At 36.0% G+C, this 576,716-nt stretch overlaps 1 pseudogene; it reads left to right on the top strand.

Annotated features, from left to right (window-relative positions):
* The first annotated feature begins 221,864 nt into the window (after nucleotides 1–221,864).
* On the top strand, nucleotides 221,865–229,698 carry LOC119807436 (annotated as a pseudogene).
* Nucleotides 229,699–576,716: the final 347,018 nt, after the last annotated feature.

Raw genomic sequence — 576,716 nt, 5'->3', positions numbered from 1 at the left:
AATATGCTGACTTACTATTTATATAATTAAGTCAACTTATAATTTAATAAAATGTATTCATATTTATCAAAAATTAGATCTTAATGAAGTCATTTTTCAGTGTCTCTAAATCAAAGGCAGACAGAGCTTTCTTCACACAGAAGGATCAATTCCTGGAAATTGAATTGGTTTTTGTGGTTGTTGCTGGTGTTTGTTTGTTTCTAAAAGATGAATTACAGGGTTTAGACCATAATATAATCTATATTTAGTGCTCTATTATTGGAAATGAAACAGGTATAAACACTAATTTTTAAGATGAAAATGCTATAAATAAAGTCAGTAGTCAGGGCACTATTAATAATGGGAAATAATGTGAATTAAAAATTTACAAACTACATAACTAATCAAGCTTTTATATTCAATGCTCTGTATAATTTTTTATGGACTTCATATTTGCCAACTATCCTAAATCATTTATACAATTTTATTATAGAATCATTACTTAAATGGTGTTTATATTTAAAAAATGCACATTCATACCACAAGGTCATTTCCTCAACTATGTTCATAACAGCTTATTTATAACAGCCAGAATATGGAAATAACCTAGATGTACCTCATCCTAAAAATGGATAAAGAAAATATGGCACATTTACACACAATGAAATATTACTCAGCGGTTAAAAAAAATCTAGAAATTTGCAGGCAAATGGATAGAATTAGAAAATATAAATCCTGAGTGAGGTATCTCAGACCCAAAAAGACAAACGTGGTATGTACTCACTCATAAGTGGATATTAGGTGTAATAAAGGGATAACCAGGCTACAGGCTACAATCCTCTGAGAAGTTAGGTACAAGGAGGACACTAAGAGAGACATGCATGGATACCATTGGGAAGGAGAAAAAGATAAGATCTCCTGAGTAAGTTGGGAGCAAGCCAGGTGGGAAGGGAAGGTGGAGGAGAACATGAGGAAGTGGGATCACTGAGGGGAGGGACAGATAATTAAGACAAGGAAAAAAATCTTGATAGAGGGAAACATTATGGGGTTAGGGTGAAATTTGGTGCTAGGGAAATCCCTAGGGACCCACAAGGATGACCCCCCCCCCAACTAAGACTCCTAGCAATAGTGGAGAGGATGCCTGAACTGAACTTCCCCTGTAATCAGATTGGTCACCACCCTAATTGTTATAGAACCTTCATCCAGTAACTGATGGAAGCAGGTGCAGAGATTCACAGCTAAGCACAGGGTCAACTGCCTGAGTTCAGTCGAAGGGAGGAAGGAGCTAGAATATGAGGGAAGTGGTCCAGACCATAATGGGGATTTCCACAGAAATAAGCTGACATCAGCTACTGGGAGCTCACTGCTTGTGGACTAATGATTGTGGAATCTGCATAGGAATGAACTAGACCTTCTAAATATGTGAGACAATTCTTTGGCTTAGAGAGTCTGTGGGCCCACAGGCAGTGGGATCAGGTTTTATCCCAATGTTTGAACTGGCTTTTTGGAGCCCATTCTTTATATAGAGATACATTGCTCAAAATCAATACAGGGCTTGGTCCTGCCTCAACTTGATATGCCAGACGTTGTAGACTCCCATGGATGAACTTACCCTCTCTGAAGAGAGGGTGGTATGTTGGGTGGGGGAAGATGTGGGGGGGGGAAATGAGAGGAGTGGAGGGAGTGATAACTGTGGTGGCGATGTAAAATAATTAAAAACTTTTAAATAAAAAGTTTAAAGAAAAGAAAATTACTGTTCAAAATTTATAGCCTGGTACATATTGATAAGAAAACGTTGAATAAGGCATTAATAAACTGTCCTGCAATTAATAAAGAAACTCATTAGCAATAATGTCATTGATTTTTTTCTCCTCTTTTATTAGTAGTGTTTAACTTTATCCTGGGTCTCTGGGCTGTGCTGACTCTGTTTTGTGGTCATCCAGGCAGGGTCAAGAATGGGTTCCCTCCTTGTGGGCCACAAGCTGGACCAGTCATGGCTTGGATACTCCCACAAGTTCTGCACAACCATTGCTCCAGAATGCTTTGTAGGCAGGACAGATTGTAGTTCAAAGGATTTGTGGGTGGATTGATGTGCAGTCTCACTGCTATGATATTCTGCTATACTCATAGATCAGCACTTAGCCAGATTTCCATCAGAGGGTATTATCCAGAAACCAATGGGAACAGATGTAGACCAACAGTCAAACATTAGGCAGAGCCAGGGGGAACCTTGCAGAAGACTGGGAGGAAGAACTGTAGGAGCCAGAGGAATCAAAGACACCATGAGATTGTGGTCAACAAAATTAACTAAGAAGGGCTCACACGTTCACAGAAATTAAAGCAACAAACACGGAACCTGTATGGATCTGATGTAGATCCTTCGCATATTACTTATGGTTGTGTAGTTTGATGTTCTTGTGGGACTGCCAACAACGGAAGTGGGAGATGTCTGTGGCTCCATTTTGTGCACGTGGTACCCTTCTCCTCCTTCTAGGTTGCCACGTCCAGCTATGATATGAGGGTTTGTGACCAGTCTCATTGTATCTGGTTTAGTGGAAATCCATGGGAGGCCTGCATTTTTAAATTTTTTTTAAGAAGTGAAACAGAAGAGGAGTTGACCTGAGGGAGAAGGTGTATTTGAATTTTTTTTCCAGTTTATTTATTTTTTATTAAAAATTGCCATCCCCTCCCCTCCTCCTCCTCCCCCTTCCCTCCCCTCCCCTCCACCCACACCCCCACTCCCTCCCTCTTGAGGCCAAACAGCCATCAGGGTTCTCTACACTATGTTGAGTCCAAGGTCCTCCCAACTCCCCCCAGGTTCAGGAAGGTGAGCAACGAAACTGACAAGGCTCACACAGAGCCCGTCCATGTCGTAGAGACCAAGCCCATCGCCATTGTCCTTGGCTCCTCGGTCAGCCTCCACCATCAGCCACCCTCAGAGAGTCCGATTTGGTCGCATGTTCCATCAGTCCCATTCCAAGTGGACTTGGTGGTCTCCCATTAGTTCTGTCCTGCCGTCTCATATTTGAATTTTTATTTGGACTGTTGGCTCACAAATAATGGCATGGAGATTTATTATTAATTCTAAAATTTAGGCCTTAGGTTAGGTTGCATAAGTAGCTTTATAACTTAACCCACACATATTAATCTATGATCTGACACACGACATTAAGTTTCTTCTATTCTGCACTCCTGCTTCCTCTCTGCGTCTCCTGACAAATCCTACCTTTCTAGTTCTCTCTGCCTGGAAGTCCTGCCTATACCCTTTACCTGGCTATTAGCTATTCGCTTTTTATTACACCAATTCCAGCAATACATATTCACATAGTATACAAATACCCTACAACAAGAAGTGGTGAGAGGAACTGGAAGGAGTGGGGTGCAGGGAAACTTCTTTCAGGATGTTATATATGAGAGAAGAACAGAAGTTAAAAGCAAATAAAAAAATCATATTTTAAATTGAAAATCAATTCAATAGAAAATATTATAAAGAATAATGATTTCTAATAAATTAGATTAAATATTATAACCGTTTATAATACAATGACTATGTAGTGCTGCATAAAATTGCAATGTGATATAGTGTATTTTAAGGCATTAAATAAACATGATATTTTTAGTCCCTCCATTCTGTTAAGCAATACCAACGGTTAACTCTGTAATCAGATAAATACAAATAACATTCTATTGACTGAGCCAATTGCTTTTATATATTTATCAATATATAATATATAATAAATACATAATATATATTAACAGAAATTACAGCAAAAATCAAGGTTTCATGAAAGAGCAAAGTGTATGTTGGAATATACATGGTACATGGGATCATTTGGTAGGAGGAAAGTGAAGAGGGACACTATAAACTTATACTCTAACTTTATAAAAAGAAATTATTAATAAACAAGGTTATCAATGCAGTATAATGAATAAGCAGCAATGTGAGGTATTAACAGAATCATTGTCTTCCATTGTGTGGCCCTGTTAAGTTTTTCTATCTCAGAGTCTTCTACACCAACTAACAGATAGAGGAAGGACATCAGTAGAAAGAAGGAATCAACGTTAGGTTAGCTTGAATTTGTGCAAACTTAAAGCACTAAGTCCGCAATGCCTAAGACCGACCTCCACCACATATGAAGCTTTCTGCAATAGAATGACCAAGAGAAAGGATAGACAGATGATGTTCAGAAGGCCAGAGACCTCATGCACAAATGAACATAATAGTTTCAGCTTTCACAAGATCCTGAGGGATCTTATTTCTGTGAAGCAAAGTGTTACTATTAATCTTGTGAGCTAGTTATTAACAGTACATTATTTGACATTCATTTCCTAAAGAAGAAAATAGAAAACAGCATAGATAAATTTAACTAGAGGTTTTATATAGCATTCTGGTTAGAGCAGCTGTCACACAATGAACGGTGATGGTGAAAAGCTTCTATTTGCATGTGTTTCCCCAGACATTAGAAATTTTTCCACTTTTATGAGGTTGTTGCATTTTTAGCACAGCATCTGTGTTGTTTTGAGTGTGTTATGCTGTTTAATCCTTGACAGAATATGTAAAGTTGTATAGTTCTGTGACTGGTTTAAACTTACTACTTCATTTTAATCATTTTAACTTAATATTAGTATGCAATCTTTAAATATGTGATAAAATTGTTTTCAAAGTGATTTGCTTTTTAAAAGTTTTGTTTATTTATGTTACATGTATGTCTGTGCATTACATGCATACTTGTTACAGAGGAAGCCAGAAGAGAGTATTCCATTACTTGGGATTAAAGTTATATATGGTTGTAAAGCACCATGTGGGTACTGGAGATTAAAATTTAGGTTCCCTGAAGGAACAGCAAGTGGTTTTACCTGCTGACCAATGTCTACAGTCTAATACTTGACTTTTAAATTGAGAATATATATATATATGTATATATATTTATATGTGTATGTGTTATTTTGATTAAAATCAGTTTAAACTTACAAAAAATTTAGTTTAACTTTTGTAACCACACAAATTGCAATCAACTGACCATTTTCATTAACAGCAGAATTTTTAAATGTTATTTTACCTGGTAAAAAATTATGAACCAAAATTTCATTTCAAGCTGCAAGAGATACTCAGGATTACTTACGTTAAAAAAAAATAACATTTAACTATTAATTTATGTGTTGTAAATAAAAAGCCCTTGTATTATTCACTTTATTTCTTCAAATGGCTATGTCTTCTTTATTTGCAATGGACTACCATAGCCAGAAACTAACATTGCTGTAGTACAAACTTAATCTGTGTCATTTATCCTGTGAGCATATGTAAAATCAAAATTATAATCTACACATGGAATTAACTCATTCCATAAAGATTTCCCTTGTGGTGTTCTTTTATGACCATTCCCACATTACTCTATTGTACAAAATCACCAGGAAGGTCTAATATATTTCCTTCTTCATAAAGTTTCTAATTCAGAAATGTATATAAATGGGAAAAAGACACAATGACCTGTTTCTGCTGATGTCTTTTTCAGTCAGAATACATTCCAGCAAGTTGTCATAGGTAACAGAAGTTTATGGCTTTTTGTATTGCTAATTGTTCTTCCAGGTGGTATATATTGACAGACTGAGTTGTGTGTAACCTTTAATCTATTCAGAGTCATTTTCCACTCAGACTTATTTCAGTTGTTTCCTCCTTTGTCTATTTCAAAGTTGTTCTGAAAATGTATAGGTTTCTAGGTCTTTGAAATTAAACCCATTAATGTCTAATGGAGTATGCAGAGCAGTGCTTCTTAGCCTTCTCAACGCTGCATCCTTTTAATACAGTGCCTCATGTTGTGCTGACCCTCAAACCATAAAATTATTTCTTTATTTTTCACAGCTGTAATTTTGCTATTGTTATGAATCATTATGTACATATCTGTTTTCTGATGGTCTTAGGCAACCCCTATAAAAGTGTTGCTTGGTCCATAAAGAGGTCTCTACTGACAAGGTGAGGACCACTGATGTAGAGGATCATACAAAAACATATATGCAGACTTACTTGAAATTAATTTGTTCATTGTTTTGAGAGAGGTTCTTACTGATTTGAACTTGGAATTCATCATATTTTGTCAGTCTCCTCAGTGCTGGGACTACAGGCCAGCTACAATTATGTTTTTAGAAGATTCTAATATGCTTTCAAGATTTCTCAAATATTTATTAAAAATTAGGAGAAATGTTTATGATCTACTATTTCTGGGTGTGAGATACAAATAAAATTTGTCATTAAATTATTTAGCTGTTTTAACATAAGCTAAAAATTGGATTTTGATTGTTTATTTCATTCATAGCAATTGAAACTGAAAACATTACAATATATTGTCTTTTTCGTTTATTCAATGAAATGTTATCTTAATATCCTTTTGCCATTTGAAAAGCAGTTTCTGGTGACGGTGGTGTATGTTTTGCAATACTGAGCTGTGAGTATTTTTAATGTTCTAAAATTATTTCTACCATCACTAATTTGCATGTCCATATTTTGTTCCAAGGTTTATCTCATCTGTTCATTCTCTTAGAAGAATATTTTTATGGTAAAAATACTGCTGTTTTGGAATAATCTTTTATATCTATTACTATCCGTTTTGACCATGCTTTTGAATAATATCTTTACCAAAGCCAAGATACTGAATTTTTCTTCTTTTTTTTTTTTTTTTTTTTTTTTTTTTTTTTTTGGTTTTTCGAGACAGGGTTTCTCTGCAGCTTTTTTAGAGCCTGTCCTGGAACTAGCTCTTGTAGACCAGGCTGGCCTCGAACTCACAGAGATCCGCCTGCCTCTGCCTCCCGAGTGCTGGGATTAAAGGCGTGCGCCACCACCGCCCGGCTGAATTTTTCTACTTTTTAATCTTTTAAGCACTTTTTCGTTTTCTTCAAAATCTAAATTTAAATATAACACAAGCTGGATTACCTAATTTTTAAATAAGACACAATAAGTCTTTCTTTTTGTGTGTGTTCAGATTGTATCTGTTGACAAGAGTATTATTCCTTAACTGAACTTATTAACACAATGTCACAAAAAGTGAGGTTGTACAAACACCCACAAGTTTATTCCTCTGCTGTTTATTTTATTAAGTTATTTTATGTAGTTCTCTACAAATAGACATTCTTGGTTCCTGATCATATATAGTCTTTTTTTTTTTAATTTTGTTTTGTTTGAGAGATCTTTTTCCTATCTACTTCAGACTAGACTGCAAATCCATATATAAAATGGACTAGCTCAGTCCTCACAGAGATCTGCCTGCTTCTGCATTCCAAGTACTGGAATTATAGGTATGTGTCACTGCCCACGATCCAACTGGGTGGAATGTTTCATCTCAAATAATTTTCCTTTAAAATTATTTTTAAGCAATTTTTTTCTTTCCTTGTCCCTGAACTCTTAAAATTACCTCTGAACAATCTTTGTGGAATAAGAATGGGGGTGGGGTGGGCTGGAGAGATGGCTTAATGGTTAAGAGCACTGCCTGCTCTTCCAGAGGTCCTGAACTCAGTTTCCAGCAACCATATGGTGGCTCACAACAGTCTACAGTGAGATCTGGTGCCCTCTTCTGGCCTGCCAGCATGCATGCCGGGAGAGCATTGTATACATAATAAATAAATAAACCAACCAAACAAACAAAAACAAATGAGTGCCACCAAGCTTTGTCAAACTGACCTGAGGTCACAAAAGATCATGTGTGCTGGACCAAAAGGCTCTCTTTACTCTGTGTGGCAATCTTAATAAGTCTTGTAATAGCAAGCACAGGACCTCTCCCTGGAGCATAGCTGGCTTTTGGTAACCTGTTCCCCATGCTGGATTACCTGGCCACACCTCGATGTAAGGGGAGAGGAGAGGTCCCCTCAATTGTCCTGCCATGCTTTCTGCCAGCCCATGGGAGGTCTATCCCTTTCTGAATGAAAGTGGAGGACGAGTGGATGGGGACAGGAATAGATGTGAACGGGAAGGAGACAGGAAGAGAGGAGGGAAAGGAAACAGGTTGGTATGTAAAACTATGAAAAGATATTTAAATTACAAATAAAGAATTTTGTGAAGCCTTAACTATTTTGAATCTTTCACTAGTGAATGAAGTGCTTCTTTCCTTAGTTTAGACTTCATTTGATTTATTTTGTCATTAGTGTTTTAATAGTTATCAAATAAAGTTTAAAAGACTTCAATATACTACAAAATATTTTTAAAAGGGTTGAACTCAAGCACTAAAACTTCTTGGGGACTCGGTTACTGCTTTTGGTGCCTATGTGTTAACAGATGATACAGAGAACTGGGAAACTGCTTACTTGGCCTTGCTATGGGAACAAAGTATTCAAACATATGATCTCATGGCATACTTTTCATATTTAAAACACAAGTAGTATGCAATTCATGTTTAAATGTTTGGAAGCAACTAGTAAATCAACAAAGTTAGGAGAATTCTTTTGGAGCAATTCTTGAAAGACCAACTAAGTCAAGACCATGATGGATATACTCACTGACACACTTTGCCTGAGCTAATGGGAACTCACCAACTCCAGAGGGACTGGGAAGGAACAAGTATAGAACCAAACTAGTCCCTCTGAATGTGGTTGAGAGCTGTATCGCTGGGGCAGACTGAGGGACCACTGGCAGTGGCACTGGGATTTATCCCTTCTGCCTGTACTGGCTTTTTGGGATCCTATTCTCTTTGGATGTATATTTTTCTCAGACTAGATGTAGGGCCTTAGACCTTCCACAAAGCAAAGTGCCTTACCCTCTCCTAGGATCAGAGGGGATGGGGTAGGAGGGTGTGTGGAGGGAATGTGAGGAGGGGAGGGAGTGGGAATTTGGATTGGTGTTTTTTTTTTTAAAAAAAAAATCTAATAAATAAAAAAAGACTAAGTCTTAAATCGGTTTTCCAATGTTCTATTTCCTATTGCACTAATTGTATTTTTCATCAATTCAAACGATTTCAGACATTTAAAGTACTCTGTCTAATGTAAGTAGGTGACAATTTTTCTTATTGTCACTGGTTGTTTGTTGTATCTATATTGAGCAACCGTGTATCTTTATTATCATTTATTCTCCTTGCGCCTTTCCTCACAAAACTGCCATTCATGTAGTACACTTTTGAAAATTTGACCAAATATTAACAAGGAGAAAGATACAAGATATTTCGGTCCGATTTGCAAAAGTTTACTACATGCATTGCAGCTTTGTGAGGAAAGGTGAACACACACATTATTACTATAAAATCATTACTGTTCTGCATTCCCATCTCAGTCAGGTGTTTTATTTTATAGTCTATGTCAACATGATGCAAGTCAGAGTTAGGAGGTGGAGTGCTGTAGATCTTCATGAACTTGAAGTCAATCTAGTCTGTATAGTGAGTTATTGACAGCCAGTACTACATTGTGGGGCCCTATATCCCACACACACACACACAAAAATTAGTGCTTATATTTTTTTCTTGCTCTGCTACATTTTTAATTTATAGTATATATGAATATTGTATGCACAAAAGAGACATTTTACCAGCAGAAAATTAAACTTTAAAAATATAGTTTCAATATTGTATTTTTTCATATAAAATATATTAGTATAAATATAGACTTAACTCTTACGGATAATTGAACAATATTTAAATATAAAATTACAAGATATGTTTTTCACTAGCTTTTTTGTAAAACCTTAAGTATTTTTTATTCAATAGCAACTCTTCTATTATACCTAATATCCTTTAAAACACAAAATTAGAGGAGTATAGAGAGTGTAAAGAAGTATTTATAGACTATTATTAATAATAATAATAGAAATTGTGATCATTTAAAATATAATTACATAGAATTGCCACTGAGGGATGAATTTAAAGGAAAAATTACTCATATTTTAAAAATAACGGCTTTATTTTAACAATTAACTATGACTCTTTGAAAATGCATAGTAATTTATGTACCATTTTAACTTTTAGATGTTTGTGTTAAAAACAAGTTAGCTCATTTAAATTTTGAAGAAACAAAACAAACACAGGCTGGTGATCTTGAGTACTGTTTGTTCTGGTGAGCATGAACACGCTGAGTCATAGGCCCCTGAAAAACCGTGTTGAGAACAGAACGTTGCCAGTAAGATTTGCCATAATTAGGCTTAGCATAATAACATGATAAGGGAAAATAATAGATCTCTTATTTATCTTGGTTTAAAAGAAACTTTAGCTTTCAGCTGAATATGATGAATAGCCTTATTGTTCTAGATTAGTTAAATTCACATGAAACCGTACAACTATCAATTAGCCAAAAATTAATACAACTTTGGACTCTGTTAAAGCATAACAAACTATAAATATCACAATAAATAATTTCATGCAGATAACAAACCTATTGTCAGTGAGTAATGATAACTGTTTTCGCCTTCAAAATAAAAAATAGTTTGTTTATCTCTAAAGAAGACATTACTAGCTTTTATGCTTCTTGAAATTGCTCGTACATTTTAATATTCAGACTTCAAAGTGGAATAGGAGATTATAGTGGTAGTCATTTGTTTTAGAAAAATAATTATCCAGCGAGATATGCTTAATCTTTTCCCCCCTAGGAACATGTGAAATTTTTCAGCACTATTTTCATGATAATAGTTATTTAAATAAATGTTCACTTCTCTACTTAGTTTGTATTTGGAGAAAGAATGTTGGGAAACCTACATAAGGCCACTAATTAAAATCCAGGACCAGCTGTTCCTTACAGAGTCACTTGCCAGGGACTACTGCCCAACTCAGCTGGGAGACAGAATTCTAGGCTTCTTTCCCAAGGACAGTGAGCGAGATGTGCTGGTATTAGAGATTCTGATGCTATGATAATTCTATGATAAATCGTTGGCACTAGGAGAAGAAACATAACAAAACAAAGACTAGTTAACTTTAAAATGGCTAATAGTATCTGCATTAGTGAATATTCCACATGGTTAAAATGTTTTATTTTTACTTAAAATCATTTTTTATATTAGAAGAAATTTTTTGATTGGAAATGTCACTAAGGCTTGTAAACAATTTGCTAAAAAAGTAAAAACCTCAAACTAATTACTGAATGATTGTGACTGTATATTTGTACATTTAAGATACAAAAGTACTTCTGCAACTCAGAATTATCATCATAGCTGACCCTAACATGGTCTTCTCAGCTCATTATCTTAATTTAAATTATTTTCTTTTAAATTTATTTAAACTGAATATGTCATTAAGCAGTATATTCTTCACTTCATCTGAGTTTATCTTGTTTAATATTAAAAAAATTAAACTACATTCATTCTGTCCTTTGATATAATTCATTTAATAGGAAATTTCCCACATGCTCCTGGTTTAGATTTGTCTGTGTATAGGCTTATGTCAGAGTACATGAGCTTGTATTAAAAAAGGTATATCCTGGCTGGGCGGTGGTGGCGCAAGCCTTTAATCCCAGCACTCGGGAGGCAGAGGCAGGCGGATCTCTGAGTTTGAGACCAGCCTGGTCTACAAGAGCTAGATCCAGGACAGGCTCTAGAAACTACAGGGAAACCCTGTCTCGAAAAACCAAAAAAAAAAGGTATATCCTTAACCTGTAATAACCCACACAGCCTTCAGTGTACTGTTTTTCACAAGTTTATGTAATGATTACATCTATTACATATTATAATCTGTTTTCTGTTTTCTAGTGAAAACATCTAGTACAATCTCAATGCTATTGTATTTTCACATAGAGAGTATGTCACAATATAATACATGGAATAACATATTATTTTAAAACTTTATACAATATATTTAATCATGTTTTCCTTACTTTCTTTCACATCTACCTTCATGTCCTTTCCCTCTCAAAAAAAACAATAAAATATGTTGTGGGATATTAGTTTAAGATGTGCTGCATATTCATTTGTATTGTGGAATATTTGTTTAATGCTGCAAAGATGTGTTGCATTCTTTTAAGTTGCATTTGCTTAACTCTGTAAAGGTGTATTACTGTGCCCGTATAAAACACGTGATTGGTCTAATAAAAGCTGAGTGACCAATAGCAAGACAGGAGCAAGGATAGGCAGGGCTGGCAAGCAGAGAGAATAAATACGAGGATAAATTTAGGTTCAAAAGAAGACCAAGAAGAGGAAAAAGTGAGAAGAGGAGAAAAGGAGGACTCCACGAGCCAGCCACCCAGTACCACAGTCAGTCTTGGAAATAAGAAGGAAAAAAATGTACACACAATAGAGAAGGGTAAAAGCTGAGAGGCAAAATGTAGATGGGATAAGTTAAGTTAAGAAAAGCTGGCTAGGAACAAGCCAAGGTGAGGCTGGACATTCATAAGTAAGAATACGTTTCTGTGAATTTATTTGGGAGCTGGGTAGCAGACCCACAAAGAGTAAGAAAAAAACCCAAACCAATTACAAAGACAAAATGACAACATAAAACAAAACCTCACACATCAATTTTATTTTTCTATCCAAAATCATACTATGCTAGTCCACTAAAATCTTATCTCAGATGTTTCTAATTTTTTCAAGAGTTCTTATATATACTTAAAACTTAAAATCAATTACTTAAAACTACATTTCTACTCTAAGAGAATATTTTTATGAACTCCTATTATATCTAGAAATGATTTGCTCTCACTTATACATGATAAAAAGCTCCTCATATTGATAATAGAAATTGCTATCCATTAATAGTTTCACTTTGTATACTTGTATTTGTGCATGAATATATTTTTCAAGCCGAACCTTGCAGAGTTTTGTTTAATCTATAAATATAAGTATCAATTATTTACTTGTATTTGTGCATGAATATATTTTTCAAGCCGAACCTTGCAGAGTTTTGTTTAATCTATAAATATAAGTATCAATTATTTATTTCTGATTATAATTTATTTGCATTCTCCTTACTAAAGTTGAGTGACTCAAAATTATAAATAATAAAAATGGCAAGCATGTGTACATTGCAACAGATTTTTGTTTTTTTTAAATTGCAAATATCTGTTTTTTGAATATATTTATTTATTGTGTGTTTTTGAGTGTCACACACATGTGCACACACATGCAAATGCACTTGGGCTGATATGCACATATATCAGAGAAAAACTGGATTTGGTTATCATCTATCACTTTGTAAGTCATAAGGATTGAATTCAGGTCTTTAGAATGAGAAACCACATCAGTGGCCTTAAAATCATTAGTTTTAAATAAATTAATTTATAAGCTCTGAAATACTACCAGAGAAAAACAACAATGTATTTCTTTTTTTTTTTCTTCATGGTTTATTTTTTTTTATATTTAAAAATTTCCATCTCCTTCCCTCCTCCTACCCCCTCCCAATGTATTTCTAATGCATGTTAAAATGCATGATTTGAAAGTGATTATTTTGAAAGCAGTAGGCTGGGTAAAAAATTATATGCTCCTGAATTCATCTGTGGAAAACTCAGGAAGACAAACAGTAATCAACTCTGGCCAAACATTAAAACATGGTTATCTTGGTAGGAGAAGCAGGGAAAAGAGTGGGTGGTATGGGATGACCCTCTGTATGTTTTTCATATGTTTTATTACCATTGGTTAATGAAGATTTTTTTTGTCCTATGACAGGACAGAATATAGCTAGGCTAGAAAACCAAACTGAATGAAGTGAGAAAGTAGAGTCAGGGAGACACCAGCAGCTGCAGGTGAAGCAAGATGTAAGGTAACAAACCACAAGCCCCGTGGTAAAAAAAGAATGAATAGAAATGGGCTGATTTAAATTATAAGAGCTAGTTGATAATAATCCTGCGTTAATAGCTCAAGCAATTATAATTAATATTAGCCCTCTGAGTGTTTATTCAGGAACTGGCAGGCAGGAAAGAAACTTCAAGTTACAAGTGGGAAAGCTTATTGTGCAGGGACACAGGGTGGCTTACTGTGTTCACTATGATATTGGCATCTGTCAAGTGTGCATTGCTCTACATCTTCAGCTAATACATAGTAAACACACACAGCTTATTGTATGTCAATTATGTCTTGGTTCAGATATCTTAAACTATTAAAACAAACATAGTATTAACATAATATGATGGTTTATGAAGGTAAAAATAGAAAGGCAAATAAAGCAAAAAAGATTGAGAAGAAATGTACATTATTCAAAGTTCAGGACAATATTTTTTCATGGTATTATATCATAATCTATCATTTGTTAACCAAGAGATATATAACATGCATCAAAAATTAAAACATAAAATGATTTATAACTTAAAGAGTACAATGGAAATCCATAAAAATAACAATAAAAATTGTGCCACAAAGGACATGTGCTCAACTATGTTCATAGCAGCATTGTTTGTCATAGCCAGAACCTTGACACAACCTAAATGCCCCTTGACCGAAGAATGAATAAGGAAAATGTGGTACATTTACACAATGGAGTTCTACACGGCAGAAAAAAAAATAACTACATCTCGAATTTTGCAGGCAAATGGATAAGTCTAGAAAACATCATATTGAGTTAGGTAACCCAGACCCAGAAAGACAATTATCACATACTGTGAAGTATAGATCACATAGGATTTCTAAAATCAGAATGAAAGACAGAAATTCTCAATTTTTTTAAATTAGATAACAACATTCTCTGAAAAATCAAGGGAACGAATAAACTGTTGGCCAACTTTGTTTGACTAATAACAGGTCTATTATAAAATTCAATATTCCTTTTCTGAAAATAAATGAATGTATGTTAACTGGGAGGTGAATACCATGTATTGGCTAGCGTGTAATAAAGATTAAAAAACACTATCAATGTATCAAGTTCATAAAATATCTGTAATGCATTTAATATATTGTGTAAGTTTGTTAAGGAAAGAAAACTCAAATAAACTAGAAAATATGATTAAAGTCCATAGATTTTCTCTGATCATTGTATGATATTAGGTGCATGCCTACTTCCTTCAAATGAATGTATTAATAAAACAAACTAGTTGCATTTTATGAAACTAAATAGTTTTCTAGTTTGTTTGAAATGAAAAATTTATTATCAACAGTGAAACCTGACTTACACAAACAAGGCTCAGTCATATTTTTAACATAAAACTACTATTCATAAGCTGTTTTGTAATGAGAGCTTAAAAACCAGAGAAATGCTTTCAATTTATTCAAAAGGTATAAAATCCCCAATTTAAAAGATCTCACCATAGAACTGGATAGAACTTGCTCACTTTGATCTTTCATCTCTGAATCTGACTAATGCTAAGAATATTCTACCGAGTAGTAAGACAGATTATAAGAACAACTTCCCTGATCCTAGCACAGCCTTTTTAGAGTCTAGCTATGTTTCCTAAAATCTATTGACAATCTGAAACATCCCTACTGACTATTATCCTGAAGTGATTTTTCCTTTAAGGGATATTTGCTACTTTACACTACACCACTAGGTAGCAGGACTATGGACAAACAGCATCCAGTAATTAGAAAACAAGGGGTCTCTTAAAGACCAGCCCTAAAACTGTGAAAGATCTCTGAAAGTTAATTCCCTTTTCTGTGTATCGTAATGCAAGCAGAAGAAAGAACAGAACTGACATTTCACCATTCCACACATGTCTCCAAGAAAGCTCCACAGATGTCTGAGCTGTGTTCTCTGATTTACCAGTTATTTCAGGTATCCTGCCAGGATCTATCAATGGTGGCTATTATCCCAACTCATTCCAGCCCTTTCCTTACCATGTACATACTGAAGTCTTTTCAGTAGTACCTCCCTTCTTAATCCTTATTTATCTACCAGTAATCTACCATTGATATTAGGAAATAAAATGATTAAGCTACACCCCTTCCAAACCTGACAATCGTGAATTCATAACTGAATTGGTTTCACTTGGAGTTTCTGGTATAACACCTCTTGGGCCTATTCGTATTGTTACAAAAGTTGCAATAGTCATCTTACTGTTTGCCGTGGTGATTGCTGTAAACAGGCATCTTTCATAATTCATGAGGTTAGTTCATCCTGGCTCATGTGCCACAATGCCCGAGACATTGTTAAGAGCAGGGTGTGCAATCATTTACAGCCTCAACCTGCAGCACACCTGCTTTGGTCCCCTGGGTCCAATTCAGTCATGAGTTACAAAAATGATACCAAATGCTTGCAAAGCAAGGATGAACTTAAGAACTTGTGGGCAGTCTTGCATTTTACCATCTTACTAGCGAAGCATTTATTTTATCAATATATGTTGTAAAGTATCTTATTTATGCTGATGAGAAATGATTAAGAGGTATTAAACAAATCATTGTAGTAACAGGAAGTTGAAAGCAGCTGTGAAAAAAAGGTGCATACAAGAAGAAATTTGTACATTGATAAAATTATGTAAAAAATACAGTTAGAAGAATTTTTATTTAAAATTTTCAGGTAAGTGAATGGCACTAGAACACATTATGCTGAGGAAGATAATTCAAGCCCAGAAGGATGATTTGTCATATGTGTTCTTTTTTTAGTAGAATCTAGGCCTGAATCTTTAGATAATAAGCATAACTCTAATCCCTCAAAAACAAAGCTCCTTCCTTCCTTCCTTCCTTCCTTCCTTCCTTCCTTCTTTCTTTCTTTCTTTCTTTCTTTCTTTCTTTCTTTCTTTCTTTCAGAAGGATATCATATAGAAATGCACAACCGATCAAAATGCAGAGATCAAGGGACAACAGTATTCTAACGCAACACCTATACTTAGAGCTTCTGGAATAGAAATCAAAAGAGCTAGAGCTAGAAATTTTGGTACAAAATAATCCCTCTTAAAACAAAACAAAAAAAAAACAGTGGGGAGTAAGGAGGGAAACGGAGAGAGTTGAGGGAGGAGTGAAGAGGTAAACATAATCAAGACACTTGTATGAAATGCTCAAATAATTATTGAGATTGTATTTTCAATAAATTTAAATTAAAATGTGTACAAAATGAGAGACCTTTAAAAAAGTAATAGACATTAAGCACAATGCAATGTTTGTCATGATCTCAGCTAAATAGGATTGGAATCGGTTACTGAGAATGGGAGACGAGGCTCTCATGTGTTAAAATGGAAAGCTCTGCTATAATAAATAGCTTTGCTCCTTGCCGGCCCATTAGCTGACTTGCACATCCAGCTCTTCCTTATGCACGATTTTCGAAGCCTCTGTGCACTTTACGCTGCTGCACTCTTACCTGATGCTCTCTCCACTCACTGCCTTCCATCTCTCTGCTTGTTCAGCTGTGGCTTAGTCCTCCAAGTTCAACACAAAGACAGCTACTTCCTCAGCAAAGCCTTTCTAGTTCCTTCGGTAAGGTGACTTTTATTCCTGCATGTGCTCATAAAATCATGAATAATTCCTTAAGAGCACACTGTAGAGTTATCCTTTTTAAAAATTAGTCTCTTTCTTAAGAGTTAAATTGTTTCTAGAATAGGATGATCTCATTTGTTTCTCTTTTATTCTACTTGCAAATGCTTATTAGGTGAAGTTTAGGTGACCCTATTGCTTATGTTTTATGGGCTCAGCCTCCCTGTCATGCATAGAGGACACAACCTCATAACAGATATTCTAGTCTTTTGCCTCTAGCAGTTTTTTTCAAAATTCCTTTTCACATTATTTAAGCAATAGGTATAAGGCTTGTGTTGTAAAAGCATTAGTGGGACTGGGTACCACACTATTGTCCTCTGCCTTGTTATCAATTGCTGATTTTTAGTTGGCCTTTGACTACCACAAATAGAAGTATCTTTATGAGGGGTGAGAATATATTTGTTTGTGGATATAAAGGTAAGTATATAGAATGGTGTTAGAAATTATATTAGTTTAGGAAAGTGAAGGTTGTTGCATGACCTAATCAAGTATAGGTATTCAGTATTTAGCTAGGCTTACAGCATCAGGTATAAATTTCCTTCTATTAAATGGGTCCTGAGTCCAATTACGTAGCTGTTGTTTACCACAAATATGTAAATGCTATTACTGAAAGCTTAGGGGCATTGCCATGCTAGGTTCTGTTGTGGTTTATAGGGTTTATAAGTAAATATGACTATTGATTACTTTTTGAAACTGCATATCAACTTTGAATAAGACAGGAAACTAGCAGGGCTTTCAGGTCACTGACGGCTCCACTTTTTCAAGTTCTTTGTCTTAAATATGTGGTACCAGCACCAATGAGGACTTACTTTTTATTTTAAGTTTTTGAGCAGGTGGGAGTTTTGTCTGTCTAAGTACCACACGCATGCATTACCTGCAGAGGGTGGAAGAGAATGTCAGACACCCTTGGATAGGAGTTCCAGATGGTGGTGGGCCATTATGTGAGTGCTAGAAACTGAATGCATGTCTTGAACTTCTTCTCTCCAACCCCAGGAAGAGGGTCTTACCTTATACTTCTGTGAGGCAGCATGGGATACAGTAAATAGTTTATATTGTTTGCAGAGTCTCCAGGACTGCCCTGAAGAACAACTCAGAGAGAGGTTTCTCATATTTGGAACTGGGTTATATGTTAGATAGTCTATGGCTCTTGGAGTAAGCATTATCAGACATACACAGAGAAATATATACATACCTACACACGTGTGTGTGTGTTATGTGTATAAATGTATATGTGCATATGTGGAGACATACAATTATATATATATATATATATGACATATATTTTGAGGGAAACATAAACTAGCATGTTTCCTGGTGGCTTTCAAAACATCCTTAGTGTTATTTATTTCTCCTTCCCCCATCCCTCTGTATTGTTCTCCTCTATTTCCAGTTAAATTCTCTCCTCTGTCCCTTCCTTTCCCTCATTCCTGGCGGTTGTTTTCTGCTCTTCTCCTCTCAAGCGTGCCTTCACTACCACTGTGGTCCTTCACAGGTAATGAATGGCTGCTGGGAAAGACAGAATCCATCTTCTCCAGGATAAGCCCCTTATAGGTTATCTGAACCCATATGATCAGCTCTAAACACATATGTGTGTGAATACACTATATGTATTCAACTTGTATTTCTATATACCCATCATATAAAGAACACTGTGTATTTAGTTTGTGTGTGTGTCTGTCTGTGTGTATACATATATAGGCACAAACATACACCCAACATGCACATACATGCACATCACATACACATACCACACAAATAAGCATGCACACGCCACACACTTACACAAGTGGTGGCTGTGTACAAATGTGTCATATGTCAAACACAGTATCATAAAAATGTCTGTTTGTGTTCATATGTGTGTATTATGGGAAGAGGCTAAGGGCCACGAATTTTTGAGGGAATGGGTAAACAATTTAGGAATTAGAGGACAGAGACAAAATGACAAAAATTTGGTTTTTGACAAAAAGCTAAAATTACACAATTAAAAAAATGAAAGCATCTTCAAAAATTGGTGCTGAAGTAACCAGATGTTAACATATAGAAGAATGCAAATAGATCCATATCTATCCTCATGCACAAAACTCAAGTCAAAGTGGATTAAATGCCTCAATATAAATGAGACCACACTGAACCTGATAGAAGAGAAAGTGGGAAGTAGCCTTCAATACTTGGGCACAGGAGACCATTTCCTAAATATAGCATCAGTAGCACATACACTGAGAACAAAAATAAATAAATGGGACCTCCTGAGATTGAAACTGAGAAGCTTCTCTAAAGCAAAGGACATAGTCAATAAGACAAAAAGCAGCCTATTGAATGGGAAAAGATTTTCACCAACCCACATCAGACAGAGGATTGATCACCAAAGTATATAAAGAACACAAGACATTAGACGTCAAAATACAAAATATTCCCATTGAAAAATGGGATACAGATTTAAACAGAATTCTCGAAAGAAGAATCTCAAATGGCCAAAAGATACTTAAGGAAATGTTCAACATCCTTATGCATGAAGGAAATGAAAACCAAAACGACTCTGAGATATCATCTTACACTTGTCAGAATGGCTAAGATCAAAGTACCAATGATAGCTTATATTTTAGAGGATGCAGAGTAAGGGGAACAATTCTCCATTGCTGATAGGAGTGCAAACTTGTATAACCACTCTGAATATCAGTACCTTCGTTTCTCAGAAAATTGAGAATTTTCAATAGCACTCTTGGGCATATATCCAAAAGATGCTCAATCATACTACAAGGCCATTTGTTCAATTATGTTCATAGCAGCATTATTTGTAACAGTCAGAACCTGAAGACAACCTAGATGCCCTTTGACCAAAGAATCGATAAAGAAAATGTAGTACATTTTTACAATGGATTACTACTTAGTGATAAAAAACAATAACATCTTAAAAATTGCAAGCAAATGGATGGAAGTAGAATAGGCAAACCAGACCCAGAAAGAAGTATGTACTCACTCATAAGTGGATTTTAGCTGTAAAGCAAAGGATAATGAACCTATAATCCACACCCTCAGAGAAGCTAACCCTAAGAAGGATAACCCTAAGAGAAACATACATTGATCCCTCTGGGTAAGGGAAATAGACAAATCACCTGAAAAACTTGGGAGCATTGGGGTGAGGGGAGAAGACAGAGCAGAAGATGAGGAGGAGGGGGAAGGGTAGAGGGAGGAGAACTTGAGGGAACAGGATCATCGAGATGGGGGAAAGAGAGATGAAGAGGAAGAAAAGAGATATTGTGGTGAGGGAGCCATTATAGGGCTAGCAAGAAACCTGGCAGTAAAGAAATTCCCAGGAATCCACAAGGATGACCCCAGCTAAGACCCTAAGAAATAGTGGAGAAGGTATCCAAACTGGCCCTGCCCTGTATTCAGATTAATGACTATCTTAAATGTCACTATAGAACCTTCATTCAGCAACTTATGGAAGAAGAGGCAGAGACTCAAAACAAAGGACTTGGCTGAGCTCCCAAAATCGAATCAAAGAGTGGAAGGAATGACAATATAAGCAAAGAGGTCAAGACCATGCTAGGAATACCTATTGAAACAGCTCCGACTCCAGCCTGACAGGTAAGGACCCAGCATAGAACCAAACTAGGCCCTCTGAATGTGGGTGATAGTTGTATGGTGGGGGCAGACTGTGGGGCCACTGGCAGTAGAACCAAGATTTATCCCTACTATTTGCACTGGCTTTTTTCTCTTTGGAGGGATATCTTGCTCAGACTAAATGTAGTAGGGAGGGCCTTGGTTCTTTCTCAAAGCAATGTGCTAGACTTTGTTGACTCCCCTTGGGAAGCCTTACTCTCTCTAAGAAGTGGATGGTGGTGGGGTGGGGGGAGATGGAGGGAATGGGAACTGGGATTTGTATGTAAAATGAGAAAAGATAGTGTTCTTAAAGAAAAGAAAATAAAAAAGAAATAATAAGTATATATGTATATATAACACACACCTATATGTGTGTGTATGAATATATATGCAGATAATGCATATTGTACTGTTATTTGGATGCCTGTAGGCATCTGACAATTTGGTCATTCGTTCATCATAAATTCCATAACACAAGTGAGAAGATAAAGAGCATCCTTCTATTGATTTTAGAAAAATCGCCGTGAGATGAAATCATTTTATGTATATGGGACATCTATTACTAGTGGTATTTTTTTCTTTTTGAAGAAGGAAATAAGAGGGTCACTTTAAATTTTCTCTGCATACATACCAATTTGAAGAGTGTTCTTTTATATTGCTATTAGGCTTTATTTTCCCTTGTCTGAGATATGCAAGAAAGAGAAATGATATTTCCAGGAGGATATTGAGGAAAAATTGCTATTGTAATGATAGGGTTATTTGAGAAATGTACTGTGCTCTATTTATTTTTTGATCTAGGGCATTGTGCTTATCCTAGCTGTGATTCGGGGCTATTAAGAAAGATTATTCTGTGGAAACTGGTGGCAAATGCTAGGCCAAGCTTATAATGAGAGTCATTAGGAGGTGTAGGGATGCTCCATGTCTCCTCACCCCAAGGAGCTTCTGTGGGGTAAAGCAATGCCTGGGGGAGGGCACAGTGCAACTCATTCTGATGGGTTCACCCTTTGGATCAGCTGGTGTTTTGTAGCACTATTTCTTAGTCTTGGTAGTCAAATTTCTAAAACATATTTGACAACTTGTAATCTTTCACACGTAAAACCTACCTCTCTCTCACCTCTCTCTCTCCCTCTCTCTCTCTCTCTCTGTGTCCCTCCCTCCCTCTCTTCCTCCCTCCCTCTCTTCCTCCCTCCCTTTCTTCCTCCCTCCCTCTCTTCCTCCCTCCGTCTCTCTCTCTCTCTCTCTCTCTCTCTCTCTCTCTCTCTCTCTCTCTCTCTCTCTCCCTCTTTCACACACACACACACACACACACACCACATGATAGTGGGAGTAGAAGTATTTTTGAAAATAAAAGGGACTAGCCGTGAGTGGACACATGGAAATATTATGGGATGAATAAGGCCAAAGGATATTATGTAACTAACTAAATAGACAATCATTATGGAACCCAATGCTGGATAAGATGAATGAATTTTATAATTTTCAAAAAAGACAAGATAAAAAAAGAGTTTAAAGTGAAAAAGAGACATCCCAAAAGTGAGTGGAATAGGGCCACATGGCTTGACTGGTCCTCATGGAGAGTCCCTTCTTCGGGGCTGCTTCCTGAACACTCAGCATCTCATGTAGGATCAGTGCTTAGTGATGATGTCACAGTCAGAGCAAGCGTGTGGGACCATGAACGTTTTGTTTTAAATCTTCTGTGATCTATACTTGTAAATGCCATCTGAGTTAGCATTTAATTAAGCTGCATTAAGTAGCAGAAATGAGGGGGGTAAGTAAAATTACTACTGTAAGTGAACAAACTGAAAACTGTCTACAAATACATATGAGGCATAAAGGAGAACAGACTTTAGAATATGGTCAGAAGTATAAACTGGGCACACATTTGATAGAATCTGAGTTTCCAGTTGCTACTACCAAACTGTAATGATTCATCCCATTTGCATACAAATGTAACTCTCAGTTTGATCCAACGTCATTTTTTATTTAAATAACATTATTTTCATTTGTTTTATATACCAACCTGTTTCCACACCCTCGTTTCCTTCCATTCCCTTGCCTTCCCCAACTATTTCTCTAATGCTCTACTTCTCCTCTGTCTCTATTCAGAAAGCGACAGGCATCTCTTGGGCCTACACAAAGCATGACACTTCAAGTTGAGGCAGTATCAAACTCCTCCCCTTAAATCAAGGCAGGAGCAAATAAACCAGCATGGGGAAGAGATTACCAAAAGCCAGCTAAGCACCAGGGAGAGGTCCTGCTCTAACCGTTAGAAACCTTACTCAGAGACCAGGCTACAGATTATCGCAAACATGCAGAGGGCCTAGGTTGATCCCATGCAGGCTCTTTGACTATTGGTTCAGTATCCATGAGATCCAGCAAGCTCAGGTCTTTTGTCTCTGTGGGTTTACCCATTATGAACCCAATCCCTCCTCCACTTCTTCCACAAGTCTCAGAGATAAATGCAGTGCTTGTCTGTGGATCTCTGTCTCTGCTTCCATCAGTTACTGGATAGAGTACCTCTGATGGCAATCAGGAAAGTCACCAAACTGTGGACAGTAGATAGCTAGTTCAGACACCCTCTCCACTATTGTTAGGAGTCTTTGCTGGGATCATCCATGTGGGTTCCTAATATCTTAATGCATGCATATTATCAAAGCTACCACTTACTTACTCAATGTTATTCCAGTCATACCCTTGATCATATGAACATTTTCTGGAATTGACTAATTTTTCAAATGTTTTTAACCATTTCTTTGAATGGGGTTTTACTTAAATATGGAATTATGGATGCAGTATTAGCATCACATATGTATCTTAAGATCACGGACAGGTTAATAAAATCTACCTCTGTGTTGATATGTTGAAAAAGAACAAATTATATTGGATATTTATTTTTATAATTCTCTACTTTGGGTCACAAACACCTTTAAATTGTATTCTCAATTTAAGTTTTCTATGGTTCTATTTAATATCAAAATAACTGTTTTCTAAGATACAAAGGAATTCTACTTGGTAGTTTTGAAGCTAAGATTAAAATTTTATGCACATATACATATGTATAAAAACATATGTATGCTTTTACCATTCTGAAAGAAGATCTACTGTACCAACAATCTAGTAAAATTTAAAAAACTTTCTTTCCAAAAATTCAAATCCAGATGGTACCAGGCACCTTAATTAGTCTGGAGAAAAGGGAGAAAAGCAAAGTCGTACATTTAAAACATAACACTTTCAGGGATTCTGGTGTCTTAGGAATATAAATTAGTAAGTAACTTACTTAAATAGATGCTTTATATTATTATCATACAAATGCAACTGTTGGACCATTATTAAATACATGAGAGGATGGACAATATTAGTAGATGATATAACGAAGTATAACATAACATTTTCATATACTCTCATTAAAAGCAAAAGCTAGAAAGAATATTGCTGTCCCATGGTTTAAGTGTTCCTAAAAATTGATAAAAAAATATTTGAAGGTTCTTATGTTCTTTTCAGAAAGCCATTAAATTACTGGTGAAGGCAACCTGTGAAGATAATTACCATGGTCATTTTTGTAAGATAATAGGATATCTACTAACAAAAACTTACTCTAAGTATTATAGAACACTTTACTCTATTATGAGATGATAACTAACAATTATTGTGATTCTCCCTAATTTTAAAATCATACATAATTTAAGACACAATTACAAACAATGGAATCTTATAAGTTAGTGTTCAGTTTGGTGATCTGTGATAATTGTATGCCTAAGTAGAAACACTATAGGAACATAACACAGAGAAATTCATGTGGCCAGAAAATTTTCCTGCAGTTTTTATTGCCAAAGTCCATTTTCTAATTCTTTTTCGAGAGAAAGAAAGGCCTTTATTACAGGGATTATGTTGTTAACTTTCTTAGACTCATAGAGGGCATCAGGAGGACAGGGTTATTGTATGTAGCCTCTTTTTAATCATCACGTCGAGTCTGGTTTTTATCTGTTATGTATATTGAAGGATAAATACAAGCACAGCCTCTTTTACAAAAGCATACTTGTATTATTTCAGTCAATATTCAGTAGGACTGTGGTGTAGATAAATCTTGCTTGCATTTTCATAGATTTTCGTCATAAATGTCTGATTGGTTTATATCTTTCTCTGGTTTTCTAAAACCCAAACATTGACAGGGCAAAAGCAAATCTATAAAATTCTCTGCTCTTGGGTTTCTTGCTTCAATTGGGTTGCTTTGTTCAGCCTTAATGTGGGGACTTCTAACTTGTGTTTTTGTATCTTGTTTTTATCATTTTTGAGTGCTGTCTCTTGGAGACTTACTCTTTTGTGAAGATAGACAAAGGGGAATGGGAACTAGGAGAGAGCATAGATGTGCAGAAGCTTGGAGAAGGGAGGGAAAGGAAATTGTGATCAGGGTGTATAGTATAGAAGAAGAATCTATTTTCAATATGGAAAAATTAAAAATAAATATCCAAGTCACGTGATCTAAAAAAGTTAAAAAAGTTTCAGAGAGGGTTTTTGTTTGTTTGTTTGTTTGTTTTTGTATTTTTTCTTTATCTTCTCAAGAATGTCTCAGAATGTTTGCCTGCATAAAGTTCCTCCAAACCTTCAGAACATGGTGTAGCTTTCACATGGTATTGCATCTCTTGTTTGTTACAAACTCTGAGAAGGTAGAATAAAAGTCCTAGGGAGGACACTGAATGCTAGTGTGGATCTAGGAAAGAGAATGAAACAGCACTGCGTGGGTCACTGCCTCACCGATGCCTTTAACAATCAAGAATAAGAGGGAACATTTAGCTAATACCATCATTACTGAGAACTTAGAGGATCCACAGAAATAAAACAAAAGAAAACAACAACAAAACAGAAAAGCCTGTACCTTTTCTCCACTAGACAGGAGAAGGAAACAAATTTATCAATGTAGCTAATTTTCATCTCCTGTCTCCCTTCTACATCTTTTATTACCATTTACTGGATTTGTCACTTGAACTGGTTTAATAAAATGCTGATTGGCCAGTAGCCAGGCAAGAAGTATAGGTGGCATATAACAGGAAGGCTGCTTATCCCCAAAATAACAACACAGAAACTGTATTAATTAAATCACCGCTTGGCCCATTAGTTCTAACTTCTTATTGGCTAACTCTTACATCTTAGTTTAACCCATTTCTATTAATCTGTGTATTACCACATGGCAGTGGCTTACCGGCAAAGATTCAGTATGTCTTACTCTGGCGGTGGCTCCATGGTGGCTCTCCAACTTCACCCTTCTTTCTCCCAGCATTCAGTTCTGTCTTCCCTACCTACCTAAGTTCTGCCCTATCAGTAGACCAAGGCAGTTGCTTTATTCCTTTATGTTAATCACAGCACACAGAGGGGACTCGTACATCACTGGCATGACCAAACTAAAGATTCTGGGATGAAGAAAGTAGAGAGAAGAAAGTCTCAAGGAGACACAGAGAAGAGAGAAGGACATGTTGAACTGAGAAAAGGTACTAAGCCAAATGGCAAAGTATTCATAAGAAATACAGGTTCAGAGGGGTGAGAGTCTGGCCTCCAAGCAGGTCTGAGGATTCCTGCAAGGGAGTGCGAGATCCTTCAGATTGTGCGGCAAGGAATAGCTCCTGCTCAGGCACTGAGGAGATCCAACCAGATTCAGTCACAGCAAAGATTGGTCTAAGACACCAAGTACCTCATGGCTCCATTTGAAGGAAGAGATGGGCAGGCACAAATGAAAGAACTCCTCCAACAACATGAAAGGCAACATGACATCACCAGAATCCAGACATCCCGAAACAACAAGAATTGAACACCCTACCCCAGAAGATATAGAAGAATCCGACCTTAAACAGTACTTTATGAAAATAATAGAGGACATTAAACAGGAGGTAAAAAACTGCCATAAAGAAATGGAGATGACAAACAAAAAGGTGGATAAAATAAATAAATCTCTCAAAGATACCCAAGAAAAACAAGAAAAAGCAATCTAGTAGGTAAGGGAAACAGTATAGGACCTGAAAAATGAAATGGAGGTAATGAAGAAAAGACAATCCAAGGGAAGACTGGAAATGGAAATTATGAGTAAACGAACAGAAACTTCAAAGACAAGTATTTCCAACCGAATACAAGAGATGGAAGAAAGAATCTCGGACTCTGAAGATACTAGAGAGGAAATAAACTCACAGCTTAAAGAACAAAACAAATCCAACAAATTCTTAACACAAAACATCCAGGAAATCTGGGACACCATGAAAAGACCAAACCTAAGAATAATTGGGGTTGAAGAAGGAGAAGAATTACAACTCAAAGGCCCAGAAAATATATTCAACAAAATTATATAAGAAAACTTCCCCAACCTAAAGAAGGATGTTCCTATGAAGGTAAAAGAAGCCTACAGAACACCGAATAGACTGGATAAAAAGAAAGCATCCCCACGCCATATAATAATCAAAACACAAAACATACAGAATAAAGAATAGATATTAAGAGCTGCAAAGAAAAAAAGGTCAAGTAACATATAAAGGGAAACCTATCAGAATTACACCTGACTTCTCACTGGAAACCATGAAAGCCAGAAGATCGTGGATAGATGTGCTACAGACAATACAGGAACATGGATGCAAGCCTAGACTACTATACTCAGCAAAGCTTGCATTCACCATCGATGGAGAAAACAAGATATTCCAGGACAAAAACAGATTTAAAAAATGCGTAGCCACAAATCCAGCCTTGCAGAAAGAAATAGAAGGAAAGTCACTAAACAAGGAGTCCAACAATGCCCACAATAACTCAGACATCTAGCGACCTTCCACTAGCACAACTCAAAGAAGGGTAACACACAAACTCTACTACCAGAAAAAAAAAATGACAGGAGTTAACAACCACTGGTCATTAATATCACTGAATATCAATGGACTCAATTCACCTATAAAAAGGCACAGGCTATGTCTCGAAAAACCAAAAAAAAAAAAAAAAAAAAAAAAAAAAAAAAAAAAGGCACAGGCTAAAAGATTGGATACGAAAACAGGATCCAACATTCTGCTGTTTACAAGAAACACACCTCAACCACAAAGACAGACACCTACTCAGAGTAAAGGGTTGGGAAAAGGTTTATCAAGCAAATGGTCCTAAGAAACAAGCGGGTGTGGCCATACTAATTTCTAATAAAGTTGACTTAAAAATAAAATCAATCATAAGAGATGGAAAGGGACACTTTATACTCATAACAGGAAAAATCCATCAGAATGAAGTCTCAATCCTCAATATCTATGCCCCTAATATAAAAGCACCCACTTAGGTAAAAGAAAAATTACTAGAACTCAAGGCAGCCACCAAACCACACACAGTAATAGTAGGAGACTTCAACATTCCTCTCTCACCAATGGACAGGTCAATCAGACAGAAGCCTAACAGAGAATTAAAAGACTTAATGGAGGTAATAAACCAAATGGACTTAATAGACATCTACAGAACATTCCACCCAAATAGGAAAGAATATACCTTCTTCTCTGCGGCTCATGGAACCTTTTCAAAAATTGACTATATACTCATAACAAAGCAAACTTCCAGTTACAAAAAAATATTAGTAACCACTTGTGTCTTATCGGATCACCATGGATTAAAATTAGAATTCAACAACAATGCTATGCCCAGAAAGCCTACAAACTCATGGAAACCGAACAGTCAACTACTGAACCACAGCTGGGTCAAGGAAGAAATAAAGAAAGAAATTAAAGTCTTTCTTGAATTCAATGAAAACAAAGATACAACATACTCAAACCTATGGGACACAATGAAAGCAGGGCTAAGAGGAAAGTTCATAGCACTAAGTGCCCACTTAAAGAAAACGGAGAAAGCACTCATTGGTGACTTAACAGCACTCCTGAAAGCTCTAGAAAAAAAATGAAACAGATTCACCTAGGAGGAGTAGAAGACTGGAAATAATCAAACTGAGGGTTGAAATCAACAAAATAGAAAAACACAGAAAACAATCCAAGGAATCAATGAAACAAAAAGCTGGTTCTTGGAGAAAATCAACAAGATTGACAAGCCACTAGCCAAACTAATCAAACGGCAGAGAGAGAACAAACAAATTAATAAGATCAGAAATGAAAAGGGGGACATAACCACAGACACAGAGGAAATTCAGAGAATCATTAGATCTTACTACAAAAGCCTTTATTCCACAAAATTGGAAAATGTAAAATAAATGGACAGTTTTTTAGATAAGGACCACATACCAAAGTAAAACCAGGACCAGGTAAACAATCTAAATAGTCCTGTTAGTCGCGAAGAATTAGAAACTGTTATCAGAAACCTCCCTACCAAAAAAAGCCCAGCACCAGATGGTTTCCATGCAGAATTCTACCAGAACTTCCAAGAAAACCTAATACCTATACTCCTTAAGGTATTTCATAATATAGAAACAGAACAGTCATTGCCAAATTCCTTTTATGAGGCTACAGTTACCCTGATACTTAACCACACAAAGATTCAACCAAGAAAGAGAATTACAGGCCAATCTCACTCATGAACATTACACAAAAAGTCTCAATAAAATACTGGCAAACCGAATCCAAGAGCACATTAGAAAAATTATCCACTACGATCAAGTAGGCTTCATCCCAGAGATGCAGGGCTGGTTCAACATACGAAAATCTATCAATGTAATCCATCATATAAATAAACTGAAGGATAAAAACCATATGACCATCACATTACATGCTGAAAAAGCATTTGACAAAATTCAACACCCCTTTATGATAAAGGTCTTGGAGAGATTAGGGATACAAGGGTCATTCCTAAATATAATAAACGCTATTTACAGCAAGCCAACAGCTAACATCAAATTAAATGGAGAGAAAATCAAGGCCATCCCACTAAATTCAGGAACACGACAAGGCTGTCCACTCTCTCCTTATCTCTTCAATATGGTGCTTGAGGTTCTAGCCATAGCAATAAGACAACATAAGGGGATCAAGGGGATTCGAATTGGAAAGGAAGAAGTTAAACTTTCGTTATTTGCAGATGATATGATAGTGTACATAAGCGACCCCAAAAACTCCACCAAAGAACTCCTACAGCTGATAAACTCCTTCAGTAACGTGGCAGGATACAAGATCAACTCCAAAAAATCAGTTGCCCTCCTATACTCAAAGGATAAGGAAGCAGAGAGGGAAATCAGAGAAGTATCACCTTTCACAATAGCCACAAATAGCATAAGATATCTGGGAGTAACTCTAACCAAGGAAGTGAAGGATCTACTTGACAAGAACTTTAATTCTCTGAAGAAAGAAATTGTAGAGGATACCAGAAAATGGAAGGATCTCCCTTGCTCGTGGATTGGGAGGATTAACATAGTAAAAATGGCAATTCTACCAAAAGCAATCTATAGATTCAATGAAATCCCCATCAAGGTCCCAACAAAATTCTTCACAGACCTTGAGAGGACAATATAATCAACTTTATATGGAAAAACAAGAAACCCAGGATAGTCAAAACAATCTTATACAATAAAGGAACTTCTGAAGGCATTACCATCCCTGACTTCAAACTCTACTACAGAGTTACAGTATTGAAAACAGCTTGGTATTGGCATAAAAACAGAGAAGTCGACCAATGGAATCAAAGAGAAGACCCGGATCTTAACCCACAAACCTACGAACACCTGATTTTTAATAAAGGAGCCAAAAGTACACAATGGAAGAACGAAAGCATCTTCAAAAAATGGTGCTGGCATAACTGGGTGTATACCGGTAGAAGAATGAATGTAGATCCATATCTATCACCATGCACAAAACTCAAGTCCAAATGGATTAAAGACCTCAATATTAATCAGAACACACTCAGCCTGATAGAGGAGAAAGTGGGAAGTACTCTACAACATTTGGGCACAGGAGACCGCTTCCTACGTATAGCCGCAGCAGCACAGACATTAAGGACAACATTGAATAAATGGGACCTCCTGAAGCTGAGCAGCTTCTGTAAAGCAAAGGACACTGTCACTAAGACACAAAGGCAGCCTACTGACTGGGAAAAGATCTTCACCAACCCTGCAACTGACAAGGGTCTGATCTCTAAAATATATAAGGAACTCAAGAGACTAGACTTCAAATTGCTAATAAACCCATTTAAAAAATGGGGCTCTGAACTGAACATAGAATTCTCAACAGAAGAAGTTCAAATGGCCAAAAGACACTTAAGGTCATGCTCAACCTCCTTAGCTATCAGGGAAATGCAAATAAAACCAACTTTGAGATACCATCTTACACCTGTCAGATTGGCTAAAATCAAAAACACCAATAATAGCCTTTGCTGGAGAGGTTGTGGGGCAAGGGGTACACTCATCCATTGCTGGTGGGAATGCACACTTTTGCAATCACTTTGGAAAGCAGTGTGCGGTTTCTCAGGAAATTCGGGATCAACCTACCCCAGGACCCAGCAATTCCACTCTTGGGAAAATACCCAAGAGATGCCCAATCATACTACAAAAACATTTGTTCATCTATGTTTATAGCAGCATTATTTGTAATAGCCAGAACCTGGAAACAACCTAGATGCCCTTCAGTGGACGAATGGATGAAGAAACTATGGAATATATACATATTAGAGTACTAATCAGTGGTAAAAAACAATGACATCTTGAATTTTGCATGCAAATGGATGGATATAGAAAACACCATTCTGAGTGAGGTAACCCAGACCCAAAAGGATGAACATGGGATGTACTCACTCATAATCGGTTTTTAGCCATAAATAAAGGACATCGAGCCTATAATTCGTGATCCTTGAGAAGACAATAATAAGGTGAAACTAAAGAAAAACATATTTATCCTCCTAGATATTGGAAGCAGACAAGTTTGCCGGGCAAAAATTGGGAACTTGGGGGGTGTGATGGGTTGGGGGCAAGGGGATATGGGAAGAGCAAAGCGCGAAGGGGAGGATAGGGAGAGCTTGGGGGAATGTGATGCTTGGGATATAGGAAGGGTGGATATGGGAGCAGGGAAGCATATATCCTAATTAAGGTATCCATCTTAGAATTATTAAGAGACTTGACTCTAGAGGGGTTTCCAGGTATTCAGTGAGATGCCCCTAGCTAGTTCCATGGGCAGCTGAGGAGAGGGAGTCGGAAAAGGCCAGAACCTATAGCCATACTGATGATTATCTTGCTTATCTCCATAGAACCTTCATCTGGCGATGGATGGAGCTAGAGACAGAGCCCCACATTGGTGAACCAAACTGAGCATCCAAGGTCCAAATGAGGATCCGAAGGAGGGAAAACATGAGCAAGGAAGTCTGGACTGCGAGGAATGCTCCCACCCACTGAGATGGTGGGGCTGATCCATTGGGAGCTTACCAAGCCCAGCTGGACTGGGACTGAAAAGCATGAGATAAAACCGGTCGCCCTGAACATGGCGGACAATGAGGACTGCTGAGAAGCCAAGGACAATGACATGGGATTTGGACCCTACTACATCACTGGCTTTGGGGGGTTCTGGCCTGTTTGGATGCTTACCTTCCTAGACCTGGATGGAGCAGGGAGGAAATTGGACTTCCCATAGGGCAGGGAACCCTTACTGCTCTCTGGACAAGAAAGGGAGGGAGAGTGGAGGAGGGAGGGGGGTAAATGGGAGGCAGGGAAGAGGCGGAAATTTTTAATAAATAATAAATTTAAAATAAAAAAAGAAAAAAAAAGAAATACAGGTTCATACAAATGCAAGAGTTAGCTTGTAATAAGCCTGAGCCATTGGCTGATCATTTACAATTTTTATTAAGTCTCCTAGTCATTTATTTGGGAAGCAGCTGTCAGTTATTTGGGAGCAGGAATTCAGGAGATGTTAACTCTGCCTACAAATGGTGCCTACCATCTGGTTTAGAATCACATAAAGCCTGAAAAAGCTTTTTTTTTTTTTTTAAAGGCTTCTAAACTCACAAAAAGGGAGTCAAATTCAGCTTCCTGGGTAACGGCTTTTTCTTGGATAGGATCTGTTTGCTAGTGGCAAACAGAGGAATGGCTCCTTTAATATGATGTTTCCTCATTTAGGCTAGTGGCATGGAAGACCATTTCCAACTGTCTTGCTACTGAATACTTAAATGGAGTTTATGAGCAATGAACCTCCAGCTACTTGGTAGCAGCATAGAGCCAACAATTTCCCAGAGTTGTGGCACTAAATGTGACTCTTGCACTAGTACCTCCTCCATGAAGTCAGACTCTCAAGAAACCAATCTAGGTGGAACCAGTCACCAAAGTATAGGTCTTAGTCATGCTACTTACCAGTTTAAAGGCTTATATGATCATAAAAAATTATATATATGCAATAAAGATAGATTCAGATGGAAAAATTCTGTAAATGGGTTAAAGTGTGTTTAAAAATACACATATACTTGGGAGAGAAAAGAGAAATTATAGATAGTTATAAAAAAGAAATATATAGTTTTAAAATAATAAAGTCCTAAAAATGGAATATTAAATAAATCTTAAAGAAATAATCCATGGATAGAAAATACAAACAGTCTGGAATCTGTATGTTATTGTGTTATCTTTGAGCATTTTGGCTGCTAAGAGATGCTGCCTTATAAAAATTGCTAGATTCACCAGGCGGTGGTGGCACATGTTTCTTTTTCAGTTTAAACATACTCCTTGTCCCCTTATGAAAATAATGCAGGCAGTGGTGACACACATTTTTAATCCCAGCACTCGGGAGGCAGAGGCAGGCGGATCTCTGTGAGTTTGAGGCCAGCCTGGTCTACAAGAGCTAGTTCCAGGACAGGCTCCAAAAGCTACAGAGAAACCCTGTCTTGAAAAAGAAAATGCTATATTCAACCAATCTATATATTTTAAAGATATATTGACTTTAATATTTACATCAAAAGATGTGTTACTTTGCACGAGAAGTTATGCAATGGCAAGGAGAGGCTGTGGGTTCATTCTGACTTAAAGAAAATCAGCGCATTTAACAATGTAATGTAAACTTCTAGTCTTGAAAGTTATTATTACAAACTATTTTAAATAATACAGAAATATAGGTTAATAGTCACCTATTAAAATCAAACCTGTAGTCCTGTTAAGTATGTTTTCAATGTCAAACAGAGATATATTTTAGATAAACAGGTGGCCTTCCAAAACTTCAGAGATCTATAAAAAATGTCATTTAAGATGTTTTAATAATAAAAGGTTCCTTTTTTAAGATAATGAGACATGTGTGTTTGCTCCTGGGAGCACCAATATACTTCAGAGAAGATGACAGGTATCAAAGAAAGTGTATCAGGCATTTACACTCTTTGTGGCAAAAATTAGCCACTAGTCTAGAAACTGCCCTTGCCTCGACTGCTGATAATATGTTATCTAAATTGGACAAGCAGGACACAACAGAAAGTTACTGCTGCGCTTTGCAAGACAAGGAGGGTCAGTCATTCAAAAATACTTCTCTGTGGAAAAGTCTGTCAGCTACTCTTGGCATGCAGGCTGAAGAAAACTGCCTAATGTTATGGGGTGACGTAGGTGCCAGACTATCCAGGCAGGCAGCTCTTTCTGTCAGTCTGCACTTACTATTTATTCAGGTAATATTATTTCCTTTTCAGGTCTTTGATGGAGTTGAAGACTAGAAAATTATAGTCTTCCTTTGTTATGATAAAAAGTATTAAATGTAAAACTTTTGACTCAAAATGATAAAGTAGATAATAGAGTATTTTCTTTAATTTTGTCAAATACAAATAGACTAGATATTGTATCTGTAATTCTTACTTAATAACTGTTTTTATATATAATTTTATTGTTAAAATAAAACCTATTTAATAAGACAAAAAGGAAAAAATGCTATGTAATAATTCTCTTGTACACCATAAAGGTTTGTCATTTGATATGGTTTACTACGATAAAGTATTTAGCCAGTAATCAGGAAGGAAATATAGGTAAGGAGACCAAACTAAGGATTCTGGGATGAAGAAGAACAAAGAGAAGAGAGTCTTGAGTAGACCGAGAAAAGAAATATGAGAATATGGAACTGAGAAAATGTACCAAGCCATGTGGCAATGGATAGATAAGAAAAACAGATTAATATAAATGTAAGAGTTAGCTAGTAATAAGCCTGAACTATCAGCTGAGAATTTATAATTTGTATTATGAATGGTTCTTTTTTTTGAAGCAGTTTCTAGTTATTTGAGAGTAGGAAGTCAGGGCAGGAAAACTTCGCCTCTATTTAACAATCAAAAATAAGAGTGAACATTTAGTTCATTTGGAAGTTCTGCTGAAAAATAAGACAGGAGAAGGGAACAAATTTATCAGTATAGTTCATTTTCATCTGTCTCCCTTCTACTTCTCTTATCACCATTCTACATTTCACCTCTCTAGGGCCTCATTCATGCCAAGATCATTTCTATGATCTGTCCTCTGTGTAATCATTTGGGAAACAATCGCTCAGGGTCTTTTGTGCCTGAAAGGTAAAGGGAAAACAGCCATTGTATCTTGAAGAGAGGCTTAAGCAAGCCTATGTGATAATGGTCCTCTCTGAATGGAAGGTGAGGGTTTTTTGTGAATCATTAACAATAATTTTTCATCTGGAAAAAAATTAAAAAATGAGAAAATTGAAGTGATAGAGAAGATGCATTTCTCATACATTATCAACTGATTTAAAGACTTCAAATTAATGCTGGCATATTGATTTAAAAGTATGTAACATATCCTTTCACATATCTGTCATTTTCTTACATGTATGTGTTTTTTTTCTCCCAGTTTCTTATTGGACAGGAATTTTCTCATTGTTTTCTTTGCATGAGTTCTTGCTGCTAATTTTACTATCATCTTTTTATTGCAATTTTGGATCCAGTTTATATTTGTTGGTTGGTCTCTCAAATATTTATACTTTATGGTACACTTAATACTTTAAGCTTAAATGCTAACTTGAAGAAAATAAACCAATAGTTTAGTTACTTAATAACATTTGAAAATATTTTCTCCCCCACCTCAAGAGAAAACTGTACTTTTTCTGTCTATTAAATATTCTTATGTTCATTATTTGGATTATCCTTTATGAAAGTATAAAATTAGTTTCTTTTCTACAAAAATTTTCCAGATGAAAAGACAGATGGTCTCAACATAAATAATGGCTCCACTGCCCTTTTCCTGTCTCTTTGTACTGGAATATTTATCATGCACTGAAATGTCCCTTGTGAATCCCTTTGAGCTATCATTTGTCTCTTTCATCATTGCTATGCCAATATTGATCATTTCAATGACTACACTTAGTAAACTTACTTTGATATTCTGCATTATTATGTCTCTTTGTGTTTTCCCCATAACATTGTTTAAAGCTTTGGCTTCCCATGTAATCAGCACACCACTGACATATATCTCCAGTCACTATTATATTTTTTTAAAAAAAAATTTATCACATTATTTTTTTTACATTTCACAGAGTTTTGACATTTAGAGACATACTGGGAGTTTTACTAAAGTTTACTAAATTATTATAGTAAATTTAAGGCAATTATAACCTTTTTCAGTATGAATTTTACTAAAAATGCTAATATGTGTATAAAATGAAAAGAGTATGTATTAATTGAAGGGCCAGAATACAGAAATTGTTTGTGAGGAACTTGTGGTACATAACTCAAAACTACTTTTATTAATGCTTTCAGGAAAGAAATCATACAATTTATCTTACCTTGTAGAACTTGATATCATCATTAGTGTATCCAGATTTTCAAGGAATGTGAGCTTGGAAAATTCAGCACTGGGAGGGAAGAAATGACTCCTTCATTTATGATTGTTACAGGAACCTTGATCAGGGCATTATAAAATCCCATTAGAGAAAGCTACTTCTCCTGCCTGGGCAGTGGCTACGAATACCATGAGGTTCTGTTGGGGCCATGGGTGCTCTTCTGTTACTTCTCAGATGTCTCTTTCTTTTAGACATAGGGAGAGCCTAAGTTATGATCACTCTGGTTCTTTGGGTTTTTCCTCTCTTGCTCTGAAGCTCCCCTCTCTGTCACATGTCTGCTTGACCACCTTGCAGTTCCTAATGAATGACAAGGTTCTCTGTCTTCCTCTTCTCCATCTGCCACCTCCAGACAGATGCCAAGACCTACAGTACACTCGCATCAGAAATTTTCTCTAACTGTTAATAAAATTGTTCTTGAACCTACTATTTAAATTCATCCTTAAATTCTTTTATTAATGAAACTAAGAACCCAAATTGGGGAGGGGACATTGATTTTCTGATAACAATTGGTGATTGTTCTGGGAAACCCCAAAGTTTCTGAAAGCAATTTGACTGATATTTGGTGATAGAATGCCAGTAGAAAGGGTTGGAATTCAAGGGAGTAACAAAAGTATATTGTCCTTTGGTCGAAAAGTTTAGAAGATATATTAGTTCCACAGGCAGATAGACAGTGGCCTAGCAAGAGATGTGAGGATAGTTCTGACTCAGAAGACATAATTGGAGTATGTTCTAAAAGATTTCAAAGGAATTAAAAGGTTTTATGGTATATAGTTGAGAGTCAGGGTGTCCATGATTCAGGGGTAACAGAAATAGATGAGGGGATGTATAATTAAGGAGAAGGACATATGAACTTGAGGATTCAGAGGAAACAGAGGCATAGTCCAATTAGCTAATGGGTATGCACTATATAAAGTATGTCACCAGCAATGGTAGACCCTGGGGTAAACTTGTTACCTGTGCATGGGATTAATTATGATAGAGGAGAGAGGCATACCTGCAGATGGCATAGCCTGATATACTTCTGTTCTGGATTCTATTTCAATTCCCTTCTATTAATATTCTAAGCAATTGTTTACATGTAAGGAAAAGGATATACTAGAACTCCTGAACGGTAAGGATGATATAGTTGATTAATTCATAAACACTATTTAAGGAACACTACTAATGAAGACCAGTGAAGTTTGTTTAAATGTATTGTATCCCTATATATAATCAACTTCAAAATATATTTACAAATAGCTGGGTGGTTGTGCACCCCTTTAATCCCAGCACTTGGGAGGTAGAGGCAAGCAGATGTCTGTGAGTTCAAGACCAGCCTGGTCTACAAGAGCGAATTCCAGGACAGGCTTCAAAATTACAGAGAAACTTTGTCTTGAAAACCAAACCATTAATAACAATGCATGGAAACCAAAACTCCATAATGAGCTCCATTTGTTTCACTTGTGAAGAACTTTAAGATTGTCTAAGGTTAAGAGAAAGTAACAACATATGAGAGATATGTTAATACACTTCGTTATAAATTTTTAATAAATTATCATAGCTTGATCTTACTTATGATATGGGAAACTAAAATAAAGTCTCTCCTTCCCAAGGTTGTTTTTGGTTTATATTTGGTAGGCTCTGTTTTTTTTTTTTTTTTTATTAACTGCTCCTTTTGTTAAGCTGAAGCTTTTAAATTTCACAAGATCACATTTCTCAATTGTTGGCATGACTTCCTAGGGCAACCAGAGGCCAATTTAGAAAGTCCTTGAGTAAGTGTTTGTAGGGGTGTGTGTGTGGGTATGTGAGTGTGGTACGGGTGTGTATCATGTGTTTTTGCCTAGCAGTTTTAGTCTCAGGTCTTACATTAGTGTCCTTGATCCATTTGGAATTATCTTACATGAACATGGATGTCTAGGTTTCTCACTATTATCTATGGAATAGTTCATAATTTCTACAATGTTAGCTTTTGGAATGTTTGTAAAAAAGTAGCAAGCTGTAACTTGTACGTGTTTATATTGGACTTTCCATCCCATTGATCATGTGTCTGATTTTATGCTAACAAAAGGATGTTTTGTAACTGTGTCTCAGTAGCAATACAAATTGGACACATTATATTCCAAGTTATTTTTTTTTTTTTTGCTTTGACAATTTTACAATTTAAATTCTTTCATAACTGTAGTGAGGAGCTGCTGGCAGGCCTGCTTTTTATCCTGCCCGGCTCCCGCATAGCTAGCTTAGCCCTGGAAATAACAACACACAAACTGTATTCATTTAAACACTGCCTGGCCCATTAGTTTCAGCCTCTTCTTAGCTAATTCTCACATCTTGCTTTAATCCATATTTAGTAATGTGTGTAGCACCACAAGGTGGTGGCTTACCGGGAAAGATTCTAGCCTGCATCCATCTCAGAGAGGAGAATCATGGTGACTGCTTGAGGCATCTGTCTCACTTCCCTTCTTCCCAGCATTCTGTTCTGTCTGTTCCACCCACCTATGTTCTGACTTATCAGGCCAAGCAGTTTCTTTATTAATTAACCAATGAAACAATAGATAGATAGAAACACTCCTATATCGCATAATAGTTTTAAATATCAATTAATAAAATGATTAGGCATTTTTCAAAGTATGAAATACAAATGGCTAATAAACATAAAGAAGTGTGTAACTTCACTAATTGTCAGAAAATGCAAATCAAAACTATACTGAGAGTATATCTTACTTCAGTGAGAATAGAAGTCACTAAAAATGAATAATGAACATAGTGACTGCAATGATATGAACAGAAAAAAACCCAAAACATTCATCGTGTGAAGATGAGATAATGTACCTACAGTGGAAGTCAGTATGGAGGTTTTCAAAAATCAGAATGTAGGTCAACTATGTGACAAAACTCCCACTTTGGGGCATTAGCATGAATAAACCAATGTAAATAAATCATAAAGACACTAGTACATCAACATTTATTTCAATAGTATTAACAAAGATAAATTATAGAATGAGTCATTATGTTGAATAAACACACACAGAGACATGTGAATCTTATAGTGACACAGTTTTCATAAGAATAGCCCATGACTTTCTTATTGGATTTAAATCACTTTCCATAAGATGAAATCTATACCTGGAGTCATTATTGGGACCAGTAACCTATGGGTGGACGAGTTATGGACCCTAGAGAAGTACTGACTTCTATTTTTATGCTAAACGAGCATAGTGATAAGTTGATTTCTAATAAAATCATTATATCCATGGATTAGTACATGTCTCACCTGATCTCAGATGAGATTACCGCGGGTGTGAGAAGGAGATTAATAGAGAGAACCACACCAGGTCAAGATGAAGAGAATAAGAGATTTAGAAGAATCATTCCTACGAGGGAAATCTATATCACAACCTCCTGTTTGAGGGTCTGGGATCATTGCAGAAGATGAAATGGGAAGAGGCTAAGATAAAGAGAAGGTGGAAGACTCCAAGAAAATAGTGTTTTCCAAACCCAGCAGGGCGCTTGCGTTTTGTACTCACAGTTGTTGAGACTGTGTTGCACATGAAATATACAAACTCAAGCCTGCCAAAGCTCCACTATTGACAGGTAGACGACATGAAGTCTCACACTGGGGAACTGTCGGGGATTGATAATTGCCGGGAGAAAGAGAGGCAGTTTTTGTCAAAGTTATGTTGCTTGTTCGACCAACAGTGTTCTAGTGAAAAGGTACCGATCCAGAAGTACCATGGTATTACAAATTGAAGCTTGATGTCTTAAAAAGAAACCAAGACAGCTCAAAACTGTGTGGATAGTGAAGGGATGTGCATCTGAGAGGAGTTATGGAGAAGGGATAAATATAATCAAAACAAACTATACAAATTATTCATAGAAATAATAAAAATGGTAAATATATATTTAACAGCAAAAGGGGAGACACACAGGTGTTAGAAATACAACATTGGATGCTTACCTGTAATCTCGCTAGAGCGAACTACACAGCTTCTGTTTCTTTCCCACACCTCACAGCTCTGTTTTATTCTTGGATTTAATTGTTCACAAATATCTCCAATCAAAACACATAAGGGCATTTAGTAAGATGGCTTAGGAAAATTTGGGTCTGGGTCTGAGATATTCTAACTGTCTTCTGTTACAGAAACCCTAATGGAAGTGTATTACGGCCTATCAGGGGGCAGCCTTCAGCAGCACAGGGTTTATAGAGAAATCCACAGTGTCAGTGCATACTAGACTTTTCATTCTGAGTGGCTTAGGGGAAAAAGACACAGTCTCTCTTGATGATGTCCTTTATTCTCTATTCTTCTGTTCTTTTTGTGTTCTTTCTACTCTATGCTTTTTTTCCCTACTGCTTATATACTCCAACAAAGTTTTTCAGGTAATATAAGAATTATAATGTGGTTATATTCTGTTTTTCAAGTGAATGATTTCAATGAATATAAAACAAACATTAAAAAACAGAATGTTTTCCATATCCCTTACATGATTAAACATTTTACATATTCCAGGTGAGAAACAAATTATCCCAAGAACCCATGTGCACTCATTCATACCCAAACAACTTGTCATCAATTAATCATGTAGGCAAGCAAGCTGGTCCTCTCAGTCAGGTCTTTTACAGGCAGGCTGCATTTTCCAGTTACAAAGAGAGGGCCAATTACCTGGCAGTCGTCACCCAGATGCAGAGGACGCAAGATGAGAATGCCTCTCTGATAAAGGTTTTATTTCAGAGTTTAAGCTGTGCTCTGAGTCTGCACCACGGAGACAAGAACACTAGAGCTGGGGAAGTGAATATCCATTTTATCATCGTGCTTCTACTGTTGCCTGGAGCTGCCCACTGTCAGCCACAGTTCACTGGACCAGACTCTTCATCCTCACTGTCAGCCACAAGCCCCGAGGCTGCATCTCTTTTGAGCTGTTTGTACAGTTTCAAAACAGCAAGGGACATTTTTGTACTCTGCGCACCTGAGCACGGAAGAGGAAGAATTTGGCCCTAAGAGAATGCATGGTGCGTGCCACTGCTGACTGCTGATGCATTCTTGCCTTCTGCTGACCTATGGGTAATAGACGATGCCTCCAGAAGACATTTCTCTGAAGTTACAATTGGATATGCTATAGACTGCTATCACAAGTCATTCCCATGAAAAGTGGCTTGGGATTTTCTGCAATGACAGGAAATAGTGACCATCTTCTAATCAAGGGAGGAAGACTCATCAATGATGAGTTCTTTTATGCTGATATTTACATGGAGGATGGCTTAATAAATGTATTTTGAGTTGTGGTAGCCCTGGAATAGCCCCATGGTGATGGGGTAATGTTGAACTCTTAGACATGTCAGGAATACATTAGCCGTGAACCTAGAGTTTGCCAGCAAATTGGAGACAATCTGATTTTCCCTGGAGGTGTGAAGACCATCACAGACAATGGGAAGATGGTGGTCCCTAGAGGCATTGATGTCCACACTCACTTCAAGATGCCTTACAAGGGAATGACCACAGTGGATGATCTCTTCCAATGGACAAAGGCTGCCTTAGCAGGTGGCACTACCATGATCATTGACCATGTGGTATCTGAACCTGAGTCTGGCCTGAGCGAGGCCTAAATGGTGTGAGTGGGCTGATGGGAAGAGCTGCTGTGACTACGCATTGCATGGGGACATCACTCACTAGAATGACAGCGTCAAGCAGGAAGTGCGGAACCTCAGCAAAGAGAAAGGTGTTAAATCCTTCCTGGTTTACATTGCCTACAAGGATTTATATCAAGTATCAAACACAGAGCTCTATGAAATCCTCACCTGCCTGGGAGAGCTGGTGGCCATTGCTCAAATTCATGCAGAGAATGGAGACATCATTACCCAGGTAACATCATGGAGCAAGCCTTGTATGTGAGTTTGGGTCTGCATCCTATCCATTTCTTCTCTTCAACATGACTTGAATGCCCCAAGTGCTCAAGACTACCATAAACACGTGGCTAAAGCCAAAATCCATGCTAAAAAATCTCACAGATCTGGGCTTACATTTGCAATCCCAATATTGGGCCTGCAGATGAAGAAGAATCATCAAATGTTCACAGTCCTTAGACGTGATAATGAGGTTTTCATTTCTGTTTCTCAACACTGTATCTTAAAGAATTAGTTTTCAGTTGCACAATAGTGGTCCACCACTTTAATCCCTGCACTCAGGAGGCAGAGACAGGCAGCTGAGTTGAGTAGTCTGAGTTCCAGGCCAGGGCTACACAAAGAAACCCTTTCTAGGGAAAAACAAAACAAAAAAAAAACAAACAAAACCAAAGGATTAATCTTCAAGGTCAAATCTGGCACACACCTTTAATCCCCCAGCTCAGGAGGCAGAGGTAAGAGGCAAGTGGTAACAAGATCACTGTGAATTTCAGGCCAATCAAGGCTACATAGTGAGACCTGAAAACCAAACAAAAAAGAATTAATCTTCAGAGAGTTACTAATCTTACAGGACTTTTGTTTTTTTAAATAGTTTGCCTGATGTCCTCCTCTCCATCTGTTTTGAATTTTGAGACAGCACCTCTAACTCAGATATTTATTTAGTTATAAAGACAGGTATGTCTAAAAGTGGCCTACTAAGTTTTCTCTCCCTAACAGAGTTTGCACCTTGAATCTTCCGACTGGAGCAGAAAGAAGACTGTGGGTGTGATCTTGATTGTTCACCTAACTGCATCTGGAATCGACTCAAATTCCTGAGCACTTCAATGTGGGCTTTCTCTCCCTCCACCCATTCTTTCGCCCTCTTGCCCCGACTCCCAGATCTCCAACCCTGTTCTGAGACAGGACTGGCCCTGGGTTTTTCCATGTACCCACTCCTACCCCACCCTTGTTGCTGGGCACTCAGAGATCCAGTTGTCTCTGTAGGGATTAATGGTGTGTGCTACTACACCCAGCAACCAAGGATTTTCCTGATTGGAGGTGGGAGATAGACCCCACCTAAATGTGGGCGGTATCTTCCTGTGGCAGTACAGATAAAAGGAAGTGCTAGAAGGAAATCTTCCTTTTGGCCACCTTACCCTGGCTCTTGCTGTTAAGTTACCCTATCCAGCGGTTCGGCATTCTTTAACCAATACTAGGACTAAGTTCTTTGGGACTTCAACAAAGACCGAAGACTGAAGACCATAGCACAGGATATCTTCCAGCTGGAAAGTCTAGCTTCCTGCACTGAACAACTCCAGGATTGTTGATCTATGGAGAGTAAGAGAGACATTGACGTTTTGACTTCCCTGACATATCCTTATCTGTGAAGGCGAGGCTACTTCCACCGCATTAGGCCATGGCACAGATGTACCAGCATCAAGACCCCAATTTATACAACATGGAACAAGCAGAAATAGAGGTGGAAATCGAGGATGAGCAAGAGATGGCGGCGGCAGTAGAAAGACGCAGTTTAGGTGAAATTGCACTAGGCTTCATAGACGAACCCAGGTACCAGGGTATCCCAAACCTCCAGAGTGATATGAACTTCATGATCTGCATTGGTTTTTACGTCACCGACCCGAGCCAAAGGAGCCACCAAAGTTCAGGACAGCTGCAGTTGGAGAGGAGGGAGACCTCGGTTGCCGCTGGAGTCCCACAACCCCCTGGAGTCCCTCAGCCCCGGAGGAACACTCGACCACGGATCCGCAGGGGTGTCATACACCGGCAACTGAGCGAACTGGAGGGAGTTTTCGAAGCAGATCCGTACCCTAATGAGATCACAAGGAAGAACCTTGCAAGGCGCCTTCTATGAAAGAATCTGAAGTGCACTGTTGGTTCAAGAAGCAAAGAGCTAAGTATAGGAAAAATCAAAGTTTACAAACGGTCAAGGGGTACCCTTGATGGTACCCAAAAGATCACTCACTAAAAGCTTCAGAGGAGACCTGGACTGCCATCCCACTTCAGGTCTTATTACTGCTGAACTTTTCCCTTCAGCAGTAAAGTTAGGTAATTAGTTGAAGGTCAGCCATAGCTGATAGGGAGACCCTTTTTTAGAGAATACCAGAAAACCAAACCAAACCAAACCAAACCAAACAAACCAAACCAAACCCTGAAATAAACACAAGAGTCTAAAAGTCTGTGAAGACAAAAGAAAAAAAAATAGTAGAGAAGAAGGAGAAACTAGAAGATTCTGGGCAACCAAGCTATATTAGAAAGGAATGTTTCAGACTGGGCCCTTCGCTGGGCAGAGCAGGTTCTTTGCAGAGAATGAGCCAAAACTACACAACATTCTCTATCATAAGGTGGCATTTCTCTGAATCCAGAAATCTGATCCAGGACTCCAGAACGCACAGCCTCAGAGGGCCCAGTTGCCTTGATCTCAGGGGATGGACCCACGGATGTTAGAACTGTTAGTCCTCCCTTTTCTCCATGTGTTCAGCTTAGCAGTCAGAGGTCCCAGTTTTTCCTCTACTGCTCCTGTTTCAGGACTGTTACTGCAACAAGGCTCAAAGTCAAAGCACCACTGTTTGGCTCCTTCCCGTGGTGGCTCCTCGCACAGATGCTCCGTGGGTCCTCTTCATCCTACCGTTTCCCAACCTTGGGAAGATCTGTTCTCCATCAGGAGAAAGAATTGGGGCATTTTTTTTTCCATTTGGATGAGTTTCTGGTGTATATTAGATTCAGCTTTAGCTGAAGATTTTATATCGTCATCTAAATGAAGACAGCTGCTATCCTCAGAATTTCATGCTATACTTCTGCAAAAGTATATATACTTGTGTACAAACAAGGACAATTTTCAGATCTTTCCAATTCCAAGCAAGGCTGAGCTTTTTTAAATTTGCAGTTGAGAAATGTCCTTGTGCCCACAGGGTCATATAGTTCCTTCTCCTCACTGAAGAATCTGTCCTTGCCCTAGACGAAGACAACAACAGAAAACCATAAACTCGTCAAATACAGAGGACTGATGCCTCCTCGGTGGGTCTACCTACAATAGAGCTCCTACACCCAAGACTCACAGAAAATGAGGAATCAGAAAGCTTGTCAGAACCATCGGAGTAGGAGTCTACTGTGAGACTGTGTCTCCCAGAATGACAAGAAACTTTTCCCATGATGTCACACATTGGGACTGCTGAAAGAGGACCTGAACATGAACCCTGATAGATATGGTAACTCAAGACAGGTAAATTTGCATGGTGCTCAACCCTAAGCAAAGACTCCAGGCAACCAGTGACTGTGGAGAAAAGGAGAATTTGTCTCTCCTAGGATGAGTCCCTAACTGGTTACCCAAATAGCCCTGAAATTATGTACATACAAGATTTTTGCACTTACATATATGTAATAAATTTAGTTTATTGATTACATAAAGAGGCCAAGGGACCAAGAATTTGTAAGGCAATGAGGAGTTGGTATTGGTATATGTGAGGGGTTTGAAAGAAGAAAGTAAAGGGAAGAAATAATGTAATCATATTTTAATTAAAATAAACAAAATTTTTTTAAAAAGAAAAACAAAAAAGAAAGGGTCAATTACTTTATTATTTATCATGAAAGGTAAGCTTGTAAGGAATCATAAAGGAATCATAAACCTAATCTTTTATATATTAAAACAATCAGTCAACTCTACTGTAAATCTTCAGGGTGCATACTCACATATCAGTGGTTTTTTGTTATTTATTAAATATCAGTAGAAGAAGGACAGAAATGGGTATAAGGAATTAATAGCATCTCCTTTGCTCATTAACTAATTCTAGTAAAACAGGCAAGTCAGCTACCGATAATTGGGCTGCTTTATTCTTGTTCCCTGACCTTAAAGAGTTCACCATTGAACTATGTGCCTTTCTTAAACTTTAGATTATTTTCTTGTGTTTTCTATTTATTTAACTAAAGCTGTTTAACAAAAACCTTTTAGTCTAACTTTAAGTTATTTTCAAAGCTTTGTTTCATCTATGATGCACCCTAAAACCTGTGAACACTTCTTCCAACATTAAGGTTAAAAGAATTTAAGCTAGCTGGGTTACTGGGACTCAACGTTTTTCTAATCATTAACCTAAGCCACAGACTACATGGCTCCTCAATATAAACCATGTGCTGTAGTGGTGTTAGAGTTCATTGTTTCGTTTTTAATCATCAAAACTGTCAACTAACATTATTATTGTCATTTAGGCAGTACAACTTTAGGAAGAAATCATCTTCATAAATGATGAACCCACAGGTAAAAGTACCCAGTAGAACGGGATATTTTCATGAGATAACCAAACTACATTATAGGCAGTGGAGACTCCCCACACCCATTAACACCATGCCAGATACCAGAGAGAGAGAGCAGCAGAAAAAGAGCAAAGGAACAGTAGAAGTAAAAGACATTCCACTGTCTGTGGTCTCGGGGCCTTGTCTGTCCGAAATTGATCCACCAGAGAGTTTCTTCCTGGTGGGCTGACATCTTGAACTTCAGATGCCACCGACAAAGGTGCAGCTTTTAAAACTTTGTTGTAGGGACTACAGTTCACAATGGGAAAAGTAAAATAGGCGGATATTGTTTGATGCTAATATTTTATTATTTTTAAATTTGTAAGGAAAATATTATAATATTAAAATGTTAATATGTTGAAGACTTTACCCAGTTAGATACATGTCATGAAAAAAAATACCAAATATACTTCAGTCATATTAAGTATAGTGTCCAGTCAGGCTGTGATTAAGAACTCATTTGGAATAAAAAAAATCATATTGAAATATTTTATATTAAGGAAAATTATTTACAAAATATAATTTCATAAAAGCTTCATCTTAATAAAGTTGTATATTATTATTAGATCACATGCAATTTGAAAAATTGTAATATTCAAATGAAATGTTTTTTGAAATACAACTGCAAGTAGGTACAGAACTCTTAAATTTTGACCTGCAGTAAGTCCAATGTTTTCTAGGCATTAGATATGTTCATAGAATATCTCTGGTATTAGACGGAGTATTTTTCCCTGTGTTCTCTATATTTCATAATCTTAAACTTCCTTTCCATTTCTAATTACTTGTCAATAAATCTGTTTTGGCTTTAATTTAGAATATCTAGAGTCAAAGGCATCATTTGTCAAAACCACTTTAATAACAATTTATGATTCTACAGTGCCAAAACACAAGATCTGAGAAGCCCGTTCAGAAAATCACACCTGGTAAAGTAGTTAACAAAGGTCAACTGACAACATCTGTTACCTAAAGGGGCATAGAAAATAAAGCATCATAAATGTTTGCTAGTTCTCCTAAGATCAGCATGTTCTGGCCATAGATGGGCTCAGAATCTACAGCTGGATAAATTTAACCTTTGAGAATCTGAAACATCAGGGAAAACTTAATAAAAAGGTCTAAAAGTTTTAAGTTTTTTTATGTCTGTAGTTTTCAGCACTTAGTTTTCTAAAGTTAACACAAATTATCTAAGCCATATAAGTCAAATACTAATACAAAGAGTGAATATTTCAAAAATATTTTAAAATGATAGTGTATATAATATGTATTATGCATATGTATGAGTTAGTTCAGTCACAAAACTACCCATAGCAAAATGTACTATAGCAAATTAATCTGATCAGGCACTTACAAATTATTATATTAAAAGAATGAAAAACCTGCAGTCACTTTCATCTTTTTATGAATATTTCAGCCATCGTATGAACATATTTACTTATACACACAGACACACAGAAACACACATACACACATATACACTAAGTAAAACGTGTGTGTGTGTGTGTGTGTGTGTGTGTGTGTGTGTGTGTGTGTGTAAGGTGTCATACTCCTGTAATGTCTGGAGAATGGCCTCAAGTTTAAATTCAGCTTTGTTACTTATAAGCATGTATAAAGCCATGGTGGAGATTGTTACCCAGTGAGAATGTACTTGCTAGCATATGGGCAGCCCTGGATTCAACCCTCAGTCCTGGGGCGCTGAGAAAGTTTAGAAGTTCATACCTTTTCCTTAGTGAAAAACAAAGCAACAGTGTACTAAAAATGTGGCGTGCAAGTGTGACATAGTTATACAGTGTGCCAGAGTGCCTCCTGAGTGGCGGCTGCCATCTTCACTGCACTAGGGAACGCACCTGCAGCTTCACAGATCCCTGTGTTTCTTAAGCAGACAAGAGGACTAGAAGCATTTGGAACCACATGTAGAGGGACAAGCTCAGGCAGATTTGGAACGACAGATGTCCTGTGAAAAACCTGAATCTGCCTTAGTTAGCAAAGCTTCAGGGAGAAGGACCAGATAGGCAAGTAATGACCAAGGCTAGCCAACGGCTGATGGAAGATTAGCAGGGAAGCTGGAGAAGAATCACTGTGAAATTTCTGACTAGATTTCCAGAAACACAGGAAGATAGGGGCATGTCAGTATTTCTGGGGAAATCTGGAAACATACCACAACCAACAGCAGGGAAGGGGCTCTCCAAAGGGCTGGAGCAGTCCTCTCATTTGGCTATTCATTTGGAATACTGGCGTTAAACACAGACGGAATAAGATCAGCACCTAAGAAGATTATCTTAGAGAGAAATCTCTTTTCTCTTTTCCTGACTGCTGATTTGCTTCTGTTTTTCATCTATCACCAAAACTGTTTCTCTTCTAGCTCTAACAGATAATTATATCATTGTTGAAATCAGGCTGAGGCCCTCCCTAAGTTACCATATGTTGTGTAAAACTGTTCTTTCATTGTGTGCCTTGCCCTGGGTCACTCTATTTTACAAGCAGCATTTTAATCCACTCAGAAACTCAGAAACAGCTTGACCCTGAACCTTGTTGAGCATGTAAACTATCTTCCTCAAAGCAAAAGATACCATACTTTAGATGTAGCAAATTAGCCTAGGATCATCTGAGCACATGGACATGTCAGGAGAATCAAGTCAGAGAACTTATCAAAGCCCTCAGACTGAAGAAAGGATGCAACAGCAACAAGCTCACCTGGAACCCATAACAAGGAGGATGCTGGACACTATAGGCACCATTACCCAACCTACTAGTCATAGAATCATATCCTGTGTGCATCAAGATGCCTACATTTAGATAAGTCCTGTCTATCTCTGCAGTTTCAGCCTTGCTCACTGTTGATGTGGTCTACTCAGATACTATCCTCCCATCCTCTCATTCATTCATCTGTTTTTGCTGTCTGTTCCTCCATTCATATACCTAGATTCATTGTCATTTCCTATCAGTGATTCACCCTATAATTTCCACAGTCCAGATCTCGCTTGCTTCTACATCTCAAACTGGCCCTGAGGCTCAGCTCAACTCTCACCCTGTAATTTGAATCTGCAGCAGTGCCCTCAGCCAAACCCTAGGAAGCGCGATTATCTACGCCCTGTAGAGATTCTCTTAGCTCTAGCTGCCTTCTGCGTGTCTCCAGTACAGCCTCTTTGATACCTTGACGCTCCTTAAACCTTACCAAGATCTATTTATTCCTTCAAAACCATTCTGCAAATTACATATAGAGAGTTTGTTTTGTTGCATAAAGTGTGATTTGACAGCTCATGTTAGTAGTTAAAATGGAAGTAAAAAGCCTGGTTTGCCTTGGTCAATTCTCAAGGGAAATCAGGACCACTTGACAGACTGTGACCAATAAAGCAAATGGATCTTGTGAATTTATTGTTATTCCATAAATACTGACATTGCAGTAGGACAGAAAATTGTCTCTGATTTGATCTGAGCTCATGACAATGGTGAACAGTGATTCCAAGTATTATAAAGTGGCAGAATGTACAGAGCCAACTCACTTTCGTGCCCCTTGACTGCAATGTGTGCAGCAGAGATTCATCAGAAAGATTGATAATCAGTCATAAACAGATGACAAATAGTAAGAAAAAATACAATCAATGCATACATTAGTCAACAATTCTAAAAATATGTATATTAGCTCCTTTAGAAAATAACTGATACAATATATATGTTTTAAGCATACATACATATGCACATATTATTTATTGGAATGAATTATAGGATGTCATCCAGGCAATCCAAGAGTGGCTTCCCTATACCAGAGAAGCTGAGAATCTGGTAATTTGTCAGTCCAAGAAGCTGCAGTTTTCAGCTGTCCCAATCTGGTACCAAATGCCTGGAGGATTCCTGGACAAGCTGCTGGTCTTCAGGCAGTTTGGAATAAGGTGGTTTTAATATCAGTGAGCGAATGTTGTAGCAACAGAAGAGATAGATTTTCCAGCACGAAGGAGAGCAATCAAGCAAAAGGCTAAGTTTCCTTCTTACGTGTCGTCGTATCCTCCGTGCTGCCACCAGAAAGTGATGCCCATATTTTGGGTTCACTTGAAAGGATTAATCTTGGCTAGATTATGGAACATTTAGGTGGTTCAGCCTTGCTGGAGGAAGCACATCACTGAGGGAAGGTTTGGGGTGGGAATCTATAATCTCACCCTTTTCCTGCTGTGTCTCTGCTTCCTGTGTTAAGTAAAGACATGTGATCATGCCACTTCCTGCTCCGGTTGTCACATTTGCCCTTCATTATGGATTTTAACCCGCTTTTACCATAAGCCAAAATAAACTTGGCCTTTTTACAAATTGCTTTTGGTCACAGGATTTTATCACTACAAGAGCAAAGTAATTAAAGTAGAGAGTTCCTAGGTTCTTGAGAGAGTTCCAGTTGTTGCCCTCCCAAAGTATCTGCTCTAGGCAAATAGAAATCAATGTCCTACAGCCAAGAAGAAACCCAGCTGAATATTAACCAACAGATGGGAATATGGATCACTTTGATAAAAAGTCACATGTCCTTAAATGTTTTTTATATGTTATTCACAATAATTGGATTTTTTTTAAGGATTAAAGCTTAGCATTTTTAAGCATGTGACAACTAACTAGGCATGGGTGAATAGTCTTCCTTTTCCCATTCTAACCAAGGAGAGTATTCTGTTTCCTGGTGCCCAGAGCAGGCTTAGGACCTTGTTTGGTGAAACAGTGTTTGTAGCTAGGACAGATAAGAACATGAGGATGGAGATCTCATGTTCTTTACATGGGTAAAATTGGATTTAGTAATAAAACCCAGAGACAGACATTAGGGGTTAAAGCTGAAAGATCAGAGAAGCAGATCAGCCAGATACTACAGATCTTGCCTCTAAGACTCTCAGCACAAAAAAAAAGAGCAAACTCCTCTCTTGACCCCTCCTTACCATGTCCTGTCTGTCTGTACAGACCTCCAGACCTCTTTGGATAACTTGTGGCTAGCTCTGCCCTCTGATCCTCAGGCAAGCTTTCTTTGTAGACTACAAACAAAATATCACCACAGAGACCAGCCTGGATTATCCTGCTGTCTTCTGTATGCAGTGATAATAATTGTAGATGTTGCTGTATGTTGTTTGATTTATTTTTTCTTGAGAAAGGGTCCCACTAAGTAGCCCAGGCTGGCCTGGAGCCCACAATACTCTGGCTTTAGCCTCTGGAGCAGTAAAATTATAGAAAATATAACAATGGCCAACATAATGATAAATGTTCCTAAGAAATATGTGAAGGTGAAAAATAAGCACAAAAGGGGAAAAATCCTCAAGAAAACATGCTAGAGGAAATAATAATATAGTAGAAACTAGGAATGTTCATGACCACAGAGAATTAAAGGCTCAAGGGATGAAAGATGCAAGACCCTCCGAGAAAAAGTGCCATTGTTAAGCCTTTTATTGCTTCAGACATTTGCAGGAATAAGAAAATAACTTCGAGTTTTTCCAATACACCCTATTTATTTATTGTATTTACAGTCCTAATAAATCAATACATTAATTAAACAAACTCATGACCCTCCTGTGGTTTAAAGTTCAGTACACCAATACCTTAAATTAACCCATTCTTTTTATTGGAACCATACATACAGATCATTGATCATAAACTTACATTGAGAATATTATATCCAATCTGAGATCAATTCATGGGAATAGTATAGTTATAGAATAAATCAATTCCATCAGCACATGTCCACACCAAGAAAAAAATTATCATGTCAGTTTTACTTCTTTATCAGAACTCTTCAAAACTCTGATGATTTTTTTACCTAACTGGACAACTGTTGTTTTTTTTTGTTTGTTTGTTTTCCCTTTTGACTTTAAGTAACCTAACTATTGTAGAGATTTGAATTATAGCTATGAAAAAGATGGCATCATTTCAGCTTATTGTAACAAGCTTTGGATATAGTTCTCTTTTGATAATTTATTCTTTTCTTAAAGAGGGGAAATAACTGCCAATTTTTAGAAAATATAATCTATTTTTGTTGAATGAAAAATAAATTAATATCTAGTAATCAGATATAATTTAAGCATGGCAAATAATCAAGATAATATAATTAGTATAAAAACTATTCATCTGAATGTTAATGACTGCATTCTGTTTTATTGGATGCAATAAGTATCTTAGTTTGTAAGTTGTTAAATATATTCTAGGAGGCTATATATGAGGTCTTTTATTATTATATTGGGCCCACTTACAAAATGAATAATATGAAGATTCTTAATATGACTACAGTATCAATATCCCATCTCCATTGAAGATCACATATTCACAAATTTGGGAATTAAGAAATGGTATCTTGGGTGATTGGTTTTTTTTTAATTCGGAAAATATTTATTAAGCATAGAAACAAGGCAATCTATAATCAAAATAGTGCTTTATGTTAAAAGTAATTTACAAAAATTTGGGCTTAATCAGGAAGAAAGGGGGCTAAGTTTCAGAGATCTAAGTAACTAGTGAAGGAGATAACGCAGAGATGGATCAGTGGTTAAGAATGCTTGCCACTCTGGCTGACAATATGAGCTTATTTCCAGCACCTCCATCAGGTGGCTCATCACTGCCTCCAGCAGCAGCGCCAGCACACTGACACCCTCATCTGGCATAGGTGGGCACTTGCTCTCCTGCCTGCTCAGAATGCCAATATTATCTTAAGTTCTTTAATCTGTAGAATCTTTCAACTTATATTTTGATACTGAAATTTCTCCATTTTCTAGTGTTTCCTTATGAACTCATCTTCTATATGAATTATTTTCCATAAGTTACTGTACTGTTATTTAAAAAAATCTAACAGATTCAATAAGATGATTGTGAGACACGCTCATTGTACAGATACTCATTCTTTTTTTTAATTAAAAATTTCCGCCTCCTCCCCACCGACCATGTCCCTCTCCCTCCTCCCACTCCCCCCCCTCCCCCGCCATCCTTCTCCAGTCCAAAACGCAGTCAGAATTTTCTGCCCTGTGGGAAGTCCAAGGTCCTCCTCCCTCCATCCAGGTCTGGGAAGGTGCACATCTAAACAGACTAGGTTCTCTCAAAGCCAGAACATGTAGTAGGATCAAAACTCAGTGCCATTGTCCTTGGCTTCTCAGTCAGCCCTCATTGTCCAGCACGTTCAGAGAGTACCGTTTGATCCCATGCTTTTTCAGGCCCAGTCGAGCTGGCCTTGGTGAGCTCCCATTAGATCAGCCCCACCGTCTCAGTGGGTGGGCTCACCCCTCGCAGTCCTGACTTCTTTGCTCATGTTCTCCCTCCTTCTGCTCCTCATTTGCTGCTCCTCAGTCCAGCGCTCCAATGTGGGTCTCTGTCTCTATCTCCATCCATCGCCAGATGAAGCTTCTATGGTGATATGCAAGATATTAATCAGTATGGCTATAGGAAAGGGCCATTTTAGGCTCCCTCTCCTCAGTTGCCCAAGGAACTAGCTGGGGACATCTCCCTGGATACCTGAGAACCCCTCTAGAGTCAAGTCTCTTGCCAACCCTAAAATGGCTTTCTTAATTAAGATATCTTCTTCCCTGCTCCCCTATCCACCCTTCCTCCATCCCAACCATCCCAATCCTTCAGGGTCTCCCCATCCTCCCCTCCTCACTTTTCTCTCCACATCTCCCCATGTCCCTTTACCCCCACCCCAACCCCACCCCCAAGATCCCAATTTTTGCCTGGCAATCTAGTCTACTTCCAATATCCAGGAGGATTAACTATATGTTTTTCTTTGGGTTCACCTTCTTATTTTGGGTGATTGTTATTTGGCTAACATGTTAAATGATTTCAAATCCTATAATGGGAAATGCACTAAGATTTTCAGTATAACATTGTGCAAAATAGTTTAAATACAGTATGTCAGTCAGAAAAATGTCTAAAAGTGTGCAGCTTGACATAAGGAAATAGCTTAAATTGTCCTAAGATTATAAAGAGCAGAGAAAGTCCAGTATTAGTAGTATTTAGAACAACAATCATGTAAACTTATATTATCTCTAAAATCAAACATTTAAATAAGGTTGAGGAAACCCAGAACCCGCGATTAATTGTGATCTTTTCTAAATAGACTAGATGTAAGTCAAATTTTCAGTGTGGGGGTTAGACTCCTCTACAGGAGTCACTTAGGCTATGAATAATTTTGAATAATATCAAAGGAAAGTAATTGAAGCAATTATGTTCAAAGAAACTATAATTTTTCTTTGACAACATAAGGGAAAGGACTGAAAATATAAGTTTAAATATATTCAATATAAATTTTATTTCTTTTTCTTTACTGACCCATTTCCAACATAGACTCAGCAAAACTCTTCGTGGGCAAGCTTTACTGATCAATTTAAATGATTTTAATAATTTCTCTCATGAAGCAATAAGAATAAAAATGGTATTAACCAAAGTAGAGATGCTTCCTAATATGGCATATTTGAATAGATCATTAAAATGGCTCCTTAATTTCTTATCATCTCTTTCTCCCTTCTATAGACAGACTCTATCTTAACTTTGCATTGTTTATTTTTGCTTTTAGGGTTTCACCTTGAAAATATGAGATCACAACCCCTTCTCTGTGTTAATAGACATATTTTGTCAGAAGAGTTATCCATGCTCTTATCCTTGAACCTATTCTCCACTGTTCAATGGATAAGACACAAATACATCACAATTTTACATGCACCAGAAGATGGCTTGCTTAATTCATTTTTATTTTATGTCAAAATTCCCTTTAATGTCCTATTTAACACTTTTGTTGTGATGTAGATATAAAAAGATATCTTTCTGTTACTGAAGCTTAAAAAACTAAGTTTTAATTTGACATATCAGGAACTACTTTATATTTTGACTACATTTACATTTGTAAATTTATATTTACATTGCTACAGGTTACATTTGAGAGTACATATAAATATAGATAGATATAGATATATGAATATACAAGTAGAATATGCAAGTTTGGGATAGGGATGGGTCTTTAAACTTACAGGGTTCAGTGGATGGGGGGATATTGGGGCTAGGGAAGCCAGGGCAGGTTGGGGAGAGACCCAGGTTTTTACTACTGAATGGAGGGCCTAGAGAGTGAGGCATTCTGCTGGGTGGCTAGTAACTCAGCTCTTTGTCCTCATTGTATTGTAGCAGACTGTGTTTCAGTGTTCCACCGAGGTTGCAAGAGGATAAGGCAAGTTTGGGGGTGGAGCAGGGCTTGTAGCTTACAGAGTCTGATATATTAGGAAGGGTAGTTTTGGGGCAGCCTAGGAATCCTCATCCATTGTTGGTGGGAATGAAGTTGTACAACCACTTGGAAATCAGTAAGGCAGTTTCTCAGAAAATTGGAAATCAACCTACTTCAGGATCCAGCAATACTACTCTTGGACATATACCCAAAGGATGCTCAATCATACTACAAGGACATTTGTTCAACTATGTTCATAGCAGCATTATTTGTAATAGGCAGAACCTGGAGACAACCTAGATGCTCCTCAACCAAAGAAAATGTGGCACATTTACACATTAGAGTACTACTTAGCAGTAAAAATCAATGACATCTTGACATTTGCATGTAAATAAATGTATGGAACTAGAAAATACTGTGAGGTAACCCAGATCCAAAAAGATAAGCATGGTATGTACTCACTCATAAGTGGATACTACCTATAAACAAAGGATATTGAGCATATAGTTCATGATCCTAGAGAAGCTAGGTAACAAGGTGATTCCTAAGAAAAACATATATAAAATCACTGGGAAAGTTGAAATAGACAAGATCGCCTGACAAAATTGGGAGCATGGGAGTGGGGGAGAGGGAGGGTGGAAGGAGAAGAGGAGGGGAGAAGAGGGGGAAGGAGAACTTGAGGGAACAGGATAGTTGAGATGAAAAAGGACAGAGATGAGAGCAAGAAAAGAGGTATCTTGATTGAGGGAGCCATTGTGGGGCTAACAAGGAACCTGACTCTAGAGAAATCCCCAGGAATCCACAAGGATGACCCCAGCTAAGACCCTAAGCAGTAGAGGAGAGGGTGCCCCAAACTGGCCTTGCTCTGTAGTGAGACTGATGAATATCTTAAAAATCACCGTAAAAACCTTCATCCAGCAACTGATGGAAACAGAGACAGAGACCCTCACTGGAGCGCTGGGCTGAGCTTCCCAAGTCCAGTTGAAGAGGGTTAGGAATGAGATTGTAAGCAAAGTGGTCAAGACCATGATGGGTTTGTCCACTGAAGCAGTCTACCTGACCTAATGGGAGCTCACCAACACCAGCCAGACTGGTAAGGAGCAAGTATAGGCCCAAACTAGTCCATCTGAATGTCTTTGACAGTTGTATGGCTGGGGCAGACTGGGGGGGCCCCACTGCATTGCATGTACTGGCTTTTTGGGAACCTATTCACTTTGGATGGATACCTTGCTCAGACTAGATATAGAGGTGAGGGCCTTGTCCCTTCCTAAAAAGCAATGTGCTTTACCCTCTCTGTGGAGTGGATGGAGGTGGGGGCTAGGTTGAAGGGAAAGAATTAGGGGAGGGAGTGGGAATTTGGATTGGTGTATGTATAATGAAGAAAGATAGTTTGTTTTCTTTTTAAAAAAAATAAAATAAATTTTAATAGGTAATAATGGGAGCAAAATAAAAATATAGAATTATGTATGCAATAATAACTAATGAAAAGAGATCCCAAATATGAAGGAGAGTGGATAGAGGTATATGAGAGATTTTGGAGGGAAGAACTAGAAAAGGGAAACACAAATGCAATCTCCAAAAAGCAAACAGAAGGTAAGTAGGAAGGCAGACGCTCGGTGTGAAAATGTTTAATCAGGAAGGAGGTAGAGGAGAATTAGAGACCAGTGGACAGTAAAGGGGAGTAATAGCAACAACACCAGCAAGGTGAAAAATATGGCAGGATTTAAATATATATAAATTATATGAATAGTTTGATGTTCTTTTCATCCATTTTTCATGGAAATTACCGAGGGCTTTCAAATTTTATCACCATACCACACATTCCAGGTTGAAAGCCATCTTTCTAAAGGTAATGATGTTATAGACGCTTTATGAAGTTTCAAGGAATTTTAAAAGATAATATAGTATAATATCATAATTGATTAATATTGATAGAAAAATACTTAACAGAGTTTCACAAAACTGAATTCAGCAGCCTATAAAAAATTTATATGCCCTGATAACATGGGATTTAATGCAAAAATGTTTTAGCCTGTGGCAATCAATATGATACATCACAATAACTGAATGAAGGATAAAATCCACAGTCATTTCCATAGATGCAGAAAAACATTTTAAAAATTTAACATACATTCATTTGTAAGAAAAATCCATTTAATTATGTATAAAAAGAATTTACAAACAGATTTTAATATCATGTGCAAAAAGCCCATAATACTATTAAAAATATATCTGTTATAGGAAAGTAGAATACAACTCCTTCAAAAGCAGGAAGAAGGCAAGAACATTTCATCTCCCCACTTTTATTTCAAGTAATACTAGAATTTCTAGCCAGAACAAGACAAGAAATGTAAATATTTACACATGTAAACTTTACAAAAGATTAATATGCACATGTCTTCATGTTCTATTGCTGTGAAGAGACACCATGACCACGCCAAATCTTATAAAAGAAAGCATTTAATTGGGGCTTGCATACAATTTAATAGGTTTAGTCTACTACTGACACAGCAGGGAACATGGCAGTACACAGGCAGACATGGCGGCTGAGAGTTCTACATCTGAATCTGTAGGTAGCAGGCAGAATAAGCTACTGGGGCTGCCTGAAATATGAAACCTCAAAGCCCTTCTCCAGTGGCACACTTTCTCTTCCAAAACACCACACGTGTTTTTAACAAAGTAACACCTCTTAATCCTTCTTAAGTAGTGCCACTCCCTGATGACTAAGCATTCAAATATTTGAGTCTATGAAGGCCATTCCTATTCAAACTACCACAACACTTAAAGACTGAAAGTTAACAAAATCCCAGTTTAAAGGTTTCTGGGATGTGAAAGGTAGTGGGAAACAAATGGTTATAGGGTACCTAATGATTACTTAAGTATAGATGCACTTAGTTTTAGGTTATACTTCTTCATATGCCTGTGTCTGTAAACACGTGTTTATCTAGTTGCTTGAAGAACCTAGAATTCATCTTACCCTTGTTTAAGCATATATAAATAATTCAATTGACAAGGAACATTTTATTTCTCTAGCACACAAATTTCACATAGCCAGAAGTCATTGATTAAATGTATACATTCAGCAGGTGTGAAGTAAGAAAACATAACCAGATTTCCTTGACTATGAGGTTTTATTTCAACTTAAAAATCATTGATGACTTTTTTTTTTCATTGATGACTTTTATATGATTTTAAATTATGTTGGCTAAAAAAAGAGTATGTTTGAAAGTTTGATTACCTTGATATGAACCAGCAAGAGATATATAAAATCAAATAGTAAAACAACTTTTGAAGTGTTATATTCTTGGTTTTAATTCAGAAAAATCACGCCTTTCTTTTCCCATATTATAATTTTGTAAATTTAAGAATAAAAATAGTAGGTAGAGTAACATGTAAATTGTGATGTAAATAATTTCATACACTTGACATTCTTTTGTCATCCTGGACTGATAGGTTAGAGTCAGCTCCTAATGCTTACATTATCTTAGTTAGTAGGGTAAACAGTATTTAATCTTTCTATTCTGATCAATAGCAGCAAATACAAATTACTATTCAAAACATTGTTATGGCAGATATAAATTCACAGTGTTGACAGCACATTTTGTTTCAACATTTGCATTGCTACGACATTTCTGCTGTAAAGATAAGTAATAAGAGCAGCCACTCATTAATGTATACCATTTTCATATGGTAATACACCACTTAGCATTCTGTTCAGAGTGTCTATATAATGTCAAGATGCGCAAATTGCCCCTACTTAGCAGGCTGACTTAAACTAGTTACTGGTAATAGGGAGATAAAAAGAGTTTTGGTATTCAGTGAATAAAGCCAGTATTTGTATGGTCCAACAGATATAGTAATTGAGATTTGACTGGGGTTTATTACTGGACAATAGAGTTATTATTTATTTGCTAACTTGCCAAGCTAAAACAATGATATAGCTAAGGATAGTGTTGACCTCCTGGTCTTTCTGCCTTTCAAGTGGTAGGAAAGCAAGAACACACAAGGTTAAATTATTGCAATTTTTGTTGTTTTGTGTTTTTATTAAAGAATATTTTTTTAAAAAAAAAGAAACTGTGAGTCTGTGTTCTCAATGGGATACCTTGGTCTGTGTTCCTTTGCATTTTATGCGATTTGTATTTCAGTAACTCACTATTTAATAATTGATTCTGCTCCATGGCAATTACTTTTCAAGTACAAATATTTTCTCACATTTCCTATATTTATATGCAATAAGTGGCATTGTTTGATAAGTGTTTAGATAGACATATTGAAATAACATATGCATTTAACATAAGTAGAACTTTAAATTTAAGCATCAATTAGAATTGTCTAAATGATGTTATACTTGAGAATATCATTTTCTACTGAATTAAAGTCTTATTCCAGTAAACAAGAGACTTTTCATGAAATTTATGAAAATATATATTCAAATTTTTCCTCTTATTGAAAATGGATTTTTATCTTGCAAACTATACACTGATTATGGTTTCTCTTTTCTCCTTTCATTTCCTCCCCATCCTCCCCCCCCCAATGAATTCACCCTCTTTCTGACTCTCATTAGGAAACAAACAGGCTTCAAAGAGATAATAAGCAAATAAAATAAAATAAATTATAATAAGATGGAACAAAACAAACACATCGGAATAGGACAAAGGATACAAACAAAAGGAAAGTGCCCAAGAAATGGCACAAAAATCAGACAAAGGTGGAGAACCACTCATGCACACACTCGGGAATCACATAAAACCACTAAACCAGAAGCCGTATTATATACACAAATAAGGACCTTGGTCTTAACATAGAGTAGGGAACCCTGATGGCTCCTTGGCCTGGAGAGGGAGGGAGGGGGGTATGGGTGGAGGGGAGAGGAGGGAAAAGGGAGGAAGAGGGGAGGAGATGGAAATTTTTAAATATAAAAAAATAAACCATGAAAAAAGAGATAAAAACTATATAAATAAAATAAAAGAATTAATATAAAAACAGGAAAATATATATTTCAAAAAATTCCTCACACGTTAAGAGACAAGGAACTTTCAAAGATGCCACTAACTTTGTTTGCTCTTGGCCACCTTCTGCTGGGCATATAAGCTAACTTGAATAGTTTGCTTCTCCAGTAAGATTGCCTTGGAGAACATTAAATTTTCATTTACAAATTGCTATAAATGTGCGACTGCTTGTGTGTGAGGGATGAGGCTTATGTATCTTCTCCTTTCAGCTCTAGGACCCGGCTCCGGGGCAGATTCCTTCAGGTCTTGGGCATGCTGCCTCAGTCACTATGTGTTCACATGTAAATGGACATCAGTAATGTTGACAAGGGACCCTTGTTCCCTGGTATCTTTCATTCCCTCCGGCTTGTACATTTTTTTTTTAAAACATGATGATGATGATGATGATGATAATGATGATGATGATGATGATAAATATTATTATTTATATCACAAGCAGTTTGCCCTCCCTCCTCTCTTCCCAGTTCCTCCCATCACCCCCTCCCCCAGTCATCCTATCCACTCCTCCTCCCTTCCTATTCAGAAAAATTCAGGACTCCCTGCAGCATGATTAGTAAAAACCCAAAGAAAGATACAGAGGTTCAACTGAAGGTCAGAAAAGCAAAACAGTAAACCACTGGCTCTTACTTCTACCTCAGTCTGAAATGGCTATCCTGTCTCCAGGAATCTCAGAATGAGACTGTGTCTGAGAGTTCTCTTCCCTCTCTAGTGCTGGGATTAAAGGCATTCACCACTACCACCTAGTTTCTACGAAAAACTAGTGTGGCTACTGTTATTAAAGGTGTATGTCACCACTGCCTAATCTGTAAAGCTGACCAGTGGGCCTGTTTAACTCTCTCATATTCAGGCAAGCTTTATTTATTAAAATATAAATGAAATATCACTATGCCTCCCATGGATATCAACCAAACATAGCATGCCATTTTGCATTAAAACTAGGCACCTCCCTATGTATTAAGGCTGGACAAGGCAACTCAGTTAGGTGAATAGGGTCCCCAAATCCCTGTTCCATTCTTAGGAGTACACAAGAGAACAAGCTGCACAACTGTCTCATACAAGCAGAGAACCTAGATCAGTCCCATGCATACTCCCTGATTGTTGATTCAGTCTCTGAACGTCTATGAGCTCAGGTTAGGTTGATCTTGTGGGTTTTCTTTTCTTGTGGTGTCCCTGACACCTCTGGCTCCTTCTCAATCTTTCACAGGATTCCTTAAGCTCTGCCTAAACAGAGTTCTCCATAGAGCAATCTCAATGGCCAATAAATACTTTAAGAAATCTTCAATACCTTTACCATCAGGAAAAGATAAATCAAAACAATCTGAGATTCCATTTTACACCTGTCCGAATGACTAAAATCAAAGACACAAATGACATCTTATGCTGGTGAGGTTATGGAGTAAGTGGAACACACTTCCTTTGCTGGTCAGAGTACCAACTTGTACAGCCCCTTTGGAAATTGATGTGGTTTCTCAGAAAATAAGGAGTCAATCTATCTCAAAATCTAGTATACCACTCTTGGGCACATAATCAAAGGCTGCTCAATCAAAAGGACACTTATTCAACTATGCCCATAGAAGCTTCATTCATAATAATCAGAAACTAGAAACAACCAAGGTGTTCATTTATCAAAAAGTGGATTTAAAAAAGTGGAGTACTATTCAGCTACTAAATTCAATAGCATCATGAAATTAGCAGGCAAATAGATGGAACTAGAAAAAAAATCATCCTGAGTGAGTTAATCCAGACCTATAAAGACAAACATGGTATGTACTTACTTATAGGTGGGTATTAGTTGTAATGTAAAGGATAACTATGCTAAAATCCACAGAACAATAAAAGCTAAGTTCCAAGGAAGTGCTTGGATCTCTCTGGGAAGGGGAAATAGAATAGATTTCAGCCTGGGTGACCTAGGGGCAAGTGGGAATGGAGCAGGGGGGATTAGGTCTCAGTGGGATGGAATTGGGGAGTAAGGGAAGAGATGCTGGACACCAGGGGCATTTTGGAGTGACATAGAAGCCTAGTACAATGGAAACTCCCAGGAATCTACAAGGATGACCCCGGTTAAAACTCCTAGAAATAGTGGATACCTAGCCTGAACTAACCATCTCCTGTAATGAGTCAAGCCTTCCAGTGGAGGGTTAAAGACACCAGTTGAGCCACATAACCATTAACCTATAATTTATTATGCTTACAAGATGGAAAAGGTGGAACAGAAATTGTGGAAGTGACCAACCAATGACTGGTCCAGCTTGAAACCCATCTCATGAGAGGAAGGCCACCCCTGACCCTACCTGGAGGGCCAGGATGCAGAGGCTCCATAGAAAAGAGACCTATGATAAAGATAAAACAGTACGGGCAAAAAGAATGAAATGAAAATGTCAGTGTAATGTCACCTAATGATACTTAGCTGTACTCATCTGGAAACTGATGGGGACACACACAGAGAACCGCAGTCAAACATTAGGCAGAGTAAAGGTTTCTGGGCCTGATAAGCCTCTTGGCCTATGCAATAATTCAAATCAGATCAAATCAAACCAAATTGAAAGAGCCCAGATGTAATGGATACCAGCGCTCTGGGTAGCTCTCCGGGAAAATACGGAAATGGGGGAAGAACTGTGTTTCTTCTCTGGGAGGCAGTTTAAAGAGCCCATGGGAGTGGTCTAGACCCTCTCTGGGGAGGGGTCACCATTGATGGGCTTTCTTGGAGGTGGAGTTTGGACTGCATCAACTCCCAGGGGAAGGGGGTTGGGGTGGAAATTTCCAACCAAACATCCCAGACTCCTTGGATAAAGGGATGCCAGGGTGCTGGGGTGACTCTTTCAACCAAACAGGTAGGGCTTTTACATTCTTGCTGTGTCCTCTTCCACAGAGTTCCCTGATCCCTAAAAGGAGGAATTTGATGGAAACACTCCATTTTGTTCCTATACCTCTCACTCTGCATATTGTTTGGCTTGTGTGTCTCTGTCGTTTTTTTCCATTTACTACAGGAAGAAGCTTCTGTGACAATGACTGCACAAAACACTGAGTCATTTTACTGCCCCTTTTTTGAAAGTAGTATTTGTTTTACCCTAGATGCCTTGGGCTATCTAGTGTAAGGTTCTTGTTCACCCAATCAGTGTGAAGTGAGGATCTTTATTAACTTAACTGTTTCCCTGGTTTGAGAGGCCTGTAGACTCCCAGGGAATTCCTGCTGGTATGGGGGGTTGGGGTTATGGAACACGTGGAAGGACCGATGTTTAAAGAAGATCTAAATAATCAGATTCATTAGAGACTGGGTTAGAGAGGAAGGGAAACAGCTGGTATGCTGCAGAGCTGGTGATGAGACTTTGAGATCAGATTTGGAAGAGAGGAGGGAGAAGTTAAGGTCTACCTCTTTAAGAATATTGAATCACACTTAAAAATCGACCATGTTCTGCTTTTAACTGTTTACTATCGAGGTCTTTCTTTCACGAACAAGCAGAGAGATTTTTGCGAGTGAGACCCAATTTTGAAAACACAGGTTTTAGAATTCAATTTTGAGTTAGTTCATTTAGTATCTAATTAGACTTATGACTTTATGCAGAAAATGGTAACTATAATTCTCATTGTTTTTCTTCTCCTAGTGATATAAAAGACAACATTGCAATCCTGATGTATACATCAAAAGCAAGTGAATCAGTTTGCTTTAATTTTACTTGTACCTATGCTGCATATACAAATGAATGCAGAGTGTTACTTTTAATTCCACTTTAAATAATGACATCACTCCAATATGTGTTGGTACTTTTATGGCTAGTTTTTTTTTTCCTATATGATAGACAGGTACAATAAATTAAATGTAAAACTGAGACCCAAATAATCTAAGTTACTGATGCCAATGTTCAACTGAATACAAACTAAATGTATTTATGTTATTTTCCAATTATAAACTATATCCAGTTTTTGATTTATGGTCATAACAGGGTAATTTACAGGAATGCCTGCTGTTTCTCTGCAGAGAAAAAGATAATGTCATAATATTTGATAATATAAACGAAAGTAACTCTTAGGGCTTGTGGGCAGGTAAGAAGCATCTACCACATCCTTCAGGGTATTTTCCACTTCTTGGTGTAGATATATTCAGAAGGTCAATGGGAAAGGCTTCTGATGATGAGGGCTAACCACCACTAGAAATTTTCCCTGGCTGCAGAGATGAAAATGGAACGATGGTGTCCATCCACAAATACGGACAAGATGCAGAATGGTTATTATGCCAGCATGTCTCTTCTGAAGCTCACATTGAAATATAATGTATTCTGGAAAAATAAAAGATGGTCATGATTAGCGTCTGTTTCCCTGAGTCACTTAACACAGTCAAGCTTAATGGACTGATGAACTTAATGGACTTTTTTTCCATTTAGATAATTAACTAGGCCACTCTGCTTCTTGCCATAATGCGATCTGTTCTGGAGTTGTGACCCTCAACATTAGACATGAATGAGGAGGAAAATAATTTTTTTCTTTCATAACTTGACAGTCTATGGTCTTGTAAGTTAGCAAGGGAAAATTGACTGAGACTACCACAAAGAGAAAATCAGAGCAAAACTGTGCTGAAATATAATTAGTTCATTTCTAGGAGAAACATGCTGGATACTTGAGCTGTGAAGAAAGAATAACTATAAAGGGGGCTGGAAAAGCAGAGCCATCCCATGCTTTTATTGAAAGGGCAAAAGACAAACAAACAAAAAAACAAAAAAACTCCATTGAAGTATCAGTAAATAGCCAGGAAATAGTTAAGGATATTGGTTGTAACTCTGTATGAAGTGTTTCATCATATGGCCATAGAATCAGAGAGTGAAAGAGCCCTGAAATCTCCTGCAACCCAAACTCAAGATCACCTATAATTAAAATAAAATGACAAACGGCATCAACTCTACCCCTGCTTACTGGAGGGTTACACAAGTCCTCTGCTGGAAGGATGTGCTGTGTGCATTCTCTGCCTTGTCACCCACTTAATCTGAACTCAGTGAAAAATTGTGAGACAGCTGTCAACCAAAACCAAAGAGAGCATTATGTTGATGGAAAATGCACATATGACCTAGTCATTGGAATTTACAAAGAAGACTCTTTAAGTATTCATTAACACTTTTCTCAAGAAGACAGAAGAAAACTATTCATATTTTAAGTGACAGAAGTTGTACACTGTGTCAGTTTGGAAAAATACTGTAATGGACACCATAAGACAGACTTTTAATGCATGAGATCTTGAGCGTAAACACTATAGTAAGTTGGATCAACACCATGGTTAGAGAGGCACAATCGTGGTGACCTCGAAAGAAGGAAAAAGAGTGAAAGATCGTAGGAGGATCATGAGATGTCATCTTTGGATTCAGAATCGATGAGAAACAGAAGAGAAAATAAACTTTACAGAAACATCCAACCGTTTTCTACTAAATAATACCAAGGCTCAAATCTGTGCATTTACTGAGTGCTTCTGGCTCTACCCTAAAGCTGGACAGATGCATATAGCACAGTTCTTCAGAGTAAAAGGGCTGACAATCTAAGACAAAAGGGGTTCATAAGGAAATAAAGAAAACAAACATTTATTTTCAGAACTAATGACACCAAACATCGATGAGATAAGGTACAGAAAATCTCACATTTTAGTGAGAAAAAGTAACTCATAAACTTTATTTAATGGCTTCAAAAATGTTCTTTTAAAATATTACAAATAAAAAATATTCTCAGATATTCAACACTGAATTGGTCATTATGGCATTTGTCTTTGCAGGAAAATATACAAACAATAATCCTTTATGTTGAAGAAATATCCTTTCACAATTTTTGGGATACAAAGAAGGATAAATAACAAAGATAATGTTAAAGATATAGATAAATATAAATGAAACTGAGTTATAGAAAAATATTATTTTAGGGTTGAAATTGCAGGAAAAGCACATATGTATGTCATCAATTTCATAAATGGAGGGAGTAAAATGAAGAAATAAAGGCCACAGTAGCATTTATAAAGTTGTAAAAGTGACATTTCATCTTAAACTGTTTAAATGTCAGGAATGTGAATTTTATTTTTAGGGTAATAAATCCGGGAGCAGGAGTCCTATGGGAGAGTAGACAGAATGATCCACAGAGCATATAGCCACAGAGCATATAGCCAGTTCAAAGGAAGAAATGAAAGAGAGCAAGAAGAACACAAATGATCAAACTCCCATCCTATATTTTCAATTTATTTATTTTTATTTATTTATTATGTATACAATATTCTGTCTGTGTGTATGCCTGCACACCAGAAGAGGGCACCAGACCCCATTAGAGATAGTTGTGAGCTACCATGTGGTTGCTGGGAGTCGAACTCAGGACCTTTGGAAGAGCAGGCAATGCTCTTAAACTCTGAGCCATCTCTCCAGCCCTAAATATTTTCTTTTTTTTTAAATTTGCATCCTTCATTTTTAATAAATTACACAGAATATTAAATCAAATTTTCCACCTTATAGAGCAGCTCTCAGTTGATCCACATGTCGCTTTCTAAAGTTCCAATTTTTTCTTGTAGTCTTAGTTGTCTCTTCCAATACCATGATTGACTTTGTCTCCTTATGTTGACATACTAACCCTAAGGACTTCAGAGCTTGACTGCATTTAGTGGCAAGTCTCTATCCAGTGCTAACCGGTCTGCCCAGAAATCATAAATATATAAAATACTTTTAAAAACTAAGAGGAAGTGTGTGTGTGTGTGTGTGTGTGTGTGTGTGTAGCACAATTAAAGGTAAAAGGGGCATTTATTTAAGAGGGCATAAGGGACAGCACATGGGAAGAGTGTGTGTGTGTGTGTGTGTGTGTGTGTGTATAACAATTAAAGGTAAAAGGGGTGTTTATTTAAGAGGGCATAAGGGACAGCACATGGGAAGAGTGTGTGTGTGTGTGTATGTGTGTGTGTGTGTGTGTGTATAACAATATTAAAGATAAAAGGGCGTTTATTTAAGAGGGCATAAGGGACAGCACATGGGAAGAGTGGAAGGCAGGAAAAGAAAGAGAGAACTTATTTAATTATTTCAAAAAAATAAAATTATATCTTTGTAATAAAAAAGAAGTTATAAGCATAAAAGAGGCACCATCAAGTAGTACTTGACGTGCTCTCACTAGAGTAATCATAGCAGTAGGAATTTTGAAGATCTATGCACTCCACTGAGAACTTTGTGTGTAGAAACAAGGACGTGTTGAAGGAGGGAAGGTGAATATAAGTAAACTGTATGAAACTCCCAAAGAGCTAGTTAGATTTAAATTCTGAATTGACTGATTTTTAAGTACTTCAAAGGCATTTTAAAAAAATAAATGGCCATAAATATAGTTTAATAAAAGTTTAGTCTTTTCAAAAAAAAAAACAAAAAAAACAATGACTATAGTAGAAAAGAATTATACTGACAAAATATTGATGTTAACCAGTATGGAGCAGATACATGGCTCACTCTTGAAACACTTAACCCTTTGTAACATTAGTTGCACATCTTTTATTTTGGGAAGTATATCAGCTAACATTCACCTTTAATTGTTATAATTGGTAGAATGCACCATAAAATGCAGTCCAGAGTTCATTATTTTCCCTTTGATAATATGACTTCCTTGAGGCTGGAGAAATGACTCAGTGTTAAGAGTTTGTGCTGCTCTTAGACATGAGCTTGTTTCAGTTCACAACACCTATACGGTAATTCATCAACATCTGTAGATCCAGTTTTAGGAGATTGGAAGCTCATGTCCACAGTTACCAGGCATACATGTAATTCACATACATACATTCAGGATAAGCTTTTATACACATAAAATAAAATTAAAAATTAAGGCTCTTTAAATTGTTATAATTTATTTATTTTTACTTTAAGTTTTTATTTGTTATACAGTTTTAATTAAAATATATTTTCATCACTAGGTACATTCCTTTAGCTTCCTCCTGCTCCTCTCACATCACTTCCTTTGAATTTCTTCCAAGTTCCCTCCTCTTCAACTCCATGTCTTCTCTCTGATTATTAATGTGATATATGTGTACAATTATGCAAAAATACATAAATACCTTAAAATAATGACTATTGTTAATATATCTTTTCCAAAAATCAGAAAATCTGTACAATTTCTAATTTTTATAATTTTTCTGTAATAAAGGCAAATAGATAAAATAACCCACACATTGGGATAACTAAATTTCACATCACAGAAGTACAGGCTTGTTTGTTATCAAAAACATATATATAAATAATTGTTACAGAAATGTTGATCACCTGATGATGCATGATTAATAAAAACTCAGAGAGAGAAATTGAGGTTCAACCTGAACATCTGAAAAGCAAAGCAGCCAGTCACTGGCTCTTAGCTCGACCTCAGTCTGAAATGGCAATCCTGCCTCCAGGAATCTCAGAATAAGATTGTCCCTGAGAACTGTCTTCCCCCATTTTACAATAACTATATACAATATATACAGGAAATAACTACATCAACAATGTCTAGTCAATTTGCATTTGACAAATTCTGAGAAAATATTTCATATCTATCCTATTTTGGTGAGCCCAAAGTCTTATACTTAATTTACTTTGTATTATAACTTGCTTTCTGAGTCTGGTAAACTATTACTATAGCTATCCATCTTCAAAATCTCAGAGACCCAAGAAAGACATTATATTAACTGAGTAAGCAGAAAGTGCAAGAAAAGGACTATCAAAAAAGTGAGTAATGACAGAAACATCTGGCGACCTGGACAGTCACATAAAGTTCCTCTGCAATGTTGGGACATCTATCTTCGGGCCTACAGCCCTAGCATAGCCAACAGACTTTTCTGTGAAGCAAGATATTTTGTGTCATGCTTGTCTAATTAGGACAACATAATGTCAGCAGTCAAGGCAGGGGCATTTTCTTGCTTAGTGGCTTACTTTTGACACAAAGAAAGTAAACTCCATGTGGAGTTTGTTAGATGCCATTATTTTCTCTGAAGTAGACTGGTGCTGCCTGGAGCAGACATGAACCATTGCCATATAAAAGAAGAACCTAGTTTATTAAAACATCTTAAATGTCATATTCTGTAGCTCTGTGAAGTATTTGAAGATGACCTATATATATATATATATATATATATATATATATATATATATATATAGTTTGACCTTGAAAAGATACCTAATATGACTACAAGTTCAATTAAACTAGGTGATTAACTACTAATCTATATATCTTTGTTATCCTTAACAGTTGATAATAATGATTTTCAAAGATTAGAAATTTGTATTACATTGTTAAATGGGCTGTATAGGCATAATACATTGAAGAAGGTTTAAAGTGTATGTACAGTACATTCTAACAAAATTAATCTCAAATTTGTACCAATATACAAATTTATATACAATATATAAAAGCAAACCAATATAAAACATTTAAAACTTTTAAAATTAGACACAATAATCTACTTGTTTATTTCATCATATCTATATCCTCCCTTTTCTTTTTCAGAATAGATTCAATAATCTACCTTTATATTTTATATTTTATATATTTTATATTTATATCTTTTTTCCTTTCCTTTGTTTCTTTCTTTCTTTCTTTCTTCCTTCCTTCCTTCCTTCCTTCCTTTCTTTCTTTCTTTCTTTCTTTTTCTCTCTTTCTCTTTCTTTGATTCTCTTTTGGTTTTTCCAAACAGGGATTCTCAGGAGCTATAGAGCCTGTCCTAGAACTCTAAAGATGAGGTTGACCTTGAGCTCATGGAGATCTGCCTGCTTCTGACTCCTGAGTGTTGAGATTAAGACATGTGCCACCACTGCCTGGCCTTTTTTTGCAGAACAAGAGCCTTGAATCTAATTTCCTCTGTTTAGCTCATTTTCTGACCATTATCCATTACAACTTGTAACCAACACATTAAACAAAACACACATCCATATTTTATTTTGAGGGAATGTGGGCATGGTTTTCTAGGCTACTTCCTGTTGATTCAGGTGCTGATAATCTGAAAGGATGGGGACCCATGAAAATTTAGAATTATGGTCAGGTCCTTACTGGAGTATTCTGTGAGACTGGATCATTTCAGCCATAAGTCTTGAAGCTGCTCTGGATTTAGAACTCAGAGGAAATTGCAACAAATGTACTCTGAAACGTTGGATCATCTGGGTCATCTGTTCTCATTGGAGATTTTTTCAAGGAGTCTTCCTTGATCAAACCTTATTTTTCTTAATCCAGAATGAATCCACAGACTCCCACTTCCTGTGTAAAGAAAAGCAAAACTTCTTTTCCAAAGAAACTTATCATTTGACTTAAAATTTGAAGTCAAGGCATTTTGATCAAACCTTATTTTTCTTAACCCAGAATGAATCCTGTGGAAAGAAAAGCAAATCCTCTTCTCCAAAGTAACATATCTTTTAACTTAAATTTTGAAGTCAACATATTTTCAAAACATATAGTTTGGATTAATCCAGCAGCATTAATAATCAAATGTCTTTTACCAGCTGGTGCTCCTCCCTCAGCAGTCAAACAATGCAAAGACAACACAATACCAAACAGTATCCAGTTCCTCTCTGTGTGTTTTCCATCTTTATAAGGAAGCTAAGATGGAGTGGATGGGAGCTGAGAGCGCTAGTTTTTCTTCCAAGCCCAGGTGGCTAGGTTTAGAATTCTAATCCCAACTCTGATGTGGGCTGGTCACTAAATAGACTCAGTTGAATTACATTTTTGTGAATTTGCACTCCAAAACGTTGGGTACAAAACGATGCACATTTAATAAAAACACAGAGAGAGAAATTGGTGTTCAACCTGAAGATTCGAAAAGCAAAACAGCCAGTCACTGGCTCTTACCCAAACCTCAGTCCAAAAATGGTGATTCTGGAGCCGGGTGGTGGTGGCGCACGCCTGCCTTTAATCCCAGCACTCGGGAGGCAGAGGCAGGCGGATCTCTGTGAGTTTGAGGCCAACCTGGTCTACAAGAGCTAGCTCCAGGACAGGCTTCAAAGCCACAGAGAAACTCTGTCTCGAAAAACCAAAAAAAAAAAAAAAAAAAAAAAATGGTGATTCTGCACCCAATAATCTCAGAATGAGATTTTCCCTGAGAGCTGTCTCTCTTCATTTTATATTCCTCTCAAGGGTGGGATTAAAGGCATACTCTACTGGGATTAAAGGCCACCCAATTTCTATGGCAACTAGTGTGGCTACTGGATTTATAGATGCATGTCATTATGGCTACTGAGTTTAAAGGTATGTGTTACCTGAACAGTGGGACTGTTTTACTCCCATGTCTTCAGGCAATCTGTATTTATTAAAATACAATTGAAATGCCACGACAACCTGACTCCTATTGCATACCTTTCTCTTTTTAAATATTCTTTTAAATTGTTGCAATAAAATATAATTATAATATTTCTCCCTTCACTTTCCTCCTTCCAACTCCTACCATCTTCCATTTTGCTCACTCTGAAATTCATGGTCACTATTTTTTATTTGTTAAACACATACACTCACACAAATATATTTCTATGTAAATTAATACAACTTGCTTAGTCTCATGTAGTTTTATATGTATGTGTATTATTTCAAGGCTGGCCACTTGGTATTGGACAACCAGTTGTGGATATTTTTCCCCAGGGAAGACTATCTCTCCCATTCCAGTATCCCTCAGTTGCCTGAAGATTTTGAGGCCACGTGAGATTTCCTCTTTCCACGTTAGTGTGTCCCTTGATGTTTCCCTTGTTCTGATATTGTTTTATCAGGCATGTTGGTGAGACTTCATGAATGTAGTGCCTCTAATATTTCTTACTGGATATCTTACAATCCTTAGATACCTCCTTCTATTATAATCGCTGATCATAGGTACAGGAGTTGCATGTGTTAGTTGTGTTAGTTCAAGCTGGGAACCAAGGAATTGTTAGTCCTCTGCATTAGTCGGATCTGCTTCAATATTGTGCAATGAGAATAAAGCTAGATTTTTAATTCAAACAGAAAGTCAGTGGTCCCTTGTTTGGAAGATTTTTGCTTCAACATTAAATTACTCTAGATGCTGAAATATTTACTCACTGCACGAAATATCTAAATATAAACACTGTACTTCCTTGATACAACTTTTTTGAAGTTTCAATGCAATTACCCACTATTGCATTTGATAGCAGTTAAAGGTACTATTTGTGTTATCACTAAAAATAAAAACACTACAAGTTCTGGATACAACTCTATGGTCTTCATTTCCAAATCAAGAAAAGTTACATCTGATTTATTTATACTCTCATAGAGCAAAGGATGTTTAGGAAATATAGCAAAATTTATGTTATTTTAGAACTATTACCATATCTAGTGAAATCACCATTTGTTTAACTAAAGTAAAATAAGTTATCACTAAAACTTTTAGATACTTAGCAATGAGGAAAAGAGTCAAATATTGTAATGAAAATAAATCTTGTTCTTATGAGCTGGGTGTGGTGACACACATCTTTATTTTCAATACTCAGGAGGCAGATACAGAGGGATCTCTGTGAGTACAAGGCATGTCTGGTATATATTGTGAGTTCTAGTCCATGCAAAGCTACATAGAAAGACCTTGTCTCAAAAATAAATAAGTATATAAATAAAAATAGCAAAAAACAAGTATATTTTCTCCTTCTGAAAACAGAATCATTTACAATGTTTGGATTAGTTCTTCAGTTCTGCTTTTTCCCTACATCCACTTTTTATTTAGAAGAAATTATTTAAGAATGGTAAGAGTTTTCCTATAGACTAGAAGGTGCAAGAAAAGGACATCATAGAGGGGAAAAATAAGGTGTCAGTGGCACCTTCGCTGTGTTCTCCATTTAGCTACTTCATAGGTAAGTGAATCCTCTCCTTAAAGCAATTATTTTAGCTGTTATTACTTTTTAAATCATTTTAATCACACATATGCTTACACTGTTCCTACAGAAATGAGCCCAGGGCCTTAAAATATTTAACTTCTTCTAGCTCGTGAGTTGTGAAGGAACTAATTAATTTTGCAGTGAGGTAACAGTGATTCTCTGGATTTTCCCCTGTGTAGACTAATAGACCATGTCAAAATCTAAAAGGACCAATGTCTAGTAAGAGAAAAGAATGCTGATGTAATCTGCTTTGTAGAAATATAGGAAGTGTAACCTCCACCATTATTGCATTCACCTGTCTGTGGAAAGTGCTAGCATTCTGGCTTCATCTCCACACTTAGCAACTTTGAGGACTCCACATTAGAACTTTGAGGAACAATGTAATACGTGTTAATACAGCACATATTTTAGTGAAATTACCAGTAGTGGAAAATGATCTATTACTGCCAACAGCTTCAAGGTATAGTTAAATATATGGAAGAGTGTTTTTCCCAAAGCAGAGTGAATTTTGAACACTTATCTACTGATGAAGACCAGACGTGAATTGTTAATCCTTCCTGATTCTTGGGTAGCATGAAGAACAATGTTACAGAGGAGTAGCTGCCATTCTTTCAGCCTGAGATCCAGAGATCTGGTCCTTTGAGGTGCAGTAATATCCTTGTGCATATACCCCTATGGTTTATGCACGTGCATATGCACCTTGATTGCTCTAATAATCAAAATAGTACCGCAATCAAATCTCGATCTCAATTTTGATATGAAAGATACATTTCATCTTATTATTTCATTTGAAAGCAACCCGATATTGTTTTATACTATAATATTTAAGATAATATACAATTATATTTTTATTTTGTCATATAGCTAATACACACACACACACACACACAATTTAATCCTGTGATGAATATTAATGTTAACCTGCTGCTCAGTAGTCACTAAGCAGAAGTCACATAGTTAGAATTAAGCAGACAGGCTCTCACTGGACAATGCCAGGCTGCCTTCACTTTCCCCAGATCATACGCCAGGGTGGCCCATATGGCTATAAAGAAGCTGAACAATAAACTGCTATAGGGCCATTGGGAACCATCTATCTTTTCACTCTAATTATTTGAATGGATCCAAGTAGGAAAGAGGTTTTTAATCACTGTGTTCGAGTGCTTAGTGAGCCAGCGTATGTGTTAAATGTAAGCAGAATTAGGCTGGGCATGAAAGGCTTTTTCAATTCAGTTGGACTCTCTATTGGGATCTTTTTCTTACTGAATCACTTTTGAATTATTGAATTTTGGAATTTAAAGCAAAGCTGCCGAGCAAGAGGAGTGTTTTATCTTATTACTGTCTTCAGCTTAATTACAGCTTAGTTCATTGATTCCTATGGGAGTAGAAACAGTGATCAATACCAGCAGAGCCTGCTGAGCAATAGTTGGTCATATTAAACTGAACAACTTCATGTATTTTGAAATAAATTGTAAAGATAAACTCACCAGATATATAAACTAACCAGTTTTCTCATGCTTGCTCAAGTACATGTGGACAATTTACTTTTTCTGTTAATTTTCCAGAATTACACAAAATGACCTATTAACCCAAAGTAAACAAGGGACCAAGAAAACATTTTCAAAGTCCAGCTTGGTGACATTATTTGTTTATTAAGATCAATTACAGGAGCATAAGAGAAGAGTTACAAGGTGACTCAAGATTCTGTACCACCACAAGACCCACCCAGCATTAATGCTGACGAACAGAAGCTGTCCCACTAGTCCCCTACACAGCTGGTAGGCACCTATAACCTATACCTCCAAAGAGTCTCCTCTACCCTAGTGTTTGCTATTTCTGTATCGTCAGGGAGGGGGCCTGTGAATTTGTTACATTGTTGTTAATTTCATTATCCTCCCCTTTCCTCCAGGATAGAATATTTCAGTCCAGAGCAGATAGCTACACAACATTTACAAATGTTGCCCCTATTTCAGAAGCCATGGATCTTTACATCAGGATACAGGAGAGTTAATGTCTGTTAACGGTTTCCTGGTTCACAGATAGATTATATTTCCTGGTGTCCTCACACTGGATAAATGACAAAGGTCACACTTGAGACTCATGAAAGCACTAATCCTATTTGCTAGGACCCCATCCTCAAAATTTTGACATCTCCTGGAACTCCAGTTCTTAATAACATTATTTAGAGGTTATGATTTTAGCTTCAGAATTTGGTGGAGCAGACCCAATACTGTCATAACATAATCATTTATTATGCATAGCAGATTGGAGAGAAACATGATGTTTGCATAGAAATGCTATAGATATGGAAATTTACAAATTATCCCAAAAATACGTTATGAAGACCAATAAATTCAATTATACTGTTTCAGGTCAAAACAAGTTGTATTATTTTTATCAGATGATTCTCTGACCCTTCAAACTCCTGAATCTTCTGCACATCTTATTCTTTTTTATTTTTTTATTAGGGAGTCATTCATTTTATATCCTAATAGAGTTTTTAGTACCATATTGATCTGTACTGAATTCCTTGCCATGCTAATCCCTAAGCAACTTGAGGTGGATCTATTGCTACACAAAAAATCTAGCTGCCGTGTTTCTGAAGCCATGCTTTTTTCTCTAAATTAATGATAAATCAGTTATCTTAATAAAACCTTAAAATTGTGCAAGATCATGATTATCATACTTATACCTTCATTAAAGAGTGGGAAAAAAGAACAAGAACACAAAGTCATTTTAAATCCTTCAAATTTTCCTTGTGTTAATTGTTCCTAAGAGGACGGATTCTCTGTTTGTCTTATTTCAGATTAACAAGATAAAGAGTCTTGGAAAATAATTTACTGGGAAAATCCAAACCAGTAAGATATTAAAATGTTTCTACCCAATTCTCTCATTTCATAGCTTTTAGAAATATGTACCCAAGACTTTAAGGCAAAGGTTACTTTTCAAATCTGTAAATGTCAGCTCAAATGTATAACTATTTGCAATAATATAATCACTCTCTTTAAAGTAAATTGTACAATCAAATAAAGACACTGTAGAGTACAGACTAAAACAGTAGTGGCAACACTTAACCTCATTTGAAGTGTTCACCTTTGTGTGATGAGATTGCTAACAGAATTTCAATAGGTTGTGGAGGCATCATCCATTATCAGAAAGAAAACACATTCTACTGGGGCCTATGTAGAATATATTTAAACAAGCAGAACATGACTGCCATGTTCTCCTTTCCATAAAAAATTTGCTCCCTGTATAGCTCATAGCCTATAGTCTTCCTTTTTCCATTTTTATTGTGATAAGTTGTCATAGCCATTAGCAAAGACACAGAAAGCTTTTTAACACCACATGGGTTTCTTCTGTGTTCATGGGAATTGAACTCAGGTCCTCATACTGAGTACCTCCTCTGCACTATATGTTCCCTGTAAGGCTCTCTGGTGAATTCTTTTGGTTATATAAATCACTAATAAGACTTTCTGTGTCAAAGGTACTTCTATTTTTTGGAAGAAACAAGCATTCCATTTCCAGTTATGATGCCATTTTATATTAACAACAATTGAATATAAGATTCTAGTTACTCCACATCTTTACAAAACATATCATAATAATTTATTTTATGATATTTTATAATAAACTTAAAGTATGTCAAGTGCTTTTTTGCAAAAGTTTTAATTGGAACTTCACAGTTGTTAGTAAATTTAATCACATATAATTATTTGATTACTGCATACACACATGCACACACACACATACACACATATATAATCTGAATATGTGCTTGCCCATCTTTGAATTTTTTTATGTTTTGCTTTATCTTTGACATTTAGTGATCTCTATATGTTTATATGTTTTAGATATGGGTATTATATTCATAGCACATGGGTGTGATTGTGTTCACACCCTTTGATGAACTTTTCAAAGTTTTTCAAATTCAATTAGTATAATTTTTTCTTTTGTTGTCAATTTCCATGGAATCATTCTTTTAAAAGAATTGCCAAAGTATATGTCTTGAAACTTTGCTGTATGTTTTTCTTGTAAGAGGTACGCAATTTAGTTGCTGTGCTTAGGTAGTTTTTTTAGATCCAATGTTGAGATTGTTTGCATGCACAGTATTAAATAAGGGTCCAATACCCACGTGAGTATCCACTTTCCTAGTAAAATTTCTTGAAAACTTAATGGCCCTTAATCCTTGTTTAAAGTGTGGAAATATAGCAATATAGGTTTATTTCTTGACTTTCTAGTTGGGTCAACTAATACATGTCTATGCTTTAGGGTAACTTTACAAATTGTTTTCTGTAGATTTTAAATAAATTTCTTTGTTGTGCCGCTAGGGATCAATCACACCCAGATAAGTACTTTGCCTCTGAACCAAGTTAGAGTTTCCATCACACTTCTCTTTTTCTTCTTCCTTCTTGCCTCCCTTTCTCTTTTCTTTTTTAAAAGCTTGATGGACTATTGGGCATTATTGTTCCATGTTCTGTCATTGGCTAAAACACCTTACCTTTCCTTATCTCTCTTCTTTTTCAAGACCTTTTGGTTCTCTAATATCTTTGAAATTTAGTATTTAAAAATCCATTTTCATTTTCTACAAAAATGTTGAAACTCTCATATTGTTTGTATAGAATATATAAATTCTTTTTGATATATTGCTACCTTAACAATATTAAACCTAACTTATGGATAGAGATGTGCTTCTACCACTTATGTTTTCTTCTTTTATTATTGAATAAATTTATCAAGCAAGTCTTTCCTCTGTCTGTGTTAGATTTATCTTAAGGATTTATTTTTTTATTAGCTCATATGTTATATTGAATAATTAATATCCATTTCAGAAAGTACATATAAAAGTAATTGCATATGTTTATTCTACATCCTAATACTCTGCTGAATTAATTAATTCTACCAGTCCTGTAGTATAGGTGTGTGTATGTGTGTATGTGTGTGTGTGATATTTAAGCTTTCCTACAAATAAGATTGTATAACCTACTAACCAAGACTATTTTTAATTCTTTTTTAGGCTAATTTGTATTTCATTTCCTTGACTACAGGAACTGACTTGAAACTCTAATCCTTATTTGCATAAAAATGGAAGGACTCAGAGAAATTTCTTTGTTTCTAATTTCAGTAGAAAAGTTCTCCATATCTTGCAGTGATGTTCACAGTGGTTTTTCCACATATGGGTTTCATTCTGTTGAACTGCATTCCTTAGTTTCTATTTTAGTGTAAAGACTTTGTCAACCATCCTTGCTCAATTTTGCATACCATTTTTTTGAAATAACTTTTCTCTTCTATTTTCATTTTATTTGTGACTTTATGCTTAAAATAAATCTGGTGTAAACAATAAATGGTAGAGACCTATTTAAAATATTTTTTATTCATTTTGCCAAATGATGTCTTTAATTTTTTAAGATACTTTTTTTTTATATGTCTGGGTGCTTTGCTTGTATCTCTGTCTATATACTAGAAGGTCAGTGGAGGGTATTACATCCCTGGAATAGGAGTTATAGATATTTATGAGCTCCATGTTGGGGAAACTCAAACTGTGTTCTGTGGATGAGCAACCAGTACTTTTAACTGTTGCTACTCTTGTTAGTCTCTGTCACATTTTTATAATTAGAGTTTAAACAATTAACATAAGGTAATTTCCTATTGAGAAACCAATCTATTTGCACTCATGATTTTTTTGTCTGGAAATTTTTAGCTACTTGTATATCATACTCCATATTTTCTATATTTATATCATAATTTGTATTTTTATAGTGAATATTTTGTCTACTCTTTTATTTCATCCAAAATATAACACATACCCTTTATCATGCTGACTATTGTTTATTTATCTTCCTAAAGCTGCAGTAATATTATTTTAATTTATACTTAGTTTGGATAATAAACATAACCTTTTCACTAACAATTCTGTTCCCAATGCTTTCAGTTGTTGATGAAACAAAATACATCATTTTAAACTATGTGTTCTGAAACATATTTGTTTTGCATGTTTTAGTCATTTAATTAAGAGATAACCAAAATAAAAAGTTATAAAAACACACATAATATATTTACTTTTACAAATATTTACATGTGATAGCTAGCTTGCAACTTGAACCAGCCTATGCTGGCTGGGAGGAAAGTCTCTATGAGGAAGGATTTATGTTCAGTTGGCCTCTGGGAGGATCTGAGAGATTATCTTGATTTCCTTCAATGATAGGGAAACAACACCTTAAATGTGAATACTATTTTCTAGTTTAGGTGCAGATAAAAGGACAATCTTATATTTACTTGGTATTTACTTTTGTTAGTACATTCATATACACCATCGCTGCTTGGGCTGATATTTTTTTTTTGGTGAGGTTAAAACCAGATTTTTGGTTACATGGATGGTAGTTTGTCAAAGACTTAATAGCTATCACTGACATATCAGAGAATACTTAGACAAAATTTGTCTTTCTGAGTCTGGGTTATCTCACTAAAGATTTTTTTCTAACTTCATTCATTTACCTGTGAATTTAATTTTTCTAATGGTTGGATAATATTCCATAATATAAATGTGCCACATTTTCTTTATCCATTCATCCATTGACAGATATCTAAGCTAGTTCTAATTTCTGGCTGTTATGAATAAAGCAGCAATTAATATGGTTTAACAAGTATTTTTATTATAGGTGAATTGTCCTTTGGGTACATGCTCAAGAGTAGTATATCTAGACCTTAAGGTGGATCTATTCCCAGCTTCCTGAAGAACTGATCACTGATTTCCTTAATGGGCATGTAAGTTGCATTCCTCCAAACAATGGACAAAGAGTCCCCTTTACTCTATACTCTATTCCTTGTTCTGTTGCTGTGATGAGACACCACAAGCACAACAACTTTTATAAAAGAAAGCATTTGATTGGGGCTCACTTACATCTTCATGGGTTTACTCCATTTTCAGCATGGTGTGAAGCATGGGAACAGGCAGGCAGACATAGTGCTGGAGAAGTAGCTGAGAGTACTACATCCAGATCCACAGGCAGGAAGAGGAAGACAGAGACACCCGGTCTGGGTCCTCAAAGCTTACCTCCAGCAGTTCCACACATCCTAATCCTCAGGTAGTGTCCTGAGCCCCAAGCATTCAAAACCATGAATATATGGGGACATTTGTATTCGAACAACCTTACTCTGCACCCTAGCTAGCCTGAGCTGTCATTTGTCCCGATTTTGGCCATTCTGACTACTATAAGATGAAATCTCCAAGTAGTTTTGATTATAATTCCATTGATGGCTTACGGTGTTGAATATTGTTTTAAGTGCTTTGCAGTCATTTGTGTTTCTCCTTAAAAGAATTCTGTTTTTAGAGCTGTATGTCATTTTTCAAATTAGGCTATTTGTTTTCCTTATGTCCAGATTTTGAGTTATTTAAGCACTTCAGATATCAGCCTTCTTTAGCTATGTAGTTGGTGCCACCCTTTCTGTTCTGTAGGCTGTTACTTTGCCTCTGTGTTGGTGGTTTTTGCTATAAGATCCCATTTATTAATTACATCAGTAGTGCCTATGCTATCAGGAGGAATTGATCTCCCTTGGAAACAGAAATAGAATTGATAGTTATGAAAAGACAAGCAGTGGAATAAATGTATTTGTCAAATGGGAAGGGAGAGGGAAATGGAGACAGAGAAGGGAATATGATCAGTAAATGTTAAAACTAAGGGCCATTTGAGGGATCATATGCACATGTAATGCAGAAAAACCTTCTTTACACATATAAAGGTTGTATTCATGGAATCAATAAATAATGATAGAGACAGAGGCCCAGCTATCACTCATCACCAAATACAGACTCCAGTTTTAGGAATTGGTTATATGTTATTAAACTGTTGGTTAAAGGGGTCCCATAGGAACTAACAAACAACCTGAGATATTGCCAAGCCTATGGGTTCTTCCCCACAAACTGCTGGTAAACTGTTGTAGAAGACAACCCCTCGTCATTTCATTGAATATAGAAAAATCGAGCTGGTGCCTACATAGAGTGTTCATCCTAGAGTAGTGTTCATGTTACTGAAAGGCACTCTGAGTAGTACTACAGGAGAAAGAAAAACATTGACCCAGATGCAAACATTTCATTTTCAAGTGTGACCTGCCTGAAGATGTGCTTGTATGATAGTGGCACAAAGTTTGTGGGAGCAATGAATAAAAATCTGATGGGATTTAAGGTACAGACAGTCTATGAGATTGAACTCATCCTCAACACTGATCAGTTGACCAAGAACTGCAGACTAGATAGGCTAGAGACCTAGAGAAATACTACGATTCTGCTAAAGAAATATAGTAATGAAATGACTTGCAATAACATTTTTCTATACTCATAGATCAGTGTCATCATGAGAAAAACTTCTTCCCATAGTAGATAGAAACAAGTACAGAGACACAGCAGGACAATGTACAGAGACTGGGAGACTTGAAACTGTCAAACATAAAAGGGAGGTGTCCATTGAATCCCTACCCTCAGGGCTCTGGGAACCCTGTGGAGATATAAGTGGAAAGATTGCAAGAACCAGGGGGAGTCAAGAATACATGTTGGAAAGGTTTTCTAAGCATAACCAGACCAATGAACATCTGGACTCACAGAGATCGTGACATCTTTCACAGGGCCTAAAGAAGTTAAAGCCATATGGGTTCACAGTAGTGAGAGGAGAGGTAGACATTGGCCCCATCCTTAACCCAGAAGCAGTCTCCAGCTGATAACCACTTGCAAATGAAAAATTAGTGCTTTCAATGGAGTCTCCCTGGGTGTACAAACCACTCTTACCAGAAAGCCTGATCTCCTACAGTTTATTGTGACTAAAAAAGAACTCATCAGAGCCTCTTATGTTTTTTACATGTCCTTCACACATACATTATAGTTTGCATTTTTATGATTTTATTCTGTGTATGTGATCATGGATATGTCTGTGTTTATATATGGTTCTGATACTTTGACTTTTTCCTTCTATTTGTTTTCTTATCTAATTCTGGTTTTCATTATTATTAGTAGTATTAGTATTACTAACATTACTATTACAATTATTATGGATTTCTGTTTGTATCCTAATGAGAAAGAGAAAAAAAGGTGTAGATTTGAGTGGATAAGGATGTGGGTAGATCTAAAAATAGTAGGGTGAATAGAAATCATAATTAGAATATATTGTACAAAAAATGTATTTTAAATAAAACAATATGGAAACAAAAAATAGTTTATAATCAATCTTTTTATAGTTCTTCTTATGATTATCTTTTTATTAGTTGAGATTCTTGGATGCTTATACTCAAGACTTTTCTAACACAGTAGGAATTTCTATCCACTTATTAAATACCCTTGGTACCAATGGCTGCTTTTATGCCAATTTGACACAAACTAGAGTCATCGGAGAGAAGATAGCCTCAGTTGAGAAAATATCTCCATAAGATCCAGCTGTAGGGCATTTTCTTAACTAGTGATCAGAGGAAGTGCCTAGTCAATTGTGGGTGGTGCAGGTACTGGGCTGCTGATCCTGGGTTCTGTTAGAAAGCAGAGTGATCAAACCAGCGAGCCATACCTGCCCATAGCTTTTCTATCAGCTGCTGCATGAAGTTTCTTACTTTCATTCACTCTTTTTCTCCCTTCCTTCCTTCTATCCCTCCTTTCTTTCTTTCCTTCCTTCTTTCTTTCTTCCTTCCTTCCTTCCTCCCTTCCTTCCTTCCTTTCTTCCTCCCTCCCTCTCCCTCCCTCCCTCCCTCCATCTCTCCTTTCCTTCCTTCCTTCTTTCTTTCTTTCTTTCTTTCTTTCTTTCTTTCTTTCTTTCTTTCTTTCTTCTTTCTTTTCTTTCTTTCTTCTTTCTTTTCTTTCTTTTAATTTAGACTTGGTAATTTCTGTTAACTGTACCTTTATGTTCCATGATTAATTCATTCTGACCACACCTGCCATTGGTTTTCTCTGGAGCAGTTATCATTTTATTTATTTCATTACTCAGCCCCAGAATTTCTTTCAACTCTCATTTTTAAACTTCCCTTGTCTTAATTGACATGTCTATTTTGTTCCACTATAATTTTCTTGATATTATTCCTATCTTCTCTGGTTAATTTAACACAGTAAGAAAAGTAGTATTTTTTAAAGGCCTTCTCAAGTGATATTTTATAGAGTGCTTGTTATGGCATATTTTCTCAGGTAAGATTGATGACTTTTTTTCTTTGACTGGACTGAATTTTATGGCCCTTAATATGCCTTGTGATTTTCTAAAGATAGACATTTAAATCCAATGATGTAATTTAGGGAACAGGATACACTCCCTTGCAGTTTGCTGATATTTTTTGTTTCTTGTTTTTCCTGATTTTCTGGAGGTTTTAATTTGTTTTGTTTTTGAGATTATAATGTAATTATACAATTTTCCATTCCCTTTCTTCCATAAAATGTGACTTTACATTTTCCACTCTACTATCAATTTGTGATATTTATTTTTATTGATTGCTACTGCTTGAATATATGTATTTATATATATATATATATATATATATATATATATACATTCATATTCCTAAATATAACCTGCTCAGTTCATATAATGTTACATGTACATATGTTTTCAGTTATGACTTCTGACACTAGAAAATCAATCAGTAAACTTTTCCTTAGGGAATACTACCTCCCCTCCCTATTTTCCTCAGTTGCTTATTATTTTTTGTGTATGGTTGAAGTCTTGTGGAATTTTCTCTGTCCAGTGTGTCATGTTCCTTGGTATTTTCCTTATTCAGTCCATGTTTGGACAATCATGTTGGCAAGGCTTTATAAGTGTATCTTCTGATAATACTAGAAGTCACAGTCTCACAGCAGACTCAGTGATTCCCTGGCTCTTATAATCTTTCTGCACTGTCTTCTGTAATGTTCTGTGTTACATAAATACGACAATATTTTATAGATATATCTATTGGCGCTGGGCTCTACAATTCTGCATTTTAATAGATTGTGTTTTTCTGTCATTGTCTCCAACTGTTGCAAATCTATTTATTGCTATAAAGCTTGTTTGTGCCAAGGATCAGCTTTAGGGGCACAGTTAAATACTTATTCGGCATTTTCTGAATCTGAACCACAGTCTGGTCAGTCACTGTCCATGTTTTGTTGCACAAATGCTGTTGCTGTTGGATGTCAAATATTTGGCTGCTTAAAGAGAACAGATAGAAAAGCACAAGGAAGTGGGGTTGTGGGTTTTGAAGTCTTTTTGATGTCCCCACTGCTAGAGGAGAGAGGCTTTTATTTAGGAAAGACTGCAAGTTTCCCAGTCAGCTTTGTCCCCTTTAAAATTTTAATTGATGGAAGCATCAATTAGTTCAAGAAACATTATGGAAGAGGGGTTGGGAAGATTGGAAGATCTAGATTATCAGGATGTGTGCTTCATGATTGTATGTTCTTGATATGCCAGGGAAGCTACACTCATGAAATCTCAACAGTATGAATGCTTTGTCAACATGGTAGGTGGGAACTTCACCGAGACTCACCTCTAGATTAAGAGTTACAGACAATCAAAGACTGCTAAGAGAAGTAATTTGTCCCAGGCATGATTTTCCCTAAGGGATAAGTCCCAAATGGAAAGCACTAATGGATACATATTAGTAGCACTACCTGGTATCAGCAATTTACAGCTTTATGTTTATTTCTATATCTATGCAGCAATAATAATTAAAGAATAAGAGAGAGTCCTTGAATTCAGAAGGTGTGGGGGACTGGGAAGGTTTGGAGAGTGGGGTAATATTGCAATTATATTTTGATTAAGTAAAAATGCTAAATAAGTGACAATTAGCATCATGAATAGATCTCTGGTATCTGGAGGGCAGGGTATTATTGTTCACTATGTAAGCTACTTCTAGTTTCTTTGAGACTGTTAAGAACTTGAATTAATTTAAAGGAACTGCTACTTATTTAAGCCTTTTTTGTGGAACTGAAGATTTAGACAATTTTCAAGAGTGACAAGAGAGCTTGAGGAAACAATTTCTACGATGATTGTTATCCAGATGAAAGACAGATTCCACTCCATTATCTTTCTCAAATTTTTTTCATAAATTCATTTAAAACTATACTTTTTGAACCAATCTTTGCTCTCAGGTAAGAAACTTATTCTTTCTAGTTGTGTATTTTCCCTGTTGTCAGGACAGGAGAGAGGAAAAGAGAGATGTGTCTACTTTACTGTCTTCTATCCAAACATCTGACTGAATGTGCTTGGGTTTCTTACAGTCTTGTCTACTTTTAGTTATTAAAACTTTCTGAAGAGTTTGCTGAAGTGTAGTTGGCCTGTGAAAGAAACTGGTTCACATTCTGCTAAGGAAGCCTCATTGTAATATTACAGCCGTGAACGTGAAAATCATTACTCCAAGTAATTATAAAACATTTATTATTATTCTCTAGATGCAATACCAGTTCACAGCTATTGTTTCCAAATCATTGTTTTAATAAATTTGGCAGTTTCTTTCTCATATGATGACCCATATGTGTTTAGATTTTTCACTATATGTGATACATTTTAGATGTGGCTTTCATTTTTCTCCAAGATAGAATTATCCATAATACTTAAAATTGAAAATAAAATTTTTTTATCTATTTAACTTTCAGAGATTGTTGGAATTTTCTAAACATTTTACAGCTATGATTTTTGTTAGTTTCTTCTAAAATATCTATTAGTTATTAACAAGTTTCCAGGGTGTAATTTTATATATTGGGAATTAATGATAAAAGTCCTCTTATATTTGCTTTGATCATGAAATCTCGGTCCTTCCTGAATATTCCACAGTAGGTAATATTTGAGCTTGTTACCCTGTGTAGTTTAATTTGTGCTCTTGCTGCACAAAAGAGTCACTTTTTATTCTATTTTCCTCTCCCTCATATAAGTTTTCTCAAATATGAGATGCTCTTACTTCTTAATGACCTTCTGGATACAAATGAAGCCAAAATGATTAGTGGTTATTCCTACCTACATGATAAAATTATAATCAGATCACGTTATTCTATCCATTGGAGAGTCAATCTGATGAAGGGCTTCAATGATTTCCATTAAAGGCAGGTGCAGTTATGCAAATTTTATAATTTTGGATTATAGTCTTCTCAAATCAGAGAAACCAGTCTCTAGAGTATGTGGTGCATTTATGATCACACAGAACTAAAAATGGAGCAATGCCATAAAGATACCACCTTAATTTCTGTAAAGAACAAAGAATAAACAGAAGACAGTAATGTTTATATATAATTACTTCAAAGATCAACAGCTTTTTTTTCTTAGTAAATTCTTAGACCTTAAATCCATGCTCAATGTTTCAGAAATAATGGTGCAATCATAGGAATAAGAATAAAAGAAAAGGAATCAGAATGCACACTCATACTTCGTTTCTTCCGCCTATGAAGTAACCATAGTTTCCTGTGTCACAGTAAATTGCTAACATTCTCACTAGGCCTATAACCGTTAATTATGTCTGACTTCTTTTCTGTTGGAGAATAAGTGGTGGTGTCTTAGGGTTCCCCATGACTTCCTTTGATTCCTATGATTCATTAGAAAGATTTACTAGAATGTCCCAAACACTGTTTTAGGTTTAGCTGTCATTTATTACATCGGAAGAATGAAAATAAGGAAAAGGAACTGGGCTACTTGGAGAAGGCCATGTGCTGACTTGCACCTTTCTGGGTAGGCTAACAGAGACTCGGCTTCATTCTTCCAGAATCAATTAATAAGGATGGATATAAATTTATCAATCATAGAAAATGATGACGTTCTTTATATTCAAGAAATTTGTCACTTATAATACAAAGTTCTACAAGCTGGCCTGATTCCAGAAGCACACGCCCCTAAGTAGAGCCCGATGCCCCCAGTTGTATCATATTTGCTCCCACAAGCATCTCTTTTATCATGTAGTCCTCAGCCCCAGGATCGCCAAGCCAGATTTTCACCACAATCTTATTGTTACCCAGATTATCATGCCAAACGAGTACAGTGCATATCAGCTCATGAGAAGAAAAGCACTCCGACACGGTAGGAATTCCACGGGCTCAAAGCTCATCCTTAAGAAATCTCTGTTGAGGACAAATGCTTTTAGAAATTTACAGGTTTAAGAATCCCATGTTTCTCTGATTCGTGTGCCTTCTCCTGGGCTCTTTTCCTGCTGTTTGTCTCATCTAACTCTAATCTGATAGTTCTGTTTTGTCTTTTCATATGGTATTGTGCTGTGTTATAAAAAATGAATGGATGAATGGATGAGTGAAAACCGAGAGAGTAGGAAGTTTAACACCTGGACTGTCTCTTACCACTACCTTCTGGGAGAGGAAAAATCAATTTTTTCCAAGAGAGTAAAACTGGGCATATCAACCATAATAAAAACAAGGGGGAAAAAAGAAAGGAAAAGAGTCCTGCAGTCTGCTGGTTTAACCTTTTTCCACACTCAATCATTTTGATTTTGGTCTGTCTTCTCACACAAAAACAATATTTTAGGAACATTTATATGACAGCAGTAACAATGAAAGGAGTCTGTTGAGGGAGCACAATCCTATATACCTGGAGCTTGTTCTTGCCAAAAAGACTTGTCATTGGAACTACTGTTGCAAGATTTGTAAACTGTCTGACTAGAAGACCACTCAGGTGTAGTTTTCTATGACCAAGTTCCTGGAAATAACTTTAGCCATTGATTGAATAGATTGCATCCAGTTAAGTTCGAAACTGGGGTTTTAAGAAGTACATTACCCACAATTTATATAGAAAGCATGCTAAAGTAATTTATGTGATCTAAATTTATAGATTATATTGTATATACATGAAATCTCATACCTGCTGAAGAAAGCAAAATATGATATACTGATAGATTAGTTTTAGACCTGTGTTTTGACTTGTGTTTGTGGTTTATCCCTAATGAATTAAACAAATTTTGTTATCTTATTGTCAATTTATGTGGAGCTTCCTAAGGGATTATTTTCCAACATTGAGGGAAACTATAACAATTTAACGGCATTGAAAAGATTCTGTTTTCTCCTTTATATAACATAAACATCATCTTTATAATATGGTTCCTTCATATTATAAGAAGACTATAAGAAGACAGCTACTCCAGACATCCAACACCCCTGTAAGCTCCTTCCTATGTGATACTGGCAAAACCATGTAGGAACAAGTTGAGACATGTCTCCAAAGTTGAATTTGCCAGTGCCTTGATATAGGTTGTGCAGCCCCAGAACTGTGAGAAAATCAGTTTCTTTGTAGTCTGAAAGGTCTGCTATTTCTTTGTGCCTCCTTTCCTTGATATTATTTTAATACGCCCATGCACCTCTACAGCCTCAGTTTACCTCAATAAACACATGGGGTGGCTCCCATTTTATCACCAGGGATAAATCTTTATCAGCCTGTGCTGAATAGTGATACCTGGTAGATGGTTTGGTTTCTCGTTCGACCCTGGGACTATGGTTATCCTTTTCCTTCCAAACAGTCAAATGTCAAAAACTGCTCACAAAGTGGCCCCTCCTCAGGCAAGGCAAGGACAGAAAAGAGTACATTGTACATATGTACTATGAGCTGCTTTAGAGTACAGCATACCTTTATCTCAACAGCCATTCCATGTACAGTATCTAGTTAAGCAATCTGTGTTAATCAACTTTATCACTGTAACAAATATTCAAGAAATATGAACTTATATATGAGTAAGAAGATTTTGTATAAGATCAATTGATATCATTGCTTGAGTGTGTTGTGGAGCAGTATAACATGAGAGGTACTATTGAGTGAGCCCAGCTGCCACACAAATGGTTGGTTGGAAATTAAAAGTTGGTGAGAAAAGAGGTAGTTTCCCATTATTTCACTTGAGTGCATTTACACAAAGATCTAAAACTCTCACTAGACTTCAACTTAAAACGATTCAAAGAGTTTCTAACACTGCCAAGCTGGAGATCAATCCTGCTATATTTATATATCTGGCTAATATTCCATATCCAAACTATGACACCCTAGCAGCTACAAACAAACCACAGCTTTTAAGTATCTAGGATATTTCACAACAGTTTTATTTTCTACCCATTTATCCCTGCATTCCAGATAGTATTTTATTTCTGTCACCATAAACCAGTGACTTTCTGAAGATCATATTTATAAGTGGGCTCCTCACAAAAGAATACTTGTTCTTTACTATATTTTATTTTTTAGCTTAAAATGATGACTTTCAGATTCATTGAATTTTTATGTGTATTGGTGGTTTGTTTTTCTGCCACAGGTTGCCTCAAGGGATATAGATCATAATTTAATATCCTTGATTATTGAATTTTTAGATGTACAATATAAGAACGTGGAGTTTACTGTCTTTTGAGGTCTAAAATTCTTTACAAACTTTTAGCATCTTGAATTTATTGCTATTATCCACCTTTCCTCCATTTACTTTTCAGATAATCAATCAGCAAGGAGCTTGACACCTCATGAAATGTATGAGACTCTAGAGAACTAAATAGGTACTTTCTGAAAAATATGTGCCATGCTGGGCACAGTCTTTAATCCAAGTTAGAAAACAACTGTTCTTTATAAACTCAGTAAACAGTAGAATTCAAATTCAGAGGTAAGGCAGAAGGAAATTGAGAGAGATAAAAATTGACGTCTTTATACAAATTCCTAATAGTAAGAATTATGCTATCAATAACTTTAAAAAACGTAGATAAACTGTATAGTACAATTGAATTGATACTTTTAATGAAAAATAGATTTAAGAAATGTATTTTTTAAAAAAATGACATTATAGCAGTTTTACATGTTATATAAAAATTGCAATCTCTATAAATATCTTTCATCAGTTTAAGACTAGACAAGCGTTTAATATTAATATAAACAGGTTTATTTTGTTGGAATTATGTTTTATACATTTTAATGAATTTGTCTTAGTACATAACACTTTGGATGGCTCTTCAAAATAGTTTTTATTTATAAATAATGAGATTTTTTCAAGCAGCACAAAACAAATAGAAAATGTAGACAAGTAGCAATAGAGAAAAATTAATAGACTGACTAATTATTCAATATTTAAATAGATTTATTTATCTTGTGCATTTCTATCAGTCTCATCTTAAACATAATTAGATAAAATAAAATTGGAGACTTTAAAATATTAATTATTTCTTTGATAATATCAAATAATTTGTTTTTGTAACATTACTCCCAACTCTTCACTTCAGTTTCTCCCAAATTCACCTGCACTCCCTTAGCTCCATACCCAACTTTGTGTTTCCTTTTTATCATTAACACTTTGCTTCTAACTTATACTATCTATCTATCTATATATATATATATATATAATATGTATGTATATATATATATATATACATATATATATATATATATCTGCACGTGGAGCTATTTCTAGACCTTGTTTGATCCAACGGGAACAACACCTTAAATAAAGTTGACTATCCCTCCCTAGAAGCAGTCAAGTGTTCATAGCTTTTCATTTAGTGTCAGAGACTCAAACACCACTTGCCAGTCCATGCTGGCATATCGCCAGATTTGGTCTTCTGCAGGTCCTGTGCAGCCAACCATAGCAGGTGGGAGTTAATGAGTATAGCAGTGCTACCGTGTTCAGCAGATACTGTTTTGATCTTGTCTTCCTTGACCTCTAAGTCTTACAATTTTCCATCCCCTCTCCCTCAATAGTCACTGAGCCTTGGGAGGAGAGAGCATGAAATATGTCCTATTCATGGCTGCATGCTCTACTGACACTTATTCCATGCACTTTGACTTATTGTCAAACTGCCATCAACTGCACAAAGAAACTTATCTAATATTGTCTGATAGACTTATGAAATAAATCATATTAGCTTTAACCTCCACTAACACTCTCATAAATTGTTTTGAAATTTTTCTTCTATATGTTGCCAGACTTATTACTTTCATCATGAAAATCCATATATTTTGAAATAGTTTTCTTAAAATAAGGAAATATAAAAAGAAAAGTGTTGGAAAGAATTCTGTAATATAAAGTGAATCTCACATAGTTGCCTCATGTTGACATTTTTCCATATGCCAGTGTGTTTTTCTTAGTATAACCCCAAAATTCTGTATCTGGAAGATGATAATTCCTGGATCCACATTACAAAGAAACGGAAATTAAAGTGCTAATTGCAGAGACCTAACTTCCGAAAGGACAATTATTACCAAGCATTCAGAAATGAAAATACCACATAAGGAGTGAGGCATCACTAGAGAGCATTTAGATATGGGCATGGTAGAAGTTTTTCAATATTTTGTACTGAAAATTTCCCTGGATAAATATTACAAAGTAGTGTTTTCATGTTATTAAGTTATTTGGTACACACTGGTGAAGAATATAGGGAGTCAGTTTTGAATGAAAGGAGATCTTGTATGTACCTGTTATGACCTTGTTAAAGTGAAATTCATGGGAATGCTTGTTCTGGAAGAACCATGCTTGGAGATACTCATCAAGTTCTTTGTTGGAAAATAGTACAATAAGAAAATTAATAAGTAATTTCTTCACCTACCAATGTCATTACTCAAAGGTTCTTCATCTTGCACAGGCAGATTTTATTCACTCTCTACACTGAAGCCAGTTACACATACAAAGATGCTAGCAAATGGTATATAGGTTATAATGGATGTGATTGACAAATCTCATACAAATGTGGCTGATGCAGTGACATTTGGATATAATACTGGAAATGGTAAAGTAGTTCTTCAGGGTATAAACATTGTCTTTGTAGGCACATTCTTTGCTAACTAAGATTATAACTTTATGAAAACTTAGGACTTTTAAAAGTTGCAATATAACATGAAATTCTACAAATAAAGTCATCCAGTTTTCAAGGTTATATAAAAAGATTTATACAAGAAGATTGAAATTTATTCTTTCAACACAACAAATGACAAAATTTTTTAGATCCAGAAGTAATTCAATGCACACACCAATCTGCTCCCTCCAATCGCAGATAAAGGCAGATGCTAAAGATCAGAGCTTACTAAATAGTAAAATCTAGTGCAAAGTCTAACCTCAGAAGCTAAGAGTGTTGGAATCACTTAAGCTTTGTTTGAAATTTGTAGTATTATGATAGTATACACAAGAGACCCTAAAATCTCACAAGGAGACCACAGCAGGTAAAAAATACTTTCAGCAATGTGGATGAAAACAAAATTAACTGACAAAAATCAATAGCCCTCATTTACAAATGGCAAAATGGATTGAGAAAAAAAATCTGGGAAACAACAACTTTCATAGTAACTTCAACTACTAATACTATATAATATACTTAGGTAACTCAACCCAAGAAAATCACAGGCTTGTAGGATAAAAGCTTTAAAACATAGAAGAAGATATCAGATAATGGTAAAATTCCCCACATTAAAGAATTGGTAGGCTTAATATTGTAAAAATGACTAGTCTATCAAAACAAATTTTCAGATTCAGTGTACTGCCCATCAAAGTTCCAACACAATCCTACAAAGTTTGAAATAACAATTTTCAGGTACATATGTATAAAAACACACGAACTGAGGAATAGCAAAGACATTCCTAAATAATAAAATGATTGCTAGAAATGTCACCATGCTTGATCTGAAATTGTACAATAAATCTATAGTAATACAAAAGAATGGTATTGGTACAAAACCAGACATACTGTTTTTTGGAATAAAATTGACATACCAAAAATAAGTCCCAACAATTATATACACCTGAGTATAAAGAAAGAAGCCAAAATCACACGGTAGAAATAAGACTGCATCTTCACCAAATGGTGCTGGTCAAATTAGAAGGCTGCATGTAGAAGAATGCAAATAGATTCATATTTATCATCCTGGTCAAACTTCAACTCCAAATAGGTCAAGGACATTAACATAACTTATATGCTCTGAATTTTATAGAAGAGGAGGTGAGGAAATAGTCTTGTACTTATTATCACAGTTAAAACATTTCTGAACAGGGTCATTAGCACAGGCATTAAGATAAACAAATAAAAAAGGATACCTTATGAAACTGAAAAGCTCTATATTATGATGTTTGCAAAGGAAACTGTCATTTGAACAGAGTTGGAAGGTTCAGCGTGGTGAAATATTTTAACCAGCTACACAGCTGAGAGAAGGCAAAATATCCAAACTACATAAAGAAGTGAAAATATCCTGGATATCAGAAAACAAACAACCAATTAAAAAATGGGGTGAAGCTCTAAACTGGATTCTCAAAAAGCAAACCCACATTCCTGATGAACACTTAAAGAAACATTTAACATCCTTAGTCACCAGCGAAATACAAATCCAAACTCCTTTGAGTTTTCATCTTGTTCCCCGTCAGAATGGCTAAGACTAAAAACACATGTGATGACAGTTCACGCTGGAGAGGATACAGAGTACAGGGAACGTTCACTCCTCCATTGTTGGTGAGAGTCTTGACTTGTATATTCACTATGGAGATAACTGCAGCAGTTTCTCAGGAAGCTGGAAATAGATCTACATTAATATACAACCAATACTACTTATCCTCAGACCCCAAATGATGCTTGATACAACTGTAGAGACTCTTGTTCAACCATGTTCATTACTGTTTTATTCATATTATCTAGAAACTGGAAACAAACTAGATGTCCATCAAGATATAAATGGAAAAAAACTGATATATTTACACAATGGAATATTACTCAGGTCTTACAAAATAAAGTTTCTAGGTAAATAAATGGAACTAGAAAAGAAGACATACTTTATGAAGTAACCCAGATCAAGAAGGACATATATGGTATGCACTTAATCTATGTGGATGACGACTCTTAATTCTTGATAAGCAAGCTATAATCCATATAATCACAGAGGACAGGTATAGAGTGAAGAACTGGGGGAGAGTGATGGATCTCCCTAGAAAAAGAAGATAAAATAGATAATTATGAATTGTTGGGAGAACTGGAATAAGAGGATCAAATAAGGAGAGGGAAGAAAAAGAGGGAAAGGGGAGAAAAACAGGTATAGAGAGCTAAAACTATGACCCATTTGAGTGTTCATATGAAACCCTAAAATAGTAAAAGTTTCCTACAATAAATACATATGTGAAGTTGATCTGAATGAAGTTGCCAGATAACAGGGGAGATGGAGCCCTAACTTGACATCTCTTGTCACCAAATAAGGCTTTTTGTATCAGGAATGGTTTGCATCACATAAAGTCGTTGTCCAAAGGGAACCCATAGGAACCTGCAAACAATCCAGTCTATTGACAAGGCTGTTTGCTATTCTTTACAGATTGATCTTAAGGCCCTGTTGCTGAAGACTATACCTACACAACTCACTGAACACAGAGAAGTCAAGCTAGTGTCTACCTAGAGAATTTACCCACACTATTTGTGTTCATGAGGTACTGATAGGTTCACTTTGTACTAAGGAGGAAGGTACACACTAACCCTGTCTCAAATACTGAGAAATACAACAGTGTCCTTCCTTAAAAATATGCTTTTGTAATAGTAGCACCAAGCTGTGGGGCATCTAACTAATATCTAATTGATTTAAGGTTCACTGCACAAGGTAGAATTAATCTCTAGCACTGCTTGGGTGGCCAAAAACATGAGACTAGATAGCTGAAGATCTAGAGTAAAACCAAATACTATTGTTATGTTAAAGGGAGGTAGCAAGATTATGACTTCTGAGGACTATCTGCGATACTCAGATCGGTGGCTTGCTCAGCCAACATTGAGAATTTTTGCTTCCTCATCAGAAGGGAACAAATACAAATATGTGCAACCAAACAATAAGCTGAGTGAGAGAACTCAGAACATTCATTCCAAAAACAGATGGGACTGCATCAAACACTCCCCTCAGGGCTTGGAGACATCTGTGGAGGAAAAGACAGAAATAATGTAAAAGTCAAAGAGATCTTGCTATTGTCAAAAAAATAATGTCAATGAAATGATTCCTAATGATATTATGCTTTATTCATATATGGATAACTAGCCCAGTTGTTATCAGAGAGGCTTCATCCAACAATGAGTAGAAACATATGCATGCAGACATCAACAATCAAACATTAGGCAGAGATCAGGGAGCCACATAGAAGTTGAGGGGGTTTTTAGGAGCCAGTTGTGTCTAGGACACTAGGAAAACACAAATCACAGAGTAAACTAAATTGGACTATAGGAGCTCACAGGCTGAACTGACAAACAGGGAGCCTGTATGTGTCTGAGCTAGGCACCCTGCATATTTGTTATGGTTATGCAGCTTGATGTTTTTGTGTGACTCCCAACAGTGGGAATTGGGTTGTCTTTGACTCTTTTGTCTTGGAACCCCTTTTCTCCTACTTGGTGCCTCATTCAATCTTGATAGTAAGATTTATGCTTAGTCTTATTGTATCTTGCCATTCCTTGTTCTATTTCTATGCTTGGGAGGCCTGCTCTTTTTTTCTTTTTCTTTTTTTTTTTTTTTTTTTTTTGGTTTTTCGAGACAGGGTTTCTCTGTGGCTTTGGAGCCTGTCCTGGAACTAGCTCTTGTAGACCAGGCTGGTCTCGAACTCACAGAGATCCGCCTGCCTCTGCCTCCCGAGTGCTGGGATTAAAGGCGTGCGCCACCACCGCCCGGCACCTGCTCTTTTCTTAAAAGCTACTGGGAAATTGAAATTGTGAATCTTGGGAAGAGGGAAGGTGTGTTTTGGGGAACTGAGTAGAGTAAAGGGAGGAGAAACTGTTATAGGAATATAATGTATGAGAGTAGAGTAAAGGCAGGAAGAAAAAAAGAAAGAAAGAAAAAAAGAAAGAGAATGAGAAAGAAGGAAAGGGAGGGAGGGTGGGAGGGATGGATGGAGGAAGGAAGGAAGGAAGGAAGGAAGGAAAGAAAGGAGAGAGGGAAGGAGGGATGGACAAAGGGAGGGAGAGAGAAAGGCAGAAAGAAAAGAAAGAAAAATGTCAAATAATGTGGAGGCTATCAAGGAAAAACTCTTAGAAACACACAATTGAAATGCATGTGGACTGACAGGGACTTAGGCATCAATCACAGGTCTTTCAGGTCTGTACCAGATCATATCCTAGAGCTAAAGGGTAAAGTGGACACAGGCTCCAATCCCCAACCCAGAATATGTCTCCACAGATAAACACTTGGAAATGAGTAATTAGTTTTCTCTAATAGAGCCTCACTGGGAAAATAAACCACTCTTGTTGTCTGGCTGCATGCTCAGTAATGATAATCAACACAAAAAGTACTGAGTGGTATGATTGGAGGTCCTTTGTTTCATAATGACTTCTGGCTTTTTTTTTCTTGGTAGGTTCTTTGTGTATAATTATAGATTCCATTTTGTGGTTTTGAGGGAATCCTATGGTGCAAATGTATGCGTTTTTACATTTATATGTACTTCTCACGCTTTTTCTTTGGCTCTTTTCTTCTTTTATATAGTTTTGTCCCATTTCCACATGTCCGTTTTGCTTTATCTTATTTTACTTTTATTATTATTATTATTTATTATTGTTGTTGTTGTTATTAGTTGGATGCTTATTTGTTTTCTAAGGAAAGGCACAAGATGTGTTGAGTAATTAAGAGGACTGGGGACTTGGAAAACATAACCAGAATATTTCGTAGGAAAATAATACCTATTTTCAATAAAAGAAAAATAACATCTGGCATAACTTTAAAACTTAGGTAGGTCATTTCCTTAGGAAGAGCCTCAGACTTCTATAAGTGTTACCTCTAAGAATGTAACATCATTATCACATTCTCATGCCCAGAAATATTAGAAGAAAGAAGCAACAGCAGAAAGAAGGAAGTGAGGCAGGGAAAGAAAAAAACAAAGAAAGGAAAAGGAGTAGGGGAGAGTAGAAGGTAAAAAGGGAGAAAATAATGAAGGGAAGGAGGGAGGAAGGATGGGTGGAGGAAGAGAGGAAGAAAAGAAGGGAGGGAGGAAGAGAGCAAGAAAGGAAGAAGAGGAGGGAAGAAGGAGACATTCTGTTTTTCAAAGGGAGAGACATTAATCACTTTGAAATACATAGAAAAAAGTATTATCTATAAATTACCTCAAGTAAATGCATTTTATAACAGCCTAAATGATGTCAAAAAGGGAAATACATATATCCTGGCATACCAAGCTTTCTATGTTTTTTAATGTATGGAAATTTGATATAACAACCACTTATGGAGGTCATAACTGAATGTGAACATATTGTATCTCTTATATGCAGGAATATACGGAAAATATAGACAGCATAGAATAACAGAGAAGTCAACACTATGAAAGAATAGAAATAAAGTGATAAAAATAAAATAATGTCACAAAAGCATCTGATGGAATGGAATCACCAGTGTGTGGGGTATGCCTCTGGTAAGAAATAGCTAGCTTGAACATATGCTGCTCAAAACTGTTCAAGCTGAAGTGCAAAGCCAAATCAGAATGAGGCAACAACAATGAAGAAAAGAATCAGAAAATATCAAGAAATGCAATTTAAAAATTATACATGAATAATATGAAGCCCAAATGACAAAAATTATAAGACAAGAAATACTTCAGCTAGCATAAACTCAGACATTTCCAAAATTATTGAAAACATTAAAAATTGTAAGAAATGCATAAACCAAAAAGTGATGATTTTAGAAAAAATACATTTAGCATATTCAGTCTTCAAAAAACAATTTGGGAAAGAGTCAAAATACATCTCAGCCCTGTGAAAATTTTTGGAAATAAAAACCTACCCAAGAAGCATGGAGTAGTTCAACATTAACATTTTTAAATTAAATACTGCATATTCTTGTTATGATGTAATTAATAGAATTTTCTTTTTCTTTTTTTTTTTTTTTTTGGTTTTTCGAGACAGGGTTTCCCTCTAGTTTCTAGAGCCTGTCCTGGAACTAGCTCTTGTAGACCAGGCTGGCCTCGAACTCAGAGATCCGCCTGCCTCTGCCTCCCGAGTGCTGGGACTAAAGGCGTGCGCCACCACCGCCCGGCTAGAATTTTCTTTAATGGACATTCTTCTAAACCCTGTGTTATGTATTGAGTATGGAAATCCTTAAAGAAGTGTATTGAATATGGTGTGCAGGCCAACTGATTGTACCCTTTGTAGATTGTTTAACCTAAAGAAAAAAAATAGGCTAGCTGGAACGATTAGATCAGGAAAGAGTGACCTGTGAAAGGGATATTTTATCCAAATGGCCCAAATACCTCTGTTTTACAATTCCTTAAACACAGTATTCTGACTCATGGTGTGTCCAAAGCATTGAAGCCAGCTGGCCATGAATGATAACATGCTGAAACCAAAATAAATCCTTTATTGGTGAAGTTGTTTATCTCAGGTAATTTTACACCTGAATGAAAAAGTGTCCAACATATTCCACCTAGAAATTCAATCACTAGAACACTAAAGTAATAATATTTCACCAACTTAGTTTTTTATTAATTCTCCTAGATATTAACAAATTAAAAATGATAATTCCAAAGAAGTAACATTTTCATAAATGAGCAGTTAACTATAATGTAATAGTAGATACTAAATTTAGATGTTTTATTAAAATTAAGTAACAGATACTGAAATTGAACATGTTGTAGTATTTGATATGCACTCTAGCTTGTAGTAAGAGGTGTTTCTTTGTTTCCTGGCCGCCCAGCAGCTCAGATTGGGTAAAGTTCTGGCATTTGTCTCCAGCGGGCCTATATGGCATCTCACTTGACTCTGCCTTCTTTCTCCCAGCATTCAGTTTAGTTTTCCCCACCTAGCTCTACTCTGCTAAGCAACTTGCTGAAACAGCTTCTTTATTAAGCAATGATATTCACAGCACACAGAGGGGAATCCCATTATCACCTCCCCTTTTCTGTTTAATTCAACATAGTAAGATTACAAACAAAACAGAATTACAGTTACAATATATATATATATATATATATATATGATAAAGTATATATCTACTTTATCTTTTATCACAAATAAAGAAAACTATAACTATCCATTCTTCAACTCCATCAAAGACCCCAGAAGGATATAATATTACTTAAGTAAACAGAAAGTATATTGTAAACAACTTCCAAAACTCTAGAATTGACAGAGACATCTTGCTGCCTGGACAGTCACGCAAAGTTCTTCTGTACCATTGGGGCATCCATATTTAGCCTACAGACTCATAATATCCAGGAGACTTTTCCATTAAGCAGGAAATTTCAAAGACAATTCTGCCTATATTGGCAGTTTGACAGTCCCTTTCTTCTGTGTCCTGTAGAATGTCTGGCAGACTCTTTCAAGAAGCAGGAATCCCAAAGGATCATCTCATTTTTAGGCAAGATTGGCAGTCATTTTTCTGTGGGTCCTACACGTCCAGTTCATACAGCATACCATCAAGCAGTTCAGGCAGGAGCAATTTCTTTCCCGAATGGCTAATGAACTCCATAAGTAGCCTCTTTGATGCCCATCTTTTCTTGAAGTAATTTGTCCTGCGAGGAGCAAATGTGTCTCAATGTCATGAAAAGTCTTAAGTTATTAAAACATTTTAAATTCTATAGTTCTTTGAAGTGGTTGAAGAATACCTATCTATCTGAAATATATCTCTATATATCTAGAAAACCTAACTAACATGACTATAAGCTTGACTATTATAGATGATTATCTATTATTCTATATTTCTTAATTATGTATTACATTTTAAAATGAACTGCACAAACACAATACCTTAATCAAAAGTAGAAATAAATATATACATATATAACAAAACTGAACTAAAATTTGAATCAGTAAACTAAGTTCCACACCAATGCAAAGTATTCATCTCTATAGCATATTCCTCCTTTAAATATAAATAAACATTCATAAACAGTTATTTAGTAAATTTGGGTGTAGTTCTCTCCAAACTCCTATTACTATTCTCTTCAAATCAATTCATAGAACCAACTTGCCATTTTTTCATATGAATGGCCTCCTTTTCATTAAATATTGTTACACATACATACGTATACATATATAATTCTCATGTTCTAAATATATATGAATTATATATATTTCTACATGTGCCCTAAATATTCCTAAATATACAGTGCAACCTACTTATAGAAAATTATATTTGTTTACACATTTAGTTAATACAGATGAAAATTATACTATAGAGAGATTATTAATACCTGAAAATTTGCATTCTTAAAAATTCATGTGTTAAAATCTGATATGGGATACCCCTCTGTATGCTATTGGTATATATTTTTTTTAACCATTGGTTAATAAATACTCTACTTTGGCCTATGGAAGGGCAGAATATAGGTAGGCAGGGAAACTAAACTGAAATCAGGGAGAAAGAAGGCAGAGTCAGAAAGATACCTTGTAGCTGCTGAAGGAAAAAGATGCCAGAACATTACCAGTAAACCATGAACCTTGTGGTAAAATATAAAATAATAGATATGGGTGAATGTAAGATTTAGGAACTGACGAGGACTATGCCTGAGTTGTGGGCCAAACAGTGTTGTAATTAACTTAGTTTTTGTGTCATTATTCGCATCTGGGTGGCCAGGAAACAAAAAAGGCAGTCTCCAATTATGTTACTACAGATAAAAATTGTACTACAGAAGGACTATTAATACCTGAAAATTTGCATTCTTAAAAATTCATATGTTGAAATCTAGATCCAAAATGCTATGATATTTATAGATTGGTCTTTGTAGAGTTGATTAAAGCATGACGCTTAACAACTCATGAATTGGTCTGGAGTATTGGAATGTTGTCTTTATATAAACAAGCCATAATGTTAATTCATGCTTTTCCTGCAAATTAAGAATACAATGGAATGCACCATCAGTAGGCTTCAAATTGGAATCTGGACATGCTGGTGTCTAGATCTTAAACATCAAATCTCCACCTCTCGAAAAATAAATATTTCTGGTCTATAATCCATTCACTCAGTGTATGGTGCCTTTGTTAGAATCCCTAACTGATTGCAACTGAGATAGTTTTTATTGTTTTGTTTTAAAACAGTCGGTGTCTTTACATTAAAAGAAAAATAACAAAGGAGAGAAAATTAACTCTGTAGAGTGTTCCTTCACATTGTTTCACATAACTGCCACCAGCACCAATCAACATAGGAATCACACTCTCATGAGCACCATTCTGTCAGCAAGGGAAACACACACTCATGAGCACCAGTAGGCGGAGGGAGCACATGCTAGGTAGGGGAAACACATACAAATAGGCACAAGGCAGCAGAGTAAGCACACACTCAACAAAGAAAGCACAAACTCATGAGCACCAATAGGCAGATGAACGCACACTCATGAACAGCCGTCAGCAAAAGGAGCAAACACTAGGTAGAGGAAGCACACACTAATAAGCACCAGTCAGCAGAAAGAGCACACACTCAGTACAATTTACCAAGAGCACATCTAAGTAACACAGTTGATTCATTCACAATGTTTCTTCCTGTGTCAGTGTGAAAATTAAGATTCTAAATAAAATTTATGAGAAAGGGTAGCACTGAATATTATAAGCCATATTTCAAGATCTAGATGAATTGGTCAAGGGAAAAACAAAAGAAACAGATTTACCAATGATACACATCAGAGATGAAAACAAAGCACCTGTGTAGAGCTGCAGATTTTAACTGTATAGAATGATCTGTATAATTTTGTCAATAGATTCAAAGCTTAGATGACTTAGGTGACCTGAAATTTACATGCTAAAACCTAATCTTTGTTATCTGTGAATGCAAATTCATTTGGAATCAAGATTATTACAGATTAAATAGTTTGTTAATATTTGATAACTATAGACAGGTTGGAGCTTTGATTCATTAGATAAGTATCAGGATGACAGACACCTTTAACCCAGATCTCTAGGCGAGGAGGCAACAACTTTAATCTGCATCAAATCTCTACTGGGCATGGAAGAAGGAAGGGTTCTTTCATTCTTCATTTGCTTGCCTCACCTTGTCGGCACATCTATGCCTTCACTGGCATTGTAGCCTACGTCTTCAGACTCCAGCATGTACTCAAAACCAACTCTGACCCCGAGCCCCATGCAACTGAGCAACTACTAAATTCTTGGACTTTCCATTCACAGCTAGCAGCATGTGAATAGTTTGAATAAATTCCCATCTATATTATCTATATCCATATCTATATCACTATCTATAGTACACACATGCATACACACATATGGAGGAAGAGATAGATAGATGATAGATAGATAGATAGATAGATAGATAGATAGATAGATAGATAGATAGGTGATAGATAGATGATAGATAGATAGATGATAGATAGATAGATGATAGATAGATAGATAGATAGATAGATAGATAGATAGATAGATAGATAGACTCTATAACTTTGGGGACTCTAGAGAACCCTGACAAATATAGTATCCTTTTTCAAAGCAGATCACATGAAGAGAAAGAGGAATGTACCAAGAAGAGATGACCAACAGAGCTATAGCCAATTAGAGGCTAAGGAGAGAGCCCTGCAAAAAAGTTTCTCCCCTTAGTACTTAGGTTACCAACACTTTCAGCACTTGACATTGAACGTTTTAGAAAGTAGAACAGTAGGATAATCAATTTCTTCTTACTAAATAATTCCCTTTGTGGTGATTTTACAGTGACTTCAGCAAACTATTATCAAGATGAAATAGAAACATTTTTCAAAGTCACACATAAAAAATCTGACAAAAGAAAAAAATTGAGTGTTCAAATATCAATTAAGTAAATTTAAGTCAGTTTTTTTCCTTGCTTTTGTTGTATTTTCCTTTCTTTTATTCTTTTTTATTTTTTATTGATTTTTATTGAACTCTACAATTTTCTCTGTTCCCCTCCCTGCCTCTCCCAAAACAGATTTTTTTTAAACAAATGATTCTTCCTGATGAGATCTGCCATTTAATGAACTACTGATATATGGACTATACAAGAAAAAGAATAACAGAGAACACTTCTAGATCGATGTTGAAGGGAATAATAAGCTCATTGTTCCCGTTGGTTGTAGTTATCAAATAAACAGAATTTCAAAACAGCTAGGAGACACACCTCTGGGCATGTCTGTGAAGGGATTTCTAGAAAATATTAAATGAGGAATGAGACATCCCTCCAAGTGAACAGCATTTTCCCACAGGTGGCTCAAATACAAATAGGTCTAAAGAAAACGCACTGTGTATCTATGTCGAATTGACACAATATGTTGAAAAACTAAACTATTACTGATATTGAGGGTTTCTGAAAACACTCTACTGTAAACCTCATGGATAGAAAAAGAGTATTAATTGGGTATCATATAAAAATTAGATGAAATTATAAGTTGATATTGAACAAATTAAAATATATAGTAATAAAATATCAATAACTCAATATACACAAAAACAAGCTAGAAATAGTATTAATATTAGAGAGACAGAAACTTAATTTCATTATTTAAAGGTTATAAAACCAAGGTCCTCCCAACTCCCCCCAGGTCCAGGAAGGTGATCGACCAAGCTGAGAAGGCTCCCACAGAGCCCGTCCATGAAGAAGAATCAGAGCCCAGAGCCATTGTCCTTTGCTTCTCAGTCAGCCCCCGCTGTTGGCCACACTCAGAGAGACGGGTTTGGTCGCATGATCCATCAGTCCCATTCCAACTGGAGTTGGTGATCTCCCATTAGTTCTGTCCCACCGTCTCCAGCATAGAGTGGGGAACCCTGATGGCTCCTTGGCCTTGAGAGGGAGGGAGGGGAGGTATGGGTGGAGGGGAGGGGAGGGAAGGGGGAGAAGGAGGGGAGAGAAAGGGGAGAAGGAGGGGAGGGAGGGGGGAGGAGGAGGGAAGGAGATGGAAATTTTTAAATATAAAAAAAAATAAACCATGAGAAAAAAAAAAAATAAAAAAAAAAAAAAAAAAAAAAAAAAAAAAAGGTTATAAAAGTATAGATGTATAAAACCTATAAAAGTGCTCATAACTAATGCAAGTATACTATTTCTGATATATCAGCAGAATGAGATGCTAACAGATGGGATAATTTTTATTATACAACCACATCAATTGGAAAAAAATAATCTGTGCTAAAATTCGGATGAATTAAAATTTTCAAAATTTTTAATTGACATCAAACTAATCCCTAAAACAATAGAGGTTTCTATATGTCTAAGGATACATATAAATTAGTATCTTGAATTATATTAACTATATAAATGTAACGATAAAATGTAATCAAGATTATTTTTAAGATAATAATTTTGGAGATTGACTTAATTTTTACTTCCATCGCCAGGAACTTGTCACTTGGGAATACTACTACCTGAGAAGTTGTGAACAGTAATAAACTTAATAATCAGAATTCCTTTATTTGGGAGAACCATTATACATTTGTCCTTGAGTATCAAAGTAGAATTTATGATTTCCTTTTTCAGTTGGGTGCGTCTTCCCTGGGAGATATTCCAGATTGTTATGACCAGTTAAGTTAGCTTTATGCTTAGAAACCTGTTGTAGTCATAACTATAATATGTATAAGATACTTAAATAATTTTCAGCAATGCAGTGTTGTTTTTTTTTTAACAATAGTGGCTGACATGTTATTATGTATAACAGACTTTCTATCACAAAGAGAATAATGTAGAAAGGAGGCATGGCTCCTTTTAAAACCAGTACTTCACCAATCTCTCCTCACTTTGCATATCTTACAATTGTTCTGGACTAACTTTTCAAGAATAACTGTAAAGCATACTGGGAAGACAAAGTTTTGCTTTTGCAGGAATCTTTACTCCTCAGTATAAGAAAGATAACGACCTTTTCTGAGCCAAACTTTAGTAGGTTGATTTGTTCTGTCACCGTACAGACTCAATGTATTTAGAACTATTTTTAAAGACTTAAGAGGACAGCGTCTCTCCATCACTCTTGTTGGGCTGAGTGACGGGGAACTGGCACAAACATAAAGATGATGTCTCCTGCTGCAGTAGACAATAAAGTGCACTATCTCTGTTCCAGGATGCTTGAATCTTCTGCCATTGTACATGGACCTCGGCAGGGCTAATTTGTTAGCTTACTAGTTCCATAAAATTCTAAGAACTGTTCACAGTTCTTGACATTAACCTTGTATTTTCTAACAGTATTTATGAGAAAAATTCACTATCGCTTACTCTGAGAACGTTTTATAGCAGTGACTTACAAACATTTGTGGAGAAATATGGGCAGAGTAAAGTGAATATGTTTTAGTTCCCAAGGCAAGAAGTATATGCTGCAGCGAGTTTCACTTTCCCTGTGCACAGATATTTATTTTAGGGCACACTTTCACATAAAAGGATGCCCTGTTAATCTTGTTTCCTACTCCGTAGTAAAGTTGCATTTGGCTGTACATGGAAAGGACACATTGCAGAGTTTCTCATGTCCTTTACTAGCCGAATTACTTGTTTTCTGAGCATTCACCAACCTTATCTTCATGCAATATTGATGAACTTGGTGCTCACTGACATAAGGCTCTTTATTCCTAGATGGTAGGACTCATAAATTTTTTGATGTAACAATCATCAAGAAGTGAAACCTTAGCTTGGCTAGGAGTTCAAAGGATTGTTCAAAAGTGACTGTGAAATCAATCATCTCAAGCCCTGATTTTCTGATTCTCAGGAAACAAATGTCAAAATTGAATACTGTGTTTTCAAAGTAAAGAATGTATGGTATGCAGATCTCTATCTATGTGTCTACTAATTGGCAATGTTCCCAGTGCTCTACTGAAACCTGTCTGCTACCCTGCATGCCATATCTGGAACACCTACACTTTATTATCTACCACTTTATTTGACTAGCCAGTTAGATAAGGCAATAAGCCAGTTTTCACCTTCTTTCATCAGAAGAATTTTGCTTCAAATCGAGTTCAAGTTGCATTTAATTTTCATTACTACACAATTCATCGCTGTTTATCAAAGCAGTTTTTCATAAATTGATGAGTTTTCAGTGTCTACTTAGTACAGATTTGTGGCAGTGCTGTCTATCACTCACTGTGAAGGAAGAGGCAGAATAGATCAATTTATTCTCATTAAAAAAAAAAAAAAAAAACTCCCGCCAGGCAGTGGTGGCACACGCCTTTAATCCCAGCACTCGGGAGGCAGAGGCAGGCAGATCTCTATGAGTTCGAGACCATCCTGGTTGACAAGAGCTAGCTCCAGGACAGGCTCTAAAGCTGCAGAGAAACCCTGTCTCGAAAAACCTAAAAAAAAAAAAAAAAAAAAAAAAAAAAAAAAAAAAAAAAAAAAAAAAAAAAAAAAAAACCCTCCCAAACCCCATATGCCAGTAATCAAAAATCTCAGTCTCAGAAAAGGGTATATCTTTTTAGTTCTTGGTCAACCAGAGCCCGTAGATCCCAGATGTTACATGCCATTGGCAGTGCTCTTGGTGACTCTCCAGAACTTTACCATAAGGCCCTACTGCTGAAAATTGCACATGCTTACGTCATAGAACATTGATAAATCAAACTGCTACTCAGGTGCAAGTTTCATCTTACTGTCTAGCTTTCAAGGTGCTAGAGGTTAATGCACACTTTAACAGAGGATACAAGCAACCATCAGTCTCACCCAGATGTGCATTCTGTAAGCTATAATAATGACTGTCTTGGTAGGAAGACATGCCCACTCAATAGCACCAGGAATGTTATAGGAGTAATGAAACATTACTTTCTTATTGAACCTATTGTCAACTTCATGAGATGAAACTCATACATGACATTGTTAATGGGGCAAAGAACATGTTACTAGGCAGGATTTAGGCCTCCATGTGTTAGGAATATTCTTAAGACGAGCCTCTCAGCTGCTGAAAACCATTTCAATCAGACCAAATTAGAACCAATCAATGCTCACATTTACTGCAATGCTCCTGGAAGAGCATGGGAGTGTGGTTGGGGGGGGGGGGGGGGCGAGGACCACGCAAAGCCCAAAGACCACGTGTTTTTTTTTTACTGGGTAGCAGCCTAAATAGCCTGTGGGAGTGGTCCTGACCCTTCCTGGAGAGGGGTCAGCACTTGGTGGGCTTTTCCGGAGGTAGAGTCCAGACCAAGGCAACTCCTAGGGGTAGGAGCTTGAAATGGAGGTTTCTGATCCAAGGATGGGTGACAGGGGCTGGGGTGACACTTCCAATCATCCCAGACTTCTTGGTTATAGGTGTGTCAGAGGGCTGGGTTCTCACATTTAATCAAACAGAACCTAATATTAATATTCTGCTAGATGGATATTTTACTTAAACCACAACATGGATTTATAGTCACACACATGTGTATATACATCCTACTAAGTGCATTAATCATTATACTTGTGTCTAGGGTTGAGCAAGTGGAATTGGAATACCTCTGTAGGAGCCTGGCCCTTTAGAAAACTGATGCTCCCTTTCTCAGCTGCATTTAACTGCCGTGTCTCTTCATCTAGGGCATTAATAAAAATCGAGTAAATATACTTACAGATTTTTGAAGACTCTGACATTTTGTTCTTATGGGAATGTGTTCAATGGCTTACATATTCATATTCTGGCTTATAACAATACAGAACCTGATATTTTATTTACAACTATAATAATTTCCAAAATTGTGGGAAAACAGTTTTTAGAATATAATCATCCATTTATGATGTTTTTGTCTGAGGCAGAGTCAGATTAGAAATAACCTATATCTTATGAATACAAATTTAAATGAATTTTAAAATAAGAAACTTAAATATTTAAAATCTTTCTTATTTCTAACATTTTGTGAATATATTATGGTCTTGTGTTTTTAAAACTGGTCAGCATAATATAATTCCATCAAAATGCATTACTAAAATATATTTACTGATATGGTGTTATGTAGCTACTTAAATTTTATAGACAAAAACAGATTAGATACTAAGAAAATTGCAAAGTGTTTAATAAATGAAGTGATGTGGTGTAACTTGGTATAAATGTCAGGATTTGGACCCTAGGAATTTAGAGTATGTTCTCCTAAGAGAATATTGCCAGTCATCTATATTTAAACTATTTAATGTGTTAATTTCAATTGTTAATATAAGGAAATAATAAAAAATATACTCAACAAGAAGTTGTCTCTCTGAAATTATTTTTAGAATAGTGAAATGTTTTTCCTGATATAATCAATATAGGAGTGAGAAGAAAGCATGAGTCAAGAAGACTGGATCTGGGTGTCAGTTTCAAGGTGATGTACTAGAGACTAATCTTAGTTCTTTCGTGTTTGTGTGACTTAGGAAATTCCATTATACCAACAGTTTCTGCTCAAGCAGGTTGTTTTGTACATCAGAACCTATATTAGACCGTGCTTGCTTCCCTCGGTGTTAATGAGGTACATATTTTCTTAAAGACTGCCTGTCAGAAGGTACTTGTAATTTCTAAGACTTAAGTTAAGCAAATAAACTCAAGAACTTTTGTAAAATGTTACATTCCATCTATCAATGAAGTATATTTTCATTTTTACCAGAGTAAAGTTTGAGAGGAGTGCAAGAAATATCTTGCATTTGAAGTTGCTATCACCCTAGGGGCTTCTGGCTAATCAGATGTCAGCTTTCCCTTTTTGCCAGAAAATTTATTTTTCTGGTAGAAAAGAAAAGAGCATTGCTAACAAACCTTCAGAGATAAGAGTGCCAACCCTTTTCAGAATACTCCTGTAATAATAGCCATCTCTGCATTTCTTTCTATAGATTTTATATTTCCTTTTCATTTTGAGAAGTCGAAAGTGAATCAATGATTTGCAAGAAAAAAAGTATTTTATTCTGACTACAATGAAAAGGAAATTAAGATATTTAAAATACATAGAGTCATAGATCAATCTGGGATATGAATATATTCTTAGAGACTTACAAGAACCTTGACACCGAAAGTAATTTCCTCCTGTCTTTCATTTCAGCTTTCATGCGTGTGAATTCAATCACTCTGATGAAACGTTGTAAGATAATGATTTTGAAGCTCCTAACACAATGAGAAGATATCCTCAGAAGACCCTTTGCAAGCCTGTGGGTCAGATAGAAGCCACATATCACCCTGCAAAACCAACAAGGGGACCAAATAAATCTTCTTCTAACACTGATTCTTTGATGCATGATGCAGCAATGGAAAACTCCACAAATATTTGTAGAACAAATAAATCAAAAATTCAATCTTAATTCAAATTTAGAAAATATTTGTGTTCCTTTCTCTGAATTAAGTTCTGAAATCCATTTACTAAAGCTGATTTTTGTGTTTTTTGTTTGTTTTTGCATTTGATTTTACAGAAAATCCAAAATCAGAATGTGAGTTACATTTATTTTATTTACTTCTATTTTTGGAACAAGGAGTATATAGGCAATTCTATGTAAATATTTGAGAAATAAATAAGTTAACATTTAACGTTAGTCCTCAAATTGGAGGTTCATCAGAATTCTTATAAGTTGAGTTAATAGCCAGTTAGATTAAGCTGACTGTGAATATTTGGTTGAATACTCCAGAAACTTGCCCTATTTGAGTAGAGTACATAGCCTTCCAAGTATCTATCTCCTTTTTAAAATCATATTTTAATTTGTACTTATGCATATGTAACTGTTATGCCAAACACTTGATAGAGGCGTTGGTTTTTATAGAACTGTCAAGAATTAATTATAGAAAAAAAGTTTCAAATAACTTGCAGTAGAAACATTTTGTAAATCCTGTCAATTACAAATTTTCCAGTAATATGTCATGTAATATGTTTCAGCATATTGTGAGGTATAGTTAAAAGAAAACACATGTAAATTCAATGATAAGGATTAAAAAGATTCACTCTATTAACACTACATAATGTTCAATTCACTACTTCATGCATAATTTGAGAACATGGGGTATTTATTCTATTTTTACTGAAGCAACACTTGTCTAGATTTTATCAGCATCTTTCTTGTAGGGCCATCTCCAGTGTTGCCTGTCAATTTCATGGTGTTCAATATAAGGAGTTCATTATATTTTCTTAACCTTTGTTTACAGAATTCAGTAGCATCCATTGGGGGGAAATTAGAACCTTTCCTTTGTATTGCAAAATAACTCATGACATAGTTTCTTTTGTCATTTAACTGCACCTTTTAACTGTCCTCTTCTACATAAAACTCTACTCATTGTCTGCTATTTTAAGAACTTCACAGTTGGTCTTCAGTTAGTCTGTATGAATACTGATGAAAGTCAGCCTCAAAGCCTGGGATATTCCATCTTTCCCTCACTCTTCCTTCTCTGACCTCACACATTTGCTCTGAGTCAGAAAAAAATATCCATTAGTAAGGTTTTAGAGGGTTCCTTATCATATTTTACACATTTCTGCTTCATTTTGGTATTGTACTTATACATCAGGACAGTGGGCACTTCAAATAGGTCTTGTAAAACTGAAAATTAATACACTATTTTTTTAAAACGTCTATAAATTTAAATAAATACATTTGGGCAGTAGTGTTACTTAATTCAATCTACAGAATTAGAAATGAGGATTACTTACTTCAGAGGTAAAGAATACATTTAATACTAATATTTATCTTAATGGTTAGTGGAATCTTAATTTTAATAAAGTATGAAAATATATTCTTCATAGCAATACACTATAGAAATGTTATTTATAGTCACTGATAAGACAATACACTGACATAAAATAAGTAATATGGCTAGCCTTTATTTCAAGCATAAGTATTAGATAATGCTGAGACCTATTTATTTAATACTACATAATTAATTTCTACACACAAGCTCAACATTGTGTATTGCTAGTACATGAGTCAATATTTCACTGATTGTTAAACATTCACTGAATATAAAATAATTGTGTTAATCATAATAGAGTAAATATTGGTTCATTAATATTATTTCCTCTCACTAAACAGCATCCTTTACTTTTATGTTATTGGGCTTTTCCAATAACACCACATTTTAAAAATAAATAGAATTGTTAGGTGAGTTTAACCTTACTATTTTTGAGCATTTTTTCTGTTATTTAGTGAGCACACAAAGAAATATCATAATAATGTGAAAGTATTTTATAATTTTACTCAGTTTCTAATATAACATAGCATTTAATACTGGTTGGTGTAACATTTTAAAAGATATTTAGGAAATTTGTTATAATTGAAAATTAATTTTTCAATATCTTTGTAGATGCTATCAGTTACATAATAAAATAGGATATTATTTACTCCACTGCAATTTTTACTGAAAAGTATACTAATATCAAAGTTATTTGGAAATTTTTTCACATTACTCATATATTGAGGAGCTCATATTAACTACATAAACAGATACACACATATAAAAGTTAAAGTTTATATCATATATACAAATAAATTACAAATATAAAAAGAAAATTAAAGTTTTATATCATGTATATTAATAAATTGTTAACTGAAATAATAACTAACAAATCTAAAAGAAGAGATACCAGTGTTAGGGAATAGATTGTTATAGGTACATCCTTACTTAAGAAATAAACTGTTGGAGATCATTTAAGTTTAATATTTTTCAGTTATTCGGTTACTTTTTTGTTGTTGTTCTTATTCGTTATAATGCATATGCCGGAGTGACCTGGGCAGTGAAACCTTCTTAAAATATATGAGGGCGGCCCTAATGAACTCTTCATATAACGGTGGTACAGAGTCACACCTGGACATGGTTTGTGACCAAAGGAAGTTTCCAGTACCCGGATTGGATTATATCCAATTGAGTTTCGGGCCAAAGTGGTCCTATCTCCAAACAAACCTGGGTATTGTTAAGACAATAGGTTGTTCTTCACAAACTGGAATCAAGGGCCCATTGTTGACGACAATACCTACACAAGTAATTGTACATGGAAATGTCTAGCTGGTGCCTACATAGAACTTTCACACCTTACGTTTCAGTGTCTTAAGTTTGGAAAGGTACTCCGTAGGCTACCAAAAGATAAAAGTAAACCCCAAAGGAGTCACAAACCCTTTGATTCATCATGATGTCCTGCCTGCAAAATATGCTAAAGCAATGGTGGCAAAGCTTGTGGGAGTAATGAATCAATGGCTGATTTGACTTAAGGCCCACTCCTAAAGATGGAACTCCTTCCTGATCCTTTGTGAAAGATGCAGACTAGATAGCCCAGAGACCTAGGGTGAAACCAAATACCGCCGGTGTTTTTTTTTTTTTTAAAGTAGTAATGAAATGATTTCTAATGAGATTTTGTTCTACTCATAGATCAGTGCCTCATTCATCTGTAGTCAGAGAAACTTCATCCTCCATCAGATGAAAAGAAATACAGAGACCCACAGACAGACATTTACATGAGAGAGAAGGAGAGAGAAGAGAGACTTTGAAATACAAAGACCTAAATATAATGTCTCCATCAAATTCATTGAGAGAGGGAGAGAGAGGACTTTGAAATACAAAGACCTAAATATAATGTCTCCATCAAATTCATCTCCTCAGAGCTCATGAAACTGAGTGGAAGAAGAGGAAGAAAGAGTATAAGAGACAGAGGGGATGGAAGACACCCGGAAAACAAGGCCCTCTAAATTAACTGAATAAAGCTTATGGGAATTCACAGAGAGGGAATCCTCATGCCCGATGCTTGCAGGTACTATCTTTATAGAGCCCTCAGCATACTTACTACTGCTTTCAATTTAGTGTTCCATGGGACTCCTGAGTGGGTGAATGGGTTAGTCTCTGATTTGTGAGCCTTCACTTGTTCTCTTTCCCATCTGTTGATTTGCATTCCAACTTCAATGTGGTGCTCTTTCTTTTATCTTATGCTGTACGTTTTGATGTTATCTCTTAGAAGACTATTCTTTTTTCATGAGATACAGAAAGGTAATGGACCTGGAAAGGAGGTGAGTTAAGGGGGAACTAGGGGAGTAGATGGAGAGGAAATTGTAATCAGACTATATTGTAAGAGAAAATAATCTATTTCCAATAAAAAGGGAAACAGAAGAATGATGACAGGTTATAATTTATTCCAAGAAAATAAAATAAAGGAAAAAGAAGAGAGAAAGGTCAACTTGATATAAAAACTAATTTGCAAACTACAGAATGATTAATCATGACATTAAAATGTAGGACAATCCAATTCATTTAAATTTAAATCTATTTAAATCAAAATATTATGCACTGAAATTTTCATTTTTGGACATCATAATATAATGAACCTTAGAATATTTGAAAACATGTATTTAAAAGAAAAAGTTCAGTAACTGGAAATTGATTAATAGGGGATTATTGTAATTAAGACATCAAAACCAATACTAATCAGGTTAAACTTTATGCATTCTGACAACGCTTTCTTAACTATAAAAACTGGATGCTAAAAAATATGGATGCTACTAATTAAATGTTCTTTTATTTGGAAGGGACAGAGTTAGAAGAATGAATGGTGTGGAGGTAGTAAGCCATCAATGGGATGGAAATGGTGAGTCATTAATGGGATGGAAGTGGTAGGCCATGATTGGAGGTAATCGGGGCTTTCATAGTAGATTTCCAGAGAAGCATTGTAATAAGACCTATTTAATTAAAAAAAATAAGGATACTGCTTAGTCTTTGGATGAATATGATACTGTATTTATTTAAATCGAAGTTCCACCTTGTTGGTTCAGAATATCTATCAAAAAGCAACAAGCTAGAGAAAAATGTGATTTTTGAGGACCAGGAATTGTATTTCAATTGATCACAGTGAAAGGATCTACTTATAAACCTGAGTGTAGACAACAAAGTCTTCATATAATTACTTTTCTTAACTTTTAGGATTAAAGGACCAAATCTTTTTTGATTGACATAACAATAAGATTCTTAATTTATTTTAAAAAAGAGAGAAAGAAAAAAATATGCACATGCACACATGTGAATACAATGAACACATATTGTAACAAAGAAAAGAGTAAATATAGAATAAAAATATTTGGAGACTTTTCATGAAGGAAGAAATCTTAACATATAACTATGAGAAAAATCCACCACAGAAACAAAACAGAACACAAACTATAGTAGAACTCTTTGTTAAAAACATTCAATTGTTCATTACAATAAATCCATAACTGTAAAAAAAAAGCATAGGAATAATGGGTGTGTAGGAAGGAAAAAATTAGACACAGAAGCAGATAATACCCAGATATGAAAAGTCAATAGCTGAAGCAAAAAATTCCTGAACAGGGTATTTTCAAATTTTATAAAATGAAATTATAAACATATACAATATACACAAGTTCTAGAGGAGTTCCCAGGTGTCCAGGGAGATGCTTCCAGCTAGTTCCTTGGGCAGCTGAGGAGAGGGAGCCGGAGAAGGCCAGATCCTATAGCCATACTCATGAATATCTTGCATATCACCATAGAACCTTCACCTGGCGGTGGATGGAGATAGAGACAGAGCCCCACATTGGAGCACCAGACTGAGCTCCCAAAGTCCTGATGAGGAGCAGAAGGAGAACATGAGCAAGGAAGTCAGGACCGTGAGGGGTGCGTTCACCCACTGAGATGGCGGGACAGAGCTAACGGGAGATCAGCAAGTCCAGTTGGAATGGGACTGATGGAACATCCAACCAAACCGGACTCTCTGAATGTGGCTGACGGTGGAGGCTGACTGAGAAGCCAAGGACAATGGCGATGGGCTTGGTCTCTGAGACAAGGACGGGCTCTGTGTGAGCCTTATCAGTTTGGTTGCTCACCTTCCTGGACCTGGGGGGAGTTGGGAGGACCTTGGACTTAATATAGTGTAGGGAACCCTGCTGGCTCTTTGGCCTGGAGAGGGAGGGAGTGGGGGTATGGGTGAAGGGGAGGGGAGGGAAGGGGGAGGAGGACGGGAGGAGATGGAAATTTTTAATAATAATGAAAAAAAGAAAAAAATTTAAAAAAAGATACACAAGTTTAACCAATTGATATGTGAAGGGATGGATGGCTGAAAAATATAACTAAAGGGATAATCAGTCACCTGTAAGGAAAAAAAAACATGACTTATTAACTCTCTCACTGGAGTCCTTGAGGAAGAATGAGTATTTAAATATGTAATATTCTAAGCAATTCCAGAGGAATTGAAACAAATTAACCTATAGAAAAATTAAGATCACTAGGGTTGGGGCAGCCACCTACAATTCCAATGTTCAGGGTATTGAGTATAATATCATATTCATCCAAAGGGCCAATTTATAAAGCAAAGATTGTTGGCTCTTCTCTCTTTGAGCTGTTTTGTTGTCATATAAGTCCTGCCTTTGAAGTTATTAGATATATGTGTTATATTCCTGCTTTAATTGTGGATGTATATGTTTATACTTTGTATGCAGATTATTTAGTTTAATGTGGAGTTATACATTATAATGTGTTGAAATACATTATGTAATATAATGTTACCATATGTTATATATTGTTACATATTAAAAAGTATTACATAAAAATATAAGAATTACTCAAAAATATAATGTGCTATGTATTATAGTTAATTAATATCACCATTTTGCCATCTATTACAGTGTAAAAAATTATATTTAGTTAGTTGCATTTAACCTTATCTCATCTTAATATAAATGATATAAGTATTTACTCTTTTATGGGAATAATATCATGCAGATTCATTTACTTTAACCTGTAAATATGATTAAATTAACTTGTGCTTAAAAAAATCTATGTTGTTATTCATGTTTTTACTAATCCTGTGTTTCTGAGACTTTTCTCATGTCATTTTCCTTTTGATTAGAAGCACTGCTTACCTACATCTTCCTTTCTAGGGATTTTCGAATATTCTTTAATTCTCCCTTAGAGTTTTCACTATTTGTCTCATCTTATTTTTCCTTTTTTATCTAAACAGCTTTATTTTTTTTTAATTCTTGTGACAACCTTTCAATTTTTATCAAAATTACTGTTGCCAGATTCTCTTCATTCAGAAGTTGATGCCGAATTACCATTCTCCTGCCGACACATTGTGATCCTTCTAGGACATGCCTGAATTTAGTTTTGCAAATTTAATTAGAATCAGTCCAAAATAGCCATCCTTCCTCCATGAATTTGAGAAAGAGACTGAGACCGAGAGCTGTCTCCTTCAGTTTTATAATCCTTTCTAGTTCTGGGATTCAAAGTATGCATCACTATCACCTGATTTCTGTGACAAAATTAGGGTGTCTACTGGGATTAAAGGTGTGTGTCCCAACTTCCTGGTCTGTAAGGCTGACTGGTAGAGCTGTTACACTCTCTGATCATCAGGAAAGCTTTTTTAGTAAAATACAAATGAAATCGAGGCCAGCCTGGTCTACAAGAGCTAGTTCCAGGACAGGCTCTAGAAACTACAGGGAAACCCTGTCTCGAAAAAACAAAAAGAAAAAAAAATACAAATGAAATATCAATATGCCCAACCAAAAAATTATTGTCTTGTTGCTTCAGGACTGTAATTTTGCTGTTATTATGTATAGTAATGTAAATATCTGATAGGCAGGACATCTGATATGTAATCCCCAAAGGAGTTATAACACCCAGCTTGAGAGCCACTGATTTGGAACTCTTTCCATTTCATCTGTCATTTTCTTGAATCTTTATTCGATGCCTTATTCCTTAAGATATGAATGTTGAAGGATTTGCATCATTTTACTCAATGACATGTTAACTCTCAAGTGCTATATTATTTTAGTGTTCTATGAAAGCCATCTAATCTGAAGTTTTAGTTTTTAGAATACGTCACTGATAATCAAGGCACTGACCATTGATTCACTCAGATGACATCTAGCACACTTTCACTGTGCTAATTTTATTTGTTAGTTCTACAATTTAGCTTTTTTGAGGCTCTTTTGTTCTGTTTCAGACACACTCTTCCTCCACAGTCCGTGCACACCTGGAACTTGTGATTTTTAACCCAACACGTGTCAGTGTTGCAAACATAAGCCACCGTACTCCATTTCATTTAAGTATGCTTAAAAGTTCTGCTTCTTTACTAATATTTTCTCACTGAGTTTTATCTTTAAGCAAATGTGCGATTGTTTCCCAAACCATATTTATGACACACTTGAGCTCATAGTACTTAATTTCTACTTCTGCCTTATAACAAAAATGACTTAGTTTCTGTCTCTTCTCATACATGTTACAATTTTTTTTCAATATTTGTACAAGTGTATCTCCTCTACATCCATCATGGTTACATTTTATACCATGGATGGTATTCTTTATCAAAAGGCAAAACAAAACAACATACCGACAATTCTACCCAGCTACAACTTGAAAGATGGAGATTTAGAGTTGCTAAGTTACTTGTGAGCCCTTTCTAACTCACTTGGTTTACGGTGCAACAGTGCAGTATAAATAGGGTCAGTCCATCTAAGAAGGGCATCCTTTTGTCTAACTTTAATGGAGATGGAACTCAGTTTCCCTCAGGACACTGTGAGCAAGGAAGACTGAGGAGCATCAAATAGCCTACTTCCCAGATTCATGCACTTCTCTGCTCTTTGAAGATGCGTGAGGACCTAGCCAGGATAGTCTTTATACCCTCAACTAGTCCTGCGTGTCACAGCTCTTCATTCTGTTTTCAATTGTTGGTTGCAAGTCGAGGCACAGTCTGCCATAAACTCATTGCTTATATATACTGCAAAAAGATAAGTGAACCCAAAATTTCCTTCTAGTTACAGTGATTTTCACTACTAATAATGATTATTTGTAAGGTTCTTTTGTGTTTGTAGAGCATACAAGTTAGATTAGGAAAGGAAAGATATTTCAGCCATTTAAGCAAATGTTCACAGCAGTAGCTTCCTCTAAAATCATTTGATATTATAAAAATTAGGTGCAAAATCCCAACAAAAGAGTTTGCTAATAAAAGTTTAGGGAGGTTATTTCTTATTTATATATGTTGAATTCAGCTGAAATCTCCTGAGAAAATTTAACTAGCTATAAATTAAAAGTTAAAAGTGGCACACCCTTTTCTTGAATTCCAGGGAAAGACACTTGGGTGTCTTTGTATTCTTGACCCTAATTGATCATTTTAAGCTCAGGGAGTTTTCAAGATTCACCCACAGAAAAGGGAAAGGTACGGCCTAGTCAATGGTAATTAGGGATATTTAAATAAAAAAAGAGGGTGCAACTTGTTTGGGATTTCTGCATCATCCATTTAGAAATAATCTCTTTACACATTTTTGTTCTGCTTTCTTTAACAATACTATCAAACATAATGCCATGGGCAAACATATTACTTGTGTTTCTATTTAAAGTCAGAAGGCACAGGTTTTTAGCTAAAGCCTTCATTTCACACCTGAGAAAAAGCAATCTATAAAGCTTCATGATGTATGACAGTTTAGGTATCCTAATCAGCCTGAAAGGTGTTAAAATGGTGCTTGTCAAAATGTCAAATAGATAATAGAGATATTTACCTGCATTTCAACAGCTATCCCCTCCCCACTGTATAAAAGGATAATAAGGATGATGACAGAGCCATTAGGATGAGACTTTCATGTGTGGAACAAGATGATCTGATTTCTAAGATTGATTTCTTGGAGAAGTTCCCTCAGAAATATTAACCATCAACATATGGCAAGACCTTGCACATTTCTAAGTCAAGCCATCCCATATGTTTTTAATTCTGGTTGTTCTTATTTATTCCATTAAAAAGTAAATAATAAAGATGTTTTCAAGATAAGTGATTAAAAATGCAAAATAAAAAGTAACATGTTCCTTATCCTGATCTATTAGGCACAAATATAAAAGTAAAATAAGAACCATGAAGTTCTTATTTGAAATGCAGGCTCTTTCACTTTCTACCCAAAGTGAGCAATACAAAGCAGTTGTGATCTTCAAATTGTGTTTAATTGTATTGTTGATAGAGTTGCAACATCTTCCAGTTGAAAACATGAGCAAGGCTGCCTAAGTAAATATACCTCTCATGGAAGTAAAGATGATGTACAAAAGATTCTCAGTCACTTAATATCTTATTTCTGAGAAAATAATTCCTAACACAAGATATTGAAATAGTACTGAAGTGTCATGTATGTGGTCTAAACAGGGTAACTAAATACACTATGATAGTACTTTCCATGAGGTTTCAATGCAAACACAGCCTGTTTCTCATCTCTGCCTCCACTGTGACTATTGGAAAAAAAAAAAAAAACATTGGAAGGAGGAAGCCATCTGAACTTCTGGAAGCTAATGGGATTATGTATTTCATGTGTTTAAACACACTGGTCACTACAACCTCATCTGTGCACAGAGAGAGGGAGAACTTTAAGAGTCTGTAAAAGAGAAACAAAATCTCTTGCCTATCCTAAAATGGCTCCCTTAGGTAAGATATCTTCTTCCTTGCTCCCATATCCACCCTTCCTCCAACTCATCCATCCCATTCCCCCAAGCTCTCCCCTTCTCCCTTCTCTTTCCCCATCTCCCCTTCCTCTCACCCCACCCCCATCCCCCTGTCCCCAAATTTTGCTCAGTGATCTTGTCTACTTCCAATTTCCAGGAGGATAAATATGTTTTTCTTTGGATTCACCTTCTTATTTAGCCTCTCTAGGATTATGAATTATAGGCTCAATGTCCTTTGTTTATAACTAGAATCCACTAATGAATGAGTATATACCATATTTATCTTTTTAGGTATGGGTTATCTCACTCAGGAAAGAGTTTTCTATTTTCATCCATTTGCATGCAAAATTCAAGATGTCATTGGTTTTTACTGCTGAGTAGTACTCTAATGTGTATATGTGCCACACCTTCTTTATCCATTCTTCCATTGAGGGTCACCTAGGTTGTTTCCAGGTTCTGGCTATTACAAATAGTGCTGCTATGAACATAGTTGAACAAATGCTTTTGTAGTATGATTGGGCATCTCTTGGGTGTATTCCCAAGAGTGGACTTGTGGGATCCTGAGGTAGGTTGACTCCCAGTTTCCTGAGAAACCACCACACTGATTTCCAAAGTGGTTGTACAAGTTTGCATTCCCACCAGCAATGGATGTGTTCCCCTTACTCCTCATCCTCTTCAGCACAGACTATCATTAGTGTTTTTGATTTTAGCCATTCTGACAGGTGTCAGAAGGTATCTCAAAGTTGTTTTGATTTGTATTTTCCTGATTGCTAATAGAGGTTCCCAGGTGTCCAAGGGTCCCCAGCTAGATCCTTGGGCAGCAGAGGAGAGGGTGCCTGAACTGGCCTTCTCCCATAGCCACACTGATGAATATCTTACATATCACCATAGAAACTTCGTCTGGTGATAGATGGAGATAGACACAGAGACCCACACTGGAACACTGGACTGAGCTTCCAAGGTCCAGATGAAGAGCAGAAGGAGGGAGAACATGAGCAAGGAAGTCATGACCGCTAGGGGTGCGTCCACCCACTGAGACAGTGGGACTGATCTGATGGGAGCTCACCAAGGCCAGCTGGAATGGGACTGAACGATCATATGATCAAACCGGACTCTCTGAATATTGCTAACAATTGGGACTGACTGAGAAGCCAAGGATAATGACACCAGATTTGATTCTACTGCATGTACTGGCTTTTTGGGAGCCAGTCTGTTTGGATGCACACCTTCCTAGACCTGGATGGAGGAGGGAGGGCCTTAGACTTTCCACAGGGCAAGGTATCCTGACTTCTCTTAGGACTGGAGAAGGAAGGGGAGGTGGAGAGGGGGGAGTGGGAGAGAAATAGGAAGAGGGGAGGAGGTGGAAATTTTTAATAAATAAAAAAATTAAAAAGTGAATGGTGAAAAGAAGAAAAAGAAAATAAAACTTCAATGACTTTATTTCTTTCTCTTAATGTCATCTAATGGGAATGAAGAGTTATATATAGGAATTAAATCATATTTGTAAGCAAAATAACAATAACAAAATATCCAACTCTAAGCACTTTCTTCCTGCATCATAGTTAATGCCAGTAATATAACTGAATTTGTTCACAATAATGAGAATTTCTGAAATTTTTTCCCATTACCAACTTAAGTACTATCAGCTTTTTTCTTCCCATATACATAAATACAACTTTGTTTATCAAAATGTACATCATAAATTTTTTAGCAAATTTATAGAAAATATTAGTAGCAATATGCCATCTGAAAATATTGGAGATATATAGGTTTATAACTATATTAGCTTAATTCCCAAATACTAAATGTATACTATTTCTTTCAGTACGTTATCAAAATTTTTATCAATTAATGCTTACCTCTTAATGTTTAAGTTTTGCTATCTGTACATTATCAATACATATTATCTAATATTACCAATATTTTCATTCTGATGATCTATTTTATTGAATAATAAAGTTTAAATATACAACAATATTTAACCTTTTGAAATGTGTACCAATCATTCCCAATGCACCATTCTCAAAGTACAAATGTTAGTAATTGTAGTGTATGAGATTTGAAACTAAGGGCCATAGAGATCTTCCAGTCGTGTGGGAATTACAGGTGATGGATTCTTATTATTTTGCACTATTAGAACTAAAATGGTGATTACTCTTATGTAAGAATTGTTATATGGCATTTTACAGTAACCAGAGGGATTGTGAAATGAGCCAGATTCTGGAAACATCTCAAAAGCCATTTTAGGAGTTTTAATTATGCTTTGGTTAACTATAAAACATAAGACTTTAACAAATTATGAAGGACAAACTGTGAACCATAGAAAATTAGCCTAATTTGTGTGTGTGTGTGTGTGTGTGTGTGTGTGTGTGTTATACATCTGGTAGCAGAGCAGAAAAAATAGTATCCAGTATTTTTGCTAAAAATTGGAAGTGAAAATGTATGATGAAATGTCGTTCCAAATATCTTAGGAGTAAAGAAATGGAGGCACCAAAGTGTATGAAGTCAAAATCTATTATGTAAATATTTCTGTTGCTATCATTTCTATTTGGAAAGAAAATGACTCACATGATATATTTAGTTGTCTATATGGAATTGTATACAATTAATATACCCCATGATAACCTAAGTTAAACAACAACGGAAGGCAATGTACTAAAGGCAGAAAGTCACTGTTTAGTTCTTCACAGTATCTCTGAGAGGCCTCTGGGAACCATTAGACACCTAAAAGAGGAAAAGTACGTTGAGTTCATGAAGGCAGCAGCTGCAATTATTGAAAGGAAAATTGTCACTAAAAGCCTGCTTTGACAAAGTTCCATTGTTTAAACAGCCATCTCTGAGATAGCTTGGAGACTGTGATAATAGCCTCCCAGTAAAGCTGTAGAAAAAAAGAAACAATTACAATGGAGCCATTAGGCCTATTAGCAGCTCTCAACAGCAGCATAGGGCCATGTGATTGACTATATCAAACACAGTTCAGAGCGTTAGGAGAAAAAACCTTCCCCTGCTTCCCCACAATTTCAAAAAGACAGAAGAGCATGGGACTTAATCAGACAAACTTCATTAGTAGAAGACTGAAATGACCTAAATTCAATCAAAAAAATCATAACCTGATGCAAAATGGAGACCTATCTTAATGACTGCATTTTTAGCTATAAAACAGAAAATCAGTCAGTAGCTATTAAGCTGCTTGCAGAGAGCCTGTTTCATAATATATAATTATATACTATCTCTAAAATTAAGACTGTTTATCTCCATATTTATCTATAAAAATGTTGTGAACTCCATATATTTTTAATTATTCACAGGTAAATTAGACTCTTATTGTTTTCCTACTTTGCATCCCCAAGACTTCAGCACATGAAAGATTCAGGAGGGAGAAATTTTAACGGATTTAAAATAAAGTAGGAGAATGTAACTATTCTCTTTGGGCAGGTGATCCTAAAAAACAGCTGAGGAACTCAATTTAATATTTTCCCACTTTCTGTGTACCATGAAAAACATAATAATATTCTCCCCCAACAAATAATAAAATAAAATATGGAAACAATAGCTAGAAAAATCCAATAAACTCAGATTTAAATGTATATAAGAGACGATTGAATAAAATAAGCTCCCTTCTTCAATCACCTAATCATGAAATCTATATTGTGAATTTTTTTCAGGATATTTCGAGGTTTATTCAGAATACTTTGCTGAAGTAATAAATGAACATTCCTTGCAATGTATAAGCCATTTTGACATTTTAGAATTTGGTTTTCCTAAAGCACAATATTTCTGCTAAAGATAGACAAAGGCTGCTTATGTGTGCAAGTATAGATTCTCAGTGCAAGTGTCCTTGTACTCTGTGAGTGTTACATCATTTTAAACAGTGTAATGTCTTCCGTGAGGACTGTCAAAACCAACTACGATTTGTCCATTTGAGGGGGCCAATGAGACAGAGGACTGACCGCTAACTGGTTTTCAAATTTATCTATATGCTGTTGATTAAGTCACTTAACTACTCTGGATGTCAGACCTGTGAAATATTTATAAAACCACAGTTTACCAAACACTCAAATATATTATCTATGTAGTGACTGTATTTGGAGGCAATTGTTTATTTATTTATGGTCTTTAATTTGTCTTGTTTAAATTTTGTTATCATTAAATATGTAGAGTCAACAAGGCACTCCTGTGTCCTAGAAAACAAACTTGACTTTAAGAAATTAGTTTCAGAAATTCCATTGTTTACATTCATGTTAAAGTTAAATATTAAGGGCATCAGTGAGGAAATAGATGGCTCAGTGGTTAAGGGAATGAAATGGTCTTGTAGTGAGCCCAATATCAGTTACCAGTACCCATATGTGGTGACACACAAGCTCCTTTAATTCCAGTTCCCAGATACTGAGCCCCTCTGGTATCTGCGGTCATCATGCTCACATACACACTACTATTCCCCACACACACACCTGGTTTAAAATAAAAATATATATATTTTTGATGATTCATCACTCCTTTATTTTATCAATGGCTTTAATGAAGTCCTTCTTTCTTTTTTTTATTAAAAATTTCCACCTCCTCCCCCTTTCCCCTCCTACCATTTCCCTCCCCCTCCCCCCACTCCTCCTCTACCCCCCTCTCCAGACCTAAGAGCAGTCAGGGTTACCTGCCCTGTGGGAAGTCCAAGGTCCTCCCCACTCCATCCAGGTCTAGGAAGGTGAGCATCCAAATGGACAAGGCTCCCACAAAGCCCGTCCATGTTTATTTTAGTAGATTAACTAAAAGCCTTTTGTAAAATTTGAATCCAGAATAATATAACATTTCTTTTTATCACAGACATGAATTAATCAGACTTTTGGACTCTCTTGATAATAAATTTCAATGAACAAATTAGTTACCTAATACTAAGAACATAAATGGCTTATAATGTCTAAGCTGATTTTATAGGAAGCTGCTAATTCCATTTTAATGTCCTGCACAGATTCTACAAGTATTTTAACTATACCTATAGTTAATTAAATGCACATTGTTTTGACTTTTTAGATATTCAAAGATGATACCTTTTTTTAATTAAGTGGCATGGAAAAACTTGAAAATCATCATTTTCATTCTTTATAACAAGACATTGTTAAGGATGTTGAAAATCAAAGTATTAAGATAAAGCATGATTAACAAAGACTCACAGACAGAAATTGGGATTCAACTTGAAGACCAAAAAAGCAATGAATCCAGCCATTGGCTCTTACCTCAACCTCAGTCTGAAAATGATGATCCTACCTCAGGGAAACCTCAGAATGAGACAGACTGAGAGCCGTCTCCTCTTGCTTTACAGTATTCTCTAGTTCTGGGATTAAGGGCATGCACCACAACCACCTGTTTTCTAGGGCAAGCAAGTATGTTTACTGGGATAAAAGTGTGTGCCATTGTTACCTGGTCTCAAAGGTTGCCCATTAAGGTTATTTTACATTTCCCAAGAGTGGAATTGCTGGGTCCTGGGGTAGGTTGATCCCGAATTTCCTGAGAAACCGCCACACTGCTTTCCAAAGTGGTTGCACAAGTTTGCATTCCCACCAACAATGGATGGGTGTTCCCCTTACTCCACATCCTCTTCAGCAAAGGCTATCATTGGTGTTTTTGATTTTAGCCATTCTGACAGGTGTAAGATGGTATCTCAAAGCTGTTTTGATTTGCATTTCCCTGATTGGTAAGGAGGTTGAACATGACCTTAAGTGTCTTTTGGCCATTTGAACTTTGTCTGCTGAGAATTCTCTTTTCAGTTCAGTACCCCATTTTTTAATTGGGTTAATTAGAATTTTCATGTTCAGTTTCTTGAGTTCTTTATATATTTTGGAGATCAGACCTTTGTCTGATGAAGGGTTGGTGAAGATCTTCTCCCATTCAGTAGGTTGCCTTTTTGTCTTAGTGAGAGTGTCCTTTGCTTTACAGAAGCTTCTCAGGAGTTCCCATTTATTCAATGTTGCACTTAATGTCTGTACTACTGGGGTTATACATATAGGAAGTGCCCATGTGTTGCAGTCATCTGTTAATCTGCTATTACACACACACACACACACACACACACACACACACTTAGCAGAAGACTTCCTTCTGTTAAAATCCATGTTTAGTTGAAACTTTTAAGGTGTAATAACAATGTGGGTCAAAAAACTTGTGGATTTTTTTAAGCCAAACTCAAAACCAATTTGAATGAACTTTTGTTAAAGAGATGCAGGTCATATCAGCTGTGTACAATTGCTCATGAGGAGTCATGTGGTAGCCATGTTGGGGCAAGTCACTGGACCATAGGAGCCACAGGAAACTGCTGGGTGCCATGGGAAGCCATGTGGCTCCTTCAAGGGGTGGCAACAATGATGCCATTTTATGCACTTAATAAAAAGCCAGAGACAGATATTAGGGTTCAACCCGAAGACAAGAGAAGCAAAGCAGCCAGCCACTGACTCTTACTCAATTTCAGTCTGAAAATGGTGATTCTGCCTACAGGAAACCTCAGAATGAGACTGAGACTGAGAGTTGTCTCCTCCCATTGTGTAATCCTCTCTAGTTCTATGATTAAGAGTGTGCACTACTACTGCTTGATTTCTATGTCAAGATAATGTGGATATTGGCATTAAAGCTGTGTATCATTGTGGCTACTGGGACTAAAGGTGTGTGTCATTCCTACCTGGTCTGTAAGGTTGGCCAGCATAGCTGTTTTACTTTTCTGTTCTTTAGGAAAGCTTTTTTAATTGAAATATCACTACATTTATATCCATTACCAATTTGAGATCACAATGTCTTCTTTTATCCTCTCCTCAAAAATCTGAATGATGAGATAATAGGTAGTTACACAGACATATAGCCAAGGAATACAGCCCAGGATCAGAAGCCTAGGATGCCACTGTCATTAATAAAATAAGTTTAAATTGTAAGTGACAAATACCCCCACGCTCTTTGTTGACTATGTTGAAAATGAAATGAGAAGGCTTTATCTTAAGGAGGCCTCAAATTTTATGAGTTTTACCTGGAGGAGCGCTGGCAGATTCTATCATTGAAATCTCATAAATGTTCCCTAATTAGAAGACAAAGGTAAACCCAGACTCTACTTTCCTTTATGAGCAATATTGTCATATCTTTCACCTTCAAGCTTAAAATGTTTGCACTTAAATGCTGCATGTTTGTACTGTCAGTTTTTCAAATAATCTTTTTTGCAAACTTTTCCTTATTTGTTTTTTTCTTTTTGCAACTGTTTTACATATATTTCCTTTTCATTTTTTAAGCATAGTTATTACAAGTTTCTCACCTTTATCTGCTGACTCAAGAACTGAGCTTATTTAAATCTGTGGCTATAGGTGGCCCTTTTAGAAGAATGGATCAAAATCCCCAGGTTCTTAATGTTATGTAGTTTAAACTGGAACAGGAACATTTTGCCATTTTTTTTGTTGTTGTGGAGACTTTGAATTGTGTTATTTTTTACTAATAGGTTTGATTCAGAAAAGCCACGTATGAGAGAAGTTTATGCACAGATCAGTTATTCACCTCCTTGCCTTTCTCATCTCAAGTCTCCCTCCCAAATAGGTTGCTGTGTTTGTCCTGAAGGATTTGTTAAGAAATTCTTCTAGAATACTGAATCCACAAGTCTATTCACCACACAGAGCATTCCCTTGGATACCTATTAGAAACCATAAGCAAGCTGAGCAGTGGCTGTGCACGCTTTTAATCCCAGCATTTAGGAGGTGGATATAAATGGATCTCTGTGAGTTCAAGGCCAGCCTGGGCTACAGTAACGAGTTCCAAGGCAGCCGAAGATACACAGTGAAACTGTGTCCTGAAACAAAGAAAGGAAGTAAATAAGCAAGAAAACCATCAATAGACATGCCAGTTTACAGCTCTCTCTTAAATAATTCTTATATTTTCACCAATTCTCCTTTTAACTATTGAATAGCTTCCTTCATTTAATATTTTTCTGAAAATTATGTGAGAATTGTTATACTCAGCAAAGTGTGACTACCACAAAATCATCAGGATAATTAATAATGTTGATTTTACTGTAATGTCTGCTTCTTTCACCTATGTAATTTTCTTTTCTAATACATACAATTCTTATAAAAATATATAACACACGTCCCACATAACTCTCTGTATATATACACACATATACACACATGTATACATAAACACTTACAATATAACTTATTATGAAATTAAGTTTTTAGATTTGGGATTATAATTACATGATTCATAATATTACATTATAATTTAGAACATAACTGACTGCTATATGTGCATTGTCTCAGTCTATATTGCTATGCTTATAGCTTATTTGTGAACTATTCCTCATTGTAGTTTGCTGAAAATCCCACATGGTAAATGGTACTGGCTATTATCACTATGTCTCAAATAAGTTCTTCAAGTAGAACATTTAAGGAACTGCAATAAGAAAACTGTTAGATGATAGTGATGACTTCCACCTTAATATCCTTGATTTAGGTAGTTTTTTGCATCTTATCAGAGACTATTATGTATTTTTCCATAAATATGAAACAATTCCGTGTCAACATTAAAATGATCATACTTATGCTTGAGACAATGATAGAGTATATCTGCTTGTCTTCTTTGTGTGTGTGTGTGCGTGTGTGTTTTATCGAAATAACTCTGATATTCCATATTACACCTTATAAGAATGGCCAAGATCAAAAACACTGATGTCAACTTATGCTGGAGAGGATGTGGGGTTGAGGAAATACTCTTGCATTGCTGGTGGAAGTGCAAACTTGTACAGTCCTTTTGGATATCAGTACAGTGAAAATTAGGAAATAACCTTCCTCAAGACCCAGCAATAACACTTTTGAGTATATACCCTAAGGATGCTCAGTCATACCACAAGGACATGTGCTAAACTATGTTAATGGTTATTTAGAATATAACACTTCAGAGTAATGTGTGAGTAAATAAATAGAAGGAACCAAACTTTCTCTTGGTTACTAGTTGTTAAAATAGGTCACTGTTTACTTGTAGTGGATTCCCATTTTTTGGAGGTTAATGTTTTCTTGTTTTTATGGAGCTAAATATTTTTCTCTGCTCCCCTCCCTTCCTCCTCCCACCCCTTGTACCCTCTACTATGATCCCCACATTCCCAATTTACTCAGGTTGTCATTATTTTTCTTCACTGTGGAGTAATGCATTTTTTAAATATACCACATTTTTTTTATCTACTCTTTGATCAAGGGACATTTAGGTTGTTTCCAGGTTCTGACTATTACAACTAATGCTACTAGGTCTTCTAAAATGATTATTTATTTATTTACTTTTATTTTATGTGTATGACTTTGTTGCCTGCATGGAGGCTTGTTCGCCATGTACATGATTGTTACCAAAGGAAGAGAGAAGAGGCATTTAATCTCCTGTGATTACAGTTACAGATGTGTCACTGTGTGGGTGTGGAAGTTGAATATGGGTTTTCTGAAAGAGCAGTCAGTGCTTATAACTGCTGAGCCATCTTTCCAACCTGACATGCTTATCTTTTACAAATTTTCCATTTTTGTGTTTTTTATTTTTTTCCTCATTTTTTTATTAAAAATTTCCATCTCCTCCCCTCCTCCTTCCCCTTCCCTCCCCTCCCTTCCACTCATACCCCCACTCCACCCCTCTCCAAGACAAAGAGCCATCAGGGTTCCCTTCACTATGTTAAGTCCAAGGTCCTCCCAGGTCCCCCTAAGTCCAGGAAAGTGAGCAACCAAACTGACAAGGCTCACAGTGAGCCTGTCTATGCTGTAGAGTTCATGCTCATCGCCGTTGTCCTTGGTTTCTCAGTCCTCCTCCACGGTCAGCCACAACCCGTCAGAGAGTCCGGGTTGGTCCCCTGTTCCATCAGTCCCATTCCAACTGGACTTGGTGGTCTCCCGTTAGATCTGTCCCACCGTCTCAATGGGTAAACACACTCTTCACGGTCCTGACTTCCTTGCTCATGATCTCCCTCCTTTTGCTCCTCATCAGGACCTTGGGAGGTCAGTCCGGTGCTCGTATGTGGGGCTCTGTCATTTTCTCCATCCAATGCCAGGTGAAGGTTCTATGGTGATATGCAAGATATTCATGAGTATGGCAATAGGATCTGGACATTTCTGGCACCCTCTCCTCATGTGAAGTGGAGGATGGGAAGAGCTTGGGGGAATAGGATGGTTGGGATATAGGAAGGGTGGATATGGGAACAAAGAATTATATATCTTAGTTAAGGGAGCCATTCTAGGGTTGGCAGAGACTTGGCTCTAGAGTGGTTCCCAGGTGTCCAGGAAGACGCCCCCAGCTAGTTCATTTTGGTGTTTTTTAAATCTATGAGTTTAGTCTTTAAAATATTGCCTATGAAATGTACCAACTGTTATTCAATTACTTCAAGTCATCCATAGAGACACACATAGGCAATGAAATATTAATGTAATGGTCAGTGCCATTCCATAGAGAGCCAAGAGTGGGGCTCCATTTAGGAGAAAGAAGACTTTAAAACAGATACATTAAAATAAGTCCATCATGGCTACATATAGGTAGTATAAGAAAAATTAAAATCTCTTTGAATATCTCACTAAAATCTTCTTTCTACACCTGAATATAACTAATCCCCAGTATAGCCATAAATATTTTTCAAAGAAAATTGCTCATTATAAACAAATAATCTCAAGACAAAATTACTGAAGGACATCTGCGAGTTCAGATTTTAAAGAGTGAGAACATGTAACCGTGTGATTATTAACAACATTTCTAAGAAATCTTCTTACAAATTGATCTCCGTCAGCCAGGAAAGGAAATATAAGTAATGGAGGTAAAATGGGAAAGAAATTGCTAGCAGGTCAAGGAGTAAGGAAAAAAAATGAAGCATTTCTCAGCATGTAATCAGGCAGCCTTTGCCAAAAGGGAATGATTAAATATTGATGGCAACTTTAAGTTATTTTTTTTCTGCATAGAATTCTTACTTCTACCACCAGGTAAAATTTCATTTAATTAATTTGCAAATTACTTTACATAGCTGCAATTTGTTTAAAAGCCTTTGGTCCTCTGGTTTTCTTGCTTTACTAAAGATTATTGGGTTATAGCTGTGCAAATTTATTTCTTGTGTCTGTTGCAGTGATTTGTGCTTTTTTATTTGATGATTGTCTTCATATGTTATTTCTGAGAAGAATCATTGAAAAGTGAAATCAAATATGTTTACCAATGATAGATGAACAGAAAAAGAAAATGTGTATGTATACACAATGGAATGTCATTAAATTTTAAAAATGATAAAAATGTTGTCATTTGTGGTCAAATAGATGAAAATGAAAGAAAATATTTTGAGTCAAATAAATCAAGTTCTGAAAGACAAATACTACTTGTTCTCATTTGTAAATGGAATTCAGAATAACTGATTTCATTGAAAGAGCATGTGTAACAGTGATGATCCAAGCTCCAGCTCAGCAATGCAAGGCTATGAAGAAACTCTTTTCCTACAAATGTAGTCTCAAATCTCCATTGTGCGCTTCAGATAGGAGCCCTAACTGCTCATAGTCTTTGTTGTTACGTAAGGACTTTCCATCTAACTTATACCACCTGTACCCAACACACTAAAAGTCTACACCAATTCTGTCAGCAAAATTTTAACTACAGATTGCTAAGTCTGTTTTATAATTTAATTTTTATTACTATTGTTTCTTGGTTTCATAAAACAACTTCACCCAAAACATTTCTGCATCCATTGATGTTTTCCTCCACTGAGTCCTCAACATAATGAGAAAATATTACTAGCATTGTTAGGCGGGTTTTATCTCTCTCTTTATAATAAAAATCTCAGTATATCATCTCAATGGAAACTGTAGTAAACAGTTCATTGACATAGTGATCAGATTTCAAGTTATTCACGCCAATTTAGAATTTCCCTTGTATTTCTGTCATTTCATTTCAGAGGAATAAACAGGAACTTTACCCAAATACTGAGCGTAGAAGAATATGGCTATAACCCTTTTATGGCACTGAGAATTCTGTTATTATTTCTATTCTACTGTACCATGCCTACTATATGCAGATATCATGTGATTCTACACATGTTGTCATACAGAGAAAGTGCTTTCTGGCTCCTCTTTCTACTGTGAACAATATCATAGTCTCTGACTGAACTTCTGCTTCTGCAGTTTGGAGTAAGAACAGCAAAGGTTTTCCTTAGCTCCCCATTAGACTAGAAAATTTTTGCTTAATACGTAACTTTTGGGTTTAACAATAAAAAAATCATCTTTCCTTTCCTGTGCACCTATAAGTGGTTTTATTCTAAAGAGGCATATATATATATATATATATATATATATATATATATATATATATATATTCTTCATTGTTATATTTTAACTCTATGGTATGGGAGAATGATCTGTATTCTGTCAATTATATTTTAAATAAATGCTGATTGGCCAATATCCAGGCAGGAAGAATAGGCAGGACAACCAGACAGGAAGTAGGGGAGGGTCACGGAGAACAGGAGAATTTTCTGGGAAGCAGGAAGCCCATTTCTGTGCAGTCCTTGACCAGCCACAGAAGAAGCAAGATGTGACTACCTTGCCTGAAAAAGGTACTGAGCCATGTGGCTAACACTGACAAGAATAATGTCCTAATATACATTATAAGTTTTAATTAGAAGCCTGAGCTAACGGGCCAGTTTATAATTAATGTAGACCTCTGTGTGATTTCTTTGGGATTTAATGACTGTGGGTACTGGGTAGGAAAGAAACCCTCAGACAACTCTATTTAGCTCTCTAATTAATAGTCACATACTCACATATCAGGAAGTCTACCCGAGACCTTTGCTAAAATGTTAGTTTTAAATGAGCACTAATTTGGTTAATATTTACACACTTTAGTTTACATAATACTTCCACTTTTCTACTTGTATTAGCCCATAATTCTAGTATATACTAGCCACATGGCTTGGTACCTTTTTCAGCGGGGTAGGTCACATCTTCCTTCTTCCATGTCTGGGCAGGACAGCAAAAAGAGCTTCCCTCTTCCCAGAATACTCCTTTTCTCATTGCCCCACATCTACTTCCTGTCTTGTTGTCCCACCTATACTTCCTGCCTGGCTACTGGTCAAACAGCATTTATTTAAAACATAATTGACAGAATACAGAATTGTCCTGCACCACTGAGTTGTCTCATCAGTTCCTTAAATAGCTGTTGTGGTCTGCGGGAATCATGGAGGGAGATTTCAGATGACAAGTAACTATACCTTTTCATTTACAGAGATATAAAGTATCTTTAACCTTAATGTTATGTAGCTATTTAACACACATATAAGTTATTGAGCATTGGGTTTTCCTTGTGATCTGCAGCATGTAAAATTGGGTACTAAAAATAATGAAAATACAGGACTCAGATTACTGGTAAGATTATAGCATTTCATCTATTTCTCTGGGTAATGGCATGGTATTATGTTTTGGCTAAAACATCATATGATTATAACAAAGAATAAAGGCCCAGCATTGTTTCATCCCTTGAAAGTTAATCCAAATATGTATCTAGACAGCAAAATACTGGTCAGGAAATTTCTTTGTTTAATAAACTTTAAAAAAACCGTGTACAAGCCATCCAAACTTATAGGTCAGCACAATGGTATAACCAGTCACTGCCTACTCACACGTCATGAGAATGCTCTGTTCTTCAATGCTAACTCTTAGGCAGAAAAGTACCACAATTTATGCTGTATTAAATGGCATATGGCACTTGTATTCCACAACAAGCTCTGTGTATCTCATCTGCATTCTTTCTCTGGAACAGCAGTTTGGAGAAGAGTGAGAAGCCTGAGATGCTCACAGAACTGCTGTTAAAGCTCAGATTCACAGTAGTGTGTCAGCTACATCATGACACTGCATTAGAGTTTACATTTTCATTTATGCTCTCCTCACATTCCTACTCCTCCAGGACTACACGTAGTCCTCTTCATGTTCCCCTAAAAAACAGCTGGCCTTGCAGGGACATCAACCTAACAAGATTCAACAAGACGCAATAAGACTAGGCAAAAACACTCCTATCAAACTTGGCGAAGCAACCCAGTAGGAGGAAAAGGGTCCCAAAGTCAGGCAAAAGATTCAGAGACATCTTCACTGCCATTGTCAAGGCTCCCCTTAAAACCACCAAGTCAACAATCATGACACATATGCAGAGGACCTAGTGAAGAGTCATACAGACTCCAAGATTGCCTCTTCTGTCTCTGTAGACCTCCAGGAGTCCGTCTTAGATGATTCAGCAACTCATGACCTCTCTGGCTTTCATAATTCCTCCTCCCCTCTTTCATGGGGTTCCCTGAGCTTTGAGGGTTGGAGACCTAATGGAGATTTCCAACCTGGGCTTTCTTTTCTACCCAATGATTGGCTGTTCACTTTAAGCACACATTTTAAGCACTTTCATTTCCTCAGCTAAATCATAATCCTCAAACTAGCTAATTTTACTTGAAGACAGCTTAATAGAAAAATACAATAGACAGTAAGTCAACTGTTTATTGACTGGTCTTTTAAGTTTCTTAAAGTATATAATTCTACAACTTTAACCACTGGCTTCTGCATTACTCCCTTTATTAAGGACTTATCTGCCTCTTATAATAAAGTGTTTCCCAAATAAAACTATATTATGTTTCTGGTGTTTTGTTTTGGCTTTTGTTTTTCCTACAAGCCTAAGATTTATGATGACTGAAATTATTCTTACCTGAGGAAATTCTGAAACTACACCTGGTTGTAAGAATTTAATGGCTGTTGTTGTTTTTAAGAAATACAAATAATTATACCACTTTTCAAATGTAATACATTTTTTAAATGTAATTGTTTGAGTTCTACCCAAAATAGTATTTTACTTTGAAATCATCTGTCGCTAATTTATGAGATTTTATCTGTAGCAAACCTTACTGTATGTAGAAATGATAATATGTATAAATAAAAATATAGGAAAAAAAAACTAGCTTGGTGCCCACTCCAGAGTCAAATTAAGGCTTTATATTTTCAATTTACAAACTTTTTCTAATATATTAGTACTTCATTAAGTTTACATTAAAACACAGCTTTCAATTCAAAGAAAATAAGGGATACTTTATACTGGAGCCAAATATGAATGACTGACACTGATTTCAGAAGACACTGGTAGAAAGATAAGGTAGAGAGATTATAATGAAGAAAGATCACCAGTGTTAAAAGTCTGAGAGTTATCTGGTGGCATTCTTAATGTTTGGTTTGCTGTAAACTAGGTGACTTATTGAGAATACATCTCATTAATATTTACAAGGATATTAGGTCTGTCATAGTAGTAGACAAAAAATACCTTTCAATGAGACCATATTAGGGTTTTCTAGAAGAACAGAACTGATATGACACACACATACACACACAATTTTTGTCACTTTCTACTCACATATTAAACACTTTCATACACTTTGCTAAAGAATAATTCTGAAACTGTCTCATAGACTGTGATTTGGCCAATCCAATGGGGTCTGTCTTTTGATGAAAAGGCCAGGAATCTGGTAGTTGTTCAGCTCAAAAAGCTGGATGTGCCAGCAGGTATTCAACCTGTATTAGAATCTTGAAGAAGAAGTAATTCCTGGGCAATAGGATAGATAAACTTGGCACTGAGTGAAGGAAAGCACATAAACAGCAAAAGCCTCTGTCCTCCATGGCCTTTTATGCAAGTTGCTACCAAAAGGTATTGCCTAGATTTAGCATTTGTCATACAACCCCAAATGACCCAGATGTAGGGATGGTCTTCTCAACTCAGATGATCTGGATTTAAGATGAGCCAATCTTAAATTGGATCATCAAGTGATCCAATCAAGAAAATTCCCTCTCAGGTGTGCCCAGCTGCTTGATTTAAATTGATTCCAGATGTACCCAAGCTAACACCCAAGATTAGCCATGACAGGAACTAAAATTAGCCCATGATAATTTAGCTTTGGTCGGCCACATTTGATCAGACCTGTAACATAAGTCAATTGCTTCTTCTTCTGTGATATTCACACTGAAATTTAAAATGTCTCAATTATTGGAGGTATGACCCTTGATGAATGAATTATAAGTATTTTTTTAGGTTTGTGTAGATGTTGCTAGGATTTTCTTGAGTTACAAATGTATTCAAAGGTCAAAATGCCTCTGTTCTTTCAAAAACTATTATTTGTATGTATCCCCAATCTCTGTCATGTATTGGCAAATTTAGTCCTAGAAGTTAAATATATTATAGGCATTATATATATAACAGATATTATGTTGAGCCTAAAATGTATTGTAGTACTTGATGTATAATGTAGTCATTGACTATGAACAAACAAAAAAACTAAATCAAATATGTGAAACAAATTTTATTAAGCAATGGTTGATGAAAAAAGCCCACAATAATTAAGAATATCCAGGGTAAGTTCCATAATTCAGCCAACTCATTGTTTAAAATAAAATAATTTTATTAATCAGCCACAGACAGAAACAAGCCTATTAAAAGTATTCTTATATCTTTCCGTAGATGAATATTGGACTCATGGTCTGCTGAAGGAGAATTTTTCAAAAGTAGCAGAATCTTAAAAGAAGAATGTCTATGAAGAACAATCAGAGCCCAGAGCCATTGTCCTTTGCTTCTCAGTCAGCCCCCGCTGTTGGCCATGGGAGCCTTCTCAGCTTGGTCGATCACCTTCCTGGACCTGGGGGGAGTTGGGAGGACCTTGGTCTTAGCATAGAGTGGGGAACCCTGATGGCTCCTTGGCCTTGAGAGGGAGGGAGGGGAGGTATGGGTGGAGGGGAGGGGAGGGAAGGGGGAGAAGGAGGGGAGAGAAAGGGGAGAAGGAGGGGAGGGAGGGGGGAGGAGGAGGGAAGGAGATGGAAATTTTTAAATATAAAAAAAAATAAACCATGAGAAAAAAAAAAAGAAGAATGTCTAAATTCCAGATATCTGTGCAGATATTATTCTTAGGTTTTTGGTAAAAGGCGATGTTGAACATTCATAAAGAAAGGATCTGTGTAGCTTGGCAGAGATAACCTATTCTTTAAAAATATTTAAGAGTCTCAGTCCACACTCTCAGAAAATGTTGTAAGCTTGATGCAGTTTGCTGTAGAACTATCGAAACATCATGAGCATTCTCTTAGAATCACAAAATTCCTTGTCATATTTGTTTCCAGAAGCGAAACAATAGAATAACAAACTTGAATTGCATAGATCATTGAGTTCATTAGATCTGACAGGACATCAGAAACTATGTATGGTATTGCTTCCTAGGTCACGAGCTAGTTACTGACAAACGTTGATTCACATTCAACTCTTTTGTCATTTATTCTTCCTGTTTCTATTTTTATTGTCATTGTTTTGTTTCACCTTGTTCCCTACATTTTATGAAGTCAGCTTCTCTAGGATCATGAATTATAGGCTCAATGTCCTTTATTTATGGCTAGAAACTGATTATGAGTGAGTACATCCCATGTTCATCTTTATGGGTCTGGGTTACCTCACTCAGAATAGTGTTTTCTATTTCCATCCATTTGCATGTAAAATTCAAGATGTCATTGTTTTTTACCGCCGAGTAGTACTCTAATGTGTATATATTCCACACTTTCTTTATCCATTCTTCCACTGAAGGGCATCTAGGTTGTTTCCAGGTTATGGCTATTACAAATAATGCTGCTATGAACATAGTTGAACAAATGCTTTTGAAGTATGATAGGGCATCTCTTGGGTATATTCCCAAGAGTGGTATTGCTGGGTCCTGGGGTAGCTTGATTCCGAATTTCCTGAGAAACCACCACACTGATTTCCAAAGTGGTTGCACAAGTTTGCATTCCCACCAGCAGTGGATGAGTGTACGTACCCCTTACTCCACATCCTCTCCCCCAAAGGCTACCATTTCTTATTTTAGCAATTCTGACAGGTGTAAGATGGTATCTCAAAGTTGTTTTGATTTGCATTTCCCTGATTGCTTAGGAGGTTGAGCATGACCTTATAAACTAAGTCTTATGGTGTAACTTAGTAAATAGACTGAAGAAAATACTCAATTGAAGTGGTTCCTTTAATGAGTTTTAGGTCACCGTGAAGTGTAGCACTGATTCCCCCTTTAACACAATAATTATATAATTGTATTTCTTCAGAGCTTCTCTATAACTTGGTTAAACACATATAATATTCTTAAACAATTCCTCTGTTTAGCAATCTAAAACATTTGAAAACTTTATAACCATTATAAAACAGTTTTGTAAATGGAACCCTATTCTACTCTTATTTAGGGTGTCATCACTAGCACAATGCTGATAAATTGTATATTAGTAAATAATTACAATACAAATATATTACTAAAATTTATCTACATGGAAAGTATTGTTGATTACTCCAAAGAACAAAGTAAGTGTTGGTGGAGGGCCCGCTTGTTCATCCTGGCCACCCGGCTAGCTTAGCCATGAAATAACCACACAATAACTGTATTAACTAAATCACTGCCTGGCCCATTACCTATAGTTTCTTATTGGCTAATTCTTACATCTTAATTTAACCCATTTCTATTAATCTGTATATTACCATGTGGCAGTGGCTTATTGGGTAAAATTTCCAGCATCTGTCTTTGGTGGATCCATGGCATTATCTCTGACTCTCCTTTCTTCCTCCCAGATTTTAGTTCTGTCTTCTCTACCTACCTAAGTTCTGCCCTATCAGGCCAAGGCAGTTTCTTTATTCATTAACCAATATAAGCAACACACAGAGGGGACTCCCACATCACCTCTTCTTTTCTGTTTAAATAAAAAGGAATGTTTTAACTTTAACATAGTAAAATTACATATAACAGGTATCAAGCAAGAATTACAGTTACAATATTTCTGTTTACTTTATCTTTTACCATAACTAAGGAAAATTATAACTATCTATCTATTCTTCAACTCTATCAAAGGCTACAGAAGGATATATTACCCAGTAAACTAGAAGTGCATTGTAAGCAACTAACAAAACTCTAAAAATGTCAGAGACATCTTACTGCCTAGACAGTCATTCAAAGTTCTTACTGTTGGAGCATCCATCTTCAGCCTACAGGCCCATTGTATCCAGCAGACTTTTCCATGAAGCAGGGAATTTAAAAAACAGTTCTGCCCATATTGGCAGTTTTCAGTCACTTTCTTCTGTGTCCTGCAGAATGTATCACAGACTCTTTCATGAAGCAGGAACCATGAAAGATCGTCTCACCTTTAGTCAAGTTTAGGAGTCATTTCTCTGTGTGTTGTGCATATCCAGTTCAGCAGTTCAGGTAGGAGCAGTTTCCTGCCCAAATGGCTAGCAAACTCCATAAGGAGCCTCTTCAATGCCCATCTTCCACTTGAAGTAAATTGGTACTGCCAGTATCAGATGTGTCTCACTTTCATGAAAAGTCCTAACTTCTTAAAACATTTCAATACCATATTCTGAAGGTCTCTGAAAGATCTGAAGAATCCCTATCTAACTGAAATATATTGCTATATATCTAGAAAATCTAACTAACATGACTACAAGCTTGACTATTATAGATGATTATCTATTAAGCTATAATTCTTAATTATACATTACATTTTTAAATGAGCTGTACAAACACAATACCTTAATCAAAAGCAGAAATATAAACTGACCTTGAATTTGTATCAATAAATCAAGATTCATACTAATGCTAATCCTCCTTTAAATATAAAAGAATATTTATAAACAATATTTGGAAATTTGGGCATAGCTTTGTTCATACTCCTTCCTGCTGTTTGGGTGCATTGTTAATCAGGTCTTTCATGGTGTATCCTGTGTGCTAGACTCACCTCAGTCAGCAGTTGGGTAAGGTAATATTTTGAGCGTGTTCATGGTGACTTTTCAGGGGCGCATGGTCTATCAAACCATATTTGTCTGGAAGTATTTCACAGGTTCTCATGTTCTGTGGAAACAAAAGAATAACCTCTTTTCCAAAACAGCATATTATACCCAAATTTTATAATCAAGATACCTTTGGAACATATATACTGGTTTAGCTTGGCAACTCATACAATGAAATGTGTCTCAGTACTTAGCTCCTTCACAGTCAAAAATTCAAAGAAAACACAATAATATACATAATCCAGACTATGTGAATTTTACATCTTTACAGGGCTTATTTTTCTTTACTCCCTTTTAATCTATGACTGTCTGTACTCTGTCTCATTAAGGACCTTTTTAAAAAAAAAATAACGATTTACTTCTTTTCCAAATCTCTATATTCCTTTTCTTCTCTCTTCCAAGCCTATGTACATTTTCCAACACCATGACCAATTTAGAGGTCTTTTATGTCTGAATCTGTCCTTATTGTGTATCTGCAATTATTTTCTGATCAGAAGCATTTCTTAAAATGCTAAGCAGCTGGTCTCAGTGGCCCCGAGTTCTTGCTCTGATTCTCTCAGGCTTTAAGTATGGTGGAGGGAGTTTACCTCAGCTCTAGGACTGCTGGGTAGGAGCCATCCTCACCACCTAAATTCTGAGTAGCACCATGCAGCATATACACATTTTTTTTCTGAGTAAATGCAAAATCCACCATGCAGAGCACTGCATGGTCTGGAAATATCTCTGTGTATGGCAATGGGAATTCACCATGCTCTCCTGCCTGTGCAATCCTAGTAGACCTGATTCTGCCACCTGCCCAGGTGGGAAGCACTGAGCAGTGGGCATGGTCTCCGTGACTTTCTTTCTGACTCCAAGTGGGCACATAAACACCGGGGCCCACAAATGCCTTTGATGTGCTCCATAGCCAGAGTTTATAATGGCGGAATGGCCCAGGAAGCTGTCTTTTAAAACCGCACTGCTTTTTTTCCTGCAATGTCTGAATCAGGATATTTCTCCCTTAAAGGAGTCATGCCTCTAGCAAATGCTGCTAGCAAACCATGCTTAACTGTGTTATTTTGTGTGTAGAATTAATTTTTAAGCTTTCTCAGGTTTTCACATGGATTTTAGCTGGCCACTTGGGTGCCAATTATTGATGGAGGGCCAGCTAATTCATCCCACTACCCGGCTAGCTTAGCCCCAAAATAACTACACAGAAACTATATTAACTAAATCACTGCCTGGCCCATTAGCTCTGGTTTCTTATTGGCTAGTTCTTACATCTTAATTTAACTCATTTCTATTAATTTGTGTATCACCACGTGACAGTGGCTTATGGGGCAAAATTCCCAGCATCTGTCTCTGGTAGATCCATGGCGTCATCTCTGACTCTGTTTTCTTCCTCCCAGAATTCAGTTCTGTCTTCTCCACCTAATAAGTTCTGCCCTATCAGTCGAATGCAATTTCTTTATTCATTACCCAATATAAACAACACATAGAGGGGACTTTCACATTAAGTAAGTGTAGGGGTCCCAGAGCACAGTTATCTATCTGCAGATACATCATTTTAAAAAACATTCGCAATGAGGTAAGTGACACAAGAAATGGCATTCTACTAGAGTGTAATATGTTTTTTCCTTGCCTTTCTTGTTACTGCCACAGTTAGGAAAAGATTCAGAGCACTAAGATATGTGAAAGAAATTAAATGCTATGTTCTTTCAGCTGTCACTGAATATCATATTGTCAATGGGTGGTATAAGCAAGTATAACATTCAACTCATAATTAAATTAGCACAGTTCTGCTTTTAACTTGACACAGCAATGATACCATGCATAAAGATTCATTCTCGAGCTATAGGACACTCTAAATATTTACAACATCTGAGGTTCTCAGTGTAAGATTTGATATTTGCTTTTAAAGCTGTATTAAATGAACAACAAAAAAAACTACAACATAAAAGAAACAGGATATTTAAACATGGGCTGAAATCATTATGTACATTGAAGGCAAATGAAGGCAAAAAAGATGAGACAAAGGACCAGACAAATAATAGGATTCATGCAGTTATCAGAATAGCAACATGACAAGTACAAATCAACCTCATTAATAATAAAAAATGATACAGATTAGATTAAAATTTTTCAAGTAACAACAATTAAAGGAATAGAAGGTGCAAATTTTAAAGAAACAAGGGAGGGTATACATGAGAAGTTTGCGCAGAAGAGAGGGACGGGGAAATGATATAGTTAGAGTTTCAAAACAGAAAAATTATGTATAAAATGTTTATATGACTATGTTTTATTAAAATATGCTATAAATCTAGAAAAGTTCATAGTATTAGATTAATACAAAGCTCAGATCCAACTCTCTTCATGAAAATCCTTCACTAAATTAACAATATTAACATACCGAATTTTCATGGTCAGTCAAAGCAGATATCATATTAGTAAGGATATATAAATGCAAATAATATAAATCTGAATTAATGTATAATGATTGTAGGGGGAAATGTTATTTTAAAACATTAAATGGTTACTTCACTAGGAATTTACATATAAACTTTAAAAATCCAATAAAGCTCAAACTATATGAAATAAAATTGGCAGAAATGAAAACCAACAGAAGTAAGCAGTACTAAAAACAAATAATGTGACAAGAAATAAGATCATCTGCAGAAAGTGAAGAAGCACTGCTGATGGAGTGGAGCTACATCTGCAACACATGTCACTTAGCAACCAGAACATGCATTCCTTTCAAGCATTCAAAAGGGTCATATAAATCATACACAAGGCCATGAAATCAGTCTCAATGTATCTGAAGCTATTTAAATTTAAATCATACAGAGTATTTTTCTGACAACAAAGAAACTGAATTTGAATTTAACAACAGAATGTATCTGAGGAAGTTACACAAAACAGTTCTGAATAACCCAAGGCAAAGAAAAATCACAAGGGAAATTAAAAAACATTTGCATCAAATAAAAACAAATAAATACAACACACAGCCACATTTATGTCATGATTACAGTTTTAATACCTAAAATAACTTCATGAAACGTAATTCTTCTACATAAAGGGGAATCTAAAAGCACCAATTTAAGTTTACAGCTTATGAAACAAGATAAAAAACCAAAACAAATGAACAAAAAGAAAAATTGCAACACTGCACACAAAACAAAGGAACAATAAAGATTACAGCAGTAATTACAGAAGAAAAGTTAAAACGTGAAAAGATTAATGAAGATTATAAACTTTCAGATAGATTGGAATATAAAAATATTCAAGTTATCATAATAAAATTTAAAGTTTCACAAAGAAACAGCGACAAAGTTCAAGAAAGGAATAAAAAGCAAAATTACATTACATAATTCATTTAGAAATTTAATAATCATTAAAAATCATCCCACAAAGAAATCACAGACAACTTTAGGGCTCAATCCATTAAATAACTGAACAATAAGTAACATGAAATTACTTGTGTTTTAATAAAAAATAAACAGAAAAAAACAAAAAAAATTTCAGGCAATTTTATTTAGGATCTCAGAATTTTTCTAATATTATATTCTGATAAATATGCTGCAAAAATACATTTATTGGGCAAATTCCTCATGCATATCACCTCAAAAACCTTAACAAATTAACACAATTATTCCCACTACAAATACAAGGAAATCTACATGGAGTTAAATGTCACTTTGGTGTTACATCTGAAAGGAGTTTGTGGTATATGTTAATTTAGTAGAAGAAAGCCCAGAATCACAGTCCAGCAAGTGCAAATAAAAGCATTAAAGAAAGTTAAGATCCACTCACGGTCAGACTGAAGTGAAGTCCCAGACAATCAAACTCTTAGCACATCAGGAACAGAGATCATCCCTGCTACATGATGAGATTCCTATGGAAGAGACCCGAAACTTAAGACTAGTGTCTGATACTATTGAATATGCTGACTGCTTTACTTCTGAGATCAACACCAGGAAGAGATTCTTTCTTATGCATGTGGCTTAGCAGTTTATACTAAGATTTACTCAGGGAAATGTGTCCAAAAATTTTTTTAAAAAGTGCTAAAATTTTGTGTTTAGGTAATCCTAAATTCCTAAAGAATAAAGGGGAGGGGGAGATCAAGATTATATAATGCAAGATAAATAATTTTAAAAATTATTATTTTATTTCTACATACTAGGAAGAGAAAGGGTATTTATAAGAAAATAGGTCCCGTTTTTCTAAAATAAAATGCAAAGGGATACATTCAATGAAAGAATACATAGTTTAGTTAAAAAATTATTCTGAAACCTTAAGAATAATAAAATAAATAAATAAAAGTTCATGGATAGGAAAGTACTTATAAAAATACACACTTATTGGATTTTTTTGAATTTTTAAAAATTTTTTTATTAAAAATTTCTGCCTCCTCCCCACCTCCCATTTCCTTCCCCCTCCCCCAATCCCCTTCCCCTCCCTCTCCAGTCCAAAGAGCAGTCAGGGTTCCCTGCCCTGTGGGAAGCCCAAGGTCTTCCCCTCTCCATCCAGGTCCAGGAAGGTGCACATCTAAACAGACTAGGCTCCCTCAAAGCCAGTACATTCAGTAGGATCAAAACCCAGTGCCATTGTCCTTGGCTTCTCAGTCAGCCCTCATTGTCCCCACGTTCAGAGAGTCCAGTTTGATCCCATGCTTTTTCAGTCCCAGACCAGCTGGCCTTGGTGAGCTCCCATTAGATCAGCCCCACCATCTCGGTGGGTGAATGCACTCCTGGCTGTCCTGACTTCCTTGCTCATGTTCTGCCTCCTTCTGCTTCTCATTTGGACCTTGGGACCTCAGTCCGGTGCTCCAATGTGTGGCTCTGTCTCTATCTCCATCTATCGCCAGATGAAGCTTCTGTGGTGATATGCACTGTATTTAACAGACACCAAAACACAAAACAAACAAATAAACAATCAACCAAAATTGAAGAATTACAGAAACAAACAGTGCCCTCAAGACTTCAAGCAAGTATAGCTGCCTATGTACACAGAGCCCCCTGACTGACAGTCAAGGACTGACTGACTTCTCCCTACTGAAGTATTGGCCAAGTGCCTACTAGGCTCCAGTGGCTAGTTCCAAACCCATGGTCATATTGATTATCAAAACAGACAAGTAGAAAAGAAAAGAAAAAAAAAAAAGAAAAGGAAAAAAGACATCACTGTTTTAAGGGAATTCTGGTTAAATGGGGGAAGATATGATTAATAGAATTGGAAGGTAGGTTAGAGATGGTGGGGAGCTTCAGTATTCAACATATACATTATACTCATATAAAACTGTCCATTGACTAAGAGAGACATACATAGATCTAATCTACATAGGAAGTAGAAAAAGACAACATCTCCTGAGTAAATTGGGAGCATGGGTACCTTGGGGGAGGGTTGAAGGGGTGAGGGGAGAGGCAGGGAGGGGAGCAGAGAAAAATGTAGAGTTCAATAAAAATCAATAAAAAATAAATAAATATATAAAAACTGTACATTGTACGAATCCAGTTAAAATATATTACTAAAGATTAAATTTTTAAAAGAAAAAAGCCTAAATTATTGTTGATGGTTAATATTGTCAGCTGAATTGAGCAATGTCCAAGACACTAGCAAAGTAAATCTGGTGTATCTGTGAGGCCACTTTGGGGACAGTTGGCATATAGGGCAGTAACTTAGGGGAATAGACTCATTCTGTTTGTAGGCTGGGAACCCATATGAAGTCAATTAGAAAGGGAATCACAAGCTGATGCCTATTCTGAGTTAGCGTCTGTCTCTACTGTCACTGCCTGTGGAAATCAGATAACGTTGTTAGCTTGTTGTTTATAGTCAGACTAGGAATTTTCTAGCTAACTTCCATATTATTTCACTTTTATACTGGGACAGCACCACTGCTATCTCTTGTTTGGAACTCCCAGCATTTTCTACTGATCAGCTATCAGGTCATTCATCATGCAGACAGCTTTTAGACAGTTACATACCCTTTTATACAAGCCATATCAATAATTTCACTTGCTATAAATATCCCCTTTCACATACCCATTCCCTTGTTTATGTTCTCCTACAAAGTGCTACCTCACATAGTACGTGTGTGACAATGTAAACTAAAGGGACAATGGGACTCCTCTGGGCAAATGGTGACACTATTATCCCAGCATCATTATAAGAAGTCAACACAGATCATCATAGATAGGTAATTCACAAATTACATTATGACACTCTCCAAAAACGATCTACAGATGAACTAAAAGTTCCAGTCAAACTAAATTTGTAAGCGACAACTAGTCATTCATTGGAGTGGTTTATAATTTTTGGTACAGTATTGCTATTGTATAGAACATCAAAGCTGCTGTGTTTTTTGATTTCAACCAGTTTCCATTTTGAATCACACTAGCTCCGCAGTTCTACGTCAGATACAAATATTCAGCTACTACATGCTCTGCCTCTATTAATTTTGCCTTGTTGCTCAAGCACACAGTAGTTCTGTTGGTTTTACGGTAGCAATATCACTACTTTCTGGTTCCCAATTAGATTATGTGGAATCTTTTCTACGTTCAGTACTTGTATGATCTTCTGTATAAAACCTTCATGATTTAAAACCTCTCCATTGGCTACCCACTTGATAGACTATACATTCTAGTTTACTTAATACATCTGAAATTTTATATGTGCTTGGTTGAATCACTTACCCTCTCAGGATCTACCTATTGTCCAAGTTTATATCATAATGTAGTCTGTCATGACTCTCCCAATTCTTTCTTTTCCTTTAATGAAATTCCCACTTAATATGCCCTGTGATATCATCTCTCCCAGTTGGTTTTGTCTGGTCAACTCATAATGGATCTCTCATAATTATCAAAGACCACATTTCCTCAAGAAGAGCTTCGTTGAAATCTTTGCAAATAGCAGATGGTGAATAATCATTTAACTAATAAAGAATGAAACATTAAATGTAGCACTAATATTGTACTCGATCAAAGTGCAGTGTTAATCCCTGTGAACCTTGGCATGCTGGTTAAAGCATCTGCACATTCCCTGGCTCTCTCCAACTCCCTATGATTAAAACCATAAATTAAAGAAGCAACTTGCTGACAGTTTGTCAGCATTCAATCAACTCCCCCAGTGATTATCTAATTTCTTCTCAAATAAATTTTCTCCTTTAACACTCCCTCAGGCAATGGATTGAGTAAATAGATGAACCTTGAACTGAACTCTGTAGGTCATTAGAGATATTTCAATATGGAAAAACAATTTTAGAACTTAAAAATTTATAGTCTTCATTCATATTTATCCATCTGTGAAGTCAGATGAAATTCTTTGCCAGATGATGTCACCTATTGTCACCTATTATTAATTTATTTTGCTAGGATAGATAGTACTTACTATTGCGACACATTCTTCTTTATTAGTAATTAGTTTTTAGATGGACAAATGATCAAATAACTTTGAGACCAAGAATTAAATATTAACTAAGTGTATTTCAGGTTTCATACCTAAGATATTTAATAGTAAAGAATTTAATAGGAAATTATTATGGATTTTTAAATTCTTCTCATATACTTTATATCCCAACCACAGTTTCTTCTCCCTCCATTTTCCTGAACACCCTCCACCCCCAGATCCATGCCTCCTCTTTAAACAAAACAAAATAAAACCAAACAACAGTGGAAAAAAGAAAAAAAAGGCCCCACTGAAATATCAATTATCAATTTAACTTGGCATAACAAATTGCAATAACACTGGGCATAAACCCTTATATCAAGGCTGGACAAGGCAACCCAGTAGAGTGAAAAGGACACCAAGCTCAGGCAAAAGAGTCAGAAATACCACCACTCCTACTGTTAAGAAGTCCCACAAGAACACAACCATAATATATATTCAGAGGACCTAGATCAGCTCCACACAGGGGCTGTGACTGGCACTTCAGTCTGCGAGCCCCTATGAGCCCTGCTTGGTTGACTCAGTGGGGCTAGTTCTCCTGGTATCCTTGGTGCCTCTTGCTCCAGCTGACTTTGTCCTACAAATGGCTGTCTTGTATAACAAGGCAAGCCTCCAAGGAGTGGAACTGAGACATCAACCCTGAACTCAAAACCTTCGACCTACAATCTATCCTGCCTTCAAGATGTGCTGGTGCAATGGTGGCATAGAACATTGTGTAGAACAATGACTGGTTCAACTTGAGACCTACATCATGAGATGGGGACCACTCCTGGCGCTTCCTGGATGACCAGAAATTGGTGGCTTGACAGTCCAGAGATGCAAAATATAATCAAACACAGCTATAATTAATAATAATAATAATAATAATAACAATAATAATATTGTTTGATTTTTTGTTTTTTGTTTGTTTGTTTTTTTGTGTTTTTGTTTTTTTGTTTTTCAAGACAGGGTGTCTCTGTAGCTTTGGGGCCTGTCCTGGAACTAGCTCTTGTAGTCCAGGCTAGCCTCAAACTCACAGATCCTCCTGCCTCTGCCTCCCAAGTGCTGGATTTCAGTTGGCCACAACCAACCGAAAGATTGTGAAGGTTAATAAATGGCTTACTTTATATAGGAAGAATTGTTAATAATAATTTTATACATGAAAAAATCTTAGAAATTTGTATAAAAACATTAACTATTAATAATTAAAAATTATATGGAGTACTAATCTCGTGGCTCTATGGTTTTCAGTGCCTCATGTGCCCAGTCATTATACATAAGCACTCTTAAAACACATGGGAGTGGCAAGGATTTCACAATATGTGTGACTTATGGAATCATTAACTAAACCTGGATAGTTAAATAGTTCCTTATTTCATTTTTAAGCATTTGCAAGATTCTTATGGAATGAAAAGGTCTACTTTTTGGCACCACAACTTGTCTGAGAACTTCTTAATTTTTAGCATTTGTCTTGCAATTTTAGAAGGTTTAATCTATATAAAATACACATAACACATCAAAATATTTATGTAGAAAATTATCACAAGATAAACACCATAAATTTGTTTTAATTCCAAAATTATTTCTTATTTATCACAGCTTGTTTTATTTCTAGAATAGTCTCCTGGTGATTTAATCATTGTTTTCTACTTCTGAATAACTATTACAGGTTTCAGGAGAGATGGCTTAGCAGTTAAGTGTTTTTAATTGCTCTTGCAGAACACAAAGTTTGGTTTCCAGGACATGCATGGTGACTCACAACCATTCACAACTCCAGTTCCAGGGGATCCAATCCTATGTCCTGAAGGTCATGGGCACAAGACAATCTCATTGTACATATATTAAGCATTAAGATATTCATGTAACACACCCATGTACACGGAATACACAAATCTAAAACAATACTATGAGTTTTGTAAAAAACACAATCAAAACAGTAAGTCAATATAAGTAAAACCTAATGCTGTGCTGAGAAGAATCTGTTAAATAGGGCAATTGATCGTAGAAACTTTATTTTTCTTTCTTTTTAACTTTTAAAAATATCTAGGTGTGGTGGCACATGCCTTTAATCCCAGCATTTAGGAGGCAGAGGGAAGCAGAAATCTGTATATTTGAAGCCAGTGTGGTCTACAAAGCTAGTCGGAGGACAGCCAGAGATGTTACAAAGAGAATCCTTGACTTAAACTAAACTAAAATAAAATAAATTACAGAATTAAAAATGCTTATAGACATACACTATGAATACAAAAATTAGACATTTGGTCAATATATTAAAACAGTTCTGACAACAGTTTACATTCATAATTTTTTGTTTCCACCATCTTTGTTCATCTTTCACTTATTTGGTTAATATCCTTCGATGTGTTCAGGAATTTCAAAAGAAGTGCAATATTCTGAATTTGTCCTTATTAGTAAATAAGACTGTTAGATGTAAAACATGCAATAGCCTCTTACTGTCCTGAATTTGATGGCAAAAAATAATGTTGTGAAAGAAGGGCACTCCCAGAGAATTTACATGACTCACTTTACAGAAGAATGGAAGACAGTTTATCTGAACTGACTAAAGCAACATTTTATCCTAGCCTTTGTCGATGTCTCATTTCTTCTTCATATACAGAAGTCAAACCATCTGAAAGAGCAGAAAGTACACTGGAGCCAAAGCAGTTTTAAGTAGCAGAATTTAAAACAAACAAAAGAAAAACTTTTTATTATTCCTTTTGTGTATGATTGTGTGTGTGCGTGCGTGCACGTATGCACATGTTGGCATGTGTGTTTGATATAAATTTGTGCACAAGGAAGAGGCTGTTGGATATGTGCAGGCAGAAGGATCTGGTCCTGCACAGGGGATCAGGGCGTATCCCAGTATGTGTCCTGACCTGAGCTGCTTTACTTGAAACACTGCCTTCTTAAACCATTTTTGCTCCTTTACCCAGAACAAGTGATTCTGTTACACAGACAACCAGTGCCTGCACTAGCCACCAACCTAGATAATCCTATGAAAGCACACAAGTGCTTAGGGTTTGACTTTCTTCTTCCCCCACCCTTACCTAATTTTGTTTGTAAGTAGGTTTTTCCTCTGAGTCTGCCACTACAATAGTTGATCTCTAATACAGTGCCTTGAGAGACATATTTATTTTTACTAGAGATGTGAAGGTTTCCTTTTGCCTGTCATGAGAAGGCTCAGGTTCTCTATCATTCCCTCCTTCATTTCTTCTGCCTTCTGCCATGATGATCCAGGACCAGACTTGTAAGTAGTTCAGTACAAAACAAGGGGAGTCCTCAACTTGTTTAATGATGTGTTCCTCTGAGTCTGCCACTACATGCTATGCAATAATTTGAAAATTTTTAGAAACAAAAATATGTCATAGGGATCTTTCTGACCTCTTTGAGTCTTGGTTCTTATTTGACTACTGCACTCTCAGATATCTGAGATCTACAGTCTCTGACACTTTAGCTACACTTTAACTCTGTAGAGATGCATTATATTTGTTTATGCTGAGTTTTATTTATTTATTTATTATTTATTTATTATTTATTTATTTTTGGTTTTTCATGGCAGAGTTTCTCTGTAGCTTTGGAAGTAGCTCTTATATACAAGGCTGGCCTTGAACTCACAGAGATGCACCTGCTTCTGCCTCTTGAGTGCTGGAATTAAAGCCATGCTCCATACTGCCAAACTACGCTGAATTTTTTTTAACAAAATAAGTGTGTGTGTTTAATTAGGTAAAAGTGTTGCACTTGTTTCACCCTCCCAGTCTAAGGTACCTGACTGTTCTAATAAAAAGCTGAACAGCAGATAGTTGGGCAGAAGAAAGGATAGGTTGGGCTGTCACGCAGAGATAAGGAATTTTGACTAAGGAGGAAGGAGAAAAGAATGAGAGAAGGGAATGAAGGAGAAAAAGAGGGACATGCCCAGGGCCAGAGACCAGCCAGACAGTAAAAGCAGCAGTGAAATTAAGATACACAGAAGGAAAGAAAGAAAAAACTCTCGAGGCAAAAGGAAGATAAAGAGAAACAGGGTTTTTGTTTTAAATTTAAAAAGCTAGATAGAAATGAGCCTAAGCTAGGTTGAGCATTTATAACAAATAAGAAGCCTCCTTGTCATGATTTGGCAGCCAGCTAGGGGCCCAGAAGAGAAAGCCTGGTATGCTACTTTTAAATTCAGTCAGCAAAAGGAAAGCATTTTCTCTCTCCTTTACAGTCTGTTTCTCACTTTCTGTATGTACACATACACGTGCATTTAAACACACACAAACACACAAATACATTTATACATTATGTTCAAGACATGCATCGTATATAACAAGTGGATACAAGCATCAAGAAGCTTGAGAAATTTATGTCTCCAGTCTCTAAACTTTCCAATTACAAACTCTAGTATGGTTTTTAGTGTGCATTTGCTTTCTCCTGAAACTATTCTCCTAGAAGACATGAACCATGATATTGACATTCATTTGCCCAAACCTCTATTTCTGCCCACCAGCAGGTTCCTGCTGAATGAAAGTTTTTTTTTTTTTTTTTTTTTTTTTTTTTTTCTTTTTTTTTTTTTTTTCTCATGGTTTATTTTTTTTTTATATTTAAAAATTTCCATCTCCTTCCCTCCTCCTCCCCCCTCCCTCCCCTCCTTCTCCCCTTTCTCTCCCCTCCTTCTCCCCCTTCCCTCCCCTCCCCTCCACCCATACCTCCCTTCCCTCCCTCTCAAGGCCAAGGAGTTCTAAAGCTTTACTGACATTGCGAACGAAGCAATGAATGGAGATCATAAGAAGCTAGCTACTCCAATATCAGTGTGTAATATTCTCTGCAGGTTCCAAGGGCACTTAACTGCTATGCAGTTATTGCAATTGGGTACATGTGCTGCACTTTAGAGATTGCTGCTAAATAAAGATCAGGTTATGTGTGTATTTCCCCAGAGAAAATAGAAAATTTAATCTCAAAGACAAGTTGTTGCCTTGAAGGTAGAAGATAGGTTTTAATCAGTGAAGAGCAGGGAAAAAAAGTAAGAAATGTAATCTTTACCCTATTTCCAAGGTAAATCATCTTATCCTTTTAGACACATTCCTCACACGGTTCACAGAGGGAAAAGGGAAAAGCAATTCTCAGCATCACTTCCCACACTCCCGGCAGTCTCTGTGTCAAAGACATTGGGCTGCAGACCTTCACTGCTGCAGGAAAATATTATCTGCCCTTTTCCCAAACACAGCATGAAACCCAGACAATGTCTTTTCTCATTTCGGTTCCTAAGGCTATGTTCAATGCAGTCTGCATTTAGACTGCAGGAAATCACCAAAATGAGGTAAGCCTTTCCAAGTGACTAGCACATTGAATTTTCAAAGGCTCGCTGCCTGGGCTTTTAGGATAGCATCTTGTCAGAAAGGCCTAATGTACCTTTTGAGTGGTAATATGTGGGCATCACATTTGGCTCTGTGCAGTACATATAAAAACATTGCCTATCTATTTACATTTTTCTTCATATTCATGTATACGAAGATGTCGCATTGATGTGTTTAGTCCCAAATATCCTATAGCTAAGTGCTGCATTTTAAATACTAAAATCATCACAGAAGTTATATATACTTTAACATATAATACATCAACTATAAAGCTAAGACATGTTATAGAGATTTATCATTAGTGTTATTGTTTATTTTAATTTGCATATGTGTGTCTACACATGAGTATTTTGTATATGAGTGTATGTATGTTTGTAGTCCAAAACAAGGTACTAGATCCTCTGGAGCAGGAATTTTAGGTGGTTGTGAGCAACCTAATGTGAGTCCTAGGAATTGAACTCTGGTTCTCAGAAAAAGAAGCAAATAATCTTGGCTGCTGATTCTTTTATTGAAAATGTATGATTTTAACATCAAATAATACACAACTTACTAGGCAGTGGCATAGTGAAAATTCAATCATAATTATTTTGGTAGAATTGTCTCATTTTCAGAGTCATATAGTGTTGTCTGAAACTATAAGATTGCTCTTTTTTCCTCAAATTTTGTAGTTTGTTTAGTATTTGGAGAACTATAATTCTGATAATAACTATTTATCTTTTGACTAAATATGAGAACGTTGTTGACACCAATACATCTTTCCACTTAATTTCTCAGGTTAAGATCTAAAGAAAGACAGGCCAGAGAAAAAGCCTGGTGAGTATCTCACATGTATAATTAAAATCCAGTATTTGTACAATCAATTCATACAAAAACCTATTTGTTTTTACCTTTTACCATAGTACACTTTGTTATTTTTGTAGCTAGCATAGAATTCAATAGATGTGCGAAGGGGAACCTCCTTCAGCCAATGGCCTTTGAGAGGCTGGATCATGTTGAGGTGTGGCTTTGGGTACCAAAAAGCCACAGTCCCACCTGCTCATCCCTCTCTTCTCATGCTCCACACCTGGATGTTGGACCTTTCTAGCTGTTCCATGAGTTTCCCTTTAATAAAGGGAAAGCTCAGTGTACCCTATTTGGAGCTAGTGTGGGATTAGTTAATTCACATTCTCCTCACTTGACATGTTCTGCTTTAGATATGATTATGATATTTTTGTTCATGTATTTCCTTGTATTTTGCTTGTATTCACTTTCTACTACCATCTATGCACAACCAAGGTCCCTGGTTTCTTCCTGCTTCTAAATGGACACTTTTTTGCTTTCTCAGCACATGTGTATATATTTAAATCTAGGATTTTGATGAGTGAAAACGTACTTAGTCTTTCTTTCCCTTTGAACTTGCTTGCCTACCTATCTCTCAGTGGACCCCTTCCCCCCTCCATAGTCTTCTTCCTACTTGTATTCACAATTTTAATAAACTTTTCAAACATTTTAAGTCTTTTTTCAAATTTTGTTTTACATTCCAATCCTAGTTGTCCCTCCACCCCTTCTTCCACCCCCTTGCCTGACCCTCAATACACCCCAATCCTCTCCTAACAATGGGTCAATAAACACTACAATCGCCCCTTTTTTGAAAAGAGGTGTAAATGGAATGTGCCCTTGGGTTTAGTTTGTCTTTTTATGAGGCAATAGTTGATGATAATCAAACTTTGCTCCAGGAAAAACAAACTGGAGTCTCACAGGGACATTGCAGAGGGCAAATCTAATGAGTTAAACAGTTTCCCTTTATGATGACATTGCTGGCCTTCAAAATATGATATTGTATTATCAATTTAATTTCTTTTATTTGTTATGTTTTAATAAAAATGGCCAATAATGTTTTATCCTAGAATCTAGTCTTTTATAATTATATTTGTTTATAGTAAAACAAACTTTCATTTAAGCAGGTCTGGGGATTATGCCCAGATACATGTGTTTTTACACATGTATATCTTTCACTGAGTGATGTCTACGGCTTATAGGAACCATGTAAGCATCTTGAAGTGAGTGCATAAGGTTGTCATGAACAGAAATAGAAGCACTTAATCAGACACAGAGGCAATGTCCTGCCAATGTTGAGGAGAAACAAATCACAGCCAGCTGAAGGAATAAACGGCAGTAACTTGGTAGCCTAGGCATTCACTTAGTGTAGCCAGTAATTTGATTCCACACAAATTATTTTGATGTTGTGATATCAATAAAGAAACTGGTTTCAGTTAATTGCTTATACTACAAACTCCTAATCTCTTTTCATGTGTTTTTAGCTTCCCAACCATAATATAATCATTAACCCATAAGGGATAATAACACTTTTGATTATCACTAACATGATTATTTAGCCAGACAGGTGGAGATAGTACAGTGATTGTACTGGACACCTCCCATCTGATGGGTTGTTTGGTTTTCTCTGAGAAAATGTTATTGCCTAGCCAGACCTCTTGCTCTGAAGGTCTTGAGTTCCCTTGTGATGCGAAATACTGATTCATTTTGACAGTGTTCTGTTGAAAATGTTGCTAAGATGACTAACTAGCTGTCGCTTGTGAAGGCAAGCGACTTTATGGTCTTAAAACTGCCATCTTGAATCCTAGAAAATATCTCAAACAGTTTCATTGGTCTCTCTGTTGTTGCCAAATTATTAGTATTTTAAATACTTTATTGACCCCAAAGAAATTGAAAACAAATACTTTATGCACCCTAAATTTTATTTTGTACTTTTTAATGATATACTTTTCACAATGCCATTTATATGGTGGCTTATAGAATAGTTTTTGTCTGGTTATATGTCAGGGAGAACTTATTTTTGATTGACACATGAAATCAATATGGGGCAAAGTTTAAATTTATTTCAAATAATTTATTAGTCTAAGTTTTTCAAAAAGCACACAATGTCAAAGACTCCATTTTGTTTTTGCAATAGTGTTTGCAATCATTTAAGAAGCATAATATTCATAAGTGGAATATATTTCTGCACAAACATAGACATATAAATTCAATCCTAACTAATTAATGTATTTGTACAAAACACTTTATAAAGCTTACCTAAAGCCATAATAATGTTAAAGAAAAATATTAATTTTTGAAGCATGAATCCATGTTTCAAGAGTTTAATGCTTTATACAGATATATGATAGCTACTAAAGACATACATATGAATGTTTTATTCTTTTCTCTATGACTTAACATTAAGAATGGAAAGAAAAAGTCAAGGTGAACTCAAAGGTGACATAGCCGCAGGAGTCTAAAACCCAATTTCCAAAGCCTCCAGACTGTGTGTGGTTCTGTTTGATTTATATTGGCTTTTAATCTGGTGGGCTAAAGGTAGTAGAAGATTCCTGTTGAGTTAATTTGCTGCTTGTGACTTATATCAGGAGTTTCTTCACATTCGTTGTGATATGAAAATTAAAAGCCATCTTTGGTGACCACTATACATGCATGCTTATATTCTAAGATGAAGATTTAGAATATAAAATCACCGAATAACTTATTTCCAGACATTGTTTTCAGAGTTGATCCTAACTTGAAACTGAGTTGCTGAAGCAAACATTTTCATTGCATGTATTTTGGTGTGAATCTGGGAAGGTTGCATGTATGCTGCTAGAAGCTTGTTTTAGAGTTGGGATTATAGAGCGGTGTGGATGTGGCAAACACTCTCAGAATGATCATCAGATACCAAACCTGTGCAAAGAGTGTTTCAGGCGTAAGCATGCGATCCCCAAGAATAACTGAGAGACTGGAAAGTTTGTGGTGATATAGAGAGGGTTTATTACCTGAGCTGAATCAAAGGAGTTATGCCTGCCTGCCTGTAAACACTTTCCTAGGGAAAAAAAAAACCTTCAGAGTGAGTTCACAAGAGGGACAAGAGGACAAAAGAGGGTGGAGAGGTCAGTGCAATCAAAATGTGTTATATGCATGTACCATTTTTTTAGGAAAAGGTGAGAAAATAACAACACCTGTAAATTATTTTATCCAGGAATTAAGACATAGAAGCCCTTTTTATTCATTTATTTATTTATTTATTTATTTATTTATTTATTATGTATACAATATTCTTTCTACATGTATGCCTGCAGGCCAGAAGAGGACACCAGACCTCATTACAGATGGTTGTGAGCCACCATGTGGTTGCCGGGAATTGAACTCAGGACCTTTGGAAGAGCAGGCAATGCTCTTAACCACTGAGCCATCTCTCCAGCCCCCAGAAGTCCTTTTTAAATTTTTGTTTTTCTTCATTTCCAGGTGTGTATACTTGATGTAAATGTATGGATTGACACATATGCTTGCATATTGTGTGTGCTCTAGTGACTGCCCAAGATTGATGTTGAAAAATCATCCTCCATACACTTCTACCTTATTCTTTGAGCCAGAGGATATTAACTAATTTTCTATTGCTGTGAAAAAACACTATGACCAAGGCCACTCATATAAGAAAGGAAGATTTGGGACGTATTCTCCCATGGTTGTCCACAAATTCCATAATGACAGAATAGCTAAGAGCTCATGTCTAGTACCACACATATGAAGCAGACACAGCCACTCTAACCATGACTTTGAAATGTAAATTCCTGACCCCCAATGACATACTTCTAACAGCAAGGCCATATCTCCTACTCTTCCCCAAACAGCCACCAGCTGGGGACCAAGTATTTAAATTCCCAATAATATGGGGGACATCTAATTCAAGCCAAAATGACAGGCTCTCATAATTATAGCCAGGGCTCTCTAACAGGGCTAGTCTCACCAGCCAGATCATCCTACAGATCCTGTCAGTAATCTTTGAGGCAGGAATTAGACCTCTGTCTAATGGTTTTGAGGAGGAATACCATTCCTGAACAATATTTTCTTAGAATTTGGGGACAAAACTCTGTCCCCACACTTCTAGCACAAGCACGTTAACAATTGAGAGATCTCGCACCCTGTTCAAAATATTATGTATTATTTGTATATACACATAATTTTGTTTTGTGAGCTTGAATTTAGGAACTTTTCCCCATCACTCTGTATATATGAGCTCCAAACTCAATGCCTTATAGAAGTTTTGTGGTTCTTTGTCTTGGGGCTGAAGCTTAATCACCTTCATCAAAACAAAAATACTTCTTTTGAATTTTAACATGATTATGATATTATGGGGGAATGTTTGTCTCAGTAAAAGTAAACTGCCCTCTACTGAAAACTCTTGTGAAGGTCTCCGTACGTCAATGCTTGCACTTTTCTTGACAAGTTTTTCATTCACACTGGTGTGTTCCTGTGTTTTGTCTACACAGTCAAGAGATTTTTCAGAACAATTAAAGATGTTTACAGTTTATGTGGAAGTACTTCTATAGCAAGCATTAATTCTATAGATGAATCAAATAATAACTTGGAAACTTGTGATCATCATGTCTTCTAATCACAAAATTTTTAGTCACAAATGGTTTTTATATGTGTTACTTAATTTTACGTGGTTATGTACATATTGCAAATGTTTGCGAGCTATTACATTTGTTTCGCATTCTAAAATAAATGTGTATGCCTTAAGATTAAGATAATCATCTTAGGTAAAGTAATTTGAAGTTACCACTTAAAGCATAATTATATGCATATAAACCCAAACATATTTATTTAACTTTCTGAAAAGCTAAAGAAAGTGTAGGGTAAAAAGATATTAGGAGTACTTTCAATTAGATTATTGTATATTGCAATTTGGTCTTTCATTCTCTCTGGACCAAGACTGTAATTTTAGCCCTCTTTAAGGGACACCAAGGGCATGGATGTTTTATAGCACATTTCCCACAGAATAATTTTTTTTTTTTTTTTTTTTTTTTTTTTTTTTTTTTTTTTTTTTTTTTTTTTTTTTTGGTGCTGGTGGAACACTTCCTTTTGTCCTAATTCCTAGGCATCTAAATTACTGGCAGGTGATTCTGTAACAGGAATCAGTGTCAACTGTCAAATGCCCTTCAATTTCCTATGGCCTGTGTCAATTTACTCCTACTAAAGTCTCTATTCTCTAGGATAGCTTGATTAGGAAGTGTTTGTTAGGCTTGATTAACTGGGTCATGTGAGACAGAAAAGGAAGGACAACAAAGTATAACAAGGAGGCTGCTTGTTGGTTCCCGGCCACTTAGCCCTAAAATAATCAGACAGAAATTGGATTATTTAAGTCACTGCTTGGCCCATTAGCTCTAGCTTCTTATTGGCTAACTCTTACATATTAATTTAACCCATTTCTATTAATTTGTGTATCACCACACTGCTGTGACTTACCGCCTAAAGTTCTGGCATCTGATCTCTGGTGAGGCTACATGGCTTCTCTCTGACACCACCTCGTTTCTCCCAGCATTCAGCTTAGTTTTCCTTGTCTAGTTCTGTTCCCCCATAGCTCTGCTATAGGCCCAAAACAGTTTCTTTATTTATCAGTGGTAATCACAGCCAGCACACTGAGGAAAATCCCACATCACTTTCCTTTTTTTGTTAAAAATAGAAAGGAAGATTTTAACTTCAACATAGTAAAATTACATTTAACAAAACAGGTATCAAGCAAGAATTAAAGTTACAATAGTTATATCTACTTCATCTTTTATTGAAAATAAGGAAAACTGTATTATTACTATCTATTCTTCAACTCCATCAAAGACTCCAGAAGGATATAATATTACCTAAGTAAGCAAGATGTGCATTGTAAGCAACTTACAAAACACCAGAAATGACAGAGACATCTTACTGCCTGGATAGTCACTCAAAGTTCTTCTGTACTGTTGGGACATCTATCTTCAGTTTGAAGGCCCATAGTATCCAAGAGACTATTCCATGAAGCAAGAAATTTCAAAGATAGTTCCACCTATATTGGTAGTTTGTCAGTCACTTTCTTCTGTGTCCTGAAGAATGTCTATCAGACTCTTTCAGGAAACAGGAACCCTAAAGGATCGTCTCACCTTTAAGCAAGTTTAGCAGTCATTTCTCTGTGGCTCCTGCATGTCTAGTTAAGCAGTCCAGGCAAGAGCAATTTCTTGCCCAAATGGCTAACAAACTTCCTAAGGAGCCTCTTAAATGCCCATTTTCCTCTTGAAGTAACTGGTGCTTCCAGGAGCAGATGTGTCTCACAGTCATGAAAAGTCCTAACTTCTTAAAACACTTAAATGCCATATTCTAATGGTCTCTGAAAGATTTGAAGAATAACTATTTAACTGAAATATATCTCTATATATCTAGAAAACCTAACTAACATGAGTACAAGCTTGACTATTATAGATGAATATCTTATAACCTATATTTCTTAATTATACATTATATTTTAAATGAGCTACACAAACACAATACCTTAATCAAGAGCAGAAATACACATATACACAGTATAACAAAATAGACCTTAAATTTGTATCAATAAACCGAGATCAATACCCATGCAAATCTCTATAGAATATTCTCCTTTAAATGTTAAGAAGCATTTATAAACAATGTTTGAGAATATGGGCATAGTTGTCTCCATATTGCTTCCTGTGTTTTGTTAGACAAAGTAATTTTTTGAGGGGTGTTCAAGGTGACCTTTCAGAGGGTTTTGGTCCATCAAGCCATATTAGTCTGGAAGGATTCCACAGGTTCTCATCCTCTTTGGAAACAAAAGAGAAAACACTTTTCTAAAGCAACATATTCTTAGACTCAAATTTTGAAAATAAGATACCTTTATAATATACATGCCCCTTTAGCTTGGCAGCCCATAATATGAAATCTTTCTCTGAACATAGCTTTTTCACAATTGAAAAATTCAAAGAAGACACAATTATATACATAATCCAGACTCTCTATGTATAGTCCATCTTTATGTGACTTACTTATTTTTACTCTATAACATTTTAATATTTATTTTATTATCTTTACTACTTTAATCTGTGACTGTACTCTGTCTCTTTAAAGACTTTGTTTTGCTTTTTAAATCATTTATTTATTTTTATGGCTCTCTATACTTTTTTTCTTCTCTCTCCCAAATCTATGGACATTTGTCCAACACTTACCCATTTAGAGGTCTTTTATGTCTGAATCTGTCCTACTGTGTATCTGTAATTCTTTACTGTCCAGGAGCACTTCTTAAAAATTTAAATGGAACCATTTTTAGGGGAAATATGGTACCTCTTGCTTGCCTTACCCAATCCACATGGCAGAGCTATTCCCTGCCTCCGGGAGCCATGCACAGTGGCCCATCTCTAGGCACACTGTCTATGTTGTCATTAAGCAAGTTGTAGCAGTCTGCTCACAAACCCCATTCAAATGCTCTATAGCTAGACCTCCAGAAAGAGTCATAGTTTGCACTGGCAGCACAGCACAGAAAGCCAGCATTTCAAAACCATTGCTTTTTCCCTGCTACTGTTGAATCAGGAAAACCTCTCTTAAAGGAGCTGCAGCATGCCACCAGCAAAATGCTGGCTACCAAGAAGCAGTGCTTAACTCTTTGTGTGTGTGTGTGTGTGTGTGTGTGTGTGTCTAGGATGTCTTTCCAAACTTTCTCAGGTTTTACATGGATTTAGTCTACCACATTGGCATGCCAGTTTATAGTAAGAATGCTGCTTGTTGGTTCCTGGCTGCAGTTCCTTTATTTATCAAAGGTAATCACAACACACAGAGGGAAATTCCACATCAACAAAGCACATGGAATATTGGAAGCATCATTTTAGCTTTCATTGTAAATAAGGGAAAAAAGTAGTGTACAAAAAGGGATCAACGGGAAGTTTAGAAATAACAGAGCAAGTTGTTTTGGGGGGGGGATGCTAAGGGAGTTTCTCTGTGGGGTGATGCTTTATTCAGCAACATATGAGCACTGCTGCTTAGGCTATCATTCAAAACCCATGACCCATCTATATAAGAAAAAATTCAAAGAAATGGTTACTAATGATATTCAGCTATACTCATAGATTGGTGCTTATAGCCCAGTTGTCATTAGAGATGCTCCATCCAGTAACTGATAGAAACAGAAGAAGAGATACAGTGAAACACTAGGCAGAGTCAGGCAGAAGACAGGTAGATTTCAGGGACAGGAGGAGTTGAGGACATCAAAAGAACATAACCCACACATACTCAAGGATCATAGGGACTCACAGAGACTGAATTGACAATCATGGACCCTGTTTGGGTTTGAACTAGGTCTTCTGAATATATCTTATGATTGTATAGCTGGGTGTTCTTGTGTGAATCCTAATAGTATGAGTAGGGTGTGTCTGACTCTTTTGTCTGTTCCTTGGACCCTTCTCCTCCTACTGGGTTGCCTTATCCAAACTTGATATGAAGGTATGTCCCTAGTATTGCATTTAACAGTCAGTGGCATGAGAGACATGCAGATTATAGTGCAAGCAATCACACAGGTATAGGAAATGTTTAGTCAGCCTAAGAATACAGGGTCTAACTGGTTCAGACCACGTTTTTCAGATGTCAGAACAAACACCCAGGCAGCAGACTATGTTAAACAAATTTAAGACTGAGATTTGTTTTTAAAATGTGTGATGAGAGGAATGATTGATTGGTTATGATGAGTATTTTGTTGGTAATAGTGAAGAGGATAATGGTTAGGTGACAGTGTGATTAAAGGGATGATGACACCTCACTGGGGAGGACAGGAAACACAAAGCCTGGCTAAAGAAGGATGTGATCACAGTAATGCAGCTGCACTGGGCACACCACATTTGCATAGGCATGCTCTCCATTTTCAGGGACAATTATGGATCTACGTCTATAAGATGCCCCTGCTTTCCTGTTGGCCATACAGAAAGAATGAATACCCATGCCCATATTAAAGTTTTAGAGATTCTAAAAATTGACATCAAATACATTTTAATTCATCAAAAAGGAAGATAAATGCTCTATTTGTATTTTAAATAGTACAATGTGAGCTTTGATATTCACTTATTCAGTTCTTATATCTAGTGTTGTAACACCCGATTCTGTGTTACCCCCTCAGTACAGTTCGCATGCCACTGTACCTTACGCGAGTCAGACAAGGGCCTGGAGATTGAAAGAACACACAAAGAGACCTGGGTCATTCGAAAGGAGATCAGCCAAAAGCCGTTTATTTAGCCTTGGGGAAAATCTTATATACCCCACTCCTGCCCAAGGAATTCCACCCAGGCATGTGGGAAATTACCATATCTAACTGCTGCACAAGGACTTCCACCTAGGCAGGTGGGAAATTACCACATCAACAATAGAGTCAACAATGCCCTACAGCAAATCACCAGGTGGGGCAGAGGGAGCACAGGAACAAACAGAACGCTTAGTCATCTGACCAGAAACTGTCCTCAAGTTGAGCCCCAGGGACAAGGGCAGACCCGGGCCCTACAAGTGGAATAACCAGTGACCAAATTTTAATGGAGACTTACATTCTAAGAACAGTTTCTAAGTGATTTTTATTTCATCAAGATTTAGCTTATTCATTCTGATAAAAGAATAACTTTTTATACATTATGGAAACCATCATGAATTTTTGAAATTTTTGATATGTTCTCATAACTGTTTATAGTTTCTATTTTATCTTTGGTTTATATACACAATACATTTGTGGGTGGATTGTTACTTAGTGCTATATTTTGACAAGATTATTTGTACTGTTTATGTTGTGCAATATTCTGAATAAGATATAAAATCTGTTTGATTAATAAGATGTGAGAAGCTATCCATATAAGAGAACTTATTTGAAGTTGGTCAGATGGGGAAAGGCCATGATGATACCATGTGAAGACTGTCTAGCCTTATATGTTTGGGCATTTTGTTTTTCTTTAGGAAAAAACCCTGCAATGCTATATTGTTCTGTTTGCCTGTTGAAAAACTTATATATTCAGGCTCATATAGTCATCTATGACATATATGGCACATATAGACAGATACAGGGTAAGAATGTCTTCAAATGTGTTTCTGAGATTGAATTAAAATAGTTCTTTTCTAAAAATTTGCTCTTTAAAAGGTATAAGTAGGGTAAGAGGCTGTGCTGACATTCTAAGTGTCTGAGAAAATGAAAAATGAGAAAGACATTTCATATTATTGAGGACTCTAAGGTATAATTAACAAGATGTGTTATGCATACTTGAAAATGTAACCTGGATTATTCAGCAATAAATAATATACAAGAAACAATATAAGGGATTAACGTTCAGCAGAATATTCATTATGGCTATAGAAAGTGTTTGTCTATAGTGTAGCTTTAGATATATAGTATGTATATAACCTTTGTCAGTACTATGTTTTACACACATACACATACACACACACAGTTGCTTAAACACTTGTAGATGAGGTAAAACAAGATGAAAACTCATATTCTTGGATAAAATTTGAAATAATATTTTTTTCAGAAGTCAGGAAAATATATTCTTTCAGTCTTGCTTTTCTGCTTTATTAAAACCTTTAATATTTTGTCTCTCTCCTCAAAATGTACGTGACTTTTACATAAAAAATGACTAATTGCTAGATAAAGGATACAGTTTCTACAATAAAAATCCCTACATGAAGAGTTTGCAGTTTTGTCTTAAAATCTCTAAATTTTTTTCTCTACAACAACCCTGAAAATTAAAGACACCTATGATGGTTCTATTTCTTTCATACTGTGAATTTGGAAGCCACCAACATATCTGTGCAAGCATCTCTGTAGATCTTTATGTATAAATATAGTTAATGTATGTTTGTTTGTTTGTGTATGTGTGTGTGTGTGTGTGTGTGTGTGTGTGTAGCAGTGTATATAAAAGTGGCAAAACTAGTAAAGGTTCCATCAATGTGGACAGAGATTTTAAGGGGAGCATTAGATTATATGTAACGACTGATCAGTAGCAATAGAACAGTTAGAAAGAGGAAATATACAGGCAGGTGCACCAGTGTCACAGGAGAGATGCAAAAACTGCACAAAATATTATACTGGAGCCATTATTTCAGAAAACAAACTAATTGCAACATATACATATGCATATGTAAAGTTGTACGTAAGGTTATATAATAATCTTACTATCTTCTATTAAGTGATAAAGATTTGAAAAAATGTTCACTCATTTTTATTTAACTTATCTAAATATAGTCACTTTTTCTTAAAAACATTTTATTAATGTAAGAAACCAAAACAAATCAAAGCAATGTTTCTATTAAATGTAAAAACATTTATTATATTCATTAAAGTCAAAATGGAGTATATCAAAATAAGTAAAATGATAATTTGTTGAACATTTTCTGGGGATCCAGGCGTAGTAGTGCATGTCTGAAGTCTCAGCACTTGGAAGGAAGATTCAGGAGCTCAGGAATGCAAGATTATCTTTGACGACAGAGTGACTTCTAAGCCACCCTAGGCTACATGAGGATGAGTCTTAAAATAGAGTAAAAAATAACAACCTTTTCAGAAAAATATTTTATAAAGAAAACAATTAATTATGAAAATTCTCAGGACTGAAAGCAGGTGTATATGTGTTTGTGTATGTGGGTATGCACATCTGTGTCTGTGTGAATGGGCTGTGCATATTACCATTGTATCATGGCAATAAGAGTAGTTATCCTTTTTTAACAAACTGTACTATTTTTGCTGTTAAGAGCAAAATGTCTACACAATATTATGCTAACCCTTCCTTCAGTTCATGTGAAGGAGGAGAATCACTGTACTGTCAAGGGAGAAAGAATACATTCTGTATCCTACTGTGGTAAAATCATTTTTTGATTTTTCTTTAACTTATGTGAACAATTTAATTAGATTCGATCAATTACCAGAGCCTAAGCAGGAACACTTTAATTGGAGAAATAGTAATTTTTGAATAAGAAAATAGTACCTAATCTTTCCTGTCTAATTGCCATTTACTTTATAGGACTTTTTAAATAAAACTCAATAAAAACAAGTTATTCACTAATATTATGTATATTACCAGTACCCAATGGCCACACATATGCAGTGGCTTCATATTGGCCCTTAAGTGATGCTGAGAGAGCATTTCTGCCACCCCTGGAAGTTGCATTGCAAATGGTTAGGCCTGCTATTTCCCCTCACCAGCTGCATAAGTTTGAGGCACAGTCCTGCACACTCCACATGTCCGTGCTTAGATTATATTTACTATTTAAGTATAGCTGTGTTTGATTCTCGTGTAGAAAACCACATTCTTTGATGTGGAATCAGTTTCAGGCTCATTCTCTCTAGTCAGTTTGCTGTTCTCATCCACTAGGGAGTCACATTTTCCCAATGTTTGTTGTGCTTCAGATGTTGATTGCATTGTTCCATTTTCTTCTACTTCACCTTTAAATTCCTTTTAAATGATGTAATGTGTAAGAAAACTTTTCCCATGGTTCTTATCCTTTCCAAATATTGAACTGTAGTTTTCTTATTTAGATTTCTCTTTTCCTTATTTTTAAAAAAATATTTATTTTTTATGTATAAAACATTCCTTCCATGTATGTTTGTATGCCAGAAAAGATCACCAGATCTCATTATAGATGGTTGTGAGCCACCATGTGGTTGCTGGGAATTGAACTCAGGACCTCTGGAAGAGCAATTAGTGCTCTTAACCTCTGAGTCATCTCTCCAGCCCTCTCTTTTACTTTTTTAATCAAATTTTAGATACATATGCGTGGTGATTAACTTGGATTCTCACTTACCAGGATTACAAATTGTCTAGAACCGTCATAACTTGTACTTTTTAGTCTGTCTTTTTAGTTTGTCTTTGCAGGTGTTACAAAGGGATTTCAACATATAAATGCTATAAAATGGAGTCAATGTTGATTGTGACTTTTAATAAGTGGACTTAGCAGTATATTAGAAGGAATGAAAGATGAAAGGGATGAAACAGCTATTGTATACCTGCCTTGTCTGAAAAGGGTGCATTTTCTGTTGATCTCATCTTTAATATCAAGATTCTGATCTTTAACTTTTCCGTGTGAAATGCATCAGAAGCACTGCAGTGAACTCTCTGACTATTGACTTTAGAATTGTGTTGTAAAACTTCCTGAATTGCTGTTTAGAATTTATGTACTGAGCATATGTAACTTCCCTGGCTTGCCAATTTATATATGGCCATTGTATAGTCAGTTGTTGATCCTGTGTGGTAATTAATGAATACACACACACACACACACACACACACACACACATATATACATATATATATATATATATATATATATATACCTGTATGTATGGTATTTTATCGAGATATCAATATATATATATATATAAACTAATGCAATAGGTAGATAGATGTTTAGGTAGATGATAGATAGACATATTAGTTCTATTCCTCAGAAGAGCATTGATTGACAAAGTTTTCAACTTAGCTGTTTGAAAAGAGGATATTTCAATGATTTTCCCTTCTAAAATCAATAAATCTGTTGCAGTCAAAAAATTGCAAGAGAAATTTTCAAATTTTCTTATTGTAGTTGGACTGGACATCATCCATACTATGTATATACAAGGGCTTAACATTTGCCCAAGCAGTTGAAGAATTTTATTAAGAAGAAAGCTGTGAGAAAATGATTTGGGCTATTTCCCAGTAAAACTGAAATGTCTCTACTTCTTCTCCCAAAGCCAGCATTCTGTGCAGTATTGGAGATTAGTTTTTCTATTAGTCCCCGTAAGATGTACTGTTTAGAACCTACAAGTGTCTATATGCTTCCCATATTATTTCCTTATTTTATTGATTTTCACTTGTTAGTATCTGATTATATTTTATTGACAAATAATTGTATGTATGTGTGTAATGTAACTTTTAAATACTTTTATCTCTAGAGAAATATTCATATCAAACCAATAAGCAAACCCATGGCAAGGCACACAAGCACACACATGCACACAAAAGTGGACATGCATGTGGTGTATATATGCATGCTCTCAGCCTATCCCTCTGGTTTGAGAAATTCACTGGGATTTTCATCTGAATTTTCTTAACCAATTTTTGGGATTACCAGTGTCAAGCTGCATGGAACGATGGAGTATATACCACATATGCCTCACTTGACTCATTGAAGAGACCCTGAGCACAGGAAAGAGACCTTCCTAAATTACTTACTTCCTGGGTTCACATGGCCTGCCCAGGGCTAAAAGAAATCCTGTTCTTGAAGGGGATAGGAACAAAGCATAAGCCATTTGAGACACCTCACTTCTCGTACCAAAATATGATGCTTCCATTATGTACCTCAGTTTCTCTCTAAATTACCAGCAAGAAATAGGGATGGAGAGAACTGGTCCACAGCCAAAAGGAAGACTGTCCTTTAAAGATGTAGTTGTGATTAAATTGTGATGTACAAACCTTGATTACAGAGGTAACAGAATATTTTAGCTAATACTTCTTACTCTTTCAATATTTGAATGTGATCTCCACAACAAATACACAAACATGTGTTTCATTACTATATAGATTTATCTTCTTACATCCTAGATAATACCTAAAAGACATTTGCAGAACATTTTGATTTTCCTTTATTTCACTATTTCATAAGAATATATACTGTTTTACATACTTCTTGGGATATTTTGTGATATTTTTATTTATTCACCTTCCTTTTATTGGAATGTTTTCTAAAACTTGGTTTGGCTTGCTTTGTTTGCCAGAGGTGTTATTAAAAAGACCTGTGCTGTCTTCTACCATAAAAATATAGTAAATTAATACAGTCAGAAGAAGTAGAAACTGTACTTTTGTGACTAAATTGAGTACTAGTGAGGTTCTTCTGATTGTTTCATCTATACCACAGCACTCACAAGAGGAAAACAGATTTTAACTACTTGAATTGTGGAAGTTAAAATTTTGGATTTTTCTCATGTCTGCTTGCATATAGTTTTCTTTCTAGAAACAAGTGGTTGCTGATCCATACTGCTCAAGTATTATAATTAGTTTAAAGAGAAACAAGACTTTACATATATACATATCTACACACATGTACCCACACATATATATTTATTTAGATAATTGTATACTTACATATGCAATTCTGGCATTACATTTTAAAGATTAATATGTTAAAAAATGAGAGCCATTTTAAGGTTGGCAAGAGACTTGGCTCTAGAGGGGATCCCAGGTATCCATGGGGTTGTCCCCAGCAAGGTCCTTGGGCAGCAGAGTAGAAGGTGCCTGAACTGGCCTTGCCCCACTATCACACTGATGATTATCTCGAATATCACCATAGAATCTTCGTCCGGCGACAGATGGAGATAGAGACAGAGACCCTCATAAGAGCAACGGACCGAGTTCCCAAGGTCCAGTTGAAGAGCAGATGGAGGGAGAAGATGAGCAAGGAAGTCTGGACCTCGAGGGGTTGTTCCACCCACTGAGAGAGTGTGCCTGTTCTAATGGGAGATCACCAAATCCAGCTGGACCAGGACTGAATGAGCATGTGATCAAACCGGACTCTGAATGTGGCTGACAAGGGGGGTTGACTGAGAAGCCATTGAAAAAGGCACTGGAACTTGTTTCTACTGCATGTACTGGCTTATTGGGACCCTAGTCTATTTGGATGAACAGCTTCCTAGGCCTGGATGTGTGTGGGGGGGAATAGGAGGGGCTTGGACTTCCCACAGGGCAGGGTTCGCTGTCCTCTCTTAAGGAAGGAGGGGAAGCAGGAGGGAAATGGGAGGAGGGGAGGAAGTATAAATTCTTGAATGGAAAAATAAATTAATTAATTAAAAAATGTTCTTCATCCAAAAATAATAGTTCATTGTCATTTTATATTTAACTTGTATTCTCCATGGAAGCTGCTGTACCTGACCTATCGAGCTGTGACCTTATGCTATCAAACTTAGTTAAAGAAAGAAGCTTTTAAGTCTCTAATTCTTAATACGCCATTTCTGTTTTAGGAAGAAGGGCTAAGACAGGTGACCTCTAATCTTTTTATTTCCTCTATGAAAAGAACTAATCTTGAGAAATAAAGGATCTAAGCTAACCTTCCTACCAAGGGTACTTAAAGGAAATAAATTACAGATGTTTGCTAGAGGGAATGTGACTTCCTATGAAATGCTTTTAGGATGATAAAATATGATGACCAGAAAGTAGTATCCATAGCCGCTCCGAATTCTACATAGCATGTCACCTTGGGAGCATCTTTTGAAATACACAGTTTGAGATACTAAAACACAGGTATGGTTTCTAATGCAATTGTTCTCCAATGGATGAGGTACTCTGCAAACCTACCAGACTCATTTGTGCATATATTTTGGGTCATAGATAGTACCTAACTTGAATGCTCCAGATTTCCTTTTATGACATTAGAGTCTCTAAGTTATCACATTTTCAACATTCCTCAGTAATAATTCTTTGATTAGCACCTCTGATTCATATAATTCTGAATGGAGAAAAATATATTATATACTTATGTGTATCCTAACTTTGAAAAAATAGTTACTGGCTATTTTAATTTTTTTTCTGTTATTTCTCCTCATTTTCCTTAAACTATGTTTCAGTGAGTAAATTTTCCCTCGTAAGGTAGATGTTCCATAAGACTATAACTCTTTCTGGTTGATATGCTCTTGATTCTCATATAAGGCATATTACAAATCAACCCTTAAATATTTTATTCTTGTCTCAATTCTTCTCCAAATGGGTGGTGTATCAAATAATGGTCATATTACAAAATGGAAAATTTACTTATTTGTGTCCAAATTAAAAAAATACTTAAATTCATGGTAGATGATAATAATTATGTAGCTATTCTCAACATTTTAATAAAAATACAAAGTTAAATTTATGCATCAGAAACTTCTTATGCCCTTTTGATGATAATGAAAACTGGATATTCATGACAAAGTATCAATATCTGATCTTCTTTCAGATTTACGATAGAAAAATTATTAAAATTTTGACTACAAAATTTTACATTCTGATATAAAAATAAAATTAAAAGATACAATTTATAAAACTAAGTTCTAGTTTTGAGTAAAAATTTTATGTAGCTCCTTATCATATTTGGCATTCGACAAATATATAATTTCTAACAGGATATTTAGTTCTGTAACTATGCATCTTTATTTTAACACTTTAAACATTTTTAGGAGAAGCATGCAGATGTCTGTAAGTTAGAGGCCAACCTGTTCTTTATAGTAGGTTACTGGGTAGAAATGGATATCTAATGAGATCTCATCTGAAAAAAATGATCAGAAAAGTGAATAGAATCTTACAAGAAATTGGAAAGATAAATTTATTTAGTAAGGCAACATATTAATAAATTTTCCAAAAGTGGTATGTAATCTCTGTTCATACTCTATTTTCTATAATTTTAAAGTATGGGAAAATTTCCTTTATTAGTCATGATTTTCCTTTGTTTTACATTTATTATTATTTGAGAATTTCATGTGTCAGTACTCTGATTACACAATCTCCACACCATCTTCTGCTCCTCCATGTCGCTTCAATTCCCAGTCATTCCTAATCAAATCCTTACCTCTTCTTCTTTAGTTATTATCATTACACATATACATGCATATACAAATACAACGTGCTGAGACCATGTAGACACTCTATATGCTGAGCTATAGACAACTCTAACAAAATGCCTGGGCCCAGGATTAGGAAGCTACTCTTCTAGTTGTTATTCAAGGGAACCAAAAGCCTCCCCAAACAATATAGAGTATTGCCACTGCCTTTTGTTTCCTTCTGTAACTTGAAGGTAAGGTCCTATTGCTGAAGACATTATATGTCAGAAACAGAACTTGGGGGAACTGAATTGGAACTGACCTGAAAGACTGCGTCTTGATGAATATGGTTTTCAAGTATCCAACATATTGTCTTTAAGTTTGTAATGATATGGTATACTTTTGCCCAGTCCAAATGTGTAACTGAAATATTTGTATTTTACTCATATATGGGTTGAATGGTCAGATACCTTTTCACAGTCTGGAATTTATGTGTGTGATCCCCGACAAACTGATATTTGGAGATTGATAGATTTGGACAGTATATAGTGGATTTTTCTACTCTAAACTCAATAACTGTATGCGTTCAGACAGGGACCTCCAAGTAACTGGATTCTCTTGATCCTATTTCATGTCACTTACTATAAATTGATTCACTTTCCTTAATTTTTATTACTTTTTATAAGTGCTGGGAGGTGAGATTTTTAACTTATTATCTGAGTTTCAGGAGAGACAATAAGATTGTCTCCATTCTATACAGACAATCTGATTCCTAGGGGTGCCCCTGTTATCTAGTGATGATGTCATTAGAAAAAATACTATAAAACCACATTGTTTATCAATTTTCTCAATGGTTCTCTTCCCCAGTATTTTAATAATAGTTTATCTTTATTATTTAATTGATTTTTGAGATGGAGTCAATTAAAACATTATTTGCTATCACCATAAGCTATATAACCGATTTAAAAAAAACTTCTTCATCTTAACTGAAATTTTAGCCCGCGTTCAACATTTCTCTCTCTGCCAGCTCTTCATCATTGAATGCTACTATGACACTGTCCGATTATACACTGTCCAGTGCTTTATGTTATATTATTGTGTTTTAGTAAGTAAAGCTTGCCTGAAGGTCTGTGCAAATAGCTACATTAGTCAGCAATACAGGCCAGACAGGGGTTGCAAACACCATTACTCCCACCAGCCACACTAGTTAGTCATGGGGTGTGAAGGGGAACCTCAGCCAATCACATTCAGTTTTGGGCGTGTTCCCTTTGGGCCAAAAGAAACATATAAAAGATCTGTGTGCATTTGTTTTTTCCTGCGCTCCTCACTGGAACCCATGTTTTGTAAGTTTTCATTCTTTCCTTTATTAAAGAATATTTTATATTAGAGCTAGTCTGATTAACTCCAACTGCCGATCGATCACGCCCCCTTGAGAGGTGGGTAGTGGTGGTGTATGCCTTTAGTCCTAGAGAGGAATATAAAATGAGAGGATACAGGCCTCACTCTCAGTCTCATTCTGACGATTCATGGAGGCAGGATGGACATTTTGGTTTGAAGTAGAGGTAAGAACCAATTATTGGCTAATTTCCTGATCTACAAGGCGAAACCTTGATGTAGGATGTCCCTCTGTATGCTGTGATTACCACTAATGAATAAAGAAACCAGCTTAGCCTGTTCATAGGGTAGAACTTAGGTAGGCAGGGGAAAAAACAGAATGCTGGGAGAAAAAAAGGTGGGAAGAGAAGCCATTTAGACAGTTGGGGACAGATGCTGGAATCTTGCCAGTAGGCCACAAGCAACCCCCCTCCCCATGGTTAAAATATAAAATAATGGAGATGGGTTAATTCTAGATATAGGAGATAACTACCAATACGCTTAAATGGTCAAGCAGTGTTTTAAATAATAGAGTTTCTGTGTGATTATTTCAGAGCTAAGTGGCCAGGAACCAACATGCAGCCTCTCTTCATACTACAAAACCTCAATATCTGTCTCTGAGTATTGTTTTTTTACTCATGCTACATTATGTCCCACGTACATGTCTTCCTATGCTTGACCTATTTCAGTTTGTGTTATGTACTGTTTCAATTCTTGCCTCGAAAGCTGTTTCATAAGAAAGCTGTGCATAAAAACCATAAAGATACATATACCAAGTTGCTTTTAGCAATTAACTTGTCCCTCTATGAATCTTATTGACAGCCTACTACTCCCCTACTCCTCTATTGAGATGCATCCTCAACTTCAGAGGAACCTTGCTCAAAGCCATGCCCTATTCAGTACATTTTACACCTAAAGACTACCATTTTATTTGCAAATAGCCATATTTTGACGTGTTCTTTTTCTATTTAAAACCCCATGAGCTCCTTTTGTTCAAAATATTTTTAAAGAATTTTTATTCTTTGAATATTATGAAGACATACAACAAAATAAGACCACATTTGCCCTTCGTTTCCTGCCTTCAACTCCCAGTATATCGCCAACACGTTCTGCTCATAACCTCATACCAGTTTCATTTAATTTAAGTTATTCATTTCATTGTAAATTTAGGTAAGAGTAAAGACAACAACAAGATGTGCTTTATAAATTGAAACAGATATATAGAGTCATCTGTTCTGGTCTCTTGAAAGATGTAACACTTCAGCCTTTCTTACTGTATTTAACTTACTAGAATTTTCTTGTTGGTTAATACCTTATACCTCCAGTTAGAAGCTTAAATCCAATTTAATTAATTGTTTTTAAATGTAGACTTCAAGACATTGGCTACGATTATTTGATGCTAATTGCACTTAGCACCAACATTAGAGTGAATATAAAAAGGGCTCTGAGTCAACATTTTCTTTGGTAAGCAAACTTGCATTTAATAGGCTTGAAAAGGCAGAAAATTAAAATCTATTAGCAATAAACATTGTCCCCTTAGACATTCCATTCTGAGAAAGTCTAGTTTTTTTTACTATTTTATCTTTTAAAACATTGATTTAAAAAATCTTATAAAATTAATTTCTGTGTACAGTAAGTGAAAATGTCCCCTTAGTACACTTTAAAACACATTTCCCAGTGTGTTTATCTTTTCTAAAAGCTATTCAGCTGAGGTCTTTAAACACATCATGACCATTGCAGCCAGGGTCATTCTCTTGTGCTTAAGGGCTCTATGACCATTACTAAGCAATTGCTGTACCTATAAAATGGAAGTATTTTTAATAGTGCTCCATCCTTTCTAAATAATCACACAAAAATCATATAGTTTCTGTGTGATATCAGGGTTTTTATTGAAATATATATTTAGCTAGTAGTTTATTAGTTTATATCTATAGGCAATGTGGATGATCTTCAAGTGAATCAAAGCAGTGTTGAAAGAAAGTCAGTACCTAACATATAATCAGTGATTATCCTACCTTTTCTTCCTTCCTTCCTTCCTTCCTTCCTTCCTTCCTTCCTTCCTTCCTTCCATTCTTTTTTTTTTGTTTTATTTTTTTCAAGATAGGATTTCTCTGTCTAACAGTCCTGGTTGCCCGGAACTTGCTTTGTAAACCAGGCTGGCCTTGAACTCATAAAAATCTTTCTGCCTCTGTCTTCCAAGTGCTGGAGTTAAAGATACATACTGCCACCTTCCCGCTGTCACTTTCTTATTATACTGCTGAGGGCAGGACATTTCTACTTAGCTCTTTCTTCTGATGTACCTATTCCACTAAATTAATTCCCATAGCATGTTAGAGTTCAGATTACAAATTATAATATTAACATTTTTCTGTTTTATGCCATTCCCGGAGTAAAGAGAATATTTCCATTCTTAAATTCAGGACTCATCCACATCTTTTGTTGTTGTTGTTTTTCTCTTTTCCAAATGTATCAAGCCAAAAAACTAAAAAAACCTTGTCTGTGAGATTTAATACATTTTGTTTTTTTGTCAACACATTTCAGAGACAAATCTTTAGAAATAAACTGTATCGTTTTATTTTGGCTCCTCAATTTCAATTAACACTATTGTGAAGAATAGCTTTATATTCATTTATAAGCCTTGGCTTAGGAAATGGAACACCTTACTACAACAGAGAGAAGAGAAATAAGACCACAACCTCTTTTGTTGACGCCTGGGCAGTTTATGTATTTATTTTTTCCTATGGAAGTTATCATCAAGGAATTCAAAACAGATTGGTTTCCCCCAAAATGGAGCAAAAATCCATAAAGTAGATATAAAATTGAAAGAATATTTGAGCAGGAGGAATAGGATTCAGGGTCAGTGCTAAATGCAGAACTAGAAGACAGGAGCATTTTGTCTTGGGTGGAATGGCTCCTGACTGCTCTAGTGACTCGACTCCATCTGCATCAATGTCTTCCATCTGTAAGACTGCAGAGCTATGGAAACATGTAATAGAATAAAAGCTTTCAGCTTCCCCCAGAGAATATAGTGATCCATCGCTAGACTTTAACTTTATATTATTCCTATCATTTAATTCATATAACAAAGAGATGGGGGGAAGGAAAGGTCAGCTTTATGTAACATCATTGGAGAAGAACTAGTGCATAATAAAAAAAACGTTCTTGGTTTTTATTTTTCTGATTTTAACTTTGAATTAACCCATTTTAGGAGGTGCCATCATTTATTTGAATTATGTAAAGTTTGGAATATTTTAATGGTAACTGAATTTTCTTTTTAAAAATCTGTCATATATATCTTTTCTCATAGCATCAAAGTATTTTAAATGAATATTAAAAATGAGAACCTGAGATACATTTGAGTACTTTCATGCCATATAGTTATAAAACAACCTACAATAATAAAAAATTGAAAGTAAACACTATTACAAATTTGCAAGTAATTATTCATAGATCTAAACAGAAAACGGTGATAGAACCAAAGTTGTACCTTTGGTCTCTAAATGAATTTTACTATATTTTGAAATATTTCAATAAGCAATCATACAGTCATTTTGATTAGTTAAAGAATAAGCAGTGGCTTCACTCTTACTTTTGAATTATACAGTCTAATAAAAATGATAAAAATAAAATGTTAATTAATTTCATTCAGTTATTCAGTAATGTGGACACATTTCAAAAATGTGACAAATTGCAAATCCACACATTTTAACAAATTAAAAAAAGACTATAATTTAAGAATTTTTCAGGTTTAGTACAACTGGTATGTTAATCTTAAGGTTTTTAACACATAAATTCATGATCCGAAATGTAGTTCATCTCTTAAATTAAAAGACCATTATTAAAGCTAAAAGATATATCAGTAGTCAAATTCTTCCAGAAAGAAGAAACCCTACTGATGGGCAGTCAGTTATATCTTGAGAATAACTCTTCAGCCCTTGGTGGATACATTAATTACGCAAAATTTGAACCAATTAAAAATGATTTTTATAAGATTTTCACATTTACTCTTTGGCAGTTTCATGCATTTATACAGTTTTTAGTCCCATTGGGTCCATTCGTAATCACACTCTTCTGAGCTCTTCTTTCCATGAAGTCTCCCTTCTAATTTCAAGTCATTTTTAAGATGTAACCCACTGACTTTAAGAGTTTGGATCTTTACCAAAATTATTGCTATTCAATACTTACATTACCAAATACTGTCTTTCTTTAACTATTTTCTTACTTAATTGTGCATTCAGACATTATACTGGGTTAAAATGGGATAATGGAATTGTAAGACTTTAACTAGGTTTGTGCAGCAGAGGGCATGTTAGAAAGGAGAGCATTCATAGGGGTAAAAAACATTAAAGAACACAGGATGAAGCTTCAAGGTCAGCACTATCCAACAACTCCAGAAGAATTCCTTGCACTGGGCTATTTGTTTGTTAGAAGACTTGTTATAACTTTAACTCCAAGTGTACATTTGTGTGTTTGTTGAGTCTAGTTTATTTGGATTTCCACAATGATTTTCATTTCTATCAAATCAACACGGATACCATGGTTTTGTTAAGATTTATGGTTATATAGAATTCCATCATGTATCTGTACTACATTCCAAACCTTGCAGTTACTTAATAGTTGAATGATATCTTCAGTATAGAATGATCTAAATGTAAGTGACTTGTTTTGTTTTGTGTGGGTATCATAGTTAGGGTTTATTGTGGCTGTGAGTAGACACCATGACCACAGCAACTCTTATAAAGAAAACATTTAATTGATGGTTCTTCTTACTGTTCAGAGGTTCAGTCCAACACTTGGAATTCATTCACCATCTGCTGGATTCCTCCAAAGGACTTGGGTAACTTCTCTGGTTGTGCCTTCTACAGTATGCACAGATCTTCGTATATGCTCTGTCTGGCTCAACTCCACAGCTACTGCTGTTCTTGGTGGTCATCCCATGGTATTGGCATTCCAAAACACTGGGATCTTCTGCTGAACTGGGCTACACTTTCACAAATAACCCCTCATAAGTTATCCTCATGGTGCCAAGCTTCAACTACCTTGCATGATTCCTTCCACCATAGTCCTTCAACTACCATAGAGGGTGCACCTTCAGCAGTGGCCTTTTCTGGTCTTTCACAATGCCAAGCCTCAGCAGTTCTCCATGACCCCTTCATGCCTTTAAACCCAGTTCCCCCTGCGTGACACTTACTCATTACCAAGTCTGGCTGCCAGGACAAGGTACAACTGTGGCTGCCTCTGGAACACAGCTTCTCCATGCTCTCAAGAAAATGCCCCAGAATATTTCACATCAGGATCTGCAGGAATTTGGTAGAATGGAAATCCAAATAAACTAGACATAGGAAACAAACATATGTACACTTAGAGGTAAAGTTATAACATGTCTTCTAGCAAACAAATAGCCCAGTGAAAGGAATGAGTCTGGAGTTGTTGGCTAGCGAGTTCCCATAGACACTGAAATATTGCAAGCTATTGCCATTGTTTTTCTTACCTTCCTGAATTTGATATGATGCTGGCCTCTTCTTATTCACCATTAATTTCTTAGCTCTAGCCAACCAGCATCAAGTATCCCAGCAGGGCAACATTTTGCTTTAGTAGTTCTGGTATCCTGTTAATCACAGCTGACTCTTCAACCCCAGTTAACCAGAAACACAGAATTTAACTCCTTTTTTTCTATCCTCAATTGTAAAGCCAGAACCATGTGGCTAAAACTGCCAAGTTCTGCTTTTTACTAGGGCTATAACATGGCCTCTTGTTTGATCCCACTAGTAAGGCCCATTTATATATATAAATTTCCACCTCCTCCCCTCCTCGCTCCTCCCACTTCCCTCGCCTCCCCCCACTCTCCCTCCCCCTCCCACTCCAGGCCAAAGAGCAGTCAAGGTTCCCTACACTATGGGAAGTCCAAGGTCCTCCCGCTCACCCCAGGTCCAGGAAGGTGAGCATCCAAGCAGACAAGGCTCCCACAAAGCCTGTCCATGCAGTAGAATCAAAACCCAGTGTCATTGTCCTTGACTTCTCAGTCAGCCTCCACCGTCAGCCAAATTCAGAGAGTCCGGTTTGATCACATGCTTCATCAGTCCCATTCCAACTGGCCTTGATGATCTCCCATTCGATCAGTCCCACCATCTCAGTGTGTGGACTCACCCCTCGCGGTCCTGACTTCTTTGCATATGTTCTCCCTCCTTCTGCTCCTCATTTCAACCTTGGGAGCTCAGTCCAGTGCTCCAATGTGGGTCTCTGTTTCTATCTCCATCCACTGCCAGATGAAGGTTCTATGGTGATATGCAAGATATTCAACAATGTGGCTATAGGACAAGGCCAGTTCAGGCACCCTCTCCTCTGCTGCCCAAGGAACAATCTGGGGACATCTCCTTGGACACCTGGTAAACCCTCTAGAGCCAAGTCTCTTGCCAACCCTAAAATGGCTCCCTTAATTAAGATATCTACTACTCTGCTCCATATCCAACCCTCCTCCATCCAAAACATCCTATTCCCTCAAGTTTCCCCATCCTCCCTTTCTCTCTTTTATCTCCTCATCTCTCCTTATCCCCACTCCCTATCCCCCCTGTGCTCCCAACCCGGGGCCAGCAATCTTGTCCACATACAATATCCAGGAGGATAACTATATGTTTTTCTTTGGGTTCACTTTCTTATTTAGCTTCTCTAGGATCATGAATTATCGGCTCAATGTCCTTCATTTATGGCTAGAATCCCCTTATGAGTGAGTACATACCATATTCCTCTTTTTGGGTCTGGGTTACCTCACTCAGAATAGTGCTTTTTATTTCCATCCATTTGCATGCAAAATTCAATATGTCATTGTTTTTTACTGCTTTGTAGAACTCTAAAGTGTATATGTGCCACACCTTCTTTATCCATTCTTCTATTGAGGGGCACCTAGATTGTTTCCAGGTTCTAGCTATTACAAATAGTGCTGCTATGAACATAGTTGAACAAATGCTTTTGTAGTATGATTGGGCATCTCTTGGGTAAATTCCCAACAGTGGGATTGCTGGGTCCTGGGGTAGGTTGATCCCGAATTTCCTGAGAAACCTCCACACTGCTTTCCAAAGTGGTTGCACAAGTTTGCATTCCCACCAGCAATGGATGAGTGTACCCCTTACTCCACATCCTATCCAGCATAGGCTATCATTGGTGTTTTTGATTTTAGCTAATCTGACAGGTGTAAGATGGTATCTAAATGTTGTTTTGATGTGCATTTCCCTGATCGCTAAGGAGGTTGAGCATGACCTTAAGTGTCTTTTGGCCATTTGAACGTCTTCTGTTGAGAATTCTCTGTTCAATTCAGTGCCCCATTTTTTAATTGGGTTAATTAGTATTTTAAAGTCTAGTCTCTTGAGTTCCTTATATATTTTGGAGATCAGACCTTTGTCTGTTGCAGGGTTGGTGAAGATCTTTTCCCAGTCAGTAGGCTGCCTTTTTGTCTTAGTGACAGTGTCCTTTGCTTTACAGGAGCTTCTCAGTTTCAGGAGGTCCCATTTATTCATTGTTGCTCTTATTGTCTGTGCTACTGAGGTTCTATATAGGAAGTGGTTTCCTCTGCCCATGTGTTGTAGAGTACTTCCCACTTTTTCTTCTATCAGATTCAGTGTGGTCAGATTAATATTGAAGTCTTTAATCCATTTGGATTTGAGTTTTGTGCATGGTTGTAGTGATGAGCTGCGGGCGGCTTCCCGCCGCCCTGCTCTCGGCCACCGGCTAGCTTAAAACCTGAAATAACAACACACAAATTGTATTCTTTTAAATACTGCCTGGCCCATTAATTCCAGCCTCTTACTCACAACTTGACTAACTCATATCTAATAATCTGTGTAACACCATGAGCGGTGTCTTACCGGGAAATATTCAGCACTTCTGACCTGGCAGCTGGCTTCATCGCATCTCTCCCTGAGGGGAGGCACAGCAGTCTGCCCAGAGAGAAGAGGTGAGGCATGACAGTCTGCCCCAGAGAGGAGAGGCGGGGCAACTGTCTGAGCCATCTACCTCACTTCCTTTTTCCTTTCTGTCTACTCCACCCACCTAAGAGCTGGCCAAGGCAGTTTCTTTATTAAAACAGAAGACCTTCCCACATCACATGGTGATAGAAATGGATCTATTTTCATTTTCTACAGGTTGACATCCAGTTCTGCCAGCATTATTTGTTGAAGATGCTTTCTTTCTTCCATTGTATAATTTTAGCTCCTTTGTCAAAAATCAGGTGTTCATAGGTTTGTGGATTAATATATGAATCTTCGATTCAATTCTATTGGTCAACATCTCTGTTTTTGTGGCAGTACCAAGCTGTTTTCATTACTGTAGCTCTGTAATAGAGTTTAAAGTCAGGGATGGTAATGCCTCCAGAAGTATATTTATTTTATCAGATTGTTTTGGCTATCCTGGGTTTTTTGTTTTGCCATATAAAGTTGATGATTGTCCTCTCAAGGTCTGTGAAGAATTTTGTTGGGATTTTGATGGGGATTGCATTCAATCTATAGATTGCTTTTGGTAGAATTGCCATTTTTACTATGTTGATCCTCCAAATCAAAGAGCATGCGAGATCCTTCCATTTTCTGGTATCCTCTTCAATTTCTTTCTTCAAAGACTTGAAGTTCTTGTCAAATAGATCTTTCACTTCCTTGGTTAGAGTTACCCCAAGATACTTTATGCTATTGTGGCTATCGTAAAAGGTGAAGTTTCTCTGAATTCCCTCTCTACTACTCTATCCTTTGTGTATAGGAGGGCTACTGATATTTTGTGTTGCTCTTGTAGCCTGCCACTTCACTGAAGGTACTTATCAGCTGTAAGAGTTCTTTGGTAGAGGTTTGGGGGTCACTAATGTACACTATCATATCATCTGCAAATAATGAAAGTTTGACTTCTTCCTTTCCAATTCGAATCCCCTTGATCTCCTTATGCTGTCTTATTGCTATTGCTAGAACTTCAAGCACTATATTGAAGAGGTATGGAAAGAGTAGACAGCCTTGTCCTGTCCCTGATTTTAGTGGGATGGCTTTGAGTTTCTCTCCATTTAATTTAATGTTAGCTGTCGGCTTGCTGCATATTGCTTTTATTATATAGGAATGAACTTTGTATCCTTAATCTCTCCAAGACCTTTATCATAAAGGGGTGTTGAATTTTGTCAAATGCTTTTTCCGTATTTAATGAAATGATCATATGTTTTTTACCTTAAGTTTATTTATATTATTGATTACATTCATAGATTATCATTTGTTGAACCAGCCCTGCCTCTCCTGGGATGAACCTACTTGACCATAATGTATAATTGTTTGGGTGTGTTCTTGGATTTGGTTTGCCAATATTTTATTGAGAATTTTTTGCATCGATGTTCATGACTGAGATTGGTCTATAATTCTCTTTCTTGGTTAAGTCTTAGTGTGGTTTTGGTATCATGGTGACTGTAGCTTCATAAAAGGAGTTTGGCAATGACTTTTCTGTTTCTATTTTGTGAAACACATTAAGGAGTATAGATATTAGCTCCTCTTGGAAGTTCTGGTAGAATTCTGTATTGAAACCATCTGGTTCAGAGATTTTTTTTTGGTAGGGAAGTTTCTGATGACAGCTTCTAATTCCTTGTGTCTTACAGGTCTATTTAAACTGTTCACCTGGTCTTGATTTAATTTTGGTATATGGTACTTATCTAAAAAAATATCCATTTCTTTACATTTTCCAATTTTGTGTCATACAGGTTTTTGTAGTAAGATCTAATGATTCTCTGAATTTCCTCTGTGTCTGTGTTTATGTCCCCCTTTCATTTCTGATCTTGTTAATTTGTGTGTTTTCTCTCTGCCGTTTGATTAGGTGGATAGGGGTTTGTCAATCTTGTTTTTCTCCAGGAACCAGCTTTTTGTTTCATTGATTCTTTGGATTTTTTCTTTGTTTCTATTTTGTTTATTTCAGCCCTCAGTTTGATTATTTCCAGTCTTCTACTCCTCCTGGGTGAATCTGCTCCTTTTTTTTCTAGAACTTTCAAGTGTGCTGTTAAGTCTCTAATGTGTGCTTTCTCCATTTTCTTTATGTGGGCACTTAGTGCTATGAACTTTCCTCTTAGCACTGCTTTCATAGTGTCCCACAGGTTTGGGTATGATGCGTCTTTATTTTCACTGAATTCAAGGAAGACTTTAATTTCTGTCTTTATTTCATCCTTGACCCAGGGGTGGTTCATTAGTTGACTGATCAGTTTCCATGAGTTTGTAGGTTTCTGGGGTTAGAATTGTTGTTTAATCTAACTTTATTCCATGGCGATCTAATAGTACACAGGTGGTTACTACAATTTCTTTGTATCTATGGATGTTTGCTTTGTTGCCAATTATGTGATCAATTTTTTAGAAGGTTCCACGCAATGCTGAGAAGGTATATTCTTTTCTGTTTGGGTGGACTGTTCTATAGATGTCTGATAAGTCCGTTTGGTTCATTACATCTGATAGTTCTCCTATTTCTCTGTTAAGTTTCTGTCTGGTTGACCTGTCCTTTGGTGAGAATGGAGTGTTGAAATCTCCTACTATTAGAGTGTGGGGTTTGATGTATGCTTTGAGTTCTAGTAATGTTTTTTTTTTTTACATATGTGGGTGCTTTTATATTAGGGGCATCGATATTCAGGATAGAGACTTCCTCCTGATGAATTGTTCTTGTGAGTATAAAGTGTCCTTCTCCATCACTTCTGATTGATTTTAGTTTGAAATCAATTTTATTAGATATTAGTATAGCTCCACCTGCTTGTTTCTTTGGTCCATTTGATTGGAAAAACTTTTCCCAAACTTTTACTCTGAGGTAGTGTCTGTCTTTGAGTTTGAGGTGTGTTTCTTGTAAAAAGCAGACTGTTGGATCCTGATTTCATATCCATTCTCTTAACCTGTGTCTTTTTATAGGTGAATTGAGTCCATTGATGTATTAATGATTAGTGGTTGTTGACTCTGGTTATTTTTTTCTGGTGGTAGAGTTTGTGTGATTCCCTTCTTTGAATTGTGCTGGTGTAGGGTTGTCAGATGCTTGTGTTTTATGCATGTTGTTGGCTTCCTTGGTTTGTGATTTTCCTTCTAGTATTTTCTTAAGGCTGGGTTTGTGGTAACTTATTGTTTAGATCTGTTTTTTTTTTCCTGGAATATCTTGTTTTCTCCATCGATGGTGAATGCAAGCTTTGCTGGATATAGTAGTCTGGGCTTGCATCCATGGTCTCTTAGTGTCTACAGCACATCTATCCAAGACCTTCTGGCTTTCATGGTTTCCATTGAGAAGTCAGGTGTAATTCTGATAGGTTTCCCTTTATATGTTACTTGACTATTTTCCCTTGCAGTTGTTAATATTTGTTCTTTATTCTGTATGTTTTATATTTTGATTATTATATGGTGAGGGGATGCTTTTTTGATTCAGTCTATTTTGTGTTCTGTATGCTTCTTGTATCTTCATAGGAATATCCTTCTTTAGGTTGGGAAAGTTTTCTTCTATAATCTTGTTGATTTATTTTCTGGGCCTTTGAGCTGTAATTCTTTTCCTTCTTCTACCTCTATTATTCTTAGGTTTGGTCTTTTCATGGTGTTCCAGATTTCCTGGATGTTTTGTGTTAAGGATTTGTGGGATTTGTTTTGTTCTTTAGTCAGTGAGTTTATTTCCTCTATAGTATCTTCAGTGTCTGACATTCTTTTTTCTATTTCTTGTATTCTGTTGGTAATACTTGTCTCTGTAGTTCCTGTTCATTTACCCAGATTTTCCATATCCAGCCTTCCCTTGGTTTGTGTTTTCTTTATTACCTCCATTTCATTTTTCATGTCTTGAACTGTTTCCCTTAGCTGTTTGATTGCTTTTTCTTGTTTTTCTTAGGTATCTTTGAGAGATTTATGCATTTCCTCTACCTTTTTGTTTGTCATCTACATTTCTTTATGGCAGTTTTCCATTTCTTGTTTAAGGTCCTCTATTATTTTCATAAAGTTCTGTTTAAAGTTGATTTCTTCTGTTTCTTCTGGAATAGGGTGATCAATTTTTCTTGTTTCGAGATCCCTGGATTCTGGTGATGTCATGTTGCTTTTCAGGTTGTTGGAAGAATTCTTGCATTGGCACCTGCCCATCCCTTCCTTCAAATGGAGCCAGGAGAGTTTTGGTGTCTTGGTCCAGTCTTTGCTGTGACTGACTCTCTGAGTGAATATCCTCAGTGCAGGAGCAAGTATTGTTCCTTTCTGGATGGAACTTCTCTGCACTGAAACAGGGATGCCTGGTAGTCCAAGGACACCACAGACAAAAGGGCGAATGTGGGGGCAGGGCAGTGTCTAATGTAACACAGAAGACCCTGCAGCAGAAGCTGAAGGTGCCCTGCACTCCCTTGCGGGGACCTTCTGGCCTGCCTTGCCAGCAGACACTCACCCCTATGGGTGGATAGCCTTAGTGCAGGAGAAGGAAACTGTTCCTGGGCCAAGGACCTTGCAGACAATAGGGCAAGCTTGGGGGAGGCAGGGTCGTGTGTAACAAAGAAACCCCTGCAGCAGGAGCTGGGGATAGAGGGCTGTGCTCGCTTCCAGGAGAGTCTGGAAGCACACACTCACCCATCTAGAACTCCTCAGCAGTGAAACAGGGAAGCCTGGTAGTCTAAAGACACTGCAGACAAAATGATGAATATGGAGGCAGGGCACGGTCGACTGGAACACAGAAGACCACATTCCGCTGATTTTCAAACACAAAGTAACAAAGTTCAAATTCCCCCAAACAAAAGCTTGGTCAAGCCCATAAAAGCAATTCCCTCAATACATGGTACCAGCTTCTATTTTAGTTAGGATTGACTGATGCTGTGGGGAGACACCAATACCACAGCAACTCTTATAGAAAGCATTTAATTGAGGGGACTTTGCTTATAGTTCAGAGGTTCAGTCAATCATGGCAGGGAGCATAGCAGCATGCAGGCAGACATGGTGGTAGAAGTGAGCATCCTACATCTTGACTAAGAGTCAATACAAAGTCCACTGACCCTCACACTGAGAAAAACTTGAGAAAAGAAAAGCACAAAACCCACCCTTATAGTGGCATACTTCTTCCAATATGATCACACCTATTTCAACAAGGCCACACCTGCTAATAGTGCCACTCCCTTTAAGAGCCATTTTCTTTCAAATTATTAATATATATACATATACATATACATTATACATATACATATACATATACATATGTGTGTGTGCATGTGTGTGTGTGTGCCCAGCTTCTGTGTGTGTGTTCTGTTTTTTGTTTCCATGTTTGTTTGTTTTACTTTTTTTAAGCTGTCTACTTTGTTTATATGAGGCAGGATTTGTTACAGTCCTGAATTTGGATCTTGTTAAGAATGTTAAGAATGCCTGGCCAATGAGCCTATTACTCAATTCTCTCTGTTTCCCTATTTTGGGGTCACAAGTATGTGTCACCATATGCAGGTTGAGTTCTGGGTCCTAGTTCCAGTCCTCATCCTTATGTGGGAAACACTCTGCCAACTGAGATATCTTTCCAACCTATCAATGTGTTTTTAAAGGATGATTTATATGAGCTAACAAACTGTAGAAGTGAATTTTACTGTCTTTCTGTTGTATTCATCTTTTGTCCTCATTATAAAATTCAAAGACTATGAAATATGTAAAGCACATTTTAATACTGTTTTTAAGTATAGTAAATGAAGAAGCAACCAAATATACCATTAGTATTTGCTTCTTCTGTCACCTAGTTTTTACCTGGATGATGCTGAGAAAGTGGAAGGTTATTTTTTTTTCCAGTATTGCCATGTTGCCAATAAGTTGCATTAATGCTTTCTTAGTAGATGTCTGGATTTGAAATCATGATTTCATTTTAAATTGATGGAATTGCCTATCTAGATTTGTTCCCTGGGAGTCTTTGAGTTTCTATGTGTCATTTAAATGAAGGAAAGTACACAAGAGGTTGCAATCACTGGAAGATGCAGTAAAGCCTCCTTGATTCCTTACCTTGTTAGAGATCAGAAACCTGTTATCAGCCCTACTACAAGAAATTGAGGATTCTTAAAAGGCGAACATGACTTGAAACTGTAACAGTTGACTGTATTACACTTTTATTAAAAAATTAAGCTTATAAATGACCTAATGACTATACTTATATTTTACAGATTATTTTTGCAATAGAGTATTTTAGTTACGGTGAGTTTATTACTATTAAATATACTCTTACCAGTTCTAGGTATTTTGAATAAAATATCCCTTATTTTTAGTTACAAAACTAATTGCATATTGTCAGTGCTGGATCGGCACTTGGAGACTGGAAAATGTCTTCTACTTTTTTAATATAGCTGTACATGTAAGTCATTCCTCCCTTTGTGATATTTTCACTATGTAGACAGAATGAATATCTGGTTTTTGTTCATAGACATAAATTGGTATACTTGACTAAGCTTTCCCTACCTGCCAGGAAGTTTTATGTAAGCAGGAAGAATACATATTGATTAAGCCAAACTTTCTGAATGGTCCTCTTATAAAGATTTATGTTTTGAGTGGTGATGGTCATGTGTATTCAGAAGTGAAGTTTATCTAAGACAGGAGTTGTGTAGGATACCTCACATCTAAGGTTCATATTCTTGTTTCAGCACTTACGGTGATAATCTTGTTCCAATTCACATTCTTTTTATTTTTTAAATGTATCTCAGGATGTGAACACAAATATAGTCTATAGAAAAGCACAGTTTTCTAAATGTATAACATTAAAATATGTTTTATTATAGTGTTCTTGAATTTTTAGAGTAAATGTCCCGATATTGAGTAATTTCCATTACTCTGTGTGCTGGTGTGAGCACACTCTGGACCACATGTGACAAACCGATAAAGTTACCAAGCATGTACTCATATGTTGTCCAGATATAAAACTGGCTCATTCTCTTCTTTCAACTGGCTCATATCAGTAGAGCCATGGATAAAAGACACAACTTCAAACTCCACTATACCTGAAAGTCAGTACCTTAATTAGTCTTCCATTTCTGTGAGGAGATATCATGACCAATAAAACTTATAAAATAAATCCACGAATTGAAGTCTTGCTGACAGTTTCAAAAGGTTTGTCCTCAAGCACACCCACAACCCCTAGTGACACATTTCATCCAACAAGGGTTCCTTTGATCCCTCCCTAAACAGGCTACCATCTGGAACTGAACTCTAAAGCACAGGAGCCAACTGAATGTTTTTTCTTCAAACCACTACAATCAGAAGAGGATATTCTATCTCTGAGGCCATGATTTAAGGAATATTTTCTCCTTAAAAAAATATTCTAGGGACTTAAATTCTATTCATGTTATCATTTGTATTAAAAATGTGATGAGGGCAGGGGATTATGGATGAACTCATGGTTCTTAATGTAGTCCCGTAAGTTCTGTGCCCTCTCTAGGTCTAACACAGAGATCTGCTTTGTCAGAAGGTGTTTATCTTGAGAAATTCAGATCAATGGATATTACAAATGAAGAGAAGGCCTGATAAGTTAATTCTGAGGCTAGGTATTTCATCTGATCTTTGGTGCTCCATTACTGGGAGAAGACAACAAATTTCCAGGGGTTGTCCTCTGAGGTCCATAAGTGTGCCATGACATACACAGATACACACATTTAAAAAAATCAATAATTTTTTTAATGGTTTCTTTTTATATTTAAAAATTTCCATCTCTTCCCTTCCTCCTCCCCCTTCCCTCCCCTCCCCTCCACCCATAACCCCCCTACCTCCCTCTCCAGGCCAAGGAGCCATCAGGGTTCCCTACTCTATGCTTAGACCAAGGTCCTCCCAACTCCCCCCAGGTCCAGGAAGGTGATCAGCCAAGCTGAGAAGGCTCCCACAGAGCCCGTCCATGCAGGAGAATCAAAGCCCAGCGCCATTGTCCTTGGCTTCTCTGTCAGCCCCCACCATCGGCCACATTCAGAGAGTCCGGTTTGGTTGCATGTTCCATCAGTCCCATTTCAACTGGAGTTAGTGATCTCCCGTTAGTTCTGTCCCACCTTCTCCATGGGTGAATGCACCCCTCACGGTCCTGACTTTCTTTCTCGTGTTCTCCCTCCTTCTGCTCCTCATCAGGAGCAGCAATGCTCCTCATTGGGCGCTCAGTCCAGTGCTCCAATGTGGGGCTCAGTCATTTTCTTCATCTATCGCCAGGTGGAGGTTCTATGGTGATATGCAAGAAATTCATCAGTATGGCTATAGGAACTGGCTTTTTCAGGCTCCCTCTCCTCAGCTGCCCAAGGAACTAGCTGGGGGCATCTCCCTGGAAACCCAGGAACCCCTCTAGAGTCAAATATCTTGACAACCCTCAGATGGCTCCCTTAATTAAGATATATGCTTCCCTGCTCCCATATCCACCCTTCCTGCATCCCAAGCATCCCATTCCTCCTAGCTTCCCCCCCCCCATTCTCCCCTTCACGCTTATGGAATACTACTCAGCGGTAAAAAAAACAATGACATCTTGAATTTTGCATGCAAATGGATGGAAATAGAAAACACTATTCTGAGTGAGGTAACTCAGACCCAAAAAGATGAACATGGGATGAACTCACTCATAATCGGTTTCTAGCCATAATTAAAGGACATCGAGCCTATAATTCGGGATCCCTCAGAAGATAATAAGAAAGTGAACCCAAAGAAAAACATATAGTAATCCTCCTGGATATTAGAAGTAGACACGATCGCCAGCAAAAATTGGGAACTTGAGGGTGGGGCGAGACGGGGCCAAGGGAAAAATCAATAATTTTAAGGAAAAAGAAAATAAGAAGTAGAGATCTCTTTCTAGAGTCTTCTTTATTTCCCATATCCCATTAGATTAAAACAAAAGGAAAGATGCATAACCTTGCAGGGAACTTGATGGCGTGCAGGACTTACACAGTAAAAGTGCAGTTCTGGGATGCAGAGGTCAAAATGAGAACACTTAATGACAAAATTCAGAGAAAACTGTTTTTTTTTATCTTTTACCAGTAACTATGAATAAACACTTGATTCTGTATTATGATTCTTTAGATAGAATAACTATTTGGGTAAATATCAACATTTTATCCCTAAATATACAAATGAGTAGTGACTAATTGCTATCTGTACAAATTTGTTTCTTAATTGTTCTTGTTTGAGTGATAAATTGCCATTTTAAATATATAGAAATTTTCTTAATTGTGCCATAGTAAAGCATAGGCAATTAATTAATCACATTAATTAATTTTTTATAATTAACCTTGGTCTAAAATACCTTGACTATACTACTATTAAATTTATTCGAAGACAATAAAGTACATTTTAAGCATAACAGTAGGGCTTTATACATCACTTGGACTTATCAGCTATAACATATGTGTGTTCAATGTAAATACCAAAATAAATTTTAAAATTCATATTTGTATTATTTTTAGTCAATATTTCTGTGTTGAAATACTCATAAATATTTTGTGTAGTAGTTTTGATTTTAAGCATGATGTCTATTAGTGACCACCCCTGATTCTTTTATACTACCCCTTCAGAAGACATTTCATCATTAAATTTCACAGATTTGCAAATGTAGGTAAATAAATCTATGTAACCATCTAAAAGATACATAGCTGGTATATCAAAGAATATTAACTCAAACTGTGGTTTGTCTTTCTCAGAAACCTGAATCATCATACCTCCCTGATTGCATCTTTGGCTAAGCTGATATGATAAAACATCCATACAATGCCCTTAAACTATAACATGCTTAGTAACTTTTACCTTACTGACCTCTGATCACCCACCACTTTACAAAATCTGTACTCAGATAACAGTTAACCATGGTGCCTTTCAGAGAATGTTCTGTGAAGTATTATCACCTATTCTCTTTTCTTGTTCCCCTAATACCTCTGCCAAGGTTCTTTCTGAAGCTTACATACCCAAACACTTGTCTAAAGGCCTTCTCTATCCTTGGACATAATTATTTGACTTCTCTCTATATATATCTAATTCCCATGACACTGCTATTGATATCTTACTAAAGATAAATAGATCCTCATTCTTTTATATGAGTGGGTCATCTCATTACTTGTAGTACTAATATCATTTTCCATCATCTAATAATGATATCTTGTCACACTTTTGATAATTTTAATGATATTTTAGAATTACACAGCAAATACCAACAGTACACTACTTACCTTCTAACTTTGTTTCCTTAAAATGATTATTTTTCCCATTGTCTTTATTTTCTTCTCTGCTTATTGATTTATATATGGTAGACTAGAAACCTAATCCTCAGGTTTTATATTTCCATCATTATAAATCAGAGATATTTTTTTCTTTTCTATTAATCATTGAGTACTTTGAGTAAATATTCTTACTCATATGGTCATTAAAATAGATTATTTTTATACAGATACAGTTCTCTGGGAGCATAGGAATGAGCAATAGAGACAAGATATCCTCTTTCATGGGGTGGGCAGATGTTTCTCTCTCTACTAGGTGCTTAATGATCACCGAGCAGTTATTGCATATTGCTATCATTCTATTTGCTCTTTTGTATTTTCAGAGAAAAATTTCAATTTCTTTTTATTGAAGTTATCTATATTGTGAAGGGAAGGTAATTATTCAGAAAATAAAAAAATAGATTACACCATACAGAAATAGTCAACAATTTGGTCCAAATATCACCAAGCAAAGAGTTCTTTTGTGGCAGGTAGAATGTTCTGACCCGAATTTGTTGAACTACAGCAGGTCCTATGTGGTATAGACCTGAGTCTCTGCCAATAACTATTCAGGTAGGACTAGTGTTGTATACCCTCTTTTTATGTGTATGACAAGATTGCATAATAGGAAAGTATACTCACAGTATTTCTTACTTCATTCCAAAACTGACTGTTGTTACATACCTTCAAACACATGGTGGGAAAGCATGTGTGGAAACCGTACACAGCTCACCGTAATTACACAATTGCTTGTCTGAGATGGAGACTTTTCCACCCCATGTTGTACATTTACATGGTGCTCTGTTCTGCATAGTTCATCATTCCTGCTCTATAATAGAAATACCTTTGTTTCTGTAGCATAATCTAAAGAAGGAATCTATCCCTTCCACCAATCCTTTCTCCACAACATTAATGGCAAGCCTACCACATTCATTATTATGCATTTTAAAAAGTTCTCTTTATTAGAATTTATTACTCAATATAAGATTTCCTTTGGGTTTATATTTTATTTTTTTAAGATAGTGTTGTTTTGTTACAAATTATTACCACAAATTTAGCAGTTTGAAAGGATACTCATTTTTAGTTTGTATAATTTGCAAATGCAGAATGATGCAGCCAGACTCTGCTAGATATCTGACAAGATACCATTAACAGCCACTATTCCTATGTTTCTCAGTTGAGCCTTTGGCTCCTATTTCACAATCAATGGTATTCATTTAATTCATTCCTCCCTCACATTTTCCTCAGTACCCTTTCTCATCCAAGTAAGCATTCTCTCATGTTTAGTTTCTCTCTAATTTCTCCTTCTAACTTGTCTTGCCTTTTCCCTTTTTTCTTTCTTATTCTTTACTTACATGGAGGTACTGTGTTAGTTTCTTTTCTTGCTACTGCAATCGAACTCTTGGCAAAGCCACTTAAGGAAGGAAGGAAGGGTTTATGCAGTTCACAATTTCAGATTGTTGTCCACCTTTGGGAATCATACAGCAGGCACAATACAACTGGCCAAATGTATCCACAGTCAGACCAGAGAGAAAACTGACCCTCTCTTTGCTTTCCCTTTCCATACAACCTAGAATTCCCAAACCACTGAGAGGTACCATTCTTATTCAATAGGGTCTCTGTGCCTCAAATAGCTCAATTTAAATATCCCATCTTAGACCTGTCCTAAAATTTCTCTCTAAAGTAGTTCTAGCTTCTGCCATATTCATAATCAAAGAAAATCATCAAGTTCATACCCTGTTAAGTTGGTATCCAAACATGCTATTTTTATTTTTTTATAAAATACTGGCTATAACTAGTATTTTATGTGAACATATGACACCACTTGTTTAGAATCATATGGCTAATAACTTTAGTCATATTCACACACATTTTTGTGCAATTGAAATTAACATTGGACTTTATGAGCAAACTTTCTGTACCCTAAATCAAAATTTAAAAGTAAAAAACAGTAGTCATCAATTAAAAGAATGCAATCATACTAAAGGAAAACAAAAAATTTTGAGTCAATATTGAAATATCTTAGATACAGTGTTTAGGTATGACTCTATAATCTTTTCTTTGTGGTATTATCCTGTGGAATTAAATAGCAGACTAAGTATTAACTGTTAGATGGTTTCCTGTATTAAGAATGGATTTGTGGATGTCAAAATTCGAAAACACAACTACCAAGTTGAAATTTTATATGTCAATTGATTTCTCAAACTCCACTTTCTCAAGTCAACCTCGTAATACTATTTCATTCTCTCCTTAAATTTGTTCTTTTTAATCTCAGATAACTCTGGGTACTCTTTTATTTCAAAACTTTCCAGTTATGAATGGCACCCGCTTCTCCCCAGTGCTAATATTGGAGCATCAGTAACACTTTAAGACTCATTAAAAAAATCTTCAGATGCTAACCTTTGTTATTTACTTCCTTGTGTCTACACAGGTCTGAGATTCTCTTATTACCATGGTTACTGAAGTTGCTCTCCAACAAGTTTTACAAGCCAAACATTATCCATTTTAAACTAAGAAATAAGACTAACGATTTAAAATTAAATGATTTAAAATTAAATTCAGGTCATTTGTCTTATTATAACCCTTTAATAGGTGGGCCACTATCCATTAAAATAAAACAATTATTTCTTTTTGGTTGGAGTTATGTTTGATGTCTAACCTCATCTTTTATTTTCATCATTTGTTTTTCTTCAGTACTGCAATTATCATCTTATATTCATCAAGTACCATATTATGTAAATTTTTAACATTTTCCTTTCATCTCTTCTATCAAATAGTAACTATATGTCACTTATTTTTACACAAAATTTGACTGTGACATAATTGTTACTACTCAGGTTGTTGGAGTATGGTAAAGAAATCAAAATTTGATAAATTAAGGGTGTGATTTCATCTTTTTTTGTGGAATGTCTGACAAGAAGAATATTTGAATTCTCTGGTTTCCTTGTTCTACCATTGGTCCCCAACAAGAGCTCTTAATAATGACAACTCTGCAGAGTGCTACCTAGAGAGTATTCCTTGACCTTACCATTCTCTCATTCTCCTCTTTCAGACTTTCTAAAACAATAACCAATATTAAACATAAATATCAAATGATGTGTTTGTGCTTTGGACAGTTTTAGAAGAAATCATGTAGGGGAAGAACAAGTAAAATTTTATTACTGCATTGATTTCTTCATTTTCTTCAAGGAATACATTTTGACTTTTATTCATATTTTTTCTTGCCTGCTCAGCTTGTCTTTTTCTCTAAATTATCCGGATTTCAAATTCCAGTTCCTTCATAGTTCACCGCTCTAAAAGATACTAGGCACATGATCTTGTGTTCCCTCCAAATTTCCCAAAGTGTACACACTTTCTTCATTGCAGCTTCCTTATCTCAATGCGTTTGCAGAGACATTTCAACATTATTATTACTAGAAAAGTATTATTCAAGACACCTAACTGCTGTTTTGCAAGAGTGTTATGGTTAACATTTTTCTGGTAGTTAGGCATGTACAATAGTAAATCAACTTCTTACAGTACAAATTCATTGCATCCTTTTCTTTTTTGATTAGTTTTGCTATTTGATAATTTTATAGGCATTTAACATATTCTGATTATTGTCTCTTTCCTCTGCTGTTATTTGCCTCCAATGCCTAGCACACCTATTTGGTACCAGTTCATCCTCCATATTTATGAATTTGTGTCTTGTTTGATAACCAGTTTAGTTTAGACAAGACAATTTCTTTAAGTAGAAGTATCCATTCGTGTCTAGTGGAGTCATCAGTGGGTATGCACACAAGGCAATTATTATCACTCCCCATGAATCTCTTTATAGACAAAGTACAACCATGAGAAGTAAGGTTTTCTAAGTCTCTCTTTTGTCCCTGCCTGACTGTTGGAATGTTCATTCTTGTGCAGATATTTTGCTGGAAGCTTTAGCTGCTATAACTTGTGATTACCCAGGAGATGACCTTTCTCTACTCTACTATCTTAGGCATCTTAACATTTTTTTCCATTATTTCTTCCTCAATGTTCTTGTTTCATAGAAGGGATGATAATGCATCTTTGAGATGAGTTCTCATCCATCACTTATACACAGAACATTATTCTGCCATGAGTCTGTCTTTGAATTACCACTGTTTGTGATGTTTTACTAGTGTATGCTATATTCAACTACTATAACTATGAAGAAAGATATAATTATTTCTTAAATATAAACCTTAAGCATAAGCGACAAGAGACAAATAAATTTTTCTAGAAAATTACCGTGATCTGCTTCTCAAAGCTCTATTAGGAAAATCAAGCACATTTGACAAGCAATTTTATACAGAGGATTTTGTCTGTTTTAAAATTGTTGCATCTGACAAACTTTGCTTGGAGAAGTAGAAGGAAAATTACTAAGAACATAGTTTATGCTTTATGTATTTAATAAGAAAGCTATGACTTAGATAAACATATAAGTATTTATAATTCCAGAACTTCTATTTCCCATTTACTTCATTTCTGTACATGCCTTTAAAGTTCAGAATGATGCTGAAGAAATCAAGCATTCAATACAGCTTTTTCTTATTTCTAAGTATCATGAAAATATTAACATCAAAGTACCAAATTTGGGAAAGTTACCTTACAACATGCAATCATTTGTGATTTTAGTTATTTTAGGGTTTTGTTTTGTTTTTTATTACATCATAACATAACTAAAAATATGTAACATTATAACATAAATTGGATTTTACATGTATTAAAAACCAGAAAATGGATGATGAAAAATATATAATTTACCTTTATTTACTTTTATCCAAAGCTTTGCAAAGGGACACATTTTTATAATTCAATATATAGAATATTATAAATTATAAATCTACATCATATTATTTTTCCTTATATTCAGTTTTTTGTTTCATGGTTATCTGTTATATATTATGCTTTATGTTATGTTCCTTGAAATATTTTTGAATTATACTAAGTACCACTTATATTTTAAATTAATGTTTATTTTAACTCATTGAAATTAGTAGCCAATTGAAGTCATTCTCTTTACCTACTCACATTGACTTTTCATCCTCAATATTACAGATATTTTATATTAATTTAAAGATGATATTTTGGCTTATTAGATACTTGGGACTTTCTTTCAGTGAGAATAATTTGCATTTTCTTTTTACTGCAATATATGTGCCTATAATCATAGTAATAATTTTAGGTATAATTTAGAAACATTATGTTGACATTTGTAGTGGTCATTATATATAAATTTTAAATTGAAAATTCAAGACTAAATCTTAGTCTGTACCATGGGAAGGAAATAATTTGATTATTCTTTTCAGAATTGGAGCCAGAGAAAGAATCATGACATTCACATTTTCCATTATTCAGATTTTATTTCTGGCTCTCTCCATTCCCCTCCACCACCACAATTGTCTTTCTTATGAGTTAAGGACCTGATCATCATTATGTCCAGTCTCATATCCTAACAAAATAGAGAAAAAGGGAGATTTTTCTTTCCTAAATGCAAACTTAAGTGACAGAAAGGAAATACAGACAGATAAAAAGGAAAGGATATATATGTGTGCATGCCTTAAATCCAGAGAGATAGAAAAAGAGAACGTATATCTATTAATATTCCGGTCTCTCATCTATCTATCTATCTATCTATCTATCTATCTATCTATCTATCTATCATCTATCTATCTATCTATCTATCTATCTATCTATCTATCTATCTATCTATCTATCGCTTTACCCCCAAAGCCTTATATTCAGCTTTGATGGCACACTTAAAAAAAATCAACATTACTCTGATTAGACTTAATACTTGCCAAATAAGGAGAAAATCATCTTTGCTACTGAAAATCTAATTTGCTAACATCTCAGTGCTACCAGGGTCATTGTGATTGCAGGAGAATCCACAACCACTAAGTTATTAAAGTAGCATTTTCCCTATCAATAATCTATAAACATTTGTTCTTCCACCCATAGATATGCAGCCTTCACCTATAGTCAAGGAAGCTTCTCTTTGCAACAGACAGAGACAACTACACAAAACCACAACCAAACATAATGAAGAGGTATGGAGTTCAATCCCAATGGATACATCTACAAAACACTCCTGCATGTAGGACTTGGGCATCATTATGAAATAGGGATCAGAGAGTTTGGGATGACCTGTTTCTTCTAGTAACATCAAAAGCTCTGTGAGGGCTCACCAACATGATCACCCAAAGATGAATGATTAGTAATGGATATGCTAAATAAATGTGAAAAAAACCCCATGTGGCCTTGACCTTACACAAAGTCCTACAGACAATAGTACAAAACTGGATGTAAGAGATGTGGTCCTTCCCAGGGAAGAGCACACCAACTTGTTGTCCAGTGCCAAATAGTCATCCCTAAAAACATACAAACAAATGAAATTATATGGATCCAACAGCATGTATTTAGAAATGTGTGTTTATGTAATACTTATATATCTGTAACAACAGTTAATGAGAAAAGTGGACATGAATTTAAAGGATAGTGATTAGGGGTTTATAGGAAGGTTTGGAAATGGGAAAAGGAAGAGGGAAAAGTTGTAATTAAAAAACAATTTAAAGAAAAACAACAGAAATGAAAATAAAATATATCTCATTATAGAAATAAGTATTACAGAAATTTGCTATTGTAATACAAATCAAGATGAATTTGTTTTTTTCTTTTTACATTACCAGAGATTACTTTAGGAAATATCCTATACTACAGTGATGTAAGAGATACTGTCTTTATTAAATGGGTTTAGAGACAGATGTAATAATATACATTTCTTTAAACCTAGCACTCAAGGGATAAAGTAAGGATATAGTAAGACCATGATTCAAAATGGATGAATAAAGAAGTAATTCCAAATAATCTCAGCAAACAAACAAGCAAGCAAACAAGCAAACACCCTACGCATTCCAAATCAGTTTATCCTTCAATGCAAATAAAAGACCTTATGGCTAGAAAGGCTAGGCAGTCACCACTAGGAATTTTAATTTTACAGGTACTATCGTCTTTTATTCTTTGGCAGGCTCTGAGTTAAAATGGCACAGAACAAATGTTTGGCAGTTTGGAGTGTATCGTCTATTGTTCATGAAGTACCATCTGGTGTAGCAATCTCAACTGCAGAAAGTGCTTAATGACCACTCTGACTGACGGTTGTAATGGATGAATCTCTCCTACTCTTGCAAGATCTATGAGCAATTCCAACTAGAAGGATGACAGTCACAAATCTCAGCAGAGTGTGCAGTTGTTCCAATTTGTCAGACCTTTTAAGAATGTGAAGTTTCGCAAAAGGAAGGAAACTAGTTAGCAGAGTTAGAACATGTCTTCATACATAATGTACAAAGCAATAAACAATAAAAGCTTATTGCTGAGAGAGATACTCTTGTTCTAAGCAGTATTCCTACATCCGTTCATTACAAGAAGCTAATGAGATAGTGTTTTAACATACATTTTATATAGGGAAACCAGCATTGCCTCTCATTCTCACATAATATTTCCAATGTTTTTCAAACATAAATACTGATGAATGTGTAAAGCTATTAGAAATGGCAGAAGTAAACAGAAAATTGAAGAAATAAGCAGGAAATAATGAAAGCTTCAAGATGAGACCCTTGGAACACTGAATAGTTTAACGCTATATGGTACTTGAAATCTTAGTTTGACCCCAGTGCAGATGCCTTAGGGGAATTCTCATAGAAACTATAAGTCTCTATATGAACTCAGATATCTCAGAATAAAAAGACAAATTCTTGAAGTTTTTATATTTCTCTGAGTATTAAATACTAGCTTAAACATTAGAAATATAAATAAATTTATACCAAAGTAAATCAATAACCTTAGCTATCAAACTATGTGCTGTTTGGTAGTTGTCAGTGGCAAATAGAAAGCACCAACTTCCTAACTGATATTATCTAATCATAGATGACATCAGATTGATTTATTAAAATCTGTATAGTATTATAGTAAATTGTTACATAAAAAGTTAACTTATGCGTTGACTTGTAAAAATATTGAGGGCACCTCCATTTCTTTTCTTGAGTTTGGGTTTGTATATAGCACAGACATGCTACAATGGGCAGCACTTTAAAATTCAAGGCTCTTACTCAAAGATGCCTACAGGTAAACAGTTATGTGGCATGAATATTTCTCAGTCATGTGACGTAGGTCATCACAGTGCTTCATAAATCTTCCAGAGATCCTCATGTCAAACCTGCTTAGCATTTCTGTGTCCTCACCCAAGTGGGGAGGTGTAAAGAAAGATATATACTCGGCAGTTATTATAGAAGATTGTTTTCAGATATGCAAGATACCTCTCTACTCCAGCTTGACATGACTGAGTTTATGGCATGTTCTAGAAAGTCACAGCTATACTCTCTTCCTTATAGAAGCCCAAAACTGGTTGAAATTGCCAAAGCAAAAGTCCAGCCCTGCAGATGCATTTGATATCATTATGTACTTATTTACTTAAAATTGTTTTTTATTGAGCTATATATTTTTTCTGCTCCACTCCCTTCTTCTCCATTCCCCTTCTACACTCTCCCATGATCCCCATGCTTCCAGTTTACTCAGGAGACCTTGTCTTTTTCTTCTTCCCATGTAGATTAGATCAATGGATGTCTCTCTTAGGGTCCTCTTTGTTGTATAGATTCTTGGGGATTGTGAACTATAGATTAGTTTTTTTTCTTTATGTCTAAAATAAACAATATTAGTCATTAACATTCTTAATTATGTCTTTAGCTATTCTGAATATCTATTGGTTATTAAAATTATTAAGAAGTCTCTATGAGTTTTGATGTAGGATTTGTTTTGTAGTTTATAGCACTCCCTTTTCCAGACCTATGCTCCCTATACTGCTTAGTAAAAAACCTAAATAATCAAAACTCTATGTTATTATTAAGCCATTTCTGGACATATTGTCTGTAGTAACAAACCATGTTAAAATGTGTCCTGACAATGAGGTTTAAGATGTCTGAGAAAGAAAAACCCATTCAAATTATTAGGAATTTCACATTTCATTAGGTTAAATAAACAACATACAAGTCTCTATCTTTTTTATATTCTATATAGAAATTCTTTTTTAAGACATTTGGTTGAATTAAATTGATTTTTTAAAATTTTTAATATTTATTAGATTTTTTTAAAAAATACCAATCCAAGTTCCCATTCCCTCCCCTCCTCCAATTCCCTCCACATACTCTCCCACCCCACCCCATCCAATCCTCAGAGAAGGTAAGAGACATTGATTTGTGGAAGGCTCAAGGCCATCCATACCATATCTAGGCTTAGCAATATACATCCAAAGAGAACAGGATCCCAAAAAGCCAGTATATGCAGTAGGGATAAGTCCTGGTGCCACTGCCAGTGGCCCCTCAGTCTGCTCCAGTAATTCAACTGTCAACCACATTCAGACGGACCAGTTTGGTCCTATTCTTGTTCCTTCACAGTCTGGCTGGAGTTGGTGTGCTACTATTAGCTCATGTAAACTATTCCAGTGGGTGAACCCATCATGGTCTTGATCTCTTTGCTCATATTCTTATGTTCAACTGGACTTTTGAAGCTCAGTTCAGTGCTCTGATTGGGTATGTGCCTCTGTTTCCATCAGTTGCTGGATAAAGGTTCTATGGTAATATTCATCAGTCTGACTATAGGGAAAGTCAAGATTGAACCCTATCTCCTCTATTGCTTAGGGTCTTAGCCAGGGTCATTTCTAGAATTTCTCTAGAGCCAGGTTTCTGCTAACCCTATGATGGTTCACTCAACTAAAATATCTCTTTTCTTGCTCTCATCTCTCTCCTTCCTCTGTCTCGATTATCCCAGTCCCTCAAGTTCCCACAAGCACCCCCTTTGCCCCTCATCTTCCCCTCTACCCTCGCTTCTCCGCTTACCACCTTGCTCCCAATTTTGTCAGGCATTCTTGTTTATTTTGACTTTGGATTTATGTATGTTTTTCTTTGGGTTCAACTTATTACTTAGCTTCTCTGGGATCATGAAATAAAGTCTCAATGTCCTTTGTTTTTAGATAGTATCCACTTATGAGTGAGTACATACCATATAAATCTTTTGGGGTCTAGGTTGCATCACTCAGGATAGTGTTTTCTATTTCCATCCATTTGCATGCAAAATTCAAGATGTCCTTCTTTTTTAGTGCTGAGTAGTACTGTAATGTATAAATGTGCCACATTTTCTTTATCCATTCTTTGGTTGGGGGCATCTAGGTTGTTTAAAGATTATGGCTATTACAAATAATGCTACTGTGAACATAGTTGAACAAATGCTTTTGAAATATGACTGAAAATCTTTCGGGTATATGTCCAAGAGTGGTATAGCTGGATCCTGTGGTAGATTGATTCTCAGTTTTCTGAGAAACTGCCATAATGATTTTCAAAGTGGTTGTATAAGTTTGCATTCTCACTCATGGTGGATGAGGAACTTCCAGAAGCATCACCATCCCTAACATCAAGCTCTATACAGAGCTACTGTAATCAAAACAGCTTGGTATTGGCATAAAAACAGAAAGGTTAACAAGTGGAATAGAACTGAAGATCCAGATATTAATCTTCACACCTATGAACAACTGATTTTTAACAAAGAAGCTAAAATTATACAATGGAAAAAAGTATCTTTTACAAATGGTGGTGGCATAACTGCATGTCAACATGTAGAAGAATGAAAATAGATCCATATCTATCACCATGAACAAAACTCAAGTCCAAATGGATTAAAGACCTTGATATAAATCCAACCACACTGAACCTGATAGAAGAGAAAATGGGAAGTACTCTTCAATGCATGAGCACAGAAGAACACATCCTAAACATAACCCCAGTAGCACAGACACTGAGAGCAATAATAAATAAATAGGACCTCCTGAAACTCAGAAACTTCTGTAAAGCAAAGGACACAGTCAATAGAACAAAAAGGCAGCCTACTGAATAGGAAAAGATCTTCACCAACCCCACATCAGACAAAGGACTGATCTTCCAAATATACTTAAAAAACAAGATATTAAACTTTAAAATTCCAAATAACCCAATTAAAAATGGGGTACTGAACTAAACAAAGAATTCTCAACAAAAGAATCTCACGTGGCCAAAAGATATGTAAGGTCATATTCAACATCCTTAGCCATCAGGGAAATACAACTCTGAGATAGCATCTTACACCTGTCAGAACATGTAAGATAAAAAACACCAATTCTAGCTTATGCTGGAGAGGATGTGGAATAAGGAGAACACTCATACACATAGAAATTCTAAAATAAGTTATTTTATTAGTTGAATACATATAATGTTATAAGTCATAATATAATTATCATCTGTTAATCATATTCCATAAATTAAACATTTTGTAAATATTATGAATTTAAACATAATTTTATATGGATTCCTATCAATTCAGTCTTTACTTCAAATTACTACATAACCTTTGATCATGTGTATGTGTTCATTTATTTCTGTATTTTCATATATGTGTTCATATGATATTGTTTCTCTATGTGAATCCATTCTAAATCTGCATGCTGAATTAATAAAAGAATAAAATAAATTCATAGAAGTCATAGATACTATATAAGTTGCCACTTGTGTTTTACTTTGACATTGTTCATATTAAAGCAAAGCTGTTTTTTTGTTCATTGTATTTGAGATTCAAACTGAAAGTGAAATTACTTGTGATCTTTATCACTTGACAAATGATCAGATTTTAAAAATATGTGGGTAAATGCACTCCTCACGGTCCTGACTTCCTTGCTCATGATCTCCCTCCTTTTGCTCCTAATCGGGACCTTGGGATCTCAGTCCGGTGCTCCTATGTGGGTCTCTGTCATTTTCTCCATCCAATGCCAGGTGAAGGTTCTATGGTGATTTGCAAGATATTCATGAGTATGGCAATAGGATCTGTACATTTCTGGCACCCTCTCCTCAGCTGAGGAGTGCGTTTACCCATTGAGACGGTGGGACAGATCTAACGGGAGACCACCAAGTCCAGTTGGAATAGGACTGATGGAACAGGGGACCAAACCGGACTCTCTGAATGTGGCTGACGGTGGAGGAGGACTGAGAAACCAAGGACAATGGCAATGAGCTTGAACTCTACAGCATGGACGGGCTCACTGTGAGCCTTGTCAGTTTGGTTGCTCACCTTCGTGGACTTAGGGGGAGCTGGGAGGACCTTGGACTTAACATAGTGAAGGTAACCCTGATGGCTCTTTGTCTTGGAGAGGGGTGGAGTGGGGGTATGGGTGGAAGGGAGGGGAGGGAAGGGGGAGGAGATGGAAATCTTTAATAAAAAAATGAGAGAAAAAGAAGTAAAAAAAATAAAAATATGTGGGGGACAAACTCAGAAAGGGACTCCTTAGAAAATTGAAGAGTAATAAATTTTATTTCTTGACAATAGTTTTCTAGAATAAGCTTAGAAACTTACAAAATAGCAACTTATAATGCTGATATTAGGAAATAACTTGGAGATAATTCATTCAAACTCACACAATCAATAGTGTATTCCCACAATATTTTCAGCTGCTGAAAACGATTTCATTATGGAATGTGTATATATAACATATGTATTTTTTGAGAAATGGAGTTTAATTTTTCTTATTTACAGTGTCTCCTTCCCACTGTCTCCTCATATCTAGGAGATATTTTTAATTTCTATCCTTCAGTCTTAAAATAATTTTTACTTTATATTCTCCTATATTTTCAGTTCTTCATCTTTCCAGCTAACACTCCCAGAAAATGTTACACTTGAGTTTATTTTTTGAAATGTGTTTCATATCTATGTCAAGAGTAAAACTTGTTTATCATTGTGTCTGAATTTGCAATAGACAGATCGTTACAGAAAAATCATAATTTTTGAAATGCAGAGGAAAAACAACTGTGGAGTAGAAGACAGAAGTGACACGTCTACAGTATAATTCCTCTACCGGAGGCTTGGTGAACATCTTTGAAGAGGGAACAGAAAAACTTTAAGAGTCAGAGGACAAGAAAGCCTGCTGAGAGATTGTGTTTCTTAGAAATGACAGAGAAGCTTCAGCCATGATACCACAAAAATATGACTGTCTAAATAAAGTCTGAATAATGACACCACTAACAGACCTGCCAACATGGAATCAGGAAATTTCAAAGTGCCCCACCCCTAGACAAAGAACTGTAGGAAATTATGGACTATGAAGGGCAAGAAAATAGTTCTGTCCCATAATAAGCCTTCTACTAGGTTATCCAATACCAAGTCCTCAGGCCTGAGATTGTATACTCACAAGTAACACTAAATAGATTCAGAAGGTGGTGTGTGTGTGTGTGTGTGTGTGTGAGTGAAAATGAAAATGAAATAGAAATAAATCCATGAATTAGAGAGGTGACAAAGGGGGCTAGCTTGTGATGTATTAGAAAGTGGAAAGAATAAAAGGTAATAATGAAATTATATTTTAATTAAAATTACAAATGAATGTGTTTCAAGGCACCCTATAGCATGCCCTCTATGATTTGTCAGCAGTCCAGCATCAGTAGAGGAGAATGAGGTATTATCTTCTATATATCATCATTCTTTATCAACATTTTCTTTAACTTCAAACTTTTTAAAACGTATGTTTGTTTGTTTGTTCAGTCTTAGTGACTGTATATGGCAGGTGCATATGGACTCACAGCAAACAGAAGAGACTTCAGATTCCCTGAAACTGGATTAACAGGCTCTTTGATTCAGCTGATGTGTCTTGGGAACCAAACTTGTGTCTTCTGGAAAAACAATCAGTTATTTTATCCTTTAAATTTTCTCTCCAGGCCCCTAATTTCAAAAATCTTAAAAATAATTATATGCAATGTATATTTCACTCTGTAAATATTTCACACCACAGGGAATAAGATCAGTTACCACTGGAGAAAATGGGCTCAAATAATCAGGTATAGAAATTATAGCTTTGTGTACCTATCATTTCATTTAAAAAATGATAAAAAAGTATTTCATTATTAAATGAACACAATGGTAGCTTTTCTGAGACATCTTTCTTTCAGTGATGCTGGTGATTGCATTTGTAAAGGAGTGTATCCATTTTGTGTCCCTAAACTGATATTTGTAAAAGCTAATTTGCATTTCTATCATAGTTATACATTTGGAAATGAGGAAGATAATATTTTTAGAGGAAATTTAAGTGTTCTAATAGAAATAATACAATGATCTCAATCTATCAGTTAAAAAATCTTTTAAATTGTTCATGCCCTAATAAAAAGTGTGATTTTTCTAGTTAAAATTGATCTATGTCAGTATAATTTGCAATATAACATTAGTAATAGAATTTGCACCTAAATATTTCATGTATTAGTAATTTTCAGAATTTAAAGCTGCTAAGGAGAATAAACATATTAATACAGTTTTATATATTTCCCATATGGCTGCATGAGTAGATAAAACTATTTATCCTTTTAACAGAATGACATTAATCAACCCCTTTCCCGTGGGGTGTGATCACACATTACCAGGAACAGGAATTTATATACCTGAGTTAAACTGGTAAGCCAACACAACTAAATTTAACTTTAGGTCAATCACACAACAGAGTCCAGTATTGTTTATATATGAATAGTTCCCAATTTTCTCATGCAATGCCTGATGCCTTTGCATAATAGCCTGTGGACGAATTGAATCTGATTAATTGAACTTTGCCATGTTTCAGTGCATCATTTTTGTTCTATTATGTAGAAAACTATAACTGCATGAAATTCCTGTTGCTTATATTGTAACTGAAACCAAAACTGGAACCCAGGAGATAGTATTAAAAAAAAAAAAAAAACTTTGTTGGAATGATCCAGTTGATTCACAATCTTAATTTGTTCTACAGTCATTGTCCTAATGAATTTTCTTAGCTAACTACAAGAGGAAAACACTTTTCATAAGGAATTTGCTGAAACTTTTTCATTTTAGCCAGACATAGATTAATGGGCACCACAGTGGTATATTCTCTGTATTTCCTGCTATTTTCTGATGGTCACCAACTATTGGGGCTTTGAAAATCTAAAAGAAGTTTACTTTATTATGACATCTTCTGCATAGTTATTTTCTTGCTCTTTTCTCTAGAATAGATAATTCTATCAATTAATTTATTAATACTTCAGCTGGTATTTCTTTAGAAATACAATGCCATATAAGTGTGAAGAAACAAAAAGCAAGCCATATTGACAAGGACAAAATAACCCACCCAGTGACTTTAAGAGTTCCGTCCATCTGTCTACTCACTGAAAATGGAAAGGGACCATCTAAGGAAAGAAATGAATGTATTGTACAGCAGTGACTGAGAAAGACTTGCTCCTCCTCTTTGGAATTATGTTCCCACAATTACCAGTCCTCTCTCTTATCAAGAATTTGAAACATCTCTGACATTTCTGCTGATGTGTCTTGAGATGCTATTTTTCAGCTTCAGGCATTTGGTTGTCAGAATCTATGAACTGTGGCTATAATACAAACTTCTTGGTGATAGGAACTAATGTTTGTTATTTTGTTTCCTCCATCTTTGTGTGTGGTTTATTTGATCACACTGCAGAAAAGCTGGGGAGAACTGCACGCTACTCTCTGTCAAAACAGAACAGTGGTTGTGAGACTATCTCCATATCACTTTTCTAGAGTGAAAGAACTCATGTGAATTTGTAATCATTTGTTTAATTCACTGATTTTAGAAGGACCCATTACATATTTATGTGATGAACTGTTTTCTTATTATATTTATATGTCAAGATTATGGAATAATATATACTTTAGCAGAATAATAAACTTTTTTTCTAAACTTGTATTTTTACTTATAAAATTATTTTTGTAAAGGTTTCGCACTTTATGCTCAGGATTAACTTGCAGGTTTAATGTCCAGCACAGAACTTCTAAAATGCCATAGTCAGCTGTTGACTTCTTTCAACCAAATCTAATTGTTTGGCTAAGATCTCTTGTCTTTCCTACATCAGTTAGCTTTTCATGGAAAAGTTTAACTATTTTGTAATCTAAGACTCAGATAACTTGGTGAAATTTGAATTGCCATATACAAATAGCATACGTATATTCTTTATTTATTTATTTATTTTTAATTAAAAAATTTCCGCCTCCTCCCCGCCTCCCATTTCCCTTCCCCTCCCCCTCCCTCTCCAGTCCGAAGAGCAGTAAGGGTTCCCTGCCCTGTGGGAAGTTCAAGGTCCTCCGCCCTCCATCCAAGTCTAGGAAGGTGAGCATCCAAACAGGCTAGGCCCACCCAAATCCAGTATATGTAGTAGGTTCAAAATCTAGTGCCATTGTCCTTGGCTTCTCAGCAGCCCTCATTGTCCGCCATGTTCAGGGAGTCCTGTTTTATCCCGTGGTTTTTCAGTCCCAGTCCAGCTGGCCTTGGTGAGCTCCCATTAGATCAGCCCCACCATCTCTGTGGGTGAGTGCACCCCTCGCGGTCCTGACTTCCTTGCTCATGTTCTCCCTCCTTCTGCTCCTCATTTGGACCTTGGGAGCTCAGTCTGGTGCTCCAATGTGGGGCTCTGTCTCTATCTCCATCCATCGCCAGATGAAGGTTCTATGGTGATATACAAGATTCTTTCTTTTATAAGAACAGAAAAAGTAATTGAAAAAGAGAGTATCAACTTTTCTCTGATTTTCGTGATTCACGACAGTAGGTTTCTTAAATATCAGTTTATCCTTGATATGAGAGGTTTTCACAGTATTGTTAAGTATGTCACTCTATTCTTTTCCTTTGTGTTTCTTACGTCTTCTAACAAGGTATTTTATATTGGTGTCCTCTATTGAAATTATATGACTATTTACTTTAAAAATTGTTTTAAAAGAGGTATGAACACATGACTTGTCTATCTTAATGTAACCATCTTAAAAATGTATTTTAGGGACTTATAAATTAATGCAAAATCATCCAGTGCAGTTAAGGTTTTTACTCTTAGAGAGCATATAGCAATGAGAAGAAACCACTAAACACATTTTAGTACTGTCTAACTGTCTGAAGTGGTTTTTGAGTGCTAAGGCTATATACAAGGTACTCTTCTGAAATGAATTTGTTTCTAATAGGGAAAGACTCTTGGGATCCCTTAGTTGTCTGATTTAGAATGCTAGCCTGATCATGTGGAAATTAAAGGTTGAAATAGCTTGGTTATCCATGGCATTTCACTGCACTGTTCCTGCTTTGATACCTAATAGATTATTAAAATATTTGTTTCCCCAGTGGGATTTCATTCCCAGAGCTTTGATTGTAATAAGATCAGTAATTCTCTAAATTTCATTTTGAACATAATAAAAAATCGTCCAAGTAAAGGAGAATCAATCATATACCTCTCATGAGCTCTAAAACACTCATAGAGGAAGCTGGCAATGACATTTCTTTTTTTTCCTCTTCCTGTTACGTTTCTTTTTCATTCGAGTACACATGACTTTAGTTTTATTATGATCAAGCAAGATCCTCTCCTGTGATAGTTTTGTTCTCTTGGTATGGATGACTGAAAGACTATACCAAATCTTTTCTGCAAAGCAAAAAAGTAAACAAGTTTTTCATTGAAAATATGATTAATGTCAAAATAAAATAGCTCCAGTTGGTGAGATACAAGAACAAATATGGGCAGGTTCATTTTCAAACACACACAGACACACACACTCAAACACACACACGTTTTTCTAAAACAGTTTTGAACAATATAATTTTTCTGTATTATCCATTCTCCCCAGAAACACATTGTGAATTTACTCTGGTTTCTTCTTTGTAATGAAGTCATTTGGATTTTTTGCTCACTAACCTTTTTGTGGAAGCCATTTGATAAAAATACTATGAGATGTCTTCTATAGACAGAAAGTCTTTCCTTCAAAGAGATGAATTGAAAACTAGGCCTTATCTAGTGAGTTTAATAATTTTTGATAATCTCTCAGTATTTACATAATACTTTAAAAAGAAAAGAAGTATTGAAATAGTATACTCTAATAAGGGATTCTTTTTTTCCTCTTTTTCCTTTTTTACACTACCATTTCTTGCAGGCAGTACATCATTGTAGATTAAAGGTTTGTTGCTGGCTTGGTTTTTATGTTTCCTCTTTGGTATCATGCAGACTACCTTCCTATACCAAAGATAATGGAACACAGCTGCAAAAACTCTATGTAGGCACTAAGTCAATATCTTCATTTTTAATAAATGTGTACATGTTGTCTTTGCTCTCAGTTTATAGAGAGCAAACTATTTTCTTGGCAACCCCTTGAATTGTTGGAGATTTCCATGGGGCCCCTTTGGACCAATAGCTCAATTGGTTGTAGTCCAATCCTGATCCCGGAAGCTCTCCTTGGTGACAATAGATGTCCAGTTGTGACTCTTTCTCACCTATTATTTGACACTTTTGTTTAGATCACTAGGATATGTGTATATATTTTAGTAGATTTCTGCTATGTTAGGTTTCCATACTTTCTTCCAAGAGTTCCTCCCAAATTTTAGCTGTCTCTTCTTGCATCCCTTCCAACAACAACTGTTTCATAAGCAGCAAGATCACCAATAAATAAATGGAATCTCAGGAAGTTGAGAAGTTTCTCCATTGCAAAGGACACTGTCATTTAGACAAAGTGGCAGGCTACAAAATGGGTAAATGTTTTCACCAAATACATATTCATCAGAGGGCTAATATCCAAAATATATGAAGTACTCAGGAAACTAAATATCAAAAAAATGTTAACACAATTTAAAATGGGATATGGATCCGAAAAGAGAATTCTCAATAAAGGAAACTCAAAGGACTCATACAAGGATTCTTTAAAACAATTTAACACTAAGAATAAGAAAAGCATCATTTGCTGGAGACCTTGCTTCAGATGGGTTTGCGAACCTGAGATGGATGTGTGGAGTTGGTGCCATGAAGAAATTGTGACTACCTGTTGTCATTCAAGTAAGTGGTCCCCCACAGTTAGCATAGGCTATCTTTATTTATACAGTTTCAATGACTGACATGAACAGTTTTACAATCAGTTTTTACTTCCTAAGTTTTTTAAACTGGTTACAATAAGTGCCAGTTTGTTCCCTGCTTCATTTCCCCCTTGCTCCTGCAACTCTTCCACTTGTAGCTATTACCATTTTGATCTATATCTCTTTTGTCAGAAGCATAAGCAGTTTGCAAACTACAGAGAAGCATTTCTAACCAGCAGGCAGCACATGTGGTTACAACATCATGCAAGGCAAGAAATAGTTTTGTCTCTTGTGGCTAATATTTACATCTGTCAGGGTCTGGGTTTTCAGGATCAACTCATCAGTCAATGATTTATTAATTCAATCTGCATTTTGTACTACTCTATCCCCTCTGGGGGTTTCCCAAGTTTTTTCATTTATCTTATAGGCACCATAACATGGAGAGTTATTCTTAATTTCACTCTTTATACCCTGTCCTTATGGCTATGTCCCTTAACTTCTAAGGGTATTGGCACAGCTATTAGAAATGAGGCAACTATGAATTTCTATGATTCTATTTCATTCCCTCTTCCTAGAATATTCCCACTGTCTCTTGATATTATGGCATTTAATAACATCTCCTTAAAACTTTTGTGGCAGAAATCATTCTTTCCAGAACAGATATGAAAATGTGTAATAATAATCTTCAGGACCTACTGTGACTCATTCAGGCTGGCAGGATGGCTAACACAGTGACAGCAAAGAGCATGTAGCACACACACTTCCGGAGACATACCCAGAATCGTGAAGCAAACTGCTCACAGATCTTTTCCAAGTGGGTCAGGATCTTCAGGGTCATTCATGAGGTGAGCTGTTAATGCCTTTTTCAGGCCTTGTCCCCCAAAGAAGTCATATGGATCGCTCCAATCAGTCATGGGGTATTTATATATAATCTTAGCTTATTGAAGGTTGAGGTAGAAAAATTGTACAGTGGGCCACATAGTAAGCACCAGGTCAGCCAGGACTACATATCAAAACTCTATTCCCTCACCTAAAACACACAGAAAGAAAGGAATAAAAGTAAGTGAATGATGGTAGCTCTATTTTTAACCATGCAGGAATATATGTATATGCCTATGATAAAATAAGGCAAAATTCATGTGTAAGCATTAAAAAATATGCAAGCATATTAGCTATATAAAGAAATTAAGAATGATACCTTTGTTCATATACTAATTTTCCATCCACTTATATATGAAGTTATACATCATAGGTAATTTTGAATTAGAATGATTTCTATATATGCTAAACATTTACTATTTTTTATAAAACTTCTGTTTTCTAACATGAGGATTAGAAATATTTCTACTATTGACCATGAATTTCTTTTCTCAACAATGTGAGTGATGTTTCAGAAAAACAACAGAAGGAAGATTATTTTACAAAATAGATATGCAATATCCTTGTTTCTGAGGATCAGAAAGATTATCAACATCTTTTTTCATCTAAAGCTTAGATGGAAATCCGATAATTTGAAGAGTAGATAAAGGAAATTATCACTGAGTATGATAGCCTAAGTTTATCCCTGGAAAGAAAAAAAAATCACCAGCACACTGTGGCAATCAAATAACAGCACACATACAGATACATATGCACACATACACAAACATATGAAATTAAGCAATTTAAGTGTAAGAAATTAATATTATTTTATATAAGAATAAGTTATCAGTTTAAAAGACTCATGATAACCTCTGCAATGTTATTATAGTGTAATAAATTATCTCACCAAATATGACTCTACATGGAAATTTATTTTTTAACTACCAAAATTTCAGGATTCTTTAGAAAATTCTAGATTGTTACTGTCGTTAGCCTAGCTTCAGGAGCACAGCTGATTTCCTCTAAACTCTTCTCCATCTCAATACTCACAGAGCAAGCCCAGGAATTTTAGCCCATGGGGAAAAATACTTAAGAGAATATTTAATATGAGTGGCTACAAGGATTTCTCTTGTGATCTTAAATTGATTTTCCATACAGACTCTCATAATGACTGATATGGAATTATATCATCAAGCAGGCTGCAAAACCATTCAAATATTACAGGCACTCAAAAATCATCTCTAACGACTTCCTTTTAAAACATTCTATTTCTTCATCTCCTGTTTCATAACACAGTTTCCCTACCTCTTTATAGCTCTTTTTCACATACTTATCTGTCTGACCTCAAGGACACAAATTAATCAAGTCTTAACAGGTTCTGTAGTTCTATTCCTTAATGGGCTTTGTACCTCCTGCTTCAGAAATGTCCTCTGATGACATTCCTTTAAGAATTTGCTATTTCTTCACATTTCAATAACACAAAGTAGATGCCTCTTTCATATCTTGTACAGAACTTTTTCCTATAGCTATTTTCCTAGCCTCAAGGACAGAAATTAATCATATTTTAATGTGATTCAGAACACCCACTTCTAACTCATTTATGTAGTTTTGAAGCCCTTTTTTATCTCCTTACCCCAGGAATTTGGAGAAAATAAAATGCAGCAATTTTATGTATTAGAATTGGACAAGCTCTACATTAGTATCTGGCCAAATGTCTGAGAGACAGAGTAGCTACATGCAATAATTACAAAAATATGGTAATAAAATAAAAATTTAAATTTCTTTACTTTTAAAATGACTCAAAGTATTTCAGAACTCTGAGAAATTGGGGGAAAATCCTTCTAGAAAGTTTTTTTTTCCCTCATCATATGTCCACAAGAATTAAGGATGAAGAGGAAGCTCTGTATGCTAATGATTAACTTTTTTAGCAATGTTACTAGGCAACAACTTAGTTAGTGATGCCCTGTAGTCTCTGCAGTGAGAAAAAAATGATACATTACTTATCCCTAAGTAATATAATGAATCCCACCTTTATAGCTGAATCCTAAAAGGTAAAGTAGAGGTGAGGGTATTACATGTTTGACTGACAACAGGAAAATGAAAGACCACATTGTTTTGATAACCCACATCCATTTTGGAGATGTTAAAACAATAATAAATTTAACATGAAAAAATTTTGTGATGAGAGATATCATGCAAGACCTTTATAGGATTACTAGAATGATTGATACATAGTGGGAAACATCACAAATATCTGTAATAGCATCATCATCAAAGTAAGAACTGTTCTTTTTCGACCCTCCATTCCACAATAACTCTGATTTATCTACTCTCCATCAACTGAATTGTAGCCATTAAATTAGGATTGGCTGTGTCACAGGGAAGAAGGAAAAATAACACTGGAGTCTTCCATTCTTTAGTTGATTGAAATTGAAAAAGAAAGGAGATTTAGGTCAAAGTCAAATTTGGATCTAAGTGGGTGAACTTGGTTTAGATATTTTTGTACATTTTTGTAGAAAATTAAAATTGGCTAGGGTTATTGCAATGCCCAGGAAGAGTAGCTACAGCATAAGGGGCAAATTCTATTGGTGTGTGTGTGTGTGTGTGTGTGTGTGTGTGTGTGTGTGTGTTATATGTGTTAGTTCTCTAGACCTAGAATTATGAATAGTTGTGAGGCATCATGTGAGCATTGTGAACTGGCCCTAGCTACTCAGCAAGGACTTTAAACTGCTGAGTCATGCCTCTAGCCTCCACAACTGTATTTTTGCCATTCTTCGAGAACCTGAGTCCTTAGTAAGACTGTACCATTGTCAAGGTGGATGGATTCTCCAAAATAAGAACCTGGAACTTCTTAGAGTATGCACTCCTGTTTTATTCCACAGCTCATATTTAATTGTACCTTTCAGAAACTGTTTCTTCACTGCCCCGTATCCTTCTAGAATTATAATAAGAGCAAATCTTATAGTGATTCCATATGTTATTCTCTTTCCAAGGAATGGCATCCAAAGTACATGACTTCTGGGAAACTCTAAAACTCAAATGCCTGATTACATATACTGTCTATTCATATGAACCATTTCTAGTTTCTGACCGTAGTTTGTCTTTTTCTGCATAAAATATAAGAATTTATTTTTAAAGCTAGATTTCTTTATTGTCATTCCTCCCTATCAGCTGTTAGTATAAAAGAAAAATTTTATTCCATAGTTTTATCGTACAGTCACTAATGTTTAATAGCTGGTCTAGAATGCTGGCGCTATATAGATCAGCCATTGGGAAGGAACCAGTGAAAATATGAATGGACTCATTGAGATAGCTGGAATTTGGTTTTGTTTGTTTTGTTTTTCCTAGCAACTAATGCAAAAATAGCACTTTTATTTGATGTATGGTAAAGAAAATCCCAAAATCTCTGATTGACTGAGAGATCTAAACAGTGACTAAAGAAACCAAGAAAAGTGACACAAAATATTACCAGGGAATTTATTAACAAGTATAATTGTAAATTTTAATAAATTTTATAAGTTAGTGATGAGCAAATTAAACATTACTGGAGCAAATATAATTATTAAGTCTAGTGCAATTGCAATTAATATTTTGTATACTTATATTACAAATGCTTAAAATCAAGCTAAAACTGCATTCCTGTAAAGTGATATATCTTAAGAGTTTACTCTGGACAATATACAGTATATTAGAAGTTATTTCCACAATAGATTCAAAATAAATTTCAAAGACTCTTGTGTATTAGGACTTATATTTATTAAGAAGTTTATGTCAAGATCCCTGAGAAAGAGACCCTGAAACAGAAAATGCTATAAGTGACATTTTTGTGCATTCTCAGCAAAATTACTGTGATTAAGTGGGAGAAAAAAGACTAAAAATGGATATTTATTAAGGATGTATTTATTGAAGAGGCCTCAAATTGTGATAAAAAGAACTAGGAATTTGAGTTGGTTTTTCAGAATTGTTCTGTACTAGAACATGTACTAAAATTGTTCTGTACTAGAAATGTACTAAAAGTGAACATTATACCTTTCATATAGTTTCAATGTCATTGTGTATGGGCTTAAATAAGAAAGAGAGCATAGTAGAAATAAAGACACTAATCACCCAAGTCAAGTCTTTGTAGTTCTCGGGGAAAACTCGTCTCTCATCTCTCAATAACAGTTAAGGAAGAGAAGAAAGAGTGATATTGGAAGAGGTGCTCTCAGTTGTGGATAGTAGTATCATAGATAAGTTATAGTAGTTTTGGGTTCAATATTTTCTTTCTTTCCTCTTTCTTTCTTTCTTTCTTTCTTTCTTTCTTTCTTTCTTTCTTTCTATCTTTCTTTTGTTTTTTCAAGACAGGGTTTTTTATTGTGCAGCCCTAAATGTCCTACTTGCTCTGTAGACTAGGCAACCTTGAACTCACAGAGATCCACCTGCTTCTGCCTCCCTAGTCCTGGGATTAAAGTTTTGAACAAACAACCCAGGGTGAGATCAGTATTTTTTTAAATATTTATTTATTTATTTATATATTTATTTATTTATTTATTATGTATACAATACTCTGTCTGTGTGTATGTCTGCAGGCCAGAAAAGGGCACCAGACCTCATTACAGATGGTTGTGAGCCACCATGTGGTTGCCGGGAATTGAACTCAGGACCTTTGGAAGAGCAGGCAATGCTCTTAACCTATGAGCCATCTCTCCAGCCCCGAGATCAGTATTTTTAAGGAAAATAAAGGATGTCAGATCTCACAATCACTTAAACAAAAGTATAATTGGAACATACGAGCTATATCGTAGTTCAGTCAGACAACCTCACGCTATGACCTCAAAGATCAGCTGCTTTCCTGTTCTAAATTCAAGAACTAAAATTAATTGATCTTCTCTACAAAATATTTAGAAGCTAGTCAATTAGTTTTTGAAGACATATAATAGTTTTATAATCAGGCTTTCAAAGTAATTTATTTAAAGTCAGTCTTTCTAGATATAACTAATTGTAGGGTTGACTCCCTGGTTTGATCATCTCTTCGCGAACATTTTACCGATAGCATCAGCAGTTAGAACAAATGACATTTCTATTCTCAAGAGCTTTGGTGAAAACATTTAGCTTATATTATGCCAGATTATCTAGTTACCAAGCAGCATGATTAAGAACATTTTATAAGATTAAAAATAAAAGCACAATCTGCTTTATATACTGCTGTGCAATATTTCCTGATATGAAATCCAAAGCTGACTCTTGTTGGAAAACAAATGAGCTGATATCAGTATCTACAGCTGGATATTGATACTGAATTCATAAATTAAAAATTGAACATCACATAATTCATAATAAGCTCTGCTTTATAGAATGATATAATGCATTCCTGTGTGATCCTTTATTCCAGACAGAATGAAGAATGGTTAGTCATGGAATTGCCACTATTGGAAGCCACATGTTCTTTATGATGAATATTGGCCTGAGTAACCTCTGCATGCAATTTGTAATTGTAGAACATTATGGATGAAAGAACCAAATGTCTATAATTTTAGAATACTATCTTTGAAAAACCTAAGATTATAAAATACCTGTCAATGTTATAATACACCTATTGGACAAATTAAGATAAACATGTGTACAATAAATTAAAAATTATAATGTTGACTATATATTGAAATATTAGGTCAATCAACAGTAAATCATTAATCATATTTTTTTTAAAAGTACAAGTTTTTTCTCAGAGAAAGTATCTGTAACTTGCAAAATTTTAGAATCATTTTTCTCATTGTATAAAATATAAGATTTGGGAGTTACAATGTTACCTCGGGTGTACAATGTTGCCGGATACATATCACATCTCTCAAATTTCTCTTGCCCTGACCTGACACCTGGATTGAGTTTGTTATGTGTTGATTTAATGTTCTTGACTTATTGGAGGAGATAAAGTATTTATAGTGGATTTCAGTTTGATTGATCTTTGAGAGAGTCTTTAAAATTTCCATAATACTAAAGTTAAAAATAATACATTGCAGCTTTAATTTTGTTTTAGTCTATATTTTACAAACCATGTTCATCTCACATTGGCAGAAGATACAACCCTTAATTTTATCCAGTACAAACCTATTTTATCTTGCCTACTGATGGAATGAGATGGAGGAGAAATTTTCAATTTATTTTTCAAGGAAACAGACCAGAGTTTCAAGAACTCTCAACCAGGATCATGGTGGGAATTTTTCTATACTAAGATAGGTAGTACCAGAGACTGTTTAACTAGCTGCTCAAACTTTTGCTCAGATGGTATTTGAAACTTATTAGGGTTATCACAATTATTGATACTTGATATTCGGTCTTTGGTTCCTTAAGAATGTGCATGTATGTCATGCATTAATTTGATGACGTCACAAAACAATCCCACACCAGTTCAGAATTGTGGATAATAAAAGGGATATTTATTTAAGGGGAAAACTTACATACAGATCACTGTCCTAGAAAATAGTCTTCTGAGTGAACAGGACTCTAGCAGCCAGAAGCAGTAGCCAGAAGTAAGAGAGCTGGTGCACATTTTCTGCTGCTTTTACAATATAAGAGACCATGCCCAAATGGGTTGGTATTTTAAAGGCTATTGGCTGAAGGAGCAGAATGTGCTGCCTCAGCATTCATTGAAGGGCATCAATTTTATGCTTCAATAATCAGTATATAATTAGAAAGTCTATATTAATTTATACTATATAATATATATTGAACTATTTATGTTATTTCTTGTTTCCATAAAGCTTAAAAATACAGACAGCAAAATATATGAGTTGATAATTATTGTCTTTTTAAAGACAGAATGTCTTTATGTAGCTCTACCTGTCTAGGAATTCATTATGTAGATCCGGTTGTCCTCAAACTCACAGTGATTCATCTACCTCTGCCTCTTGCCCATCAACTTGATTATCCTTAAGAGAATTATAGATTGTCATTTATAAATCTTGAAATATTGGAATATAGTCAACTGATATTTTATAACCAGATATATTTTGTTATAATCACATCATTATTTTAAGTTAGCATACAACTATGTGGAAAATTAGTAATTTTAATTTGTTATAAAACCTTACCCATAGTACATTAAGGAGCTACAAAGATATTGTGTTATTCTGTCCTCTCCATGGGATTGTAGAAATAAAATTTGTACATATTCTTGGATATTTCAAGTGCCTTCAGGAATCACTTATTTATAAATTCAATTTTGGAAATAAATGTGTTATATTTAGAGTATTCTTTTTTATATACATTAATAAATCAAAAAATTATTTGAGTTGCTTTTTGATGTAATGAAGCTTCCAAAATGTTCATTGTAAGCCTCACTTTACTAGAAAATATTCTTTGACTCTTCATTTTATTGTCTATATGAGTTTCAAACTGTTTTCCTTCTTTAAATTGATTATGTATTCTATTGCATGAAGTTGCCTGTGAATAAGCTAATATACATACATACTGTAAAGAATATTCATGTTTATTTATATTAATGGATTATGTTTGCTATGTTTAAATTTTCTGTCAACTTTATGAGATAAATATATATTCATAAACTTTACAAATGTTTGCTACTCTTACATCCCAAGACAAGTAGATTCTCTTACCTATATCCATCCAAATACTAGATGCCTCTTAATCTATACATGCTTGAAAATATATCATGTTCAAGTCTTTGTGGGCTAACATGGTACAAGAAGAGAATTAGCGGCATTTCTCTAAAAATATTAACCAGTTGGACAAGCATCAACTAAACTCTTTTTCTCCTTCCTTTATATTTTTCCTCATTCAACTAGACATAAAAATACCAAATAACCCAATTTAAAAATGGAGTGCATATCTAATCAGAGAATTCTCTGTAGAAGAATCTCAAATGGCCAAAAAAGCATTTAAGGAATTGCTTGACATCCTTAGTCATCAAGTAAATGCAAATCAAAATGACTGTGAGATACTATCTTATGCCTGTCAGAATGACTATGGTAAAAAAAAAACACTAAGAACATCTTATGTTGGAGAGAATGTGGAGTAAGGAAAATATTCCTCCATTGCTGGTGGGAGTGCAAACTTGTACAGCCACTTTGGAAATCCGTACAGCAGTTTCTTAGAAAATTAGGAATCAATTTTCCCCAAATCCAGTATTAACACTCTCGGGCATATACCTAAAGAATGCTCTATCCTACTACAATGACACATGCTCAACAATGTTCATATTGTATTATTTGTAATATTCAGAACTTGTAAACAACATTTATGTCCCTTGACTAAAGAATAGAGAAATAAAATGTGGTATATTTACACAATAAAATATTACTCAGTTGTGAAAATCAATGACATCATGAAATTTGCAGGAAAATAGACGGAACTAGAAAAAAAAATCATTCTGAGTGAGGTAACCCAGATTTACAAAGACAAACATGGTTTGTTTTAATTCATAGGTGGAAATTAAGAAGAATGCATAGCACAGCTAACCTATAATTCATACCTCCAGAGAGGCTAAATAAAAAGAAGGGTCCAAAGAGGGATGTATGGATTTCCCTAAGAAGGAGAACTAGAAGAGATCTCCTCAGTAAACTTGGGACAGGGAAGGGATGAAGGAGGGCTGGGAACTTGAGGGAGTGGTTTGGTTATGCATGGTGCGGGAGGTAAGTTGGAGGTAGGATGGAGGGAGAAAGTAATGAGAGAGATGTTTTCATGGGGGGCCAGTTGGTATTAGGGAGAAACCCAGTACCAGAAAGACCCCCAGGAGTCCACAAGGATAACCCTAGCTAAGATTCCTAGCAATAGTGAAGAGGGTGCCTGAACTACTCATATATTGTAATCAATATTGGTGACTACCCTAAATGTCATCAGAGATACTCTATCCAATAACGGATGGAAACAGATTCAGAGATTGACAGCCAAACACTAGACTGAGATTACAGAGTCTTGCTGAAGAAAGAGAGGAGTGATTATAAAATACAGGAAGGTCATGACCGGGAAACCCACTGAGACAACTGACCTGAGCTCATGGGAGCTTGTGAACTCTGGACCAACAGTTAGAGAGCCAACCTAGGCCATCTGCATGGGCATTCAGTTGTGTTGCTTGGTCTCTTTGTAAGGCTCCTAGTAGTGATATCAGGACTTGTCCCTGGTGCTTAGTTTGTTCTGCTTTTGGGAACATTTCTCCATGCTGGATTACCTTGTAGAACCTGGATGCAAAGGGATGAGAGGAGGAGTTGGTTCTGCTTCAATTTTATGTGCCATGCTTTGTTCAAGCCCATGGGAGGACTATCCCTTTATGAATGGAGATGGAGGAGGAGTGGAAATTGAGGAGGCTGGATGGAAGTGGAAGAGGCATTGGGAGGAAAGGAGGGAGGGGAAACTGGTTCGCATCTAAAACAAATGAAGAAATGCTATTTAAATAAAAAAGAAAGTGAGAGTCAAATGAAAAAAAAAGAATTACAGTGTCTGAGTTAAGTGCTCATATAAGAAGGTATATCCACCAATAGCAAGTATGTTAGTTTTGTTATTGAAGATACCTTTTGTACATATGTAATATTTGTTGAAAAAATGAATGAAGAAGCTATTATAAAATAATCATAAATTATTTACATTCTGAAGTCTTAAAAACCATTACTCATATTCTAACATTTTAGGTAACCAGTTGATTAAGCAGCAAATTAAGATGGGTAGTTAATTGTCCTCATGAATTCAACTTATTTAATGTTATTGTTTAAGATCAAACATTATTAAATGTACTATTTGAATATCTAATCTGAAGCAATCATTTATATGGCTCAGAAATATAACCTTGCTATTTTGCATGAGTAAATACATGAATTAGACACATTGATAAATAGGTAGGTGATAGATAGATAGATGATATATATATAGATAGATGATAGATTATTGATTGAGCCATTTTTCTTAATTCGTTTTATATAGTATATACCAACATTTATGGGTCATTCAGTAAAATATTAGAAGGATGAATAGCACTTAATATGACTGAGAACATAAGCCAGAAATTAAATCATTCACCTAAGGGGTCATTCTGTACTTAAATTATCAGTTACCTGAAACATTGAGTCATTATAATGACTAATCTGCTAATCTCTTACATAGAAAGGGTATCTGAATTCAAATCTTCTAAGTAAGCAAGCTTTCTTTCCAAATCAAATCTGGAAAGTTTACAAAAGGCTTACTCTTATACAAGCATCCAGTTATAGAGACCTTAAAATAAAACTCTATTTTTTCTTTAGTATAAATACATTTAGATTATTTTATTTGGATATATTATCAAGGACTTTAAAAGATAATAGCTGCTAGATATACTATACAATTCTTCTAGAATGTCAAATATATAGTCCACAAAGAAAAAGGCATTAATGGAAATATTTATTATATTACTTTAATTATGTATAATGTGTCTTTATATATGTATACATAAAGGACTGTTGTTGCTCATGTAGGCAAAAACATTGTAGCTCCCTAAAACTGGAATTACAACTAGTTGTGGGTGCTGGGAACTGAATGCTAGTCCTTTGAAAGACCAGTAAATGATCTTAATAACTGAGTCTAGTCCAGCCTAAAGAGAATGATTCTTAACAGGGACTTCTACTTTATTTATTCAGGTAGTATTTTGATAATATGGTAGATAGAAACTTGGAGGGCCAAGGTTAAGTGCTATGATTGAGGTTCATGCCTCACTAAATCAGTGTTCAGAGCTGGGTTTTGGGATGATTTTTATCTTGAGGATTCTGACTGTATCAATTATGAATTCATATCATAATTATATTATTGTTGAAATTATTGTTATTATAGACTATATAATAAAACTACTATAGAACTTAATATTATTATAAGTTATTGAATAAGATTATTCATTGTGGAAAATATGAGACCAGACTTAGTTGAAAGAATGAGGCAACTGTGGCATTTCTTGGGAAGGTACTTTTACTCCCTACAGCTCCCTTTCTCCTTGCTTGTTGGCCCCAGTGAGGTGAGTAGTGGTGTAGGAGGTCCTTCTGTCTATGTGTTGCTTTCATTGGTTAATAAAGGAACTGCTTTGGGCCTACAGCAAAGCTGTAGTGGTACAGAGCTAGGTGGGGAAAACGGAACCGAATACTGGGAGACGGAGGGCAGAGAGAGACACTATGGTGCCGCAGCCAGAATCATACATGCTGGAACTTTGCTGGTAGGCCATGACCTAGTTGTGATATATAAATTAATAGAAATGTGTTCAATTAAGATGTAAGAGTCAGCCAATAAGAAACTAGAGCCAAGCAGTGATTTAATTAATACAGTTTCTGTGTGATTATTTCGGTTCTGTGTGGCTGGGACGAACAAGTGGTTCCCTGAAACAGAGTAGCTTTGCTCTAGCACATGGTTCCCATGTGATGTTCATCCTTGCTTCTGTCCCACAGCAATGATGCAAGTTAAGCAAGCACTGAAAAATTAGGAACAAAGTAAGTCTTCCATCAGTTGAGTTGTTTTCTCAGGTATCTGTCCAAGGCAATGAAAAGGCTTATACATGCAGTATCTCTATTGGAAGTAGCTTACTCATACTTAGTTTCTTCTATTGTATTATTTAGTGTGAGAACACACAACAGAAGCATATTACAACAAATCACACAAAAGACCTAACACAAACACTTTATGTATACAGTCTCTACTCTTGCGACTGCAGTTGTCACTGTTCCCTTATAGTTTTTCTATATTTTAACTTCAACCTCAATCTTTAATATTGACACCTGCAATAGGAAACTCTGTTTTCCAAGTGTCAAGGCTGAACTGTTCAGAATAAGTTCATAACATATGTTTTTCTAAAGCCAGGCACCATCCTTTCTTTCAGCTTCTTGAGCTTAATACAGAAATGCAGCTTTTAAACAAAGGTACAGAGCACAGAAAGCCAAGCAAGGTTCTTAAAGAGTGCATGCTGCTGAAGCATCTCAAAATATTGATCTAAGAAAAAAGCAAATGGAACAGCACATTGATCTGAAAGAAAGAAAAGCAGGTGGAAGCAGGAGAACAGAGAGAAGCATCAGTCCTGCTAGAGAAGTGGGGGTAACCTTGCTGAGGGAACTGAAGCAGAGTGTAGAGATGAAAGTGTAGAGAGATTTTCAGATGAAACTGAAAGAGTTTTTTTTTTTTTTTTTTTTTTGGTTTTTCGAGACAGGGTTTCTCTGCAGCTTTTTTAGAGCCTGTCCTGGAACTAGCTCTTGTAGACCAGGTTGGCCTCGAACCCACAGAGATCCGCCTGCCTCTGCCTCCCGAGTCCTGGGATTAAAGGCGTGCGCCACCACCGCCCGGCTCTGAAAGAGTTTTGATCAAATAATTCATCTTTGGAAATTCAAAGTGAGCTCCAGAAAGAGTGAAAAGTTTTAATGAAATCCTCAGCAGTTAGTCAACTACTAAACAGAAGACGGCCTATAGAGTCTCCAAATCCCCATTACTAGGCATCTTTGCTAGTCAGGCAAGACACCATCCCAGCCACAAAAACTTCAACCTACAATTTGTTCTGCCTGAAAGATGTGCTGGGGTAAAAGGTGGCACAGAACTTGTGAGGGCAGCCAACCAACTGGTCTAACTTGAAGCACACACCATGAGACGGAGTCTGTGCTCAGCACTGCTGGGATGGCCAGGAACCAGAGGTGAGACAGCCCAGTAACCTAAGATAAGACAAAAAGAAGTATTGACAAAAAATAAAGTCAATGTAATTATTCCTAATAATATTCTGCTTATACCAGAACCTGATATAATCATCCCCAGAGAGGCTTCATCTATCAACTGATAGAAACAGATGCAGAATCTCATAGCAAAGCTTTAGGCAGAGATTGTGAAGTCCCATAGAAGAAGGCAAGGAAGGATTTTAGGAGCCTAGCTTTCAAGGATACCAAAAGAGCATGCCCACAGAATCAGCTAACCAAGACTGATTAGGGCTAAAAGGATGAAGCAACAATCAAGGAGCATGTAGGGATCTGACCTAGGTCTTCTGCATACATGTTATGGCTGTGTAACTTGATGTTCTTGTGTAACTCCTAAGAGTGAAATCAGGGACTTGTCTCTCCTGTTGTCTTGGTATTGGGACCCTTTTCTTCCTACTGGACTGCCTCATCCAATCTTGATATGAGGGTTTTTGCCTAGTCTTTTTTTAACTTGTTACGCTCTACTCAGTTGATATTTTTGGAGACATGCTCTTTTCTGAAGGGAAAAGGTGGAAAAGTGAATCTGAGGGGGAGGTATTTGGGGAGTATCGGAGAAGAGGAGAGACAGAAAACTGTGGTCAGGGTGCAACATAAGAAGGAAGGATAAAGAAAAAAATAAACTAACTTTAAAAAACTAGAAAAGACACAACTTCTCAAACTTTTATGAGGGGTACTAATTAAACCAAATTTTAATTGTTGTTTATGCCTAAACATGGAAGATTTTCAAAAGTCCCTAGTCTCAACAAGTTTATTTTTCTATGCGTATCCTCTAAACTATTGTAAAACTCAGAGATAACAATAGTCTAGTTGTTTATCAGCTGTAGGAACTCCCTAGTAGGATTTTGGGGGACATTTGTGTATACTATCACATCATTTACAAATAGAACAAGTTTGAATTATTCTTTTCCAGTTTGTATCTCCTTGATCTATTTTTGTTGTCTTATTGCTCTAGCTAAAACTTCGATTTCTTCATTGAATATATAAGGAGAGAGTAGACAGTCCTGTGTTCTTCCTGATTTTAATAGAATTGCCTTGAGTTTCTATACATAAACAAGACATCCTGAAACAGGAAAGCTTCTGTAAAGCAAAGGACACAGCCAATAAGACAAAATGTCAGCCTACAGAATGGAAAAATATCTTCACCAAGCCCACATCTGATAGAGGGCTTATCTCCAAAATATATATAATAAACTCTAGAAACTAGGCAACAAAACAAAAAAACAATCCAGTTTAAAAATGGGATACAGATCTAAACAAAAAATTTTCAATAGAAGAATCTCAAATGGTTGAAAGCTACTTAAGGAATTGCTCAGCATTTTTAGTTATCAGGGAAATGCAAATCAAAACACAACAGCATTATTCATAATAATCAGAACCCAAAAGAACTTAGATGTCCCTCAACCTAAGATGGGTAAAGAAAATGTGGTAGGTGCATTTACACAATGAAGTATTGCTCAGCTGTAAAAAAAAAAAAAAATGACATCATGGAATTTTCAGGCAAATGGATAGAACTAAAAAAAAAAGAGATCATTCTGATTGAGGTAACCCAGACTCAGAAAGACAAACACAGTTTGTACTAATTTATAACTGGATACTAGATGTAAAGCAATAGATAACCGAATTACAATCCAGATAAGCTAAGTAACGAAGTGAGCTCTAAGAGTGATGGTTACCTTAGATGGGTCAGTTGATGAAACCTCCTGGGTAAACTGGGGTGATGGATGGTAGAGGGCAGGGAATGAGGGATGAGAACATGAGGAAAAGGGATTGTTGAGTTGGGGGAGGAATGGAAGAGGGGAACAATGAAAGTGATATCTTTATAGAGGTAGCCATTATGAGGTTATGGAGAAACTTGGGGCTATAGAAATTCCCAGGAAAACACAAGCATGACCCCAGCTAATACTCCTAGCAATGATGGAGAGAGTGCCTGAACTGATCTTCCCCCGTAATCAGATTGTTGAATACTCTATCTGTTGTCATAGAACCTTCATCCACTTACTGATGGAAACAGATGCAGAATTCCACAGCCAAACTCCAGGCCGAGCTCTTGGAGTCCAGTTGATGAGAGGGAGAAGGGATTATATGAGCAAGGGGGATGAAGATCATGACATGGATTTCCTTGTCAGTGAATTCAGTGAATCAGAGCTTGTGGAAACTCAGGGACTCTAGACTGAGAGATGTGGAGACTGCATGGGACTGAACTAGGACCTCTGCATGTGGGCGACAGTTGTGCAGTTTGGACTGTTGGAGAAGCCCCTGTTAGTGGGACCAAGATCTATTCCTGGTGCATGAGCTTACTTTTAGAGCTCATTACTTATGGTGGAATGTAGGAAGTAGCTGCTTGTTAGTTTCCCAGCCTCCCAGACTTGAAATAATCACACAGAAAATATATTAATTGTAATACTCTTGGGCCAATATCTTAAGCATATTTATACCAAACTCTTACATGTAAAATTAACTCATTTCTATTATTTTATATTTTACCATGGGGCTTGTGGATTACCCATAAGGTTCTCAGGAGTCTGTCTCCTTTGGCGTCCACATGGCATCTCTCTGACTCTGCCTACTTTCTCCCTTTACATCTCTTTTCAGATTTTCCACCTGACTTTTCCCTGTTAATCCATTGGCCAAAAGCAGCTTCTTTGTTAACCAATGACAATAAAACATATTCACAGTATACAGAGGGAATCCGAAATCAGTGGGATGTCATGTTCAGCCTATGTCAACTTAAGGTGCTTAACTGTGTTGACTCCCCATGGGAGGCTTTACCCTTCAGAGGTGTGGAATTGGGGATGTGTTGGGAGTGTGTGGGGTGGGGACAAGCTAGAGAAGGAGAGGAAGGGAAACCCATAGTTGTTGTGAAAATGAATAAAAAGTTAAAAAAATCAACACCAGTGGTCTAGTTGTGCCCTTCATCTGGAATCTACACTCAGAATACTCTTGGGCAGAAACATTGGGCAAATAACTTATAAGCTTGCTTTCAATGCCAATGTTTTTCCATGATAAATCTACTCAAACTATTCTAATCTAGGATAGAATATAATGATATGCTTTGTCAAGTATGAACACAATTGTACTCAGTTTTCACACTGATCCAGTATGCTGATTTCTGGCACCAGCAGCTCTATTCACAATTCCCATAAACCTGGTTGCCTTTCCAAAGCCTGACCTTTGCACTCTCCTCATTTATTGTTACTACTAAATATTTTTATGTTACCAGCCACCATGTTCTAATCATTTTAACCCTTAATTACTCAGTTCTTTCTAGCCCAAAGTATATAAAGGTAACAGCAGGTTTGAGTGCCTTTAGTATGTCTGCTAAAGTAGTATGGCAACCCTGTCCCATCCCTGAATTCTGATCTCACAGTCTCCTTCTGTTTTGTGAGAATGATGACAGACTTTTCTAAAGATCATGCTAACCTCAAATTCTCTAACTTGAGCATTTTACTGATCCACATAATCAGAACCATATTGCCTACTATATAACATACCTCATAGAACTGTTGCATACATTGTAATTAATTTATACCATTTTCTTTAACTGCAAAATTAAAAAAACAATAAAAATTTGAAATGAAATATCCCCTCAATATTTTTCATGGTGATTACTAAATATGATATGGAGATATTCTGAACAAAGAGTTGCAAAAATATTTTGTTAGTAGCAGTAATTCTAGAGGCTTCTTTTCACATACTGTAAATCTGGCATTATTTTGCACAATAGGTTTACTTAGTCATGCACTTCTATAAGGTTATCACACAATCTAAGGTCCTAATAGAAGCAAAAATGTACCGTCTGTTATTCAAATGGTAGAAATGCTGTTAGGTACCTTAAGACATTTTCATGTTTTTTCATATTCTTTCTCAAAATGCAGTAGCATTTCTTACTCCTGACTGAAACAATTGTACATTCAGGAAAATGCTTATATATTTTAAGACAACTACATTTGTTCATTTTTTATGACATAATTCCATTACTTCAACATCAATATTCCAACAAACTAGAATGGAATCAGGTTAATATCAAACAAAAACTAGAAATCAGGTTAATACAAAAGAGATTTTATTGTGAATATTAAATACTGGGTATAAAAAATAATTGATAATTTTTTACAGTTCTGTGTTTGTCTGTATCTGAGGTCATATAATGCAAAATTATTTTCTGTGAGTTGTGCACAAAAATGTTTGAAAACCACAAAAGTATGCCTCATAGGTTCCTTTATCACCCTGAAACCATATCATTTTTACACAAATGATACAAATTTCAGGCATTGTTTCCTTTCATAAATAAATAATATTCTCTAAATCAGCCTGCGTAGTATTATTTTTGGTAAATTATGTTCTTAAATGCCCCAACTATTGGCAAAGTTTCATTCAGATTCTAACACCTGGTTAAAATGCCGTCTCGTCTGTGAATCCTTCTCCCACATCTTCATCTTTTATTACCACTATTATCTTGAGCTAGACTTTTGACAAACTTTTAATATTTGGAAGGAGTAACAATTGTACCAGAGTTTCCGCTCTCTCCACTCCTACAACACCCTTCCCTTCCTCTCCTCTTTCCCACATCCACTATCTCTGCTTTCTCTTGAGAAAAGAGTATACCTCCAAGAGATGACAGCTAAATGTGACAAAACAAGATACAATAAGATGAGGCCAAAGTCCTAACATTGAGGCTGGACAAGAAAACCCAATAGGAAGAAAAGAGGCGCAGAAGGAGCCAAAAGAGTCAGAGACACACCAACTCTCACTGTTAGGAGTTCCACAGAAACAGTACCTGATGCAGATCTATACCTGCCCCTTCAGTCTCCCTGCGTCTTGCTTAGTTGATTTGATAGATTCTTCGTGTTCCTCATCTCCTTTGACTCCTACAATCTTTCCTTCCCCTCTTCCTTGGGGTTCCCCTATCTCTGAGGGGAGGGACCCAAATGGCAAGGTCCAATTTAGAGTTTCTCTGTACAATGTCTTACTGTGAGTCTCTATACACACCCTCATCTGCTGCTGAAGGAAGCCTCTCTGATGACAAGTGGACAAGGCACTGTTCTATGAGTATTTTAGAATATCATTAGGAATTATTTTATTGATTTACTTTTGCTGCCAGTCATTTTTGTTTCTACTCTAGTTCTCTGAGTTATCCAGTTTCCAGTTCCTAGCCATCAAGGCAATTTAGGGCAAGGACTCCCTCTCATGACCTCATGAGATAGAGAAAAATATAAGAGGAAATATAATATCCTTAGTAAGTGACCTATGTATTTTTTATTTAAGATCTAATATGATGTCCAGATGTCCTGCCATAGGTAATCAGTTTCTGAGATTTGTTGTTGGTGTTTAATAATTGGCAATAGCCTTTTTAAAGGGAATTTCAAGATGTATGTTTCCACTGTATTTTTAACATAACTCCTGCAATTTCTTCCATTCTGTGTTATGACCATTAGGTTCTATCCCTAAGCTTGAAATGATGACAGACTTTTTCGTATTCTTCATTATATTTATTTCAAGAAAGTATCTTATGATCCTGATAGCCATGATTTTCACCCTCTTCAATTTTATTTAAGAGGCTGTAAATATGCCCATTTAATAACACTCATATCCTCCAATACATGGTCTCTGAAACCTATCTTAGTACAGGGTCAGATTTAATTCACAGTTTATTAAGCATAATTTTGTATCTTTGGTGTTGGTACAGAGGCAGATATACACATTCATTCATTTTACTCTAAACATTATACATGTTTTCTTCCATAAAATTGGCATTGGTATATTGGAAAGATAACATTAACTGCTTCAACAAGAGCTTAAACTGTGACAAAATGAGTTCATACAGTCTGTTGCTTAGGGAAAATGGTGAAAAAATTCATTCATGTTCTGTTGTTTTTACTTGTCTTTTTCTTTCAGGTAAGAAGATTGCACAGGAAATTAGCAAGAACAATATCTATAGCATAAAATATTATAACACATCATTTCCTAAGAAATATCATTTTGTCTGAGATGATTGCTTCAGAGGAGGTAAAGAGAAACATCAAGGACAGTTAAGGAAGCTGGCAAGAATATTAGCAGACGCAGAACAATCTTCACAATGAGATGGAAGTTTGCACGGTGTCACTTTATACTCATTTAAAGTTTCTTTTCTGTTTACATTACCCTTCAAAGCAATCTGTTAAATGACACTCAAGTCCTTTTCCCCAAGAGCCACCAGAACTGCCCAACTGTTTGGAGCTGTGATGGTGGATTTCTGTTCCAGAGGATAGGGACTGTGAATGTTGTTAAGAATAAGACTTACATAAAGAGTTATCAAGTGGGATTTAGAAAGTAGAGAGAGGGTAAAACTGACTACTGCGCTTGGAAACAAACGGGGATTCAGGACAGAAGTAAGTACAGCGCATCTACAGACAGAATGATAGTTCTGTAATTAGCAGAAATATTATCTGCCAGATTGCATATGCCTGTATAGAAGGGATATGGTAGTCTGTGCAGCGTATGCACATGAACTAGCCCGATACAGTGTGAGAACTGACCTTACAAAGTATGTTCCAGCCTGTTATACTGGGCTGCTACTGACCCACAAGCTTCTCAACAGGTTTAGGATGGACAAGCTCTATTAAAGACAAGTGGAGTTGACGGGAGATCAATAAAATGGAGAAAAGCATTCATAGTCAGTCTGGCGCCTTTAAGTTGCTGTTTGGATGCAGGTCTTGTTGGAACTATAACTGGCTATTATGTTTTCTGGGTCCCTGAAGGGAGCTGTGGATGGAAGCTTGTCTAATCCTCATAGTACCAATCCATTCCCTGGTTATGATTCTGAAAGTAAGGAGTTCAACTCAGAAGTTCATCCGAAGTACAGCATGAGTCAGAGTATTGCAGGCTACTTGCATTACCTAACAGAGGAAGATGAAGACGTTTATAAGAAACAGTATCCTCAGTCTATAAAGGACAATGTAACTCCAGACATGGAGGAGATGCAGAAGAAAGCTCATGCCAGTAAAAGAAGCCCGAGAGAAGTGAAGAAGTGGAACTGTCCTAAAATATCCCTTGCCCATAAGACAGATTGGGTGGTTCAAAAGAAGGCAAGCTTCCTCAGTGCTCAGGAATGGGCTTCTGAGAGCTAAAGCAATCTTCTATGAAGATTAATAAAGACAATAAACATATTTGATCAAGGAGCCATAAAAGTAAGTTGTTTTCTAAGTATGAGTGTCATAGTATTTGCCTAAATATTGAAGAATGTGTGTTTATGCTTTCTACAGGATTCCCAATAGCAGCATCTGTTATAATGATGAAACAGTTTTCAAAAGAAAGAATTTAATACTTATTTCACTGAATACTATTAACATTATATAATTTAAAAAATAATATATTTACACCAAAGAACAGCAAGTGCTTTGAACCACAAAACCATCTCCCTTGTACCCAAACAATGATTTTATTTTTCTAAAACAAATACATGGAAGTGACCTCACAACACTGTGTGATAAACACACAGTTACTTCCTAAGAAATTTCCAGTGACATACAGAATATACTTCTGCATTTCTACAACAGCGAGTTAGATTGATCACAGTCTATATAGCCTTCAGCATTGATGACATCAGTTTTAATTTTGCTATGAACACAGCTGGAAGATATAACTTAGTATAGTTTAAATGCAACATAAAATGTAAAATGTTGCTGGATGGATATCTTTGCACTTATTGTCTACCCATCTAGACAAATTAATTTTCATTATTAAATTTTTATTTAAAAGTTTTATCATTTTCTTGTTTGTTTTGTCTACTTCCAATGTGTTAGTATTTGTTTTACCTTATATTTTATTTTACTTTATTTTAATTATCTCTTAGAAGCCTGTTTCTTCTCTCTCTCTCTCAGGTCCTGGAATTTGTTTTGCAGACCAGCCTGGCATCAAACTTACAGAGATACACCTAAGGTTGCCTGCCTCCAGTGTCCTGGAGTTAAAGGCATACTCCACCATGTCTGGCTTGTTTGTTTTCTAATGAGAGGGAAGGGTATTGATCATTATGTGAGGAGCAACTGGGAGCAGTAGAAAGAGGGAAACCATAATCCTGATAGTATTATGCATAAAATATTTTTAATAAAAGGAAAAGGGGTTACAGAGGAAAATACTGACCAATAAGTAGAATATTAATTATTTCAGTAATTAGATATATAAATAACTATTTTTAGACATTAAAAATAGACTATGGTTCACTTAACCATTTGGTTATATAGCATAATAAAATTAAAGAAAAATAGTAAATTGTGATATCAGTATTTGCAGTGGATTCTTAGTTTTGTAAGACAAATACAGTCATTACATTTCTGTGTGAGCCTGGAAAAAGGAAAAGGGGGTATTTTTGAGCTAGTGGTAATTTTATCTTTTGTTGCCACCTGAAATTACATTCTCCATTCAAAATATTTTAAAAATTGTCACTCAGTTGTGTGTTAATGTAGGTATAAACTAATAATTTGTATGCATATAGAATGTATTATCACATATTTAATTGATTAATTTCTCATAGTCAAGCGGCAGAGTGTTGAAATAAAATTTTTTTTTCCTCTCTCATGGTTTATTTTTTTTTATATATATTTTAAAATTTCCATCTCCTTCCCTCCTCCTCCCCCCTCCCTCCCCTTCTCCTCCCCCTTCCCTCCCTTCCTTCTCCCCCTTCCCTCCCCTCCCCTCCACCCATACCTCCCCTCCCTCCCTCTCAAGGCCAAGGAGCCATCATGGTTCCCCACTCTATGCTAAGACCAATGTCCTCCCAACTCCCCCCAGGTCCAGGAAGGTGATCGACCAAGCTGAGAAGGCTCCCACAGAGCCCGTCCATGCAGAAGAATCAGAGCCCAGAGCCATTGTCCTTTGCTTCTCAGTCAGCCCCCGCTGTTGGCCACATTCAGAGAGACGGGTTTGGTGAAATAAAATATTGAGTATACCAATTGCAATAGCATTTACTATACTTTGAAAAATGGAAACTTGAACAACATAATTACATGAGAGAGAGAGAGAGAGAGAGAGAGAGAGAGAGAGAGAGAGAGCTTATAAGATGGAGAAGTTAAGAGAATTCACCAAAATGTAAACAAAAAAAAAAAAAAACAAAACAGAATGATGGGGAAAAATATAGAGGACAAATCTCCCCTTTCTGTGGTGGGTTAAATTCCGTTCGCTGGTAACAGATGTACTTTCTCAGGAAAAAAAAAAAAGTGGTACTAAGACAAATTGGTACAAAGGTTAGTGGGCAAAATGCTGTCCTTAAATAAGCCAAGTCCCACATGCAGTGACTGTGCCATCTTAATAGCAGAAGGGACAGCTCAAACATTACATCATCAGTGCCGTTTTTGAGCTTTATCATGTGTTTTCCAGGCTGGCCTGATACAACACTATCCAGAGAGACGAGAAAGTTTAGTATCAGAGAAGTCCATGTTACAAAAAAATAAAAATAAAAAAATAAAAGGCACAGGCCAAATTGTTTCAGGACCAAAAAGACATAAAGGCTATAGTATCTTAGAAAACAACAGAATTAAGTTCAGCTTCATTCTACATTTTATAAAGGAAACACCACAAAATCCTGAATCTTACCGGCTGTCACAAATGGGTAGTCAATGACTTTAGTACCCCTACCTTCACCAATAGAGAGTAATACAAGCAAAAACTAAAAGGAGAAAGCTAGAGCTAAAGGATGATATAAACTAAACGAACATAATGGAAATGGATATTTACAGAATATTTTCCCCAATAATAAAATAATATAATATTCTTACAGCATATCACAGAACCTTTAAAAATTGACCTCATACTTAGATATAAAATGAGTCTCAATAGAAACAAGAAATTAAATAATTATGATATTTCCTATCTGATCATCAAGGATTAACCTTGATATCAATAACAACAGAAATCTTACAAACTCTTGGAAACTGCACAGTTCACTACTGAATAAAAAATTGGTAAAGGCAGACTATGAAAAAATAAAAACTTTCTAGAAATGAATGAAAACAAATACCCAACATACAAACTTATGAAACACAATGAAGTCAATTCTAATAGGCAGATTCATTGGATAAATGGTTTATATTAAAAATTGGAGAGATATTATATTAGTAAATTAGTAGCACACTTGAACTCTCTAGAACAAAAAAAAGAAATCACACCTAAATGGATTAGATGGCAAGAAATAAACTCAGGTTTGAAATAAATAAAAGAGAAACAAACAAACAAAATTACAATAAATCAGTCAGTTAGTGCTTTGAGAAAAATCAGTAAGACTGGCAAACCCTCACCAAAATGAAACAAAAGGCAGAGAGAAAATATCTAAATTAGCAAAATTGGAAATGAGAAAAGGACGTAAGAACAAACACTAAGGAAATTCAGAGACTCATAAGAGCATACTTTAAAAACCTATACTCCACAACACTGTAAGAAATAAAAATGAATAATTTTCTCGATAAATGTACTTTATCAAGTTTAAATCAATATCATATAATCAATTTAAATAGACTTATGACCCCTAGTGAAATAGAAGCAGTTGATAAGTCTCCCAACTAAGAAAAAAAAGCCTAGTTCCAGATGGGTTTACCATAGCAGTCCTACACATTTTTGAAGGGAAGTTAATGCCAAAACTCTACAAAAGAAGTATATGTTAATAAAATATGTTCCCTAAATCATTGCTGTGTTTATAGAGATGCTGTTGTCATGGTGTTGTTTAACAGAGAGAAAGATTATTTTTAGGCAGCCATACTGGTGAGACTCATGTGTTTAGCTTCTAACATGTCTAGGAGACGCAGTCTTACAGAAAATTTCCTGTTCCTCAGACTATTATAAAATATCCACCCCCTTTCCACAGTGGTCCGTGAGTCTTAGGTAGAGTAGTTGTGCTATAGATGTATCAGTTGGGACTAGGCTCTGCATTTGAACAGCTATATTCTGTGATGGCTTCCATTTGTTGCAAAAAAAAAAAGTTTCCTTGATGAGGGATGAGAATTACACTTATCTATAGGTATAAGGACAGATATTTAGACTGTGGCTAAGAATTATGCTAGTTTAATGAAGGGTCAGTCTTAGCTTCTCCTCCAAGATTGATGACTTCATTAGCCCTGGGTAGAGGACTTGAACATAAATGACACTAATACACGTTAATGTGGAAGGTGGAAAGATCTAGAGGTTTCAATGCTACACAAAGAACTACAAACAACAAAGAAATTCTGACATCAGAGAAATAGCCCACATCCCAGGGAAGAGCACATAAAATGGTTATCTAACACTAAGTGTCAACTCAAAAATATACATACAAGCAACATTGTATGGACTGAGTAGATGATATATCTGTAGTTAGCTAGATGTATGTATATGCATATAAACACATACATGCATGTGTGTGGTTGCGCGCGCGCGCGCGCGCGCGCACACACACACACACACACACACACACACACACACACACACACAATGAATGACTTGCTCAGGCACCATCAATGAAGCTTCAACCTGCAGCAGATGGGAATAAATCTAGGAAACCACAGCCTATGCAACGTACCTTGGAATGGTCAGTTCTAAAAGGGATGCCTCCTTCAAATCTCTCCTCTCAGTAATCAAGGTACCTGCAGAAAAGGAGGTATGAAAAGTTTAAGAGCCAGAGATGGTGGAGGACCAAAAGGAAACAAGAATTCTAAATACAACAGGACCATGCACATAAAACCTCAGAGAGACTGAGGCAACTCGAACAGGGATTGCAGGGTCTGTACCAGAAGAATCCTAGAGATGAGTGGAGAAGTGAACACATACACTCAACCTAACTCAAAAGACGTCTTCAAGTCCAACTGATAACCACTTGCAAAAGGAAAAAAATGCAAGATATTCATCAGTATGGCTATAGGATCGGGCCATTTCAGGCTCCCTCTCCTCAGCTGCCCAAGGAACTAGCTGGGGATATCTTCCTGGATACCTGGGTACCCCTCTAGAGTCAAGTCTCTTGCTAACCCTAAAATGGCTCCCTTAATTAAGATATATACTTCCCTGCTCCCATATCCACTCTTCCTATATCCCAATCATCCCATTCCCCCAAGCTCTCCCCATCCTCCCCTTCACACTTTTCTCTCCCCATCTCCCCTTAGCCCAATTCCACCCCACCCCCAAGTTCCCAATTTTTGACCAGCAATCTAGTCTACTTCCAATATCCAGGAGGATAACTATCTGTTTTGCTTTGGGTTCACTTTCTTATTTAGCTTCTCTAGGATCACGATGAATATCTTGCATATCACCATAAAACCTTCATCTGGCGATGGATGGAGATAGAGACAGAGCCCCACATTGGAGCACCGGACTGAGCTCCCAAGGTCCAAATGAGGAGAAGAAGGAGGGAGAACATGAGCAAGGGAGCACCCACCCACTGAGATGGTGGGGCTGATCTAATGGGAGCTCACCAAGGCTTGCTGGATTGGGTCTGAAAAAGCACGGGATAAAACCGGACTCCCTGAACTTGGCGGACAATGAGGGCTGCTGAGAAGCCAAAGACAATGGCACTGTGTTTTGATCCTACTGCATGTACTGGCTTTGGAGGGGCCTAGCCTGTTTGGATGCTCACCTTCCTAGACCTGGATGGAGTGGGGAGGACCGTGGACTTCCCACAGAGCAGGAAACCCTTACTGCTCCTCGGACTGGAGAGGGAGGAGGAGGGAAGAGGGGGGAGAGGGAGGGAAATGGGAGGTGGGGAGGAGGCGGGGAGGAGAAGGAAATTTTCAATAAAAAAATTTAAAAAATTAAAAAAAATTAAAAAAAAGAAAAAAAAGGAAAAAATGGTTTTCTATAAGAGAATCTCAGTTGGGAAATAAATTACTTTTAAGAAGGGTAGATGTATGCCCAAGTATAGATGGGTAACAGAATATGAACTCTGTGGCATATTTAGAGATTTACTGTCTCATACGGTCATTTTAGAGTTTTTCATTTTTCCTCTTTGGTTTTTATTTTAACATTCTTTTTTCATTTTTTACACTACAAATTGTTTACATATATATGTATTATGATTTTCATTTTTCTTTTGATTCCTGAGAATACAAATGAGTGGGTGTGTTTCTGCATTTGTATCTGCTACTGATATTTTTTTCTTGGGTTCTATTCTTTCTGTTTTTTCCTGTATTCTGATTTATTTATATTCTATTTTATTATTTTATTATTATCTCTTAGATTTTTGTTTCCTCTAATGAGAGATAGAAAGGGTGTAAATCCAGATGTGAGGAGAAGTGAAGAAGAACTGGAAGCAATAGAAGAAGAAGAAACCATAATCAGGATATATTATTTGGAAATAAATTTATTTTCAGTATAAAACAAATTTTAGTGGCATATACACTTCTAATAAAAAAATAGAAACAATTAGTATATGTACTTTCACCAAATAACTTACTTTTTGTCAAATATGTTTAATTATTCTGTTAATAAATTTATAAAGTAGCAAACCACTATACAGTCTCTTGGCCCAAAGCTGAATGATCCTAAGTCAGAAATAATAAATAAGATCCTTCTAATTTCACTCTTCCTTTGCTCCTTTAAACATCATCTCAATCCAGCCACTGGTCCCAGCAACCCATGCATCTCTTTCAGTTATTTAATAAGTAGATTTCTTCCATTAGTATTTTAGCACCTTTCTGAATGTGAAACCTCTGCTGAACTTTTTGCTTTTGTAAGATATGTTACCACATAAATCAATTATTACAACAGTTTTAAGAGACAAAACACATTCTTTTACACAGAAGTGTAAATGTGGGTCCATGATGCACATCTACCAGCTTCGAAATCATGATGCCTTTATTCACTAGTTATAACCATAGAACAAAAGAGAGAAATATTCTAATCACAGTTTATCTTGTCATTGAGTGTATTTCATGTGATGTTTCTATACAAAATTCATTGCTAATCTTTACATCATATTTTTGTATTTTTATTAACCACATATTGTCTAAAACATATAGTATAGTTAAGGTCCATTTATTTTAAATTATTTTGTATGTAAATTTTTATATATTTATGGCATAAAAATCAATAAAATAATCACTGATAATTTTAGTCACTGAATTCTTTATAGTTCAGTACTAACAATATATGACTACTTAGAGGAACAGTGTCCTAAAATAGAATTTGAAAAAGGAAAAGCCTGACATGTGGCTTGTCTAGAAAGGGGCAATATGCTTGCATTGTTTTGAGCTTCATAATCTAATTATGATACATGGAAAGCTGGAAAGGAGATGTGAATAAATTTAGATAAGTAAGGCCACCTAAATCTAGACGAGAGTTTTTACATGCATTTTAAAAGCCAGCTTCTTTAACAGGCAATAATATAATTTTGGCAGTAATGAGCTGGAAACCCTGTAGGCATAAGACAAAAAGAGTTTTATATTTTATAAGGTTTTGCTATAATTCAGTATATTAGCCCTTCACAAGTGCTTAAATTGGGTAAGTACAAGAAGATAGGTTTAGTTAACTCTAATATTATTCTGTACCATGCTTTCTACTTTGCTCATAATGATTCCTCATTTCCTCTTCTTTTGTATAAAAATGAACATAAGAAATCATTATCATAATAGCAGCAGTGTACTGTAATTTCTCCTAGGGAGCTTACCATATGGTACCCGTCTCTTTCATATTTAATTTACCTTGATCTGCTAAATATCAAACTTGTAAGGAATCATAAGTCATGCTCATTAAAGTGTCATACTCTTTAGAGAATCCAACTCCAAAGCTACATCTATCCTTTTGATATGATAAGTAACAATTTAATGTCGGACAACCAAGAAACTAAATTTCACTAAGTGCTTAAAGATTAAAAGATATTTTCATAATAGAATTGTAACTGTTTTTTGCCTAATCATCTTTGTTTTAGTAATTTAGTTAGAAAATACAGATAATTACAAATTAAACAAGTTAGTATTTAAGTTACCCACAAGCACTAATAAACAGCTAAAATTTTCTGATCTATTCTAAATTAGAACAGACCAACAGCACTGTTATTAGTTAATAACATTGTTAATCAAAGAAATTAATATGAGTATAAGAGTTTTTATGCTAACTAAACTGAGTTTTTTTTTACTTTAAAAATTACCATTCAAATTCTCACTTCCTCCCCTCCTCCCCCTCCCCTCCCACTCCCTCTCCCTCACTCTCCTCGAATCTTAAGAGAGGGCAAGGCATTCTGCCTTGTAGAAAGTCCAAGGCCCTCCCCACTACATCTAGGTTGAGCAAGGTATACATCCAAAGAGAATAGGATCCCATGTACATGCCAGTACATGCAGTAGAGACAAATTCCCATGCTCTTGTCATTGGCCACACAGTCTGCCCCAACTGTCAACCACAGTCAGAGAGATTAGTTTGATCCCATGATCATTCATTCCCAGTCCAGTTAGAGTTGGTGAGCTCCCATTAGCTCAAGCACATTGTCTCAGTAGGTGAACTCCTCATGGTCTTGACTTGCTTACTCATAATTTCACTCTTTCCACTCTTCGACTGGACTTTGGGAGCTCAGTCCAGCGCTCCAATGCCAGTCTCTGCCTCTGTTTTCATTTGTTGTTGGACGAAGGTTCTATGGTGATATTTAAGATAATCATCAGTTTGACTAAAGGGCAAGGCCAGTTCAGGCACTTTTTTCCTCTATTGCTTAGGTTCTTAGCTGGGGTCATCCTTGTGGATTCCTGGAAAATTTTCTAGAGCCCGGTTTCTCGCTAATCCCCCAAAGGCTCCCTCAATCAAGATATCTCTTTCCTTGCTCTCATATCTGTTTCTCCATCTCAACTATCCCATTCCTCCAAGTTCTCTCCAACCCACCCCTTCCCTCTTCCTCTTCCACTTCTTCCCTTCCTTCTATCCCCCAATCCATGCTCCAAAATTTTGTCAAGCGATCTTGTTTGCTTCAAATTTCCAGGTGAATCTATATATGTTTTTCTTTGGGTTCACCTTATTAGTTAGCTTCTGTAGGAACTATAGGCTCAATGTCCTTTGTTTATGGCTAGAATCCACTCATGAGTGAGTACATACCATAGTCATTTTGGGGGGGTCTGGTTACCTCACTCAGGATAGTGTTTTCTCATTCCATCCATTTGCATACAAAATTCAAGATGTCATTGTTTTTTACCACTGAGTTGCACTCTAATGTGTAGATGTACCACAATTTCTTTATCCATTCTTTTGTTGAGGGTCATCTAGGTTGTTTCCAAGTTCTGGCTATTACATATTATGCTATGCACATAGTTGAACAAATGCTTTTGTAGTATGATTAAGCTTCTTTTGGGTATATGCCCAAGGGTGGTATTGCTGGATCCTGAGGTAGGTAGATTCCCAATTTCCTGAGAAACTGCCACACTGATTTCCCAAGGGGTTGCACAATAAAATAAAAAATTTTCAGTGCTATCTAATTTGAAAAGTATCTCATGTAGAGGCATCTGCAAACTACCCAAAACTCCTCGAGAAGGGGGATGAACGGACTTGGTGTGGAAGATCTTTGCTGTGCAACCTCGAGTACCTATATTTGGATTCCTGGCTTCCACGTAGAAGAAAGACAGTTTGGTTCATATCTATTATCTCAGCACTGGGGAATGGAGGCATAAAAAATCATGTAGGTTTTCTGGGTATCCAGTTTGTAAAAATTAATGAGCTTCAGGGTTAGTGACTGATCTTATTTCCAAAGATTAATATGGAGAAGTGGTAAATGAATATATCCTCATGTCAACCTCTGGTCCCCACTCTTTTTCTGCATGGATGAGTGAATTCACACATAATTGTACACAGATGCACAAGCAAAGTTTTGGTGAGTATTATACTATTATGTATATGAGTTACAAGACAGTTAATATGTCATATAAATAATTCAATAAAATACTAATTTCACATTTCTAAATAAATGAGACTAAAGAAGCATGGTATCCCTGAGATATTACTACTGCTATTTCTACCGCAAACTTAATTGAACCTTCCTGCAAATAACTGAGTCAAGTACTTTCCTCAATAGTGCTTACTTTTGCACTTCCATGGTTGTGAGTGCATGTGTTGTACATTGCTAAATCATTGTTATACTACATATTTATTTAGATTTTCCATATTGCTATAATTTTATTCGTCTTTATTCTCTAGTGACTACATATACTTTTATGTTAACCTTTAGTTTGTTTTAATTTAGTCATTTCTTTGCTCACTTCTTAGGTATTTGTTGATCTGTATCTTTGCAAGATAACTTTAATTTTTTTTACCAACCTTTACAAACCCATTGCTTTTACTGTTCAACTTAATCAATTGCTGTTTCTTGCTTTTGTGCTTTCTGTTACTGAGATGCTTTTGTTCACAGTAGTTACTGCTACCTAAACAGAAGCTAATATTTACAGCATTGTCATTGCTGACTGTGGAAATCAGTAGTTTTTGCAGGTGTTTGAGAAGAATGAAACGAATGATCCTGCTGCACATAGTGTTTTGGGGGAAGTGGGTTGATGTTGTATAGAAGCTGTGACGTAAGGAAGCTTGACCCAAGGTTGGATTCCTCAGTGTTATCTCAAAGTCCCTGACTTCCCAAAGAAAGCCACCTTTTTGGACTCAACAAGCAAAGACCATGGCTTTGTTACCAACAGTAATGTAATAGCAATAACAGGTCAATGATTTCCGTACCAGAATGCAGTGTTTGTTGGCGGATAGTCCATCCTTCTGAAGACAGCCTCCTGTGCTTTTTCTTTGTACAGCAAGCTCTTGTTTCTCTGCAGATCACTGTGCCTGGGGGCTGATCCTGGTACTGAGGCATCCTAGGTGACTTATATCAGTGGGTTCTTGGCGCTGCAGCAGGACAGTGTTTCTAGAACAGATGTGGCTGGGACACAATATACCAGTGACTTTAAAAAATGACTTAATTTTATTGTTAATTCTGTCTATAGAATATGTGTGTGTGTGTGTGTGTGTGTGTGTGTGTGTTTGTGCAAGTATGTTCACAAAAGTAGAGATTCCCATGGAGAGACCAGATGCCTTGGATCATCCAGGAACTGTATTTACAGTTATTTGTTATCCAAGAGAGTTAGGTCCTTGTAACCATCCCTGGGTACTTTGCAAGAGACATCTGTAGCTTTAACCAGTGAGTCACATCTCCAGAACTCTGTGTATACAGTTCAATTAAACTGTTATATGTTGGCAAACAATTTAATGTTCATAGCAATGTAAATAAAGTATACCCTCCTGTAATTTTTACCTTATCTTTTTTTAAAAAATCGTGTTTAGGTATAAATTAATTGCTGACCTCACAAAAACAAACCAGGCTGACTATTTGGTTTTGGATAACAAAATGGCGTCCTCTTCAATAGGGAAGCCTGTTTCTCCCACTCTCAACATTCCTTAGTTTGCAGATCTTGCTATTAAGGCTTGTGGCCTTTCCCCTATCCTCTGGCATGTCTATTGCTGTCTTTCTACAGCTCATATTTAGGCAGTCATATTGGTGAGACATATAGTCTGGTTCAGAATATCACTATTGTAATCTTTAGACAATCAATTTTACATGATATTTTGTTTTTAATATAAGAGAATGAATGCTGAGAAATTATATGCATTCCTACTGTATATTATAGTTCATAATTGTACATAGTAATTATGATCAAAACAACGTATATGTGATATAATACAAAAACCAAAGGAGACTGTTAAGGTTTAGGTTAACCATAGTGTCTGTAGCAGGTGGGTCATTTAAAATCATTACTAGTCTTCACTTTTCAATAAAAACTTCCAAAAATGAGAATGAAAGCCTTTGAAGATGATTGGAACTGTGTGCACTGTCAGCCAGAAATAGAAAAACTTCTCCACTGTCTATGTCTGCCTGATGCTGGCCTGAGAACTTAGAGTTCACAGGCTGTGCGGAGACAAATTAGAAAAGAAACATAAAGTAGAAATATTTGTGTGTAGCACATTGCCCAGAGTGGTGACAAATTGGCCTTTCTAAAAATGATGTGGTGCTGTGGAGACAGTTAAGGGCTTATTAGTAATTCCTACAGGTCCCGAGGGGTTTGAAAAGTTCAGGGGAAAAACTGAACTATGTTCTCTTCACTGTGTTTTAACAAAATTCAAAAGTTTTTACAAAATTCACTTAGAGAATCTTCTGGAAAAAAAAATACTTTGCTTCTGTTTGGGAATATAACTTGGTATATTTTCAGAATGATACCCCAAACCACTTTTGGCTAGCATCCATGGACCATGATCCTGGCCACTGTGAGGAAATTCATGCCATCATGACAGCTGGGCTTGACAGAAGCCACATTTCTGGGCAAGAGTGTCTGACCTATGTAATTATTGTAATGGGTTTCCTGAAGCAGCAATCACTCTGAGATATATCTTGCTCACTTTGACTCCCCTTTAGAATTGTAATAATCCCAAGTGTCTAGCTCAGTATTCTCCATTTTTAATTTTATGTGTGCGAGTACTGTGTATTTCAGTTCCTCCTATGTTCATACTCATTAATTTACCCTTCTTTTTCTGTTTTTTAAATGCATTTATCCCACAGAGACCATTCCAAAGCTTCTACACTTTCAATTGTTTTATTCTAGAGTTTCCTCAGTTGATCAAGATATCAATGTTACCTCTCTAGAATTACTGCATTGGCTTCACAAAGCAGCCTTTCTGATTCTAGTCTTCACCTTCATAAACTATTTTTAACATGGAAGCTGCTATAATAGGTTTGCAAACAGAGAAAAAAGTGGCAAATAGATGGTAGGTGGATAGATAATAGATAAACAGATGTAGCTGGATGACAAATTGATAGATTACATAAAATAAAAAGACACATGATTGTAAGTAGGTCATGGATAGATATGTAGATACATACAAAGATAGATTTAGACTACATCTCTCTGAGGAAAAGCTAGCAAAGCAGAGGTTTCCACTGTTTCCAAGAGCATAGTGTCTGCTCTGAGTGTTTTAAATATTACTTGGATCTCCATTCTTACAAATTTTCTCTTTTTCAACATTTCATTTTGCATAGATGTTTTAAAAGTAAAGGATTTGGGCTAATTATCTATTTCTCAAGTTAGCTTTGTCCCATTGTGGATGGAATAAAGTAGTTTCTCAGAGTCTGATAGAAAACATGTTACAGTAAAATATTGCTGATGTCCCTTCATTTAATGACTTTAAAAAGTTAAAACAAGTAGCAATGATCCAAAATGGAAGTTTTAAGAAAAACATTTTCTTAGGAGAGAGAATTCTTATTTCTTTTTCATTATGAATAATTTTTACTTTTAGCAAAACTACTATTCCTGATTCTGTGTTTAAACCTGCGATCGAAACCATCCAACTTATTTTAATTTTGGAAAAATAAATAAGGACTTGCATTCTTGTTGTTGCTGTTGCATATGTAACTATTAAAATTGTATATATGTAATATGTACAATTTTATTCATTTAGGATACTTATAATCAATTAATTTGAAAAAATTTTAAAGTAAACATTTTGGCTAATCTTAAACAAACCAGAGTGTAAGAACTATTTTGAGTTTTTGAGTAAATATTGTTTCACTATGTATTTCCAGGCTATTTGTTCAAAAACATTTGTAGGACTTGATGAGAATTTGTAGGTCCTTGTTTTGCTAAAACATCTCTGCCAATCAATTTCCTAGGAATGGTTATCATTCTATAGATAGCAGGTACAATATTCTACATATACTAAAATATTAAAATATATCTTTTAGGATAGCAAGACATGTTAACACATTTTATGATTTATCAAGTAAACATCTTTGTTCAGTTTCCTGTTTTAATTACTAAAGGGAAATTTTTCAAAGAAATGGGATGGATTAGAGAAAATTTTATCTTAAATTTTTATCTTAAACATGTATACATTCATAACAAATAATCCACAATTCATTATATAAATAAAATAAAAACCTCAGTGGTTATTAAACACTTGTCCTAATTAATGTTCTATTGTTGTGAAGAGACACTATGACCATGGCAGCTTTGACTAGAGAAAGATTGCAGTTTCATGGGTTTAGTACATTATCATCATGGTAGAGAGCAGGGCAGCAAGCAGGACGTTTCTGGAGCCATAGCTGAGAGCTACATCCTGATCTGTGGTAAGAAGACAAAAGCAGAGAGAGAGACAGAGAGAGAGACAGACAGAGAGAGAGAGAGAGAGAGAGAGAGAGAGAGAGAGAGAGAGAGAGAGAGAGAATTGAGAGAGAGAGAATTGAGAGAGAGAGAATTATAAAGGCTTGGGTTAGGTTTTTGAAACCTCAAAGCCCATGCCCAGTGACATACTTTCTCCAAGAAGCCACATCTCCAAATCAATCCTTCTTGAGTAGTGACATTCTGATGACTAAGTTCAAATATATGAGCCTATAGAGGCCAATCTTATTCAAACCATCACAATAATAAAGAGATTAAAATTTATGATTCAGTGGCTTTTTGGACTGCTATATGTCAGTATAATATTGACTACATACCTCTGTTTACTTTTTCAAATCCATGGAGTAAAGGACAACAAGCATAATCCCTGATGAAGACCTCTCAATTTGGTTAGCATTGATATATCAGAGTAGGTTTGTCAAACTATGTTGTTGTTCCCTGCTAAAGCATTACTTCTCAAAACTTTTATTAGATTTACAAATTTTATGTCATATGCCTGCATGCATTTATGTACATTAAGTACATACTTATTGCCTACTTGTTGTCTGCTGATATCAGAAGAGAACTGGGTCTCCTGGAACTGGAGTTATGGATGGTTGTGAATCACTGTGTGGGTGCTGGGAATCAAGCCATGATTGTCATCTGAATGGCAGCATGTGATCTTATCTGCTGGACAATCTCTCTAGAGCCATCCCTACTAAATTGCAATGACTTCATCCTACATTTTTAATTTCTTCCATCTTGTGCCACTACCCTAGCATTATACAGGTCTATTATTCTGTAATAGTACAAATTTTCAAAGGGAGGACACTAATGATACTTACTAAATAGTTCTGACTCTCAGATGGTTGTTACTCAAATATAATGAGCATATGGTAGCATGTCCTTTCAAAAGTCTCTATTGTATTTCTCATTTGCTTCATTAGAAAGATAATCACCTTGCTTCTAAACCCCAGGACAAACTTTTCTTCACTATCACTATAATTACTTTATTATAGAACAATAATTAAGAAGGCCAGTTATTTGTTTTTGGAGGTATTGTCATGTATATTTGATGTAGGCGACATCAACCTCAGGTAAGTCCTCTGGATAGTGGTATGCTTTAAATGTAAAATAAACACAGGATTCCAAAGGTTTAGTTTAGTCCATATTTTTGAAAATCTTTGAGATTAATTATATACTGAGCAACTTCATTGTGGATATATTGGTATAAAATAATAAGAGGCTTTTTGAAACTTTGTGTTATTTATGGTCCATTTGTGCTATTATAATTAAACTCAGTAGAGTAGAATCTAAGAAAACCCTTCTATTTTATTTAGTTTAGGACAATAATATTGGATAGATGTATTCTGCATTCCATAACCCTTTAAATATATGAATATGTTTGTTAATTTTTAAGTGGTTGGCTCTGTATTTGTAAAGAAATGTTTACATACTTCAAGTCATTGCAGAATAAGAGAAACTATAAGGGAATAAAAGTAGTTTTCCAAATATTGTCCCAAGTAAAGTCACTTATTGAGGGCAGAACAAATAATACATAATGCATTTTTTCAAGAATTATTGTTTCAAGGGTTTTTGTGCCCCTTAAAACCTCCTGAGTAAGCTAAGTACAAATCATGCGAGAAATTGACTGGATGGAATTTTCCACTCAGGGGTTTGGATGCTGTCTTTGATGAAAACCGTGTCTGGGCTTTGTAACTGCAGAAACATCCTCAGAGACTTGCTTCTGGAGGGTAAAAAAAAATACTAATATTTCGAACAAAATGAAAAAGAATAAAAACCCCACAAAATCAAATATTAAAGAACAAAAAATCATACATATGTGTTATATAAAATTTTATTTTTATCAGTTAGGCATTTCTGAAAATGCATAGTTTTTATGAAATTATATGTAATTATTATCTAAAGATTTATTTATGAATTAAGGATTCTCTATGACTAAATCGTATTTTTCCTGCTAATCTAATAATGCATTAAAAATAAAATTTATTTCACAATCTAGAAATATTTTTAAACAATTTTTCCAGTATAATAAGTGTATAAGCAAGAACTGATCTGAACAATATATACATTCAGAGATAAATTATAGTTTACTCAGTTGTTAACTAATTTTTTTATAAATATTGCTATTTCATGTAAATTCAGGAATATATTTAAGAGATAATACATTTAAAGAAAATATGTTTTTGTTTATTTTAGATAGTTGAGTTTTCCTCCTATGATGAGATTGATTCTCAGAGAATACTTTAACTTTTAGTGCTCTTCATAAGATTTAATAGCATTTGGAGGTATAGCTGTTGTTTGTTTTAAAATAGTGTAACTTCTATTTATATTCACTAATGTGAGATTTCTCTCCTAGAAAAAAAGAAATCTACCGGGCTTCTTTAATACTGAGGTGAAGAACAAGATGATAATTGAAATTCTTTTCAAGGATCCTTTAAGTACTAGAGCCTGGGGAAGGTGGTGGGTTTGATGGAGGAGCTTCCAGCTAGATTATGTGACAAAAACCTGACCACAGTCAGGTAGTAAGTTATGAAGTATCCAGAGGGATTCTTATTACATTTGAAATTACCTGATCTTTAAGGAATATTCAGATGATTTTTTTCATGTACATGAAAGTCGTATTCTTCCCTAGATCATGAACAAGAGAGATAAAAAAATTGCACATGACAGATAATTTAACACAAAGAGAGTATATTAGATTAAATAAAATAAGAAGAAAATAGAACAAAGTTAAAGTATTGGGATGATAATATTTTAATTATTATAGGCAATATAACAAAAATTTTAATGGCACGGTGTGTATAGGGAATCACATTGTAGTTGTTGGGCAGAATAGCCAAGAGATTCCAGAGCAACATGGGATATTTCTTATGTTCTTGGTGACTTGAAGAAAAGATGAGACCCCCCTCCAGTTGCTGAAGACATCACACACTTTGGAGACAGGATTTAATAAATCAATATGGAACTGACCTGGAAGACATGTCTGCTTGTTGTTTCCCAGCCGCCTGGCTAGCGTAGACCCAAATAATCACATAGAAACCGTATTAATTAAAATCACTGTTTGGCCCATTTACTCTAACTTCTTATTGGCTAACTTTTACATATTAATTTAACCCATCTCCATTAAACTGTGTATTGCCACATTACTGTGGCTTACCGGCTAAAGTTCAGGCATCTATCTCTGGCAGACCTACATGGCTTCTCCCTGATTCTGCCTACTTCTCCCAGCATTCAGTCCAGTTTACCCCACCTACCTAAGTTCTGCCCTATCAACAGGCCAAGGAAGTTATTCATTAACCAATAAAAGCAACATATAGACAAAAGGACCTCCCACACTATTTCCCCCTTTCTGTTAAATTAAAAAGGTTTTAACTTTAACATAGTAAAATTACATAAAACAGTTACCAAGCAAGAATTACAGTTAGATCTATTTTATCTTTTATTATAACTAAGGAAAATTATATTATTACTATCTATTCTTCAACTCCATCAAAGACTCCAGCAGGATAAAATGTTACCTAAGAAAACAGGAGGTGCATTGTAAGCAACTTCCAAAACTTTAGAATTGAGAGACACCTCACTGCCTGGGCAGTCACTCAAAGTTCTTGTGTATCGTTGGGGCATCTGTCTTCAGCCTACAGGCCCATAGTGTCCAGCAGACTTTTCCATGAAGCAGGGAATTTCAAAGACAGTTCTGCCTATATTGGCAGTTCATCAGTCAACTTCTACTGTGTCCTACAGAATGTCTAGCAGACTTTTTCATGAATCAAGAAGCCAGAAGGACTGTCTCACCTTTAGGCAAGTTCAGCAAACATTTTTCTGTGGGTTCTGCATGTCCAGTTAAGCAAACAGTTCAGGCAAGAGAAGTTTCTTGCCCAAATAACTAACCAACTCCATAAGGAGCCTCTTTGATCCCCATCTTCCTCTTGAAGTAATTGGTGTTACCAGGAACAGATGTGTCTCATTGCCATGAAAAGTCTTAAGTTCTTAAAACATTTTAAAGGCCATTTTTTTTTTTCGGTTTTTGAAAGGTTTGAAGAATGCCTGTCCAGGGCTGTGGTGGCACACGCCTTTAATCCCAGCACTCGGGAGGCAGAGGCAGGCGGATCTCTGAGTTTGAGGCCAGCCTGGTCTACAAGAGCTAGTTCCAGGACATGCTCTAAAGCTACAGAGAAACCCTGTCTCGAAAAACCAAAAAAAAAAAAAAAAAAAAAAAAAATGCCTGTCCATCTAAAATACATCTCTGTTTAGCTGGAAAACCTTACTAACATGATTACCAGCTTGACTATTATAGATAATTATCTATCAACCTATATTTCTTAATTACACTCTAAATTTTTAAATGAGCTACACAAATACAATACCTTAACCAAGATTAGAAATATACGTATCTCCTGAACACCTGGGAACCCCTCTAGAGTCAAGTCTCTGCCAACCCTAGAATGGCTCCCTTAATTAAGATATATAATTCCTTGTTCCCATATCCACCCTTCCTATATCCCAACCATCCTATTCCCCCAAGCTCTTCCCATCCTCCACTTCACACTTTTCCCATCCCCCCATCCCCCAACCCACCCCACCCCCAAGTTCCCATTTTTTGCCTGGCAATCTTGTCTACTTCCAATATCCAGGAGGATAACTATATGTTTTTCTTTGGATTCACCTTCTTATTTAGTTTCTCTAGGATTTTTTATGAATTATAGGCTCGATGTCCCTTATTTATGGCTAGAAACCAATTATGAGTGAGTACATCCCATGTTCATCTTTTTGGGCCTGGGTTACCTCACTCAGGATGGTGTTTTCTATTTCCATCCATTTGCATGCAAAATTCAAGATGTCATTGTTTTTTTACCACCGAATATTACTCTAATGTGTATATATTCCACACTTTCTTCATCCATTCTTCCACTGAAGGGCATCTAGGTTGTTTCCAGGTTCTGGCTATAACAAATAATGCTGCTATAAACATAGTTGAACAAATGCTTTTGTAATATGATTGGGCATCTCTTGGGTAAATTCCCAAGAGTGGGATTGCTGGGTCCTGGGGTAGGTTGATCCCAAATTTTCTGAGAAACATCCACACTGCTTTCCAAAGTGGTTGTACAAGTTTGCATTCCCACCAGCAATGGATGAGTGTACCCCTTACTCCACATCCTCTCCAGCAAAGGCTATCATTGGTGTTTTTGATTTTAGCCAATCTGACAAGTGTAAGATGGTATCTCAAAGTTGTTTTGATTTGCATTTCCCTGATAGCTAAGGAGGTTGAGCATTCCCTTAAGTGTCTTTTGGCCATTCGAACTTCTTCTGTTGAGAATTCTCTGTTCAGTTCAGTGCCCCATTTTTTAATTGGGTTAATTAGTATTTTAAAGTCTAGTCTCTTGAGTTCATTATATATTTTGGAGATCAGACCTTTGTCTGTTGCAGGGTTGGTGAAGATCTTTTCCCAGTCAGTAGGTTGCCTTTCTGTCTTAGTGACAGTTTCCTTTGCTTTACAGAAGCTGCTCAGCTTCAGGCGGTCCCATTTATTCAATGTTGCCCTTAAAGTCTGTGCTGCTGGGCCTATATGTAGGAAGCGGTCGCCTGTGCCCAAATGTTGTAGAGTACTTCCCACTTTCTCCTCTAACAGGTTCATTGTGTTCAGATTTATATTGAGGTCTCCCCCAGCTAGTTCCTTGGGCAGCTGAGGAGAGGGTGCCAGAAATGTCCACATCCTATTGCCATACTCATGAATATCTTGCATATCACCATAGAACCTTCACCTGGCATTGGATGGAGAAAATGACAGAGCCCCACATAGGAGCACCGGACTGAGCTCCCAAGGTCCTCATGAGGAGCAAAAGGAGGGAGATCATGAGCAAGGAAGTGAGGAGTGCGTTTACCCATTGAGACGGTGGGACAGATCTAACGGGAGACCACCAAGTCCAGTTGGAATGGGACTGATGGAACAGGGGACCAAACCGGACTCTCTGAATGTGGCTGACGGTGGAGGAGGACTGAGAAACCAAGGACAACGTTGATGAGCATGAACTCTACAGCATGGGCGGGCTCACTGTGAGCCTTGTCAGTTTGGTTGCTCACTTTCCTGGACTTAGGGGAAGCTGGGAGGACCTTGGACATAACATAGTGAAGGGAACCCTGATGGCTCTTTGTCTTGGAGAGGGGCGGAGTGGGGGTATGGGTGGAAGGGAGGGGAGGGAAGGGGGAGGAGGAGGGGAGGAGATGGAAATTTTTTATAAAAAAAAGAAACAAAATGAATTCAAAAGAATGATTTTGAATGTGTTCAGAAAATTTACCAATGAATTAATCAGGGCACAAATAATTTTGAGATGCACAATTTTGTAAATTAATTCAGAAAACAAAAACTTAAAGAAATTCAAGATATGAAAAAAATAATTCTAGACCATTCCTCATCAAGTGCAGGTTATTCTAGCCTTAACGATATGTATCCTTTAGCCACTATAGAATCTACCTAAAAGAAACCTTTTATATTTCGCACTTATCTCTCTTGGACAAGAATTCACTTTTTCATGTGGTATGACCATAATAGAATTCGCAGAAAAATAAAGGTCAAATAATTTAGCTATGACTTTTCCCACAACATGAATGAAATAAAATGACCCTTCATATGGTCCATAAACTTCAGGAGCCATGATTCAAGGCTCTTCATGTAGTTTACCATAGACACCCAGATCATCAAATTCATGGCTATTGGCCACAACAGATGTTTTGTCTAAAACACACTGGGATTTTTAGGTCGACTGTAAATGCCAAACTGAAAGCAAGTCATCAGAATGTTTGGATAAACATACTAGAAATAGCAATGAAGAGACATAACCTAGACACATGTAAAGTCCATAAGAAGGGAAAGAGTATAGACTTTTGCTTTAAGAAATAAAGAAAACAAATGTGGAAGTTCTGTTCTAAGAGAAAAGCACGCACCACCCCTGCCTGGCTTGGAAGTTCTAAGAGAAGTATATAAATTTCCAGGGCTATAGCACTGTACACTAGGGAGAAGAGTAGGCTATAAGGCAGAAGCAGAAGAAACGGCTTTTGATAAGCAGTGGAGAGACACAGGTACAAGGTACACAGGTACTGGGTTGGAAATTCAGAGGGTGTGGTGGTTTCCGACAAGAATGGCCCCATAGACTGATAGGTTTGAGTGCTTAGGGAGTGGCAATAATTGTTCCAGTAGATATGGTCCTGTTAGAGGAAATGTCACTGGTGGTGGGCTTTGAGGTCAAGTGTCTCTCTGCTCCCCAAGGATCCAGATATAGAACTATCAAGTTATTTCTCTCTGCCATGTCTGCTTGCATGCCACCATGCTTGCCACCATGACAATGAACCAAACCTCTGAAACTGACAGCTAGCCCCAGTTAAATGCTTCCCTTTATAGGAGTTGTGATGGTCACAGTGTCTTTTCACAGTAATAGGACAGAAGGCAGAAGTTGGTACCAGGAAATGGGGTAATGCTTTGACAGGACTGACCATGCTGCCTATTGAAAGAATGTGAACTCCGGGACTCTGGATTAGGAAAGCAGTTGAATGCTTTAGCATGACTTAATGAGCCAACTAGTAGAAGCATGGAAGACAGTGGTACTGAAATCAATGTAGATTATGCCAGCTTGGGTCAAGAGGCTTCAGAGGAGAAGAATATTAGCAAGTGGCCAAGAGACTGTTCTTGTGATATTTTGGTAAAGAATGTGGTTGTTTTCTACATATGACCAAATAATTTGTCTGAGGCTAAATTGAAGAGTTTTAGATTAACAGCATTGGCAGAGGAGATTTCAAGACAACCTGGTATTGATCAATTAGGAGTGACGGACTGGTCAGGGCAGGTTGCAGGACAAGTAAGGAGAAAAAGACTAAGAAACAGTTTCCTGAAGATGAAAAAACACATCTAGAGAAATACCATATGATTTCTGGACATGCTAAATACCTCTGACAGATAAAAGACTTGTTTCCCAAGGAATTAAAAGCTTGGACTGCTTAAATACGTTGACGTTAGACTCAACGTTTTCTTTGGCTTCTTATCATTGTATGCCTTTGAAGTCTCTGTGATTATGGACCCCAAGAACAAAGGGTTCTGTTGTCAATTAAATGCTCTACACAAAATAAAACCATTGCCTAATACTAACCAACTTCCAATACGGATATATTCTTTACTATCCAGAAATTTCAGCGATGCCTAGAACTGACACCTTATGCCATGTATGCAACCATCATTGCTTATTAGTCCATTGCTGTTGAAACATGGAAATAAAGACCTCCTAAATGACTGGCTAATATAAGGAACACACTGTTGATCTAATACTATAAAACATGTCCCTTCTATTATATACATACTATCGTCGATGCCTACCAACAGAAAAACCGAGATAATTCAGAAAGTCTGGAACATTTACATAAATGCTGGTCATCTAAACCAAGAGAGCCATTGAAAACTCGCTAGAATATATATTCACTCTGCAGTTCTAAACAACTTTATCTGTCAAAGAGAGTCTCTGTATTTAACAACACGATTTTAAGACAGAAAGTGTTCACTTATAAAACTAGAAACCAAAAGATTTTATTTTAAACATTAAAATAAAATGCATTTTTATAAAAATAAGAAATAGATGTATCTCAAAGTTGTTTTGATTTGCATTTCCCTGATCGCTAAGGAGGTTGAGCATGACCGTAAGTGTCTTTTGGCCATTTGAACTAATTCTGTTGAGAATTCTCTGTTCCGTTCAGTACCCCATTTTTTAATTGGGTTAATTAACATTTTAAAGTCTAGTTTCTTGAGTTCTTTATATATTTTGGAGATCAGACCTTTGTCTGTTGCGGGGTTGGTGAAGATCTCCCAGTCAGTAGGTTGCTTTTTTGTCTTACTGACAGTGTCCTTTGTTTCTCAGGTTCAGGAGGTCCCATTTATTCAGTGTTGCCCTTAATGTCTGTGCTGCTGGGGTTATACGTAGGAAGCAGTCTCCTGTGCCCATATGTTGTAGTACTTCCCACTTTATCTTCTATCTGGTTCAGTGTGTTCAGATTGATATTGAGGTATTTAATCCATTTGGAATTGAGTTTTGTGCATGGTAATAGATATGGATCTATTTTCATTCTTCTACAGGTTGACATCCAGTTCTGCCAGCACCATTTGTTGAAGATGCTTTCTTTCTTCCATTGTGTACTTTTAGCTCTTTTATCAAAAATCAGGTGTTCATAGGTTTGTGGGTTAAAAAAAGAAATATACGTATAACAGAATTGACTTTAAATTTGTGTCAATAAACCAAGATCAATGCCAATGCAAATCCATTATCCATCCCAGTGATTTCTCTCAGTGAACACATGGTCACACATACTGAAAGCTGCAAGAGTTGCACTAAATTGGATTATTTTGTATTTTGCTGTCTAATTTCTTGGGTTCTTTATATGTTTTTGAGATCAGCCCTCTGTCAGATGTGGGGCTGGTGAAGATATTTTCTCATTCTGTAGGCTGACATTTTATCTTGTTTACCACTTCATTTGCCTTACAGAAGCTTTTCAGTTTCAGAAGGTCCCATTTTTTGTTGCTCTCAGCGTTTGTGTGATTGGTGTCATATTTAGGAAAGCTCCTGTGCCATTGTGTTCAAGGCTTCTTCCCACTTTCTCTTCTATAAGGTTTAATGCAACTAGATTTATGCTGAGGTCTTTGATATACTTGGATTTGAGTTTTGTACATAGGGTTAGATATGGATCTATTATTTGCAATCTTCTATATGTTGACCACCAGTTATGCCAGCACCATTTATTAAAGAGGCTTTCCTTTTCCATTGTACCATTTTAGCTTCTTTGTTAAAAGTCACATGTTCATAGGTGTGCAGATTAATATCTCGGTCTTTGAAACAATGCCGTTGGTTCACATGTCTATTTTTATGTCAATACCATGTGTTTTATTTTTTTAACTACAGCTCTGTAGTAGAGTTTAGAGTCAGGGGATGCCTCCAGAAGATCCTTTATCATACAGGATTGTTTTACCTTTTCTGTTTTTTATTTTTTGTATTTTGCATATGAAGCTGAGTATTGTTCTTTCAAGGTTTGTGAAGAAGTATGTTGGGATTTTGATGGGGATTGATTTGAATTTTGATGTTAGATTGCTTTGGTTAGATTGTCATTCTTATTATATTAATCCTACTTATCCAAGAATATGAGCGATCTTTCTATTTTTGGATACCTTCTTCAATTTCTTTCTTTAAAGATTTAAAGTTCTTGTTATACAGTTATTGTTATTCAGTTGTTTGGTTAGAGCTACCCCAAGATATTATACTTGTGGCTGTTATAAAATGTGATGCTTCTCTGATTTCTTTCTTGTCCCATTTATCATTTGTATATAGGAAGACTACCACTAAACAATGTTCATAGCAGCATTATTTGTAATTACTAGAACCTGGCAACAACCTAGATGCCCCTAAACAGAAGAATGAATAAAAAATGTGTTATATTTATACAATGGAGTATTTCTCTGCAGAAAAAGCAACGACATCATGAAATTTAGAGACAAATAGGTGGAACTAGAAAAAAATCATCCCCAAATGATTCAGACTCAGAAAGGCAAACATGGTATGTACTCATTCATAAGTGGACATTAGATGTCAATCAAAGAATGGGCAGACTACAGTCCACAGCTACAGAAAAGCTGGTAACAAGGAGGCTCCTAAGAGGAACAAATGGATTGCCCTGGGAAGGGTAATTAGATGAGATCTCCTGAGTAAATGGGAGAAAAGGGGGTTGGTACAGGATAGGCAATGGTGGATAAGAACTTGAAGGAACAGGATCATCAGTGGATGAAGGGATGCAGTCGGAGAGCATGAAAGACAGATCTTGATAGATAGAGCCATAATGGCATAAGGGAGAAACCTGGTGTTAGGCTAAGTCCCAAGAATCCACAAGGATAATCCCAGCTAAGACTCATGGCAATAGTGAAGACGATGTCTAAATTGACCTTCCCCTGTAATCAGATTGGTGAATACCCTAACTATTATTATTAAGCCTTCATCCAGTAATTGATAGAACAAGTTGCAGAGATATGCAACCAAGCACCAGTCAGAGTTCCAGGAACCAGTCAAAGAGAGGTAGGTGGGAATGTATGAGTAAGTGCAGTCAAGATCATGATGGAGAAATCTACAGAGATAGCTGAACCAATCTTGTGGAAAATAATGATCTATAGACCAACAGCTTTGGACTCTCCATGGCCCTGAACTAGTTCCTCTGTATGTGAAAGAAGATAATGAAGTTTGGACTATCTGAGGGCTCCCTGGCAGTAGGACTAGGACCCATCCTTGGTACATAAACTAGTTTTGTTGGAGCCCATTACCTAATGTTGGGATGCCATGCTCATCCATAAGGCTGAGGGCAGGGTTTGGTCTTGTTGCAACTTAATGCCCCAGACTTTGTTGACTCCCCATGGAAGCGCTTTCTTTTTGGGAAAAGTAGATGGGAGTTGGGCTGTCAGGGAAGCAAGAAGGGCAAGAGACAGGCTGTAAAGGAGAACAGTGGTTGAAATGTAAAATGACTTAAAAAATTAAGGAATTTTTAAAAGAGTTGTATTTATATCTTATAAATAAATAACAGATGCATAATTAGACTTAAGGCCTACTCAATAGAATTATCTGAAATAAAAAGTGCAGTCAATCTGTGCCTCGTTAGTCACAGAAACTAGAGAATAATTTACTGCTGCCTCTCTCCTCAACCAGTACAATCTAACCCCATTCTATACACTTATCTTTATATTCACAGATGAGTATAACTGGTACCCTCATCAAAGACACTTTGTTTTGCAGCAGAAAGAGATGATTACAGAAAACTACAACTTGTCAAAATGCAGAGATCAGCTAACCTAGAGATTCATTCAATTAATCAATTTCTGCATTTGCAACACAATCCCCAAGTTTCACTCTCAGGAACATCATGAAAGAGGGGTTGGAAGAGTGTCAGAGCAAGAGGACTAGGACACTTTTGCAAAATAGTTTCAAAAACAGTAAAGGAAGCATAGAAATAGGAGGAGGGGTTGCATCTCGGAGGAGTTTGGGTAGAAGTGGGAGATGGACATGATAGGGAGATGATGCACAAAATTCTCTAAGAACTAATAAGATTATTATATATGATAAAGAAACGTGACAAACTTGGACAAATGCCAATGTTGGATCAAGAATACATAATGAACAGCTTACTAAGAAACTTCCTCTTGCAGCAGATGAGAATAAATATGAAGAGCCATAGTTAGACATTACACAAACAATGAAAGACCTTGGAGCTGTCAGATAGAAATGTGATGTCTCCATTAAATCCCTCTCCCTAGAGCTCAGAGAACACTACAGAAAAGGAGGTGGAAAATGTATAAGAGCCAGAAGGTATGGAGGATACAAAGGAAACAAAGTCCTCTAAGCCAGCATGAGCAAAGCCCATTTGAACACACAGAGACTGAAATAGCATGCACACAGTCTACACCAGGTCCTCTGCGTCTACACCAGGTCCTCTGCTTCCAATTTAGTGTTTTTATGGAAATCTTGCATGTGAGAATGAGCGTGTATCCGATTTTTGTGCTTTCTCTTGATTTGTTTCTTTCTATTTCTTTGTCTTATCACACTTGATGTGATAGTTTTGTGTTATATCTTATTGCATTTTATTTTGATATATTTTTTAGAAAATGGATATGTGAATGGAAAACCTAGCCTGTAGGATAAAAATTAACAACTAAACTGTCATTTATTATTCTGGAATAAGAAAATCAAATTTCTGAAATAGAGTGACAATGGACATATCAACCATTACAGGGCAGGCCTTAAGTTCAGAGCTAATTGATCAACATAAAATAAATTCCACTGTTGTTTTGTTTGCTTTTATTTGGTTACAGCTGGTGTTATCTGGTGGGGAGTAATTTGGTTTTATATTTTTTTTTATTTTAAGAAATAACAACGTTGACTAGGTAGGAAAAGGACTGGAGAAAAACATATAATCAAAATCTATTCAAATCTATTTTTTTCAGTAATAGAATATAAATAAAATTAAAAGTTCTCCCTCCTTCTGCTCCTCATTAGGACCTTGGGAGCTCAGTCCAGTGCTACAATGTGGGTCTCTGTCTCTATCTCCATCTATCACCAGATGAAGGTTCTATGGTAATATGCAAGATATTCATCAGTGTGGCTATAGGACAAGGCCAGTTCAGGCACCCTTTCCTCTGCTGCCCAAGGATCTAGCTGGGGAAATCCCCTTGGACACCTGTGAACCCCTCTAGAGTCAAGTCTCTAAAATGACTCCCGTAATTAAGATATATACTTCCCTGCTCCCATATCTCCTCCTCCATCCCAACCGTCCTATTCCCTCAAGCTCTCCCCATCCTCCCTTTCTCCCTTCTCTCCCTACATATCTCCTTATCCTCACCTCACCCCCACCCCAGTGCTCCCAAACCCTGTGCGGCAATTTTGTCAATTTCCAATATCCAGGATGATAACAATAAGTTTTTCTTTGGGTTCACCTTCTTATTTAGCTTCTCTAGGATTAGGGGTGGGTTGACCCACTGAGACGGTGGGACAGATCTCGTGGGAGATCACCAAGGTCAGTTGGAATGGGACTGATGGAGCATGTGATCAAACCGGACTCTTTGAATGTGGTTGACGGTGGAGGCTGACTGAGAACCCAAGGACAATGGTGCTGGGCTTTGAGTCTATTGCATGGATGGGCTCTGTGGGAGCCTTGTCAGTTTGGATGCTTACCTTCCTGGACCTGGGGGGAGTTGGGAGGACCTTGGATTTCCCATGGTATAGGGAACCCTGACTGCTCTTTCGCCTGGAAAGGGAGGGAGTGGGGGTGTGGGTGGAGGGGAGGGGAGTAAAGTAGGAGGAGGAGAGTAGATGGAAATTTTTAATAAAAATAAATAAAAAATAAATATTAATTAAAAAAATTAAAAGTATAACAAAGTAAATAAGAAAACCAAGTAAATAATATCTGTTTACATAATGATGTAAACAGAGCTTGAGAAGAGGAAACAGACTATTCAATCTCATGCATTTTAGAAAGGTCTGGGGTGCAAGGATAATGAATAGTTGGGGGGGGAATTATCCAATTATGCAGGGTTAGTAAACATCTTAGATTGAAAATAAATAAAATATGAACCACAAAGTTTGATTTATCTACAAAGTCTATGTTTATTGAGCTTATGGAGATCTCACTTCTGTGTTCTGAAAGACTGAGCACTCAGAATGTTCAGACAATTCTAATGAACTTGGTTTTTCAAAATGTTCAGAGAAGTGAAACTATAATTAAACATTTCAATCGAATTTATGTAAGGATGAAGTCTTCCAGGAAAATTACCACTGTTATTTGTGTGTTTCAATCATGAGCAGCTTGGTACAACAGCAATTCATCATACAGAAGAAACTAAGATAAAGTATGTATCAACAAGATACTTTTAACTGAATAAGAAGCCATACGCAAATAAATGAACATAGAGAAATAATGCAATTATAGCTTTGACAAAGCATTGCATGTGCATCATGCAATTAAAAACTCATTTATATTTTATTTTACCTTAAGCACCACTTTCCGAGAAGGATAGTAATGATTAAAGGATGCAGCATAAAGATGTCAGGATAGTTTCTAAATAAAAATAGACCTAAATCAAGAATGTTGAAGAACTGTTTCATTTGTGTCTGGATAAGCCACTTGCTGAATTCAAAATACTCTAAATCAAATAGTAAATCAATATTTTTAGTAGATTACACTTTTCCAGAGACATCTTCTAGAGAAATCTCCTCACATTTGTTTGATACTTAAAATGTACAGTTTTCCAACAGAACAGGGATTCCTTTGCAGTTATTTTTATTTACTTAATGAATAATAAACACCAGCACAGTTTTTAAAGCTTCCTTGGTATCCATGAGTATAATATGATAGATGGAATTTCTAACTTCTCAATTTAACCACATAATCTTAATTGTACCTACAGATTAAAGTATTTTATATCAAATTGAGATTTATCCTTAATTAAAATTTGAATTCACACTCTGAGTCTTTATTATCTTTATAATAAAAGAATAACAATGTTCCTCTTATGAGTAACAAGCTAGTATTTAAGTATAGATGAAGTATGAAAGTATAGATGAGTTTTATTGCAAAGGTCATCACAACTAGAAAGCAGTATGTTCACCACCTATGTCTAAATTCTCTATGCAAAGCAAATAATCTAACAGGTTTTCTTACTGCTTTGTCTACCAGAATTTGGGAATAATGCACTTATATAATTGAAATATGCCATTTGGGAACACAAACATGGATATTATGGCAAAGTGTGCAGGGTTATTGTGGAAGAACATAGGGATATCTTCTACAGATCACGTGGCATAATTCAGGCTTTAGAGTTGTCTAAGGCATTGGGGATGTTATGCTCCTGTACTATCTAGTCTAGAACCATAGATGCCCTATACCATACAGAACCTACAAGGAATTACATAGTCTTCAAGACATTCAAAATCACAAAATCCTTTGAGCGAGATGAAATTATTTATATTCTAATATCTTAATATACTACATAAATATGTATACGAGTACTATTCACTATACTTTCCAATTTAAAATTTTCTTCACCTATGGTAGAATATTTTTTTTGGGGGGGGGGGTTTCGAGACAGGGTTTCCCTGTAGTTTCTGGAGCCTGTCCTGGATCTAGCTCTTGTAGACCAGGTTGGCCTCGAACTCAGAGATCCGCCTGCCTCGGCCTCCCCAGTGCTGGGATTAAAGGCGTGCGCCACCACCGCCCGGCTCCTATGGTAGAATTTTAAATAGATACTGTAGTTTTAAGATGAAAAGATTTTAAGTTTCATGTGCATATAACGGTTGTTATTCTGAAAATAAAATTTAGAAAATTTTTACCTTCACATCATACAAAAAAATGAATTTTATTCTGGAAAAAAATAGCATTAGTTCTAATGTGTATATTTAGGAATGAAAAATATTTCTAAGAAAAAAAACTTAAGTATAAATAAAAGTAAGATTTCTTAGCAGCCTAAAGCACTTGCTGCCAAGCTGTATATGCTAGGTTGTATCCGTGGCACAAATACAGTGGTAGGAGAAAACAGACTTTATGGGCTCTCCTCTGGTCTTTATGTGAGTGCCCAAGGATAATCATACTACAGCAAATTAATATAAGAAAATTTGTAATGAAAAAATTTGTAGTAAAAATTTCCTTACTCTGGCCTCAAATCCATATGATGGAAATTTTAATGTGCTAAAATAGCAGTAGCAAAAGCCAAAACGAAATGTATCTGATACAAAACAGGACAAAAAATAAAAAGGAAGTAACAGGTTTGTGAGTGTGTGAAATGAAACACCTATGTGACAGAGCCTACATTTAGCAACTTCAGTGAGTAATGCACATGATGGAAATAAATCAGTATGTGAAGTAAATCATAGAAATAAGGTCACTACGGTAAAAGGTACAAACGACCAGAAAACACCCAGAGAGATTTTTTAACCAGTAATTAAGACAATATAATAAAGACAAACAAACAGATATATTCTTTGACAGTTTAGTTGATATTATATGTGTGTGTGTGTGTGTGTGTGTGTGTATACACACACACACACATTCATTTTATTGAGTTATACATTTTTCTCTGCTCCCCTCCATGTCTCTCTCCTCCTCTTCAACCTGTTCCCATGCTCCCCATGCTCCCAATTTACACAGAAGATTTTGTCTTTTTCTACCTGCCATGTAGATTAGATCCATGTATGTCTCTCTTAGGGTCCTCATTGTTGTCTAGGTTTTCTGGGATTATGATTTTTAGCCTGGTTCTCTTTGCTTTATGTTAAAAAAAAAAACCCTTATGAGTGAGTACATATGATAATTTTCTTTCTGGGTCTGGTTTTCCCCACTCAAGATGAATATATTTTTAAAAGGCTTACTGATTCTTTTGTGATAGGCTATAGGGATTAATTGTGTGTGTGTGTGTGTGTGTGTGTGTGTGTGTGTGTGTGTATTGTTTGTTTGCAGGGGTTATTGAAAATCATTTGGTGGCTACAATTGCTTCCTGTTTATTGGGGCAAGGCTTTGGTTGGTCTGGAATCAGTAGGTTCTTAATGGTCCAGTTGCTCAGTTTGCCTTGGGGAACTCCTATGCAGCCATCACCTGTCCAACTTTGATGTGATATTTGGTGACCTAAACTCTGGTACTCAGACTTGAGATGCAAGCACTGCTCTCCATTGAGAACTTCTTCTCGTTATATTCAGTACTTTAAATTCTTTAAACCTACGCTTATTTGAAAATTTTTAGCTTCCTAGAATAAATGTCTATGAATGAGCATTTGAATAAAACATTTGGGAGAATTGGTTCATGTGTTTATTCTACACAGTTCAATATATTTATTCATTCTTTATTAATCTCTTCAAATAAGACAGTAATTGTGTGATGTGTATAACAACTCAAATTCAATGCTATTTTTCTAAGTGATTGTAAGTGATTTATTCTCCTTAAAAAACAAAAACAAAGCCATAACAATTGTCAAAAACCAACAAATATTGTACCTCAGTGAAAAATGACACTCTTATGGGGGCTGGATCAGTCTTATTTGTGTGTTGTAAGAGAATGATCAAGAGGAAAGAGCTCTGGCTAGGAGACCAAAGACTGATGTCATAGATGTCCAGGAAAATCAATTAATTTGTCAGATGTTCAGTTTTAACAGCATTACATCATAATTTCAAACATTATCATGTATCTATATAACTATTCTGAAAACCTAGCCTCTCACTGTGTGACTGTTCAATGATGGTGAAAAGTCATATGTAGATAAGCTATGTAGTATAAAAATGGTTTAATACTCTTCTATTGTGACTTTTGTTCATGTGATAAAACATCCAGACCAAAAGCACCATGAGAGGAAGGAGTTTTTTTTTTTTTTTCTTTTTTTTTTGGTATACAATTCCCAGTTATCGTTAATCATTGAGAGAAGCCAAGCTGGTAACTCAAGTAGAAGTTAAAAACAGGCCTATATGTTATTCTACACAGTATCACTTCTGAACAAGAGAACCTCACTTCACATTAGGAAGTGCAACAGGAACTATGAAGGATGCTCTTTGATGTCAGACAGGGATGTTTATTCTCAGTTAGCTTTCTTACATCTTTCAAGACCAACTGACTAGGGATGGACCTTCTTATATCAGTTAACACTAGAGCAAATCTCCCCCATGCCATTCTGATACCCGTAATTCCTCAATTGAGGTTTTTGCCCCAGATAATTCTAGTTTATGCCAGGCAAAAAGTTAAAACTTACAAGGCCAGGTGTTATGCCAGATCACTGAAAAATTGGCATTCAAAACATTGATTAAAAGGAAAGTTAGGTGAAGGGCAAAGTCGATCTTTTTGAATTTTTTTGTCACTGTTCTATAAGTCAAAATTTATTTCAATTTAAATTTTTAAAAAGTTATATTATATAATATGTCTGGTATTTTATATTTGTTTCTTGTGACAGGAAGAAAATACATTTATAGAAGGACAGGAAGAGTTGATAATCTATATTTAATACATTTTGTCCCTCTCCCCTTACAGTGACTTCAATTTCTGCTTAGAAAACAAGGATCATGGCTGCCTATAAATAGTTTCCTCAGAGGTTCTGGCTGCTGCTTCGAAGCTCGAGGGTTTTAGCTTATGAATAATGAAAAGGAAAAGTGAGCCTCTTTGTACCCAAACTAATGCAATAATAGTGGCCCTGCGGATCTCCTGAGTTTAAAGTAAATTCCAGAATAAGCCAGCTCAGCATTCCCAACTGACAACTGGGCTGAGGATGGCAAACAGTGGCCTCCCGTGTACCACCTGACCAATCTGCTGAGCTCATCAAAGACCCTGCGTTTTGAGTTTTTGTAATCAGATTCCCAGTGTCAAACTCAAGGATGCTCTTCTCTGAGACAATCTCCATGTCGTGCCACTCTATAGGCTGTTCCTTCCATTGATTCATTTTATTCCTCCTTTTGTCTCTTATGATGTAAATTCCTAGTTAAGATCAAATAAAATATTTAATGAAAAATGAAAAAGTTACAGTATTTACTTATCAATGAACTAAGTTTCGTAATATGTATTCTTTAAAAATTCACTAATATGTATTTATGAACAGAAAAATTAGCCAACCTTTTTTTTATTTTAAGAGAAAACATTGTCCACAGTGCAGTTTGTAAACTCATAATAGATTTTACCCTTGAAAACCAAAAATATTCCATCTATCTATAATTTGACTGAAGCACAAGCTTTTCAATCATTCACGTAACTGAAAGCACAATAGTTAATACTTTTAGCAGAATACCAATTGGTGAGCTCTGTTTTAAGGACTTGTCTTGACATGTGTTGATACTATATTACTTATATAAAGATGCTTCATTTTATATTAATGAGTGGATTTCTGGTAATAATATGCCAGAGGTTGTGTTGCTGGGAGACCACAAAAGAAGTATGTGGAGCCTGGCAGTAGCTTACACATTGCTCTGTTACATCATCCAGAGGCCATACTGCTGGGAGACCACAAAGGAAGAAGTATCTGGATCCTTCTAGAGTAGCTCTACACATTGCTCTGTTATATTACTCCTCATCACTTTAAACCAAAGACCAATTTAGTATTCTGAAGGGAAATATGCTAATTATAGTATTTATGCTTATTAGTACAGAAGTGCATGATAAATGCTTATCTCCTTGGTCTTATGGAAATGAACTTTTTGCCTTCGAGATATATTCAAGACCGGATGCTTTATGATAAATTTCTGCACGAAAATCAGACTATTAGGCTTATCTTTAAAAAACAAGAAATATGTACATGTGCATTTATTTAAACACACTTCAGTTTCATAAGAGGAAAATATTAATGCATCCATTATTTAAATTACTTTTATTTTTAACTGATATGAATAACATATAGCTTAAAGAGAAAATTGTAAGTTATGCTGATGAGTGCTATTTTAATACATATAAATATTGCATACATTTTAACACATATATACATTGTACAATAATTGTATTAAATAACCCTTCAAACATTATTATTTTGGCGGGTGAGGGCAAAACATTTAAATTCTTTTTTTCATCTCTTTAAAATGCAAAATAAATTATCAATATTTATAGTCATGCTATTATGAACTAGCTCATCAGGACTTAACTTTCCTTACAATGAGTCCTATACTTTAGGATCCATTTACCAAATTATCTTGATCCCTTTATCTTTCCATATTAGAAAACAAACAGGCAAATGTTTAAATCTTCCTCACTATTATATGTTTATACATGTGACATATATTAAGCAAAAACTTTCCTATAATTCTCCAGTCTCCTCTCTATATTTTGAGGTTTGTGTCAGTGAACTAAAAATCACAAAAGCAATGAACTGGGGAATTTGTGAAAGTAAGAATTCCAAAACAAGACAAAATGTTTGCAATTGTACTGATTGTAATATGTCAGTGAATTCAGTATTAAAAGCGTAAACAATTGCTTCAGTAAAATATAGATTCTAAAATTAAAATTCCATTGATAATTCTTATTGAATCCTTTTAGAATAATTATAAGATAATATGATAATGAATATCTATTTGGATGATATACTTAGCATTTTTCTATGTTGGCAGATTGTAATACTAGTATGTCAATAATATTGAAAGATAAAAAATGATCAGGAAGATATTAAAATAACATGTGGTATTGGGTGTGCAATTTTGATTACATAGTCAGAAGTTTAAATACCACTTTGATGTCAAAACAGTTCTCTCTGTTTGTATCTTTTTCTTTACATGTAAATGACTTATTATTGATTACATTTCTGAACTCTTAAACTATGAATGACTCTGAACTCATTTCTTTCCAGCAAGATGCAATTATCTAGTCTTTTATTGAAAATATAGGTTACAGCAGTATGACTATAGGATCTGGCCTTTTCCTGCTTCCTCTCCTCAGCTGCCCAAGGAACTAGCTGGGGGCATCTCCCTGGACACCTGGGAACCCCTCTAGAGTCAAGTCTCTGCCAACCCTAAAATGGCTCCCTTAATTAAGATATATACTTCCCTGCTCCCATATCCACCCTTTCTATATCTCAACCATCCCGTTCACCCAAGCTCTCCCCATCCTCCCCTTCACACTTTTCTCTCCCCATCTCCCCTTACCCCATTCCCACCACTCCCCCAAATTCCCAATTTTTGCCTGGCAATCTTGACTACTTCCAATATCCAGGAGGATAACTATCTGTTTTGCTTTGGGTTCACCTTCTTATTTAGTTTCTCCAGGATCACGAATTATAGGCTCAATGTCCTTTATTTATGGCTAGAAACCAATTATGAGTGAGTACATCCCATGTTCATCTTTTTGGGTCTGGGTTACCTCACTCAGAATAGTGTTTTCTATTTCCATCCATTTGCATGCAAAATTCAAGATATCATTGTTTTTTATCGCTGAGTAGTACTCTAATATTCCACAGTTTCTTCATCCATTCTTCCACTGAAGGGCATCTAGGTTGTTTCCAGGATCTGGCTATTACAAATAGTGCTGCTATATAGAACCTTCATCTGGCACACATTGGTGCACAGGACTGAGCTCCCAAGATCCAAATGAGGAGCAGAAGGAGGGAGAACATGAGCAAGGAAGTCAGGACTGCTAGGGGTGCTCCCACCCACCGAGATGGTGGGGCTGATCTAATCAGCCCTCACCAAGGCAAGATGGACTGGGACTGAAAAAGCACGGGATAAACCGGACTCCCTGAACATGGCGGACAATGAGGGCTGCTGAGAAACCAAGGACAATGGCACTGGATTTGGATCTTACTTCACATACTGGCTTTGGGGGGGGGGGGGGGGTGTTTGGATGCTCACCTTCCTAGACCTGGATGGAGGGGAGTAGGAACTTGGACTTCCCACATGGCAGGGAACCCTTACTGCTCTTCGGACAGGAGAGGGAGGGAAAGTGGAGGGGGGTAGGGGAGGTAAATGGGAGGCGGGGAGGAGGCAGAAATTTAAAAAAAGGAATTTTGAGACTCAGGGAGATAATTCAATGATTCTGAACCACATTTGTGTCTGGACCTTTTGGCAAAAGCCATGAACCTTCCCATGAGAAAAAAAAAAAAGAAAGAAAGAAAATATAGGTTACAGATATTCAATTTAGAAATCACATACAATATGTTTATCCTTACAGTTTAATAATCTTTTAATTTTTATTTTTCTTCATGGGTAACAATTTTAGTTGAATATTAAAATTTTGCTGTGGAAATTAAGCTTTTAGCCAGGTATGGTGCTACACACCTATCTATAATCCCACTACCTGGGAGACAGAGGCAGGAGGATTTCTGGACTTTGAAACCAGCTTGCTCTACATTTTAAATTGCTCGTCAACCAGAGCTTCATATTGAGATGTTGTCTTAAACAAAATTAAGATAAAACATTTTGTATAATTTTACAAGTTTGTTGAACTCCTAAATTTTCATATGAACTAGATGCTTAATCCTGACCCATCCCAGGGTACTGTTTGGTAGTCAGACTCCAGGCTCCGTGCTTTTCCTGAATTTTCCTCTCTTGTTCTCTCACTTAAACTTTCTTATAGCTATAATAGCTTGCTTAATCCAGTGTGGCGAAAGAAGTTACTGCTGCAGAGAAAAAGCTTGGACCCCTGAGGGAGAGTCATAGTTACATTGTATGTCTTGCTTCTTGGAGATGGCATTACCTCTAGTTTCTCAAAACCATCTCAGCAGAGCAAAATCACTGATTTCCACAACTGTGACCCCTCACAAAACACACCCCTCCTGTACTTCCTTTAACTTTCTGCCCCTTTTTTCCTTGTAAGAGTTTACCATGATTTCTGTTCGAAAATGTGATCTTACATTTATCGTATTACTATTTCTGACAATGTGTGTAATTACGATTTTTATTTAGAAAATTATGCATTTCATCATTTATTTATGTGTATGATTGTATATGTGAATATATGTGTGAGGTGCCTACAGTTGTCATATAAAAATTACTGCTGCTGCCTTTAATATTGAAAGTAATATATGCTTTCAAAGATTTTAAGGAATACAATGTAAAAAAAAAACCCTGCCAAATGGAAGATTATATTATTTGACAAAAATAAGCTAGAAAGTGATAAAGAACATAAAGGACACAGGATAAGAGTATGTAGAATCATTTTGCATACAACAGGAATAGAATGACTCTTAAGTTTAGGTTATTCATTTTCTTTCTTACTTCTTGTTTTAGGGTAGGGGTTGGAGGAGAGAACTTGACTGGATATGTTATAAAGTAACTATTGATTGTATATTCAGCTTGTGCCTTTAAGTAGAGCAACTTACTAAAACTCTAAAATGTTAATAAATGTGATAAAAACAGTTTCTTATACTTTTTCAGTTAACACCTTCTTAATTGAATTCTTTTGACATATGAGTTCAATAGTAAAATAATAATAAATAATTCTTTCATTTTCACCTCGTGAAATGTACATAACCTTAGAATCTCACGGTGAAGATAAAGTGAGTTAATTCAGCCAATGCATATGGCTCGGCATCTGTGTTTACTTAAAGCACATGGCTCAGCATATGTGTGGTATAGACTAAAATTTTTATTTAAGCAAGTCAATAAAAATATGAAACCTTTTTAAGCTTTGTTTCACTGGAAATAAATAACTACCTTGTCTCCCACCAAGCAGAACCCTGAGATTTAAAGCATCCTTACAGCACTTCAAACAAAGTATTAGTTTGTTTCAATTTTAAGTTTCAAGATTATATTTTGAGCTATCAGGTTGTGGGAGAGACAAGGCTGGAATGTGTGATCCACCTTCCTCCAGCTATAGTGTCCTTTTGGAGATATTTTAACATACTCTACTAAGGAACATTATTCAGGTGTTTTTAGCAAAAGTAGCCTAAACATTACTATCAACTCTCATCTTCTCCCACAATTCCCAGGAACAGTTTCTAGGTGACCTCCTATGTGATTCTGTTTATTTTCCCATTGTTTCAAAATAATGCTTTTTAGTTTCTTCTTTTACAAATAAACTCCCCTATTTTGAAAAAATAGTAGATTATTGGTGAAATTAAAATGGAGTGGAAAAAAGCATTATGTGTATTGGGTGCAGTACATTAGCCAGAAAATATCAAGGTGGAAGACAGTAGATAATTAGAGTCACATAAAATACAGTTGACATAATGTAATTCTATGGTATATAAGTAAAATTGGAAATATTTGCTCTTATGTGTTTAAAAAATATAAGATAAATATTTGGATACAAGAAATTATTTATTTTATTCCTTACTTCAAATATTTTGCATAAATTGTCAAATAATATACAAAGAAATAATAGACTCAATAACATTCTCAAATATCATTGAAACATTATGCCATAACTGTAACAGATGCTCTAATAGACAGATAATTTCTGGCAATCAGCTGAGTGGAAATTCCATAAGATACAGATATTTTATAAAGATATAATGATAAATTTTGGATTTCATATTAGGCAAGATTTCACTATGTGTCACAGACTTACCCAGAGCTCAATCCAGAGCTAAACCTCCCGACTCATCCTCTAGAGTGCTGGCATTATAGCCATTCATCACAATACTCTGCTTAAAGGAAAGTTATAATAAGATACAGAAAAACAAAACCATATATGGATCTATGACTGTCAAATGATGTAGTAGATGCTTAAATGAAATAATGGTAAAAGTCATATTAATTCAATATCTCTCCTCAAATCATTACTGTACTTTTATTGTAAAGTTGTCAAACCTTCCTGCCCTATTGTCCTACGAAATTCAGTACACGGTTATTAGTGGCAACACTGTGCCACACAATAACACAACAATGTTCCTTAGTCTGAACTGCAATGTTGCCTGTTGATCTGCTCTCCCCTTCTTTATCTGTATATCTCCTTTCCCAAATAATAGGTTTCACCTACTCTGAGACCAACTTTCTCATGTTCTCTATGTAAGTGAGTTGATGTGGCATTTGATTCTTTGTAAATGGGTTATCATTAACCACAGTGACACACATGATGTTAAATGTTAATTCAACAGCAGTCTATTGTTTCTATACCACATTTTCTTTACCAATTCACTTTTATGATATTATTTTTATGAATATGTGCATACGATCAACTATTCCCTTAATTCCAAGTATTTCACATACTTGGACTGCCATTTGTGGGACAGTCAATTTGTCTCCCAGGCATTAATCTCACTTACTTGCACATTTTTTTTTTGGTTTTCTCTTGCATTCATTTTTATTAATATTTGGGTTTTTTTGCTATCATCGTCATCAGAAATATTGATCTGTACCCTAGCAATTTATTTCTTTTACTTTAAAAAATACTATGAATAATGTTTGGTATATAGTCAGTTTTCATCATATTATTTATGCTAAACTTTCCCTCCAAACCCAGGGGTGTGATGCTCTTATACATGCTAGGTTTCCATTCTATCCCCTGCCCTTATATTGGATATCCTTTACACATTTTTTTTTCTGAATTCATTGGTAAATCCATAAATTCTCTGGTTTTGCATTAATAGGAAATTTTGTTAATGATTCCATTCATGTGTAGAAGTGATTCAATGAGTGCCAGAATTTCCCCTGATCATAGTTGAGAGGAAATGCATTGTGACGTCTATTAAGAATTATGCCAGTATATTTTTCCAGATAGTATTAATTATGATTATTTTCAATGAACATTTAATAAAATTATATTATTTTTAACTAAAAATAACAACAGTGCATATTTCAAGTTGTTCTAAGTTATATTGTACAGAAAAGAAGTGCCATGTACGTTAACTTGAGGAAGTGGATGACGTTGAATTATATAATACAAAATTCCACAGAGAATGGCTATGTAGAAAAGAGAACTTCCATAGAGTAATTTCATTATTATTATTTTCTGTTTTCATAGTATTCACTAAAATAATTTTTAGCTAATAAACTTATTTTTCAGCCATTAATAGGGCTCTCAGTAACACTTTGAATTCTGTATTGTATGAAAGTAGGCTAAATATATTTGTTTCTTCAAACATTGCTCATCTCTTAAGGTGAAAATGATCATTATAGCTTCTTTGTTTTTTATTTAAGTGATGCTCTTTTATGTCACCATATTTCCAAATATAGATAATATGTATCAGGCTTAAACTTGTGGTTGTCTCAACAACTGAAAAATTATTTACTCTAATAGGCCACTAATCATCACATCTCATTTAAATATTTATGATAATCTATTAATTATAAACTTACTTTTTATTCGTATTTAATAGTAACCTGCTTGTTTCGTAATGAGAGATAGAAAGAGGGTGGATCTGGAGGGAAGAAGCTGTGGGGAAGAGATGAGAGGAGTAAGGGAGGAGAAAACATGATGAGGATTTATTACTTGAGAGAAAACAAGGTATTGCTATAAAAGGAAAAAAAGAATTTTTAACTTTTTACTAATTAATTAATATTGAAGTCATTTTCAATAAATTTTCATCTGTAATGCTATGTTTAGGGACACTTCAAAAACTGTTAACTTGAATGTAAGATGGCTCATCAATCTAGGTTTTGTGTTCATGTGAAAATAAAATGCATTCATGACAAAATTTATATTTCTTAGCCTTTTTTATGTTTGTTCTTTGAGGTAGACCTTGGCATATATCTTTGGTTGCTTTGACATTTGCTGTGTAGAACAAGTGAGGACTGAAATCACCTACTAAGTACTGGGTAGTATGAGATTGTACTACCACATTTGACAGCATTTTATTTCAGTATTTTCAATAACAATGTTCTAACCCAATATTACTATGAAGTTTTGTGACATTTAAAAAGCTTTTTATATTATAAGTTAAAGTTCACACTAAATATGCATCAATCCTTAACTAATGAATTGATCCCCATGACATATACGGCTAACATTTATATTAACTCATATTTTATGTTCCAAATAGATGAAAAATAGTTGTAGATGTGTGGACTTTATAACCCAAAATATTTTAAACCTGGATAAGACATAATAAAATATAGTAAAAAAACTGAATACAGTGCCTTGGATCTTTTGCAGGCTCCTGTGCTCTCTTCAGTACAAGCACATATCACAGAATATAACTCTAGGGTTACTTTAGCCTAGACCCTACACTTTGTAAGTGTTGACTCAATAGTTAAGTTTTAACATGATTTTACCAATAAAATAAAATATAATGGTCTTATACTTCCTAAATTGAACCATATACAAACAAAATATTATAAACTTTTTTTTCATTTGTACTGAGGCCAAACAGAAAAGAATTTTCTTATTCTTTGCAGTTCCCACAAATGTAACAAATGATCTCAAATCATCTTACAATATTAAATACACTTACTTTGGAGAATAAAATTATTACTTTAATTAAGTTCAACTAATTTTAGTTTTGAGTTTCTCTACATTTAATTTGATTTTGGCTATAGGCTTGATGTAAATTGTTTTTATTATGTTTAGTATGTCTCTTGTATCCCTGATAATTCCAACACTTTTATCATGAAGCGATGTTGGATTTTGTCAAGGCTTTTTAACATCTATTGAGATGATCCTGTGGGGTTTTTCCTTTCATTTTGTTTATAAGGTCGATTAAATTGACAGATTTTTGCATGTTGAATCTTCCCTGAATCTCTGTGATGAAGCCTACTTGGTCATGGTAGATGATCTTTTTGATATATTCTTGATTTGAATTGAGAAAATTTTATTGAGTATTTTTGCATAAATGTTTATGAAGGAAACTGGTCTGTAATTCTCTTTTTAAAAAAAACTTTCTATGATTTTCATATTAGGGTGACTGTGGCCTCATAAAATAAATTTGGCAATGTTTCTTCTGTTCCTATTTTGAAAAAATTTGAAGAGTATTAGTATAAACTTTTCTTTGAGCATCCAGTAAAATTCTGTGCTAAAAGCATCCAACCCTGTTGGGAGACTTTTAATGCTTGTTTATATTTTGCAGGGCTAACAATCTATTTAAAATGTTTATCTATTTTTGACATAACTTTGGAAAGAAGTATATATAAAGAAATATTTCTTTCTTGGTTAAGTCTTTGTGTGGTTTAGGTATCAGGGTAATTGTAGCTTCATAAAAGGAATTTGGCAATGACTGTTCTGTTTCTATATTATGAAATACCTTAAGGAGTATAGGTATTAGGTCTTCTTGGAAGTTCTGGTAGAATTCTGCATTGAACCCATCAGGTCCTGGGCTCTTTTTGGTAGGGAGGTTTCTGATAACAGTTTCCAATTCTTCGCGACTAACAGGACTATTTAGAGCATTTACCTGGTCCTGGTTTAACTTTGGTATATGGTACTTATCTAAAAAAGTGTCCATTTCTTTTACATTTTCCAATTTTGTGGCATACAGGCTTTTGTAGTAAGATCTAATGATTCTCTGAATTTCCTCTGTGTCTGTGGTTATGTCCCCTTGGGGGAATAGGATGGTTGGGATATAGGAAGGGTGGATATGGGAACAAGGAATTATATATCTTACTTAAGGGAGCCATTCTAGGGTTGGCAGAGACTTGACTCTAGAGGGGTTCCCAGGTGTCCAGGAAGACGCCCCCAGCTAGGTCCTTGGGCAGCTGAGGAGAGGGTGCCAGAAATGTCCAGATCCTATTGCCATACTCATGAATATCTTGCATATCACCATAGAACCTTCACCTGGCATTGGATGGAGAAAATGACAGAGCCCCACATAGGAGCACCGGATTGAGCTCCCAAGGTCCTGATGAGGAGCAAAAGGAGGGAGATCATGAGCAAGGAAGTCAGGACCGTGAGGATGCGTGTACCCATTGAGATGGTGGGACAGATCTAACAGGAGACCACCAAGTCCAGTTGGAATGGGACTGATGGAACAGGGGACCAAACCGGACTCTCTGAATGTGGCTGACGGTGGAGGAGGACTGAGAAACCAAGGACAAAGGCAATGAACATGAACTCTACAGCATGGACAGGCTCACTGTGAGCCTTGTCAGTTTGGTTGCTCACCTTCCTGGACTTAGGGGGAGCTGGGAGGACCTTGGACTTAACATAGTAAAGGTAACCCTGATGGCTCTTTGTCTTGGAGAGGGGTGGAGTGGGGATATGGGTGGAAGGGAGGGGAGGGAAGGGGGAGGAGGAGGGAAGGAGATGGAAATCTTTAATAAAAAAATGAGGAAAAAGAAAAAAAAGAAATATTTCCATTTCTTTTAGAGTTTCTAATTTTCTGAAGTGCATGCTTTGATGTGCGATTTAATGAGTCTTTAGATTTCCTTGGTCTCTGTTCTTATGTCCCCTCTTTTCTTTCTGATTTTGCTAATGGAGATACTTTCTCTGTCTTTTAATTAATTAATATAAGGGTTCGTCTACCTTATTGATTTTCTCAAAGAATCAACTCTTTGTTCAGTTGATTCTTTCTATTGTTCTCTTTGTTTCAATTTTATGGATTTCAGTATGGAATTCGATCATTTCTTCCCTTCTTCCTTCTGTTCCTCTTGGGTGTGTTTGTTTCCTTTTGTTCTAGAGATTTCAGGTGTGTTGTTAACTTGTTAGTATTGACTCTCTCCAATTTCTATATGAAGACACTTAGTCATAAGAAATTTACCTTTTAGCATTGCTTTCTTTTTTTGTCCGATAAGTTTGGGTATGTTTTGTATTTGTTTTTTATTGAGATCTAGCACGTCTTTAATTTCTTTCTTTATTTCTCCTTGACCAGTAGTTGTTCAGCAGTGAGATGTTCAGGTATCATGAATTAGTAAACTCTTTATTTTTTCTGTTGTTATCCAGGTTAAATATGTCATAGAATGATAGGATATTAAGATTATTTCAATTTTATTGTATCTGTTTACACTTGCTTTGTGAAGGAGTATGCCATCAATTTTCTATAATGATCTATGAGGTACAATGAAGCAGGTATATTCTATCATGTTTGGGTAAAATGTTCTGTAGATAATTGTTAAGTAGGTTTATTTGGGCTGTAGTCTTTATTAGTTCCATTATTTTGAACTGTGGGAAAATGCTTTTGTACATTGTAAAGGTTTGTCAACCATATAGGTTCAATAAAAGTCGAATTGTGCAGTAGCCAGTTTGGTAGCACAGGAAGGGAAACCAGAATTATCCATTACAATCAAGTAGGCTTCATCCCAGAGATGCAGGGCTGGTGCAACATACAAAAATCAATCAATGTAATCCATCATATAAATAAACTGAAAGAAAAAAACATATGATCATTTCATTAGATGCTGAAAAAGCGTTTGACAAAATTCAACACCCCTTTATGATAAAGGTCTTGGAGAGATTAGGGATACAAGGTTCATACCTAAATATAATAAAGGCTATTTACATCAAGCTGACAGCTAACATCAAATTAAATGGAGAGAAACTCAAAGCCACCCCACTAAATTCAGGAACATGACAAGGCTGTCTACTCTCTCCATATCTCTTCAATATAGTGCTTGAAGTTCTAGCAATAGCAATAAGACAACATAAAAGGATCAAGGGGATTCAAATTGGAAAGGAAGAAGTTAAACTTTCGTTATTTGCAGATGATATGATAGTGTACATAAGCGACCCCAAAAACTCCACCAAAGAACTCCTACAGCGATAAACACCTAGGATAGACTAAGCACAACTGAAAAAAAATTTCAATGTAATGATGCCTAATGATATTCTAATATATATATATATATGATATTCTAATATATATATGATATTCTAATATATATATGATATTCTAATATATATATATATATATATATATATATATATATATATATATAGGTACCTTGCCCAGTTGTCATCAAAAAGGCTTCTTCCGGCAACTAATGGAAGCAAATGCAGACCCACAGCCAAATTAGGCAGAGCTTGTTTGGGGAACCATGAATAAGAGGGAAGAGAGACTGTAGGTATCAGAGGCGTTATGGACAGTGCAAGAAAACTCACAGAATCAACTGACTGGGCTCATAGGGTCTTACAGGAACTGAACTGACAACCAGGGAGGGAGCCTATATGCGTTTAACATAAGCAATCTACATGTATGTTACAGTTCTGTAGCCTGCTCCTAAAAATGGGAATAGAGCTGTCTCTTTCTCTTATTACTAGCTCTACTCCTCATACTGGGGCATTTTCCCAGACTTATTACATGGGAACGTGCTTAGTCATACTACCACTTGATATGCCTTGTTTTGTTGATATACATAGGAGAGCAATCCTTTCCAGATTAAAAATGGAGGAGGACTGTATTTGGGGAGTGGGAACAAAGAGGGTGGGGGAAGTGACTTGGAGGAAAGAAGGGAGAAAAAACTGTGTCAAAGATGCAAAATGAATGAATGAATGAATGGATGAATGAATACATATATATGTGTGTGTGTGTGTGTGTGTGTGTGTGTGTGTGTGTGTGTGTGAGTGAGTGTGTGTGTGTATACAGTATTGAAACATCTATCATCTTGGTGGACTTTTCCTTTGATCAGTATGAAGTGCCCTTTTCCATGTCCTTTGATTATTTTGGTTTGAAACCTATTTTGTTAGATATTAGAATATCTACATCAGCTTATTTTTGGAATCATTTGCTTTGGAAAATATTTATCCACCAATTTACTCTGAGGTAATATGTATTTCTCAGGATGCTTTAATTTTCTTATCCATTCTTTCAACCTACGTCTGTTTATTGGGGAATTGAGTCCATTGATATGAGGGCATTAATGACCACTTGTTGTTAATTCTTGTTATTTTGTTGGTGGTGGTAGTGGTGGTGGCAGTGTGTACTTGTGTATGTGTGTGTGTAAATGTGTGTGTGTGTGTATGGGTGAGTGTATATGGGCATGTGTCTGTTTTCCATCTTTGGGTTTTGCTTATGTCATTGTTCATGGTTTGTATTTTTGTGGGTGTAGTTGACTTCTTGGATTGGAGTTTTCCTTTGGAAACCTTCTGTATTGCTGGATTTGTAGCATGGAATGTGCTGGTTTAGAAGTAGACATTAACTTTAATGTGAAAGATTATTATGTTACAATTCTGAGACCCACAGAGCCTAAAAGCAAGGACGGATCAAGGAAGGAATGCAAGCATCTCCCTAGGAAGAAGAAATAGAATAGATTTCACTGGTGGATTGGGGACAATTGGGGTTGGGAACGGAAAGGATCAGCTGGGGAGAGAGCAAGCAGAGAAAACAATACTAGAAGAAACAATTGAATTTGACGGGCATTTTGGGAGTGAGGTAGACACTGTGCAAGTGAAATTAGATGGAATCTAGGAGAATAACCCTAATAAAGACACTTAGTAATGGGGGACACAGATCCTAATGGAGGGAAGGGCTCAAGTGAAGGGATTGGGACACCAACCCAGCCACAGTACCTTCATAAATGGGTTTTTGGTTTGTTTGCCTGAAGAGCGTTCTGGGACAGAAACATGCATAATAGCCACCAGAGAGATAAAGAAACTCTACCCAGAAACTGATGGGAGAAGAAGTGGAGTTTAATAGCCAAATATTCGGCCAATTCCAGGAGTTCCACAAAGAAGGAAAGGGAAGGATTGGAGGAACCAGGGGAGAAAGGGATACCACAAGAACACTGCCTACAGAATTAGCTGACTGGGACTCAGGGATCCTTAAGGGGTCTGACCTCTGCCTATATGTCATGGCTGAGCAGCTTTGTACTCTCAAGGGATTACTAACAGTGGGAATTGTGGTTGTCCCTGACTCTTTTTTTTTAATAGTCAAACTTATAGTCATGTTATTTAGATTTTCTAGATATACAGAGATGTATTTTAGATAGGTAATCTCAACATCTTTCGGAGACCTTCAGAATATGGCTTTTATTTTTCCTCATATTTTTTATTAAAAATTACCATCTCCTCCCCACCTCCTCCCCCTCCCTCCCCTCCCTTCCACCCATACCCCCACTCTGCCACTCTCCAAGACAAAGAGCCATCAGGGTTACCTTCACTATGTTAAGTCCAAGGTCCTCCCAGCTTCCCCTAAATCCAGGAAGGTGAGCAACCAAACTGACAAGGCTCACAGTGAGCCCGTCCATGCTGTAGAGTTCATGCTCATCACCATTGTCCTTGGTTTCTCAATCCTCCTCCACCGTCGGCCACATTCAGAGAGTCCGGTTTGGTCCCTTGTTCCATCAGTCCCATTCCAACTGGACTTGGTGGTCTCCTGTTAGATCTGTCCCACCGTCTCAATGGGTAAAGGCACTCCTCACGGTCCTGACTTCCTTGCTCATGATCTCCCTCCTTTTGCTCCTCATCAGGACCTTGGGAGCTCAATCCGGTGCTTCTATGTGGGGCTCTGTCATTTTCTCCATCCAATGCCAGGTGAAGGTTCTATGGTGATATGCAAGATATTCATGAGTATGGCAATAGGATCTGGACATTTCTGGCACCCTCTCCTCAGCTGCCCAAGGACCTAGCTGGGGGCGTCTTCCTGGACTCCTGGGAACCCCTCTAGAGTCAAGTCTCTGCCAACCCTAGAATGGCTCCCTTAAGTAAGATATATAATTCCTTGTTCCCATATCCACCCTTCCTATATCCCAACCATCCTATTCCCCCAAGCTCTTCCCATCCTCCACTTCACACTTACTCTCCCCATCCCCCCATCCCCATCTCACCCCACCCCCAAGTTCCCATTTTTTGTCTGGCAATCTTGTCTACTTCCAATATCCAGGAGGATAACTATATGTTTTTCTTTGGATTCACCTTCTTATATATCTTCTCTAGGATTTTTTTTTACGAATTATAGGCTCGATGTCCTTTATTTATGGCTAGAAACCAATTATGAGTGAGTACATCCCATGTTCATCTCTTTGGGCCTGGGTTACCTCACTCAGGATGGTGTTTTCTATTTCCATCCATTTGCATGCAAAATTCAAGATGTCATTGTTTTTTACCGCTGAGTAGTACTCTAATATGTATATATTCCACACTTTCTTCATCCATTCTTCCACTGAAGGGCATCTAGGTTGTTTCCAGGATCTGGCTATTACAAATAATGCTGCTATAAACATAGTTGAACAAATGCTTTTGTAATATGATTGGGCATCTCTTGTGTAAATTCCCAACAGTGGGATTGCTGGGTCCTTGGGTAGATTGATCCCAAATTTCCTGAGAAACCTCCACACTGCATTCCAAAGCGGTTGCACAAGTATGCATTTCCACCAGCAATGGATGAGTGTACCACTTACTCCACATCCTCTCCAGCAAAGGCTATCATTGGTGTTTTTGATTTTAGCCAATCTGACAGGTGTAAGATGGTATCTCAATGTTGTTTTGATTTGCATTTCCCTGATTGCTAAGGAGGTTGAGCATGCCCTTAAGTGTCTTTTGGCCCTTCGAACTTCTGTTGAGAATTCTCTGTTCATTTCAGTGCCCCATTTTTTAATTGGGTTCATTAGCATTTTAAAGTCTAGTCTCTTGAGTTCCTCATATATTTTGGAGATCAGACCTTTGTCTGTTGCGGAGTTGGTGAAGATCTTTTCCCAGTCAGTAGGCTGCCTTTTTGTCTTAGTGACAGTGTCCTTTGCTTTACAGAAGCTGCTCAGCTTCAGGAGGTCCCATTTATTCAATGTTGCCCTTAATGTCTGTACGTAGGAAGCGGTCTCCTGTGCCCAAATGTTGTAGAGTACTTCCCACTTTCTCCTCTAACAGGTTCAGTGTGTTCAGATTGATATTGAGGTCTTTAATCCATTTGGACTTGAGTTTTGTGCATGGTGATAGACACGGATCTACTTTCATTCTTCTACAGGTTGACATCCAGTTATGCCAGCACCATTTGTTGAAGATGCTTTCTTTTTTCCATTGTGTGTTTTTAGCTCCTTTATCAAAAATCAGGTGTTCATAGGTTTGTGGGTTAAGATCTGGGTCTTTTATTCGATTCCATTGGTCGACTTCTCTATTTTTATGCCAGTACCAAGCTGTTTTCAATACTGTAGCTCTGTAATAGAGTTTGAAGTCAGGGATGGTAATGCCTTCAGAAGTTCCTTTATTGTATAAGACTGTTTTGGCTATCCTGTTTTTTTTGTTTTTCCATATAAAGTTGATTATTGTCCTCTCAAGATCTTGAAGAATTTTGATGGCTGGAGAGATGCCTCAGAGGTTAAGAGCACTGACTGCTCTTCCAGAGGTCCTGAGTTCAATTACCAGCAACCTCATGGTGGCTCACAACCATCTGTAATGAGATCTGGTGCCCTCTTCTGGCCTGCAAGTATACATGCAAGCAGAACGCTGTATATGTAGTAAATAAATCTTTTTTTAAAAAAAAAAGGTCCCTGACTCTTTTCTGTGCTTGTGTGACTCTGGTCCTCCTATTGAGTTGCCTACTTCATTCTTGATGTGATGGCATGTATGTGCGTGGACTTATTTTAGCTTGTTTTGCAATATTTGGTTGAGGTCACTGGAAGGCGTGCTTTTTTCAAGGCTATGGTGGAATTGGAGGGTAGGGATGGAAAGGAGAGAGTCTGAGTGTGGGGAGCTTGAGGAAACTGAACCTGGGATGTCATATATGAGATAAGAATAAAAAATCATCTAAATGAGAAGGAATGTGAATTTAAATGTTGTCTTATCTAAACAGTGTAATGTTTTTTGTGATAGACTAAGGAGGTAAAGGTTCATCGCATGGCTGTTTCAAAGAATGTTCTTTCATCCCAAAACATGGTGGCATTATTTAGGTTAAAAAAAGTGGGCACGATGTTGGAAGAGATGAGGTGAATAGATCAAAATATACTCTATACAACTTTACCTTGAAATATCTTTGCAACTACTGTTCAATATCAATTGTCAAACATACAAAAACACAAATATTGACTTTGAACATAAAAGAACACAACAGAGCTCAATTTAAACATGCCTATGATTTGATATAGCAAAAGAAGCATTTTGCATAGTTATAGGATTTGAACAGGTAATAACCATTATTTTCAACATTCAGTTAAGAAATAGCTGGGCAAAAATACTGAAAGTACAAAGAAGTCATTTTTTTTAGTTTCACATTAAGTATGTATTTTTATTTTATCAAGCAGTAGCCTTTATTTTACATAGTTGCTTGGCAACTGTATGGACTTATGAAAATCTGTGTATTTACCTATTAATAACAACTATTACAGTCTTTCTTGGTATTTCAAATGGTTTCTCATTTCAAGATTATGTTTATGATTCCACATAATAGCAATTTGCCTGACACTTGAAAGAAAAGACATTTGAGGAGCGCATGACTTTGGGAAGTGATGCAAAGCATAAGCTTCAATCTAATATTTAAACTTGCAAAGATTGAGAAGAATACCAATTTTATTGAGCTGTTTGATTTGCAATGATATTGTATTTGTAATTCCCCATGTATGTTTATGTCGTGTGTATGTGTGTATGTGTGTGTTGTAAAAGAGATTGGAGAGGAGGAAGATACTAAGTAACAGTAAAACAAAGAGGTAGAGAAGATGAATGAGAGTATAATTTCCTAATGGTGCATAAACTTTCAAATGTTTCTATTTCCATTTTTTAACTCCCAGGCATACTAGTTTATATTTATAGTGAATCATATAAATTCATTTTAGATAATGTTCAAGGCAAAACTCTCATCAATGTCAACTACAAAATCAATAATGTAATTTATTATTGTGAAGAAATTTTAGATATATGAGATGTTTTTGAATTGTACAATTATGTAGCATTGAATATTTATAAATATAGCATATCTTCTCAGTTTATAATGCTATAATATCATTATAAAATGATATACTATGAAATGTATCTTTAAAGCTGTGACATTTATTTTAAGTCAAGATGTGTCTTTTAATATTGCTTGTTGACAGCAGTCATTTTTACTAGATTTGTTTTCGCTCCCTTTCATTGCTTACCTTGAACAATTCCAAATTTTCAGTCTTGAAAAAATATATATACAAGTAAAATTTGTATGGACTGAGCAGGTTGTATTTATATATTTAGAAATATATATGTGGTCATGCTTACACTCATATGCATGTAACAACAATTAAAGGAAATGAGGCACCAAATATGAAAGATAATAAATATGGAAGGACATTAAAAGGTTTGGAGGGAGGATAGGAAGAGGAAAATGATGTATTATAATCTTTATATTTCTACATCTCTATGTTTTATTATTTATATTATTATGTATTATTTTATTGAAAATAGTCTCTTCTCTCATACAACATATCGCAAACTCAATTTTCTCTCCCTCCATTTGTCCTAACTTCACCCAATCTCCCATATCCACCAGATCTACTACCACTCTGATGCTTCTTCAGAAAAGTGCAGACTATCAGGTGGGCAAAATACTTCATATAGACAATGGACAAAGCAAATATATGAGAGAAAATGAGTCTCACGCAGTGAAAATAGTCAGAAATACACAAGCTCCCACTGTTAAGCGTCTCACAAAAACACAAGCCAACAGACATAAAACATATGCACAGGATCTGGTGCATTCCTTTGCAGGCACCATACTTGTCTTTTAGGTCTCTGTTAGCCCATGTGAGCCCTGCTTAACTAAGTCAGTGGACCACCTTCTCCTGGTATCCTCTGTCTGCTATGACTCTGCAATCTTTCCTTCCTCCCCTTCTTCAGGGTACCCCAGTTCCTGGGGAAGAGACCTGATGGAGACCGCCAATTTATATTACTTCCCCACATCATGTCTAGCTATCTCATCTTTGTATCCCCTTTTATATGACTCTAGAGGAAGCTTTTCTGATGATTACTGAAGAAGGCACTCATCTACGAAGACTGTAGAATATCATTTTGGAATCATTTTGTTGATGTTTTTCCTTTAGAGTGATAATTGTTTCTTAGTGTTAAAGTATGAAATTGCTATTTACAACATAGCAAACAGGAATCCAAATTGCAGAAATGAATAGCGATAACTTCTTAAGATATCTAAATGTTTACATAAAAGTGTTGGTTGATAAGTGGTGCCTTCCTAAGGACAAGCTAATTCTTCATCTCAGAGTACTCATTGTTTCCTGTGGATTTTGTCTAGGGGTGATACTATATGAAATTTCCCTACTTCCATGTTATCACATCTACTGATACTGCCATTTTTCAGAAATTTCTAGGAAAGACTGTTACACAACAGTCACAAAGTGATTATCTCTGAAACCATATACACACAAACAAAAAGGGCAGACTTACCAGGCTGTACAGGTATATTTGTAACCCAGGCTGGCCTTAAACTCATGATCCTCCTTTCTCCTTCAGCAGATCCTACCGGAGTGCACTACCATAGCAGCCTAGAGCACTTCTCTTCCAGAGGTCCTAAGTTCTATACTCAGGAATGACATGATGAATCACTACCATCTGTAATGAGATATGCTGCCCTCTTGAGAAAGAGTCTTGGTCAGTTGTCCGTACCAACTTAGAACATGAAACTCAATATGAACAAGTTCAACAGAACCACCATTTTCGGACTTCCCAGGCATGCTTCAATGCTTTAAACACATATATTTGTGTATGCATCTACATACACACACAACCTCAGTTGTTGACTGCAACATGTTTTGAGAATGTATGTATGGTAAATAATTACTGTAGCATCGTGAACCAACAATTCACATGATTTATCCACATCATGAGAACTGGACTGCATCATCCTCCAAAGCAGAGAGCTACTACAGAGAAGGAAGTCCATTCAGATGAATTCCAGTTTCAACAAAAAATGAAGGGAAATTTTTGTTCTTTATTGCAAAGCTTCTTGGAACATTAATAGAAATTATCCCAAGTTGTTACTCTAATACTTTTGAAAACAAAAAATCTCTTACTATATTAAACTATGTCCCAGTCTTCAGTTTCAAAACTTTGGAAAGACCCTAAGGTCATTGATCTCATTCCCTCTTAGAAAATACACATCAAACAGCCATTTAGTTGGCATAAAGGCAAGACTCTGGAGGCTCTTACTCTATGACCAGCCATCAGTAACTCCAAGGTGACTTTCATCCTAGGCCTCATGCCTCAATAGAATTGCTCAGAAATCTAATTGTACCGAAATATACAAAACAAAAAGAATTTCTCCAAAAAATGTTTTGTGCTATATTCTTTGTGAAATACTCATTAATAGTTTTGTTCACTTGAATTATTCTATTTGTCTTTAATATTGAACTGTAAGAGCATTTGTACATGCTTCTTTCTACTTTGTATTATCACATAACATAATTTGTAGTGGATTTCAACCTTATTTATAATTGAAAGCAATGAAAATTTAACTCTTTGTTTCTATGGATCATTTTTTTTTGGTACTGTATTTATAAAACTATTGTCTAAATGTGAGTCTTTAAGGATTACTGCTCTATTTTCTCCTATTTTTAATTTTAAATAATTCATATAGGTCAACAGAATGATTAAACTTTTATATATGATGTGAAGTAATATATATTATTCTTGTGATTGTGAACACACTAATACCCCAGCTTCATGTTTTAGAAAGCATTCCTTTGCCCTTTGTACTTCAGAAAACATAGTTTTTATAGTTCTTGTATTATGTGCTTATGTATATATCTTTGTTTTATGATTTCTTTCAATGTTTTATGTCTCTCTTCTAGTAAACTACACTATTTTGTTTAATGTAGCATTATGACAAGATTTAAAATGGAAAATTATTATGCCTCTTTTTTGTATTGTCTATAGTATTTTGGGTCTTTTGCTTTCAGATATGCATCTTAGCCTGGTGTGGATTGTGCTGATTTCATAAATCAATTTGGAGTGAATTGCTACAGCAATAATACTTGGTATTCCAACCCCATACAAATAGGATGTTTTTTGACTTGGGGGCAGGGGAGGGAGATTTAATTTCTGCCAATATTGTTCTAAATTTTTCAGTCAATAGTTGTTTTACTTCCAATGTTAAGTTTATCCCTGTGCTTTTTTGTTTAGGACTATTGTGAATGAATTGCATTTTCAAATGGTCCATTGCTGCTATAAAGAAATGCAATTGTTTTGTGTTTATATTTCAGTCTTTCATAATGTGGGCACAATGAGGCCAGTTTATTAGCTCTATTAGCTGTGTGCATGTTTGTGTATTCCTTAGGAATGTCCATTTATGAGATCATAACCTCTGTGCACGTATGCAGGTTTTTTCTTTTTGAAGGTATTTTTCTCCTTTTTTCATTAATTTTAATATTTCATACATTATAAATAAGTGAGGAATACTGTATTTAGTGGGAAAATGATTTATCATTTTGTTAAATTTTTTACTTATTAGATGCTCTAATGCTTCTTTTAAATTTTATTTCAAATCATTGATCAGAATTTTTAATTTCTAATCTTCTCTTCGAGTAATTTGGTCACTACAATAGTTTGTAATTTGTTTGCTTTTTAGATTATTTTCAGTTTTGTCCTTCATTTAAGGTGTACATAATAAATGTATATAATACATATGTAATAAATGTAGAATTAGTTTATATTTTAACATACTATTTGACTGATTTAAATCCCTCTAGTATATGGTAAATATTCTTTCTTTATATTATTTTATTTTGATAGTTAGCATTTTGGTAGAAATGTTCCCATTGATAATATTCAGTATTGCTCATGTCCATTTTGCTGCTTTTATAAAGGTTTTGTTGGACAGGTGAAAGCATAAAATACAGAGTGAAGTATTTCCTCTTTTTTGTTTTCTTTGAGATTTCTAAAGGATTTACATCACAGGTGTCTGAAATATTTGTATTTTCTGCAATTAATTTATCTCGTTTTAGGAAGCTCAATGAATAAACTTATTTTTTTCACAGTTTTCTGAACTGGATGCAGATGCTGGTTGATAGCTCATAAGCACTGGTGATACAGTTTTCAAGGATGGTAGAACAGCTGAAAGATGGGTATTTCTAGAAGAGATGAGTTGCTGGGGTCAAGTTTCTTTGCTCTTCATTGTGTGATTCTGATCTGTCTAGAAATGAACAAGCCCCAACTACTAAGACATAAATCTCTAGTGTCACACATCTTCATTGTGATAGCCCAAATAAACCTTCTTTCTTTATCCCAACTGCAGAAATTATACCCGGATTGGTACCTAACTGACCGTGTAGGCATTGATCCCTGGAATATGGGAGAAACACATGCTAGTTTAGAACTGTGTGTTAGAACATTCCTGATTCAATCAAACTTTAGTGAACAATTGTGATACGTGTGTGGAAGCTGGACAGTAATGACTGTGCTCAGGAGTTTTCAAAGCAAACAAAGGGTTTTCTTGTGATTGGATTGAGGCCACTTCTATCCTTCAGCGAATTTTGCTGCATTCTACTTGTGTCCTGGCAACCAGAGCAGGGCCAAGTTCAAATGAAACAGACACAAGCACTTTTGGGGCAGAAATCTCAGTATGATAAACAGTTATGTTGTGGTATGGTTATTGAACATTGAAATCTCAAAGGAGAAAGCTGAGCACCAAAGTTGAAAACAATGCAGTGTGGTGAGGAAGGGAATGACGTCAAAGCAGAAAACAAGAAAGAAAGGGTTGGTTTGCATGCAGCAGATGGAATGGACAGAGATTAATTCAGTTAAAAAGAAACTTCCCTTCACAACAACAGGAAACGATACTCAACAGCAAAGCCTCAGCCATTAAAAGTTCATGGATATGGAAAGTCAAACACACTGAAAAAAAAAAATCAGATGGGAAGAAGCAAAACCAAACCAATGACTCGAAAAAGAAGGGAACACAAGCAGGTCCTTCTAGGGAAATGTTTGTTCAGGTTCAGCAAGTAGACACCCAGAAGCTCTGGTCCAAGGGTAAAATATGCCCTCTATTTTTTAAAACATGATGATGTTACATCACAGTAAGCAGCTAATGGAAATTCAGGGTTATTGTTTTGTTTGTTTGTTTTTTACATTTGTGGGGGACCAGTGCCCTACACTGCTTTACTAGTCAAGAAACAGTGACTGGATATCCCAGAGATCTAGATTAGAGTAGAACCAAATACTATTGAAAAAAAATCAATGAGATGGTTGAAATGATTCCTAATGATATTTTCCTATACTTATAGATGATTGCTTTGTCCAGTTGTGATCAGCAAAGATTTCTCCAGCAGCAGCTCAGAGCATCCAGACATTATATATAAAGAGAGAATCTAAATTGCAGGACTCCATTTAGTCCCTTCCATTGCATGTGAGGGAACCTCTCTGAAGAAGGGAGAAAAGATTATAAGAGTCAGAGGGGATGGAAGACATTAGAACATGGTCCACCAAATCAACTAAGCATGGCTTGCATGGGGTCATAAAGAATGAAGTGCAAGAATGGGGCTGCATGCTTCTGTACCAGGTCCTCTGCATATATGTTGTGGTTGTTATCTTGCTCATTTTTTTGGTGAAACTCCAAACAAAAGGAGTAGGTATATCTCTGACTCTTTTACCTGCTCTTGGGACTCTTTTCCTTCTCTTGGTTTGTCTTGTCCAACCTATATAAGGGCTTTTGCTTTGTTTTATTGTTTCATGTTTTGTCCTGTTTGGCTATTGTTTCATGGAGGTCTTTTTATTCCTGAAGGGAAATGGAGGGAATGGATCTTGGGTTTCGGGGTGACAGGAATGGGAATGGGGCTCTGGGAGGAGTTGAGAGAGGTAAAGCTGTAGTTGGGATGTGTTGTATGAGAAAAAAAATCTTTCAATAGCAAAGATAGAAAAAATAATTTTCTCACATATCTTGATTCCAATTCACCTTCCTCTATTCCTCCTAGTCCTTACCATTTCCCATCCCATCCCAAACCACCCCTTCTCTGTCTCTTATTAAAAAATATACTTTTAACGGATAATATTAAAATAAAATGTAATTGAAATAAAATAAAATGGAATAAAAGAGAAACTAACATATCACAATTGACAATATAAGTACAAGGAAAAGAGTCAAAGAGCAAAAACAAAGAGTCACTGATTCACACACTCAGAAAACCCATAAAAACACTAAATTAGGAGCCATAATATATAATCAAAGGCACTGTGGGGAAAAAGAGAGAAGAAAAATATTAATAATGTAAAGTAAAAATACAAATGAAAAATTAGATAATTTTTAAGAAAAAAATTAAAAAGAAGTTTTAATATAACATTATAAAACAAGGAATCTTCAAAGATGGCATTGAGTTGTTTCTTTTTTTTTTCTGTTGGCCACCTATTGCTGGACATGGATCCCAACCTAGGAGTAATATGTTTCCTCAGTGAGACTCTTTAGGGACAATATTAAATTTTATTTGCAACCACTTTTATTTAGAGATTAAATCTGGGTTAAGGATGGTATCATGTGTCCACTTTACCTTTCATCTCTGGGACCCTGTTTAGTGTCCAGTCATTATGTATGTTGCCTCAGTCTTTGTAAGTTTATGTGTGTCGTTCTTATTGGCTTATAGGCTCTCATTTACTTGGTGTCTTCCATCACCTCTGTCTCTTATAGTCTTTCTGTCTCCTCTTCTGCAGAGTTACCTGAGCCCTGAGTGGAGGAATTCTATGGAAACATTCAGTTTTGGCTTGAGTGTTCAAAGATTGCTCACTCTGTATAATGTCTGGCTGTGGGTATCTTCATTTGTTCCAATCTGCCATAGGTCTTCCTTTCTTTGATGATGTCTGAACAAGGCACTGATATAACATTAGGAATTAGTTTTCTTTTATATTTTTTGTTTGATTGTTTGCTTGCTTGTATTTTAGAACAGAATTATTTTATTTTTTCCTAGGTCCCTAGGTTCTTGGTTATCCAGACAGTATTGGATATGGTTTCTATCTAAAGGAGTGAATTTTCATTTAAATACGGTATTGACTGACTACTCCCTCAAGCTTTGTGCTACGATTGCACTAGCAAATCTTTACAGGCAGGGCCATAGCAGATAAAAGGGGTTTTGGCTAAGTTGCTGCTTATGTTTCTTCTTAGGTAGTATGAAGATCACTTTCCTGTACCAAAAACACTAGCATGTAAACGTGACATCACTGTATAGGCACCAGCTCAAATTCTCCATGTTCAATGAGTAGTGTCGGTACTGTCTTTCACAATTGGGCCTTGCTCTCAGTTTGTGGAGAGCAACTGATAGTCTTGGCTATAGGCTTTGTTGTTTGGTGTTTTTTGTGACGCCTTTCATGCAAAACTCCATTACATGCAAACTAATCCTGGAAATGGAAGTTTAATTTGGTGATAGGAGATGGTCACTTGTCGCTCTGTCTCTCCTTTATTTGTCAATTTCATTTTGATAATCTTCATGTATGTATATATTTTGTCAAGTTTCTACTTTGTTAGGTTTCCAATCTACCTCTCATTATGACTCTTAATTTTACATGCCTTTCTCTATTTCCTTCCTCATTCCTCTTTCCCATTCCTTCCTCTACTAGACCCTCCCATTCTAGGCCCCTATCTATCTTTCCATAATCATAACATTTTAAAAGCAAGAACTGTAAGGAAATAGGTCAACACTCGGGGGGTACTTCCATTTCACAACATGACACATAAAACTCTGAGAATACTTCAGCTTTAAGCGGTGTCCTTCCAGTTTTAGCATGTTTTGCTCTGGTGACAGGGTCTATTCTTTCCACAGAATTCTGCCTTTCATTGCTGCCACTTGTTCCCTTAGTCTTCTTAGCTTATCACTTCTCTTTTGCTAAATTTAAAACTGAATAATGAGGTCACCATGGGCCCCTTTGCTGCTGGTGCTTTGAAAGCTATGACTTTTTCAAATGTCCTAACTGTGTCTCAGACTGAATTCTCACGATGACACTGACATTGAATAAAAGTTAGAATGGTTTGGCTGTAGTTTCATGATGAGTATTAAGAAGAATATTTCATTCTATTTTTATCTGTCTTGGAGAAATTTGTTATTAATTAGGAAGTCTGATTTTTATTTCATTTTTAATGGTTTTAGTTGAATACCTTTCTTTGACTAGACACTAGAATGTATGAGAGCAAACTTGATTTTTTGTTTTTATTTTTATAATATAAATAACTATACATACCTCCAAAAGATGGATACATCTTTCTTATAGTTTTCTTTGACTTGTCCTTTGTTTGGACAGTGTTTGATTGTAAGTTAAAGCAAATCTGACAGTGCTTTCTGGTATTATTCAATTAAGAATTGAATTAAGAAGCAATTAAGTTTATTTTTCCAGAATAAAACAACTAGTTTTCAGTGGTGACTTTGTCTGTCTTGTTAAACCAGTTCAAAGAAATGTTTTGTTTTCATGTTAGGGGATCTAGAAAATCTTTTCCCTCCCAATATCTCCCCAACTCTCAAGTTGCTGTCCCATATTGTTTAGAAATTTTCCTCAGACCTGATCTAGATAAGGCTGAGTCATAAATAAGAGAGACATCAATCTTTATGATAGAAACATAGGCCAAATTTCCCCATAGTTTCTGAATTTATATAAGTTGATTTTCTGTAATTATCAGACATAAAGCTGGCTTCAAAACCCTATGGTACTTTTTGTCCCAGCATTTCCTCCTTACTTATCCCTTTCCCTTCTTTATTTTGTTTTTGTTTTTACTGCTTGTTTGTTGCCTTGGTTTGTTGTTGTTGTGTTGTTGTTTTCTTGTTGTCTTGTTTCATTTTGTGTGTTTGTTTGTGCTTTTGGCAAGTTTTTCTATGCAGATTAGGGGATGTGTCTTGGATTGGGCACATATGTTGATTTGGGGATTGTCTCTCCTGACTTTTACCCCCAGATCATTTTATTTCCCCCACTGCATCTCTCTTTGTCCTTCATACATTATGCAGGAACTTGAGGATTCTCATGACACTGGGTAGTCAGTCCTTTCCATGTGTCTCCCTGGCACAGCTGATAATATTCCTCTGACCTAGAAGCAGGTGTGTTTGGTTAGCCTTTTTAGGAGATGGACCACACAATGGAGCATGTCCTCTGACAGTCCCATCCTTTTGCTCCAGGAAAAATAAAATTGCCTTATTTTCAGGTTGTTTGTGATCATGCTCTCATAATGTATTAGGTGAAAAAGACCAGAAGCAAGCAGATCAACTAGTTAACTGTTCTGAAAGCAATACAACCAAAAATAAATTGATCAGAACCAAATTTCATTCAAAGATAACAGAACTGAAAAAAAGTGAAATTTTAGAAGGAAAACTATAGCAAGCAAAAACTGACGAAGGACACCTGAGGATGAACAAAATGAACTAGCTCACATAAATCTTCTCATCATGTCCCATTTGTCCTTCCTATGTGTAATGTTCTGTCCCTTTAAGAGACAAGTCACAAGCCGGGCGGTGGTGGCGCACGCCTTTAATCCCAGCACTCGGGAGGCAGAGGCAGGCGGATCTCTGTGAGTTCGAGGCCAGCCTGGTCTACAAGAGCTAGTTCCAGGACAGGCTCTAAAAAAGCTACAGAGAAACCCTGTCTCGAAAAACCAAAAAAAAAAAAAAAAAAAAAAAAAAAAAAGACAAGTCACGCCCATTCCCTTCCTGCTTGCAGCCTCAGACTTTCTCTTCCTGTCCCCCCTTTCTCTCTCTCTCTCTCTCTCTCTCTCTCTCTCTCTCTCTCTCTCTCTCTCTCTCTCTCCCTCTCCCTCCCCCTCTCCCTCTCCCTCTCTCTCTCTCTCTCTCTCTCCACTCACCCCCTTTCCCCTTTTTCCTTCCCCTCCATAACCCATCTAATAAATGTCTAATTTTATTTGGTATGGTATGTTTATCCTTCTCTCTAGCCCTCCAGCTGCAGTCACATGGAGATCTGCCCTGTGGTCTCTTGCACCGTCCTGCTTGGGACTGGCCGCTTTGGGGACCTTGGCAGCTGGGAGCAAACCCATCTGCACGGTGTGCCTATCTGTCTGCCCTTTGCCCATCCACCGCCCACATGGCTAGCCGCTGGGGACACCCAGGGGACCAGCCACATTTGGAGACTTACAGCTTGGTACGCCCGGACCCTGCCCAGCCCCCTCTGCTCCACAGCAAATCCATTACACTGTTTTTCCTCAATTCTCTCTCCAAGCTCTTTTGATGTTTCTTCCAATCTCGCAAAGTCCTATTTAAATACATACAGTCACAATTAGCAATTCCATAGGCAACAACAGTAATACCAAACATGCATTTCACAGACCCATGAAAATCATTAAGTCTGATGAGGTAGGTGTCTGTTAGCTATCTACTGCTCTGATATTGGGTGTGTCTGTAAAGCTCCCCTGCAGATTACGGGAGGATTATTGAGGATGGGCCTTTAAATCAGTATGGAATTCTAAGAAGAGAAAATAGATTTTTTTATGGACTAACTACATTTCTTAACTGTGACTAGTTAAGCTATAAGTTTGTACTATATGTAGAAAAGGAGGGAAGAAAAGCACAGCAAAGCTGTTGTATTCTGTGAACCCTTCTGCTCCCTTCCCTAGTGGCTTGGGAACACAGCATTGTGGTAACCGTGGCAAGCAGCCAAAGTTATGGGAGGAAAGCAATGGCAATTGGTTTGTTTTGGCATCTTGCTACCCGAATTAAAAGGAATTTCCTTGAAGACTGCCATTTTTAGCCCTTTGCTAAGCAGCAGGGTGTCTGCTGGCACCCAGGAAAGAAGAAATTCCTTTCTCTAGGGCTGGTTTAGAGATCCAAGCCATTTTTCTGTATCTCTAGGGGTAAAGGCACAAACAGTCAATTTCCTAGACTAAATTCTTGTATCAATTGAAACCAAGGTGAAGGTAAATACAGAATTTTGATAGCTTGTTAGGGCAGAGTGAAGGCCAGTAGGTTACACTCTTCGGAGTCAGCAGTTGGAGATTTGAGAGCTGCAGAGACTAGTTTATCAGTAACGGAAGTTATGCTATTTTTTTCTGCTCAAAGACTGTCTTTTGAGGTTTTTATGTGGTTTATTAGCAAGATTCCTTTTCTTGTCGGATGTCCTGCCATAAAGGATAAGTGTGTGTGTGTGAGTGTGTGTGTGTGTGTGTGTGTGTGTGTGTGTGTGTGTGTGTGTGTGTGCTGGTGGTAGCTTTATGTAGATTTGACTATGAGGACAAACGTTTCTTTGACTGATGAATACTTTCATGCCAGGGTCCCACAGTGTAGGTAAAGGTCATCCAATTGCCAGTACAGAAAGAAGGTAAGCCCAATAATTGACACACTTCATGGGTTATTTGGTATGAATCCTTCTATGAAAAGAAGGAATACTATGGCTTCACAGTGTTTATACAGAAATGACAGCAACTATTCAAAAGAAAGGTATTCCCAAAACTCTGAAGGAGGCAGAGGCAGGAGAATCATAAGTTTAAGGCCATATAGGGCATTATAAACTAAGAACACAGATTAGCAAAAGCAGGGCTTTTGGCGGAGGAAGATTATTATTAAAGTCACTGAAAGTCAAGAAGAAACTAGAGAGGGAAGTTCAAGCTAAGAAAACTGTTTGTTCTTGAAGATGACTCTAGTGGGGCTCCCAGGTCCCACATGGGATGACTCAGAACCATCAGTAACTCCAATACCAAGAAGTCTGATGTCCTCTTTGGATCTCTGCATGCACCAACGAGGAGGTCCTACACACACACACACACACACACACACACAAGCAAATCTTAAAAATTAGAAAAAAAAGGAGAATGTCTTTTTCCTATCTGTGTGTTTGAAGCCAAGAGTAAGTAACAAAGAACAACTAACTCTTTCATAACACTGCCTCAAACAGAAAAATTGAGATCTGCTGGTGCCTATTTTCAACACTGTTGAACACTGTTTGAAATGACTTGAGTTTTCCAGTTGCGCTTATAAAGGAAACTATTAACCTCCCACATAAAAACAAAACCATAAAATCCATACCTATATCCATGCCTTCGTAAAAAGACACTCGTTAAGTCCCATATAAGACAAGAATTGGGAAATTAGTCTAGGACTCTTATAAACTTAAAAGTAGGATGACTATTTCCTAATTTTCACAGGTAATGGATGGAATTTGTTTTGTATGACATACATGTAATAAATAATGGAAAGCCTCTAATCTCTGAACTCATGAGGAAGAGGCAGGTAAATATTTGTGAGTTCAAGGCCAACCTGTTCTACAATGTGATTTCCAGGAAAACTATGTATCTTACATAGAGAAACTCTATCTCAAAAAAAAAAAAAAAAAGCCAACAAAACAAAAAAATAAACCCCTCCATGCATTTTTGTCTAAATAATTGATGAAAGTGGAATTTAATTAATTAAAACATGAGTTAGGGTACATTTAACAAATCCACTGTTTGAAACTAACCTGTTTCCTGCAAGGACAAGATGTTGGATTAAAATAAGAAAAAAAAAAACTATTATTAGTGTTTTTGATCTTAGCCATTTTAACTGGTGTAAGATGGTATCTCAGAGTCATTTTGGTTTGCATATCTCTGATGGGAAAGTATGCCCAGAAAGACAATTATCATATGTACTCATTCATAAGTGGTTTTTAAACATAAAGCAAAGAAAACCAGCCTGCAAATCACAATCCCACAGAACCTAGACAACAATGAGGACCCTAAGAAAGACATACATAGATCTAATCTACATGAGAAGTAGAAAAAGACAAGATCTCCTATGTAATTTAGAAGCATGGAGACTATGGGCAAGGATTAAAGGGAAGGAGAGAGGAAGAGAGGGGAGCAGAGAAAAATGTATAGCTCAATAAAATAAAAAAATAATTTTTAACATTTATTTAAGTGTCTTTCAGCCATTTGAGATTCTTCTGTTGAGAATTTTTTGTTTAGATCTGTACCACATAATTTAATAGAATTATTTCATATTTTGATGTCTAATTTCTTGAGTTCTTTATATATTTTAGAGATTAGTGCTCTGTCTGATGTGGAAGTTCATGAAGATATTTTCCCACTCAGTAGGCTGCCTTTTGTCTTATTGACTGTGTCCTTTATTTTACCAAAGTCTCTCAGTTTCCTTTTTTTTAAATTCTCAGTGTCTCCTGTGCTCATGCATTGAAGGGTACTTCCCACTATCAGGTTCAGTGTGATTGGATTTATATTGAGGTATTTAATCCATATCAACAAGAGTTTTGTGCATGAGGATAGATATGAATCTATTTGCATTCTCGTACATGAAAAATGGGAAAAAATAGATTTTTTTAAAAAAAATAGATTTATTTAATAAATTTCCACTTGTACATGAGTATTTTTCTTTTATCAAGCTAATGACTAAAAAAATCTTAGAATAGTTAATAGAATAGTTAGCTATCATTGAGAAATGAAAAAATATTAAACGAGTTTATCAGTTGGTGAAATTTTTTGTTTGTTGGAAATTTAGAATAAAATTTCTATGCGAAGTGAATAGGAAAAAACAAAGAGAAAAGTGAAAATAGGGTACATTATATACTCTTTTAGAGAAGGCACAGTCTGAAGCATATTAAATGTGAACATCATATACAAATTAGTATTCTGAATTGTTTTCAATGATTAATATTTTGATGAAAATATGAATTTACCAGATGCACAACTTACTTTATATTCATTCTCTGCAAGCATGCAACATAATTACCTTATGTTTTTCTTTAGATATCATTGAGAGTGAGTCACCTTTGCTATCTGATGATAAAAAAATTACTACAGGGGTCATATCCTGAAGAAATATTAATTGTGCAATCAGATTTACCAGTTCAATTTTGAACATTGTCTCTCTCATTAATTATATATTTCTCACATACAAAGTTCTTTAGCTTTATTTAACTTAGACAGCAGTGCTTTTTAAAAGATATATATTGTGACCCCCCTGATAATTTTGTGCCTGTTGTCTCCATGATATCATCATCTTTTATTTACACAGAATTTATTTTGTGACTTTTTCTTATGGTTGAATTTTGCCATTTTAAGTAACACAATTATGCTGTTTCCACTATGTATATAGAAGCTCAAGTTTGTTTCAGACTAAATGTTTCTACAAGGGCCTTGTCATGTGTCAGTTTGGAAAGTAATTCTATAGGTTGTTCTGACTATTCAATGGCCATTTCTCCAGTAGCAGGAATGTCTCTCTTCTTCTGTACATGACTGTTGCAGAATAGTCCTTCTGTACACTATGTGAATATATGCTGCTGTAATTTGTTTAATAAGCAAGCTGACTGGTCGACAGCTGAACAGGATAAAAGTAGGCAGCAAATCCAAACTGAGAAAGATGGTATGAGGAAGGGTGAAGTCAGAGGACTCACAAGCAAACAGAGAATGAGTCAGACACACAAAATTGGATAGAGGCAAAATCCTGAGGCTTGGGGCATCGCATAAATTAATAGAAATGGTTTAAGTTGTAAGGGCCAGTGGTCCCAGAGCTGGTGGTAAATGTACCTCTGCCATATTAAAAGGCCAAGAGAGGCAGAGCCAGCATGCAGGGCTGCTGAGCATACTGTTTAACATTTTAAAATGCTGCTCGTCAGAAAAGGATTTCAGATATACAATAGGACAGATTCAGATATAAAAGACCTCAATCTCCTCTATCAGGTTCAGTATGGTCGGATTTATATTGAGGTCCTTAATCCTCAATATTTGGACTTGAGTTTTGTGCATGATAATAGATATGGATCTATTTTCATTATTCTCAGGTTGACATCCAGTTATGCCAGCACCATTTGTTGAAGATGCTTTCTTTTTTCCATTGTATATTTTTTGCTTCTTTGTAAAAAAACAGGTGTTCATAGATGTGTGGATTAATATTCGGGTCTTCAATTCTATTCCATTGGTTAACATCTCTTTTTTTATGCCAATACCAAGCTGTTTTGATTACTGTAGCTCTGTAATAGAGCTTGATGTTAGGGATGGTAATGCCTCCTGCAGTTCCTTTATTATACAGGATTGTTTTGGCTATCCTGGGTTTCTTGATTTTCCATATGAAGTTGATTTATTGTTCTTTCAAGGTCTGTGAAGAATTGTGTTGGGATTTTGATGGGGATTGTATTGAATCTCTAAATTGCTTTTGGTAAAATTGCCATTTTTACCATGTTGATCCTTCCTATCCAAGAGTATGGGAGTCTTTCCATTTTCTGGTATCTTCTTCAATTTCTTTCTTCAAAGATTTAAAGTTCTTGTCATGCAATTCTTCCACTTCTTTGGTTAGTGTTACTCAGATATTTTATGCTATTTGTGGTGAACTCAAAGAAAAACATATATAGACCCTCCAGGAAATTGGAAACAGACAAAAATTTGGGAGCATAGGGACAAGGGGTAGAAGGAAGGGGAGAAGGGGGGTTGAGGAGAACTTGAGGGAATGGGATAGTCGAGATGGAAGAAGGACAGATATGAGAAACAAATATCTTGATTAAAGGAGCCATTGAAGGAGATAGCAAGAAACCTGGCTCTAGAATAATGCCCAAGAACCCACAGGGATGATTCTATCTAAGACCCTAATCAATAGATTAGAGGGTGTCTGAACTGGCCTTACCCTGTAGTCAGAGTGATGACTATTTTAAATATCACCATGGAACCTTCATCCAACAACAGATGGGAACAGAGGCAATGACCCAAATTGGAGCACTGGACTGAGATCCCAAGATCCAGTTGATGAGTGGAAGGAGTGAGAATATGAGCAAGAAATCCAAGAGCATGAGGGGGTCATCCACTGAGACAGTTTGCTTGAGCTCACCAACTCCCACTGGACAGGGAGGCAAGTCTGAAGGGGGTTGACAGTTGAGGCAGACTGAGGGGCCACTGATAGTGACACTGGGATTTGTCTTTACAGCATGTAATGGCTTCTTGGTATCCTATTCTCTTTGGATATAAGCCTTGCTTAACCTAGATATAGTAGGGAGGGCCTTGGACTTTCCACAGGGTGGGGTGCATGGCCCTCTCTTAAGACTGGAGGGGGGTATGGCAGGAGGGTCTGTGGAGAGAGTGGGAGGGGGGTGGGAGGAGGGGAGAGAGTGGGGATTTGGATTTGTATTTCTTAAGTAATAATAATAATAATAATAATAATAATAATAATAAATACATATAATGATAATAAAGGACATCTAAATGAGACACAGTGTTTTAAAAAATATACATAAGCTTGGAGAGGAAAATGATTATAGATGACTATAAAAAGAAGTAAATAGTTTAAAAAATAAAACAAAGTTTTTAAAGAGACAGCAATAGATTAAAGAAGTGAAGGAAATAAATATTAAAAAGTAATAGATAAAAAGCCATATAAAGATGCAAAATACACAGAGTCAGAATTATGTATACTATTGGGTTTTCTTTAAATTATTTTGACAGTGAATGAGCTAACTACAGAGAGACATTTCATTGTCCTGGAAACAAATACCTGTATTTTGAATATAGCCTGTTAAGTTTACAAGTTAAGTAAAATATTCACCTCTGTCACCTCTGCAGGGCAAGTTCAGGGCCTATAAAATTAACCCAAGTTCTGGGCCTAGGAAATTAAACCAGTATCTTATCTCCCTGTGAGACCTGCAGGCCCCAGAATCACTCTAATTATTTTGTATCTTCTGTTTTATCTCTTTATGACCCTGGCACCTATAATTTTGTTTTAAAAATAATTAATCAAAACTTTTTAGGGCTAAATGCAACTAATCCTACCTTAACAAGCTCCTGTTGGCTATGTTATCTTTCCACCCCACTTCTTACGAAGGTGTAGCCACCTATGAAAATTATAACTACTCCAACGCCCCCCAAACATGCAGATATAGTCAAGCCCCTACAAGTAAAATTACCTTGACTCAGGATTGTGCATAGGGAATAACATACCCTCCTCTCACAAGCATCTTTGTGATCAGATTGCCCCAACCAACACTACTTTCCTTTATTGACTTCCGGATACAGAGGCCTGGTGGGGCCTGTAACAATGTGCTGACACCCTCTATCTATGTCCCCCACCTTAAACAACCTAATAGCTTTTGCATTCTTATTCGGAATTGTTCCAAGATTAATCTGTTATACCTCAGAACAATTTGCTCAGGCTTGGGACCCTACAATAGCCATTCCTTGTCCAGAGTTAGGCGAGAGCCTGTGACTACAATAACTTTAGCTGTTCTTTTGGGCCTCGGTGCTGCTGGTGCTGGAACAGGTATATCCTCTTTAATTCTCTCCAATAAACACTATTCAAAACTAAGCCTTACTGTTGACAAGGATATCCAAAATCTAGAAAGAGGCATCTCTAATTTAGAAAAATCACTTGTTTCCTTGTCTGAGGTAGTTTTGCAGAACTGACAAAAACTAGATCTCTTATTCCTCCAGCAGGGAGGCCTTTACATTACCTTAAAAGAGGAATGTTTCTATACTGATCACGCTGGGATAGTCAGAGATAGCATGGCAGAGAAGCAGTAGAGTGTAGAAGAAAGCAGAGAGAGCAAGAGGAAGGATGGTTTAAAAACTGGTTGTCCACTCCCCCCCCCCGGGTCACTACCCTTTTATCCTCCCTTTTGGGACCCCTTTTAGGATTTTTATTATTGATGGCTTTTGAACCGTGGGCCTTTAATAGGCTCACTAAGTTTATTCACCAACAGGTGGACTCTCTGGCATCCAAGCCCATTCAAGTCCATTATCAACAGCTTGATCTGGCTGATGGAGGGCTAGAACCCCTTGAGAGTGAGTCTCCTATAGGAACCACATAAAACCCAGAGATATGTGTGTCTGTCCACGACAGGCATGGGCACCAGCAAGGGGTGTGAGGCAAAGCATTGTAGGGAGAGGACCATGCATTCTGTCTCTGGGTCTGCTGAGGAACATGACTGATTGCATAGAGGTTGATGTCCAGAGTTATTGCCATAAAAATCTAGACCCTCTCCTCCCCCAAAGACATCTGTCACTTTGAAAAGTAATTTCCTCCACTAAGTTGGAAGAAATTTTCCCCACCAATTAAAAATGGGAGAGCTGGGCCTCTGTTTCTCCCCTCCACTGGTTAATGTCTGCTCATTTATGAGATGACCTTTAATTTGCCTCATTCTAATACTTATTTTTAAAAAAGGAGGACATTTCAGAACCAAAGACATGTATTTTGAGTATAGCCATCTTAAGTACACAAGTTAAGTAAAAATGTTCACCTCTGTCACCTCTGCAGGGCAAGTTCTGGCCTAGGAAATTAACCCAGTATCTTATCTCCCTGTGGGAACTGCAGGCCCCAGGCTTCAGAAGCAATTAGTATTTCCTTTGTTAGTTAACAGTCACAGTAACCCTTTCATTTCTTTCTTTCAGCCAGAGAATCTCCAGATCTGGCATTCCAGCAGACCTGATATTCCAGCATCCTACCCTCCCCCATGCCCTTTTGCTATAAAATACTCCTGAAGAAAAAAAAAAAAATCAAGTTTGTAGCTTGATCAGAAAATAGACTTGCTGTCTCTTCTCATGTCTCTTGCCTCTCTATTCCTCTCTTCCAGGTTACCAGGGACTCTTTCATGTCCTGCTGGTCAGGACATCATTGTATGGACTGCTAAGCTAAACCAACATAAAAATTTTAAAGGTATTTTGACTTCAAAATTTGAATCTAAGAATATATTACTTTGGAAAGATGATGAGATCCTGTGGATTCCTTTCAGGTTAATGTGGTTTGACAGAAAAAAAAACTCCCCAAAAGGTCTTCGTGAACCCTAAAAATATTTTGCCCAACAAACAGCAGAAATCAGCTTGGAGAAAATAATGTCCAAATTCCCAAAATGGTTGTTTATGAATTTTTGTTTACAATGAAAGGGGGTTAATTATAAATTGATAATGGTCATAGTCAATGTTATTCTTTTGGTTATCACTTTAAGAGGTAAGCCATGCCCACTCCCACTAGCTCTGACCTTCCATCGCCATCTTGGAATTCCTTCTTACTGTCCCGTCTTGCTTATACACGCATCTCTGTCTATCCCTGTCTCCTTCTCTCTCTCTCTCTCTCTCTCTCTCTCTCTCTCTCTCTCTCTCTTTCTCTCTCTGTGTGTGTGTGTGTCTCTCTCCCTGTCTCCTTTAATAAATGTTTAGCTTTATGCCTATTTTCTGGGTCTATGTGCCTTTTACCTGCCGCCTGTTTATATGTGCCCACTGGCTGTTCACTTGGCTCTCCTGGCTGCATGGCCCACCATCACTGCTTGGGCCACCGCTCTGGGACGGGCAGCCATCTCTGCCTTGGGACTGGCTGCTCTCAGAGTCCCCTGCCTGCCTACAGCTGCCGCCTGGGACTTCATAGCATTTAGAAAAAAGAGCAACAGTCAACCTCTTTCTAATAAAATAGGTGAAGGAGGTATGATATAAAGATGAATACTTTGCATTATATGGTGTAATGAGGAGCTGCGGGCCACATTCCCGCTGCCCGGCTCCCAGCCACCTGGCTAGCTTAGCCCCAGAAATAATTGCACGGAAACTGTATTCTTTTAAACACTGCCTGGCCCATTATTTTCAGCCTCTTACTCACATCTTGACTAACCCATATCTAATAATCTGTGTAACACCATGAGCGGTGTCTTACCAGGAAATATTCAGCATGTCTGACCTGGAGGCTGGCTTCATCCCATCTCACTGAGGAGAGGCATGGCGGTCTGACTAACTTAGAGAGGCGTGGCATCTGACTGAGCCATCTACCTCACTTCCTTCTTCCTGTTCTGTCTACTCCACCCACCTAAGGGCTGGCCAAGGCAGTTTCTTTATTAAAACAGAAGACCCTCCCACATCATTTCCCCTTTTTCTGTTTAAACAAAAAAGAAGGCTTTAACTTTAACATAGCAAAATTACATGTAACAAAACAGTTATAAAGTAAGAATTACAGTTACAATATTTATATCTACTTTATCTTTTATCATAACTAAAGAAAACTATAACTATCTATCCATTCTTCAACTCCATCAAAGACTCCAGAAGGATATAATATTACCTAGGTGAACAAGAAGTAAGCTACTTCCAGAACTCTAGAAATCATAGAGATATCTCGCTGCCTGGACAGTCACCCAAAGTTCCTCTGTACCATTGGGGCATCCATCTTCGGCCTTCAGGCCCATAGTATCCAGCAGACTTTTCCGTGAAGCAGGAAATTTCAAAGGCAGTTCAGTCAGTATCTGCTGTGTCCTGCAGAATGTCTTGCAGACTCTTTCATGAATCAGGAATCCCAAAGAATCATCTCACCTTTAGGCAAGTTCAGCAGTCCTCTCTCTGCTGGTTCTTTGTGAGCAGTTTCTTGCCCAAATGGCTGTCAAACTCCATAAGGATCCTCTTCGATGCCCATCTTCCTCTTAAAGTAGATTGGTGCTGCCAGGAGCTGACGTGTCTCATTGTTATGAAAGTCCTAAGTTATTAAAACATTTAAGTGGAATATTCTGTAGTCTTTGAAAGATATTAGGAATGCCTGTCTAACTGAAATATATCTCTATATATCTAGAAAATCTAACTAACATGACTATAAGCTTTACTATTATCGATGATTATCCATTAACAACCTATATTTCTTAATTATACATTACATTTTTAAATGAACTACACAATCACAATACCTTAATCAGTATCAAAAATACATATACATATAACAAAATTGACCTTAAATCTCTATCAATAAAGCAAAATCTATACCAATGCAAATTATTCATATCTATATCATATCCCCCTTTAAATGTAAAAGAACATTTATAAACAATATTTGGGAACATGGGTGCAGTTATTTCTCTCCAAACTGCTTCCTGCTGAATGGGGACGCTGTTAATCAGATCTTTCATGGTGTAACCTGTATGCCAGGTTCATCTCAGTCATCAGTTGGGTGAAGTAATTTTCTGAAGGTGTTCAGAGCAACCTTTCATGAGGGCGTGGTCTATCATACCATATTGGGATATAAGCAATCCATACGGTCTCATTTTCTGTAAAAATAAAAGAAGAATCTCTTTTCCAAAGTATCATATCCTTAGATCCAAATTCTGAAGTCAAGGTATTTTCAAAATATCTACCTTGGATTAGTTCAGCAGTATTTATAAACAAATATCTTTTAGCAGCTGTTGCTTCTTCCTCAGCATTCAAACAATTCAAAGAGAGCATAATAGCACACAGTATCAAGATCCTCTGTGTATTTTCCATCTTTGTGTGGCTTTATTTTAACTTCTATTTCATTTATTTTTACTTTTATTTTTTGAGACAGGTTCTCTGTATATCTTTGTCCTGAAATAACTCTGTAGACCAGGCTGTCCTTGAACTCTCAGAAATTCACTTGCCTTTGCTCCCAAGTGCTGGGATTAAAGGTGTTTGCTACCACACTTTGAACTCACAGAGATCTGTCTGTCTCTGCCTCCCAGGCATTCGGATTAAAGGTGTTTGTTATCACACCTTGAAGTCACAGAGGTCAATCTACCTCTGTCCCTTGAAGTCTCAGAGGTCAATTTACCTTGTTGGGTTTAAAGGTGTGTACCACCACACCCTAGCTACTTCTTTTTTTTTTTACTTTTAAGAACTTTAACCTTTAGCCCGCATATATTTTAACATAGTAAACCATGTAGACATTTTCTTCCACTTTGAATCTTTTTTTTTTTTTTTTACTTTTTTTTAATCTCTCTTTTTGTGACCACATGAGTCTTTAATTTACCAAACAATATCAGTACGACTAAAGCCATGACTTTAGCGGCTAGATCCTTAGCTTTCCAGCCACATGGCAGAGGTAACGGCTGTAGCCGTTTTTATCACCACAACTCTATCGCATGTTGAGGTCCCTGCCTGTAATCAAGCTGCAAAAGTATGTCCACAGACAACACTCAAGTCCTCTCTCTGTAGCCGGCCCTACTGCCTCAAAGAGTCAGAGTTTGCAGCGGCAGGACAGCCCAGAAAGCCAGCACTTTAAAACAGCACAACTTTTTCCTGCTACAGCTGAAAACTGAAAAACAGACATTCAGCTTTTCATCAACACCATTTAAGAGTTTTGTGGCAGGACCTCTTAAAAGAGCTGCAAGGTTTTGCAGCTAAAGCTGAGTCAGGACGCCTCTCTTAGATGAGAGTGCTCACCTCTAGAGAGCAGAGCCAGACCTGAGAAATTGCTGCTACCAAAAAAGCATGCTTTACTCTATTCTTTCCCAAGCTTTCTGTGGATTCAGTTATCCATGTTGGGTGCCATTCTGTAGTGAGGAGCTGCTGGCAGGCCTGCTTTTCAACCTGCCCAGCTCCCAGCCACTGGCTAGGTTATGCCCCAAAATAATAACACACGAATTGTATTCTTTTTTTTCCCCTTTTTTTTCCAGTTTATTTATTTTTTATTAAAAATTGCCATCTCCTCCCCTCCTCCTCCCCCTTCGCTCCCTCCCCTCCACCCCTACCCCCCTCCCTCCCTCTTGAGGCCAAACAGCCATCAGGGTTCTCTACACTATGTTGAGTCCAAGGTCCTCCCAACTCCCCCCAGGTCCAGGAAGGTGAGCAACCAAACTGACAGGGCTCACACAGAGCCCATCCATGTCATAGAGACCAAGCCCATCGCCATTGTCCTTGGCTCCTCGGTCAGCCTCCACCATCAGCCACCCTCAGAGAGTCCGATTTGGTCGCATGTTCCATCAGTCCCATTCCAAGTGGACTTGGTGGTCTCCCATTAGTTCTGTCCTGCCGTCTCAGTGGGTGAACGCATCCCTCATGGTTCTGACTTTCTTTCTCATTATCTCTCTCCATCCGCTCCTCATCAGAACTTTGGGAGCTCAGTCCGGTGCTCCTATGTGGGGCTCTGTCATTTTCTCCATCCAATGCCAGGTGAAGGTTCTATGGTGATATGCAAGATATTCATGAGTATGGCAATAGGATCTGGACATTTCTGGCACCCTCTCCTCAGCTGCCCAAGGACCTAGCTGGGGGCGTCTTCCTGGACACCTGGGAACCCCTCTAGAGTCAAGCCTCTGCCAACCCTAGAATGGCTCCCTTAATTAAGATATATAATTCCTTGTTCCCATATCCACCCTTCCTATATCCCAACCATCCTATTCCCCCAAGCTCTTCCCATCCTCCACTTCACACTTTTCTTGCCCCATACCCCCTCCCCCCATCCCACCCTACCCCTATGTTCCCATTTTTGTCCGGCAATCTTGTCTACTTCCAGTATCCAGGAGGATAACTATATGTTTTTCTTTGGGTTCACCTTCTTATATAGCTTCTCTAGGATTTTTACGAATTATAGGCTCGATGTCCTTTATTTATGGCTAGAAACCAATTATGAGTGAGTACATCCCATGTTCATCTTTTTGGGCCTGGGTTACCTCACTCAGGATGGTGTTTTCTATTTCCCTCCATTTGCATGCAAAATTCAAGATGTCATTGTTTTTTACCGCTGAGTAGTATTCTAGCATGTATATATTCCACACTTTCTTCAACCATTCTTCCACTGAAGGGCATCTAGGTTGTTTCCAGGTTCTGGCTATTACAAATAATGCTGCTATAAACATAGTTGAACAGATGCTTTTGTAATATGATTGGGCATCTCTTGGGTAAATTCCCAAGAGTGGGATTGCTGGGTCCTGGGGTAGGTGGATCCCAAATTTCCTGAGAAACCTCCACACTGCTTTCCAAAGTGGTTGCACAAGTTTGCATTCCCACCAGCAATGGATGAGTGTACCCCTTACTCCACATCCTCTCCAGCAAAGGCTATCATTGGTGTTTTTGATTTTGGCCATTCTGACAGGTGTAAGATGGTATCTTAACGTTGTTTTAATTTGCATTTCCCTGATTGCTAAGGAGGTTGAGCATGCCCTTAAGTGTCTTTTGGCCATTCGAACTTCTTCTGTTAAGAATTCTCTGTTCAGTTCAGTGCCCCATTTTTTAATTGGGTTCATTAGCATTTTAAAGTCTGGTCTCTTGAGTTCCTTATATATTTTGGAGATCAGACCTTTGTCTGTTGTGGGGTTGGTGAAGATCTTTTCCCAGTCATTAGGCTGCCTTTTTGTCTTAGTGACAGTGTCCTTTGCTTTACAGAAGCTGCTCAGCTTCAGGAGGTCCCATTTATTCAGTGTTGCCCTTAATGTCTGTGCTGCTGGGGCTATACGTAGGAAGCGGTCTCCTTTGCCCAAATGTTGTAGAGTACTTCCCACTTTCTCCTCTATCAAGCTCAGTGTGTTCAGATTGATATTGAGGTCTTTAATCCATTTGGACTTGAGTTTTGTGCATGGTGATAGACACGGATCTACTTTCATTCTTCTACAGGTTGACATCCAGTTATGCCAGCACCATTTGTTGAAGATGCTTTCTTTCTTCCATTGTGTGCTTTTAGCTCTTTATCAAAAATCAGGTGTTCATAGGTTTGTGGGTTAAGATCTGGGTCTTCTATTCGCTTCCATTGGTCAACTTCCCTATTTTTATGCCAATACCAAGCTGTTTTCAATACTGTAGCTCTGTAATAGAGTTTGAAGTCAGGGATGGTAATGCCTCCAGAAGTTCCTTTATTGTATAAGATTGTTTTGGCTATCCTGGGTTTCTTGTTCTTCCATATAAAGTTGATTATTGTCCTCTCAAGATCTGTGAAGAATTTTGATCGGATCTTTAAGGGGATTGCATTAAATCTATAGATTGCCTTTGGTAGTATTGCCATTTTTACTATGTTGATCCTCCCAATCCAAGAGCAAGGGAGATCCTTCCATTTCCTGGTATCCTCTTCAATTTCTTTCTTCAAAGACTTAAAGTTCTTGTCAAATAGGTCTTTCACTTCCTTGGTTAGAGTTACCCCAAGATATTTTATGCTATTTGTGGCTATCGTGAAAGGTGAAGCTTCTCTGATTTCTTTCTCTGCTTCCTTATCCTTTGTATATAGGAGGGCAACTGATTTTTTGGAGTTGATCTTGTAACCTGCCACGATACTAAAGGAGTTTATCAGCTGTAGGAGTTCTTTGGTGGAGTTTTTCGGGTCGCTTATGTACACTATCATATCATCTGCAAATAATGAAAGTTTAACTTCTTCCTTTCCAATTCGAATCCCCTTGATCCCCTTGTTTTGTCTTATTGCTATTGCTAGAACTTCAAGTACTATATTGAAGAGATAAGGAGAGAGTGGACAGCCTTGTCGCGTTCCTGAATTTAGTGGGATGGCCTTGAGTTTCTCTTCATTTAATTTGATGTTAGCTGTCGGCTTGCTGTAAATAGCTTTATTATATTTAGGAATGACCCCTGTATCCCTAATCTCTCCAAGACCTTTATCATAAAGGGGTGCTGAATTTTGTCAAATGCTTTTTCTGCATCTAATGAGATGATCATATGGTTTTTATCCTTCAGTTTATTTATATGATGGATTACATTGATAGATTTTCTTATGTTGAACCAGCCCTCATCTCTGGGATGAAGCCTACTTGATCATAGTGGATAATTTTTCTAATGTGCGTGGATTCTGTTTGCCAGTATTTTATTGAGAATTTTTGCATCGATGTTCATGAGTGAGATTGGCCTGTAATTCTCTTTCTTGGTTAAGTCTTTGTGTGGTTTAGGTATCAGGGTAATTGTAGCTTCATAAAAGGAATTTGGCAATGACTGTTCTGTTTCTATATTATGAAATTCCTTAAGGAGTATAGGTATTAGGTCTTCTTGGAAATTCTGGTAGAATTCTGCATTGAACCCATCAGGTCCTGGGCTCTTTTTGGTAGGGAGGTATCTGATAACAGTTTCCAATTCCTCACGACTAACAGGACTATTTAGAGCATTTACCTGGTCCTGGTTTAACTTTGGTACATGGTATTTATCTAAAAAAGTGTCCATTTCTTTTACATTTTCCAATTTTGTGGCATACAGGCTGTTGTAGTAAGATCTAATGATTCTTTGGATTTCCTCTGTGTCTGTGGTTATGTCCCCTTTTTCATTTCTGATCTTATTAATTTGTGTGTTCTCTCTCTGCCGTTTGATTAGTTTGGCTAGGGGTTTGTCAATCTTGTTGATTTTCTCCAAGAACCAGCTTTTTGTTTCATTGATTCTTTGGATTGTTTTCTGTGTTTCTATTTTGTTGATTTCTGCCCTCAGTTTGATAATTTTCAGTCTTCTACTCCTCCTAGGTGAGTCTGCTTCTTTCTTTTCTAAAGCTTTCAGGTGTGCTGTTAAGTCTCCAATGTGAGCTTTCTTCGTTTTTTTTAAGTGGGCCCTTAGTGCTATGAATTTTCCTCTTAGCACTGCTTTCATAGTGTCCCATAAGTTTGAGTATGTTGTGTCTTTATTTTCATTAAATTCAAGAAAGACTTTAATTTCTTTCTTTATTTCTTCCTTGACCCAGGTGTGGGTCAGTAGTTGACTGTTCAGTTTCCATGAGTTTGTAGGCTTTCTGGGGTAGCATTGTTGTTGAATTCTAATTTTAATCCATGGTGATCCGATAAGATGCAGGTGGTTACTAATATGTTTTTGTAACTGTGGAAGTTTGCTTTGTTACCGAGTATGTGGTCAATTTTCGAAAAGGTTCCATGAGCCGCAGAGAAGAAGGTATATTCTTTCCTGTTTGGGTGGAATGTTCTATAGATGTCTGTTAAGTCCATTTGGTTCATTACCTCTATTAAGTCTCTTAATTCTCTGTTAGGTTTCTGTCGAATTGACCTGTCCATTGGTGAAAGAGGAGTGTTGAAGTCTCCCACTATCAGAGTGTTTGGTTTGATGGCTGTCTTGAGTTCTAGTAATGTTTCTTTTATATAAGTGGGTGCTTTTGTATTAGGGGCATAGATATTCAGGATTGAGACTTCATTCTGATAGATTTTTCCTGTAATGAGTATAAAGTGTCCCTTTCCATCTCTTCTGATTGATTTTAGTTTGAAGTCAACTTTGTTAGAAATTAGTATGGCCACACCGGCTTGTTTCTTAGTCCATTTGCTTGATAAACCTTTTCCCAACCCTTTACTCTGAGTAGATGTCTGTCTTTGTGGTTGAGGTGTGTTTCTTGTAAACAGCAGAATGTTGGATCCTGTTTTCGTATCCAATCTCTTAGCCTGTGCCTTTTTATAGGTGAATTGAGTCCATTGATATTAAGTGATATTAATGACCAGTGGATGTGAACTCCGGTTGTCATTTTTTATTTGGTAGTAGAGATTGTGTGTTTCCTTTCTTTGCGATGTGCTGGTGAAGGGTCGCTAGATGTCTGAGTTATTTTGGGCAATGCTGGACTCCTTTGTTTGTGAATTTCCTTCTATTAGTTTCTGTAAGGCTGGATTTGTGGCTATGTATTGTTTAAATTTGTTTTTATCCTGGAATATTTTGTTTTCTCCATTTATAGTGAATGAAAGCTTGGCTGGGTATAGTAATCTGGGCTTGCATCCATGGTCTCTTTGTTTCTGCAAAACATCTATCCAGGACCTTCTGGCTTTCATGGTTTCCATAGAGAAGTCAGGTGTTAGTCTGATAGGTTTACCTTTATATGTTACTTGACCTTTTTCTTTTGCAGCTCTTAATATTCTTTCTTTATTCTGTATGTTTTGTGTTTTGATTATAATATGGCGAGGGGATGTTTTTTTTTGATCCAGTCTATTTGGTGTTCTGTAAGCTTCTTGAACCTTAATAGGAATATCTTTCTTTAGGTTTGGGAAGTTTTCTTCTATAATTTCATTAAATATATTTTCTGAACCATTGAGCTGTATTTCTTCTGCTTCTTCTACGCCTATTATTCTTAGGTTTGGTCTTTTTATTGTGTCCCAGATTTCCTGAATGTTTTGTGATGAGGATTTGTTGGATTTGCTGTTTTCTTTGATCAGAGCATTTATTTTCTCTATGGTATCTTCAGAATCTGAGATTCTTTCTTCTATCTCTTGTATTCTGTTGGTTATGCTTGTTTCTGTAGTCTCTGTTCATTTTACATAGATTTTCCAAATCCAGTTGGCCCTCGGGTTGTGTTTTCTTCCTTGCCTCCATTTCAGTTTTCAAGTCTTGCACTGTTTCCATTATCTGTTTGATTGTTTTTTCTTGGTTTCCTAGGATATCGTTTACGGATTTACTCAATTCTTCAAACTTTTTGTTATTCTTCTCATCCATTTCCTTAAGGGAGTTTTTCACCTCCTGTTTAAGGGACTCTATTACTTTCATAAAGTCAATTTTTTCTACTTCTTCTTGATTAGTGTGTTCAAGTTCTCCTGTTATAAGTTCGCTGGGTTCTGGTGCTTTCATGTTGTTTTTCAAATTGTTGGAGGAATTCTTGCATTGGCGCCTGCCCATTTGTTCCTCTGAATAATCCCCTTTGGGTCTTCTTTTAGAAGTTCAATTCACCCCAATGAATTAAATTCACTCACCCCAATGAATGATGGATCCTCTGGCAGACTGTCAGGTCTCCTTGCAGGCCAAACAGCTCACTGACAAAGGGCCTACCTTGCTGCAGGCAGTCTAATGAAGGAGGGGACCTCCCACCGGCCTGGGTGCACTCAATTCCAGGTCCCCAGCGCCCAAACAGGCTGAGCTGTGGGATTTTGTGGCCCCAAAGACAGGAGGATGAGGCAGGGGGAGGGGGGAAGGATTCTGGGTGCAAGCTGGGAAGGGACAGGAAGAGAGAGGCAGTATCAGGGGAGAATAACCCCTGCAGGAAGAGCAGGAAGTGTGCGGGTGGCGGGGGTAGTTGTAGAATGTAGGTGGTCCCTCTCCGGGCAGCTGCTGCGGTTTGGGCACTCACTCCTCACTCACCCCAAAGAATGATGGATCCTCTGGCAGACTGTCAGGTCCCCTTGCAGGCCAAGCAGCTCTCAGACAAAGGCTTACCTTGCCCCAGGCAGGCCACTGTAGGAGGGGACCTCCCACCGGCCTGGGTGCACTCAATTCCAGGTCCCCAGAGCCCAAACAGGGTGAGCTGTGGGATTTTGTGGCCCCAAATATGGGAGGATGAGGCAGGGGGAGGGGGGAGGATTCTGGGTGCAAGCTGGGAAGGGACAGGAAGAGAGAGGCAGTATCTGGGGAGAATAACCCCTGCAGGAAGAGCAGGAAGTGTGCGGGTGGCGGTGGGAGTTGTGGAATGTCGGTGGTCCCTCTTCGGGCAGCTGCTGTGGTTCGGGCACTCACTCCTCACTCACCCCAAAGAATGATGGATCCTCTGGCAGACTGTCAGGTACCCTTGCAGGCCAAGCAGCTCTCAGACAAAGGCCTACCTTGCCCCAGGCAGTCAAATGAAGGAGGGGACCTCCCACCGGCCTGGGTGCACTCAATTCCAGGTCCAGAGGAGGGGGGGAGGATTCTGGGTGCAAGCTGGGAAGGGACAGGAAGCCGAATTGTATTCTTTTAAATACTGCCTGGCCCATTATTTTCAGCCTCTTACTCACATCTTGACTAACCCATATCTAATAATCTGTGTAACACCATGAGCGGTGTCTTACCAGGAAATATTCAGCATGTCTGACCTGGAGGCTGGCTTCATCGCATCTCACTGAGGAGAGGCATGGTGGTCTGACTAACTTAGGAGAGGCGTGGCATCTGACTGAGCCATCTACCTCACTTCCTTCTTCCTGTTCTGTCTACTCCACCCACCTAAGGGCTGGCCAAGGCAGTTTCTTTATTAAAACAGAAGACCCTCCCACATCAGTATGGATCTTGGTTTATTGATACAAATTTAAGTTTAATTTTGTTATATATTATGTTTCTACTCTTATTTAAAGTATTATATTTATACACCTCAATTAAAATGTAACATGATGGAGGAGGGTCATCTGTATATCTGTTGTTTCATTGGTTAATTAATAAAGAAAACAGCTTGGCCTGATAGGTCAGAACATAGGTAGGCAGAGTAGACAGAACAGAATTGTGGCAGAAAGAAAGCAGAGTCAGGCAGATGCTTCAGGCAGTCTCCACAGGCAGTCGCTATGCCTCTTCTCTCTGAGTCAGATGCAGGTTAAGATCTCTCCTGGTAAGCCACCACCTTGTGGTGCTACACAGATTACTAAATATGGGTTAGTCAAGATGTGAGAATTAACCAATAAGACGCTGAATCTAATGGGCCAAGCAGTGTTTAAATGAATACAATTTCCATGTAATTATTTTGTGTGTAAAGCTAGCTGGTTGGGGGGACATAGCCCCGCCACTCCATCTACAGTAACATATAAATAAAAATTACAAGTTGATAGATAGTAATTTGTAATAGTCTAACTGTAGTCATTTAGTTAGGTTTTCTAGATGTACAGAGATATATTTCAGTGAAGAGGTATTCTTCAAAACTTTCAAAGGCCTACAGAATATATCATTTAAAATGTTTTAAGAACATAGTTTTTTTTTTCTATAGTGAGACATGTATGCTTCTGGAATCACCAATAAAGTTTGCCTTCAATGTGACAATGCTAGCCATTGATGAAGGGAAAGACATATAGTTACAGTTTTCTTAGTTATGATAAAAATAGATTAGATATGAAGTTTTAGATTCCCGGAGAAATACTGTAATGTTAATTCTTGCTTGGTACATACCTACTTTGTTATATGTAATTTTACTACATTAAATTTAAAACCTTCCTCTTTATTTAGACAGAAGAGGGGAAATGAAGTGAGTTTCCCTTCTGTATGCTGTGAATATGTTTTATCTCCATTGGTTAGTAAAGGAGTTGCTTTGGCCTATGGCAGGTTAGAATATAGTTTGGCGGGAAAGGTATACTGAATGCTGGGAGAAAGAAGATGGAGTCAGGCAGATACCATGTAACTGCCAATAGAGAAAGACACTGAAATCTTAACAGTAAAAGCCACAGACTCATGGGGAATTACAGATTAATAGAAATTGGTTAATTTAAGATGTTTAAGATGTAAGAACTAGCTAGTAATATGCCTAATCTATGGGATAAGCAGTGTTGTAATTAATGTAGTTCCTGAGTAATTATCTGAGTCTGGACAGACAAGAAATTAACATGCAGTGTCCATCTACACTTCTTCAAACTCCCAATAGGTCTGTCCCAAGGCTGTGTCAATAAACAAGAAAATGTTGGAATGATTACTTACTCTTAGACTAGTGCTTTCTTCTTAATGTAGGTTCTAGCACATCCTGGTGGGAAGACACAGTAGGATAGATACTTATCTCAGGGCAAGGAAGTATCAGAGAGAGAGAAATATCTTGGAGCCTGTGTCTGCCCATTCCAGTCAAAGGTATATCTTTACTGATATAAGACTTCCACTTCAGAGTTATTTTTTAATGGTTCAACACATTCCCAGTAGTGCCAAGCTTGTGCACAAACATTTATTATATGAGCCTGTGATAGTGAGGTAGCATTCAATGAACAAATTACAGCAAGCTTTAAGCACAGAAATAAAAACACCACCTCACTTCAGCAAGTTCTTCAAGATTATTTCTTGGGGAAGGAAATCTTGTTTTGTTTTTGTTTTTGGTATTTTCTTTGTACAAAGAAAGCTATGTAGTTTTTCCAGTGTAAATGGTAAAAATTGATACTTTTTTTCTAGGTTTAAAGAGTAGATCAGACACAAAAACATAAAATACCATGTTTACTAGTTTGGAATAATTTTGGGGTAATATTTACAAGCTAAATATTGCAACTTGTTGAGTTTTTTTTCCTTGGGAAACTTCAGTGCATTTCCAAACTCAGATAAGAGAAAATAATTAAAATATGTCAAACATTATGTTCATTTTGAAAAATATATGTTTTTTTTGGGTTTTTTTTTTTTTTTTTTTTTTTGGTTTTTCGAGACAGGGTTTCCCTGTAGTTTCTAGAGCCTGTCCTGGATCTAGCTCTTGTAGACCAGGCTGGCCTCGAACTCAGAGATCTGCCTGCCTCTGCCTCCCGAGTGCTGGGATTAAAGGCGTGTGCCACCACCGCCTGGCTGAAAAATATATGTTTAACACACAAGTCTTTATACAAATGTTTAACCTCTATGAGAATTCTAGACACACAGGAAATCATATTTTTATTTGTAGAATTTCATGTTTATAAAATTGTTGATGTTTTAAAAGAGAGGACCTTATTCTGGGCACAGGATAACTTAAGGCATGCTGTGTAGCCTATGTTACTTTCAAATTTGTGACCATTTTCTAACCACGAGGGTGCAATACAATCCACATCTTAAAACATAATAAGTTTCTCTTTTTTTCTCCCCATTATCACTTACTTGTTGAAAATTTCAAATTTCACCTAATATATTTTGATCATATTTATCTCTCTTTCTAAACTCCTTCCAAATCCACCCTTCTATTTATTTACCATAAAGTACAATTTGCCCTGCCCATAGTCTACCATATGGGGCTTTTTGGCCACTTCACATCCCTATGCTGGGATTTAGTCTGATTTGGGCTTGTGTAACACACATGTCTTTCAAGGACTGTCATTACTGTAGCTTGAGAAACTATCAGTCTTTATTAAGATTAATGGTTACTCCTTCAGTAGCCTGTCTAGCACCTTCTAGAACTGTGAAAGTTCACCAGTAGGAATGAAGCTCCAGATCCATTCGATACTCATTTGTTATTGCCGTGTTCTATTTTTCATGTTTTAGGTTGTTGTTTGTTTGTTAGGTTTTTTTTTTGTCAATTTTACCAACTAGAATTATCTGGAGTGAGTAACTTCAACTGAGAAAATGTTTCAGTAACATTTCCTGTAGGCAAGTCTTGTTGGCATTTTTTTTTTTTTTGATTAATGATTGATGTGCGAGAGCTAGCCTACCAGGACCAGTGCAGAACTTGGGCAGATTGTCTTGGGTTGTGTAAGAATATAAGTTTAGTGAGTCATGGAGATGAAACCACTAAGCAACTTTCCTCCACAGTCTCTAATACAACTCATGCCTCCAGGTTCCTGCATTGAGCTCCTGTCCCAAGTTCTCCCAATGATAAGTTGTGATTCAGTCATGTAAAGCAATTAAATTATTTCTCCACAGTGTGTTGCACATCAGGGTGTTTTATATCACAGTTATGGTCAATGAAATTTACCTGTCAATTTCTGGAGGTGAAGAGCATTGGCAATAGCACCTATTATCATTGGACCAACAAATTCAAAGAAGCAATTTATTCCTAGAACTGGGCTTTCTAATCTATTAACCCATGGTGTCTAATAAGTGCTTTAAAGGTGACCTTGTTTTAAGGGAAGTTTTTTTCCCTATATTTTTTTTATTTTAATTAAATTTCTCTGCCAACCCTAGAATGGCTCCCTTAATTAAGATATATAATTCCCTGTTCCCACATCAACCCTTCCTATATCCCAAAAACCCCATTCCCCCAAGCTCTCCCCATCCTCCACTTCACACTTTTCTCTCCCCATCCCTCATACCCTCATTCCACCCCACCCCCAAGTTACCAATTTTTGCATGGCAATCTTGTCTACTTCCAATATCCAGGTAAATCCAAGGAGGTTTTTTTATTTAAATCTATTATTTATTTTTTAAAAACAATTATTCTCATTTTACCTCTAGTCCAAGTTTCCATTCCTTCCACTTCTCCCTCTCCCCATCTTCCCTCCTCCTTGTCTCCCATCCACTCATCACAGAGGCTAAAGCTTTCCATGGGGAATCAGTGAAGTATAGCCCATCAATTTGTTGCAGGACCAAGGCCTTACTCACTATATTTAGGCTTAGCAAGTTATCCCTCCAAAAAGAATGGGCTCCAAAACACCAGTTCAATCACTATGGATAAATCCTGGTCCCACTGCCAGTGGTCCCACAGACAGCCTCAGCCATACAACTGTCACCCACATTCAGAGGGCTTAGCTTACAGTCAGTGAACTCCCATTAGCTCAGATCAGTACTGTTTCTGTGGGTATCCACTACATGGTCTTAATGCTTTTGCTCATAGAGAACATTAGGGAATGGGATGGCTAAAATGGGGGAAGGACAGAGATGGAAAGCAAGGAAAGAGATCTTGATTGAGGGAGCCATTATGGTGCTAGGGAAATTCCCAGGAATCCACGAGTCATGACTTCAGTTAAGAAACTAAGCAACAGACGAAAGGGTACAGGCCTTCCCCTGTAATCAGATTGATGACTACCTTAATTGTCATCATAGAACTTTCATCCAGCCACTGATGGAAGCAGATGCGGAGATCCACAATGACGCACTGCATTGAGCTCCAAAAGTCCAGTCAAAATTAATATGAGTAATTTATATTTATTCACATATATATCAGACAACCTAGAACCAAAAAGAAAAATCTAACTTTTTCTTTTGCAGATGGAACTTTGGAATGTTAGATGTGTGTTTCATTTGGTATGAGAGTAGAAGATGGGAATTTGGTAAATATATAATTTATTTTGAAGGGAGCTTCTTCATTAGTAAGTTTTTAAATTGTTTTGAAGGTTCTCTCTCTCTCTCTCTTTCTCTCTCTCTCTCTCTCTCTCTCTCACACACACACACACATACACACAATACACTCTCGTTTATATTCTGGTCACAGCTATGCATACATCCTCTCTGCCCAGTCCCTCTGTCCTCCGCCCTCTCTGTCCTACACACCTACCCTATCCTTTTCTACTTTCTGGCTGTGTTTCTGTTTAGGAAAAGACAGTCTCCCATTAGTATCAACAAAACATGTTAACTTGAGGTATGATTAAGCATCAATCTATATTTTAAGCCTCTCTGATGACATTCGGGCTAGGCATTAATTCCAGCACATTCCATAAGCAGGAGCGACAATAAGTCAAAAGTTATGGGACTGGGTTGGTGTCCCACTTCCTCCTTTTGAAGACTTGGCTGGTCACAGGAATGGGGCAGTTCAAAGATATGTTTCTGAAATTGTTAGGAGTCTTATCTGAATTCACCCTTGTAGATTCCTGGGAGATTCCCTTTCTCCAGATTTTTACATGATGAAAAATGCCTCCCTTTTCGAGTAGTCACTTCAAATACTCTCTCTCTCTGTACACACCTCCACCTGATTGTTCATCTTCCCATCCCCACCCTTTGACAAGCCCCACAACTCAATTCCACTTCTTAAAGGCTCTGTAGTGTTGGTTATCCCCCACTATCTTCCCTCTTGTCAGGGCCCAGGTAATCTGCAGTTCCTTTATCAGATAAGGACTCTGACCCAGATGTGGCCTGTGACAACTGAAAGTAGGAGGAATGAGCCTAGAAAGAATATCTAGAAAGGGGGACAAAAGGCAAAGAGCATAGAGAAGTGCAAAAGTAAGAACTCTGATAAGGGAGTCAAAGATACTGTTTGCAAGGAAGTGCTGAAGAATGAATTCAGGCAATGGGGTGAAAGATCCTGACCAAACTATGTTTGCAATGCTGTCTCTAGTAGCTAACTAAACAACAGTTGTTCATTCTTGGAGTGAAGCTGCCATAGTCTTGTCTCTGTACCATTACCCTCCTGTCCAGGTCCTCATGATGACTAGGACTGTGCTGTTCCTGCTGCTCTCCTCTACCCTGACACCCCTCCATGCCCCAATTTAACTCTTCTTTTTCCATTATTCTCCTTTATACCTCGGTTTCTCTATTCTCTCCCTTGAAAGACATACCCTTCTCCCCAAAACACATGCACACAAACACACATGGACCCTTACTAACTGCCTGTGTGAAATTTGTTGTTACAAAACTGCTTTACCTCAGGCAGAATGACTACTTTCAACTCCATCTATTTACACGTGTCTAATATTTTTATTTTTTTATAAGATGTGGTTTTTCTTTTAATTGATCAGATTCAATGCTTTGTAGGGGAAAATATACAAACTGGAGAAACATGGCTGCTAAAAACCAAACTCTTACAAGTCTTATCTTTAATGAATGAGCTGTCTTTACAGCCTTTAATTTTATATTGTCTTAACTAGCTCATTGTGAAGCTGTTTGAAATAATAATGAAAAATATATTTCTCTCTTTATTTTTTCTTATTTATGAGGAGAGCATATTTTCTACATGTCCAAAAGGAGCACAAAAGTAAATAAGTAAAACAAACTCACACAAAACATCTTAATTTATATTTGTTAACTGCTTAAACATTTCTCAGTAGATGCTGTAATGTAATTGCAACAATTTGATTTTCTAGTTACACAAGTGGGATATGTTTAGCATATTTCAGAATATGCATACCTGTTATTACATGTCAGGCAGGATAAATGATCAATAGTACATTTACTCATCCACAGAAATACATGCAAGTATATTCACAAAGTACATTACCAACATCTGTGCTATGGTCGTCAAACTTCAAAGGTTAGACTGAAGTAATTATTTAAGCTTATATTTTTCTTCTTAATTCTTTGTAGCATGAATAATAAAAACCCAGAGACAGAAATTATGGTTCAACACAAAAATCAGTAAAGCAAAGCAGTTATGCCACTAGAGAGGTCTTACTTCTACCAAGGCCATGTGACTGTAAACTAGGAAACTAAGGCTCTCTCTCATCCTATCTTATATTCCTTCTAGCGCATGACTCCTTAGTCCTGGAATTAAAGTTGTAGGCCATCACCACCTGGATTTGTTTCTACATTGATCTTGTGTACCTCAGGGTAGAGTTGAACTCATAGAGACCCATTTGACTTGGACTCCCAAATCCTGGAATTAAAGGTTTGTGTCACCATTGCCTGACTTCTATTGACTTTAGTTTTGCCTCTTGCCTTCAGTAAAAATTTATTTATCCAAATACAAATAATATACTAGTGTAATACTTTATATTTGCTAGTTGTTATTTATAGTAAGGGATGTAAAATTAAGGGGGTCAAGCAAAATTATTGGACAAAAATTTATTCATTCAAAAAATACATTCCTTCAAGCAGAGCCTATACCACTTAAATTACTTCATGAGACTTTTTTTTCACAAACCAAAAATACAGCCAACTGCCCTGTTATGTTCAGTTTTTTGTTACTGTGACCAAATTCTTCACAAGAAGCCACCTGAAGAAGTATTTGTTGTTGTAAAGCTTGGGGTCAAGTCCATCATGGAGTGAAAACAAGGTGGCAAGATTATCAGGAAGTTTATCTTGTTAGGAGGAATAAGGAAACATAGACAAGACAAGATATGGAAAAAGCATATACCATCTCAAGGTGTACCCACAATGAACCACTTCCTTCAGAGAGGTTCCACCTCATAAAATGTATAAAATGTTTTAGAGCAACACCACCAACTCAGGAGTAAATGTTCAAACCATTGAGTCCATAAGACATATTTCATTTTGAAAACAAATGGGTGAGCTTCTTCCCTCATTTCACTATAGCGATGAAGAAAAAGTCAGAGAAAGAGAGAGAATAAATCAGAATGTCATCTAAGAGAGACACTTTTCTCCACAAAGACTTATGAACTTCAAGATTTAATTCATTCTTATTTAATTGTAGCATACTATTTGCAACTGAATATCAAGTCAAACTGAACATGGAAAAATTGTACACAAGTCATTCCCTATTTCATTGTATTTTGGAAACGGAGTAATGTCTCATTGTTGCTCATGGAACCCTATTAATTATAGCTATCTGACTCTCAGGAGGTGTTTAAGGTAGAGGACAGGCAGAATTATTTGCTGTGTAAGGCAAATTATCTAGAATGTTTTGAAAAGTCTCTAGTATTATTTATGGCAAGTAGAAATTCTCCAGCTATTTCTCTGTGTGACTAATAAGAGCTCATCACGAAAGGTCACCCTAGGAAAATGCTAGTTGGGCAAAATCCATTATCATTAAACAAGCAAGGTAAATAGCAATTAAAACAAATGTTTCCTTAGGAACAAGCTCATTCTAAAGATTTATGAGGCACTAAAATGATATCAGGCCACATTCGATCCTAGTAAAAGTAGACTGTCCCCTGACACATCTTGTCTAAATGAGTATACACATTTTAAAATAACTTTCTGTGCACATACAAAACTTGACAACATGTGCTGAGGTTATCACACTTGTGAAAAACTTCATATCAACATGTTAGTCATGCTTTGTCATCTTAATTGTGTAAGTACCTTCGAAGCATCATCACAGGAGCAGTAAATGAAGGACAATAATGTTTGATCCTTTCTAATTCTTCCTGTATATTTTTCATTTATTAATCTATCCACTAAGATAACAAGTAAATCGATGAATTGATCATTAGCCTTTATATGATCCACAGCCACAAAAGTCTTACAGCTTCAAAGTCACAAAATGCAATAAAAGTTTTGCAAAAATATTTTCAGAAAAGTTATGTTCTGTAACTTTTTGAGAAAGTACTATCATTATCACTATAATTAATATTTAACATTGGATTTTACTGAAAGTTAATTGTACATGTTATTATCTGTACATTTAACTTTTCAACTTTTTAGTGTCAAAAACTATAATAATGATTTGTATGCACTATATACCAATAAACAAACGTGTTATCGATTATTGTTTCGTATTCTTTTAGTGAGAATATTAACAAATATAATAACTCAAAATAGAAGCATCATGGCAAGAAACAAATTTAAGTAGCCAAGGAAAATACTGGAGTCTTTGAAGCTTTTATTCTTCTGTGTTGATTGCTATCCTAATGTCTCTTCTTCATTCTCATAGCCCACTTGAACTTCAGTGTAGTAGTTGATGGCACCAATGTAGAAACCACATAGTATGCTTTTAGGGAATCTTATAGAAGGGGTGTTGGAAGAAGTACAAGAAAGGGAATAATATAAATATAGTACAGACGCATGAAATAAAGAAAATAAAATTTAAAATAGAAATATCCCAAATAAATTGTAAATACATTTCATCTCTAAGATTACATCAGTTCAATTGTGTATTTTCTGCATTTTAAAAACATGCTCAACAATTTTATTATCAAAACATCTTTCTTTACACTGCATTTCCAATCAGCTAGTATTAAATATCCCAGCAAAAGAAGATTATATTATCTAAACTTTCTTTGTCCAATTGTAAACACACAATTAGGTCATCAATTTCAATAAAATTTGATTTCTGCTGCTAGCACATTTTAATTATGGACAAAAATATCAACTGCTTTCTGGTAAAGAATATTAATACATTCAGAGGTCATTATAATTAGACTCTGCAGCATTCTAGATTCATCACTGAATTATTCTTTGAGGACTCTTAAACAGTGATGATAATTTTTTTTATCTATCTTAATTTTGAAAAACTTTTTCTTGCTTTATTTTTAGTGATTTGAGAATTTCATTTATATTCATAATTTAATATTGGAACCTCTCATAAATTCTGTGGTCATATAATTTTCTTTACTTAATATCTTATTTATTGACTCCAGTTCACTGAAATGCTACTTTAGCATCGTGATGTTTTACTTGCAAGACTAATTCTGTCTTCTTCAAAGTCTCATATTTTTGTATTCAACTCTTTCTTGGCTTTTGGAAATGTTTAGCATGCACCTGTGTTGTTCTCCTCTACTACATTCTTATTACTCTCCAAAGTTCAGTACCATTTTGAAAATTATATCAGCCTTAGAAACCAAGACAAAATGCTAAAGTTACCATCAGTCACATTATATGATAATTTTATTCACACTTTTTTATTACAGAATTGTAAACCATATATTAATCTTTTATTATGCATTAGTCTAATTTGGCCATGATACTATATACTTAACCATAATGTTAGTGCTTTGATTCATTATAAATTTATTCATTATATTTTAAATTCTATAGTAAAGGTATCAAAGGACCTGAAGCCTGTTAATCTTCTCAGTTCATCTCTGTACAAATAGTGACAAGAATGATTAATATTTCTTCTGTAAGCAATAAGCCATCGATGTTCAACTAATTGAAAAACCAAATAAGCAAAAAGCAAATTCCTCAATGAAATTCTATAATTGCCTCACCAGACAAATTTATTTTTCATTCATATATTTTTTCATTTATGACTAGCTACTACATATTTCAGTATACACAGTGGTTATAAAATGGATGGTTTCTTGTGTTTTCTTTTCTTGTATAAGCTCTGTATGTTTGTGTTTTGACTATCTCTTTTAGTATTAATAAATAGCTTTCAGTAAATATTCAATAAAGTATATCAACTTTGAGTACTGGAGAATTTTTGGATAACAAAATGGTAAAAAAAAAAAAAAGCCCAAAGTCAGATATAGAAAAAATGAGTTTAATGACAATATTTTGGTTTTGCCTAGCTCTATTACAGTATTGAAAACAGCTTGGTATTGGCATAAAAACAGAGAAGTTGACCAATGGAATCGAATAAAAGACCCGGATTTTAACCCATAAACCTATGAACACCTGATTTTCGACAAAGGAGCTAAAAGTACACAGTGGAAGAAAAAAAGCATCTTCAACAAGTGGTGCTGGCAGAACTGGATGTAAACCTGTAGAAGAATGAAGGTAGATCCATATCTATCACCATGCACAAAACTAAAGTCCAAATGGATTAAAGACCTCAATATCAAGCTGAACACACTGAACCTGATAGAAAAGAAAGTGAGAAGTACTCTACAACATATGGGCACAGGAGACCACTTCCTACATATAATTCCAGCAGCACAGATATTAAGAGCAATATTGAATAAATGGGACCTCCTGAAACTGAGAAACTTCTGTAAAGCAAAGACACTGTCACTAAGACAAAAAAGCAACCTACTGACTGGGAGAAAATCTTCACCAACCCAGCAACAGACAGAGGTCTGATCTCCAAAATATATAAAGAACTCAAGAAACTAGACTTTAAAATGCTAATTAACTCATTTAAAAAATGGGACTGATGGAACAGGGAACCAAACTGGACTCTCTGAATGTGGCTGACGGTGGAGGAGGACTGAGAAACCAAGGACAACGGCAATGAACATGAACTCTACAGCATGGACGGGCTCACTGTGAGCCTTGTCAGTTTGGTTGCTCACCTTCCTGGACTTAGGGGGAGCTGGGAGGACCTTGGACTTAACATAGTGAAGGGAACCCTGATGGCTCTTTGTCTTGGAGAGGGGTGGAGTGGGGGTATGGGTGGAAGGGAGGGGAGGGAAGGGGGAGGAGGAAGGAGGGAGATGGAAATCTTTAATAAAAAAATGAGGAAAAAAATAAAAAAAATTAAAAAAAGGAAAAAAAATGGGGCACTGAACTGAACAGAGAATTCTCAACAGAAGAAGTCAAATGGCCAAAAGACACTTAAGGGAATGCTCAACCTCCTTAGTGATCAGGGAAATGCAAATCAAAACAACTTTGAGATACCATCTTACACCTGTCAGAATTGCTAAAATCAAAAACACCAATGATAGCCTTTGCTGGAGAGGTTGTGGAGTAAGGGGTACACTCATCAATTGCTGGTGGGAATGCAAACTTGTGCAACCACTTTGGAAAGCAGTGTGGTGGTTTCTCAGGAAATTTGGGATCAACCTACCCCAGGACCCAGCAATCCCACTGTTGGGAATATATCCAAGAGATGCCCAACCATATTACAAAAGCATTTGTTCAACTACGTTCATAGCAGCATTATTTGTAATAGCCAAAACCTGGAAACAACCTAGATGCCCTTCAATGGAAGAATGGATAAAGAAAGTGTGGAATATATACATATTAGTGTACTACTCAGCGGTAAAAAACAGTGGCATATAGAATTTTGCATACAAATGGATGGAAATAGAAAACACTATTCTGAGTGAGGTAACCCAGACCCAAAAAGATGAACATGAGATGTACTCACTCATAACTGGTTTCTAGCCATAAATAAAGGACATTGAGCCTATAATTTGTGATCCTAGAGAAGCTAAATAAGAAGGTGAACTCAAAGAAAAACATATAGTTATCCTCCTGGATATTGGAAGTAGATAAGATTGCCGGGCAAAAATTGGGAACTTGGGAGTGGGGTGGAATGGGGCTAAGGGGAGATGGGGAGAGAAAAGTGTGAAGGGGAGGATGGGGAGAGCTTGGGGATAAAGGTTGGGATAAAGGAAGGGTGGATATGGTAACAGGGAAGTATATATCTTAATTAAGGGAGGCTTTTTAAGGTTGGCAAGAGACTTGACTCTAGAGGGGTTCCAAGGTGTCCAGGGAGACATCCCTAGCTAGCTCCTTGGGCAGCTGAGGAGAGGGAGCCTGAAATGGCCCGATCCTATTGCCATACTGATGAATACCTTTCATATCACCATAGAACCCTCATCTGGCGATGGATGGAGATAGAGACAGAGCCCCATATTGTAGCACTGGACTGAGCTCCCAAGGTCCTGATGAGGAACAGAAGGAGGGAGAACATGAGCAAGGAAGTCAGGACCATGAGGGGTGCACCCACCCACTGAGATGGTGGGGCTGATCTAATGGGAGCTCACCAAGGCCAGCTGTACTGAGACTGAAAAAGCATGGGATAAAATGGGACTCCTTGAACATGGTGGACAATGAGGGCTTCTGAGAAGCCAAGGATATTGGCACTAGGTTTTGGGCTACTGCATGTACTGACTTTGGAGGGGCCTAGTCTGTTTGGATGCTCACCGTCCTAAACCTGGATGGAGAGGGGAGGACCCTGGACTTCCAACAGGGCAGGGAACCCTTACTGCTTTTTGGAATGGAGAGGGAGGGGAGGGGAGTAAGAAATGTGGGGGTAGGGGGAGGGAAATGGGAGGCGGGGAGAAGGCTCAAATTTTTAATAAAAAATGAAAAAAAATTAATGATACATACTTTCCTATTGTGATGAAACCTTGAGATGAAACCTCATAGATTATGTATTTGAAATATTACATAGACAATAAATAAATAAAGTTTACACAAAACATATTTGGATGTTGATTTTTAAGAGATTTTAGAAAATTTATGAAGTGCTTTGCTTTCATGAATTTTTGCCACGTTGATAAATGTTGTTTCTTACTTAATAATTGTTAAATAATCTGAAATATTATAGTAGGAATATTAGAGGCATTATCTTTAATATTTGACTTGTTAAACCAGTAGGGCCTGAGACATATATTATTGAAAACAGGACTAAAATCACTAGAATGGAACATTTGTTTGTGCTATATTTTTCTATATTGTATTATTTAAATAATCTGTATTTTATTGATCTTAATAACATTGTAATAGATTAATACCATTCCCATTCAACTCATTCTGAAAGTGCATATTTTGAAATTTGTTTTCCTGATTCAATATGCTACTATTCTCAAATGAGAAGTATTCAGGCATGGTAATGCATAAACAGCATTGTGTTTCTTTTGATTTTTACATTGAAAACAAAACAAAAATGTACCTTTTGGCAAATAACGTTGTCAAAACATAATGGTTTTAGGAGTGAATTTTTAAATACAAATATCTGATCATTTGTCATCAGATATCCATAGGCGTCATTTCATGTTTATCTGAAATCGCAAGTGACATGAGAGGAAAGTTCCAGTCCCTGTGAAATAAATTCTCAGCACTGTAACTCAGCTGTCAACAGCCGACAGGGTCACACATTGGTTGGCTGAGCTGCAATGTAGAAATTGAGAAATGAGCAGCTGAGTTGAAAATGAAATCCCGAGGCTTTCTGAGAGACAGAGAGGCGACTGTGACATTGTGATAGGCTCAGGAAATGGGAACAGAGGAAGTTTGGATTGGTGCCTTGTGCAACTGTGGTTCCTTCAGTTCTTGACATGGAGTCATTATTAAAAACAAAGTCTTCATACTACAAAATAAATCACAATTCCCAAGACTTCTTGGAAAGCATCAATAGATGAGAACACAGGCCAGGGGACAGAAATTTTAACAGATGTATGTGTCCAAAGATACATGTGATTTCTACTGATTAAATATTCAGACTGAGAAACAGAAAGGCAGAGAGCAGAGTGTGCCAACACTGAAGCATTACTCCTTGCCTTTTTGTGCTTTATTGTTTATTATTTCTCTTTCTTTAAATGAGATCCTTGAAATATCAGTTAGGAGGTTTGAGTTGTTATTTCTAACATATTTGATTTTGCATGAGCTAATGATTTAAAGTGTTCTAATCTATCTAAAATATTATCTATTATACATCATAAACTAACTTATAATGGATTGAATTATTTGACAAAATTCTCCATTAGGTTATCTGGAATATTTTTGAATTTTTTTTACACCTGCATGATCTAAAAAATCATACAAATATTGGCAAAGAAGACAAGTGTAACAGAGTTTGCTATTCTATTTGTTAAATTGCAGTTCTGAGTCATTATGAATAATAAAACTTCTATGACATTATCAATATAATGCATTAATTATATTTATCACATGAGTCAAAATAATGTTAAGCATGAACTACCGGACAGTTTTATATTTCCCTTTGGGTATTAAAATAATGGTGATTATTAAATAAATAATAATTTAATGCTATTAATAAAACAGTTGATTGATGACCATGACCAGATTAATTAATTAAGGTTTTTAATATGCAATTTTATACTTCCTTACCCTTTTAATTAAAGCATAGAAGTATTTTGACTATTTAAAAATATTAGTGTTGAATTGTAGAAGGACACAAATGTATTATGAAGGATAATGGAAGTAAAAGCCTGCAGAAGAATGGACTTTATTGTAGTTTAAAATGTCAGTTTTGCAATAGTATCCTATACAAAAAGGCAAACCGTTGTTGCCTGTCAATTACTCGCAAGCATAACAAGTGAGACTTTTTTTTTTTTTTTTTTTTTTTTTTTTTGGTTTGTAATTATCATTAGGGGATGAGGGAAATCACTATATTGGGAGAAATTCCAAAACTATCTGCTGTTTAACACAAATGAAAGCCATAGATAACTGCATGGAAGAGGCATTTTGAGGAGCATGAGCAGCAAACAGTGGCGAAACCTGAGAGAGGACAGCAGAGTGAAAGGTACAAATGAACCCGCTGTGCCTGCTGTGCTTTTCCTCTCAGATATGCGCTGGCTCAGACTCAAAGGCAGCGCCAACCCCTGAACTCACTCAGTGCTGGATGAAAAGAGCCTCAGCACTCCTTTCATTTTGTCCCAGAATGTCAAAAAAAAAAAAAAAAAAAAAAAAAAAAATGAGACTCTTCAGTCAAGTTACTCCACGTCTGCAATCGAAGCATTCAGAGCATTGTTTTTCCCAAGCCTCGGTTTTTATACGCAATGTGATCTTACAGATTCCTATTGTGTTTTCATGCTTGGTAAATTTCCTTTTTATTTAAAATATTAAACGATGGGGCATTGACATACAACTGACATTATATGAAGTGCTTGTATTTGTGCATTTGGCATTATAACTATAATATATATGTAAATAGGTATGTCTTCTTAACTATTAATAAAACGAAGGCTATGCCTGGCTGTGCTGGCACCCGCCTTTAATCCCAGCAATCAGGAGGCAGATGCAGGGGGTATCTGTGAGTTCAATGCCTGATGTGGGAGGTGCTTCTGTCTTTGTGTTGCTTTTATTGGTTAATGGCTAAAGAAACTGTCTTGGCTTCTAACAGTGCAAAAGAACACAGCTAGGCAGGGAAAAACTAAAGTGAATGTTGAGAGAAAGAAGGGCAGAGTCTGAGAGAAGCCATGGAGCTGCTGAAACTTTGCTGGTAGGCCACGACCTTGTGGTGATACACAGATGAATAGAAATGGGTTAAATTAATATGTAAGAGTTAGCCAATAAAGAAGCTAGGGTTAGTGGGCCAAGCAGTAATTTAATTAATACAGTTTCTGTGTGATTTTTTCCGGGCTGAGCAACCAGGAACCAACAAGCAGCCTCCTCTAACAGAGGCAACAAAGATACATAGAGAAACCCTGCATCAAAAAAAGAAAAACCAAAACAAAGAAACAAAAATAAAAAACAAAGGCTATGAATTCAAAAGTGATCAAGAAGGGATATATGTCATTTTCTCCATCCAATGGGAGACCACCAAGTCCACTTGGAATGGGACTGATGGAACATGCGACCAAATCGGACTCTCTGAGGGTGGCTGATGGTGGAGGCTGACCGAGGAGCCAAGGACAATGGCGATGGGCTTGGTCTCTACGACATGGATGGGCTCTGTGTGAGCCTTGTCAGTTTGGTTGCTCACCTTCCTGGACCTGGGGGGAGTTGGGAGGACCTTGGACTCAACATGGTGTAGAGAACCCTGATGGCTGTTTGGCCTCAAGAGGGAGGGAGTGGGGGTGTGGGTGGAGGGGAGGGGAGGGAAGGGGGAGGAGGAGGGGAGGAGATGGCAATTTTTAATAAAAAATAAATAAACTGGAAAAAAAAAGAAGGGATATATGGTTGGGTTTAGAGGGAGGGAAATGAAGGTGGAAATGACGCCATTATATTATTGCCTCAGAAATATAAAACACTTTTATACTTAAAAGTAAAAAGAAAGCACATTTTATAGCAAAAACAATAGTGCTGGCTACTTCAGAATATGCCATCTAATGTGAATTAATACCATGCAAACTGAAATCAGAAAAATAAAAAAATCTATAAGCCAGAAATCTATTTTCCTGATTTTGCTTTAATTATGAATGCCAGTATTATTGTTTTTTATCATTTGTTTCCACCTAGTTTTGTAATTTTTATTTTATAAAATTTGACTTTCAGCCAGGCAGTGGTGGCCCATGCTTTTAATCCAAACTCTCTGGAAGTAGAAGCAGGCTGGTCTCTGTGAGCTCAAAGCCAGCCTGGTCTACAAGAGCTAGTATAAAGACAGGTTCCAAAGCTATAGCAAAACTCTGTCTAGAAAAGGCAAATAAATTAATAAATGAATGAATGAACAAAGTATTTTATTTTCATATGTAGTGATGGAAAACAGATGTAAGCTAAAACAACATTCATAGCATTTCTGACTCTGCCTCTGTACTCCTGTTTCTTTGTCCCTTTAATTTTAATGTGTGCAAATGTTCTCAAACTCAGTAATTATTAGGAGAAAAATCATTATCATGACAATGTCAAAAACAACAGACAGGAAACAAACAAGATAGCTTACAGAAAATTGTCTCGCTAAATAAAAAACTAAGCTAAATTTATGAAGAGCTGATCCCAAACGCATGTTGTTTACACATGGTATTCTGAGTGCTATTAACCAGCTGGGTGATGGATTGCTAATCTTTCTTTCCCGCTGTGCATCTTTCCTTCGCTGTGTACACTGAACATCCCACTCTAGAAGCTCTTGTTCATGTGATGAGTGTGTGAACACAAAAGCTTCAGTGTTGACATAATTCCAATCCTGCTGTGTCTCCAATTCAAGACCTTAGAAGCAGTTCTACTGGTTTTTGTTAGGAAAAGGAGGACATTTTGGGACTTTTACATATGTTGGATCAGGGGAACTGTGAATCAATAATTGTCTAACATGAATAACACTTGTATCTCTGTAGGCATAAAATGAAATATTAGTAGGCTTGACAAAAAACTGTGAGATGTTACATTACTTGAATATGACTAAATGAGTTCAAATTAGTGTAGTTATCTACTATGGTACTTAAAATTATAATGTACATATAATCTTACACATATACAGCTTGCATATATAATTTTGAAATGTATCAGTTAATTTTCTTGTATACCCATAATATGTAACCATATCAACTATAAAATGACTTTTCTTGTTTTAATAATTCTTCATCTTCTATTAATATACTGTTTGTTTTGATAATGATAAAGAGAAATATGATCCACATAACTTAAAATAGAAAAACATTTGTCTAACCAAACTATTAAGTTATATTGCGATTGCATTACAGTTTTAGCACACAATGACATTATTAAATAATTAAATAATGAATATTGACTGTAATCAGATAGATCAAACTCATGAGAAGCACTATCAGAAAGCAATCTGTGTATTTGTAATGGAAAAAAACCAATTCTTTAAAACCTCAAAAATGTAGTTCTTTACAGACTGGATCTTACTTTAAGTATGTCCATTCCTCTGCTAGGATTATTTGCAATTTCACTTTTTAGACCACATGTGATACTAATGAAATGAAAGTGCACTACCTGCGACCAAATATCAGTAACCTTTTGAATTAATAGTAATATTTCAGGATATATACTACATTTGAACATTAACTTAGATGAAATATTATATCTTCATGATTCATGCTAAACAAGTGTATCCTCATTTACATTGAGACAGATGGTCTTATCACACAAGTATTTCTTAAGGATTTGGAACATTAGTACTCTCTGGTATTGAATATCATTAAATTCATTACATACATTTTTATTTACATGAAGACAGATGACTTTATTCCGCAAATCTTTCTTAAGTTTTCAAACATTGGTGTTAAACAGCAAGCTTCCCTACAAATTATAGTATACAGACACACACCTTTAAAAGATGCTTGGTATTATATTAATTAGCTTATTTAATTTTTGTAATATTTTTGTTTTGTTTTGTTTTTCGAGACAGGGTTTCTCTGTGGCTTTGGAGCCTGTCCTGGAACTAGCTCTTGTAGACCAGGCTGGTCTCGAACTCACAGAGATCCGCCTGCCTCTGCCTCCCGAGTGCTGGGATTAAAGGCGTGTGCCACCACCGCCCGGCCCTAATTTTTGTAATATTAATCAACACATTCATATGCTGATTTTCTTTTATTTTTATACTGTTTAAATTTTGACTCTTTTTAACACTTACTGACATTTTACACTATAAATTCATAGTTATAAGGAAGATATAAGGAACCTTTAAATTAAGTGTGATTTTTTAACAGACAATGCCTGCAGAAATGATTTTAGGGTATCACAATGGATTACTAGTCTGTATGTCCATTGGGAAGTTCATTGTAATGTCTAGCCACTACTTGAAAGAGTTCATTTTACACAGTCAAGAATTTCCATAACAGCTTCATTTGTTTTTGAGTGAGACTGGCTCTCTGTGGCAAATGGATTGAAAGAAAAAAGATGGATGCTTTCTCTAAATGATGGAAGGTTTCATACCTGGTATAAATTTCATTTTCTTTTCCAGAGACAGAAGTTTGAAGTGAAGATTCAGGAGATGGAAATTTATGTTCTCATAAAGTTAAAACAGAAAGAAGCATGGGTTTTATTTTGAGAATATCTTTTATAAAGAGAAAGTTTAAGCTATCCTATGAAATTAACATTTAACAATATAATTACTGTAGATGATAGGATGAATATTCCAAGTTATTACAATATAGAATGTTAAAAAATCTTAATTTCACATATATACATTTTTTATTTGAGATAATATGTGCATAATCAAATATATACTGAAATATCCAGGTCTTATGTAGATATTATGTGAAAAACCATATCTTCTCAAGTCTGTAATAGCAATAGCATAATATTTAGTATAAGTTATTATCTATAATTTATGGTAGTTATTACTATTCCAAATATCATTCAAATTTCAGATTTTATTTTCTCAGATATTATAATGCTATTAATTTTTACTAGCTATTTTAAAATGTTATTCAGGTATAATTAATATAAACAATGAAATCCAGTTTATTCATACTAACTCTTTCTGAGTTCCATTTGCTAAAATAGACATTCAAATATTCAGAAGAGGTGAACATTACAAACCCATTGTACATTAGAAAAAGAAATGAGTCTCCTATTGGAAAATAACATGCCTTGTGGAGAAAAATCAGTGTGAGAGTGCAGACAAGTGTCTGATGATCATTACTGAGAGCAGAGTTGATTTAGAGCTGAGTTCTATGACCTGGAGCCTGGCTGAGTTTTTGTAGAACTTTAGACAATGGGATATGAATCTTTGACAATGATAGAAAAGAAAATATGGGAAGCAAAATTTCAGCCTAGTAAATACAGTTACTGCATTTACTCTGAGGTAAGATTGGAAGGGACAGAGCACAGAAGAGAATGATTGGTTATTCTGAAAAACATCTTGAAAAATAATAGATTCACAGACCAAATTGTCCTTACAGTAAAAGATAATAAGGTCTTGAGAGTAGTATTGAAGTTATTTTTAAATACTTCTCAAGAGTTTGACAATTGATGACTATTATAAAATAGCTAGTTTAATAATCACAGTGTTACTTAAACCAGCAAAATGTAACTCTTAATAAGTTTAACTATCACGATAAAATATAGCCTATCAAACAAAATAAAATTATAACACTTTTAAATAGCAGAATGTGCGCCAATATATTTCCATATTTTAATGTGGCATTTAAAATGTCACATTTGGTAAGTCAAATTTTTAAGACTTATTTACTCAAAGTTGTGTAATTTTTGACAGCTCACTGACCCTAGATTCTTGCCATAATATGTATGTATATATGTGTATAAATATGTATATGTGTAATTTATATAAATATTTGCACACATATGCATATATGATGCATAATTTTTAAAATAATTATTTTTATATTCTTTCCTCGATTTAGAAAAATATCTTAAACTCAATATGTTACCTAAGCTTAATTAATATATGAGTAACTATATCAGTGTTTAGAATATTTAAACACACACACAATATCCAATTAGCTGCCTCTAACTTAGTAGAATTTACTGAGTAGCAAGGGATAGATTATATCTTTAATAAAATAATACTGAATATGAGCAACTTGGAAAGATGACTCTTACTAACCAGTTTTTGTTTATTTTAAACCAAAGGGCATTTGCGCAATCAATACACATTGCAATCTGGAAGAATGTCTTTTAATGCAAGTTTTATGGAAGTCTAAATGAAAATAAAAATATATATTTGCAATTTATAAAGTTAAATCTTGTTGTATGCATACATTACAAAGCAATATGAACAACAAAGATAATTATTATATTCATTACTTTCCATAATTCCACTGTCAGTTGCTTTCAATTCTTCTATTCACCACAAGTACCTAACTTCTTGCAGATGCTGTTGGAGGAATGAATGCTCAAGTCCGAAGTAGACAAAGGTACCAAGAAGTACTGAACACACCTACAATAGCATGTAAAGAGATATAAATGCAAAAATAAGAAAGCAGAACTTAGGAAAGCATCAGATGCTTGAGAATTCATGGAGAAAGAGGTAGATTTTAAAAATTTATTGTGGTGTTCGCAGCAGGCCAAAATTCATTTGAAGGTTAAAAACTTCTACCCCATTTAATGCTTCTGCAGTTGCTGTTTCTCTGTCTCATATATGCGATGCACACATGCATACACACATAAAGCATACAGTATGTAATATAATATATATATAATGTTTATATATAACAATTATTTTTCTATTAAAATATTCAGGCAACTAATACAGCCAATTAAAGGGATCATCTCCAATGAGCTCTTTGAATTTTGGACTTGTGTTTTGTATGTCTAGCAAAACTTCCTTTAAAGGAATACTAATAGCTTTCAACCAAGTTCATATGGAAATAAAGTACTGATATGCACTAGTTTAGCAGCATTTTGACACAATAAGATCTTTTACATAAAATGTGATCATCATTATTATATTCTTGCAACAAATGAAAGAACTTTGCTTTTCAACAGTGAGGTTTCTATACTTTAGGCCTAACTCAAAGCTTGTGCTATGAAAGTAAATATTTATCTTTTATTGGGAAAGCCAAAACTGACATAGAATTTGTACTCCTCCCTCATTTGCCTCCTTCAGTAGATCTGACTGGCATGGACTACCACAACCAGCTGCAGTGCATCAAAGTATGCCCCATTTCTCACTCAGAACATCATGTTCTTGGGTCTGATTGTGCAAAGTAATCTTGAAGGATTAGCTCCACAAAGCTACATTGGAAATACAGAAATTCATTATACTGATAGTTTTTTTTTTCCTTCTTTGTATTTTCTGAAAATTGTATATACCCACACAAGGTGTTTGGATCAAAGCATACACATTTATATATGTGTTTTAAGTTTACTAGAGAAAGGAGACACAAAGATACAACATAACATAGACACTAATACATACAAAATATATTCAGATGGTATTGAATCATCTGGACAAAGGAAGCTTTAGTAAAAGGTAAAATCACTGGTAATGCTTTAAAAAGGCTGGTTACTGAGAAAGAATTGAAGGAAAGGAGAAACAATAATCTTAGAAAACACAAAATATTCTTTGATATAGCAAAGTAACTATGTCACATATAGTAGTATATTGTCAAGTTAGGTAACTGTGCATCTAATTTTAAAATATACATACTGTTGTTGAGTACGGACATTGATTTTAAATTATAGCAGTCAATATTTGAATAAAATAGATACAAATGTGCTAGGGAGCCAGAAAAACAGATGGGTGTGGCAGTAAACTTTACAGCTATCATGTTCAGAAACAGATATGCAGTACTGGAGGTCATTGGGCTATTAATTTTAAAAGTAGATACTAGTCACACACACTTCAAATTCTACATAAGGATCTTACTTGAAAACAGATTTACAAAAAAGAAGATGAGAGAATAAAGAATGAAATTCTATGTAACAAATTTGTGTTTGAATTGCAGAGTACGTAATGCCAAGGTCAAAATCTACATTTTGTGTGAACTCATAACAGACTAAAATCAAATTTAAAGTACTTTTAAACTTAGAATTCTATATAATAGTAGAATAGTGATAATGTGGAGAGACCTAAAGATCTTATGGAGTTCAAGGAGAATAGTTCATTTTTCTAGTTCTATAATGATTATACACAAACATAAAAAATGGAAGTGCAGCATGTTTCTCTGTACATGAAACCTACAATCTGAGAGGAAAGGCTCCTGTACCAAGGGACACCATTGCTTTGATAAGTATTAATTCAAGGGATTATTATTGGAAACTTCTACCATGCTGTATTAAATGCATTAAGCAGACTTGTATTGTTGAACCAGAATTTTAAATAAATTCAAACACAAATATGAATTGTTTAAGACATTTCTTCATAAAAAAATCTAATGATCAATGTTGGTCTATAAAGAAATACATAAATAATACCCAAAATGAAGTCATCTCTATAGTCTTAATGCTTAATTAATTAGTTTTTAATTTACCATTTTTGTAATTTGTAATTTGGATTATAGTTAGTCTCAGAAAAAAATATAACTCAATGAAAACCATCATATAGAAGATTTGAATAGGTATTTATCATAAAAGTAAGTAAAGAGTCAATACACACACAGGAGGAATACAAATAAAAATACTCATTTGAGAAAATCAAAATAAAGCTGCAATATGTCATTGTACACATATTAGATCATATTTGAGAAAAGAGAGGAAAGAAAAAGTGTAGACATGGAGTCAAAAAAATGGATTCCTGCTACAGATAAACTTGACCAATGTTCATTTCTGCTCTATTCATAATGTCCAGAATTTGGAAGCATTAAGAAAATCAGGTGGTTTTACACAATGGAGTATTACTCAACCATTAGTAATAAATAATAAAATTCATTGGTAAATAAATAAATTAGAAAAAAGATCCTGATTGAGGTAACCTGGATCCAAAAAGACAAATACGGTATGTGTTTACTTGACAAATAAGCTGTAACCCATATAGCCACAGAGATTAGATAGAGATTAAAAGACAATGCAGGGAGGGACGGATCTCTCTAGTAGAGGACATAAAATAGATAGTTATGGATAGATTATAGGGCAACTGAAATGACAGGATCAAACAGAAGATGGAAGATGGGGAGGGATGCCTACAACTAAGCTCCATTTGAGAAGTCTTAAGGAAATCTAATACAGTAAAAGCTTTATATAAAGTACTTAAAAATCATGTCAATCCAAATGAAATCACCAAATATTGGGGCAGATATCTAGTGTCCCCTACTAGATATCTCCTGCCAACATTTGGCGCTTCCAGTACCAGGAAAAGTTCACATGTCCCATGGCAACCCCAAATAAACCAGGCTATTTACAATGTTATTGGTGGCTCTCCACAAACTGAGAATCAGGCCCTATTGCTGAAGCAACACAAGCACAACTCGTTGTACATGGAGAAGTGGAACTAGTGCCTATCTATATTGTTCTTCCCTATGGACTAGTATTCATGGCACTAGAAGGTAATCTGCAGTCTACTAAAGTGGAAAAGTCAATACCAGCCCAGCTACAAATACTTTGATCTACAAGAGTAACCAGCCGGCAGGATATACTATTTCAATAGTAGCACAAAGCTTGTAAGAGTAACTTTCTTAATTAAAGTTTTTATTGAAGTGAAGAGACACCATGAAAACTCTTATAAAGAAACATTTAATTGTGATGGCTTACTTACAGTTTCAGAGGTTCATTCCTTTATAATGACCACAGGAAGCATTGTGGCATGCTGGCAGACATAGTCCTGGAGGAATAACTGAGAATCCTACATCTTGCAGGCAGCAGAAAGTCAACTGTGACACTGGGTGGTATCCTGAGCATAGGAAACCTCAATGTCTGCCCCCATATTGCACACATCCTACAAGGCCATACCCACTCCAACAAAGCCACACCTCCTAAAGTGCCACTCCCTATAAGATTATAGGGGCCAATTACTTTTGAACTACCACAGTAACCAACCAATATCTGATTTGAAGTAAGGCCCACTCCATGAGCTGGAACTCATATCCAAACTTGGTTGGGTGGCCAAGAACCTAACACTAGTTAGGCCAGAGGCCTGGGGGAAAACTACCATTCTACTGAAGGAATTTAACAGTGAAATGACTCCTAATGAGGATCTGCTTTATTCCAAAAATCATATCTTTAACAACCAGCATCAGATAAACTTTCTCAAGAAGACTGGAACAATATATTGAGGCCCATAGCCTGATGACATGCAAAGAATTAGAGGCCTTTGAACACTCAGACTTAAATAAAAAACAACTTCATTCAAACCCTCTCTTCAGGGCTCAGGGAGCTCTGCTGAAGAGGAGGTAGAAAAGTCTAGAGGGTGTTGTGGATACCAAGGAATCAAGGCTTTGTAGGGACAATGGACTAATATACATATGAACTCACAGATACTGAGCCAGTATGCACAGAGCCCCATGCATTGTACCTGATGGGATCATAGAGCTATAATGAGGGAGGACACACAACTCCCATCCCTAACTGTGAAACTTTCTCCAATTTGACTGAGGAAGCAAACTACTCTTAGCGGCCGGCCACATGCCCAACTCTAGTTGGCCATCTGGAGGAAAGAGCTGGAGAGATTAAATTTAGTTTAGGGTTATGGAAATTGTCTTAAAATTGTAGTGCTTGTTATAAAACATGGCACTTATGCTAAAATACTTAGTAGCATACTCTAAAATGATTATAGTGGTAAATAATTAGAATATATCTCAATAAAATAAAAATGTATTAGAATGCACCATCTTATTTAATAGTTTACCCCTAAGAAACCCAATAAATATTCTTATGGATAAACAGCACACAGACAGCACAAATAATTTCAATGGAATGATGAGTTAAATATCCTTATAGGGACAATTAGTTCTCTAAAATCTTGTCTATAAATCATTTGACTCTAAGCTTGCTATGATCCCTCAAAATGTAGCTCAATTAAATTTTATGGTATTGGTAGTGATGATGGTTTTATGGATATATGTTTGTCACCAAACTCGTCAAGTAGTATATATTAAATATATGTGTCCTTTGAATGTCAATACAGTACATTTAAAAGTGGTTTTAAAGTTAAGCAATATATATGAATAGGCAGAGAATAAAACATTCAAGGGAAAGAATAGCTCTTTGGTACATACCTATAGGGACACATTCAAGAAATAGAGACTATCTCAGGATGTGATTTTGATTCAAATTATGCTCCTTTTTCTGTTTCTTGTTGGTTTATTGAAGGAAAATATTATATGAAGAATACATGATTTACCTTTCTTTTCTATATCTATTTGTCTCTCTGTTTACATATTTAATACACATCTTGTCTATCTACACATATAACTATCTATCTCTCCACCTATCATCTATCTGTTACCTCGGTAGTTATTTTAATGTCATTGTTTCTGGATACATGCCTAACAGAAAAAAAAAAGATATTATTGGTCAACAGTTTTAAAGATTTCAATCTGTTTTATTCAGCTCAATTAGTTCTGGGACATGGTAAGACAGAGCAGAAGATATGAGCAGACAGTGGGACAAATTGTCTCACTCTGTGGTAAGCAGAGATACATGAAGAGAAAACAATCACATGCACGCACACACACACATACAGAGAGAGAGAGAGAAAGAGAGAGAGAGAGAGAGAGAGAGAGAGAGAGAGAGAGAGAGAGAGAGAGAGAGACATAGACAGAGACAAAGACAGAGCCATAAAGACCTGTGGGGGGAGGGAGAGAAAAAGAGGAGAGAGAAGAAGAAAAGACTGTACGAGTATGTGACTGGGTCTAGCATGGGTTTTTGAGGCAGAGAGACAGACAGAGAAATGAGAGAGAGAGAGAGAGAGAGAGAGAGAGAGAGAGAGAGAGAGAGAGAGAGAGAGAGACAGAGAGACAGAGAGAGACAGAGAGAGAGAGAAAGAAAGAGAGAGGAATGAGTGAATGATTGTGATTGAGCCTTGTCTGGGAAACCTCAAAGTCCACCCCCAGGGATGTGCTCTCTCCAACAAAGCCTCACCTCCTAATTATCCTAATCTTTTCAGAGTTCCAATTCCTAGGTGACAAATCATTCAAAAATATGATCCTATGGGGGCCTTTGTATTCAAGTCACCACGCATGCCATCAGGTCTCTCACTCCTTTAAAAACTCACAGTCACCAAGGCACAGGTAGGAAGAAAGCTCTTGTCCTCTTCCATCTTCGTTCCTTTCATCTTCCTTTTTCTTTTTGCACTTCATGAATTTCTACCTTAATTGCTTAGAGCTCTTTTCATTTAAGTTCTTTGCTTTTATTTCTAATGTGTTCAAAAGAGTCTGTTATAAATGCTTTCAGATTGAGTATTCTCTGTAATGTGTTTTCATGGTTGAAATTTAGGACTCTCTGTTAGACATGTTAATGATTTGTTTCAAATGACCATTTACATTGTATTCTAATTCAAATGATAGTTAAAAAAATCTTAATTTGGCTGATAATAACATGATGGAATTGATTTTGCTCTCTAAGGCTAGAAATAAAGTTTCACCATTTATAATATAATAACATATTAAAATTTAAAGCTTCATCAATGGTATCAAATAGTATTGTCTGAATTATAGATTATTTTACTATAAGAAATGATGCTTTAAGAAGGATTGTATATGAGAAGTTTCTCTTAGAGAAGGTGTTTGTGTCACTTAATAAAATATAGTAGATACATCAGTCTTCCACATAGTGGAGAGTTGATTCTGAATACAAAATATCATTTTCATCACTCATGCCATTTTGCTTGACAAAATAATATCGTCTGATTTTTTCAGGTGACTCTCCACATTTTACATGAGAAGAATCATGAATGAAGAGAGAAAAGTACTTTCAGAATGAAGCTTTCAGATTTGAACTCATGAGCTTAAATTTGAGCATTCCTTGTAAGCAAGCAAACTGCAGTATTGTTTTAATTACCGTGGTGGAATTTACAGCATGTTTGCTTCCTTCTTGATGTGAACTATTGCACTTTTTATCTTATGAAAGATTTTTATTGCTGATTTAATGTCAACTTGCTGAAGAAAAATATACGGAATGAAAAGCAACCATTCTATTTATATTTTAAGACCTAGAGCTATAGAAAATTATGTGTTACAAGTCAAATAGATGTCAAAAGTTGAAGCTGTCTTATTTATTGCTATTCTACAAAAAGCAAGTCTTTCGTTCTAAATGGCTATATTTTTTAAATATAAATTAATATAATTATTCTCAATTCACAATATAAATTTAATGGTTGCTTTATGAAGTTGTAATCCCATTTCTTGGAAAATATAATTCACAAAGCTTTGCATGCTTGTAATGAAATAAGTATTGTTTTGTTTTCCAAGCACATGAAATCACTGAAGTTACTACCCAAACTGATCTGTGTATATGACAGTAGGAATGATATCTTGTTACTTTTATTAAAGTATTTAATGTTGTTGTACATCCTGAGGCATGTACTTGCATCCATATGAACAGGAGCAGCAAAGGGGGTGACATATTGACAGCATGGTTAGTGTAAGCTGAAGATTTCTTGTCATGTTTTCTGTGTTTCTGCATACAGTAGATTTAAAAAAATGATTTATGAGTCATGTGCAAGATTGGTTAGTGTTGAAATTAACACGGCAGTAATTCATGGTCTGACTTGTTTGCTGTTGCTAACAGAAGTTGTGGGTTTGAGATTGTAATGCAAAAGAGATTAAATGCCAATCATTATGTGTGTATGTGTGTGCGTGTGTGTGTGTGTGTGTGTGTCCGTGTGTGTGTGTATAATGCATTCAATATTTAGAAAGGATCTTATTGTTGAATTTTGCCTTTACAATTAACCAGTGTAGGTACAAAAAATTACAGTTTTATTAGCAAAACTGCATATTGTAGTTTAAGGGTACTGAATGCATTTTTAAATTTTTTGTATAAATAAAGAAACTTGAGTAGAAACACCCATATGAGAAGTTGAGTCTCTTTCTGCAAAAGAAAGATGCAGGCTTTCCTCAGAAGCCATTTTCTTGACTTGCACTTACCTTTTCAATGATTGATTTTTGCTATATATGTGCTATTGAGTTAGATGAATACTGTAATTTTATTCTGTATGAAGATGTAGTTTTATAACTTTTACTTTTATTCTGTTTTGAGACACAGTTCTACTACTTCAAGAACTAAGCCAAACATGAGTATGGATGCGTTATATGGAAACCTTCAGAGGATATGTTTTTCTTGAAACCAAAAGCCATATATGGCTCGACAGTTTGAGAAGGAAGACTTAAGAAATATCTCTTTTCTTTGCCCTACAGCAAAGGTACCAAAGCTGCGTAGGAAATGTATGACACTGGATGAGGATGGTGCTGCAGAATAGACAAAAGTCAAGATGTAGGAAGAATGCACACAGTTATTGTATTTTCTTTTTCATTATTTTTTTTTAATTTTTTATTTTCCAAGACTGGGCTTCTAAGTAGCTTTGGGTCTTGTGCTGGAACTTGCTCTGTAGTCCCATCTGGCCTCCAGTCACAGAGATTCACATGTCTCTGACTCCCAAGTACTAGGATTAAAGGCATGCAACACCACTGCCAGGCCCAGTTATTGTATTTTCAGGGCTGTGTTAACAGTATGGTACTCACTGAAATTATGGATAGGAATAGCAGCTTAGCACAACATTTGTAATTTGAAGATTATTTTACAGAAGTACTTTTCTTGTTGTTTGTTCATACAGCAATTAGATAAATGTTCATTTGGTACTCTTACCTGAAAAACTTACAGAAATTATAATTTTATTAATTTTAAGATCATATTATCCAGGACAGGCTCTAAAAAAAAAGCTGCAGAGAAACCCTGTCTCGAAAAACCAAAAAAAAGATCATATTAACTAAACTGTTTACATTTATTGATATTGTTTTGAATTACAACTATATCAAAACCTTATAAAACTTTGACTGTACACTTGAAGTGGGGCAGATTTTTCTTCTTTCCCACAACACTGAGAAGAAGGAAGTAACTCTAAGAGAAAAAAAAAAGCAAAGAATATACAATGATGGATCTGCTCCTTTTTAACTAATTAACTGAAAAATTTTTGCCTAAGATTCATTTACCTCCCTTCAATTCCCTAAAGAACACCCATGCCCAATTTCCCTGATGAGATTACTGGTACACTGATTTCTCCTACTTTTCTAGGATGGATATTTAGTGGAAATAATAGAGAGTAGCTACTACTAATAATTAAAGAAACTAATTTTGATAAGATTCTCCAATAAAAACAGATAGAAAATATTTGTTTTTCTGTGTCTGGATTACCTCACTCAATATGATCTCTTTTCAGCCCATTTACTTGCATAGTTCATGATTTTATTTTATTTATTTAAAGTTAAAGAGTATTCCCTAGGGTATATGTACCTCATTTTCATTACCCATTTCTTGATTGAAAGTCATTTTTTTCCAATCTCCTATTTATCATGGATACAGCAGTTAAGGATGACATCAGAAAATATGCCAAGGTGGATGGAGTAAAGCTGATGATGCCTCAACCATACAGACAGAATTAAAGGCAACTGAGTAAAAGTAGAAACCAGAGAGGTGGTCTTCCCCAGGGAAGAGCAAACCAGTTGATTTTCCAGTTCCAAATTATCAGTGTCAAAAGCATACATACAAATCCCATCGTAAGAATTCAGCATATTATATTTATAAATATACATGAGTATATAAATTCATATATGCAATAAAAACTAATGAAAAATAGATCAAGAATTTGAGAGAGAGAGAGAGAGAGAGGTATATGAATCAGCTTGTAGGAAGGTAAAGGAAAGGAGAAACTTTGTCATTAAATTATATTCTGAAAATATAAATATGTATCTAGTCTTTTTCTGTCCTGCCAGCTGGCTCCAAAATAAACATCAAAGAGATTTATTGTTAATTATGAAAGCTTGGCTGATAGCTCAGGCTTGTTTCTAACTAGCTCTTATAACTTAGATTAATATATATTTTTATTAATCTATATTCTACCCCATGACTTTTACTTCTATTCTATTGTGTGGGTCCTACTCTTTCAGCTTCTCTCTTCTCTTTATTTTTCTTCCCAGCATGATCTCTGCCCTGAGAATCCTGCCTAGCTATTGTTTTTTCAGTTTTTTTATTGAATCAATCAATGTGACATCTTTGCATTGTATAATCAAATATCTCATAGCAAATATATAAAATAAAATACAAAAGAAACAAGCAGACGATAATACCATTAAAAATACAAAATCAACCCGGAGACACTGGACCTCCAATTATTGGATATGAAACCAAAATACCAGAGATAGATATAGAATTTTTTTCTGTAAGATGTAGACTTGGGATTATGTAGAAGTTCCCAAACAATGCAAGGTACCATCAGTGTTCCTTGATGACCATCATCCCTACATAGTAAGACCTAATTACTGTTATTACATACCCTGGATATGGAAAACAGAGAAACCAAACTATAATCTAACTGGAGGTTTTCTCTCTGATAACCATAACCCACAATGCCCAGATGAGACTTAGATTGATAAAATTTGAGAGGTGTATAGAAATTGTGGTGGTTTGAATGAAAAGGGCCACAATAGACTCATAGTGTGTGACATTATTGGGGATGAGGTCCTGTTGGAGGAAGAGGTGGGCTTTGAGGTTTCAGAAGTTCAAGCTAGGCTCAGTATTACTCTTTGCCTGTTGTCTGCTAATCCAGATGCAGAACTCTCAGCTACCTTTCTAGCACCATGTCTACCTACATGCAGTCACGCTTTCTGCATGAGAGTAATGGGCCAAACCTCTGAAATGGTAAGGCAGTCCCAATTAAATATTTTCTTTTATAAGAGTTGTCATGGTCACAGTGTCTCTTTGTAGCAATAGAAACCCTAACCAAGACAGAAGTAGGTACTGGGAGTAGGGTATTAGTATGATAGGTCGGACTATGTTTTTCTGTGGAGGAATATGGAACACTTTGTATTACACTAGAAAAGTGATTGGACTTAATGGAACACCATAGTAGAAGCATTTAAGACATTGGTGCTGAGGGTAATTTGAACTGTAGGGACCAAGCTCAATAGGTTTCAGAAGAGAAGAATATTAATATGTGACTAGAGATTGTTCTTCTGATATTTTGGTGAAAAATGTGGCATTTTTTAGTCTTATCCAAAAAGTTTGCCTAAGGCTAAACCAAAGACTTTCAGATTAACTGCATTATCAGAGGAGATTTCAAAATGGGTTGCTATTGATTATCTCATGTGCTTATTAGTGGTAATTTGAGGCAAGTCAATAGCACAAGCACACAAGTGCATGCAAACTCACAATGAGTAAGCAAAATTGGCCAAGACAACCTGTGAGCAGACCAAAAGCATAGTAACTAATGATGCACACTCCTAGCCAATCACAACACACCTGCAGAAATTGCCAGGTTCAAAAGGACCAACCAGAAGTATTCCTGCCACAGCTTAATTTTCTTAGCTCAATAAAAAAACCCCAACCTGTTTACAATAAAGGGCTTCTGTATTGAATTCTCTTGGAGTCTCCATTGCCTCAGGATCATCTCACCACCTGCCCCTGGGAAACAGGGACTACAGATGGATGTCATTCATTATGCCCCCTTTGGCAAGCTTAAATATATACTTCTAATTATTGACACCCATTCTTCCTTTGTGTGTGCTTTGGTTCAAATAGGGGAGAAGGCCACACAAGCTATAAAGGTACTAAAATCAGCAGTGTTGGTTATGGGGGTTATTCTGGGCAATAAATACTGACAATAGTCCAGCTTGTTCCTCCCAAACATTAAGGACTTCTAATAGAGCTGGAAAATCAAACACTCAACAGGGATTCCCTATAATCCTTGAGGTCAGGCTATGGTAGACATAATAAATTGCTCTTTACAAGGAGAGCTTGTCAAGGTTATCTCAGAAAATAAAAAGGATCCTCACCAAGCCATGGTGGAGGTCCCTCCTCTTAATTTTATTTCTTTGACTTTTATAAGAAGGGCTTTAGCCCTGCTTATAAACAATTGGCTTCCCTCCATAGGGAAACCGCACTTCCCTAACTAATGTCTGGCAACCACCTGCTCCCTGTTAAAAAAGAGGGCATGGTTGTGCTTGAGTGTTTCCTCAGAATCAAACCAAACTAATATGGGTGCCACATCAATATATTTGGCCAATCATAGGCCAGGAAATCATTCCAGACTCTTCACTATGTTAATGCTACTACCTTGACAAAATTGAACTGCCCATATTTTGTGATCATTTTATTTCTCATATCTGACCATTTGTTGTTTGGGTAAAAAGAATTTATTCATTTGATGAGAGCAACATGGGTTAATGATTTGATAAGCCCTAATAAATTTTCCTACAAAAATCCCAGTCAGGTCAACAGGCCCATGTTTGGCAATCTGCCCTTCTGTGGAAATCATGCTTGTGTAGACTTTAGAAACCCTCCTATTCTTAAGAGGAGGCAATTACCATAATGGAAACTTTAAGGTCAATAAATCATTTGACGTCTCTGTCCTAATAACACCAAAAACAATATAAACTACACAATAAGCCTCTGCATGCTTCATGCCTGCTGAAATCCCAAAGAAGTCTCTCATATGTTCTGGTACATATTCCCACATTCTTATGGGTGCCTGTCAACAATGTTACCCATTATCACAAGGTAGAGCTTATGAGTCCCACTAGAATAAAGAGAGATTTTGAAATAACTGCAGTAATCACTGCAGCCAACTTGCTTGCAACAGCTGGAGGAGCAGTCACTATGGCTCCTCTTATTCAAACAGGAGCCATGGCCAATGCCTTAAACAAAGCCATAGAGCAATCAGCTGCAGCCCTCAACACACAATATTTAATTAATGCTCACTTTCATATGGCCATTATAAATTTACAATAACAAATTTATTAAATGAAAAGATACAAACCTTTTGCTTTTTGGTAAGGGCCAATTGTGATCCTCAATTTCAGTTCATTTATTTAACTCCACTGAGTTTCTAACATATCCTTTGGCCAGACAGCAACCAAGAGATAGATTACTGGGATCTTGGAATCAAAAGTTTGTTAATCTAATACAACTTAACACAGTTTCATACATTGGACCTACATACTACGTTACATGGCCAAGGATGGAATAACATAAAAATCTCTGCTAGACCCCTCTAAACATGGTGTTTTTTGGGAGGGATGGTGGTGGCTCTAATATTTCTGCCTAAGTGTCTCCTTCAGCTAAGATTCTGCCAACAGCGGGTGAAAAAGGCAACACTTCAGATGTTAATGGCTGTGAAATGTGCTGGACTAAAACCTCCAAGGGAGGTCGTTCATGCATAACTAACACAAATACGGGAAGTCGTTTAAAGTCCTAGTTATCCTAGAATTCTCACTTTGCTTCCAACTTCTTGGGACCTCCCAGGGACTCAAGCCTTTGAGGACTGGAAGTCAAAGATATATACAAGCCTGTCTGGCAGGCCAACCTAAGACAGGCACAACCCCAAATGCTGGGAATTCCATAAGAAAGAGTTATGAAAATTCATATCTCCCACTAGGTCATCCAATAATAAAATAAAAAGGGTGAGAGGAAACAGGGCAATAGTGCAAGCACATGTAAACTTATAATAAGTAAGTAAAAATTGTCCAAGATAATCTGTCAGTTGACCAAAAGCATGGCAAATAATGACATGATCTCCTCGCCAGTCTCAACATGCTAGCAGTGACTGACAATTTCAAAAGGACCAACCAGAAATGCTCCTGTGGCAACTTAATTTCCCTAACCCCATTTAAAAAATGCCAACCTGTTTACAATAAAGAGTTTCTGTATTGGAAACTCCTGGAGTCTGTGTTTCCCCTACCCCCATAGGAAACAGGGACCACACAACAGGCAGCAGCAACAAGCCCACAAAAACTACAGCCAGCCTTATGTAAATCTATAATAAAGAGGGGCAAGGTGAATAAGAAAAATGGAAAATGTAGAGCTCTAGAAGAAAAAGAATATCAGGAAATGTAAGCAGATTAAATAAAATTCTGATGCTAAGTGGAATTCAGGTGGTGACTTTATTTCAAGACCCTACACAGCTGAACTTCCAATTTCTAAAATGGAATTAAAAAAATGTGAAAAGCCAAGGACAACGGCAATGAGCATGAACTCTACAGCATGGACGGGCTCACTGTGAGCCTTGTCAGTTTGGTTGCTCACCTTCCTGGACTTAGGGGGAGCTGGGAGGACCTTGGACTTAACATTGTGAAGGGAACCCTGATGGCTCTTTGTCTTGGAGAGGGGTGGAGTGGGGGTATGGGTGGAAGGGAGGGGAGGGAAGGGGGAGGAGGAGGGGAGGAGATGGAAATCTTTAATAAAAAAAATGAGAAAAAAAAAGAAACTGACAAAAAAAATGTGAAAAGTAAGTAAAGGGAAGCTTAGGACCAAGCATGGTTGTGCACACCTTTAATAACAGCACTCAGAAGACAGATGCCAGTCATCTCTGAGTGGAGACCAGACTGGTCTACAGAGTGTTTTCCAGGACACCCAAACCTAAGCAGTGAAGGAAACCATGAAAACAGAAAACTAATGGAAATGTATTTGATCAAGAGGGACATGTTGCAGCTCCAAAAAAAGGCAGAACTTGGAAGTTCTGACCACGTGGCTCTGGCTTTAGAGTCGAGTATATAAGAAAAGGCTAATGAAATTTATCTCCATGATTAAGGAAAGCCCCTAAAGACAAGAACATGGCAGGGCTGTCCATGCACGGAAGCTCAGAGCAGCTCTTGTGTCATTCTCTGAAGGTGAAGCCTGGCTTTTCTTCACTATCCCAAGATGATAGAGCTGTCAAAATCATGGAATGCCTGATGAGAAAAGCTGCCAACAGGGAGTGGAACCAGTCTAAGAGAAAATAATGTGTTAAAGTAAACAAAGCTGAAAGGAGTTGGAGATCTGAAGAACAATCTGATACCACACATACAGCTTAGAGTCTGTTCAGATGGTTTTTGGTCTTGTATTTCCTCATTAGGCTCCCTTCCCTTCATTCTGGAATGTTAACATTTATTTTATGTCATTTTCTGTTGGAAGTATGTGCTCCATTTTTTCTTTCTTTTTCTGTTTCTTTTATAAGGCTTACAGTTAAGAGATTGCCATGAGTCTCTGAAAACACTTTTGACTTTTAAACAAAGTTGGTATTGTTACAGACTATGAGAATTGTTTTTGAAATATTTAAATAAAAGAATATTTTATTTTTATTTTATTTTTTTCATGGTTTATTTTTTTATATTTAAAAATTTCCATCTGCTCGCCTCCTCCTCCCCCTTCCCTCCCCTCCCCTCCACCCATACCTCCCCTCCCTCCCTCTCCAGGCCAAGGAGCCATCAGGGTTCCCTACTCTATGTTAAGACCAAGGTCCTCCCAACTCCCCTGAGGTCCAAGAAGGTGATCTACCAAGCTGAGAAGGCTCCCACAGAGCCCGTCCATGCAGAAGAATCAGAGCCCAGCGCCATTGTCCTTTGCTTCTCAGTCAGCCCCCTCCACCTGGCGATAGATGAAGAAAATGACTGAGCCCCACATTGGAGCACTGGACTGAGCTCCCAAGGTCCTGATGAGGAGCAGAAGGAGCGAGAACATGAGAAAGAAAGTCAGGAATGCGAGGGGGTGCGTTCACTCATGGAGACTGTGGGACAGAACTAATGGGAGATCACCAACTCCAGTTGGAATGGGACTGATGGATCATGCGACCAAACCGGTCTCTCTGAATGTGACCGACAGTGGGGGCTGACTAAGAATAATTTTTTTTATTCTTCTTTCATACATTACATCCCACTACAGTTTGCTTTCCCTCCACTACTCCCAGTTCCTCCACCCACTTCCCCTTTTCCTCAGATCAATCCCTCTTCTGTTTCCTTTACACACACACACACACACACACACACACACACACACACTCACACACAAATAGTAGTTACCACAGGTATAGCTCCTGAACATAGCATAACAAGATACAATAAGACTGGGCACAAATACTCACATCACAGCTGGGCTTGACCAAGTAGGATAAAAGGGATCTGAAATGCATGCTACTCCTACTATTGGTAATTCCACCAGAACACTAACCTACACAGCTGTAAGGTACATGTAAAGGACCAAGCTTAAACTCAGACAGAGTCTATGTCTATCGCTTCAGTTTCTGTGAGCGCCTATCATTCACACTGAGGTGATTATGTGGCTGGTGTTCTTGAGATGTCCTTGACCACTCTAGCTTCTACAACCCTTTCTTCCCCTCCTCTTTGGGATTTCCCTGGGTACACCTTGTGTTTGACTGTGAGTCTCTGCATTTGCTCCCAGTGCCTGCTGGATGAAGCTCCTTTGATTATAATTGATTGGGCGAGGCACTGATCTACTAGTAAAGCAGGATATGATTAAAAATCATTTCGCTGACTTTTGTTTATATTGACAATAAGGTTTTATTCTATCCCGAGTCTCTGGGCTATCCTGTTCTGGTTTCTGGCCATCTGGTTTGTGTCATGCCTGGGATCTTTAGTGTGCTCCTCAAGTTGAAGTAGTATTTGGTTGACACTTCCCCAATTTTGTGCTACTATTGATTCAACAAGTATTGCAGTCAGGAATAATTATAGGCTAAAGATTTTGCAGATGGATTGCTGTCCCATGCCCACTGCTAGGAGAAAATCAAAACTCCTTTGAGATTCCATCTTACACCTGTCAGAATGGCTAAGATTAAGAATACAAGTGACAGATCATGCTGGTGAAGATGTAAAGGAGAACACTCCTCCATTGCTGGTGGGAGTCCAAACTAGTATAGTCATTATAGAAATAACTATGACAGTTCCTCAGAAAATTGGAAATTAATCAATCTCCCAGGAATATCACTCTTGGTCCTATACCCAAAGGAGGCTCTGTCCTACCAAAGAACACATGCTCAACCATGTTTCTTCAGCTTTATATACAGTAGTCAGAAACTGAAAACAACCTGAATGTCCCTCAAACAAAGAACGGATAAAAAAGTATTACATGTACACAGTAAACTATTACTCAGTTGTTAAAAATGATAGCATTGTGAAAATTATAGGCAAATAAATAGAACTAAAAAAGATCATTCTAAATGAGGTAAACCAGCCCCAGAAAGACAAACATGTACGATGTACTCACTCACAAGTAGATATTAGTTGTTAGGTAAAGGATAATCATGTTACAATCAACAGACCCAGAGAGTCTAAATGATAAGGAAGGATCAGTGCATGAAAGTATATTCCTGGAAAGGGGAAATAGAATATATTTTACAGGTGGACTTGGCATGAGGGGGAACGGGTGCAGGAGGGAGCCAACTATAGGGACTTTTTAAGTGGACTAAATGCATTTTGTATCATGATTTGAGATGAATGCATTTCTGGCACATAGTCATGATCCAAATTTATAAGTAGGGAGATCACATGTCCTGTTATAAAATCTACTACTGATGTTTTCCCAAATGATCATGCAGTTAAAATGCCTTCTAAACATTTGTGCTTATACATCTATCCTAGTTTATTGCGAAGTTTTGGCCATAGAAGTCATATTAGGCAATTAGCAAATCAAAGCAGGTGCTCAAAATTTTGGGAAAACAACATGAGAAAAAGCAGTATCTGATGAATTGATGTCAAATAGGACATTAATGTCATCCATTCTGAAGTTGAGGAAACAAAATGGAAGGGGCAGATGGATTGTAGGAACTGAAGAATGGAAAGTAGGAACTGAAGAAAGGAAAGAAATTCAGTGCACTTGGTCTTCCCAATTACACACACACACACACACACACACACACACACACACACACACACACACACATATATATATATCACAGAACAGAAACTGAAGAAATAACTCAGAGGCTAAGAGATTAAGGGAACTGGCTACTCTTTCATAAGCCCTAGATTTTAATTCCTAGCACTGACATGGCAGTCCACAGCTGTCTGTGATTCCAGTCCAGGGGATCAGACACCCTCACATCAATGCACATAAAATTAAATAAATTAGTTAAAAAAGGACACAGAGCAGCTGTGACTACCTCCATAACAGTCAGAAAAAAAAGGAGGTAAAAGAAGGTATGGGTGGGGGAGAGGAAGAGGAAGAATGAGAACGAAGAAGAGGAAGGAAAAATAGTAAACACGAACAAAGAAAGAAAATGAAGGAAGAGTGGAGAAAGAGCATGAAGTATGGAGGAAGGCTAGTTAACAAAAGTCACCAAGGCTGAAATTGGAAAGAGAGGGGGCAGTAGATTAATGTAATAACCGTGTGTTATATACAACATGCTATTATCTATGTATGCTTTCTTTTTCAGATTCTCTCTCTCTCTGTCTCTGTCTCTCTCTGTCTCTCTTTCTCTCCAATAGCCATCTCTCTTCCTTTCTTTATTTCTTTCTTAATTATTTTTCATTGTTTTGGTCTTTTTAATTTGAAAAAAGGCTCTCAATTGTGTAGCCCAGGATTTCCTGTAATTCAGTCTTTAACCTAGGCTGATCTAAAGCCTATGGCCCTCTGCACTGAATTTGTAACAATCCTCAACAATCCTCTTGCCTCAGACTCATTTATAGTAGAATCAAATTAGTGTGAACCAAATTCCTGGAAAAACTGATTTTCTTTTAAATTTAGCTACAGTATGTGTGAGTGGCCACATGTTCCATGTTTAGTAAGTGGATCATATCATATGCCAAACTCACCATTTCTAAAATTTACAGATTCCTTTTTATCTCTGGAGATTAAGCATTAACTGACCATTTTTATCCTTTTAGGGATCCTCAGCCTTCTATGAGAATACTAACTTCTAAGAGCTTCCTCTTATGTCAGACACAGGTGAAAAATAACACGAGCATAAAATATCCCATCGTTTTCATATGAAATCAAATGTTAATTTTATGTGTGTAAAATTATACATACACATATAATTGAGGCTTGATTTTACTTCGGCATGATTTAGTAATGGTTTTCTGAAAAATTATGATATCTATTTCAATGGTTATTGCTGACATTACCAGAAAGCCTAAATAAACCATAGGTATACATCATACCTTTATGTTTCAGCATTTTGATTGCTTGCATTAATAACTTATAGTTCAAATGATGATTCTATATGATAATAAATGTCTCCATTTGTATTTGAATTTTATTGCTGTGAGAAGAGAACAATTTTATTGACTTCAAAACTATCTCTAATTACTGTACTGGTAGGAAAGCCAGCTGCATGCCACTGGATTCTTTCACACATTCTCACCAGCCTCACGGTGTTCAACAGGTTGCATACTCATTTAGGGCTCAGTTTCTTGTTCTAAACTTATTGATTTTTGGAGAAATTAATTTTCTTGTGGTTTTTAAACTATAATCTGAGATTCATTCCATTCAAGATTGCTCTTAGATATGATGGGGAACTCATATTACTTTCTGTATTATTGTGTTTTATCCCTGAAACATAAAAATAATATGCATATAATTACTCTTATCCTTGAACTGAAATTATCAGGAGCATCTGTATCATGTTTCAAAGTTTACAGGGGGAACATAGGCCCTCCTAAAATTCATTCCTTTTTTTTTTGAGCCATTCCATGAAATATAATCTACTTAGGAAATATCTATACTTTAAAAAAAATTTCTAGCTCTTGATGATGACACAGAATTTTTAAATAGGGAAAACTAACAAAACACCCTTGTTACTAGAGAATTAAGAGTATTGGTGCTCTTTCAGAGGATCTAGGTTTAGCTTTCCGACCCATACTTTAGTTCTTTTTTACTCAAGAATTTTTTAATATAATCTTTTCCAATTTTATGCAACTATCCTCATTCCTACTTTCTCCCCTTCTCCTAAACTCCCATTTTCCTCCTCCCCATTCCCCACACATCATAAAGGGTAAGGCTTCCCATGGGAAGTTAACAAAGTCTGGCACTTCACTTCAAGGCAAGACCATGACCTCTACCCTATATCTAGGCTGATTATAGGGGAAGGGCAGTTTGGGCATCCTCTCCACTGTTGCTTAAAGTCTTAGGTGGGGTCATCTTTATGGATTCCTGGGAATTTCCCCATGTAATGTTTCTCGATAGACCTTTAATGGGTCCCTCAATAAAGATATCTCTTTCCTTTTCCTCCCTCAATGTCCTTCCTCCTTCTTGAGCATCCCAATCCCTTATAATCTCCTCCTCCCTTCTCTTCTCCCCTCTCACTTCCCTTCCACCCTACTTCTTCCTTACTTCCTAATTTTCTCAGAATGTCTATTCTCTTTCCCCTTCCCAGAAGGACCCATGTATGTCCCTCTTAGGGTTACCTAGTGTCTCTGGGATTGTGGAATATAGGCTGGCTAAGCTTTGCTTTAAATCTAATATCCATTTATGAGTGTGTACATACCATGTTTTTCTATCTGGGTCTGGGTTACCTCATCAAGATATTTTTTTTCTAGTTCCATCACTTCTTAACTTAAAATCCAGGTAATCTGATACCCTTCTGATCTTTATACAAACTAGGCACAGATATGTTGTGAATACACAAATGCAGGCAAAACACTCATACACATAAAATAAATCCATTTATAAAAATAGAAACGAATATTAAAGCTATTGTAGAACTCTAACCACCTCATAAGGATCAAATCTCTCATGAACACGTGTTAAAACTGTAATAAAGTATCATTATAAAAAACTTGCTTAGGATTGAGAATTTAATTAGTGGATGTAAAAGAAACTGAAACCAAAGGGTTATGAACTACATTTTTATGTTTCCTTTAATAATAGATGATAGATGGTTTATAAATCACTGTATAAAGTAAATAAAAATCAATTTGTCACTGATAATTAAGAAATGCTATGATTAATTATATATTACTACTATAAGACTAATGGAGCAAAAGTTATAAATATGCTTTTACTTTGAACTTGCTAAAAGCAATATAAAATTCTACTTTAACATCAAGATTAAAGGTCCATGAACATAAAGTAAAATTTATGACTAAAAGTTCAAAAAGTTTGGAATTATTTTAAAATTTCTTTATGAGTATACATCAGAATAATCCAAGAAATAACTTGTCAAATAGATTAAAAATAAAATCAGGGCTTCTGCTTAAGCCCAAATTATAATCTATTTAATTATAAGTTAATTTAATTATAGGCTTAGAGATATATTGGACATATAGAAAGAAGCCACACATTTTTTTTCATGCATATGTTTAAAGTTTTGATCTGTGAAACAATGTACTAAGATATAGGTAAAAGTGTGTGACTAGAAAGAAAGAAAATTGAAATAGTTGATTATGAGGGGTAGAGGAAGTATGACAGAAGGAAAAGAAGATGAAAGAATTGTTACAGTCAATGAAACACTATCACTGAACGAGAGGAAGGAGAATAATTAAAGCATTTGAAAGCACTGGTAGTATCTAAACAACTAAAGGGTTTTTAGTATTATATTTTTCCTACTCAAATATTCTTGAATATGAGCATAATATATTGAGGTGGAAGGTATCTTAATGAACAAACTTCCATTACAAGTCAGTCAGGAAAGCTCAAAACACAGAAACAAAAAACAAATAACCAAAAAAAAAACCCCTAAACTGCCTGTGAGTGGATTATCATTGAATAGTTGAAAGATGGATCTTTGACAAATGGACCAAACTGGAAAAATCCAATATCACCCTTCCTTTATTTAACTTGATTTCTAAAATTTACATATTAGTCATTCACCCACACCCAGCTTCCCTACCTGACCTCCAACATCTCATATCTTCTTCCTCTAAAATGACTCATAAATAAGAGAGGACCTGAATATATGAAACTTCAACAATACAGCTGCATAAACAAGACATGTTCCTTCTTGTTTAGATGTAAAATTGCAACACACATAATTTTCTCTTCATTTCAGGTATGGGAAGTCCTTCTGTATATTTGTTGCTTTTATTGGCTAATGAATAAGTAATCTTCCTTGGCCTGTGATAGGGTTGAGTAGAGCTAGATAAGGAACACTAAATTCAATGTTCGGAAAAAGAAGGCAGAGTCAAAGAGAAGCCACATAGCTCCGCTGGAGACAGAAGCTGGACAGAACATTGCCGATAATCCACAGCCATGTGGTGATACACAGATTTATAGAAATGGGCTAAATTAAGATGTAAGAGCTAGCCAATAAAAAAAATAGAGCTAATAGGACAAGCAATGATTTAATTAATGCAATTTCTGTATATTTATTTTGGGGCTGAGCAGCTGGGAACAAACAAGTGTCTACTTTACAACACACTTCTATCTTAAGATCAAGGCTCTGCCAGTAAGAAACCTCTAAGAAGGAAGATGATAATATATAACCAAACCCTGGTCTCACCCTAGAAGATCTTAGAAGATCTTCTCTGGAGATGAAGGAATTAGGCAAATATTATAGGATAAACTACATTAACTCCATTTCTAAAACAATATCAAATAGTGAGATTGAAATGAGAGCCTTCAAAACAGAAGATAAAGACTGACAATGAAATGTCTTATTTCATTGTTGTGAAAATATGAGTACGTTTGGAGATATCGAGGTTATGGTTCTTTCTAATATTTACCAACCAAGATGTTAAGAAATAAAGAACAGCATTGAAATAGTTCAAGGTATTCAAGAGTATAATAATTTATTTTGGTATGAAATATATGTCAAGTGACAACAGAAAAAACAAAAGAATTAATTAAGAAACTTAAAGGAATATAAAGCAATGATATGATGATAACATTAAAATGAGAAAAATATGAATAATTGAGATGTGAAACTAATTGGACAGATAGTTGAAGTTAAAATTTGATTTATATTTTCTACAGTTTGATATTTTAAAATGACATCTTAAGCAATTAAGAATGAGTAAGTATCAGAATAATTTTTTCCACAGAAAATAATGCTTACAGTCAACAAAGCAAAGAGTGATGAATACTGTCAGTTATACAGAAGTATAAATATAATTTAAGTTATACCGTTACATGTGCAGTAGAATGGCTAGGTTAAAATTTGTAGACCTTTAAGAGTAAAGCTCAATATGTAGAGTGATAAAACCAAATTTAATCAATATTTATGTATATACCAATCTATCCCTAAAGATGGCTCTAGAAGGAAATTTCCAACCTGAGAATGTAAACTACAACCGAGGAAACACAGGGAATAAAAATACCTCAGGTCACCAAAGTAAAGTCAAGGGAAGGGAAGCACACACACACACACACACACACACACACACACACACACACACACACACACAGAGACAAACACACATACAACAACAACAATAACAAATTAGCAGGAATTAGCAATTATTGATTATTGATATCTTTCAACTTCGGTGTTCTCATCATGCCTCCACCTGCAAAAGACTCAAACTAAGAGGATGGATGTGAAAACAGGATCCATCCTTCTGCTACATCCAAGAAACACACCTTAATATCATGAACACACATCACCTCGGGGTAAATGGTTGATAAAAGAGATTCCAAGTAAATGGGCATAGAAATCAAGTTATAGTCGCCATTGTTCAAACAAATAAGAGGGGATAAAAAAGGACACAATAGTCTCATCAAATGAAACAAAAAACAATCAAGAGGGCACTGAAATTCTTGACATTTATGTAACAAACACAAGGGCACTAGTTTATAAGAGAAACACTGTTAGACATTAAATTACATATTGAACCTCTCACATCCTGATAGTTGAAAAATTCAATACCATACTTTTGTGAATAGACAGGACATTCAGACAAAAACTAAGCAGAGAAATGATAGCAGTAAATGACATCATAAACCAAAGAAAACTGATAGAAATTTACAGAACATTTCCCCCAAACACAAAAGAATATATCTCCTTCCCTCATGGAACTTCCTATTAAAATGACCACATTCTCCAGTACAAAGCAAGTGTAAACAAATATAAGAAAATTAAAATAACACCCTGCATCCTATCTGACCACTCCAGATCAAACCTGGTATCAACAACAACAGAATGCTTACAACTCATGAAACTGAATACATATTTGCATGGCATGAAAAATAGACTAACACAGAAACAAGAAAGAAATGAAACAACTTTATAGAATTAAATGGAAATGAATACACAACATACCCAAAATTTATGTGACAAAGTGAAGACTGTTTTAAGAGGCAAATTCATAGCATTATGTGACTATATAAAAACTGGAGAGATGTCATCCAAAAACAAAAACAAAAACAAACAAAATAAAACTTAACAGCATAACTGAAAGCTCTAGAACTAAAAGAAGAAAGTCTACCTACACAGAATAGTTTTCTTGCATGAAATAATCAAACTCAGGGCTGAAATCAATTAAAAAATGTACAAAGAATCAATGTAATGAAGAGTTGGAGTACATTTATAGAATTCAACGGGACTGACAAACTCTCATTCAAATTAAAAAGAAGAGAAAGAATATACAAATTAATAAAATTAGAAATAAAAAAGTCATAACAATAAACAATGAGGAAATACAGAGAATGGTAAGGACATACTTAAAAACCTTTACTCCAAAAATGTGAAAATCTAAAAGAAATTGAAAATTCTCTTGACACATAACAATCATCAAATTAAATAAAGATCAGATAGGTAATTTAAACAGACCTGAAGTACTGAATGAATTATAAGTAGTTATTAAACGTATCCCAATCAAAACCAGACCAGGACCAAATGGTTTTAGCACAGAAATTTACCAGACTTTAATAAAAGAATTAATGTTAATAAATGCTCAAATTGTTCAAAAAATAGAAACAGAAGTAACATTATCCAATTAATTTTATAAGACCACAGTAACGGTGTTATAAAAACTACACAAAGATCCATCAAAAAAGAATTATTGATGAATTAATCTTGTTATCATATATAAAAATCCATAATAAAATAATTATACCTGGAACAAAAATCCACCAAAAAGAGCATTCATGGGAACAAATTGGTATTATTTCATAGATGTGGGGATGGTTCTCCATATGTAAATCAATAAATGAAATCCACCCTATTTAAAAAAACCCAAAAGACAAAATCCACAAGTTTTTCTAATTAGATGCAGAAAAGTTCTTTGTAAGTATTCAACAGCCCTTAGCTTTGAATGTCCTAAAGAAATTAGGATAACAAGGCATATACACCAACAAAATAAAAACAGTTTACAAGTCCATAGTCAACATTAACCTAAATGTAGAAAATCTCAAAGAAATTCCATTAAAATCAGGAACAAGACAAGCTTGTCTACTCTATCCACCCCTATTTAATACAATGTTTATAATCTTAGAGCAAAAGAAAACTGAGTAACATCATGGAGATACAAATTGAAAACGAAGAGGGTAAAATACCTTTGCTTGCAGTGTATATGGTAGTGTATATGACTAACCCAAAAAGTTTCATAGGAAACTAAACTCCTACATGTAATAAACAGTTTCAGCAAAGATACTGGGTAAAAACTTATCTAACAAAAATCAGTAGCCCTCATACATACAGATGACAAAAAAGACTGAGATGAAATCATGGAAATAACAGCTTTCACAATAGCCTCAGATAATATAAAATATCTTGGGACAAGTCTAACCAAGAAAGTGAAAGACTTGCATGATAAAAACTTTAAGATGCATAAGAAAGAAATGAAATATGATATCAGAAGATGGAATAATCTTACATGCTTATAGATGGGTAAGATTAACAGTAAAAATAGCCATCCTACCAAACCAATCTATAGATTTAATATAATTCTTTTCAAACTCTCAACACAATTTTTCACCAATCCTTAAAGGACAGTTCTCAGCTGGAATTTGGAAAAACAAAATAACCCAGAACAACCAAATTGATTCTGAAAAAAAAACTATAGTAATAAAAAACAGCATGGTATTGACACAAAACAGTCACATTAATCAAGGCACAGACATTAATCCACACACCAAAAGGCATCTGAGTTTTGATAGAGAAGCTAGAAACACTCCCTGGAAGAAAGACAAGTGGTGCTATTAAAATGGATGGCGGTGTGTAGAAGAATCCAAACAAAACCATGTTACCCTGAACAAAATTGCAGTCCAAATGGATTGAAACTTCAACATAAAAACAAGGCATACTTAATCCAGTACAAGAGAAACCAAGGAATAGCCTTGATCTCAATGACATAGGAGAAGACTGAATAGAACAGCATTAGCCCAGGTTCTGAGATCAACAATTAGTAAATGGGAATCAAGAAATTGTGTTGCTTTCGTAAGGCAAAAGACATAGTGTTCAAAGTGGCAGGCTCCATAATGGGAAAAGATTTTTTTTTTCAAGACAGGGTTTCTCTGTAGCTTTGGAGCCTGTCCTGGAACTAGCTCTTGTAGACCATGCTGGTCTTGAACTCACAAAGATCTGCCTGCCTCTGCCTCCCGAGTGCTGGGATTAAAGGCATGCACCACCACTGCCCGGCATGGGAAAAGATTTATATCAATACCACATCTAATATAGAACTAATATCTGAACTATTAAATAATTCAGAAAACAGGTATCAAGAAAACCAAAAATTATATTCAAAAATGGGGTGCATATCAAAACACAGACTTCTCAATAGAGGAAACTCAAAACTTAGCCATCAGTAATTAAAACCAAAACTACTTTGAGATTTCACTTTGTACCTCACAGAATGGATAAATTCAATAAAACAAGTTGCAGCTTCTGGTGACTAGGATATGAAGTAAGAGGAACAGTTATCCATTGCTGGTGGAAGGGAAAGCATGTACTGCCACTATGGAAATCGGGATAGCAGCTTGTCAGGGAGACTGAAATTGTTTTACTTCAAGATCCAGTCATAACACTCTAGGTCCTATCCCCAAAGTACTCTTCAACATACAAAAAAAGACACTTGCATAGACATTATCAGTTCTTCCTTGTTCATAATAATCAGAATTAGAAAAAAAAAAAACAGATGTCCTTTAACAGAATAATGGGTAACGAAAATAAGTTCCATTTACACAATGGAGTATTACTCAGTCATTTAAAAACTGGTATCATTCTGGGCATGGATTATCTCAGTATGATTTTCTTCTAGTTCCATCCATTTGCCTGCAAATTTCTTTTTTCTTTTTCCATTCCTAGGTTGAGAGACATCTAGGTTGTTTCCATTTTTCTGTTATTTTTATAAATCAGCTATAAACATAGTTGAGTAAGAATCCTTTCAGTTTGTTTGAGCATCCTTGGTGTATATCCCCAAAGGTGGTATGGCTGGATCTTGTGGTAGGTTCTCAGTTTTCTTGGTAGCCTCCACACTGCCTTCCAAAGTTGCTGTACAAGTTAGCAAATCCACCAGTAATGAAGTATTTCCCTTGCTGCAATCCTCTCAGGATGACCTGTCACTCGTGGTTATGACCTTAGACATTCTGACAGGTTTAACATGGAATCTCAGAGTCATTTTGCTTTGCATTTCTCTGATAAAGATGATGCATATTTCTTTTAGTGTTTCTCGACCATTTGAGATTCTTCTGTTCAGAATTCTCTGCTGAGATCTATCCCCTGTTTTTGATTGGTTTATTTATTTATTTTTGATGTCTAGTTTCTTGAGTCCTTTTATATTTTCAAAATTAGCCCTCTGTCACATGTGGGTTTGGGGAAGATCTTTTCCCATTCTGCAGATTGATGTTTTGTCCTATTTACTGTTATAAGGATGCCACTAGTTAGTTTCCAGGCTGTCCAGCAGATCAGATCTGAAAAAATAACCCAGAAACTGTATTAATTAAATCACTGCTTGGCCCATTAGCTCTAGCTTCTTATTGGCTAACTCTTACATCTTAATTTTAACCATTTCTACTAATCTGTGTATCACCCTGAGGCTATGGCTTACCAGATAAAATTCTGATGTCTGTCTCCGGCGGGGCTACATGGCTTATTCTAATTTTGCCCTTCTTTCTCCCTGCATTCAGTTGAGTTTTCTCCACCTAACTAAGTTCTTCCCTGATATAGGTCCAAAGCAGTTTCTTTATTCATACAGAGGGGAATCCCACACCAATTGACAGTGTTTTAGCTTTACAGAAGCTTTTCAATTTCAGAAAGTTACCTTCAATAATTGTCAATTTTAGTGTTTTCATTATTGGTTTCTTGTTCAGGAACTTGTATCTTGAGGCAGTGCATTCAAGTCTATTTCCCATTTTTTCATCTACCAAGTTCAGTGTACTTGGATTTACATTGTGTAGGGTGATAGCTATGGATCTATTTGCATTCTTCCATATGCCTCTATCGAGTTATGTGAGAACTATTTGTTGATGATGATTTCTTTTTTCCATTTTATAAATTTGACTTTTTTGTCAAAAATCAGGTGCCCATAAGTATGTGGAGTTATGTTGGGTCTTCAAAAGGAGTTAGTTGATCCAACTGTCAGTTTTGATACTGTGCAGTTTTTTATTGTAGCTCTGTAGTAGAGTTTGAAACCAGGGACAATGATAGTTCCAGAAGTTCTTTCCTTGTAGAGAAATTTTAGCTATCCTGTTTTGTTTTTGGTTTGTTCCATCTGAAGTTGAGCATTGTTCTTTCAAGTTCTGTAAAGAATTGTTTTGTGATTTTAGTAGGGATTTGCATTGTTTCTTTAGATTGCGTTTGGTAAGATGGCCATTTTTATTGGTAATCCTACTGACTCAAGAACATGGTAAACCAGATACAGAAAAGCAAACATGGTATTTACTCATTTAAAAGTGGAAATAACTATAAAATAAAGGATAACTATGTTATAATCCACAGGCCCAGAAAGACTAGGTTTTAAGGAAGGTTCAACAGTAAAGCCATGGCTCTTCTGGGAAAGGGAAAATAGAAAATATTTCATGAGGGAACTTTGGGTGGGTGGAGATGAAAATATGAGCAGTAAGGTTGGGGCTTAGGGGAGAGCACTGCAAGAGACTATTGTAAAGGGGGGCATTTCAAGGTTAGGTAGAAACCTGGTACAAGGGAATCCCCCAGGATTATACAAGGAAGATTCCAGCTAAGATTGCTAACATTACCAGATATGTAGCCTGACCAGAATAATTCCAGTGACCAGGTAAGATTTCCAGTGGAGAATTGGAACACTAATCCAGCCACAAAACCTTTTACCTACTGTCTGCCCTGCCTATGGGCTGTGCTAGGTTAAGGGTGGCCCAGAGATTGAGTGAGTGGTCAACCAATGACTGGTATAGCCTAAAGCCTATTCTGAAAGAGTAAATCCACTTATGACACCACCTGGGGCACTAGAATTCACAGGGTGGATGAACCAAGACCTAGGATAAAATGAAACACGAATGGAGAAAAAATGTCAATGTAATGATACCTAATTATATTCTGCTATATTCACAGGTAATGCCTGGCCCAGTTGTCATCAGAGAGGTTTCATCCAGCAACTGATGGAAAGAGATGCAGACCTACAGCCAAACAATAGACAGAACTTGGGGAATCCTGCAAACGAGGGGAAAAAGATTGTTGGAGCAAGATAGTCAAGGACACCACAAAAACCTAAAGAAATCAACTAAACTAGGCTTATATAATGGCTTAAATAGATGGACTAACCTAGTCCCTCTGCATGTATATGACAGTTGTATAGCTTGGTCTTCTTGTGGGACTCCTAACAGTGGGTGTAGGGGTTGTCTCTGAACCCTTTGCTGGTTTATGATATAATATTCCTTATACTGGGTTGCCTTGTTCAGCTTTAATACATGGTGAGGTCCTCAGACTTACCTCAAATTTTTGCAAAAAATACCCAAGTAGATGATTATGTATTAAATTTTATTTTATCAAATAAGGGTTTCCATTCTTAGTTTGGTGATCATTTTTACATATGCAGAAGAAGAAAATTAATGCAGTAAAAACAATAACCATCAAAGAAAGTAGAGTAAAAAAAAAGGCAGTAAATAGAATGAAAATGTGTGTGCAGCTGAAGGGTATCTTCTGGAAAAGAATAATCACAGCCATAATCTTGGAGAAATTATTCTGAACACATATACCTGAATCTGTAAAATATTCAAATAAATAAATAAAATTACAACTAAAATTTTGGAAGATAAAAGCCATTAAACAACAGAAGCAGATATTTTATCAATTCTGTTTGACATAAAGTTCCAGATACCACTTCATAGTGTGAAGGGCTTTGAAACTGTCTTTTACATACTTATAACTAAATAATAAAAAAAGGTTGAGTAAAATGTGCATCCATTGCTTCTGGTGCTTATTAAGCTGTAGGGCATCCAACACACTCCTCTGAAGAAAGAGGTAGGCTCAAATTCTAGAGAGGACCTCTGCTTGTGGAACAAAAACTGAAGGACCCAAAAAGTGGTATGAAAATGTCTAATTCCTAATTAAGTACAGTCTGCATCCTTTGTGAATTAGGGGTGTCTTGGGGCAAAGTAAAAAAATAGAAACATACAGTATTTTTTGTTTTAAGTATACAACAACAACAAGAACAATAGGGTTTTGCTCCTTTCTAGGTGAGGGGTGAAATAATCTTTTTATAGTTTCGACATACACCATAGTAGAGTTTCCTGAGTTTCACTAGAGGGCTTTATAGGACCTATTCTGTCTTGATGGAATGAACATTTCTGAGGTACCACTCACTGCTACCTGCTTTACTAGTATTAACATGAAATTATGGAACACTTGCCTGCCTTGACTGCAGTCACCATAGTAACAGAAGCATTATGGGGAGAACACTTTCATCCATATCTAGCTTAAAGAGTGCCTGTTGAGATGAACATAAGGATTCACACTGGAAGCTTACTGATCTCAGATATTATTTCTTAAAATATCCTGTCTAATTTTTATTCTAAAATTGTGCCACATTAAAAGGCAAAGTCTAAAAATCTCTACCTGAAGATAAGAAAGAGTTATATCATGATAAAATTAATTAAAAGGAAGAGAGGGGGCACTAATGTTGGGATCCAAGAAGATGATAGTTCTGGTTTCCTTGAGGTGTGGCTTCTTTGCTACAGCACTCCTCTTAATCTGTAGCAGCTGAAGGGCACAGACAGCTGCTTCAGGAACTTCCTCAATCAAAAAATTTGGAACCCATAACTGGAGATGGGTCTCATCTTACATGCAGACTCCAGTGTTGATCTGAATAAATTTGGTCCTATGGTGTTGAATGCTTTAATCAAGACTAAGAATTCAGTCAATCCACCTTGGCTTTCCAAAGATCTTGTAGAGATGGGATCTATGGCTCTTGCATCTTGAACATTACTCAAAGGAACGCTCTGGCGTGCAGAGCATAGACACAGGTCTCAGAAAACTCTCAAAAATAAACCCTCTTCTGCATGGTTGTGATCAAGGATCTAGTGCCTTATTTTGCCCCTTATTTGAGGTTTTTTTTTTGTTGTTGTTGTTTGTTTTTTTGAGACAGGTCTATTCTGTAGCTTTGGAGCTTGTCCTGGAACTCGCTCTTGTAGACCAGGCTGGCCTCGAACTTCCAGAGATCTGCCTGCCTCTGCCTCCCTATTGCTGGGATTAGTGGCATGTGTCAACACCGCTGGGCTTATTTGAGTAGTTTTTAAACACAGTAAATATCCATCATTCCCTATTTGAAGAAGAGGGCTGGGCCCTACAAGGGCCAGGCATTGTCCATACAGGCCACCGGAGATCTGTAAAAACTGAGCCAGTTTCATAAATGACTCCTCTGGGCCAGTCAAGAAAGGTGCCTGGAGGCTTCTGTTCTCAGGCAGTTCCAGCGGTGGATGTTAGCTCCACTCTAGAGAAAGCCTCACAGAGGAATGCATAGCCAAGCTGCCAGGCCCCTTCTTTCTCATGAACTTTGCATGGATTTTCTAAAATATCTGAACTTGGAACGCTATCTCTGAAATCAAGATGATGGTGATCACCCAGAAAAGGGAACATTAACTTAAATGCTTACAGTTTCCTGATAGCTGAAGGGCACGGACAGTTATTACAGAAACTCCCTTAAATAAAAATGTGGAACTCATAAGACTGGATAGGGGCCCCCAACTCTTATGCAGGCTTCAAGTGTTGATCTAAATAAATCTGGCCCTAGGTATATTTTAATTAACAGTAAAACGAAACCAATCCACCTTGGCTTTCTTGGTGAATTTCACGTATGATTTCAGTCCCTCCAAACTTTTAGATTCTCCATAAATATAGCAAACATAATAAACATTTTGTTTCACTTTTGAGATTTCTAACTTATATACAATGTTTCTCCTTTCTGTTTTCTTCCTCCAAACCATTCATACAACCATACCTGCTCATACCTGCTCTCCTTCAAATTTATTACCCTTTATCATTCATTGTTTTGTATTTATTTATGTATTTATATGCAGACATATATTACTAAATATAGCCTGTTCAGTCAATATAATGTTACTCATATGCATATTTCCAGGGCTAACAGTTTGGCACCAGACAGCCAACTCGTGTGCTTTTCCTTCAGGAGTACCTCCTGCAACCACCAGCTTTATTCATTTGTGTGTATTTCTTTGTGTAGGCTTGGAGCCTCATAAAGAAACTAAAGGAGATATATTAATTTCAATAAAAATAACTTTTTATGAAAAATATTATTAATTACAAAAAAGGTATTACATATTTATTTTGGAACTGAGTTTTAAAATATATAACAGGTGTGCACATAGCAATAATATGTCAAAACCTTAGGAAACATCTTAGATAATTGCTAAGATATGCAGATCAAACAGCTGTTATTGAAGATATTTTAAAAGTTTCCATTTAGTTTTTGATTGATTCAATAGCCAAAACATCAACAAATCAATAAATATGTAGTGGACTGCAAGAAAATCAATGTGTAACTTTTTGAGTATTTTGTACACCAGTTCTTATTATAAAAATACATAGAACATTTACTAATATAAAACATTATCTTTGTCTATAAAACACAGTTGAACAAATTTTTAATATTTAAAGAAAAAATATCATGTAAGTATGGGGGCTAAAGCACATGATTACAGTACCTTCAGACAATTTAAAATTCCAGGGACCTACAGATTCATGTGGTTGTAAGTTACCTGACATGAATACCAAGGATCAAGTTGGGTTTTCTGCAAGATATAGCACATATTAGTTTCATAATCTCTGTGTCATATTTATAGCCCCTGAATTTTTTGAAAGAAATTATACAAAATCTATTCTGAGAACACAGTAAGGTTTAACTATATACTAATATTCAAACAGTCTTCAAGTACGTGACTATCACATGTTATAATATGAAAGATATTTGAAATGATGTATTTTGAATAAATACAGCAAATATACTATTTATGAATACCACAGGAAGCAATGAACATGCTTAGAAGCATGCTTAAATATACTGGAAAAAAGAGCTCTGTAGTAATTTATTCATATCTCTTATGCCTAAGTCAATTGCAAAACAGAAGAAATTTAAGGCTAAGAAGGCAGAAAAAAATACTTTAAAGAATAGCAGAAACCAATAAAATGGAACAGTAAGAAAACCACAGATAAAATTTAAATTGGTTCTGTGTGTGAGAAACAGAGACAAAGGAAGGCACAGAGACATACAGAGAGAATAATGATCTATATATGTACACATGTCTGAGGGTGTTTTAACACATTATTGAAAAGTTTTTCAAGCTTGATAAGCCTGTCCGCCAAAGCAATAATCCAAATTAGACCAAATCAAACCGAGTTAGAAAAATCCCAGGTTTAAAGAATGGCAGCTTTCCCAGGAGGTCCTCTGGGAAAACACAAAGTGGGGGAAGGAAAACTGGAGGGATCATGTACTCATTTTCTGGGGGCAAGTGGTGTTGACCCTCTCCAGGAGGGGTCACTGTTTGGAGGGCTTAGTCGGAGGTGGAGTCTGGACTGCAACAACTCCCAGGAGAGGGGCCTTTAAATAAAACTCCTCACCAAACATTTCAAAATGGATGCCAGGAGGCTGGGGTGACACTTCTAACCGAACATTCCAGACATTTTTTGGATAAGAATGTTAGGGGCTTAGGTGATGATTCCAACCAAACAATTATGTTAAAACACACATTGTGGCAGATACCAGAGGATATAAGGCATCTTTTTCTATTTCTATCCATATCATTACTCTGAAGAAGAGGCATTACCTGAATCTGAGCTTATATGTTTGGCTATGCTGGTGTCCAGTGAGTCTCAGCAATCCTCTTGTCTTGATTTTCCTCAGTGGTGGGGTTGCAGCATATATGGGACAACACACAATCTTTACATTTACTCTGGCATCTGAGCATTGAATTGTGATTTTCACGCTTGTGTAGAAAGCACAGTTAAATACTCTGGTTTTTGGTTCTTTGAAAATATATGTGAAACTGATAAATTTTTACCCTGGACAACAGCAAACCAAAGAAAACAAAACCCCAAAACTAACCCTGCTTTTCTACAGCTAGCCTATGACATAAGAGATCTTATATGTTCTAAATAGGTGAATAAAAACCAAATGAATAATAATAATAATAATAATAATAATAATAATAATAATGAAATGTAAAAGTGCCATTGTTACTGATCCTACATATTAAAAATAAAAGGAAATACCTTAAACAATTCTGTCCCCCAAACTTTAATAAACTGGGGGAAGTTCTTGAGATTCTGGGTAGTAAGACAGAAAGAGGCAAAGTGGAGAAACCATCACAGCTGAAGGATACCTAGTGTGACAAAAGAACATAATATAATTGTGGTTCAGCCACTGGGGTTCATAAAAGAACTGATAAGACAAATGAACAAACTTTGATAATTGATTACATACAAATGTAACTTGGAGTGGGAAGCGCTTTTGTATATGTGTTGCTGCTTTTATTGGTTAATGAGTAAAGAAGTTGCTTGGGCCTATGACGGGGCAGAAGAGAGCAACACAGGAATTCCACACAGAGATAGAGGAGAAAAGAAGGTGGAGTCAGAGAGATGCCATGTAACTGTCAAAGAGGACAGGCACCAAAATTTTACCTGGTAAGCCATAGCCTAGTGGCGATACACAAAATAATAGAAATGGGTTAATTTAAGATGTAGAAGTTAGTTCATAAGAAGCATAAAGTATTGGCCAAGCACTGTTGTAATTAATATAGTTTCTGTCTTAATTTTTGGCCCTGGGTGGCCAGGAGATGAATAAGCACCCTCCCAACTAAGACACCCAACACGAGACAACTACATCCACATAAAACCTGAAGGAGCTTGGAAAGGAATTCAAAATACAAAAGAACAGAGTTTAGTGAAGCTTCTTGGTAGCCTCATTTTTTTTTTTTGAATGGGCTCTATTTGCTGGTAACAAGCAGGGGTGCCACAGCTCCTTTAAAGGAGGTCTTCCTGACTTAGCATTGGCAACAAAGGCTTCTTTAGGGGAAGGCTTCCTGGTTCATGCTAGTTGCATGAACAGCACTGCACTTTCAGAAGGCTAAGTCTAAATAGTGTTGTAATTAATATAATTTCTGTGTGATTATTTCATGTCTGGGAGTCTGGGAAACCAATGAACAGCCTCAGTCCACAGTAAATGTATACAAAATTAAAATAAGATTTTAGGAGATATTGTATAATTTCTGTATTAGTTATTTTTCTTCTTGCTATGAGCATATACCCCTATAAAAGCCAGAAAGGAGAAAATGTATTTTGCCTCACATCTCTGGGATACATTCCTTAATGGTGAGGAATTATGGTGGCATGATTGTGGAGAGCTGGGTCACATTGTATTTGTAGTCAAGAAGCAGAAATTGATGGATGCCGATGCTTAATCTATTTCTATTTTCCATTCAACACAGAACCCAACCTCACAGGATGGATCTCACCACCTTGTGTTTAAATCTTCCCACCCTAGTTTACCTAGTCAAGATAATTTCTCAAGGTATTTCCAGAGACTTTTTATTCTAGTGATTCTAGATTTTGTCAAGTAGTTAGTCAGTATTAACCTCCAAACAAGATAAACAAAAAAACAAATTTATCCTATCCTCACAAGTTTTTTGTAAACCTGAAAATGTTCTAAATAAACTGCTAACTCACAAACATAATTTGAATTTTGAAAAATAAAAACAAAAGCTAATTAAAAAGATGACTGAAAGTACATTATTGATGAGAACAAATGTCTCATACCTATGGGAACTGGCAAAAGCTTTCTCAAAATAAATTTCAGGTGTATTTAATGCTTTCTTTTGTCCAAGATTGAGTGTTTAGGAAGTGATTGACCACTGTGTAAAGAAATTAATGACTGCAGCTCCCAACTCTCTGATGAGTGCTGTCTGAGATTACTCCTAGAGAGAACATTTGCCATGACTAGCTAACAATACCCTTTTCATACTACACATAATAAACATGCTGAGGTCCTGGTTGTTGTTTAGTTGGTCCTGCTCCATCAGAACAAATATAACACACCTGAACCCAGCTTTTCTGTAAACATGTCTTTCGTTTCTTCATTTCCTTGTTGTCCTAGTCATATTTCTGGGACCATGCTGTGCTAGATATGACATATATGATATACTGTGTTAATTATTATTGTTTCCTCAAACATGTATCATTAGTTTTAGAGGGGTACATAGTTTCAACACCTGAAAGTAGTAATAGAAGAAATTTCCTGTGTAGAAAAATAAACATTAGAAATATTAATACTGAGAGGGTGGGAGAAGGAAAGGAAGAGAGAGAGAAAGACGAGCGGAATAGAAAGGGGGAGGTTAGAAGGAGAATGTTAGATAATAGATAGAAAGTTGATGATAGATAATAGATAGATAGATAGATAGATAGATAGATAGATAGGTGATGATAAATATAGATAGATAATAGATGATAGATAGATAGATAGATAGATAGATAGATAGGTGATGATAAATATAGATAGATAATAGATGATAGATAGATAGATAGATAGATAGATAGATAGATAGATAGATAGATAGATGATAGCTAGATAGATAGATAGATAGATAGATGATAGATAGATAGATAGATAGATAGATGACATATAGGTAGATATGTAGGTAGATAGATATGTAGGTGAATAGATAGAGACAGATGATTGATAATAGATGTATGATAGTCAGACAGAGATTGTTTATGAAAGAAAAGACATCATTAAGCTGCCAAATATCCTTTGTGTCACATGAGACATGTGTCTTATATTGTATAGTGTGAAAGCATAATGAATTAGAAACAGTTTTAAATGAAATCCTGCCCCAACCCTGAAGGGACTAGAATATTTCACAGGAATTATCATATTGTTCACACCTTGCCTTCTAGTTTCAGAGAGTTTCTGCAGTAGATACCATGCCAATCTACAGGATATTTGAAAGTTTGGTAGACTATCTTTTGCTCTGACCCAACTCTCAGTATACTTATACTAGGCATTAGGTGATGCCTCTTTAGAAATCCTTGATGGATAAATATTGATTTGTTATATGTATGGGATGCTTCTTCAGGATTCTTACTCAGTTTATAGCTTATAGTCAGTCATTATGTGCATATTTCAAGTTTTTCAGTTCAGGGGATCCTGTACCATTTTTGTCATTACACTGAAAAAAAAAAAGTAATCACAACTCTCCCGAGTCTGAAGATAAGATGGGTTTAAAATCATTACTTTACAAGATGTTCATATCACCTCCATGGTGAGAATGGCAACACAGTGGTCTTGTTTATCTCTTACATCTCAATAGAAACCAAAAACTAATTTCACTGATATTTAGGAAAACACCAAATCTGCATGCAGGTTTCAGACTAATGAATAAAAAGTCAAAAAAGAGATTCCAGGACATTTAGACATTTTTTTTTCTTTTTGAACTATGTTCTATGTATTTAAGTGCAGAGTACAGTTTGGCTTAAATGTCTTTAATAGAACTCATGGAAAGTTTCTTGTATGATTTTATAATTCAATAGGGCAAAAATTTATTATTGCTTCCACGTTTGACTGGAAAAAAATAGCTATAACTTAAAAGGCACCTATGACCAACATACATTTGCATCAAGGATCAAGAGTTGAAGCTGAATTGGGAGCTCCAGAAATGTGTTGACATTACGTATTCATTTTTAGTTTAATTTTTAAACAACCTTTTCTCAATTTATGGTGTGGGACAAATGTCTATATTCTGTCAATTTTACTTTAAATAAACACTGATTGGCCAGTAGCCAGGTAGAAGTATAGGCGAAACAACCAGACAGGAAATAGAGGCGGGTCAATGAGAACAGAACTCTGGGACAAGGAAAGCCCATTCCTAGGCAGTTTTTTTCCCAGCCACAGAAGAAGGAAGATGTGACTGCTTTGCTGAAAAAGATACTGAGTCATGTGGCTAAAATAGATAATAGAAATGGGTTAATATAAGTTAGGAAGAAGCCTGAGCTAATGGACCAATTAGTTTATAATTAATGTAGACCTCTGTGTTGTTTCTTTGGGACTTAATGAATGTGGGAAATGGGCAAGAAAGAAAACTGCAGACAACAAATTTACATACATACTACATATTGATTATCATTGACTCAACAGCCAATATCCATATGCAAGCTAATATATACAATATTTGTTTTTCTGCGCCTGATTTAATTCACTCAGGATGATTATTTCAAGTTCAATCCTAGAATTTCCAATATAGGAAATTCAAGATTTCATTTTTAACAGCTGGCTAATATTGCATTGTGTAAATGTACCAATTTTCTTTATCCATTTATCTGTTGAGAAACATCTAATTTGTTTCCAATGAACATAATTGAGTAAGTGTCTCTGTCTTCTGTGTTAGGATGATTGATCAACCTTTTGTCCATGCCCAGGAGTAGTATAGATGGATCCTGAGTTTGATCTAGTTCCATTTTCTAGAATAACTGCTATATTGCCTTTTATAGTGTGGCAGTACAGGTTTTCATTCCCATGAACAATGTATGAGTGTTCCCCTTACTACACATCCTGGTCAATATGAGTACATTTTGTCAGATGAAATCTCAAACTAGTTTTTATTTAAATTTCCCTGGTGAGTATAAGTATTGAACATTTTTTGTTTCTTAGACATTTGAGTTTAATCTATTGAGAATTCTGTTTAGATTTCTCAATATATATAGTATTCTCAATATATAGTATCTTGATTTACTTGTTTTCTTGATAACTAGTTTTATGAGTTCTCCATATATTTTGGATTTTAACCCACTATCTGATGTATAGTTGATAAAAATCTTTTCTTATTCTGTAGCCTGCTACAATGTCCAAATGACAGTATCCTTTTTGGATTTTCTGATACATGAGGTCCCATTTATTGATTTTCAACTTCAATGCCTCTGCTAAGGGTTTTCTGCTCAGAAAGTCTTTTATTGTGCCAATTAATTTGAGTTGACTCTCCAATTTCTCTTCTCTTCTTTCTATTTATTATATTTGTTAATTGTTGAGATTATATTATGATTACATCATTTCCCTCTTCCCTTTCTTTCCTCCAACCCTTCCCATGTTGTCCCTTCCCCCAGTTCTCTTTTAAGTTAATGGCCTCTTTTATTTTTTTATTTTAATTTTTTATTCTTTTTGTATACCAACCAAAGTTCCCCTTCTCTTCCCTAATTCCAAAACCCCCACCTTTCCCACCACCACTGCCCATACACTCCTCAACCAGGGTAAGGCATCACATGGGGAGTCAACTAAGCCTGACATACTAAGTTCAGGCAGGACCAAGCTCCTATCTTCTATATCAATGCTGAGCAAGGAATTTTACCATAGGGAATGGATTGCAAAAAGCCAGTTCATGCACTAAGGATAAATCCTAGTTTAACTTCCAGAGGTCCTACAAACAGACCAAGACACACAATTGTCATCCACATTTAGAAGGCCTAGTTCAGTCCCATGCAGGTTCCCCAGCTGTCAGTCCAGTGTCCATGAACTCCCACTAGCTTGGGTCTAATGCCTCTGTGGGTTTCTCCATTATGATCTTGACTACTCTTACTCATATATTCCCTCCTCCTTCTCTTTGACTGGAATTCAGGAAATAAGTCAAATACCTAGCTGTGAATCTCTGCATTTGGACAGTCACCCAAAGTTTCTCTGTACCGTTGGGGCATCCATCTTTGGCCTTCAGGCCTATAGTTTCCAGCAGACATTTCCATGATGCAGGAAATTTCTTTCTTTTTTTAAAAATTTTTTTATATTTAAAAATTTCCATCTCCTCCCCTCCTCCTCCCCCTTCCCTCCCCTCCTCCTCCCCTTTCCCTCCCCTCCTCCTCCCCCTTGCCTCCTCTCCTCCTCCCCTTTCCCTCCCCTCCCCTCCACCCATACCTCCCCTCCCTCCCTCTCCAGGCCAAGGAGCCATCAGGGTTCCCTACTCTATGTTGAGACCAAGGTCCTCCCAACTCCCCCCAGGTCCAGGAAGGTGATCGACAAAGCTGAGAAGGCTCCCACAGAGCCCATCCATGCAGAAGAATCAGAGCCCAGCGCCATTGTCCTTTGCTTCTCAGTCAGCCCCCACTGTTGGCCACATTCAGAGAGACGGGTTTGGTCGCATGATCCATCAGTCCCATTCCAACTGGAGTTGGTGATCTCCCATTAGTTCTGTCTAACTGAAATATATCCCTATATATCTAGAAAATCTAATTAACATGACTATAAGCTTTACTATTATTGATGATTATCCATTAACAACCTATATTTATTAATTATACATTACATTTTTAAAATGAACTACACAATCACAATACCTTAATCAAGATCAGAAATACATATACAGATAACAAAATCGACCTTAAATTTCTATCAATAAGGCAAAATTTATACCAATATAAATTATTCATATCTATATCATCTCCTCCTTTAAATGTAAAAAAAACACTTATAAACAATATTTGGGAATATGGGCACAGTTATTTCTCTCCAAACTGCTTTCTGCTGAATGGGGATGCTGTTAGTCAAATCTTTCATGGTGTAACCTGTGTGCCAGGTTTATCTCAGTTATCAGTTGGGTAAAGTAATTTTGGGGTGTTTACAGCAACCTTTCAGGAGGGCATGGTCCATTATACCATATTGGAATAGAAGCAATCCACAGGGTCTCATCCTCTGTGAAAACAAAAGAAGAAACTCCTTTCCAAAGCATCATGTCCTTATATCCAAATTTTAAAGTCAAGGTATTTTCAAAATATCTATCTTGGATTAGTTCAGCAGCATTTATAAACAAATATCTTTTAGCATCTGTTGCTCCTTCCTCAGCATTCAAACAATTCAAAGAGAGCGTAATAGCATACAGTATCAAGATCCTCTGTGTATTTTCTGTCTTTGTGCGGCTTTGTTTTAACCTCTATTTCTTTTATTTTTACTTTTACTTTTTGAGACAGGTTCTCTGTATATCTCTGTCCTGGAATAACTCTATAGACCAGGCTGTCCTTGAACTCAGAGATCCTCCTGCCTCTGCCTTCCCAGTGCACGGATTAAAGGTATATGCTACCAGGCCTTGAACTCACAGATCTGTCTGTCCCTGCCTCCCAGGCATTGGTACTAAAGGCCTGTGCTACCATACCTTGCAGTCACAGAGGTCAATCTACCTCTGCCTCCCAAGTGTTGGGATTAAAGGTGTGTACTACCACACCCAACTACTTCCTTTTTTTTCTTTTTTAATTTTAAGAACTTTAACCTTTATCCTGCATATATTTTTAACACATAGTAAACCATTTAGACATTTTCTTCGACTTTGAATCTTTCTTTTACTGTATATTTCTCTTTTTGTGACCACGTGAGTCTTTAATTTACAAAACAATATCGGTAGGACTAAAGCTGTGACTTTAGCAGCTGGATTCAGCCCATTCCTTTTCAGCCTCATGGCGGAGATACCGGCTGTAGCCATTTTTATTACAACAACTCTATGGCATTTCGAGGTCCCTGCCAGCAAGCAAGCTGCAAAAGTATGTCCACAGACAACACTCAAGTCCTCTCTCTGTAGCCAGCCCTCCTGCCTCAAAGAGTCAGAGTTTGCAGCCCAGAAAGCCAGCATTTTTAAATAGCACAACTATTTTCCTGCTACAGATGCAAACAGAAAAGCTTTTCATCAACACGGATAAAGTGCATTATTTATATAGCTATATTTCAGTTAGATAGGGATTCTTCAAATCTTTCAAAGAACTTCAGAATATGACATTTAAAATGCTTAAAAACTTAGGCCTTTTTATGACAATGAGACAAATCTGCTCCTGGTAGGTAGTAACAGTCTACTACAAAAGGATGATAGGCATGAAAAAAGCTCTTCATGGAGTTTGCTAGATATTTGGGCAAGATACTGTTCTTGCCTAGACTGCTTGATATTATGCTGTATGAACTGGACATACAAGATAGACAGAAAAATGACTAATGAAGTTGCCAAAAAAGGTGAAACAATCCTTCAGGTTTTGTGTTTCAAGAATCTGCTAGTCATTCTACATGACACAGAAGAAAGTGACTGACAAACTGCCAAAATAAATGTACCTGTCTTTGATGTTTCCTGCTTCATTGAAAAGTCTTTTGGATACTATGGGCTAGTAGGTTGATGATGGATACCCCAAAGGTACAGAAGAACTTTGGGTGACTGTCAGGCAGTGAGATGTCTCTGTCAATTCTAGAGTTCTGGAAGTAGCTGACAATGCACTTTCTGTTTACTTAGGTAATATTATATAATTCTGGAGTCTTTGATAGAGTTGAGGAATTTATAGTTGTAGCTTTCCGTAGTTATGATAAAAGATAAAGTAGATATAAATATTTTATCTGTAATTATTGCTTGATAGCTATTTTGTTATATGTAATTTTAATATGTTAAAGTGAAAACCTATCTTTTATTTAAATAGAAAAGGAATATAATGTGGGATTCCCCTCTGTATGGTCTTTATAACATTGGTGAATAAAGAAACTGCCTTGGCCTGTTGATAGGGCAGAGTAGAGTTAGGTGGGGAAAATTTAATTGAATGCTGGGAGAAAAAAGACAGAGTCAGGGAGAAGCCGTGTAGCTTGGCCAGAGACAAACACTGGTCAGAATCTTGCCAGTAAGCCACAGTCACATGGTGATACACAGATTAATGGAGATGGACTAGTTTAGGATATGAGTTAGCCAGAAATATACTTAAGTTATTGGTCAAACAGTGTTGCAAATAATATGGTTTCTGCATGATTATTTGGGGGCTGAGCAGCTGGGAACTAACAAGTAGCCTCCTACACCAGGAGATCTTATGTATTTCCCCTTCCTAGGGTAATCTATGCATGTCCTTCTTAGGGTCCTCCTTGATACCTAACTTCTTTGGGGCTGTATATTGTAGTCTGGTTATTCTTTGCTTTACACTTAATATCCACTTATGAGTCAGTACATATTGTGTTTTTCTGGGTCTGGGTTAAGTAATTCAGGATGCTTTTTCTCTAGCTCCATGCATTTGCCTGCAAATTTCATGATGCCATTGTTTTAAAACACCGAGTAATGCTCCATTGTGTAAATTTACAACATTTTCTTTATCAGTTCTTCAGTTGAAGGGCATCTAGGTTGTTTGCAGGTTCTGGCTATTATTAATAATGCTGCTATGAACATAATTGATAAAGTGTCCTTGGTGATATGATTGAGCATTCTTTGGGTATATGCCTAAGAGTGGTGTGGTTGGGTATTAAGATAGATTGATTGCCAGTTTTCTGTGAGACCACCATACTTATTTCCAAAGTGGCTGTAAAAGTTTGCACTCTCACTAACAGTGGAGGAGTGTTCTTATGCCACATCCTCTCCAACATAAGCTGTCATCAATGTTTTTGACCTTACCATTCTGACAGGTATAAGATGATATCTCAGAGTCGATAACATGTCCAAACATAATAAAGGCAATAGACAACAAGCCAAAATCCAACATCAAACAAAATGGAGAAAAATTCAAAGCAATTCCACTAAAATCAGGAACTAGACAGGGCTGTCCACTCTCTCCATATCTAGTCAATATAGCAAATGAATTTCTAGCTAGAGCAATAAGAAAACAAAAGAAGATCAAGCAGATACAAATTGGAAAGGAAGAAGTCAAACTTTTGTTGGTTGCAGATGATATGATACTATACATAAGCAACCTCAAAAATTCTACCAGGAAACTCCTTCAGCTGATAAATAAATTCAGTATTGTGGCAGGATACAATATTAACTCAGAAAAAATCAATAGCCCACCAAATATACAAATGATAAGCGACCTGAAAGAGAAATCAGAGAAACATTACCATTTACAATAGCCACAAATAATATAAAATATCTTAGGGTAACTACAACCCAACTAGTACCTATATGAAAGAACTTCAAGTCTTTGAAGAAAAAAAGTTGAAGAAGATATTAGAAAATGGAAAGTACTCTCATTCTCCTGGATAAGTAGATGAATAATAATAAAAATATCAATCTTACCAAAAGGAATATAAAGATTCAATGCAATCCTCATCAAAATCCCAACACAATTCTTCACAGACCTCAAAAGAACAATACTCAACTTCATATGGAAAATAAAACAGGATAGCCAAAACAATCCTGTACTATAAAGGAACTTCAGGGGCATGACAATCCCTGACTTCAACTACTAATAGCTACAGTGATGAAAACAGCTTGTTACTAGCATAAAAACAGACACATGGAGTCAAATTGAAGACACTGACAATCTACACACCGATGAATACCTGACTTTTGACAAAGAAGGCAAATTTATACAATGACTAAAAGCATTTCTAACAAATGCTGGTATAACTGGATGTCAACATGTAGATGAATGCAAATAGATAGATATTCATCACCATGCACAAAACTCAAGTCCAAGTGGACCAAAGACCTCAACATAAATTCAGTTATGAATTTTATGGAAGAGAAAATGGGAAGTAGCCATGAATATATTGTCATAGAAGGCTACTTCCTAAACATAACCTTAGTAGCACAGACACTGAGAGCAAAAATTAATTAATGGGACCTCCTAAAACTGAGAAGCTTCTGTAAGGCAAAGGACACAGTAAATAAGACAAAACTACAGCCTGCAGAATGAGAAAAGATTCACCAACCCCATATCTGATAGGGCTGATCTCCAAGGCATGTAAAGAACTCAGTAAATTAGACATCCAAATGCCAGATATTCTAATAAATAAATTGTGTACAGATCTAAACAGAGACTCCTCAACAGAAGTATCTCAAATGATTAAAAGACATTGAAGGAAATGTTCAAAATCCTTAGTCATCAGGGAAATGCAGCACAAATATTTCTTCTATCAGGTCAATGTATCTACTTTTATATTTTATCAATTTGGAATTGTGTTTTGTGTAGGGCAATAAGTACAGATTGATTTGGATTTTTCTATATTCAGGTGCCAAGTCTGACAGGTACTATTTATTAAAGATACTAAATTTTTAGTGCTTATTTCTGGCTTTATCAAAAATAAGGTTTTTATGGGTGTTTGTATTTATGTTTGGGTTTTGAATTTTATTCCATTGATTGATGTATCTACTTTAATTATTACTATAGCTCTGTAGTATAATTTGAGTTCAGGGATTGTGATACTCATTTATCTTCAGGATTTATTTATTCTTCAGGATTGTTTTGGCAATCTTGTTTCTCTCTCTCTCTTGCTCTCTCTCTCTCTATTTCTCTCTCTCTCACTCGCTCTCTTTCTCTCTCTCTTTGTGTGTGTGAATGTGTGTGTGTTTTCACAAGAAAATGAAAACTGTTATTTCAAAATCTGTGAATAACTGTTTTGAAATTTTAATAGGGATTGCACTGTACCTGTATGTTACTTTTAGTAGGATGGCTACTTTTACTATAAAAATCCTACCAATACATGATCATGGGAGATATTTCCATCCCTTGAAATCTTCTTTTATCTTTTACCTCAGTGTCATAAAGTTTTTAATCATGTAAGTATCTGACTTATTTTATTAGAGCTATCCCAGTTTATTTGGTTTCTATTTGCTTTTGTACCTTCAAATGCATGTCCTTCTTTAGGTTAGATACCTTTACTTTTATGATTTTGTTGAAAATATTTTCTGGGTCTTTGAGATGGCTTTCTTCTATTCTTATTTTTATATTAGATATTTTCATAGTATTCCAGATTTTTCTGGATTTTTTTGCAAGGATATTTGTTGATTTTACATTTTCTTTGACAATGTTAACCATTTCTTCTATACTGTCTGCAATGCCTGAGAATTTTTTATTTCATATCTTGTATTCTATTGGTGAGTCTTCCCTCCGAGGTTTCTGTCAGACTTGCTAAATTTTTCACTTTCAGATTTTCCTAAGTTTGGATTTTCTTTTTTGATTCTATCTCTACTTGAATGTTTTATTTAATTCCTTTCACTGTTTGTGTTTATTAGAGATTTCTTTAAGTGTTTTATTCATTTCCTCTATACGGCCTCTATCATATGCTTAAAGGCTATTTTAGGCTCTTTATCTTGTGCTTCATCTAACTCACAATTCTCAAGACCTACTGTGCAGTCAAACAAGGCTGGGCTTATTTTCCCTAGTTGGATGTTTTTTTTCCTTTGCTTCTGTTGTCTTCACTGGTTCTAAGAGGGTGTCGTAGCTGTGTATTGCCTAGCAGATAATTCTGGTATCTTGATAGATTTGCCAATGGGAGAGTCCAAGTAAAATGTGTTTCTAGTTATTGGGATCTGTCACTTAGGAACTCACATTAGGAAGGCAGTGCTGAGGGGTCCACAACAGGTAGGTAGGCAGGCTGTTCTACCAGGATCTCTTTAGTATTCTGGAGATGGCCACTAAAAGTGATGTGAAGATATGACAGTTAATCTGTTAAGTACGGTGCTTAAGATTATCCTCAGAGATTAGATTTGGAGGAGCAAAGAAATCTGAAATTTTCCTGTCTGCTTCACTGGCTCTCCTGCTTCTTTCATAGGCTTGTCTGGTAGGTGCCCACTGAATGCTTTGGGGTTGAGAGCTTACATAACAGAATGAATTGACAGGAAGTCTGGAGAAAAAGATCTTTGAGATCTGCTACACATGGAGGCAGAGAGGAGCTGGAGGATGGAGCAAGTGGTATTTACAGGGTTGAATTTGAGGAATTGCAGGTTAAAAAAAAAAGTGGAATAGGTTTGTACTTCTGTCACCGGCTTCCCTGGCCGGAGTAGCCTAAGAGTTCCCATGAATATCCAATGCCTCATGGATTTAGGAATGGACATAGCACAGAGTGGGAAAAGAAAGGTTGGATTGGAAGTTCTGTTTGATCCATTGTAGCTGGGGATTGTGATGGGATGGAAGGGGAGACCGGTGCAGATGATTTGATATAGAACTGGAAGTGAGATTGGAGGATTAGGTTTGAAGAAGACAGAGAAGTGAAGCTCTTCAGTTAGCCTAACTGCATCCCTGGCTGGAAGTGACCCGCCGGTTCCCCCCCAAAATCCCCCTGGAGCAGAAGGCTGTGATAAAGTGATGAGTTTGGGGAAAAGAAGTTTGGAGGTGAAGATTTTCGTGATCCACTGGAGGTGGGGACAGAGGGCACGGGAGGAGACAGAGGTGAAGATCTGCATTTAACCTACCTGCTTCTCATACTGGAGTGCCCGAGATTTTCAAGTTTCTAAAAACAGTGTCTGAGGAAGAGTCCCCTGCCAAATTAAGTTAGCTAAATGATCATTATAAAACAGGGGATTTTGTATCTGAGATAGATATAGATTAAATACTGCATGTAAACTAGAGAAGAGATAGAGTAATGTTGGATATTAGATAATCCATGCTCAGCATGGAAATCACTGGCTAGTTTAGGGGAATGTCAGAACTAATTTGGACATCACAGACCCATCCATTCTGTCTGACACACAGCACTGGTATTGATCACACTGAGCACAGGGGTAAAGGAGAAATGCCCATCAATAGACAAAATCTTTAAGTGCAAGAAAATTCCTTTCCCCAAAGAGAAAAACTGAGAATTAAACTCAAAATTTCAGCATTGATTCAAAGTTAGTTTTTATATATTTAATTGTATAGAACTTTTAAAAATATTTTAATATTTCTCCTAATAGAAGACTAATGAGAATTATATTATGTATTATTTGTGCCGTGTTTCCCTAGATTGAAACAGAGCTCTAGTGAACTTTAATTACCAAAAAATATCAATGCATACAAAGAAAAGTAAAGTTATAAATTCTACTGAACTTAATGAAGATATAAATGAGATAAAATGTTCTAGGTAATTAATCATTGTATTAAATTACTGTATATAAATTGAAACAGTTTTAGTTTGAAATGATAAAGCAAGACTGCAAGTCTCAACTTTACTGCATGCATTTAGATTTTTCTTTTTAGGTCAGTATTCAGTATAAATGAAATAGATTTATGGCCTAAACAGTTTATTGTTTATAAATGTCTCTTTTATGTAGCAATATAAGTAAGAGTAACACATATAGTAATTTTTTTATGGTTTATAAATAAAATTTGCCTGAAGATCAGAAAGTAAAACTAAGCCAATAGGGATGAGAAAGTGGTGTCACATACTTTTAATTCCAGGATTTGGGAGACAGACAGATGGATCTCTGTACCCTGGGCTACAAAAGATCAATGCAGAAACAGATCCAGTTGATGGTGGTTCACATCTTTAATCATAGCACTATAGAGGAATATAAGGTGGGATAAGACAGGAACTCACTTTCTTTCAGTCTGAGAATTTCTTAGAGGTAAGAGCGCTCTGGTGGCCTGGCTGCTTGCTTTGCTTTCCTGATCTTCAGGTTGAACCCCAATATCTGCCTTTGGGTTTTTATTACCCATGCTACAAATATAGAATAAAATGAGTTAAACAATTTAAATAATTTATTACCATAATGCAGAGAAAATTGGTTATGATACTTGATTTCTATAGTTTTAAAGTAAAACATAAATGCAATAAAAACAAGGTTGTCAAAAGAAGACATTTATTTGTAGTTACTTTAAAAAGGTATTGTAATTTTGGGTCTGTGTTATCTCACTCAGTATTGGTTTTTTCTAGATTGCTCTATTTTCCTGCAAATTTCAAGATGTCATTATTCTTTACAGCTGTAAAGTACTCCATTGTGAAATTGTGAAAATGTACTACATTTTCCTCATCCATTCTTCAGTTGAGGGGCATCTAGGTGGTTACCATGTTCTGGCTATTACAAATCATGCTGTTATGAACATAGTTGAGTATATGTCCTTGTGGTATGATTTGAGCATCCTTTGGCTATATACCCAACAGCGAGTGGTATTGCTGGGTCTTGAGGTAGACTGTTTCCTAATTTTCTGAGTAATCACCATACTGATTTACAAAGTGGTTGTACAAGTTTGCACTCTCACCAGTATTATCTATAAAAATAGATCCTTTCCTCTGCCTTAAAAAGAAAATCAAGCTCCCTGTATTTTGAGAAGATAACGGAAATTTTAATTTAAGGAAAGAGCTCAGTAAGATTCGTGTGGGAAACGATATGCGTGCCACTCAGTCATGATTTTGTGTTTGAAACTTAGGAATCACTTTCTACAGACAATTGCTTCCTGATATTTTCCATAGCAGTTAATTTTAAATGTCAACTTGAGTAGACCATGGGATGCATTCAGTAATAATTCATTCCTTGAATATCTGTAAAACTTCCCTGGTTAAGATTAACTTTTAAATTAATAGACTGCCTGAGGGAGATTGCCTTTGCAAATGGAGTTGGCTATATCCAGTCCATTTAACACCAGGAAAGAACTAAAGTGCTGGCATCCTATGCCTCCAAATAGGACAAAACCCTTCCTGACTCATCGAGAGTAAGACTATTTTATCCTTAATTTAAGATTCTGAAAAAAAAAAAAGAAAAAAAAAACGTGGACTCTTGCTGAGTTTGAACCTAGACCATCTTCAGAACTACTGCATGTTTTCCTGGTTTCCAGACATTGGTGTCAGGTTCAAACTATATTATCACCTCTTCTGATGGAGAGCTTGCCAATTGGAGATGAAAGGACCATTTTGATTTCCATAATTGAACAATCAATGATGATCTCATTCTCTTTATGAATCCATAAATACATTTTCTCAGCTTGGAGTTTCTGGCACAGTCACAGGTCCCCTTGCTTCTGTTTCATTGTTCCTAACAAGCTTCTTCTCATAAAAAATGGTTATGAGGACACTGGAGATAAAAGTAGTGACAAAATACTTTTGCTGAATCTTCATCTGTCACAACAGTATTCTTTTATTTTTTTTAAATTTATTTTTTATTAAAAAATTTCCCGCCTCCTCCCCACCTCCCATTTGTCTCCCCCTCCCCCACTCCCCTCCCCCTCCCTCTCCAGTCCAAAGAGCAGTCAGGGTTCCCTGCCCTGTGGGAAGTCCAAGGTCCTTCCCACTCCATCCAGGTCTAGGAAGGTGAGCATCCAAACAGGCTAGGTCTCCCCAAAGCCAGTACATGCAGTAGGATCAAAACCCAATGCCATTGTCCTTGGCTTCTCAGCAGCCTTCATTTTCTGCCATGTTCAGGGAGTTCGGTTTTGTCCCATGCCTTTTCAGTCCCAGTCCAGCTGGCCTTGGTGAGCTCCAATTAGATCAGCCACACCATCACAGTGGGTGGGTGCACTCCTCACGGTCCTGACTTCCTTGTTCATGTTCTCCCTCCTTCTGCTCCTCATTTGGACCTTGGGAGCTCAGTCCGGTGCTTCAGTGTGGGGCTCTGTCTCTATCTCCATCCATTGCCAGATGAAGGTTCTATGGTGATATGCAAAATATTCATCAGTGTGGTTATAGGATCGGGCCATTTCAGGCTCCCTCTCCTCAGCTGCCCAAGGAACTAGCTAGGGACATCTCCCTGGACACCTGGGAACCCCTCTAGAGTCAAGTCTCTTGCCAACTCTAAAATGGTTCCCTTAATTAAGATATATACTTCCCTGCTCCCATATCCACCCTTCCTTTAAACCAACCACCTCATTCCCCCAAGCTCTCCCCATCCTCTCATTCACACTTTTCTCTCCCCATCTCTCCTTAGCCCCATCCCACCCCACCCCAAGTTCCCAATTTTTGCCTAGAAATCTTGTATACTTCCAATATCCAGGAGGATAACTATATGTTTTTCTTTGGGTTCACCTTCTTATTTAGCTTCTCTAGGATCACGAATTATAGGCTCAATGTCCTTTATTTATGGCTAGAAACCAATTATGAGTGAGTACATCCCATGTTTATTTTTGGGGTCTGGGTTACATCACTCAGGATAGTGTTTTCTATTGTTATCCATTTGCATGCAAAATTCAAGATGTCATTGTTTTTTACCACTGAGTTAGTACTCTAATATGTATATATTCCACACTTTTTTCATCCATTCTTCCATTGAAGGGCATCTAGGTTGTTTCCAGGTTCTGTCTACTACAAATAATGCTGCTATGAACATACTTGAACAAATGCTTTTATAATATGATAGGGCATCTCTTGGATATATTTCCAAGAGTGGAATAGCTGGATCCTGTGGTAGGTAGATCCCGAATTTCCTGAGAAATCACCACACTGCTTTCCAAAGTGGTTGCACAAGTGTACATTCCCACCAGCAATGGATGAGTGTACCCCTTACTCCACAACCTCTCCAGCAAAGGCTATCATTGGTGTTTTTGATTTTAGCCATCCTGACAGGTATAAGATGGTATCTCAAAGTTGTTTTGATTTGCATTTCCCTGATCACTAAGGAGGTTGAGCATGGCCTTCAGTGTCTTTTGGCCATTTGAACTTCTTCTGTTGAAAATTCTCTTTTCAGTTCAAAGCCCCATTTTTTAATTGGGTTAATTAGCATTTTAAAGTCTACTTTCTTGAGTTCTTTATATATTTTGGAGATCAGATCTTTGTCTGTTGTGGGGTTGGTGAAGATCTTCTCCCAGTCAGTAGGTTGCCTTTTTGTATTAGTGACAGTGTCCTTTGCTTTACAGAAGCTTCTCAGTTTCTGGAGGTCCCATTTATTCAAAGTTGCCCTTAGTGTCTGTGCTGCTAGGGTTATATGTAGGAAGCAGTCTCCTGTGCCCATATGTTGTAGAGTACTTCCCACTTTCTCTTCTATCAGGTTCAGTGTGTTCAGATTGATATTGAGGTCTTTAATCCATTTAGACTTGAGTTTTGTGCATGGTGATAGATATGGATCTATTTTCATTCTTCTACAGGTTGACATCCAGTTATGCCAACACCATTTGTTGAAGATGTTTTCTTCCACTGTGTACTTTTGGCTCCTTTATCAAAAATCAGGTGTTCATAGGTTTGTGGGTTAAAATCCTGGTCTTCTATTCGATTCCATTGGTCAACTTCTCTGATTTTATGACAATACCAAGCTGTTTTCAATACTGTAATTCTGTAATTGAGTTTGAAGTCAGGGATGGTAATGCCTCCAGAAGTTTCTTGATAGTATAAGATTGTTTTGGCTATCCTGGGTTTTTTGTTTTCCATATAAAGTTGATTATTGTCCTCTCAAGATCTGTGAAGAATTTTGATGGGACCTTGATGGGGATTGCATTGAATCTATAGATTGCCTTTGGTAGAATTGCCATTTTATTATGTTGATCCTCCCAATCCAAGTCAAGGGATATCCTTCCATTTTCTGGTATCCTCTTTAATTTCTTTCTTTTTTTCAGATTTTATTTTATTTTTATTAAAAAATTTCTGCCTCCTCCCCACCTCTGCCCTGCCTCCCATTTCCCTCCCTCTCCCCTCTCTCCCCTTCCCCTCCCTCTCCAGTCTGAAGAGCAGTAAGCATTCCCTGCACTGCAGGAAGTCCACAGTCCTCCCTCCTCTATTCAGGTCTAAGAAGGTGAGCATCCAAACAAGCTAGGCCCCTCCAAAGCCAGTACATACAGTAGGATCAAAACCCAGTGCCATTGTCCTTGTCTTCTCAGCAGCCCTTATTGTCTGCCATGTTCTGGAGTCCTGTTTTATCTGATGCTTTTTCAGCCCCACTCCAGCTGGCCTTGGTAAGCTCCCATTAGATCAGCCCCACTATCTCAGTTAGGTCCTTGGGCAGCTGAGGAGAAGAAGCCTGAAATCGCCTGATCCTATAGCAATACTGATGAATATCTTGCATATCACCTTCATCTGGTGATGGATGGAGATAGAGACAGAGCCCCACACTGGAGCACTGGACTGATCTCCCAAGGAGCAGAAGGAGGGAGAACATGAGCAAAGAATTCAGGACCGCGAGGAGTGCACCCATCCTCTTCAATTTCTTTTAGGGAGTTAAAGTTCTTGTGAAATAGATCTTTCACTTCCTTGGTTAGAGTTACCCCAAGATGTTTTATGCTATTTAAGGCTATCATGAAAGGTGATGCTTTTCTGATTTCCCTCTCTGCTTCTTTATCCTTTCCGTATAGGAGGGCAACAGATTTTTTGGAGTTGATCTTGTATCCTGCCACATTACTAAAGGTGTTTATCAGCTGTAGGAGTTCTTTGGTGGAGTTTTTGGGGTTGCTTATGTATACTATCATATCATCTGCAAGTAACAAAAGTTTATCTTCTTAATTTCCAATTCGAATCCCCTTGATCTTCTTATGTTGTCATATTGATATTGCTAGAACTTCAAGCACTATATTGAAGAGATAAGGAGAGAGTGGACAGCATTGTCGTGTTCCTGAATTTAGAGGGGTGGCTTTGAGTTTCTCTCCATTTAATTTGATGTTAGCTGTCGGCTTGCTGTAAATAACTTTTATTATATTTAGGTATGAACCATGTATCCCTAATCTCTCTAAGACCTTTATCATAAGGGGTGTTGAATTTTGTCAAATGCTTTTTCAGCATCTAATGAAATGATCATGTTTTTTTTTTCTTTCAGTTTACTTATATGATGGATTACATTGACAGATTTTTGTATGTTGAACCAGCCCTGCATCTCTGGGATGAAGCCTACTTGATCATAGTGGATAATTTTTCTAATGGGTTCTTGGATTCAGTTTTCCAGTATTTTATTGAGAATTTTTGCGTCAATGTTCATGAATGAGATTGGCCTGTAATTCTCTTTCTTAGTTGAGTCTTTGTGTGGTTTAGGTATCAGGGTAACTGTAGCTTCATAAAATGTCTCTTCTGTTTTTATATTGTGAAATACATTAAGAAGTATAGATATTAGGTCTTCTTGGAAGATTTGGTAGAATTCTGCATTGAAACTATCCGGTCCTGGGCTTTTTTTGGTAGGGAGATTTTTGATAACAGTTTCTAATTCTTCATGACTAACAGGACTATTTAGAGCATTTACCTGGTCCTGGTTTAACTTTGGTATATGGTACTTATCTAAAACATGTCCATTTCTTTTACATTTTCCAATTTTGTGGCAGACAGGCTTTTGTAGTAAGATCTAATGATTCTCTGAATTTCCTCTGTGTCTGTGGTTATGTTCCCCTTTTCATTTCTGATCTTATTAATTTGCATGTTCTCCCTCTGACGTTTGATTAGTTTGGCTAGGGGTTTGTCAATCTTGTTGATTTTCTCCAAGAACTAGCTTTTTGTTTCATTGATTATTTGGATTGTTTTTTGTGTTTCTATTTTGTTGATTTCATCCCTCAGTTTGATTATTTCCAGTCTTCTACTCCTCCTAGGTGAGTCTGCTTCTTTTTTTTTCTAGAGCTTTTAGGTGTGCTGTTAAGTCTCCAATGTGTGCTTTCTCCATTTTCTTTAAGTGGACACTTAGTGCTATGAACTTTCCTTTTAGCACTGCTTTCATAGTGTTCCAAAGGTTTGAGTATGTTGTGCCTTTATTTTCATTAAATTCAAGAAAGATTTTAATTTCTTTCTTTAGTTCTTCCTTGATCCAGGTGTGGTTCAGTAGTTGACTGTTCAGTTTCCATGAGTTTGTAGGCTTTCTGGGGGTAGCATTGTTCTTGAATTCTATCTTATTAATTAATGGTGATCCAATAAGACACAGGTGGTTACTAATATTTTTTGTAACTGTGGAAGTTTGCTTTGTTACTGAATATGTGATCAATTTTCGAGAAGGTTCCATGAACTGCAGAGAAAAAGGTATATTCTTTCTTATTTGGGTGGAATGTTCTATAGATGTCTGTTAAGTCCATTTGATTCATTAACTCCATTAATTCTCTTATTTCTCTGTTAGGTTTCTGTCTTTTTGACCTGTCCATTGGTGAGAGAGGAGTGTTGAAGTCTCCTACTATTAGTGTGTGTGGTTTGATGCCTGTCTTGAGTTCTAGTAATGTTTCTTTTACATAAGTGCGTGCTTTTATATTAGGGGCATAGATAGTCAGGGCTGAGACTTCATCCTGATGAATTGTTCCTGTTATGAGTAAAACATGTCCCTCTCCATCTCTTTTGATTGATTTTAGTTTGAAGTCAGCTTTGTTAGAGATTAGTATGGCCACACCTGCTTGTTTCTTAGGTCCATTTGCTTGATAAACCTTTTCCCAACCATTTACTCTGATGTCTGTCTTTGTGGTTGAGGTGTGTTTCTTGTAAACAGCAGAATGTTGGATGCTGTTTTCATATCCAAACTCTTAGCCTGTGCCTTTTTATACGTGAGTTGAGTCCATTGATATTAAGTGACATTAATGACCAGTTGTTGTTAACTCTGGTCATTATTTTTTCTTTAGTAGCATTTGTGTGTTTCCCTTCTTTGAGTTGTGCTGGTGAAGGGTTGCTAGATGTCTGAGTTACTGTGGGCACTGTTAGACTCCTTAGTTTGAGATTTTCTTTCTATTACTTTCGGTAAGGCTGGATTTGTGGCTAAGAATTTTTTTAATCTGTTTTTGTCCTGGAATATCTTGTTTTATCCATCGATGGTGAATGCAAGCATGGCTGGGTATAGTAGTCTGTGCTTGCATCCATGGTCTATTAGTTTCTGCAGTATATCTATCCAGGACCTTCTGGCTTTCATGGTTTCCATAGAGAAGTCAGGTGTAAGTCTGATAGATTTACCTTTATAAGTTACTTGACCTTTTTCCTTTGTAGCTCTTAATATTCTTTCTTTATTCTGTATGTTTTGTGTTTTGATTATAATATGGTGAGGGGACTCTTTTTTGATCCAGCCCATTTGGTGTTCTGTATGCTTCTTGAACCTTCATAGGAATATCTTTCTTGAACCTTCATAGGAATGTCTTTCTTTAGGTTGGGAAAGTTTTCTTCTATAATATTATTAAATATATTTTCTGGACCGTTGAGCTGTAATTCTTCTCCTTCTTCTACCTCTATTATTCTTAGATTTGGTCTTTTTATTGTGTCTCAGATTTCCTGAATGTTTTGTGATGAGAATTTGTTGGATTTGCTGTTTTCTTTGATCAGTGCATTTATTTTCTCTATGGTATCTTCAGAATCTGAGATTCTTTCTTCTATCTCTCATATTCTGTTCGTTATGCTTGTTTCTGTAGTCTCTATTCATTTACCTAGATTATCCATATCCAAGTGGCCCTTGATTTGTATATTCTTCCTTGCCTCCATTTCAGTTTTCAAGTCTTGCACTGTTTCCATTTTCTGTTTGATTGTTTTTCCTTGGTTTCCTAGGATATCATTTACAGACTTACTCAATTTTTCAAACTTTTTGTTATTCTTCTCATCCATTTCTTTAAGAGAGTTTTTCATCTCCTGTTTAAGGGACTCTATCACTTTCATAAAGTCAATTTTTTCTACTTCTTTGTGATTAAGGTGTTCAAGTCCTCCTGTCGTAAATTTGGTGGGTTCTGGTACTTTCATGTTGTTTTTCAAATTGTTGGAGGAATTCTTGCATTGGTGACTGCCTATCTCTTCCTCTGACTACACCCATATGGATCTTCTTTTATAGTTCAATTCTCCTTGCTGGCCAGGGAGCTTGCAGGCAAAAGGCCTAACTTGTTGCAGGCAGGCTATTGAATCAAAGTAATTCTCACCAGCCTGGTTGCACTCACTACCCAATCCCAGTGCCCAAACAGGCTGAGATGGTAGATTTTATGGCCCTGAAGAGGGGAGGATGAAGGGGGGTTCTGGGTGCAAGCTGAGATGGGACAGGAAGAGAGAGAGGCAGTATTGGGGAGAATAGTCCTTGCAGGAAGACCAGGAAGTGTAGGGGGTTGAGGAATGTCTGTGCTCTCTCTCAGGGCGGCTGCTGCGGGTCAGGCACTCACTCACCACAATGATGGATCTTCTGGTAGAGAATCAGGTCTTTTTGCTGGCCAGGCAGCTCACAGAAAAAGGGCCTACCTTGCTTCAGGCAGGCTATTGAAACAAAGGAACTCCCACCTGCCTGGTTGCACTCACTACCCGGTCCCAGCACCCAAAAAGGCTGAGCTGGGGGATTTTATCCACAATAGTATTCTTTATTGAAACATGATGATATACCTAATTAAAGGTACACATTATATACTTAATCAAATTATATATTTAAAGATGATAAACCTAATAAATTTTAACTAAAAATGAATGAAAACTGTTAAAAAAATAATCCACTGTAGCTTGTTGTAAAGGGAAGTAGTTGCAAACTACTTAATTTAGGACATTTCCCACAAATTACAAGAGAAACACTTTTGAATGAGTGCCATGGACAATTTACTAGGCTTTCTACAGATGTCAAATTCAAAGGCAATATAGTGAATTTTTATTTTATTTCCCTTGTTGTTGTTCAGTACCCTTGCTAAGTGAAGCTACTTACATGCTTTGAAACTGTTAAGGAAAAAAAAAAGAAAGAAAGAAAGAAAAAAAAAGAACTCTTCATCTGTTAAGAAAAATTCTACTCCCCAGCCCCACTAGGCTCCCTCTTAAACTTTAATTTGTATTTCAGTCCTAACAACTTATGTGTGTGATGTCTTTCTTTTTCAGACTTGGCTTGTCAAGTCTAGACTGCCATTAGAACAACTTCCTGAGGAGACTTTGTGGTAAGTGGTAGGAAAATGACAGTCATTTTTCACACATAACTGTAATAAGAATGAGCATTTGTTTACTGGAAATGTAATGCATGAGTGTAAAATAAAAGTAGGGAATTGAATGTGACAAAAAAATTTAAGACTAGATAATTTATTGTGGAAATTTTGAAAAACAACTTTGAGTACAAGTTTGTAGCCTTCTGATCCATAATGAGCACAGATTTTAAAAGTTTTCCAGAGTCAATTAAACATCTAACTCTCCCACATTTTCTAAACAAAGTTTTACATGCACCAGTGGTTCTTAATAATCCATGAGAAGTAGAATAAATATTTTGCATGCCTGTTAAAGCAGAGTCAACCCAGGACATATATAACAGGCTTCATATGGCATAAATATTATTTATATACCATAAATGTATTAATTAAAATATAATGCTCCTTATTTTCTTAATAGTGTGTTTTGATGTTTGTCAAGTATAGGATGGCTATACCTGCATATTTATGGTTTCCATTTGCTTTCTAGTTTGTTTTACATACCTTGAAACACTAAAGATACTAGAGAGACCATAAATATTCTTTCAGACATTGGTAAAGACAAGAACTTTTGGAACAAAACATAAAGAACACAAAAACTAGTCCAGCATCCCAATATATGGGATTACTTGATATTCAAATATTTTATACATTAAAAGAAGCTATCAGTAGAGTACACAGAGAACCCACAGAATGGGAGAGAACATTTACTAATTATACCACAGACAAGTACTGATATACAAAATTACAAGAATTTCAGAAGTTAAATATCAAGGAAAAGAACTGTCAATAGACAAAGAATTTAATGGTTTGTATACACAAGTATTCAAACAAAGAAATACAGCCAGTAGCTTTTCTAGAAATGCTGAAGATTGTTAGAAGTAAGTATAAAATATAACTATTTGGATATTTTGGGGAACACATGATGAATACTAGTCTATTTTCCCTGAAATTTCAAAGGTTTACATGACAAGAGTTTGAAAACACTAAGAAATTGGTTGTTTCAATGTATATTATGATCAGAAATTTTAACATTCTTGATGAATAGATATACTGTGTTTAAAAAACAAGAAAAATGGAGGATTTCCAGCTTCCCTTATAGACGTTCCTGAAAGCAAAAATCGAAAACCTCTGGTCTGGAATTAGCTTGTAGGCACTAAAATAATGTTTAAAACAAACACACAAAAAAACAAACAACAAACAAACAAAATTATGCAAGATCCATGAAGAAAATTGACATTCCATTTTTAAAAAGAACATGATATGTACCATTTATTAATATGCAAGAGAAACAAGAAAAAGATAGGGAACATTTTAAGACGCCAAATGCTGTTCCTCCCATGGTTGCAATCAATGAGCATATGTCACAGAGCACGAGAAGGGAAAATTGAATGTGCTGTTCCTTCAGCAGGTTTCAGTTCCCACAGGCAACACTTTTGCTTTCATTTTTTTTTTTTGATGGGCAACTCTTAAATGGCACAAGTTAGTTAGAATACTAAGACAAATTATGCAAAATCATTCAAAATTAATTTTTACTTGGGTGTGGTTCTAAACTTGAGCCGTTCCGGTATTTTGCCCACTAGTTTATAATCTGTGCTGTTGACAAAGCAGAATCAGCTCTGTTGGGTGCAGTGATAGAGAACATGATTCCCTCTAAGGGGTTCTCTGAGCAGACTGAGTGGCACACTACAAATGTCTGTGGAGCATAGTTCTCGGGAGAAAGCTGTCAGTAAAAGAACGTGCCTTGCAAGAACTGAAGCCTGCGTTTGATCCCCAGAACCCACATAAAAAGTACTGGGCGTGATGGAAGTGTACTTGTGATACCAGTCTTGGAGACCAGTGGTTTCCTAGATATACCCAGGGAGACAGACCAGCCTTCTAAGTGACTTTTCTAGATCAGAGCGGGACCATGTTTCAAAACGTAAAGTGGGGCTGGAAAGGTTCAGTTTGTAAGAGCACTTGCTTCTTTTTCAGAGAACCCAGTTTACTTCCCAGGACACACATGGTGCTTCAAAAGATAAAGCAGACAACTTCTGAGGCACCTACCCAAGGAAAATCTCGAGTTTCCGCCTGCATCAACACATTCTTGGGTTTCTGTCTGCATCAGCACATGCATGGGTGCCTGCTCACATTTGTGCTTTTACGATTGAGAGCACACTTATGTTCCGAACTTACACACGCACGCACACACACACACACACACACACACACCCCTACTTATAGACTCTAAACCAACCTTACCCTCAGGTAAGATAACATTTTTGTGTTCTTCTCTAAGTTAGGCTAGGGTATATTCTCAGGCAGGGTTTTTTTGTCCCCTTTAACTAGATTAAAACAAGGTAATATAGGATTCCCCTCTGTATGCTATGAGTATGTTTTATTATCATTAGTTATTAAAGAAATAATTTTGGCTAGTGGCTTACTAGAGTAAAACCAGGTGGGAAATCCGAACAGAGATATAGAAAGTAGGGAGAGTCAAAGACTCAATGTAGCTGCCGAGAGAGAAAGATGCCAGATGCCAGCCAGAACCTTACTGGTAGGGCACAGCCTCATGGTGATTCACAGATTAATAGAAATTGGTTAATTTAAGATGTAAGAATTAGCTAGAAGTATGCATAAGCTATTGGCCAAAGTATGTTGTAATTAATACAGTTTCTGTGTGATTATACACATCAGGGAAGCCAGGAACCAAATGAGAAGTCTCTGCTCACACAAAGAAATGTGTATTTTACATGCTGAATAATCAATGTTTCAGAGATGTCAAGTCTGAGCACACATACTCAAAATACACTAGCCATGATACAATTTTTATTTTATTTATAATACACAAATTCAAAAATTTAAAGAGAAAGGTTATTGTTATTCAGGCATCATTTATGATGTCTTAGATGGGACTCATTAATCTAAGTATAACATTCAAGATCCACTGTAAAGGACAAGTTTGGACATAGGACTATAGGTCAGTTTTGTAGGACTTGCCTAATAAGGTTAAGGTTCAATACTAAGTCTCTTGAAAAAAATAAATACAAATTGATATTCTCACTTTGAAGTCACCAATTAAAATTCAAGTTCAGAATTTCTAGGTGATAGAAAATTATCATTTTTACTAGTTTTACAAAAGTTGTCCTAGTTTCTTTTAATGTCTCAAAATAATTGATCGAGTACTGAGATGCAAAGCTAGTTTAAATGAATCACAAGTAGAATTTATCATGTTGTAATAATGTTACTGCTTTCATTGACTAGATAACACCTATTGCATAGGTGCTGGTCAAAGATTTTATGTAGTATCGACAAAAGAAAGTGCCTTGTTAATTGCTGGAGTGGTTTTACATCTGATATACAAAGTAGAGTATATGCGGTATAGAAATTAAAGTCTGCAACTGATACAGACACATTATTGCACATGATATGGTAAGACAAGGATTTATACTCTCATACATTTTTAGTTATCTTACTTAATAAGAAATATTTGTCAGTAAAATTGTAACTGAGCAAGGCAAATGCCATTTCTGGCAGTGGGCAAGCACACAGGATCAGTCAAAGAGCTTATATCTCGTGGTGCTACACAGATTATTAGAAATGGGTTAACCAAGATGTGAGAATTAGCCAATAAGAGGCTAGAACTAATGGGCCAGGTAGTGTTTAAATGAATATAGTTTCCGTGTAATTATTTCAGGTAAAGCTAGCCGCGAGCTGGGAGGCAGAAAGTGGCCTGCCACTCCTATTTCAACAGACAGTGTCTTAAAAACACTTTGTACCCTCCTGATGTTCTCTTCCTAGTACCAGGTTTCAGGGCTACTCCATGTTAAAGAAACTGGGCTAGCAAATCCAAGCTAAGATCTACACATGACACAGAATCTGTGGCATCTGTCCCTATGTGCCTAATGACTTCACTTAGTAATTATTCTCGGTTTCATTCATTTCACCAGCAAGTGTCTTGACTTCACTTGTATTTGAGACTACATAAAATTCCATTGTATATATCCACCACCTTTTCATTATTCATTATTCTGTTGATATACATATAGGCTGCTTCTAATTCCTAACTATTCTGAATGAAGCATTAGTGATCATGGATGTAAAATTATCTCAGTATTAGTATATTCAATCCTTTGAGTATGATCCATCAATGATGGATCTGAGTAGAGTGGTAGTTTTATTTCAAATTTCTCAACTAATTTGCAAAATGGCTACACTACACTAGTAGATACCACCATTAACATTGTTTAAAACATTTCTCTTTTCCCACATTCATGTCAGCAATTTTTGTTATTAGTACTTGCTGGAATTTGTTTTTTTTTTCTCCTTCTCCTCCCTCTCTCTATTTATATATGAATGGTGGGTTTTGGTTTTGTTGTTTTTTTATATTTTTATTTTATTTTTATTACCTTTTGGACAGGGTTTTCCTGTATAGCCATGACTGTAAAGGAACTCACTCTGTACACCGGATTGTCCTTTAACTCAGATATCTGCTTGACTTTGCTTCCTGAGTGCTAGTGTGTGTCACCACTTGATGACAACCATTCTGAGTAGAGTGAGATAAAAATCTCAAATTCAGTTTAATCTGCATTTTACTAATCTGCTAAGGATGGTGAAATCTTGTAAAGCTTTGTCTTAGTTGTTTATATTTCTTTTTTTAAAAAAAAATCTGTTTTGTTTTATAATCCATTTCAGTGTCTGCCACAAATATACATGCACTGCATTTCTTAATTTGTATTACAATATAATATTGTGTTAAAATGTATTTCTATAATGATAGCTATAATGTAACAGAGCACAATCAGTAGGAATTATATGCTTTTCAGAAGATGGGCACAGAGAAAGACTATAGGTGTATTTGTATGCATTCCTAGAAGCTGCCCGAGATGCTGCTGCAGTATTCTATTTGAGTATGCTTTCCAGTCATTTGAAAATATTCCCAACACCTAATGTCTGGGCATAATAAAGATAATCCCTAATAACTGAAACTGCAGTGGCACTTTCTGTTTATACATTACTGTGAGACTCTTATTTCATGAGACTATGAATGGAAATGGTATCTTTGCCAATTGATCTTTATTGTCTTCTAAAAGTATCTCAAGGCCAACACATGTCAGGAAAAATATTGTCTATTCATAAAATCTCTACATGTGATTTGTACACATCTTCATAGACAACTTAGTGTTATGAAATATCAAAACCTTGAAACCTGAAAGCCTCAATCACTTTCTGATTTGGAATGGCTTGTTTCCTATCATGAATGTGACAGCCCCTGAATAGTAAGGCTGCTGTTAATGAAATCAAATGTCAGAAACTGATTGCGGAAATTGAACTTTGTTGGGAAAAAGAATCCCTTATTCTATTTTTTTTTCAGAAGACCAATTATTTTCCTTTATGTCATGCTCATGAAAGAACCTCATATTATACATATAATTTTAAAAATTCAAGGGAAAAGATCCAGTTAGAATTACTTGAATATATTGATTCTGCAAAAGGAAAAGTGCTAAACATAATTTGCAATGACTTCAATTGAACGGAAGTGAAAACGACCCTTGATATAGTGTACTATTACAGGGTGCTTTAAATAAATACTTCTCGGGAGATGAAATTGTTTTTCACACCTTTAACAGCTGTGTGTGACAATAGAATAATGTGAACTTGTGAAGACAACTTCAATTCCAAATGTGAAGTATTCTCTGGGTTTCAAGGTTGAAAGCAGAAAAGCAAGGGGAATCAATAGAAATATTTCTTAGACAAGCATTGGTGTATCACGTATTTGTTATTAACAGCCTATTGTTTTTCTCTGGGTTGTTTATTTAGCCCGAATTGTTATTTATCTCTATAAAATGCAGTATCCAAAATTTTCAGAACACATCTAAAACAAACATCAAGGGGGAAAGAGGGCAGTGCTAAGTGGAAAAATAATGTCTGTGATCGAAAAAATGCATAATGTCATTGAAAAATAATTGAACTAAAGCTTCAAGGTAGAGCCAAGTTAATTTAGCTACTCATGAGACAAAAAATATTAAGAATGCTTTCATTGTATTAAAAAGTTGGGTGTCTAATAAGAGAAGTTTCAGCGAGTTTGTAGCTCAGGGGCAATGCTATCTTCATTTCCCATCAGTATTAATGAGAGGAGTGGATGTCAGAAGATACATAGCAAAGTCACTCTCCCAGTATACATTGAGTGACATATGAACAAGTTTCTGCCCAAAGGAAATTGGAGGGGAAATTTATTTGAAGATGTAATTATCCAACGCACAGAAGCTTTTTAAACTCTTTGAACCCTAAAATGGGAAATTCTTCAGCTAAAGATCAGAAAATGCAAGAAAAATAAATCACTCTGCATTCTGCACTTTTAAAGTAGTTCTTTTAGCCAAATAACCCTGAAACAGCTTCACCATTCTTACCAGTGCATTCTCCCAAATTCTAGAAAATACATCACCATGATCCAAAACTGAGCTACCGTTCTAAACACAATTTCAGCTCTCCTAAAACAGTGTTCAAACTAAATAATAGATAAATTTAATGACAGGTGAAGTTATAGATAATTTTAAAAAGGTACATGTGAACTAGAAAATTTGTCACCTTATGTTTGTGTTTATCTTATATAATTTATAATTAACATTTTATATTATACATATTAAAGAAATATGTCTATAACTAAACATGTCTATAATTCTGAAAGGTGTGTAAAATAAAAATTGAAAAAATTTTCAAATATAAACATGTACAAGATCTTGGTCAAGTTTCAGATGTTTGAGCTATTAATGAGACTATTTTATTTCTCATGCTGAGTTTAACTTAAGACATGATTGCAAGCAGTGTAAGAAATTAAACATTTCTTCTAAATTATGATTTCTGATGTAACTTATTAAGTTCAAATTTCTCCCTTTGAGATTCAAATGGTAGATGTTGAACAATTCTTATCCTCATATATATCTTCAACATTAAATTTAAAGAGTATTCTTCTATTCAGTGCTATTTGTAATTTGTGTTTCTTAATATAATATATAAATTTATGTCATTGCTATTCATTTCTATTATATAATATTGGATACCAACTGAATAACTAATTGGCCATGAAAATACTGTGCAGAGCTACAAACCCATCCCTATTGGCTGATATGTAATTTTGAAATGCTCTACCTGCCCAAAATATTGGTATACTAATTCATAGCTTCCAGTGACAGCAAGTTGTTCCATCCATGCTGGTGGATGTCTTTATATGTGTTTTCTGTAAATCTTCTAATCCAAGTGATAGTAGTAACTCACAAATATTACTCCCTTGGCCATCTATCTCCTCTATTGCACATCTAGGATGGAGCCTCTCCAGTCTTTTTTTTTTTTTGTACAGTGTCAAATCTCTGATTTACTATTATAGTGACACTTACTATTAGTTTACTATAGATCATCATAGTAACAATTTTATTGCTCTGAAGACATACTTTGACCAAGGTAACTTACAAAAGCATTGAATTGAGGGCCAACATACAGCTTTAGAGGGTTGGTTCATTGAGCATCATGGCAGAAAACAGACAGGCATAGTGTCAGAGAAGTAACTGATAACTTTACATTCTGATATCCAGGCATTAGGCAGATAAAGAGAGACTGTGCTTGTCATGAGCTTTTGAGACATCATAACCCACTCCTAGTGACACACTTCATGTAACAGGTGCATCCTTGTTTCAACAAGGTCGCACCTCCTAATCCTTCCCAGTCAGTTCAACATCTGGGGGCTAATCAAGCAAAGATATGAACATAGAGGGGATTTTCCTATTTAAACGATCACATGTAATTTCATTACAATGGATATGTTGACTCTCATTCTTAATACCAACAAATTTTAATACATTTTGTTCATTTGTTTAGAAAAAAAAATTCTATTCAAATTCTTTCTTCCATTTGATGTGCAGTTCCTCTGTTTTTTATTGCAATTTTATTAATTTTATTTATTTAAATATTCATACATGTATATAATGTACCCCTTCAACATTTCCAGAATGCCCCATCAAATCTTCCTCCCAAATGCATACCCTGATTTTATATATGATGTTTTATTTTTCACCATGTCAAATTTTGTTGCCTATATTTGTATAGATTCGTGATCAGATTTTAGATCATAGGAAACCTATGAATTGCTGAAAACCTAGAGAAAAGTTGGTAATTCTTTCTTAGTATCTACTAACTGCCAAAACTCCACTTCTAGAATTGAGAACTTTAGCGCCCTGATCGTCCATGCTAAAATGTTTAATTTTCTTGGTCTTGTGCAAACCAATTCCTATGTAATACTATAAAAATTGCCCTTATTACCTTTTCTTGTGACTGAATGACATTATTCTGTTTCTTACAATTTTTCTAGTGTCTTTTTTACTCTAAAGGTCTCTCTTAAAATATACAAAATATCATTTTGATTTTCTATAACAAGTCTTAAGTGTCGTTTTGGAGATGCTATGAGAAACTATTAACTACAATAAAATTTGGGTGTCCTTAAAATTAGAACAAATATTAGAACTTAAATACCTTCTGCATATAGGAAAATAAGTTTCGGGTTTTGTAATAGCTTTTTGTGGCTCACTGTATAAATATTAAGTATCCTTTAATACATTCTTTAAATAGTATTATCATGTTAGAAAAGAAAGGAAAAGGATCTACACAGGAACAAAGATTTTATATGCCACTAGAATTAAGTTGCTCACAATTTGAACTATATTGTCAAAATTAGGATGCTACATGCAATCTTACAATGTGTAAGAAATGTATATTATACATAAGAAAATTGAGAAGAAATTCCAAATGATACACTACCAAAACATCATCTAAACACAAAAGATGATAGTAATGGGAATTATGAGAATCAAAATATGTGAGAGTTATTCAAAGAAGTGCTGAAAGCTAGAAGTATATTCTTCTCTCTAATGATCTTGATTAAAATTGATTAAATTCATCAATCAAAAGAAAAAAATTGGCCGAATCAAACAAACACCTGTCTTAGTCATACGCTTCTTAAAAGAAACATTAACATGCAGAAACATGGATGCAAGAAAGAAAGAAATTCATTCTATATAAGAGTTTCAAAATTGTAAGTTTCTGGAAATGGACTTTAAATAGTAAGGAAACAAAAAGTGGCAAATTATGAGATGAAGAAAAAATATACTAAGAAATACAGCCTCAAAATATTTAGAACAAATTTTAACAAAATTAAAAGTAGAAAGGAATAATATCCTAAGAATTGATGGTGGCTTGGATAATTTATTTTTGATAATAAATAGAATATTCACAAGGGAGAATAAAATGTCAACAGACTTCAGTAATGCTAAAAACTAGACTGAAGAGCACAAAATATTCTACAGAAAGGAAGTAGTTACTTGTTATTCTCAATTAATCATTAAGCGCTCCTTAGAATAGAACAGTGCTTCTCAAACTTCCTATTGTTGTGACCCTTTAATACAGTTACTCATATTATTGTAACCACCAATCATAAAATCATTTTTATCGCTATTTCATAACTGTAATGAGCACTGTTATGAATTGTAATATAAATATATGATATGTAGGATATCTAATAAGCAATCTCTGAGGGGTCATTTGTCCACTGAAAGAGTCATGACATTCTAGACTAGACTATGTATTAAAGCCACACAGGTTTTAATAAAAATAAAAATATTATACAAAGTATTTGTATAATCATCATCATCATCATCATCATCATCATCATCATCATCATCATCATCTATGGATATCTTAGACTAAAACCATAGACCAATAATATAAGATCACAAAATATCACAAACACATTATAACTAAATGAAATATTCTTATAAAATCAGTTAAAAATTGTTGCAGGTGATAGATAATGGAAACAAGCAACAAATGACAAGACTGAGAATCATCTACAAATTAAGATAACTGCAAGAAACTTTAAGGCTCCATAGAGTATTTTTTTTCTGAAAACAGCCATCACAAATATCATATTATTTCTTGTTGTAGGGGTACAGAAATTGTTCAATAGTAGTGATGTCTGGACAGTAGAGAGAATAAATAGCTCACATTTATTTGTACTTTGCCATTTTTATATCGTCTCATCATTGTCACGTTATATTGAAATAAGGCAGTCTATCATTGTATTAACCAGTATTTAGAATCTATGAATATTCCATCTACTTTGTGGTAGAGTTACATGTTATTAATTCTAATGATTCACCAGCCAAAATTGTCATGGAAGTTTCTATTTTTAACTGATGTAATTAAAAATGTTACTACAGTACAGCATGTTTCAAAAAATAAACCAAAAATTAAGAAGAGTTTTTTATTGAAATGTCTATAAGAAAATTTTAACGTGATAGGAGGCAGAATAGATATTACCTAGCAACATTCTGTGGCACATTAATAACTTGATTAATGTATCTACAAATGACATTGAGACAACCTGTTTTATCTTGATGTAAGCATGAATGAAATGTTTTAATTTGGAAAAAAACAATATTTATGATAGAGGCTATTTATCATCCTTGGGTTGTAGAGAAGAAAATTAATTATGTTCCCAGATTGATTAAAAATAGATTTTACCCAATGACCTCCCTTGGTTTTAGAAAAGAGTATGTTTGAATAGCTTAATGTGGCCATTCTTCATAAATGTGAATATTCACATTATGGAGCCTATCGTTACCTAACAAATACATTATATTTGACGATAATCTGATAAATAAATCAATCTTTATGTTTCAATCAAATAGCCAGAGAAAATAGTTATAGTTACTTGAAACACTAAATAAAATATTTTATTGTGAAATAAATATTTAAATATGTACTAAAAATATTTTCAATTTTCCTCAAAGAAATCATCCTAGCATTCCATTATTCAACATTAAATTTGCAAAAATAATTTTGGTATTTTTGTGACTTTTTAAGTAATGACCAAATTATATTAAAACAAAATACCAAGAGTACTTTTTCCATCATTAAAATAATTAAGATAACAATATTTTAATATATGCAATTTTCACTATTCTTGCCACTTTTCTTTTAAATTTTTCTCTCTGGTTACACTTGATGGTTAACAAAAGAACACTTTGAATAGGTGTGCTCTTTTTGGACTGTTGAGCATTTACAGAGTTCCTTGCTTTACTTTCGAGAAGCTGACCTGGTAACTTTGGTATTAATTTTAACCTTTTATTAATTTTTTCCAAAGAGTATTATCACACAGATGAAAGCATTCAGTGCTTCATAGAATGTCTTAGCTTCCTTCAGCAGGCTTTTAAAAGAGAATCCAGTTAGGCTAAAAACCACACTGTGTCACCTTCAGTAGAATGGAAGGAAAATGTTGAAGGAGGAAAGGAAGAAAAGCAAGGAAGGGGCGGGGCGGTGGTGGCGCACGCCTTTAATCCCAGCACTCGGGAGGCAGAGGCAGACAGATCTCTGTGAGTTCGAGGCCAGCCTGGTCTACAAGAGCTAGTTCCAGGACAGGCTCCAAAGCCACAGAGAAAACCTGTCTCAAAAAACCAAAAAAAAAAAAAAAAAAAAAAGCAAGGAAGGAAGGGAGGAAGGGGAAAAATAATTGTGAATATGGTCAATGGCCCCGATCATTTTGCTCTGAACAATAAAATAAAATAAGCTACAATGCAAAAACCTATTATGCAATCTCCATTTAGTTTAGAAATATAAGTAATGTTGATAAAAAAAAAACAGCAGATGGAAACTTTGTGATTGTGGACAGTATTCTCTAAAACCTAGTTGAAAATGCTTCAGGGGAGAAATATGCAGGTGTACTATATAATTACTCAATTTACATTTCACCCTGGACAGACATTATGTACATCTATTCTTAGATGTGATGGGAAAATCTCATTTTTACCTTACAGGTTCAACTGTTGCTGTGGAGGCTGAGGAGGAATATTGTGAAAAAACTACACATGTATATGACTTTGATGATCTCGTAACTAACAGTTATCAATCAAGCAGAAGTGCCTAACATAACTACAATTACAGAGTAATAAAAATGGAGCCACACACCAGAAATATAAGATTCTACAGAGAATTCAGGGATTAGAAAGGAAACTATAATTTGATTCAAAATTTCTTAGATGAATATGAGAAAGCCAGTTAGTGATGCTTAAGTTTTTGTATGCAAAATTTGATCACTGCGTCCACTAGAAACAGCACATTATTTTTATTGGAATAGGTCATTCAAATAATTTATAGATGAGAAAAATAAATGTTTTTGGCTACTTCAAATTTGATTTCATCAGAATACCTAACTTTTTTCCTTCACCTTTATATCCCTTATGTACTCAATGTAGATCATATAAGTACATGTGAAACAAGAAGCAATAAATGTCTTATGAGAATAAAATTAAATCCAGATGACAACTTCTTTCAGTTCTGACACTTTTAGTAAAAGACAAAAGGTTCAATTTATGAAAATTGGGTTTCTAAGTTGGATAATAAGTTACTTGTGTAAAAATCACATTCAAGACAATAAAAGTAAAAAAAAGTCCAACATTGAGAGAATATATTTGCAAGAGAAATGTCTAATAATAGATCTGTTTATTTAAAAAATGAAAACAAAGCAACAATAAAGTATTTTAAAAACTAAAAACAGGCCAAAGATGTTGTAGGAGGCTGCTTGTTCATTTAGAGCCACCCAGACTATCAAAAGAACCACATAGAAATTGTGTTAATTAAATCACTGCTTGGCCCATTAGCTCTATCTTATTGACTAACACTTCCATCTTAATTTAACCAATCTCTATTAATCTATGCATCACCATGAGGTTGTGGTCTACCAGCCAATCTTCTGCCCATCCCTCTCAGGAGGTGGCTCCATGGTTTGTTCCTGACTCTGCCTCCTTTCTCCCAACATTCAGTTTAGTTTTCACTTCCTATCTCTGTTCTATCCTATCAGGGTCTCAAGACAGTTTTTCTTTTTTATTATTAAGCAATGGTATTCACAGCATACAGAGGAGAACCCCACAACACAAAGTCTTTAACAGTAGCTCACTAAAGGAAAGGAGGGTGAAAAATAAGCATATGGAATGCTGTTGTACATATATAATTAGGGATATTCAAACTAAAACAAAATGTCATTAGACACCTGTTCTGCACCACATGCAGAATACTGATGCTGTCAAAAGCTGGGAGGACACTCTGAAATAAAAATTTCTATTTCCTGTGGGAAGTTAAATGATACCTCTATGTAGGAAGACAGTCTTTTCTCCACAACATTAAATATGTTTTCTCCGTGTGATGTAGTAATCACATGCCTAAGTATTTAGCTAAAGATATTGAAAACATGTCTACACAAAGATATATATATATATATATATATTCATATATACATATATATATATATATTACATGTATAGAGTAGCTCAGTTCATCACTGTAAATTTAGAAGGAACAAAGATTTTGTTCAGTATTCAAATGAACACAGTTTATGGTGGGTTTTTAATTGTCTTGCACAGGCTCATGTACTTGAACACTCAATGCCCTGATGGAGGGGATTTTTGGATCGTCTTTGGGACCTTTCTGGTAATGAGGATAAGGTGGAGGAAGCTGCTCATTGGGGTAGACTTTGACCTCACGTACAGTCTTCCGTCTGCATCTTTCTTGCCTAGATGTAAACAAATCCCACCAGTAGAGCTCCAGGTTGCTCCTGCCTCCAAGCCTTCCTTACCAGGTTGGACCTATGAACCTGAATAGATATTTCAGCTCTTAAGCTGCTTGCAAGGAATTTGATCCAAGCAAGGCAAAATGTAATACTTACAGCATACATAAACTGTACTGCTGTCATATAAGGGAATATTATTCATTCAGCACTAAAAATAAGTGAAATTATCAAGCAGAGAAAAGTATTTAAATGCATATTACTGAGTAAAATATCACTGTGGAAAGGATATACAACTCCAAATATATGAAATTCTGAAAATGTGAACATTGTGAAGACAGAGAAAAGGCTAATGGCTGCCAGAGTTGGAATGTGAAAAGGGATGAATAAAAAACACAAGATATGCAGAAAATCAAGGGAGTCTATAAAATAATGGTAGATACCTATCATTATGTATCTGGGCAAACTCAGCTAGTGACTGCCAGAGTTAAAATGTGAAAAGGAATGAATATAAAACAAAAAGGGATTTTCAGATAATCAATGCAGTCTTTATTATAACTGTCAATATTTAGCATTATATCTAATTATATATTTGTACAAAATCAAACATTTCACAATACCATATTCTAATATGATGCAATCCATGGACTTGGGTTCCCATGTTCCCATGTACACTCATCAATAGCAGCTAATGCACAACTCTAGTTAAGAGTACAACAATCCAGGCAGAGAGTTACCCCTGCCAGCAAGTAGGAAAACCTGTATACCTCTGTACTTTCTTTCTACTTAGTTTCTTTATAAGCATGAGAGTGTTTAAAACTTCCAGTTGATTTTTTATTAGTTGACCATACTCTTCAAACTATATGTAAAAACTTGTTATTTTGCTAGCCAGTAAATGCTTTCCAACAATAGAATATATAGCTTTTGCAAAGGTTGATTTTTGAACCCAATAATTTATTTGTCTTAAAATGTGACAATGTGATACATTACTCACATTTTTTTTTAAAGAAAATAAAATAGTAATCTACCCGGGAGGTGGTGGCACATTCAGGAGGTAAAGATAGGCAGATCTCTGTGAGTTTGAGGCCAGCCTAGTATATGGAGTGAGTTCTAGAACAGGCTCCAAAGCTACATAGAAACCTTGTCTTGAATAAAAGCACAAAAAAAGAAAGAAAAAAGAAAATAGTAATCTATTCCCATGATTTACCATTTAAAATGAGATTTAATATTTTTTGCTATTATAATATGAATTTTCATGAATGAAATGGTTATAAAGAGAACATACAATCAGGACAATAGCTTAAGAATATAATATAAATAGTTTACCTGTATTTTTCTCATTTATTTTAAAAAATCTTTAAAATGTATTTGTAATTTTAATTACATAATTTCTTCTTTCTTTCATTCTGTAGAACTCATCCATATTCTCTTTAAAATTAATGGCCTCATTGTAATCATTTGTTTACTACATATGAACATATATTACATGTTTTATGTAAAATATGTTTCTAAATACTTAAGTGAAACCTGTTCAGTTTCTATACTGTTATTTGTATGCATCTGTTCAGGACTTATCAGTTGCTATAGGATAATCAGTTGGCTTTCCCTTTGTTGCCTCTCTTCTTTAATTGCATGAGAGCACACTTTCCTTTGCCCTTTTTTCCTGTGAATGGACAAGGAGTCCAGGTACTGTGCTTGGGATGAATTCAATATTCAAAAACATTTTATAATTTAAATATATGATATTAAAAATCAGGAATGAGTGGAATTTTTAAAGCATGTTTATATTTAAGCTTGAAATTGAAAAACAGAAATATTATGGTAAATATCTTCTTGGAAACTGTATTCTTTGGACACAACAGTGAAATTACATATATGAAGTCTCAGTAAGTTTTATATCATTCATGAGATTCTGTTTATAGCCAAACAGAATCACAGTGTACACAGATTAGATGGGATCCTACCACTAACAGAGGGATGTTTAGTATTTGAGAGTTGCTAGAAATGGGAGAGTCAGTTTTCTTTAATGAAGGGATCCTTGGTGGGATGAGAACATTCAAGGTAGTATCCATTTCCGCTCACATTGAAGCAAAAACCCCGAACTAAGTGGAAAACAAAGAAACATCAAGGCTGGATGTACAATGAGGATGTACAATGTTAGAAAAAGTTTGCGCATACATCCAAATATATTCTTTGCATCTCAAAAATAATAAAATTAATAAAAAATTTATTTCACTAAATTCAGTTAAATAGTATATATCCCTCATAAAGAAAGGGCTGTAGTATCTTCTGATGTAATAATGAGGGAATTTCATTTAAGTTTTTATCTATAGTAACAAAAAATTAGTTACTCTTTTCCCTAGGTACTATTGAATAATTGTCAATGGATACACAAAACATTTATTTACATACAAGCCTAAGAATTTCAGACAGTCAAAGGATAAAGCCATTTTAATAGACTAATTTCTCTCTCTCTCTCTCTCTCTCTCTCTCTCTCTCTCTTTCTCTCATACATGCACATACACATGCGCAATCTACTACTTAGACAAATATCTTATAACATTCAACTTTAGATTTATTTTTCATTCTTGAAGTCACAAAGGTATTTTTAAATGATTTGCTAGATATCCAGTTTTACCAAGCCATTAAGGTTATATTTAAATCATATTTTTCTCATCACTAGCAATTCAGATACTTATTTTCATACTGGTGTATGATTTATTTCTTAATCAATATTCACAGCAATATTCAAGTTTCTGAATGTTGCAATGTTAATAAATGGTTTTTAATCCGATTAAAATCTTCCATAATGAAAAACAGCCTTCCATGCCATGGTAAAGTTTTACAGTGGTCACAGAGAAAATGTTTGCAGTTAATTTCCTTTATACATGTCTGACAGAAGCCAAGAACTCCATAGAGGAATGTGCAATCATTAAATACAAAATGGCTTCTGAAACACTTTGATTTGGGGAAGGTCATAGTTTCATCATGTATGTTTGCATAAATTATTTAATAACTTTGGAATATAAGATGTCCTTCCTAATTCATGTTATTACTGTATATTTACACAGCAAATTATATCAAAATGTATATAACTATTTTGAATTTTCTGTCATATTTAATATCCAATAAATATAATTTAAAAGATTTTTATGGAAAATAAGATTTCTTTCTCATACATATATCCTGATTATAACTTCCCCTCACTATTCTCCACTCAGATATGCCCAACTTCTCCCCCTTCTGGATTTACTCACTTTATGTCACTCATTACAAAAGAACAGGATTCTTGCTGGAGGGTGGTGGCACAAGCCTTTAATTCCAGCATTCAGCAGGCAGAGGCAAGCAGATTTCTTTGATTTTGTGACCAGCTTGGTCTACAGAGCAAATGCCAGGACAGGCTCTATAGCTACACAGAGAAACCCTATCTCAAAAAAATTTAAAAAAGAGAAAATAACAGGATTCTAATAGATAAGACTTAAATATGATAAAATAAAGTATAAAAAGATGAAGCAAAACTTTTCTATTGGAGTTGGACATGTTAAGTCAATAGGAGAAAAAGAGAAGAGTCCCAAGAGCAGACAATAGAACCAAAGACCCACTCATTCTCAAAAATCAGAAGTCCTATATAATTCAAGCATAAGATTGTATATATGATCATATATATATATATATATATATATATATATATATATATATATGATCTAATGTAGACCAGCGCTTGCGGCTTCAGTCTTTGTGAGCTCATATGCACCCTGCTTAGTTGATTTAGAAGGACATGTTCTCCTGGTCTCATTCATCCCATCTGACTCTTAGAATCTTTCCATCTTCTCTTCCACAGAATTCCCTGAGCTCTCAGGAGAAATACTTGGTAGAGACCTCCCATATAGACTCTTTATGATTCTGTCTGGCTGTGAGTCTCTGCATCTATTCCTATCTTCTGCCAGAGGAAATTTCTCTGATAATGACTATATAAGGCACTGATCTATGAATATAGTAGAGTAGTATTTGGAATCATTTCATTGATGTTTTTCTTTAATTTTAGAGCAATAGTATTTAGTTATACCCTTGATCTCTGGGCTATCCTGTCTCTAGTGCTTAGTTAACCAAGCAGTATTGAGTATGAGTCCCTTCTTAAGGATTGGCTATTCCCAAAAGCTCAGTACTACCATTTCCTTAGCATATTTAGCAGGCAGGACAGACTGTGAGTCAAAGATTTTGTGAAAGGGTTAGTGTCCATAATTCTCTTTGGTAGCCTGCAGAGTACCTTTCCACATCAAAGAGTCTATAATGAAGGGACAAAGATTTCATGTTGGTACCAGCTCAACTGCTTCATGTTCAATGAGTTTTCTGGACGTTGTCCTCCTCACTTTAACTGCTGTCAGTTTCCAGAGAGCAATTCTTTGTCTTAGCAATAACCTGGATTGCTCGGGGATTTCAATGGGACCCATTTTGTCAATAACACAATTGAATGCAACCCAGCCCCTCTGCTGAAAACTTGCCTGGCTACAAAAGAGAGTCACTTGAGACTGTCTCCCCTGTGACTGAGATTCTCATCTTCATAGATTCCAGGAAGTTTCCACTACGAGGTTTCCACACCACCACCCTTGTGACAACCAATTCCAGCTCTCTCTCCCTGTACTCTTTTAATTCCATTCCATCTCTCTCCCCATATCTCCTCATCCCATACTGAACCAAGATTATTTTTAAGGTAGTTAAATAAATAAAACATCACAAAACAATCTATAGGCCACATACTAATATTCTTCCTCTCTAAAACCTTTTGATACCCACTGTTCATCAAATTACATTGAGCTCCACTGTCTTCTCCTCTCCTACTGCCATGGCTCATTATTCCTGCTTAAATAATTTAAATGCTTTTATAATCCAAAATTCAAATTTCTCCAAACAGAAGCATAGTCAAGCCTATCACAACAGTAGACCAGTCCCTGATACCAGTTTCTGTCTTAGGGTTTTTATTGCTGTGAAGAGACACCATGACATTTAGTTGCGGATGAGTTATATAGTCCAGCAGTTTAGTCTATTATCATCATGGCAGGGAAGCATGATGGCTCACAAGCAAATACAGTGCTGCACAGGTAGCTGAGAGTTATACATCTGGATCCACAGGCATCAAGAAGAGAAAGTGATCAAAGATCTGGCTTGACTATACAAAACTTCAAAGCCCATCCACAATGGTATACTACCTCCAAAAAGCCATACCAACTCCAACAAGACCATACCTCTATCTGAATTTATTGCTGTCAATTTACTAAACAGAGAGTATTTATTTTATTTTTTAAAAGAAAGAAAACTCTCTTTTTTTTTTCATTTTATATACCAATCCCAGTTCCCACTCCCTCCCCTCCTCCTATTCCTTCCACTTCCCCTCAATCACACCCCCATCCACTCCTCAGAGAGGGTAAGGCACATTGCCTTGGGGAAGGTCCAAGTCCCTCCCTACTATACCTAGGCTGAGCAAGGGATCTATCCAAAGAGAATAGGTTCCCAAAAAGCCAGTACAAGTAGTAGGGATAAATCCTGGTGCCACTCCCAGTGGCCCCACAGATGCCCGAGCAATACAACTGTTAAACACATTCAGAGGGTTTAGTTTGGTCCTATGTTGGTTCCTTTCCTGTCCAACTGGAGTTGGTGAGCTCCAATTAGCTCGGTAAACTGTTTCAGTGGCTGTCCCCATCATGGTCTTGACTTCTTTGCTCATATTTTCATTTCTCCCGTGGGTCTCTGCTTCAGCATTCATCAGATGGTGGATGAAAGTTCTATGATGACATTTAAGATAGTCATAAATCTGACTCCAGGGCAAGGCCAGTTCGGACACCCTTTCCTCTATTTCTTAGGGTCTTAGCCTGGGTCATTCTTAAATAGAATTAAATAGAGACAAAGTCAACAAGTTACCATATTAAATAAGGACAGTAGGGAATATTTCTTTAAGACACCAATTGAAGAGATGTTTTGGTGACCAAGGGCACATGTTGCTCGTACAGAGGACCAAAGTCAGTTCCTAGCACACACGTCACTGCTGCCTGTAATTCTAGTTCAAGAGAAATCTGATTCCTGTGTCTTCTGGGCATTTGCCATATATTGGGCTTTTCTTTGTAGAGAGACTTTTTCCAGACTTTTAAGGATGTCCTAATTGATGCCAGTACTTCTCAAACTGTTAAAATAGACATAGAAATGCTACAGGTAATGCACATTACCCTGACTCCCAAACCATATATGGACAACAAAAAAATAAAACTAAAGACCGATTTTCTGAAAAAAAAAAAAGAAACCAATTGAAGACTATATGACAGTATATTGATCTTCATGTAACAGCATTTTTTTTTCGAGTTAGGGAATATTTTATTTTTTTTATTTTTTTTCCAGTTTATTTATTTTTTATTAAAAATTGCCATCTCCTCCCCTCCTCCTCCCCCTTCCCTCCCCTCCCCTCCACCCATACCCCCACTCCCTCCCTCTCCAGGCCAAAGAGCCATCAGCAGCAGAAGTTAAACTTTAGCCTATAGAGATGGACTAGATATAGGACATCTAAATTTCGATCTTTAGGGACCTTTGACTTTGGTAGTTATTGTTTTAGCTGTTTAATCATGAACTTTAGTGTTCTTTTGTAGAATGTCTTTGTATTATTTATTTTTAAATTGTTCCCTAAAGTAATCAGTGTGATGATTCAATTTAAAGCTAAAAATATATACCTTTCTTCAGTAAATTAAGTATTAGAATCTCAAATCCCTTCTTACTAGTCTAAGATGCTAAAGGATCAAACATTTCTCTACACTTTGTGTAATATAAACCATTGCAAATATCAAGAAATAGATTAATCTCTAACATATTAATAATGAGGTATTGACAAGTTTTCAAACTCAAACATTGATTTAATTACCATGATCATATGATAATATTACTTTAGTTTTGTTGTATTTTTTGGTATTTGATCTAAGTTTCCCCAAGTCAAAGATATGCAAATCACAAAGCTGATCCCATAGAAATAAAATAATGGAAAGCTTATGTAAATATTTGTAGCATAAGTAATATATAACCTGAGCCTGTAAATATCTCCCATTAATTAAGAGTCTTCACATATTTTAATAACTTTTTACTAACTGGTGCAATGATGAAAAAACAAGTGAGTACATTGTATTTAACACGAGTAAGGATTGATTCAGAATCTTGCAAAGGTCAACTATGGAAGAATTTGCCTCAGGAGACTTAAGTGCAGTATTGATATTGTCTGAATAACTAAAAAGATAGCTAGATAGCTCAGATGACGTGTGAACTATAGGAAATTCATCTTCAAATTAAAAGGAAGTTTGCGTGTGTGTGTGTCTGTCTGTGTGTGTGTGTTTGCACACATGTGCAGGCACATGCATGCATGCACATAAGAGGTCAATTTCTTACATTTTAGTTTTGGCCTTTTTTCTCTTTGGAAAGCAAAATTACCAATTTTCCATGAGCAGATGCTCACGTATGTAAAGTTAGTTGAGTATTAAAGGAAAGATGTAGTATGTGTGCCATCTAGAGGGTCAGATGATGGGAGGGTAATCTGATCCCACATAGACTCTGGTGTCCACTGTTTATTGGAAACTGCAGAGAGGTAAAGTTGAAAGACCCAGTGTGGAGCATTGAGAAGATTGCAGCATAAGAGAGTCAACAATGTCTTGATGATCTGGAGGAGAAAGTCTGATCATATCCCCCTGTCCCAAGCAATGAGGACAGAAATGGCAGACTTTACATTGCTTCCTAAACTGCTGTTTCCTTGAAAATGGAAAAGAAGTCAAAGAATCAAAATTTTACTTTTTATCAATAATATGAAAAACAATGTGTTGTGGGTTTTGAATGGAATCTTTAAACACAAAGCATCTGGGTGCCAGCATTTCATTTTCACATATAACAAATATAGGTCAATGCTCTGCCAAACACCTAAAGAACACAAGTTAGTAACTTTTGCTACTTCCCAGTTTTTAATTTGATATTTACTGAAAAGCCTAGTTTGAAAAATTAAATAAATAAGTTCATCACAAATGTGAAGCATTTTGAAAAATAATTTTAACCATTGTTTAATATCATTTTTCTAATTATTTCTTGAAAATTATCGACAGAAATACATGCTTTCTAGGTTCTCTTGGGTTGTGGACTGTAGGTTGGTTTTTCTTTGCTTTATGTCTAAAAACCACTTATGAGTGAGTATATATATTTGTCATTCTAAATCTGGGTTACACCACTCTACCAAATTCAATATTTTGATAATTAAAAAGGAAACTATATCACACTGATCTTCTAATTACTGTGGTCAGCATTGCAAGCTGCATGTTGTAAATCTATAATTGTTTGATCATTGGCTAACTAAAAATTCAGAAATAAAAATGAGAGAAATTCTTAAATATATTTTATTTATTGAGATTTTCCCTGAGAAATTTTTTCCAATTTTTAAAATCCCATTACTAGAATACAGCAGCAGAATTTGAGGGTTGGAATATAAAAGTAGCTGCACATTGAGAAGGGTGCACCCAAAAAAGAAAAATAGTAAATAGTAAAATATACGACCTTATCAAAACAGTGGTTGATAACCTACTATTCTAACCGAGGCTAAGACTGCATACAGTGGAACACATGCAGGAGTTGCATTAGCAGGCAGTAATAGCTGAGCTGTGATTAGCAGTTAAGTTAGAAAATCTTGACAAAACCTTGGTGGGGTGTCAACGAAAACACCAAAGCCATGCTTAAAAATAAATATTATTATGTTTTTTGATAAAGGTATAATGTCAAAAAACATGCTAAAATAAGCACACCACAATAACAAATAGCTCTCACACAGAGCAAGGCAATTCATCTGAATTAATCTCCAACTAGAACAAACCATTATGACTGGCTGATTAAAGTGTCAAAACCAAACTCCAGAAAGGAAAACCTACTTCAGATAAGACACATAAAGATACAGAACACAGACTACTAGTCCTGAAGATGAAATCCTGAACATAAGCAGAGACAAAAGACCTCATCCAATAAAATAAAATTGATATGAATTGTGATTGAATTATATTTCTTTCTAAAATGTTTTTCATGTTGTCATTTTAATTTGTGTGTGTGTCTTTGTTTGTGAATGCTGTGTGCATATGTACTGTATGCATGCCTGCTTGTGACTATGAGGACTTCTGCATAACCACACAGCCCGAGGAATGCTGAGTGTCCTCTATCCTCATCAGCTTTATTTTTTCTGAGTCAGGTTATCTCGCTGACCTTGTAGACAGGCTGCTGAACAAAAAGCCACAGGGGTGTTTCTGGCTGAAACTACATAGGTGGTATCTGTCCACACCAGACTTCCATGTGGTTACTGGGATCCGAACACAGATACTCATATTTTTACAGGAAATGTTCATAAACACTTAGCTTTATGTATCTCTAATCCTCATCTATTTTCGATTGACACACAATCTTTATAACTTTTGACGTGTTACAATGTGATATTTTGAATCATGCATACTTTGGACAGTAATCAAGTGAAGGCAAGTAGTAAATTCACAATAAAGATATATATCTTTAGAATGAGCATATGGAGATTCCTGAAATAAATTGTGAGATATACAATTAATTATTACTAATCAAATTACTCCATTGTCCTCTAAAACCTTTCTTGTGCTGCAAGTAATCTGTGACTTTAGAGTGAATTAAAAATATGAGTATCTTAAAAATAATGATAACAAAACAAAATTTAACCTGATAAAATGGAAAACATCATATGAAAGTTAGAAGGAAACCTGAAAAATAAAAAAACCCCAAGAGAAGGCACAAGATTCAGAGACCCACTAGTTCATAAATTCTGGAGTCCCATGCAGGCAGGTGAATGGAACTAGAAAATATCTGAGAAAGGAAATCCAGGTCCAGAAATACAAACATGATATGCATTCACTTATAAGTAGATATTATCTGTTAAGTAAAAGATAATCATGCTATAATCCATAGACCTAGAGAGTCTAAGTAGCAAGGTTCCCAGGGGATACATGGATATCCTTGGAAAGAGGAAATAGAATAATTTGGGGGATAAACTGGGGACAGGTGGGAATGGAAACAGGAGGGATCATGGGTGAAGGAGGTATTGAGGTTTAGAGTACTGGAAGAGATGACTGAATTTTGCAGGCATTGGCAGGGGTGATATGGAATCTTAATACGCTCAAAACTTACTGGAACCTATAACAGTGACCTAGTGAAGACCCATAATAAGAGAGGATACAAAGCCCGCAGTAGCCACCTTATGTAGCCAAGTAAGGCATCAGCGGTGGGACTGGGACACCAACCCAGTCACAAAGTCTTCTACCCACAACCTGTGCTGCCTTCACTATGTTCTGGGGCAATGGTGTCTCAGAGCTTGTGGCAGTGGCCAAATACTGGGTAGTCTAACTCATGGCCCACACAACTAGAGGAAGCCCATACCAGACACTGCTTGGATGCCTAGGAACTGGAAGCTGGAAGAAGCAAGCACAACTGGCTAAAAAAGAAAAAAAAAAACGAAAAGAAGAAAAAGAAAGGAAGAAATGGTCAATACAATGATTCCTAATAATATTCTGCTATACTCATAGATCAGTGTCTAGTCCAATCATCATCAAGAGACTCTATCTCAGACAGTTGATAGGAGCAGATGCAAACACCCACAGACAAACATTAGGTGGAGCTCAGGGGTCACTGTGGAAATGAGGGAGGAAAGATCTTAGGAGCTAGAGGGTTCAAGAACACCGGGACAACGAGACCCACAGAATCATCTAAGCAGGACTCATAGGGTTCACAGAAACTTATGTGACAATCTGGGAGCCTCTGTGGGTCTGAGCTAGGCCCCAGGTGTCCACAGGGATGTCCCCAGCTAGGTCCTTGGGCAGCAGAGGAGAGGGTGCCTAAACTATCCTTGCCCCACTATAACACTGATGATTATCTCGAATATCACCATAGAGACAGAGACTCTCATCAGAGCAACAGACTGAACTCCCAAGGTCCAGTTGTAGGGCAGAAAGAGGGAGAAGACGAACAAGAAAGTCAGGACCGCGAGGGGTTGGTCCACCAATGAGACAGTGTACCTGTTCTAATGGGAGCTCACCAAATCCAGCTGGACCGGGTCTGAATGAGCAAGTGATCAAACTGGACTCTGATCGTGGCTGACAATGGGGGCTGACTTAGAAGCCATTGATAAAGGCACTGGGACTTCTTTTGAAGGCATGTTCTGGCTTTTTGGGACCCTAGTCTATATGGATGCACAGCTTCCTAGGTCTGGATGAAGCGGGGAGGGTCTTGGACTTCCCACAAGGCAGGGTTCCCTGCCCTTTCTCAAGCAGGGAGGGGGAGGGAGGAGGGTGAGTGGGGGAGAAGGAGAGGATTGGGAGGAGGGGAGGTAGTGTCAATTTTTGAATGGAAAAATAAAAAAGCAAAACAAAACAAAAATGCTGTGGTTGTTTAGCTTGGGACTTTTGTTGAAATCCTAAAAGTGTGAATGTGTGTATCTCTGATTCTTTTGCCTGCTTTTGGGACTCTTTTTCCTTCTATTTGGTTTGCTTAGTCTAGCCTTGCTATAAAAGTTTATACCTAGTCTTATTGCATCTTGATATGCCATTTTTTTGGTGGATATCTCTGGAGGCCTGCTCTTTTCTGAAGAGAAACGGGAGAACAGTGGCTTTGGGGCCAAAAGGACGTGGCTGGCCTTTGAATATTGGAGGGAGAGGAAGTTGCAGTCAGGATATACTGTATGAGAGATAATAAATAAATAAAAACATAAAAGAAACAGCAACACCAAATACTAAACTGAAATATATCTATGTGCAGAGAAGACCTGGTGCAGGCTTGTGTATGCCCTGTGATTGCTGTTTCAGTTGTATGAACTGAGCTCAGTTGCTTTAGAGGACCATTTTCTCCAAGCGTCCTCTCTCTTCTCTGCCTTCTCCATTCAATCTGCCTGTCCTACTTCGGGATTCTCTGAGCTCTCAGGGAGGGATTTTAGGCAACATTTCACTTAGAGCTGTATATTCTACGGTTGCGCTTTCTCTTCATAAGGTCTGGATGTTTTTTTTTTTTTCTGTAGTTGGTCCCATCTGCTGTAGGAAGAAGCTTCTATGATGATGGCTGAATAAGGTACCAATTTATGAGTATAGCATAATATCATTAGGAACCATTGCACTATGTCTTTTATCTTATTTATTTTATTTTATTTATTTACCTATCGATTTATTTTAAACCAGTATTATTTTTCCTATGTCTTTGGGATATCTTGTCTGATTCTTAGGCATGCAAGCAATATCTGGTATAGGCTCCATCTTGCGGAGTGGACCTTGTGTCAAATCAGACATCTGTTGGTTACTTCCACAAGATGTGTGCCACCATTGCACTAGCATATTTGGCAGGCAGGACAGATGGTAGATCAAGTATTTTGTGGTTGGATTGCTTTTTATCTTACCGTTTTCACAGCCTGAGGAGTACCTTTCTGTATCAAAGATAATAGAGCATATGGGTGAAGGTTCTATAAAGGCAGAAGCTGGACTTTTCCATGTTAAATGAGTTGTGTAGGTGTTGTCTTCTGTCAATTTACCTATTGTCTTGAAAAGAGCCTAAGTTCTTTGGGGATTTCAATGGAACCCTTTTAGGTCAACTACTCAATTGGATGTAAACCAGTCCAAGTACTGTAAACTTTGTTTGGTGACAAACTATGACCAGCTAGGGTTCGATATCCCTTATTATTTGGAGACTTCATAAGGATCACCTTCACATAGGACATGTCCACTGTACTGTTTCCATTTTGCCCCTCAATTAACCTTCAGTTCTAGAATTCTAACTTTTCTTGTTTCATTCCTCAGTACCATCTCCCATCCCACTTCCCACCGGATACTTCTATTTTTCCCCACTCCTGTCAACTTCTTAAATCTCTTCTGTTTCTCCCTCTCAGAAAGATCCACTTATTCCCCTACCCAAGCTCTTCCTCTATGCCTTACTTCTCTCTATGTACAGATTATAGCTTGGTTATCATTTATTTAAAGACTAATATCCAGATATAAGCAAATACATATCTTTCTGCATTGGGGACACCTCACTCAGGATGATTTATTCTCTTTCCTTTCTTTTTTTTCTACAAATTTTAGGATGTCATTTTTTAAAGAACTGTTTAATACTCTATTGTGCAAATGTACCATGCATTCTTTACCTGCTCTTCTGTTGAGGGACATGGAAGTGGCTTCCAGTTGATGGGTATAATGAACTGGGCAGCAATGAACATGGTTGAGTAAGTGTCCCTATGGTAGGATTATATGTGCTATTTTTAATTGTTATAGTAATCTTTTCGACACTAAAATGGGCCAACCATGGGAGACATTGATGCATAATTATATTCTAGAGGTGGATATATATTTGTAAAACCTTTGATTCCTGGCATCTGCTGATCTTACAGTCTAGCCCATGTCACACTTTCTAAACAGTAGACTAAAATAAGGCCTTTGTGATTTTGTTACAGTTCAGGAATCCCCTCCCTCATATATTAGAAAGGCTTCTCTATGATCAGTGGCTTTTGTATTTTCAACTTTGAAATAATATTTGAAAATTAATTCTTACCCATTATTGACATGTAGTTGCATTGAATTTCCTTTAAAAGTCCTTATAATTCTACTTGTGTTATTTTATTATACATTTTCTCTTTAGTCAATTCAATATTTAATATCAATATTTAACAGATTAATTCTTAAAAATAAATATCAATATTTAATATAAAATTTATAATTTTAAGTGCCCTGTAATAGTCAAACCATTAGCTTATTCAATTGTTAGTATTATAGTGCTTCTAAAAAAACCAATATTCAACAATAATATATTGCTTTAAATTTAATAAGGCTTGAATAATTTTCCATTTTCTACATTAGTATATGCATCAGAACTATCTATCATTAATCTATAATATAATTATTACATATCTATAATATTTATAAACATAAATGCATATATTTTTATCTTTCCCTTTTTTAAAATCTAGAAATGTTTTGAATGAGCCAATATTTACTACCAATTCATGTAAAATTTTACAGTAAAGTAATATTTAAGACATGAACTTTTTCTTCTGGTCTATTATATAAGAAGAATCCTGGTGATAGCATTAGACACTATTTGTTAAGAAACTTCTTTTCTAAAATTATGCCAAATAAACGCAAAATCAATACATAAAATAGTTAAAATTGGAAATTCCTTCAAAGTAGTACAAAAGTGTTATATTTTACATAAAGTTCTCCTCCTTCATAATCAAATTAAATTGATCAAACACTGATTTGCAAAGCACTGATTCAAGTATTTTGAAGCAGTATAAAAAATGTTTCTTCTTAGGAAAGGTCAATTATAAGATATTTAACATCATACAAAAACCAATTCATATATATTATCATTCTGAAGTCAAACCATAGTCCTGTGAAATCTTTGATTATGTTAAGTAATCAGAGATTATTAAATAAAGCACAGGATAACTAGTGGCAGTGTAAGAACTTCAAATTTCTTTTGTACTTTTGAAATTTTATTATCTCATGGTTGAATAGGAGAATCTTCCAGAGACCGTAGAACACTGAAAATATGATTAAGCTATTTGTCACTTATAGAAATATACACATCTATAATCTGTTTTTAAATATCTCAGTTTGCAATCAATATTGGTTAATACAAATTACAGACATGAAAACATTTTCTGTTGCATGACTTCTTAAACAGAATAAAAAAGTTATAAAAATGTGTTCTGTGCACCTAAGGGAATATATTTTTGTACTTTAATACTTGTTTTAAATAAAAGAGATACTTTAATTCCATTCCTTAATGGTAGAGAGGAGATTGTGTTATTTAAGATGAAGAGGACAGAGAGAAATGGTGAGTGAATACAAAATCAAAATATCTGGTGCAAAATTCTCAAACAATAAATAAAATATTATATTGTAAAATATTTTGTTTGTTTGGAAAATTATTTCAGTCTTAAGTGATGGGGAAACTTTTCCAATCATTTTTACCTGTCTGACAAAGAAAAATGACCCATTAGAAAATTCAGAAATAAAAAAACATATACTTTTTATCATAAAACTATTTCTAAAGTCAAATAGACAAGTAACATATTAAATCCAGGCAGAATTTGCATCAAATTCTGCATATATTTTTGGAGAATAGTGAACTACTTCAATAGTGAGGTAAAATCTAGCATCATAGTTAATAATCACATAAACAAAGATCCAATAATGCCCTATTTTGTTCTTGTATGGTCAAGCAATGTTACAAAACATGCAAGATCAAATGAAATGTGCAATGTATATAGTTACAAATAATTCAAGTTTTAGCCTAAGTAGTAGTAATTGATCCTACAGTAAGATTTATTCTGTAATCATGGCAGTCAATGGCATTTACAAGTAAAATAAATTAAGGTAAATGAAGAGGAAAATTGTATCCTATTTAACATTTAGTTCATTATAAGCTTAAGCAAGTATGTCAATCCTTGTTCATCAATGGAACTTATAGTGATTAGAGATATAATAGAATGAAAATATAATATCTATGGAGCAGCTTATGTTTTATTAGCATGGAAATCACTCTGTGTGTATGTGTATGTGTTTATGTGTGTGTGTGAATGTGTGCACCTGTACTTTACATAGTGAAACTCTTGTAAGTTCTTAAAAACAAGATGGAAAATTTAAAGCAACAGTGTATGCCATCCCATTAATATTTTAACATGAAGAATTTGAAATTACAAATCTCTAGCTATAAATTATACCTAAATGGAGACATAATCCTATAACAGTATTTGATCTCTTTAATAATTAGAGGATATTACTGGGTAGTGGTGGCACATACCTTTAATCCCAGAACTCAGGAGGCACAGGCAGAGGCAGTCGGATCTTATGAGTTTGAGGCCAGCTTGGTCTAAAAAGTGAGTTCCAGGACAGTTAGAGCTGTTATATAGAGAAACATTGTCTCAAACAAATAAACAAAAAATCAAACCAACCAAACAAAAAAGCAAAACAATAAAAAACTATTTACTTATTGGGTTAATTAGAATCTCCATAATTAATTCATGTGTTTGAGCATAGATTATTGAGAAAACTATCCCACTGACATTGATGTATTTTTAAATATCAGATTCCTTGCTAATATATGATCTTATACTTATAAGAAGTTAAAGCAATAATAATAACTATTATTATAATGCTTTTTAGAATAATGCTATCAGATTTCTCATATTTTCCCAATATGCAGAATCATCAGCCTATGCCTTCACAGAGGAATCTTTTCCTTATGAAAATATAGGCTCTACCGGATGGTACACTAACGCAATCAACCCCAGGGAAGACACTGCCCCCACCACCTGTTAATAGCACTTAACTCTGTGCAACAGTCCTCAACAGTGCCATGTCTCCTGGCCTCCATACCCTAGAATACAACTCTAGCAGAAGACTCACGTTTTACCAGCATGCACGCCAGTACTTGGAACCCTAGTAACCTAGAGCCCCAGAGGCCATACCAGTTTCCAGGACCCCAGAAGCCTCACCATTTCTCAGAACCCTAGAACTCCAGAGGCAGCACAAACACCCAAAATCCCAAAGGACAAAAAAGACCCCCAAAATCCCAGTAAAGAGACATTACTAGACCTGAAGGCTTATTGGTCAAAAGAAACACAGAACACTGAGGCAAAAAGTCCATGAAGGAAGCCCAAAAAAAGGGTAAAACATCCAAAAATTATTTATGCATCAAAGATAAACTCAGAAAGCAGCACCTAACTTATAAAAACTCCAAGCATAGATGACTAGAGGCCAATGTCATAACATAATCAAAAACACCCAGGGCAAGAAGGACTCACAAGAACTCAGCTATCCTACTACAGCAAGCCTTAAATATCTCAACATAGCTGAAGAACAAGAAAATGACCTTAAATACAATCTTATGAAGAAGACAGAAGTCTTTAAAGAGGACATGAAAAAAACCCCTGAAGAAATCCAGAAAAACACAAGCAAGTGAAAGAAATTAATAAAATGTTCAAGACCTAAAAATGGAAATGGAAACAATAAAGAAAGCACAAAACTAGAGAATCCTGGAGACAGAAAATCTAAGTAGACAACAGGAACTACAGAAACAACCATCAATAACAGAATATAAGAGATGGATGAGAGAATCTCAAGGGAAGAAGATGCAATAGGTGAAAATGATATAGTAGGGGCTGGAGAGATGGCTCATAGGTTAATAGTGCTAACTGCTCTTCCAGAGGTCCTGAGTTCAATTCCCAGCAACAACATGGTGGCTCACAGCCATCTGGTGCTCTCTTCTGGCCAGCAAGCATACAGAAAGACAAAACACTGTATATATAATAAATAAATAAATCTTTTAAAAAAATGATACAGTAGTCAAAGAAAATTATAAATCTAAAAAGTACCTGACACAAACATCCAGGAAATCTATGACAGTATGAAAAGGTTGAACCTAAGAATAATAGTACTAAAAGAAATAGAATATCAGGTAAAAGGCTGAGAAAATATTTTAACAAAATTATAGAAGAAAATTTTCCTAACTTAAGAAGGACATGCCTATAAAAGTACAGGAAGCTTACAAAACAAGAAAAATATTGTACGAGAGAAGAAATTTCCCCCTGCCACATAATGAACAAAACACTAAACATACAGGACAAAGAATGAATATTAAAACCTACAATAGACAAAGCCAGGTAACATATAAAGTTCTCGTTGAAGAAGGTAAAAACAGGAATGCCATGAATAAACAAAGGTTCTAGAAGACCACAAATTCCAACCCAGAACTGGAATACTATACTAGGTGAAACTATAAATCATCATAGATATACAAAACAAGATATTCCATCAAAAAGGCAAATTTAAATAATATCTAATCATAAATCCAATTTTATAGAATATACTAGAAGAAAACCTCCAACGCAAGAATGTTAACTATATCCTTCCCTGCAAAAAAAAAGAAAATAAATAATTTCATACCAAGATAAACAAAAGAAGGGAAGCACTCACATACCACCACTACCATCAACAATAAAACATCTGGAATTAAAAATCATTGGTCATTAATAGCTCTCAATAAAAATGAACTCAGTCTATCAATAAAAAGACACAAGGTAACAGAATGGATGCAAAAACTAGATTCATTCTTCTGCTTTATGCAAGAAACAAAATTCAACATCAAATATAAACATAATAAGAGTAAAGAGTTGGATAAAGATTTTGCAAGAAAATAGACACAACAAACAAGCTAGTGTAGCCATTCTAAAACCTAACAAAATAGACTTCTAACAAAAATTAATCAAAGGAGATAGGGAAGTACAATTCTTACTCATCAAATGAAATTCAATCAAGATGATATCTCAATTCTAAACATCTATGCCCCAAACACAAGGACAGGCACATTTGTAAAAGAAATATTAAAAAGCTTAAATACCACCTTGAACAATACTTATCAAGAGTGGGAGACTTCAACGCCCTACTTTCACAAATGAACAGGTCATCCAGACAGAACCTAAACAAATAAATAATGGAACTAACAGGTGTTTTGACTCAAATAGACCTAATAGATATCTAAAGAACATTTAACCCAATCATAAAAGATATATTTTCTTGTCAAAGCATATACTCTCAAAATATATAATTTCTTCTGAACACCTCATGAAACATTTTTCAAAATTGGCCACACCTTAGATTACAAAAAAGTCTCAACAGATACAAGAAAAATGAAATAACCCCCTGTCGGACCACCATAATTAAAACTGTATTTCAATAACACAAACAACAGTAAGCCTACAAACTCATGGAAATAACACTTCTCTACTGTTCAAGAAAGAAAAATTAAAGACTTCCTAGAATTTAATGTAAATAAATGCACAACATACCAAATTTATAGAACACCATTAAAGTGGTGATAAGAGGTTATTTCGTTGCATTAAGTGCCTGCATAAAAAAAAAGGAGAGACCTTACACTAGAAACTTAGAAGCATACCTAAAACCACTAGAACACAAAGAAGAAAGTTCAACAAAGGCAAAAAGACAGAAGGTAAAAATCAAACTGAGGACTGAAATCAATAAAATCAAAATGATGATAAAAATAGAAAGAATCAATGAAACAAAGAATTGGTTCTTTGAGAAAATCAACAAATAGACGAACACTTATCTAAACTAACTAAAGGGAAAGAAAGAATATGCAAATTAACAAAATCAGAAATGAAAGTGAATCATAGCAACACATAATGATGAAATCCAAAGGATCATTAATTAGGTTATACTTCAAAAACCTATACTCTCCAAAATTTGAAAACCTAAAAGAAATGAAATTTTTCTCTATAGATACAACTTACTGAAGTAAAATCAATACAGATAAACAACTTAAATAAGCTTATAACTCCTAAAGAAAGTAAAGTAGCCATTAAAAGTTTCTCAACCAAAAATGTTCAAGGGTCGACTGTTTTAGCTCAGAATTATACCAGAATTTTTTTTAAAGAGTTAAAGTCAATACTCCTCATATTATTCCACAAACAAGAAACACAAGTAACATTTCAAAATGCTTTTTTAAAGGCCCCAGTCACCCTGACATGCTATAATACAAAGATTCGATACAAGGAGAATTACAAACCATTAAACGTATATGCAGACCCTCATGAACATACATGCAAATTACTCAATAAAATATTCACAAAACAACTCCAGAAGCACATCAAAAAGATCATACACCATGGATAAGTAGGCTTCATCTAGGAATACGGGGATGGTTCATTTTTAGCAAAGTCTGTGAATATAATTGACAATATAAGCACTGAAAGAAAAATAACATAATTATCTCATTAGAAGTTAAAAAGACTGTGACAGGCAATCTTGTCTCCTTCCAATATCCAGGAGGATAACTATACTTTTTTGGGGGGAGGGTTCACCTTTTTATTTACCTTATCTGGGATCATGTATTATAGGCTCAATGTCCTTTATTTATGGCTAGAATCCACTTATTAGTGAGTACATACCATATTCCTCTTTTGGGGTCTGGGTTACCTCACTCAGGATAGTGTTTTCTATTTCCATCCATTTGCTTGCAAAATTCAAGATGTCATATTTTTTAAGCTGAGTAGTACTCTAATATGTATATATTCCACACTTTCTTTATCCATTCTTCCATTGAGGGGCATCTAGGTTGTTTCCAGGTTCTGGCTATTACAAATAATGCTGCTATGAACATGGTTGAGCAAATGCTTTTGCAGTATGATAGGGCATCTCTTGGGTATATTCCCAAGGTGGTATTGCTGGATTCTGTGGTTGGTTGATCCCAAATTTCCTGAGAAACCGCCACACTGCTTTCCAAAGTGGTTGCACAAGTTTGCATTCCCACCAGCAATGGATGAGTGAAACTTGGGGGTGGGGATGGGGTGGGAGTAAGGGGAGATGGTGAGAGAAAAGTGAGAAGGGAAAGCTTGGGGGCATGGGATGGTTGGGATGGAGGAAGGCTGGATATGGGAGCAGGGAAGTATATATCTTAATTAAGGGAACCATTTTAGGGTTGGCAATAGACTTGAATCTAGAAGTGTTCCCAGGTGTCCATGAAGATGTCCCCAGCTAGTTCCTTGGGCAGCTGAGGAGATGGTGCCTGAAATGGCCCTATCTTATAGCCATACTGATAAATATCTTGCATATCACCATAGAACCTTCATCTGGCGATGGATGGAGATAGAGACAGAGACCCACATTGGAGCATTGGACTGAGCTCCCAATGTCCAAATGAGGAGCAGGAGGGAGAACATGAACAAGGAAGTCAGGACCGCGAGAGGTGTGCCCACCCACTGAGAAGCCTGGGGCTGATCTAATGGGAGTTCACCAAGGCCTGCTGGACTGGGACTGATGTAGCATGTGATCAAACCGGATTCTCTGAACGTGGCTGACAATGAGGGCTGAATGAGAAGCCAAGGACAATGGCACTGGGTTTTGGTCCTATTGCATGTACTAACTTTGTGGGAGCCTAGTAGGTTGGGATACTCACCTTCCTAGACCTGGATGGACGGGGGAGGACCTTGGACTTCCCACAGGGCAGGGAGCCCTGACTGCTCTTTGGATTGGAGAGAGAAGGGAGAGAGTAATGGGGGAGGGAGAGGAAAATTAGAGGAGGGGAGGTGATGGAAATTTTTAATAATAAAAAAAGACTGTGACAAAATCAGACACCCCTTCATGTTATATATTATATTGAATAATTTGTATTCAATATAGTACATGAAGTTCTAGGTAAAGCAATAAAACAATTAAAGGTGATTGAAGGAGATACAAAATTGGAAAGGAAGTATTCAAGATGTCACTATTTACAGATAATATGATAGTATAAATAAGTGACAATAGCAGGTCTTTGTTTGGACCATTAGCTCCCAAATAAAGGCAGAGAGACTTTGTATTAAGTATGAAAGCTTAGCATTAGTTACCTTGTCACCTTAGTTAGTCTTGGTACCAACTAGCCCTTAAAACAAATACCCATTTATATTAGACTACTTCTGCCTTGACCTATTAACACTTCTCCATACTCTACAATGGACTTTTTCTGCATCTTTTCCTATCTATAGCCTACCTCTCTTCTTCCCAGAGTTTGTATCTCTGTCCAGAAATACTGCCTATTCTTTCCTCATGAATTATTGTGTATTCAGTTTTCTATTAAGCTAATCAAAAATTATTTTGGCAGTTATACATCTTCACAGTGTACAAAAAGATTATACCACAAGTATCCCTCCTCCAAATTCTACCAGGGAAGTCCTACTACTTTTAAACACTTTCAGAAGAGTGGTTGGAAAGAAGATTAACTTAAAAATTAAACAGTAGCTCTCCTATATACAAACATTAAACAGACTGAGAGAAACATCCTGGAAACACCAAACTTCATTGTAGCCACAAATAACATAAAATATCTTGATATACCTTGTATTAATAAAGAGCTGCTTATTCATTCTGGTTGTCCAGAACCAAAATAACCACACAGAAACTGTATTAATTTAATCACTGCTTGGCCCATTATGGAAATGGAAATAGAGACAGAGCCCCACATTGGAGCGCCGGACTGAGCTCCCAAGGTCCTAAATGTCTTTTTTAAAACTCCAAAAACTGGACCATGATATGCTCCTCAGAACAGCAGATGAATGTGTTTGAGGTGAACTGTCTCAGGAGAATTCTAGGCATCACACAAATAGATTGTCTTTACAATGATGACATTAAGAATCATCTCCATCTACAGAAGGAAGTGATTTATCTCAGTTTTATCATCATTTACTTTTATACCAATGTTTTCACTCCCACCACATTGTTTTCCTTGGCCCGCAGCTCATTTGAGCTTTCAGAAAATGGTACTATGCCATCAGTGAAATGCAAGTTATGGATTCGCACACCACATATCTGCAAGCCTATCTCCCCATCCTCCAGGGCTGTTGCTATTATTAATATTATTATTAATTCCAGAAATATACTAAAGAGAGTGGTGAAAAGATGCATTCCTGAAACACTCCTATGATTGTCTTAAGCTGTCACTTAGTTCTTCACAGACTGACTGATGCAAAGGTATTTTTATAGGCATTATCTAACAGTCTTATGATTCCTTCTGGGTATACACAGAAACTCATTTTCCCCCAAATTCCTTTTTTCCAAATGTTATAGAATGCCTTCGTGAAGTTGATGTAACAGACACACACACATATATATATATATATATATATATATATATATATATATATATCTTCCATATTTCTCATATTTTTCTGCCACTTGACTCAAAGTGAAGATCTGATCGATTGTGTTCCTGTTAGCTCTGAATCCACACTGGGCCTCTGCTAGGATTTTCTCTGTTCTGCCTTTGATCCTTTGCAAGATAATGGAGAAGAAGATCTTGCTGCTATGGTGCAACAAACTAATACACCTGTAATTTGAGCAGTCCAGCTTGTCATTCTTGTGTATGGAAATTATGACTGAGTGCTTCCATTATGGGAATATTTTGTTGTTCCCATATCTCTTGGGAGAGTCTGAGAAGCACCTTGGCCCCTGAACTTGTTGTACCTGCCTTCAGCTTCTCCACCATAATGTTGTTCACTCATGGGGTCTTTCTGCATTTCATTCTCTTGATAGCTTCCACTATCTTGCTCTTGTCAATATTTACTATTTCTTCATCATCTCTACTGTGTGAGTGGCTGCCGAAGTCTTTCTCATTGTAGTCTATGTTGACAGCATTAGGGTCATTGTAGAGGGTGTCAAAGTATTGTCTTCATCTTTGCTTTACTTCCCTTGGTTCTGCTAATAAATGACCTTGCCTGTCTCTAATTCCCCAGATCTGAGGAGCATATCTAGCAGTGGCTATCTGATGGCTTTGTGGACAGGATGTGTTTTATTATGGAGTTTAGCCTCTTTGACCTCGTTGCATTTGGTTGTACAAAAAGGATAATATCAGCAGAATTAATTACTGCAAAGATACTCAACCTGGCAGAAGAAAAAAAGAAACTAAAGAGCAAATGAATAGTCAATCACAGACAGCAAGACACCACTGCTATCTGTACAGGAAGGTCAAAGGAAGAGCAAAGAAGGATAGAAAGCTGTATATACAAGGTATATGCAAAAATGTCAAAATTAGATACCCTCTTGTTTAATTGTTCCATTTTCAAACTGTCTATCATATCATCATATGGATACCCAAATCTTTCCATATAAGAATTTTTCTGATTTTTTTAATGTGGGGGGAACAAGTCTCTTTTTTAAACCAATTCATCTCTTTAGGAATTCCCAATTATGTTACCGAATCTACGAATGATGTTGATGAAGATGTGAGTCTGATTGTTGCAGTGCCGTACAGCAAAAGCCTGACTGGATTTCTAGGCTGTTACCTAGTTTGTCAGCAGTCTGAGAATGCGATTCACAGAGATCCTGCAATCCATAGTGGAGAGAGAGAGAGAGAGAGAGAGAGAGAGAGAGAGAGAGAGAGAGAGAGAGAGAGATAGGAGGGAAGAAAGGTGGCTAAAATTCCTTAGGCAAAATGCTTTTTCATGAACTCATACCCTAAATGTTGGGCAACTAATGTAGCACTAATAAGAAAAACACAGAATTAGATATTGCAGTTCAACCCAAAGATCAGAAGAACAAAGCAGTCAAGAAACTAGAGAAATCTTAGCTCTACCAAGACTGGGTGAATACAGACTTAACAGACAAAGCCCCTCTTTCCTTCCATTTCCCTCTAAAGCTGGGATTAAAAGCATGATGTGAGCCACCACCACCTGAATTTGTTTCTGTATTGGTTTTGTGTAGCCCAGGATGGCCTTGAATTCACAGAGATCCATTAGCTTTTGTCTTCCAAATCCTAGAATTAAAGGTGTATGTCATTACTGCCTGACCTCTAGTGGTTTTGCTTTGCTCTTCTGATCTTTAGGCAAGATTTATTTATTATTAAAACATAAATAAAATATTAATATACACAATGGAAGTGGTCAGAAAAGATCTTCACCAACCTCACATCTGACAGAGGGATGATATCCAAAAAAAAAAGAAAAAGAAAGAAATCCCAAAAAACACTTTAAGAAATGTTCAACATCCTTAGACATCAGAAAGATGCAAATCCAAATGACTTTGCAATTTCATCTTATACCAGTCATAATTACAGAAATTGCAGGGGGCTGTGAAGTATGCAGTTTATGGCAATTGATAATTCAGATGTCAATGCATCACTGGAGTGATTCTTTAATGAAGGTTTATCCTGTCCAACCAAAACCTACAGGACCATATACTCTGGAGACTGTTGCTCACTTTTGCTAAAGCAGCTTGGTGTCTTCCCAATACTTGCATTGTAGTGTGTGATTTCTTGTGATTTGTGTAAGTAATATCATGATTACATCTTAATCTTATGGGTACATATGTCTGTGGATGGTCATGAAGATGACTCTTCATTTATCTGTATGATTTTGTTATATAGAAAATATATTAGGGTATGCTTAATAGCTAGATCTATTTTCCATGAGGACTATAGATACTTAATGACTGCCTTGTTACTTTTGTTCAGACTAACTACACACAATAAGCTCACTTTTATCTCAAAGCAAGTACAAACTAGATTAAAGGCTTTTTGTAAATAAATCATGAGTTTAAAACTTTACAGCTATGCTCAAGGTGAGAGTTGCAGGTCTCTCACCAAGGTTGCTATGCAAAGCACCCCAAGAAAAGCATGCCAATTCTTTGCTCGCCAAGTCTTCTGGCAATAGACCTATGTCTTAGAGTTTGTCATGGAGCATTGTATCCAACACCACCCCGGTCTGGTCATGGTCTGTAAACTTGGAACCTTATGTTGCCATGGTAAATGGTCCATCTACTTAACACTTACCTAGGAATGTGCTTTCGACCAATGAGAGGTAACTGTTGTAAATTTTTTATTGCTCTAAACCTCCTGTCAAAGAAGAGTTTTTAGGCTGGAGGAGAAGAAGCTAGGGGGAATTAAAATTAGGACAGATTAGGAGCAGCTGTTCCCATCACTATGCTGCAGCTTCTGACTGGAACTCTGGAAGATAGTCTTGTGGAACAGGACTCCCAAGTTATCAATAAACGACCAAAAACACAAATGTCAGCTCATGTTTTCCATGATGTGTAGCAAAGGAAACACTCCTGCATCTTATAAGACTGCAAATTTGTATAGACACTATGGAAACAGACATGAGTTTTATCAGAAAATTAAAATCAGTCTACCTCAAGACACAGCTATACACCTCTTGGCATATACCCAAAATATTCTCAATCATGTCTCAAAGACACTTGTTCAGCTCTATTCATAATATGTTTATTTGTAATAGTCAGAACTTAGAAGCAACCTAATGTCCCTCAATGAAGAATGGATAAAAAATGTATATCCAACAATGGAGTATTACTCAGCTGTTAAAAACAATGGCAGTGTAAAATTTGCAGGCAAGTGGAAGGAAATAAATAAAATCATCCTGAGTAAGGTAACTCAGACCCAGAAAGACAAACATGGAATGTACTCATTTATAAGTGAGTGTTAGTTATAAAGTAAAGGATAGCCGTGCTACAATCTACAGATTCAGAGGAACTAGATTCGTGACTACTCCAAATTTCTTCAGAGGGCCTTCATCCAGTAACTGGTAGAAACATAGGCAGAGACCACAGCCAATCATTGTGTCAAACTGGGGAAGTCCTGCTGATAAATAATGAGAAGAATTTTAAGATTGGGTGGGGGTCAAGGGCATCACAAAAGAACAGGCATAAACATCTAACCTGGGCTCACAGGAACTCAAAATATCTGAATTGACAACCCAGGAGCCTGATGGGACCAATTTTGACCATATATATATATATATATATATATATATATATATATATATATATATGACGGTTTTGGAACTTGGTCTATTTGTGGTACTACTAACAGTGGGAATAGGTGCTGTCCCTAATGCTTTAGCTAGCCTCTGGGAACCTATTTCTCATAATGGGATACCTTACCCTTAACACAAGGGGAGGTTCTTAGTCCTACTTCAACTTGATATGCCATGATTTGTTTATATATCTTGAAAACCTAACTGTCTCTAAACAGAAACAAAGGCAGGATTAATTAGGATGGGGGGTGGAAAGGAGTTGTAAGAAAAGAATGGGAGGAGAGGGAGAAGGGGAAAATGGATTTGAGATATAAAACTAAATGAATAAATTTAATTAATTAAAAAATAAAATCTTTGAAAAGGGAGTATGATCTGGGATTTTCCTGTGTATGCTGTGATTACTATTAATGAATAAAGAATCTGTTTTGTACCTATAGCAGGAAAGAACTTAGCTAGGAGGGGAAAATTAAACTGAATGCTGATAGAAAGAAGGGCAGAGTCAGAGAGATGCCATGTAACCCTGCTGGAGACAGACACTGTTAACTTTTGTCAGTAAGCCACTGTCATGTGGAGATACACAAATTAATCAAAATAGGTTAAACTTATATTTAACCAATAAGAGAATTAGCCAATAAGAAGCTATAGTTAATGGGCAAAGCAATGACTTAATTAATACAGTTTCTGTGTGATTTTTTTAGGGTTAAAGATAGCTGAGCAGCCCCAAACCAACAAGCGGTCTCCATTCACCAACAGGAATAACTTATGATAAGTAGATAAATAGAAATGTTAATTAGTTGGGATTTGAGATAATGACTCAGACAGTAGATGCTTGCTTTTAGAGAATAGGGACTTAAATTTAGATTTGGTAAACCAACATAAAGAGCCCAGGTTGGAGTGATCTGACCAAAGGCAAGGAAAGCAGGAAAAACATTATATTTAAGTACACTGGCTTAGTTGTGATCTCCAGGTCCAGCTAGAGACATTGTCTCAACAATAGTGTAGACCAATAGAATATGAAACCTAATGCCAACCTCTGACCTCTATATGCATACATATGTATGTATCTACATACATACATGCACACACATATGTATATACATACATACATACATGCATGCATGCATGCATACATACATATATCCTAGGCACACATACAAAAATGTTAATGGCAAAATGGATTTGCAGAAATACATGCAAACCCACTTATATAAGTACCTACATGTAAGCAACATAAATATACATATGTAAATTAGAGAACACATTTTCTAGTGTTGTGTAATGACAGATAAGTTTCGGTAAAACTGTAGTTGTAAAGTAAATATTAACTCTAGCCTGTTTCAAATCTGTATCTTTTGTCTCCTTGATGCCAGGTTCTCTGCTTTCCCATATCTTGGATGTGATTAGCACGTCTATATTCCTAAGTGACCTTTACTATCTCACAGTGATTATATTAGGAATTCCTTCCACAAATCCTAGGATACCACTACATTGTCTTCCATTCTGCATAGCTTACTCCTGGCACTCCCTTGCCTCTTAGTTCACTTTACTGCTTTCAGGAGTTTATTTCCCCACTTACCATGGATATCTGAACATAGAAATTCTCCTTTCACTGTTATAATTTATAGTAAATTAGCTGACAGGTTTTCCATTTGAATCTTATTAAAGGTGATCAGAGTACTCAAAATGTAAATGTCCTACTACTGGGTTTTATTTCTTTGCAACATTCTCTCTAATAAGAGTTGAAGTAAAGGCAGTTTCTTTAGCAAGTCATCCTATTTCTGAAGGCTCTTTTCCTAAATATCTTTTACTATTCTTTAAAGATGTTACAACGAATGTACCTAGCACAAAGGCCTTTGCCTGTGATAGTGAGGTGCCCACCATGCCATTACAGTCAGTGTGAATATTTCATTTTAGAGATGGATTTTCTTTTCCGTCTCAGTCACTGACCAAATCAAAAAGAGGTGCATTAACATTTAATGGTTGCTCTTTTCTTAGTGGAAAAAAGGGCAGCAGGAAGCAATAGCTCTAACTTCAAAAGAACAAATAACCCCGTGATAAATGAACTTTCAGGACTTGCCCCATACAGCCATCTAAAAGTCATTAAGTGCCTAAATATCTAGCTATATCATTCATATGCCTTAGTATGCTTTTGGCTTGTTAAGGTTGAGATCATACATATTAGCATATCCATGATTTATCCCCCAGAACAAAGTAGACATTTGCTTATTGACCATAGTTTGTTAGAAAGTCTTTAATTTGTCACTGCTTTACACCAAATATACTGAATCTGTCACTCTGAGTTATATTTTTGAATCAAAACATAAAATCATTCTCCACTGAAGACTATAACCTGAATATTTTAAGAACTCATATTAGAATATATGGTCTATTCTAAGAAATGGTGTGAAATTGAACAGAAAATGTTTAATCAATTATGATTATCAAAAAGACTGAGTCACCATTTTGTTAAGGATCCATTATTAATACTTTTATAGTTTGCTATTGCTTCTGTGGCTTTTGTGCTGTAAAATTTTCTTTTAGCAGTAATACTAAAACAGTTCCAGTTTTATTTAAATGGTTCCTTTTTCAACTTTTGCCTCTTTTATTTTTTAATAAAAGGAAAACCATAAATTTGGAAACATCGTGATGACATAATTACCAATTACATAGTATCAAGTACTTTCTAAGTCATCAAATATTCTAGCAGGGCATTTCTTGTAATCAGTTCACAAAACATGTGTATTACACGCAGGAATTTATACTTTATTAAAAGATCAGGAGAATAATAATATTATTCATATAGATTTTGGAACCATTTTATAAACCATATATAAAAATTGGTTCTTGAAGTTCATTTTTACAACAAAATATATTATTTTTCTACCTTTATCATTGCCACATCTACTAATTAAAAAATGAAAACATTAGGATAGAGACATGACTCCATGGTTGAAAGCATTGTTTGTTCTCAGAGAAAACCTGCGTACAAGAACCAGCAAACACATCATAGGTCATAATCATCTGTGAGAGATATGGCTCAGTGTTAAAAATTTTGCCACAGAAGACATGAGAGCTTGAGTCTGGCTTCCACATAAATACTGTGTATAGTAGTCACACGTGCACTTGTGAGTTCACAAGACCTGCAGAAAAGGAAAAAAGAAGTGTGCCGGAGGCTTGCTGGATGCCAGCCTAGCTTCAGGTTAAGTAATAGAATATCTTAAAGGAACAATTCAGAGAATGAGAGAACAATGCAATTGACATCCTCTTCAGGCTTCCACAAGTTCATAATGGCATGGACCACTTCATTAACATGTGCACACATACCAAATGTACATAGTCCATATACATACAATATTATCCTCCCTCATACACACATATCTCTATATATACAGTCAATAAGGTCTACTCTGTAAAGGTTGGTAGTGATGGTGTATATGTATGTTGTTGAAGGATAAAAAATTCTTATCCTAGATTTTGAGGAGTGTCTTTACCCCAGTGTCAGCCACCTATATTGTTTCATTTAAGTTGGATAAAATAACAAGAAGTAATATTTGTCAAAATATATGTGAGAGACACATATCCACTGAAGGCTTTGGCATTGATAAGCACATTTGAGAAAATATCACACGTATACTTTGTCACAATACCAATAGTGTTAGAATAAAGTCATGATGGTTTATATCTGAAAGAGAATCAAGGCAAGATTTTTCTGAGAATGACTGTTTAGGAAAATCAATGGTGAAATGTAATAGAAAATTAGAATTATAAATCTTCAACACTAATATAGCTGAATTAAACAAATGAGAATTAACATAATATTTTCCTCTAAGGTTCATGACCTGGATTTCAAATTGAAAAGAACACAGTACCTACAGATGAATCTAAATTATGAATGGTTTCCTATTCTATTATTCTATTCTATTATTTCCTTAGGAGTAATAGATCTATTTACATTTTTATCTGGTCTTGCTTTAATTTTGGTTTGTGGTATCTATTAAGAAGAAATTTGTTCATTTCTTTTAGATTTTCCAGTTTTGTGGAGTACAGTCTTCTGAAGTTGACCTAATGATTCTCTGAATTTACTGTCTGTTGTTAGTTTCCTCTTTTTATTTTGATTTATTCATTTGGATATTCTCTCTTAGCCTTTTAGTTAATTTAGATAAGGAATTTTTATCTTGTTGTTTTTCTCAAAGAATCAATTCTTCATTCCATTGATTCTTTATATTATTCTCTTTGTTTCAAGTTAATGATTTCAGCTCCTAGTTTTAATATTCCCTGCATTCTAGTCCTCCTGTGTGAATTTGCTTCTTCTTAACTAAAGCTTTCAGGTGTTCTCGTAAGTCACTAGTATGAGATTTCTCTAATTTCTTTATTTAGAGTGCCAGGCAGTCGTGGTGCATGCCTTTAATCCCAGCACTCCGGAGGCAGAGGCAGGCAGATCTCTGAGTTCAAGGCCAGCCTGGTCTACAAGAGCTAGTTCCAGGACAGGCTCCAAAGCCACAGAGAAACCCTGTCTTGAAAAACCAAAAAAAAAATTCTTTATGTAGGCACACAGTGCTATGAACTTTCTTCTTAGTACTGCTTTCACTGTGTTCCCACAGTTTTTGGTATGTTGTACATTAATTTTCATTGAATTCTGGGAAGTATTTTATTTCTTCTTTGACCTAGTGGTAATTTAGTTGTGAGTTGATCATTTCCCACAAGTTCATAGGCTTTCTGTAGTTTGTGCTGTTGAATTTCCACTTTAATCTGTGGGGAGCTAATAAGATACATGGTGTTATTCCAATTTTCTCATATCTGTGGAGACTTGCTTGCTTTATGACCAAGTATTTGGTCAGTTTTGGAGCATGACTCATGAGGCACTAGTCTTTTATGTTTATGTAAAATGTTCTGTAGATACCTGTTCACTCCATTGAATCATAAGTTCCATTATCTCTCTGTTTAGTTTCTGTCTCGATACCCTGTCCACTGGTGAGTTTTACAAATGTGGGTGCCCTTTCATTTGGAGCATAGATGCTCAGAATTGAAACATTTTCTTGGTGAATTTTTCCTTTGATGAATATGAAATGTTCTTCTCCATCTCTTTTGATTAATATTGGTTTAAAATCTTTTTTTGAACTTTAAAACTTTGAAGAAAGAAATTGTAGAAGACACCAGAAATTGGAAAGATCTCCCATGTTCTTGGGTAGATAGAATAACAAAGTAAAATTGGCAATCTTACCAAAAGTAATCTACAGATTCAGTGCAATGCCTCTTAAAATCCCAACAAAATTCTTCATAGACCTTGAACAAATGGTCCTCAACTACATATGGAAAAGCAAAAAGCTCAGGATAGCCAAAACATCTGTAAAATAAGAGAACTTCTGGAGGCATCTCAATCCCTGACTTCAAACTCTACTACAGAGCTACAGTACTGAAAACAGCCTTCTACTGGCATAAGAACAGACAGGAGGACAAATGAAACTGAATCGAGGACACAGATATTAATCTTCAAATACATGATTTTTGAAAAAGAAGCAAAAAATATCAAATAGAAAAAAGAAAGCATATTTAACAAGTGGTGCTGGCATAACTAGATATCAGCATGTAGAAGAATGAAAATAGACCCATATCTATCACCATGTTCAAAACTCAGGTCCAAATGGATCAAAGACCTCAAAATAAAATCAGTCACAGTGAACCTTACAGAAAATAAAATGGGAAGTACAATTGAACACAGGAGACACATTTCATAAGTATAACCTCAGCAGCACAGACACTGAGAACAATTAATAAGTGAAACTTCTTGAAACAGAAAAGCTTCTGTAAAGCAAAGGATATAATCATAAAGACAAAACAATAGCCTGTATAATGAGAAAAGATCTTCACTAACCCTATATCAGACATAGCATAGGTTTTATCTCCAAAATATACAAAGAACTCAAGAAATTTGACATCAAAGAACAAATAATCCAAAAAAATGGGATACAGATGTAAACAGACAACTCTTAATAGAGGAATCTAAAATTACTGAAAGACACTTAAGGATGTTCAACATCATTAGTCATCAAAGAAATGCAAAGCAAAACAACTCTGAGGTTACATTTTACACCTGTAAGAATGACCAAGATCAAAAACACTGATGACAACTTATCCTGGAGAGGTTGTTGGGTAAATGAAACACTCATGCATTGCTGATGGGAATAAAAGCTGGTACAGCCCCTTTGAATGTCTGTGTGTTTATTTCTCAGAAAATTAGGAAACAACATTCCTCCTGACCCAGCAATACCACTTTTGGGTATATATCCAAAGGATGCTCAATTGTGCCACAAAGACATGTGCTCAGCTGTGTTTATAGCAACATTGTTAGCCATAACCAGTAACTGGAAACAACCAAAATGTCCTTTGACTGAAGAATGGATAAGGAAAATGTGGTACATTTACACAATGGAGTACTACACAGAAAAAAAAATAACATCTTCAATTTTGCAGGCAAATGGATGAAGCTAGATAACATCATTTTGAGTGAGATAACCCAACAGAGAAAAACAATTATCACATGTACTCACTCATAAGTGGTTTTAAAACATAAAGCAGAGAAAACAAACCCACAAATCACAAGCCCCGAGAACCTAGACAGCAATGAATATCCTAAAAGAGATGTAGGTAGATCTAATCTACAAGGGAAGTAAAAAAAGACAAGATCTCCTGAGTAAATTGTGAGCATGGGTACCTTGGGAGAGGGTTGAAGGGGAAAGTTCATAGCAATAATGCCTATATAAAGAAGCTGGAAAAATTCCACACTTGTGAATTAATAGAACATTTGAAAACTTTAGAAGAAAAAGAAGCAAACTCACCTAAGAACTAAATGGCAGGAAATAATCAAATTGTGACCTGAAATCAACAAAATAGAAAAAATAAAACAATGCAAAGTATAAATGAGACAAAGAGTTGGTTGTTCGAGAAAATCAACAAAATGGACAAACCTTCATCCATACTAACCAAAAGGCAAAAAGAGGATATCCAAATTAACAAAACAGAAATAAAAAGGGGAACATAAAAACAGACACAGAAAAAAAATCAGAGAACCATCAGGTTATATTTCAAATGTGCCTCACGAATGGGTAAACTTAAAGGAAATAGACAACTATTTGGATAAATATTTCTTAATAAAATTAAATCAAGACAAGATAAGCAAATTAAATAGAGCTGTAACTGTTGAAGAAAAAGAAACATTCATCAAAATTCTCTCAAGTCCCCTCCCAGAAAAACAGGACCAATTCAGAATTCTACAAGTTTTCAAAGAAGAACTAATACCAATATTCCTCAAATTATTCCAACAATAGAAAAAGAAGAAACATTGCCAAACTCTTTTTACTAGGCTACAATTATCTGATACCCAAATCACATAAAGACATTACTAAAAAAAGAGAATTACAGGTCAATCTCACTCACGAACATTAATTATTGATGTAAAAATACTAAATAAAATACTGGCAAACCAAACCAAAGAAAACATCAGAACTGTCATCTATCATGATCAAGTCAATTTTATCCCAGAAATGCAGGGATAGTTCAACATACAAAAATCTGTCAATGTAACAGGAGGTAAAAAACTGCCATAAAGAAATGGAGATGACAAACAAAAAGGTAGACGAAATAAATAAATCTCTCAAAGATACCCAAGAAAAACAAGAAAAAGCAATCAAACAGGTAAGGGAAACAGTACAAGACCTGATAAATGAAATGGAGGTATTGAAGAAAACACAATCTGAGGGAAGACTGGAAATGGAAACTCTGAGTAAAAGAACAGAAACTTCAGAAACAAGTATTTCCAACTGAATACAAGAGATGGAAGAAAGAATCTCGGACTCTGAAGATACTATAGAGGAAATAAACTCACAGATTAAAGAACTAAACAAATCTAACAAATTCTTAACACAAAACATTCAGGAAATCTGGGACACCATGAAAAGACCAAACCTAAGAATAATTGGGGTAGAAGAAGGAGAAGAATTACAACTCAAAGGCCCAGAAAACATATTCAACAAAATTATAGAAGAAAACTTCCCCAACCTAAAGAAGGATGTTCCTATGAAGGTACAAGAAGCCTACAGAACACCAAATAGACTGGATCAAAAGAAAGCATCCCCATGCCATATAATAATCAAAACACAAAACATACAGAATAAAGAACAGATATTAAGAGCTGCATAGGAAAAAGGTCAAGTAACATATAAGGGAAACCTATCAGAATTACACCTGATTTCTCAATGGAAACCATGAAAGCCAGAAGAGCTTGGATAGATGTGCTACAGACACTAAGGGAATATGGATGCAAGCCTAGACTACTATACCCAGCAAGCTTGCATTCACCATTGATGGAGAAAACAAGATATTCCAGGACAACAACAGATTTAAACAATACGTAGCCACATATCCAGCCTTGCAGAAAGTAATAGAAGGAAAATCACAAACCAAGGAGTCCAACAACGCCCACAATAACTCAGGCATCTAGCCACCCTTCATCAGCACAACTTGAAGAAGGGAAACACACAAACTCTACTACAAAAAATGACCGAAGTTAACAACCACTGGTCATTAATATCACTTAATATCAATGGACTCAATTCACCTATAAAAAGGCACAGGCTAAGAGACTGGATACGAAAACAGGATCCAACATTTTGCTGTTTACAAGAAACACACCTCAACCACAAAGACAGACACCTACTCAGAGTAAAGGGTTGGGAAAAGGTTTATCAAGCAAATGGCCCTAAGAAACAAGCGGGTGTGGCCATACTAATTTCCAACAAAGTTGACTTCAAACTAAAATCAATCAGAAGAGATGGAAAGGGACATTTTATACTCATAACAGGAAAAATCCATCAGAATGAAGTCTCAATCCTGAATATCTATGCCCCTAATATAAAAGCTCCCACTTATATAAAAGAAACACTTCTAGAACTCAAGGCAGCCATCAAACCACACACACTAATAGTTGGAGACTTCAACACTCCTCTCTCACCAATGGACAGGTCAATCAGACAGAAACCTAACAGATAATTGAAAGACTTAATGGAGGTAATGAACCAAATGGACTTAACAGACATCTATAGAACATTCCACCCAAATAGGAAAGAATATACCTTCTTCTCTGCGGCTCATGGAACCTTTTCGAAAGTAGACCATATACTTGGTAACAAAGCAAACTTCCACAGTTACAAAAAAATATTAGTAACCACCTGTGTCTTATCGGATCACCATGGATTAAAATTAGAATTTAACAACAATGCTACCCCCAGAAAGCCCACAAACTCATGGAAACTGAACAGTCAACTACTGACCCACACCTGGGTCAAGGAAGAAATAAAGAAAGAAATTAAAGTCTTTCTTGAATTTAATGAAAACAAAGACACAACATACTAAAACCTATGGGACACAATGAAAGCAGCGCTAAGAGGAAAGTTCATAGCACTAAGTGCCCACTTAAAGAAAACGGAGAAAGCACTCATTGGTGACTTAACAGCACACCTGAAAGCTCTGGAAAAAAAAGAAGCAGACTCACCTAGGAGAAGTAGAAGACTGGAAATAATCAAACTGAGGGATGAAATCAACAAAATAGAAACACAGAAAACAATCCAAAGAATCAATGAAACAAGAAGCTGGTTCTTGGAGAAAATCAACAAGATTGACAAACCCTTAGCCAAACTAATCAAACGGCAGAGGGAGAACACACAAATTAATAAGATCAGAAATGAAAAGGGGGACATAACCACAGACACAGAGGAAATTCAGAGAATCATTAGATCTTACTACAAAAGCCTGTATGCCACAAAATTGGACAATGTAAAAGAAATGGTCAGTTTTTTAGATAAATACCATATACCAAAGTTAAACCAGGACCAGGTAAATGCTCTAAATCGTCCTGTTAGTCACGAAGAATTAGAAACTGTTATCAGAAACCTCCCTACCAAAAAGCCCAGGACCAGATGGTTTCAATGCGGAATTCTACCAGAACTTCCAAGAAGACCTAATACCTATACTCCTTAAGGTATTTCATAATATAGAAACACAAGAGTCACTGCCAAATTCCTTCTATGAAGCTACAGTTACCCTGATACCTAAACCACACAAAGACTCAACCAAGAAAGAGAATTACAGGCCAATCTCACTCATGAACATTGACGCAAAAATTCTCAATAAAATACTGGCAAACCGAATCCAAGAACACATTAGAAAAATTATCCATTACGATCAAGTAGGCTTCATCCCAGAGATGCAGGGCTGGTTCAATATATGAAAATCTATCAATGTAATCCATCATTTAAATAAACTGAAGGAAAAAAACCATATGGTCATCTCATTAGATGCTGAAAAAGCATTTGACAAAATTCAGTACCCTTTTATGATAAAGGTCTTGGAGAGATTAGGGATACAAGGGTTATTCTATTTACAGCAAGCCAACAGCTAACATCAAATTAAACGGAGAGAAACTCAAGGCTATCCCACTAAATTCAGGAACACGACAAGGCTGTCCACTCTCTCCTTATCTCTTCAATATAGTGCTTGAAGTTCTAGCAATAGCAATAAGACAACATAAGGGAATCAAGGGGATTCGATTTGGAAAGGAAGAAGTTAAACTTTCATTATTTGCAGATGATATGATAGTGTACATAAGCGATCCCAAAAACGCCACCAAAGAACTCCTACAGCTGATAAACTCCTTCAGTAACGTGGCAGGTTACAAGATCAACACCAAAAAATCAGTCGCCCTCCTATACACAAAGGATAAGGAAGCAGAGAGGGAAATCAGAGAAGTATCACCTTTCACAATAGCCACAAATAGCATAAGGTATCTGGGAGTATCTCTAACCAAGGAAGTGAAGGATTTATTTGACAAGAACTTTAAGTCTTTGAAGAAAGAAATTGAAGAGGATACCAGAAAATGGAAGGATCTCCCCTGCTCGTGGATTGGGAGGATCAACATAGTAAAAATGGCAATTCTACCAAAAGCAATCTATAGATTCAATGCAATCCCAATCAAGGTCCCATTAAAATTCTTCACAGAGATAGAGAGGACAATAACCAACTTTATATGGAAAAACAAGATACCCAGGATAGCCAAAAAAAAATCTTATACAATAAAGGTACTTCTGGAGGCATTACCATCCCTGACTTCAAACTCTATTACAGAGCTACAGTATTGAAAACAGCTTGGTATTGGCATAAAAACAGAGAAGTCGACCAATGGAATCGTATAGAAGACCCAGATCTTAAACCACAAACCTACGAACACCTGATTTTTAATAAAGGAGCCAAAAGTACACAATGGAAGAAAGAGGGCATCGTTAACAAATGTTGCTGGCATAACTGGATGTCAACCTGTAGAAGAATGAAAGTAGATCCATATCTACCACCATGCACAAAACTCAAGTCCAGCCAGGCGGTGGTGGCGCACGCCTTTAATCCCAGCACTCGGGAGGCAGAGGCAGGCGGATCTCTGAGTTCGAGGCCAGCCTGGTCTACAAGAGCTAGTTCCAGGACAGGCTCTAGAAACTACAGGGAAACCCTGTCTCGAAAAACCAAAAAAAAAAAAAAACCTCAAGTCCAAATGGATTAAAGACCTCGATATTAATCTGAACACATTGAGTTTGATAGAGGAGAAAGTGGGAAGTACTCTACAACAAATGGGCACAGGGAACCGTTTCCTACTCATAACCCCAGCTGCACAGACATTAAGGGCAACATTGAATAAATGGGACCTCCTGAAGCTGAGCAGCTTCTGTAAAGCAAAGGACATTGTCACTAAGACACAAAGGCAGCCTACTGACTGGGAAAAGATCTTCACCAACCCTGCATCTGACAAAGGTCTGATCTCTAAAATATATAAGGAACTCAAGAGCCTAGACGGTAAAATGCCAATTAACCCAATTAAAAAATGGGGCGCTGAACTGAACAGAGAATTCTCAACAGAAGAAGTTCAAATGGCCAAAAGACACTTAAGGTCATGCTCAACCTCCCTAGCTATCAGGGAAATGCAAATCAAAACAACTTTGAGATATCATCTTACACCTATCAGATTGGCTAAAATGCAAAACACCAATAATAACCTTTGCTGGAGAGGTTGTGGGGTAAGGGGTACACTCATCCATTGCTGGTGGGAATGCACACTAGTGCAACCACTTTGGAAAGCAGTGTGGCGGTTTCTCAGGAAATTCGGGATCAACCTACCCCAGGACCCAGCAATTCCACTATTGGGAATCTACCCAAGAGATGCCCAATCATACTACAAAAGCATTTTCTCATCTATGTTCATAGCAGCATTATTTGTAATAGCCAGATCCTGGAAACAACCTAGATGCCCTTCAGTGGAAGAATGGATGAAGAAACTGTGGAATATATACATGCTAGAATACTACTCAGCGGTAAAAAACAATGACATCTTGAATTTTGCAGGCAAATGGATGGAAATAGAAAACACTATTCTGAGTGAGGTAACCCAGACCCAAAAGATGAACATGGGATGTACTCACTCATAATCGGTTTCTAGCCATAATTAAAGGAAATCGAGCCTATAATTTGGGATCCTTGAGAAGATAATAAGAAGGTGAACCCCCCCAAAAAGATATAGTAATCCTCCTGGATATTGGAAGTAGACACGATCGCCAGGCAAAAATTGGGAACTTGAGGGTTGGGCGAGACGCGACCAAGGGAAAATAGGGAGAGAAAAGCGTGAAGGGGAGAATGGGGGGAGCTCGGAGGAATGGGATGCTTGGGATACAGGAAGGGTGGATTTGGGAGCAGGGAAGCATATATCTTAATTTAGGGAGCCACCTGAGGGTTGTCAAGAGACTTGACCCTAGAGGGGTTCCCAGGTTTCCAGGGAGACGCCCCCCCCAGTTAGCTCCTTGGGCAGCTGAGGAGAGGGAGCCTGAAAAGGCCAGTTCCTATAGCCATACTGATGAATTTCTTGCATATCACCATAGAACCTCCACCTGGCGATAGATGAAGAAAATGTCTGAGCCCCACATTGGAGCACTGGACTGAGCTCCTAAGGTTCTGATGAGGAGCAGAAGGAGAAAGAACATGAGAAAGAAAGTCAGGACCGTGAGGGAACCTCCACCTGGCGATAGATGAAGAAAATGACTGAACCCCACATTGGAGCACTGGACTGAGCTCCCAAGGTCCTGATGAGGAGCAGAAGGAGAGAGAACATGAGAAAGAAAGTCAGGAACATGAGGGGTGCGTTCACTCATGGAGACGGTGGGACAGAACTAATGGGAGATCACCAACTCCAGTTGGAATGGGACTGATGGATCATGTGACCAAACCCGTCTCTCTGAATGTGGCCAAAAGTGAGGGCTGACTGAGAAGCAAAGGACAATGGCGCTGCGCTCTGATTCTTCTGCATGGACGGGCTCTGTGGGAGCCTTCTGAGCTTGGTAGATCACCTTCCTGGACCTGGGGGGAGTTGGGAGGACCTTGGTCTTAGCATAGAGTAGGGAACCCTGATGGCTCCTTGGCCTTGAGAGGGAGGGAGGGGAGGTATGGTGGAGGGGAGGGGAGGGAAGGGGAAGAAGGACGGGAGGGAAGGGGGAAGAGGAGGGGAGGGAAGGGGGAGGAGGAGGGGAGGAGATAGAAATTTTTAAATATAATAAAATAAACCATGAAAAAAAATCTGTCAATGTAATCCACCATATGAACAAACTGATGAATGAAAAACACATGATCATCATTATCTCATTAGATGCTTGAAAAGCCTTTGACAAAATACAGCATCTCTTCATGATAAAGGTCTTGGAGAGAGCAGGAGTACAAGAAAAATACCTAAATATAATAGAGGCTGAAGGGTGTGTCTGATCGGTAGTTAGAATTAACCAGACCAGCTCAAAAACAAGGAATATAATTTAATAATTTGAAAATGGAGAAACTCACAGGACTGGGCTCCAGCGAGCACCTTGCACAGCCTAGAGAGAGAGACCAAACAAGGGGTGGGCACCTGGATTCCTGGTCCTTCTTCCCTGGCCCCAGGCGGCCACCCCCTATCCAAATGTGATTGATTACCTGAGCTTCCCCATCAAGAGGCAATATACAGCAAGCCAACAGTCAACATCAAACTAAATGGAGAGAAACTCCCAGAGATCCCACTGAAATCAAAGACAAGACAAGGTTTTCCACTCTCTCCATATATATTCAATATAGTTTTTGAGGTCCTAGCTAGAGCAATAATACACCAAAAGGAGATCAAGAGGATACAATTCAGGAAAAAAAAAAGATGTCAAACTCTCATTATTTACTGATGATATGACAGTTTAAATAAGTGACCCCAAAAATTCTACCAAGGAACTTCTACATCTCATAACAATTTCAGTAATGTAGCAGAATACAAGATTAACTCAAAAATCAGTAGCCCTCATTTGCACAATTAATAAACGGGACCTCCTGAAACTGAAAAGCTTCTATAAAGCAAAGGACATGGTCAACAAGACAAAACGATGGCCTACAGAATGGTGTAAGATCTTCACCAACTCCACATCAGACAGAGGTCTGATCTCTAAAATATACAAAGACCTCATGAAATTGATCATCCAAAAAACAAATAATCCAATAAAAATGTTGTACAGACCTAAACAGAGAACTCTGAACAGAGAAATTTAAAATGGCCGAAAGATACTTAAGGAAATGCTTAGCATCCTTAGTTATCAGAGCAATGCAAATCAAAACAACTCTGAGATTCATCTTATATCTGTCAAAATTGCCAAGATAAAACACTGATGACAACTTATGCTGGAGAGGTTGTGGGGGAAAGGAACACTATTCCATTGCTGGTAGAAGTGAAAGCAGGTACAGCCCCTTTGGGTATCAGTATGGCAATTTCTAAGAAAATTAGGAATCACCTTTCCTCAAGACCCAGCAATACCACTTTTGAGTATATATGGAAAGGATGCTTAATTGTGCCACAAGCACATGTGATCAACTATGTTCATAACAGCACTGTTTCTCATACAAGAACCTGGAAGCAACCTAAATATCCCTTAGCCGAAGAATGGATTAGAAAAAATGTGGTACATTTACACAGCAGAAAACAAAACAAAACAAAACAAAACAAAACAATCAAAAAAAGCAATAAACAATAACATCTTGAAATTTGCGGTCAAATGGGTGGAACTAAAAAACATCAAATTGAGTAAGGTATATGAGACCCTGAAAGACAATTATCATATTTACTCACTTGTAAGTGTTTTTTATACCTAAAGCAAAGAAAACCAGCAAAACACAATCCCAGAGAAACTAGACAACAATGAGGACCCTAAGAGAGATATAAACAGATCTAATCTACATGGAAAATAATAAAAGACAGTATTTCTTGAATAAATTGGGAGCATGGGGACCATGGGAGAGGGTACAGAGGCAGGGAGGGGAACAGAGAAAAATGTAAATTTAAATCTGAATTTGGAGTTGTAGTGTGGCTCTTTATTTCTTTAAACCCAAGCATACTTGTTAAAGTAATATCTAAAATCCCTGTCAGATTTCAAAAGTTCCACTTGATATGCAAGAGAAGAAAAACAGAAATTTGGGTACTATTATATTGGCACTAATTGCATAATATTTTAGTTTCATTAAAAACTTTGACAGTTTTTTAAAGTATAAATATTATCTCAAAATTTATAATATACTTATCTTTAGTAAACAATTTATTTTGATATTAATGATAATATAGTGTACTAACCAATTCTAATAAAAGGTTTCATCTACCTTCCTGTATATGATTTCCAGTTGTAGTCTCTGTCAGTTTTCTGCAGTGAACCATGACTAGGCCTAAGAGTGACCCATGCAGTCTCCAAAAGGAGGATGTGGCACCACAATGACAATTCCTTCAGGACTATGATTACAACAATGAGTTCAAAACACTATCTAAACATCAGTTTTGGACGACAAACTACTTAGAACAATTTCTCTATGGCTTGCTGAGACGAACTAGTCTCACAGACTACTCTAGGCATGACGTGAGATAATCCCTATATTTTCCTATTATGCAGAGACTGGACAAAAATGATACAGCTACCTCTCCTTGAACTTGACAACCCAAGTTTTCTCTCCTTTAGGATATGGTAAAGATGCTGTCAGTCCCAGACAGCGTGAAGTATATTTAAGAACATGACACCTATACTGCCAAGAGGTTCGGTATGTGGTTTTTAAACATATGATGGGTTATGGATATTTGTCATTGTTTGGGAAAAGTAGTTAACAAGGTGCTATTGGTAATGGTGAACAGAAATCTAAACAAAGGATATTAGATTCGGGGTTTTTGTTTTGAAAAAAATAGGGGATATGATAAGATATAGGGTATGATAAAATAAAGGGAAGATTATTGAATCTACTCTGAAAAGAAAAAAGGTAGGGAATATATAAGATATAGATATAAGATAAAAAGTTAGATTATTGAAACTACTTTTAAAAAGGAACTACTAGTTTTAAATATTTTGCACTGGATTGGAATTTTATATTTTGTATACAAGTTTTATATATTAGCTGGATGGTAGTGGTACATGCCTTTAATCCCAGCACTCAGGAGGCAGAGGTATGTGGATCTCTGTGAGTTTGAGGCTAGCCTGGACTATAAGAGCTAGTTCCAGGACTGGCCCCAAAACTACAGAGAAACCCTGTCTCGAAATACAAAACAAAACACAACCTCCCAAACCAAGTTTTATATATTGAAACAAATTTGAGATTAATTTTGTTAATGCATACTGTACATGCATTTATACTGCAGTTCAAGGTATTGCACCTATACAGTTTATTTAACAATGTTATACAAATTTCTGGCCCTTGAAAATTATTATTACCAAATATTTAGGAAAATAAAGAAATGCAGATTAGTAATTAGTCACTTATTATAATCAAACTTGTAGTCTATTAGGTATGTTTTCAAGATCACACAGAGATATAATTTAGATAGACAGGTGGTGTTCAAACACTTCAGAGATCTACAGAATATGACATTTAAGATATTTTAATAACATGGGTTCTTTTTTTTATAACAAGGAGACATGTTTGCCCTGGCAGCACCAATTTACTTCAAAGAACATGACGGGCACTGAAGAATCACTACATGGAGTTTGCCTTCCATGTGGCAAAATTTAAAATTGTATTTTTTAAAACAAATAAAGTGTCCATGCCTCAACTGCTGACAGAATGCTGTCCTAATTGGACAAGTGGGACACAAAAGAGAGTGACTGCCAAACCTTGTCAGGACAGGGTGGGACAGTCCTAAAAATCCTGCTTCATAAAACATCTGTTGAATATTCTAGACCATTAGGCTGAAGATGGGTACCCCAACATTGCAGAGGGACCTTGGGTGACTATACAAGTAGCCAACTGTTTTTGTCATTTCTTACATTTTGGAAAGTTACTTGCTTGCATGCCCTGCTTACTCTGTTAATATTATTTCCTTCTCAGGTCTCCAAGGGAATGGAAGACTAATTAAACCCACATCACATATAAATCATATATAAAAACGACACTCTGAATCTAGACAGTACAAAATAAAGCAACAGAGGAAAGTAAATATAGTTTACCTAAATTGATGTAACATCACACTGCCTTCTATGTCTCCATATTTGTACACATAGAAAAAACTGCTCTCAATTATTACTAGAGAAGCCTCTGGTGATTGTGAACAGTGACGAATCAGAGACTAATTTCTGGCCAAGAATGCCGAGAATGAGGGAAGAACACCACTGATTTCAATATGCTGACTTTTAATCATGTAAATAAACTAAATTCGCTTTACTGAACAAGCTGAGAACACAGAGATAAACAAACTTTCCCACTTATGTTTAGAAGCAAATAATTCTCTCCATAAATGTAGAACAAAAAATCATAACTAACAGAGGCTTCAAATATTGAATTGGAGGGAATGTAATAAAAATTCTTAACAAGTGCCAGTATGTGGTTAGATAGGGGACATTACCTTTGTTTTGTAGCACAAAAGCAAAACTGTGGCAGTTACCGATGCATTCTATTGTGAAAATTGTTAGTAATAATTTTAAAATCCCAGAAACAATCAGTACGAATGTATTTATACCATAAATATATACAATCAGTACCTATCAGGTAAAGGTCTATTTTTTTATAAAGAAATCAAATTCAGAGAATCACAAGAAACAACAATTAGAATCATAATTGTAAAGGTATGGAGAGGATGGAGAGCTTACTCTAGGGACAAGGATTAACTCATGCAATATAAGTAGGTTCTGGATCTACTGATAAACACTATGTACATTTTGAGCACACTTTCTCCAATCCCTGTGGGACTAAACAAATCTTGAAGGAAGATACTTCTTTTATTCCTGTTGTAACTCCTTTGGCCCTGTCCTCCAAGCTCATTCCCATTCCTAAGTGTCAGCCCAATATATAGAAACAAATTTTACACAAAATTGGCAAAGGCCACACCTATTATAAACTTAGCAAAATTCCTACCAGGCATTCACAGCCACAATATTTTTCTAAAGATCAGAGAGGACAACAGAATCTATGAAAAAAATAAAATAAAATACCTATTAAAGACAAATATCAGATATCAATATCTAGATGCCACCATAAAGCAAATAAATAATCACAATATTGATATGTCTTCACTAGAGCCCAGAAATGCATCCATAGTAGGCCATGAATAGTGTAATAAATTTGACATGCAAGACAAAGGCCTTAAAATAATCATTATTTCCCAAACATAAAGAAGGAGATGCCAACCAAGGGACAATAAGCATATAGAATAATAAGACTGGACCAGAAAAGAAATTTCCCTTGACACATAATAATCAAAACACTAAATGTACAGAATAAAGAAAGACTATTAAAAGCAGCAAGGGGAAAAAGAGCAAGTTACAGAAAAGGCAGACCTATTAATATAACACCTGAGTTTTCAATGGAGACTATAAATGTCAGAAGGGTCTGGCTATATGCCAATTTCTTTCTTTTAAATATGCTAAAAGTGTACAGATGCTAGACTTGACTGCTAAACTGAGCAAAAATTTTGATCACAATAAGTGAAAAACATAAAATATTCCATTATAAAGCCAAAATTAAGGAATATCTACCTACAAATCCAGTCGTATATAAGATGTTACAATGATAATTTTCTCTTTTTGATACATACTACTTACCTCAGTTAAACCACTACCAATTAAGCAATTTAAACAGACTAATAACCCCTAGTGAAATAGAAACTATGTTTAAAAGTTTCCTTGTCAAAAAACTGGCCATACCTTTTTAGAATATAATTCTACCACTTATTCAAAGTATTTTTCACAACCAAAATAGAAGGAACATTTACCAATTTATTTTATGAAGCCATTGTTAGACTGACACACAAAGAACATAAATCCCTAACAAAAAAGAAATTGCAGAACAATTTCATTTACAAGCATAAATGCAAAAATTCTTAAAGTAAAATACTTGCAAACCAAATAAAAGAACACAGCAAAAAGACTACCCACCAGAATCAAGTAGACAACATCCCAGATATTTAGCAATGATTCATTATTTATAAATCAATAAATACAAGCCACCATATAAGCAAACTGAAAAACTGAAAAAAAGTAAAATGAAATCATCTCATTAGATTCAGAAAGATATTTGATTGAGTCCAAAACCTCTTTATGACGAAAGCCACAGAGAGGTTAAGGATATAAGGAATATACCTCATCATAATAGTGGTTGTTTATAGCAGTCCCATTGCCAAAATCAAGTTACATTGAGGGAAACTCAAAACAATTCCATTAAAATCAGGAACAAGACAAGATTGTTGACTCTTTCCTTACACATTGCTTGAAATATTACTTTAAACAATAAGACAACAGAAAAAATTAAGGTATTTATATTGGAAAGTGGAAGTTAAAATAGTTTTATTTTCAGATGAAATGATACTATATGTAAGCTGCCCCAAGAATTCTATTAAGAATCTCCTACAGCTGATAAATTCCTTTTTTAAAGTAGGTAAAAAATTAACTCACATAAATCAGTAGCTCTCCTATATACAAATGATAAAGGGACTAGAAAATAAGGGTAGCAATATATTTCACAATAGGCTCAAATAATATAAAACATCTAGGGTAACTCTAACCATGCAATAGAAAGGCTGGTATGATTAAAAACTTTAAGACCCTAAAAAAGGAATTTGAAGATATTAGAAGATGGAAAAATTTCCCATGCTCAAAAATCATTAGGATTAATATGAAAAAAATGCTGTCCTAATAATGCTTAATATGAAAGCACATATACATACATACAAAACAGGATAGATAAAACAATCCTGAATAATAATAATAATAATAATAATAATAATAATAATAATAATAATAAACAATTGGAAGTATGACAATGTCCTATCACAATATATACTACAGAGGTTGGAATGGGAAGACCAAGTGGAGATGAAAAAAGAGAAGTTGAAGGCCAATGCACATTGAGAGACAAATAAAATTAAGGGACATTTGGGGGATAACAAGGAAACCTAATACAACAAAAACTTACTAAAATATATACATATATGAAAATAATCTAAATAAAATCACCAAAAATGGGGGAGACATGATCATAATTGGCTATCCAAATATCAAATACAGTATTTAGCATCCTAATTGGGTTTTATCTAATTGAGTGTGTTGGCCAAAATGACTCCTGGAAATTTGCAAATAACCCAGGTTGTTGTCAACCCTATATGTTTCTCTCCACAAGCTGACATCAAGTCCACATTACTGAATATAGTATCTAGACTTATTGAAGACAGGGACGTTGAGTTCCTGAATACAGAAAACCTTCAACCTTTGTCCAGAGTTTTGGTACAGGAACATATTCTGCAGGCTTTCAAAAATGAAATATAAACATCAAGACAAAAAAGACCTTTATCTACAATGTTGTACTGCCTGTAGGAAGCATCGTGTTGAGTTATGAAGAGAAGAGTGGAACAGGGGGATAAATATAGGTAGAGAAATCTTTAATTAAGGACCATTTTTTCCAGTTTATTTATTTTTTATTAAAAATTGCCATCTTCTCCCCTCCTCCTCCCGTTTCCTCCCCTCCCCTCCACCCATACCCCCACTCCCTCCCTCTCCAGGCCAAAGAGCCATCAGGGTTCTCTACAATATGTTGAGTCCAAGGTCCTCCCAACTCCCTCCAGGTCCAGGAAGGTGAGCAACCAAACTGACGAGGCTCACACAGAGCCCGTCCTTGTCGTAGAGACCAAGTCCATCGCCATTGTCCTTGGCTTCTCGGTCAGCCTCCACCATCAGCCACTTTCAGAGAGTCCGATTTGGTCGCATGTTCCATCACTCCCATTCCAACTGGACTTGGTGGTCTCCCGTTAGTTCTGTCCTGCCGTCTCAGTGGGTGAACGCATCCCTCATGGTTCTGACTTTCTTTCTCATAATCTCTCTCCTTCTGCTCCTCATCAGAACAGCTAGGTCCTTGGGCAGCTGAGGAGAGGGTGCCAGAAATGTCCAGATCCTATTGCCATACTCATGAATATCTTGCATATCACCATAGAACCTTCACCTGGCATTGGATGGAGAAAATGACAGAGCCCCACATAGGAGCACTGGACTGAGCCCCCAAGGTCCCGATGAGGAGCAAAAGGAGGGAGATCATGAGCAAGGAAGTCAGGACCATGAGGAGTGCGTTTACCCATTGAGACGGTGGGACAGATCTAACAGGAGACCACCAAGTCCAGTTGGAATGGAACTGATGGAACAGGGGACCAAACCGGGCTCTCTGAATGTGGCTGACGGTGGAGGAGGACTGAGAAACCAAGGCCATGGACGGGCTCACTGTGAGCCTTAACCTTCACCTGGCGATGGATGGAGATAGAGACAGAGCCCCACATTGGAGCACCGGACTGAGCTCCCAAAGTTCTGATAATTAAGGACCATTTTAATGATATATGGAACTTAATGCATTAGTAGCTACCTAAAATATATGCATACGTTTTAAAATAAAAATTGCCAAATAATTAGGGAGACAAAGCCCTTACCAGTCATGTATTGTATTCAAATGAAGCTTCTAGTTCCAGGATTGGCTTATGTTTAATTTAGATATTAGGTAAAGGGGTTCTTTGGGAACCCCCACAACCAATGCTATTTCCAAGAACATTGGCTGCTCTCCACTAATTGACATCAAGTCTCTATTTCTGAGCAAGACCTATACAATTCATAAAACAAGTAAAAGTTGACCTACATAGAATCTTCTCTCTTATAGGCTAGAGTATTTGTTACATTAAGGAACTCTGCTTTCAGAGGAAAAACATTAATACAAACCCATTCACAAACACTTTGATCTTTAATTCTGGAGGATAACCAATCTATGAGATTTGACATAAGCACATGCCACAAGATACATTCCATGCCAGACACTGCTTGAGTGATCAAAAACATGATACTAGGGCCAGGCGGTGATGGCGCACGCCTTTAATCCCAGCACTCGGGAGGCAGAGGCAGGCGGATCTCTGAGTTCGAGGCCAGCCTGGTCTACAAGAGCTAGCTCCAGGACAGGCTCTAGAAACTACAGGGAAACCCTGTCTCGAAAAAAACAACAACAACAACAACAACAACAACAACAACAAAAAAAAAACATGATACTAGATTGCCCAGGAACCTAGGGGAAAATGCTACTGTTTTATAACTAAAAGCAATAGAGAGAAAGTAGACAAAGTCAAACAGATGCCAAGTAGCTGTAGAAGGAGAAACATGCCAGCAGCCAGCCAGAAACTTTTCAGTAGGCCACAGTCTCCTGGTGATTCACAGATTAATATAAATGGGTTAATTTAAGATCTAAGTGTTAGCTAGAAATTTGTATAAGCTATTGGTCAAACAGTGTTCTAATTAATATAGTTTCTGTGTTATTATTTGGGTCTGGGTAGCCAGGAAATAAAAGAACAGTCATCATTTACAAAATGGCATGCCAACGAGGGGCAACTACATATAAAAGCTTGAAAAGGAATTTTAGACAGAAAAGAATAAAGTTAAGCACAGCTTCTTGGTCGGCACATTTTTTTTCCCAAATAGACTCTGTTTGTTGGTGCAAGTAGAGGCACAGCTTCTTTAAAAGAAGTCTTTTCTGACTCAGTGTTAGCAGCAAAAAATTCCAGGGTTTCTTTAAGATCCAGTTTTATGTTTCGTGCTGGACATTGAACTCTGGCTCTTTCAGAAGGTCCTGAACTTAAATAGGATAATTGAACAGCATGTTACAATTCAGTTAATGACACAATATAGACCCACTGAATCCCTGGAGTTGGGGTGGTGTCCACAGCTCAAAGAGGAAGTGAATATACATCTGCCATGTTGAACCTGGTGGAACAAACATTGGTCCTAGACAGGCCTGCTTAGCAATTTTTTTAAAAAAACTGTTCCTGGCCAGAAAAATGATTACAAAAACAGAATGAAAACAGATTCTCTGCCATTCCAAGGGAGACTAGATCTCCACATTTTCTGATTTATGGAAAGTCTGCAAAATACTATGGGCCTGTAGGGTCAAAATGGATGCCCCCATGTTACAGAAGAGCTTTTGTTGAATGTCCGTGCAGCAGTTTATATCTGTGAATTCTAGAGTTTTGGAAGTTGCTTACAATGTGTTTTATGTTTACTTAGGTAATATATTCTTCTGGAGTCTTTAATGGAGTTGAAGACAGATAGTTTTAGTTTTCCTTAGGCATGATAAAAGATAGTAGATAGCCATAATTCATGTTTGCTAACTGTTTTACTATGATATAAATTTACTATGTTAAAATTAAAACCATCTTTTTTATTTAGAAAGAAAAAGGGAGATGACGTAGTCCAATTCTCTAGGAAATCCTACAGCCAGTAGTGTTTAATTTACCCACCCACTTGTGTGTGGTAACTTATACTACAAATGACGATGTAAAGCATGCATTCCCTCTCTCTTCTGGCTGTTGGATTTGGTTCCTGTCCCCAGTTCATACAGAGGACTGTGATCTATGAGTCTACCCCTAAATAAATAACCCTTTATTTTACTCAATTCTTAGCTAGTGTGGGATTTCTTTTTAGTGTCCATTTTCACACCTCTGTATGCTATGAATATATCTTATTACCATTGGTTATAAAAGAAGCTGTTTCAGCCAATGGCTTAGTAGGGTAAAGACACATGTCAAATCTAAACAGAGATATAAAGAGAATGTAGGCAGAGTCAAAGAGACAGCATGTAGTTATGCAAGGAGAAAGATGCCAGATGGAGTCCCATATCATTAGACCAATAAGTTGCCTTATGGAGACAAGTAAAACAGCAACTTACCTTTATGTAATTAAACAAATATAACACATATTACACAATTAAACAAATATTCCACAACATAAACTTGTACAGCACATCTTTGCATAGTTAAACAAATGCAACATATCTTTATATAGTTAAATACATGTATCTCTGTATGGTTAAACAAACTTTCTGTAATATTCATATATATATATATATATATATATATACCATTTTTATTATCAATTCATCTGTTGAAAGTATTCATGTAAATTCTATATTTTAGATACTGTAAATAGAATGTCAATGAATATGGTTACACAATATCTGTGGATTAGAATATGGGTCCTTTGGACTTATGCTAAGGAGCATTATCTGGACCATATTATGCTGTGGGACAATGGTCTTGTACAGTGTAAAGACATGTCACTTGTATTGTTTTAATAAAATGCTGATTGGCCAATAGCCAGGCAGGAAGAACAGGTGGAGTGACCAGGCAGGAAGTATAGGTAGGGCAATGAGAACAGAAGAATTCTGGGAAGAGGATAGCTCCATCTACAGTTATCACTCAGACACAGAGTAAGCAAAATGATACTTCCTCACTGATAAAAGGTACCAAGCCACGTGGCTGACACAGAAAATAATATATGGGTTAATGTAGGATATAAGAGTTAATAAGAGCTAATAGGCTAATCAACTTATGATTAATGCAGAGCTCTGTGTGTTTCTTTGGGACTGAACAGCTGCAAGATTGGGTGTGTTAGAAATCTCAGGAAACAATATTATAATTCTATTTTTATTGAGACTATTATCAATAGTGGGCACACCAGTTTTCAATCCCATCAGTGTGGTGTCTTCTCCAGCATTTATCACCATAGTTTTTGACAATTCTCATTTGAGTAAGGTAAAATCTCCAAATAGATTTAAATTTTATTTTCTTAATTGCTAAATATGTGACCACTTTTATATATACTTCTTAGTCACATTTTTCTCTATGTCTTTCCTTTTTGTCATTTGAATTCTTTGCTTAGATTTATAGTTCACTTTAATTTGGCCACTTGTTTTCTTGACTTCTTGCTTTGTATGTGATTGTTTTGAATGCTGTTATAGTAATCATTCATCAGATGTATCACTAGCATATACTATCCTTCCTTCTGTTGGCTTCATTTTATACTGCTTCATTTGGTATATAGAAGCTTTTTTACTTTTACAAGGTACTATTTGTCAATTGTTTGCTTTAATTCTTATGTGAAAGATATCCCATTTAAAAAGTATTTTCTGTAAGGTGGTGGTGGTGCACACCTTTAATCCCAGTACTTAGGAGGCAGAGAAAGGCAGAACTTTGTGTGCTTGAGTCCAGCCTGGTATACAAGAGCTAGTTCCAGGACAGGCTCTAAAGCTCCAGAGAAACCCTCTTTCTCCAAAAAAGTATTTTCTTACATCATACCTTTTAACATACTACTTGTATTTTCACCTAGTGGTTTTATACTGAATTCTTTGGTCCATTTTAAGTTGACTTTTTACAAGACCTAAAAAATATATTCAAACTCATATACTCTACCAAATTAGAGAAGAGTAAAGAATTGTGCAAATTTCTAGAGTTATCTGAATTGACAATGTTACAATAAGAAAAAAAGACAATTTAAACAGACCTATAAAAATAAAACTACTGAAACATTAATAAAATTCCTTCTAATTAAAAAACAAAAAGGACCACTGAACTCTTTATCTCTATCCATTCAGTTGAGGTTTTCAGCATGAATAAGGACCATTTCAGTAGGAAAACTACCTGGGAATGTAGCAGTTAATATGTAAGTTCATTGGAGAAGGAAATGGTTGATTTATTTTACACGAAAAGGTATTTAGAATTGTAAATTTCATTACCAAGCAAAATAATAATGGACCTGAAATCTCATGAATCTCATTTTAGCACATATGAGATATAAGCAAAAGGATTGCAGCAGGATTAAGGTGCACCTAATAGAAGAGAAACTGGAAAAGTTTTGAATGCATTTACCCAGGAGACAACTTTCTGAATGAAACAATAATAACGCAGACACTAAGATCAACAGTTAGTAAATATGACTTCATAAAACTGAGAAGCTTCCGTAAGGCAAAGAACACTGTCAATAAGACAAAGTGGCAGCATACATAATGGGAAAAGATCTTCACCCACCACATAGCTCACAGAGCACTGAAAACTAAATTATATAAAGAACTTAAAACTAGATCTCAAAACCATAAAGTATTTAATTAAATTTGGGTATAGTTATAAACAGAGAATATTAAGCAGAAGAATCTCAAGATAGCTAAGAATTACTTAAAGAAATATTCAACATTCTTATGCGTCAGAGAAATAGAAAGAGAAGTGACTCTGAGATTCTATCTTATATCTGTGGCTAACCAAGATCAAAATCAGAAGTGACAACAGATGCTGGAGAGGTTGTGGAGCAAAGGGAACACACTTCCTGTGTACTGGTGGAACTGCAAACTTACATATCTACTTTGGAAAGCAATATGACACTTTCTCAAAAATTTGGGAATTGATATCCCTGAAAATAGAGCTATACCAATCTTGAGAATATAGCTAAAGGATGTTCAGTCATCCCACGACACTTGCTCTACTATGTTCTTAGCAGCTTTATTGGCAATAGCTAGAACTATTGGAAACAGCCTAGTTGTCCCTCAACTGAGGAATGGATAAAGAAAATGTGTTACCTTTACTCAATGGAGATTTACTCATTTGTTAAGAACAATAACACTGTGAAATTTTAAGGCAAATGGATAGAGCTAGATAAATATAATCATGAATGACATGATAAACATACTAAAATCCACAGATTCAGAGAGGCTATGTAATAAGGAGGGCCCAAGAAGGACACTTCGATTTCACTGGAAAAGGAAATAAGAAAGATTTTGTGGATGGCCTGGGGACAGGTAGGAACTGGAATATGAGGGATTGTGTGGGAGTGTATGTGGAGGGAGAGTACTGAAAGAGACACCTGGAAAAGAGGGTCATTTCAGGGTCAGGTAGAAACCTGATGCAAGAGAAACTCCCAGAAATCTACAAGGATGAACCCAGCTAAGACTCCTAGCAAAAGTGGATATGTAACATAACCTGGTCATTTCCTATGACTAAGCAAGACTTCCAGTAAAGGGATTGTGATATCAACCCAGGCACAGAACCCTTGGTCTACAAACTCTCCTGCCTATTGGATGTACAAGGGTAAGTGTGGCACAGAGATAGTAGGAGTGGTCAACCAGTGACTGATATGCGTTGAGACTTAAGTCACAAGTGTTAGCCTACCCTTGAAAATAGAATGTTAGGACCCACAAGATGGATGACTCAGAGGCCTAGTGCACAATCAGAGACTGGAGAAAAAATGTCAGTGTAATTATGCCTACCAATATTCTGCTATACACATAATTTGGTGCCAGGCCCAGTAGTGATCATCAAGGGTACATCCAGTAACTGGTGGTAACAGATGTAGAGACCCAGAGTCAAATATTAGGCCAAACTCAGGGAATAACACAGAAGAAAGAAAGGAAGATTTGTCATAGCCAGAGGGGTAAAGTAAATCATAAGAAAACCCTCAGAATCAAAAAAACATGGGCTCAAAAGAACTCACAAAAACTGAACCAACAATCAGGGAATCTTCATGGGACTGCCTTTTGCATACATGTGGCAGTTGTATAGCTAGGACTTCCTGTGGGACTCTTAACAGTGAGAACTAGTGTAATAGACTTATTCAATTCCCTCCTCGTCTCCCATCCTCTCGTCCCTCAACTTCCATACACCTAAGTCCACTTTTTCTCTGTTTCTGTTTGAAAAGTGGCAGACCTCCCATGGATCTTAATGAAGCATAACATATCAAGTTACTGTAAGACTAAGCATCTTGCCTTAAGGTCCTTAGTTATGGTTGAGAAAGGTGACCCAGTATGAGGAATGGGTTCCCCAGAGCTATCCAAAGCTTGAGAGACAGTCACTGCTCCCATTGTTCGCATTCCCACAAATAGATGAAGCTACACAACTGTCATACACATGCACACACATGCATACACACACACACACACACACACACACACACACACACACACACATATATATATATGCACACAAACACACAAACACACACACATATGAGAGGGAGGTAGGGCTTATTTATGTCCCATGCAGACTCTCTGGTTGTTGACTCAGACTCTACGAGTTACAATGAGACAGTTTAGTTGTTCTGTTTTCTTGTGATCTCCTTTACTCTCTGACTCATATGATCCTTCCTCTCTTCAGCAGGAGTCCCTTAGCTCAGCCTAATGTTCAACTGTTGGTCTCTGCATCTGTTTCCATCAGATACTGGATGAAGGATCTCTGATCACAGTTGGGGTAGTCACCAATCTGATCACAGGAGATGGGTAGTTCAGTCTACTTATTAAGTATTGCAAATCCTTGTAGATTCCTGGGAGTTTCTCTTTCATCAGGTTTCTTCCTGAACCCCAAAGGCCTCCCCTTTCCTGTCATCTCTTTCAGTACTCGCTCAATCCATATATGTAACAAGCTGAGTTCTTAAGTTTATCAGTATTTTCTAGAGAAAAATAATAAAGAAAACCAGTAAAAATATTCTGAATCAATTATTGTGATCAGATGGAGGGAGAATCTTGCAAAAAATAAGCAGACCATTGGGATCAGCAGAGAGATACCCAACTCAGAACTCCTTGATAATGTTTTTAAATGCAGAATGCTGGGTTCTTTCTACTGCAAACCAACAGAATCTGAAACTTTGGGATTAGAGCCTAAAAATCTGCATTTCAAGAAGATACATGTGTGTTTTATATGCACATTGAGTTTGAACAGAAGTCCCTTAGGCAGAAATTTGTCACGGAAACCATTCCACCAAGGAAGATTATGCTGTCCTTCAAGAGATTATTTCGTAGGGATCTGGCTATTAATTCAATTGGGATGAACCCAAGGGACATATTTGAAGTCATTTAAATCCTGCAAAGTAAGGAGTTTGATGTCAGCTGCAGATCAGCTCCTGGATTTAATTTATTTTGGAAGCTATCAGGAAAAAATGTCACAGAACTAATGGCAAAGCTTCTGGTGATTTCTTCTAAGTGGCTGACCTGAAATGATGTTCTACTTCAGAATAAAATAGAGACTAGTGTAAGTGTTTTTTTCCTGTTTAAATGACTACAGTAATAAACTAATAATGCTGGTAAAATAGTCTCTTGGCTTTGTGTATAAAATAAGATACAATTTTAATAAAACAGTACATTGACAATACAAACATCAGAAAACAAAGAAACAAGTGAGCTATGGGAAGTAGGAAGAAGTCACCTTTCCAACATAAAAAGCAATTTAAAGATCAGATTTCCATGTGGGACTGAGATCCTTTTTCCTCTTTTTTTTTCCTATTCTTTTATAAGTTCAGGGATGACTCAATCTTTTCAGTGTGCCTAAACTTTCTGTGTATCCCACCCTAATAATTGGTAACATAACACACTTAGAAAAAGCACACTGGATGCCCAGCCTTCCTTTAACTGTTGATGGTAACAGAACAATCTTTGAGCCCTATTTTTAAACACTGCTCACTGCAAGGTATATGACAGTTGAGCCAAAATAACACATGATCAGTGAATTACAGAACCTCAATGACTATTAAAATTACAAACTGTTTCCCTTATGTGTTCCCAGATTAAAGTGGAATTACAATTTCCTCTCATCTCTAAACTAATTTCATTTTTATTGATTTCAGAAATATTCACTCAGCATCCATCAGGAATGATTTATTAAACTGCTAGCAGTAAATTTTTTGTACATATTTTTCATTCCAAATGTATACTTTATTTAGTCAGTAGCCTGATTCTACTTTCAGCGAAAAGAAGATGAGATTCAAATGAAAAAGGAAAAGAATCTTGTAAATGATAGCCTCTTTTGAAAGTAGCTTCTGGGATAAGTTATAAGATTGTGGATTCTGCTCCCCTCCACCCATACCTCCCCTCCCTCCCTCTCAAGGAGGGAAGGGGGAGAAGGAGGGGAGAGAAAGGGGAGAAGGAGGGGAGGGAGGGGGGAGGAGGAGGGAAGGAGATGGAAATTTTTAAATATAAAAAAAAATAAACCATGAGGAAAAAAAAAAGAAATAATAAATATACTTTTATATTAATTTTCTTCCCACTCCATAGTCTTTTCTTTTGTATAAGCCCTTTGCTTTTAAATACTATTTATTTTTGAAAATGAAACTTTATCACATTTCTCCCTTCCATTTCCTCTCTCCAGATCTTTCCATGTATCTCTCTGCTCTCTTGTTTAAGTTCGTGACCTCTTTCTTTTCTTTTCAGCTAATAGTTATTGCATTTGTATAAGTATATGAAGTATATGGATATACATGTCTAAATATAACTTGCTCAGTCTGTATAATGGTATCCGTATGTATGTCTTCAATGCTGACCGTTTGTCACCATTCCAGTCACTGTCTGGAAATGTTAACTTCCAAAAATAAGCTTATAAATTAAAAAAAATCATGTGCTGTTCTGAAAAAAAAAAAAAAAAAAAAAAAAAGATTGTGGATTCTGATTATTTTAAGTAGAAAAAAAAGGATGACGAGAATTAAACAGAAAAAAGAAGAGAATAGTGTCATAGGTAGCCATCCCCAAATACTTACTGCAACCAGGTTAGGTCAAGAGAAATTCATGACTTATTGGTGGTTCCGGAAAGCTTGACTCTTGGCATCTCTTGCTTCATTTCTGCATTATAATGATTTTATTTCTATCATATAGACATATATCATGTTTATATGTGTTAGTGCCACAGTATTATCCAGTAAAAATATATATATATATATATATATCTCACATATGTATCCAGTAATATATATGAATGAAAATTAGAAGTTCTGATCTTTATTAATTTTCTCTGTATAGGAGAGTATAGGTTTAAAATAGGTAGAAAGTATCTATAGAAAAATAGTATGAATTTATTTTTGACCAATATAGTGTTATGTGAGTTTAGAGTGAAATTAATTTTATTTAATATAAAAAGTAACATTTACACAACTAGTTGTAACAATTTTATACTTTCTGAATGATCATCTCTCAAATTATAATTTAGAATAATTCAGAGAATTTAAATGTACATTCCTGGTTCTAAAATAATTTATGTAAACATGTAGGGGTGCTATACAAATATAAAGGAAATATAAAGGAAGCATATCAAGGAAACAATTACAAACACAGTCCAAGGAATATATATATATGTATCTTCTTTTGAAAAACAAATTTATCAAGTATTTTTTTGGAGACCATAAAAAAATCAGTTAAATAAAATTCAAGTGATCAGTAAAGATAAGTAAATTAAGATGAGGTCAAGGTAACTTTCAATTGAATCTTTGAGGACATTTTTACAAGTGACATATTTATGATTTACTGGTAATCTCTTCAATAGTGTGCTAGATACTATAGTTTGACATTCTTCAGATTTTACCACTGTCATTATTAACTATGTTTTTTCCCATTCTGTACCACAATCAGTGCCCCCAATATTGATCTTGCTATACCATTAATGTACTATGATCAATAGAAGCACTGTGACGATTTCCACCATCGTTACAACTAATCTACACTGACAATCCGATTGTCATTTGTTCTGTACTTCTATACTTAAAGTTATATAGTAGATTTAGATCCTGCCATGACTTTTGCTTCCAGGCTCCATGAAACACTGAGATATAGGCTAAAATAGTTCATTTTCCATCAGTATTTTTCTATTAATTTAAGTTATCTTCCCCAACTATGTCAATAGAATAATGTGCCCAGAAAGAAGACTTTTCTACATGTTAATAATTCCTGTGTATAATTATCAGTTGTTTGTTAATTCCTGGTTAATGTTGAAGGTAGTATATCATTTTGTTTCTTTCATATACTATAAAATTAAGATGTACAAAAGAGAACCTGTATAGCTTCAATATTTGTGGAGGACATACTATGACCATATTGGAATAACCCCAGTTCAAAAAATAAACGATAAAGCAAAAAGAAAACAAAAAATAAGAACTACTGTGAAGGTAAATATAAACATTGTTCATAAAATAAGTATGTGAATGACAGTCTAAAGGCTCTATATAAGAAAAACTACCCTTCCCAAGCTGGAAGTCAGCAATATTTTGCTAAAGGTACATTTGAAAAAATTGCAATCTCCCATTCACAGGAAATGAAAAGATGAAGCAGAATGAACTCTGAAAAGGCAGAAGTATTGTGGATATGAAAAGAACAAAATTGATAGCATCAATCCTAAACAAGCAAAATGTAAAGAAGCACTACTAAAGGAACAAACAACTTGGAGTCTCCTCTCTATAAAATCCACAATATCTGGCAATGAAACAAAGCAATCTCAGAAAAAAAAGTACAATCTGTTAGGCCTGACTTTGTGAAGAATTGTCTTAAAGACCATTAAACAATCTACTAGAGGCAAACAACAACAAAATAGGAAGCAATTAAAAATCTGTGTCTTTGGGACTTGTTCCATAGAAATTTTAAAATTTAGAAAGTACAGAGAAAATTAAGAACTAGAGAACAAAGATAAAATAATATGAAGATATTCTTCCCCAAATATTCAAAATTGACTAATGGGAGAATCTTGGGGTGGCACATTAAACTACTGAAAAAATTTAGGGAGCTAAATTAGATTAATAAAAAAACTGATATAAAACATAGTATTTTAGGCTGAATTCAAAGTTTCTCTGAGCCTGGAAGAAAAAAACACAGTCATTCTAAAGCTGTTATGTTATGCTAAATCTTACAAAAATTTCTGGCTATGAAAATTAAGTAAATATCAACCATCACAATGGAATAAATGAAAAATAAAGATCATCATAGTCAACTACCAGAAGTCAACAAAAAAGCAAAAGCTGAAAATGCCAAATAAAATATGACATATTGCATGCCAGATGAAGAAAAGACTAATTCAACACTGGTAAATTACAGGAAGAATAAAAGAGGGTAAAAGAAAGTTGAGAGGGGTAAATCACTAAACAGAACACATGAGAGTAACTCTAAAACAATGAATCTTTTATATAGTGGTTATGACAGAGAGTAACTCATTAAATTGTAGAGGAGTATGAGGTAGAGTCAAAGTTATTTGCATAAATCTATGTATATGCTTTATAGGCCAGCTCACATTATACTATTTTTTAATGAATGAAAGGGTTTGCTTATGTTTATGACTTATGTTTTTTTTTTGGAAATCTGATTTTCATAGAACAGACCAATTATATAGTACTCTTGGACGTCATAAACATATTTTTCAGGAGCCAGCTCAAAGTCTCCAACATTTTAAATTCTATTTAGAATTTTAGGAAGTTTATTCTTGTCCATTCAAGTATGAAGATGGATGTCATTGTACATTGTAGCCATTTGTGAAATTGCATTAGCCTTTAGTGTGGCGAGCTGTGGGCAGGCCTGCTTTTTATTCTGCCCAGCTCCCAGCCACCGGCTAGCTTATACCCAGAAATAACATCACACAAATTGTATTCTTTTAAACACTGCCTGGCCCATTATTTTCAGCCTCTTACCCATATCTTGACTAACCCATATTTAATAATCTTTGTAACACCACAAATGGTGTCTTACCGGGAAAGATTCAACACATCTGACCTGGTGGCTGGGTTCATCACATCTCTTCCTGAGGAGAGAGAGGCACAGCAGTCTGACTAACTTAGGAGAGGTGTGGCATCTGACTGAGCCATCTACCTCACTTCCTTCTTCCTGTTCTGTCTACTCCACCCACCTATGTTCTAACCTATTAGGCCAAGCAGTTTTCTTTATTAATTAACCAATGAAATCAACAGATTGATAGAAGACCCACCTCCATCATTAGCCTAGACCTTACAACATTAGAAGCATGATAAATGACAAATTTGGACACTATCTTTCTTTTCTCCTTTCTTTCTTTTTTTTCTTTCTTTCTTTCTTTCTTTCTTTCTTTCTTTCTTTCTTTCTTTCTTTCTTTCTTTCTTTCTTCCTTTCCTTCTTTCTCCTATTTTATAAGATTTTATTTTGAAAATGATCTTATTGTATGTACCAGTCCCAGTTTTCTTTCCCTCCTTTCTATCCTCACTCTCCCCCCACCTTCTCTCCACCCCGTGCCTGTCCACTCTCAGAGAGGTTGAGGCCTCCCATGTGGAGTCAAAAAGGCCTGTCACATCACTTGAGGCGGGACCAAATCCTCCACCCTGTATCAAGGCTAAGCAAGATATCTCTCCATAGGAAAAGGGCTGCAAAGAAACAGTTGGTGCACTCGGAATAGGTACTGGTTCACTGCTAGTGGTCCCACAAACTGCCCAAGCCAAACAACTGTCACCCACATTCAGAAAGTCTTGTTCTGTTATATGCAGATTTTTCCATTTGTCAGTTTGGAGTAAGTGAGCTCTCATTCATTATCTGTGGTAGCTGTTGCTCTTGGTTTCCCCATCAGGGTCTTGGTCCCTTTACTCATAATATCACTCCTTCCTCTCTTTGACTAGTCTCCAGGAATTCGATCTAATGCTTAGCTGTGGATTTCTGCATCTGATTCCATCATTTGCTGAATGAAGGTTCTATATTGACAATTAAGGTACCAATTAATTGTCAGTCCAATCCAATAACAGGTGAAGGACAGTTAAAGTACCCTTGCCACTCTTACTTAGATTCGTAGCTGTGATCATCCTTGTGGATTCCTGGGGTTTTTCCTCGTACATGGTTTCACACTAACCCCACAATGGATCCCTCTTTCAAGGTAGCACTCAGTTATACTAGCATCATTTGTTAAAGATTCTTTCTTTTTGCCATTGTATAATTTTAGCTTCTGTGTCAAAAATGAGGTGTTCATAGGTGTGTGGATTATCAGAGTCTTCAAAGATTGCTGTGTAATTCTTTTTCTTACTCACATCTTTGTGTGGTTTGGGTACCAGGGTAACTGTCAGTTTTCAGAAAGAGTTTGACAACGTTACTTCTTTTTCTTTTAGGTGGAACAATTTGAGGAGTATTTGTATTAGCTCTTCTTCAAAATTCTGATAGAATGCTGCACTGAAACCATCTAGTCCTGGGCTTTTTTGGCTAGAAGACTTTCAATGACTGCTTTTATTTCTTTAGGAATTATAGGTTTATTTAAATTTGTTAGCTAGTTTTGATTTTAGTATGTGATATTTATCCAGAAAATTTTCCATTTCCTCTAATTTTTCCAATATTGTAGAATACAGATTTTTCAAGTATGACCTGATGATTCTCTGTGTTTCTTCTGTGTTTGTTGTTATGCCCCCCTTTTCATTTCTGATTTTTATAATTTGCATTTCATCTCTGTGTTTTGGCTAGTTTGGATAAAGTTGCTTTTTTTGTCTTGTTGTTTTTTCTCAAAGAACCAACTCTGATTCATTGATTTCTTGTATTGCTTTCTTTATTTCTATATTATTGATTTCAGTTATCATTTTGATTATTTCCTGGCATCTACTCCTCCTGGATGAGATTGCTTCTTTTTGTTCTAGAGCTTTCAGGTGTGCTGTTAAGTCACTAGTGTGATACTTCTCCAGATTATTTAAGTAGGCACTTAGTACTATGAACTTTCCTCTTAGTACTGCTTTCAGAGTGTCCTACAAGATTGGGTATGTTGTGCATTCATTTTCATTGCAATCTAGAAAGTCTTTAATTTCTTCCTTTATTTCTTTCTTGACCAAGGAGTGATGTAGTTGAGCATTGTTAAATTTCCATGAGTTTGTTAGATTTTTTGCAATTATTGTTGAATTCTAATTTTAAGTCATGTGACTGATAAGATATGGTAGGTTGTTTCAATTTTTTGTATCTCTTGAAGTCTTGTTTCTTACTGAGTATGTGGTCAGTTTTATAGAAGATTCCCCGAGGTTCTGAGAAGAAGTTATATTCTTTTGTGTTTGAGGGGAATGCTCAATAGATGTCTGTTAAACTCTTTTGAGTTATACCTTCTGTTAGTTCCTTTATTTTTTTGTTAAGTTTCTGTCTGGCAATCTTGCCCAATCATGAGAATGAGGTACTGAAGTCTCCAACTATTAGTCTGTGAGGTTTGATGTATGATTTAAGCTTTTGTAATACTTCTTTTTACAATGTGGGTGCCATTTTATTTGGGACATAGATGTTCAGAAATGAGACATATTTTGAGTGATATTTCCTGTGACTTATATAAAATGTCCTTCTTCATCTCTTTTGAATAACTTTAATTTGAAGTTTATTTTATTAAACATTGGGGGGGGGCAATACCAGCTTGTTTTTTTAGGTCCATTTGATGGGTTAATTTTTTACCAAACATTTACTCTGAGGTAATGACTCTTTTTTTTTTTTTATTAAAAGGTTCTGCCTCCTCCCCCCTCCCATTTACCTCCCCCTTCCCCCTTCACTCCCTCTCCCTCTCCTGCCTGAAGAGCAGTAAGGGTTCCCTTCCCTGTGAGAGGTCCAAGTTCCTCCCTCCTCCATCCAGGTCTAGGAATGTGAGCATCCAAACAGGCTACCCCGCACCCCAAAGCCAGTATGTGTAGTAGGATCAAAATCTAGTGTCATTGTCCTTGAATTCTCAGCAGCCCTCATTGTCCTCCATGTTCAGGGAGTCCGGTTTTATCCTGTGCTTTTTTAGTTCCAGTCCAGCTGGCCTTGGTGAGCTCCCATTAGATCAGCCCCACCATCTCAGTGGGTGGGTGCACCCCTCGCGGTCCTGACTTCCTTGCTCATGTTCTCCCTCCTTCTGCTCCTCATTTGGACCTTGGGAGCTCAGTCCGGTGTTCCAATGTGGGGCTCAGATTCTATCTCCATCCATCGCCAGATGAAGGGTCTATGGTGACATGGAAGAAATTCATCAATATGGCTATAGGAACTGGCCTTTTCAGGCTCCCTCTCCTCAGCTGCCCAAGGAACTAACTGGGGGCGTCTCCCTGGAAACCTGGAAACCCCTCTAGGGTCAAGTCACTTGACAACGCTCAGGTGGCTCCTTCATTATTTTATTAGTATCTTTAATCTTCATATAAAAATGATTTTTTCATACATTATAATCTGATTATAGTTTTTCCTTCTGTAGGTCTTTTGATTATTCCCCATCTTTGCTAACATTGAAATCATACTCTTTGGGCTCTGATTAAAGAAAGATATCTAAAGAAGAGTTCCAAAATAAAACAGAATAAGATAAAACAAAAACAAATAACCAGAATAGGATGAAAATAACAAATAGAAGTAAAAGAACCAACAAAAGGCATTATAAACACATATAGGTATAGCGACACAGATGTTTGTATACACAGGAATACCATAAAAGCACAAACCAAGAAGCAATAATATATATGTATATAACCTGTAAGGTACAAATATAATATAATAATTATATTATCTAGATTATATACATACATTCATAATACATATACAAATACATATATACATAGGTATAGATGATATGGATAGATACAGATAGATTATGTATAGATATGTCGACCATTCCCTCTGGCCCCTAGAATCTTTCTGCCTCCTCTCTGGCAGGTCTTTCAGAGGGGAGGAATTTGAGGGAAAGGTCTATTTTCTTTGAGTAAAATATTTATTTTATGACTGAGTGTTACCAGGTCTATCACTGTCTGTGCATCATCCAGTTATGAGTTGCTGTATTTTTTCTCATCTACTTTCACAGAAAGCTTCTCTAATGAGTCTGAGAAAGCTACTGATACAAAAATTCTTGACCTTCCTGGTTGTGAGACCCTTTAATACAATTTCTCATGTTGTGGTGACTACTAATAATAAAATTATTTTGTTGCTACTTCATAACTATAATGGAGTTACTGTTATGAATACTAATGAAAATATCTGATATACAGGATATCTGATATGTGATAGCCAGAGGCTGAGACCTGCTGGAATGCAATTGTGTTTTTAGGAGTCATTTAATTATTAACTTTATTTAATTAACATATTTATTTGTCTATCTATTAATTAATTAAGTAGTTTAGTAGCAGAACAGTAGTATATGGTGTTCCTCTTGACCCCCGGTCTGTCTTGTCTCAGGTTCTTTGCCTTTGATTTGCATTTCCCTGATCGCTAAGGAGGTTGAGCATGACCTTAAGTGTCTTTTGGCCATTTGAACTTCTTCTGTTGAGAATTCTCTGTTCAGTTTAGAGCCCCATTTTTAATTGGGTTAATTAGCATTTTAAAGTCTAGTCTCTTGACTTCCTTATATATTTTGGAGATCAGACCTTTGTCAGTTACGGGGTTGGTGAAGATCTTTTCCCAGTCAGTAGATAGCCCTTTTTGAAGTTGAGGTATGCTTCTTGTATGCTGCAGAAGGATGAATCCTGTTTTTTAATCTCTTCTGTTTGCCTGTGTTTTTTATAGATGAATTGAGACCATTGATATTTAGAGATAGTTGCGGCGAACCCCCCTGGCCAGCAGGGAAGAACGACCACCGAGTCGAGGATTCTTCTCAAATCACGCTTTATTGGAGCCTCTTGGTTGAAGGAAGAGCAGGAAGCGAAGGGCCCAGAGCACTAAACGGCAGCCGCTTATATAGGGAGAGCGGACACGGGTCGTGCCTCGTAAACAGGGTCAAGGACCAGTTTCATCACATAGAGTGTACCTTACATCAAGTAAGGTACTGATTAGTTAACACAAGCTTTGTGCCACAATTACACTAGTGTATCTTTCAGAATGGTGATCATTGTTATAGAAGAGTTTATAGCTGGGTTTTCTTTTGTGTGTGTGTGGGGGGGGGGTGGGATAGAGTGCAGAATACCTTCTAGTACAATGATCCCTATTGACCAGGGATGAAGACTCTTTATAGATAGTTCCATTTCTCTGTGTTTGGTGGGTTGTATAGGTGTTTCCAGTAATAAGCCCTTTTCATTTGTGTAGAGCAACCAATAGCCTTGGAAATGCCTTGAGTTTTTTGGGGGTTCCCATGGGGTTGCTTTGGCCAATAACTCAATTAAATGCAACCCATTCTTTGCAGTGTAATCTTCATTTGGCAATAAGATATGTCAAGTTGAAGAACTATCTTTCCTGTAATTTAACAACATTCATTTAGATCACCTTTATACATGTATGTGTTTTTGTTTGTTTTGATTTACTTTATTTTGTTTTTATTTAGGATTGTTTTAACTATTTTATGTTCTATGTATTTCTATATGAATATCAAATTTGTCTTTTTATTTTCTGTGAAGAATTGTGTTGGAATATTGACGGGGATTGAATTGAATCTGTAGGTTGATTTTCATAGAATGAACATATTTACTTTATTAATTCTACTTAATCATGATTTTGGGATATCTTTCCCTGTTCTTATATCTTCTTCAATTTCTTTCTTCAGTGTCCTAAAATTTTTATCACACAAGTCTCTCACATGTTTAGTTAGAATTACTCCATAATATTTTTGAGGCTATTGTAATAGTAAAACTTATTGTTCTCTTGGTTTATTTTTCTAGTCATTTCTCTTTTGTGTATAAGAATAGCATTGATTTTTTTGTATTAATTTGGTGTGTTGATACTTTGCTTAAAGTATTTATCAGCTGTAAAAGTTTCTTAGTATTATTTTTAGGGTCATATATGTAAACTATCATGTCATCTGCATAAATTCTTTTTTACTTCTTTCCTTCTTATACATTCTCTTGGTCCCCTGCAGTAGTCTTATTGCACTAGCTAAGACATTAGCAATATATTGAAATGGTACAAAGGAAGTCAACAAACTTGTATTGTTCCTTATTCTTTATATTTATTTATAACTCTCTCATACAATATATCCCAACTTAAACTTCCTGTCCCTCTATAGCTCCAAGTCTTCCCTTTGTCCTCTCTAACCCAGACCCACTCCCAACTCAAGAAAAGAACAAGCCTCTCAGGGACATCAACCTAACATCATACAAGATATAATAATATATGACAAAAACCCTTAAAGTTGGTGAAGCAACCTATTTAGAAGCAAAAGTGTTCCAAGATCAGGTGAAAAAGTCAGAGATAGAGATACCCCCTCTTCCACTGTGAGGAGTCCCCCCAAACATCAAGCAAACAACCACAAAATATATGCAGAAGATCTAAGTGAACACCTGTTCTGTCTCTGTGAAAGCCACTTAGTTTCTGTAAGCCTCCATAAACTCTGTTTAGTTGATTCTGACAGCTCTGCTCTCCCCATGTCCTCAAACTCTGCTTCTCACAATTCCTCCTCCCACTCTCCTATAAAGTTCCCTCAGGGTCCTAGAGAAGGGATCAGATAGAGACCTCCAACTTGGGTTCTCTCTCTACCTATGTTTGACTGTGGTCTCTGCATCTGCTCCCATAAGTTGCTGGATGCACTCTCAGTGATGACAACTAGACTGATGTGAATATGGCAGATCATCATTAAAATCATTTCATTGATGGATGGATGGATGGATGGATGGATGGATGGATTGACTGCTGATGGTTTGATTTTTGGCCAGTTGTCCCTACATCTATCCTAGGTCTATGGGCTATCATGACTCTGTTCCTGGTCATTCAGACAGAGTCAAACATGGGTCTCAAATTAGATCTATAATTGGTTCACCAGTCTCACAAGTTCTGTGTACCATTTTCCCAACATATATTTCATGAAGGACAGATTGTAGGTTGAAAGTTTTGTGGTTGGGTTGGTATCCCAACTCCAACACTGGAAGACTTACCTGGTTGCAGAAGATGGACAATTCCAGCTCTGTATCCTGCTTTGCTAGGAGACATTGCTAGCAACACCCTTGTCAATTCCAGAAAGTTCCCAATGCACTAGGTTTTCAAATAGCCACCCCCAAAAGCTCCCCCATTCCAGTCATCTCTCTGTGGACTGTCTCCATCCATCCCTCCCCACCCACATTATCCCTACTGTTCCTGTTCCCACACACCCACAATCCATCCACAAAATCTATTCTATTTCTACTTCCAAGGGAGATCCACGTATCCTAACCCAGAATTCTCCTTGTTATTTAGCCTTTCAGGGTCTATACATTGTAGCATGAATATCAATTACTTAACACCTAATCTACTTAATATGATCATATAACCTTTTTGTTCTTTTTTGATCTGGATTCCCTCACTCAAGATAACATTTTTTTCTAGTTTCATAATTTGCCTACAAATTTCATGATGTCATTTTCTGACTATTGAGTTAATCTCCAATCTGTAAGCACTCCACATTTTTCTTATTCATTCTTTAATTGACAGATATCTGGGTTGTTTCTTCATTCTTGATTTTAATTATAATGCTTTGAGCTTCTCTGCATTTGATCTCTATTATGTTGAGGTATGTCCATTTTCCCCTATGATGGAGGAGGGTCATCTGATTGTGTAGTTCATTTAAAAATGTAATATAGCCGGGCAGTGGTGGCGCACGCCTTTAATCCCAGCACTCGGGAGGCAGAGGCAGGCAGATCTCTGAGTTCGAGGCCAGCCTGGTCTACAAGAGCTAGCTCCAGGACAGGCTCTAGAAACTACAGGGAAACCCTGTCTCGAAAAACCAAAAAAAATGTAATATATAATTAAGAAATATAGGTTGTTAATGGATAATCATCAATAATAGTCAAGCTTGTAGTCATGTTGGATTTTCTAGATATATAGAGATATATTTCAGTTAGATAGGCATTCTTCATATCTTTCAAAGACTACAGAATATGGCATTTTAAATGTTTTAATAACTTAGGACTTTTCATAACAATGAGACATGTCTGCTGCTGGCAGCACCAGCTACTTCAAGAGGAAGATGGGCATCGAAGAGGCTCCTTATGGAGTTTAATAGCCATTTGGGCAAGAAACTGCTCTTGCCTGGACTGTTGCATAAACTGGACACAAAGAATCCACAGAAAGAGGACTGCTGAACTTGACTAAAGGTGAGATGGTTTTTCGGGGTTCCTGATTCATGAAAGAGTCTGCAAGACATTCTGCAGGACACAGCAGAAAGTGACAAAATTGTCTTTGGAATTTCCTGCTTCATGGAAATGTCTGCTGGATACTATAGGCCTGAAGGCTGAAGATGGATGCCCCAACGGTACAAAAAAACTTTGGGTGACTGTCCAGACAGTGAGATGTCTCTGTCATTTCTAGAGTTTTGGAAGTTGCTTACTTCTTATTTACTTAGGTAATATTATATCCTTCTGGAGTCTTTGATGGAGTTGAAGAAAGGTTAGTTATAGTTTTCCTTAGTTATGATAAAAGATAAAATAGATCTAAATATTATAACTGTAATTTTTGCTTGATAACTGTTTTCTTATATATAATTTTACTATGTTAAAGTAAAAGCCTTTCTTTTTTGTTTAAACAGAAAAAGAGGAAATGATGTAGGTAGGTCTTCTTTCTATGTGTTACTTTCATTGGTTAATTAATAAAGAAACTGCTTGGCCTGATAGGTCAGAACATATGTGGGTGGAGTAGACAGAACAGAATGCTGGGAAGAAGGCAGTGAGGCAGACACCTCAGACAGTCGCCATGAAGATCTGGCCCCAGAAGGACATAGGTTAGAATCTCCCTGGTAAGCCACCACCTCATGGTGCTACACACATTAATAGAAATAGGTTAATCAAGATGTGAGAGTAAGCCAGTAAGAGGTTAGAGCTAATGGGCCAAGCAATGTTTAAATGAATACAATTTGTGTGTTGTTATTTCCGGTGTAAAGCTAGCCATGCAGGAGCCTGGTGAGACGAAAAGCAGGCCTGCCCACTCCTCCTCACTACACTCCCTAACCCTTCTAGGACATGTATTATGAAATAGTGTTTGATTTTTGTCAAAAGCCTTTTCTGATTCTAATGAGATGATTATGTGGTTTTTTTTTTTTTTTGCTCTTCAGTTTGTTTATATTTTAAATTACTTTTTTGATCTGTATGTGTTGAAATATCCTTGCATCTGTGATATGAAGTTTACTTGTCCAGATTCAGGGATAGTTGAGATTCCTAAACAATAGGGTATGACTATTTTATATTGCTTCTTGACTCCACTATTTCCACATAGGAAAAGTAGACTAAAAACATAAGTACATGTTCAAAATATTACAAGTATTAGATGTTGGTGAAATTGAACAAATATTAGAAAATTAGCTGTTTAAAAAATTGAATAGTTACAGAGAATGACGAGGGAGCAGGGGATAAACACTACCAATATAAATCATAGCCATTCCTGGCAGGACTAATTGATCATGACCATGGGGAAAAGTCTTTTGGTTATTGCATTACTTGGGAATAGAAGGTATAATTCTTGCCCAGTAGTGTCCTTTGAAGAGTCTCTTGGTGTTTTTCAGAGTACTTCTAACCAAAAATGGATATTCCACAATTACTATATTGAGAAGTGAAGAGGGGCTCAGACTTACTCATCTGGAAATAACTTATTGCAAACATCAAATTGAGATGATATTTAGCATTTAATAAAGAGAAATAAAATATAGGTCATTTGAAAAGAGAGAATATAAATGAACTGAGAATTTCAAAGAAACTTTATTAGTGTATTGAGTTTTAGGTAACCCACATAATATTCTTTCCCAGGAAATGTATGTAGCTTTCTCTAAGAGAAAGGATCTGTTCTACCAAATACATCTAATGTATAATTGATAAATGAAATAAATATTGTTATAATCACAACAAATCTTCCTTTTAAGTCTCACCTTCCAGTTGCCAGGTATGTGATCATAGAGACATGGCAGTCAAGATATGTTGTAAAATTAATCTATGTTCAGAGGAACTCTGAATCACAGACTGTGACTACGCAGAGAGGCACCCCACTCTCTAGGCCCTTTGTACCTGGGGCAAAACCATGGATTTTTCATCAGCTTCATCAGTAGGTAAGCTTCATGCAGGTAGGGTGATCCAACCCCTTCCCATCTATCAGACCCTGTAAGCTACAAGTCCCACTCTGCCCCCAAACCCACCCATTTCCCACAATCTCAGAGGAACAGGCTGCAAATGCACAGAGCAGATGAAGAGGTAAGTGATCAGCCACACTGCAAAACTTCAGGCTCCTCCCCCACGTGCCTCAGCTTCACTGGTCAGCCAGCAGGCAAGGTTCCTCCAGGAAGGCTGCTCCAACACCTTCCCAAGGATCAGGACTCTGTAAGCTACTTGTTCCACTCTGTCCTCAAACCAACCCATCCCCTGCAACCTCATAAGAAGTCTGAAGCACAGACTGTTACTGCACAGAGTGAGCCAAGAGAGAACTCAGTGGCTCCCTGAGACACAGATAGTGACTGCCAGGATTGGACCACTGCTGGCACCAACTGGAGAAAGATATGTGTAGGTGCCAATGAAAGAATTCATTCAACACCCTAAAAAGCAACCAACTGGGCACAAACTGAAAGACCTTATCATCCTAACCCAGAAGATGCAGAAAAAAATCTTAAATATAATTTATGAAGTTGATAGGGACTCTTAACCAAGAAATGAAAATTTCTTTAAAGAAATGGATGAAAGGAGAAATGAAAATTGGAAGGAAACAATAAATCTGTTAAAGAAAACTAAGAAGCAATAATCAAAATGGGGTATTAAACAGTTTAAATAGTTCAAGACTTGAAAATATAAATAGAGCCAATAAAGAAAGCAAAAACCAAGAGAACTCTGGAAATCAAAAATCTGGGTAAATGAACAGGAATAACAGATGCAACCATAACCAACAGAATATAAGAGATAGAAAGGAGAATCTCAGCTATTGAAAATACTATGCAGGAAATAGATTTATCAGTCAAAGAAAATGATAAATCCAACAAAATTTTGACACAAAACATCCAGAAATTTTGGGACATTATAAAATGACCAAACCTAAGAATAATAGGAATAGAAGAAGAAAAAGAACTCAAGCTAAAAGGCACAAAAAATATATTCAACAAAATCATAGAAGAAAACTTTCCCAAACTAAAGAAGGATATGCCTGTGAGGGTTTAAGAAGCCTCCAGAACACCAATAGACTGAACCAAACAAAAGTCTTCTCGCTATATAACTATCAAAACAGAAAGCATACAAAATAAACTGCCAAGGAAAAAGAGCAAGTAATGTATAAAAGCCAATCTATCAGAATTATATCCGACTTCTCAATGAAAACCCTGGTGTCCAGAAGCTCCTGGATAGATGTATTGCAGACAATAAGAGGCCATGGATTCAAGCCCAGACTACTCTACCCAGATAAAAATTTCAATCACAATTGATGGAGAAAACAAGATATTTCATGACAAAATCATATTTAAACAACACCTTCTCACAAACCCAGCCTTACAGAAAATACTTGAAGGAAAAATCCAATCCATGGAAGTTAAGTGAGCCAACAAAACTATACAGAACAGATAGCCTCACACCAGAAAATCCCAAAGAAGGAAAATGTATAAACACTGAAAATAACATAAATTAACAATCACTGGTAATTAATCTCTTAACATCAATGGACTCTATTTACCTCTAAAAAGACAGAGGCAACAGAACAGATACAAAAACAGGATCCATCCTTCTGCTGTATACAAGAAAAACACCTCAATCTCAGAGAGAGTCATACCTTATAGTAAAGGGATGGCAAAAAAAAGTAATCACCCAAATGGTACTAAGAAACAAGTAGGTTTGGCTATCTTAATATCTAACAAAATAGACTTCAAACTAAAATCAATCAGAGAGATGGAGAAGGACATTTCATACTCATCACAGGAAGAATCCAATATGATGAAATCTCAGTCATAAGTATATGTGCCCTAATTACAAGAGCACTCACATGTGTAAAAAAAAAAATTACTAAAGCTTAAATCACACATTAAAACCCCACACACTAATAGTAGGAGACTTAAACACCCAGTCTCCTCAATGGGCAGGTCAACAAGACATAAACTTAACAGATAAATAAGAGAACTAACAGATGTCATGACTCAAATGAACTTAACCTATATATATATATATATATATATATATATTCCACCCAAACACAAAAGAACATACCTTCTCAGTAGCTCATGGACCTTCTCTAAAATTGACCACATACTTGGTAACAAAGCAAACTTCAAAAGATACAAAAAAAATTGAAATAGCCCCTGTGTCTTATCAGATCACCATGATTTAAAGTTAGAATTTTTTTTTTTTTTTTCTCATGGTTTATTTTTTTTTTATATTTAAAAATTTTCCATCTCCTTCCCTCCTCCTCCCCCCTCCCTCCCCTCCTTCTCCCCTTTCTCTCCCCTCCTTCTCCCCCTTCCCTCCCCTCCCCTCCACCCATACCTCCCCTCCCTCCCTCTCAAGGCCAAGGAGCCATCAGGGTTCCCCACTCTATGCTAAGACCAAGGTCCTCCCAACTCCCCCCAGGTCCAGGAAGGTGATCGACCAAGCTGAGAAGGCTCCCACAGAGCCCGTCCATGAAGAACAATCAGAGCCCAGTGTGGCCAACAGCGGGGGCTGACTGAGAAGTAAAGTTAGAATTTAAGAGCAACACTAATTACAGAAAGCCTACAAACTCATCGATATTGAACAGTGTTCAGTTGAATGACTTCTTGGTCAAGGAATAAATAAAGAAAAAAATTAAAGACTTCTTAGAATTCAAAGAAAACGAATGCCCAACATCCCGAAACCTGCGGAACACTATGAAAGCAGTGCTAAGAGGAAAGTTCATAGCACTAAGTGCCCACATAAAAAAGTGGAACTATCTCACACTAGTGACTTTACAGCACACCTGAAAGCTCTAAATCAAAAAGAAGCAGACTCACTCAGGAGGTGGAAATGACAGGAAATAATCAAATCGAGGGCTAAAATTAATAAAATAAACCAAAAAACCAATATAAACAATTAATAAAACAAAAGCTGGTACTTTGTGAAAATCAACAGAAGACACAAATCCCTATCAAAAATAATCAAAAGGTTCCACTGCTCTGTCCTTTTCCCTTCCCCTAACTCCCTTACCCACAATTCAGAATGCCCTGGGGGAGGTAGGGGGAAGGGAGTTGGGGAAGGGAAAAGGACAGAGCAGTGGAACACAGAGGACAGGAGACCTGAAGGGGAGGTAGGAGGCCAACAAGATGTGGGCGGAGGGAGCCAAGTGGGCCTGAAAGGAGGGAGATGAGTAAGTGGAGCTAAATGATACACATGTATGAAAACACCATAATGAAACCCATTTCTTTGTATGCGAACAATAGAAAATATAAATTGTTTTTACAAAATAATAAATGTCTGACAATCAAAAAAATAATTAAAAGGTAGAAAGAGAACATCCAAATTAACAAAATCAGAATTGAAAAGGGGGACATAACAACAGACACTGAGGAAATACAGAGAATCATTAGGTTATACTACAAAAACTTATACTCCGCAAAATTGAAAATGTAAAAGAAATGGACAATTTTCTGGATCAATACCACATACTGAAATTAAATTAAGAACAGATGAACAATTTAAATAGACCTCTAACCTACAAGGAAATAGAAATAGTCATCAATAGCTTCATCATCCAAAAAAAAAAAAAAGAAAAAAAGCAAAGCCCAGGGCACAGAGATTTCAGTGCAGAATTCTACCATATCTGCAAAGAAGTGATAATACCTATACTCCTCAAACTGTTTTATATACTAGAAACAGAAAGAACATTGCCAAACTCTTTTTATGAGGCTAAGACTCTAAGCAATAGTGGAGAGGGTACCTGTACTGGCCTTGCCCTGTAGTCAGATTGATCACTATCTTAAATATCATCATAGATTCTTCATCCAGAACCTGGTGGAAACCAGTTTCTCAAAGTCCAGTTGAAGTGTTGGATGAGTGAAAATAGGAGCAAAGAGGTCAAGACCGTGATCTCTGAAATAGTTTACCTAAGTTAATAGGAGCCCATCAAGTCCAGTCTGACAGTGGAGGAACCAGCATAGAACCAAACTAGGCCCTCTAAATGTGGGTGATAGTTGGATGGCTAGGGTAGACTGTTTGGCCACTGGCAGTGGGACTAGGATTTATTCCTATTTCTTGTTCTAGCTTTTTGGAATCCATTCTCCCTGGAGATCCCCCAGCCTAGATATAATGGAGAGGACCTTGGTTCTGCCTCAAAGCAACGTGCTAGACTTTGTTGATTCCCTATAAGAAGCCTTGCCTTCACTGAGGAATAGATAAGGAGTGGGAAAAGATGGAGAGAGCAGGAGGAGAGGAGGTATGTAAAATGCGAAAAGATAGATTTAGAATTAATTAAAATATAAAAGTAATCTGTTAAAATCTGCCTCTTTACTAAATTCACAGCCTGTCCTCAGGTGCAGTTTTGTTAATTTATGGCGGGTCCAAAAATAGTAGGCTTACAAGACGTATTCTTCAATGCTAGATCTAATATCTTTATAGCTTTATGTGTCAGCTGATTGTACAACCTAGGCATTGTGCTTGAACACTCATTTAACTTTTCCATTAAACTTGTTTTTCTCTTTCCATTCCTGACAGATACTGATATTATAAACACTATTTAAGAAAAAAGAGGAAATTTTTCTTTTGAATAAATTGTTATTTTTCTCTCATCAGGTGTTAATGAAACATTGAGAGGTGATATTAACTAATCTTACAGAATAAGATAGAATTTACATCAGATGGTACTTGAAAGTAGAAAGATTAACAGTTTTACTATTTCAAGAGACTATTGAAAAATATTCTGAAACAGTGAATGTAACTAAGTTGAGGCACTTATTTAAAAACATGAAGCTATCTATAAATTCACATGATTCCAGGAAGTCTTGTTGCCACAGGATTTTTATTATCTACCCAGGATGGTCATAAACTCCCCAGTGTTCTCTCAAGCAGAAATGATAGACAAATCTTCAAGGGAAGAAAGAAAAATTACATTGTGCTTTGTGGTAGCAGTACTTAACCTGTTCTGCCTTGCAGTTTCACAGATGTACACAGTAACATGAGACATAGCAATAGTATCTGTTCAAATTCTGCTACTCTGTCCTAAAATATTCATTCATGTGCATTCCTGCCCAGTTACTGAATACGGTTATTAGACATTGTTTTCAAAGCTTTCACTATCTAAGAAAGAATACCACTTTTGGAAGTACAGAGACTCGATTCCTAAGTCATTGATTAGATACCTGCAGACATGAAATGTTGTGATAAGGAACGAACCCTATTACAACAAATGTAGAAGTGACACTTGCTTATAGATTTTGTGTGTGTGTGTGTGTGTGTGTGTGTGTGTGTGTCTGTGTGGTATGTTCAGGAGTATGCATACATGGGGGCCAGAGGATAACTGTTAGAGTCATTCGTTAAGTCAAATGGACTTTGTTCTTTGAGAGAGGATGCCTTACTGGAACCAAGAACTGATCAAGGAAACTGGTTTGGTTGGTCAATGAGGATAGAAATCCTCGTGTGCCAATCTCCTTGGCACTAGAATAAAACTGTGCTACTGTGCTCAGGACTTCTGCATGGGTGCTGGGAGACAACTGAGGTTCTCTAACTTTACAAACTAAGGTAACTATTCCTTAGCAATGATGGGGGAGCTAACCAATCCCCTGGGGGGGAATACCTTTAAAACATCTGTGTGCGTTTGTTTTCGCTCTCTTTGTTTCCTGCGCTTAGCTGGAACTCTGGCTTTGTAAGTTTTTTCCCTTTTCCTCCTTTTATTAAAGCTGAGTATTTTATAATAAAGCTAGTTTGGTTAATTCCAATTGCCGACAGACCACGCCCCTTCATAGCAATCAACAAATTTTAAGATAGCTTTCTTTGAAATTTTATTCAGTATTAAAGAATAATAAATAACCAAACACATACAAGCATGCCGGTAAACATGCATATAATATTCTCTAACCTGGTTGAACTTTGATTAGTTTAGTATTTTGAAGAATGTGTTTCTAAAACTTACAGAGCAACAACAACAAAATGTAAAGAATGTGAGACTGCACAAAACAACACACACAGAGATTTAATATCGCTATGTTCCTATGAGATACTGCTGTAATATGGGACAATTCAATGCATGCTAAAGTGGACGTCCCTCCAAAAGTAGTCAATAAATGCCTGATGCCAGAAAAAAAATTGTTTCACCATGTTAACACAAGCTTATACTTTATTAATTGCTCATAAGTTTGTAATAATAAAGTGGGAATTAAATAATCAGATTAGAAAAGTCTAATTTTTTAGGATCTTCTACTCTGAATTTTCTTTCTCACCTTCAATTTTTAATATTCTATTTGATTTCTCATATTCCAAGGAAATTACTTGTTGCTACTAACTCAAATAGTAATTGTCATTGCCTTAGTTAATTATCAAATCATACTCTGGTCCTTGAGTATAATAGATAATTTATCATTGGGAAATTTAAGTCAGTTAGTTAAACTAATAACAAAATCCCCATCCCTATTTGCAAGACAGAAAAGTGAGATTCTTACAAAAGTTATCTAGCTGTACTGCCTAGCAAATATATTGTTAATCATTATTTTAAGGAAATATGCCCCAATGTTATACCCAGACAAAAAAAGAGGGTTGCTTATCTCTCTTCAGATTTTCTGAACCAACTTTCCTCACTGTTGCTTCCTTATACCACCCAAGAACACAGAATCTTAATATAAGCTTCATATTGAGGTGATAACTGACCAACTTTGATAGCTATATATGTTCTTTCTCAAAAAATTTATATTAACATACTTAATATTTTATATATGTTATATTATGGTACAATGCTAAATTGTGTCAACTACCAATCAAAGTTTTAGTCTGTTTTCCTGGACTTATAAAGCTACTTAGTAAAGTCAAGAAAGACAAATATACAGGTGTTGAATTGACAGCACAGTTTTGTTTGTAGTATATGACTTGGCTCTTCTTCTGCATATGTCACAAGAAAAGTTGGACATAGTAAGAGACTTAGCTGGGCGATTTGGGTCATTATTGAAGTGGAAAATAATAATTTTTGCTCAGGACATCTTGGCTCTGGTGTGCTTTTTTTTTTCCACTCCACCAACCCTGAATTTCTTAAGTTTGAAGGCACTATGCCAGCCCCATCTGTTTACCCACAGATTGTGAGTAAAACTAGTTTAAGATTTTAAGATGAGTTTATCTGTGAAGGGATGATTTTTTAGTTTCTTATTCCTACTTGTACCCAGTCTTCAGTTGCTTCTGTGTCCTCAATATGCACTTGTTCAGATGTTTGAAGGAAGGATAACAGAATATATATGTTTTAAAACAACATAATTTAAATTAATTAATTAGGCTTACAGTACAGTTAGTACCAGACTTTCGCTGAGAATTTATATTTTTCTTAATGCCAATGGATAAAAATGAGAAAAACTGTCTGAGAACTTCACTAGATATTTTCGAAGTGTATTTACATCTTAGTAATCACTACATTGAATGTTTATTCTTATATACTTTATATTTAAAATTAACTTGCTTTAATACACTATAAGTTATTGAATCTAAGTTATGAAATATTCTGCCTAATAATCAATATTAACCTAGATTTTAGGACTGACTAATCATGAAATACTTGAAATAACCTCAATGTGCTCGCAATACCTACATATATGCAAATCCTCAAAAGTCTTTATGTAATTCCAGTATAGTTATAAATTATATTAAATACATCAGTCTAAATGAAAGATAATCATGAAATTAGAAATGTTAATTCAAGACCATTAACAATTGACACATTCCTTTATTCTTAAGGAAAAGCTGGTAGTCACTTAGTAAACTATACAAGTCACAGTTAGAGCTGGGTAGTAGCAGCATAATAACAAAGAAGTCTCCAAATACTAGTGAAATTTGACAACCAGCTAAGGCAATTTGCTTAATAGTCTCTCTCTCTCTCTCTCTCTCTCTCTCTCTCTCTCTCTATATATATATATATATATATATATATATATTTACTTAATATTAATATTTATCAAAAGATAATCTTTCTGAGATGCAAAATGGGAAGATGGAGAAAAATGTAATTTAACTTTCTTCTGAGTCATAATTAATGATGTCAGATGTAAAATGTTAGCTACTTTTAATGTGATTTTGATGTGAAGAAGATTGTGTTGTACATATTAAGTTGACAGTATCAAAGTAATGGGAGTGTTCTCCATGTAACATTGTCTTTCTAGATGACAGATGTGAGAATCGTTAACTCTTCAAATAACTGTTTATTTGATTGATACTAGCTTGTATTTATTTCCAAAAAATACTTTATTTTTCTTTTTTCTTTTATTTTTTCTTGATTTAATTTTTTAATTTTTTATTCAAATATTTCCACTTGCCCCCCCTCGTCCCATTCCCCTCCCACTCCCCTACTTCCCCTCCTCCATCCCCTTACAGCCTTAACAGAGGACAGGGTACCCTGCCCTTCCTCTTCCATCCAGTACTAGGAAGTTGTGCATCCAAGTAGACTAGGGTCCCAAAAAGCCAGTACATGCAGTAGAAACCAGTCCCAGTGCCTTTATCAATGGCTTCTCAGTCAGACCCCATTTTCAGCCACATTCAGAGAGTCCGGTTTGATCACATGATCATTCAGTCCAGGTCCAGCTGGATTTGGTGAGTTCTCATTAGAACAGGCACACTGTCTCAGTGGGTGGACCAACCTCTCGCGGTTCTGACTTCCTTGCTCATCTTCTCCCTCCTGCTCTTCAACTGGACCTTGGGAGCTCAGTACAGTGCTTTGATGTGTGTCTTTGTCTCTATCTCCATCCATCACCAGACGACCATTCTATGGTGATATTGGAGATAATCATAAGTATGATTATGGGGCAAGGCCAGTTCAGGCACCCTCTCTTCTGCTGCCCAAAGACATACTTGGGGACATCCAATGGACACCTGGGTTCCCCACTAGAGCCAAGTCTCTTGCCAACCCTAAAATGGATCCTTAAATGTAAATATCTTCTTCCCTGCTTCTATATCCACCCTTCCTCCATCTCAGCTCTCCCACTCCCCCAAGCTCTCCCCAATTCTTCCCTTCTCCCTTCTCTCTCTCCCTTTCCCCTTACCCCAACCTCATCCCTATCCCAACCCCATCCCTACCCCCACCCCCATGCTCCCAACTTTTGCCCAGCATTCTTGTCTGCTTCCAATTTCCAGGAGGATCTATATATGCTTTTCTTTAGGTTCACCTTGTTATTTGGCTTCTCTAGGCTTCTGAACTATAGGCTCAATGTCCTTTGTTTATGGCTACAGTCCACTAATGAGTGAGTGAGTGGGTCTGGGTTATCTCACTCAGGATAGTGTTTTCTATTTTCATCCATTTGCATGCAAAATTCAAGATGTCATTGTTTTTTACCACTGAGTAGTACTCTAATGTGTATATATTCCACACTTTCTTTATCCATTCTTCCACTGAGGGCATCTAGGTTGTTTCCAGGTACTGGCTATTACAAATAATGCTGCTCTGAACATAGTTGAACAAATGCTTTTGTAGTATGATTGGACATCTCTTGGGTATATTCCCAAGAATGGTATTGCTAGATCCTGAAGTAGGTTGATTCCCATTTTCCTGAGAAACCGCCACACTGATTTCCAAAGTGGTTGCAGAAGTTTGCATTCCCACCAGCAATGGATGAGTGTTCCCCTTACTCCACATCCTCTCCAGCATAGGCTATCATTGGTGTTTTTGATTTTAGCCATTCTGACAGGTGTAGGATGGTATCTCAAAATTGTTTTGATTTGCATTTCCATGATCGCTAAGGAAGTTAAACATGACCTTAATGGAGATAGAGACAGAGACCCTCATCAGAGCACAGGACTGAGCTCCCAAAGTCCAGTTGTAGGGCAGAAGGAGGGAGAAGATGAACAAGGAAGTCAGGGCCACGAGGGTTGGTCCACCAACTGAGGCAGTGTGCCTGATCTAATGGGAGCTCATCAAATCCAGCTGGACTGGGACTGAATGAACATGTGATTAATCCAGACTCTCTGATTGTGGCTGACAATGGGGGCTGACTGAGAAGCCATTGATAAAGGCATTGGGACTTGTTTTTATGGCATGTTCTGGCTTTTTGGGACCCTAGTCTATATGGATGCACAGCTTCCTAGGCCTGGATGTAGGGGGAGGGCCTTGGACTTCCCATAAGGCAGGGTTCCCTGCCCTCTCTAGAGTAGGGAGGAGAGGGAGGATGCTGAGTGGGGGAGCGGGAGAGGATTGGGAGGAGGAGAGGAAGTGTAAATTTTTGAATGAAGAAATAAAAAATAAATAAATAAAAAAGAATTTGTTGGATTTGCTGTTTTCTTTGATCAATGAGTTTATTTCCTCTATAGTATCTTCAGCATCTGAGATTCTTCTGTCTCTTGTATTCTGTTGATTATACTTGTCTCTAGTTCCTGTTGCTTTACCCAGATTTTCCATATTCAGCCATCCCTCAATTTGTGTTCTCTTCATTGCCTCCATTTCAGTTTTCATTTCTTGAACTGTTTCCATTACCTGTTTGATTGATTTTTCTTTATTTGGGGGGTATCTGTTAGGGATTTATTCATCTTTTTGTTAGTCTTCTCATCCATTTCTTTAGTGGAGTTTTTCACGTCCTGTTTAATGATCTCTATCACTTTCATTATTTTACGTTTAAAGTCGATTTCTTCTACTTCTTCTTGATTAGGGTGTTCAAGTGTTCCTGTTTCGTGTTTGCTGGATTCTGGTGTTATCACATTTCTTTTCAGGTTGTTGGGAAAATTCTTGCATTGGTGCCTGCCCGTCTCTTCCTTCAAACGCGGTCAGGAGAGTCTCAACGGTTTGGTCTGATCTTTGCTGTTGCTAAATGTACTTGGGGTTTTTTCTTGTTCTGCCCTCTTAGGTCCCCTTAGCACTGGAGTTGGCTCTCAGATCCCCTCTTCCATGAAGTAGGCTGTCGTGGTGGATCTAAAGACCCCACAGATGGAAAGGAGTACTTGGGGGCAAGCTGGGATGGGATAAGTAGAGAAAGCCAGCAGCTGGGAAGAAGCCCTGCTGAATGGCCAGAAACTTTAGTGGATTGGAGGGTGCCTGTACTCCATTCCCTGGGTGTCCAGCCACCTGGGAGGGCACACACTTACCCCTCCGGATGGATCTCTTGGTACAGGAGCAGGGCCACTTGCTGGCCAAGGACCTCGCAGACAAGAGGGCAGGCTTGGTAGGTGCAGGCTCGGTGGAACAAAGAAACCCCCCTCCGAATAGGTTTCCTGGTATTGAATCAGGGCCACTTGCTGGCCAAGGACCTCAATACTTCATTTTTCTACCAGCGAGAAAACAGCTGAAAAAATAAAATAATATAAAAGTTATTTTAAGTCTTTTATTCTTCCAATGATAGGAAAGTAAAACAACACTAACAGTAAAGTTTATCATTATAAGAGAGAAGGCACTCACACACTAATTAATATTTTCTTTGTAGTTTTCAAACTCAGTACTGGGATTAATGAGAATAAAGATGTTTTGTTAAATTTGCTTTGAGTTTAAGAAAATGTGCAACTGTTGTAAATTCAAGTAACATAAGCCTATCTGACAGAGTGACAGTTCATATTCTAAAATATGTCACACTTATATTTGAATCTAATTTAAGTTTTCCTCAGCCAGCAGGGTATCTCGGAACAGATGCTCTGAAGAAAGCCATACACATCTATCCTGTTTATCACATGTTGGATGGCCGCCTTTCTTCCTTTCCTTTATTGATTTTCCCACCTTAGATGTGGCCCTGCAATTCCTGACTGGTTCAGCACTTCAATGACTCATCAAATAAACTAAGTATAAAATAGCTTGTGCCATCAATCTATACCCTACCTAGATGATTCATTTTGCACTGACAGATAAACACTCTCACAGAATTAAACTTAGTATCCTAGAGCAAATTTGAAGCTCTTTTAAATGAAATAACATTTTATTGATTGAGGTTAGGGTATTTAAATTAACATTTTCAGATGTTATTCCTACTGGCAATATTTAAAAATGGAGTAAAATATACATGAAGGTTCATTAAGTAAGGCATTTGAATCAGTGAATACTATCATTTCAATATTAAGCAGATTTTTTTCCATTTCAAAACCAATTCAAATATTTTTGCTAAAACTTTATTTTATAGTCCACTGTTTACCTTTTCCTATATATTTATAAACATTGTAGAATATTATTTAAGACAAAGTTTTGGATTACAATGTCCATGGAAAACACTTCTTCTTAAAGAGCATACAGAAGAGAATTATATTGATTCAAGGAAATGCTTTGCCTTTTTAAGTGGAAATGGGTAAACAATAGAAGTTCAATTATTTATCAATAATTACCCAGTTAAAAATTGGGTAAAAGATATCATTATAATATTATGCTTTATTTTCATCTCCAAATCACATAGAACATTATTTAGTTTCCAACTACCAAAAACAACATAATAGAATATTAAATGTGTATTTTTTGAAAGTTCCAAATGAACACTAAGGGGAATTTGAACTGCTAGAAATACAGTCGCAAAATAGATCCATTTAAGAATTGTCTTACATCCTGATATCAAAGACATTCTAGTCAGGAAAGAAATGGTGAAACTATGTTAGAGATTATAAGACAAGTGCTTCATATTTGCAAGTTTAGCATATAAGCTTCTTTAGAAGGATGGAACTTGAGGTGCTTTTTAAGAGAACTTTGTATTCAGTTCTGAACCAAAGTTCACAGGAAACAAAGCATAAATTTAGAGGATCGGGGTGTTTTCATTGCTAGTTTTATGTGAACATAACCTCACAGTTAGGTTTATAGTTACTGCCTTTTCTAGCAGTCTTTAATTGACTTCTTTTTCACCTTGGGAATCTCAGAAGTAGTATAAAGCATATGTTTTCTACAATGAAGAGATTAGATTATCAGTAATGTCTGTAGAACTTAGCTTTAAAGACAGTTACTCTCTACGATGTTGGGGTACACTCACATTCCACCTACCTACTTTCATGTGTCCCAAAGTCACATGCTCACCAACCTTTAATTCATACTTACCTGTTATATATATTTTCACTTACAAGCATGTTAAAGGAAGTGCTAGTGATAAATGTCACAACAGTGCAACATTCTAAATGTACAGAAAATGTAAATTAGTATAATGCTGAGACCTTTCAACAAAGTAATCAAATAAAGAAAACACTATGACAATAAAAAGTTACTTTGTGGTATAATGGTGACCTGATTTGAGGTAATGAAAGAATAAGTTGTGATGGAGAGATGGCTCTGTATATTAGAACACACACTTGTAAAAGAAACAATTTCACTTTTCAGCACTCCTGTCAAGTGGCACACAACCATCTGTAACTCCACTTCCACTGGGTCTGATATTCTTTTTCAGAATCTCTAGGTACCTACATTCACACACACACACACACACACACACACACACACACACACACACACACACACGCATGCATGCAAGGACACACATACATGCATGCAGCAACAAACAAACATACAAATAAATTATATAAAACAAGAGAAGAAATTTTACCATGAAAATTTTGCTCAAAGAAACTAAAAAGAATATATAGTCCTACCTCTGAAAGAATTACTATTCTTGTACAGTATGGATATTTCCCATTTAAAGAAGTAGAATCTATTTTCCACCTTTAAATTTCCTCTTTATGTTGGACTATACAGTCTTAGTGACTCGGTCTCAAATATCTGTATTGAAGCAGAGTAACAGCAATCTATAAAACAGTTTAATTACCAATATAAACTTATTTGGTCTAACAATAAGTATCAGAGCTTCATATTCCACACATCTCAAAACACACACATGCTTTTTGTCATAGTTTAAATTCTCTCTTTGATTCTATTAGCATTACATTTTTCATGCTATCGTCTCAGAATGTCTATTTAGTCTGCCCCATGATAAAACGTGGATGTTGGGAAATATCTGAAAATCCTAATGGTAAGGGGATGTAAAGGAAAGATACCAAAGTCAGTGCCTTATAGATCTAAACATGGAGGTAATCTGAAAGATAAAAATGCATGAAGAAAATTCAAGTATATTATTTCCCCTACTCCCAGTATTTCATGATTGTCTGTAGTTATTATTTAGGGTTAATCTTTTGATAAATTTATTTTTTCGTGTTAGCCTGTTTATACATACTGTTCTTGTTCAGGTCTTGTACAGGCATAAATGTAAATTTTAATTAAAAATAAAGCATGTCTATAATTAAATAAAATCCTATTAGTATTGTTGGTATGACCAGATAGTAACTCCTTTCTCTTGTCAGGAATAGTTTGAGTATAAGGATGTCATTTAATTATTTGGCATCTTGATTAATGATATTGGTATCAGTCATGCTAAATTTATATGATATAGATATAATTTTCAGGAACTAAGTTGTCTACCCAGTACTATGTCCAGCATTTCCTCAATTGGCAGAAAGTCCATTAGCAATACACTACTATTAATATATTTTGAAAAGTAATGACTGGAGGCTAACCTTTTGAAAAATGTCCTTGATATGCTTTAGTGCTAATTACTACATTTGAGAAACAGTGACCTCAGAATTGGAAACTCTGGTATTTGCAATAAATTCTAATTGTGCTCTATTTTTTATACAAAGAATAATCATGAAAAAATAATTTTAAGGTGTACTGTTCTATAAAATTTAAAAATTAACAGTTCCAACCAGAAAGCATCAAAAAGAAGACAGCACCATAGTAATAGGTTTATTCATTGATTCATGTAAATATTTGGCAATGATAATGAAATTTCATCTTAAAATGCTATGACACATTTTCATATTTTATTATATGTTATTTATAATAAGTTGTTTTCATGGATAAATGTAATATATCTATACATATATATGTAAGCATATATATGCAGATATTACATTAAGAACTCATTCTATCATAGTTGTTAATTAACTAAAACTAAAACAGCATGAAGGAGGCAGTTTAATCAAGAATATAAAAATTGCTTCAATGACTTATGTGGTGAATAACTAAATAAAGTATTTATTCTTTTATAGAAATTATTTATAAATGCACATGTCAGGAATAGTGTGGTGCATTTGTAAACACAGAGTTATTGAATGTGGTTTTAGGATTAAGACCATCCTATAGTACATAGAATTTCATATGACCATAGCCTAAATGATATAACCCTACCAAAATATACATATAAATAATATATACTTATATTATATATATATATATATGTATATACGTATGTATTATGAATGCATGTACTATTATATATGCAAACATGTTGTGTGGTTATATGTATAGCTGGCCTAATTTAGAACTTTTAAAAAAATATGAGTTCTCCTAAAATATTATCATGCAGTAATATTCATAATCCTCCCTTTTACTAATATGTAATAACAATCTTTATTATCATTGTGTAGGAATTTTTCACTATCTGTTTATAGTAACTTTAAACTTCATTTATAAGCATCAAGACTTTCACATGGTATGTTGAAATAAATCTATGTCAATAACCTGTAAAAATGCCAGCTGCTAATTATCTTTCACCGTTGGAACAGCTGTGTTCCTGATTTCACTAATTTAAGTTGTACATCCTTAACCTTCATGTTGTGAGTATGAACTTCCTTTCTTTATCACCAAGCTCCTTGTTTTTTGACAGTAATTACTATGCAGGAAATATTGACATACTATAAATTAAAAAGCAGCTTTCATTGTGTTTTCAATGTATAAAGGAATGCCCCAATTATTTAATATGTGTTTTATTGTGTAATTCTCATGCCACACAGAGATTACTTAATATTTTCATTTCTATTTTCATGATCAAGAGAGTAAGGAATAGTTTCAGGCATTTTCAGAAATTGATCATAGTATACTCTAGTAATCATGTTAAGCAGTTTTTCCAAATTGTTGATTAATTATCGACATGTGCACAAGATAGAATATTTTTTTCTCAAAAGCTTTACATTAAGAAAACTATTATGTTCATAGCAGTATTGTTTGTCATAGCCAGAACCTGGGAACAACCTAAATGCCCCCCAACCAAAGAATGGATAAGGAAAAAATGGTACAATTACACAATGGAGTACTATACAGCAGAAAAAATAATGACATCTTCAATTTTGCAGGCAAATGGATGGAGCTAGAAAACATCATTTTGAGTGAGGTAACCCAGATCCAGAAAGACAACTATCACATGTACTCACTAATAAGTGGTTTTTAAACATAAAGCAAAGAAAACCAGCCCAAAAATCACAATCCCAGAGAACCTAGACAACAATAAGGACCCTAAAAGAGAAGTACAGAGATCTGATCTACAAGGGAAGTGGAAAGAGACAAGATCTCCTGAGTAAATTGGGAGCATGGGGACCTTGGGAGAGGGTTAAAGGTGAGGGGAGAGGTAGTGAATGGAGCAGAGAAAATTGTAGAGCTCAATAAAAATCAATAAAAAGAAAATCCTGCTTGATTTTTTCACATAAACTGAAACAAGATTTTTTAAAAATAACCCCATCTTATCCAATCTCATATTATTTGTATTAGTTTAGCTTAATTTTGCACTTATAACAATAATTCTATTTAAAAACCAGCATCTGCCACTTTCTAACTTTCTTTCATGAACAACTAAAAGGCATAAAATGTATTTCACAAAACATTGCTCCTTAGACATAAGAGGGGAGTGGTTGGGTTATTTAATGTATTTTACTATTCAAGTTACCATAAGTAAGTATTTTTGAAATTATAAGTGTATTAATTTAGTTTTACTTATTTTATTTACTTATACTGACTTTTTTTCTAATGGTGGGAAAAAAGATGATTACTAGGTCTTCAATATAAGAAATCATCGGAACTCAATGGCTTTGTTACTAAACAAAAAACTAATAGTTTTAATTTTTTTCAGCTTTCAAGATATTTATGAGGAAATAACATTTTAAAACTCCATTGTAACATCAGGACCCTTGCAGCCACATCTTGCGTTCTTCCCAGTGCATGCTGCCACTGTCTTTCTCTGATTCATACCTAACGTAAAGGATCCTGCTTCAGCTTTTCTACCTGCCACTTGCTTCCATACTCATACACAATGACAGATGCTTTTTACCTCTGGAACTATAAACCCAAATAAACTGTCTTCTATGAGATGCCTTGATCATAAAGTGCTATCAAAACAATAGAAATGTAACTTCTTTACCTGTATATATAAACACTTAAGTAGTCATATGCATTCTCAGACCTCTGTATCTTGTGATGAACAAAAGATCAAACTATATATTGTATTCAAATATTTTAACACATCTTTATATTCATAAATTTGTCATTTATAAAATATTGGGGTAACTTCACAACAAGGAGGAAGAACTTCATTGTTAACTTTTGAAATAATGGACAGACTACAGGACAGAGGTAGACTTTCATTGTTTATACTGAGTTTAAAGCTGTGTCACACACCCAATAATATTTTGTTATTAAAATAGAACATTTTACATGTAATATATTCTAATTATGGCTTTCCCTTCCCCAATTATTCTCAGATCCTACCCACCCCCACCTTCCCAAATTCACATTCTTTCTTATTCTCTCTCATTATGATAAAATAGACATCTAAAAATGTAAAGAAAATATAATAAGATAAGATAAAATACAAGCAAACAAGCCTAAATAGGACAAAACACACAGACATACAAAAAATAGTGTAAGACAAAAGCACATATAAACACAAAGATTCATGCTTTGGCACGCCCAGGAATTCCCCAAAAACATAAATTTGGAAGCCATAATATAGAAACAAAAGATGTAAAGTAAGAAAAAGAGAAAAAAGAAAACTATGCCCAAAGCATTGTGAGACAAAAGAAATAACACAACAATATTTTTAACAACCTTTAAAAATATCATTGAATTTGTTTCGTATTGGCCATCTACTTCTGGAACTAATATTTCAGATGCAAGTGGTTGTCAGTTGATGATAGCTGAGTTAGGGTAGGGGCTTATGACATTCTCTCCTCTTAAGTGTGGGGACCCAATATGGCACAGAGACATCCAGTTCCTGTGCATGCTGCCACAGCCTTTGTAAGTTCATAAGGGTAGTGGTACTGATGTGTTTAGAGGGCTTTGTTTCCTTGGAGTCCTCCGTACCCTCTGCCTCTGATTATCTTTTTGTGCCCTTTCCTGCGGGGTTTCTTGAATCATGAGGGGGAAAATTGATGGAGATATCTCATTTAGGAACAAGTGTTCCAAGATGTCTTACTCTTCCCCAATAATATTTCTCAGAGATTTACTATGAACAAAAAGCAACTTCATTAGCAATACTAAATCAGCTTAATACCCAGGATAACAGTGTGAGAAATAAAGTGCTTTGTAAATGAATCACATCCATACAAGCACAGAGGTGGTATAGGAATAGTTAAGTGAAAACATCCTTCCTTGCAAGGTCTCCAGGATTCCTTTGAATACATTGGTATTAAAAGACTTGACTACCTTTTGAAGGATGAGTCCTTTTTTTGTTCTAGGCCTCATTGTTTTGCATACCATCCAACTAGCCTGATAACCTGTATTTTATAACCCAGTGTTACCATGGTTATTAGTTCACTAATAGATGAAGAGTAAAACCATTATTACACCTTTGCAAATGGATGGCTTGGGTTTTCATTAATATCGTTTGATATTAGTTAGTGTACTGTATGGAAGAGCAAAGAAGAAACTAGAGAAGGTTTTGGAAATTGGGGTAACAGAAATAATTTAAAGTATGCGTGTTATAAGGAAACTTAAAAGGTTTTTGATTCATTTTTATGTGAAAAGAATGAGAAAAATACTATAAAGTGATTGATGAGGTGACCAATGACTCAGGATCTACAAAAGTTAGCTCAAATTGTGGTTATTATAAAACACTGATCGTGTTCTATTGCCCAAACTAAATGAAAATGTCCAAAACTCTGGGTAGAGTGGGTAGGGATAGCTACATAGCATCATACTGTATTTTCACATTTCATATAATTTTCAGACTCTTGTCATTGCCATGAAATTCTGAGACTAAGACCCTCTTTGTGGACTCTAATCACTGTTGCAAGATATATGCCCCATTTCCACCAATTTAGTCAGCTGCAAGAGGAATACTGTGTTTGACTGAAAAGAGACTTTGAAAAATGAGAAGTCATATTTTTCAAGTGTTTGCTGTTAGCAGTTTTATTTTCTTTCCCCTTTGGAATTCATTGTGAATTTCACCGAATATTTTAATATTATTTTCTAAAATACAGTTTTCATGTTGAGCTATTCTGCGCACAGAGGAATTCTCCATATCCACTATTTTCTGTGTTCTGACAATTAATTGTGCTGAAGCTTGATCTAAGTACACAGCAGCCACCGAGGTAACACTTAACCACCAGGTGTAAATTCTGTAAGTGGAAATTAGTCCTTAGGAACCTGGCAGTGTTGGAGCACTTGGCAGGGACTGCAAGCCTTAGGTTATCATTTTCCCCATACATATTTAAGGGTTTCTTTTTGAATAAAAGATGGACATATTTTTATTGTTTAATATTTACTGGCATCCTGTAGCTAACTCCAAGATGCTGAGAGACAAAGGCTGCATGTCAAGTTATGGGTCCTTTTAGACGAGCCTGAAGAAATATATGATAGAAAAGTAATTTGGCATTGGGTTTCCTACCTTATCCACTATACACACAGCTTCTGCTTAGGGCCTCTGAGTTATCAAGATTTGTCCTCAAATTAGGGGAACTTTTCACAATTATTTATACTATGACTTGAAAATGTCAGCATATTTTCTCTTCCAAGAATACTAGCATTTTCATTTCCATACTGATTTCCTATTGTGAAATAAATTATATTTTAAAATAAAGATATTATTTAATATTCAATGATAAAATTATAAAAATAATTTTAAGATTATAAAAATTATAAAAATTCAATTATAAAAATGAATCCAGAGATGCATCATTTTGCATATTACATTTTACTATTCATCAATTATGTAGTATAAAAACAACAGCTATGATATTTAGAAAAGTTTCCATTAGGTATGGTTTCATCATAAATCAATTCTATCTTCCTAGAATACTCGCTCTTAATTTTTTAAGTGTTGATTTTTAAATGTTTTATTGAATCTTTGAGGATTTCACACTATGCATCCAGATCACACTCATTTCATCATCCCTCTGCTCTTGCCACACCCACAAACAAAACTTAACAGTAAAATTAGATCAATTCCACAAGAAACAAAATCAAACAAAAAAGAACAAATAAAAATGTCTTAATGTGTAAGTTCTACTGCGGCCCAGTGAGTCACACAATATATTCTTTAATCCATACATATTTACGTATAAGTGTTCACTGCAGTGATTCATTGGTCTGGCTTGAAGCCCCTGGTTTCTGCTACACTATTAATGCTGGGCCTTCATTTCTATTGATTTCTGCGTCTTGTTGCAATAACCATATTATTAAAGTAGTATGTATTTTCTGATAATACTGTTTTCATATTTATAGTATTGAAAGTGGTAGAAGTTTAAGAGTAGAAAGCTGATTGGTATTTAATAAATTGTCTACTCCATGTCATCTTTCAAAAAAATAACCATTTTCTGAAATCCTTAGAAAATTTTATCTTGTACTAAAAAGTACTTTTATCAAAACAAGCTTCAACTTCATGGCTGCATATTTCCAGATAATAACTGTGATACTTGACTATTACCTACAAATCCAAAACCTTTAGCCTTCAAGTGGAGAACTGGGGCCATAGTTGATTTGGTTGGGTCTTTCCAGTGCAGGTATCTAAAATCAATCAAAAAGGTCAATGGTGCACATTTAAGCAATGTTTCTTAGCTCAGCAAATATAATCATGCAATAACAGCATCTCTGGTCTACTAGATGGGATTTGAGAGAGATGTGCTATGTGAAATCTGTTCCCACAGCACATGGTTGCCTGCTGCAACTAGGCTGTGTGTGCATCTGTACCGTTTCCCAACCCTTCAATCTCTGTAGAAATAAGTTCCTTCTTACTGACAAAACCAAAGATACTACATGAAGTAACTGTTTGCATTGGTTGGCCACAAGATATAAAACACGAAGAACTTTTAGCCATCTTGACCATCAGAACTAGCGTCATGATTTTAGTTCTGCTATGTATGTTCATAGTGGTATGTTATGGCCTCTATCTATCTTTGCCGTGGTTTCTGTGTTTATGCAGGGAATACATCTGAAGAAGCAAATCACCAACTCTGAGAAGCTTTGTGCTGGCTTCCTCTCTCTCACTATGAAGAAGCATCTGCAAATGAGAAAATCTACTTGCATATAGATTTAAAAGACTATAGAGCTTGAATAAAGATCACGAATAGTGACTTTTAAGTGTTATGAGACACAGTCTTTGCTGTATCTAATTTTTTTCTTGCAGAAGTGACTAAAAAAGAAGAAAATATGTGTTTATTTACAAGCACGAACAGCTGAAGGATTTGATAAGTACATTCTGTTACCTTCTACTAATTTAAAAGTTTAGAAAGGCTGAGTGATATACTTAGAACTCAGAGTTGAAGTAAGATAGTATATCTGATACTATGCCTATGATTTATTAAATAAATATTTTAAGTTAATGTCCTCAATTGAAAAGTATATTATAAATCTTTAAAATGGGACACATTGAGTGGCCTATTCAAACTGGTCTCCAGGACAATATATATACTTGAAAACAAACATAACACATATTGTACAGTCATCAACTGCTGTGAATAGCTTCCTGATTAGGAGTGAGTCTACTTACTCTTTTCAGTGTTGTGGTAGCTGTCTTTTTAGTATTGGTGTGCGCTGTTACGATATCTGTGAGTTCACATGTACATCAATCCCGTTGTTTCTGGAAGATGCACTTTCCTGTTAGTCATGCCTACAATGGCTTTACAATCTTTCTGCCTCCTCTTCCACGTAGATCTCTGTACAATAAGGTGAACGATTTGATAAAAATGTCACATTTAGGACAATGTGCTCACTCTCTGAAAATTGTCCACTTGTGGATTTCTTAGTTAATTCTACCTACTACAAGAAGAAGCTTCTCTGATGAGGGATGAGTGATGTTATTATCTACGGATGTAGCAATACATCATCAGAAATTATTTTTGATATGTTTTTAGAATAATATTGGTGAAAGTAACATTTCCTAATTCTTTTTAGAAAGCTACTATTATCCTAGTACCATAACTACACAGAATCAACAACAAAAAGAAAGGAAGACTCATAATTGGGTTCTAGCCATAAATAAAGGACATCGAGCCTATAATTCGTAAAAATCCTAGAGAAGCTATATAAGAAGGTGAACCCAAAGAAAAACATATAGTTATCCTCCTGGATACTGGAAGTAGACAAGATTGCCGAACAAAAAATGGGAACATAGGGGTGGGGTGGGATGGGGGGAGGGGGGATGGGGCGAGAAAAGTATGAAGTGGAGGATGGGAAGAGCTTGGGGGAATAGGATGGTTGGGATATAGGAAGGGTGGATATGGTAACAAGGAATTATATATCTTACTTAAGGGAGCCATTCTAGGGTTGGCAGAGGCTTGACTCTAGAGGGGAAAAAATAAAAAAAATAATAAAAAAAAAGAAAAAAGTAGAAGGAAGAAAGGAAGGAAAGAAAGAGAGGAAGAAAGGCTGATATTTGGTGTATTGGAATGTATATTTTTGGCCTTATTCAAGCCTGTTTCTTTTCCTTTTCATTTTTATTGAAGATAATTTTTATATAATATATTCTGATCATACTATATCTGCTCCAAGCTTGTCCCAGATTTCCCCACCTCACTACCTATCCAATTGCCAAGCTTTCTTTAGAAAACAATCAGGCAAATTCAAAACAAAAGCAAAACAACAAAAAAGGAAATCACCAAGGAAAACAAATACAGAGAGGCAGACACACAAAAAGCAAAAAAAAAAAAAAAAAAGTAAAAAAATCTGATACCATAATATATAAGCAAGAGACCACTATAATAAAAGTCCGCAATGTTTTATCAACATCTCTATGAGAGGTAAGAGATTCTACCTAAACACCATTTAGGTTACTTTGTGTTGGCTATCTACTTCTGGGCCTAGGGCCAAACGTTAAGTGTGCTTCATACACCAAGAGCCCATTGGAGAAAATATATTTTTCCTTTGCAAGAAGTTGCCAATTGGAAGGAGCTCTTTGTTAGGAATGGAGGCTTGTGTCCACTTCGCCTTTTCCTTGCTGGAACTTTACTGGCTTGGACTTATATAGACCTTATGAATGTTATCACAATCTCTGTGAGTCTATGTGTCTGTCAGTCTTTTTGTATCTCAATGGCATTGTATCCTTGCTGTCTCTATTTCCTCTGACTTTAGTAATCTTTCTGCAGAGTTTCCTGAGACCAGAGTGGAGAATTTTGATGAAAATATTCAATTTAGGACTGAGTGTTTCAAAGTCTCTCATTCTCTGCATGTTGTACAGTTGTTGGTCCTCATATCGGTTCTCATGAATCTCATGAGAAAAATTCTAAGAGGATGCCTAATTGAGACACTTATCTATAGATGTACCAGAATATAAGCAGCAATGAAGGCTCTAGTCAGAGCCAGCTTGAATTCTCTATGTTGAATAAAACAAGTGTTGTTTTCTGCATTGGGTCTACATCACAATCCCTTTTTTTAATAGAGAGAAAACAATGGTCTTGCCAATAGTTTGAATTTGTTGTGAGCTATCATGGAACCATCTGGCCCTATGATTCAATTAGATGTAGTCAATTCCTAATATTAGAAGTTTCACTTTTTGATGAAGATGTCTAGTTTGGGCATTGTCTTCCTTTATATTTCATTATTTCATTTAGATTTCTTTTGTATATGTACAGACCTTAAGTAGTTTATATAATAGGTTTCTATGTAACCCTCTAATGGCTCTAAGTTTAACTTGTCACTCCATACATTCTCTGTCTTAATACATTCTGCTTTCTCCTTTCACTTTTAATTCACCTGCTCCACACAATACTGTAATCATACAAAACTATTTATTCTGTTTACTATTCTAGGAAGATACTCCATTTAATCCTAGTCCCTATACTGTCCATAACTTCATGTAGTATAACATGCCTATTGAAGTCTTCAAGGCTAGCATCTATCTATGTGTAAGGAAATGCATAAAATATTTGTCATTTTGGTCTGGGTTACCTCACTCAGGATGACTCTTCCTAGTCTTGTCCATTTACCAGAAAATTTCATTATATTATTGTTTTAACAAGTGAGTAATATTCCACTGTGTACATTTGCCATTTGCCACATTTTCTTTATCCATTAATCAGTTGATGGACTTTTAGGTTATTTCCAACTTCTGGCTATTATTAGTAGAGAAGCAATGAATCTTATATTAGGTATCTCTAGAGTAGAATGAAGCATTCTTTGTGTATATGCCCAAGAATGATACAGCTCGATACGAGGTAGAAATATTTTCATCTTTTGAAGAACTGTAACGCTGATCTCCTTAGTGACTATAAGTTTGCACACCCACTATCAATGTCTGAGTGTTCACATTACTCTATTCCTGTCCACATAGGCCTTAATGTGTTTTGTTGATCTTGGCCATTTTGACTACTGTAAGATGAAATCTGAAAGTAGTTTTGATTTGCATTTCCACTATTACTAATGATGCTAAACATTTATTTCAGTGTTTCTCAGCCATATGTGTTTTATTTTTTTGATAACTCTCTTTTTAGCTCTGTACCTCACTTTTAATTAGGTTATCTGTTTTTTATTGTTTAGTATTTTTAGTTCTTTGTATATTTTTGATACCAATCCTGTCTTGGATGTGTAATTTGGAAAGAGCTTTTCCCATTCTGTAGCCTACCACTGTATTTGAATGACATCATGTTGTTTTGCAATAAGGAAACATTTATTAATTGTTGGTCTTACTGCCTTTCTATCAGTATCTTATTAAGGAAATAATTTACTGTACCAATGAGTTCTAGATTATTTCCTAATTTCTCTTTTACCAGATTAGATGTTTCTGCATTTTTTGAAAACTTTGATCCATTTTGGAGTTGAGTTTTGTACATAGTTATAAGTATGTATCTATTTGCATTCTTCTCTGTGCCGACATCAAGTTTGACTAGTACCATTTATGATAAGATACTGTTATTTTTCTAGAGTGTATTTCTAGCTTATTTATCATAAAGTATTCAGAGTAGTAATAATTTTTATATGCCAAGATCTTCAAATCAATTCCAGTGGTCAACATGTCTGTTTGGATATCAGTATCATGCCCCCCTTTTTATTTGTTTGTTTCTTTGTTTGTTTTACTGTATCTATAGAGTACAGCTTGAAGACTGGGGTGATAATACCACCTGCACTTCTTATATTATTCAGTATTGTTTTAGCTTTCTAGGATTTTGTGTTTCCATATCAAGATGAAAATTGTCCTGTCCAATTCTGTGAAGAACTGTGTTGGAATTTTTATGGATATTTCTTGAATCTGTAGATTGGTTTGGGAAAGATGGGTTTTTGCTGTTTTAATTGTTTTTAAGAGCAATGACAAAAAATTTTATTCGGTAGTTCTTCCTGTGTAACACTCTAATTTCCAGGATGAACAACAATAAGAAAATTCAGCACATTTGTGTTTCTATTATCAATTACTCTGATCTGAGAACCCTGTTCACTTGGCTTTCACACCAACATTCATACAACTGTAAAGGATGAGTCTTTTACTAGAATGTTTTACTTCTTTCCATAACCAAAAGCAAGCAATCCCTACTGTACAATGCCTAAAACACACCATCCTTTATATTAGAGTGTGTGTTATGGCTATTTACTGTAAGGTAGTAAAATCAGTTTAATTACTCTATTAGAGTCATGATGATAATTTAATATTCCTTTGGAAAGTATAAAATATGTTAAGACTTCATTCTACAACCAGTTATTAAGATTGGGTCTGTTGTAAAAAAAATTATATTAATAACTATGATATCTGGAACTGTTAAGTACAATATCAATAAGGAGGGATTTATAAACACTATAGAATCTTTTAGGCCTAATAAAACAATCAACTGAAGATACATGACAAATATAGAAGTAATATAAGGCAAAGTATTACTTTGGTCCAATGATATGTAAATTTTCTTAGGTATTTATTTTTAAGAAAATATGCAATATAGGTTAATTTATCAGTCATGGCTTTTTAAAACCTGGGTCTTATTATTATATGTAGAAAATATGTGTGCATAACTCATAAATTAATTTGAGATGTTAAATTTGACTTTTCTAATACAATATGTTTATATTAATCACCACTTTAATAAGATGAATGTCAAAACTAACAGCTGATAATTATATACAAAGAACCTTGTTAATTTGTTGTAGAATTCGGAAGAAGGAAAATTGCTGCTAATGGAAACAAGTTGCATAAATTAATTCTAGACTAATTTATTTACTAATCTAAAATTAAAATGATGAAAGATTGTGTTTTACAGTTGAGAAGCTACATTTTTAAATAAATAGGCTTAATTTTTCATTTGATGTCACTATATTTAGTGGCTTTGTCTAGTATATTCTTATAATAATTAAGCATGTGATGTTGGTAATTATATTATTAAAATGGTTTTAATTTTGAATAATGTATTCCTCAAAATTCTAAAGTATCACAAAGTAATAGTTCATGTAACCCTTTAAGATTCTTAGGAATTAGCCTATAATTAATCAATAAGCAGCATAAGACAATATAATAGTTATTTTAATTTTGAGAGGTTTGTACCTTTGGAGTTTGACGTACATTTTACCTAGTTTTTAGAGATTTTTTAGAAAATTAATATGATCTAACTATACTGGTAATACTTGATGAAAGTTATTTTGTTGACCTGATTCATTGTTTTAAGAGCTGTTTAACTGAACTCTAGATTAGAAATACATTAACAATTATGTAGTTGAAGAATTTGATTAGTAGCAAATCAACAATTTTTTTGTAATCTAAGGTCTTAAAGAATTTTACTTCATTGATTCTAGGACTCATTACATCTCCTTGTATTTTCAAATTTTTATGCAGATGGTATGCATTACAATTCATGGGCTCTTATCATTTGTCTTACAGTTATTGAAGCAAAACATTCTTAATTACATATATGATTAATAATTGAAACACAGAGGCCTGGAGAGTAGTCCAGTGGTTGAGAGCATTTTTTGCTCTTCCAGAAGACTAGAGTTTTCTTCCTGAAACCTGTGTTGGGTACTTTAAAACCAACTCTAATTTCAGTTCCAGGAGATTCAATGCTGTCTTCTGGCATCTGGGATCACTACATTAACACTCATGTACTCACAGATACACACATACACACATAATTAAAATAAAATCAGTCTTAAAATTGAAACAAAGCTTTGTTTAAAAATCTTAGAAATGTTAAAAAAATCATCTATCCACATTCTCAGTGGAAGTATTTTGCAGCAGGGGAAACAGAATCATAAATTAGGACAAGATTAATGAATATTTACTCTATTAGAATTTGTTCATGTATTTCTTTTTTTTTTTTTTTTTTTTGGTTTTTCGAGACAGGGTGTATTTCTTTTTTTATTAAAAATTTCCACCTCCTCCCCTTCTCCTATTTCCTTCCCTTCCCTCCCCCAACCCCTCCGTCTCCAGGCCAAAGAGTAGTCAGGGTTCCCTACCCTATGGGAAGTCCTAGGTCCTCCCTGCTCCCCTCAGGTCCACGAAGGTGAGCATTCAAACAGACAAGGCTCCCACAAAGCCCGTTCATGCAGTAGAATAAAAACCCAGTGCCATTGTCCTTGACTTCTCCGTCAGCCTCCACCGTCAGCCACATTCAGAGATTCCAGTTTGATCACATGCTCCATCAGTCCCATTCCAACTGGCCTTGGTGATCTCCCATTAGATCAGTCCCACCGTCTCAGTGGGTGGACGCACCCCTCACGGTCCAGACTTCTTTGCTCATGTTCTCCCTCCTGTTCCTCATTTGGACCTTGGGAGCTTAGTTCAGTGCTCCAGTGTAGGTCTCTGTCTCTATCTCCATCCATCGCCAGTGAAGGTTCTATGGTAATATACAAGATATTCATCAGTGTAGCTATAGGACAAGGCCAGTTCAGGCACCCTCTCCTCTGCTGCCCAAGGAACAAGCTGGGGACATCTCCTTGGACACCTGGGAACCCCTCTAGAGTCAAGTCTCTTACCAAACCTAAAATGGCTCCCTTAATAAAGATATCTACTTCCCTGCTTTCACATCCACCCCTCCTCCATTCCAACCATCCCATTTCCTCAAGCTTTCCCCATTCTCCCCTTCTCCCTTTTCTTTCCCCATCTCCCCTTATCCCCACCCCAACCCCACCCCCATGCCTCCAACCCCTGCTCGGCAATCTTGTCTACTTCCAATATCCAGAAGGATAACTATATGTTTTCCTTTAGGTTCAACTTCTTATTTAGCTTCTCTAGGATCACGAATTATAGGCTCAATGTCCTTTATTTATGGCTATAATCCACTTATGAGTGAGTACATACCATATTCCTCTTTTTGGGTCTGGGTTGTCTCACTCTGTAAAGTGTTTTCTATTTCCATCCATTTGCATGCAAAGTTCAAGTTATCACTGTTTTTTACTGCTGAGTAGAACTCTAAGGTATATATGTGCCACACCTTCTTTATCCATTCTTTCAACAAATTTTAATACAGTTTTAGTGTTAGCATTTTCAAAATTTCCATAAAAATTTGCTTCTTTCTATATAATATCTTTAAAAACAAGAACAATCACCCAGTCATTACACGCAGTTTGTATATATGCATCTAGGAGCAGTTCTCTGCTTTGTTCTAAACTGACGAAGATTACAGTCCCTGCAGAACACCTCAGTAGTGAACATCAGCAGGATGGTGTGAGAGGATGTTAATATCCTCTTGCAAAAAATAGCAGTTTTTCAGATTGATATTGAGGTCTTTAATCCATTTGGACTTGAGTTTTGTGCATGGTGATAGACATGGTGATAGATCTACTTTCAGTCTTCTACAGGTTGACATCCAGTTATGCCAGCACCATTTGTTGAAGATGCTTTCTTTCTTCCATTGTGTGCTTTTTGCTCCTTTATCAAAAATCAGGTGTTCATAGGTTTGTGGGTTAAGATCTGGGTCTTCTATTCAATTCCATTGGTCAACTTCTCTATTTTTATGCCAATACCAAGCTGTTTTCAATACTGTAGCTCTGTAATAGAGTTTGAGGTCAGGGATGGTAATGCCTCCAGAAGTTCCTTTATTGTATAAGATTGTTTTGGCTATCCTGGGTTTCTTGTTCTTCCATAAAAAGTTGATTATTGTCCTCTCAAGATCTGTGAAGAATTTTGATGGGATCTTTAAGGGGATTGCATTAAATCTATAGATTGACTTTGGTAGTATTGCCATTTTTACTATGTTGATCCTCCCAATCCAAGAGCAAGGGAGATCCTTCCATTTTCTGGTGTCCTCTTCAATTTCTTTCTTCAAAGACTTAAAGTTCTTGTCAAATAGGTCTTTCACTTCCTTGGTTAGAGTTAACCCAAGATATTTTATGCTATTTGTGGCTATCGTGAAAGGTGAAGCTTCTCTGATGTCTTTCTCTGCTTCCTTATCCTTTGTATATAGGAGGGCAACTGATTTTTTGGAGTTGATCTTGTAACCTGCCACGATACTAAAGGAGTTTATCAGCTGTAGGAGTTCTTTGGTGGAGTTTTTCGGGTCGCTTATGTACACTATCATATCATCTGCAAGTAATGAAAGTTTAACTTCTTCCTTTCCAATTCGAATCCCCTAGATCCCCTTGTTTTGTCTTATTGCTATTGCTAGAACTTCAAGCACTATATTGAAGAGATAAGGAGAGAGTGGACAGCCTTGTCGTGTTCCTGAATTTAGTGGGATGGCCTTGAGTTTCTTTCCATTTAATTTGATGTTAGCTGTCGGCTTGCTGTAAATAGCCTTTATTATATTTAGGAATGACCCCTGTATCCCTAATCTCTCCAAGACCTTTATCATAAAGGGGTGCTGAATTTTGTCAAATGCTTTTTCTGCATCTAATGAGATGATCATATGGTTTTTATACTTCAGTTTATTTGTTAGAGGAGAAAGTGGGAAGTACTCTACAACTTTTGGGCACAGGAGACCGCTTCCTACGTATAGCCCCAGCAGCACAGACATTAAGGGCAACATTGAATAAATGGGACCTCCTGAAACTGAGCAGCTTCTGTAAAGCAAAGGACACTGTCACTAAGACAAAAAGGCAGCCTACTGACTGGGAAAAGATCTTCACCAACCCCACAACAGACAAAGGTCTGATCTCCAAAATATATAAGGAACTCAAGAGACTAGACTCTAAAATGCTAATGAACCCAATTAAAAAATGGGGCACTGAACTCAACAGAGAATTCTCAACAGAAGTTCGAATGGCCAAAAGACACTTAAGGGCATGCTCAACCTCCTTAGCAATCAGGGAAATGCAAATCAAAACAACTTTGAGATACCATCTTACACCTGTCAGAATGGCTAAAATCAAAACACCAATGCTGGAGAGGATGTGGAGTAAGGGGTACACTCATCCATTGCTCGTGGGAATGCAAACTTGTGCAACCGCTTTGGAAAGCAGTGTGGAGGTTTCTCAGGAAATTTGGGATCCACCTACCCCAGGACCCAGCAATCCCACTTTTGGGAATTTACCCAAGAGATGCCCAATCATATTACAAAAGCATCTGTTCAACTATGTTTATAGCAGCATTATTTGTAATAGCTAGAACCTGGAAACAACCTAGATGCCCTTCAGTGGAAGAATGGATGAAGAAACTGTGGAATATATACATGCTAGAATACTACTCAGCGGTAAAAAACAATGACATCTTGAATTTTGCATGCAAATGGAGGGAAATAGAAAACACCATCCTGAGTGAGGTAACCCAGGCCCAAAAAGATGAACATGGGATGTACTCACTCATAATTAGGTTCTAGCCATAAATAAAGGACATCGAGCCTATAATTCGTAAAAACCTAGAGAAGCTATATAAGAAGGTGAACCCAAAGAAAAACATATAGTTATCCTCCTGGATACTGGAAGTAGACAAGATTGCCGAACAAAAAATGGGAACATAGGGGTGGGGTGGTATGGGGGGAGGGGGGATGGGGTGAGAAAAGTGTGAAGTGGAGGATGGGAAGAGCTTGGGGGAATAGGATGGTTGGGATATAGGAAGGGTGGATATGGGAACAAGGAATTATATATCTTACTTAAGGGAGCCATTCTAGGGTTGGCAGAGGCTTGACTCTAGAGGGGTTCCCAGGTGTCCAGGAAGATGCCCCCAGCTAGGTCCTTGGGCAGCTGAGGAGAGGGTGCCAGAAATGTCCAGATCCTATTGCCATACTCATGAATATCTTGCATATCACCATAGAACCTTCACCTGGCATTGGATGGAGAAAATGACAGAGCCCCACATAGGAGCACCGGACTGAGCTCCCAAGGTCCCGATGAGGAGCAAAAGGAGGGAGATCATGAGCAAGGAAGTCAGGACCGTGACGAGAGCGTTTACCCATTGAGACGGTGGGACAGATCTAACGGGAGACCACCAAGTCCAGTTGGAATGGAACTGATGGAACTGGGGACCAAACCGGGCTCTCTGAATGTGGCTGACGGTGGAGGAGGACTGAGAAACCAAGGACAACGGCAATGAATGTGAACTCTACATCATGGACGGGCTCACTGTGAGCCTTAACCTTCACCTGGCAATGGATGGAGATAGAGACAGAGCCCCACATTGGAGCACCGGACTGAGCTCCCAAAGTTCTGATGAGGAGCAGAAGGAGAGAGATCATGAGAAAGAAAGTCAGAACCATGAGGGATGCGTTCACCCACTGAGATGGCAGGACAGAAGTAATGGGAGACCACCAAGTCCACTTGGAATGGGACTGATCGAACATGTGACCAAATCGGACTCTCTGAGGGTGGCTGATGGTGGAGGCTGACCAAGGAGCCAAGGACAATGGTGATGGGCTTGGTCTCTACGACATGGACGGGTTCTGTGTGAGCCTTGTCAGTTTGGTTACTCACCTTCCTGGACCTGGGGGGAGTTGGGAGGACCTTGGACTCAACATAGTGTGGAGAACCCTGATGGCTGTTTGGCCTCAAGAGGGAGGGAGTGGGGGTGTGTGTGGAGGGGAGGGGAGGGAAGGGGGAGGAGGAGGGGAGGAGATGGCAATTTTTAATAAAAAATAAATAAACTGGAAAAAAATGAAAAAAAATAGCAGTTTTGAGTAAGTGTCCATGTGTGAAGGAATCTTTATTAAAACAAAGTAGAGTGGTCTGATGAGGTACCTCAGCAGGTAGACACCAACAAGCTGACAGCCTGATTTCTTCTTCTACTCACATGTGGGAGGAGGGAACAACCAGGGAGTGACTTCTGAAAGTTTGCCTTTGACCACTATAAATGGGTATGCCTCAGATCACATATACTCCCAAATGCTTGCAGCGTAACTGAATAAAACCAAACCAAACAGGCAAGAACAACTGAAGAAAGTGAGGATTAACAGCACTTTTATGCGTTACACATTATAAAGCTAGTTATGCAATACTAGTTTTACCTGTCCTCTACTCAGTCTCCCAGAGTACAAAGTGAATTAGAGAGGAACAAGATCCCAGGCTATTTTGGGGATTACAACAGCAGTTTGCCTTAGTAAGGCCTCCAAAGTCCTGTGACCCAAAGATTTACTCTTGAATCTTGAACACTAATTTGGTAGCCCCCAGACACAGGACAGTCCATCTCTTTCTGCCATTAATCAGGCCTTCACACACACACACACACACACACACACACACACACACACACACACACACACCACACACAGTCCTTTTCCAAGTAGTACCTGTGGATGCAGTTGCCTGGCCTTCTTTGTTTTGGACTTTCCCAGAGAACAACTTGTTTCACGAGTAACAGGATTTATATTCTGTGCCTTCTCAAATTAACAACCCTTCACTCAGGAACAAAAAAACAAAACCAATAAACAGGCCCTGGGCATGCTAGCTTTTTTGAAGATATCCCTTACAAGCTGGTTTTTGAGAATCTACATCCCAACAAAGCTTAGTTTCAGAACCTATGTTATTAGGTTCAGAGTCAAGGCTTTCTCAAGAATATCCCATTATATGCCACAACATGCAGAAGTCTAAAGGGTTATAAAAATATTATGAACAATTGAATAATTCATAAAACATAGGCATTCTAAACAACATGCATCCTGCCAACACTAAATCTTGCAGACATATGAAACCAGGGCCAAGTAGAAAGCACAAAGACTAAATCATGTCTTTAGAGCTCTCTCAGCAAAATCCTAGGTCCAAATGGCTTCTTCACTGAAATTCACCAGACTTCTAAAGAATAAGTAATATAAATTATTTTCAGCCTTCTAAATATTGAAGGTAGAGAGAATATTCCAAAATTCATTCTAAAAGGAAAGCATTACTATTTGCATTGATATAAAGGCCAATTAAACATATCACAAGGAAATATTATCCACTAATATTTATAAACATCAATGCAATAAACATAAAAAGCAAATAAAATAAAAAAAACACCCTCACAAAAAATAGTAGTTGGATAAATTCAAAATCTGACAGAATTATGTGTCAGAACAAATATGATTCTTTTATTCCTACAGGTGAAAACTTAATTTAACATATATAAATAAAAGTGAAGTGCCCTATGACAACAGAATAAAAATGAAAAACAATATGATAATGTTTTTGTCATTCAGCTCATACACTCTATTTATTTGAAAACAAAATAGGCAAATCCCAATGTCTTAGTGTCAGCAACTTTGAGCTTTTCAGGCCACCTCTTATTAGTTTTAAGTGTTACAGTTCAAGGCTCTTAGTAGAAGTGGGGTTAGCAGTCAGTACTATGTGAAACCAGAACAAACAAAAATACAAAATTGTAGTTGTATTAGGGAAACAAAGTCAAGAGGTAGGTGTTCAATAGATGGTTATAGCTAATAACAATTAACTATATTACTGAAATATGATAATTGCTAGCTTAATTGTTCTCAAAACAGAAAAAGGGTTAGTATGTTAGACTATATAAGTTAACTAGTTCTATTGACACATTCCATAATGGATACATGTTTCTCCTCACTAAACTATAAATTATAAGACTACATATTATAAAATAACTATATATTTCTCATTTAAAATAAATTAATTATAATAATTATGTAAATATTTTATTTCAAATTCAAGACTGCAAGACTACATTCAACAAAAGCATAATTTTTGATTTTTTAAATAAGTGTATAAATGTTATTTCTTCAAAGTAAAATAATTTCACCTTTGAGGATATGTATGACTGAAAATACCTTCAATTTTACAAAAATATATTGGAATAAACTCTAATTAAAATACAAAAACAGGGGTTTGCACACTGAAAAATATGACCAGGCAGAGGTATACATTTTGAGAGACACAATCAATCATGATTTCTTTCAATGATTTTGGACCAATGTATAATATTGATAATAAAAATGGGGGTTGCATTGTTGACACTTCTGAAATTAGTATCCACCACTATCCTGGTCCTATTAACTTTGAGATTATAAGATAATTAAATCATTTCCCTTCCCTTTTCTCCTTTAAAACCCTCCCTTTAACCTCCTATCAAATTGCTATCTTTTAAATTCATGGCTTCTTTTTTATTAATTGTTGATACACATATACACATGCACTGTTTAGTCTGTATGATTTTACTAGCATGTGTGTGTTTTCAGCATTGACTATTTGGTATTAGATAGACATTTATGTTTTACAGTTCTTTTTATATTCTAGATGTTCACACTCTGTCAGACACATAGGTGCAAAAGCCTTATTTTCCTTGTTTCAGAAGGCTGTCTCTTTGCTTAAATGATTGTGCCATTCACTGTATGCCTTTTAGTTTCATGAGGTTCCATTTGTTCATTGTTTTTATTTTTATTTTTCAAAACAGGGTGTCTCTGTAGCTTTGGAGCCTGACCTGGAACTAGCTATTGTAGGCCAGGCTGGTCTTGAACTCAAAGAGATCTGCCTGCCTCTGCTTCCCTGCCCATTTGTTAATTGTTGAGCTTAATGTCAATGCTACCTTGGTCAGCTTCATTGAGTCCTTTGCTATGCCATAGAGTAAAAGATATCCCCCACTTTTTCTATCAAATTCAGGATACTGCATGTTTTTAAATTTGTTTCTCAGTATGCTTGTCTTTTACCTATTTGAAGCATACATTGGAGGCTGAATATATTTACCAGATATATGAGTTATCTAGTTATCTCTCTAGGAATTTTTATAGAGTGAATCATATCATTAAATAAGGACACTTTGGCTTTTTTCTTTCATATTTGTATTCCCTTTATTGCCTTCACTTGTCTTATGGTTCTAGCTAATGCAGCAATTGATGTGTTGAAGGTGGAGCAGGTAGGTATACTTGTCTTGTTTCTGATTTCGATTGTAATGCTTTCAAATTCTCTCTATTAGGATGATAGTGGCTGTGGGCATCCTGTATGTTAACATTATTATGCAGATAATAATATTCCCTGTATTCCTAGACACTCCATGAAGTTTATTGTTTAAAGGATGCTGAATTTCTCTAAAGTCTTTTTTTGTGTAGCCAAAGAGATGAATACTTAGTTTCTGCAATTTAATCTCTTTATATGGTGAATTAGATTTATTAATTTACATATAGTGAAACATTCCTGAGGTTCTAGATGAAGTCAATTGCATCATGATTGATAATATTTGTGTGTGTTCTTGAATTTATTTGCAAATTCTTTTTTAGGAATTTTTGCAACTATTTTTCATAAATATTGGCCTAATAGTTCCTTTTCTGATTGGATTCTTTGCCTGGTTCAGGAAAAATGGTAATGTGTGTATATATATGTATATACATATACATATATATACATATATGTATGTATATGTATATGTATATTCCTGATTCTGCTGGCCAACTAGGGAATTGGACATGGATTTCTGCTGGTATCTTCAAGTTATCTCTCAAGGTATCTTTAAATTGAGGAAGTTGGGGAGTTCCAACCTCCTAAATTGAGATTATACCAGTCATTGGTTTGCCACTCCCACAAGCTCTCAGCCATGATTTCCCCAGTGCATTTTGCAGACAGGCTGGTTCTAAGTTTTGCAGCTGGGCTGGTGTCAAGTACCCACCACAGAAACCCTAGCAAAAACTGGGAGAAATCTGTGCAGAATGATTCTGTCCTTCAGGTCTTTATAGTTGTTATATTTTTAAGTGACTACTTCTATTTCACAGGATTTTATGGATATGTTGAAATTATTTTGTTACCTTGGTTGAGCTTTGATAGATCACATGTGTCTAAAAGTTCATCCATATCTTTTACGTCTTTCAAGATGAAGGAATATAGATGCCTGAAGTATGGCATAAAGATTATCTGAATTTCTTCAGTATATGTCATACTGTATCTCTTTTCACACCAAATTTTATTAAGTTGAATTCACACTCTCTTATTTTTGATTAATTTATCTAGAGACTGGCATTTTTTAATTTTAAAAATAAAACAAATACTATACCCAACTATTTTTTAAATTTGTTCTTTGTATTATTATTCTATTTTAATAACTTCACATTACTTTAAATTAACACTTCCCATCCAATTTTGGAGTCTTATTATTTTTTCTTGTTTATCCACGGCCTCAATGATTGAATTGTCATCTTTCACATTATTTTGAGGTAGGTCTTCAGGCTTTTAAGCTTTCATTTTAGAACTTCCTGTACTATGTATAGAGTTTGGTATGTTTTCTTTTCACTTTCATTAAATTTAGAAAATGTAAAATTTTATTCTTCACTATACCTTTGCCCCAGTTGTTATTCAGTGGTGTATAGGCGGAGGCTGCTCATTCATTCCAGATGGTTAAACCTAAAATAATTACTTAGAAACTATATTATTTGAAATACTGTTTGGTCAATAGCTTAAGCTTATTTCTAGCTAGCTCTTATATCCTAAACTAACCTATCTTGATTAATCTGTGCATCACCATGAGGTTTTGGCCTCCTGTCAAAGTTTTTGTGGGCTCCAGCAGAGGCATCTGTCTCAGGCATTAGCTATGTGGATTCTCGCTCCCTCTGCCTACACTCTCCTCTTCTATCTGCTTGGAACTTTCACTTTGCCCTATTCTGCTAAGCCACTGGCAAAAAAAAAAAAAAAAAAAAGCTTTCTTCATTAACCAGTAAAAGCAAAACATATACAGAAGGACTTTTTCCACCGTTTCCCCTTTTCTGTTTGGATTAAAAAGGAAGGTTTTAATTTCAGCGTAGTAAAATTACATATAACAAAACATGTATCAAGCAAGAATTACAGTTACAATATGTATATCTACTTTATCTTTTATCATACCTAAGGAAAACTATAACTATCTATTATTTAACTCCATTAAGAACTCCAGAAGGACATAGTATTACCTAAATATACAGAGAGTGCATTGTAAGCAACTTCCAAAACTCTAAAATTGACAGAGACATCTCTGTAATGTTGAGGGCACCCATCTTCAGCCTACTGGTCCATAGTATCCAACAGACTTTTCCATGAAGCAGGAAATTTTAAAAATAGTTCTACCCATATTGGCAATTTATCAGTCACTTTCTTTTATGTCCTGCATAATTTCTAGCAGTCTTTTTTATGAAGCGGGGAACCCCAAAGGATTGTCTCACCTTCTTTAGGCAACATTAGCAGTCAATTTTCTGTGGGTCTTGCATGTCCAGTTCATTAAGCAGTCCAGGCAAGAGCAGTTTCTTGCCAAAATGGCTAATAAACTCCATAAAGTGCCTTTTCAATGTACATATTCCTCTTGAAGAAATTGGTGCTGCCAGGGGAAGATGTGTTTCATGTCATGAAAAGTCCTAAGTTATTAAAACATTTTAAATGCCATATTCTGAAATTCTTGGAAAGCGTTGAACAATACCTATCTAACTGAAATATATCTCTATATATCTAGAAAACCTAACTAACATGACTACAAGCTTAACTATTATAGATGACTATTATAGATGAATTGTATTTTTAAATTATACATTACATTTTTAAATGACCTTCACAAGCACAATACTTTGATCAAGAGCAGAAATATACATATAAAAATTGATGTTAAATTTTTTAATCAATAAACCAAGATTCATACCAAGGCAAAGTATCCATCTCTATAGCATATCCCCTATAAATATAAACAAACATTTATAAAGAATATTTGGTAATTTGGGCATAGTTCTCTCCAAACTGTTTCCTGTTTTTTGTTGGGCAAAAATATTTTTGGGGTTGTTCATGGGAACCTTTCAGGGGATCTTGGTTCATCAAACCATATTAGTCTAGAAGAAATCTACATGTTCTCATCCTCTGTGGAAACAAAAGAAGAACCTCTTTCCAAAGCAACAAATCCTTAGACCAAAATTTTGAAGTCAAGGTATCCTTAAAGCATATGTGTAGGTTTAGCTTAGCAGCCCATACAATGAAATGTCTCTCTGTACTTAGCTCATTAACAGTCAAAAATTCAAAGAAAACAATATAGTAAACATAATCCAGACTCTCATTGTATATTCCAACTTTATGTGGCTTATTTTTCTTACTCTATTACTTTTTCTACAAGTTTAATATTTATTTTATCATTATTATTTTAATAGATGACTGCCTCTAATCTTTATTTTATAATTGTATATAGGTCTATTGTCTTTTTCCTCTCTCTCTCTCTCTCTCTCTCTCTCTCTCTCTCTCTCTCTCTCTCTCAAGCCTATGTATATTTATCTAACACTGGGACTCATTCAGGGTTCTTGTTTTTTAATCTAAAGTTGTCTTTATTGAGTATCTGAAATATTTTCTGACCAGGAGTGCTTTTTTTTAAATGCTAAATTGGCATGGCTACGACTAATGCTGCTTTTCCTTTTGACTCCACCCAATCAGACATGGCAGAGGTGTGTTCACCACTTCTGTGAGCTGTGCAGGCATCAATTTATAGAAAGAGGCTGCTCATTTGGTCTGGGCCACTTAGACGCAAAATAATCACTCAGAAAATATATTATTTGCAATAATGTCTGGCCAATAGCTTAAGTATTGCTAGCTAACTTTTATATCCTAATCTAACCAATATCCACTAATCTGTGCATTGCCACAAGGACATCATCTACTGACAAAGCTTCTATGTGCTCCAGCAGAGGCGTCTGTCTCCGGCAGTGTCAAATGGCTTCTTACTCACTCTGCCTACTCTCTCCTCCTTTTTCAGCTTGGAGCTTCTGCCCTGCCCTATTCTGCTAAGTCACTGGCTGAAACAGCTTTCTTTATTAATTAATAAAAGCAAAACATAGACAGAAGGACATCCCACACCAATGGTGTATTGTTAAGGTTTCCCAAGTACTTTCTGTGGTTTACTACTATTGAGATGCAGTTTTATTCCATTTTAATCAGATAGGAAGCAGCATGTAAATTCAATTTATTGAGACTACCATTGTGTCTTGATATGTGGTTAAATTTGAGAAAAGTTCCATTGGGGGTTGGAAATAAACTCCATCCTTTACTGTTTGGCTGCCGTACCTGTCTCAAAAACACAGATTAATCAATCTCATACTCAGCAGAAAGTTTCATCTAGCTGTCTTCCATAATATTGTAATTGTGCACATTACCTGAGGAGAAAAGTAATCATCAGTCTTAGCCATCTGTGAACACTTAAAACTGCAGTGACTGGCTAAAATTTATGAGGAAATCTAAAAATGGCCTACCACTACACAAAGGACTATAGAAAACAGAATAAAGTTGGTAGTGAGAAAGATGGTCTTCCTCAGAGGACAAGACATGAGTTGGTTATCTAGTGTCCAATGGTCAGTGCTGAAAACATATATAAAAGTAGCAGTATATGACTCAACTGGTTATATTTGGGAATATATATATATATATATATATATATATATATATATATATGTGTGTGTGTGTGTGTGTGTGTGTGTGTGTGTGTGTATACATATACATTTGTGTGTAAGTATATACATATATTCAATAATAATTAATGAAAAAGTGGCCATTTATTTGAAGGGGAGCCAATAGAGGTATATGGGAGGGTTTGGAGGGAGAAAGTGAAGGGAGAAACAGAGTAAAATGGAATCTCAAAAAAGCATATATCCATAGATCAATGTATTTCTTAACTTAGAGATACTTTTAATTGCATTAGATAGTAAATCAGAGCCTCACAAATGTTCCAGATGCAGATAATAAAATAGTGAGCAATTATCAGGCCTAAATAGGATATCTATATCACTTAACTCTTCTCAGAGCTCAGCAATAATTTAGGAATAGAAAACAGAAAGAGTGTAAAAATGAACATGAAACAGTGACTTCTAGCAACAGTAGGGAGCTTGCATATTGCACACATGAACATGCATTTAATGTAACTGTGTAAATATGTGCAAAAGCTAAAGTTAGACAAAAGTACATGCATGGAGTGGGAGGGAAGCATAAAATCCCACCCTAGCTCAGGAACTATTGGTAATTGATACTTACTGGAAGTATAACCGAAGGACACACACCAAACAGCATTTGAATAACACAAACTACACTTGAAATTTTAAAAGAAAGAAAGATAAGAAAGAAAGAAAGAAAGAAAGAAAGAAAGAAAGAAAGAAAGAAAGAAAGAGCAAGAGAGAGAGGGGGGAGGAAGAGAAAGAGGGAGGGAGGGAGGGAGAAAGGGAGGGGGCCATGGAGGGAAGAAGAAAAAAGTGGGTTAAATAGAGAAAATGTGTTGGACATGGGAGGAATTGGGGAATACAAATGAACATGTTAATCATACATTATATGAAGCTCTAAAAAATCCTATTAGAATATTTCATCCTTGAGTTGACAAGCCAGAAAGGATTGTATATTACAGCTTTCATTTAATCCAAAGCATATACATCAACAAAGACAAAAGGCAAACAAACTAATGTCTCACTATCTTCTAGAAAGTAACCTACAAACAGAATTCCTGCATAGAAAGAAAAGTATGAGGTATTCAACCAATCAAGGACTCTAGGAAATTAATGTGACAACATTTTTTAATTAGAAAAACTACAATTTTCTACTCAAAATATGATGAATGAATGCAGTGACTAGAAGATTAGTTTTCTCTACACCTGCACCTAGCAATTACAGCTGTGATTTGAACAACTTTTCTTTCCTTTGTACCGAAAAGCTACATTTTATATTGCATCCCACCTGCATTCAATACAGAATAAGTCTGAAGAGCAATTATGTGACTGTATTTAAAAGACAAATAAAGCCTATAATTATAACTTAAAAAAAATTCACTAGCATTTGAATTTGTGCTTGAATCTTAACAATGCATGGAATAGAAATGGAAGACAGAAAACTTTACTTGTAGAATGGAGTTATCTCTGGGAGAGAATAAAGGTTCTTAGGAAATAATAACCCTGTAAAGTACTTAGTGGTTGATGCTATGACAACTGAACATGAAAGTTTCTGATATCTAAATTCATGACTTTTATATCTAGGGAAATCAATTCTAAATTTATATTTCACCTAAGATATGACAAGGAAATAAAACCACAGAAATTTTAGACACAGACACTTGATTCTTTTTAAATCACTGGCAACATTGTTTTAAATAATGAAGAAATCTATGTCAAGAAAAGTTAAAGGTCTGTTTCAAGTTCATATTGCTCATTATTTAAAAATAAGAAGTGCATGGAAGGTTCCTGTTTTTCAATTGAAGAACTCTTGAATTAAAACATCAAATTTTAAGAAGTGTGTTTTATTTAAATATTAATGATAAATAGAGTAGGTGAGGTGTTTTTGAATAGAATTCTCTGTCGGGAAAAGTTAATGATGGTATTAATTCTTATTTTCAAGCTACAGTTTTCTCAAGACAAATTAATAAGCCAATACTCTCACTAAAGTTCTCTCTCTCTCAATTATCTAAGGAGAAAAATGTCTCTGTCTTGGACGTGTAACCTAGGAAGGCATAACTAGCTACCTGTTAAGATAAGAGCTCTTACAGGATTACCACATAGTCAAGAAAAGCTGACCTTTAATAGGATTATGTCACATTTCCTAAATAATATACTGATATCAGAAAAACATAGCATTAGTTCATCCCTTCCACGACTGAGACTTTTAAAACAATGAATAATTTACTGCAGTTTGTTTTCTGTGGAAATTTGGGAATCCTTATATACTGCTGAAGGTTATAAAGGGAATGATCTCTAAAAAGAGAACAAAGCCCGACTTAACATTAAAATTCTCAGCAAGTGTCAGTTTATTCAGTATTTTTCCATTGACACAAGCATATCCATTTGCTTTCTCCTAGATTCTGATCACCTCTCTAGAGCACTTATTTTATCTGCATCCTGGAAATTTATTTTTCCTGCATTTCCCCTGGTAGATTTTAAAATCCTTGAGGACAAATATGTACATTTATTTATTTATATAGACCCTAACACACCCATTGTGTCATATACATAGGAAGTAAGTACTGTCAAATTAATAAATGAAAGTCATTAAAATGTCTGTGCATCAAACACAAAGAATACCAAGATAAATCAACCTGTCAGATTCCCAGTTCCTTGATAGCATTATGTTTTCCCAAAACACTTAGGTTATATGTCATGAATCATTACATAAGCTGTCCATATTTTAGAATGTTCATTTATGTTTCATATATTCATTAAGCTCTGCATTTTTATAAGAACAATACTGAATGCAACCTATAAAGCTTATAAAGGAAAAATATATCCACAGTTCATCGTTCTACTAAAACATTCTGCATACACTAAGTCAACAATCAACTCATTGAATTGTCCATTCTATATCCTAAGATAAATCTACATAAATAATGGATAATTATCATTTTTATTATTCCACTCATAATATTTAGGAGAATAAATTTGTTGTAACTTCTATGAACTGTGTGAAAATAAAACCGTCTATATTTTTGTGTAGGTAACTTAATATTTACATTCAGAAATGTAAAATTCCAATTAAAAAAATTGATTTATTTGGCATTATAACTGAACACAACTTCATTCAAGGTAAGTAAATATTTATAAATAGTGATAAACTTATATAATAAAAGTCTAGTTAAATAAATTATTTGATAGGGTAGTTAACAGTTTAAAGACATCTTAAATTATATTTTAGATAGTTGTTGGTTACCCCTGTTACAAGTGCCGCAATTGCAAGACTCTTTGAAATATTGTATTCAAACCATACAATGTCTTCCGAAAGAGAGATTTAGCTCTTTCTACCGATAGACAACCAAGAGCAACAATAATAGCATATTTGGGGAAGAGCTGTTGGATTCTACTGACAATCAACTTGAAAGGGTTGTTGTCATATTGTGTTTGGGGTTTTTTTAGTCTGTGGTTCTTTTGGGGATAATGGTCAGCCAAAGTAATATAACTGTATATATGTATATGTAAGCACATAGATTTATGTGTATAGGCTTATAAGTTTTTCATGCAATTTTATTTATATTTTGTTTAATAATACGTTTCATTATAAATTTTCCAGACATTCTTGATGTTATTATACCCGCTTCCTTATCCCCTTCTTTATTGACTGCTCTACCCAATAGTTCCCAATTAATGTATTTGACATTAAGTAAAGTCATGCTTATTACTAGGAAATAGACAGTACCCCAGAAGTAGTGAGATCATAGATCTTAGAAAAGAACTTATTACATCTACTCTATTAATCCAGCATAATTTAGCTGTATTCTAAATATTTACATTTATATACATAGATAAGTATTCCTGTAAGCACGCATCAAAGATCCTTTTTTTTGACATATGGTAAATCATATTACAATCACCATTATTTAAAATTAGATAGAATATGACTGTGAGTAGTCTAATTCTCATAGATAGAGCTACAAAACTTGCACCTAAGGCTCAAGAAAAATAAAGAAGAAGGGACAGAAAGATTTTTAAGAGACAGGGGATCATGAAATATCTTGTGCAATTGTGTTTCCTAGAATTTACAGGGAATGATAATCTATAATATTTTAGCTATTATGGCTGCCTAAACAAAATATGAAGAAGTTCAACACTAACAGATGTTCTTATATGAAAGGTGGAAGTGTTATGGGACATTATGTCTACACAGAGATCTAAAGGTAATTAGGGAATGCTGAGCGTAGAGGAAATAGATCAGGAATGAGAGGCCTATTGGTTAGCATACACTGTCACGTTCACCATTCATAAATCATACATACAAGTGTGTTTCACAAGTAACATTAAGTGAGCTGGAAAGATTGTTTTTATGTACTTATACATATATTTTTTCATATATATATATATATATATATATATATATATATATATATATAGTCTATTTTTTATTGATTTTTATTGAGCTCTACATTTTTCTCTGCTCCCTTCCCTGCCTCTACCTTTCCCCTTCAACCCTCTCCCAAGGTCCCCATGCTTCCAATTTACAGGAGATCTTGTCTTTTTCTAAAAGAAAAGGGGTTTTAAAAGAAATGATTTCAAAAGAGTCGAAGGGTTAAATGGGAAGAATCAAATCACGAAGGGAAAGACAAGATACAAGATACAATATACATATGTATACACACACACACCACATATATTCCTTTGTAACAGACAACCTCAATTCATTATCTAGAAAAGACTTCTAGATGTGTTCACTGGCACATCTAGATAAATAAATGAAATCCTGTCCAAATAAAAAGTGTTTTATCTTAGGAAGAGCACCTTAAAATTCTGAATTACAGCATTGACAGAACACAAGAGGTAGTATAGATGATTTGTTTTTAAAAATCTGTTTTGATTTTATTTCATTTATACTCTCTAAACGTTAATGTTGTATTTATATGTGTTTAGGTTTGAAAATATTATTTTAAATTTATTTGACAAAATGCAGTAATAACATTCTACCTAATTCACTGTGCTGTCCATAATTTGTTTCTAAAATATTGTTAGAAAAGTTGGGTTTAATTATAATTTAGAAGATGTAAATGAAGACTAGAGAGATGGTTTACTGGTTATGAGCATTTGATAGTCTTACAAAAGCCTTGGTTCACTTACCATAACCAACATTGTAATATAAAATCACCTATAACTCCAGTTTCAAGAGATATGATACCCTTTCCTGAATTACATATGCCCAAGGCATGTACATGTTACAAATACATACACTCAGGCAACACACTCAGACACATACAAAAATGAAAAAAAATTGAAAAATATATATGAAATAGAGATGATTAATAATGATTACAAATACATACACGCAGGCAACACACTCAGACACATACAAAAATAAAAAAAATTGAAAAATATATATGAAATAGAGATGATTAGTAATAGGAAGCACTTGCTACAAAATTAAGCAAAATCTCCACTCTTGCCTTTGGTAAAATGTCCCTTGTTCTAGCTGGAATCAAACAGTCACACCAATGGTTATGATATAATTAGAAAAGTAGCTGTTTTCTCTTTAAATTCACTTCATTTGATTCTTTTGGGGGCTCTCTTAGGAACAGGTAGTTAGGTGTCATTACCTTCTCTTTACGATATACTGTAGACAGTGATGCTGATGATCCTGAGCACCTTCAACAGTTCAAGTAAGGGTTAATGTGAGAAGACATCACTGCTGCCAAAACAACAATATGAAAAATCAACCTAAGTATATGATTATGTGGTGATGTGTGTTTGCACATATTTGGTTTGGGAAAGAATACATTTAAATCAAATATAAATGCTTAATTTGATAACTGTCATATGCGCTTTGGGATTCTAAAGTCTCCTGGAAAATGAATGTCATGAATACTATTAGAACTTCCAAAACACACTGTTCAAAAATTTTTTAAATAAACTACCTAGTTATTACTCAGATGGAAAAATGTTATACACATTCAACATTTTAGAATTCTAATGTGAATTTGCTAAAATAATTTGGGAGCAAGTTCATTGGAAGCTCTTTTAGTGTTTGCTATATTTGCAGGGTTTATATGCAGAAAAATAGCTGTTTCAGAATCTTTCCATGACCTAGAATATTTACTTTATTTTCCGTTGTAATAACCTGCCCAGGTGATAAGAATGTCTCTGACACTTATAATTTCATTCAATATTATTGTGGCATAAAGAGGTGGTAAACTTTATTGTATTCAAAATGTTTAGCATTTTTAAATTATTATGCTATTAGAAATAACTTATAATACATAATATATTTTCCTTTTTCCCCTATTTCCTCCTAGGGAAGTTAAATATCAAGATTTTTTGTTTTATTAGGAAATATAGTAATTATGATTATTCCTGATATATAGAAATCTTCACTCCTATCTGACTTACTGATAGCACTATGAAGCATGGCTCAAATATCTTATTATGTTTATAGTCTCTTGGGTGTGAATTCTATAAAATAAATTTCCTGCCATAATTGGGACTCTTGCTAGTTAAAAATATGAAAAAAATGTATAGGTTATAAACTTTTATTAAACAACAGACTAAGTAATTCATTTTGGACAAGTGATTATCCTACCTAAAAATAGTATCACAGACAGAAAAAAATATCATTTAGCCATAAGTTCATTCTTTGCAATAATGAAAGAAACCTAGAAATCAGTTTTTATGTTAGCATGACATAAACAACATCGTGAACATGCAAAAATTACTTGCTCTGTAATAATTTTGATGAAAATAAAAGAACTAATGCTCTACCTGTAAAAATGTAGAAAGAAAATATTTAAATATAAGTGAAATTAAACATTCAATGAAGCATCTAAATTTGCTATATTAAGCATTACTAATAGGAAAAGAAAAAAGATGTACCTAATGGTATTTCCAGGTTACATATTATAAATGAGGATCAAAAGATGACTGCCAGAAAACATCTGTCAGCTACAAGAGCCTTTGCAAGGATCTCTGTAGACAATTAACTGTGTTAATCAAATTCGTGAGTCTTCTTGAGGAGTCCACATTCATTGGCTGTTATAAGTAAAACAAAAAAGGCTCACCCCTTTGCTGGAACATAAGATACCTCTAAAATTTGCTTGAAGTGATGCTCATCTACACTAAGTAACTTGTGCCTCCATTTGACTTTGCTTCATTTGTTAACTTATTATGTTTTTATTATTTTACAGGTCAAGTAACTATAATATGTAAAGTATTTAGTACATGAATTAATAGAAACTGTCCAACAGCAACATAGAAATATCTTCCTGTAAGTTCTGTTCCTCATCAAAACTCTTGGAATCTCAACAAGTAGCTACTGCCATTAAATTTTCTCACAGTAGTAGACATTTTTATATAAATCAAAGATATTATTATTATAGATACATGGCATCATTCTCTGAGAACTAAAACTGTGTATTGTTTTTGCTTCATTAAGAAATATAACCAAGTAATACTTTCTTAACTAGAGACACAGACATGAGATTCTTGAAAAAAAACATAGCAGCCACTCCGACACACACCTGACTCCTGTCACAGTGATAGAGGTAAAAGGAAAAGTTAACATGAAACTTGAAAATCATGATTAACAAATACATAAGATGAAAAGAAAGCAATTATGGAACCTGACATTGGGCATGCTGACATTTCCTACAAATCTGTCCCTGTAGGGGACAGTTTCACAATAGAATTTTATGTGACAACAATAGATGTCACATGATGCGGCGAAGATTGGAAATAACCAAAAATAGTCCTTTTATAATTATTCAAGTTTAATACAAAGGGAGATAAGGGAACTTACAGAACCAAGGGTCCAGCGGAGTGACCGCAGGGCAAACGAACGGGCCGCCTTCCGGCTCCCCAATCCTATTTAAGGGGCATGGCTACCCCGCTGGAGCAGCCACGCCCCTGAACGCAGGGATTGGGCCAGCTGCCCCAACATCTCCCCTTTTTTGTCTAAATAAGACAGATTCAGAAACCAAATACAACTATATACAATGGGAACTGATCATATAAAATTACAAAAAGTAAACAATATCAGGCGAGAAGTATATAACGAAGAATTTTTCTAATCACTCTACTTTGAGAAGTCTAAATAATCTAGAAGGTAGCTACCATTATCTAATCTTCAACCCCATCAAAGATCTGAGAAGGAGAGTAAAATTACCAAAGCAACCAGGAAGCACAAATGAGAAACTTCCAAAATGTGCAACAGAAGACAGAGACAATTGACTACCTGGGCAACCACACGAAGTCTTGATAGCAATGTTGAGGCAACCAACTTTGGCTGAGGCCTGAAAAAACCTGACATACCATTATACAATGGCAAGGAACCTTTAGTAGAACTATCCTATCCTGTCTTGGCAAGATAAGACAATTCTGTTTTATCCACTTATGGATATTTTGTACTTTAGTCAGTAATGGAGGTATGGGCTTTTCTTTGCCCCAAGGCCAGTTCTGCCAAGTAGAAGACAAACTCCCAGTGGAGTGTCTTTGGTGCTCAACGTTCTCTCGGGAGTAGAGCATTGTTGCCAGGAGTGATTGTGTCTCAAAAATACAAAACTGTAGGTTAGATTAAAGGCCATGTTCTACAGTTCTTCAAAGAGGTTGAAGATTATGCTATCTATACTAAATACAACCTCTATGTGTCTAAAAAACCTGATTGTCCTAAATATAAATATGACCAACATATAATTCTCAACACTTATGTAACTGTATGACTAATAGAATAGACGACTGTGCAAAAAATGAAGACAATGATTTCCAAATGTAAACAGGGTCCTTACATAAATAATATCTGAGGTAGAAATGTACAGTGCAATATGGTAAACAATGTCATTACATAAATAATATCAGAGGTAGAGATGTACATTGCAATATAGTAAACAATGTCAATATAACAATTGTTTCAAACAGAGGTGGTATCATACTCTCATATAATGTTCAATATATCAATATACAAGAATCAACACTCATATAGTTTTTTTTTTAAAAAAAAGAAAAACAATAACTCACAAAAATCAATTATTCCTTCAGATCACCAGTTAATCCCTCCCTCCCCCCCCGCCTTTTTTTTTTTTTTTTTTTTTTTTTTTTTTTTTTTTTTTACATATAGATATACACATAAATTATACCCCTGAGTCCATATAAAGCCTTCCACAACCCGACCACCCTATACCAGCCGCCAGTTAGTGTCCCTAAATCTGAGGGTAAACTTTATTGGGAGGGGGGGGGCGTCGTCATCCAAGATTGCTTCCAGCTGACATAGGGGCGACTTTTCTTCCCAGGGGTTCCTGTGAAAGCAAATGATGGTAGAATACCCAGGGTAACATTTCGTCTAGGAAAAATGTGTCCAGCCTCTGAATTTTTTTTTTTTTTTTTTTTTTTTTTTTTTTTTTTTTTTTGAAAAATGAGGCCAGAACGTTGTCAAAAATGTGCACCATTCAAAAGTGTTCTGTGCAATTGGTACCAAAAAACAGGCCAAAAATTAGCGCTACTAAAACATGACGTCATAATAACTAGTTGGAGTTGATGTTGCGGGGCCCCGTCTTCATCCTGGAAACTGCAAAGATTACTGAAGAAAAAAAATTTTTGTCGTTTGTTGTGAGAGAGATAAGCATTATCTACAAGGACACATACAGACGTATACGTGCATATCTTCAATGAAAGGTGCATTAAAAACAACCATAGATATGAATGAAGGCAAAGAAGGCAAATATATTGGTACCATTATCAACATTATTGTTATTAATATTCTGTCTCATAATATTACTCCTAACCTGAGACAGAAACTCTGAGAAATCTCTTATAAACAAGGTTGGAATTGGAGAGGGACTGGGCCAGAGTCCAACTCCAAGAAACCAGCTCTGAATATCTATGAAGAAATGCATATTGACACACATACAAAAATTGTTTTCTATACTCACCGAGCTTACCCAATGTTAATGCTGATCCTTGTTGGGTTGCAATTGGCTCCAATTCATCAATATTCAAGGTATGCAGGGTCCCTCAGGTCCTTTGAAGGTGAGTGTCTTCCTGTGGGGATAAGAAAAAAACCCTGCCCCCGTACTATATGTTTCTTACCATCAGTATGGTCACCATCCTTGTGCATGAATTGTTATTTTTCTTTTCCAAGGGGGTTCTCCTCTTCAAACCGAACCTTTATTAATTTTGATGGTATCCACGATTTTTCTTCTCCTGTGGAGACAAGAGCAAAACCCCTTCCCCAACGCAGCACATCCCCTGGCTTCCATTGTGAGGTTAGCACATCCTTGAAATAAACTGGTTGATTTAATTCAACAGACTTTTCCATTATCCAATGTCTCTCTGCAGCCGTTGTCCCCTTTTCATTAGCGTTGAGAAAATTCAAAGTTAGTAAAGCATTATGTAATCTATTTCTGGGGGTATTCTCCACCCCCTTTTGCTTGTTTAACATTTCCTTTATCGTCCTATTTGATCTTTCAATGACTGCTTGACCTGTAGGATTGTAGGGTATGCCTGTAACATGCTTAATATTGTAATAGGCAAAAAACCGTTTCATTTTTCTAGAGACATAAGCTGGACCATTATCCGTCTTTATTTGCGCAGGTATACCCATGATGGCCATGACTTCTAATAAGTGAGTGATTACTGAATCGGCCTTTTCTGAGCTTAAAGCAGTTGCCCATTGGAATCCTGAATAAGTGTCAATGGTATGATGTACATATTTTAATTTTCCAAATTCTGCAAAATGGAACACATCCATCTGCCAAATTTCATTCCTTTTGGTGCCCTTTGGATTAGTCCCTGCAGGCAGTGGTGCTTGGTTATAGAAAGAGCAAGTAGGGCATTTCTTTACAATCTCCTTAGCTTGTTGCCATGTAATAGAAAACTCTTTTTTCAAGCCTTTGCTATTGACATGATGCTTTTCATGAAATTCGGAAGCCTGCAGCACACTACCAATCAATAGCTGATCAATATCTGCATTGCCACGTGCTAAAGGACCTGGCAGACCCGTATGGGATCGGATGTGTGTTATATACATAGGGCAAAGTCTGTTCCTGATCATTTCTTGTACCTGGATAAACAATGAGGTTAGCTCAGTATCATCAGGTATGAATTCGGCAGTTTCAATATGTAAAATAATTCTTTCTGCATATTGTGAGTCAGTAACAATGTTAAGAGGTTCCTTAAAATCCCTTAGCACCATAAGAATGGCAAATAACTCTGCCTTTTGGACAGAATCATAAGGACTTTGTTCCACCTTACTCAAGTCTTCTGATTTGTAGCCTGCCTTCCCTGATTTATTAGCATCAGTATAAAACGTGCGGGCTCCAGTTATCGGAGCATCACGGACAATTCGAGGAAGAATCCAAGAAGTTCTCTTTATAAAGTTAAGCCTTTTGCTTTTTGGATAGTTGTTATTAATTTCTCCTAAAAAATTAGCACAAGCTCTTTGCCATGGTTCATTATCTTCCCACAATTTTCGTATCTCATCAGCGGTGAAAGGCACTATGATTTCTGCTGGGTCTATGCCTGCTAGTTGGCGAAGTCTCAATTTACCTTTTATGATTAGTTCAGAAACCTTTTCCACATAGGTTTTTAATTTCTTACTTGGCTTATGAGGTAGAAAGAGCCACTCTAAAATAATATCATCTCTTTGCATTAGAATTCCTGTAGGAGAAATTTTTGAAGGCAATATAACGAGAATACTACTGAGTTCTGGATTCACCCTATCCACATGTGCTTCTTGCAATCTTTCTTCAATCATTGTCAGTTCTTTTTCTGCTTCAGCTGTTAATTCTCTGGGACTGTTTAGGTCTCTTTCTCCATCTAAGGTTTTGTTTAAGTGAACTATCATGTCAGGTGTTATCCCAACAGCCGGTCGAAGGCTGGAAATGTCTCCCAACAACCTTTGAAAGTCATTAAGAGTATGCAGCTGATCTCTCCTAATTTGTGCCTTTTGTGTCTTAATTTTTTGCAAACCTATTCTATAACCTAGATAATCAACAGAATCTCCTCTCTGAATTTTCTCGGGAGCAATCTGTAATCCCCATTTAGGTAGAACTGTTTTTACCACTTCAAACAGTTTCTCTAAGGTATCCATGTCTGAGTCAGACAATAATATGTCGTCGACATAATGATAAACAACGGATTTGGGAAACATCTTGCGTATTATTTGTAATGGTTGATTCACAAAGTATTGGCACAGGGTAGGAGAGTTCAACATGCCCTGTGGGAGGACGGTCCACTGGTATCTCTTGGTAGGTTGAGAGTTATTATAAGTAGGTACAGTGAAGGCAAACTTTTCTCTATCCTTTTCTTGTAAAGGTATTGTGAAGAAACAGTCCTTCAAATCAATAACTATGAGAGGCCATCCTTTTGGTAATAGAGAAGGCAAAGGAAGTCCAGATTGCAGAGAGCCCATAGGTTGAATAATCCTGTTTATAGCTCTGAGATCCGTCACCATTCTCCATTTACCAGATTTTTTCTTAACCACAAATACAGGAGAATTCCAAGGGCTGGTAGATTCTTCTATATGTCGAGCATCCAATTGCTCTTGTACTAGCTGTTCTAAAGCTTGCAACTTTTCCTCAGATAAAGGCCATTGTTTTGTCCATATCGGTTTCTCAGTCAACCATTTTAGAGGTAGGGCCGTTGGTGGTTCTGGAGGGGCATCCATTGGTTTGTGTTCTTGTACAGCCCGAATGGCTGGTTTTCGCCATCTGTAATACCTTTTGATGTTTTCCTCAGAAATATATGCTCTAGAGGCAGCAGGAATGTTAATTTGAGTATTCCATTGCTGCAATAGGTCACGCTGCGGGCAGGCCTGTTTCTCATCCCACCCGGCTCCGGCAGGGCTAGCTTTGCACCCGAAATAACAACACACAAATTGTATTCTTTTAAATACTGCCTGGCCCATTATTTTCAGCCTCTTACTCACATCTTGACTAACCCATATCTAATAATCTGTGTAGCACCACAAAGTGGTGCCTTACCAGGTAGATTCTAGCGTACGTCCATCTTGGGCTGGAGCTTCATCTCGTCTGGCATCTCTCTGAGGAGAGGCATGGCGGTCTGACTAACTTAGGAGAGGCGTGGCATCTGACTGATCCTTCTACCTCACTTCCTCTTCCTGTTCTGTCTACTCCACCCACCTAAGGGGCGGTCTATCAAATGGGCCAGGCAGTTTCTTTATTAGCCAATGAAATCAACTCAAACAGAAGACTCTCCCACATCATTTCCCCTTTTTCTGTTTAAACAATAAAAGAAAGGCTTTAACTTTAACATAGTAAAATTACATATAACAAAATAGTTATCAAGTAAGAATTAGTTACAATACTTATATCCATTTTATCTTTTATCATAACAAAGGAAAACTTTAACTATCTATCCATTCTTCAACTCCATCAAAGACTCCAGAAGGATATAATATTACCTAAGTAAATAAGAAGTAAGCAACTTACAAAACTCTAGAAATGACAGAGATATCTCGCTGCCTGGACAGTCACCCAAAGTTCCTCTGTACCGTTGGGGCATCCATCTTCGGCCTTCAGGCCCATAGTTTCCAGCAGACATTTCCATAAAGCAAGAAATTTCAAAGACAGTTCAGTCACTTTCTGCTGTGTCCTGCAGAATGTCTTGCAGACTCTTTCATGAATCAGGAATCCCAAAAGATCATCTCACTTTTAGGCAAGTTCAGCAGTCCTCTCTCTGAGGGTTCTCTATGTCCAGTTTATGCAATAGTCCAGGCAAGAGCAGTTTCTTGCCCAAATGGCTATCAAACTCAATAAGGATCCTCTTCGATGCCCATTATCTTCTTGAAGTAGATTGGTGCTGTCAGGAGCAGACATGTCTCATTGTCATGAACAGTCCTAAGTTATTAAAACATCTAAAATGCGATATTCTGTAGTCTTTGAAAGATATGAAGAATGCCTATGTAACTTAAAATATCTCTATATAGCTAGAAAATCTAACTAACATAACTACAGGTTTTAATATTATTGATAACTATCCATTAACAACCTATATACATTACATTTTTAAATGAACTACACAATCACAATACATTAATCAGTATCAGAAATACACATACATATAACAAAATTTACCTTAAATTTAAATCACTAAAGCAAAATCCATATCAATGCAAATTATTCATCTCCATATCATATCCCCCTTTAAATGTAAAAAAAACATTTATAAACAATATTTGGGAACATGGGCGCAGTTATTTCTCTCCAAACTGCTTCCTGCTGAATGGGGGCGCTGTTAATCAGATCTTCATGGTGTAACATGTGCCAGGTTCATCTCAGTCATCAGTTGGGTGAAGTAATTTTCTGAAGGTGTTCACTGCAACCTTTCAGGAGGGCGTGGTCTATCATACCATATTGGGATAGATGCAATCCATAGGGTCTTATTTTCTGTAAAAACAAAAGAAGAATCTCTTTTCCAAAGTATTATATCCTTAGATCCTAATTCTGAAGTCAAGGTATTTTCAAAATATCTATCTTGGATTAGTTCAGCAGCATTTATAAACAAATATCTTTTAGCAGCTGTTGCTTCTTCCTCAGCATTCAAACAATTCAAAGAAAGCATAATCGTAAACAGCATCAAGATTCTTTGTGTATTTTCCATCTTTGTACGGCTTTATTTTAACCTCTATTTCGTTTATTTTTACTTTTATTTTTTATTTTTTGACAAGTTCTCTGTATATCTTTGACCTGGAATAACTCTGCAGACCAGGCTGTCCTTGAACTCTCAGAGATCTACTTGCCTCTGCTTCCCCAATGCTGGGATTAAAGGTGTATGCAACCACACCTTGAACTCACAGAGATTTGTCTGTCACTGCCTCCCAGGCATTGGGATTAAAGGTGTGTGCTATCACACCCAACTGCTTCCTTTTTTTCTTAAGAACTTTAACTTTTAGTCTGCATATATTTCCAACACATTGTAAACCATTTTGACTTTTCTTCGACTTTGAATCTTTCTTTTATTGTATATCTCTCTTTTTCTGATTATATGAGTCTTTAATTTACCAAACAATATCGGTAGGACTAGAGCCGTGTCTTTGACAGCTAGATCCAGCCCATTCCTTAGCTTTCCAGCCTCATGGCAGCGGTACCAGCTGTACCCATGTTTATCACCACAACTCTGTGGCGGTTCAAGGTCCCTGCCAGCAAGCAAGCTGCAATAGTGTTAAACAACAATCAAAATCTCCATAGTCAGGACTGCCTGCTTGAAAGAGTCAGAGTTTGCCCTGGCAGGACGGCCCAAAAAGCTGGCATTTTAAAACAGCACAACTTTTTTCCTGCTACAGCTGAAAACTGAAAAGCATTTCATTAACACCATTTAAGTGTTTTGTGGCAGGACCTCTTAATGAGCTGCAGGGTTTTGCAGCTGAAGCTGAGTCAGGAAGCCTCTCTTAGATGAGAGCGCTTGCTCAGACCTGAGAAATTGCTGTTATCAAGAAAACATGCTTTTCTCTAGTCTTTCCCAAGCTTTCTCAGGCTTTCTGTGGATTCAGTTATCCACGTTGGGCGCCAGATGATGCGGCGAAGATTGGAAATAACCAAAAATAGTCCTTTTATAATTATTCAAGTTTAATACAAAGGGAGATAAGGGAACTTACAGAACCAAGGGTCCAGCGGAGTGACCGCAGGGCAAACGAACGGGCCGCCTTCCGGCTCCCCAATCCTATTTAAGGGGCATGGCTACCCCGCTGGAGCAGCCACGCCCCTGAACGCAGGGATTGGGCCAGCTGCCCCAACAGTCACATACTTCCAATTCTGTCACAGTGGCAAACTTAATTTCTGGACATCCTTATGTCAGCTTTTCCATCTCCTATCCGAAATATGGTTTAAAGTAACATTTAGAAATATAGAATCTCTATTGTCTGGCACCCTATGGCTCACATGACAGGCAATATATTGGGAACAATAACAGATAAACTTGTCTTTTGAAAGGAACATGATTTTGGAATTCAGATAGTAACATGCAATAGTAGTTAAAGTACAAAAAATTGGAAACTGTTCTAAAAGAGAGAAACATTTTACTTAGAGAAAAAAATTCTTTTTTTATTAACCTTGTTTTCTGATGCCCATCAGTAAGTTGGACAATTTCAGATTCAGGCATTATATTTCTATAAGCAACTGATATGGTCTTTCAAAATCTGCATAAAAAATGACAAAACTACAAATGTTTATGACAATTAAGTAAATGTCCTTGGAGACGGAATTCCTTTCTTAACACTAAAACCTTAGTGGACAGAGTAAAGAAGTATCTATCTTCTGAAAGGAAAAGAATAATGTCCAGTTGGAATGGGACTGATGGAACAGGGGACCAAACCGGACTCTCTGAATGTGGCTGACGGTGGAGGAGGACTGAGAAACCAAGGACAACGGCAATGAACGTGAAATCTACAGCATGGACGGGCTCACTGTGAGCCTTGTCAGTTTGGTTGCTCACCTTCCTGGACTTAGGGGGAGCTGGGAGGACCTTGGACTTAACATAGTGAAGGGAACCCGGATGGCTCTTTGTCTTGGAGAGGGGTGGAGTGGGGGTATGTGTGGAAGGGAGGGGAGGGAAGGGGGAGGAGGAAGGAAGGAGATGGAAATCTTTAATAAAAAAAAATGAGGGGAAAAAAAAAGAAAAAAAAGAATAATGTCATTTTCTTCTATATTTTGCCAGTTTCGTGCACCTAAAGTTGCTGATGGTATTAAATATAGAAAATTTTATCTATTTTCTTGGTGCCTCAAAAGGAAGTTTGGTTTTTGGCCTTGACCACTAACAACTCATTAAAATTCTTTGCTTATGTTCCCTAGAGTATATAGAGACTGCCACTATTACTTTTCTGTGGCCACTCTAATTCAGACCTAGATATGGTGGTCGTTTCCTATATTTCTGAACTACTTATAATTATTTATTGTAGAGACCTCCTTGCTACTTACTCTTTATACCATAATGGTTTGTTGATATAATTTTATTATAAAGAAAGAAATAAGGTTTGCTAAATTAATTTTAAATTTCATGTATCTTATCTTTAATATGAAAATCCATTTATTGTAATGTACACACATTCTGCATATTTATATTTCAATTCTGGAATGATTTCTCTCTTTGCCCTAGTTAATGATTTAGGGATTTCTGTTTAGCACTTAATAAACTATTTGCATTGTGTGATTTTTTTTCCATGTCATTACATTGAAATATTTTAAAGGGTTCCTTATATGTTATTAAATATATATTTTCAAATAATATATCAACAAATTTAAATAGTTCCATATTTTATAAATGTCAATATATATCAACTTATTTCAGTGCATACCCTTTGAAAGGAACTTTGAAACAATATTTTTAAAGTCAATTATGCCAAATCCCTACTTTCTCTATTGATTTTTAAAGTCCTAATAATGACTCTCTCTATTCTCCAAGACCCTAGCACTGCAACAGATCACCAGAAGACACCTCCCTTCCCAAATGCCTACTTATCCAGTAGATTCTGTAGACTATTTCCTTGGTACCTCACTCCACCATTCCTCATGGCACCACAGCCCTCAAAACCAGCAACACATAACTGTCAACACACCAGCCAAGCACATCAGTAAAACAGATAATAAAAAGCCAGCATAATCTGAAAATATAGAGAGGAAGCAAACCAAAGAACAAAACACCCACCAACAAAGACAAACCCAAACATCAGTACCTAAGCCTATCATCAACACAAAAGTAGGTATCTGGATGTTAGTGTAAGAACATAATAAAGACCAGGGCAACATGTCTCAACCAGAGCCCAGTTATACAATAACAGATGCCTGAATATTCAAACGTAGCTGATAAACAAGAAAAAGACATTAAAATCTTATATATGAAGATGAGAGGAGTCCTTCAAGATGAAAATAAATAAATCCCTTTAAAAAGTCAGAAATATACAAACAATTGAAAGAAACACATAAATCCCTTAATGAAAACCAAGAAAAAATAGCAGCTGAAGGAAATTAATAAAACTTTTAAAGTAGTAAAATGAAGATAGAAATAATAAATAAAACACACTGTGTGATTTTTGGAAATGAAAATTTAAGGAACTCTCATAGGCACTACAGAAATAAGTTTCACAAAAGAAACAGGGCAGTGGTTCACAAACAGAATATATGAGATAAAAGATTTTCAGGCTTTGAAGATACAATAGAAGAACTGTATATCTCAAGCAAAGAAAATGTTAAATCTAAAAATGTCCAGACAGAAAACATCCCATAACATCAAAAACATCTAATAAGTCTGGGACACTATGGAAAGACAAAACCTAAGTATAATACGAATAGAGGAAGAAGAAGAATACCAGCTCAGAGGACCAGAAAATATTTTCAATGAAATTGTAGATGAAAATTTTCCTAACCTAAAGAAGGATATACCCATACAGGTACTAAAATATACAGAACACAAACAGAGTATACTAGAGAAGAAATTTTCTTCATCATATAATAACTCAAACACTAAGTATACAGAACAAAGAAAGAATATTGAATTCTGCAAAGGGAAAAGGCCAAATAAAATATAAAGGCAGAAATATGAAAATTGAACCTAACTTCTCAATGTAGCCTCTAAAAGTCAGAAGGACCTAAACAAATGTGCTACAAACTCTAATACACCACAATGCCAACCCACACAATTATACCCAGCAAAACTTCCAATAACCATAGATGGAAACAATAAGATATCCTGTTATAAAGTCTAACTTAAAAATTTTCTATCTACAAATAGATCTCTACAGAAGATGATAGAAGAAAAACTCCAATCAAAGGAGGCTAACTACACCTATGAAACACATGAGATAATTTCATGCCAGTAAAATCAAAAGAAGGGGAACACTCATACACACACACACACACACACACACACACCACTGCCACCACCACAGATGCCGCTACTTCCCCATCACCAATACCACCACCAGCAGCAGCAGCAGCAGCAGCAGCAGCAGCAGCAGCAGCAAGCAGTAGCAGCAGCAGGAGTAACAACACAGCATGAACCAATAATCAACAAATATCTCAAAATATCAATCCATTCAATTCCCCATGAAAAGGACACAAAGTAAGAGTAACAGAATGGATGGGAAAACAACATTGATCTTTGTGATGAATCCCTAAAACACACTACAATGTTAAGGATAGAAATTACTTTTGGGTAAATATTTGGGAAAGAGATGTTTCAGGAAAATGGAACCAATAAGCAAGCTGGTGTAGCCATTTTAATATCTAACAAAATAAGTTTTAAAACAAAATAAATCACCACAATAAAAACTCTCCAAGACGACATTTCAATTTTTAGCATGTGTACCCAGAACAAAAGGGCACCCACTTTTGTAAAAGAAACATTACTACAACTTAAATCATAGGTTGACCCTCACACACCAGTAACTGGAGACTTCAATATCCCAATCACACCAATGGACAGATCACCCAGACAAAACTAAATGGACAAATACCAGAATGAATAGCTATTATAAAACAAATGGACCTACCAGATATTTATATAATATTCCTCCCAACAGACACATACACACACACACACACACACACACACACACACATACACACACACACATTCTTCTCAGCACCTCATAAAACTTTCTCCAAAATTGACCACATAATCAAACACATTGCATGTCTCAACAGATACAAGAAAACTGAAATATCTCTCTGAATCCCAACAGACCATCAGAGATTAAAGTTATCAGATTAACAACAACAGAAACAATAGAAAGGTTACAAACTCATGGAAACTGAATAGTTATTTACTGAATGAAAAATGGGTCAAGAGAAAAATAATGAATTAAAATAAGACTTTCTAGAATTCAATTACTATGAACACACAGTACACACAAATTTAAGGGACACAATGAAAGCAGTGACAATAAGAAATTTCACTGAGTTAAGTACCTACATTTAAAAAAAGAGTTATCTCATATTAGCAAATAAATAGCACACTTGAAAGCTCTAGGACAAAAACAAGCAAACACTCCCAGAATGAGGAGACAGCAAGAAATAGTGAAACTAAAACTTAAAATCTTATCTTTCTCTTTCCCGACTCAGGTGTTTCCTGTGTACCATGCTTGCTCTCTATTGAAATTATTGTTTCTTTTACAACCTTTTTCATTAATTGATATAACAATTGTTATAATAATAACATTAAGGAAAAAGTGATTTTTAAAGAGACTATATATATACATATATGTGTATGTATGAAACAATATATGCAGAAATACATAAAAGCAATCTTTGCAGCCCATTTAAATGTTACTGGTATGTATGATTTTATATATGAACAACTGGATGGTGTATGACAACTAATAAGCAACTCAGCCATGACCTATTTCTCCCACTCTCAGCATTCCTTAGTTACCTCAGTTCTTTGTTTAGAGGTAGGGTCCTATAAGACTTCTTCTTTCTATATGAGCATATTTAATGTGTTGACAGTTTTCATATTATGTATAGGCAGATATATAACCAAACTATTATGAGTTAATCCTCTCTGTGAAATCTAGATTAAAAGACAGAGAAAGAATATCAAATTAATAAAATCAGAAATGAAAAGAGATATACAAAGGACAACAAGGAAAATCAGAGAATTTTAATGATATATTTTAAGAATATTTATTCTACATAATTGGAAATATCTAAAAAACTGGACAATTTTCTTCATACGGTACCACTTAACAAAGTTAAGATCAACTAAGTAATTTCAATAGACATAGAACCCCTAGTAAAATAGAAACAATCATTAAAAGCTTTCAACCAAAAAAAGCCCAGGGCCAGAGAGAGAGTTTTTGAGCACAGAATTCTACCAGATTTTCAAAGAAGAGTAAACATCAATACTTTTCATATTATCCCACAAATTAGAGACTGAATGAACATTAGCAAATTATTCTATTAAGCCACCATTTCCGTGAGTCCCATCTACTCAACAAAGAAAGAGAATTATGGACAATTGCCCCTATGATCATAATGCAAAAATTCTCAATAAAATACTCGGAAACTGAATCCAAGTACACATTAAAAACATCATAAAATGTGAACAAGTATCCTTCATCCCAGAGATACAGGGATGGTTCAAATGCACAAAAGTCAGTAATTATAACCCACAATATAAACAACCTGAAAGTAAAAAAAAAAAAAAGCCATGAAAAGAGGAGGTCTTGGAAGGGGATGAGTAGATGTCCCTTGGATGGTAAATTGAATAGATTTTGTAAGTGGACTGGTATCAGCTAGGGCAAGAGTGGGAAGGATTGTGTTCCAGGCAGATAGATTATAGGGAGTTGGTGCAGGGAGAGATGAAGGCGTATGTCACAAACAATCCCACACCAGTTTGGAATTATGATTAATAGAATGGTTATTTATTTAAAAGGGAAAAACAGATCACCGTCCCAGCCAGCAGCCCTCTGTGCAATCAGGAAGGGAGCCTAGTTGCCAGAAGCAGAGCGCGGGTGGAGGGAAGTGGCCACATTTTTAAAGAGAGAGACCACGCCCCAATGAGCTGGTATCTCAGCGGCTATTGGCTGAAGGAGCAGAAGGAGCTCCCGCAACACCTCCCCCTTTTGTTTAAGTAAGAGAGTTCTAAGCCTATTATGAAATTATATACAATAAGTACAAATATCCTATACCAACTAGCTTAAGTCTTGTATAATAAATAACTTGGCAAAGTCATGAGAGGAAAGTAACTATATAGTCTTCACCCCATCGAAGATCTGAGGAGGGAAATAATGTTACCTGAGTAATTAGGAAGTGCAATTAAACAACTTCCAAAACATGCAACAAATCACAGAGACAACTAGCTACCTGGACAATCACCCAAAGTCACGTTTGCAGCGTTGAAGCAACCAACTTTGGCTAAGGCCTAACGTAACTGACATACCATTTTCAAAGGCAAGAAACTTTTCAAAACTATCTTTCCCTGTCTTGGCAGGATATGACAGGCCAGGTGGGGTGTCTTTGGTGCTCAACATTCTCTCAGGAATAGATCGGTGTTGCCAGGAGCAATTGTGTCTCACTACCACAGAACTCTGAGTTAAATTAAAGGCCATTTTCTACAGCTCTTTGAAGAGGTTGAAGATTATCTATACTGAGTATAATCTCTATGTATCTAATGAACCTGATTAGTCTAATTATAAATGACAAACATAGATGACTATTGATCTATATAATTCACAATACCTATCTAACTTAAAGACTAAGACAATAAACAACTGTGCAATAAATGAGGGCAATATGACCTCCAAATATAAACAATGTACAAATATACAATGAAATATAGTAAATATATATCAATACATAAACATTATATAAGTATCTTAATCAGAGGTAGAAATGTACACTGCAATATGGTAAATATATACTATATATATATATATACATATCAATACATAAAAATGTTTTAAACAGAGGAAGAAACATGCATGTATACAATAGTCAATATAATTTAATTTTGTATCAATATACAAGAATCAATACCAATATATTTGTCTAAAAACAGGAACTCACAATTACAAATCTATTATCTCATCATCCAATTATCCCTCTTTTCTTTTTCAAAAGATCCCTGAGCTTATAAAATTTCTTCCCCAACCCCCCAACCCTCAACCGTATACTGGTATCTCAGCGGCTATTGGCGGAAGGTACAGAAGGAGCTCCCACAACAGAGAGATAGTTGTAACTGGGAAATATTAAGTGGTGGAGTTTAAAAAAAAAAATCTAGTGCATTGGCAACTTTCCTTAATCTACAAGGATCATCGTAGTGATTCCTAGTAATAGGGAATATGGAGACTGAAATATACACCTCTAGTAGTTAGGCAAGGTTCCAGTGGCAAAATCAAAATAAATTAGGTTGAATTGTTGCCTGAGGGGATCTGGTACAGTTACTCAAACAATCTAGGCTGATGCTAAGACAGAGGGTTGCTCTCCCAAACTGCCCATAGGACTCCTTTATCAATGACAAAATCGACAGATATCATTAAATATAGAGAATTGGAGCTGATTCTGCATGGAGCCTTCACCTCTACTTTCTAGACTCTTTACTGCAGGAAGGTATCCTACATGTTTTGGAAAGAGAAACATGGGCAAAGTCCCAGTCACAAAACCCATGACCTATAATCTGTTCTGCCTTCAAGGTATGCTGGAGCAATGGTGGCATGAAATTTGTGGGAGTAGATAACGAATGGTTGGTTTAACTTGAGGACCATGCCATGAAAGGAAGCCCATGACCTATTGTGTGTGGATGGCCAGAAGTTAGATATGTATAGCCCAGACACCTAAGGCAGAAAAAAAGATAGCTGTCAAAAAAATCAACGAAATGATTTCTAATGATATTCTGCTATACTCATGGACAGGGTGCAGTTCTCATCAAGAGACTCCCTACAATGGCTGATGAGAGCATATGCAGAGACCCACAGTCAGACATTATGTAGAGAGAGTCTAAATTGCAGGACATCATCTGGTCTTCCTCTTGGAGCTAAAAGAATCCTAAGGAAGATGGACCAGAAGGATTGTAGAAATCAGAGGAGATGGAGAACACCAGGAAAACATCTCTGTGGGTAGGTTTTGTCTGTCATCTTGGTGTTTTGTTGGACTCCTAACTGTTGGAGCAAGTAGGTCTTTGACAATTTGCTTGCTCATGTAACTTCTTCCTCGTGTTAGTTTGCCTTGTCCAGCCTGGAAATGAGAAATTCCACCTTGTCTTATATATTTCATTTTGTCCTTTATGACTATTGTCTCTTGGATGACTTCTTATTTCTGAGGAAGAGGGGGAATGTGGCAGTGGGTGACTCAGAAGGTGGCAGAAGATCTGGGAAGAGTGGATAGAGGGGAAACTGTGGTCAGAACATAGTATGTGAGAGAAGAATATTTTTTCAATAAAGAAAAATAAGTTCTAAACTTCTTAAAGTAAGTAAATGAAATCTTGGTGATTATAAGCATTCCAATGCCAATGTCATGAGTCACCTTCTGAAATATTCACCTTAGCTCCCTTATTGTACAGAAACTTTATCGGATCATTTTAATAGAGCCGAATGAGACAATATGCCTTCCTATTTTCCGATTGTAGTCTATCTGTGCTACTTTTTTGGATTTATCATCCTGCCTTTAGATAAAATTCAAGCAAAAATGTTCTCATAACATTTTCTCTAAAGTAAGATAAAAACTATTTCAGAAACCAATAGAGAAAGTTGGCAGGTGGGGGTTCACACCTTTAATCCCAGCACTTGGGAAGCAGAGGCAGGCAGATCTCTGTGAGTTTGAGGCCAGCCTGATCTAAAAGAGCTAGTTACAGGACAGGCTCCAAAGCTACAGAGAATCCCTGTCTTGAAAAACAAAAACAAAAAACAAAACAGAAACAAAAAAAGAGAAGCCAGTAGAGAAAATACTTTCAAGACTTCCAAATTCTTTCTAGATTAAAGACTCTTCTCCATCAGTTAAAAAAAAGTCCTATAAATTGTAGCAGAAGAGTCACATGACTTATTTGAAGAACTCATTGACTGTTTTATTTTATTTATGTATTCATTTATTCATTCATTTTATTTCCCCAATACCTGGGTGAATTATGAGGTGAGTTTCAGAGGGAATTTGAAAGAATAAATCTTTGTTCACATGTTTGGTATTGCTTTTGAAGTACATCTATTAATCCTAGGTGAAGGTGTCTGAATACTTTTTCTCTGTAGCAAACAATGATTTTTTGACTTTTTGTCCTTTTTTCTAACCACTCAGGAGCTAGGTCATCACTTATCTTTTCTAGCTATCCTTTCCTACACTAAGAAACTTCTGCTCATTTTGGATGAAACGTTTCAAGAGGAGTCAGCTTTCTCTGCTTCCTTGTCAATGAACTGTTCTTTGGGGGCATATACCCTGCCCCATACAAGAAAGGTACCTGGACATAAAAAAGAGATGTAGCCAGCATTGTCTCTTACTTTTTTCAAAAAAGTATTTATGCCCTTGAAGATACAAGGAACACAGGGACTTCAATTAAAATTCCACTTGAAATAAGTTTTGAAATTAAAGGGGACATATTGTCTTTCTATTTGGAGATGAATAATCCAACAAAATCATAATTTACTTTAAACAAAAATCTCTGGCCCTTTCAACCTTCTCTATAAACTCGGAGTGTCTATTAACTAATTCAAAAACAGTAGATCCTGCTCACCTCTTATAAGACCTTCATGACCGTATCATTTGATTGCAGTTTGTCACAACTTCTTGCTTTGTTTAATAATTTTGAAGTTTTTCCCAATGTAGAGAATTATGACCATTGTATTTATTATGTATTATTATATTTATTCAATTAGGATGATTTCATATTTCAGGAAATTTGCTACTCATTTTGGAAAATTAGCATGATAAAATTGACAAGAATAGTTAAAATTTCCTTGTGCTATATAATTTCTTCAAGTCAATGATAACTTTGCAGAATATTGTAAACTCTATGTCTTATAAAGTACTAATATAAAATAACAAAAAAATAAGTCAAAGATGATGCATATATATATATATATATATATATGCAGGAACTTCATATTCATTCAAAAAACATAAATCTTGCAAATGTTTTAAATATATTTCTAATATTTGAATTTGTCATGTTAGAAAAAACTACAGTGACTTTATTTGTCATGAATGATGTTTTGGATCAAAGCATGTGTATTCTTTGAATTTTCACAATTTCAATATTTATTCTCCTTAACGTGTCTCTTTATGTTTTCTTTGGTGTCTCAACTATTACCTTCCCTTTCTCTGTGCTTCGGTTCTTTAAAATTCAGAACACATCACTCATTCCCTAACAATTCCTATAGTCATCTCACACTCATAGAACTGTTTTAAATTCTAACCATAATCTTTAATTTTTCTTTCTTCTTTCTTTTTCTCTTCCTTTCTATTGTAATAAAAATACATACATGTCATTTAATTCTTTTATACAATTTCTGAGTGCAGTTCTTTAAAACTATGTACATTATCACCAAGTAACTAGGACTACATGATCTTGTATTATCAACATTCTGGAAATGTTGAATTTTAGTGTCTCATTATTTTGCCCTCAACATCTAGTAACTTCCATTCCACCCTTGGCTTCTGGACCTTTATCACTGTATACTATTTTAAGTAGAGTCAAAAATCCACATGATATATTATTTGCTTACTTCGCTTTCAATAATGTTTTAAAGCATCTGTTACAACATATGGTGTTTTATATTTTAATGAAGAGTAATCTGTTCCTATTATCCATTAATCCAATTAAATAGATTCAACCTTTTCTGTGACTATGTTACTGTGAACAATACTTTAACAACAATGGATTGCAAACTTATCTTTAAGATTCTGATTTCAATTCATTTGAAAATATTCTGAGCTAAGATTGTTTAATGATATAATACTCTTACATTTATTTTGAGAATAATATCAGCACTCCTGAAAGCCGGGTGGTGGTGGTGCACGCCTTTAATCCCAGCACTCGGGAGGCAGAGGCAGGTGGATCTCTGTGAGTTCGAGGCCAGCCTGGTCTACAAGAGCTAGTTCCAGGACAGGCTCTAAAAAAAGCTGCAGAGAAACCCTGTCTCAAAAAACCAAAAAAAAAAAAAAAAATTAGCACTCCTGTATATTTGAATTTGAATAATGAGTGCATGAAAATAGATTTTGGTACCTGTAAAAAGCTGCTAAATGAAACTATTACAATCTCTTAATACAGGGACTAGTATTAAATACATTAAATGTTTGTTAGATCTAATGTTTGCAGGTGGAGTATTCCCACCTGCCTGTTCCCAAATAACCAGCAGCCACTGCCAAAATAACTGACATGGAGATATAATGTAAATTATAAATGCTCACACAGTAGCTCAGGTTTATTACTAACTAGCTCTTACAACTTAACCCATTTTTCTTAATCCATGTGCTTCCCTGAGGCTCTTGACTTTTATGTCTATCTGATTTTGTGTGTTCAACTTATTTTCTGTCTGGATGGTGAGGCCTCTGACTATACCCTTCCTCATCTCATCATTCTCAGTTTGGGTCCTCCCCCTCCACTTACGCTATCCTGTTCAGTTATTGACCAGTCAGCTTGTTTACAAAACCAGTCATAGCAACATATATTCACACAGTATACAAAAGGACTATTCCACAGCAAATGTTAGTGTAAATTGAGCCTTATTTTATAAAACAGTGAGCATCCAAGGGTTTTTAAATATATGAACAAATACTTTTATTTTTGGTAATATTTCATGTAAATCAAAACTTATTTTCAAAATGTTTATCTAGTGTACATATATCAAGAATCTGAAAAGGTTTTTATTTTTTGAATTATATATTATGCCATGTGGTGTTGGTGCATGCTCTTAATCCCAGTACTTGGGAGGCAGAGGAAGAACTCTGTGAGTTTCTAGGTCATTCTGGTCTACATTGGAAGTTCCAGGATATGTTCCAAAGCTACACATAGAAACCCGGTCTCAAATTTGGGATCCTTGAGAAGATAATAAGAAGGTGAACTCCCAAAAAAAGATATAGTAATCCTCCTGGATATTGGAAGTAGACACGATCTCCAGGCAAAACAAAAAAAAGAAAAGAAAAATAATTAAATTTCACATGACTAGACACGTATTGATAAGAAGCATATAATAGATTGTTGTATTAGAGAGGTTATTAGGAAGTGTGGAGAAATTTGTGTGTCACCTTAGTTCACACTCAGCAAATGCTTAAGTAGGGCATTTACTTGATTTTCTTCTAGTCCACTTTTCTATCTGTAACAACACTATCAGAGAAACTTTACAAATTCAGAATAAAGATTAGTCAGAAAAATAGGTCCATATAAAAATATGAAACAAGGATGATCTATCCAGACTGGTAGATTTGTAATCTAATCCCTAGTTTCTCTGACTTTTAAAATTTAATTTTCATTACACCCCCCAAAACATAATTTTTAAATGTTTGCATGTTTAAGTGGTTTTCCAGTGTAGTTGCCATTTCTGAATATGGATCACTTAAAAATCCAGAAAATATTAATTTAAAAGGAGAAGCAGAGTGATATCAAAATGCATAATTCAAAGTTCTTGCACCAAGGTCAGACAAAAAGAATATATGAAAAAAAATAAAGAAATTCCCCACTTTTCCATCCCAGGAAGGTTTGTTTCTATGTGGGTGCATGACACATGGTCTAGAACACGTCCTTATTAAAACTGCAGTAGAACATGTCCTTATTAAAATTGCAGCTATCACTTAATAATACTCAATTCCTTCAGTATTTGGAAAAAGAAACTCAGCCTCCCAACGTTAAATATACACATAGTTTACAGACAAATAAGAAAAAAAATCTTAAGTTCAGGGCTGCATAATTATTAGAAAAGATTTTTTTAAAAGATTTATTTATTTATTATGTATGCAACATTCTGCTTCCATGTATGCCCACATGCCAAAATAGGGTGCCAGATCTCATTACAGATGGTTGTGAGCCACCATGTGGTTGCTGGGAATTGAACTCAGGACCTCTGGAAAAGCAGAGCCAAGTCTCCAGCCCCTAGTAAAGATTTTTCTCATTAAAATTGTGTGCAACAGACAAGACAGTTCAGTGGGTGTTTGTCCTGACACTGATGAGTTGACTCGGATACAGAGTCACACATGGTAAAAGAAGAAAACACACTCCTGAGAGTGGTCCTCTGATTTCTCCGCACACACCTGTTATAAATAAATAAACAGATCTAACGGGAGACCACCAAGTCCAGTTGGAATGGGACTGATGGAACAGGGGACCAAACCGGACTCTCTGAATGTGGCTGACGGTGGAGGAGGACTGAGAAACCAAGGACAACGGCGATGAGCATGAACTCTACAGCATGGACGGGCTCACTGTGAGCCTTGTCAGTTTGGTTGCTCACCTTCCTGGACTTAGGGGGAATGGGGGGACCTTGGACTTAACATATTGAAGGGAACCCGGATGGCTCTTTGTCTTGGAGAGGGGTGGAGTGGGGGTATGGGTGGAGGGGAGGGGAGGGAAGGGGGAAGAGATGATAATTTTTTATAAAAAAAATAAAGAATTAAAAAAAAAGATGTAATAAAAAAGGTTGTTTGTTACTTAATAAAGGTGAAACAATGAGAATTGATACACTGAACAAGATATTTAATATAGGTTTATTATTTGAAAATTAAATTGCCCAGGAATAATTTTCTTCTACCTGCAACTCATTCATCAGTGACTTTTAAGATGACTGTGGATTAAGAGATAAAGATGGTAAATGTGTTTTGAGTCTCACATTTGAAATATATTCAAACCAGTACCTGGCTATATTTACTCTCATTCTAAATAGAGTATCACCCATAAAATAAAGTAGTATAGGTTCCAAAGCGCATTAATTAATTTTATTTTTTCTTCAAAAATGAAAAGTAACCTATATAGCTATGACAGAGCAGTAACAAAGATAATTAGTCAAGGTAAAACCATTAAAATAAAATAAGGATCATAGGAATATATCCTTTGTAAAAGACCATTAATAAAACAATACTTAGATACCATAATCAAATATAATTTGTGGGCAGATCTTAGTGAATACAATTCCAGGACAGTTAATCAAAGAATTTTCATTAGAACTTATTGGTAATATGTAAGATAAAAAGTCAAGGCATGTTTTCTGTATCAACAGAAAAATTTATTCTGTATTCTACTCGTATTTCTTTTCTTATTTTATTAAATGGTAGGAGAATGCTAAATATTTCTTTGAAACCAATAAAAGGATAAGATTTGAATCCAATCATTTCTTCCTCATATAAAATGAAACCTTGCACATTCTTAAAACAATGCAAATGAATTTATTGAAGACAAGGTCTTTTATTTCTGTGAAAGACTCTTTACAAAATTATTATCAGTGAAAGGTTAAATAATAGAGATTCATTTAGTTTTGATCTAGTGAACAGAAAATCACTTGTAATATTTGGAACTTTTATGCAATGAAAAGTTGTGATGAATTCTGAAATTAATCTATTGTCTTTCATGCATTGAACAAGAATATGACACCTTTATGTATTTCTCATTTTATTAGCTACCCTTTTATGAACACCTCAGTCTGAATAAAATTACTATAAATTCTGAATGAAAGAATTTCACATTGCAAAGGTGTTAGAAGTATTATATCAAGTAACCATAAAGATTGTAGAAATCCAAATGCTTTCTCTATAGCGAATACTCTCTATCATAAAATTACATATGTTGTTCCATTCCTCTCCTGTGCACATATTTATTGCCAAGTTTGCCTATAAGGGTTATTTTACCATGATAGGATTTTTCTGTGATTAATTTGAATAATTAGATATAAATAATGATGTTCAGAGATTTCTCCAATAATTTGTCTCATGTTATTAGTCAAAAATTATTATTCATTTTATTAATTTTAGCATTAGTGAACAGCACAAATGCCATATAACACTGTGACATAAAGTAGTAGCAAAACCACAGTTTCATTAAGATTTAGATATCAATAGCACCAATTTTCTAGATAGCCCTTATTGCAACTTGTCCCGAGAGAAGTTAACACTAACAATTTTATGGGGTGAAAATGGTAAACAGGATTGAGTTTTACTTCCAGACTCTTATAAAGCCCTTTAGAGGAAACAATATGCTCCAGATCATTTGACTATTTGGTACATAAAATAAAAGACAATGTCTTGAAACCTGAATCACAATGTATATGCATGGTGATATAAGAGCAACACTAAATATTCATTTTGTACAGCTGACTATGAATGTTTGCTTTGTAAAGTCTCAGTTGCCCTACAAACTCTAACCCTGGGACTAGGATTTTAACTTTAATCATGGTCCTACATAATCTCATAGTCTAGCTATAATTTTTTCAATCTTTGGCATATATTATTTTTATTTCCACCATTAAACCATTGAATGTGCAAGACTTAATATATAGAAAAATAGGTCCAAAGTTGATAGTATTCAAAAACAATAATATATATTTGTTATCTTTAACAACACAAAGAACAATATTTTCTTTATTGGTGTAAATTTACTGCACAATAAGTTGGGTAGCATGAGGACATTTAAAGATACTTTCCATATATAATGGACTTTGAACATATTTCTACAATAGCCGACAACCCTCTCCTTCTCTTCTCTCTCATCATTTCCTTATTTATGAAGAAAATATTATTTCTACTTTCATGTCATCAAATACATTTGTAATTTTATTTGTCTAAATGTATTCATTATGAAAACTGTAGCAGATAAAAGTTGTGAAAAACAACATATGGTAATACATACTATTATTCACAAAGCTGCCCACCAGGCAACCATTTGAGTAGTTGGTGAGTTTTTCTTTGTTTATTTTAATTTGGTTCATTTGCTAGTAGCTATCTGCAGTAGAGGATATTATGCAGTCCTGTATTTTTCTCACTCCCCAAAGACTAGTCCGTCTCTTTGTCCACTTTTGTACAGGTCTATTAGTGTGTTTCCATTGTTCCGTTTGGAGACATTAAAAGAACTTTGCACAATGAATCACTAAGGAAAATTAAATATGTCTATCAGAAATGCTTCTTTCCTTTCATATTTCTTGAAACTTTTTGTAACCATCTTCCCAACAATTAAGCATATAGACATTTAGTCTCTCCTTGAAGAAACATACTGTTTGAAGTTACTTAGCACTGTCAAATAAATTCCTTTTTGAAGGTATTTTTCATTCTTTCTTGAAGTGTATAAATAATAGGTCACAGCTAATACATGATTTAAAATCTTCTCCCCGAAACTGCTCTGCCTATAGCATAAAAACCAGATTTTTTTAAGGTGAAATAAACTGAAAAACTGTTCTTTTACTGTGAGTTCCCAAAACTTAAATCATGGATTTTCATTATAATATCAAATCCATATCAATGACTGAAACAATCTTAAGCCAATGACCACTAATATGTTTTCTTAATTATGTTCCAAGTAAAATATGTTTTTATCTACTTGAAGAGTAGTTTAAGCCTGCCAATTGAATAATGGTTTCTCAAACATGATTGTTTTATTTTATGAGGGAAGATCAGATGGAATGATTACATACTGTACAGCATCCTTAATATTTACTGTGCTGATTCACTGATAAGTCTGGACTCAGACTATGTCACTTTCTTTACTAAAAGGGAAACATCACTCAGGTTTGATTGCATTGCGACTATTCCACTTCAATCCATTAAACTATATTAGAGCATGGACAATTATAGAAAACCAAGCGTGGGTTGCATTGTATGGACCTCTTGAGGAAAACATTACAGGTCAGACATCAGTGATCTTAGTGTCTAAGAAAATATGAGAATTCAGTTGAGCACAGGAAATTAAAAGTTTGAGGCACCATGGGAAAAAGAAAATTTTGAACAGAAATATTTTTATTCAGAAATGTAATTTACTTTTGAAGTCATGAGTCATACTATATTTTGACATTACTTCTGTATTCTAAAGCTTATTTTATTAGCAAAGACATAATATATCTTATATTTAAGACCAGAAACTCTCAAACACTAAGAAAAAGCTTGAAATAATCCTTCAGATATATTGTGAAACTACTTTTTAAAAATATGCTTGTGTATACAGTATTTCAATATCAAGGAAATTTTGGAATTTAAAAGGTAAAAGGCTTTATTAAGTTCATTAAAGAATGTCTTTCTCCTCATTTTCTGGGACCTCATTTTCACTGCATTACTGATACTGACTTTTATTATCTATATTCACATACATTCCCAATTACTAGAGGGACTATATTCCACAATCTTGCTCCTGTAAAAGTATGTGGAACAAAATGAATATAGGTTCAAATGAAAGAACAAACCAAGGACATAAACATATTTTTAGTGGATATGGATATTGCTTTGTAGTTTATCAAGAGAAATTTTATTATATTGTTTTTGTTTATTCTTCAAGAGTTTTATACATTTGTACTATGTGTCCTCAACATATATAGCCTTCCACCTTAGCTCTACAAAATCACCCCCAACACAGCATACAATGAATTCTCATCATATCCAGCCCTCTAGTATACCTCTGAAACCCTAACTTGATTTCCCACAACACATATATACAAGATGTTCTCATAATATGCAGGTATCTTCTACACCTCTGAACCTCTACCCTGTGTTGCCTCCAGCAAAAAAATCCTTCAGTTTTCTTTTTTCTTTAACCCACTAAGTACAATTATTACTCCTTACACACAGTATATGGGGCTGTTCTCTAAAACATGGGCAATCTACTAGGAGTCTCATCCTTGAAAAAAAATAACCTTCCTCTTTTGGATAGGTTCAATTGCCAGTACTTCCTCAACTAGGGATGAGGTCTTAGTGTCCATTGTCTGCTCAAGCTAGAATGCTGATTGGATTGATAGTGTGTTGACCATATGCAGGTTACTATAACTACTGGGATACATGGGATCAACAGCCCTGTCTTCTGATGTGTTTTGAAGCACTTCTGTGCTACCTTTGACTCTTGCAGCCTTTCCGCTGCTTCTTCTACAATGATTGCTGAGCCTTGGGGTGACAAGGGAAATCGATGTAGATGTCCATTTAAAGCTGAGCCTCCACATATTCTGTGTACATGATTACTAAATGTTAGTCTCTGTGTTAACTGTGTTAAGTACAAAAGGAAACTTCTCTGATGAGGGTTGAGAACTCACTGATCTATGGTTATAAAAATGAATACTCTAGAACTGTCCTGAAAACTTTCTCCCTCAAAGCTAGCTTTCATAGTGTTGGAAGGCTGCTGAGTTGTACAAATCATCAATGGTCTTACCAGCCCTTGAATTCTATCTGCTGTAGTACTGACCTGCCAGGTGAAATAGTGTCATGAAGGATATGTGGCTAACCAACTACTCTGTGATTATTCGTGACCTCCTCCACAGGAAGAAATCCATGCATACTACTATAAAAAAATCAAAAGCCATGGTCTGTGAGATCATAGGCTCTGGGAGAATCTAATTCTGTGGTCTTGATAAATGGACATGTTGTCAAACTGGCGTCTACATTTTTTTATTTACAGAGAATAGCATATCTTCAAACTTGGGCAGACAAGAAAAGAAAAAAAAAACTGCTTAACGGCAGCTGATGAACTAAGTCCAATATATTTCTTTGTTTCCTACATGTATCCCCACATATATATGCATAGTATACATGTACACACAGGATTAAGTACAATAAAAAGAAGACTAACAAACAAAAGCATTTTATCTATATTCACATAGACAGAAAAATAAAAGAATTTCTACAAAGTATGATTGAATGGTAAAATATAGATTGCCAAGTAAATGATGGATTTTTTAAAAAATGGGCTTATTGATTACTTTGATCTAGCATAATATAAAGCAAAGATTTTCCAAATGTTGGATACATGAAGCTGGGCCAGGTTATGCTAGAAGATCTTTAGAAAGATACATATTTATTGGCCAGGAGGTGGTGGCGCACACACTTAATACCAGCAATCAGGATGCAGACACAGGTGAAATTCTGTGAATTCAAGGCCAGCCTAGGCTACAAGAGCTAGTTTCAGGACAGGCTTCAAAGCTACAGAGAAACCCTATCTCAAAAGATTGAAAAAAAAGCGAAAGAAAGAAAGATGTATATACATTACCAGAAATATTTGTCAACTTAAATGGTGTCTTTCTTTATCTCTTATTCACTTAAAATCCTAGAACTCAGTTGATGACTTATAAAGCAACAAAACTATGAATGTTGGAACATCTCTTTTCTAGATTTTGTGCATTATTTTAATACATGAAAATGAGGACAATCATTTAAAATTTGGTAACTGTCTAAGTTACAGAATTCCATGTTTGGCATTGCAAAGGCAGTAAAAGTCCCCAGAATAACTTTACATATCTCTCAAAAAAAATCACAAAGATCCAGACAAAACAGAAATAATTCCTTCATATGAACTTATAATATTTATGATAGTAAAATATTAATAATAATGCCATGTTTTTCTGAAAGAAATTAAGTACTAAGGTAGCATAGAAGATTTAAGAAATACTTCAAGGAACCTATTTCTTCCCTGCATAATAGGGAAGAAATTGATTTTCTAAGTTCAAAGGAAAATGAAAGTGACTGTAAATAATTTAAAACTTTATGCAGAATATATCATCATTGTGACTGTACTAGAAAAAGAACAAATCTAAACATAATGATGCTCTGGTAATACAAATGAAAGCCTCTATGAATATGAAAATTTGAACAAGTATAAAATGCAGATGCGGTGTGAGGAATACACAAATATGGCATATATGCTCAAAGCAACTAACTTTTCCATTTATTTATCTTAGGTTTTTATATTTTTGTGAGAAGAAAGATTTTGATCCTAAAATTCCAAACTACATGAGCATTTTCTTGTTTTCTCACTTGCTTGAATGCTTGCTCACATAACGAGAGATGACAGAAACACCATTTTTCTATATGTATATAATATTTATCTTGGTTGGACAGTCACACAGCATTATTTTCCATTTTCTTGTGCACTAATAAGTGAGAGGCTTAGGTATCAGCAACTTGACTAGAAAGTAAGTCTTCATTTCTTTTAAAATGCATTTACCTCCCTCCGCTCCATCAAGTCATCAAGTTTACTTATGCAAATTCTGCTGAATGAAACTGGACTCTCAGACTCCCTGGGTAGTCCTTGTTACTATTGATGCTGTGAAATGTGTTCTCAGATTCCTCTAAAAATGTTTGAACAAGTGTAATGATATTTATAAAGATATAGAAATGAAGACTGTGAAACGGACTGAATTATAAACTTTTGGGAAAGTACCTGGGGCAATATTTTCAGTCCCAATAAATAATTATTAAATCCATGATTTGGATAGCTGTATTTCAGGTGTTAACACATCTTTCTTGAATTAATTTGGCTTTTTATGAAAAAGACAAGATCAGAGGTTTCTATAGCAGTTTGGTTCTGGACCACCTATGCAAAATACACAAACAGTTTGGTCCTGGACCACCTATGCAAAACACACAAAGTACTGAAACCACATTTTAAGTAAAGTATACCAAAAACACTAAAAACAAATGAGAAAGGGGGCTTCATTGCAAATAATTTGAATAATTTGTTTAAAATTCAGGGCATGTTGAGAATTCGGGTTCCCAGGTATCCAGGGAGATGCCTCCAGCTACTTCCTTGGGCAGCTGAGGAGAGGGAGCCGGAAAAGTATAGCAATACTGATGAATATCTAGCATATCACCATAGAACCTTCACCTGGCGATGGATGGAGATAGAGACAGAGACCCACATTCAAGCACCAGACTGAGCTCCCAAGATACTGATGAGGAGCAGAAGGAGGGAGAACACGAGCAAGGAAGTCAAGACCGTGAGGAGTGCGTTCACCCACTGAGACGGTGGGACAGAACTAACGGGAGATCACCAAGGCCAGTTGGAATGGGATTGATGGAACATGAGACCAAACCGGACTCTGAATGTGGCTGACGGTGGAGGCTGACTGAGAAGCCAAGGACAATGGCGATGGGCTTTGATTCTATGGCATGGACGGGCTCTGTGTGAGCCTTGTCAGTTTGGTTGCTCACCTTCCTGGACCTGGGGGTAGTTGGGAGGACCTTGGACTTAACATAGTGAAGGGAACCCTGATGGCTCTTTGGCCTGGAGAGAGAGGGAGTAGGGGTATGAGTGAAGGGGAGAGGAGGGAAGGGGAAGGAGGGGAGGAGATAAAAATTTTTAATAAAAAAAGAGAAAAAAAAACAACAGAACAAAAACAAAACAAAAACTACAACCAAAAACAAATTAATTCTCTGAAATGTAAAGTTTTTATGAGTTTTGCATGTAAATAGATTTTACTGTATTAAAGATGCTTATTTTACAGGCAAAAAATAAAATTCATGGCATGTTTGCTATTATTAAAACTTGATATTACAACTTGATAAAGACAGAATTGCTATAAATTAACTACATAGTACACATTGGCCATGAACGTATCTATAATTAAACTCATTACCTCTGGAAACACAGAATAAGGAAACAATCACTTTGGAAATTAGTATAGTGGTTTCACAGTAAATTGGGAATCAATCTACATCAAGACCTAGCAATACCACTCTTGGGCATATAACCAAAGGATGTACACTCATAGCATAAAAACATTAGCAGAATTATGCTCATAGTACAGCAATATTCATAATAGCCAGAACCTGGAAATAACCTAGATGTCCTTCAACTGTAGAATGGATGAAGAAAATGTGGTACATTTACACAATGGAGTATTAGACAGTGCAAAAAAAAGTTTTCAAATTTACAGGAAAATGGATGAAACTAGAAAAAAAGCATCCTGAGTGAGGTAACCCAGACACAGGAAGACACAGTATGTATTTACTAATAAGTGGATATTAGACATAAAGCAAAGAATAAACAGTCACAACCCCAGAGAAGGAAGGTAGCAAAAAGAAACCTAAGAACGACATACATGGATCCCCCAGGGAAAGGGAAATAGACAAGATCTCCTGGGAAAACTGGGAGCATGGGGAGGTGGAGAAAGGAGGGCAGAAGTGGAGGGATATAGAAGGCAAGGGTAAAGAAGAACACAAAAAAATGGGATGGTAGAGATGGGGAAAGGGCAGAGAGGAAGAACAAGGAAAGTGATATCTTTATTGAGGGAGCAATCATGGTGCTTGTGTGAAATCTGGTATTATGAAAATTCATAGGAATCTACAAGGATGATCTCATCTAAGACCAAAAGCAATAGTGGGGTGGATGATATAACTAACTGCCCTTCCCCTGTAATCAGATTAAGGACTACCTTAATTGTCGTCATAGAGCCTTCATCCAAAAACTGTTGGAAGCAGATGTAGAGATTTGCAGGTACCCATGGGTCAAGCTTCTGGAGACTTATCAAAGAGAGGGGAATCACTATAGTGAGAGTAAAGAGGTCAAGACCATGATGGAGAAACAACTGACCTGAGGTAGTGGGAGCTTACTGACCCTAGACTAATAGTGGGGGAAATCTGCATAGGACTGAAATAGGATCTCTGAAAATGGTTACAGTTCTGTGGCTTGGGGCAATCTGTGGGACCACTGGCAGTGGGACCAGGATTTTCCCCCAGTGCTTGAACTGGGTCTTTGGAGCCCTTCTCTTTGGAGGGGTACATTGCTCAACGTAGGTACATAGTGAGGGCCTTGGTCCTGCTTCAAGGTGTTGTGTCAAACTTTGTTGTTGTCCCATGAGAAGCCTGACCCTCTCTAAGGAGGGGAGTGAGGTGGGGGGAAATTGGAGTGAGTGGGATAAGGGGACAGAGTGTAAATTGGAATAGGAAAGTAAAATGAGAAGTTATTATTTTAAAAATAAATAAATATGAAGAAATATAAAATGTAGGTTCATACAGTGTTCATTAAAAAAGGTTGTATTTATATTAGATGTGACATTAAAGTTGTGAAAACATGACACAAGATCAAGGCTGACAAAAATCTAGTTATGTATCTAGAAAGTAAATGACAGTTTAAAGTCATAAGATACAGCTGGAGCTGGACCTTAGGAAATGGTTGTTCACAACTGACATTCAAGATATTGAAGACGTTAGTGACATAAAATGACACATTGAATATGAACCATAGACCCTTACTATAGTATACACAAATATTTGGTAATATATAAATATGTTGTAAACAAAATGTTGCTAAAGTAACTAAAGCAATCATTTGAATTTTTATTTAGACTATCAAAGTGTATTTGAGAAGCGATCTCTGAAAACAGAATATAGATAAACTAGAGACATAAAAGTTTATAGGAACTTTTAAAGCTATACTTCATGTATTCATTACACATGCCAAGATTTTAAGGTGCTTAAGGGAATATTAATTTCTAGTAAAGATGATAATATTTGCTAGAAGGAACAAATCTGAAATAAAATTAAAAGGTATTACAGAAGTAAGGAAAAGGTAAACAAATTTTGGTGTGGTGAAACAGAATTTGAAATAGCATGTTAGATTTAAGTGAACTTTGTCACTTCAGAGCCAGCAAATTAAGTCATTATTATTTTTCGGGAGATGACTATTTCTTGAAAATAATATTAAAATCTTAACATTTTCATAAGCAGTTTTCAGAAGGCTATCTTAAGAAAATGATATCCAGAAATATTTTATTTTACTGTACTTTGTTTCAGTTTTATGTGGCTAGGGTATTGTGCCTACATATATATTTTTGCAGCACATGTATGCTGTATTAAAGGAAGACAGAAGAGAACATTAGATCCACTGGAACTGAAGTTATAGAAAATTGTGAGTTACCAATGGATGCTGGCAATGAAACCCAAAGTCCTCCAGAAGAGCAGTAGTCAGTGTAATCAGCGAGTCATCTTTCAAGTCCCAGAAATATAAGTTTACACAAACACCTTCAAAATTATGGTCTCATATTACTTCCTTATATAAATTGCTTTCTATCAATAATGAAGTCTAAGAGATCAATTCACACAAAAACCAAAGTGAAAGGAGCTCTCTAAGTCATTGATGCACATGATATGCCTTATCCTTGTCATACTCTGGTGATATTGCATGCAGCTACCCTAATCCTTAAACTTGTATGAAGTGTCACCATTAGATAAAGAGCTCCTACTACAGTTCACTGCATCCCGTCATGTTTAGGGTTTTTACTAATAACTTGCAAAATACAAAAGTTACTGCTGCCTGCAGGCTTTTCAGGTATAATAACATTTGAAATGTAACAAGTAAGTTAGTTAAATAAATCAGTGAGACCAGAGGCATAAAGTAGTCAGACAAGAGTGAGGACTTTGTAATTTTCACATATAAACCTAGCAACCAGCACTTGCACCACCACATAATGGGAAGAGGTGACTAATAACGCTATCATATAAATCCACTTCTAGGACTCATATAAGCAAAGACTTTCCATTATATTTCTTCAGAAATCCCAAACATGCTGGGCTCCTTTCCTATTTATGCCAAAAAGGTACCTAAGACAGACACCCCACTCCCTTGGAAACAACTCAGAAACTAATCACATTCCTGCTGTCAGAAAATTGTAAATCTTTTCCAGTTTTGTCTTTCACAACGTATAATCATCCTAATGAGATTAGATTGATTTTATGAGGTGAATTAGGCAAACCTTGGATGCTAAAGCATTTTATGTATTTTCAATGAGCACATGATAGAGTATATAGAGATCCAGAAGCACTTTGACATTTATCTGGGGACATGAAGTGTTTAATTAGACTTGCTAACATATACTAAAATTATTTAAAACATTTTATCCTTCATTTATTTATTATAAAGTGGTGTTTATTTTGTTTGACTGGGTATTCTTATTCATATATTCTGAGAAATATCCTCTTTAATTTTTAGATACAGGTTTAACTTAAGTTGCATTTGAGAATAAAACAAAGTCATGATCATTAAGTTGTTATGAATGGAAGTGTTCTGTCTACTTTCAGATTTCCATGCTGTTCTCTTTACACCTCAAGTATTATTTTGAAATGTTAATCTAAAACAACAGAGAATCATAAGAAGAATAGCGGTGGGGTATGAGGGTTTAATAAAAAAGGCAGGAAAGACTGTAAAAAATGGCAGGCACAATTAAATCTTCTGGTATACACATAGTACAATATAAAACAATGTGGCATCAAATGTCAATGTCAGAAAGATATCAGCATCAGAGTGACTCAGGAGGCATGAGGTGCCAGAATGAGTTACAAGCAGCCTTGCTAGAAACAGAGACAGGTTCTCCTGGCAGATCCTAAAATATTATTTTTTTTATTTTTTTCCAGTTTATTTATTTTTTATTAAAAATTGCCATCTCCTCCCCTCCACCTTCCCCTTCCCTCCCCTCCCCTCCACACACACCCCCACTCCCTCCCTCTTGAGGCCAAACAGCCATCAGGGTTCTCTACACTATGTTGAGTCCAAGGTCCTCCCAACTCCCCACAGGTCCAGGAAGGTGAGCAACCAAACTGACAAGGCTCACACAGAGCCCGTCCATGTCGTAGAGACCAAGCCCATCGCCATTGTCCTTGGCTCCTCGGTCAGCCTCCACCATCAGCCACCCTCAGAGAGTCCGATTTGGTAGCATGTTCCATCAGTCCCATTCCAAGTGGACTTGGTGGTCTCCCATTAGTTCTGTCCTGCCGTCTCAGTGGTGAACACATCCCTCATGGTTCTGACTTTCTTTCTCATGATCTCTCTCCATCCGCTCCTCATCAGAACTTTGGGAGCTCAGTCCGGTGCTCCAATGTGGGGCTCTGTCTCTATCTCCATCCATCGCCAGGTGAAGGTTAAGGCTCACAGTGAGCCCGTCCATGCTGTAGAGTTCACATTCATTGCCGTTGTCCTTGGTTTCTCAGTCCTCCTCCACCGTCAGCCACATTCAGAGATCCCGGTTTGGTCCCCTGTTCCATCAGTTCCATTCCAACTGGACTTGGTGGTCTCCCGTTAGATCTGTCCCACCGTCTCAATGGGTAAACGCTCTCGTCACGGTCCTGACTTCCTTGCTCATGATCTCCCTCCTTTTGCTCCTCATCGGGACCTTGGGAGCTCAGTCCGGTGCTCCTATGTGGGGCTCTGTCATTTTCTCCATCCAATGCCAGGTGAAGGTTCTATGGTGATATGCAAGATATTCATGAGTATGGCAATAGGATCTGGACATTTCTGGCACCCTCTCCTCAGCTGCCCAAGGACCTAGCTGGGGGCGTCTTCCTGGACACCTGGGAATCCCTCTAGAGTCAAGCCTCTGCCAACCCTAGAATGGCTCTCTTAAGTAAGATATATAATTCCTTGTTCCCATATCCACCCTTCCTATATCCCAACCATCCTATTCCCCCAAGCTCTTCCCATCCTCCACTTCACACTTTTCTCGCCCCATCCCTCCTCCCCCATCCCACCCCACCCCTATGTTCCCATTTTTTGTCCAGCAATCTTGTCTACTTCCAGTATCCAGGAGGATAACTGTATGTTTTTCTTTGGGTTCACCTTCTTATATAGCTTCTCTAGGATTTTTACGAATTATAGGCTCGATGTCCTTTATTCATGTCTAGAACCCAATTATGAGTAAGTACATCCCATGTTCATCTTTTGAGGCCTGGGTTACCTCACTCAGGATGGTGTTTTCTATTTCCCTCCATTTGCATGCAAAATTCAAGATGTCATTGTTTTTTACCGCTGAGTTCTAGCATGTATATATTCCACAGTTTCTTCATCCATTCTTCCACTGAAGGGCATCTAGGTTGTTTCCAGGTTCTGGCTATTACAAATAATGCTGCTATAAACATAGTTGAACAGATGCTTTTGTAATATGATTGGGCATCTCTTGGGTAAATTCCCAAGAGTGGCATTGCTGGGTCCTGGGGTAGGTGGATCCCAAATTTCCTGAGAAACCTCCACACTGCTTTCCAAAGCAGTTGCACAAGTTTGCATTCCCACCAGCAATGGATGAGTGTACCCCTTACTCCATATCCTCTCCAGCAAAGGCTATCATTGGTGTTTTTGCTAAAATATTAATTTTTTTAAACAGCTCTCAAGTGTATCAGAATAGAAGGGACATCTGGTCACTGAGTATTTTATCAGAGTTGTACACAAAGGGAATAACAATAGCAAAAGAATCATCTGTATGTGGGGCAGATACATAATTACAATGTAAATAAATGTACATTAATAAAATGGTACATTAAAACACCAGTTCCATATACCTTAGTTAATGTCACCTTTAGATATTTAATCTAAATTATACATTTGTATAATAGAATAACCTAATCATACTGCTACATTATAATAAAATGTTGTATGAAATAACTAAGCCCTGTAATAATGACAGTACATGACCATTAGCCTAGTCAAGAGAAATGTTAAATTAGTATTTTCCAAATGGAGGAATGTTGAACAATATATTTCTCTCATAAAATTATTCTATAAGACCTTAAGCAAGAGGATATCAAGGACAAGTGTGCTTTCACATGTTACTTCATTTCCTTTATCTATCTGTAATTTTATTCATAAAATTGTACTTGGAATATAATGATGAATTTGTTTCTTCCATTTGCTTCATTGAGAAAGAATTTAAAATATCTTGGTGTCAATTTTATTTTTAAATGTGAATATTCTGAATCATTATGTAAATAGCATCATCATCAATCATTTTAATAGTGAAAAGAACAATTAAAAATTTTGATAAAATTATAGTTTTCAAGGAATGTTCTTTTCCTCTAGTCCTCCACTTTCTCCTTTGCATAGAGTCACTCATCTCTCTCTCCCTCTCTAGAAGTTGAAGTAATGAAACTATGATATCCAAATTTTTAAGATCCCAGAGAGAATAAAATGTGGTTATGTTAGTTGAAAATTTGCAATTGCAGTAATGTCCTGGGCACAGAATTAATGGTAAAGCTCAAACTTTCTATTTAACAGGGGTAACACTGAAGAAATAGAACATATTGTTAGAACTGTATACAATCAACTGGGATTTGAAAGGGAAAATGGAAATTTCAAGAACAAAACGCTAAAGTCAGAAAAGTTGATGATCCAGACATAGTATCATTTTCACTTCATGGCAAATTCTAATGATACTTTGTTTAGGAGGTTTGAAAACTGCATGAATATTACATTATTTGTGTTACTTTCTGATCCCATACTGTCTGCCAGGTCCTTTAGCACAAGGTAATATAGAAATTAATCAATTATTTATTGGAAGTGTTCTGAAGGCCTCAGAATTTCATAAGAAACATCATGTTAATGGCAAAGATTTAAAGAGTTTTCTATTACATGGCAACAAGTTAATGAGATTATAAAGAGATGTCCCACTTACTCTTTCTATAACCAAACACTGTTACCTTCAGGGACTAAGCCAAAGGGTACTCAAAGGAATGAAATCAGGCAGATGGATATGTTCCCCTTTGCAGAATTTGGAAAATTAAAATATATACACCATACCATTGACACTTATTCAGGTTTTCAGTGGGCAACTGCTTTAAGTTCAGAAATGGCTGATTCAATAATAACACATTTATTAGAAGTTAGGGCCATCATGGTTATACCTGCACAAATAAAGACAGATAATGGTCCGGCATATGTCTCTAAGACAATGAAACAGTGTTTTTTGCTTATTATAATATAAAACATATTACAGGTATACCACACAATTGTACAGGCTAGGCAGTTATAGAAAGATCAAGCATAACTAAAAAGGATATGTTAAGCAAACAGAAATGGATGGAAAATACCCCCAGAAACAGATTACATTGTGCTTTGTTTACCTTGAATTTTCTTAATGCTAATAAGAAAAAGACAACAGCAACAAAGAGACGCTGGATAATAGAAAAGTCTTCTGAGTTAAATCAGCCAGTATATTTCAAGGATGTGGTGACCTCACAATGGAAGCCAGGAGATATCCTATGTTGGAGAAGGGGTTTTGCTCTTGTTTCCACAGGAGTAGAAAAACTATGGATACCATCAAAATTAATAAAAATTTGCTTTTAAAAAGAACAATCTCTTGTAAAAGAGAAATGACTGCTCATCCACAATGGTGACAACCATATAGGTGGTAAGGAAGCTATACAGGGTTGGGGCAGGGTTATGTTCTTGTCCATACAGGAAATAGACATCTTCAAAAATTCAAGAAACCCTGGATGTTTGGAATATGACAGAAGGAAAAATATCTACCCAATAAGAATCAATAAGTAAAACTAATATGACTTATAAGAACAGGTGATCAAAACATATACATTTAAATACATATGTATACATTATGTATTTATGAATATATAGAACTGGCTTTGTAGTTGGACAATGGCTCTGTACTTCTTTAAATACCAGCATGTTGATTAAAGAAAAATTCAGAGTTTCTGTCTCATATCAAGAGCATTCTGGTATGGGACAGAAGAAGAAAGAATTTGGAAAAAAATACTTTCCTTCATACCTATTTTTCCCTATCATACCTTTTATTGAATATAAATATCTGTATATCTACATAAATAATGTTTAAGTTTTCCACAATGAACAATAAAATTTTTCTGCAGTAATCTTTGAAGTTTCCAGGAAGAAGATTGGGCCCCAGAACAACAACTCCACCTGGTTAATATTATGTCATAATACTGATAGTGCTACTATAACACCAGTTTTGGGTACCAGATACTCAAGGTGGCTCCAACTTGGTTAGCTGAAACATGCAGTTTTTCACATCGTTCTGATCAGACCTCCAAATAGGAACCTCAGAGAAACCCTACCAAATACTCAGAGACTATTTGCAATTATACTAGACAGTAATCTTTGGAACTTAACCATCATTTTACTTCCACAGGATCCAATAGAAAGAACATCATCCCATGACAGCCAGAAATAATTCTAAAAGACAATGTCCCCTCTTCCAACAAAGTTTGCCCTGAGTGTTAGGGACATCATTTAGAAATTGAAAGCAATTGTGATAGGGTTGGGGATTGGGGAAAAATTATGTAAACTCAGGGATCTCTTTGAAAAAAAGAGGAAATTGGATGTGGATGGGATAATAGATTAGTGAGAGCTTACTCACACCAATAATAGTAGTGAGTAATAGAATGAATACTTGTGAGCTATTATTTACAGGCAACATATATTGGTATGGATTCTTGTATATTTATACAAGCTTAAATTATATTGAATATGTTCTTATTTTCATATACAATATTTGTATGCCTAGGCAAAGTTATTTTCTCATATTGTATGCATGCATACTTCTACCTCTGCTTAAGAAATTTTGTATATTGACACAATTTTAGAATATATTTATCATATTGCACTATACATTTCTACCTCTGATCAAGATACTTGTACATTGTTTACATTTTGTGGTCATTATCTAATTTGTTGCACAGTGCTTAAAGGTTATTTAATATTCTAATATGAGGTTTTTGTTTTTAAGTAAATATGTATTAAGAATTATAGGTCAACCATACTTGTCATACTTATAGATAGACTAATTAGGTTTGTTATATACATAGAGATTGTGTTCTGCATAGATCTGTAATCTTCAACTACTTCAAAGAAGTGGAATTTAAATAACTTAGGGTTCTGTTGATGTGAGACACAATTGTTCCTGGCAGCACCAACCTATTCCTAAGAGAATATTGAGCACAGAATATATTCCACTTGGAGCTTGTTTTCTTCTTGGCAAAACTGGCCTTTGGGCAAGACACTGCCCATGCATTGATCAGTCAGTGACAAAATGCATGATGTCTGAAAAGGACAAGCAGGATACAAGAAAAAAAAAAAGACTGTCACACCATGCCAAGACAGGGTAAGACAGTTTTGAAAAGTTTCCTGCCTCTGAAAATGGCCTGACAGTTACTCTAGGCCTTAGACAAAGTTTGTTGCTTCAACATTGCAAATGAGACTTTGGGTGATTGCCCAGTTAGTTGGTTGTTTCTGTCACTTGTTGCGCATTTTAGAAGTTGCTTGATTGCACTTCCTGCATACTAAAGTAATATTATTTCCCTCCTCAGATCTTCGATAGGGTTGAAGACTCGATAGCTGTAGTTACTTTCCTCTCATGACTTGGCCAAGTTATTTATTATATAAGACTTAAACACATTAGGATAAGATAATTTTTAAACATTTATTACATGATTTTTTCTTGATATTGTTTGTGCTGGTTGTAATTCTAATTTTTATACCTGATATTTGTTCTTATTGTATATGACTTTGTGTTAGGCTTAGAACTTTCCTATTTAAACAAAAGGGGAAAGTGCTGTAGGAATTCCTACCGCCAGTAACCTTTAAGTTACCTGGCCACTTAGGCGTGGCCTCTTATACTATATATACCAATGTAAAGGGCGTGTCCTGCATCTTTTCTGGCTGCTGGATTCAGTTGCTCTTCCCCATTCCAGTAGAGGATTGTGATCTGTGAGTATACCCCTAAATAAATATTTTATACTTAAATTTGAGCTAGTGTGGAATGTTTTTTAATCATCCATCTTCACAAGAGAACAAATTCAAATGTACTTACCCCACAAACAGTGGGTATGTAAAGTTTTAAATGGGTAAATCAATGGGACTGTTAAACTTTTCACAATACAATCATATTTTCTTACCTGTAGCTTGTTCTCCCAAAGTTGAGTTGAACAGGAAACTGTAGTCTGAAAATACATAGTGAAAAATAATTTTTTCTTGTTATAATAAATAAATTTATTTTTAAAAGTTAGTGGTAATTTTTTTACCACACCTAATTTACCAACTATGATTTATTATAAACTTAAGATCAAAATCTCTAATGATTGCTTATGCTGGAGAGGATGTGCAGTAAAGGGAACACTCATCCATTGCTGGTGGGAATGCAAATTTTTACAACTGCTTTGGAAATCAGTATGGGGTTTTTCAGAAAAATTGGAATCAACCTATCCCAGGATCCAGCAATACCATTCTTTTATACCCAAAAGATGCTCAATCATACTACAAAGACACTTGCTCAACTATCTTCATAGCAGCATTATTTGTAGTAGCCAGATCCTGGAAAAAACCTAGATTCCCCTCAACCAAAGAATGGATAAAGAAAATGTAGCACATTTACAAATTAGAGTACTACTCAGCCATAAAAAACAACATCTTGAACTTTGCATCCAAATGTATGTAACTAGGAAACACCATTCTGAGTGAGGTAACCCAGACCCAAAAGGATGAATATGCTATGGACTCACTCATAAGTGGATACTAGTTATAAACAAAGGATATTGAGCCAATGTTCTATGATTCTAGAGAAATTAAGTGATAAAGTGAGCCCTAAGAAAAATAAAAACATATATAGATCCAAAAAGTCTAAATAGACAAGATCATCTGACAAAATTAGGAACATAGGGGTGGGGGAGAAGAGATGGTTAAAGGGGAAAGGAGGGGAAAAGGGAAGAGGTAAGTAGAACTTGAAGGATAGTTGGAATGGAGGAAGAACAGAGATGAAAGCAAGGAAAGAGATATCTTGATTGAGGAAGATGTTATGAGATTAGCAAGAAACCTAGTTCTAGATAAATTCCAAGGAATTCAGAAGGATGACACCAGCCAAGACCCTAAACAATAGAGGAGACAGTGCCCATACTAGCCTTGTCCTGTAGTCAAACTGATGAATATCTTAAATATCACCAAAGAGCCTTCCTCCAGCAACTGATGGAAACAGAGACAGAGACCAGAGACTGACTGGGAGGAATGATAATATGAGCAAAGAGGTCAAAACCATGATGGGTACTCCCACTGAAAACAGTCTACCTGAGCTAATGGGAGTTCACCAGCCAGTCAGGGAAGGAACAAGCATAGGACCAAACTAGTCCCTCAGAACGTAGTTGACAGTTGCATGGTTGGAGCCTACTGAGGGGTATTGGCAGTGGCACCAGGATTCATCCCTACTGCTTGTACTGGCTTTGGGGGAACCTATTCTCTTTAAATGGATACCTTGCTCAGCCTAGATATGGTACAGAGGCCCTTGGACCTTTCCCAAAGCAATGTGCCTTACTCTCTCTGAGGAGTGGATGGGGGGGTGAGGTGAGAAGGTAAGTAGAGGGAATGCGAGGAGGGAATAGAGTGGGAACTTGGATTGGTTTGTATAATGAAAAAAGATTGTTTACTTTTTAAAAAATTAATAAAAGTATAGTATGCACATATATGCATATCTGTATGGTTCTCAATAATGTTGTTTCAGACATTAAATGGGAGTGTGAATCAGATTGCCTATGGATAAATAGATGTTTACTGCAGATAAATATATCAAAGATGCTCAATTTTAAAAAAATTGTATGACTAATCTGGTTTTTTTCTCAATAAAATAAAGTATAGTTACCAAGGAAACAAAAAACATGCTGATAATTTATGGAAAGTTCAAACCTACTGGTATAAGCCAACTATTTTTATGGATATATGTACATAAAACTTTATTCACTAAGAATAATTGTGTCATTATTCATAAAAGCCAAAATAAGAATCAGAGCATGAGTCCATCAGCTGAAATGTGAAAAGTATATAATGGGTTTTACTCATCCATTAGGAAGAATGAAATTATGTCATTTTCAAAAATAATTCATTGGAAACATGACAGTCAGTAGCAAAATATATCAAATACAGGCAATTATTGAATAGTTTCTATCATCAAAGCTCAAAAACTAATATGGTGAAATGAAATTTATAAAGGAAAATGTGAGTTACATAGACGGACAACTGAAAGCAGGAAAATAAGAATAAATAACATAAGAAGTGATTATGATGTGCAAATGTGGAAATGTCATAAGGAAATCCCTTACTTCATGTTATTAATATGTACAAATAATAAAATATTTCTGCTTCTGAGAAGTTTAATGAATAACCATAACACTGTAAGACAATAGCTAGTGTTCCGTAGTATCCAGATCTACATAGCATAAAAGGAATGGATGACTACCTTGATAGTACACCCCTGTAGAAATCTGTACCGTCATCCCAGTCTTAGAGACAAAAAGCAGAGCAAGTTGATAAAAATCTGAAGCTCTCTGTTCAAGGATTGCAAAAGGTGATAAACTTTAAGAAACTGGCATTGTGTCCTTCATCCCAGGATGCTTGATTGTAATCATAGATTACAATCAATGTGACAGAGAACTAAAACATTTTTCCTCTTGGAGCATTCAGTTATCAAGACGAAAGTGATCCTCAAGTTGGAACAAGAACAGTTGTGGTAGATGGAGGGGTAGAATCATCATTGTAGCTTTCCTCCGGCTGATTACCCACTCAATGTATCAGTGATGTGTCAGGAAAACAGCGACAAGTTTCTGAAGAGAACTTAGTCTTTTGAAAGTTCATGATAGAGAAACTCCACTGTTACTTGAACAAGAATCTCAACCCTTTAAAAAAGGAAGTATCAGATGAATAAAGATCACAGGGTAAAGCTTGGACTCTTAATTTTGACTTACATAAATATAACAGAAATTAACTGGAAAAACTCCTGAATGCAAAAATGTGGAGAAAGCCTTCAAAAATAAGCTGCATTTTATTAGACACATAATTAGTGACCCAAGAAATAAACTGTGTTAGATAGTTGTGGGAAAGCTTTAATACAATTCACAAAACCCAACACTGGACCACTAGGCCCTATAGAAAAACCTTTACAAATGCTGTTATTATGGGAACATATGCACTTGAATTTTTTAATTAATATGTGTGATCTTATACATATGTTAGCCTGTTTGAATAGAAGTAATTTAGCAAGACCTTCGTTATAATCCATCTCTTCATAAGCACTCTAGTTTTTTTTTCCTCATTTTTTTATTAAAGATTTCCATCTCCTTCCCTCCTCCTCTCCCCTCCCTCCCCTCCCTTCCACCCATACCCCCTCTCCACCCCTCTCTAAGCCAAAGAGCCATCAGGGTTCCCTTCACTATGTTAAGTCCAAGGTCCTCCCAGCTCCCCCTATGTTCAGGAAGGTGAGCAACCAAACTGACAAGGCTCACAGTGAGCCCGTCCATGCTGTAGAGTTCATGTTCATTGCCGTTGTCCTTGGTTTCTCAGTCCTCCTCCACCGTCAGCCACATTCAGAGAGTCCGGTTTGGTCCTCTATTCCATTAGTCCCATTCCAACTGGACGTGGTGGTCTCCCGTTAGATCTGTCCCACCGTCTCAATGGGTAAACGCACTCCTCGCGGTCCTGACTTCCTTGCTCATGATCTTCCTCCTTTTGCTCCTCATCGGGACCTTGGGAGCTCAGTCCGGTGCTCCTATGTGGGGCTCTGTCATTTTCTCCATCCAATGCCATGTGAAGGTTCTATGGTGGTATACAAGATATTCATGAGTATGGCAATAGGATCTGGACATTTCTGGCACCCTCTCCTCAGCTGCCCAAGGACCTAGCTGGGGGCGTCTTCCTGGACACCTGGGAATCCCTCTAGAGTCAAGTCTCTGCCAACCCTAGAATGGCTCCCTTAAGTAAGATATATAATTCCTTGTTCCCATATCCACTCTTCCTATATCCCAACCATCCTATTCCCCCAAGATCTTCCCATCCTCCACTTCACACTTTTCTCTCCCCATCACCCCTCCCCCAATTCCACCCCACCCCCATGTTCCCATTTTTTGTCCAGCAATCTTGTCTACTTCCAGTATCCAGGAGGATAACTATATGTTTTTCTTTGGGTTCAACTTCTTATATAGCTTCTCTAGGATTTTTTTTTTTTTTTACGAATTATAGGCTCGATGTCCTTTATTTATGTCTAGAACCCAATTATGAGTAAGTACATCCCATGTTCATCTTTTTGGGCCTGGATTACCTCACTCAGGATGGTGTTTTCTATTTCCCTCCATTGAATTTTGCATGCAAAATTCAAGATGTCATTGTTTTTTACCGCTGAGTAGTACTCTAATGTGTATATATTCCACAGTTTCTTCATCCATTCTTCCACTGAAGGGCATCTAGGTTGTTTCCAGGTTCTGGCTATACAAATAATGCTGCTATAAACATAGTTGAACAGATGCTTTTGTAATATGATTGGGCATCTCTTGGGTAAATTCCCAAGAGTGGGATTGCTGGGTCCTGGGGTAGGTTGATCCCAAATTTTCTGAGAAACCTCCACACTGCTTTCCAAAGCTGTTGCACAAGTTTGCATTCCCAGCAGTAATGGATGAGTGTACCCCTTACTCCACATCCTCTCCAGCAAAGGCTATCATTGGTGTTTTTGATTTTAGCCATTCTGACAGGTATAAGATGGTATCTCAACGTTGTTTTGATTTGCATTTCCCTGATTGCTAAGGAGGTTGAGCATGCCCTTAAGTGTCTTTTGGCCATTTGAACTTCTTCTGTTGAGAATTCTCTGTTCAGTTCAGTGCCCCATTTTTTAATTGGGTTCATTAGCATTTTAAAATCTAGTCTCTTGAGTTCCTTATATATTTTGGAGATCAGACCTTGGTCTGTTGCAGGGTTGGTGAAGATCTTTTCCCAGTCAGTAGGCTGCCTTTTTGTCTTAGTGACAGTGTCCTTTGCTTTACAGAAGCTGCTCAACTTCAGGAGGTCCCATTTATTCAATGTTGCCCTTAATGTCTGTGCTGCTGGGGCTATACTTAGGAAGCAGTCTCCTGTGCCCAAATGTTGTAGAGTACTTCCCACTTTCTCCTCTAACAGGTTCAGTGTGTTCAGATTGATATTGAGGTCTTTAATCCATTTGGACTTGAGTTTTGTGCATGGTGATAGACACGGATCTACTTTCACTCTTCTACAGGTTGACATCCAGTTATGCCAGCACCATTTGTTGAAGATGCTTTCTTTCTTCCATTGTGTGCTTTTAGCTCCTTTATCAAAAATCAGGTGTTCATAGGTTTGTGAATTAAGATCTGGGTCTTCTATTTGATTCCATTGGTCGACTTCTCTATTTTTATGCCAATACCAAGCTGTTTTCAATACTGTAGCTCTGTAATAGAGGTTGAAGTGAGGGATGGTAATGCCTCCAGAAGTTCCTTTATTGTATAAGATTGTTTTGGCTAGCCTGTGTTTCTTGTTTTTCCATATAAAGTTGATTATTGTCCTCTCAAGATTTGTGAAGAATTTTGATGGGATCTTTAAGGGGATTGCATTAAATCTATAGATTGCCTTTGGTAGTATTGCCATTTTTACTATGTTGATCCTCCCAATCCAAGAGCAAGGAGATCCTTCCATTTTCTGGTATCCTCTTCAATTTCTTTCTTCAAAGACTTAAAGTTCTTGTCAAATAGGTCTTTCACTTCCTTGGTTAGAGTTACCCCAAGATATTTTATGCTATTTGTGGCTATCGTGAAAGGTGAAGCTTCTCTGATTTCTTTCTCTGCTTCCTTATCCTTTGTATATAGGAGGGCGACTGATTTCTTGGAGTTGATCTTGTAACCTGCCACGATACTAAAGGAGTTTATCAGCTGTAGGAGTTCTTTGGTGGAGTTTTTCAGGTCGCTTATGTACACTATCATATCATCTGCAAATAACGAAAGTTTAACTTCTTCCTTTCCAATACGAATCCCCTTGATCCCCTTGTTTTATCTTATTGCTATTGCTAGAACTTCAAGCACTATATTGAAGAGATAAGGAGATAGTGGACAGCCTTGTCACGTTCCTGAATTTAGTGGGATGACCTTGAGTTTCTCTCCATTTAATTTGATGTTAGCTGTCGGCTTGCTGTAAATAGCCTTTATTATATTTAGGAATGATCCCTGTATCCCTAATCTCTCCAAGACCTTTATAATAAAGGGGTACTGAATTTTGTCAAATGCTTTTTCTGCATCTAATGAGATGTTCATATGGTTTTTATCCTTCAGTTTATTTATATGATGGATTACATTGGTAGATTTTCGTATGTTGAACCAGCCCTGCATCTCTGGCATGAAGCCTACTTGATCATAGTGGTTAATTTTTCTAATGTGTTCTTGGATTCTGTTTGCCAGTATTTTATTGAGAATTTTTGCATCGATGTTCATGAGTGAGATTGGCCTGTAATTCTCTTTCTTGGTTGAGTCTTTGTGTGGTTTAGGTATCGGGCTAATTGTAGCTTGATAAAAGGAATTTGACAATGACTGTTCTGCTTCTATATTATGAAATACCGTAAGGAGTATAGGTATTAGGTCTTCTTGGAAGTTCTGGTAGAATTCTGCATTGAACCCATCAGGTCCTGGGCTCTTTTTGGTAGGGAGGTTTCTGATAACAGTTTCCAATTCTTCGCGACTAACAGGACGATTTAGAGCATTTACCTGGTCCTGGTTTAACTTTGGTATATGGTACTTATCTAAAAAAGTGTCCATTTCTTTTACATTTTCCAATTTTGTGGCATACAGGCTTTTGTAGTAAGATCTAATGATTCTCTAAATTTCCTCTGTGTCTGTGGTTATGTCCCCTTTTTCATTTCTGATCTTATTAATTTGTGTGTTCTCTCTCTGCTGTTTGATTAGTTTGGCTAGGGGTTTGTCAATCTTGTTGATTTTTCCAAGAACCAGCTTTTTGTTTCATTGATTCTTTGGATTGTTTTCTGTGTTTCTATTTTGTTGATTTCTGCCCTCAGTTTGATAATTTCCAGTCTTCTACTCCTCCTAGGTGAGTCTGCTTCTTTCTTTTCTAAAGCTTTCAGGTGTGCTGTTAAGTCTCCAATGTGTGCTTTCTCCCTTTTTTTTTTTTTAAAGTGGGCACTTAGTGCTATGAATTTTCCTCTTAGCACTGCTTACATAGTGTCCCATAAGTTTGAGTATGTTGTGTCTTTATTTTCATTAAATTCAAGAAAGACTTTAAATTTTTTCTTTATTTCTTCCTTGACCCAGCTGTGGTTCAGTAGTTGACTGTTCAGTTTCCATGAGTTTGTAGGATTTCTGGGGGTAGCATTGTTGTTGAAATCTAATTTTAATCCATGGTGATCCGATAAGATGCAGGTGGTTACTAATATTTTTTTGTAACTGTGGAAGTTTGCTTTGTTACCAAGTATGTGGTCAATTTTCGAAAAGGTTCCATGAGCCGCAGAGAAGAAGGTATATTTTTTCCTGTTTGGGTGGAATGTTCTATAGATGTCTGTTAAGTCCATTTGGTTCATTACCTCTATTAAGTCTCTTAATTCTCTGTTAGATTTCTGTCGAATTGACCTGTCCATTGGTGAGAGAGGCATGTTGATGTCTCCTACTATTAGTGTTTGTGGTTTGATGGTTGCCTTGAGTTCTAGTAATGTTTCTTTTACATAAGTGACTGCTTTCGTATTAGGGGCATAGATATTCAGGATTGAGACTTCATTCTGATAGATTTTTCCTGTTATGAGTATAAAGTGTCCCTTTCCATCTCTTCTGATTGATTTTAGTTTGAAGTCAACTTTGTTAGAAATTAGTATGGCCACACCGGCTTGTTTCTTAGGTCCATTTGCTTGATAAACCTTTTCCCAACCCTTTACTCTGAGTAGATGTCTGTCTTTGTGGTTGAGGTGTGTTTCTTGTAAGCAGCAGAATATTGGATCCTGTTTTCGTATCCAATCTCTTAGCCTGTGCCTTTTTATAGGTGAATTGAGTCCATTGATATTAAGTGATATTAATGACCAGTGGATGTTAACTCCGGTTGCCATTTTTTATTTGGTAGTAGAGATTGTGTGTTTCCTTTCTTTGCGATGTGCTGGTGAAGGGTCGCTAGATGTCTGAGTTATTTTGGGCAATGTTGGACTCCTTTGTTTGTGAATTTCCTTCTATTACTTTCTGTAAGGCTGGATTTGTGGCTATGTATTGTTTAAATTTGTTTTTATCCTGGAATATTTTGTTTTCTCCATTTATAGTGAATGAAAGCTTGGCTGGGTATAGTAATCTGGGCTTGCATCCATGGTCTCTTAGTTTCTGCAAAACATCTATGCAGGCCTTCTGGCTTTCATGGTTTCCATAGAGAAGTCAGGTGTTAGTCTGATAGGTTTACCTTTATATGTTACTTGACCTTTTTCCTTTTCAGCTCTTAATATTCTTTCTTTATTCTGTATGTTTTGTGTTTTGATTATGATATGGCGAAGGGATGTTTTTTTTTTTTTTTTTTGATCCAGTCTATTTAGTGTTCTGTAAGCTTCTGAACCTTAATAGAAATATCTTTTTTTTAGGTTTGGGAAGTTTTCTTCTATAATTTTATTAAATATATTTTCTGGACCATTGAGCTGTACTTCTTCTCCTTCTTCTACGCCTATTATTCTTAGGTTTGGTCTTTTTATTGTGTCCCAGATTTCCTGAATGTTTTGTGATGAGAATTTGTAGGATTTGCTGTTTTCTTTGATCAGTGCATTTATTTTCTCTATGGTATCTTCAGAATCTGGGATTCTTCCTTCTATCTCTTGTATTCTGTTGGTTATGCTTGTTTCTGTAGTCTCTGTTCATTTACATAGATTTTCCATATCCAGCTGGCCCTCGGGTTGTGGTTTCTTCCTTGCCTCCATTTCAGTTTTCAAGTCTTGCACTGTTTCCATTATCTGTTTGATTGTTTTTTCTTGGTTTCCTAGGATATCATTTACGGATTTACTCAATTCTTCAAACTTTTTGTTATTCTTCTCGTCCATTTCCTTAAGGGAGTTTTTCACCTCCAGTTTAAGGGACTCTATTACTTTCATAAAGTCAATTTTTTCTACTTCTTCTTGATTAGTGTGTTCAAGTCCTCCTGTTATAAGTTCGCTGGGTTCTGGTGCTTTCATGTTTTTCAAATTGTTGGAGGAATTCTTGCATTGGCGCCTGCCCATTTGTTCCTCTGAATAATCCCCTTTGGATCTTCTTTTAGAAGTTCAATTCCCCCCAATGAATTAAATTCACTCACCCCAATGAATGATGGATCCTCTGGCAGACTGTCAGGTCCCCTTGCAGGCCAAGCAGCTCACTGACTAAGGGCCTACCTTACCACAGGCAGGCTAATGAAGGAGGGGACCTCCCACCGGCCTGGGTGCACTCAATTCCAGGTCCCCAGCGCCCAAACAGTCTGAGCTGTGGGATTTTGTGGCCCCAAAGACGGAAGGATGGGGGGGGGGGTTCTGGGTGCAAGCTGGGAAGGGACAGGAAGAGAGAGGCAGTATCCGGGGAGAATAACCCCTGCAGGAAGAGCAGGAAGTGTGGGGGTGGCGGGAGAGTTGTGGAATGTAGGTGGTCCCTCTCTGGGCAGCTGCCTAGGTTCGGGCACTCACTCCTCACTCACCCCAATGAATGCTGTCAGGTCCCCTTGCAGGCCAAGCAGCTCTCTACAGGCCAGTCTGATGGATGTGTTTTCTCATTTACAGTTCCTCTTCCCAGACGACTGTAGCTGTGTCAAATGGTGCCACGCGAAGTGCCACCGCCCCACCCTTTTGGTCCCACAGCTGTGCAGTAGTTCGGTGGCTGCGCTTCCTTAGGAGGCCCGAGGACCAGTAGCGATGCTTCCCCACGTACTCCCAGGGACCGTAGTCCTCTGCAGTGCAACTTCTGTCCACCAGCACTCTAGTTTTTATATTGAGTGATAACTCCAACCGTGTGCTTTCTATGACAAAACCTGTTTTCACCTCTGTGTGTGTAACAAATCCATTTACACAGAGTGGCAACCTTGGGCACATATTGAATGCTGAAAAGCCTTCATCAGAGAGTCTCTCCCATTTGATATCAACTATCTCATAAGAGAGGGAACATCCATAATGGAGCAATTGTGGTAAAGCCTTTTCTCAAAAGTCAACTCTTGCTAAACATCAGTCAATCAATATATACTTTACATTTATTGTGTGACTTAAAAACGTTTATATATATAGTTTATTATAAACGTTTATATATATATATATATAGTGTGTGTGTTATATGTGTGTGTATGTATAAATGTGTATGTATATATGTGTGTGTATATATGTATACACACACACACACACACACATATATATATATAAAATAAGCAGACTATTCCTACAGAAAAGTCCACTTTGACTAAATACTGAACAAAAGTTTCCCTTTAAAAATAAATCTGTGTCAATCATATTTAGGCAATGGTTATAAATTTTATCAGAATAAATAACACTTAGTTAAATGCAATATGACAAAGAAAAACAGAGAAACTATGCTGTCTCCTTTTTTAGCAGATATGGCAATTTAAAACAGTCTTATCTACCAGCAATACTGAGTTACCTCTACTAATCTTTTCAGTAGCATAGTGTAATGATACTTTTAAAGTCATAACACACGAGGCTAATGCAGGAGGATCCCTTGAGTCTAGAAGATAGTTTGAACAAAATGAAAAATAAAAATTCTTTTAATAAAGAAAAATCATACTTTTCTCCCATTCCTAACATTTGTAAAATTTATAAAGTAAGGAGGTTTAGTTTAATATGCAGTTTGAATTTCAACAGTTTCTTCCAATTGCAAGCATGTTAAGGGTCAAGGCAGTGTTTACTAAATCTGTCTTATTAATTATAGAAGTGAATATTTCATGGAAAATGTTTTACTATGTATGTAAACACCCAAATAATGTCAAGTTACTACATGAGGAAAAGACAGTTGTGCTATATATCATAGTAGTTTTAAAATGAAATTCTTTACTAAGTAAAATAAACATTTTACTTCACAAAAAAGAAACAAAGTATAATTGACAATTCTAAAAATTAAATAAAACATTCACTAAGTAACTTTAATAATTGAAGACAACAGTTAAGAGGTCAAAAGGTCATACTAGGAGACCAATAGGAAATTATAAACAGAAAAATCACTTTTTCTTCAACGACCTATTTATAACATTGTTTACTTTGTTTTTATATATGTGTGTATGTGTATGTAAACACCTTGAAGTTACCTAACTGAGACTGATAATACTGCCCACAAGAACCATAAACTAAGAATAACTCAGCACCTGAAAATAAAAAAATTTAGTCAGAATAGTCCAAGTAATTCCTAAATCAGAATAAACTCTGGCTTCTGCCCTTGGTAACCTCTCAGATCTGCCACATTGCTGAAAGACAGCATCACAAACAGGACACAGGGATCCAATGATTTGAACTGGGTCTAGTCTGAAAGCCTCCTTTCTGAGTTCTAGCTTATGTAGTATCAAAAAACAGTACACAATGTGCCAAATGAATGAAACAATTAACAATCCTACTCAGCTGTGACACTTACAAACCACAAACACAACCAGCATGACAAGATATATGTAAAGAGGTAACAAACAACACTTATGATTGTGATAACTCATAGCTGTCTAATTGAACTGAAGGCACACTCAAGAGTAGGGCAACCATGCTGGTCCTAGAAATGTAGTCAACTCTCTAGGACTAGTGAGATCATGGTTTTAGAAAAGAATTCACTATCTCCACTTTCATAGACGAGCATAATTTCTAACTATGTTCTAAAACCTATCCTTCTATTCGATTCCATTGGTCGACTTCTCTGTTTTTATGCTAATACCAAGCTGTTTTCAATACTGTAGCTCTGTAATAGAGTTTGAAGTGAGGGATGGTAATGCCTCCAGAAGTTCCTTTATTGTATAAGATTGTTTTGGCTATCCTGTGTTTCTTGTTTTTCCATATAAAGTTGATTATTATTCTCTCAAGATCTGTGAAGAATCTTGATGGAATCTTGATGGGGATTGCATGGAATCTACAGATTGCCTTTGGTAGTATTGCCATTTTTACTATGTTGATCCTCCTCATCCAAGAGCAAGGGAGATTCTTCCATTTTCTGCTATCCTCTTCAATTTCTTTCTTCAAAGACTTAAAGTTCTTGGCAAATAGATCTTTCTCTTCCTTGGTTAGAGTTACCCCAAGATATTTTATGCTATTTGTGGCTATCGTGAAAGGTGATGCTTCTCTGATTTCCCTCTCTGCTTCGTTATCCTTTGTGTATAGGAGGGCAACTGATTTTCTGGAGTTTATCTTGTATCCTGCCACCTTACTAAAGGTGTTTATCAGTTGTAGGAGTTCTTTGGTGGAATTTTTGGGGTAAACTAGACCTGGATTTTAACCCACAAACCTATGAAAACCTGATTTTCGATAAAGGAGCTAAAAGTACACAATGGAAGAAAGAAAGCATCTTCAACAAATAGTGCTGGCATAACTGGATGTCAACATGTAGAAGAATGAAAATAGATCCATATCTATCACCATGCACAAAACTCAAGTCTAAATGGATTAAAGACCTCAATCTGAACACACTGAACCTGATAGAGGAGAAAGTGGGAAGTATTCTACAACATAGGGGCACAAGAGACCACTTCCTACGTATAACCCCAGCAGCACAGACATTAAGGGCAACTTTGAATAAATGAGACCTCCCGAAACTGAGAAGCTTCTGTAATGCAAGGGACACTGTTTCTAAGACAAAAAGGCAACCTACTGACTGGGAGAAGATCTTCACCAACCCTGCAACAGATGAAGGTTTGATCTCCAAAATATATAAGGAACTCAAGAGACTAGACTTTAAAATGCTAATGAACCCAATTAAAAAATGGGGCACCGAACTGAACAGAGAATTCTCAACAGAAGAAGTTCGAAAGGCCAAAAGACACTTAAGGTCATGCTCAACCTCCTTAGCAATCAGGAAAATGCAAATCAAAACAACTTTGAGATACCATCTTACACCTGTCACAATGGCTAAAATCAAAAACACCAATGATAGCCTTTGCTGGAGAGGTTGTGGAATAAGGGGTACACTCATCCATTGCTGGTGGGAATGCAAACTTGGGCAACCACTTTGGAAAGCAGTGTGGCGGTTTCTCAGGAAATTCGGGATCAACCTACCCCAGGACCCAGCATTACCACTCTTGGGAATATATCCAAAAGATGCCCTACCATATTAGAAAAGCATTTGTTCAACTATGTTCATAGCAGCATTATTTGTAATAGCCAGAACCTGGAAACAACCTAGATGCCCTTCAGTGGAAGAATAGATGAAGAAAGTGTGGAACATATACATATTAGAGTACTACTCAGCGGTAAAATACAATGACATCTTGAATTTTGCATGCAAATGGATGGAAATAGAAAACACTATTCTGAGTGAGGCAACCCAGATCCAAAAAGATGAACATGGGATGTACTCACTCATAATTGGTTTCTAGCCATAACTAAAGGACATCGAGCCTATTATTCTTGATCCTAGAGAAGCTAAATAAGAAAGTGAACCCAAAGAAGAACATATAGTTATCCTTCTTGAAATTGGAAGGAGACAAGATTGCCAGGCAAAAATCAGGGAACTCGGGGGTGGGGTGGGATGGGGCTAAGAGGAGATGGGGAGAGAAAATTGTGAAGGAGAGGATGGGGAGAGCTTGGGGGAATGGGATGGTTGGGATAAAGGAAGGGTGGACATGGGAGCAAGGAAGTATATACCTTAATTAAGGGAGCCATTTTAGGGTTGGCAAGAGTCTTGACTCTAGAGGGGTTCCCAGGTGTCCAGGGAGATATCCCCAGGTAAGTCCTTGGGCAGCTGAGGAGAGGGAGCTTTAAATGGCCTGATCCTATAGTCATACTGATGGATATCTTGCATATCACCATAGAACCTTTACCTGGCGATGGATGGAGATAGAGACAGAGCCCCACATTGGAGCAGCGGACTTAACTCCCAAGGTCCAAAGAGGATCAGAAGGAGGGAGAACATGAGCAAGGAAGTCAGGACCGTGAGGAGTGCACCCACCCACTGTGATGGTGTGGCTGATCTAATTGGAGCTCACCAAGGCCAGCTGGACTGGGACTGAAAAAGTATGGGATAAAATCGGACTCCCAGAACATGGTGGACAATGAGGGCTGCTGAGAAGCCAAGGACAATGGCACTGGGTTTTGATGCTACTGCATGTACTGGCTTTGGAGGGGCCTAGCCTGTTTGGTTGCTCACCTTTCTAGACCTGGATGGAGGGGGGAGGACGGTGGACTTCCCACAGGGCAGGGAATCCTTACTGCTCTTCGGGCTGGAGAGGGAGGGGGAGGGGGTTGGGAGATAAGGAGGGAAATGGGAGGCGGGGAGGGTGCAGAAATTTTTAAATAAATAAATAAAATAAAAAATAAATAAAATAAAACCTATCCTTAAACCACAGATAAGTGTAGTTACTACTGCTCTCTTCCAAAGAAGTTCTCTTTACAGAAAATGAAGAGCATCACAGAAAACTGTATCTTGAAACATAGACAAGACTGCATAAACAGGATCTGAAGAGTAACAATGCTAATAGACATGTAACAGACAAGCTAATGCAAAATGGAAAATCCCATAGGATCATTCCCCTATATAAATAACTGCAATTATATGATGACAGATAAGTGTTAACCTCATCTAGGGATGAGTCCTTTAATTTCGTAATTCAATACAAGGTGGTCAACCTTGTATTGACTACCAAAGACACATAAATGATGAAACATATGGATATAGAAGTTTATAATTATATATTTGTGCAAACATTAATGTGTGTATGTGTGTGTGTGTGTGTGTGTGTGTGTGTGTGGTGTTGGAAGGTGTTTGGAGGAGGGTTTGGGAGGTACTCAATGTTGTGGATGTGAGGGGAAATGTATATAAATTCATTTCAAAATAAAAAATATAAATTCAAAATAAAATATCTAGCTCCAAGGTTCAAGAGAATATACTTGATTTGAATCAAATACCTTATGAGTCCAACAGGAAATGGATAATGCCATAGGCACTGGAAAATAAAAATGGAACCCAAGAGCTGGTCATTCTAGAAGAACACATCTTGATACAGAAAGTATACTGAGGGATCTCAATTATCTTTTGGTAAAAGAAGATGTAATTCATTCTTTTTAACCAAGAGTTCTTCATCCAAAACAGATTAACAGGATATAAAGCTAGAAATTTGATAGGGATGTTGTGGGAGCAGAATATAAAAATTTAATTAAAAATAAGTAATGCATTCATAAATAACCTCTTGTAAAGACTTGTAAGCTCATCACCAGTATTATCTCCCTCATGTGTAAACAAAAACTAAACTGAAAGCATATCTGTGCATACTCTTTGTGGTTTCAGGGCACATAGAATTTCTTATTAATATTTTCTAGATTATATAAAAGAATGTGTTTGATAATGTAGGGTAATATATTCTTATTATGAAATCATTACATGTTGATGTAGTAAATGAAATTAAATATATTTTGGTGACTTTTGTATGTATAATTTTGTAGTTAAGATAAAAGAACAAACTAATTTTTAAAGTAGAATGAATTAATCTGTAGTTAATGATGCCAGAAGGAAGTTTTAACTGGTGTTTCATGATTTTTATTACAAATATCTATCACTGAGTTTATTAGTTTAATAATCTTCTCCCATTAAAAACAGGATGAGAAATATATAATATTACTTTAGAGATGCAGATTACAAGGAGGTTCTTTTCTGTTGTAAAGAGAACAGTCATTGTGATGAATCTTTACAATTTTACAATTGCCTATCAGTTTTTATTTAAAAAGTTCCTTACTTTTACTAGTAAACTAAACTTACAATGTCTATAACATTACAAGTTTCTTAATTATTTTTTACACTGTGATTAAATGTAAATATTATGGCAATATATGAAGATTTTTAACAAAATATAACACATATATTAAAATTAAAATTAAAATTCAGTAAAAGCATGAAGAATACTATATAATTAAATTAAAAATTTACCAAGAATTTTTGTTATTTAAATAACAAATCAATGAGTATTTAGTAGTCTCATATAATGAAGTGATAAATGATTCCCTAGTTTTGGGAAGAGATATGAAGAATCAGTATTAATTGTTCAAACTTTATATAGAATTCATATTTATTATGACTTAGGGTATACTCTATAGCACACACACTACTACAAGCATCCTTATCAAAGAGAATCAAAGAAAAACTTGACACAAGTGAATGAGTTAAAGTTATACATATAAAAATGTATAGAAAGGGCAGAAAAAATGAATGAGGCTTAAAGACATTGACTTTGACAATCAAAACCATAATACAACCATAAAACAAGATATACAGGAATTAGAAAAACTGAAGGCAGAGAATTGATTTTCATCTGGAATCTTTAAGAATATACAGCCTTAAACATCTATGGATAAACTCCATGTGTCTGATTTTTGGAATAATGACCCCTGGGAATGTGAGAGAATAAGCATCTTGTTTTTAAGTTACAGTGCTTAGTTGTTCTTTCCTTATGATCCTGTTAAAAAAGAAACATGAACATGATTATTGTTATTGTGGTATTGTGACATGTCATGCATGTTGCAGAATGCCAAAACCTACCTAATTATCATGTGTTTCTTCACATGCAACGACAGTCTGTTATCTGTTTCTTTACCATATTAGCAACAAGAAACTAATTCATAGAGTTATTATATTTTTCTGTTTTACTGAAGCAACTTTCTCTGTTTTTGACTTCTAAAGTAACTTATTTATTTTCTTAAGGTCTAATAATTAATTGAACTAAAAATCTATGAAAAACAAGTCATTATTTCTCATATTCATTATTAGTATTCCCTTCTTTTATTTCTGACTTTATTTTTCCATTTGAAAATTTTGAAACTATTTTACTAGTCTAATTCACTTAAAATTCATCAGTAATTCATCAGCATCATTGATTATCCATCATTTTTCTCTACAATTACTACCCTTGTTTTTCTCCCTAATGCTATTTTTAGATTTATTTTTCTATTCTTTTCAAAAATGAAGAAACATATCTTTCCCGCATATCATTATACCTTAAAGTATTTCATATTTTTATTTTAACTTTATAACATATCCCTGTCATTCCAGTTTTTAGCTGATTTCTAAACGTTATCAATATCAGTGCTTACCTAACAATGTGCTGATTTTATACATATTCATAGAAACACTTTAAAATGAGGGTATTTACACGCTAACATGAGTTAAGATTTTGATCTTTCCCTTTCCTGCTCCACTCTCTCTAAACAAACGTAGAAAATGGTTATACCCAAGACGGTGTCTGAGTCCCTTCTCTCATTCTATTTTTGATAACCTTACTGCTCTCTGACTTTCAGTGATACACAGTGGTCCATGATCTATCACAGTGACCTTCTCTAGAAAGTATAGAATCCTTTGATCCTCAGGCAATATCCATTTACCCAAATATTCTTCAGGATCTCTGCCATTCAACTTCACACCATAAAGGAAATGCTAACTGACTGAGAATTTTTACCCAGTCTTGATCAGGGTTAATTTGATTTACTATTCTATCATGTATAGTTTGCTTATATCTTTCAGAGAATTTGAAAACTTCATTATGAAAAAAAAAGGCTAATAGTTTAGGCCAGCTTTTGAACAAATTAACACTGAATATATGACTTAAATTAATTTATTTATCACAGTTTTGAAGGTTAGAGCTCCAATATCACAAAGCACACAAGGATCCTTCTTCCTTTTGAGAGTCAAAAGAGATCTGTCCTAGGTCTTTTTAGTTACAGAAAACTCTATTTACCCTCTGTCATAATGTCATTTTCCCCATGT

This window comes from Arvicola amphibius, chromosome 2, assembly GCF_903992535.2.
Source record: "Arvicola amphibius chromosome 2, mArvAmp1.2, whole genome shotgun sequence".
NCBI classification, from domain to species: domain Eukaryota; kingdom Metazoa; phylum Chordata; class Mammalia; order Rodentia; family Cricetidae; genus Arvicola; species Arvicola amphibius.
The sequence above is the reverse complement of the archived record's forward strand: the minus strand, read 5'-3'. Positions and strand labels throughout refer to the sequence as shown.